General features: G+C 42.8%; 12 protein-coding genes, 5 long non-coding RNA genes and 1 pseudogene across 59 annotated transcripts; 10 read left to right on the top strand and 8 right to left on the bottom strand.

The window, feature by feature from the left end:
* Positions 1-33780: 33780 nt before the first annotated feature.
* LOC140617121 (uncharacterized) lies at positions 33781-36371 on the bottom strand. Its single transcript, XR_012017359.1, has 3 exons — positions 35432-36371; positions 35084-35301; positions 33781-34245 (listed from the first exon to the last, which is right to left on the bottom strand). It is a non-coding gene; the product is annotated as an uncharacterized lncRNA (long non-coding RNA).
* A 9341-nt stretch (positions 36372-45712) lies between these two features.
* On the top strand, positions 45713-53488 carry AQP2 (aquaporin 2). Its single transcript, XM_072797990.1, has 4 exons — positions 45713-46134; positions 48717-48881; positions 49469-49549; positions 50265-53488. The coding sequence occupies exons 1-4, from the start codon at positions 45775-45777 to the stop codon at positions 50472-50474; spliced, it is 816 nt and encodes a 271-aa protein (XP_072654091.1). The 5' UTR covers positions 45713-45774; the 3' UTR covers positions 50475-53488.
* A 4160-nt stretch (positions 53489-57648) lies between these two features.
* On the top strand, positions 57649-61311 carry AQP5 (aquaporin 5). The gene is made up of 4 exons (XM_072797989.1): positions 57649-58055; positions 59098-59262; positions 59680-59763; positions 60578-61311. The coding sequence occupies exons 1-4, from the start codon at positions 57693-57695 to the stop codon at positions 60761-60763; spliced, it is 798 nt and encodes a 265-aa protein (XP_072654090.1). The 5' UTR covers positions 57649-57692; the 3' UTR covers positions 60764-61311.
* Positions 61312-64826: 3515 nt separating this feature from the next.
* LOC140617118 (uncharacterized) lies at positions 64827-72200 on the bottom strand. Of its 2 annotated transcripts, XR_012017358.1 has the most exons (6): positions 71722-72200; positions 71453-71506; positions 70055-70115; positions 69755-69896; positions 68809-69586; positions 64827-68192 (listed from the first exon to the last, which is right to left on the bottom strand). It is a non-coding gene; the product is annotated as an uncharacterized lncRNA (long non-coding RNA). The 2 variants fall into 2 exon arrangements; XR_012017357.1 differs by having other exon boundaries at positions 64827-69586; positions 71722-72199.
* On the top strand, positions 67752-71598 carry AQP6 (aquaporin 6). Its single transcript, XM_072797987.1, has 4 exons — positions 67752-68376; positions 69068-69226; positions 69486-69566; positions 70211-71598. Exons 1-4 carry the CDS (start codon positions 68014-68016, stop codon positions 70421-70423), a joined length of 816 nt encoding a protein of 271 aa, XP_072654088.1. The 5' UTR covers positions 67752-68013; the 3' UTR covers positions 70424-71598.
* An 8824-nt stretch (positions 72201-81024) lies between the features above and the next one.
* RACGAP1 (Rac GTPase activating protein 1) lies at positions 81025-109172 on the bottom strand. 7 transcript variants are annotated; one of them, XM_072797984.1, is made up of 18 exons: positions 108969-109079; positions 108285-108375; positions 101929-102017; positions 95794-95996; positions 94640-94776; positions 93627-93696; positions 91498-91551; positions 90705-90785; positions 90008-90125; positions 88717-88847; positions 87891-88055; positions 86581-86676; positions 86133-86331; positions 84153-84258; positions 83845-83977; positions 83579-83714; positions 82497-82605; positions 81025-82172 (listed from the first exon to the last, which is right to left on the bottom strand). In XM_072797984.1, exons 3-18 carry the CDS (start codon positions 102011-102013, stop codon positions 82097-82099), a joined length of 1899 nt encoding a protein of 632 aa, XP_072654085.1. In that variant the 5' UTR covers positions 102014-102017; positions 108285-108375; positions 108969-109079; the 3' UTR covers positions 81025-82096. The 7 variants fall into 7 exon arrangements, with proteins under 7 accessions (XP_072654085.1, XP_072654084.1, XP_072654082.1 ...); XM_072797983.1 differs by lacking the exon at positions 108285-108375 and having other exon boundaries at positions 109076-109172; XM_072797981.1 differs by lacking the exon at positions 108285-108375 and having other exon boundaries at positions 108969-109124.
* Positions 109173-112802: 3630 nt separating this feature from the next.
* LOC140617115 (uncharacterized) lies at positions 112803-123003 on the top strand. Its single transcript, XR_012017356.1, has 2 exons — positions 112803-113069; positions 118440-123003. It is a non-coding gene; the product is annotated as an uncharacterized lncRNA (long non-coding RNA).
* Positions 123004-134623: 11620 nt separating this feature from the next.
* On the top strand, positions 134624-159106 carry ASIC1 (acid sensing ion channel subunit 1). Of its 5 annotated transcripts, none has more exons than XM_072797964.1 (12): positions 134624-134760; positions 135640-136017; positions 136628-136823; positions 153200-153350; positions 153976-154103; positions 154384-154537; positions 154928-154984; positions 155385-155538; positions 155975-156066; positions 156564-156643; positions 156731-156835; positions 156987-159106. In XM_072797964.1, the coding sequence occupies exons 2-12, from the start codon at positions 135656-135658 to the stop codon at positions 157089-157091; spliced, it is 1584 nt and encodes a 527-aa protein (XP_072654065.1). In that variant the 5' UTR covers positions 134624-134760; positions 135640-135655; the 3' UTR covers positions 157092-159106. The 5 variants fall into 5 exon arrangements, with proteins under 5 accessions (XP_072654065.1, XP_072654066.1, XP_072654067.1 ...); XM_072797965.1 differs by having other exon boundaries at positions 134625-134760; positions 154387-154537; XM_072797966.1 differs by lacking the exons at positions 134624-134760; positions 135640-136017; positions 136628-136823 and adding an exon at positions 149699-150577.
* Positions 159107-160002: 896 nt separating this feature from the next.
* Positions 160003-172977, top strand: SMARCD1 (SWI/SNF related BAF chromatin remodeling complex subunit D1). Of its 7 annotated transcripts, XR_012017353.1 has the most exons (15): positions 160005-160203; positions 160824-161011; positions 161325-161367; positions 161458-161580; positions 162053-162175; positions 163216-163332; positions 164577-164678; positions 164981-165142; positions 165237-165334; positions 167439-167574; positions 169561-169683; positions 171026-171127; positions 171254-171447; positions 171808-171886; positions 172392-172977. XR_012017353.1 is itself a non-coding variant. In XM_072797969.1 (13 exons), exons 1-13 carry the CDS (start codon positions 160027-160029, stop codon positions 171305-171307), a joined length of 1548 nt encoding a protein of 515 aa, XP_072654070.1. In that variant the 5' UTR covers positions 160003-160026; the 3' UTR covers positions 171308-172977. The 7 variants fall into 7 exon arrangements, 4 of the variants coding, with proteins under 4 accessions (XP_072654070.1, XP_072654073.1, XP_072654071.1 ...); XR_012017352.1 differs by having other exon boundaries at positions 171808-172977; XR_012017351.1 differs by having other exon boundaries at positions 171254-171886.
* LOC140617114 (uncharacterized) lies at positions 170609-179765 on the bottom strand. The gene is made up of 2 exons (XR_012017355.1): positions 179301-179765; positions 170609-171249 (listed from the first exon to the last, which is right to left on the bottom strand). It is a non-coding gene; the product is annotated as an uncharacterized lncRNA (long non-coding RNA).
* Positions 175327-183017, top strand: GPD1 (glycerol-3-phosphate dehydrogenase 1). 2 transcript variants are annotated; one of them, XM_072797977.1, is made up of 10 exons: positions 175352-175470; positions 175908-176097; positions 176576-176753; positions 177543-177683; positions 178303-178441; positions 178684-178796; positions 179399-179632; positions 179851-179957; positions 180288-180369; positions 181154-181806. In XM_072797977.1, the coding sequence occupies exons 2-9, from the start codon at positions 176057-176059 to the stop codon at positions 180319-180321; spliced, it is 987 nt and encodes a 328-aa protein (XP_072654078.1). In that variant the 5' UTR covers positions 175352-175470; positions 175908-176056; the 3' UTR covers positions 180322-180369; positions 181154-181806. The 2 variants fall into 2 exon arrangements, with proteins under 2 accessions (XP_072654077.1, XP_072654078.1); XM_072797976.1 differs by lacking the exon at positions 180288-180369 and having other exon boundaries at positions 175327-175470; positions 181154-183017.
* A 547-nt stretch (positions 183018-183564) lies between these two features.
* On the top strand, positions 183565-188923 carry COX14 (cytochrome c oxidase assembly factor COX14). The gene is made up of 2 exons (XM_072797978.1): positions 183565-183723; positions 188513-188923. Exon 2 carries the CDS (start codon positions 188521-188523, stop codon positions 188692-188694), a length of 174 nt encoding a protein of 57 aa, XP_072654079.1. The 5' UTR covers positions 183565-183723; positions 188513-188520; the 3' UTR covers positions 188695-188923.
* An 11505-nt stretch (positions 188924-200428) lies between these two features.
* CERS5 (ceramide synthase 5) lies at positions 200429-232016 on the bottom strand. 3 transcript variants are annotated; one of them, XM_072797975.1, is made up of 12 exons: positions 231654-231965; positions 211234-211339; positions 210310-210440; positions 209023-209080; positions 207342-207392; positions 206562-206654; positions 204832-204960; positions 204591-204697; positions 203669-203825; position 203066; positions 202602-202624; positions 200429-201357 (listed from the first exon to the last, which is right to left on the bottom strand). In XM_072797975.1, exons 1-12 carry the CDS (start codon positions 231848-231850, stop codon positions 201208-201210), a joined length of 1203 nt encoding a protein of 400 aa, XP_072654076.1. In that variant the 5' UTR covers positions 231851-231965; the 3' UTR covers positions 200429-201207. The 3 variants fall into 3 exon arrangements, with proteins under 3 accessions (XP_072654076.1, XP_072654075.1, XP_072654074.1); XM_072797974.1 differs by lacking the exon at position 203066 and having other exon boundaries at positions 202602-202710; positions 231654-232016; XM_072797973.1 differs by lacking the exons at positions 202602-202624; position 203066 and having other exon boundaries at positions 231654-231958.
* A 3919-nt stretch (positions 232017-235935) lies between these two features.
* Positions 235936-325026, bottom strand: LIMA1 (LIM domain and actin binding 1). 6 transcript variants are annotated; one of them, XM_072797947.1, is made up of 11 exons: positions 324890-325026; positions 293120-293261; positions 278979-279024; positions 270690-271154; positions 256559-256646; positions 255538-255686; positions 252738-252845; positions 248659-248716; positions 247125-247237; positions 239954-240087; positions 235936-238235 (listed from the first exon to the last, which is right to left on the bottom strand). In XM_072797947.1, the coding sequence occupies exons 2-11, from the start codon at positions 293236-293238 to the stop codon at positions 237224-237226; spliced, it is 2292 nt and encodes a 763-aa protein (XP_072654048.1). In that variant the 5' UTR covers positions 293239-293261; positions 324890-325026; the 3' UTR covers positions 235936-237223. The 6 variants fall into 6 exon arrangements, with proteins under 6 accessions (XP_072654048.1, XP_072654050.1, XP_072654051.1 ...); XM_072797949.1 differs by having other exon boundaries at positions 247125-247234; XM_072797950.1 differs by having other exon boundaries at positions 256559-256643.
* On the top strand, positions 301810-309130 carry LOC140616792 (uncharacterized). Its single transcript, XR_012017142.1, has 3 exons — positions 301810-301931; positions 306308-306368; positions 309019-309130. It is a non-coding gene; the product is annotated as an uncharacterized lncRNA (long non-coding RNA).
* Positions 325027-325125: 99 nt separating the features above from the next.
* LARP4 (La ribonucleoprotein 4) lies at positions 325126-545132 on the top strand. Of its 11 annotated transcripts, none has more exons than XM_072797959.1 (18): positions 325126-325401; positions 348679-348726; positions 472687-473026; positions 495243-495390; positions 496030-496182; positions 499552-499627; positions 504445-504581; positions 506222-506325; positions 509290-509400; positions 510486-510539; positions 525906-526118; positions 526809-526912; positions 532470-532682; positions 533317-533365; positions 535900-536061; positions 540900-541024; positions 541139-541304; positions 542706-545132. In XM_072797959.1, exons 3-18 carry the CDS (start codon positions 473015-473017, stop codon positions 543042-543044), a joined length of 2166 nt encoding a protein of 721 aa, XP_072654060.1. In that variant the 5' UTR covers positions 325126-325401; positions 348679-348726; positions 472687-473014; the 3' UTR covers positions 543045-545132. The 11 variants fall into 11 exon arrangements, with proteins under 11 accessions (XP_072654060.1, XP_072654061.1, XP_072654057.1 ...); XM_072797956.1 differs by lacking the exons at positions 325126-325401; positions 348679-348726 and adding exons at positions 365047-365245; positions 390977-391134; XM_072797960.1 differs by lacking the exon at positions 348679-348726.
* On the bottom strand, positions 377709-474663 carry FAM186A (family with sequence similarity 186 member A). Of its 8 annotated transcripts, none has more exons than XR_012017349.1 (9): positions 470337-470691; positions 421895-422111; positions 420798-420968; positions 404200-410470; positions 389695-389887; positions 386901-387052; positions 385500-385679; positions 382193-382396; positions 377770-377839 (listed from the first exon to the last, which is right to left on the bottom strand). XR_012017349.1 is itself a non-coding variant. In XM_072797941.1 (8 exons), the coding sequence occupies exons 1-8, from the start codon at positions 470505-470507 to the stop codon at positions 377818-377820; spliced, it is 7377 nt and encodes a 2458-aa protein (XP_072654042.1). In that variant the 5' UTR covers positions 470508-470691; the 3' UTR covers positions 377709-377817. The 8 variants fall into 8 exon arrangements, 6 of the variants coding, with proteins under 6 accessions (XP_072654042.1, XP_072654045.1, XP_072654044.1 ...); XR_012017350.1 differs by having other exon boundaries at positions 377787-377839; positions 382321-382396; XM_072797941.1 differs by lacking the exon at positions 382193-382396 and having other exon boundaries at positions 377709-377839.
* On the bottom strand, positions 389905-393765 carry LOC140617112 (ATP synthase subunit d, mitochondrial pseudogene; annotated as a pseudogene).
* Positions 545133-554599: the final 9467 nt, after the last annotated feature.

Below are 554599 nucleotides of genomic sequence, written 5' to 3'. Positions count from 1 at the left end.
GGTCCTTGGGCAAGCCAGTGAGCACCTCTCCTGCCTCCGTTTGCCCGCCTGTGAAATGGGAGCAACGGGCCCCCCTTCCTGGTCACAGAGGCCTGGTGTGGGAGGATACAGCTGCCGTGTGCTTCAACTCTGCGGGACCCTTTGAGCCCGCCTTTCCGGAAAGACCTCTAGTTCTGTCTCAAAATCTCTCCAACCTCCATCCCCTCATCCTCCAACTGCTCCCTTTCTGCCTCCAGCTCAGCCTCCATCACCCCTGCCTCTGTCTCCTCCCCCCCCACCCCGCCCCCCATTCGGGAGCCTATCGCGCATCCCCTCTCCCAGGCTTGTCCTTGGGAATCGGCCATCCCCAGGCCCTGCTTTCCAAAGCTGCCGCAGTGGCACTGTGGGGTTTGCAATCTCAAGAGCTGGGCTGGATTCCCAATTCAATCACCCACTGGCCTTGTGACTTTGGCAAGGCCTTAATCTCCCGGAGCTGCAGCATCTCCTACGGCAAGGAGGAGCTCTGTCCACCCCAGACTGACTGCAGGACACACAGGCTCTGGCGGTGGAAGCGAGCTGCAGACCACAAAGTGGTGCCAGCGTGTGTTATTATTACCTGAGGAATCTCCTCCCCGAGTGTCTTGGGCTGCCCCAGGGTGAGGATAATCTGCCTTAACGGATCTGAACCTCCTAGGATGGGATGGGAAACCAAGGCTGATGCCAGGGGGCGGGGGGGGGGGGGGGGGGGGGGGGGGACCCACCTCATGACACTAAGAAAGCAGAGCCCTAGTGGGCAGGTAAATTACTGAGTCTTGATTCCAGCTCTCTTCACCCTTTGTGCCCTACCCTGTAGCTACCAACTGCCTACATGCTTACCCAAGCCGAGGCCCCCCTGTCTAGAGGCTCTCTCCGCCCTTTGAAGCCGAGGCCCTCCCCATCCTCCTCCCTGCCCCCTCACTGTCTTCCCCAGCCCTTCTCCCCACCCCTTCCTCCTACAATCTGTTGTCATGGGTCCACAACCCCACCCCTACCCAACTGCTGCCCAAAGTCTGCCTGGCCTGCCCCTTCCCCTCTCCGAATCTGTGTTCTGGAGTAGTTTTTTTCTCCTATTTGACAACTCGAGTACCACTTCCTCCAGGAAGCCCCCTTGGCCCCTAGTCCCGGTTGAATATTTGCTTCCATAGTTTCATAGCACCTGCCACGTGGCACCGTGGAGTTTCTTTGTCTGTCTCCCTGGTAGATTCTAAGAGATCCTGTCTAGCAGTTTTTATGTCCGCAGGACTGAGTACTGTGCCAGGCATGCGGAATGCACTCAGTGAGTCCTAGCTATGACGGATTACCCAGACATATGGTGTTACCCAGAGCCTGAATTCATGTAGGCCTGAGTTTATTTGTGAATCTCACTTGCTCCTTCTCTCCCCATTTACTCCATTCCTGCCACACAGGCCTCTTGGCTGTTCCTTAACCGGCTCCGCATGCTGTTAGCTCAGGGCCTTTGCACTTGCTATGTTCTCTGCCTGGAATATCTACAGACTGCTGTATGGCTCACTCCTTCACTTACTTCACAGCTCTGCTCAGACATTACCTTCTCAGGGAGGTCTTCTTGATCCTATATAAGTCAATGCCACCAACATACCCCCACCCAGCTCGTTGAACAGTCTCTTCCCTGACCCAGCTTTATTTTTCCTTCCTTGGCAATTGTCACCTCTGACATAGACCTTTTGTTTAGATTTTTGGTCTCTCTTTCCTACTAGAATGGCAGTTATATGAAAGGAGGCACTTTGATGGGTCTACGCCCATGGGTTACAATACTACTTGGTGTGGGTACTAGGGGTCTACAAATGTTTGGATGAGCAAAGACAACAATATACAATCTTTATATTCCTCAAATATTTGACATTGTCAGTGCTGGGATGTTTCTTAGATGCTGGACTCTATTATCTTGACATCATCTGTATGTCCCCATATCATGGTCTTTGGCCATTACCCGGAGTTTAGGATGTTCGTTTCATACTCCTCGGGCCTCTGGAGGCAATCAGATGTGGGGTCAAGATCAGGGACTCCAGAGTCAGGTAGCAGCCTGGGTTCCTACCCCAGCTTCTCTACTTGAAAGCTATATGACTTTGGACAAGTCAGTCCCTCTCTCAGAGCCTCAGTTTTCTCATTTAAAATGGAAGATAGTGGGATCCCTGGGTGGCGCAGCGGTTTGGCGCCTGCCTTTGGCCCAGGGCGCGATCCTGGAGACCCGGGATCGAATCCCACATCAGGCTCCCGGTGCATGGAGCCTGCTTCTCCCTCTGCCTGTGTCTCTGCCTCTCTCTCTCTCTGTGACTATCATAAATAAATAAAAAAAATTTAAAAAAATAAAATAAAATAAAATAAAATGGAAGATAGTGATAATACTGACTTCCTAAGACTATAGAGGGGATTAAGTCATGATATATAGAGAGCACTTCACACCGTACCCAGCACATAATAAGCTCTCAGCGTCAGCTGCTAGTATGAGCCTTTACGGTTCCACAAATGAAAAAAAAAAAAAGGGAGTTCCACAAATGTTGAGTCACCTGGGTGGCTCAGTTGGTTGAAGGTCTGCCTTTGGCTCAGGGCATGATCTTGGGGTCCTGGGATCGAGTCCTGCATTGGGCTCCCTGCTTCTCCCTCGGCCTATGTCTCTGCCTCTGTGTGTGTGTCTCTCATGAATAAATACAAATCTTAAAAAAAAAAAAGTGTGTTTTCTTCAACAGGAGGGGAAGAAGGATTCGTCTGGGAGCAACATGGAGAGGGCCTGAAGGAGGGCAAGAATGAGGTAGAGCACGGAGCCTGCAAACTCTGTGAGCTCTGTGGCAGGCTGGAGCCCGGGTTTCAGAGCCGGCTGCCCAAGCTCAGATCTCAGCCTGGGCAAGACGCTTTGCCGGGCCTTCGTCTCCTCATCTGTCGAACGAAGCCTGTGCCTTAGTACCGGTAAGGCACCTGCAGCAGAGCCACGCACTTAACAGGTGCTCCATGCAGGTTTGGTCATTTAAAAATCAGACAAGTGACCCAGGGACAGAAAAGATGGAGAAAGGCGGACAGCTTGGGGCAAGATTGACGGGACTTGGGAAGAGGCTGGGTGTGGGATGAAGGGAGAAGGGGAGGAGTCAGAAGAGTCGGGGCTGGGAGGCTGAGTCCCTGGGAGAATGATGCCTTTAGTAAAGGGGAGGGAGGAGCTGATATGTCTGGGGGGCACCTGAGTTTGTGGTGCCCATGGGACATGTAGGTAGAGATGGCCCGGAGGCAGTAAGCTAGAGGCTCCAGGTGCCCAAAAGAGACGTCCCGGCGAGGCCTTGCGTCGCTCAGGAGGCATCTTGCATTGTATTCTAGGGGAATGCCACGTCCTTCGCACCCCGGAGCCCAACTCTGGAGCCTCCTCAAGTGGAGCAGCTGGGGCCGGGTTGGATTTGGGGGTGTGGGGCTCCTTAGTCATTAGCAGGTGGACGGTGGCTGAATCACGGTGTATGTGACAACATCCTGCAGAGTGAGGCCAGGGAGAGAAGAGAGGGAGAGCAAGTGCAGTGGGTGGGGCAGGGGTCCCGGGGTGGGGGGGAGGCAGAGTCAGAAGGAAAGTCTTCCCTCTCTCCGAGACCCCCTCACCGGCTCCAATGACCAGGCCGCGGGGGACGGGAGAGACCCCAAGACCACCAGTCGGTGTCAGGGCCGCCTCTCGGGGTAAGGCAGATGTGGGCCCCTGCATTTCCTCCCCCTCTCATGCCAATGGGAGCAAGGCCGCCCATCCCCACCCTTGCTCTGCTCTGTTTACCAGCTCTGTTTGCGGCAAGTGCTGGGAGAGGGTGCAGGTGTGGACAGAGGGGAGGCTTCTCTTTTTACAGCCATAGCAGCAAAGGCCAAAGAGGGCGTGTGACTAACCCAAAGGTACATGACGTGCTGGGGACCAAGCCAAGATGAGAGGAGTGCATGTGACCCCAGCTGGAGCCATCAGGCCAAGAGTGTCTCAGAGACAACACTTATTTGGGGATTCGGGGGGCACAGGGGGTTCTCAGTCTCCCTAGGTGGGTGAAAGCAGAGCTCTCCAGGCACCTCTCCCCAGATCCTCACCCATAACCACAGTGGCCCCTGCCCCCCAGGGATGAAGAGAGGACCTGGGCTGGTATTTGAGGCCCGTGAGGGGGAAGGGCAGAGGCAGGCACCAGAGCCCAGGAGGCTCAACAGCAGGCAGGTTTCTCAGGGTGGGCAGGGTGGCCTGCAAGAGCTGGAGGTCCGGGGGAGCCCAGGCATGCCAGTGCACCCTCCAGCTTCACCTGAGCCTCAGCCCTGGCTGCCCACCCACAGCCTTGACAAATTTCAAAGCCTGTCACTGCCCTGCAAGTCCCTGGCCCCCTGCTCTCCTCACTGCTATCCGGAGAGGCCTTTCCTACCTCCCCCTCTGGCGGCCCTGCAGCAAAGAACCCGACCTCCTGTACTGGCCAGCTGTAGCCTGGTTGTACAACTCTTCTGTGCTGGGGTTCCGTTCCGCCCGCCCCCTCCCCCCTTTGCCTCCCCAGATACGGTCTCCAAAGCACAGGGACATGAAACCTTTGGCAAGCATCAACACCCTGAATCACCCTTCTTCCCAGCTGCAGGGATTGCTTACAGGTGTGAAACCACATTCCTGTCCCTCTTCTCCCCACCTCCCAACTCCTGGGCTTTTGCTGATTCCTGGGATGGTCACGGGTTCTGTTATGATCACGTGTTCTGTTATGATCACGTGTTGTGCCATGTGATTTCCATATGTGCGTTTCTGCTTCTCCACCAGACGGAGAGCTCCTTAAAGGTGGACTGTGTATCTCCATCCTTCCAGCCCCCGCTCCTCTTCCACCTGGTGGAGCTCAGTGATAAGGAACACAGGTTTTGGAACTAGATCTATCTGGGTGCAAATTTTGACCTTACCACTTAGGCAAGTCAGTAAACCTCTCCAAGCTTAGTTTCCTCATCTATAAAGTGGATTATTCATGAGCTGATTCGCTCGTTCAGCCGATATTCATCGAGGCCCTGTTACATCTTAAGCGATCGTGTATATACAGCAACTAACACAAAAGACACAAATCCCTGTCCTGTGGGGCTTGCTTTTTAGTGGGGGATGTTAGCACCTGTCTCAAAGGGTGATTGGGATGGCTCGATGAGCTCACTTAGGAACAAACTTAGCGCAGTGCCTGACTTGGCAGGCCTGGCAGATGAGAGCTGTTGTTGTAAAAATCCATTCAGAGCCCCTAATCGAGAACCTTCTGGGTGCCAGCTCTGTGCTGGGTGCCAGGGAGACAAAGATGTGGAACAGCCATCCACATCCTCAAGGAGCTCACGGTCTAATGCCCGTAATGTATGTTGAATGGGCACTACCCTCATCATTGTTCGGAAGCTTATTACAAGCACCAGCATGTATTGCCTGCTACAAAGAATCATAAAATTCTAGAATGTCGGGTGCAACACAGAAGAGTGTTTATTCCCCGGTACCCTGCAGACTAAGTTGTACATGATTGATGTGCTTTGGGAAGGTTCAGAAAAAGGAGTGGTTATATTTGGTTGGGGGATCAGAAAGGATTTGGGGAAGGTGGCTTTTTGAACTACATTTGGAAGCAAAGCATAGGATTCCACAGAAAGAGACAGCGGTGGCAGAGACGGAAAGGGAGGCCCTTCAGGGGACAAGAATGGCACACAAACCAAGGCTTGGGGGAAGGAAAACAAGAGGCACTAAATTTGTGTTTAATCCCGAGGTGGCCCAGCCCAGGATGAGGATGGTGGTTGATCCAGGCAAAGCAGAGGTATTCACAAGCACAGGGGACAACCGTCCAGGAGATAGGGTTTGAGGACCCTCTTCCTAGCCCTATACCTTGGCCAAGCCTACACCAGGTTCAGGATTCCATTAGAAATGCATTTCCTTAAAAAAAAAAAAAAAAAGAAATGCATTTCCTTGAACGAGCATCGGCTTCCCGGAGGTCCCTGACAGAAGCAAACCATCCCCAGAAGAATAACATAGGAGGGTGGTCGCAGGCCCAGGAGGGAGAAGTGGGGAAAAGAGGCCTGGGAGCAGTGGGGCGCACTCATTCGCGAGACGCTGAGCTAAGTGTGCCACTTGCACAGTTTCTGGGAAGCAGAGGAGAGTCCCCTTCGTGTCTCCTTCTTACAGATGAGGAAACTGAGACTTAGGACAGTAGTGACCTGCCCAGGGTCTCCCACAGCTGCGGGTCAGCAGCCAGACCCTGAAGCCCGGCGGTCAACCCCACGCAGGCTCTCCTGGCCCAGTCTCCCAGCCACATAAATGGGGTTAGTGGCAGCTGCTTCACGGAGCCTTGGGGCTCCAGGGATGAACGTGAACCCCCTCTGAGTGGCGTGACATGTTGTAGATACTTCACACGGACGGTGTCCCTTCCCTTGCTCCTAAGCGGAAAGCTCCATTTCACGAGCCAGGAGCCTTGTAAATATTTCAGTGGTTGCGTGTGTGGCTGAGGCTGTGAAGCCCAGGCTCTATGGCACTGGTGACAGCGAGGGCTGGTGCATGTCTCAGGCCTGTTACGAGAGTCAGCCTCAGGTTCCAAAAAAAGAAACCTTTCCCCTCAACAGTTGACAGTCACTGGCATGAGACAGAGCTGCAGACTTTTTCTGGAATGAGGCCAGAAGGTGAACCAGCAGAGGGTTCATGTTACCAAAGGGGCCATGACCAAGGCCCAACACCCATGCATGGGCTCCTCTGCACCCACCGCACCCCACTCCTTTGTGCCCCCCCCAACTATACCCCAGCCCATAAACTGTGCCAGGCAAGGGTTCAGTCACATTGAGGGTCCCAGAAGGACTGTAGGGAGCCCAGGAAAGAAAATAAGAGAAACAGGCTCTGCCCCTGCACCAGGGGCCGAAGCTAGAATTGAGGGCAAGTTGACCTGGGTCAGTGCCTTTGAATTCTGTTTTTTTTTTTTTTTAATAAATGTTTTATTGTGATAAGAACATTTAACATGAGATGTACCCACTTCCATTTTTAAGTGCACAATACAGTATTGTTAACCATAGGCATGATGCTGTACAGCAAACATCTAGAACTGATTTATCTTGCTCAGCTGAAACTTTATACTCATTACATAGCAAATCTCCATTTCCTCCTCCCCCTCCCACCCACCCCAGCCCCTGGCAACCACCCTTTGACCCTCTGCTTCTATGAGTTTGACCACTTTAGATACGTCATAAAACCGGAATCATGCAGCATTTCTCCTTTTGTGGCTGGCTTATTGCATTAACCTAAGGTCCTCAAGCTTCATCCATGTTGCCACAAATGGCAGGGTTTCCTCCTTTTTGAAGGCTGAGGACTATTCCACGGTGTGTAGGCCACACCTTTATCCATCCCTCCATCTGTGGACATCGAGTCGTCTCCACGTCTCGGCTGTTGTGAACAATGCTGCAATGGACACGATAGTCTAAATATCTCTCTGAGGCCCTTTTGCTTCCTTAATTAACTTTATTCCAAGACATTTTATTCCATTTGATGTTATTGTAAGTGTGATTGTCTCTCTTTTTTTTTTAAGATTTTATTTATTTATTCATGGGAGACACAGAGAGAGAGGGAGAGACACAGGCAGAGGGAGAAGCAGCCTCCATGCAGGGAGCCTGATGCGGGACTCGATCCGAGGACTCTGGGACAACACCCCTGGCCGAAGGCAGGTGCTAAACCACTGAGCCACCCAGGGGTCCTGAGATTGTCTTCTTGATTTCCTTTCCGGATACTTTGTTGTTAGCATATAGAAAAGCAATAGTTTGTATGTTGAGTCTGTATCCCATAACTTTCTTTTTTTTTTTTTTTAATTTGTTTAGGGGATCCCTGGGTGACTTAGCAGTTTAGCGCCTGCCTTTAGCCCAGGGCGTGATCCTGGAGTCCTGGGATCAAGTCCCACGTTGGGCTCCCTGCATGGAGCCTGCTTCTCCCTCCTCCTGTGTCTCTGCCTCTCTCTCTCTCTCTATGTCTATCGTAAATAAATAAATCCTTTAAAAAAGTTATTTATTTGAGAGAGAGAGAAATAGCAACAGAGAGCATGAGCAGGTAGGAGAGGGAGAAGCAGGCTCCCCTTAGCAGTGAGCCCAACACGGGACTCAATCCTAGGACCCTGAGATCATGACCTGAGCCACCCTGGTGGGCCATATATCCCATAACTTTCTGAATTCATTTATTAGTTCTGATTGATGGGGGTTTCTGGTCTTTGGGGTTTTCTGCATATGAGAGCATATCCTCTGCAAGCTGATAATTTTACTTCTCTCAGTTTGGATGCATTTTATTCCTTTTTCTTGTTAATTGTTCTGGCTAAGACTTCCAGTACCATGTTGAATAGAAGTGGTGAGAGTGGACATCCTTGCCTTGTCCCTAATCTTAGAGGAAAAGCTTTCAGTGTTTCATTGAGTATGATATGAGTGATGAGATTTTCATATCTTGCCTTTTTTATATTGGGATAATTTCCTTCTATTCCTAGTTTGTTGAGAGTTTTTATGATGAAAAGATACCGAATTTTGTCAAATGCATTTTGGAATGATCATGTGGTTCTTTAAAAAAAAATCTTGCATTGTGTTAATGTGGTGTATCACATTAATTGATTTTGGTATGTTGAACCATCTTTGCATCACTAGGATAAATCCCACTTTTAATGTGTTGAATTAGGTTTGCTAGTATTTTGTTAGGGACTTTAGCATCCATATTCATCAGGGATATTGGCCTGTGGTTTTCTTTTCTCATGATATCTTTGTCTGGCTTTGGTATCAGAGTAATGCTGGCATGATGAAATGAATTTGGAAGTGTTCCTTTCTCTTCACTTTTTAGGAAGAGTTTGACAAGGATTAGAGTTAATTCTTTAAAAAGAAGTTGATAGAATTCTCTAGTGAAGCCATATAGTCCTGGGCTTTTCTTTGCCAGGAGGGATTTTTGTTGTTGTTTTTAGAGAAAGAATAGAGCAGGGCAGGGACAGAGGGAGAAAGAGAATCTTAAGAAGGCTCCGTGTCCAGCACAGAGCCCAACGCAGGGCTGGATCTCATGACCCTTGAGCCTCAATCAAGAGTCAGACACTTAACTGACTGAGCCACCCAGGCGTCCCTGTTGGGAGGTTTTTGACTACTGATTCAACTTCTTGTGAGTTCTAGTCTGTTGAGATTTTCTATTTATTCATGATTCAGTCTTGGAAGGTTGTACGTTTCTAGGAATTCATCCATTTCTTCTAGGCTATCCGGCATTTTTGACATTGGGGGACTTTCAATTCTGACATGCTCACAACTTCCCCAGGTTGGACCCAAGTGGATAAAGCACATAACCAGGAACAGTAGGAGGAGAGGAAGGGGGGAGTATGACACTAGGGACAATGTGAACTCTCAAGTTATGTCCCCGGCACCTGTGGACTTTGTGGTTTTATATGGTAATGGTTTTATGTGGTAATGGAAGTCAGGGAGCAAAGTAATTGGCCTGGGTCCCCACGAAGAAAGAACAGGGGGACTCTGTAGAGCCCTAAATTATCCAGTCCAGTTGGAGCCTTTCGGGCTCTAGCTTGCATCAATCATCCATTCCACAACATGTAGTGAGCCCCTGCTGGGTGGCAGACACTGAGGCAGGCCCTATGGTGACGCCAAGATGCAGACCCCACCCTCCAGAGGCTGGAGAGGAGAGAAGACGGGCCCCTGGTTAAACCCAGGACCGGCCAGGCTGTAGTAAGAACCATAACAGAGGGAAGTGATGCAGAGGGAGGCCCAGGAAGCTTTCAAGGGAGTTGGGGTTTTATCTGGTCTTTGAAGACCAGACAGGATTTTCAAAATGTATATATTAATACAGATCTCTTTTTCCAGTTATATAAGCAATTGAAATGTGTTCATAAATTTTAAAAATTTTAAGAAAATGTAGAAAAGTTTGAAAAAAATGCTTAGCTCCATAACCCAGAGAAAGTCATGGCTAAAATAGAAGTGTGCTGGGAGCCTGGGTGCTTTGGTTAGTTAAGCATCTGCCTTCAGCTCAGGTCATGATCCCAGGGGCCTGGATTCCCTGGGCTCCGTGCTCAGCGGGGAGTCTGCTTGTCCCTCTCCCTCTCCCTCTTTCCCTCCCCCTGCTCATACTCTCTCTCTCTCTCAAATAAATAAATAAAATCTTCAAAAATATGTAGGTGTGCTTTCTTCTGGTCTTTTATCCAAGTTATGCTGCTTTCTTTTTTCACTTGATTTTGTAGCTTCAGCATTTCGAAGGTAACATTTTGGCAGACGCAGTTGGAGGAAGGAGTAGAAAGGCATGAAGGAGACCACAGACTGAAGGTGTGGTGCCTCTGAGCTCTTTATGTGCCCACACTGGGGTTGTCAGAGCCCACAGGCAGGCTGGACCCGAACTCCCTGGGCCCCCAGCCTCTCAGCTCTCTGATTGGTTAATGGACCACACCCTTGGCTCAACCTCAGCCCATTTTCCTGCCTGGTACCCCGGGGCCTTGCTCTGGGGAGGAATGTGAGGCTGCAGCTGCCCTTCTTCCCGGCACAGCAGACAAAGCCTGTTTCTTGAGTAATGGAGTTGAGTTTCCAGCTCCAAAATTAAGTCAGGCAGCCCAAATCCCAAGATTGATCATCTAGATCCACGCTGTCCAATATCACAGCCACTAGGTAGCCACATGGGCTGCTGAGCACTTAATATGTGAATAGGCAAAACAGAGGTACTGTAAGTGTAAAATACACACTGGATTTCCCAAGATAATAGGAAAACCTAATGCAAACTATCTTATTCATAATTGTTTTCTATTGACTACATGTTGAAGTGATAATATTTTGGGTATATTGGATTAAATAAAATAATTATTAATTATTGAAATTAATTCTGGGCACCTGGGTGGCTCAGTTGGTTAAGCACCTGCCTTCGGCTCAGGTCATGATCCCAGGCTCCTAGGATCGAGCCCCACATCAGCCCCTTGCTCAGCGAGGAGTCTGCTTCTCCTACTCCCTCTGCCTGCCACTCCCCGAGCTTGTGTTCTCTCTTTCTGTCAAATAAATAAATAAAATCTTTAAAAGAAATAAAATTAATTCTACTTGTTCTTTTTGCTTATCTTCATGTGGGTATGAAAACAATTTAAATTACATATGTGACTCGCACCTGTGTCTCACAGATTTCTTTCTGTTGAACTACGCTGATCTAGACTGATCCATTCTATCCTGCCCACTCTCGTAAGGGAAAGCCCGCAGCTGCGGATGGGAGCCTCGCGGAGGGCCTGTGACCCACCCAGACCAGGCCGCAGGTGGCTCCTGGGGAGAAGGGAGGGGGGAGCAGGTATCTTGTCTGTCACCCTCATATTTCTCTGTTCCTGTGAAGCTTCCCTGCTTCCTGTGTCTGTCTCCCTTCCCTTCCCTGTGAGATTCCTGAGGTCTATAAAACCTGGTTTTATTCACTTTTATATCCTCAGCGCGAGGCACAGTGCCTGCCATAGAGAAAGCGCTTGAAAGCACGCGCTGAATTAATGAATGAGGGGAGGGAGAGGATGGGGAGAGGGTGTCATCCTATCCAGCCTCCTGCCTCCTTCCCTGCTCAGAGGGGAAGCTTCTTCCCATTCCTGCAGTCAGTCAGCTGGCTCCGGCCTGGTCCTCCCCACAGGCGCACACACCCCTGGGTTGGGCATCATCAGGCCTCCCTGCACTCAGGCCAGGAAGGGAAAGGCTGCTGGCAGCCTGGGAAAGGAAGAAAGGCTCAGCTACTCCTGCCGGGCAGAGCTCTGCCCCCACTTCAAGCCAGGACTCCACCCTTGCCCAAGTCATGGGTCAGAGACTCTCAGGAGCGTTCTTCTCGCACACCTCCACTCTCCAGGTGGGGTCCCACGGGCAGGTTCCCACAGTGCTCGCCCCTTTCTGCCTGGCAGCAGGCAAGGTGGGGAAACCAGAGGGCTGGGGGGTGTCTGGGAATACGAAAAAGACCCCAGAGGGGCTCAGAGGGCCGACGATTAGGACTGCATGTTGAGGCATCCGGTAGGACGTAAGCACCAGGGCTCTGCAGTTGGAATGCCCAGCTCAGATCTCAGATTCTCTACTCGCTGCGTGTGACCTGAACGAGTTAACTAGCCTTTTTAGACCTTAGCGTCCTTACATTTAAAATGGGCACAGTGCGGGTTCCCTGCCCTTATGTGGTTCGGAGATTCAGTGGCTGAGAACAAATCAAGGAGCCAGCCCTGTACCTGGCACAAGGCAGACAGTCGGTGTTACAAACAGTCCAGCTCCCTGGCTGCAGGGCTGGGGACGTGAAGCCCAGAGAGGAGTGATAACTAGGCTTATAAAGACAAAATTTTAAATAAAATAAAATAAAGATAAAATTAAATCATTTGGGTTTTTTTTCTCTTCATTTTTTATTATGGAACATTCAACCATATAAAAATGGAAAGAATAATATAGCAAACTCTGATGTACTCATTACCCCACTTCAATGATTGTCAACGCATGGCCCGCTGAGTTTCATCTCCAGCCCTGCCCTACCCCTGGGTTCTTCTGAAGCAAATCTCAGATATCACATCATTTCATCTATAAATATTTCAGTATGTATCTCTAAGAGATAAGGACTTAAATAGTTCTACTGCTGTTCTTACACTTAAAAAAATTATCGACAATGTATTAATGTCATCAAATATCTGATCATTCATATTCCCCAGTTGTCTCATTTTGAAAAGGATCCATCTAAAATTGGGGTCCAAATACAGTCTGTATAATGCACGACTGATGTCACTCCTGTCTTTTTTAAACTACAGGTACACCTTTTTCTCTTTTCTCCCCCCTTGCACTTTATTCATTGGAAAAACCAGGTCATTTGTCTGGTAGAGTTTCCCACAGTCTGGAGTTTGGTTGTGTCTCTCTCTGTAGAAAGTCCATGCAGTTCAGGTTCAACATCTGGGACAGTTACTCTGCAGGTGGTGGCGTGTTCTTTTATCAAGAGATACACATTGTAAGCAGCTGTTGATAGTCAACGCTCAGATCCATGATTTCATTAAGGCAAAACAGTGAGAGTCTGTCATTCTTCCCCACCTGCTAGCCGAAATACCTTTATTAAAAAAACCTCCCTCCCTCTCTCTCTCTTTTTCAACTACTTAGTTAACCTAGGTTAACTTTTTTCTTTAAAGATTTTTTTTTATTTCTTTGAAAGAGAGCAAGCATGAGTGGAGGGCAGAGGGAGAAGAAGAAGCAGGCTCCCTGTTCCACCACTTTCTAGGTGTATAACCTTGGGGCTCAATCCCAGGACCCTGGGATCAAGACCTGAACTGAAGGCAGACACCTAACCAACTGAGCCACCCCGGTGCCCCTAGCATACATTTTTAAATTGTTTTCTGGCTTAAGTTTATTAAATGAGGGTCATAAAAATAAGGGGCAACATGGAAAAGCCAGGAGAACTCTGACTTTGGAGCCAAATAGCTGAAAGTGGAATATTGGCTCCACCACTTATAGGTCTGGTTCTTCATCCCCCAAACAGAGAAGTGGTTAATAATAACTAACATTTATTGAGTGTTTGCCATCTTCCAAGCATTGTGCTAAGTGCTTCCAAGACATGATGACATTTCATCTTCATATCAGCTCAATGAGGTAGGAGCTATTCTTTTTTTTTTCAAAATTTTTATTTATTTATTCATGAGAGACACAGAGACATACACACAAAGAGAGAAGCAGGCTCTATGCAGGGAGCCTGATGTGGGACTCAATCCTGGGAACCCAGGATCAGGCCCTGGGCTAAAGGCAGGCGCTCAACCACTGAGCCAGCTGGGCATCCCAGGTAGGAGCTATTCTTATCCCCATCTCAGAGAGGAGGAGGAAACTGAAGCAGAGTGGTTGAGCAGTTTGTTCAGGTTATTCACCTAGAAAGTGGTAGAGCAGGGACTTGAACCCAGGGCAGGCTGGCTCCAAAGTAGTGGAGTGGTTATTGTGAAGCTTTGAAATCATGATGGTGATCATTCATCATATGCCTAATACATGCCAGGCATCATGCTGGATACTTGACCTGACTCCAAAGCCCAGGCTCTTAGCTGGTACCCTATTTTCACAGTGCTGGCCTGTAGTTGCATAATTAGTGAGAATGGTTGTAGAAGTAACCACCGTTAGAGTGAGGAATGGGGCAAGGAGCTAACCAGGAAAAAAGCAGGTCCTGGCAGGTGGAAGGTCTGGACAGAGGCCAGAGTTTGAGCAGGGCTGTCCTTGGCTCTTGGCACTTCTTCTCAGAAATGAAAAACAGGGGCGCCTGGGTGGCTCGGTGGTTGAACATCTGCATTTGTCTCAGGTCGAGATCCCTGGGTCCTGGGATCGAGTCCCACTTGAGCTCCCCATGGGGAGCCTGCTTCTCCCTCTGCCTGTGTCTCTGCCTCTCTGTGTGTCTCTCATGAATAAATAAATAAAATCTTAAAAAAAAAAGAAATGAAAGACAATCACAGTGGAGGAGGGGCCAAATCTATTGCAGCCATGGTATCTCCCTCCCCCGGCTTCCCTCACCTGCTGAGAGGGAGAGCTCTGAAAATGCAGCTGGCCTTGGCGAGTTCTATTTCTACTGGTTATGGCTCTGCTCCTAATTGCCTTGTTAATCAGTAAGGGCAGGAAAGTTCCCTCTGCTTTCTCAAGGACTTCCCTTGGGTAGTCTTTGAGGACAGGACAGGACCTCCCAGGCTGGTGGGGAGGGCAGAGATCCTGCGTACAGCCGGGACGCAGGGGGTACGGATAAGCACACTACAAGTAGCAATGTTAGCTATCATTTCCCAAGCTCCTGCCGTGTGTCGGGCAGGGGTCAGGCCCCGCGTTAGCTCAGCTCATCCTTACCGTGCCCCGCAGAGGTGGGTCTTGTTATTATCTCTATTTTGCAGATGAGTAAACCAATGCTAAGAGAGGTTAAGGAACTTTGCCCAATGTCACTCAGCCGGGGGCAGGTGGCAGAGCCAGGAGTCTAACGCAGACTGCCTAACTCCACCTCGGGTCTAGGGAGATAAGGAAGCAGGTGATGCAAAGGGAGGGGGGCATTCCCGGCAGGAAGAACGGTCTGTGCAAGGTGTGGAGGCATGAAAGGGTATGGCCTGTTCAGGGTGATGACTAACTCTGGCCAGAGTGAAGGGTGTGGGGGAGGAGTGGCAGCACACGGATTTGGAGGTTGAGAGGTGCTGCGTAGAAGAACCTCAGCTTTCGGGGCAAGGTGCTGCAATTTTGCTCTTGGAGGGCTGGGGGGCCACGGGAGGCACTGAGCAAGAGGGCTGATGCATGGTAACTTGGGTTTGTATGATAATCTGTGGTTTACAAGGAACTTCCAGAGGTTCATTGTCAGATGGAAACCTCAAGTGGATCCTGGAATTTAGCCCATTTTACAGATTAGCAAACAGATTTGGAATGGTTATGGGATATGCTCAGGCCACAGAGAATTAATGCCTGGCCCCAAGCCCAGTGCTCCAGATACCACAGGACTCTGCTCCAAAACTCAGGGCAGAATGAAAGGAAGAAGCAGAGGCATCCCTCAGCTCCTGATGCCCCCGGCCCTGCCCCTGCTCAGCCTTGTTGGGGAGTGCAGAATGAAGGTCCACTGGGGCAATGCCCAGGTCCCAGGCATCTGCTTACGGAGACTATGGCAGTAAGTAGTAAGAGCCCATCCCCTGGGTTCCAACTATGTGCTGGGGTAGCAGGGGTAAGAAAAAGCTAGACAGAGATCAACACCACTGATAACTAATATTCTGACTTAAGGATCCCCACAGTGGTTTAGGAGGTGCCCAGATCTGCCTGAAGAGTTAGAAAAGGCCCCAATGGCCCAGTGAGAATTGCCAGAATGCTGGCTTGGGCCCTAACTACGCTGTGATCTTGAACAAGAATGCAGGCCCTTCTGGGAACTGGCCTTGCAAAGTGAGAGGATGGCACCAGAGAAGGGGCTTTTATATCAGGAGCCTTGGGGAGCATCCCGAGCTCACTTAGAAGGTCCAGGGAAGGGACGCTGATTAGGGCATTTTTTTTTCCCAAAGATTTTATTTATTGATTCGAGAGAGAGGCAGAGACACAGGCAGAGGGAGAAGCAGGCTCCCTGCAGGGAGCCCGATGCGGGACTCGATCCAGGGACCCCGGGATCACACCCTGAGCCGAAGGCTGATGCTCAACCACTGAGCCACCCAGGTGCCCCTTGATTGGGGTATTTTTTTATTGGGGTATTTTAATGAGCCCCATTGGAATTTCCAAAATAGAAACTACCAGATTATCAAGGTCTCTTCCAAAACCGGTTTAACAAATTCAATTTATGGAGCACCCATTCTGCCAGGTGCTATTCCACGGGCTTGGGGTATGTTAGTGAACAAAACAACAAGGTAAATAAGTAAAATTTCTGGGAAAGAGGAAAGTAGTGCCCAGCAAGGTCGATGAGGAGTGTGAGCCTGTGGAGACGTTACAGCATTTGGCAGCATGGGGAAGGGCCAGCGTCACCGAGCAGGGGACTTGAAGGAGGCAAGGAGTGACTGGGTAGACATCTGGGGGAAGGGCATTCTGAGGACTCAACAGCTAGACCAAAGGCCCTGGAGTGGGAGCGTGCGTGCAAGGTAGCCAGTGTGACTGGAGCCGGTGGCAAGAGTGAGGCTGCACTGGGGAAGGGGACAGCCATGGAATGCTGCCCCAACGTGCTAAGACATATTCAGCCCTGCCCAAGCATCTTGACCCTGATCTTGACCCTGAACCCATCCCTGCCCTAACTCCTCTCTCTCTGAACTTTAATGTTAGGGACCCACCCGTACTATAAATGCCAGACCTGCTAAATCAAAAAGAGTGTTATGTGCCTAGGTATGCATGTGGCACTTTACCTCCTTAATCCTGAATGTCTTCAACCTGTCCTTGTCTTCTGTCCCACCCAGGTATCTTCCCTTCCTTTCCTGACTCCTCTGTGGCCTGGAGGTAGGGGAGCAGGGCAGCAGGAGAGCAGTGGCTGGTGTGGCCCCAGGGAAGCAGTGGCTTAGGGTATAACATCTAGGAAAGAGGGGCCCCCTACGAGTAACTTTCCCCGGAATACACATTTACTAAGCACCTACTCTTAGCTCCTGACTGGGAATCTCAAGGTGAATAAGACTGCCCCTGCCAGGACACCTGGGTGGCTCAGTGGTTGAGCATCTGCCTTGGGCTCAGGGTGTGATCCTGGGGTCTTGGGATCGAGTCCTGCATCGGGCTCCCCACAGGGACCCTGCTTCTCCCTCTTCCTATGTCTCTGCCTCTCTCTCATGAATAAATAAATAAAATCTTGAAAAAAAAAAAAAAAAAACACTGCCCCTACCTTTTGGGACCTCAGCCTGGGGCAGATAGGGGGCAGGGAGGTGAAGCGAAGCTGGCTAGGGAAGGGGACAAACACACAGAAAATTCTAATTCTAAAATTCTAATCCATATACAATGGATTGCTTAGGATTCTCCAGTGGCTGGCATGATGAGAGGGAGGAGAGGTAAGTGACCCCCAGGGTTGCAGAGTTCAGTTGGCCACTATCTCCAACTGGAGGACCCTGTGCAAATCCGTTAACCTCTCCTCCCAGGCCCTGAAAAGCGCTGAACTCTGTATTTTTACATGAGTGCACTACGGTTTCCTTGCATGCAAATGGAAGTAATAATAATAATATTGTTGACTGAGGGGCAGCCCGGGTGGCTCAGCGGTTTAGCACCACCTTCAGCCCGGGGCATGATCCTGGAGACCTGGGATCAAGTCCCACGTCAGGCTCCCTGCACGGAGCCTGCTTCTCCCTCTGCCTCTCTCTCTCTCTCTCTCTCTTTGTCTCTCATGAATAAATAAATAAAATCTTAAAAAAGAAATATTGTTGACTGAGGGCTCCCTAGAGCCAGTCTCTGCCCACTTCCAAGCTCACTGTCCTGTCCTCAGCCTCCGGCTGTCCCCTCAGCAACACCTGCACGTCCCCGCACTGCGGTGCCCAGTGTACCACCAGGTCAAGTCTGTTGAAAGGAGGATGATACCAGCTGGTGCATGTGACCTTGGCCGCAAAGGGCAGCACACAGCTAATGCAATGGTCATTAAAGTGTCCTACAAACGTCAGCTGTGATGGCCGCAGTGGACATCATCGTGATGGCCGATCAATGGCTAGGCTTGCCAGCTTTAGCAAATAAAAATCCAGGAGACCCAGTTAAATTTGAATCTCAGACAAACAACTTTTTCCCTTTAGCATAAGTATGTCCCACACAACATTTGGGATGGCAGGGGAGGCAGATTTCTACCTCTTGCCTGGGTTGTTTGGCCCGGCCTGAGAAGGGGATTGACATAAGGCAGGTGCACAGGAGAAGAGCACACACATCGATATAAGTTTCCCAGAACACAGGATCCCCCATAAGGAAGGGAGGACCCGAAGAAATAGCGAAACCACACGCGTTTATATTGGGTTGAACAAAGAGAGGCAAATGTGGGAAAATAACCAAACCAAAATATGGGAAGGAAGCTAAGGAAGCCAATTTATTTTAGCAAGGGCTGTTTGTCAACTTATTTTAGCAAAGTCTCTTGGCTTTGACTCACCTTTGAAGAATGTTTCTTGTTTTCCTGGTACAGGGAGGGCATCTGTCACACGGGAAGAAAAGGGAGTTGAGGACGCTCTTCTCACGTCTGCTGTTTTTCATGGGCCTTCAGCTCAAAATAATCTTCGTGTCAGAGTGACATCTTTGAGGCTGGCATGTTCTGCCACCCTTCAGGACATATTTATACAAAAGTTTTATTTGTTTATCTGAAATTCAAATGTAACCAGGTGTCCTGGATTTTATCTAGAAACCTCTTTGATGACAGTTTACTGGCTGGCTGGGCATGACAGGGATGTGGGGCCAGGAAATGGCTCTGCAAAGGCTGTCTGGATGAAAGTCAACACTTCCACTGCGGCCATGGCATGACTCCTGGATGCCCCGTCCTGCTATCACCTACCTGGATGCTGCTCTGGGTGAGCTCCCAGGCTCACGAGGAGATATCGAATGGGAAGCTTGCATTAATGCCACTTACCGCACACTCACGGAGGGCCAGGCCCGATGCTGGGTGCTCTAGGGGTGTAAGCTAACAAGTCCGCACAGCTGCTCTGACACCAAAGCCCAGCTCCATGCTATGGCCTGTTCAAAGGTTCAAGCATCCAGGATGGTGAGGGAAGGAGCAAGAATGGCCATGGAGTCTCCTGAAGTGGCCTCCCACTCTGTCTCAGGCACTGTTAGAATTCACTGAGTTGTCACAAAAAATCTTGAGAAGTTCATTCTCTAGAACACTCTGGAAGTTAACTATCTTGCCCGAGCTCACAGAGATTAAGTGATGAGGCAGGGAGTTGAACCCAGGTCTGTCTCACCTCAAAACCTGATAAATTTTGCTTTCCTTTGCATGTGTGCATTGTGGCATGACGTGTGTACACACTCATGTACGTGGTCACTTCCAGCCTTTAGAGTAGGGCCTTCCTCTTTTGGGCTGGATTTAGGGCCTTGGAGATGGGCACACTCCACCGGTGCTCTCCCAGGGCTGGTTTTCTCAGGGGCTTGTGCCATCTGCCCACTGACCCTCAATAGCTTCTCTTGGGCCTTGCCTTCCATGCCAGCATCTCTAGGGTGGCAGGCAGTTGGTTCCCAGGCCTTGGAGCCTTGAGCAGAGGAGATCGGGGCATGGATGGTGAGAGGGGGCAGGGTTGGTGCTGAAGAGACTGACGTATACCACAGATGCCTCCATCTCCAGCTCTTGCTCATGCTCTCACGCACGTGTGCTCTCTGTAATGCCTGGAGTCAAACAGTATTAAAACTAGGAGGGACTTTAGGAACTATCTAGTCTTACTTCTTCATTTTATAGAGGAAAGAATGGAAGCCCAGAAGGCAGAACTGAACTGTTAAGATCCCTCATCCAGCCAACGGTACAGAGATTTGGGACGCAGGTTGTCTACCTCCCAGTCGAGTGCTCACACCCACGCCTGTCTCTTCCAGGGAATTGGGAATGTTAGTGAAAGACCTAAGCATTTCCACTTAAATTGATGGGGAAAAGAGAACATTCAATAAATGGCATTGGGATAGCCAGATTATTGTCGGAGAGGTGGGGCAGATAATAAAGATAGGGCCAAAACAAGCTCTATTTGGATCAATGATCTAAGTGTAATAAATAAAACCATTGAAGTGCCACAACAAAGTGTGGGTGAATTGATTAATAATTTTGGAGTGAGAGGCTTTTCTAATCAAGATGGAAAACCCAGGAGTCATAAAGGAAAATTGATATATTCCACCACATAATTAAAAAGAAAAAAACTTCTATATGGAAATCCACCATAAAAGATGTTTTTTCCAATAACCAAGAAAGCATATGCCAAAGTGATATTTCTGTAACTTATAAGGAAACTCCTATGAATGAACAAAAAGAAGTCTAATCATCATAATAGCTAATACTTGATCATTTACTATAATTTACTATCATTTTAGTACATAGATTTTTTCTTTCTTTCTTTTTTTTTTTTAGAGAGTGCAAGGGGAGAGACAAAGGGGGGGGGAAGCAGACTACCTACTGAGCATGGAGCCCGAGGACACCAGGCTCAACTCCACCACCCTGAGATCATGACTTGAGCAGAAACCAAGAGTTGGATGCTCAACCCACTGCACCACCCAGGTGTCCCATAGGTTACTTCCTTAAGAAGTAACTTCATTTAAATCTCACAGTGAGTAACCCTATGAGACAGGTGATATTATTGTCTCCACTTTTTAAAAAATAGATTCATTTATTTGAGAGAGAAAGAGATAGAGCACAAGCGGGGAGATGGGCAGATGGAGAGAGAGCAGCAGACTCCCTGCTGAGCAAGGAGCCCCATGTGGGGCTCAATGCAAGGTTCGTACCCAGTACCCTGGGATCATGACCTGCACTGAAGGCAGACGCTTAACTGACTGAGCCACCCAGGCACTCTATTATCTCCACTTTATTTTTATTTTATTTTATTTATTTATTTGACAGAGCACAAGTAGGGGGAGCAGTAGATGGAGAAGCAAGATCCCTGCAGAGCAGGGGGGCCAATGTGGAGCTCAATCTCAGGACCAAGAGATCATGACCTGAGTGAAGAGAGATGCTCAACCCACTGAGCCACCCAGTGCCCCTTATCTCCACTTTATAGATGAGCATCCAAAACCAGTTTAAAAAAAAATAGTCAAAGAATATAGACAAGTAGTTTACAGAAAAAGAACTATCAATAGATCAATAAAAATGTTGATATATTTACTTAAATAAAGCCAATAGACATCGTGAAGGATGCTTGATACGACTCATAATTGAAGAAACACGAAGTCCGACTAGAATTTACCCATCACTTTTGCACCTCGCTGCTTGGCATCATGTGTCAATACTCGAGCTCTGAGGGCTTGGGGAAACGCCCTGTTCTGTAATCCTCTGTGTACATACTTGGAGTTCTACGTCGGTATCAGTTCATATTGGCAGAAAACCCTACAATTGAACCACATTGGCTTAGCTGACCAAATGCAAAGATGCCTTCAGTCCATTTCCAGTTTAACGTTACACGTTCAGCATCCATTGATGTTTGGTAGAAGAAATGACCCTATAAAAATTACTGCATCGCTTTTGTCCTGGAAAAACCACCCCTAAAGGGATTATCTACCCTGGTAATCTGCATTACTTATAGAAGGAAGGACCCACAGAGCAAATTATCTTTATTATTTACTACTAGGAGAAAATTATCTCTCCTGAAAACCTGATATGTTTTATTTCACCGGATAATGGTAATTATATGACCCTTCCTGTTTTTCTCTTTGCCTCGGCAACCGGGAAGCTCAGAGTCATATTTTATGATCCATTACAGCAACAGCATAACTAGGGTGGTTGACATCTGACTTCTTAATCCAGTCTGACCTCATTTGAGCTCTGTTTTTCCCCTCTCCCCTTCAATTGGTTTCTCTCCTTCACTTGCTTTTCAATTTTCTAATTCTAGTTTAACAAAATTATTACAAGTGTGTAATTAGTTGGAAGCTATCTCAAAATCTTTTGGAAGCAGGGGGATGTAATAAATAAATGGTCCAATCCCCTCATTTTATAAATGAGAAAACTCAAGTCCTTTGGAGATTCAGTGACTTACTCCAATCACTCTGGTCCTTAGCACTGACCTCTCCGCACAGGTCACTCTGACACTCTATTGTAAGTTCTTTAGGATTGTACTTCTCTTTGAGACCCTGATGGCCAACGCTAAGCCAGGTATACGGTAGGTGCACAATAAATGCATATCTTATTTGAAAGCAACATAAGTGTTATGAGGAAAGAGACCACTTTTGCATGGAACAAGGTCCGGTATGTAGTAGGTGCCCATGAATTAGCGACAGGGCATAGCCTCAGCCCCAGACTCCACCCTGCCACACCCAGGGCCTCCATCACTCCATCATCCTCTTTGGGCTGGGACCCAGAACAATCAATCTGCCTCACACCCCAACTCTGCCCTTATCCCCACCCTTCCCCCTGAGTCCTTTTGCCTGGTCCAATCAGCTCCCAAATCTTTTTGAGTTTCATCCTGGGTGGAGACTGGTATATCTGACCTCCTGGTTTCCTGGCCCGGAGATGCCTGAGGGATAGGAAATGGTATCACCTTTTGAACCTTGTGTAGCACCCAGTAGTAGTGGTAACTTGTGATGAGGAGGAGGAGGAGGAAGAGGAGGACTCAAGGTCATGGCTTTCTCTGCCTTGTAACACTCAACTGATCTGTGCTGAGCAGAGGGGACAGCAGAAGTCGACAGGCTCATTCTTCTGCCTCTTCTTGTCCTTCCTTCCTTCAGGCCTGGGGGGCAGAAATGTGAGAGATAGCAGGGAGATCAAGCTGCACCCTGAAGATGAGGTGAAGGGAACAGGGCTACCTCTGCCATGCCGTCTCCTACAGTGCGAGACCCTGAGCTGGTTTCCCATTGGGTGCCCCCCGACCAACATCCTCTACCTCTGGCTCCCCCCACCCCCTGGCTCTTTTTCTGAGCAGCCTCTGTGGAGATGTGTAGAAAGAGACCTAAGGTCTGGGCTAGGCCTTCTGACCCAGATTTCCTGGACTGACAGGCAACCCATGTTGAGAAACTGTGTCCAGGCAAGCTTGGGTAGCCACACCTGGCAAGCCACAGAGAACCTCAGGGCTGGAGCTCCCCTAGCCAGTCACAGCTGGAGACCTAGCCCCATGCAAGGGTGATCATGCTCAAGGGAGATGCTTGCCCTTCATTCTCATTCTGGATTCATCCTTGCAGCCCACAAGAGAGTGCTGGGGGACTGCAGAAATGTCCTAGGTGGTCTCCCTGTCTTGGTCTCTGCATATATAAAATATTTGCTTCACAGAACATGCTCCAAGAGGTTCCTTTGGTACGGGGGATAGTGAATGATGACTTTTCACGCTGCTCGGGCAATTCCAGGGCCACAGAAAAGGCAGTGAACACCAGGATTCAAGCTGAGATGTGGATTCCACACCTTCTTCTTTTTGTGGTAGCAGAACTACCAGCTTGAGTGAAAAGTGGGTGATGGGGGGGATCTGAACATTCTGGAAACTCTTGCCCACTTCTATGCAAAATGATAACCCAGCGTGTGGTACCAGGCCCACTTCCAACTTTTGCAGGACCCAGGTGAGGTTCCCAGACCATGTGCTTAAATACTGAAAAATTGTCAGTCAAGACGACAAGGTGTCAAAGTGTAAATAAAACACGTTCTATCAACCTACCTTGACGATATATTTTCACAACGACAAAGAATTTTTAAATATGTAAAGCTATGGTTATCATAGAGCTGAAAATTGACAAAACATTGAAAGACTAAATTTAATTATTATTGTGCTTGTCTGGGAGTGCTGTTGATGGGTGGCAGTGTTCAGTTGAGTAATAAATGTATACATAATTACGCAGAATTCACAAGTGATGACATGTTTGTTCAATAAAATTTATTTTTCTTGCCTTTGTCATAGGAAGATCACCAATTATATGGTTATAATTGAGATTTTCACATAATTTGTATTCTGTTGGCAGTTATGCCAAATTAGACAACCTTCCCTGAGTCATTATAGTTCTTAGTCTTTTATTAACTTCAATTTGGAGAAACTTCACTCTGCTGAGGCTGGAAATTATCAATATAATTCTCAAAGCAATACTTGGATTCAGAACTAAGGCACAAATTTTATGTATCACGTACAAACAAAATAATGGGATGGCACATGATACACTATCACTGTTACAAAAAATTACAAGCCTTTTTATTTCATTACATAAGCTGCTATTCCTTATATGGTGGAAATTTCTAAAAGTAATATCTAGATCTATAGAATAGTAGTTCTCAGGCATATTTTAAATGAAGATTTTATTTATTATTTATTTATTTGAGAGAGAGCGCAAGTGGCGGGAGGGAGAGGGAGTAGCAGACTCCATGCTGAGCATGGAGCCCAGCACATCCTATGAGCCTGAGATCATGACTTGAGTGGAAATCAAGACTCAGAGGCTCAACCGACTGAGGCACTTAGGCACCCCTCAAACATTTTCTCTTTTGTGGAATGAGGATGGTATCCATCTCTGCATCCTACCTAGTTCTCGTGTTGCTTGACGGCAGGCCCTGCCTTAGTCACCACTAGGTCCCAAGCACCCAGGCAGTGCCTGGCTCAGGTCAGGGACTCACTAAACATGGTCACATGGCTCGTGGCTGGTGACGAAGGCTGCCCTTACGTGCACTTTGGAGTCAGGCAGGTTAGTAGGCGGAAGGCCCACCACTTCCAAACCTAGAAACCTGGATAAGCTGCTAACTTCTCAGGAGCTCAGTTGCATCACCTATAAAAGGGAGTAATAATACTAGCAATTACCTCGTATGGATGTCGAGAGGAGCAAATGGGATGATCTATATAAAGCACTTGGCACATGACACAGAGAAATCACTCAAACTCTTTACTAGGGAGGCAATTTCAATATAGGGCTGATAGATTTATTATAAATCAACTCCTAGCTTGGCAAGGGCAAGCACCGTTTCTCAGTACAAGTGAACTCTAGACCTGAGCTCCCAGGCCTAACACATAGCCGGTGCTCACCAAACAGGTGAATGAATGAGTGAACAAATGAATGCATGGATGGATGAAAGTTCTTTCTTATGCTAAAGTGTTACACTTTCTGCCCACTGGTAGTATGGACCTGCCTCTCTTCTTCGATTCCCAAATATTGAGAATCGCATCCTTGCCATGGTCCTCTGAACTCCTGGCTCTGCCTTTGTGCTGAAAGTAAAAAGCAAATTGCTTTTGAATTATTAGGTGACCTGTCAATATTGCCTCCGGCTGCCCCTGGATTCACTGGACTCTCTCATGAATAACCAGACAATTGGCAAAATAGGACTTTTTTCCTACCACTTTAACTAATGTTTATCTTTTAATTAATATTGCTCATCATAGAAAAATAATTTTTATTTCAACTAATTAATTTACTTTTTGGTGCAAAAAGGTGGTTTTATTAAAGCAGGAGGATAAGACCCATGGGTAGAAAGAGCTGTTGTCCCAGAATTGTGAGGAGCAACTGATTATATACTTTGGGGTTGGTGGTAGTAATAGGAAGGGAAGTTCCAAAAAGATTTTCATACACTGAAGAAGACCCACAGGACACCCACGGCCTTGCTATTGTCAAACCAGGGTTATTTTCCCCTCTGATATGGGAGAGATTGGCTCTTGTCTCACGGAGTCGAAAAATGAATGAATCTTGCGGACACAGGCGAGTGAGTAAAGGGACAGAAGTGTATTAAGTAAAGAGAAAGAGAAAGCTCTCAGAAGTGAGGGGGTCCTGACAGGGTTGCCCAGAAAAATAATTTTTAAACAGAAAATACAAGACAAAGGAAGTCAAGCTGACTCCACCAAGCAGAGAACTATCAGTAACATCTTAACTTATCTATGTCCACTCGTACATAAAGATGGAGATTATAAATGACTTTTTTTTTTAAAAATGATGTTCTTATTGTGAATGCTTTTCTCTTTTAATGTATTTTGAACATCTTTCCATGTGACATTCTCTCCAACTGCAGAGATCCTATTGTTGACACTGGTGTGGTTTCCATTTTCCCTCTATTGTAAATAATGCTGCCAACCCCGTTCATTGTTTACTGTGCATACACATTATGAACACTTGCTGGTTTACAGTAAGAACATATTTTCAGTATTCAACGGGATGGTGACATTATGCGGGCCTCTCTCTTGCCCAGATTCTTGCAGGACCTCCTAACCGGGGCCAGCTTGGTGTCTCCAGAACTCTTCATGGCTCTTCTTGTCCTGCACGTGGTCTATGCTGGCAAACAGGTCCGCCAAAGGTCTGTGCCCATAATCCCTGACACTGGCTATACTCACCTCATCTTTTCCCGCCTCCTTTGCTGATGTGTCTGTCTCCTAGCCTGTGACACCATCCAGCTGAGAATGTGGGAGGTGCTTTTTCTTATTATTAAAAATAATTGTTTCCAAACTTACTACGATAAGCATGTTGGCGAAGGTCATTAAAAAGATGTGACCAGGGATCCCTGGGTGGCGCAGCGGTTTAGCGCCTGCCTTTGGCCCGGGGCGCGATCCTGGAGACCCGGGATCGAATCCCACATGAGGCTCCCGGTGCATGGAGCCTGCTTCTCCCTCTGCCTGTGTCTCTGGCTCTCTCTCTCTCTCTGTCTCTCAGTCTTTCATGAATAAATAAATAAATAAAATCTTTAAAAAAAAAAAAAAGATGTGACCACCAGTTGACCCATGATCTGGACCCAGGGCATCAGAAGCTCCTTACCCCTTCCCCTGTCCTTGGAATACGGTTCTGCTTACCTTTCCCACTTCCAGAAGCAGCTCCAAGAACATAGCCTTGAGATTGTGATGTGGTGTTGAAAACACCCACATGATACACGTGACTGAATCCAGTTAAGGCCTCTATACACATTTAAGGTTTGGTGGGCAGGTGTAGGGATCCATTTGTCTTGCCTCCAACCCCAAACAAGCCTTGTATGTAAGTTCCCTTTACTTATTAAAACTATCACCTCCTGGGATGCCCAGGTAGCTCAGTGGTTGAGCATCTACCTTAGGCTCAGGTCGTGATTCTGGGGTCCTGGGATCAAGTCCCATGTCAATTTCAGATTTCACCCAGGAAGCACCCAGGAGGGTTATGAACCAACACTAACTTTTTTTATTGACATACAATTCACATAATATAAAATTTACCCTTTAAAAAATATTTTCTGGGATCCCTGGGTGGCGCAGCGGTTTGGCGCCTGCCTTTGGCCCAGGGCGCGATCCTGGAGATCCGGGATCGAATCCCACATCAGGCTCCCGGTGCATGGAGCCTGCTTCTCTCTCTGCCTCTCTCTCTCTCTCTCTCTCTCTCTCTCGCTCTCTCTCTGTGACTATCATAAATGAATAAAAAAATTAAAATAAAAATAAAATAAATTAAAAAAATAAAATAAAAATAAAAAATATTTTCTTTATTTGACAGAGAGAGTGAGGGCACAAGCAGGGGGAGTGGGAGAGGGAGAAGCAGACTCCCCACCGAGCAGTGAGCCAGATGTGGGGTTGGATTCCACGACCCCAAGACCATGATTCCAGTCAAAGGCAGATGCCCAACTGACTGAGCTACCCAGGCACCCCTTGATTGTGCTTTTTTTTCCTTAAAGATTTTATTTATTCATGAGAGACACAGAGAGGCAGAGACACAGGCAGAGGGAGAAGCAGGCTCCCTGTGGGGACCCCGATGTGGGACTCAATCCCAGGACCCCGATTTCACGACCTAAGCAGAAGGCATACGCTCAACCACTGAGCCACCCAGGTGCCCCTGATTGTGTCATGTCTAAGAAACCAACTACTCCAAGGTCAAAGAGACTAACGGTATGTTTTCTTCTGACAGACTTATAGTCTCGTACATTAAGTCTTGGTTCATTTTGACTTAATTTTTGATCGTTTTGTCTCCTTAATTTTAGTCAAGGAGTCTAAATTCATTCTTTTGCATGTTAGATATCCAGTTGTCCCAGCATCTTTGTTAAAAAAATTATTATTTCCTCACTGATCTCCTGACACCTTTGCTGAAAATCACTTACCCATAAATATATGGGTTTATTTCTGGACTGTCAAGTCCATCCTATTGATCTGCTCTATCCATCCTTTTTTCTTTTAAAGATTTTATTTATTTATTTGATAGAGTAGTGGGAGAGAAGCAGACTCCCCACTGAGCAGGAAACCCAACATGGGGCTCCATCCCAGGACCCTGAGATCATGACCGGAGCCGAAGGCAGATGCTTAACGGACTGAGCCATCCAGGCGCCCTTTGTTATATCTATCCTTACGCCAGCAGCACAGTCTCTATAGTTGATATAGAGTGCCACCGCAGCTTTGTAGTAAGTTCAAATCAGGAAGTGTGACTCCTCCAACTTAGTTCTTCTTTTTCAAGATTGTTTTGGCCATGCCAAAGCTTGAATTTCTTTTGTAGAAAGAAAAAAATTATTTTAAAAAAATCCTGCATATTTCACTCATTCCAACCCAAAAGTCACCCTGAGGGAACTTTTCCCAGACTCTCCATTCAGGATCTACCCTCCTCTGGACGTTTCATTTTTTAGAGTACTTCTCTTGTAGCATCTTGTACCCTCATGAGGTTGTTAGGATCACCAATTTCACTGAAAGACAAGCTCATTGAAGGCAAGGATGGTGTCTAATTTACTTGAAAGTGTTTCCCATGGCCCTGGCATGGAGCCTAAAACTACAGTGGGGTTGAGTATATGCTGTGTGCATAAATGAATGAGTGGACAAATAAATGAACGCTATTGAGTCACTCATATAGTTCATATTCTGATCAGAACCTGGACAAACATCCTTTACAAAGAAGGACTTAGGAAATGCATTCATTAAATTCACGGTTACACCTCTATTGAGAAGTGTAGTCATGTGTTGTTTCACCTGAGGTTTCCATAGTTTATTATAGTCATTATAATGCTTGTCAATAAGAGAAAAATGTGCCCAAATTACTGGAGGAATTAGGTGTGAATTGCATACTCAGGCATTCCACAGCCAGGGCCTGGCTTCAATCAATACTGTAACAATGACAGGCCTTATCAAAGCATCAGAACTTGCTTAAACCTAAAAGATTATTAGCCTTTGAATTAGCACTCCAAACAGGGCTCTTAATTAATCTGCTAATGATTTTCTTTGTTTAGAAGGATTAGCCCTAATCAATCCTAATACATGTTCCCAGAGCTAGATGCATGCATTTGTCCTTTCAGTGGTCCTTTGGAGAGCTGGGGTTCTGGGGTTAGAGTCCCTGCCCTCGGGGAGCACACGGTGCAGGAGTGGAGCCAGTACACACACCAGTCTTCTGAGTCAGGGGGCCGAGTGGTGTCTCACACCAAGGGCGCAGAGCAGGAGGCTGGGAGTAACTCTGGCTGGGAGGCAGGGAGGTGTCAGACCACATCAGGCCTTTGAACTGAGCTTGGAAGCCTGCCTAGGATATTGTCAGGTAGAGACGAGGGCTGGAGGATTTCAGGCAGGGTGGGCAAGGTGTTCCAGGCAGTTGGAACGGCGAGAGCAAAGGCATGTTCACAGGCACACACAGGTGCCCATACACGCTCTTGAGGTCAAATGCATCCTTCTCCCAAGAACTGGGCAAGTCAGAAACTATCTGAAAGATGTCATATGCCCACCTGAGTCAGCATACAGCTCAAATTCTCACCGGGCTCTGGATTCCAGCTAGCCTTTCCTCAGGAGGGCTTTCATGTCTGCCATCCCCTGCCTTCCTTCCCATCAACGCAGGCCCTCTCTCTGTCCCCAGCTGGACATTCTCCTTAGGGTCCTTACTCACCACAGACTTTGGTACTGTCGCAGGAGGCCCGGTGGGGGCTGGGCCAGAGGTTACCAGTCCTGATGAAGCTTGGATGTTGTAAGACTTGGACTTTTCCATCTGCCTCTGCTGGGCTCTTTGGCTGACTGGCCAAGCTGTGGGGGCAGGGAGGCCTCCATAACACTGTGGACCAACGATGGGGGGTGGGGCTGTAGCTTTGTCCAATATTTAAAGCATTGGTTAGAAACAGTCCCAAAGTGCTTTCTTCCATTGATCGATGACAAGTATTTATTGATCATATACCCTTAAGGGTTGTTATGTTTTTTTAAAGATTTTATTTATTTATGAGAGAGACAGACAGACAGAGACACAGGCAGAGGGAGAGGGAGAAGCAGGCTCCACACAGGGAGCCCAACGTGGGACTCGATCCTGGGTCTCCAGGATCACACCCTGGGCTGAAGGCGGCGCTAAACTGCTGAGCCACCCGGCTGCCCCCTTTTAGGGTTTTTAATTGGCGTATTGCAAGCATACATTAAGATGCACACGTCATCAGTATACAGCCTGATGCGTTTTCACCAACTGAACACACCTGTGTAACCAGAACCTAGATCAAGATGCAGAACGTGACCAGCACCACAGAACTCTCATTCCTTCCTCGGCATCACCTGTCCCAAGGATAACCACTGTCCCGGCTTGTGACAGGATAGATCAATTTTGTCTGATTTTATACTTTATATGGATGGAATCATATAGTATGAACTCTCTTGGCACTTACTCTTTTTTTTCAATTGAGGTATAATTGACCTATAACATTATATTAGTTCCAGGTGTACAACATAACGATTTGATATATTTATACATTGCAAAATGATCACAAGTCTAATTGCCATCTGTTACCATACCAACTTGCAATTTTTCTTGTCTTGTAATGGGAACTTTTAAGATTTAATCACTTAGCACCTTTCAAATACACAATACAATACTATTTTTTAAAAAGATTTTATTTATTTATTCATGAGAGATATATATAGAGAGAGGCAGAGACACAGGCAGAGGGAGAAGCGGGCTCCATACCAGGAGCCCGACGTGGGACTCGATCCTGGGACTCCAGGATCATGCCGCGGGCCGAAGGCAGGCCACCCAGGGATCCCCACAATACAATACTATTGACTATAGTTACCATGTTGTCCCCCATGGCTTATTTATTTTACAACCAATAGTTGGCACCTCTTGATCCCCTTGACCCATTTCACCTGAACCCCTCAACCCACCTCGGCAACAACCAATCCATTCTCTGTATCTATGAGTTTTGTTTGTTTATTCATTTGTTTTTAGATTCCACAGATAAGTGAAATCGTACGGTTTCTTTCTCTGACTTATTTTACTGAGCATAATTTTCTCAAGGTTCATCCATAGTAGGGACTTTCTTGGCACTTTTTTTCTTTTATTGAGGTATAATTGACATATAGCATTATATTAGCTTTAGGTGTACAACATAACCCTTCGATATTTGTATACACTGTGAAATGATCACCGCAATAAGTCTGGTTGCCAAACATCACCAAACCGTGTGGTGAGAACTTTTAAGACTTACTATTTTAGCAACATTTAAATATGCAATACAATAGGGGCATCTTGGTGGCTCAGTTGGTTGAGCATCTTGGTTTTTGCTCCAGTCATGATCTCATGGTTGTGAGATCCCACCCCTTCTTACTCAGCAGGGAGTCTGCTTGGGATTCTCTTTCTCCCTCTGCCCTTCCCCCTGCTTTCTCTCTCTCTCTCTCTCCCTCTCTCTCTCTCTCTCTCTCTCAAATAAGTAAATAAATCTGGGGTACCTGGGTGGCTCAGTCGGTTAAGCTCCACTCTTGGTTTTGGCTCAGGTCATGATCTCAGGGTCTTGGGACTGAGCCCTGAGTCAAACACCATGCTCAGCATGGAGTCTGCTTGTCTCTTTCCCTCTTCTCTCTCTCTCTCTCATAAATTAAAAAAAAAAAATCTTAAAAAAATAATAAGTAAATAGTCTTTTTTAAAAAAAGTAAATAAATAGGGCAGCCTGGGTGGCTCAGCAGTTTAGCGCTGCCTTTAGCCCAGGGCATAATCCTGGAGACCGGGGATCAAGTCCCACATCGGGCTCCCTGCAGGGAGCCTACTTCTCCCTCTGACTGTGTCTCTGCCTCTCTCTCTCTGTCTCTCATGAATAAATAAAATATTTTTTAAAAAAGTAAATAAATAAATATGCAATACAATATAATTGACTATGGGCACCATCCTTGGATAAATAGATTGGTCAAAGACTCTGAAGAGGGTGTTTGTAAGACTGATCTCAATAAGGAATAGGAACCCACAAATGTAAAATAGAGTCAATCATGTGTATTGGGGGGTAGTGTCTGTGCTCCCTGGGAGAATGGATAGGGCAAGCGGCCTGGTGGACAGTGCTCTGGTCTAGGAGTTGGAAACTTGGATTCAAATGTGATATTTATCTGCTGCACAACCTTGGAAAAATCTCTTCCTCTCTGGACCTCCTCTGCAGGGTTGGAGTGGATAATAGTATCCTACCTTCTCACCACCAAAGACACCTTCTGTTATCTATTCCCCCCACTTGTGCCATGGACGTCATGCTTTGAAAAATGTTTCTAACTGAGTGGACCACATGTAAGTAATGATTAATTTGTTTCCTCATTTTTTGTTAATGGAAGATGTATGGTGCAGACTCAGATCTGTAGCAGATAGCAAGCGGTGCCACCCCGGCTTGATGGAATTCCGGGGAAAAAAAGCAGAGGCTCTTTATGGCTGAGTTACTTGATGGCAGCTTCATGTCAGGGAAATGTTCAAAGCCTGGTGCACCTGATAAATTATAGTGAATAGCCTGAGAACCCCCATTCCAGCCGTCGTGCAGCCCTGCGCCCAGGAACCACTGATGATGAAAGGCAATCACTAACTTTCCTTCCAGCTCCCATAAGCTCTCCCTCCCCGTGGGGAGGTCACCTTCTCAGGGTGACCTCAACCCCCAATGCCCCACTCTGTGTCCACAGCTAGACAAGTCCTCAGGGGCCCAGGGCTCACGTTGCTCCAGGGACTCTTTGGAAGGTGCTGATGGAACCTGAATCTGTGGAGCATTGTGATAACTGCCCGCTGCAGGTCCAGGCAGTCCCCTGCGGAGAGAATCCAGTGCTCTCTTCAGAAACAAGACTTGCCACCTCCTTCAGAGACTGACTCCTCCTCCACTCCTGGCTGCTCAGAGCTCGGGCTCTGGGACCTCACTCTGTTTTGTGCAGCCCTAAGAGCTCTCTACTTGCCAGCCCTGTCCTCATTTCTGTTCATGACCCAAGGATGAGATGAAGCCTGCTTGAGGACAGGAATTGTGCTTACTGATGGGGTATAGCACCACACCCGCAAGAAATCAGAATCTGTCCAGGGCTGGGGACTGGCAGGGATTTGGGAGGGGTAGCACTTGATCCAAGAGAGCTTCTTGGCAAAGATGTAATGTGGAAGGAGGAGGGGGCAAAGCTATATGGGATCAGGTATTGTGGGGGGTCATTTGGCTCCAACAGTCTCCATGCAGTATTCTGAGTAGGAGGGTACATGGGGCACCCAAGGACTCACTCCTACAGGAATGAAGTAACCAGAACTGCTCTAGGGGGCAGTGGCAGTGGTGGTCCTGGTGAGAGCAGCATGGCTTGGAGGCTAGGGCAGCAGTTTCAGAATTCAGCTCACCTTGGTTTGAACCTCGGGATGGTTGTTATTGCCTCGAAGATGGCCCAGAATTCAACCTTGAACAAGCCGTTTCTGGAGGGCTGGGAGGTGCGAAGGCCAGCATCGCCCAGGGAGCTTTCTCAGTGTGTGTGTGCCACCCCTCCCCACTCTCACCCATACATAATTCAGACAATATGACCTCCAAGGAGGTTGACCGTTGCATTGTGAAAAGCCTTCCAGGTAATTCTGATCCGTCCCTGACACTTTGTCTTTCTCCCCCAGAACAACTGGTCCAGGAAGGCCATTGGAAAAGGAACAAGACACTAACTACTCCTTTGGGTTTTGTTTTGTTTTGTTTTTTTAAGATTTATTTATTTATTCGTGAGAGACACAGAGAGAAGCAGCCACAGGCAGAGGGAGAAGCAGGCTCGATGCGGGACTCGATCCCGGATCCCAGGATCATGACCTGAGCTGAAGGTAGACGCTCAACCGCTGAGCCACCCAGGCGTCCCCTAACTATTCCTTTGAACTCATTAGGCCACCAGTAGCTCAGTCCAGCCCAATTCAACCAGCTAGTATATTCATTCAAGGCATTTTTATTTTTATGGAGCTTCTACACTGGACAAGACCCTAGGTCCGGGGTTAGAGACCCAGGACCCATCCATGGTGGGGAAGGCAGGCGAGAGCAGACATCACAGTGGTGTGACAGCTTGTGATAAGGAAAGCCTGGAATGCTCTAGGAACACCTAGGAGGGGCCATGTCAGATCATTAGAAAAGGCTTCTTGGGGAAAGAAGAGGATCCAGCCAGGAGAGTGGAGGAGGCCTTTCAGGAGGAAGCTGCTGTGCACGGCCTGGAGGCGAGAACAGAGACGGTTCAGGGAAGTGCGAGTAGTCCCAAGCTCAGCCTGTGTGCTGTGAGAGCATTCTGGGGGGACTAAAGGGTGGAGTTTATCCTGTGGGAGGAGGGGGTGCGGGCAGGGAAGGGATCGGAGGGAGACTGCAGGGCCAGGGTCACTCTGGGGAATAGCTGGGCCTGGAAAGAGGTCTCTGGGGTCAGGCGTGGAAACACTGGCTGTTTGGGGAATCAGAACAAAAGAGGCTGAAGGCCTGAGTGAAGAGTGTCTGTGGGGCCAGAGAAGAGGGGCTGGGTTCCTCAGAAACACAACTCCAGCTGTGGCTAGGCCCACCTCCGCCAGGCAGCAGGTGCCTTCAGAGGGGGTTGTTCTGGAGGTTCGTGTCCAGCCTTCACCATCCGTGTCACCCAGCTTTTCCCTGCCTTTTCCTGCCCCTGCTTCTCTTCCTCTCTCCCTCCCCAGTCTTCCCAGTTCCTCAGCTTTGTCCTTAAACCTCCCCTCCACCTGCTGGAAGCCCGGTTCTCCTCCTGTGTGGGGACAGTCCACCTCCGTTCTGTTCATTGACCTTCTCAAACCCAAAGGCCTCCCTACGTCCACCTCGGTCAGTGCCTCCCACAGCCACAGCCTGGAGCTTGCCTCTCCTAAAATGCCTGCACTTCTCAAAGCTTCGATGGAACACGTCCCTCTGTGCTTCTGATTCTCACTCCCTCGCCCCTGCCTCCTGTCCTGGAGCCCTGCTCCCCTGGACCTCCACCTTGCCCCCCCTCCACCTCCTCCCCTCCCTCCAGGACCCTCTGGGCTCAGCCTCCCCTGCCCAGCTGCCCATTGTGCCCACCTGGCACCTGCTGGGCCGATGAGCTGCCTTCCTGGCTTCATGCCTTGGGCCGCCTCATCCAGCTGGACAGCAGCAGGCAGGTGGAGCTCCCGGCCTGTCACCTCTTCAAGCCGTCCCAGAAGCACCTCAACATCAGAACCCATCTCATCGCTGGTCTCCCAACCTGCTCCTCCTCCGGGGCTCCCCGTCTTGGTAAGGGGCAGCAGGGCTCAAGTACTCTGTGCAGGGTGTCTTGTCACTCTGTCTTCTTCCCACTCTCGACCCCACCATCTCACCAAGGCCCCCGGAGGCTCCCCTCTAATGTGCCCAGAACCCATCATCATGCTCTGGTGGGTACCCAGCACTTACCCTGCAAGTTCCTGGTTTATTCTTTCACACATTCGTTCAACAAGAGTTTCTTGGAAAGCCCCTCCTGGGCAGCACCGACTGACTTGTGTTCACGAGTCCAACTCCGACAGATGCCCCACGTGCCACCTGACTTCCCTCGTCCTAACACCAGTGATCGACCTGAACTCCACCCTTGTTGACCAACCCTGTCTTACTTCCTAAGCTGCCCAGGAGTTCGGCTGCTCCTCCTCGTTGCCATATCTGGGTTCTGCTGGCCTCATCCTGACTCTCAGTGGCAATCGGATGAGTTGTGGTGGCCATGAAGGCTATGAAGGTGGCTATGATGGCTCGATTACTGCAGTGGCAGTCGTGGAGAAACCATGTGAGATGGGGCTGCTGGGGGAAGTGACTCGATCAAAATCCCCTTAGGGATGTTTATTAATTTATGCCCTCCATAAACATTTATTGAGGATCTACAAGGCACCAGGCACTGAGCTAAGCCCTAGGGACACATCAGGGAGCTAAAAATACACAGGCCAGAAGCTTACAGCATAGTGGGGGGAGACATTCATCATATAAATGTCATAATTATGACCAAGACAAGTGCTCCACCAGGATGGCCCATGGTGGCCAAGCATGTAAGAGGAGGCTTGAGGCTTTCTGAAGAAATCACGGTTACACTGAGACCTAAAGGACAGACTAAAAGAAGACAGGAGGGATGAACATCCCAGGTGGTGGGAGCAGCATGTGCAAAGGCCCTGGGGGGAAGTAGAGGCAACACACTGGCCAGAAGTCCCACACAGCACGTGCTTTTGTTTTTCAGCTGTAAAACAGCATAACACAAATTTCACCATTTCATCCACCTCAAAATGTGCAACTCAGGAGTGTTGAGTAAATTCACAGTGTTGTGTAACCGCCACGACTATCCAGTTTCAGAATATTTCATTAACCCCAGAAGGAAACCCTACACTCATTAAGCAGCCACTCCCCTGCCCCCTCTTCCCCCCCATCCCCGCCACCCTGGGGCCCCTGGCAACCACTCATCTGCTGTGTGTCTCTGTGGATTTGCCTATTCTGGACATTTCTTATCAGTGGACTCACCAGTCTGTGGCCTTTTGTGTCTCCAAACAGCCAGTGATTCCCCAAACAGCCAGTGTTTCCACCCCTGACCCCAGAGACCTCTTTCTAGGCCCAGCTTTTGTGTCTGGCTTCTCTCCCTCGGCAATAATCTAAAAGTTTCATCCACATTGGAGCATGTATTGGTACTTTTTTCCTTTTTATGGCTGAATCGTATTCCATTGTGTAAACAGACTGCATTTTGTTTATCCACTCATCTGGACATCTGGGCTGTTCCCACCTTTGGGCTACTGTGAATGGAGTTACTATGGACATGTGCGCACAAGTTCTTGTTTGAAGACCTGATTTCGTCTCTTTTGGCTACACACCTAAGGAGTGGAGCTGCGGGGTCACGAGATGACTGTTTACCTTTCGGAGGAACAGCACACCCTGCTCATTGCACCCATTTGACGTGACTTAAGTTTGAGCTGTGGCAGTCAGACCGGGGCCAAGGTGACATCGGAGAGTAAACACGGTTATTTTTGGATATTTTCGGTTTCTTCTCATCTCCTGTCATTCGGGATGTGTAAAGCGGAGGAGAACAGGCTGAGAGGGGCCATCTGATAAACTGCCCCTCGGATGGAGAAACTGGCCCGTGGAGCTGGCCCTGCCAGGGATCTTTGTCAGTTTTGTTCCTTGACGTATCTCAACCCTAAAACAGTGGTTGGCACACAGCTGATGCTCAGTAACTATTTGCCGCATGAATAAAGAAGCACAATGAACTGTTTCAAGTGCTCTAAAATCCCAAGAAAATGGACATTCGTCAGCTAGAACCAGAGAGAATGGACCAACATTGCAGCCAGAAGGTGGGTAGTTAGGTAAGGAAAGGACTTCCCAGAGCCATGGGCCCTCCGCCCCCCCCGGGGAAGTGAGCACTCACCACGTGCAGGCACTTTTACATCTGTTTACCTGGACGCACTAGGAGGGCCTGTGTGGCTCTGGATCGGTAGCCAGGAAGCCTAAGAGGTGGAACCGGGATCCCCCCCTCCCCCAGGCTGCTGGACCTCCAGGCCTTGCTCCCCTGGTGAGGACAGCAGTCCCTCCCTCCCAAGGCCAAGGCTCAGCTTGGGGTGTGGTCAGCCGGGGGTAGGGGGTTGGGGGGTGGAGACTCCCCTGGGGCCCTCAGAGGTGCTGTAGGGAGTCCTCAGTTCTCCCTTCCCCCAGCAGAGGCCGGAGGGAGGAGGGAAGGATGGCAGCAGAGCGTGAAAATCGGAGGGTAATATTGAATTGCAGCAAAATGAGCAGAGGATTAGGTGCCCCACCTGGACCCAGCCCCGGAGAATACCAAGGCCTGGGCTGGCTCTCGTGAGAAGCTGGCAGGCCCGGTACCAGGCGGAAATGTGGTTGGATGAACAGGGGTCACAAGGCGGTGGCTGAGGCCACGGGCAGGAAGACATAGTCGTTTGGGCTAAGGTCTTCTCTCCCGGGCACCCCCCCTACCTGTCCAGGCGGGGAGTCCCACATTCACTGAGCTCCTCTTAGATTCTGGGGGCAGAACTGGGGGGATCAGAGCCAGGCTGGGATGCTGCCCCAGGACCCTGCCTTTAGGGACTGTAGGGGGCAGGGGGAGAGGAACACACAAAAGCCCAGGATTCTGGGAGTGAGGTACAGGAGGCTGCCTTGACTAAGTAAGGCTTCCTGGAGGAGGGTGAAGGGTGTGGGGCTGGGTCGGGATTCAGGAAGACATCAGTTTGAATTATGACTTGGCTACTTCCTAGCTACTTTGACCTTGGGGAAGCAGTTCATTCCACACACATTCTTTTGAGGGTCCACTCGAGCATGCCAATCACAGGCTAAGCGTTGAGACTACGAAGGTGAATCCGATACAGTTCCTGTCCTCAGAGCTCAGCAACTGGGCCAGGACAGCATGATCTGTGCCGTCCTGGAGGTGAGCAGGGGGCTCTGGGGCAGGGGGCAGAGGAGGTGGTAGCCAGCCTAATGTCCTTGGGCCTCCCTTACCCCGATCCTTGAAATGGGGTTGGCACCCACTTTACCACATAGCTGAGGTGACCGGCTGAGAGGAGTGTGAGCCTGGCACTCACACGGTGGACGAGCAGAGCAGGTCTCGAGGGGAGGTGTGAGGCTGACAGAGGCCGAGGCCGGGGAGGGACAAGGGGGGGTATGGCGCCAGGGTGGGGGGAAGGTTGGCGCGATGGCACGGTGGGGAGGAGAGGGACCCCGCACAGGGTCTGAACGGGGCCTGCAAGTTACCCAGTCACGGGCGCCCTCGGAGCCCTCACTGGAGGCAGGTGCTGGGGAGCAGGGTGGTTTGGCTGCAGCTGCTCTGAGTGGGGAGTTAAACAGGTTTGGGTGACCTTTGCAAGCAAGGTTGTGGGGCGCTGCCTGTAACCCTTCCAGCTTGTTACCACCTCTTCTCTGGTAATGACCCCGGTGTGCCCTGGCATTTACAGCCCCCCTCTCTCCCTGCAGGGCAGGGACACCGGCTCTCCTGGCCAGCTGGCAAATACTTTCCCACTCTGCCCTCCAGCCCTGTGGGAGGAGTCCCCCAGGGTGGGTGGAAACCAAGGCACCCTTGGCTCTCTGGGGCCTCCGGCCACCGCCTCCCCCAGACGTCGTAGGGGAGGAAGCCGGGGGCTAGAAGTTCAGTCAAGGAAGGAGCAATGTGGCCTCCTGCAGCCTCCCCCTCCTGGCTGATCTCCTGGTCTCCCCCATGGGTCTCACCCATAAGGGCTCCCAGCTGCCTGCCCCGTAAGGAGGCTTCGTTAGCCTGGACTCTCCACGCTGCACAGCCAGCTGTGTTGGGCCCTTTTAGGCCTTGGTCCGACCCTCCTTCTCATACAGAAACTCCTGCTGCCCCAGCTTCCTCCGTGTTTGCTCAGCTTTATTTTTTTTTGGGGGGGGGACTCTCCCAAGCAACTGGGAACTCACCACTCCACAAGGCAGGGTTATTAGAAGGCCTTCCTGCCCCCAGCCCCTTACTCACACCTGATCCTTTTCAAATGAGGACAGACTTGTTCCTGACCCTTCCTCATCCCACCAGGGTGCAAATGCACACTCCCTCTTTCCACCCAAGCTCTGAGTTCTTTTTTTTTTTTAATGTTTTATTTATTTACTCATGAGAGATACAGAGAGAGGCAGAGACATAGGCAGAGAGGGAGAAGCAGGCTTCCTGCAGGAACCCCGATGCAGGACTCAATCCCAGGACCCTAGCATCACGACCTGAGCCAAAGGCAAACACTCAATCAATGAGCCACCCAGGCGCCCTCAGGCTCTGAGTTCACTCCTAAATCAGGTCCCTGAAGAATGCCATGAGGCTGCAACCCCCGGGGAAGGGTGCAGGGGAGCTTGGAGGGATAAGAGCTGATGGTTTTGCTCATTTATTCACTTGATGAGCATTTATCAAGCACCTATAATATGTCAGGCCTTATGCTAAGCACTGGGGGTGCAACAGTGAGTTCACCCAGATAAGGCCCTGCTTCTGGGAGTTCACAGTCCAGGGGAGGAGCTAGACACTGAGCAGATCATTGCAAGCCTCTGAGTGATATGAACGGGCAAGGCACACCATTGGGTGGGTGGTCCTAAGAGTGCATGTTATTGGGGCTACAGGAAGCCTTCCCCAATAAGAAGGTGATTTTTGAGATAGAATCAAAAGCAGTATTTTTCAAACTGTGAGTAGCAACCCATTAGTGGGTGATGAAGTCAATTTAATAGTTGTGACCTAAATTGCTTTTTTTAGTGAAATAGGAGTTTAAAGCCTCACAGTTAGGAAATATTGTTTGGGAAATATTAGTTTTAGTTCTCTATAGCCATATCTACATCTATATTATCCATCTACATATTGACATAATGTCTATAGGTTAGGGTATCAAATGTGTGTCTTCCAGAGGGCACCTGCACCCCAATGTTCGTAGCAGCGATATCCACAATAGCCAAACTATGGAAAGAGCCCAGATGTTCACCAGCAGTTGAGTGGATAAGAAGATGTGGTATATATATACACACAATGGAATATTATTCAGTCATCAGAAAATGAATTCTTGGGATGCCTGGGTGGCTCAGCAGTGGGAATCTGCCCGGGGTCCCAGAATGGAGTCCTGCATTGGGCTCCCTGAGTGGAGCCTGCTTCTTCCTCCACCTGTGTCTCTACCTCTCTCTCTCTCTCTCTGTGTGTCTCTCATGAATCAATAAATAAAATATTAAAAAAAAAAGAACAAAAGAAAGAAAAGAAAATGAAATCTTGGAATGCCTGGGTGGCTTAGCGATTGAGTGTCTGCCTTTGGCTCAGGGCGTGATCCTGGAGTCCTGGGATGGAGTCTGACATCGGGCTCCCTGCATGGAGCCTGCTTCTCCCTCTGCCTGTGTCTCTGCCTCTCTCTGTGTGTCTCTCATGAATAAATAAATAAAATCTTTTTTAAAAAATGAAATCTTGCCGTTTGCAATGACGCGGATGGAACTAGAAGGTATTATGCTAAGCGAAATAAGTCCGTCAGAGAAAGACAATTACCATATGATCTCACTCATATGTGGAATTTAAGAAACAAAACAGAGGATCATGGGGGAAGGGAGGGGAAAATAAAATAAGATAAAATCAGAGAGGGAGACAAACCATAAAAGACTCTTAGCTATGGGAAGCAAACTGAGGGTCACTGGAGGGGAGGGGTTAGGGGGACGCGGTACTGGGAGACGGGTATTAAGGAAGCACATGATGTAACGAGCGCTGGGTGTTATATAAGACTGATGAATCACTGATCTCTACCTCTGAAACTAGTAATACACTCTATGTTAATTAATTGAATTTAAATTTAAAAAAAAAAGTGTGTCTTCCTGCAGGCCTCCGTCAAAAAGGCTGGCAAGCCCCTGGCCTGGAGTTTGAGGAAGAGTTAGCCATGAGGAAATGGTGGTGACACATGTTCCTGGCAGAGGGAACAGCTTACCAGGGCCCAATGATGGGGTTGGAAGGAGGAGTGCCAAGCGCAAAGTCCTGCCTTGTCCTATGGGGCGGGGGCGGGGGGGGTCTCTGTGAGGCTAGGTAAGATTCCCACCTTCCTCATCCCCAGGGCCCACCCCATGGGAAGGAGACAGGGGGCAGGAAGCTGTCTTTGCGCCTCCCCAGGCCCTGGAGCTACAATCATCCCTGCCTCGACCCAGGCGACCCAAGCTGTGACCCTTAAGGCTGCCTGGCCTCTGAGGTCAAGGCTGGGATGATCCTACCTCCGGCGATAAGACAAGGTCAGCCAATCCATGGGGATAAAGCCTGAACGTCTGTATCAAACAGATCTGCATCTAGAGCTCATTTCCTCTACTTACCAGCCTTGGGATCTCAGGCAACGTTTACAACCTCTCTGTGCCTCAGTTTCCTCCTGGATAGCACGGGGCTAGTAAGACTGAGGAGTCTAGAGGAGGAGGAGTCTAGTCTTACTAGAGTAAGATTCCCCTCAAAAGTCCCCAAGAGTCCCTGTAAGGACTTTCGGTCCTTTCATACTTTTCAGTATGAGTATGTCCTGGGTATGGCTTGGAATATTCCTACGCTAAAAACGTATTTGTTATTTTTCTGAAATTCAAACAGACTCAGGCATTCTGTATTTTATCTGTCACCCTATGTAGAAATCCAGGGGCTCAGGAGCACCTGGTTGGCTCAGCGCTTGAGCGTCTGCCTTGGGCCCTTGGGCTTGGGTCGTGACCCTGGGATCCTGGGATCGGGTCCCACGTCGGGCTCCCTGCATGGAGCCTGCTTCTCCCTCTGCCTGTGTCTCTGCCTCTCTCTGTGTCTCTCGTGAATAAATAAAATCTTTTAAAAAAGAAAAAGAAAAAGAAATCCAGTGGCTCACACTTTGTCCCCAAACCACAGGGACACCCTGGAATACTTCTCAGGCTTCCGGAGGGGCCGGCCCCAGTCTCCCACCTCTCCGACCCTCCTGCCTGGGGCTGCCTCTTTCTTCTCTCTGTCTCAGCTCCACTTGACCGTGGGTCTGCCCTGTTCCTTTTCCCTCATTCCCTGAAGTCCCAGCCTCACAGGCTGTGGCGTGTGACCCACTTTTACTGACCTTGTGGGGAGAATGGAGGGCACTGGCAGCTCAACTCCAGCAGGAAACACACCTTGTGGCAACTGTCAGACAGCCTGGGGCCTGGATCCCAGGATCCCGTCCCTGCACTCCCACAAGGGGCATCCTCAGGGCCCAGCTCCCCACAGACACCCTCTTCCTGCTTGTGCTGTTGCAGGGTCTCAGCCCCTCCTTCAAGCCCCCAGCAGATGACACACGCATCCACGTTGTCTTGCAAAACAACAGCCCGGTGTCTGGTGGGACCTGGGAAAGGAAGAGTCCTGGAGGTAGATGAAACTGTGTTACGTTTGATTAATTAGACGAAGCCAAATGATTGCCAAGTCACGTGTGAGGCAAGAAACACGGGTGCGTGGCAAAGCCTACAGGAGTATCTGAAGACTGGAAAGAAATTCGGGACACGATAGCGGACAATGGTGTGAGAAGTGGTGCGTCACTACACTCCTGATGGCCCAGAGGGTGATGCCGGGTAGGAAAACACTGAGGATTCTGAATCAAAAAGAAATTTAGGGAAGTTGGACTCTGAATGTGAAGACATTTGGGGACTATTTTAGCCAACTTGTTTTACCTATCATTTCCTTTCTGGTACAGGCATAAGAGTGATTTTGACTTCGAAAAAAAAAAGGGATATTGAAATAAATCTGAGAAAATTCTTTCATTATGCACAAAACAAAAATTGGTCTTCATGGCTTTCTAAAATTATTTTTGGTTATGGCAAAAATACACAGAACATAAAACCTTCCTAACCATTTATAACTGCACAGTTAAGTGGTCTTAGGTACCTACACATTTTTGTGCAACCATTACCACAATCTATCGTCAAGGAAGCATTTCTCGTGGTGATTCGTGGTGCCTGATTCGTGGTGCCTCATACAATTGATGGCACCTTGGACCTCATAAGACACGGCGTAGTGGTCAGCATAGACAAAATGCAGCCCTCCCCTGGAGGAGCTCCGTTGCCCACCCAGCTCGAACCCCCTGGCTTTGACAGGTGCACCTTTTTTCTCCCTGGCTCAAAAGGAATGCACAGCACAAGTAGGACCCAGTCATGGTTGGTGCCCTCCCCTCCTCCAGTCCTGGGCCCGGACCAGAACTGAGTAAGTCTTAATCCCTCTGACTTCAGGTTCTTATCTGTAAGATCCGTAGTCTCAATGACCTCTAAGATCCTACTGTGGGGCACCTGGGTGGCTCAGTCAGTTAGGTGTCTGCTTTGGCTCAGGTCATGATCCCAGGGTCCTGGGATGGAGCCCCACATCGGGCTCCTTGCTCATCAGAGAGATTGCTTCTCCCCTTCTCCCTCTGCCTGCCGCTTCCCCTACTTGTGCTCTCTCTCTCTGTCAAATAAATAAATAAAATCTTTTTTAAAAAAAGATTCTATTGGGTTCTAAACTTGTGACTATGATTGAATGAGCATGTGCGCACACACACATACACACACATATTTGGGTTGGGAATTCATAGGCTGCAGAGAGAAACTGTGACACTTCTGCATTTATGGGGAGGTAAGAGATTTTCACTTGACTAGGTGAGGGCAGGTCCTGCCCAGAATCAGGGGTCAGCAGGCCACTCCCTCTCTCTGTCTCTCAAGATCATAAACATCTTGACCGAAGAGGAGAGACCAGAGGGGTGCATGGTCCAACTAAGGGCACACGAGGGGCTCTACTCTGCAGTCTCCGATCCCTCCCAGACTTTTGTTCCTAGGACTGTGACTTACCTGGGGACCTGCTGGACAGGAGGTAGAGGAGGGTCTGGAGCCAATCATCCTAACTGCCCTCTGAGCCTGACCCCGTGTTTGGGGTTTGGGTATCTGGGAGAGGGAACAGGGCCAGACGGACTAGGGAAGAGTGAGAGGAGTGGGGCCCGGGGACTCCCAGACCAAAATGTCTCTTAGATCCCAGGCCAGAGCAGCACTGACGGTGGGAGGTGGCATTGCCCATATGCTGGGCTGAGTGGGCACCGAGGCCAAAGAGTCACTTATGGATCACTGCGGCCTCCCTGAGCCTGCACAGCTCACTGCCTCACAGAAATGTCCTTCCCATGTGGCTTGGGTGGCTCTGAGCTCCAGGGGGTGCCTACAACCTGTCACAGCTTCTGGGGCCCTGCCATGTGAGTTTAGGGAGACCTTTTCTCCCCCTCCAAGGAGTCAGAGTATAAATAACACTATTAACAATAGCTGATGTTAGTTGACGTATTAATAATGGTGGCTTACTGTGGGCCAGGTGTGGCTCTGAGCACTTTACATCATTTCATTTCATTCAAACCCCGATCCCTTGTAAATTGATTATTCCCTATTTACAGAGATGGACAAGAAAGGGTAAATCTCAGAGACAGAGCAGGGTGATGCTGCAATGGAAGCCCGAAGCTTCCTCAGTCAACCACAGGTTGATCCCATCACGGGGGGCCAGGGTCCCCCCGCCACTGAAGCCACCCCCTCCCTCCAGGCTATGGAAGCTGCCTTTTGGCTGGGGTTCCAGGGAGGAGGTGAAGCTTAGTAACTTATGGGTAATTGGCTGCAAGAAAGGGAGCACAGAAGAGACCTTACGCCTTGGAAAGTTCATGTCCCAAGCCAACCAGTTGTTTTCCATCCCTTTCAAGGGGGGATAATGGAAGGTTAACAACAGGAAGAGCTCCCCCATCACCAGAAGGGGTAGCATTGACATCCTGTCTCATGGTCAGTGTCGAGTGAGGTGCTGTCCCTGCCTTGACCAATACTTTGAGCTGGAGGGAGAGGGGTTTGGCATCATCCCCTTGGAGAATCCCCATTCAAGGGACCAGTGGGGGTAGGGGAGGCCCTGGGGCAGCAGCCCTGGGGGAGCCAGGGAACAAACACGGAAAACCAGGGGACGTCAGTCCTTATCTGGAGCTCATTAATGGGGAACATTAGTCAGCTGTGAAGGCCAAGATGGGGTGATAGGCATGCGGGTGGGCAGGGGTGGGGGGGGCAGGAGGCAGCCAGAGGAGAGACAAGGTAAGGGCCCAGACTCCACCTCCGCCTCACGTGTCCAAATCCAGATGGAAGCGCCCTATAAATGCCCGTAGCCCAGCCTCCCCAGAGACCCTGAGAGAGAGAGAGAGAGAGAGAGAGAGGGAGGGAGGGAGAGAGGGAGGGAGAGAGGGAAGAAGAGAGAGAGGGAGGGAGAGAGGGAGGGAGGGAGGGAGGGAGGGAGGGAGGGAGCACCCACGAGCTTCCATCGCCGGCCTGGGCCAGCCCACAGAGGGCCCCACAGCATGTGGGAACTGCGCTCCGTAGCCTTCTCCAGGGCGGTGTTCGCCGAGTTCCTGGCCACGCTGCTCTTCGTCTTCTTCGGCCTCGGCTCAGCCCTCAACTGGCCGCAGGCCCTGCCGTCCGTGCTGCAGATCGCCATGGCCTTCGGCCTGGGCATCGGCACCCTGGTGCAGGCCCTGGGCCACGTGAGCGGGGCCCACATCAACCCGGCCGTGACGGTGGCCTGCCTGGTGGGCTGCCACGTGTCCTTTCTCCGGGCTGCCTTCTACGTGGCCGCGCAGCTGCTGGGGGCCGTGGCAGGGGCTGCTCTGCTCCACGAGATCACGCCACCGCACGTTCGAGGGGACCTGGCTGTCAACGCAGTGAGTGTCCTTTGACCCTGGGAGGTCCCCTGTACAGGGGGAGACGGGAGGGACCAGATCTGGGAGGGGACGGAGAAAGATGGAGGGGTGGGGAGGGGGAGACGGCGGTGCTGGAGCCAGGAAGGCAGGAGCGGGAAGGAGTCGGGGTGGGAGCCGCAATAAGGTCAGAGCGGAGGCAGGAGGCAGGACGCATGCGGGTCTGCTGGCACCTTCTGCCCTGAGCCTCGTGGAGGAAGAGCCCTCAAACCCAGGCTTGACTGCAAAACTCATGCTCTTTCCACCTGACCAATGTACCTTCCCTGAGCCGTCAACTAAGACTTGTTTAGCAAACAAGGAAACTGAGGCACAGAGAAGGGAAGGGATGGGCCTAAAGTCCTACAGTTTGTCAATACCAGAGAAAGCACCAGAACTCAAGGGAATCCTGAAGAGGCAAGGTCTCTCCAGACCCTGGAAAAGGTCCCCAGAGCCCGTGACCAACTGCTGATTATGGGAACGGTGCTAGTCAGACCCCTGAAGCAGTCTGGGAGCTGGAGGGGATGCCACGACCCCTTCCCTTCCACGCTCCTGCCTTCCTGGGTCCGCGCAGCACCCTGGCATCCCAGGCCATGGGTGGAGAGGCAGAGTCTGGGTCCCCTCAATCCACCTCTCGCTCCAACCCCCCATCCACATCAGGGTAGCAAATGCCCCATTCACACCTCAAACCCCTGCCTTTCCTGGCCTCCTCTACCCCTGGGCCACTGGATAAAAGGTCTGATGTCTCTGGAAAGTCCTACATGGTTTCTGTGGCCACCCCCTCCTGTGCACAGTTGGCCCTTCCTCACGCAAGGGGCAGAGGTGTTCCAAATGGGGAACTTTTTTCTTCTTCAGAATGGAAAATATGATGAGGCTGGCAGCTCAGGGATAAGAAAAGGCTAGAGTGGCCACTTCCAATGAGAATGAAATTAGTTCTGTTTCCAGCAAGGAAAGGCCCAGTCAACTGTCAACTAGCTCTCAGAAAGGAAGGGTCTGGGAAGGGTCCCCAAGTTCCTGCTCAGCATTTGCCACTTTGAAGAACTAAGGAGATCCCTGCCTGGCTGGAACGGAGCAGCAGTGGGGCTGAGTTGCCCTGAAGCTAGAAAGCTAGAAGACACCCCCCCCCGCCGAAGGCTCTTGTTCCAGGTGCCAGCTGAGGTCCCTGGAGAGGCCAGCCTAGCCACCAGGAAGTTACCATTGATGTGCACCTGCTCTTTGCCAGGCCAGATATCACCTACTTCTTGGTACAACCCTGTAAGATGAATTATGTGATCCCTCTACCCTGATTGGTAAATCAAGGCTCAGCACTCAACTGACTCAGATCACAGAGCCAGCTGGTGTCAGCACCTGGAAATGGACGCAGAGCTGTCTGACACCAAATCCATGTCCACACCTCTCCCTTGGTAAATGGAAAGCCATTTACCAGTGGGAATGGGGCTGGGGCTCTGCCCTTGTCATTTCCAGTCCTCACACAGTGCTCCGGAATCTGTTTTGTCATCCCCATTTTACAGAAAGACAAACTGAGGCTGAAGTAATAAATAAGTTACAGGCCTCCAAAGTACCTGCCTTCAAAGCTCTTTTCACTGCCCCCCACACACTAGATACTCTACCATTGGACAACAGGGGGCACTGAGCTTAGACCCAAGAGACCCAAGTGTGCCAGTCCAATGGCTAGGGCCCAAGAATGGGGGTTCATGGCCTAGAGAAGGAGCGTGGGAGCTGAGAGCTGTCACAGTGCCAACCGGTGCAGTGCCCAGCGCTTGAGGGCAGGGTGTAGAGCACAGGATGACAAAACGAGGGAGAAATCCAGTGCTGGGTGCGGCCTGGTTATGAAATCACCTCTTCTCTCGGCCCCAAGCTCTCATTACCCAAGGCAGGGTCTGCCGGGACCATGGGCAGCCCACCTGGTCACAGGCCCCCCCCACCACAGGACAGGGCACCAGCACCCCACCCCAACCTCCACAGGATGTGCAGGGCCAGGCTCAGGCCTGAAACACGGTGCAGAACAGGCAAGATTGGGGGAAGAGGCTCAGGTGAAAGGAAAGGGTTATACACTGGGCTCATGTACTAGGACCATCCCCAGACCCGAGTCCTAAGACCCTTTCCTGGGGGCCTTTTGTCCCCAGGAAGAATGACCACAGGCCTCTCATGATACCAGTAGTATCTTGTGGCCTAGAGAGCAAAGAAGGCCTTTCTGTTATACCTGCCCTAAGCCTCCTGCCGCAGTCAAGACCTCTCCCCTCTCGTTCAGGAGACAAAATCTGGACCTCAGCATCCTTTCCCTGTCACATTAGGCACACAATCACTGCCCCCGAATCTAATGGGCTATGGAGTCAGTCTTCCTACCTCTGGTCTAGGGACCACCAGGAGTCCTGGGGTCCTTCTCTGACCTTTGGGCCACAGCTCAGGAAAAGCCATCGTTCATTTGGGCTCAGGTGGCTGGTGAGCCCAGGTGTTCCAGTCCCAGCCGGGAAGCCTCTCTGGAGCCTTGACTGCAGATGGGCAGGGAGATGGAGCCACAGTGGGGAGCCTGCTCAGCGATCCCCCACCCACCCTGTCTCTTTCCCCAGCTCAGCAACAATACAACAGCTGGCCAGGCTGTCACCGTGGAGCTTTTCCTGACCCTGCAGTTGGTGCTCTGCATCTTCGCTTCCACGGATGAACGGCGTGGAGACAACCTGGGCACCCCTGCCCTCTCCATCGGTTTCTCTGTGGCCCTGGGCCACCTCCTTGGGGTAGGTCATGACCACTGTTTCCCGCCTCCGTGGAGGGACAGGGGACAGCCATACATACCTTCCCCCAAGAAGCAGACACACAGACCACTCTAGAAATAACACACAGGGATGCCCGAGTAGCTCAACGGTGAGCGTCTCCCTTCAGCTCAGGTCCCAGGATCAAGTCCCTCATCCAGCTCCCTGCATGGAGCCTGCTTCTCCCTCTGCCTGTGTCTCTGCTTCTCTCTCTCTCTCTCTCTCTCTCTCTCTCTGTCTCTCATGAATAAATAAAATCTTAGGAAAAAAAAAAGAAATAGACACACAGACCGCCCCCCCAGTAGTGATAGACACAGAGCCCCCCCCCCCGGGGGGGGCCAGATACACAGAACTCCCCAGAGGGACACCCCAGAAGGTGTGACTCCCAGATACCCCAAAGGAACAGATCGCACCCCAGCCTCAAGTGAATACAGAAGCCCGGGAATATAAGGACCCACCGCCCATCACAGGGATTCCCTGGAGGCTGAGGTCAGGGGCTAGAGAGGAGCTGGACGACTCCCTGCCCCGCCTCATCCTCTCCCTTCCCCTGCGACTCCCGCCTCTCACTCTAGATCCACTACACCGGCTGCTCCATGAATCCGGCCCGCTCCCTGGCTCCTGCTGTTGTCACCGGCAAGTTTGACGACCACTGGGTAATGGCCGAGACCTCCCCGCCTTCCCCTCGCCCCAAGCCCGTCTCAGCCAGGGCGGGAAGAGAGGGCCACAGAGCTGGGGGCTGCGGGCCTTGCCGTCCTGGGCGCCCGGTTGGGACACTTGGCCTGCACCCCCGCAGCGAGGATAGTAGCACTTGTGGCCTCACTGGCTTTGGGAGGGTTGCGGGATGCTCCTCAAGTGAGATGGGAAGCTGCACGCCCAGGGCGCTGGGACCCCGCCGATGGCGATGTTTAAACTTGTTAACACACACATTTCCATTAGTTAGCACTTACCCAGCCTTAGTATGGGCCAGGCCAGCCTAAGTGCCTTGCAAATGTGTGTGTGTGTGTGTGTGTGTGTGTGTGCTTTGCAAATACTAAAGTGGTTTTCACGACCCGCCTGGGAGGTGGGCATCGTTACAGTGGAAGGAAGGGGAAGCCCAGACAGCCTGGGCAGGTCGCCCCTAAGCACCCCCCCACCACGTCGGGACCGCGCACCCTTAACCCCCCAACAGCTGCTGCTGTCCTCCCCCAGCTCCGCCAATCTGCCCGCTTTACCGTTAATCGCGGGGCACACCCGGGCACACCCCCTCCCTCTCAGCACCAAGTAGGGGCGGGGAGCGCGGGCCGAGGCCCAGGGGTGCGGGGAGTCGGGGCCGGCGCCCCCCCCCCCCACCCGCGATGCCCGCCCGACCGCGCTCTCCCCCGCCCCCAGGTCTTCTGGATCGGACCCCTGGTGGGCGCCATCCTGGGCTCCCTCCTCTACAACTACGTGCTGTTCCCGCCCGCCAAGAGCCTGGCCGAGCGCCTGGCGGTGCTCAAGGGGCTGGAGCCCGACGCCGACTGGGAGGAGCGCGAGGTGCGCCGGCGACAGTCAGTGGAGCTGCACTCGCCGCAGAGCCTGCCCCGGGGCAGCAAGGCCTGAGCCGCCCCCACCCCCAGCCCCGGCCCCGGCCCCGGGGGGCTCCAGCGACCGGGCCCGCCGCCCACCTCGCCCCCCTCCCCGGCCCCAGCGCCCCAGGAGCCGCTGCCAGGGCGGCGGGTGGCGCTGTCCGCGGTCCCACCCTCTGGCGCCCGAGGGGAGCTGGACCCTTGGGGAGCGAGGCCAGCAGGCAGAGGACCTGGGAACCCGCGGCGGGATTTTGCGAGCGTGCCCGCGTGTGTGCAGAAGTGTGTTCCTCCCCAGTGCCTCTGTGTCCCCAGGTGCGCGGTTGTGCATACTCCTGGGGGCCAGTAGCTGTGCCTGTGGCGGTGCGAGTGCGCCCCCCGACCTCCCACTCCCCTCTCCACCAGATCCTCCCCAGCGCAATAAATCTGCTTCCTCTGCAGTCACATCCTCCCCAGGAGCTCTGAGAGAGTGCTCCCGGCGACAAGGGAAGGGGAGGGCCTGGAGGCCGCTTGGAGAGCCCCATTGCCACCCCCTACCCTGCCTCTGCTGGAAAATTCCCCCAAGCCGCAGCCCTAAGGTTTGCCAGCATCCACTGCTAGAGACAGAAAATATCAACCGGAGAATGGCTTCTCCAGAAGTGGCCTCCGGAAAAAGGGAGGGTTGGGTGGCCCAGGACCTCCTTTCTGCCCGGAGGGAAGACCTCTTCAAAAAAGGAAGCCCGCATATGTGTGTGTGTGCCTGTATGTGTGTGTATATGTCCCACACGTGTGCACAAGACCCCCCCCCCATCTCCAGGGGGCTCCGGACCCAGAGATTAGCCTGTGGCAGAGCAAACAAAGCCCTCTATGGGCCCCACGGCCTTTGTCTTGGGAGAGGGCGAGATTTGCAACTGGACACTTGGTGAAAGGAGACACTCCGTTTCGCAAGTGAGGCCTCCCTCCCGGCTGTACCCATGGTCGGCTGGTCGAGGCGGTCAGGCACGCAACCGCAGGCCTCACTCTCTCTTCCTCTCCCTCCCTTCAGGTTTCCTTCCACCGCACTCCAGTTACTGGGGTGGGGGAGAGCAGCCTAGCGCACTCTCAGGACCACAGAAGGGAAATGACTTGTCCAGGCAGTTGCAGGTCTGTGTCTAGAGCCTGGGCTTCTAAATTTCCAGGCCAGTGGAATGGTTCTCAAATGAGATTAAGTGGGATTAAGTGAGATGATGCATGTAAAGATGCTGCGTGAACTGTAATTCCTCATACCATTAGCACGCGTTATTGGGATTATTTCATTATTTCCGCTTCCTGTTGGTAGAACACCGAAGGGTCCTGACCCTCAGCCTCTTTTACCTTTAGTTGGTGGCCAGTGCAAAGGACAGCCCTGGGAGCCCAGGCAGAAGGGGATGGGTTTGGGGCTGACCCCATCCTGGTCGAGCCTCTTAACCTCTCTTGGCCCTGAGCGCACCCTTGCTGTTCCCCCACTTTCTTCCTCCCATCACCCAGACCACGCGTCCTCTCCCTCCCCCTCCAGTCTGCTTCATAGCTAACCTGAGAATCACAACTTGAGTCCCCTTCTCCATGCACTGCTGCCTCCGTGCTTTCCAGGCTTTTAACCATGTCTGTCTCACACTACACCAGGCACCCTCTGTGTACCCGAGTCTCCAGCCCCTTCCCGCCCTCCAGCCCTTCAGAGATGGACCATGTATGAGGAACATCCCTGTGATTGTGCCCACCTCCTCATCTATGGGTTTTTTTTTTCTGTCTTCCTTGACCAACGCTCCCTCTGGAGTCAGAAAAAGGCTGCCTCGGTCCACAGGTGCTATGGAGATGGTGGTCCCAAACCCCCGACAGCTGGTGACAGCCACCTGGCCTCACTCCCAGAGGAGGGGTTGTATCAGAGACCAAAGTGACCCCTGGGGCGGTACTTTGAACTGCTCTGGCAGTTCAAAGGCAGCAAGGCATTGAGCTGTGAACCAAGCCTGGATGTGTCTCAGGCACTTCATCCCCACCCCACCAAGAATTTCTCTTTATGTCTTCCTGGACTCCACTTCCTGGATTGTTCCTCACCTAAAACTTAATGTGACATCACCATGACTTCTTGCCCTGATTGCCCAGATTGGGGTCACTAAGGTCAGAGGTCAAGGCAAGATTCAGAACGATAAGGAGGGAGAGGACCTGACACCTCCAGAGCATCTGTGTCCCAGACTCTGGGTTAAAACTTCAGGTGGGTTAGGGAAGGACAACAGTTTCCAGCTATGCAGGGTTTTAACCTTTCCGATGCATCCCCTATTATTGCCCCCGATTATCTCCCGACCCTGTGACAACAGGCAGAGCAAATATTGTTCTTCCTATTTTATAGATCAAGCCTCTGCATTTCAGAGACTGGTCTAAAGTCACACAGCTGTATGTAGTGGAGTCAAGACTTGAATTCAGGCCTTCTTAGTCAAAAATCCCATGATCTGTCCATTCAGAGCTCAGAGGACCCTCTGGGGCAAGTCCTAGTTGCCCCTTGGGAGCCCCTGGCAAACACCAGAGTACACCACTGAGCCTGTCCAGCCCAGCCCTCTGCCTGGAGGTGGACACAGACCCTTGGGGACGGCTGCAGCAGGGTAGAGAGAAAAGGACAAAGGACACCAGGCTGGTTTCTGGCCTTGAAAAGCTCCCAGTGTGCAGGAGAACGGAGGTCAGACACACCCAAAACCAGACAGCAGCAAGGTAGCATGGAGGCAGGTGGACTGGCTTCCAGGTCCTCAAGCTGGGAAACAGACAAGGCTTTGAACTGAAGGGAAAAGGTGGCTGAGCACTGGGTCCCAGCAGCATCCCTTCCCAGATCCCCACTTTGTGCCGGATGACTTTGTGCCTGCGAATGTTGCTTTCCTGGTGTTTTGTATCTTTAAGCTGTGATCCTGTATACGTGCAGTGCCTCCCAGGCAAGACCGTAAGCCCTTTGGGGGCAGGGCTCCCTCCAGCTCTTGGATGGCCTTCTCCTATCTATTCGCCTTCATCTGTCTTGGCTAGCTCAGTGCACTGCATATAATAAGCACTCAATAAATGCTCATTTGCCAATAAGTGCTATTTCTTCCACAACTTAGAAATGGTCAATATCGTCAAAGGGCCAGGAGACACATCAGGGTCTCTGATGTCTTGAGGCCCCCAGACCTGCTGTTGGGTATGGTGCAGAAGGAATTTCAATGCAAAATAAGCAGGTCAGCTAAGGTAGCCTGTGATGGCAACTCTCACAGCCAACCTGGCCAAAATGGGCGTCCCAGGCTTTGCAACGCAGGTGGCACGGGGAGGGCACCAAGACACGGGCAGGGTGTGTGGCCTCCAGAGCAAGTAAAGAATGGCCCCTTTCGGTCTCCTCATGCTGGCCTTAGCACCGTGCTGCAAAGTCAGGACAGGGAACTCCACAGTCTGGGACAACACCTATTCCTCAACACTTCCAAAACTGACTGATCCTCCCACCATCCCCTCCCCCATCTCAAAGGATCCAACTTCAGTCTTCTGGATGCACAGGCCAAAAGGCTCCAGCCCCCTTGACTCCTCGTCCTCACACACCACCAGTGCTCCATCCGGCAGTCCCGGCGAATGCTCCCTTCACGAGGGATCCAGAATCTGATCCCTCTCACCTTCAGCACCCCCACCGAGGCCCAGGCCACCATCACCTCTCCCTGGCTAAGCACCTACCCGTCTCCCTGCTTTCTGGTCTCCTGCCGACACAGCAGCAGAGGGGTCGTGTCAGAAACCTTGTCAGACTGTGCCAGTCCTTGGTTCAGCGACTTCTTCATCCTGGCCGAGAAGCCTGTGGGCCTTTTGGTGGTGTATCCTCTGCCCTCCTCTCCTGATGCTCATCCTTGTTCCCTCTGTTCCAGCAACACTGGCTGCTCTCTCTACCTGGAATGTTCTTCCCTCAGATATAGGCATGGATCTCTCCTCTTTTTTCTTTTTTCTTTTTTTTAAAGATTTTATTCATTTATTTGACAGAAAGAGAGCAAGAGAGCACAAGCAGGGAAAGTGACAGAGGGAGAGGGAGAAGCAGGCTCCTGGGTGAGCAGCGAGCCCAATGGGGGAGGGGTGCTCCATGAGGGACTCCATCCCAGAATCCCAGAATCATGACCTGAGCTGGAGGCATATGCTTAACTGACCTGTGCCACTCGGTACCTTCTCCCTCTCCTCTTTCAAGTCTTTGCTCAGATGTCACCTTCTCAATAAGACCTCCACTGAAATCCCATTAAAATTTCGAAGAACCTCCATTCCCACCCCAGCATGCCCAGCCCCCCTTAGCATATTCCATTTTTCCATAGCACTTACCAGATTCTATCATACTGCATAATTTACAATACCCATTGTTTATTGTCTGGCTCCTTCCCCCAGAATATTAGCTCCTCGAGGCAGAGAAGGGGTTTGCTAGCTCACGGCTACTTCTCCAGTGCTTAGAACAGTGCCTGCCACAGAGTAACTGCTCCATAAGTCTTTGTGGAAGGAAGGAATGACTCTTCCCCAACACTGGGGAATGCGTGGAGCCTCAGGGGAATATTCTGCTGCCAATTACCCTACCATTTCGCCTGCAGCCCTCAACTGTTCCCAGGGAATACAGGGGGTCCCCCGTATCAGGAGAGGAGGGAGGGAGCTCTCCCTGAGAGGTTCTAACTCTCCCTGCCACAGATGGGGAGATCTATCGCCCAGCCCAGAGAGATCCCAGGGAAGCATCCTTCTGGGGCTGGCAGGGCCCAAGTGCTCAGGGCAAAGACAATTCCAGCCGCAGTAGTTTCTTGGGACAACACTGGAACAGAGTAACCCTGATAGTTGGAGAGAGATGGAAGGACCTCAAGCAGAGGCCTAGCAAACATAACCAGCTGGTTCCTCTGAGTCTGTGGGGTCATCTGGGTCATCATTCCAGTAAGGGACAGGCCGGCGCCGAGCCCTGAGCCCCAAGCCCAGATGAAAATCCAGTACACACTTGCCCTGCTCCTCCAGGAGTAGGGCTCCAGGACCCATGGCAGAAAGACAAACAGACCTCCTGCCTTAAGAGGACAGAAGTGGGTGTGGCTCAGTCCGTTAAGCCTTTGGCTCTGGTCATAATCCCAGGGTCCTGGGATGGAGCCCCACATTCGCATCCAGCTCCCTGCTCAGCAAGGAGTCTGCTTCTCTACCCTCCCCCTCCCTATTTGTGGGCTTTCTCTCTCTCTCTCCCTCCCTCTCCCTCTCTCAAAATCTTAAAAAAAAAAAAAGATGAGAGAAGTGGGAAAGGAGCTGTTCCAGCAGGAAACACGGAACTGAGGAGGAACAATAGTGGGGTTTCTTTGGTCCCTGTTTTCTTTGGCCTCTTAGCTGCCACAGGGCCCAGAACCCGCTCCTCCAGGTCCTTGGCTTTCCTCTGGGCCCAACCCTCTTAGCCCCTGCTGGAGAGACCAGAGGAGCACCTGTTCCCTCCTTCTGCTGCACCCTCAGGGGGCCTGTAAAATTATAGTCACACACACAACATGAGGAAACTTTACTGAGCCTTATTCTGTACCAGGCACCGTGCAGTGCTTCCCAAGGACATGTGGCAGTAGCAGGTGGTACAGTCTTTTGTGGAACTCCTCTTGTGGGATCCTGCGGTGGGTCCCTGCCCCTCTTCCAAGCTCTGCAGGGATCTCCAGCCTCATTCCCTGCATGTGGAACCTGGCGCCAGAAGAGGGAAGGGTGGGAGAGCCAGAGGAGAGCAGCCTGGAGTTCAGAGGGAAGGGATGGGAACAGGAGGAGGAGGATGGGAGCGGGAAGAGAGCATCACCCAGTCCAGGGCTGGAAGGACTAGAAAAGACTACACGTAAGAGAGATGGGCCATGGAAGCCGAGGTAGAGGGCACCTGGGGGGCTCAGTTGTTGAGCATCTGCCTTTGGCTCAGGTCATGATCCCGGGGTCCCGGGGGGGACCCACGTGTGGGGGACCCACGCTCAGCCAGGGGTCTGCTTCCAGGAGTCTTCCAGGCCTGGGGTGCCTGGGTGCCTCAGGAGGTAGAGCATGCGACTTTGCTTTTCCCCAAGATTTTTTATTTATTTGAGGGAGAGAGAGAGAGAACGAGCAAAAGCACACAAGCAGGCAGAGGGGCGGAGGGAGAGGGAGAAGCAGAATCGCTCCTGAGCAGAGCGGGACGCGGGCCTGGGTCCCAAGGGCCCTGGGATCATGACCTGAGAGGACGGCAGACACTCGCGGGACTGAGTCACCCAGGCGCCCCCGCTTGCGGCGCTCCATCTCGGGGCTGTGGGCTGGAGCCCCACACTGAGTGTAGAGATGACTTAAAAATAAAATCTTAAAAAAAAAAAAAAAAAAGACTGAGAGTTTGAGGGAAGGGAAGACGAAGGAGAGTGGAGGAGGTGAGCTGCGGGAGTTAAAGGAACGGGGGGGGGGGGACCAGAGTAGGGGGCCTCGGAGGCCGGGAGGTCAGCGGGGCGCCCGCGCCGTCCCGTCCCCGCAGCGCACCGCCACCCCGACTCCCGGGGCTCCCCCGACCCAAACCAAAAGTGAAGTCGGTCGCGCCCCCTCCCGTCCCGCCCCGCACCCCGTCGGGGGCTCGCTGGGAGGCCGCGGGGCTCGGGCGCCGGGAGAGGGCGCCTCGGGGCTGCGGGCTCCGCCGGCCGCTCGCCCGGGACGCCCCCGCCCCGCCCCCGCCCCCGCCGGGCAGGGAGCGGAGCGGCGCGGGCCTCGGAGAGTCGCACGGCTCCAGCCCCGCGGGCGGTGAGGCCGGGTAAGGATGCCCGGGCCGCGGGAGGGAAGGGAGGAGCCGGCCCCAGAGCCCGGCGAGGCCGGGGGAAGGGCGGGGACGCAGGCACTGGGCCCGCGGAGGTAGGCGCCGGAGCCGCAGCACGCTCGAGGCCGCGGCCGCGGAGTCGTCCAGGGACGCGGCCCGGAGCGCGGGAGCCGAGCGGCGCGCACCATGCGCGGGTCCGCGGGCGCCCGGCCCGTCTACACCGCCGCCGCCTGGGTCACGTGGCCCGGGCGCGTCCGCGGCGGCCCCGGCGGGGGGGCGGGCGCGGGGGGGCCGGGGGCGCGCGGGGCCCCGGGCCGCGGCGAGAGGCTGCCGGCCGCCGGGGCCGCCCCCTGCCCCGCCGCGCTCGCCCCCCCGCGGGGCGCCCGGCCTCTATATAGCGCGCCCCCGCCCGGCCCGCGCCAGGCCGCCCGCCAGCACGCCCCGGGCCCCGCGCCCCGCAGCCAGCCCCCCGCGCCCCCCGCGCCCCGCGCGCCCCGCGCCCCCGCGCCCCCCGCGCCCCGCCGCCGCGCCCTCGCGGCCACCATGAAGAAGGAGGTGTGCTCCGTGGCCTTCCTCAAGGCCGTGTTCGCCGAGTTCCTGGCCACCCTCATCTTCGTCTTCTTCGGCCTCGGCTCGGCCCTCAAGTGGCCGTCGGCGCTGCCCAGCATCCTGCAGATCTCGCTGGCCTTCGGGCTGGCCATCGGCACCCTGGCGCAGGCCCTGGGGCCCGTGAGCGGCGGCCACATCAACCCGGCCATCACGCTGGCCCTGCTGGTGGGCAACCAGATCTCGCTGCTGCGGGCCGCCTTCTACGTGGCGGCGCAGCTGGCGGGGGCCATCGCCGGGGCGGGCATCCTCTACGGGCTGGCGCCGCTCAACGCCCGCGGCAACCTGGCCGTCAACTCGGTGAGTGCCCCCGGGCCGGCTGGGCGGGGGCGCCCTGGGGTGGGCTCCCGGCCGGCCCCAGACAACATCTGGGGCGTGGGAGCAGGCCCGCCTGGCAGGTGGCGGGGCCGAGCTCCGGGCTGGACGGTGCCCGGGGTGCCCGGGGTGCCCGGGCTCGGCCTCCCTGGTTCGGACCCACGTCCTCCCCTGCCGCCCTCCTGCTGCTCCTCTGGCCTCCCTCCTGGAGCCGGCTGCCTCTCCTCTCTCTGCCCGAGACTTCTGGCTTTCTGCTGTCTGGCTTCTGCCCTGCGCTTGGGACCCTCGCTGCTGCTGTCTGCGCCGCACTGGAGTGGTTTCGCGGAGCCGTCAGGGGTGGGTTGTAATCCTGGCTTTGGGCCCCCCTCGCCCCTCTGGGCCCCACCGTTCTCAGCTGCTACACCGCGGTGGTCATCACCTACCGCAACAGGTGTCAAGGGGGTTACATCTAGAAACCGTGTGTGCGGTGCCAGTGTGTAGGGTCTGTTGAATACGCGTTCCCACTCCTGGTCCCCTGCTCTCACCCCCTTTCACGGTCCCATATTCAGTCCCCATGTCCCATGTAAACTGGGTTCATTAATCAAACACAGAGGAGGATTTTCTCGGCCATTGTCAAGCCGTGAGTCAGCCCCACCGGAGAGACGGGTTTGAGGTTGGCACTGGCAGCGGGTCAGACACGGGCGGGAGGCAGGCTGGGGGTGCAGTAGGCAAACTGGGCAGCTGCCCACAGGAGGGAGGGTAAATGCCAGCTTGTGGGGGTTGGAACTGGGCAGAACCGTTGACAGGACCTTGTCCAGGAAAAGCTCCCCTCACACTCAGCTCCTTGGCCACCGACCGGCCTGGGCTCCAAGCTTTGTGCACAGGGTCAGGTAGGTAGTCTTTTCAGCAAATGACCTCTCTGACGTGCGCAAGGCTTGGCTTCCAGGGACAGTGGCTCTAGGTGTCCCTGGAGGCCAAAAGCCTCATCCCCCGAGCCCCTGGCCATAGAGCCAGAAGGCAGGGGTCCTAACCCACCCTCCCCTTGCAGCTCAACAACAACACAACCCAGGGCCAGGCTATGGTAGTAGAGCTGATTCTGACCTTCCAGCTGGCACTCTGCATCTTCTCTTCCACCGACTCCCGCCGCACCAGTCCTGTGGGCTCTCCGGCCCTGTCCATCGGCCTTTCCGTCACACTGGGCCACCTCGTGGGGGTGAGCAATGCTGCCACTTGGTTGCAGCTGTGGGGAGCCCCCTAGGGCAAGTAATGGGGCTCTAGAGCAGCACCCCTCTGAACCAGGGAACCTAGCAGTTAAGGCCTGAAGCGGGGTTGCTATACTCTGTCCCAGGCTGGATCCCCCCAAATCTTCTCTAGTCTGAGGAAATATGGCAGGAAGTGTGAGTTGGGGGAGGTGGGGAGGCAGGAAATCCAGCCCGAGCACAGGACTGGAGAAGAAAGAGGGGTCCATGGGGACCAGTAGAGGGAGAGCTCACCAGCCTAGCAATTGGGAGACTAGATTCAGAGACCTGGCTGAGCCACTGAACTTCTGGGTGGCTCTGGGAAAGACCAGGCCTTTAGGAGCCGACAGGCATGTTGCCCTCCTCACTGCCGCCTCCCTCTCTCTGCCCAGATCTACTTCACCGGCTGCTCCATGAACCCGGCCCGCTCTTTCGGCCCCGCAGTGGTCATGAAGCGCTTCAGCTCTGCTCACTGGGTGAGTCTGGGCCCTCCCTGGCTCCCTGGCAATGAGGGCCTGGAAACCTGGCCAAGAGCTCCCTGGATCTTCTGGATGCTGTGGGCCCGGAGCTCGGGGTGGCCTTGAGAGGCGTGGCTGGAGAGAGATCGAGATACAGACAGGGATGGGACGCAGCCAGAACAAGGACAGGGGGAGTTAAATGGCAGAGGACCCTGGTTTAGGGCTGGGGTGGGGCGGGGCAACCCTGGGTAGCTGTACCTCTAAGGAAGGGAAGGAGATCGGTTCCTCTGTGTAGATCTCTGAGGATTTTGCATCTGTCTTTCTGGGGTGGGGCGACCGGGGGCAGTGTGTCTGAGTGTCTGTCCTCTCTGATGTTTTATATATCTGTTCCTGCCCAGGGGGTTCAGGGAGTCTTCCTTCCTGTGGGCCTGTCCCTCTGCACAGTCTATCTGTCACCTCTGCTGAGAGCTCATGTTCCCTCTCCAGGGTCTGTTTCGTTCCCTGTGTGGGAGGGAGAGGAGTTCTGTGGTTTCCCCGGGGAATCTACATGTCTCCTTCGAAGGGTCACTTATCTCTCTTTAGAGTGAGGTTGGGGGGCCCTGTCCTTCTGGGGATCTGTCTCCTTTGAAGATTGGAGCGTCTGTGGTCCAGGTCCCTATCATTGAGGAACAGTGTATCTGTTCCTGAGACAGGAGGAAATCTCTCCCTCTGGAGGTCTGGAAGTCCGTATGTCCACCTGCTTTGATGGTCCAGGGGTCTGTCCTCTGGAGGGGAAGCTGTTGGTCTCTGAGGCCTGAGACTCAGCCCCCTGACACCGCCATGTCCCCGCCAGGTGTTCTGGGTGGGGCCCATCGTGGGGGCCATCCTAGCTGCCATCCTCTACTTCTACCTGCTATTCCCCAACTCCCTGAGCCTGAGCGAGCGCATGGCCGTCATCAAGGGCACGTATGAACCTGAGGAGGACTGGGAGGAGCAACGAGAGGAGCGAAAGAAGACCATGGAGCTGACCGCCCGCTGACCAGTGTCAGGCAGGGGCCAGCCCCCCTCCTCCTAGTCCCTGAACCACAGGAGGAAAAAAATGTATACATATATATAAACGACAGCAAGGCTTCCTTCCCCTACAGCTGGGTCCTCGGGGCTCAGGAGGAGGTGCTGGCTCCTTCGGCTTCACAGTTAGGGATGGGAGCAGGAACCCATGAGGGGACGCTTAGGTGGGGGCCCAGGCTGGTGTCTGATGGGGGAAGGGTCTCTCTGGGACAGGGCAGACTGCTGCCATGAGGTCAGATCTCAGACACCGTGAAAGGAGCACCAAGCTTACAGGCTTCCCTGGGGCCAAGCCAGGAAGGGGTGGCCGTGGCTGGACGCCCCTATCTTCCCTGACCCGCCCCCTTAAGAGCCGGCGGGGTCCTAGTCCCTAGGACAGCAGAGGCTGCCCCTCCCCACATCGCCCTAGAGGGAGACAGACTGGTTCATTAAATGCTGCCTTATTTATTTCTGCTCAAGGATGCACGGGGTTGGGCTGCTGGTGTTTGGGGCAGGGGCTTACCAATAAACCACTGACACTCAGGTTTCGCCTCGTCTCTCCCCAGAGTCTCTTTTTGGGACTCTCTGGCTGTTCACCTCGGTCCCTCCAGACAGTCTGTCTCCTCTTTGTCATCCTCTGCGCTCCCCAGAGTTCTCTGTGGGAAGACAGGGAAGCTGAGGCCAGGGGAGGGTTGGTCAGAGAGATGAGATGGGGAAGAGAGGTCGGGAGAAAAGGAGAGACCAGAACATAGAAATAGAGCTGGAGGTGAGGAGGGGGCAGCGGGAGCAGGGGAGGGGTCCTCACCAAGTCACCCACCTGCTGGCCCCTCCCACCTCAGCTATGTCAAGTCTCTGCCACTTGAGGAGGGCCTGGCACCAGTGCCAGGGTGTGCCAGGCAGGGTGGAGGAAAAGTGAACCAGCTGGCAGCCCCTGGAGATGCCAAGGGGGTGACCAGCCAGAGCTGTCATCAAAGAGGAAACAGCCCTGCACTCTCCTCTTTGCTCCTCACTGTTCCCAAAAGGTGTCATATGGGAGCCTGTGGTCAGAGGGAGAAGCCCCTTGCGTGGCAACATACCCGGGAGCCCCAGCCAGCCCAGCCTCTCTCTGGGTCTCCAGCCGCTGTTCCCACTCTCGTCCCCTCTGGGCCTGTGGCTCTGCTCCACTCTGCCCTTGTCCCCTTGTCACTGACACTCCTTAGGAAACCTTAAACTCGCCGAGCCTCCATCTCTTAAGCTATAAAATAAGACTAAAAAGTGCTTCCCTCACAGGGTTGCTGTGGGAACGGTTGGAGATTAAGGGAATGAGATTCCTGGGACTGGTCTGCTCTCTGTAGGGAAGACGGTGGAAGTCTTGCAGAAGAGCAGCTCAGGACACAGCCCTGGGTCATAGTTAAGGACTCTGGCTTGGAGTTCAAAACCTGCTTTGCAACTTTGGGTAACAGGCTCTCCGAGGATTGTTTTTGTTTTGTTTTAAGATTTATTTATTTACTTGAGAGAGAGCTAGCACAAGCAAGGGGAGGAGGAGGGGGAGGGGCAGGGGGAGAAGCAGACTCCCCAGTGAGCAGGGAGCCTCATGTCCCGGGACCCCACCAGGACCCAGGACCCGGGAATCATGACCGGAGCCGAAGCAGGTGCGTAACCAACTAAGCCACCCAGGTGCCCGTGGGCTCTCTTAGTTTTAATTACCTCACCTATAAAATGGGGATACTTGGACCCACCTCCTGGGTTGTTGTGAACATGAGACAGTGGGCGGAAGGCAGGTGCCCGTGCAAACAGCCACGCGCCTCAGAGTGGATGCGCAATGGACCAAGTGAAAGGGAACCGGCACGTACACATCTGGGCCCCTGCTCTCCTGAGCGTGAACCTGAGCTCCTGCTTCCTCTCTGGAATGGGAGCTTCTCCCTTGAGGGGAGCCCGGGGGGCCAGGGTGGAAGAAGGGACCTGGGGGACGAGGGGCAGACTCCCTGGCCCTCCTGCAGGCTCCAGCCTAGGACTCGCAAGCGGCGGCTGCACCGCCCGGGCCCGGCTCGCACCGTGTGTGCGCGCACCTGCGTGGGGGGGGGGGGGTGAGGACCGCAGGGCCCCCTTCAAGGAGCCGCCCTCGCCGGCCTCGCCCCCTCCCCCCCTCGCCCCTACCCAGCCAGGCCGCTAATGCCAGCTCCCACCAGCAGGGGGCGCCCTCGCCCACCGAATCCGCGGCTGCCGGGCTTCCCCGACCACGCGTGGGGGCCGGGGGCGCCCCTCGGGCCTGGGTCCCCCAGGCCGCCAGGAAGCAGCTGCGTAGCCCCGGGAGGGCGCGCGGGAGAGACGACCCCCCGCGGGGGGCCCAGGCTCAGGCACAGCCCGACTGGGGCTTGGCCGCCCCCTGCGGCCCCGCGACCCGCGTTCCTTTCCTCGATGGGTCCGAAGGAGAGCAGCAGTGGCCAACGGTGGGCCCCTGGGAGACAGGCCCGGGGGGCGCCCGGCCAGACGGCGACGGTCCCCGCGGGGCTCGGGCATCGAGACGCCGCGGCGGCTGCGTGGCCGGCAGAGGGCGCTGTGCTCCGCGGCGGGACCGTCCGGGCGGCGCGGCCCGAGCCCGGAGGACACGCGCTCCGCAGCCCCGCGCGTCTACACCGACCTTCAGTCGTGCTCCGGGGCTGTCTGCTCGGCATGGACGCGCACCCATGCTCAGTACACACAGGCTCAGTCTCCCCGACCCTCTGCTCCACCTGCAGCCCGGGGAGAGCCTTGACTCCCCCGTGGGAGGGGGAGGGTGCCCCCCCCCCCCCAGGGCTGCTGGTTTTCACCAGGTAGGAAGGCGGACGTGCGCACACCTGGGAGGCAGCTGGAATGTGTGCCAGGTGGGCTGCCAGGGGAATGGGAGGAGGGAGGAGGGGAGCGTCGACGTGGCTGCCACAATTTGGGAGGATTGGCGAGATGGTGCGTGGGAAGCTACCTTGAATCCTTTCCTTTTTTAAAGATTTTATTTATTTATTCATAAGACAAACGGAGAGAGAGGCAGGGACACAGGCAGAGGGAGAAGCAGGCTCCCTGCGGGGAACCTGATGCCGGACTTGATCCCAGGACCCCGGGATCACGCCCTGGGCTGAAGGCCGATGCTCAACCGCTGAGCCACCCAAGAGTCTCAAATCCTTCCCTTCCTTTTCTTTCTTTCTTTCTTTTTTTTTTTTTTTAAGATTTTATTTATTTATTCATGAGAGACACACACAGAGAGAGAGGCAGAGACCCAGGCAGAGGGAGAAGCAGGCTCCATGCAGGGAGCCCGACATGGGACTCGATCCCGGGTCTCCAGGATCAGCCCTGGGTCAAAGGCAGACACTCAACCGCCAGAGCCACCAGGCATCCCAATCCTTCCCTTTCTGACATGCTTTCATGCTCTCCCCTTCTCTCCCAGCACCTCCCTCCTTCCCCTCCCTTTTGCTCCCCCTCAAGCTGAGAGGACCTCAGTCAGAGCTCACATTGCCCCCATGTGCACACGCACCTACACACACCCCACTCCCGGATGGCGATAGTCACCCCAGCAGCCAGGGCTCTAGGAAGTTAGAGGCACAGGGCTACAGGAGCTGTAGGCAGCCAGGTGTGGGGCCTTGGCTAACGGCCTCAGGGCATGAGAGAAACCTCAGAACTTCGCAGTAGAGCCCAGGACTGGCCGGGCCCAGGGAGGTGCCGGCTGGAGCTAGAGCTTGAGCAAGCCCTGGCCAATGCCCACCTGGCCTCAGGGGTGAACAACCTTGTCCTGTCCCCAGGAGTCTCTGCTCTAGGCCAGCTGGAGACAAGGGCTGCTGCTGCACTGAATTCTCTCAGCCTTCAGGGCCCACCCAGAACAGAAGCCCCAGGAGCTGCTTGTCCTGGAGCTGCTGCAGCAACCAGGACCCTTCCCACCCCAGCCCAGTCCTCACACCTGTCTCCCCGGAGGGGTGAGGGAAGTGACAATCCTAACAACCCAAGTTTTTTTGGCTCAGGGACACTTTCCTAGGTATCAGCACATTTACCCCTAATGACGCATGGGAAAATGGGAATTATCTTTATTTATTTTTAAGATTTTATTCTTTATTCATGAGAGACACAGAGAGAGAGGCAGAAACACAAGCGGAGGGAGAAGCAGGCTCCATGCAGGGAGCCCAATGTGGGACTCGATCCCGGGTCTCCAGGATCACGCCCTGGGCCGAAGGCAGGTGCTCAACTGCTGAGCCACCCAGGCATCCCAATTATCTCCATTTATAAGAGGGGAAACTGAGCTCGCGGGAGTTACGCCCGGTCAGGGGTGCAGCATACACAGCAGCGTGCAAGTGCTCTTGCCTGTCTTGCCTCATCACAGGCTCTCGGCAGGAAGGCATTAGTGCTCGGTGCTCAATGCACAGGTGCTAGGGAAGGTGTGGGGCAGCCTCTGTGGCCCTGTCTGCAGGAGGGAAGGAGACAGATGCCCTGAGCTTCCCTGGGACAGCCCGAGGCAGAGCGCCCACCGCGCCAGGGAAGAGCATCACCCACGCTGCACCCACAGCCACCTTCCTTCACTCCTCGGGCATTCACTGAAAGCCTCTTTGTTACCAGGCAAGCATGGGAGTCTGCACTGGAACAGGGGAGGCGCGAGGAGGCCAAATCCAGAAGTAGCTGCTGGACGGAGAGGAGAACACGGGCAGGCTTCACGGAGGAACCCGACCTGAGCAAAGGCTTGAAAGAGAGACAGGACAGGAGGAACAAACCCGAGGTTTCTCCACTGCTCTGGGATAACCCAGGCCCCCTTATCAAGCAGCAGCCAGGAGAGGGAGAAGTGAAACCCCAGATGGGCCTGGGAGCAGCCCAGAGAAAACCCCAGTTGCTCAGAGGCAGCCGGGAGCCCACGGAGGGGCCCTTGACTGGCTGCCTCCTCCTCGGAGGCCTTAGAAGGGTGGGGAGAGACAGAGCCCACCGAGGACGAGGACGGGGTCAGGCTTGCTGAGCAGAGCTGTGACCCCCGCTGAGGTCATGGCAGCAGCTGCGTGGCTGGGTGCTTTCTCCTGCAGTGCTGGCAGCACAGATCCGGGGGGGGGGGCAGGGGCTGCGGAGGAGAATGGAAGGGGGGTGGGGGCGGTGGAGAGAGCAGGGAGCCGGGACAGCGGGCACCAGGGGATCCGGCTGGGGAGGGGAGGGTGAGGCCAGGAAGTCTGGAGGAAGGGAGGCCGGTGGGGGAAGGTGAGGGACAGAGCCTGCAATCAGAGCTGGGGTATCCCACTTGCTGCTTTCAGAGGGCGCGCTCTGGGTGGGAGAGGAACAGGGCCCTACCCGGCCCCAGGCCAAGACGAGATAGATCTGCAGGTCACCTGCTTCCGGGAGGTCCAGGGGCTTTTACCCGAGATGTCTTTCACTTGACAAACGTTAATCGAAGCCCAACTATGGCCAATCCCTGTGCAAGGCCCTCTATGTAGAGAAGAGCAAAATTCGGTTCCCGCCCCCTGAGGGGCTCACCACCTCATTAAGGGGGCACATTAGCACCATGACCGACCCCCATGGGGACTGAGGTGCACAAAGGTGCCCGGGAATGGTGGGAGCACAGGGAGGGGTCATCCCCCAGGAGAGGAGGAGGCCACCCTGAGGCTGAGCCTTGGGGATGAGTTAGGAGTTACCCAGGCAAAGGACGCGGGAAGGGCTGTCTGAGGAGAAGACAGAGCTTCCTCCAAGGAGCCACCAGCGTGGAATGTTCCAGAGCTACTGGCCATTTGGTGAGGCCACAGGGCAAAGGACAAAGCGTGGAGTGGGGAGAGATGAGGTGGGAGGGGCAGGATCCCCCAGGACCTTGGAGGCCGGGCATGAGGGCCATTTTGAAGGGATTTTAGCAAGGGAGCAGCAGGATCAGATTTGCATTTTAGAAAGATCATTCGGGCTGCAGCGTGGATAATTGATTGGCGCTGAGTGAGGGAGCAGACAGAGAGAGTGGTTCAAGGCCGCAGGGCAGCAGGGGTGGTGAGAAGAGGGCAGAGTCAAGAAATATTTAGGATTCAAACTCTGCAGGACCTGCTGCCTTTATTGGTTGGGGGCAGGAGGGAGAGAAGGTTCAAGGATGCTTCCCAGGTGCCACCAACTGAGCTGGAGAAAACAGGGAGAGTGCATTGGAGGGGGGCGCAGCGGATCCCCTTTGGAGACGGGTTGCATTTGAGGAGCCTGAGGACTAGGGGCACATCCAAGCAGCAGGGAGTCCTGGCCAGGGGCGAGGTCAGGGCACCCCGATGTGGGATGTGGTCGGGAGGCGAAGACTGTGTTGTAACGGAACACGGCTCCGCAGCTGCTTCTTAGGGAGGGAACACCTTGGTTTGAGAAAATACCTTGATATGCTGCTGGGGTTACAAGGGCAGAGCCTAGGGCACGGGTGACCTTAGGCCCAGCACTGCCACGCAAATGACTCAGCTGTCCTGTGTGAGACTTGAGAGGAGTTGCTCAGGCCCCTGAGAAGGAGGAGAGCAGGGCGGAAGGGAGAGGGGCTGAAAGGGAGAAGCCAAGGACAAGCCAGTGGAAATTCCCAGCTCACAGGGGAAATTCTCCACTGCCGTGTGTGTCATCTGCTCAGCTGTGGAACAAACCCCTCCTCCCTCTGTCCCCTCGGCACCCACACAGGCCCAGGTCCTCAGTAAACTTGGCTCTAGGCGCATCTTCTTTCTGTGAGTAGGGATTTAGGCGGGACGGAGGGAAGAGCTTCATTTCCCATCCGGGGTTATGGGGCAGAGTAGTGTGAGCCCGTTTGGAGCAGAGCCCGCAGGCAGAGGGAGCCAGGAGAACGGGGCCTCTGGGAGCGCACGGGACCCTCTGAGCCGGCCTTGGACTCGGGATCTGATGAGCTTGCCGCATCTACGCCGACATGGGGATGTGAGCAGCCTGGAATCCCACACCTGCCACTGCTCCTGTACCTGCCACCCTCAGGCTGGGCCCCTGTCCAGCTTGGGAACCCGGGGGTTCCAGCTCAGCGCCTGGGGCTGCTCCCCGCCCCCCCCAGCTGTCAGGTGAGCTGGGGTGGAGCAAGCATGTGAGCGCTCCGCATATCAGCCCCACGCCTCCCCGTCCGGACACACAGTGTCCCCTTGGCCTGTCCCCTGCCAGTCCGAGCAGCAGGTCCCTGGGGCAGTAGCCAAGGAGAGGGGCTGCAGGTGGGGGGCCGGAGGAGCCAGGCCAGAGGCAAGGGACCCCAGGAGGTAGCCGAGATCAGAGGCCAGCAGAGCGGCCCGAAGCAGCGGAGGCAGCGGGACGTGGCCGGGGCAGCGGGGAGCGGCCGGGATGCTGCTGGGCGACCTCTGGAGAGCGGCCAGCAGGGCGCTGTTCGCGGAGTTCCTGGCCACGGGGCTCTACGTGTTCTTCGGGGTGGGCTCGGCCCTGCCCTGGCCCACGGCGCTTCCCACCGTGCTCCAGATGGCCATCACCTTCAACCTGGCCACGGCCGTGGCTGTGCAGATCACCTGGAAGACCAGTGGGGGCCACATCAACCCTGCCGTGACTCTGGCCTTCCTCGTGGGCTCCCAGATCTCCCTGCCCCGTGCCATGGCCTATGTGGCTGCCCAGCTGGCGGGGGCCACCCTGGGGGCTGCCGTGCTTTACGGGGTCATACCGGGGGACATCCGAGAGACCCTGGGGGTTAACATGGTAGGTGCAGGGGTGCCGCGCAGGCGGTAAGGGTGGAGGGCCAGGCCTGAGAAGAGGGGACCGGGGGGTAGTAACTCAGCCACCTGCTCCTTGGCTGCTCAGGGCTGAGCCCCGGGCCCCCGGGGACCCAGGCTGTGGCCCTAGTGAGCAGAGCGAGAATGGGGCTATGGTACAGGGAACAGGTGGGACAGATAGAAGCCACACCAAGGGGCAGGAGTCAGGGAAGGACCAGGCACTGAAGAGTCAGGGTAGCCAGAGAGGCCTGGGGCTGCGGGTGGTCGCAGGGGACCTGGCATGCCCATGGGCCTGCTCCCCTGGGTACCCATGTTCCTCCTTCCGCAGCATCCCGAGGTCTGCCTCACTCCCCCAGATTCCTCATCTAGCCTTCCACCTACTTCCCCAGGTCTCCTCCCAGTCCGCTCGAAAACTTACCCCTCTGCTGCCCTGAGCCTTCCCTTCCACTTGGGTCCTGGGTGCCCCCTCCGCCAACCTGTGGGTAGGGAGGGATGCCACCCACTCCCTTCTGTGGGGACAGAGCGTCCAGGGCTGACCCCGACTCCAGGGCGCAGCTCTCTGCTCGCTCCACCCCCTGAGTCCAGGAACCGGTGGCAGCAGCGAGGGGACGTGAGCCGGAGGGGGCCACCATCCCCTGGCGGAGCCGCATCACTCCCAGCGCCGCCTCCTCACCCAGGTCCGGAGCAGCACCTCGACCGGCCAGGCCGTGGCAGTGGAGCTGGTTCTGACTCTGCAGCTGGTGCTCTGTATTTTTGCTTCCACCGACAGCCGTCAGACATCAGGCTCCCCGGCCACCATGATCGGGATCTCTCTGTCATTGGGCCACCTCATTGGGGTAAGAGGCTAAGGGGGCGCCGTGTACGTGCACACACTGGTCCCTCCCCTGAGGAGGCCGCAGGGGCCCCAAAGGCCAGGAAGCGTCCCTCCCCGAGCCCCTCATGCGTCAGGCCGAGGCTGTGTTCGCACAGTCTGGGTCTGGGATTCGATGCTGCAATGGCCAAGACCAGGACCAAGCCTCTGAGTCGGGGCAGAGGGGGCTGTCCCCTCCCGGGCCTTAAGCCCCCTAACATCCTGAACCTACATTCGCCCCCCAGATCTACTTCACCGGCTGCTCCATGAACCCGGCCCGCTCCTTCGGCCCCGCCATCATCGTTGGAAAGTTCAAGGTCCACTGGGTGAGAGCCTGTGCTGGCAGCTGTGGGAGGGGAGGGCCTGAGCAGGGGCGGCAGGGACAGTGGCTTTCACCAGCAAGGGGGGCCACAGGGACTCGGGGACACAAGTGCCCGTATCATGGACCATCTCAACCCCCCCAGTGAGGGTTTCCCTAAGGTCGGAAGACACAGGCAAGCATCCTGGCCCGTACTTCCTTTCTTTCCAGCTTCAGTAGCCAGGGGCACCCAGTGGACTGTCAGTAAATGGGCCAGGGCAGGAGATGCAGCCTGGGCTCAGGCCTCCAGTCCTGGCTGTTTCTTTATTCACTTCCTCCAGCTGGACCAGTTTCCAAACTTGGATAAAGAAAAAGACAAACAGAAATAGACACACACACCAGCACAGGCAGGAACAGCCCTTAGCCAGGGCTCCTGGTTGGAACAGGAGGCGAGAGGAGGGAAACAGGAATGGTGAGGAGACTGGGCCCGCCCTGTGGAAAGCAAGGTCACCTCACCTGCATAGACTTGGTGGGCCTGCTTCTCAATTTTGTCACCTTGTAGACAGCCCGAGGGGTCCTGGGAGACCAAGTTAATAGTAGGGAAGCAGGCAAGGGTCCCAAAGCTACCATATAATCCTGATAGCTCATTCCCACTTCCCTCTGCCCCCTCAGGTTTTCTGGGTGGGACCCCTGACAGGAGCTGTCCTGGCTTCACTGATCTACAACTTTATCCTGTTCCCTGACACCAAGACCATGGCCCAGCGGCTGGCCATCCTCATGGGTACCGAAACAGTAGAGACAGTGGCCAAGGTGGAGCAAGAGAATAAAGAATCTCAGCCCAGTTCAGGGGATACTGAAATGGAGAATGTGTGTCAGATGGCATAGAACTTGGCCCCCACCTTTGGGCTTCTGAGAGGAGCCCTTTAGGTTGGTGGCATGCCTGGCATGATCAGACTTCAGGTTTTATGGGGGGAGGACTGGGGGGGGCACGATAAGGGCAGGAAGGGTGGGGAAGCTAGGCCTCTTGTCCTAACAGGGTGGGCAGGGAATGCCAATCGCTATCCCTGGCATTCGATTTCTAGATAGAAAGAATCTGGGGAGCAAATCTGTTCCATTTTCTCCTCCTCCATCCCTTAATGGGACAGAGCAGAAGGAGGCAGGGAATTCATGATTGCCCTCCCTTTCTCTCATCCATCTGGAACCTAGTGGGCCTCCTGGGCCTCCCCAGTCACCTTATTTTGGGTATTGAGTGGCCCAGACAGACACTCAGCTTAGACAGCAAGAGCTACAGAGACCTTGGGGAACCCCAACATCTCACTCACCCTTGAGGGAAAATCCAGGCTTCCCAGAAGGATCAGGTCCTGGGATAGTCTCTGAGCTTCTCACAGGGTTACCTCTGCCCTTAGGCATGTTTAGGCTACAGACCCACCCTCAGCCTGGAGGCCTCCTGAGGACAGAGACTGTCCCTCCAATCAATCTTCATTCCTCACATGTCCAACTGCTCAGGGGAGGACCCCACCCTTGCGGAGAGCAGACAAGAGCCTTTTCTAGGGCTAGCACAGGGGCAGAATATAGGCAAGGGAGGCTTGGGCCAAACAGGCATTTTCCAGGACAGGTTCTCCCCAGATGTTTGCCCACCTTCCACCCCGCAGCCCCATTCATGGGGAAAGTCCTGAGAGGGAGAAGTCTCCATCCCAGCTCCCCATCCACAACTGGGCCACAAGCTGTTCTTCGGCCGCATTCTCAGTTCTGCCAGCATCTTCCCAAAGCTACTGGATAAGTTCCAGGGATGATAAGAACGCAGGAATGACCCAAGAAACCAAGATTTGCCTTTGAAGGACTACTAGCCTCGGTTGGTTTGTTCATATATACAAGCTGCTGTAAATATACTCTCCCCGCGACATGGGTTCCTACCTGGATCTCAGCTTCCCCAGCTATCAAATGGGCACGGTCCTCCCCCAGGGCCTGCTGTGAAAGCAAACGAGAGATGGGAAAATGTTTTCGAAGTTAAGATGCTGGAAAAACAAACCCAATAAATGATGATTATTGTTGCTGTTACCGTAATTATCGGGTTTGAATACAATGGCTGTTGGTAATGGGAGGGAGGAGGGAAGAAGGGGGGGGATGATTGAGAGGGAGGGAAGAGAGAGTAGGTTTTTCCTCCTTTCATCTGTTCCACTTACTTGCACTAACTACCTCCTTCTCTCCTGGATCTACTGACCCGGGCGCTTTGTGTGTGTGGAGGGGGTTGAGGAGGGACACTGGGACAAAGAGACGAGCCAATAAAAGTCTGTTCTGCTCATCTCTATGGTGCCCATCACCATGGTACCCTGAGATACAGCAACCAGATCCATAAAAAAGGGCCTTTCCCATGATGTCTCCAGAGGCGCCTGGGGACGGGAGGGGCTACCAGAGTCTTCCAGGGGCAGAGTGACCGAGCCCAGCCTGGGACCAGAGCAAGAGCTGAGTCCCCAAGTGCCCATGGCCACGGTGGCCACGGTCAGCGTTCCATAATACCGTCAGTGTGGAGTGCTATTCACGTCTGTCCGAGCCGGGCCCGCTCATCCATCTGCACAATCTCTCAGAGCCCAGGGCTTCTTGTGCCCTTTTCTGAGCAGGGACAGCTGGGGGTGGAGGTGGGGGGGAGGGATGTGATGGACCTGCTAAAGGTCATCCAGCTCAGTACCACAGCCCCCTAAGGTCTCTCCAGCTCCCAGCTTAGAATTTTCCAAAATAGAGCTGGGGGTGGGGGGGTGGCTTCTACAAGCTACAACCAGAGGAAGAAAGGAAGGAAGCAAGAACTAGAAGGTTGAAGAGGGCATGTGTGTGTGTGTGTGTGTGTGTGTGCGTGGAGTCCCTGCCGGCAGGCTCTGAAGCTCCTAGACAAATGATCTCTGCGTCCCCAGAGCTGAGCACACACTGGGTGCTCAATAAAAGTTTGATGAATGAATGACTGAGGCTGGGCGACTGGGGAGGGAGGGGAGGCGGTATTTGATCAAGAGGATTCAGGAGTTAGAACTTCAGATGAGCCGGGAGAGCCGCTGGGCCGCCTGTGCTGGCAGGGAAGGGGAGCTGGGCCCGGCCCCCAGCTGCTCCCCCAGAGCGGACTGAATCCTCGGTCTCAGGGGCAACGTCCCCGGCCCAAAGGATAAAGGAGGCTGCTGGAGAGGGAGCTGGGGGCTATTTTCAAGCACGCTTCTTTAAAGCGGAGAATAGAGTGGAGCAAGAGGACACAAGCTTCTTGAAAAGTGAGGAACTAGGTTAGAATCTGAAGAGCATCCAAAGTTAGACACAGGGACGAGTAACCAAAGGTTAGCTTCTCCTTCTCCGAGCCCTTTAATAGGCCAGCCAGCCATCTGTTTGGCTGAGGGAAGGACTGGGCCTCCGGGAGCCAAATTCCCAAATTCGGAGGCTCCAGCCAGGGGCAGCAGGGCTTCCCGGTCCCAGCCCCTGGGCCTGGGTGGGGGGCGGGAGCACGGGGAGGGCTGAGACCCAACCGGGCAGACCCTCGGTGGTGCGCACTCCCTTCCTCCCGGTTGTCAGGGGAAGTTTTTAATTAATGGTGTGTAATCTGATCTGGCCCTTCTCCCCGCTGAGCACTGCCTTCAATCAGCAGAGCCATCTGCAATTGCAATTCATAATTCTCCCGAAAGGGAGGGGGTGCCTTGGTGATTAATACAATTAGCCTTTTATGTTGATGATTGTCTTAGCAGGAGCAGATGATGTGAGCCCAGAGCATAGGCTGCCACGTCCCTATTGGCTGGCAGGAAGCCCCTCTCCACTTCCTCCTCCGCCACTGCTACCTCTGGCTGGAAAGAGGACACACTCGGACCCCACTGTGCAGTGCAGGGGCGTGGGGGGGGTGGGGCAGCCCCCGAAGGGGCCAGGCTCTGGGACACATTTGGGCTGCTCGGACTGAGGGGAGAAGATGATGATCCAGAGACTCTCACTTTCCAAAGAATATCACTTTGACTTAAAAGATTCTGTGCACCATATTAAAAAAAAAAGGAGGAAGACTACATAAAAGTATAATAGGGATTGAAAGGGTTGAAAAAGCTTAAATAAAGGCTCAGGCAGTTATAGCTGCGTGAACTTAAGAAAATTCCTTAAGGATCCTGAGCCTCACTTCACTCATCTGGAAAATGGGGTCTATTAAATAAGGGGCTGGAAACACATGGGATGTATGTGTTTAGCAAGGCACCTGACACAGATCTCGGTCGGCGGTGGGGCTGTCCCCATCATCGTGTGACATATACAACACACACAATACATAGACGATCTACCACCACAGATTGCCATTCCCTGCCAGTGGCTCAGCCGCTTCCCCAGCAGTTTCTAATGCAAGCCGGCTGTTACTAAAGAAGGAACCTCTTCCTCCCCATTGCCCAGCCTTAGTTAGCTAGAGCAAAGGAGAGTGTAAGTGTGTTGGTGCAGGAGGATCTCAGAGGAAAGAGGAGTCAAGAATCAAACCCAAAAGGGGCCTGGCTGGCTCAGTTGGAAGAGCATGCAACTCTTGATCTCAGGGCTGTGAGTTCAAGCCCCATGTTGGCTGTAGAGATTACTAAAAATAAATAATTTTTTTAAAAAAGGGGGAAAAAAAAGAATCAAACCCAAGAAAGAAATAAAGACCTCCCCAGAACAGAGAAGTGGAGCACTGGGGTGACCATGGTGGAGAGTTGATTTGCAGGAAGATCCAGGGAATGAGGGTAAGGAGGCCGGGCAGGTATAAAGGGGTAAAAAGATGTAGGACTTTGAGCATCTGGAATTTCATACAAAAGCTAAGAAAACAAAAGGGGAGCAGCCATCGGAGCTGAGGGTTGAAGAGGTAGCACAAATCAAAGTGTGTGATCTCTATAAGGTCAAATGATCTGCAGCAGGCTGACTGGGGACTTGGTGGGAGAATGCACTAGGTCAGGAGCGGGGATCGCCTCAGTCCCTCCTGGCCCACGGCCCATGGCCCACGGCGCTGCACTCCATGACCTGGAACCCCTTGAGAAGAGAGCTCATCAAGAGGGATGTTAACCTAGAGCCAGCGCCCAGGGGGCATTATCCGGCACTGTCTGGGGGAAGACAGGGAGTGAAGAAGGGAGGGGAGAAGTTAAGAGCTAATCAAGAAGCAGCATCCTCCAGCCAAACAGCGGCCACTTGGGCAGCCGGGGCAGGGAGGCTGCACAGCCAGGATCTGCAATCACCTCTCAGGGAGGGGCAGCCACGCAGAGGAGCAGTCCGCAGTTACAGAAGCTAGGGGGGAGGGCTCGGGGAGTGAAGGGGGTTTATGAGAGTGTGGAGTCCGACAGCACTAATTAGTAGGCTGCAGGTAATGGGCAGAAAAGGGGGAAACGCAAACTGTTCCAGATCTCTGATGAAGTCAGCCAAGGGGGCAGTTATTGCCGGGGGAGGTGGTGGTGGTGGGGGGTGAGGATGCCATTGATGCCGGCAGAGACCAGAACTGCACCCCAGCTCCGTGGACAGATGGAGCAAGGCCCAGCCAGGCCAGGTCCAGCCTGAGATCAGGGGAGACGCCAGGACATTGCTGGTGTCCAGGCATGAGGCACCAGGCTGGAGGTGCCTCTCCCCCTGGAATCGGCTTCCCGGCCCTCTCTAGCTGCCCTGTTGGTCCTGAGGTGCAGCCATAGCGTCATCATCTCCGGGGCTCTTAAGCCTCCCGCCTCTCCCTCCTGAGCTCCCCCGGCACTCTGCACACACGCACCTCCATCCTGGCACTGAACATACTACCTCACGGTTCTCTGAACACCTCTCTCTACCGCAACATGAAGACCCTTCTTAAACAAAACTGTATTTTTAGTCTACTTCTCGTCTCAGGGCAAGTTTCCTTGACTGTCCTTTTTTTGTTGGTCTCCAAACCATGGCCTTCCAGTCTCAAGGGAGGAACGGCCTCTGATATTTTGGATTTGGAGAGCAAATTGGACAAAGAATTACAATACACACTCCCAGCTCGATGCCCAAACAGACCTCTAATCTTCTTTGCATGAAATCACCCCGTGTTTCAGTACTATGCTGATTTCAAAACTCCACCAGGAAGTACTATTTATTCTGGTCGTGGCCTCACTGATACACCATGACTTCTTTCCTACACTTCCCCAACTTGGGGTCACATGTAGTGGCACTAGGGGTCATCAGTGGGGCAGGTTATGACCCTATCCTACACATTGCCTGTCTGCCTCTCTGAGCCAGATGTTCTGGGGCTGAGCACTGCCCTTTCTATCCTGCAGCTTCTCTCAGACACAGGGAACTCCGTTTTAAAGCTCCTGGACCACAGCTAAGTAGCAGGTTCCCTGACCTCCACATCTGGTCTAGCCAACAGTCTATCTCCCATGAACAGCTAACACTTCCAGCCCAAATAACATTGATAATAAGATGCACCCCTATTTTATGACCCACTAAAGAAGAGAAAAACACTGCGTTGCTTTTGTACGATGCCAGTGATTATAAGATATCCCAAATCTAAGAAATATTAAAACATATATTTTAAGTGCATCTTACAACTAAGGAAATGATCCTTTCTGCTTCAGATCTTGGCTCTTTTTTATTTTTTAAAGATTTATTTATTTGAGAGAGAGAGAGAGAGAGAGAGTACACTCACACGCACACAAGTGGAGGGAGGGGCAGATGGGGAAGGCGGGGCAGAGAGAAAGAATCTCAAGCAGACTTGGTGCTGAGCACAGAGCCCAATGCAGGCCTCTATCCCACAATCCTGAGATCATGACTGAGCCAAACCCAAGAGTTGGACACTTAACCAACTGAACCACCCAGGCGCCCCAGATGTTGGCTTATTTTATTTCGAAGATTTTATTTATTTATTCATGAGAGATACAGAGAGAGATACACACAGAGACACAGGCAGAGGGAGAAGCAGGCTCCACGCAGGGACCCCGAGGTGGGACTCCAGGATCACACCCTGAGCCGAAGGCAGACGCTAAACCGCTGAGCTACCCAGGCGTCCCCAGATGTTGGCTTTTTAGATCAGATTTTAAAGTGAAGGGGAGGAGCACCTGGGTAGTTCATCAGCTAAGTGTCACAATCGATATCAAGGTCTTGAGTTCAAGCTCCACCCATGCTGGGCATGGAGCCTACCATGAATGAATGAATGAATGAATGAATGAATGAAGTGAAGGGGAATGTAAGGCCAAAGTGGGGACCACACTGGAGGGTCTCGAGTCTTCTTCCTCTAAGGAGGATGGGCACCGTTGCCCTCATATTCTCTCAACTCTACTCCAGCTTTTCAATACCCAGGCCACTCAACACGGTTAACATCTCCCCTCCCAGTGCCAGGGAGGCCAGTGAAGAAAACCGCACTATCTTTTACGGAGACAGAATAAAACACAAGCCATGCCAAGCAGGGACCACCATTTTTGAGGGGATAATCGCCTAGCACTCCAATACCATTTATCCAACCACTTCCCACCCCACCGGGTTATCTACCCCACAGCCTCCAGGCCAGTGCCGTGGGAAGATGCCGAGATTAGTCATTTCCTCCTAATCGGGCTACGACAGCTCCGCTAAGCTGCCGACTGCAGGCAGCTCCCGTTAAAGCAAAGCAGCTGGAAAGGGCTTAGCCCTTTAATGCCAGCAGCTGTATCTCCACAGTGCGGCTTCTCCGCTGAGGGGCTGGACTCTGTCCAGAAGCATCAGGCGTTTAGCCCCAGGCAACGTATACTAACCTAGGAGGGGAGAGGAGCCAGCTCCCGGGGAGGAGGAGAGGTGGTTCATTTAAGCACCCCACCTGAGGCCTTGCTTTCCGACGAGAAAGAAAAGTCCCAGCCCCTTTTTAGGTCTTGCTCTGCTAAAATCTGGACCAACTGTATCATCCTGCAGGCAGGGAGAGCTTTCTCTGTGGCAGGAGCACCTCCGTTTTTAAAAGGACACCTAAGGACAGATTCCCTTGTTAGTTTTGACAACAAAAGACTTTGGGCCACTAACCACACAGACGCATTCCCCTTTGAGTGGACTTTTTTTTTCCTCTGAGGTCTAAAGTATTCTGATCTCGGGTATGCATATGTGTGGACACAACAGACTGACTACCTCTTCTCGGAGAGCACTGGGCCCTGGGGTTGATGAGGAAGAAAGCCGAACAGCCCTCAGAAAGCCCTGGCACAGAGCAGGCTGCTGAAGAGCGATCACTCGAAGACTTCTTACTCAGAGCCAGATGGTGAACATGAGACGGGGTGAGAGCTAATGCCACTCAGGGGGAAAGCCAATAAGCTAATCCGCTGACACGTTTCTAGAGGCAGGCTGATGGTTTTGGCTCAGAGACTTGCCTGTTCTTGGCTCTGAGCTTCAGAGCACACAAGATGCACATGGGTGACCCAAGAACGGACTCCCAAACCAGGAGGAACCTCAAACACACCAGCTTGTCCTCCTCCTTCCACACAGAAAAGACCTGGATCACCGACCAAGCCCAGGGCTTCCACTCTACAAGACAATAAGCCCAACCAAGAAGGCATTTAATTTCCCTGTGCCGGGGATCCCTGGGTGGCTCAGTGGTTTAGCGCCTGCCTTCGGCCCAGGGCGTGATCCTGGAGTCCCGGGATCAATTCCCACGTCAGGCTCCTTGCATGGGGCCTGCTTCTCCCTCTGCCTGTGTCCCTGCCTCCCTCTCTCTGTATGCCTCTCACGAAAAAAATAAATCTTAAAAAAAAAAAAGCTAAAAAAAAAAAAATTGTCCTGTCCCAAATGCTTTTTCCCCACAGTCTGGGCCTCCCTGCTTCTTCTGGGTCATCTGTGAATAAGCACATCCATATACAGCCTCGAGTGGAAGCATTTACGTACCTAATAATATATCAACAAACCCCACAATGCTGATCTAAAATAGCAAGCACCACAGCTGAACTCCAGTAGGAGCTGTAATCCCCGGGTTCTTATCCCAGCTAAACTATAGATTAGTTTGTGGGAATTTACGCCAAATCACCCTTCTGAATTTGTCAAGTGGGATAAGATTACCTGCCCACCCCACATGGTTGTGGTGGCATCAGGTAACATGATGGATGAAAGCACTTGGTACACTGTCAATCACCATATTACATTTCCTAGAGGCTTTATGAGGAATCGGTTAATTCCATCTTCACCGAAGACCAGAGAAGATATTAACTAGCAAGTGCTTTATAAGAAGTCTAAACATCCATTTGTACGTGTCTGAGCCTAGCACACAGATGGTGTCCAACTGTGTGAGATGTGAGAGCAATCTGTATAAAAACAATGCAACTAAATGAAGCTGGCAAGAGTTCTAGAGAGAGAAGGTAGACAAAAGGATAATTCCTGCTTCCAGCTCTTGAGTCCCTGAAAAGTGGCCTCCTTTTCCATCCCACACAAATGTGGAGGACAAGGCTCCCACACACTACAAGGTTATTCCTAGTGACGTCAAACTGCCTTCTGCCTGACTTCGTGAATAGAAACCATCAACAAATACAGACTGAGAACCAGAGTCCAATAAATTATACAAGTTAAGGACCCCCAGGTCTGGGGCCTTCACTTATTTACAAAACAGACTAACTACAGGGAGATTTTTTTTTTAAACCACTAAATTCCTAGGTTAAGTGACCATTCTCTAAATCCTATTTACACTAAAAGCACAATAACATGCCCCAAGTCTTCATGCTTAAAAGCTTTTCACTCCAGTGGCTGAAACCTGAGTCACGATCGAGGCTATCATTGGAACACAGGAATCTCAAGACCCGCCTGTATGAACTGTGCCGACTTAAACGGTGAACTCTGTACGTTCCTTGCTTCTCAGATCTGGACTCCGTCACAGCCCTTCCCTGCCCCTTGCTGAGCCTCAGAAAAGGGGACACATGAGTAAGCAAACCACTGTTAGGTGTACCAGGCTCACGACAGCGGGTCTCCCGAATGTTTTTCTAACGGGAAATCACATACCCTATGTATATGCATATAGGTCTGTTTGGAGCTTGTGGAGGGCAGGGGGGCCCTGCTGTCAAAAACCAACCCAGCAAGGCTGACAGCTTTGCTCCCTGCACTCACACAGCACTCGCTGCTTTGCACTCCCAATAATTTAAGCAGGAATTTAAGAATTCAAGACCCTTTTCAATGCCACGGGTGCAGTTTATGGCCAAAAGTGGCCATTTTTGTCATGGTAAATCACTTGAGCACTCTATAGTCCTTTGATGGAAACTCAGATGCCTTCTATTTCTGCAATGAATTCACCTTCTTAAGGAAGCAAAAATCACTAGACACCCAGGAACAAAAGCAGATTGTTGCTGCTAAATCAAACCATATAATGCTTGGCCAGTTAAACATCAAACTTAGGAGTCTTACCTAGACTGACAGAAAAGGGATTTAAAGATTTAGATTCTGGTTATTAGCCAGCGAGAGAGTAAAGTTAAACTGCATTAATGGCGGAGTAAGAGACAGCATCAGAAAGGGTTAGGAGCAGAAGTTGGGGTGACAGCTGCTCCAAAGCACTGGACCCTTTCCTTAGATCTCACATCAAGGAAATAGAATTTAATTAAGAAAGCCCTCGAAAGTCAAGCTGTTCCACATGAAGTACTATTAAAGAAGTTGGAGGTGGATACATATTTCCCTTTGCTAATATCAGAATTATTTTCATGGCTGAGGTCTCCTGGCCTAGCCCAAAACTGAGCCACTGGCTGCCAACATTTGACACACAGGACCATTTCCTTTTTCGTTAATGGGCCATCAGTTCCTGCATAGGGTAGTCTTGCCTTCACTAACATTATACAATCCATTTACTTCTTCCACATTAGTGACTTAAAATGCACCTTGGGGAGATACTACAGAACAGCAAATATGGCACCAGGCCAATGCCAGCCTCGCACAGATGCAAGAAAAGAGATGGCATCTAGGACAAAGTTTAAAAAATAAAATAAAACTTAATGTGTGTGTGTCCGTGTGTGTGTGTGTAAAGGGGGGTAAGAGGAGAGGGGACCCATCCTCTTCCAATTTGCTGAGGCAAAAATCTCCCTGCTGTGAGAGCCACCACCTCCTGGGAAAAAAGCCAGTAGGTTGCCTCCTCTCTCCGTGGTTACATATTAAGCCTGCAACTGTTTACGCTCAATCTCAGCTACATTCTGTTCACCAGCTTCAGAGTTCCAAGTGCAGGTGCCCTCAGTTAATCATCCCAGCTCACTCCAGAGGCACTTCCAGCAGTGAAGGATGTTCCAGGCAGTCAGCCAGCCAGAGTCATTTGTTGTTTTTTTTTTAAACTGCACCATTGTGGTCCCTAAAGACTTGTTTAAAAAGTTTGGTTTTTGTTTAAAGTAGTTTCTTCAAATGAGAGGATAACAGTCAAAGGACAAATCTAGGACTTCAATTTGGACAATGAAAGAGACTGAATGAGAAACGAAGAAACCCCTGGTGGTGGCTACACTGGGGTGGGGGTGGGGGGCAGAGATAGAATGAAAATGAACAATAGACCAAAACACCGAGGAAAAATATTTTCTTAAAAAAGGCATTGAAGGTTACCTTCCAGAACAAGAAAACCAACTTTGCAGTCCTTTTGAAAAAACTATTTACTTTTTTCCAAATATTATTCCAAATATGTGTTTTACAGATAAAGGTCACTAGCGGTCAAAAACATTCCATAGAAAAAAGCATTTTTATAGACATTGGAAATAATTTTAATAAAAGGCAAAATTCATATTTATCTAGATGTGGCTATATTCCATAGGAAGATTTTAGCAACCAAAGTGCAAAGACAAAATGACTGTGGCTTTTCTTGCCACACAAACTATTGACAATCTCCCCTCATAGCCTACTCTTAATTGTGAACTGGGACACCAAATAGACGACATATGACCTTTAGAAATAGGGCTCCAATGGACAAGGGGACAGGAGGGTCAAGCATCAGAACAAATTCAACAAATTCAATTCAAAGTCCAGTCAAAGGCCCATTAGAGATAAATACAAGTTGTAGTATCACTTTTACAGGGTTGTACCACTTAACACTATTAAACCTAATCAATCCGAATCAAAGCTAAGCACACTCCCATCACTAGTTCTGTCCTCATCCAATCCCATTTTTATAAAGGCTCTACATTATAGCTTAGTTCGTGTTGGGGGAAGGGGACCTTCCAAGTTCTCAGAAGGAGCCATCCTAAATCCTCTGTCCAATCTTTCTTTACCCTGCCCTCCCACCTCCCACCCTGAAACAAGTCAGTCTTACCAAAGAGGTGTGGCTTCTGTCACTGTCTCATGGAAATTAGTTCTGAATAACACCAGAGAAAGATCAGTCCATGAGCAGCATTTGGCTTTAAGCCAAAGGGATGCGGCCGCCCCAGCCCTCCCCCCATCACAATGAATTCCATATTCTCCCTTCTACTGCTGTAAAGATCTCCCATCTAAAAGTTCCCAACAACGACAGCACAAGGTGTTGATATTACATTACTTGAGGAGAAAGAGAGGGAGATATATATAGTTTTAATAAAACTCCCATGCACAATTAAACTTGATTAAAAGCCTGGAGAATGCTAAAAGTAGTAATGAGTACAGGAGGCTGCAGAGCAGAGAGTACAGGTGTGCCCTTCCTTGCTCAGTAAATGCTGGCAGGTAACAGGAGACATGACTTCACTTAAGCATTGGAGAAGCAAAAAAGTTGCCTTGTCGTCCTAGGTTGGTGGCAGACTTGCTTTTGCTCCCAAACCTAAAGAGAATGAACCGAAAAAGTATTCCATAAAAAGAAGGTCAATAAACAACTCTAACATTACTTGATATTATCAGCTAAAAATAGGAAACCCTCAACAACTACTCTGTAAACTACTCTTTGTCGCCTGAGAGGAGAGAGGGGAAACAAAACCTTTAGGCCCTTCTCAAAAAGGGGTCATTATGGCTCCAGATTAGCTTTCAAAGGCTAGCTGCTAAGCTGAGGCCTCATTCAATTTTCCCTTTGATAAGCTTCACTATGCTGGGAAAAGAGGTCTAAGGGAAGAGTCCTTTTTTACTTCCTAAGCCGGCCAGTTCCACATACCTGGGTGTGTTCTTGGTGAGGGTGGAGCGTACTCTCTGTGACAGGGAACTAGAAGAAGGAGTCTTGAGAAGCTGATGCTCAGGAGTGGTCACGGGCCCCAGTAAGCTCACTTCAATCAAAGGTAAGACACATTTTTAAAGGAGGGGCAAAAAGGAAAGCACCCTTGTGGGTGTCCAGTTTTGAGCTGAATATTCTATGAAGCACTTAAGAGCTAAGGTTAGAGACCCAAGCAAAGCCCCAGTGATCATTTTTGTCATCGTCTCTAACACACCAGTATATCTTTTGAACCATGCAGGCCTCTGATCAATGAATAGCTGACATTTGTTTCCTGATTTAGGCCATTCTCAAACTCCAACATTCAAAAATCTAATGTCTGACCACTTGATTCTGACCAGTGTTAAAAAAACAACATTCTTTCTTTAAAAAGATCTTGTAAAAATGAGAGATCAGGTCTCCAATGCCAGTACAAATTGGAAGAAACCAACCTCAAACATTTTTGGTGGCAATACAAAATGGCAAAAGCCTTTAAGAAATCAAGTTGGTGAAACATAAAAATGTTCAAGCCATTTTTGTCTTTTTTTTTTTTTTTTAAATGTTCAAGCCCTTTAATTCAACTATTCCCATTCTTGGGAATTTATCATTAGGGGAAAACAAAGGTAGACACATATAATGCTGATAGCAGCATTATTAGTAACTATGGAAAATTCAAAAATAACATCAACCTCTAGTAGAACATGTTAAGTAAATTACAGTTTATGATCATAAAAATGATAAAATTATATAGTAACAGGAAGAGTTCTCACAATATGCTAAGTGAAATAAGATCAAATCATAGCTGAATCGTTATTATATTTCTAAAATATCCATATATATAACGAAAAGAAGAACCATGTTCCATAAAAGTGAAAAAAAAATTAGGATGATAGAACTGTATAAATTTTCTTTTAATGTTAGAATACTCACAATGAATTTAATTTTTACTGAAGAATATGAATTCCAAACAGCTCTAGCAAAGGCAGAGCTGACCTTTGCTAAAACCAGGAACAGAGTCAGGTCCCTTAGAAACACAACTTGGGCCTTACCTTTACTACTTGGTGTCTGCGGTGTTGAAAAGGCATTTGAGTTTTCAATGACATGAATGGGTTCAATGTTCTCTTGTTCCACCATCATAAACTGACTCCAGTATTCCAGGGGCAGGGAAAGCAGGCGCTCTACCACCTAAAAAGCCACTAAATAAGTTAGCACACTTCCAAAGCTCAGGGCTTATCTCCCCCCGGTCTCTCACGTTATCACGTCACACAGGTTTATACATGGTTATGTATTTTATATATATGGTGGACTTGCCTACCTTGGGCTGACGCTTGATGTCCTGTAACATAACCACTGGATCTGGATTGGGCACAGCATGGGCAACTATGGTAGGCCCAAAGACTTTAGCCAGATTGGTCACATCCATTTTAGTGTTTGGGCTCTGAGCCACTCTAAGCAAGAGAACATTCATTTAAAAGACTTGCTCTTCTGCTTAAACACAGACCACAATATAAGATCTACCAGGGAACAATTCACCCATCACATTTCCTCCCTAACACCCAACCCACATTATGTTCCCAGTGGCAAATTCCCAAACTCCCAAAAGTGAGTTTCTGCTGTACTCACCTCTGCAAGTGAATCATGAGAAAAGCTAATGTGTCTCTGTTGGCCTGGGGCAGTTCACCAACAGCCTGGTACATGGCAGCTATGCTGTTGTCCTCATCTGTGATTTCTGTAAATGAAAAGAAAGCACCAAGAGGTCTGACTTCTTTCCCTTGACAGCGTGCTTCCAAGTGATCGACCACAAAGTCTCATCTATACAGTAAGCTTCTGAAACTTCTGATTAGGTTCATGACTGCATCAAACTCCAGTTTCATTAACAAGCAGAACACTGGCCAACAGCTCAATATTAGAAATCAGAACCTTTAAAAAAATATCAGCTCCTGCAGTTAGGGAAAGCAGCTAGCAACCCATATGCTGGGGAGGCAGGCACACAACTGCACTGACTATAATTACCAAGAAGGTGTTGGTTTTAAGACATAGTCAGGGCCCTACTATGGACCAGATACTAAGTGCTCAGGCAAAGCACCATTAAACAAAGACCTTGCCTCACTGAACCTACATTCTATAGGAGGAGTTAGTCAAAAAGCAGGCCTTGATCAGGTAGTGATACACAGTAGAAGCTAGAAAGTAATGGGAACAGTTACTTTGGACAAGGTGGTCAGTCAGGAAAGGTGTTTCTGAGGACTAGATACCCAAAAAGAAACCTGAAAAGAAATAAAGGAGCAAATCATATAATACATTGCAGGCTGATGCAACAGCCTCAAGATGGGAATAAATTTGGTTATGTATCAAGAACTATGTACCAAGTATTCCAGGATAAATGGAGAAGAAAGAAAGAAGGGAGGGATTGAGAGAAATGATACTAGAGATGGAATCAGGAGCCAAATCAGACAGGTGGGGCTTTTGGGGCCATGTTAAGGACCATGGATTTATTCTGAGAGTGATGGGGAGTCACTGGAGAATACTAAAGACAGAAGAGACGTCATCTAATTTAAATTTCAGAAGGACCCTTTTAGGTACCGTTTGAGGATCATAGTGCAGAGGGCAGGAGTAGAAAGAGGAAAATGAGTAGGTTCCTCCATCACTCCAGGGTGAGAGATGTCAAGAGTGGTAGTAGCAGGAGTGGCAAATTTCAACTTTAACTTTTTTTAAAATATTTTATTTATTTATTCACAAGAGACACACAGAGAGAGCCAGAGACATAGGAAAAGGGAGGAGAAGCAGGCTCCATGCAGAGAGCCCGGGACTCCAGGAACATGCCCTGAGGCAAAGGCAGACTCAACCATTGAGCCACCCAGGTGTCCCAAATTTCAAGAATTTCAAGTTTAAGATAAATTTTGGGGATCCCAGGGATCCCTGGGTGGCGCAGCGGTTTAGCGCCTGCCTTTGGCCCAGGGCGCGATCCTGGAGACCCGGGATCGAATCCCACGTCAGGCTCCCGGTGCATGGAGCCTGCTTCTCCCTCTGCCTGTGTCTCTGCCTCTCTCTCTCTCTCTGTGACTATCATAAATAAATAAAAAAAAATTAAAAAAAAAAAATTGGGGGGGATCCCTGGATGGCTCAGCAGTTTAACGCCTGCCTTTGGCCCAGGGCGCGATCCTGGAGTCCCGGCATCGAGTCCCACGTTGGGTTCCCGGCATGGAGCCTGCTTCTCCCTTCTCCTGTGTCTCTGCCTCTCTCTCTCTCTCTCTCTGTGTGTGTCTATCATGAATAAATAAGTAAATAAATCTTAAAAAAAAAGAAAAAGATAAATTTTACAAGACATTTGCTGGCAAGATATGCCAACGGATTAAAGGTGGTGTGGGGAAAAGGAATCAATGATGGCTCTAAGTTCAAAAGGACAGCATCAAACTTGACCCCAAAACAAATAAAAACTTTGTTTAGACAGGAAGAGGATGGGCACCAGGAACACAGATCGTTATTCTTCCATCAAAGCATTTATGCATCCACTATGTTGCATGCACCGCACTGGGCAGGAAACGAAGAGTCAAAATAATCCTGCCCATGTGGAACTCACAATCCAGTATTAAGATCTACTCTTACCTGCTGCTTCCATGAAAGTCTTGTTTAGCCGAAAGGTCAGAAGGGGTTCTTTGAGGTTTCGAAGGAAGTCCTTCAGGAGGCTACAAATAGCATGGATATCATCCACTTTGCTGAGGAGGGGTACAGTTTTCACTCTGAGGAATTTCTCTTTCAGCTCTTTTACTGTTCGGTCACAGCCAGAGATCCGATACAGGCCTGTCTATTATTAAGGTGACACTTTCAGTTAAGAACTCCTAATTATTAACACAAATAACAAATTCACGATCTCTGCAGATTAACTTTTTTCTTTAGAGTCGGGGGCAGAGCCAGACAGGTGTAGGGCAGAGGAGAGGGAGAGAGAGAATCTTAAGGAGACTGACACGGGCTCCATCTCATCACGACCTGAGCCAGTATCAAGAGTCGCTTAACCAACTGAGCCACCCAGGTGCCTCTGAAGGTCGACTCTTACCTCAGTCAGCCCTCTCTGTTCAATCTCATTTACACAATGGACAACAATGGACGGGATCATTGGAGAAGTCTGGGACACATAATCTGCCAGCATTCCCTGAAAAGGGAGAGTTTTAAATTATTATTTATATCACTTAGACCAGCAAATCAAGAGGAAGAGGAAAAACCATCTCCAAACTAATACTGAGGCTGGGACATCATGTCTACTTTTAAATTCCTATTCCCAGAGTATATATTAGATCAGAGACTCTCAACTATACTTTTCCTACAACCACACCAGGACTGATTTATGGTCACATATACCACACTCTTGGGTGAACAAGTAGTAAGATGGACTGGCTACAACTCTGCCCCCGCTGGTCCTCTATTCAAGGGCCTCAGAAAACAAGAAATAATGAGATTATACGTATGGCCTTTAATAGGAAGTAATTTATTATTCTAAAAAAGGAAAACCTTTTTTACCCCTAAATTATTCTTAGTAAGAAAAATTACTTAATACAATTAACAGTTGATCAGGACACAAACCTATCTGAAGGGGAGAGGTCCATGGTTCTCTATTGGAGTAGAGAAAATCTGTAACCGATTACACGCACAAATAAGAACTGTTAAGATTAAAGAAAAGTAACATTTGATTCGCTAGGGGCTGGGTAGCAGCATAATCATTTTGTTTTGAATCTTGTTAATGTTGTTCATACAACAAATAATTTCTTTATAGACTGAATCAGTTTTTAGAAATAAGCAATCTAATTTTAATAGCCTAGTATGGAATACCTCTAACATAAGAGAAAGTACATTCACAGATGAAATCACGTGATGGCTGGGATTCGTTTCAAGATAATTTACTGGACAGGGCCAGGAGGAGAACAGGGGGGTACTGATAAGTCAAGCTTGGATGTGAACTAGTAATCACAACAGCTGAGTGACAGGAACCAGAGGTCAGTTGTCCTAATCTCTCTACTTCTGTGTATGTTTGAGATTTTATAAAACAGGAATAGCATGTAGAGAGGGGAAGGAGGAGAAGAAGAGGGAAGGAAGGAGAAGGGAGAGGAAGGAAGGAAAGAAGGAAAGGGAGGGAGGGAGGATGAACAGAGAAGCGGGGAGAAGGTGGAAGGAGGGAGGGGAAGAAGAGTCTGATGTAGAAACAGACAAACCCAAGCAGGAGTCTACTGAAAGTTAACATTTTACCATTTCTCTTCATCATTCCTGGGGAAAAACTATGCTTGGCATCACTAATTTTAGGATTAAAACTGACATTTAGCTTTGAAAAAGCCAAAGAAGCCATACCACAAAGACGGGCCCCACAGGTCGTACCTCTCCAATCTTGACAGGTGTTCCTATCAGAGTAGGAATGCAGGGAAGGGGACAGCGGTCCCGACATTCTGGATGAGAGACCACACGACAGTCTCGACACTTCAGAGACAGCTTGCCAAATTTTATCCGCTTGCCACATGGAACACAAGATTCAGGTTTAATAACCTGAGGACAAAAGAGGGCAGAAAGAACAGAGTGGTCTTAGAAAACTATCATCATCAATAGTTAATTTATTAGGCACTTAGTACCAAATAACTTCCTAATCCCTTTACACCTATTTGTGTAATTCTCACAATAATCCTACAAAAGAGGTTTTTGTTCTTTCTTTTAAGATAAGGAAACGGAAGCCAAAAGAGGCTGTGTCACTTGCATGAGGTCATCCAGCTGGAAGGGGGCAGTGTACACTAGAGGAAAGAATCTGTTGACAAGAAGTTAACAAAGTTTCCATATTAACTCTGCCACTTACTTTCCTGTGGCTCAAATAAACTCTTCTGAGCCTGTCAGATTGCTTAGGTTTTTATGAGGAAATCCAATGGGACAAAGGAAAAACATGCTGTATTCAAGCATACACTGTAAATGTGTATCACTAAAAAGCACCAACAATTGCTTCTGAAAAGTTGGCTTGTTTTAATTTAATATTCCTCACAGAATGTAAAGATAGACATCTTCTGTAACTGATAGTGAACCCTGAAGAGTGGAATTGAAAGAAGGAGATCTGACATTTAACTTTCTAATATTGAGTTATTTAAATTTGTTTCTAGTATATTTTACTTTCACAATCAAAAACTTAAGCGTGCCCAAAAGAACAAAGTGATCACAGATCTACCGTCTTAGAGACGAAGTCATGCAGGCGCATCCCTCCATTATTCTGCGGGGTGCCAGAGTTGTCTGTCTCAGTTTTTGGCTCTAGCTGCCTGCTGCTCAAGGTAGAGTCACTGTTCCAAGGCTGTAAAGTACCTAGAAAACAAGCAACTTTAAGCTTAATATTTTGTTCCTTCTGAATTTTAACCCCAAGTTTAATATAACTGGTAGATGACCAGTAATTTGTAACCATAATCAGAAGTGACTACAATCGCTATGCAGAAAAATCATTTCAAGAATAACAAGTTACCTGGAAAACTGTGTGGAGGTTCCTCAAAGAGTTAAAAATAGATCTGCCCTACAACCCAGCAATTGCACTGCTGGGGATTTATCCCAAAGATACAAATGCAGTGAAACACCGTGACACCTGCACCCCGATGTTTCTAGCAGCAATGTCCACAATAGGCAAACTGTGGAAGGAGCCTCGGTGTCCATCGAAAGATGAATGGATAAAGAAGCTGTGGTCTATGTATACAATGGAATATTCCTCAGCCATTAGAAATGACAAATACCCACCATTTGCTTCGACGTGGATGGACCTGGAGGGTATTATGCTGAGTGAAATAAGTCAATCGGAAAAGGACAAACATTATATTCATTTGAGGAATACAAAAATTAGTGAAAGGGAATAAAGGGAAAGGAGAGAAAATGAGTGAAAATATCAGTGAGGATGACAAAACATGAGAGACACCTAACTCTGGGAAATGAACAAGGGGTAGTAGAAGGGGAGGTGGGCGGGGGGTTGGGGTGACTGGGTGATGGGCACTGAGGGGGGCACTTGGCAGGATGAGCACTGGGTGTTATGCTATATGTTGGCAAATTGAACTCCAATAAAAAAATTAAAAAAAAAAAAAAAAAGAATAACAAATTATAGGGCACCTGGCTGGCTCAATAGGTTGAGTATCTGACTCTTGATTTTGGCTCAGGTCAGGGTCTCATGAGTCATGGAATCGAGTCCCATGTAGGCTCCATGCTCATGGAGTCTGCTTGAAGATTCTCACCCTCTGCCCCTCCCCCCACTCTCACTCTTAAATAATCTATAGGAAAAAAAAAACAACAACGAGTTACATGTGAGTGGCATAGGGCAGGCTAGCAATCTAAAGGTAGAGTATGACAGTGTCCTGGCCTTCAGTAAGCAGCAGTAAGAAACCACCCACAACATCTACTCCCTGCCTCAAAAGGTTCTTAAAAAACCAAGTCTCCCCCAATTTTACTAGTTGTTTTACACAGGCAATTTAGTTAGAAACCCAATGGACCTGTTTTCCTTCGGCTTCTCGTCCAATATGGTACAGTCTCAATTGTGGACACAGCTTCGATGGGCCCGCCATCATTGGGAACAGTCACCGTAGTTTTTGCAACTATAGATTCATTCCCCTGAAACAAAAGTAGAAATGAGGGAAGAACAAACATGTGAATCTCATTTCCCCTCCACTATAGGGTGTTTTGGAGTGGCTGAAAACTCCTAAATCTTGGCCAGGACTTAAGGCCCTAGCTCAAAACACTCAGTTGAAACCTTGTACTTTAGAACAGAAATATAGGTCACAGAGGCATACACATAAGCAACTACATAGAATCAAATACAAAACCAACAGTTGTTTACTCAGAGTGATTCCATTCATGTGGATGATAAGGATCCTATTATTACACAGAAAAACTCACCAAATCTCTCTCTCAAAATAACATTACAGCGTTGATTCAGGATTCTATTTATTTATTTGAGAGAGAGACAGAGAGAGCACAAGCAGGGTCAGGAGCAGAAGGGGAGGGAAAGGGACAAGGAGACTCCTCACTGAGCAGGGAGCCCAACGTGGGGCTTGATTCCAGGACCCCAAGGATCATATGTTTAACAGACTGAGCCACCCAGGTGCCCCTTGACTCAGGATTCTTAGTGCTTGGGGCCACTAATCTCTAATGTGTTCACAACCACAATTCTCTTGGCCTGACTATTCTTACCTGGTCTACTGTGGAGCCAATGGAACGAGTCTTCTTTACAGGTCCAGGGGGACCATCAATGAACTGTCGGCTACTAGAGCGCTGGAAAGGAGACAAAGACCAATTAGTTTAGTGCCAAATAGAAGACCTGAAGCACAGAAGATAACATTATTCCATTAGACAACTTGGGTACAAGTCCTAGGTACCAGGGCTATGGTAAATAACAATGTTAGTTAGTTAGTTAGTTAGTTAGTTAGTTAGTTAGTTATTTATATATATCATTCTATTTCCACATAAAGCTTAAGTTGTACCAACACAAAAATGCCCTCAATGCCCTGGAAGAAACAACCAAGCTTTGGAAAAATTTAGATGACAGCACCAGAAAAAGTAGAGCTGTAATCCTATCAAAAGACATGAAGTCTTTGGACACATATTAAGTACCCTAAACAAGCACACACAGACAGAGCTCTGCATATCCCATTATACACGTACTTCATCTGAAAATTTTTTAGAGTACAAAAGTCCTGCGTAAAAATTCCTATGACAACTCAAAACAAACTTAAGTAAATCCTTTTCCAATATATGAATGAACTGAGGCAGCCAGAACAGTGAAATAGGACAAGATTCTGTCCTGAGTTACTACCTCGAGGATTGGCAATACAGCCCCCAGGATGAATTCATTTGTAATAGGTGTTTAAAAATGATTAGAGCAACATAAGTCAGGAATGCTGTATCATGGAAAAACTTCTAGAGAAAATTCCTTTATTGTAATTTTGTAAAAACAACAGCAAAAACTAAATAAAACCATACGTACCCTCTTTTCTCTCTTCTTTAGTTTGAAAGTCTTTACCAAGGAAGAATCCCAATCCTGTTGACAATTACACTGCATTAGTTTCTCTCTGTGGTTAGGCCTCCCCTAAACCCTGTGCAAATAAATTTACAGAAAACTTGAAAGGCTTTTTTTTTAAGAATTTATTTATTTATTCATGGGAAATAGAGAGGTAGAGACACAGGTAGAGGGAGGAGGCTCCCCACAGAGAGCCTGATGTGGGACTCGATCCCAGGACCCCAGGATCATGCCCTAAGCTGAAGGCAGACGTTCAACTGCTGAGCCACTCAGGCGCCCCTCGAAAAGCTTTTTGAGACAGACTGCCTGACAATTTGGGGAGAGGGAAAGGGGAGGGTCTCAAGTGCTATAGCTATAGAGCTATGGTGAGTTAACTTGCTTTATCTCCAAAATTGAAGCTATTATAATAGAGTCAGGAGTCAATACCACAGAGGCAAGAAAAGGTTAAAGAATCAACTTCTGTCGTGATTATCTCCAGTGCCTGGCCCTTTATTTCTGACTATTTCTGTAATTAGTTGTAGAACTCACAGAAGCTCAGGTACTATACTGATCAGGTTACATGTCCTTCTTGCTCTTAAGGGATTGCTATCATCTAACCAGACGTTCTGTACAATGTAGCCACTTAACAAGTTCTAGTTCAGGCTTTACATTTCTCAAACATCCTCTTCCTTGGGCCCCAACAAAGACATTCACCACTGAAGAATTTTTTTACCGTGGTCTAGTTTCACTTCACTTAAATAACCATTTACATTCACTTTTAGGAACCACCTATGACTTACTCCTGATAATCTCTGAAAACACAAAACCCAGAAACAGTAGAGAGCAAATGGTAGCTTAGCTAAATGAAATCTAAACTCTCCAATTCCTGGTCAAGTAATTTAATTTAGCTACTGATTATCTGATTCAGTTTGGATTATAACAGATACACCATATTTGGTCTAGCTCCCAAATCAGTTATTAATAGGTTCTAGTTTTACTATATATCCCAAACCTATTCATATCATTCTATATTTCAAAAAGGTGATACCTACTATTTATATCTATAAAATGGCAATGATTTCCCCAAACACTGATTTGGGATGTAATGCTCCTAGCCCATTTAATAAGTAGTTGTCACTTGTTTCACACTATCAGAAAACCAACCAGGAATTACCTCCTGATTTACTGCTTTGTTTGCTAGCTTTCAGCCAGTAAAATAGGAAAGATACACAAACCAACAAACCACCAGTATCCTGAACATCAAAGATTGAAATATCAGAGATTACCTTTTATGCAGAAATCATTGTAAGTTAAGAAAAGGGTGCTGCCCCACAAAGGTAGGGTAACAAGAGTTCAGACCTATTAACCATTGTTGAACAAAGCATTAGAGTCCCTAGAAACTTTGCCATTTTTCTGGCTGAAGTTCCAAGGCACTGGTTTCCTTCTAAATTGTGAAGTATGACTAAGTTTTCTCAAGAACCGAACTAACTCTGAAATAAGTCACAAGTCTATTCTCTCCAAGAGCAGCAAATAAGCCCTGCCTGGGTAGAATCTTGCTAATTTTTTTTTTTTTTTTTTTTTTTTTGCTAGCTGTGGATGTTTAATAAGCCAAGAAGATACAGTCAATTAGTACATGTAGCTCACAGATCCGTTAAATAAATTTAACCTCATGCCAAATCCTGAATTCTATATTCTCACTTTCAGAAACTAAATATATAAGCCAGTCTCTTATAGCTTATGTGGATTTTTATTTTAAAATGCTAGCTCAGGGGCGCCTGAGTGGTGCAGTTGGTTATGCGTCTGACTCCTGGTCTCGGCTCAGGCCATGATCTCAGGGTTGTGAGATTGAGCCCCGCTGCGTTGGGCTCTGCACTCAGTGTGGAATATGCTTAAAGACTCTCTCTCCCTCACCCCCACAGCTGTACACTCTTTCTCTCTCTCTCTCAAATAAATAAATAACCTTAAAATTAATAAAACAAAATGCTAGCTCAGTATCTATAACACATCAATTACTACAACAGTAATAAAGGAATATCAGAAGAGAGGACAGAAAGGAGATTCCCGAGGGAGCAGGGGTAAGAAAAATAGACAATTTTCAAAGATCAAACATTTATTACCAGCGATTCGTCAGTCTTGTCAAAACTGATATCGGATAAAATGGAACCAGATTCGTCAATAGTTGACAATCTAAATGAGTGAAACAAAACAGTATTAGATACAGAAGACTCTGGAAAGTAAAAATGCAAGAACACTCAGAACAAGTCACAGGGGTCAAGTAAAATCAGCAATTTCATAGCAGTGCCTTCCTATGGAGACAACTACAAGTTCAAAGCCTCGTTGTGCTGGTTTCTGTGGGAGAGTGTGTCTGTGCATGCACGAAGACACATGCAGCACACCTGTTTTTTTGGCAAAGACCTCGCAACATCAGTTGAAAGTTACAGTCAGGAGCATGGGTGCTACTCCTGCGGAACACGCTACTAAAAATTCATAGGCAGAAGAGTGAAGTTTAATCTGATCCCAATTGTGGTTGCTTTCTATAAGAAAGAGTATCACCCAGCATTAGCTTTTGAAGAAATTAAGCCCATATATCTTCTCAGTTATAAAGATTCCCCATAAAACAACCAGGCAACAAAATAAATAGCTCTAAGAGTGCTGACCTTTCCCTATGTATTGTATCGGGGGTGTTAAATTCAAAGCCTGGTTGAGACTATTTTAAATAGTGATGCAGTGAAACCAAAATTATTGTCTGGTCTGGGCTCAGAGGCCTTCTAAACCAGAAGAGCTACAAGAGCTCTCTGGAGAGTAAACATTCAAAGTACTGCTGAACTGCCACTTTCACCTTTAGGTTTCTGAGCAATGAGTGGAATTAGTTATTGATGTGCAATTTAGCACCAACATCAAAATTTTACCCATGGTGAAACAACATCCCAAGGAAAGATCAAAAACAAAATAAGATAAAAGGAAGTGGGAGGCCCTTGTGCCTTTATTTCCCACTCGCCCTTCCTCCAAAGTCTTTTTCTGCTTTATTCAGCACACATTCCAGAAGCAGTATATTTAAGAGTTCAGATAACAAGAACTTCCGACAGCTGCATTGCTCGTGATCAGATAACAACAGATGCAGTTTCCCCACCTTTTGTTCCCAGCATTGCCACTGGATGGTTGGCCTCTGTTGAGAAAAGCCAGAGCTGATTTTTGCTCCTCGCTTAGTTGAATGCTGCCAGATGTGTCACACATGAGCATCTCTCGAATCAGCTGAATCTGTCTTTCCTGCAGACCAAAGCAGAGTAAAACATCCTAACTAACCAGGGGAGAAAGCTTCACCTCAAATTTATGGGACGGGCAGACCAGAAGACATTAAAATACAGCATTATGCAAATGAGCCTTCAGGAAGCCTGCTACACCAATAGCATATTAATTCACATCAAGCCCAGATTGCGTCTCTGATTTCTGACTGGTAAAATGAACTCCATCTAGAATAGTGGGCTTTCTGCTACAAGACTTTTGGGTCAAGCTGCTAATTCAAGACAGTATTGCAAAATGAGAGTCCCAAAATAGATTTCACATAGCAAAAACAATTTAGTATCATTTTATCAGGACAATTATTGGCTTCCTCTATGGATCAAAGCAGCCACCCACCTTTCTAAATAGTGGAGCAAAATGCATTGAAATGGATACAAAGCTGTGACACACTGGAACCAGTCAATTTGAGCTTACTGAGGCATTTAACACTGTACCAAGATGGATTAGTGCCTCCTCATACAGGCTTTCCTTTGTACCATGACCCACCCTGGAACATCAAAATGATAGTGTTCTACCTTAGTCACATTGCTCAACTGGCAGATTACATCTAGCCCCTTCCCCTGAACCAAGGGCAGTAATGATGGAAAACCTTAGAGTTGTCTTGCCTGTATCAATAACAAAGTACTAGCTATTGACAAAAGGATGAGGATACTCTAGGTGGCATGAGACATCAACATCTTGTGACAGATCAACATGCTAGGAATCCCCTGCCTAATTTTAATTCTTTAAATTCTCATCTGAAATCTATGAAGTTATAGTTTCAAGTCTAAAAGAGAAAAAATATTTTAATTTCAGTCTATGAAGAACAGGATTCCTATGCTGCAATTTCAGCTCCAGTCAAGGCCAAGTTGTCAACGGATAGATTGCTTTTAGTTCTTTAATGTGGAAGAGGAAACTGAGTATAACTGGCAGATGGAAACATGACCAGATGATGCTGCCCCCTCCCCCCACTGCCATAGTTCTGGCATAGAGAACAATACACACCAGCTTTTCACAGTCAGCCTCAGCTCGCTGTCTCCGTTTGATCTCGACATCCACCTGATTGCGTGCATGCTTCAGCTTAACATCCAGAGCACTACGCTCAGTCTCTGCTTTCATCAAAAGATCCTTGTACTTCCCCAGCTCGTGGTCTGTTCTCTGACACTTTTTACGGAAATCCTCAAAATCCTTTGCCAACTGGATGAATTCTAAGGAAAGTGGGAAACTTCAATAATTTGAGCACCAAACATATTACAAACGTTCTAATGACGGAGTCCTCTAGTTAGTTTTCCTCCAAATACATAATTAAGGGACCAGTGAAACTGTAGGCAAAGCCAGCTGAAAATAACCAGGAGCAGATCTCGGATATATGTTCATCGCCCTACATGACAGCTTTGTGGAGAGCAATTCCTGTTTCGATAGGCCACTTACTTTGGCTTAGCCAGTGGCATCTGCTATGGAGTAAGTAACTCATTAGTCACCTGGCTCCAGATGTACTATCAATACTGAAAGCTCCTGAGCAGAAGGCAATCAAAGGGGGATACCTTTGGGGCAGCTGTCACGCACCAAGACAGTTACAGCTATAAAACAAAAACAGCCTCCTTTAGAGTCACACATTGCTGCGCCAGAGAGACGTTAAACAGCAAATTCAAATATAACTGTTGTAGTATGCTCCAATAGATGTAGATTAATATTATAGACATCTAGGCCTGCAATTCCATTCAACTATATAATTATACAAATATTGATTTGAAAGTAAAGAGCCAATTTGCTTGTGCCGTTTAACACTGCCCTGAAGGGTGGATAAACATTTTAGTGGGAAAGACACAGGAAGAACAGATCATACTAACTTTGGGTGAGTCACTGTTGGTGGAATGTGGACTCTTTCCACATGTCTGCAGAGAGCATCACTTCCAAGATGGTGCCTCAAAGCACGATAACCCTGGTGGCATTCATGTTTGCCACCTGCTATTGGCAAAGACTGTTCCACACTGCCTTCCTATTTTCCAGTTACCCTCCATCAATTTCTATGCATCGCTCCCTACCACTACCAGGATGGAAGTTCCCAAGGTGTACATCTGCACCTGGCCAAACTAACCCAGTTTACGGCTGAAACTAGGCCACAGGCACACAAAGCTAGCCGATTCTTGGGTAGTAAGGGCACTTTTCCTATTTGAATTTAACCTAAGAGCATAGAAACAATGAATATAGTGTCCTTTTTAAGCAGTCTTAATAATTTGACTAAATTTCAAACTTACAAATTAGGATGGGAATTCAATCTAGAGAAAGCAAGTCTTACACATAAGGACACTTCAGTTTGTAACAAATGACAGGTTTTAAGCAGAATACTAGGATCTAGTTATCTTAGACAATAAAAGTATCAAAGATAGATATAGATATAGATATATAGATATAACTACAATTCAAATAGCTTTAGAGAGTATGTTGGTTTTGTTAACAGTTTAGAATAAATAACTAAATTTTTTCCTTCCTAAAGAAAAAGAAAACAGGGCAGCCCGGGTGGCTCAGCAGTTTAGCGCCGTCTTCTGCCCAGGGCATGATCCTGGAATCCCACATCGGGTTCCCTGCATGGGGCCTGCTTCTCTCTCTGCCTGTGTCTCTGCCTCTTTCTGTGTGTGTCTCTCATGAATGAATAAATAAAATCTTAAAAAAAAAAAGAAAGAAAACAAAATATCTTTTTGCAAATTTAACTATTTCAACAATGTAGATTAATAAAAAAAATTTTTAAAGAGCTGGTTCTTAGCCATGTTCACTCTGGCAATTTGTCAGGTACTGCACTTACGATTTGTATACTTTTCTAATGTATGTAATAGTACTTCAATTTCATAAAAATAAAGAAGAAATATACTTTTCTTTTTTTATATATAAATTTGTTTTTTATTGGTGTTCAATTTGCCAACATACAGAATAACACCCCATGCTCATCCCGTCAATTGCCCACCTCAGTGCCCGTCACCCAGTCATCCCCACCCAAGAAATATACTTTTCAACTACACATCTAAAAACTTTCTAGCTCCACACTGTGGTCAATTAAATGTTTCTGAATATAGTACTGCACACACACTCAAATATTTACTGAACTGAAAAACAATTTTGAGAATGAAAAGATTTCCATTGGACCTAATTTTGCTCTTTAGGACACTCCTTCTTGATAAGCCTTATTAAATTTGGGTTTTAATCCCTATTCATTGTTAATTGGCATACGTTATAGGTCTAACTGAATTGGACCATGGAACTCAAACCAAAGAGAGTATCAGTTCATTTCCAGAAAAGAATTCCTATTTTAATAGTATGAATGATTCAATTACTAGTTCAACCTAGTTTACGTTAGACCAAAACCAGAACATCTGCTAAGATGTTAACCAGAACTATTTACTTATGTATAAATCTGTTAAGAAATAAGTTTGCCAGAATGGGTCAAAATGGCACGTTAGATGACAGACCAAGAAAAATTCTGATACTGGAGATCAATAAGCATCACACTTTTTGGGTCAGTTTGTGAATCACAATTCCAATTTGGTACTAGCCCCTGTCATGAAGTACACATTCAAAAGATTTATTAAATTCAAATTATCTCCTTTAAAAAGTTATGTATATATTAAACTATGAAATGCATCTATCAAAAGAGAGATAAGGGAAATTTCCTTTAAACAAATTGGGGATAATCTCTGATTCGTTAGAAACAAAACAAAAAAACCCCAAGATTTGGTTCACAGCTCAGCAAATAGATTAAAACCGTCCCAGAGATCTTGCTTTCTCAGCTCACTCTTCCTCGGGCCTTTGCACAGCCTCTGCTTCCCTTTGTCTTCCCCACCATTCTCCAAGCTTCTTAAGGGCAAGGGGGCAGTGTCTCTTATCTCCAGTACCTTGCAGCACACAGTAGGCACTTAAGTATTCATTGCACAAATAAATGAAGAATTGCAGTTCAGATCAAATTTAAACTCCAGGCATCCAAGTCCACCTCACCAGTCTATTCAAACTTACCTCCCTCCCACCGCTACACAATACCCTTTTTCTTGTCCCTGCTCCCAGAACAGACCCATGCTTATTTCTGCCTTCTCCCTTGTGACCAAGCTGTGTACTCCAAACAGAATGCTCTACCTACACTCTTCTTTATGTATCCATTCTTCTAGTCCCATCTGTTCTATGAATCCTTTCCTAATCTGTTTGTTCCACATTACATTTTTCTATACTTCCCAAGAGCATGTATTTTGACACTTGTGTTATTTTCTGTTCTGAAACCTATCTCTGAAACTTAAATACCATAATCTTCCATGAAGACTACCATGTCATATACACTGTAGTTTTCACCTACTGTATATAGCCTAACAAACCTAGCATTGTGTTGGCACACAACATGTACCTGATACAGTTATATTTATTCCCAATTTACACACCAACAACATAAAAAAAGTTCGGGCAGCTCATGATAAAATAAAAACAGGAGATAAAGGGGCACCTGGGTGGCTCAGTGGTTGAGTGTCTGCCTTTGGCTCGGGTCGTGATCCCAAAATCCTGGGATCGAGTCCTGCATCGGGCTCCCCATAGGGAAGCCTGCTTCTCCCCCTGCCTGTGTCTCTGTCTCTCTTTCTGTCTCTCATGAATAAATAAAATCTCCTAAAAAAAAAAAAAAAAAAAGAGAGAGAGAGAGAGAGAGATAAAAACAATGTAGACTGGGGAAATCAAAGATAACTAGGTTATTAAAAGTCATTTTATTTGAATATTAACCTTCACTCTGATCTTGCAGGAACCTTGGACTTCGCTAAAAACAACAACAAACCTATATAAAAAGGAGAGAGAAGAATGAAGTGACTGATGAAAGACAAGAACAAGGAGTGAGGACACTTAACCATAGGAGGAATTCCTAGGATCAAAGAAGAGGACAGAGGGATCCCTGGGTGGCGCAGCGGTTTGGCGCCTGTCTTTGGCCCAGGGCGCGATCCTGGAGACCCGGGATCGAATCCCACATCGGGCTCCCGGTGCATGGAGCCTGCTTCTCCCTCTGCCTGTATCTCTGCGCCTCTCTCTCTCTCTCTGTGACTATCATAAATAAATAAAAATTAAAAAAAAAAAAAAAGAAGAGGACAGAGACTGAGATGGTTGCAGAAAGAAGACTCTAGAAGTCTGGAAAACACAAAGCCACTCTATTTCCTCAAAAGCCAACATTCCAAGTCAGGAATTTAGAGAGGGAGGCAAAACATACCACTATTTTATAACAGAAATCAATGGGAAGATAGAAATGTGTTTATAAAACAAGGATACCTGTAAAAATAAGTATCTTTTTTTTGGCATAATTACTTCCAAAGTATTTTCACAACTAGTATCTCGTTTTATCCCCAAATGCTCACAGCACTCCCACAAAGAAGATAAAGACATTTGAATTCTTATTTTACAGATGGAGAAACAGATACAGAAATAAGTTAAAAGCCTGCACTAGTTATTTAGACTCCAAACCTCAGATTCCTCCCTCTGCCCCCATATCCTATTGGCTGTCTCCTCCTAGAGATCTTATTAATCACAGTCTCTTCTATTCCATTTTTCCTTATTTCCATCTTCACAAACACCATTCGAGTTAGGTAGGGCTCCTTCTGACTCTTCCCTGAGCTATGACAACCACATCCTCATTAGTCTCTCAGACTCTACCTCTGCCAGGGTCATCTTCCAAAAGCTCTGCTGATTATGCCACTCCCCCTACTCCTACTCCCCTCAAGCCCCACACCCGCTTGCCTCCATCCTAATTGCCCTCTCTCACCTGTGTCTGTTGGGACCTTACCCTACATCTACAGCTATACTCAAACCCTACTTTTGTCCATGAAGCCATTTAGTCAGTCATTCCTTTCCCTCAACTCAACGTGTGCTAGAAGCTGTTTTAGGTTCTCACTAAATATTTGCTGAATGAGCCTGAATTTTAAGATCTCTTATTCAATACTCTTCCCCACTGGGTTCCAAAGTAATCCATCTTCTGAGATGATGTGACCTCAAAGAGAAACCTAATTAGTATGCCATCATGGTAACTGAGCTGGTATCGGATGATAGGGCCATGCAACAACTACTGAGAGAAAAAATAGAATATTGTTTTAAAGGCCTGTAAGTGGATAAGAGCTATTAAAAACATCAAATTAAAGAAAATGCTGAATGGCATAAGCAAGACACCATGCTAAGTACTGTGAAGATCTAAAAAACTAAAAAATAAAAGTTGAAGATGCAGTTCTTACATTACTTTTATGCCAATGAGGCTGACTTAAGAGCAATGCTTACTAAATTAGATATTAAAGAAAATCTGAAATAGAAGAGAATGGCAACCCAAAGAAAAGCTGATAAAAAATAATTCCCTGGGCAGCCTGGGTGGCTCAGCGGTTAAGCGCCTGTCTTCAGCCCAGGGCATGATCCTGGAGTCCCAGGATCAAGTCCCACGTCAGGCTCCCTGCATGGAGCCTGCTTCTCCCTCTGCCTGTGTGTGTGTGTGTGTGTGTGTGTGTCTCATGAAAAAATAAATAAAATCTCTTAAAAAAATAATTCCCTTAGATCACGTAAGTCAGGGCCATCAGCCCCACCTCTTTTCTCACTAATCTACCTCCCAGACCACTGTTCTATCACCACCTCCTTTTCCTCCCTAGCTTTCTATCTACCCAATTTCAACCCTTTCTAAGAATCAAATATATGACACAGATAAAGGCAGATGAATAGTCCCTTCTTCAAAATGAAATTTTGACATTTTTCTTCTCAACTGAAAATATTTTATAGCACAGAGGGAAAGCCCAGGAAAAAAAATGCAGACAACTACTACTCTAAAGAAAGAAGCAACATCCTGGGAACTTCAGATTTTACTCAGTTCATAGTATGAAAGTGATATTGGCAACTAATACCAAGTATTCAAGGGAAAGAGAATCTTGATAATGAAAGAAATCTGGGCAAACCCATTTAAGAACTATAAGAAAAAAGTGACCAGTTAAAATGAGTGTCCATTAAGCTTTGACCATGGATAAGTGACTATCACATTCTTTTTAGAAAGCCCCAATGAAAAACAATTTTAAGACTGGAACACACTTCAGCTTTGTAGAAAACCAAAATCTGAAATCTGTTTTTTCTCTTCACACAGGCCAGCTCAGGATGACTTACGGAGTTCATTTCCTTCACTGAGAAGCTCCACCCGGCGTACAAGCTGCTCAAACAGATTCCGCAAATTCAGCATCGTCGTATCCATCTTTCTGCCAAGAAATCAAATATACATTAGGGGTCCAGCCTTCTCCCCCAGACAAAAGATTCAGTAGCAATCCAATACAGCCATCAGTGACTAACATCTGGACTCTTCCATTTGTAGCTATCATTATAAGGATCTCAAGCCAACAATCGGTCTTGTATAATCTTTATTATAAAAACAAAGTCGGAATGTTTAACACTCATTTGAAAATCAGAGAAGCATTTCAGACCTCCAAATATAACACCCCTTCCTGCCTACTTCTTTTCCTCCACTCTGCAATCACTCTGGAGCTGCAAGGAAAGCAATTAGGGACAAGCATGTCAGTTGATTACTAGGTAACCAACTATAAAATGTGGTTCTTAGTCTATTGATTAATATAATGCTTTTGCCACTTTAATCCTTCTGGACTTTGAAGCCCTTCAACGTAACTTAAAAGGTTTATTTTTAATTTCATTTTTAGCTAGTACCCCTATTGCAACTGCCTTTTAAAACGCAGGACATGGTCAGCACATTTCCTACCAACGGCACAGATGACGTCACACAAGTGATTAAGTGAGGAAATCGCCAGCTCAGCAGCACAAGAATTATTTCTGTAATGCAGGGCTCTCTGCTGGACTGTGTGCAGGGACTATGTCTAATAAATTTATACTAAGTATAGGCAAAGGATTATGTTGTACCACATTCTGGCACCAAGGAGACAATACACCACCTTCACAGTTAGAAGGGCAAAGGAAAAAAATCATTTGCTACTGTGTTCTATATAGTGAATTTCAGGCTTCATATTTCCCCCCAAAGACCTGCTGATATTACATTAAAAACGGTGTCCTTGGGATGCCTGGGTGGCTCAGTGGTTGAGCATCTGCCTTTGGCCCAGGGCGTGATCCCAGGGTCCAGGATCGAGTCCCGCATCAGGCTCCTTGCAGGGAGCCTGCTTCTTCCTCTGCCTGTGTCTCTGCCTCTCTCTGTCTCTCATGAATAAATAAATAAAATCTTAAAAAAAAAAAAAATAGTGTCCTTACAGACAGTTCTATTCTGAATGGACTTTAACTGGAAACACTTTTAGGAAATAAGATCTTCATTTAACAGTCAAGAAAAAGAAGACATCAACTGGACATTATAAAAATTATCAAGGAAAAAAATTAACAAGGAAATGAAATAAAAAATAAATTTCATTTGAAAACTGAATGTCTTTAGAAACACCATTGGATTCTTTTTTTTTTCCCCCCACCATTGGATTCTTATGTTTCTCCAAGTCCTCCTTCAACATTCTAGTCCAGGTCCTTAGTTCATGCATCTAAATTAAATTTTAAGAACTCTTTTATGAAGGTTTAGTTATTTTACAACATTAAGAAGATTGTACCAGAAGCTATGAGGGCAGTACAGGGGGAAAAAAAACCACAAAGGACAAAGGAATATATAAACATAAAGATATTTTCTACTAAATGCTACAGAGTTATTCATTTGTACTCAAATGATGATTGGTCTAATAGCCAAAAAGCTTTCAATTCCAAGCTTGGAGGCAACATATACCTGAATCAGGGCCGGAAACCAAGATTTCAAATGGCAATGTATCTGTTCCAAGCTACATAATCACAGCAAGCTGCTAAGCAACCAGACTAACAAATTTATTACAAAGATCTTTCTCTAAACTAAGAACAAAACTAAAGAATAGCATTAAAACTGACAGGAAGAGATCTAGAAGTCGTGGAGATGCCCATGGGTTTAACAGTATGACAAAACAGGCAATATATACCCAAATGCTACAGGGCAGGAGCAGGGCATTCAGTAGTTTATTTAAATGATGATTTCCTTTGGCTCCAGTAAAAATGGGAAGAGACTGATCAGTTTTAATGTAGGGCACTGATTTCCATTATCTCAGCACTCACCTATATATTCTGAGACTGTAAGGCAGTGAATTCAGTACATAGGAAAACCTCTAACTGCCCAAGAATGCAGAAAAGGAAGATTGCACAGTGCAACTCGAGTATTAAAAACTGGTTGTTAAAAAAAAAAAAAAAAATCAGAAGGATTGTTGTTTTAAATGACAATACAACCTCATCCTTTGTCCCCTTTAAAAGAAATCCTCACATTTTCTCAAGTTCCTCTAGCCCATTATTCTTCTTGCCTGTGTTCTGTGCATACCATTCCCTAGAGTGAGGGTTGGGGGGGCGGGGGGAGAGTTGGCTCTTGAAAACAACCAGATTCCTAAAAAGACTAAAGACACAGAGAACCTACCTGGGGACATCTCCTCATCGTAGTAACAGTTATCGCACACAACCATCTCCATCTACTACATTATGCTTCAAATATGATGCCTGGTCCCCAGGAGACAGTTGCTTAACTGAACTCCCAGTGCTCTGTTATAAAACAGAGGTAAGTAAACCTTAACTGTCAGACCATCAGAGTCTCCAGATTTAGAGTTTTATGAAGGGTTTACGGATTTTTTTTTTCTATTCTTCCCTCTCAACACCAGAGATTCCCTGAAATTCAATCCTCCAATCTCTTAAAGAACTTATCAAACTATCCCATGTTCGTCATTACAGCTTTCCAGATGATCACCCATTCCTCCTTGGCCTCTCTCCTAACCCAGTCCTATAGTTCTCGGTTTGCTTGGGGTGCCCTGGAGGTGAAGCAGGATTCTGAGATTTTGTTCTAGCCTTCCCCATTATATATTAGCAACTACTCTACCAACTGACTTACCCTATTGACTCCCAATTTTGATTTCCTTATCATTCACTCTGTTTCAAACCTCAGAATCACCTTAAGTTACTCCCTTTCAGACAAGTATGATTACCCATGGATTTTTCTCTCATGTTTTCTATCCATCCCCTAATTGCTGGCAGGCTGTCATCACTCACTTCAACTGGCCTTTCCCCCACTGCTTTGCTCAGCTGGCACTCAGACACATAAACCTTGCACTCTAACTTTACCACATTTCTATCCTATATCCCAGGTAGACTATACATGAGAGCGGAAACCTTACCTTTGGCACTACTGAAACCAAGTAACACTCGGTATTTAAAAATAAATATTTGATGGGGTGTCTGGCTGGCTCAGTCAATAGAACATGCTACTCTTGATCTCGGGGGTCATGAGTGGGAGCCCCATGTTGGGCGTAGTTTATTAAATAAATAAATGAATGAAATCAGAGAATACATACACACACCCATGATCCTATGGTCAAAAGAATTTCCATTCCATCTGAACATCAATGTATAATACTGATGAAAACTGAATCAACAGTTTTAAAAAGGGGTGGTTTGGACAGAAGCCCTGGAATAAAGTTTGAGTTCTTCTATTTGCTAGTATAACCTGGGATAAGTCAAATTCTGAGACTCATTTATAAGGGGGAACAATAACACCTGGCCTATTTACCTCACAGAGCATCATCGATTCATGTAGGTATAAGTTTTATAATGTAAAAATCGAACCTTACTATTAAAAGTGGGTATGACATTTTTTTTGTTTTTTGTTTTGGTCTGATGGTTATTATTTACATCCTACCACGTGATTACCAAATCATAGCTGGAACCCAGACCAAGAAGAATGGAGAAGATAGCAAAATTTGACCAGGTCTAGGCTCTTTGGCAAGCTGTCTTACACGAGGCTTGTAGCATCCGAGAATAGCTTTTCCTCTAACACAGGTTTACTTAGGGTAATCCAAAAACGGCACTGGCAAAATATAATCCTCTTCTCTTTATATGCCAGGGGACTATGTATTTTTATTAATGTTCTATAGAAGTGACATTCAGGAATTATTTATAGATGACAAAAATATCTTTCTGCATCAGTACTAACTCTGATATCTCAGCCAAATTGTAACTCAAACAGCTAAAATTTACTCATCCTATTCAATGTCAATTAAAAATGGTCTTAATTTTTCTGTTGGGTCACATTTTCCACCCACATGAATACTCCTTTATTTCTCCCCCTTTATTATTTATCAGCTCCATAGCTAGGAGATACACTAATGTGAAAGGAAACAAAAACAAAGTCATATTGTAGTACATTGCTTTGCAGCTGTAAAACAGCTGTCACTTTGCACTACAGAGGCGGCTGCCTTTTGGGAAAGCTGAAATGATCTGCGTGTAGCAAGGAAATCAGTTTGCGGAGCACTTTAAACAAAAAGGTGTTAGAGAATCTCAGCTGTTATTGATGAGAAGCCCCAGAGGTGGAGAAGTCACTATGTTACAGATTCCCAATCTGTGAGTATCCCTGAGGGAGCAATTTCACATCACCAGGAAAGAGTCTCAGCTTGATGTGATTGCTTTGAGTCCCCAATTTAATTTCAATCACCCAGCCAAGAGACAGACATCGTCCTTCAGAATAACAGACTATTACAGATCTTAACTGCAGAGTATCCTGGGAAAAGTTCTATCCTCTTCTTCCTCCTAGAAACAACATTATTAAGAGACCCATACATCACGTTTTAGATGCACCAAGGGTGCTAACTAAATATTGTAAGACAAAGCAATGGAAGGTTGCCTGAGTTTTTCAGGAAACAGTTTTAATGAAAAACATTCTCACAAACTAAATCTGGAGATTCCCAAGAATTCAGCAATACAGGTTTTCCACTGCCAAAGAAAACCATTCCCTAAGACAGTCTCAATACTACAAGATTCTTTCATATGAAAGTATTTCAGAGCAATTCTTTTTCCCGAAAGTCCAGCTTCTGCTTCACTGTATCAAAAGCCTCTACACAACTGGCAGACAGAAGGATTATCTTGAAACCAAATGTTCTTATGAACAAATGAACTGCAGAAAGAGTAAACAGAATGTTCTCAGTCCAACTTGAATGAAGACTACCAAGAAAGGAGCTGATTATTATGTCTCAGAAAATTATCACTAGCTTAGTATACTTAGTAAAGTTCTTTTTCCTTCTTATTCTGTGAATTCTTCCCATTCTTCAGTGTTCCGTTCCTCAAGGTCTAGTGTCTTCCCAATTCACTAAAGCATTCCCTAACAGTTTCAGTCAAAATTACCCCTATTATCAATAGCACTCATTTGACAGAGATAGGGCACTGCTTCACACTCTGAATTTTCTAAGTTCAAAAAAATTAATGTTTTTTAATAGTGAAACTAAAACCTCATCACTCTAATTACCTGCATCTCCTTATCTAAACTTTGCCCATTATATACTTATATCTCACAATATTGCAATCATAGATATAATTTTGTGTTTTGCTTTTCTCTATCATATTTCCATTAAGTTACAAAAAGTGGATTAACAATTACTTGACCATTCTGTTCTTTGGATATGTATGGAATTTCCAGTTTTCCAGTTACATTTACATAGAATCTCCTGCATGGTCACTCCCTCATCTCCTTCAGGGATATATTCAAATGTCATTTTCACAGTGAGGTCTTTCCTAACTACCCACTTTTCAATTGCAGCCTTTACCCCTAACACTTCTCTGCTTTATTTTCCTCCAAAGTACTTATCTCCATCTAACATATTTATATATTAACTTATTTGCTGGGGATCCCCGGGTGGCTCAGTGGTTTAGCGCCTGCCTTCCACCCAGGGCGTGATCCTGGAGTCTCCGGATCGAGTTCCACATTGAGCTCCCTGCATGGAGCCTGCTTCTCCCTCTGCCTGTGTCTCTGCCTCTCTCTCTGTCGCCCATGAATAAATAAATAAAATCTTAAAAAAAAACAACAAAAAAAAAACTTATTTTATTCTCTGCCTCAACAGTTTAAGTTCCAAGAAGCAACTGATTTTTGTCTGTTTTGTTCACTGCTGAGCCCCTAGTACCCTGAATAGTGCCTGACATTTGGCAAATGATTAATAGACATTTCCTGAATGAATGAACATCACTGTGAACAGTTTTGTTTTGTTTTGTTTTTTTCTTCTCTTTAGGTGGCTGGATTCCCTAGAACAGTTTTCCAAGGCTGGGATTACTATATTGCAGGGTAAAAACCTCTTCGAGCTCTTGATAAACATTGCTAAAATATTATCTAAAAGGGCTGTACTACTGTACAGTATACTCAACAGGGCAGAGGCCTACTAGATTCACCAGTGTTAAGTCCTATGCTCTACTGGCCCGAACAAAGCTCCAGCTGTTTGAAAGCTAAAGAAGACTGTCTTGGGGGCAGCCTGGGTGGCTCAGCGGTTTAGCACCGCCTTCATTCCAGGGCGTGATCCTGGAGACTCGGGATCCAGTCCCACGTCGGGTCCCTGCATGGAGCCTGCTTCTCCCTCCGCCTGTGTCTCTCATGAATAAATAAATAAAATCTTAAATTAAAAAAAAAAAGAAGACTGTCTTGTACTTACATTATGCACTGAGTGAGTACCTGTTGAATACTTAAGCTACAGGAGGAAAGGCGTCTTCTCTAAACCCTTTCAATAACTCGAAAAGTTCACCCTACACATTCAAGAGAATGATAATGGGAATTCTTAAAAAAAAAAAAAAAGGGAAAAAGGCTTATCTTCTCACCCACCCTACGTTGCTAGACACTCCCTCCGCCTGCGAGCGAAAATCCAATGAAGAGAGACACCTACGTGGAACCGTAGAAGTTAAGGCCCAGCGCTGTTCCTAAAGCTAAGAATTAGGATGGGGCGGGCGGGATGCCGCGGCCCGGCCAGCGCACCTGGACACGCACAGCCCACAGGGAGAGGCTCCACTTCAAGCCGCCCCGGCCTCTCAAACACACACCAGGCCTCCTCCCTGCCCCCAAGCCCTGGCGTCCGCCCAAGAGAATGGGGGTGTTACCCCCACCCGCTCCCGGCCTCGTTCTCCAGAGAGAGTCCCCTCTCCGGGGGTGGGTCCTGCCCTGCTCGAGCCCCCGCCCCAAAAAGATGCCCCCGGCTTCCCGCAAAACACAGCGAGGAGAGAGAAGCCCTCCGCGGGAGGCCCGGGGCGGGCTGCCGACGCCGGTCCCCTGCTGAGCCCGCCGCGGCCCCGGCTCACCCCCCGGGACACTCCCCCTCCTACCGCAAGCCCGGAGCCGGACGCACCTGCTCTCGCAGCCCCCGGCGCCCACCTAGCCGGGTCCGCCCGCCCCGACCCGGCCCGACCTGGGCCGACCTGGGCCGCCTTCCACTCGCTCCCCTCCGCGCCTCACCCAACGGCAGAGCAGCACCGCGCCTCCGGCTCGGGTTTGAAATCCTGCACCAACCAATCACAGAGAAATTTATTCCTCCCGCGCTGGCCCTCGACGCTGCGACGCACGCACCAGCGCCCCCGAGTGGGGAGGGGGAAGGCCAGCACCGCGCATGCGCGTGCTGACGAGACGACGCCAAAGGCAGCCATTTTGACTAAGGTTAACAGACGGGCGGGGGCGTTGTTTGTTTTTAGGGTCTCCCCCCAGTCCGGATCCCTTTCCTGAAGCCGTTCAGGGTACCATATTGACTAAGGGCAAATGAGGGGCCGGCGGGGTGGCTCAACGGTTTGGCGCCGCCTTCAGCCCAGGGCGTGATCCTGGAGACGCGGCATCGAGTCCTACATCGGGCTCCCTGCATGGAGCCTGCTTGTGTCTCTGCCTCTCTCTCCGTCTCTGTGTCTCTCATGAATAAATAAGATAAATAAATAAAAATAAGGGCAAATGATACTTCTTGAGTGCGGGTTATGCTCGGCCTTGCTGTTTCCCCCCGGGCAGGAAAATAGGGCTTTTGGAAACTGTCAGTTGAACAGTGTCAGGTCTCGCTGTTCAATAGGAAGAATTCCGGAAGGAGATAGAACAGCAGTCATTTGTAACCATATTTATTGAGCTATGTAATGCCTTCATTCACGGATGCATTCCTCCAGGTTTTTATTTGACATGCATTTATTGGGAGCCCTAAATTCGTAACAAGTGGTCTACTAGGTATCAGAAAAATACAGATGATACGATCTCTGCTTTCCAGTAGCCAAGAATGGAGGAGACAGCTGGAGGGGTAGGGGTAGGAATAAATGCAAAATAAAAGTGCTATAATTCTGTTTAATAAATGTTCACTTAGCACTTGGCATTGTGCTAAGCACAGAGCTTTCTTAAGTCGTCGTGCAGATTCACAGTGAGAAATATATTTGACATTACAGCCAAGTATCACAGAATTCCGCTCATCCTTCTACAATGCGATGTACTCTGAACTTCTCTAGTCTCCCCCCACCCCCACCTCGTTATCAGTCCTCTCTACGTCTTTGAATTCATTACTGAATAATGAGTGGCTACCCGCAATTTGAAAAAATACTGGCCAAGGCATACAGGAAGCAGTGTGTTTTAAAGGAAAGGTCACAGGTTTCATAACCAGAAAACTTGATTCCATTTAAACAAATACCATTGGAGCTCTTTTGCGCAGCAGGCATACCACTGAACCACTTGTATTATCACTTTGTAACCCTTCTTGTACTTCGTGTTCTCCAACTATAAAACAGAAATAATAGTACTATCCCTGTGTCACAGGTTTATTCCCAGAGCAAACTGTGTCTGGAACACTATTAGAGTTTACACTTTATAGAAGCTGTAATACATATTGTTATTAATATTTTTTTTTAGATTTTATTTATTTATTCATGAGAGACAGAAACAGAGAGAGAGAGAGAGGCAGAGACATAGGCAGAGGGAGAAGCAGGCTCCATGCAGGGAGCCTGACGTGGGACACAATCCGGGGTCTCCGGGATCACGCCCTGGGCTGAAGGCGGTGCTAAACCACTGAGCCACCCGGGCTGCCCTGTTATTAATATTATTAGGGAAGATATAAAGAAAGTAAATATTAACTCTACATTATTATACCACTTTATCCTTCCCACAACCCTTTAAGGTCAGGAGCATTCATTGTTTCATTGGTCTGTGCCTCCTTAGACCCCTATCCTACAGTAAGTATGAGGACACAATATGTGTAAAGTGAGTTAGAAGTACAGATGAAGAAGCAGTTAATCCTATCTGGGGAGTGGGAGTGTTCGAAAAGCCTACAGAGACTTGATGTCTGAGCTAGGACTTGAAATGTGAATAGGAATTTACCAGATACAAGGGGTGGCACATTCCTAGCAATGGGAGGATCCTGTGACCTCTCAGGAATGAGTCATCTGTATATTTAATAAATACACAAGCAAACAATTTATGAAGGTTTAGGGCTATGAAGGAACATTTACCTTAACACTCAGGTGACATTGGGGGTTCAGTGGGTATGAGGCCTTCTTAGGCAACTTTGGCTTGAGGAGTAAAAGAGGCAGCTGCAGCTGGTAAAGTATGTAGAGACTAGACCAGGAAGGAATTGGACTTGTCCTATAACAGACACATGACAAGACAATGGGATTTAGTCAGACTTTGACTAGGTTTGCATTTTACATGGGTCATATGCTCAGCTGGCATGGAGGATTGCCTAAGAGGGTAAAATCTGAAAGTAAAAAGACTCTTCCTGTGCCATTAGGGAAAAAAAAAAAAAAAAAAAGACATGAGCCAAATTAGGCCAGTGGCAGGAGGGATGGTAAGGAGGGGCAGATGGTGGGAAAGATATTCACGCAAAGAAGTGCATTTATTAAATGATTGGACCTAATGATTGGAAAGAGAGAAGAGGGTGTGAAATGACTCAGCTTTCTTCCTCTCCCTTTCACCTCTTGTCCAGTTACTGAGTGCAACTCTTAAGTATCCATTGTGTGCACACTCTTCTCCCTCCTACCTTCATCACCCTAGTCCATTACAGCAGTTGTAGCCACCAATGAAATTGTTTAACCCTCATTTACATTCCTTTTTTTTTTAAATTTTATTTATTTATTCATGAGAGACACAGAGAGGCAGAGATATAGGCAGAGGGAGAAGCAGGCCCCCGTGGGGAGCCCAATGAGGGATTCATCCTGGGACTCTAGGGATCATGACCTGAGCCTGAAGGCAGCCGCTGAACCACTGAGCCACCCAGGTGCCCCCCACCCCACTTACATTCTTAACGCCTGCCTGGAGTGATCTTTTATCTTTTTTTAAATATTTTATTTATTTATTCATGAGAGACACAGAGAGAGGCAGAGACATAGGCAGAGGGAGAAGCAGGCTCCATGCAGGGAGCTTGATGTGGGACTCCATCCTGGACACTCCAGGATCATGCTCTGGGCCAAAGGCAGGCACCAAACCGCTGAGCCACCCAGGCGCCCCTGGAGTGATCTTTTAAAAATGCAACTCTAATCATGTCTCTGTCTTGTTTAAAATCATTAACGATTTCAACTTCCTCCTCAGCAAAGACCAAGATCCCTACCAAGGGTCCCCTCATCTGACCTGGTTTGCCCCTGGAGCTCCACTTGCTGACCCTTCTAGCATTTGTTTGCAGTTCTTCCTCCCCACACCCCCCCACACCCCCCACACCCCACCCCACTGCCTTTTCCCCTAGCCAAGTTCTACTCACCCTTCCTAGGCAGCTTAAGAGTTTTCTGTGTGTTTCAGGGAGGTCTCTGAGGCCTGGAGCCATGCCTTTGTTGGAAGCTCCCTTAGCATCCTGTCCCCAGCCCCCACATGTCACCCCATTTGTACTATGGTTCTTCCACATGGCCTTTCACAAGTCATCTGTGCCTTTGTTCCCTCATCAACAAATGGAAATCATAATAGTACCTGCTTCATAGAGTTGTCGAGAGAAATAATTTTTTTAAATTTTTATTTATTTATGATAGTCACACAGAGAGAGAGAGAAAGAGAGAGAGAGAGGCAGAGACACAGGCAGAGGGAGAAGCAGGCTCCATGCACGGGGAGCCCGACGTGGGACTCGATTCTGGGTCTCCAGGATCGTGCCCTGGGCCAAAGGCAGGGAGGGGCTAAACCGCTGCACCACCCAGGGTTCCCTGTCGAGAGAAATAAATGAGATATCCTGGCCCGCAGTAAGTGCTCAGTAAATAGCCTTATCTTCCCTACCAAAGCATGAACTCCCAGCAAACTAGAGTTGGCCCTCCTCTCATTTACTCCTATGGTCTCTTGCTTTTGCAGCTCGGGCAGCCTCTAGGTGAGCAAAAGGGAGTTCAGTGGGCTGGTGGTGGCCCTGAAGGCCGAGTCACTGTCCACCAGCCTCACCGCCCTCCACCCAAGGCGCCACCACACCTCTCCGTGTCCACCCAAGCCCCTTTCCTGCTGCACGAGCCCCGTGAGAAGAGGCACAGGAAAGGTAAAGGGGTGTGTGTGTGTGTGTGTGTGTGTGTGTGTGTGTGAGCGAGGGTGGGGGTGGGAGTTGACGTCTTTCTTCCCAAACCACAGCTCTCCGGTGAGGGAGGCATCCTGGAGCTGCACCTGTTCAGGGAAAACCCTGAAAGCTGGTGCCAGAAAGCAGGGGTTTGATTCCCGGCTCCGCCACTTATTGGAGACGAGATCTGGGCTAGTTATTTCCCCTCCTGCTCCTCCAGTCTCACGCGCCGGTGCCCGGCGACGCCAGCGAGGTAATGGCTGTAAAAGGGCCTCTGCCTCCTAAAGCGCCGCTGTCAGAGGACTCAGGAGCCCCCGGGCGCCCCCCCCCCCGCCCTCCCCCCGCAGCCGGGTCACCTGAGCCTGCCCCCTCCCTCTCCCCCCTCCCATCCTCCCCCTTCCCCATCCTCCCTATCTCCCACCCCCATCGCCCACCCCTCTCCCCGCCCCCCCCCCGTCGGGTCACCTGAGCCTGCCCCCTCCCTCCCATCCTTCCCCTCCCCATCTCCCCTCCCCTTCCCCCCTCCCCACCCCCTCACCCTCCCCTAGCCCCCCCTCTCCTCATCCCCCTCCCTCCTCCCTCCATCCCCCGTCCCCATCCTCCCTTCCCCCCTCCCCATCTCCCACCCCCCTCACCCTCCCCCGTCCCTCTCCCCCTCTCCTTGTCCCCCTTCCCCATCCTCCCATCCCCCTTCCCCGTCCCCCTCCCCCTCTCCTAGTCCTCCTCCCCCTCTCCTCGTCCCCCTTCCGCATCCCTCCATCACCCTTCCCCATCCTCCCATCCCCTCCCCCTCCCCTCTCCCCCCCCCCCCCGTCCCCGGCAGCCCGAGCCGCCTGGCGCCGGGAGCCGCTAATGGGATTTATGCTAATGAGGAGGACGCGGGTGACCGCCCGAGCGGCCCGCGCCCCGCCGCCCCCGCGCCCCACCCCGCCGGGCCGGGCAGCCTGCCCGGGAGTCGCGACAGAGGAAGTGTCCCCGCGGGTCCCCGCGGCGCGGCGAGGGAGACCGGGTGCCGCCGCGATCCGTGTAGTCACGCCCAGGGCTCGCCTCCGCGCGTTCTGCGGCCTGGGGTCGCCTCCCCGCCCTCCCCGTCCGCTCTGCCTCTCTGAGGTCTCGCTCCCTCCCTGCCTCCCTCCGTTCCAGAACCCAGAGGTTTGGAGCGCGTCTGCGTTCCGGGCGGTGCGCTAGGCACGGACGGGGTGCGCTGGGGGTGCGAGGGGCGCAGAGTGCAGAGGTGGGGACTGGGTTCTGGGGTGCAGGGAGAGCCAGCCCCCCCTTCGGGCTGACCCGCAGGAAAGTGGGCCTGGAGGAAGAGGCGCGTGAGCCCAGCTGTGCAGGCAGGATAGGATCCCAGGGGATGGGAGTAGGAAGAGTCAAGAGAAAACAGAGAAGTCGATCCAGTGGGCAAGGTTCCTGCTTGGTGAGTCGGGGTAGAACTGGAAACAATTTTGGCTTCAGAGTGTGAGGGACCTTGAATACCCGGCCAAGTAAGTTCGATGTGATTCTCAAGGCCCTAGTGAGCCACTGAAGGTTTCCGAGCAAAGGACAGGCCTTACTCCTTTTTTTGTCTGTTTTAAGATTTTATTTATTTGAAAATTTTTTTTTATTTATTTGAGAATGAGAGAGAGAGAATGTAGGGGTGAGGGTGGGAGGAGGGGCAGAAGGAGAAGCAGTCTCTCCACTGGGTGAGACTAGACTCTCCCATAGGTGGGGAGCCCCACCTATCCCAGGACCCAGAGAGCATGACCTCAGCTGACTGAGCCACCCAGGCGCCCTGTCAGCCCTACTTCTTCTTATTTCCCTAAAAGAAATGGCAAAGTATAGTGAGTGGTTAAATGGGTGAGCTCTGGGGTTATACTGGCCCTGGTTCAAAGTCTATTTCCATCCCCATGACCTGTGTCATGGGCAATTTGACTTCTCTGTGCCTCTATTTCCCTATTATATGGGGATGAGAATGATAATGTGAAGGGCTGTTGGAAGGATTCAATGAAACAGTGTTTGCAGAACACTCAGCACACTGCCTGGCACATGCTTAGGGCTCCATAAGTATCTGTTACTATTTTTATGTCTCCCTGTGCTCCTCTCTCTTTCTTTTGTCACTTTCTTCTGATGATCCTTCTCCCTCTCATCAAAACAAAAACAAAAACAAAAAATCTTCCCCCAATCCATAGTTTCCCCACTTCATGCCTAGGAATCACCCTCTCACAATGAATAAAGTATTGAACTAAATCAGAGTATAATAGAACCAAGGCCCCTTCAGAAACACACCAGTGCCTCTCCCAAGCACCCAGGAGCCTTGCTTACAGGAAGGGTGTAGTTACTGTGCTGAACGTGGCTCCCCTAGATTCCAGTCTCTTTAAAAAAACTGAGACCACAGCTCATTCAGCCCCACTTTGTCCCATCTCTGACAACATGCCTGACCTTCAGTAGCTCCTGCTCTATACTAGTGATTCTCAGATGTTGATGTGCATTAGAATCCCTTCCAGAGTTCTCGGCTTTTGTTTTTTGTGTTTTGTGTGTGTGTGTGGGTGTGTGTGTGTGTTTTAAGATTTTATTTATTCATTTGACAGAGAGAGCACAGGCAGGGGGAGTGACAGGCAGAGGGAGAGGGAAAAGCAGGCTCCCTGCTGACCAAGGAGCCCAAGGCAGGGCTCTATCCCAGGACCCCAGGATCATGACCTGACTGAAGGCAGTGGCTTAACCAATTGAGCCACCCAGGTGCCCCCAGAGTTCTTGTTAGAACACAGGTTGCTAAAATGTAAAAAAAAGAAAAAAAAGAAAAGAAAAAGAACACAGGTTGCTGTGTACCACCATCAGAATTTTTTTTCCCCGCCATTAGAATTTCTGATTCAGTGGTCTTTGGTGGGGCTTGAGAATTTGCATTTCTAACACATTTGCAGGTGATGCTGATGCTACTAGCCTGGGGACCACACTTTGAGAGCCACTGCTCTCTAATGGCTATTGAGTGGGAGAAGAAAGTAGCTGGTTCTTTAAAAAGACTCGAGATTTATGTAAACCATAGCAAGTGCCACTTCTACTGTTAACCCTAAAAGTCCAGCCAAGAGCTAGTTCTCAGGAGTCAGATCTGGACCCTCTCACTCTTCAGTTTCTGTCATCTGCAGTGTTAAAGGAGAATAACAGAACCTACTTCTCAGAGGTTTGATTTGATGATGATGAAGGGGATTATAGATGCTGAGTTCGCTTCCCCAATCACTTTGTTGTTTAGCCAGAACTTCCACACACCTTTCATTAGATCCTCCCAATAGCCCTGTAGCCTAGGGGAAGCGTTATTCCCAGAGGGAGGGGGATGTTCAACTGCTAGTTCCCTCCCATTGTACAGATGAGAAAGCTGAGTCTCAGGGAAGTTAAAGGACTTGTCTAGAGCCTGTGCAGTTTGGGAGAATAGGGGAAAGAGCTCAGAGCAGAGCTGGATGCCCCTCTCTACTTCTCCCTCTGTTTATTCTTCCGCCACCTCCTTCCCTTAGGTCCCTTTCACAGCTCCTCTGGGTGTGTCTTACCTGAATCCCAATGATAAGAAGACAAGGTTGGGGCTCTCTGCACTTCTTGGCGGTGGGTCTGTTCTCTTGCCTCCCCCTACCCCCCTGCCTGCTACTCCCTCCCTGTGTAGGCCCCTATAGAACTGCCACTGGCTGTCTGTGTGGCAAATATCTACCCTGAATTCAAATTCTGGTGCAACACCCGCACTAGCTATGTGAATTTAAACAGATCTTTCCCTGGGATCCCTGGGGGGCTCAGCAGTTTAGCACCTATCTTCGGGCCAGGGCGTGATCCTGGAGTCCTGGGATCGAGTCCCATGTCAAGCTCCCTGCATGGAGCCTGCTTCTCCCTCTGCCTGTGTCTCTGCCTCTGTCTCTCTCTCGGTCTCTCATGAATAAATAAATAAAATATTTAAAAAACAAACAAACAAAAACACAGATCTCTCCCCTTCTAGCTTGTCTCTTCATCTGTGACATGAGGAGTGGCTTAAATCTCTGATTCCCAAACTGTAGAGGCCATAGAGTGATCGATCGATCATGGTCCCCAGGCCCCATGAAGACTGAGGAACCTGTCTCTGTGTAACTGTGTGATTGCCCGGGGCGGGGGCGGGGTGTGTGTGTGAGATAAAATACAAATGAGTTTTAGTGATGCAGCCCCAAACTCAGTTATTACGTATGTTCTAAACCAATAGATTTTAAAAATACAACTGTTGGGATACCTGGCTGACTCAGAGAGTAGAGCAAGCAACTCTTGATCTTGGGTTGTGGATTTGAGCCCCAAGTTGGCCAAAGAGTTTACATAAACACACACACATGCACACACACACGCACAAACATACAGTTGTTAATATGGCAGGATCATGGAAACTTTTTTGGGAATTTAAAAGGTTGGAAACCTCTGGGCTAAGATATCCTCTGAAGACCCTTTCAACTGCCATCCTGCAGGTGAATGGGCCTTCGACCGCCAGAGGGCGCTGACGCCCTGTAGGATGTGGAAACTGAGCCCCCCACCCCCAGCCCCCAGCCCCCAGCCCCCAGGGCGAGAGGGCTCTTCCAAACTGAGATAGGGTGGGACCAAGGCTCCAGTCCTGGATCTATAGACCGCAGCTGAGACCTGTCACACAGAAGGCTCTGTAAGAGAGATGTAGCTCCAGAGTTGAGGGAGGTAAGGGACTCAGAGAGGACAGTGACCTGTGTCCCTGGTCACTTAGCACTGTGCATACACCTGTGGCAGTGAGTGGTGATTCCCATCTGGTTGAACCTTGAGCTCCAGGTCCTAGTGTGCCATGTAGAAGGGTCCTCCCATTTCACCTCAGCTATCCTCAGAAAAGGTACCAAACAAAGCACAGATGGCCATCCCGAGTGGCCTTGGCACACAGCTCGGGAATGCAGGGACCTGATGAAGACCCGTGGAGGCAGGAAAGCCTTCCCGAAGGTGGAGTTGAGGATGATCAGAGAGGAGCAGGAAGGTGAGTCCAGGCAGGAGTTCTGCATAAAAAGGGAAATAAAGATCACTTGAGAATAGAAGGCAGTGGCTCAGGGCAAGAGAAGAGGACAGGAGAGGCATCGCCCTCCCTCCACCCTCTCACCACACCCCCACACCCCTCAACCCCAGCCCTGCTGAACCCTGGGCACAGCTCTGACCCAGCTCAGCCTCTCCAGTCAGGAATTTCTCGCTGGCAAGAGCCAGAGGGAAGGGTCACATACAAACCCCAGAGGCTGAGACTGTCATAGTCAAACTGTCGGGATCCAGAAGACCTTGCAGCCCAACCTGAGGGTATATGAGCGGAACGTGATGGGACACAGAGACTCTATACCACCCTAGAACTGACTCTCTCTCTCTCTCTCTCTCTCTCAGGCTTGATCTTAGCAGAACAAATGAAGAAGGACCCGGGGCCCCCGGCTCCCTTGGGCCAGAGTACTGGATCCTCACGCCTTACGGCCTTACTCTTGCTCTAGATGGGCCACCCCTTCTCCTTCCTGGCCAAGCTCCACTCATCTGCTGTTCCTCTCTTATGTATCCTGGCTGGCCCTAAGCGGTGAATTGCTTCCCACAACCACACTGCCCAACACAGCCCCTCTTCCCCTTGGCCTGGGCTCTGGGTACCAGCCCTGACTCCCAGGCTGAGTGTCTCCCAAGCCTCATTCCTTCTGCCCTCCCACACCTCTGGCCCTCCCAGGATACCTTTCTGAGGTTTGCCAAGCCTGAGTGCTCTTCTAGGCAGAGAAGACCAGAAGGAGAAGCAACCAGAAAAGCAGGGGGCATTCGTATTGGCAAGGCTCCTCTGGACAGCAGAATGGACAGCAGGACAGGCGGGGCAGGCTGGCCACTCTGGAGAGGGTGGGCACACCCTGCCTTCCCCTGTCTGAACAGGACCATCTCCCAAGCTTAGAATTTTGGCTCCAACACACATGTGAGTGTACACATACACACCAGGCCCGTCTGCTCTGCAGAAGTCCGCTTCCCTGAGGCCCCCAGGGCTGTTTCCCCATTGCCCACCAAGCCTTTCCCGTCTGCTTTCACAGGGGAACCCTCAGCCATGGGTTACCCCCACCCAGAGAGCTCCCAATTTTTTAGTCTTCCTGCCTTCTAGAGACAAGGCCTTATCAAATCTAGGGTCACTGCAGCTGCCCCATTTACAGCCCAGCCCCTGCAGCTCCCTCCAACCTCAGCACATCCCTCCCACTTCTGTGAAGCCTCCAAGGCTGGGAGGGAGGTCAGGATGGAGCCCATCTTGGCAAAATGAGAAAAGATTAGAGCAATACATTTGCTGTCAATGGCAATAAGGCTGCCTGAACAGGGAAAGAGGAATATTTGATTTCGGGCTCTCCAGGGGTCTTGGCGGAGGAACACTGGCAGCCTGCAGCCTCAGGCCTGATGGAGTGGGGAGGGCTGGTCCCAGCTCCAGCCAACTGGGGACCCTGGAGTCCCAGCCCTCCCATCTCCATATCGACCCCATCCTCTGCAGTCACCCGCAGGGTTGCAGCTCCCTCCCCTCTCTCCTCCCATCATTACTTCCTCCCCGCTGCCAAACTTGTGCTTCCCTGGAGCAGTTTTTCTACCCAGTGCAGGGTGATGGAGCAGAAAGAACAGTGCTCTAGGGGCTGGAGAGGAGACCTGGGTTCCAACCCCCTGCAGCATCTATGAGGGACTTCAGGCAAGTCGCTGAGTGTCTCAGAGCCTAGGACACTGTGGGGTTGGGGCATGACATGGCATTGGGCATCCTGAGGTCAGCACAGCCATTCACCACTTCAGTGGTCTTGGGTCACATCACTTAACCTCTCTGAGCTCCCATTTGTTCATCTATGAAGTGAAGATGAAGCAAATAATAAGGCCTACCTATGTCCTGGGGTGGTAGTGAGTGTCAGCAAAGCCTCAGGATAAGAAAGCTGTAAGTAGTGTGACATAGCGTTGTCTCCCTGCTACGTGGGAATTCTTGATGTGTTCCCTGGCCGAGGATGGGCCTGAGCTTCATCCAGAAATTCTAGAGGGTTCCTTCCAGCCCTAGGATCGTGGCTCTGGGTCCCACCCTCCCCAGTAGGCAGAGGGAATAGTTTTTCTGGAAAAGGCAGAAGAGGATTGTTTTTTTGTTTTTGTTTTTGTCAAACAGGCCTGAACTGAGGAGTTGACGCTCCTGGGCCAATCCTGAAAGACATTCTAGAGGGGGAGGTTTTAGAAGCAGCTGGTCAATAGCGTATCTTTCCAACCTCCTACCCTCATGTTTACAGGCTAACTGCCCCCTAGAGTTGTGCGATGGATGCAAATGAGGCAACTTCTGTCCAGCTTCCAGGCAAACGGACAAGGTGCTAGGCTGGAGAGGGCACAGGGAGCCTAGGGGATGGAAATAACATTCATTTCTGGGCTGCCTGGAAACATCTGCAGTGTTTTTCATATGATATCTGGTCTCTGCAACAGCCTGAGAAGGAGGTGTAACCAGCACCAGCTCGAGGTTGGTTAACTTGCCCATTTTTATATGCAAGGGCTATATGGGAGGAACTGTGATTCAGGTGGGCTGGACATCACTCCATGCTTCCTCCGATTGGAGCAGAAGGTTTGAAGGTTCCGTCCCGGACCTGGTTCCTTTGACTGAGCTGGGAACCTGGGCAGATCTTTGAGGGGATGGCACTACTTAACCAACTGAGCACAGAGAATGCTCTGTGTAGAAAGTGTAGAGCCCTGCACAAATGCATTATACCTTCATGTGCTTCCTTTCCAGTTCCAACTTCATTTCCCACTGCCCCCCTACATGATCCTCCCCTCTGGGCAGATCTCACTTTATTTTCAGCCTGACACATCAGGCTGATTCATGTCTTCCCCTCCCTCTTTGCTTATCGGGTCTCACCCATCCTTTGACACTTCCATGAAGCCTTGCCTGCCATGCAAAGTGGCAATAAGGTTAGCCTTCCTTGACTTACTGTTCACTTTCTATGAACGTGTCCTGATCCCACAAGAGAGTCCCCAACTGATTCTCTGAGGGCCCAGACTATGGTCCTAACTCCTACCTCTTTGTAATCTTAAGGCTTGCATAGAGTCTGGTACATATGGGGTGTTAGGAAAACATTTACAGCTGGAGGTGATGATTGTGGTGACGGTGCTCATTATAAAATCCACATTTGAATTTAAAGAAGAGGTGGGGGACGCCTGGGTGGCTCAGTGGTTGAGCATCTGCCTCGGCTCAGGGCATGATCCTGGGGTCCTGGGATCAAGTCCTGCATCAGGCTCCTGCGGGGAGCCTGCTTCTCCCTCTACCTGTGTCCCTGCCTCTCTGTGTCTCTCACGAATCAATCAATCAATCAATCAATCTTTAAAATAAATAAAGTGGGGGGGGGCCTGGGTGGCTCAGTCAGTTAAGCATCTGCCTTCAACTCAAGTTATGATCCCAGGGTCCTGGGATCAAGCCCCATGTTGGACTCTCTGCCCAGTAGGGAGTCTGCTTCTCCCTTTCCCTCTGTCATTCCTCCTGCTTATGTTCTCTCTCTCTCTCTCTCTCTGTCAAATAAATAAATAAAATCTTTAAAAATATAAAGTAGAGGTGGGGATGGTGGTGACGTGCTGATAGCTGTAATGCCTGGTATGGTGGTGAGCTGAGCATAGTGGTGTTGGTAGTGATGGTGGTGACTTGGATGATGTGAGTTTGAAGATGGTGGTAATGATGGTGATGGTGGTGATAGTGGTGGTGGTGGTGATGGTGGCCATATTAACTACCTATGGCTGCAGAACAAATTACCCCCAAAACTTAATGCTTCAAAACACACATTTGGGACGCCTGGGAGACTCAGCAGTTTAGCGCTGCCTTCAGCCCAGGGTGTGATCCTGGAGTCCGGGATCAAGTCCCATGTTGGGCTCCCAGCATGGAGCCTTCTTCTCCCTCTGCTTGTGTCTCTGCCTCTCTCTGTGTGTGTTTCTTATGAATAAATGAATAAAATCTTTTTAAAAAACCACACACACACACACACACACACACACACAATCATCTCCTAGTTTCTGCAGGTCAGGAATCTGGGCATCTGGGTTTAGGTAGGTGCCTCTGGCTCATTTTCTCATAAGACTGCAACCAGTGTGTCAGCAGGGGCTACAATCTCATCTGCAGTCTCCACCGATGGAGGATCTGCTTCCAAACTCACATGCGTGATTATCGGCAAGATTCAGTTCCTCCTGGGCTCTTGGGCCTTGCTGGGCATTGGCCTGAGGCTTCTCTCAGTTCTTTGTCACCATTGAGTAGCTGGCAACATGGCAGCTGGGTTTCCTCAGTGCAAGTGAGAGAGTACCCAGGACAGAAGCTACAGTCTCTTTGTAACCTAATCTTGAGGTAACATCCCATCACCCAATCCTTTCACTAGAAGCGAGTCATTATTCTATTTACTATCAGCCAGCCATTAAATACAGCCCATACATTAAAAAAATTGAGTATAGGGATGCCTGAGTAGCTCAGCGGTTGAGCATCTGCCTTTGGCTCAGGGCGTGATCCCGGTCCAGGGATCGAGTCCCACATCGGGCTTCCTGTGGGGAGCCTGCTTCTCCCTCTGCTAGTGTCTCTGCCTCTCTCTGTCTTTCATGAATAAATAAAATCTTTTAAAAAAAATAAAAAATAAAAAAATTAAAAAATCGAGTATAGTTGACATACAAGGTTACATTAGTTTCAGGTGTGTAACAGTGCTTCAACTTCTCTATGTGTTACACTACGCTCACCACAAGTGTAGTTGCCGTCTGTCACCGTACAACACTGTTACAATACCATTGGCCATTGGATCCCTGGGTGGCTCAGCCGTTTAGCGCCTGCCTTCAGCCCAGGGCATGATCCTGGAGTCCCAGGGTTGAGTCCCACATTGGGCTCCCTGCGTGGAGCCTGCTTCTCCCTCTGCCTGTGTCTCTGCCTCTCTCTCTGTGTCTCTCATGAATAAATAAATAAAACTAAAAAAAATACCATTGGCTATATTCCTTATGCTTTGCCTTTCATTCCCATGACTTATTCACTCCATAACTGGAAGCCTGTATCTCCCACTTCCCTTCACCCATTTTGCCCACCCCATCACCCCTCTGCAACCATCAGTTTGTTCTCTGTATTTATAGGTCTGGTTCTGCATTTATTTTGTTTATTCATTTGTTGTTTTGGATTCCATATATGAGTGAGGTCATAGCACAATATCCTCTATATCCACATATTTTGTAACAAATGGCATATATCACCCTATTTTAAGGCTGCATAATATTCATTATACACACACGTGTGTGCACACATACACACACAGATCGCATCTTCCTTATCCATTTGTCTCTTAATGGACACTTAGGTTGTTTCCATGTTTGGCTATTGTAAATAAGGCTGCAGTAAACATGGGGTGCATATATCTTTTTGAATTAGTGTTTTTGTTTTCTTTGGATAAATACCCAGTAGTGAGATTACTGGATTGTAAAGTAGTTCTATTTTTAACTTTTTGAAGAAACTCCTTATTGTTTTTACAGTGGCTGCACCAGCTTGCATTCCCACCAGCAGTGCATGAGGGTTCCTTTTTCTCCACATCCTCACCAACACTAATACAGCCCATACTTGAGGGGCTAGGCTTATATAAGGACATGAATTACTGGGAGGCAGTGGCCAGTGGGAATTACCTTAGAGGCTCCTACTGCAATGGCGATGGTGGTAATGATGATGGTGGAGGAGGAAAGATGGAGAGTGTGATTGCATCAAGGATGGTAGGGTAGGGGATCCCTGGGTGGCGCAGCGGTTTGGCGCCTGCCTTTGGCCCAGGGCACGATCCTGGAGACCCGTGATCGAATCCCACGTAGGGCTCCCGGTGCATGGAGCCTGCTTCTCCCTCTGCCTGTGTCTCTGCCTCTGTGTGTGTGTGTGTGTGTGTGTGTGTGACAATCATAAATAAATAAAAAAATTAAAAATTAAAAATTAAAAGGATAGTAGGGTAGGGGCAGCCCCCGGGTGCACAGCGGTTTAGCGCCACCTGCAGCCCAGGGTGTGATCCTGGAGACCTGGGATAGAGTCCCACGTCGGGCTCCCTGCGTGGAGCCTGCTTCTCTCTCTGCCTCTCTCTCTCTCTGTGTGTGTGTCTCTCATGAATAAATAAAATCTTAAAAAAAAAAAAGGATGGTAGGGTATCAGAGAATTAAAGTATTAGTGTCCATATTATTTTAAGATTATTTATTTATTTATTCACTTGAGACACAGAGAGAGAGAGACAGAGACACAGGCAGAAGGAGGAGAAGCAGGCTCCATGCAGAAAGCGGGATGTGGGACCTGATCCTGGGACTCTGGAATCACACCCTGAGCAAAGGCAGACACTCAACCACTGAGCCACCCAGGTTGAAAAGCGGTTCCTCCAAACTAGATCTGAGCAGAGGAGCGCCACTGACTAGAGCCAGATATACAAGACCCACTCTTCTCTACTGCACTCCAGCCCCCTCCCAGGTCCAGGTCCATTTCCGTTCCCCTAGAGTCCTCCTATCCCATTGCTTTCTTTGCCAATCACCCACACCCTAGGATGACGTTCTCCTTTAGGCAATTAATGAGCTAAGTAATGGCCAAATGGAGAGCAATTACCACCAGCAATCAAAGGAAGGAGAAGAGAGTGGTCAAAGGCCCAGGGGAGACAGAGAGGTGTTGCCAGTTTGGGGGCTGGGTTGCTGTTCCCGAAAGTTGGATAAAGCCATCCACCCGGTCCTATACTGAGTCCTCACATTCTTGGTCTCCAGCTCCACATTCCCATAGGACAAAGCCCACCACCACCACCACCACCTTATCTTCCCTCTCTCAATTCTTCTCAGAGGCTTTAGGCTAGAGCTTTGCTAAGCTCAGGGGAGCCCATCCTCTTCAGTTCTTCTGCCTCTAGCTCCTTCCTCTAATCTTTCCCCACTTCTGACTACCTACTATTTCTTAAAATCCCCCCAATATTACCTCTGTTCTTTGATAAGCACAGAAAGGACGCATCTTTTCTGATGTCTCATACCTTCCATGACTACTACTAAACCCCCTAATCGTCCCCCCAATGCCAAGGTTTTTGGGTCTTGTAAGCCAAAATAAAGCCTATATCTGGAAAAATCCCTTTAAGTAGCCAGGTGATATTGGGTGTCATGGAGCCAAGTTCTCCTACAGTAGAATCATCAGGTTGAGTGACAGGGGTAAATTATACTAGATTGGGAGTAAGGACATCAGGATTCTTTTTTTTTTTTTTTTTAAGATTTCTTTATTTATGATAGACAGAGAGAGAGAGAGAGAGAGAGAGAGAGAGAGAGAGAGGCAGAGGAGGGAGAAGCAGGCTCCACGCAGGGACCCCAACGCAGGACTCGATCCCGGGACTCCAGGATCGCGCCCTGGGCCAAAGGCAGGCGCTAAACCGCTGAGCCACCCAGGGATCCCTGACATCAGGATTCTAATCCCAGATTTGTCACTCACTAATCGTGCCACTTTTGCTCAATGTCCTCATCTATTTAATGGTGGTAGTTGAAGGTGGAGGGTGGATCAGATGACCTCTGAAGACTCTGCTGCTTCTAAACTTCTCTGATTCTAATTCCCATGAGAATAGTGGAGGTTAGGTGGAGGGTGATGGCCAGGCTAGAAAGCCAAGAGCCATGCGGCTGACGGAATAGTTAGTGTCTGTTTGCAAAGGAGAGTCAAACCTCACGGTGGGGGGAGGGGGGACTTCGCTCTATGCATAATAGGGCCCCAGGGCCACCCCAACCTTCCTTTCCCGCATCTGCCCAGGCCCTCCACCCCCAGATGCATGACCTTAGAATTGCCAGCTCCCCCTCTGGCCCTTCTTCAACATGTCCAGACAGTCCCCATCTGCCACTTCTAAGTTTCCGCTCACCTCTTTTGTTTCCTTTCTTCCTCCCGACACACCCATATTGTCCCCACACTAGTTCAGCCTCTTCTCTCCTGGACCTCCAGAAGACACACCTGACTGTCCTCATGCCTCCCACCCGCTTGGTCCACATGACACCTCTCTCTCCTGGTTCTTCTCTTTGAGCGATCTTCCTCAGTTCCCTTTCTCTTCCAGCCTCCTTTCCTGCCCTCCGTCTCGCTTCGTGTCCCTTAAATTTGGGTGACCTCCCTAAGGCTTTGTCCTTGGCCATCTCATAATGGTAACATAATAACAAAAGCAAAAACAACTCAGATTTAGTGGTTCTTATTCGCCACAAAGAACCTTCCCATGTATTTTTATTTGATTCTATGAGGTAAACTATTCTCTCCCGTTTAATAGAAGTCAATTGTGCCTTCATGGAGTCTCTGAAAACTGTCCTTGCCTTTTTATTTCCATTGCCACCGCTTTAATTCAAGTCTTTAATGCCTCGTCTTAGACCCTTGCTTCAGCGCCCTAGCTCACAATAGTGTAGGTCTTAGCGGCAGAGGAGAAGGGAAGGATGTAGCTCCAGTTAACCAATTGACCAAGGGCTTTAGACTTAGCTGAACCAGACCAGGCCCCACTCAGAACACAGTGGGCTGTACTGTAAAGATAAGGCACTCAGAAGTAGAATCATTCTGGGGAAAAGATTAGGGTCACACACAAAAACTCAGAATCTGCGATTGGTCCAAGCATAAAGAGGACAGTTCCTGATGGAATAGGTGAAGGGCTGCATAATGAAGTCCAGGAGAATCTGTCTGGAAGCCCCACCCTGTCAGGGCCCTGTGCCTGGTCCCAGATCAGCAACCAGCAACCCGCTCTGCACCCTCAGCTTTCTGGAACAGGTAAACCTTGACTCTCTAGTTTAAGACAGGAAAAAATCCTACCCCTGGAAGAAAAAAAGAATAAGAATGAAGAAAATAATGTTAGAAATATTGAACAAAGAAATTTAAATTCATGATATTCAGGGGTTTTTTTGTAATGGGCTTTGGGGGCGGGGCAGCCATTGTGACATTGTTTTGTCTGCTCTTCAAGACGTTGAAAGTTTTTAAGAAAACCTGATTTATGAAGAGTTTAATTGATTTCATTTGCAATCAATGTTTAACTATTTGGGGAAACGCAATTTGCCAAATTCATAAGTTTTTGATTTATTGGTTGTATAAGTGGTATGAGAATATTTAGGGGAATGTTAATAATTGAATAAAGATTAATAAATTGGACATCAAAGTAGAAAAAAATAATGAGTATTCCCCTCCATGTTCAAAAGTGTTTGAGACATTAAAGAATTTATCATCCTAAACTTCCCATCTGTGATATCTACTGACTTCAATTAATTCCCATCCTCTTGCCAAGACCTCTGTGACCCCATTTGCTCATCTATAAAATGGGATAATATTACTACCTACTTAGAGGGTGGCTGTGAGGATTAAATGAGAGAATTGCTTCCATAGCACTTAGAACAATACCCAGCGCACAACAGCTCAATAATGTTGGCTATCTTTATCATCCCCGGTACCACTTTGATCACGCCACCTCCTGCTCAAAAACCCTCAGCTGCTCCCTAGTGGCTCCAGACAAATGCAGGCTCCTTCCACATGTCAAGAACCTTCATGTCCTCATTTGTGCCTGCTTCACAGCGTGGCCCTTACTCTTTCCCCTCACCCACCAGACAAAGTTATTATCTCCTTGCTTCACCCTCACCTTTTGTGGTCATTTCTTCCATTTATTTTCCTCCTAAAATGTCTTACCTCTTTTTCCTATGCCATTATGGCTAATTCAAACTCCTACCCATGCTTCAAAACCCATCTCAAATGCTCCATCATCTTCAACTTTCTTCCTCCGTGGAGCACTTTATTAGCAGTTCTTTCCTGGCAAGCATCACATTCTGTCAAGCATCGCAGTCAAATATGTATGTGTCTGGTCCTCCAAGTTGGGCCAGAAGCTCCTTGACGGTGAAGCTCACTTCTAATATTGATCTTGGGGAACACGTGCCTGCCCTGCCCAGGTCCTGGTGCATAATAGGTGCTCAGTTATCGGGTGTTGGACTCCTCTAGCTCTGGGGGCCTGTCATCGAAGCAGAAGAAGCAGGGACCTCCAGGCTCCCCAGGTCAGTGTCCCCACCCTCGCTGGTCTACGCAGACCAGAGAAGCACAGGAAATGGAAGGAGCCAGCAGTCCCTGTGTGCCAGGGCCCACGGGGCAGATGGAAAAATGGCAGAGCCGCATTCCAGGAGCATGTGGAGCTACATCCACTCAGCTCATCAGCATTCTCCCAGACATTCAACCCTCCAGTCAGTCAACGTTTTTTGTTTTTTACCCTCTTCCATGCCAGGCCGCATGTGACGTGTGGCGGACCCTGATGCTGGTGCCGCTTCCCTGAGAGGTATGCCCGTGTGCCCAGAACTCCCGTGTGTACACATATGTGGCCACATGTGCGCCCCACATGTCCAAGTCTCTTCTCCCGACAAGCCGAGCAGTCTGTAAGCCCAGGCTGAGAGGGTTGCCTTTTACCCTGTTTCCAAACAAGTCCCTTTTCTGCGCCAGCGCCCTGCTTCTTCCTTCTGTTTGCCCCTCGCTTCCTCCTCCCTCTGTTGGGGCTGCCGCTGATGATGAAATTTGGCTTGCAACACCCTCTTCCTCCCCTTCCTGCAGGCCTGGGAGAGGATTAAGCCGCTGGAGTCTGAAATCGGAAAGATCCCAGCCTCTGCTCCCCAGCACCTCCCCACGCCCCCTCCTCCTCCCCGCCCATGCAAAACCAGAAAATTAATCTCCCCTTCTGCCTGTGATATGGCGGGCTGCATTACAAGCTGGGTGTCGAGATAAAGCGGGGAGCCGCGGGACAGCGGCCCAGTGCAGGGGCCCCGGGTGGGACCGGCCTGGGAGATAAGGGCCTCCCAGCCCCATGAATTATTCACCGGCACTGCCTCCTCCGGCTCAAAGGCTGCCCTGAGCGCTGAGATTGCGCCTTCCAGAGGGGCCTGGGTAAGGTGGGAGGAGGCTCCATGGGGAAGGCATGGGCTTAGAAGGGTCCTCCTGGGCTGGGGGGGCAAGAAGAGGGGAGGACTGTACTCCACTGAGGGACTGTTCAGAGACACAAGCACCCCACAGGGCCAAGGGATGCAGAGGATGGAGGATGTCCCCAAGCCCAAGGGCCCCTCAGACCCAGCTCTGGCCCTCAGGGATGCTCCTCATTTATGCAACTGACTAAACACTATTGAGCAGCTGTAAGTGCCAGGCCAGGGCCACGGCCTGGCATCCCGGAGCTGGAGACGCAGTCCCTGCCCTCAGGGTGCCTAGGATCCAATGCACCTACTGAGTGTGGGCCCAGCGCTGTCATCCCCTCACCCCCTTCCATCTGCCTTGTCCACCACCCGTACTCCCTTCCCTCCTCTGGAGGTCTAGACAGCTACTATCCCCTCTGGTGAAGCACTTCACCTTGAGGAGGGGGTGCCAGGGGATGACAGAGGACAGACCTGCTGGGGGGGCTAGAGCTCACAACACAGAGGCCAAGGCAGCTGGTGCAGCAGGGAATGGGAGGTCAGTGCCAGAGTGAGGGATTAACCAGGGAAGTTTCCTCCACCTGGGCACTCTGTGGGTCTTTTGTTTCTCCTTTGTTTGCTCTTCAAAGACCCAGAATTTGGAATCCCTGGGTGTCGCAGCGGTTTAGTGCCTGCCTTTGGCCCAGAGCTGATCCTGGAGACCCGGGATCGAACATTGGGCTCCCGGTGCATGGAGCCTGCTTCTCCCTCTGCCTATGTCTCTGCCTCTCTCTCTCTCTCTCTCTCTGTGTGTGACTATCATAAATAAAAATTAAAAAAAAAAAAAAGACCCAGAATTTTAAAGCAGGGGAGGGACCTTAGCGGTCTCTTCCGTATCTTGTAGACTCTATCACTACATTCTCCTTACCCTTTCTCTCTGTCTCAATCTCTCTTCCCTCCTCCTTCTCCCTCCACTACACCTGCCCTTTTAATCTCTGCCTTGACCCCAATCTCTCCACCTCTCTCTTGCACTCTGCCATTCTCTGTCTCTCAATCTCTCTGTTTTCTCTTTAATCATCCATTTCTTCTGGAGCCATGACTCCCAGAGTGATACAATGACACACAAATTGGGCTGTATGATGGAAGAAGGGTGGCCATCTGCTGGTCCCCTTCTCTGGGGGGAAGGGAGAAGAAAAGAAGGGTCCAACATGTCCTGGGTGTGCAGAAGAACTGCCAAGAGTCTGAGAATAGCAGCGGTAGCAGTTTGGGGAGAGAGCCCCCAGAGGCATTGGCACAGGGAAGACACTGAAATACCATCCCCCTACCAGAGCCAGGAGTGAGAGATGCTGGGAGAAGAAGGTAAGGACCTTCTTGGAGACCCCTTCCAATTACAGAGGTGGGGACCCAGCCTGGCAGGCGACCCTGAACCCACTGGCTCCTGGAACCCCACACTTGTAATGAGTGAACAAGGCACATCCTCTGAGACCCACATTCAAGTTAGAGAAGGGAGAGGGAGAAAGGGTGGAGAATGAAGAGCGGGACATGGGGAGAAGGGTGAGCCCCAAAGGATGGAAGAGGCCGTGACTTGGATAGGAAAGGATGGACAAGCTAGATGGGGGAGGAGAGAGATCAGAGATAGGATCAGGGAAGAAGACAAGACAGCTGGGTTCAGGGGAAAGGGTGAGGGTAGCAGAGAAATGAGCCATGAGGGTAAGAGGAGCACTGGGACCAGAAAATACAAAGCAGCGGGGGTTGGGGGGGAAAGGAGGGAAGATGAGGATAGCAGGGGCAACATAGAGCCCAGAGGGGTGAGGGAGGGTGTGTTGATGGGCCCCATCAGCCTCAGGTCCACAGCCCCTTCCCACCCGCCTGCTAATTAACTCCTTAATTGTCTCTGCATTTGCTGAGCTGGCAGATGAAGTGGATGCAGACAGATTGGGGCTTGTGTGATTTCACGCATGGGGGAGCAAAGAAGAGCTGCCTGGGAGTCCCAGGGGGCCTCGCCCCCTCTTTGCCCTCCTCCCTTCCCCCTTGTCTCTGAGAGGCTGGAGGGTGCTTCTGTACCTAGAGCAGATGGGGCCATCTGCAAAGGAAGGGTCCGGGGGGAATTTGCCCCCATCAGCCTCTCGGGAAGAAAATAATATTCGCTACTACTGATGGAGCACCTACTGTTTACTAGGCATACGTTATTTCATCATTGTGAGCTTTAGCCAGGTTTTATGGCTTGTTGAAACAGTGAGGCCCAGACAGGTTCAGTAACTCGGCCATAATCACACAGCACTGGTGTGACAGAGGTGGGATTAGACTCCGGTGAGTGGTGAGCGCAGTGCTAACGCTTGGGGGTGGGGTGGGTGGGGCTCCTGGCCAGAGGGCTCATGCCAGTGGGGGGAGGAATATTTCCAGGCCTCCTTCTCTCTCACTCTCTCTGCCTCAAGGGAGAGAGGGCACTGAGGTCTAGGGACTATAGGAGCCGAAGAGGAGGGAAGTGTGGGCAAGGGACTTGGAGGAGGCTGAAGGAGCAGGGATCTGTCACTTCCTGCATAAGAGGTAGGTGGGTCCAGAGAAGCAGAAAGGAGCAATGGGACACTAATCACAGTCCTTGGTTCCCTCAGTGTCATCTTGCTGAAGCCCACTTCTCCTTTTCCTCATCCCTGCAACTCAAACCCCTTTCGGTATGACTTGCCCCTCTGCCACCCGGCGCTGGCAGCCGGGACTCATCCCTCACTTTTACTCCCAGCCTTTGCACTAGAGTCACTCGTCAACACATTTCTCTATGCTTGGACGGGGAGATTTTGAAGACAGTGACTGTGCCACTCTTCACCATGTCCCCAGGGCCAGTCCTGGGATTTGAAACAGTGTAGGTCTGCTGAAATGCACAGGGCAGGGATGGGGGACCAGTGCGGGGAATCCATCTCATCTCCAATGAATCGGAAACAATAACATGAGGTACTTAGATTGTGCATAAGAAAGAACTTCTGGGGCGCCTGGGTGGCTCAGTCAGTTAAGTTCAGGGCATGATCCTGGGATCCTGGGATGGAGCCCCACGTCCAGCCTAGCTGCTCAGCAGGGAGTCTGCTTCTTCAGGGAGTCTGCTTCTCCGTCATGTCATGTGCTCTCTCTCAAATAAATAAAATCTTAAGGAAAGAAAGAAAGAAAGAAAGAAAGAAAGAAAGAAAGAAAGAAAGAAAAGAACTTCTAGATCTGGGCCTGTCATATGAGGAATCATACTGAAGCTTTGATTCAGACCTGTGGATTCTCAAGATCAAGGTTTCTCAAGACGGGCTGCTATATATTAAAGGTCCTGAAAAGCTAGGAAATCTGGGCCCTACACTCAGAGATTCTGATTTAATTGGACTAAGGTGGGGCCACAGCATCACTTTAAAAAGCCCCCCAAGAGATTCAAATGTGCAGCCTGGGCTGAGAACCACTCTCGGATTCTGTCCTGATTTGGCTGCACTGGTGCCTTTATGGCTGAATCCCAAACATACTACTACTTATAATTACTTATTGGGGATTTACCAGGTACAAGCTAATGTGCCAGCACATTGTGTGCATTAGCTTATATAATTCTCAGAAATTCCTGTGAAATAAATATTATCCCCATCTAACAGATGAGGAAACTGAGCTCAGAGGGGTCAAGAGACCTGCCCATGCTAATGAATGGCAGGGCTAGTTCTGGAAGCTGAGATTACCTGATTCACAACTTTTATCTTCCCGCAGACTCCTGAGGCTGCTCCTTGGCCTCGATTAGTCCTTGTCTGCCTCCACCTCACCTCATCACCTTCCTTCCACCCCCGCTGCTCCCTCAATAACATCCCAGGTGACTGAAGCAATTTGCAGCCATTTGAGGAAGCTCCATGTGTCACTCAACCTGCGAGGGTGGGGAGTTAGGGGAATTACAGATGCTCCAAGATGGTCCTCCCCTCCCCTGAAGACACTTGGATTTCAAGAATCGTGCCCCGCGTTTCCTGTTTCCTCCGGTCCAAGGTCCACGTTTGAGGCCAAATTCCCCCTCCCAAATGCCCCCCTTGGGTTGATTCTAAGTATCTGGGATAGTGCTGCCACCCAGTGGCTGCCCAGGGATATGGCAGCCCTCCAGCACCGTCTGGTGCTGCTGGACAGCTCCCCAACTCAAGACCAGAACCTAAGATCTCCCCTTCCCTTTGGCAGCACCTGCGGGGGGGGGAGGGCAGTAAATGGATCCCACCCTACCTCCTGGGATCCCACACACTCCCTCTAGGGATCTCCAGCGTCCTTCTCTGGTTTCTCACGTACTCCCAGCCCCCAACACCTCTCAAATTCTCATCCAACTTCTTTCCATTGTGCCAGCCTCTTCTCATTACAGGTTCTTTCTTCTCACTTAAAGCCCTGGGAACACACCTCTCACCTTCCTTCTGCCAGAGCTGTGCCAGCCTGCAAGTGGATTGAAGGAGCTTCTAGAGATAGAATTCTGGTCCCCCACACCCCCCTCCTCATCATCTGACACCATCAGACCTCAACAGTCTCCGTGCTAAGAGCCCCTAATGAGCATCAGCAAATTAACAACTTCCCTTTGATTGCTCCTTCTCTGTTAATTGGATAGGGAGGGCCCCCCAAGGCCTCTCAGAGAGGAGGAGGGAGGGAGAGAGAGAAGCAGAGAAGTGAGGGCTACAGGAGCAGCCCCCAGGCCTGGGCTCAGCGCCCCAGAATTCTGCTCCGTGCCCGAGTACAGCTCCTCCTTCCATCCCGTCCTCATCCTGTCCACCCCACCCCACCCCCACCCCTCCACCTTCCCACCTCGTCCTAGTCCTACCCCCTGTCCTTTCCCTGCTTCTTGACTTCGGTCCAAATTCCCTTGACCTCTGGCTATTTCTTCTTCTGTCTCTGTGCTCCCTCTTTAGAGGTTTGGCGGTGGGGGGGCTGCGAACGCCACCCTCTAAAGGCAAGCCCAAGGATGGGGTCGGGGCGACCAAGCTGTGGATCTATTTACATACGTGCATGTGTGTCCATGTCACATGTAGGTGGGAGGAGGGATGAGACCAGGTGACTGAGGGTAAGCTCCTGAGTGCCTACCCTGCAGGCCAGGCCTCTGCGATGTGTGTGTGTGTGTGTGTGTGACTGTGAGTGGCGTGGTGTGGCTCTGGTCTTATGTGTGTCTGTGTCTCCACACGAGCAAGTGCTTGAATCAGTCAAGTGTGACTCGGAGCTTGCGCGCGCGCGCGCGTGTGTGTGTGTGTGTGTGTGTGTGCGCGCGCGCGTGTGCCGCCACCGGGGGAAGCAGCAGCAAGAGGCAGGAGCATCGATCCGAAGGAGACAGCGCGGGGAGGGGGACGCTGGGGGCAGGCTCCCTCCCTCCCTCGCGCTCGCGGGGGCGCGCGCGCGCACACACCACACACGGCCGCACACACACGAGCCGCGGGGCCTCGCGGGCAGGGACGCGGCTCCCGGACCGGCGGGAGGCAGAGCCGCGGGGAGCGGCCGCGCGCAGGGGGCGAGGCGGCGGGGGGAGCCCTCGGTCCCGCTCCCGCGGCCGGGGGCCCCGCGCGCACCCCGGCCCGGAGACACCCTCGCAGACACTCGTAGGCGCGCACGCGCACCCTCTCCCCTCCCCCGCCGCCTCCCGGCCGGACGATGGATCCCTGCAGATCCCGGGGCTGAGAGCACCGCCACAGCGAGCCCAGGCGAGCGAGCGAGCGAGCGGAGCCGAGCCGAGCCGGGCCGGGCGGGCCGCTCCCTGCAGGGCTGTGCGCGGCGCCCCGCGGGCTCCCGCTCCGGGCCATGAGCCCCTCCGCCGCCCGGCGCTGAGCCCGCGTCCGGCCCCGCGCCCCAGGACCCGCCGCCGCCTGCCGGGTGCCCGAAGCCCCCCCAGGTGGGTCTCCGATGCCCCCGCCTCGGGCTGCGGGACTCCCCAGCGCCCCGAAGCCAGGACTTTCCTCCCCTCCGCTTCCCCCGGCGGCCGGGGCGGCGCGGTGGCTGGGGAGGGGGGCGGGGGCCGCGCAGGGGACCGGGCCGCGTCGAGGAGCTGGACTGGAGGGGGGCTGCGTCCGGGGCGGGGACAGCTGCTGTCAGAGGGAACCGCGCCCCCCTATGCGTCCACCTCGGGCTGCCCCCCTCCCCCCACCCCCGCCCCCACCCCCACCCCCCACCCCAAACGTGCACACACACAGCCCGCGCCGCCGTTGGGAGAACTGGAGCCGCCCGCAGGTGAGGACTCGGGCCGGGCCCCCCGCCTCCCCGCCTCCCCGGGGTGGGGGGGGCGGTTAGCCCCGGTTTCGCTTCCCCGGGTGAAAGCCCAGTCCTGGGGACACCCGTGGCCAGAAGCTCCTGCCCCCCCTCCCCGGGGTCTGTCCATCTGGGGGAGTCTTCGTCTCCAGGATGGGGCGGACATTCCTGTCCCAGACTGACCCCACATCTGGAGGGAACTCCTGTGCCTGCCTGTGGAAATATTGGGACTTCCTCTCGCTCTCGGATGACTACATCTGGGGTCTCCCCTGGCCTGGGAAGCTTCCCTGGGAGAGCATTCTCTTGGCCTGAGCTGACCCCAGAGCCCCTGCATTCGGAGGAACCCTCCTCTAGGAGGGTGTCCCTTGGCCAGCCACCTCTGGGCTCACACAGAGGGAAGTCTTCTGCCCCAGAGGCGGTGACCTCTGGTGATAGGGATTCCCAAGGGACACATTTGCAGCCCCCCGCCCCGCCCCCCATGTGTACTCTCACCGCAGGACTCTAACAGACTACCCATCTTCCCCAGGATCCCCTGGGCCAGGATGGAACTGAAGGCCGAGGAGGAGGAGGTGGGAGGCGTCCAGCCGGTGAGCATCCAGGCCTTCGCCAGCAGCTCCACGCTGCACGGCCTGGCCCACATCTTCTCCTACGAACGGCTGTCTCTGAAGCGGGCGCTCTGGGCCCTATGCTTCCTGGGCTCACTGGCTGTGCTGCTGTGTGTGTGCACCGAGCGGGTGCAGTACTACTTCCACTACCACCACGTCACCAAGCTCGATGAGGTGGCTGCCTCCCAGCTCACCTTCCCCGCCGTCACGCTGTGCAATCTCAACGAGTTCCGCTTTAGCCAAGTCTCCAAGAATGACCTGTACCACGCTGGGGAGCTGCTGGCCCTGCTCAACAACAGGTGGGCGGCTCCCACCCATCCTCGGCTCGCTGGAGTTGCATGCATCCCAGCTCCTAGTTATTCCCATCGGGGTGCTTGCCTTTCTAAACCCACCATAGAGCCCAGACCACCCTGTCCTCCAGGCTCCCCAGACCTGCCACTCACAGCAAAGGAATTGGAGCACTGCTGAGCATGCAGTGCAGGGCACCCAATCTCTGATCCCAGCATAGTCCCAGCCTGAGCTGTGAGACATCAGTACCCTCTCTAGAGTGACCTTTGTCACCCTCCTGCCCCTGTGTCTTGATCTTCTTCTCCTTACTTGAGGGATGGGGGCAGACCATCTTTACCGGGTAGAGACTGTAATATAAAAGATAGCTCCTGCCTTGATCTCTCTGCCCTCCCCTCCCTTACCCATGCAGCCACTGCAGACCCTATTGTCTTCTCAGACCCCATGGGGCAGGTCCTCTGGACACACCTAGTTCTCCTGTGCCTGTGCCCAGGCCTGATCTCCAGGGCTAACTCTGCCCCCTGCCACCCCCACCCCAACCCCAGTTGGGTTTGGGGTTCTAGAGGCCAAATGGAGGCAGGGACGAAAAATGCTGATCCATTCGCTGCTCACCCTGGGCTCCAGGTATGAGATACCGGACACACAGATGGCAGATGAGAAGCAGCTGGAGATACTGCAGGACAAGGCCAACTTCCGCAGCTTCAAGCCCAAGCCCTTCAACATGCGGGAGTTCTACGACCGCGCAGGGCACGACATTCGAGACATGCTGCTCTCCTGCCACTTCCGTGGGGAGGTCTGCAGCGCTGAAGACTTCAAGGTGGTGAGTGAGTCCCCTGGTGTGGGGTCCGCCGAGTCAGGCCTGAGGAGGAGGAGGAGGAGGAGGAGGAGGAAGAGAAAGAGGAAGAGGAGATTAGGAGCCCTGGGGCCTCTGTCAAGCTTGCTACTCCGGGAGAGGAAGCTGAGTGTCCCTGGGGTTTGCTTCTGTCAGGAGGGATCTTAGTTCAGTACAGGGGCTCATTTGCTCTGTGGGAGGGCCTGAGCATCAGCCTTGTGTCCACGGCGACAGGAAAGAGAGCCCACAGTGCACAGCACACACAGGCGGACATACCCACACAGAGTCTGGCATGACCCCAACCCCATCAAGCTTACCTTTTGGGCTACAGGTGTCAGACCTGGACGTGGTGGTGGGTAAGCTGCAGCCTTGTTACTAGAAATGAGGTCTGAGGACCATCACCTGGAAGATTGAAAGAACTGCAGGACTTAGCCACCGCACTTTCCAGACCTACTGAATCAGAATTTGCATTTTGACAGGTGATTTGAACTTAAGTTTGAGAAGCACCATGAAACATAGGAAGTGAGGGAAGCTTTCTCTTAAATAGCTAGACAGGTAATTCTCTCTGTGCCACACACCCCCTCCACACACACACACACACACACGCATACACACGCATACTCTCTGATTGGGTTCCTCCCCTTGTCAGCAAGAGCCAGTGTCTGAGGAAGGAGAGGTTATTTGGGGTACAAAGTCATGGCTGAACTGGAGGCTTCCTTTGCTTCTTTTTTTTTTTTTTTCCTCATCTCTTTGCTTCTGAAAATGGAGATGCCCCACAGTCCCACACAGCACTCCCCGCAGGTGGGGTTGCCTCAAAGTGAGCATCCCAGGGAGGGTTAGAAGTGACTTGCATCTCACGTGCCAGGTGATCCTGGGCAAGTCATACAGGTTCCTGAGAGGTTACAACTAGACAGAGGCTGGAACGGGACCAGAGGACCTGAAGCCATAGGTGAAAAATGACACCAGATGAGAGAACGATGCTTGTAACTCTTCAGAACGCTTTGTAGGCTCTCGTGCAATCCCCTGGATAAACAGCCATATTATCTCTATTTTGCAAATGTGCAAACTGAGACAGAACAATAGGATGAGTCCCGGGTTATTGACAGGTTCAGGATTAGAACTCATATCTTGTAAAGTTCCAACGTAGTATGCTCTTTTTATTACTACTGCCAACCCTGGAGTCGTGATGTCCACTTCCAATTCTGGTCATTGCTCTTTGAAAACCCAGTCTCTCTAGGATCCCCTTCCTATCCATGCCTGCCTCTAATGCTCTGCTCTCAGAGACTCCCTTTTCTCCCTTTCCCATTTCTCTCCTACTTGCTTGCATCCTCCTAGCATTATGGGAGCATGAACTGCACTTGTTTCTGTAGAAATATTGGAGCCATGGTCATCCTTGTTTTTTCCTGCTGAGGTTACAGAAGAATTCCCACCTCTTTAAGCCCTGCTCTGCAGACCAGTTTTATGGGCCTTTGTCAGTCCTGCCAGACGAAGGTTACATGCCCATACTCCTTGCTGAGCCAAGCTGATGGGGAGCATAGGGTGATGCCTTAACCACTTCCTTCTTTTCCTTTCTCAAAACAGGGAAGTCCTGGATTCTCCAGAACCTGAGACCAAAGGGTTCCCAGGCTCACCAATTATGTACCCATGAGTAGTAGAAGTTAGGTGAGGGTGAAAGGCAGAGAGCCGTCCTCCTCTGCAACATACCCAATATATAGCAGAAGGGACCAGCAAGAAAGAGAAAACCCAGTAGCTTGGATGGTTTGTAGTATTGAATGAAGGGCTAAGAAGGCATAACATGGGGATACAGTTAGTCTATAAAAAGTCTTCAGTTGAGGCTCCGTTTGTCCCTCATGTCCGGAAGGATTCCAAGTGGTGATTGCTATGACATGTTAAGGTTCATGAAAATGGAGATACAGAAATGTGATTGGTCCATGTTATCTGAGGGGACAATTCTAAGTGTCAGATGGTGATATGACTGGTTCACAAAGTTCTGGAGCAATTGGAATTCTTGTTCTTGCTTGGGGTTGGGGTGGGAGGAGATATGAGAGCTGATAGCCTGCAGTCCCAGCCCTGGCTCTTCTTGGTTCTGGGTTGCTGGGGAAGACCAGGTTTTTGATGTTTCTGAGCCCATGTCAAAGACCTGACTCTGCGTCTGGCTGCACCCAAACCTCTCAGCGCCTCCTTCTACCCTGTCTCACTGACCTCCTTGCTCACTGTTTCTGTGTCCGGAGCTCTCCCACTTCTGCCCATAGGGATGTTCCTACACAGATGGGAGCTTGGCTGTGAGTCCATGTCTGACATCTCCCGAGGGGAAGTGAGGGGCTGCGGCGCTCTCCTCCAGGTCCCTGGTACTTAGGGGCGTAGACACTCCTTGCCCGAAGCTCTGCGGACTTTGGTCTAATAGTTAACATCTCCTCTCCATCCTTGCCATTCTCTGCTAGGTCGAGAGATATGTATCTAGCCCCTGGACAGTTGTGGCACTGAAGAAAACATTTGCCTCTTGGGTCAGAGCTTAGGAGAGACCATCTTGGCATCTTCTGCTGCCTTGAAACAGAAACCTAGAGTCCAAGCCCTGGTTCAGAGATTTTGCAAAATACAGTGTGCACAGGTACATGTGAACTCCTCTGCAGGTTTCCAGGGGCCAAGCTCATCCAACAGTGAGAACCCTGCTCATAGAGGACAGTTCAGGAGGTATAAGGGCATACTCTGGTCCCTCAGAGACCCTGGTCCCTCTAGCAGGGATCTGCAGTGACAAGTGTTCCCCTCAGATGTCTTCAGAATCCAGCTTAACTGCAGCAGATGGACTGGTGGTCACAGTGTTTGACTGGGTCTACCCGCCCCCCCCCCCCCCCCCCCCCGCAGCTGTAGCTGAGTCAGCTTGGGAGAGTGAGGATAAATATGGGGAACCTGGGTTAATCTGGGAGAAACTAGTTTGGGACTGAGGAGGCTGAGGGTGGACCGTAGTGGTTCTCTCCTGAGCTACCAAAAGAGGAAGCTACCAAAGACCCACTGTCAAGGACCCCTCTTCCCTGGCCAACGCTGCTTTTCCTTTGAGGTGGGATGTTTGGTTGCCGGGGCAACGGGGTCTGAGGCTCTGCTCTCCCACCCCACCTCAAGGCCAGTCAGGCCAAGGCAGGGCAGGGGTTCCTGGAGGGGGACAGGGGCGCAGCTGTCCGCCGTTGTCTGGGTGGGGGCCGGAGGGAGTGAGCACAGCCGCAGCTGGTGCCAGCCTCCAGCTGCACCTTATCTGTCCCTGGCAGTGGGAGCTCCTATGTGGCTGGAATGCTGAGCAGCGCCAAGGGGAGGGGGCTGGCAGATGGCTGCCCAGTCAGCCCTATGCCATCCCCCTCCTCCAGCTGAGACCCAGAGCCTCTGCCTGGGGCAGAGAGAGAAGGGAATTCATTTCTGGGCCCTGGAAGAGAAGGAAGGGGAGGGTAGAAAATGGAAATCTTGGGGGTGGGCATGCAGTGGAGATGGTATTCTCTCTCTTGGGGGGTAGAATTGGGGGACAAGGGATTGGGGGACATGAATCCTTGAGGTGGCCTACAGGAGTGTCCCCACCCCCCCACCCCCTGCCCAGGTCCCTGGAGTAGAGACAGGAATTCCCCCAGAGAGATGGACTAAGGAGGAGGGGTGGGACAGAAATCCCCTTAAGGTCTGGAGGGGGCAGGACTCTTCTGGAGCTCCTAGAGGGGTTAGAAGGTGATAGAAGTGGGTGTAGGTGGGTGATCCTGAGACCTGGAGAGGGGAGGGAGAGGCCATCTTAAAGCCAGCTGAACCGGGCCTGGCAGGTGCCAGAGACAACTTCCTTATCCCCACCTTAGCTCTGCCCCTCACGCCCACGCACCCTAGCTTACCTCGCCCCCCTCCCACCCCGAGCAGCTCAGACCAGGAGTCCCTGGGGAGAGCCCAGCCCCACTACCCGGGTGTGTTCCCTCCAGCTAGCAGGGAGTGGAGGGGCTTCTGCACGAAAAGGCTGCCCAGACTGCGACAGAGGGAAGGAGGGTCCTGAGCACCACCACCCCCCACCCTCCCCACCCAGGGGCGGACCCTACGCGTCTTTGTGTGTGTGTGTTCGTGGGGGGCCGGCAGCGGCAAGGGGAACCTGCAGACGTTGCAGCGGGACAGGAGAGAGGCTGGAGTGGAGAGGTTAACTTTGGAGGAGGGCATTCCTTCCAGCCTTACCCTTCCTTTCTCTCCCTCCCTCCCTTCAAAGTGCTAGAGGTTGGAGGGAGGAGGCTGGAGTGGAGCTGGTCGCAAGAATACGGGGGACCCTGGTTCGGGTCTCCCCCTCTCTCCCTTTCTGTCTCTCTCTCAGATGCATATACACACAAACCTCCTTTGGATAACGTAGCTTCCTCTCTCACCTCCTCTCCCTCTCCTTCCTTCCTCCCCTGCCGTTCTGGACTCCACCCCTCTCCCAGACTGCAGTTAGCTAAGAGGCTACTCTAAGTTAATTGATCTCCCGGCTGCTGGCTAAAGTAATAGGGAATTGATGTAAGTAACTAAGTGCCTCTGGGGGCAGAGTGGGAAGTGCAAGGGTGGGGAGGAGGAGTGCTTCCAAGCCAGGGGCCTTTCTCCTGCCCCGGCCTGCCGGCCTGCCCAAAGCTCAACGGCATGGTCACTGCTGCACCTGGTGTGCATCCAAGAAGCAGGGGTGAGGCCTGCAGAGAGGCCCACGTTTCTGCTGTGGGTGGAGGTGGCTTCTGAGCATGCTTCAACTTTGTGGAAGGCACTTGCAGTGCTGGGGGGAGGGGAGATGAGTCGGTCTGAGGTGGCGGCTCCGGCAACTTCTACCCTCTGGCTGAGAACCTTCCAGTCAGGATGCTTGTGTGGGGATTCTGGGAGGCAAACGTGGAAAGCAGAGAGCAAGACTGAGAAGTGGTACCTAGTTCTGGCGGAGGATGAGGCTGGGCACCGGGACCCCTCGGTTCTATTTTAGGCATAGTTTCATCTGGCTCCATTTCTCAGCTTCTAGGCACAATTTCCTGTGAGGAAAGGAGGCTCTAAGTAGATGGCTAAATTACTTTGCCAAGAGGCAGCCCCTCCTTCAGCCTCTGGGACTCTCTTGGCTGAGCCCACGCTGGCCCATGCATGGAACGGACGCGCGGCGCTGACTTCCCTGGACACGTGGATCAGACACCTTCCTCGTGGAAGATTTTAACATGAGCACGAAACAGCTGTGTGTTCACCTGGAGGGGAGGTTCCCTTAAGAAACCACAAGGACAGAGACTCTGAGGCCCCCAGGCTCTCCGGGGCTACTCCCCAAGGTAGAGGGAGGGCAAGTGGCGGATTTCTGGGCTACTGTGAGTTCTTGGAAAGGAAACCCTTTCTCATCCCTTTCTCATCCGTCTCATCCGCACTCCCTAGACGAGGCTGCAGTCCCCGGGGCCCTGGGAGGTTGGGCTGTATGGCTTAGTGCTGTGTGTCTCTAATTGATGCGTCACATCATCGAGCCAGGCTGGGGACATCCCGGGGGTGAGACCGCTGCAGTGGCCTTACCATGGACAGCAGCCAACTCAGCCTTCCTGTGCCGGTGCCACACTCACTCCAAGTGTGCAAGCACGCAGGTGCACCTCGGTGGGGGTGTCTCGGAATGGAGGACGTAGATTAGGGCGTGAAGTGGATGTCTGTGGATGTGCCTGGGGGCACTCGCAGCTCTCTTAGTGCAATTGTGGGAGGGAGCTCGTGCACAGACAAACCTTTGGTCACATGCAGAGCACATACCAGCAAAATTAATCATCTCTTCCAGTCGAGCTTTGCAGTTTACAAATTCCCTTTATTTTAGCTCCTGATCCTCATAATTCTGGGAGGCAGGCAGATATTAATATCTTCACTTGAGAGATGAGGAAACTGAGGCTCAGCGATGTTAGGTGACTTGGCTGAGGTCACACAGCCGGTGCATGCCAGAGTGGGACCTTGACTTCAGATCTTCTAAGTCCAGGTTCTTTGTGTGTGACTGTAGGAGTGGGCCTTGTGGAGCAAGGGGAGCAGGGTGTCTGGCTCCCCACTTGCCATGCTCTCTCAAGAAGCAGGAGGCAGGAAGGAAAAGAAAAGGTGCAAAGGAGAAGGAACCCCAGACTTAGGCTGGCGACACCAAGTCTTTTGACTCCTCTGCCTTTCCATTGTGCCATTTGGCCAAATCCCAGCTTTGCAAGGTAGACCCGCCACTGGCTTTCCTCAGGTGGCTCCAGGGCAGCCAAGCTCTGCCAGAGGAGGTCACACAACAAGCCAGCTTGAAATCGCTTTGTGCTCATGATCAACATCCTGAAATGGGCATGCAGTGCCGCCAAGCAACCCCGCTGTGTTTTCCGGGTCACCTTGCTCATCCCAATGACTCCTTCAAGCTTCTCTGCTCATCTCAGCCACCCTTCCTAGCCCCCCCTTGCACCCTCGGCAGATGACTTTGCTTCCTGCTTCACCAAGAAGATAGAAGGGACATCTGGGTGGCTTAATGGGTTAAGCATCTGCCTTTGGCTCAGGTCATGATCCTGGCATCCTGGGATTGAGCCCGCATTGAGCCCCCGCATGGCTTCAGGCTCCCAGCTCAGTGGGGAGTCTGCTTCTCCCTCTCCCCCTTCCTCTGCTCCTGCTCTCTCTCTCTCATGCTCTCTCTCTCTTATACTCTCTGCTGTCTCTCTCTCAAATAAATAAAATCTTTTTTTTTTTTTTTAAAGAAGCCTCGGCCAAAAAAAAAAAAGAAGAAGAAGCCTCGACCAAGATCTCCCCCTTCCCATTGGGGAACATCCCTCTTATCTAGGCTGAAATCTCAACCTATTATTTTTTAAAGATTTTTAATTTTTATTTATTCGTAAAAGACAGAGAGAGAGGCAGAGACGCAGACAGAGGGAGAAGCAGGCTCCATGCTGGGAGCCCGATGCAGGACTCGATCCCAGGACTCGATCCCAGGACTCCAGGATTGTGCCCTGGGCCAAAGGCAGGCGCTAAACCGCTGAGCCACCCAGGGATCCCCTCAACCTATTCTTTCCAACCGATCTCCTTCTTCCAGTATAGGAATTTCACCCTAAAGATTTGCCTCTCCCTCAGCTATGGTCAGTCTCTCCCCTCTCCAGGGGAATCTACCTGTTGACACATGAAGCATGCTGAAGATTCTCCCATCTTGAAATATGTAGCTACAATGACAGCTAACATTTATCGAGCACTTACTATGTATCAGGGTTGAGGTTAAGATAAAAACCAAAAACCAAAGGTCTCTCAACTCCGTGGCTTGAGCTCCAGCTCCCACACTCTCTCTGCTTCCTTTCTCAGATAAAATTCGGAAAAGTAATGTATATATTCCACTGTCTCCATCTTCTCATCTCAAACTCATGCTCCAATCCACTTCAGGCTGCCTTCTGTCCACTCCCAGCACTCCACCAAAACTAAGAGCTGAGGCCACCAGCGACCTCCACGTGGCCAGAACCTGCAAACATTTTTTTTATCCTTAATTTCTCAATAACATTCAAAATGGTTGACCACCTTCCCCTTTTTAAACTTTCCTGGGGGGATCCCTGGGTGGTGCAGCGGTTTGGCGCCTGCCTTTGGCCCGGGGCGCGATCCTGGAGACCGGGGATTGTCTCTGGGATCGAATCCCACGTCGGGTTCCCTGCATGGAGCCTGCTTCTCCCTCTGCCTGTGTCTCTGCCTCTCTGTCTCTCTCTGTGTGACTATCATGAATAAATAAATAAAATCTTTAAAAAAAAATAAATAAATAAACTTTCCTGGGGCGCCTGGGTGGCTCAATGGGTTAACCGTCCAACTCTTGATTTCAGCTCAGGTCATGATCTCAGGGTCATGAGACAGTTCCACGTGCAGTGGGGAGTCTCCTTGAAATTCTCTCTTTCCCTCTCCCTCTGCCCCTACCCTTAACCCCTCTCACTGCACATACTCTGTCTCTTAAAAAAAAAGAGGAAAAAAACTGTAAAACATTTGTAATACCCCAGAAAGTACCTTTGGGCCCCTTCCTAGTCAATGCTACCACACAAGAGTTAACCACTATTCTGACTTCTGGTGGTGCAGATACGTTCCACCTGTTCTTGAAGTTCCTAGAGTATATGTATTCTCCAGACAGTACCCACACTTTTGTGTCTGTCTTCTTTTGCTCATGATATTGTCTGTGAGATTGTTTTGTTTTGTGTGGTGGTAGCACTTTGTCAATGCTGTGTAGTACTCATTATGTAAATATGCCAAAATGTATTTATCCAGTCTACTCTTGCTAGACATTTGGGTTGTTACTAGTTTTTTGGCTATTGGAAGTAAAGCCACCATGAACGTTCTTGTTTATGTTTTTTGGTTGTCCTATGTAACTGGGAGCTGTGGTTAAGTCACAGGTTGGGACTCTGTTTGGCTTTGGTGGATATTGATCCATCTAGGCTTGCTCTCTTTCTCTTTCTTTTGACTTCCTATTCTATTCTTGGGCCATCTCTTCTTCACTCATGTCAGCATCTAGACCTTGGCAGGTGCCAGATGTGTGCTTCAGCCTGGCTGTCTTCAGCCTCTGTGCTAATGGCCAATCTCCCTGTTCACATCTCCACTTGGATGACCTGAGGCTCAAAAAACCCAGTATGTGTAAAGCCAAATTCATCATCTTATCTCCCAAACTAGTCCTTTCCTTGTGTTCCTGGCCCAGTAAACCACCCCACCATTCAGCCACTTATGCAAACTAGGAAGCATCCCTGACACTCCATCTCCCTCATCTCCCTTAATAGGATCTGCTATTGATGCCTCCTAAACATCTCCACCCTATCACCCTGCTCCAAGCCAGTCCACTACTCACTCCTTGTCTCACCTGACCTTGTGAGGTTTCCTGACAGGTCTTCCAGCACCCCTCTGGCTGTTCCAGTAGACAAATCCAAATTTTTCAAAATACTGCTCTGATCACTTGAAGTCCTCCCACGGTGTGCCTCCCATTGTCCTTGGACAAGAATCTTTGCTGTGGAGACACCTGGATGGCTCAGCATCTGCCTTCAGCTCAGGGTGTGATCCCGGGGTCCAGGATTGAGTCCCACATCAGGCTCCCTGCATGGAGTCTGCTTCTCCCTCTGCCTCTGTCTCTGCCTTTCTCTCTGTGTCTCTCATTAAAAAAATCTTAAAAAAAAAAATCTTCACTGTGGCCTGCAAGATCCTGAGGGGTCTGGGTCCTGCCTGTTTCTTCAGCCTGTTCTTACCCTGCTCTGGATGTCCAGTTATATCCTCCTCCTCTGAGCTCTCCCCCCACCCCACCCAAGGTCTTCAGGGCCTTTGCATAACTCTTCTCTCTGGAATACTCTTCCCCTGCCCCACCTCATACAGACCTAATTACTCTTTATTCTTCAGATCACAATTCAAACACACACACAGAGAAACCTACTTTGATTCCCTGGGCTGTGTCAGAACCTCCTGTCACTCACTCCCAAATTATGTTTCATAGCCCTGATCATGATTCGCAAGTAAGTATTTACTTTTGCAATTTTTAGAAAATGGTATCTGTCTCCCCCAGTTAGACAGTAAGCTCCACACGGGCAGGATCCTGGTTCATCATATATTCTTAATGTGTCCTCAGCCCATAAACACTCAGTGACTATTTGATGAATAAATGAAAGAATGAAGGAGGAAGGGATTTAGAGGGGGATGGTCTAATTCTAGTCTCATGCCCACCACTTGCTCTCCATGAAACTTGAACAGGTCACTGTGCCTCGGTTTCCTCATCTGTCAAATGAGGGTAAAGTTACTCAAACCCTTTTGCTAGGCTGTATAAGGATCCCTGAGATATCTACTGAGAAGCCTGAAACATTCTACAAGTGTTGGCAGGGGGGTGGGGGGGTTATTTCTATCTATCTATCTATCTATCTATCTATCATCTATCTATCTATTTATTTATTTATTTTTGTGAGGGGGTTTTAGAAAGAGATGCAGAGAAAGTCAGAAACCACTGAGTTGCCACACACAGTTTAAGAGTGATACTGGGTAGGGATTGACATGGGGAAGGGTTGCATCCTTGGACAGAATGTACAGAATTGGTTTGTTGTTCTGCGCGTATGTCTACTTGGCCACTTCTCCTGGGGCCTCTGTTTGTGCTGCTTGATACTCTCCTTATGTGCCATTACTGTGAAATATTCGGATTTATCTATTGGAACAAGATGAGGCAGGAGGAAATGTTAGAGGAGGGAGGAAATGCGGTTGGTGTGTGTGTGTGTGTGTGTGTGTGTGTGTTTGTTGCCCCACAAGGGAGCTGTGTGTAGTGCTGTGTAGGTGTGCAGTGTGGGTCTTTATGTTGGTGTGGGGGAAGAATTGTCCCGCCATACCCGGATTGGCTGTCCTCTAAAGCCACTGGGTGTGCATGTCCCCCCTCTCTGGTGAAGCCCCAGGATAGAAGCATCCCCTCCCTTAGCCTCTTCCCTCTGGAAGTCTAATCTCCTTCCCCTTCCAGGAAGTCTGAAGGAGGGGCATAATGCCCTCTAGTGGGTGTGGAACGCATGGGCAGCTGCAGCTTCCCCACCTCCCACCCAGGCCTAGAACTTAATTTACCTCTGAAACATCCTGAGGATGTGCAAAGCCCTCTGAGAGCTGAGGTCTGATGGGGGGTGGGGGGGTGGAGAGCAAATGCACACAGGACCAGAAACAGAAGAGGAACCCCTGAGTTCATACAGAAGAAGCCTGAGGACAACAGCTGAAGGTGTGTGGTGGGGGGTTCTCTCTCTCCTCATCTCTGCAGTGGACTCTGAAGTTGCCCTGGGTCTTCCTGGTCTTTCTCAGTTCTGGTTTCCTTCACATGGTCACTGAGTCTTGCTCTTTCATTCTCACAGTCTCTGTCGTCAAGGAGCTCTTGGTTACTACTCAAGCCTGAAGGGACTTGAGCAGGATGGGACCCTTTGTTCTGTTTGCTGGGTGGGTACTACCTATGCCCTGTGCAGTCAGGGAAGGAAGGCTTCTTGGAGGAGGTGATGTGTGAGTAAGGTCTTGAAAAATGAGGAGAAATTCTCCGGATGGAATCCGAGGAAGGCACAGAGCTGTGAATGAGCCTAGGGGATCTACAGAATAGGAGAAGGGCACGCTGGCTGGGCGCTGGACTGCTGTGGAGGGTGGGGGAAGGGGAAGGAGAGCTGGAAGGGAAATTGCCAAGGCTTCATATAGCTTTTCCTGAGATGGAGGTGATTTTACCAAGAGGCACTGGTGACTGAAGAAGGTCTCTGTGCAGGAGAATGGTCAGAATTATAGAAGGTGAGGAGAAACTGTGGGGAGGCGGGGAGTTAGGGGGTCAGGTGGAAGGCTGATGTTTAGGCAAAAGAGATGAGGCCAGTCTGAGGGCAATGGTGAAAGGATGGAGAGGGGCCAGATCTCAACGGCTGCTCTTCCCCTGGGGCCTCTGTGTCCCTGGCAGCAAAGTTGAGGCCAGAGGTCCCACATCAGTCAGTGCCACTGAACTTGGCATCTTGCCTGCCATCCCTAACACCCTCCAGGGTCCCTGCATGCAAATGGAGAAGGGAAGAGGTGTTGGAGCAGGGAGGGAGGGGGGAGGGGGGAAGAGAATAGGGAGGGGGTCTGGGGCTGTGGATGGTTAAGGAATGGCAAGGCCCAAGTAGACTCATCGGACCCCCACTGCTTTGTTTCTGATCCTGCAGAGGAAGGGTTAACCTGCTTCCCCTCCCTCCCTCCCTTCCACTCCTCCCCTCAGGTCACCTTCTAGGCCCTGGAGACTTGACTGATGGCTCAAGTTCCTCAATCAGTGGCCCTGAGTAATCAGAGCACACAGTGGGGCCAGGGGCCTGGGGTCAGAGAATGGTAAACTGGGAGCAAGGGGAGCCTCAGAGACTAAGGTGCTGGGGCTGAGGGTTTGGGGGGCACCCCAGGTTGATCCCCGAGGCTCTCCACCTGACCTGGGAGATTGCCCTGATCTCATTTCTTCTGCCTCCTGGACAGAATTCCTCGAACTCCTCTCCTGGACCACTGAGGGGTGGGCAAGCTAGGAGGGGGAGTGGTGATCTGCCTGGAAGCTTTTCAGTGGCAAGAGACTGGGTCCCTCCCTGCCCCCCCTCCTGGTGCCGGGAACTGGCCATAAATGAGTCTGTGGTCAGTGAGAGACCTCTGCTAATGGAACCTGGGCTGCCCCCCAAGCCACAGAAGGGAAAGGTGGAGGAGGAGAAAGTGACCTAAGTACAGCTCAGCACGGGGCGGGGGGGGGGGGGGGGGGTTGTTGGGGGGCATGTAGGGGTGGTGCTGACTTGAAGCTCTGCCAGGGTCAGGGGAGGGAGGGGAAGATAAATGGGGTTGGGGACTGGCTGGAGGGAAACTGGAGGTCAAGGCAATGATTGCAGGGGAATTAAGGGTTCAGGAAGTCACCGGGTAAATTGGGGTTAGGGCAGTGACAGGAAGGGAACTGGGGTCTTAGGAGTATATTGGGAGAAGGTGGGGGCATGATCATTGGAATAATTGGGGAGATTATGACTCAGGGGCAGTCAAGGAGGAATGAGAGTTCTGAGAGAGAGAGAGCCGAGAGAGTGCAGAGGCTCTTATGTCTCAGGGGAATGGCTGCACCAGTGAGAATGGAGGCGAGGACCCAGAACTGGGGTAGGAAGGTGGAGGGAGATGCTGAAGAGCAGATGAGAGGGTGACGGGCAGTTTGAATGTCATGGGGGAGGGGCAGGGGCTGTTGCTGTGAGCTGTGGGAGCAAAGGAGTCTCACCTGGAGCCCCGAGGCTTTTCCAGGGCTTCCACTGTCTTCAACCCTCTCTGTCCTGCTGGAGCTGGTAGCCGGAAAGGGGCTGTGGCCCGCCTCCTCTCCATCTGGCTCCCTTTCCCGCTGCCATCCATTATTCATCAGCCCAGGCGCCCGCCCTCCCAGGCAGGGCAGGCAGGTCCTCCTCTCCTCCCCGCCCCGCCCAGGCTCAGCCACACCGCCGCCGAGCAGCCACACGGCCGCCGAGCAGCCACACCGCCGCCGAGCAACCACACTGCCGCCCAGGCCGGGGCAGGCGGGCGGACGGAGGAAGAACGGAGCCTCGGACACCTGCGGAGGCGCGGGGTGGCTGGCCCTGCTGGTCCCTGCCTGAGAGCACATCTGCCTCTCGTTTCTCCTGCCAATCCCCCAGTGGAAGGCCCTGAAGAAGATGCCCATCCAGATCTTCTGCTCTGTGTCATTCTCCTCTGGAGAGGAGGCCCCAGGGCCCTTGGGAGATGCTTGGGGTCCCCACCAGCGGCGGCAGCGGGACAACTCAGAATCAGAAGAGGAGGAAGAAGAGAAGGAACAGGAGGCAGTGAGGAAGGAGGCTAGAGAGGAGGATTCGCCCATGGATCTGGTGGCCTTTGCCAACAGCTGTACCCTGCATGGCGCCAGCCACATCTTCGTGGAGGGAGGTCCGGGGCCGAGGCAGGCCCTGTGGGCAGTGGCCTTTGTCTTGGCATTGGGCGCCTTCCTGTGCCAGGTGGGGGACCGCGTCGCCTATTACCTCAGCTACCCGCACGTGACTCTGCTAGATGAGGTGGCCACCACGGAGCTGGCCTTCCCGGCAGTCACCCTCTGCAACACGAATGCCGTGCGCCTGTCCCAGCTCAGCTACCCCGACTTGCTCTACCTGGCCCCCATGCTGGGGCTGGATGAAAGTGATGACCCTGGGGTGCCTCTTGCCCCACCGGGGCCGGAGGCCTTCTCTGGGGAGCCCTTTAACCTGCATCGCTTCTACAATCGCTCCTGCCACCGGCTGGAGGACATGCTGCTCGATTGCTCCTACTGCGGGGGGCCCTGTGGCCCTCACAACTTCTCGGTGGTGAGTGGGGGCCCATGCCTGACACAGCACCCCAAGGGTGTCCGCCACGGCTTACCCTGAGCATCACCTCCTGGGACTGGGGCTGGTGGCCATCCTGCCTCTCCTCCACCTCACCTGAGCCACCCACCCTTCCCAACAGGACTCAGGGAGGCCCAGCTTGCCCTGGGGCTGGGGCTGGGCTGCTGTTTTCAGGTCTGTACTGGTACCGCTCTTCATGTTAGAATCTGGAAATACATCTGTGCTGATTGGTAATTAGTTGCTGCCTGGAGGCCCCCAGGGTCTCCCTGAATATTCTCCAGCATCTCCAGCCCTTCCCCAGATCTCCTTGTGATCCAGCAGGGCCTAGAACCTTACTGTGTCTCTGAGGTCATACTTTGCTCTGCTGGTGGGTACCTAGACCTGGCCTTAAAAATTTTGACTGTGACCCCTGGGCTGGAGCCAGAGCAGATGTCACCTGGTCTCTGGAAATGCAGGAGAAGGGTGTGGAATGCAAGTGGAGGGGTGAGGACAGTCCCTGACTCCACCCCACCACAGCCTTCTCAGCAGTGACTAAAGCCGGGACTTCAGTGCATCCTCACTTGGTCTTTCAGTGCTCCTTCTACAGGGTGTGTGTGTGTGTGTGTGTGTGTGTGTCTGTCTGTCTGTCTGTCTGAGGGAGAATAACAATCCTCCTCTAAATCTTCTCCCTCCCCCAGGTCTAAGTAATCAGGAATCCTCTTCCCTGGGAAAGTCCTGTGGCAGGGTCAGCCTCCTGCTTGCCCTCCCATTCTGGAGTCTAGGGCCTTCCTTGCTGAGAGACCAAGTAGCACCCCATCCCCTACCCAGTTCAGCTTCCCCTTCTGTCTGGCCTGATTCCTTTTGTGCCCCGTCCCGATGCCAGATGCCAGGCCTTCCCTTCCCACACATCTATCCCCTCAGCCCTCCACCTCCTCCCTGGCACAGGAGCAGGTGGGTGTCGTCATATAAGTGCATCATGGGCCAGCTGCAGACAGAGATCAGGAGGTTTATGGCCACTGGGCCTCAGGGAGGTCAGGAAATAAAGGAACATGAGATAAGAAAGGAGTCAACCTGGCTTCCTCTAGACCAAAAGGTAGAGCAGACACTTCTCACACAGAACCACCAGGTGGCAGCAGTGGCCCACAGGTCCCCTGCACAGCTCTCAGCCCAAGTAAGCCAGCGCTCTCAGCCCCCCACTTTCCCAGACAGAGGGGTAGGCATGGGTGTGTGTTGGGAGCCTGTGACCGAATGCCACGACACCTCATAGTGGTGGGACGACGAGTCCTTGGAGTTCTCTCTCAACTTCATCTGTGGACTTTGCCCTTTCTTTTCTGGATGGGGAAGAGGATCTTCTAGGAAGGGGGAAAGGGAACATTTAGGACTCTATTTCCTAGTAACCCCCACACCCCTGACTTCTCTGGTCTGGCCTGACACTGTCTCTCTCTTTCTCTGGCATATGTGTGTACTTAACCTTCTAACTCACTTTGTGGATTTTGTTGCCATCAAGCAGTAGGAAAAGTACACTCACCTCATTTTTTGTGGGAACCTGGAAACATTCAGAGAAACTGTGGGAAGAGGGCCACAAAGAATTGCTTCACTCTTCTCTTTGTGGCTATGTCATCAGGGCCTTGATAAGGGCTGCTCTGAGGCATGGAATAGGAAGACTGCCCCCAAAGCTGAGAGCTCCTCTGAGGCCCCCTCAGTTCTGCACAAGTGTTGCCAAGCATGCCATGCCCTGGATGCTCAGTACCAAATCCTGGGGGAGGAGGTACTGGTGCTTGGATGAGCATGGTCCTTGGGATGGCAACTGGGTCAGTTTTCAGGTTCTGGTGATGATGGGACAATGATGGACACAAAGGGCTAATGGCTGGGGGTGGGGGGAATTAACCTTGGGGAGAGCAGGATTTCAGATGCCTGGGGCAAAATCCAGAAGAGAAGATATATCTCAGAAGCCCTAGGAACTTGGGGCTGAGGAGAGGGTCCTTAGGAGGGACCAGGAGTATGGCAGTGATGGGATCCTGGTGATGGAGGTATATTTGTCAGGGTCCTCCCAGGACTGCCATTCAGATAGTTTAATTGAAAAGACTTGAACAAAGGGACTGTTTATAGAGCTGTGGGCAGAGTAAAGGAAACTGCCTGAAGGGGCCTGAGGCACTTCGTGATAGTGGGAAAATTGTCACATAAAGGCTAGAGGGGCACAGGGAAGTGGCAGGACTTTGCAGGGAGGCCTCCTGGTGGGATCTGCAGTCTCAATGGGTCTAAACTACTGCCAGAGCATTCTCAGAGGCGTGAGGGGTGGGGAAGGATGAAAACCCTGATCTCCCCTCCTTCTGCTCTCTGATCCCTCTCTGATAAGCTCCCATTGGCCACACCCACCCCGAAGCCTGTCCAAGTGGCAAAGGAGCACGGGCAGTGCACCCCACAGGGATCAGCTTTCTAGGGCGCACATCAGGGCAAAGGAAGGCAGAGAATGGGTGGGAAGGAGGACAAATGGAGAAAGTGCTGCACAGAAGGGATCGTTCCAGAAGTGTGTTGAGATTACAGCAGCTGAGGGGTCTGGGAACAGCCCTTGGTAGGTAGAGGGTGCTGGCAGGACTCTCAGGCTCTCCACTCTGCCCTCACCAGGTCTTCACACGATATGGAAAGTGCTATACATTCAACTCGGGCCGAGATGGGCGTCCACGGCTGAAGACCATGAAGGGTGGGACTGGCAATGGGCTGGAGATCATGCTGGACATCCAGCAGGATGAGTACCTGCCTGTATGGGGAGAGACTGGTATGTCACTTCTCTCAGGGGCCCCTTCCCATGGCCCTAGCCATCAGCCTCCACCAGGGGACTCCTGAGATCCATTGTGGGACCTGAGACAGGACTTGGCCCTCCTCCCTTCCTCCCAGCATCTTGCCATCTCCATCTCCGACTCTACCTGACTGCCACCCTCACAGTTCCCTGGCTCCCCCTTCCTGGCTCAGTTACTCTCCAAGGTAACCAGCCGTCGCTTTCCATCAGTGGCCGCCACTCACTCTATAAATAACTCCCTCTCTTCTTGGGCTGCCTGCCGTCAGTCTGGTCTCGAGGGACCTTGGGGCTGAGAGAGATAGGAAGAAGGGAGACAGGGAGGGGGAGAAATAAAGAGTGTCTGGGAAAGAATTTGAAACCGCAAGATGCATACCCAGAGCCCGGTAAGAAACGCATGTAGGATGTGGTGTTCATCAGGGCAGCGTGGAGCTAGTGAACCCAAAAGGAGGCTGGGAATGGGCTAGGACCCCCCAGAGACTAACCCCTCCCCCAGTCCCAGTGTGCACTGTGCTCACCCCTAGGAAAGGCAGCATGGCCCCAGCTCTGAATGAGGTTAGGGAGTCAGAAGCCCTCCCAATACACCCCCTGCTCCTCATTCCCATAGATGAGACGTCCTTCGAAGCAGGCATCAAAGTGCAGATCCACAGTCAGGATGAACCTCCCTTCATCGACCAGCTGGGCTTTGGTGTGGCCCCAGGGTTCCAGACCTTTGTGTCCTGCCAGGAGCAGCGGGTGAGAGGGCCACGGGAGGGTGGTCCCAGGGGGTGTGTATTGAGGGGTCGAGACGGAGTGGTGGGTAATCAATACAGGAGGGACAGGTGAGCTAGGGCCTGGGGGCTGATCTGACTAGTGAGAAGCATGAATGAACAGGAGTGCTCTGCAAACTCTGAGACCCTCAGAGTCTGTGGAGGGACAGGGAGCAAGGCTCCTGAGTTCTGCATCTTGTCAGAGAAGTCCATCAAGGTGACTCGGGGAGAAGTCCCCACACCCCCCAGCTCCCCGGCTCTCCCAGCAGCTCATCTACCTGCCCCCGCCCTGGGGCACCTGCAAAGCTGTTACCATGGACTCGGATTTCTTCGACTCCTACAGCATTACTGCCTGCCGCATCGACTGTGAGACACGCTACCTGGTGGAGAACTGTAACTGCCGCATGGTGCATATGCCAGGTCAGGCCCCAAAGCTCCAAACACAATCTTGGAGCCCCTCAGCCTGCATTGCCCCTCACCAGCTCCCCATCAACCTTCTGCCAACATGGAAGCAAGATTAAATGGCTTTTCTGCACCCCAGTTCTAGCCCCATTCCATACTCACATGGCTCTTGTCCCTCTAACCTCAATTCCCACCTGTACCCATAAAAATGTGTGGGAAGGGGTCCAGGAGGGATGGACTGTGGGGTGGGTGGTGTGTGGTCACCTTCAGGACATACTGGGGGCTGGCTAGTCCTGCCTTCCCACCCACTCCCATCTTCCAGTTTCTAGGCGCTTGGTACCACCACCATCATCACCACAAGACCCCTTTAATCTCCATCCTGCACCACTGTCTTTTCTCCTCTGTTAGGGGATGCCCCATACTGCACTCCAGAACAGTACAAGGAGTGTGCGGATCCTGCTCTGGGTGAGCACCCCTGTCTTGGGGCAGTCTGGGGGAAGGAAGGAGCCACATGCATAGGGGTTTTAGGCCAAGCTCCCAGATCAGGCTTCGCTTGGAATCTCTTGTGTCTGACTTAAGCAAGGCTGGGAATAATATCTCTAGAGGCCCCCATGCCCTTACCCTCTCTCATTAGCACCTCATCTGGTTGACCCTCGAGGGCCCCAATGAGATATAGGACTAAGAAATACCCATGGGGAGGCTGGGTGAGGATCAGCACAGGGCAGACACAGGGCTCGGGTAAGAACAGGTCAGAAAAAGAGAAAGGGGCCTAGGTTTCCTTCGGACAGGGCCAGGATGTTCGTGTTGGGAAGGAGCTGGCCGAAGGGCACCACTCAACTGGTGCCTCTCGCCTGGTCGGGCACAGACTTCCTGGTGGAGAAGGACCAGGAGTACTGTGTGTGTGAAATGCCCTGCAACCTGACCCGCTATGGCAAGGAGCTGTCCATGGTCAAGATCCCCAGCAAAGCGTCAGCCAAGTACCTGGCCAAGAAGTTCAACAAATCTGAGCAGTACATAGGGTAAGGGCTCTGGCTGTGCAGGGCAGGGCCCTTGGGCTGGGACTGTAGAGGGTGTGAGTGGGCTTTGAGGGGCCGGTAGACAGGAGGAGATTGAGATGAAAAGGGGAAGGCAACCAAAGTGTCTGGGATGGGCATGGGGGGCAGATCAAGCTGGAACAATGGAAGCACCTCTCTTTCCTCCTTGCATCATTCTGTATCTTCATCCTCACTGCTGTAACTGGGAACAACCCCATGCTTGCCAGTGTGCAGAGCATCTTTTCATTTTTGCCATCACATTTAATCCTCATGACAGTTCTACACTGAGGGTACCCCCACCAACATCTCATTTAATGGGTATGGAGACAGATTCAGAGAGGGTAACTTGCTAAGGTTACCTGGTCAGTGAGGGACAGAGATGTGACTTGAACCCAGGTCTCCTCCCCCAACCCCTTTGCAGGGAGAACATCCTGGTGCTGGACATTTTCTTTGAAGTCCTCAACTATGAGACTATTGAGCAGAAGAAGGCCTATGAAATTGCAGGGCTCCTGGGTGAGCTGCTCATGGCACTGTCCCCTTCCCATGCCATGGGCATGGTGTGACATCCTACCGCCCAAAGCAGGCTGCCTGCCTCGGTCCCACAAGTTCCTTTGTCCCCTGCCATTCCCCCCCCTCCCGGGGCCTTTCCCCAAACTATGTTGTCTTGGTGGGAGGAGGGGATGAACCTTCTCTTAGGGCAAAGTGGAAGAGACAGGCCCGTGGGTATGAATGGGGGACTATTTGATAAGCCTCTGAAAATTCACCCAGAGAATGAATGTTGGGGTATTTGATATTTTCTGAATACCTGTTCGCTTTAGAAAAGTAGAAAAAATGCAGAAAAACATAGAGAAGAAAATAAGAACCCCACCAGAATTGCTCTGTGCTCCTTTTATACAAAGGCGGTCGATCTTTTTGCAAATGCGACTTGCCTGCCCCTGTCCCAGGGAGCTCTGCTGCTTCCACGGTGTCCTGACACCTCTGACCTCCCCATGCCCTCCCCACTCCTGCAGGTGACATTGGGGGCCAGATGGGGCTGTTTATTGGGGCCAGCATCCTCACAGTACTGGAGCTCTTCGACTACGCCTATGAGGTAAGCGGGGGCGGGGCGCTGGGGCGGGGCCACCGGAGGGGCGGCGGTCCTGCCCGTCTAACCTCTCGCCACCCACCTCTGTCCCAGGTTATTAAACACAAGCTGTGCCGAAGAGGAAAGTGCCAGAAGGAGGCCAAAAGGAGCAGCGCGGACAAGGGTGTGGCCCTTAGCCTGGATGACGTCAAAAGACATGTGAGGGAGCGAGACAGAGGTGCCCTCCAGTCCCGCCCCTACCCCCAGCCCCAGCCCCACGCACCCCCCCCCCCTTCTCTGCCTCTCCCACGCCCCAGCACCACCTGTGGCCCTTCTGATAACCAGTCCCTGTCCTGTGCCGTTCCCCTAGAACCCGTGTGAGAGCCTCCGGGGCCACCCTGCCGGGATGACGTATGCTGCCAACATCCTACCTCACCATCCGGCCCGAGGCACTTTTGAGGACTTTACCTGCTGAGCCCCGCAGGCCACTGTACCAAAGGCCTAGGTGGGGAGGGCTAGGAGAGTAAGGGGGCCCTCAGCTGCGACCCCCCCACATCTGCCCTGGGGACTCACTCCCCCCTCCCAAGGTAGTCTCCCACTCCTGGGCAGTCTTTTCCTCTGGTCTGCAGAGGAAGGAATCTTGACCATAGAGCCCTCTCCCTGCCTCTACCCCATTCTTTTTATTTTTACCGAAACTAATCTTAAAAAAACTAAACTAAACTAAAAAGAGAGAATGGGGCAGGTGACCTCAGGCTGCCCCTCTCTGTTCCATGCTGCCTCCCCCAGCTCCCAGCCTGAATTCTGTCTGTCTGGCTGTCTGTCATCTGAGTGTCCACCTACATTCTGCTGCCACCAGTCACCAAAGCCCCTCCCAGTGGGGGGTGGAGGGGATCCTTGGGGTCTGGAATTTGGCCCCAAACCAGAGAATGTACCTTGAAGGGGAGGGCTAGTGGGGGGGGGGCTTCCCCAGCCTTAAGAGACCCTCTCAGCCCAGTGACCCCCCCCAACCCCAAGTCTCCAGGCAGGAACTAAGACTCTAGTCCCCATCCCCACCCCCTTACATGTGAAGTCTCTAGGGAGTTGGGGATGGGGGATTACCTGAAGAAGTGGATGATGGGGAGGAGATGTGTCCCTGGTGCTGTAGGCCACATCCTGATATCTGTAAGTTTACCCCCACCCCAGAACTGCTGGAGAGAAATCCCAAGAGGTAGCACTCCTCTACCATCCCACGAAAGATCCAGCTGGTTGGCTTCCAGCTCAGGGAGAGGGGCACTGGTGCCTAACCTCACTGGTCCCTCTCCCCGGGGCCCCTGCAGAGGGCCACATCCATAAATTTTCTTATGGAACTCTCCCAAGTCCTCTTCCCCAACTTCATTTGCTTCTCTCAACAACCTCATCTGCATTTTCTATTTCTATATGATACAGACTCTATATTGCTATATCTCTGTATATACTTTCCCCTAACTCTGTCTGTCTCTACCCCCATCCCCTCTTGTCTCTAAGAACCATCTTCCCACCCAAAGTTCCCCTTTCTGTGTTTCTACTCCCTCCCTGGTCTCTGAATGCCTTCGCCTGTATAAAGAGTTGGACTTTCTCCCCTGGTGTCTGTACTGTGTACACACATCCCTCTGAGAAGCACAAGGAGACGACACGCGCATTGTAACCTTCGCACTGTCTCGGTGGCGACATAAAGGAAGCTGTGAATCACAAGCTCTGCCTCTTTCTGGCCTCACCCTCTCCCCCCAATCCCGGGCACCCTACGCCCTCCCTGTAGCCTTAACATTCCCTCCCCTGTTCCACCATCCCAATGCCCTTTGCCTGGCTGACTGTGGCCTCCCCCAAGAAGGGGTAGTTACAGACAGAGCCCCCCACCTAGGGAGTGGAGATCTGCTCTGCACACTAAGCCAAGGGTATCAGACACAAGGGGAACTGTGGATTGGTGACTCTTGTAGCTGGAACAGCGGCATGCAGACTAGCAGAAGTTGAGGTCCTCAGTCAGTGACCTTTCCTTTCTTCTGGGTGCCCAGCCTCCTTTCCTCACCTAATACCCAAGCCCATCACTTGTATTTTCTGGTGAGGTATGGTTTGGTAATGGTGGGAAAAATACAGGCGTAGAGTAGTTGAAAGCTCTGCTGTTCTGTCCCTTCCTTCCTATCTTAATGAGAAACAAGTGAGGTAGAGGGCCCGTCGTGCCGCCTCCCCCAGGCACTCCTCCTAGGCCAGAGGCCTACCCCTTCCCAGGCCTTCTCTACCCAGCTGTCTCTTGGTTTCCAACCCCAGAACAGGACTTTGGCAGGTCACCTGTACATTGGCCTGGTGCTGGAGAGTGAAGCTATGGGATTTTCGGGAACTCTTGGTTCCTAGAAATTCCTTGGAGATCAGACCTCTCCAAAGGGAAGCAAGGCCAAGGGGTGTGCACCGGATGGGGAACAGCAGGCAGGGCTATGGGTGACGCATGCCTCTGGTCTAATAAACTGGGTTTCAACCATCTCTTTGGTGTCGTTCTTCTCTTCGAGAGTATTTAGGTCTCCCACGAAGTGCCTCCAGCTGAGCTTAGCTTGGGGCCAAAGAATCGTGGAGAAGTCAGGAGGCTCAAGCAAGGAGACCCTCCCTGGTCCTCCTGGGATGGGGCCCGACTGACCATCGCAGTAGGAAATGGTTTCCACTACTGGGCAGGGAAAGGGGGAGAGAGGTCAAAGGCAAGAGAAGTCCTAAAGAGAAGTCCTGGCACAAAGGATTCTTCGGGGGAGGGGGCAGGGTTAAAATCCAAACTAAAATCCGGAAGCAGGTTGGGTTTTTTAAGGTCAGGGAGAGAGTTGGGTTCAAATTCTGGTGTGAGGTAGCTACGGAGGCATTGTGTCTGCAGAATGAGCCCTGGGCCGTGAGCCAGAAGACCTGGGCTCTGAGCTCTGGCGTTCCTGCTAACTTGCTGGTTGGTCTTTGCCAACTCACTCACTAAGGTCGGCTTTCCGGTTTGTAAAATGGAATAAGCGGTGCATTCTCCTCTTCGGCTCCCCAGGCTTACGGCAGTAGGAAGGAAACGAAAAGACAAAGCGCTTTGGAAAGTTAGACCTCCTGAGCCTGCACGCGCAGGTCCCCCATCCCGACGCGGTCCTCAAAGCCCGGGGCCTCGGCGTCCTCCCGTCGGCCTGGGGGCGCCCGCTCACGCGGCCTCTCTATCCCGCAGTTCTTCTCGATGGCCTCCGCTCCCGGACCGCGAAGACGGGAGGGAGTGGTCAGCACGCCTTTTCCGCTGGCCACCCCCCCTCTAGCCCGCAGTCTCGCTGCCCCGAGCCTCCCGCGCCGGCCGGCCGGCCGGGCGGACAGGCGGGCGCGCGGGGGGCGCGCGGGGGGCGGGGGGAGTTCCGGTTCCGGTTCTTTGTGCAGCTGCAGCAGCGGCTCCGGGGAAGATGGCGGCCCGGGCGGGCTTCCAGTCTGTGGCTCCGAGCGGCGGCGCCGGAGCCTCCGGAGGGGCGGGCGCGGCCGCTGCCCTGGGTCCGGGCGGGACTCCGGGGCCTCCCGTGCGGATGGGCCCGGCGCCGGGTCAAGGGCTGTACCGCTCCCCGATGCCCGGAGCGGCCTATCCGGTGAGCGGGGCAGGAGGAGGGGCGCGCGGGCCGGGGGCGGGGCCGAGCGGGGGCCTGGGAGTGACAGGGGTGGCGGAGAAGTGGGAGGGCCTCCGGCGGGAGGGCTTCGGGCCCGGAGTCGGGGTGAGGGGAGGCGGTTAGCATCCCCACCTGCCCCCGGGAGCATTGTTCCCGCTGGGGAGTCGGGGTGCGGACACCGCGCGGATGAAGCGGGGCGAGCGGGGGCACGTGAGAACTGGAGGGGGCAGAGCGCCGGGCAGCTCCGGTGCCCGGGGGAGCGCGGGTGTAGCTAGCAAACGGAGGCCGGCTTCCGCGGGGAGGAGAGCTGGCGGTACCAGCCGAGCAGAAGTGGGACTCGGGGAGGACCCCGAGTGTCGGATACCAGAGAGGCTGGGGAGCGTTTGGGTGTCGTCGGGCTCTCGCTTAGCCTTGGGGCTGTAGCCCCTGGAGGACAGGAAGCTCCAGTTGTTCGGGTTTCAGAGACAGAGGGGCGCCCCCCCCACTGCGCCCCCCCCCCCGCCGCCCCCAGCCTCGTTCATTCAGCGGACTCCGGCACCTCCCACTTGTCGGTGGGGTTAGTGGGGAAGCCATGACATCTCTGGGTCCTCTCCTCTCCGTAGAGACCAGGCATGCTGCCAGGCAGCCGAATGACACCTCAGGGACCTTCCATGGGACCCCCTGGCTATGGGGGGAACCCTTCAGTCCGACCTGGCCTGGCCCAGTCAGGGATGGACCAGTCCCGCAAGAGACCTGCACCTCAGCAGATACAGCAGGTCCAGCAGCAGGCGGTCCAAAATCGAAACCACAAGTAAGCTGACCCTGGGGCGAGGGAGTGAGGGAGGGAGGGAAGGAAGGAGGGGGGAAGCCAGCCCTTGAGGACACAGGTGATGGGAGAGCCTGAACCCAGAGGTGGTGATGCTGCGTCAGCAGATGGGTGCTCATTCTTCAGAATGCTTCAGAATGCATGGGTAGGGGGTGGGGGTGGGCGTGGGCAGAGTGCCTTGGATTTGAGAGGCGCTTTGCAGTCCCTTCATTTTCCTATAAATGGAGGTGCTGACCAGTCTGTCTTCATGTTCTGGCTAGTTCCATCCCAACCTGATAACAGTATTTATTCCAAACAGTGCAAAGAAAAAGAAGATGGCTGACAAAATTCTACCTCAAAGGGTGAGTCCAGGGTCTTCCTGAGGAGGTGCTGCGTTTGAAAATAGGAGCGGTCAGCTCTAGACCCCAGTGATACCTTTTTTTGTTCCTAAGATTCGTGAACTGGTACCAGAATCCCAGGCCTATATGGATCTCTTGGCTTTTGAAAGGAAGCTGGACCAGACTATCATGAGGAAACGGCTAGATATCCAGGAGGCCTTGAAACGTCCCATTAAGGTAATGCAGGAGAGTGCTAGGCAGAGAGCCAAAGGAGAGGACTCGGGAACCTTCAGTAGGCTTAGGATGAGAAATCAAAGGCACAGCACAGCTCTCCTTGGCATTTAAATTACGTCTCCCTTCCGCCTACGAACCTAGGAACTGAGAATTACATTAGAATCCAACAGCCAGGGGGGAGGGGCCCTTGCTGTCTCTTGCACCAGAAATCTGCCCTGTCCCTGTTGTGGCCATAACTGTTCTGGCACCTTGGGAACCCGGCATCTTGCATGACTCTTGTCAGTTTGGCATCCTAGTGTATGTACTTGCACTCGGGCCAGTATTCTTCTAGATGGAATCTCTGTCCACCCACCCCAGGGACTGGATAGATAGTAAGCCAGTCTGTTAGGAGTAATTTGCGGGTTTGGGGGAGATTCTTGTCTTCAGTATCAAACCACTGAAGCCCCATCATCAATCCTGTTTCTGCCTTCCTCAGCAAAAACGGAAGCTGCGAATTTTCATTTCTAACACTTTCAACCCGGCTAAGTCAGATGCCGAGGATGGGGAAGGGACGGTGGCTTCCTGGGAGCTTCGGGTAGAAGGACGGCTCCTGGAGGATGTGAGTTCAAAGCCCACTGTGGTTGCCGTCTAGGGCGGGAGCTGCTGGGAGCAAGCGGTGTTGTCTTGTTGGCAGGAATCCTGACTGGTGCTCACAGCTCCTGTTGAGAACAGCAGGGAGAGGATCACTGTGTTCCCTGCACTAAAAGACAATGGTTCTTTGTGTCTCGCTCCCACAGCCTGGCCCTCGCTGTGGTATCATATCGAGAACCTTATTGTTCCAGGACTTGATTTGTTGTTTACCTTCCTCCTGATGGTGCTGGCCATTGGACTTAGCATCTGCAGGTTATTCAGCTTTTGGGTTTTGTTTCTTTAAAATCAAGTGAGTTTGCACTTAGCACTGGAAGACCTACTTTTCTCTCTGAGTCCTGGAGGTCCTCGATTCCCACTGTAGTATCTCCACCTTCGCAACTTTCGTTGGAGACTTCTCACAGTGGCAGTGGGATAGTTTTCTGTGCTTCATGGGGAACATCAGCTGACAGGTGGCAGCCCCCAAAACTTCCTACCCCAGAAGTTCACCTTTCATTCCCTTACATTCTCTATTTTTAGCTTTTCATAAGCAAGCTAATTTGGATGCATTTTTGCAGGAGAACTGGGGCTCTGTGTCAGAGCTTCCTTCTCTATATAGGTCCAGTCCATCTGCTGGTGGTGTCATTCCATCCAAATAAAGCTGTTTTTGTTCTGGCTGCTTATTGCCTGTGATTCATTTCCCCTCTAGAGTCAGATTTTTCTCTGTTCAGACTCGCTTTGTTACAGGCAGCAGTTTGGCTTAACTTGCCTCATTTCCCTAAGGGAAATGAGGTGGGTAAGTCAGTGACCCTGTACGTGTTATTGGCTGCTTCTTCAGGGTTCTCTGGCTACCTTGATTGGTTTAATACCCACAGGCACCTATCTTACCATCTCCTGAGAGAGATTCTGCAGACATTTTTGAGGGTTTTTTTTTTTCCCCCATTGCTATTGTGGGTTCCTTTTTAATGAGACTTTATCTTTAGAAATTCTTTCTGGTCTTTTCTAATGTGACCTTTCCTCTCTCTCCTCTAGTCAGCCTTGTCCAAATATGATGCCACCAAACAAAAGAGGAAATTCTCTTCCTTTTTTAAGTCCTTGGTGATCGAACTGGACAAAGACCTGTATGGGCCAGACAACCATCTGGTAGAAGTGAGTAGTTCCATCCTGTAGGCTTTGACTCCATGACTGGAGGATGGTGGACTTGGGAGCCAAACTTTAATGCTTAGGGAGAGGGGGAGGTATAAAGGGTTTCCCCTGGATACAGTACTATTGTCGCAGTTTGCACGTTGACCTCCAGGTGGCACTAGGTGTTTAGTTCTGCTACTGTTTGAACCCAAGAGCTCTTGCAGTCTGACTTGCCCCACCTTTTTAATGTTATTTTCCTGGTTGCTGCCCTAAGGGAAATTCTGATGGAGGCCTCTTATACATTCCAGGTCATCTCTGCATCTTACTTATTAATAATGGTGAGATGTAGTTACCCACACCCTCCTCATACTTCTTCCTGATAGCAGGTGCTGTAATGGGGGTGGGGGCGTTAACTAATAGGTTTCTTTCTGGTCCTTACGAAGTTACCTCTATAGATAGATCTGGGACTTCCTTTTGGTTCCTGTTCTGTGTAGATTCACATCCCACATCATCAGAAATCCTTTGTTGTAAAGCCTGGTTACACAGTGTTCTTTGGGGTACAGTCAAAACAGAATGAGACAGTCCAGCTCTCTGAGTGAACTTAACCTGCTCCTTTCTTTGCCAGTGTAGCCGCAATCCCTTAACCTCAACTACTAAGAGACATGGGAAGGTCTTTACCACCTAATAAGGGAAGTAAGTCATAGAATCGATAGAAATTTATAAATATATTTAATTTGATTTTATAGCAGTAGAGTATAGTGGCTAAGAACTTGGGCTTAGAATCAGACACGCCAGAGCTCACAAGTCACAGCGCCACCACTTAGTGCCACCACTTAGTAGTTGTTTGACCTTTGGCAAGTTACTCCACTCTTCTAAGCATTAGCTTGCTCACCTATAAAATAGGTTTAATTGTGTCTTAATGTGGATGTTGTGGGAATTAGATAAGATGATCCCAGCAAAATGTCTTAGAATACTCTTGAACATAGTAAGTATTCAAGAAACTATAGCCACATTATTTTACTGTGCACATATGTGTTATCCATTTAGGCTAATTTAAATGTGATTCAAAACAGAATCAAAGGTTAAATCTGTTTATGTACAGACAGTATTCCCAGAGCTTTATGTGATGTTTAGAAATGTCTCATGCTATTGCTCTTTTCCAATAGCCTCAGTAATCAAAGTTGAATATTCAGTCATTACAGACGCTCTTCCCTCCCACCCCAGCTCTTCCTCTGGGAGAGCACCCCCTGACATCTTCCTCTCTGTAGTGGCACAGGACCGCCACTACCCAGGAGACGGATGGCTTCCAGGTGAAACGGCCAGGAGATGTGAATGTACGGTGTACTGTCCTCCTGATGCTAGACTACCAGGTATTCTGTGGTGATGTCTGGGGACCCTGTTGCTTTCACAGCCATCTCCCATCAGCAGCCTGCCTGATAATTTAAAGGTTTATGTCTAGTTGTGGGTAGTTTGTCACCATATGATAAACTCCCCAAAAAGAAGGAAAGGGTCTTAATCATCTCTGAGTTTTTTCTAGTGTTTTTTGGCCCTAGAGAAAACACTACGTTAATGCTTGTTGAATGGCTTGAATGCATGGCCACGCTAAAGCACCCCAAAATACATATAGACCTAGCTCCCTAGCTTCATCCCTCTACTCTTTGGTTCTCTGCAGCCTCCCCAGTTTAAATTAGACCCTCGTCTGGCTCGGCTCCTGGGCATCCACACCCAGACCCGTCCAGTGATCATCCAAGCACTGTGGCAATATATTAAGACACATAAGCTCCAGGACCCTCATGAGCGGGAGTTTGTCATCTGTGACAAGTACCTCCAGCAGGTAAGAAAAGGGCCCATTCTTTTGCCAGAGTCCAGTGGAGCTCTAGTTGTGCTCAAAATGCCAACTTCTTAGCTACCTTTCCTCTTTCACACAGATCTTTGAGTCTCAACGTATGAAGTTTTCAGAGATCCCTCAGCGGCTCCATGCCTTGCTTATGCCACCAGAGCCCATCATCATTAATCATGTCATCAGGTGAGCATGTATAGGAGAGGCAGCAGTGTGATGGAGTGGGCTGGTACCAACTTTGACAATCCAGTTGTCAAATTTCCAGGAAGCAGGTTGTCAAATAGCAATTATTTAAATTATTCAAATCTATAGTTTAGTTAAAAAGAGGATAACCTATACCCAAAAAACTCATTACTTCTTGATTATTTTATTGGATCTTACTGGTATTTATATTTTTGAGGTTTCTGTTTTTCTTTTTCTTTTTTTTTTTTTTAAGATTTTATTTATTTATTCATGAGAGACACACAGAGAGAGGCAGAGACACAGGCAGAGAGAGAAGCAGGCTCCATGCAGGGAGCCTGATGTGGAACTCAATCCCGGGACTCCGGGATCATGCCCTGAGCCAAAGACAGACGCTCAACCACTGAACCACCCAGACGTCCCAGGTTTTGAGGTTTCTTATGTCTGTTGTGTTTGTATAGTGGAAATATTAGCCCATTTCCCCTGCTATCCAAAAGTAGAGCGTTCCTATGAAAGCTTTCCTTATTTTTTTTTTTATTTTTATTTTTTTTGTGAAAGCTTTTCTAAGCTGAAATGGCATAAAGCAAGAAAACAGGAATGCCTGAGTTTCTCAGTTAAGTGTCTGCCTTCGGCTTAGGTCATGATCTCAGGGTCCTGGGATCAAGCCCCACATCACTCTCTGCTCAGCGAGGAGTCAGTTTCTCCCTCTCCCTCTGTGCTCTCTCGCGCACACTCTCTCAAATAAATAAATAAAAACTTAAAAAAAAAAAAGGCAAAGTGATTACCATTAATTTAAATGGAAAATTTTTTTAATGTCTCAGACGCCCAAAATGACCTCTTTTGCACAAGATAAACAGAAATAAAGTCCACATGCTCACAGACACAAATCAAAGCTGTGGTGGCTTGCTGCTGAGATGCTGACTCTAGATCTCCCAGAGAGGGAGCTTGGGGGCACCACTTGCTGTTTGGGGTGCGCACTGCCTCTGTGATACTGCTGCAGCACAAATCCTGAATGCTAGTGTTGCTTCTTGCGGGTTCTCATAAACCTGAAAATCCTTGGAAAAACTAATGTAAGTCTTTCGGAAAAGCAAAGCAGCATAATGTGAACTTTAAAGAAGCAGGGGGGAAAAATAAATAAATAAAGAAGCAGGGGATACTTGTGTTAGGATGTGTTACTGCACATTTCATCCCAGCTCCTTGATCAGTAAAACAACTTTGGCAGCTTGTAATCAACCAGGTTGGGAATATCTAAACCACAGAAATCCACAAATGCTGCAAATTGGCTTTTTTTCCCTCCCCTTTTGGAGAATCGGTTGCTAGACATTTACCAACTCATTGTGGATGGGCTACCATCTCCTCTGTGGTTGGTAAAACATTCTAACCTGAGGCTCAACAATTCCATTATCCTTTCCCACTTTTTTGTTCAGAAGATGTCCTTCAAGATTTAGTTGGGACACTCCATCCCACTAGATATGGGGTGAGGGAATGCCTTTCCTCCTCCTCAGAGCAGCAGGTGGTTTGGCTGTAGTCTCTTTGCAGCCTTTCCCTTACTCCATGTTAATTCTGATAAAGGCTTTCCTTTCTTTATATCCTGAACTGTCACTCAGCCAATAGTAACTCCTACAATTTATATGTTGGATCATTAGAAGCTGATCTCTCTTGTATTCTTGTGCTAAAGTTAAGCCTTTTGTGTAGTGTGTGTTTTATTTGAATTTATTTTCAGGGTCAATTTTGTTTAATAGGGAGAAAGATATATAAGATACTACAGTAGTAGTTTCTTTTGGGGTGGGAGAAACTTCCTTTTCACTGAATATCTTTTGTACCATTTGAATTTTTACCATTGATTTTTTTTTTAAAAAAACAACAGCTTTATTGGGGTTTATATACAATAGGTCATACACTCTTGAAGTATAGTTTGAGACTGTCAAACATGACACCATGTAGCTACCATCACAAGGAAGGTATGGGAAATTTCAGTTATGTGCAAAAGTTCTCTTATGTGTTTTTGCTCTCAACCTCTTACCCTCATTCTCAGGCCTTCTTCTGGATCTTGTGTAAATTGGTCTTAAGGGACAAGCCCTTTACTAGTCCCCTTTGGTTTCCTCCCCAGTGTTGACCCAAATGATCAGAAAAAGACTGCTTGTTATGACATCGATGTGGAAGTGGATGATACTTTGAAGACTCAGATGAATTCTTTCCTGCTATCTACCGCCAGCCAGCAGGAGATTGCTACTCTAGACAACAAGGTAGGGGGCCCCAGTCCTGGGTACCTTGGGTGCCACCAGCCCTCTGCCACAGCTTCTAGGCTATCTTTTGATTCTTAGCACTCATTCAGAATGTATTAACACCTAATCTATGCCAGGCACTGTGCTTGGTGCCAGTTGGAGCTGGCTGTTATGATTCTGCTATAGCTTTTAATAGCTTTGAGCCTGTTTCTGAACTATGAAATAGACACTATCATTTTTTTTTTAAAGATTTTATTTATTCATGAGAGACACAGAAAAGGAGAGAGAGAGGCACAGGCAGAGGGAGAAGCAGGCTCCATGCAGGGAGCCTGACGTGGGACTTGATCCCGGGTCTCTAGGATCAGGCCCTGGGCTGAAGGCGGCGCTAAACCGCTGAGCCACCCAGGCTGCCCGACAGTATCATTTTTTTAATAAGATTGTCATGAGGATTAAATGAGACAATGTACATAAAGACGACACAGTGTTTGGCAAGTGAAAACAAATGGTAACTGCTGCTGCTACTGTTATTTTCCTCGATAGACATTGTCCATGAAGGTAAAGCTAGAAACCATTCTGAGGAACACAAAGGAGCACAGGGACGCTTTCCTGGATCAGTTGATACCCCAACTAAATCTTGAAGGACAAAGTGAGAGTTAATGAAAGGGGAGAAAGGATAGTGCCTAGGGGTGTGGGAGGCAGAGGACATTCAGAAAGAGGGAACAGGGTAGGTAAAGGTCCCAAAATGAGAGTGAGCCTGGCATGTTCAAGAAATACAAGCTGTCTAGTGTGCTAGATATATCTTAGGGTGCTAGGAATGGGAAGTTTGGGGGAAGGAAATTGGATAGGGAAGCAGGAGTCTAATTCTAAAGAAGCTTTAGAAGGGAAACTGGTTTATTTATACTTTGTCCCAAAGACTGGAGGTAGCGATGCTCTTTGCATTTAGAATGACCACTGGCAGGAAGGCAGAGAGCAAGTTGTAAGAGAGGCAGATCTGGAGACAGGAAGGCCACTGAGGAGTCAGTGCAGTAACGCCTGTGACATGGTTTGGAGGGCCTGAACTTGGGGTACTGACAATAAGGATGAAAAGAAGTGGACAGATCTCAGAGGTGTCAAGATTTGGACCTGCAGAGATTTGGATACTCTTCATATGGGGTCAGTGGAGTGTGGCTTGAGGGAGGAGAAGGCATTATGACTCCCACGGTTTTCGCTTGGATGCATAGTAGTGTTCATTCAGATTGGCAACCGGAGAACAGAAGTGAATATTGGGGGAAAGGTAGTGAATTTTGTTTCAGAGTTTCATGTGTCTTGAATTATCAAGCAGCTAGAGTGGTTGGAGTTTAGAAAGTGGACTCTGATCTGCAGACTGAGGACTCGTGAACCCATCAGTGGTAATGGAAGATGTGCCAGTGAAGGAAGTTGCCAGGAAGAGTATGGATGATGAGAGAAGGGCAGGGACAAACCCCCCTGGGCCATGGCTTTTGAGACAGCTGCCTGTACCACCGCTCCTACCTCAGAATGTTTTTGCGCTTATTTGTGCTGTGGATTAAGTATTCACCATGTGGCTTCACCTGTAGTGGACATTGTAGGGATCAGAAGGAAAACTTCCCTCCCATGGGGCGTGTGACACAGTGCACACAGCTGCTGAAAGAATGCCGTGTGCTGGAGCAGTTGAGGCTCTGGGCAGCACTCTGGGCCTAGGTTGGGAGTGGCTGGCACATGGAAATGCAGACACCATCTGCCATTTATTTTATTTTTATTTTATTTTTATTTTTAAAGATTTAATTTATTCATGAGAGACACAGAGAGAGAGAGGCAGAGACATAGGCAGAGGGAGAAGCAGGCTCTGTGCAGGGAGCCCGATGTGGGACTCCATCCCGGGACTCCAGGATCACGCCCTGAGCTGAAGGTGGCGCTAAACCGCTGAGCCACTCGGGCTGCCCCCGTCTGCCATTTAAGGTCGCATTTCCCAGTTTGAAATGTTATTAAGCTTCCTTCTTTTCCTTTCAGATCCATGAGACAATAGAAACTATCAATCAGCTGAAGACCCAGCGGGAGTTCATGCTGAGCTTTGCCCGAGACCCTCAGGGTTTCATCAATGATTGGCTTCAGTCCCAGTGCCGGGACCTCAAGGTAAAGAACCCAGGAAAGGTGCGAAGGGACTTAGATCAGTGAGGCACACATCTGCTTTATTTTTGTAGCATCTGGTAGAAGAGCCAGAGGGGAGGTGAAGGACCAGATTTTCTTTAGCATGTTCTCGGGTCCGTTTTACAACCAAGTAGGGAAATGGAGGTGGAACCATCGAGTGTTCATCTAGTACGTACTATGAGGTGTCACTGGTGTACCGTATCGGAGGGGATGCAGAGTGGAAAACTGGATCTCTGCTTTCAAAGCAGCTTGCGTTCTGTTTGGAGAAACTAGGCTCATAGGATTAATGCATTTATTTATTTATTTAAAATGTGAAGATCTAATTGGTTTTATTCAATGATTCATGAACTGGGCAGCATCCCTTCTAGTAAATAGGCATTCTGAGGACTTGCACAGAATGGAAAGTTTTGATAGCAAGGAGGTTACTAGCAAAAAATAAAGGATTGTTTCAGACCAGGTTATTTTCTTTTAGAGGGAAGGGAACCGACTGATACAATTTAAAAAGTTGTAAAGCAAAAAAAAAAAAAAAAAAAAAAAAGTTGTAAAGTATGTAAGACATTATCGGAACTCACCACTACCAAAGACATAATTCAAAGACGGAGATGGGTGAGGCTGGAATAGCCGGGGAACGCTCCATGGCAAATTTCGGATTTGCGGTAATCCTCAGAGAGGAGAGCACCATAAGCTCAGGCAAGGAGGTGGGAGTGAGTACCGAAAGAGTGAAACGTGCCCTCAGTTTTCTCCTGTCCTGTGGTGACTGTAATTACGGAGGCTGAGCAGAGGAACACAGGACAAGGGGTGCCAGAAAGGATCCCAGAAGAGAGCAATGACTCATTAATAGCAGGGGGTGACTTTGGTCGTTGTGTTAGTAGTTTGCGAGGGCTGCCGTAGTAAAGTACCACGAACTGAGTGCCTTAACAAGAGAAATTTATTTTTATCTGGAGGCTGGAAGTCTGAAGTCAGGGTGTTGGGAGGGAGAATGTGTTTCCAGGCCCCTCTCCCAGCTTGCGATAGCCTCAGGCATTCCTTGGTTTGCAGATGGTGTTCTCCAGGTGTCTTCACATCATCTTCCCTCTGTGCATGTCTGTCTCTGTGTCCAAGTTCCCCCTTTTTATAAGGACACCAGTCCTGTTGGATTAGGCCCACCCTAATGACCTCATCTTAACTTGATCATCTGCAGAGACCCTATTTCCAAATAAGGTCACATTCACAGGTACTGGGGGGTTAGGATTTTGTCGTCTTTTGGGGGGATACAATTCATCCATAACAGGTATGAAGGAGGGAAACAAGTCCTTCTCCTCTTTCTCCCCCCTTCCCTGTCCCCCAGACCATGACCGATGTGGTGGGTAACCCAGAGGAAGAACGCCGAGCTGAGTTTTACTTCCAGCCTTGGGCTCAGGAGGCCGTGTGCCGATACTTCTACTCCAAGGTAGGTGCCTGGGTGTGGGAAATAGACAAAAAGGCAGGGATCTGAACCCCTGATGGATGTCAGTAGTATGAGGTGCCAGCTTCTGGCTTGTCTCATCTTCTGCTCCCTCCACTGTTTTCTCTCTAGGTGCAGCAGAGACGACAAGAATTAGAGCAAGCCCTGGGAATCCGAAATACATAGGGCCTCTCCCACAGTGCTGAGCTGGCTCCATCGATTCTTATTTGGGCCCTGTGCTACCTGCCTCATAGCACCTGCCTTGGCCTTGCTTGGGGCCTCCCAGGGGATGCTGTTGGTTCAAGGACAACATCAGAAAGAAGAGGGTCTCACATTTCTGTCTCATAAGACACCTGTCACCCTCTTCTCCCACCCCATCCCTTCCTGTCCCCCAGCTTCCCTTTGCCCCACAAAGTTCCCATGTGCCTCTACCCTCCCCTGGTCTACATAGGACCTCTAGGTAGCGTTAGAGAGAGAACCTGTAGTGGTAACCAGTGCATTGAATGGATTGGGCCTAAGGCCAGGTGGTCTTCAAGGGGACCAGCTACACTGATCCTGCCCTTCAGAGACCCAGGAGTTGGGAGCTTTAGTCCCTTCTCTGAGACTCAGGCCTGGGGGCACTCTATAAGCTAGTTGATCTTGGCTCTCTGGATAACAGAATCCAATTTCCTTCCTTCCCTCCACAGGTTTGGAGCACACTCTCCCTTTACTTCTTGCCCTCTAGCACTAAAGGAACCCCGGTTCTTGGGCCCCACTGAGCCCCAGGTCAGTCCGCAGCCCTCTGGATTGGCCTGCTGTCTCAGTGCTTCTCTTACTCCCTCGTAGGGGGTCCACATCAGTATTGGAGTTTGTTCTTTAACTGTTGCTCCCTCCCAGCACACTCCCTGTAGCTGCTCTTTTTAGGCTCCCCTGCTATCTATCTGTCCTAACGCAGGGCATTTGGGTGGGGGAATCTTGCCTTTCCCTGTCAGAGCCCCAGGGATCTAACCTGGGGTATTGTCATTGCCAGCAGAGGCTATTCCTTCCTGCTGTTGCTTGGAGGTGTGACTCATTTATTCACTCCACCCTGCCCCCCCACCCCCACCCCTTCGTGGAGAAACAGGCCTGAAATCAAACGGGTAAAAGCCCTGGGCCATCCCTGTCTTCCTGTCCCTTGTCTGCCCAGTTGACACCCACTGGTGACTTCTAGGGCACTGAGGAGTGAAAGCGCCTAGGGCTGGCGAATAGCTCTGAGTTGGGTTTGTGACTCTTCCCTCTCCCTGCCTCACAGGATTGTGACTCCCCAGCCCCTGCCCTCAAAGCTTCAGACCCCTCAGGTAGCAGCAGGACCTTGTGATCTTGGCCCCTTGGAACTGAGATGGTTTTGCATCTTTCCAGGAGAGCCTCAGATTCTTCTTCCAGGTTGTATCACCCCAAGTTAGCATACCCCAGGCTCGCAGACTCAACATAGCAGGGTGGGAGACAGCTGGGCACAGAGGGGGACTCCGTTCAGCCTGGGCTCTAAACCCACAGAACTGACAAAGCCCCTGCTTCCCCACCCCCTCCTCAGGCTCCTGCGAGCACATCCTCCAGCCCCATAACCCTGCCTGTTCCACACCGGGGACAGAATTTTCTCTCCATCTTCCCCTTCTGACCATTGTCCCATCCCTCCCTTAAGAGGTTCTCCCCACAGACACTGGACAACCTCTGTCCTTGGGGCTGGAACCAGGAGAAGGAAGTTCAGCACTCCTACATAGTGTCCCTGTTGAAGATAACTTTTTATTAACGGAATTATTATGTTTTTTTCATGGACCAAAATTTTTTTTGTACTGTCCCCTTATCGATGTCACCCAGTTTTAATAAAAGAATCTTCTGAAGGATGGGTCCCCCTACCTACTGAGGGAGAGCTTTTCCCCGAGCTCTTTCTCCAATACCATTAGCCACACTCATGGTGTTTGTTCATTTTATTTAACAAATATTGACTGAGCACCTGCTGTGTGCCAGCTGCGGTACTAGGCACTAGGGATACGGTGGAAAACGAGGTTTCTGCGCTGTGGACCTCAGGTTCTCCAGAGCTTGCTCTGTCAGCCCGCTGGCTGAGCAGGCTGGTCTGAGCAGGCTGGGTACTGGTTGGGATCATTGGGCTTCCTCCGTGGATCTGAGAGTCCCGCCCCGGGCTCTAGGTAGGGAGGTACTACCAAGGCCGTGCCACTGCCATCTTATCTTCTCCCCGTGGTGTGCGCAGGCGCCGTAGGCTTGCTGATCCTGAGCCACCTTGGGGGCAGGTCCTCTTGGGCCCCTATCCAGCCAGGTCCTAGCTGAGGACCTCTGTGTGCCTCTGCCTGCTGTTCCCTTAAGGCTCCACTCTAGGGCCCTAGTGAGATTTCAGTTCTTCCGAGCAGCATGGGAGGGCTGTGCTGTCCAAGTACAGCCTGGGGCCCCTCGGCAGGGCTGGGAAGACTGCTCAGGATTGAGCTCCCCTTAGCACAAGCGGGACATTCTGCAGTCGCCATCATAATATGCTTGCCTCTCGCCTGGTGGCTCCTACTTGCCTCCTTGGCACCACTATCTAGCTTAGTTCTACCCAAGAAGTGGGTTTAGAATGTAGGATGAGTGCGGCCACATTCCCAAATTGTGAAAAAAATTATCCTTTGTCTTCGTGAATGGGAACGCCCAAGTACTGCCTGCACGCGGTCAGACCCGCCAAGGTTGCAGCTTGTTCCCAATTTGGAACTTGGGGGTTTATCTGACTTAGGATGGGAAAACAAGAACGTGTGGGGTGATAACTTGGAGTGGAAAAAATTGATGTCAAGGACATTGAAATGGCATCTGTTTTCACCCAGGCTAATTACATGTGTAATGAATGGCTGATGAACCATTATTAATTTCAAGCAAATAATCTACAGTTCGCTCTTGGGAAAAGAGCTCTAGTGGTAGAGATAACTTCCTGTGACGAGCCCATTCTGAATCTGCACACTCTATTCCTATATAAATGCACAAATTCTTTGTCTCCATACTACTGACAATGATTTTGAGGGCCAAACGGGAGATGGGAGAATTTAGGCAAACACAAGGGGGTTATTTTATGCATAAACCTCCATTCTCTGGGGTTCCCACCACGTGCACCAGGGACAGAAGCATTCTTTCTCTTCCATCACCCATAATCAGTGTTCCCAGCTGGCACTTGGCACTGGTGCCTTTTGTCTCCGTGCCAGTGCGATGATGAGCGATCTGTGGGAGGCCGGCTTTGTAGCAGGTGCGGTTTCACTCCTCAGGGAAACCATCAGCTACCATCTTCACGTATGTTCCCGTGTGGGAACTCCTTGGCCCTGAGAGGGGATACGATGTGCTCCTCCGGGCCAGTCCCTGGAACTTAGAAAAACCTCTTCTCCACAGTCCTGCCCTCAGACCCACTTAGCCTCGCTCAGCGGTTGCACACAGACTCCCCCCTGGCCTAGTGCTCGTGGCTGTCGCCTGCAGGCAGTGGCCCTGAGGGCTGGAAACACCCACTCAGCAGTCTGCCAAGCCAGGAGGTCAGCACGTGAGCAGACAGTGGTGTCTGCCCTCTAGGCCAAGGTGCACAGACAGCTGCAGCCTTAGGGGCATTTGCCCCACTCCAGATCAGCCTAGAAACCAGAGCTGCTGCTCTTCTTTGTCAAACAGATGGCTGTGGGTGATATGGAGTCCGGGGCTGCTCGATGTGTTCTTTCCAATCTCTGTGTCCCAAATCACACCCCTCACTTACTCTCAGTTACAGGATCTGAGACCACAAAGCTCAGCAGAAGTTACAGCTGCCCCAGGTCCTGCCTCCCTTTCCCTTTCGGGCTTGCAAACCAGCCACCACCCTGAGGAAGCCCCTAGTGTGGTAGCTGGGAAACCCGAGAAAGGATCGAGGGAAGCTCAAAGCCCCTCAAGGACAGGGAATCCTTTAGTCACTGTCTTTCCTCTCCTGTCCTTTTCTTCCTTAAGCCCAGAGTCTGCAAGAGCAATGTAAGCCACTGACATCAGAGCTTTTAATTCTGACCTTTCCCACCTTCTCTTTGTAGAAGACAATCAGGTGAGGATCCTTGGAGGTGAGGAGAGAGGCCCAAGGGTGAGTCCCTGAGATGACCTTGTCTCTCTGGGCTCTTGGAGTCTCTTCTTACTCTTGGGCTAGGATACCCCCAAAGCAGACCCTTACCTCTTATGTGGTCTTTTTTTTTTTTTTTTTTTTTTTTTAAGATATTATTATTTATTCATGAGAGACGGAGAGAGTGGCAGGCTCCCCACAGGGGCAACCCCAGGACTCTGGGATCACTCCCTGGGCCAAAGGCTGACGCTCCACCACTGAGCCGCCCAGGCGTCCTTCTTATGTGGTCTTATCTTTAAAGGTGAGCACACACCTACCCACCTCACTCACACACAGCCTGGCAGTAGAGCTAGTGTAGGGCCAGTGACATGTAGTCTTTGTCACTGCTAGAGGACAAACCTGCAGAGTAGATTTTGGGGTCCTAGGAGGCTATGTGGGGTGATTCCTACCTTGGAAAAGAAAGCACTCCTGTATCTGCTAATAGGACTGAAAACAATCTATTCTGGTGCTGGGGGACAGCAGGGAATAAGGGGGGGCCAGTCACTTGCTCCTCATCTGAGCTATTTCTTGGCAGATCTCAAAATGAGACCACTACAGGGAGGGAGGGCTAGGGCCAGGGGAAGAAGCTCACTAGCACCATCAGCTGGCAAACCCAAACGGAAGAGGGGCCTGGCCCCTGGCCCATTCCTGTTCCCCACCTGTCTCTACCCTTTTCTCCCCTTTCCCTGGCTTTGCCAGAGTCCCTGTCTCCCAGGGCACCCGCCTCCCCACCCGCCCCTGGAGGGCGGGACTTGGCTGCACCCACGTGCGGCGGAGTTATATGCTCCTAGTCGGCAGAGGAGCTGGGGCGCGGAGCACTGAGCTGAATCAGTTAGAAAAGTGGCACCATGGCTGGCAAGCGAGTCTGCATTATAGGCTCCGGCAACTGGTAAGTGGCTCAGTCAAGGAGTGTGGGGGCAAGGGGAGGTTTCCCTAAGAACACGGGGCTAGGGAGAGAGGCTTGGTGGGTAGGAAACGCCGTCCAGTTTCTGTTCCACCCCTGCTGTCTTCTGTGCTAGGCACAGGGGCAGGGCAGATGGTGCCCAGACCTCTCGCGTCCTTGCCCACCTGGGCAGCTGCACCTGTTTGCCACAGGAACGGAGCCTCTCCAGTGCTCCCTGCCTGAAAAGCTGCTTTGGGTTGGGGGGTGTGGGTGGGCAGATCAGAAGGCTGGGCCCCTTCTCCAGCTGCAAAGTGTAGGGTGGACGGGGCCACACTTTCACGGCGGTGGGGGGTCACAAGGACGATGGCAAGTAAATCTGGTGGGCTGCTGGGCCATCCCTTAATGCCACCCTGTGCCTCCTCCCCACCACCATTCCTCCCTCACGCCCTGACTCTTCCACTTTCTGTCCTCCCCCTCCCACCAGGGGCTCAGCTATTGCCAAGATTGTGGGTGGCAATGCAGCCCAGCTGTCACACTTTGACCCACGGGTGACCATGTGGGTGTTTGAGGAAGATGTCGGGGGGAGAAAGCTGACAGAGATCATCAACACGCAGCACGAGAATGTCAAATACCTGCCAGGGCACAAGCTGCCCCCCAACGTGGTGAGCCCCAAAACCCTGCAAGGAAGGGAGAGGGAAGTGGAGGGTGCTTCCTCCTGAGAGGGGGCTATTTCAGCCGCTACTTGGACTTGGGAAGCATCCTGGGAGGGCAGCTCTAGGCACAGGGCCCCCCTCTGCACACCCCCCAGACTGCTCTCCTGGCACTTTCTGGGACTGAGGAGAACTTGAACTCCCAGCACCCCCATACACTGAGGGGCTCCCAGGCAGAAAAGAGGGGGAGAGGGCAAGGAAGTTAGTTTCCATGGCAACCAAAGGCTGGGGGTCTGGGAAGCACCTGCCTCAGGTTGTAATCCTGTTACTTATTCACTGACTTGGAGGCTACTCCTTGGACTTAAGGTCCCTGGTCAAAACCGTGTGGCTTGCTCCCAGCCTGGAGAGGACGAGCAGGGACGACAGCAGGAAGGGCTCTCCTTCCTAGCCTGGGAGCCCTGCGAAGCTGCTGGTGGTGATGAAATCGTACCTGGCCTCTTCCTCCTGCCAAGCCCAGGCGTCCTGTGGCCTCCCTCGCTGTCCCACAGCCAAGGGCTAGGCGAGCACTGAGAGGAGGCTCCCAGGAGTCCTCAAGAGCCCCGGGCGGCTGGAGCAAGAGGCACGATGGCGACAGGAGGGAATATGGTGTTTCATTCCGAGTCCAGCCCTCCCAGATTCAGTCTCCCAGCTGCCCTTCCTTCTCCCCCACCAGCCTCACTCCTGAGCTCCTAGATCTCCTGCACAGGCTCCCGGGGGCTGGGGGAAGGCTGTGAGGCCCATGAGCACTGGTCACCCCCACAGGTGGCTGTCCCAGACGTGGTCCAGGCTGCCACGGACGCTGACATCCTGATCTTTGTGGTGCCCCATCAGTTCATCGGCAAGATTTGTGGTCAGCTCAAGGGCCACCTGAAGGCAAATGCCATTGGTGTATCTCTTATTAAGGTGCCAGAAATATCTCCATGTGGATGGGGAGGGTGCAGCTAACTGCTGGGGGTGGGGGCAGGGTCGGGGAAGAGAGGAGAACAGAAAACGGCAGAAGCAGGCCAAGGGTCTTTTAGAGAGAGAGGAGGAGTTGCTTGAGGGAGCCTGAGAATAGGTGCTGGGGCCACTGGGGAGGGCGGTGTGTGGGGGAGTAGTTAAGCGATTGGTTTGGAGGCCAACATCTTGAGGAATTTGGGAGGCATACAAGGGATGCCAAGGGGTATGAGAAGTGGGCTAGTTTGAGGAATGTGAAAGGGAAGCCGGTTTGGGGCAGTGGCTGGGATGGAAGTTGGTTTGGGGTACTTGGTACTTGGTGGGGGGTTGTTTAGGGATGTGGAGGGGATACATGGCCTTGGAGAGGTAGATCAATTGAAGGTATATGGAAGGCGAATCTTTTAATGGATTTGTTTTCACTTGCAATCTACCCTCTTCACAGCAAGCTCTGGATGGGTTGGAATGGGGCAGAGCCTCTGGGGAGGGACCCTGATGAATGGTGAATTTGGAAGGGGCAGGACTTCTGGGGGGGAAGCCCTCAGTTGGGCATAGAGGGCATCTGGCCTGAGCTCCATCCTGTGCCCAGGGGATAGACGAGGGCCCTAAGGGGCTGAAGCTCATCTCTGAAGTGATTGGGGAGCACCTTGGCATCCCCATGAGTGTGCTGATGGGGGCGAACATTGCCAACGAGGTGGCTGATGACAAGTTCTGTGAGACAACCATTGGTGAGAGCCCTATCATCACCTACACACGCGGCGCACCTTGTTACACCCCCTCCACTCTCCCCTCTCCCCCAGTTCGCCCTCTTCTCCCCATTAATCAGGCAAAGGAAGGAGACCCAAGCATCAGAGGTGAGGGAGGACTGGGACCACCCCCAAACCAGGGAAAGGGGTACAGGTCCTGCTTAGGGCAGGTGTGGGAAGAGTCAAGAATCTCCTCTTAAAGCCTTGCCCCCTCCCCACTTTAGGCTGCAAGGACCAGACCCAAGGACAACTTCTGAAAATGCTGATGCAGACGCCCAATTTCCGCATCACAGTTGTAAAAGAGGTGGATACGGTGGAGATCTGTGGGGCCTTAAAGGTGAGAGGGGCGCAGAGGCAGCCATGGGGTATGCTCCGGGCTCTCACTCTTGGGCCCCTTCCCCACCAAGTCCCACACACTGGGACGAAGAATTGCCGCAGTAAGGCCAGGGTCATTCCACCCTGCCAGTTACTCTCAGACATTGGGCCTCCTTCTTCCTTTCTTCCTACAGCTCCTTGTGGGACATCCCTATCCCTGCCTCCAGGGGGCGGTCCGGGGGAAGAGATGTCCTGGGGAGGCACCCAGGCTAATGGGAGATAAGACATCCAGGGCAGCCAGGCAGACTGATGGCTAGAACTCTGGATCTTGGATAGAGCCGACAACATCAGGGATATGGAATGGCATAGTCCTGGCTGGGAGGGCCCCGGGGACAGAAGACTGGTTTTCAGGATGGAATATGGGGCAGGGTTGGGGAACCAGGGAGCACAGGCCGGGTGGGGTACAGCAAATGGGAAAATCACTAGGTGGAAATAGCTGGGGAGCTCACCCACTGACTTCACTTACCCAGTGGTGTGTCACGGCTGAAGGAAGGAGCAGGAGGCAGGTGCCGAGGGGCCTGCAGGAGGGGATCCTTCCTCACCCGTGACCTCCACTCTCCAAAGAATATAGTGGCCGTGGGGGCTGGCTTCTGTGACGGCCTGGGCTTTGGCGACAACACCAAGGCAGCAGTGATCCGACTGGGGCTCATGGAGATGATCGCCTTTGCCAAGCTCTTCTGCAGCGGCCCTGTGTCCTGTGACACCTTCCTGGAGAGCTGCGGTGTTGCTGACCTCATCACTACCTGCTACGGAGGGCGGAACCGAAAGGTGGCCGAGGCCTTCGCCCGCACAGGAAAGGTGGGACCCTGGGAGAATGCAGAAGGAGGGCGGGCCCTATGGGTTCAAGGTAGAAGAACGTGGCTCGAGGCATCTCTTGAGCACAAACAGTAAGACTTGTGAGCATTCCCAGCCCTTCCACCCTCCTAAGGCCTCACCCCCATCTGAACCCCAGACTCCACCTCCCACAGACAACCCTCCTCTCGCATTTCCGTCTACCCGTCCTATTTTCTTCACAGTCCATTGAGCAGCTGGAGAAAGAGATGCTGAATGGCCAGAAGCTGCAGGGGCCCCTGACAGCCCGGGAGCTGCACCAAGTCCTCAAGCACAAGGGCATGGTGGACAAGTAGGTGTCCGCCCCAGCCCCGCCGGGGAAGCGCTCGCTGCCTCAGCTTCTCATCCTCCTCGACCTGTGGGGTGGGTGGGGGGGCACACCTCATGTTTACGGAGACTAGAGCTTGGAGAGTCTGGTCTGTCCGCTGTCCCCCAGCTAGTTCATAGCCTTTGAACCACCTCCGGGTCAGTGTTCTTCATACCACATCGCTTGGACCCTTCCACGTAGCCTCACTTTTGGTCCTTTTCCTCCTGTCCTCTGCTTTGGGGACTGGAGCTCTGGGGCAGCTGAAATAAACTCAACTGACTGTCGCACCTCTCTCTCCATCAACCCCATTCTCAGCCGCTATCCGGAGGCCAACCCCCCTGTACCCTGAATCCTGTCCTGGGTGCTGAGGTGTGAGGAGGACAGTCTCTGTGTCAAGGTGCTCCTTTTCAGGGAGCACAAAGCGGGGGGGGGGGGTGGTCAGAGCAGAGCTCTGTTGGTCTGGAAAGAATCCAAGAATAAGAGAGTATGAAACAGGCTCAGAAGATCAGCTCATGGCTGGTCAGGGGAGAGCCTCCAGGTAAAGGAAGCAGGCTGTGCAAGGGGATGGGAGGAAGGAAATGCATTTATTGAGCCCTTTACATTAATACATAATCACTTTATTGCTTTGTTGTATTGGTCCCAATTTACAGTTGATACTGAGGCTTTATTTATTTATTTTTAAAGATTTTATTCATTCACTAATGAGAGACAGAGAGAAAGAGAGAGAGAGAGGGAGAGAGAGAGAGAGAGGCAGAGACACAGGCAGAGGGAGAAGCAGGCTCCATGCAGGGAGCCCGACGTGGGACTCGATCCTGGGACTCCGGGACCACGCCCTGGGCCAAAGGCAGACACTCAACTGCTGAGCCACCCAGGCACCCCGATACTGAGGCTTTAGAGTGGTTAAGTGACTTGCTCATCTAGAACAAAAAGATCATGCCAGGGAATCATGCAGGCAAGTTTAATAGAACAGGGAGGAGGGCAATTAAAAAACAACCTGACCCTGAACCCAGGACTAGGGAGTTCAGATTCTCAGCAATTAGAAATTCAGAGCCAGCACCTGCCTGGGCTCAAATGTGGGAAAGTAGGGAGTGGAGGGTTAGGAGGTGGCTGGGGAGTGGGTGGGGGTGAGGGTGTCGGGGTATACTAGAAGGCTGAGCTGGGTCTTTCCTTCCCCTTTCTAGGTTTCCTCTGTTCATGGCTGTGTACAAGATATGCTATGAGAGCCAGCCTGTGGGTGAATTCATCCATTGCTTGCAGAATCATCCAGAACATTTGTGAGCAGGCCTGGGGCCCAGGCCAGGCAGCTTCTCTACTCCAGCAAGGCTGGGGGTACCTGGCCCCCAGAATCTCTGGGACCCTAAATGGAACTGCTTCTTCTCATGGAGGACAGGAGGCTGTGGGGTGCAACTACCTACTGGGGGATCCCAAACCATCAAGCAGCCTCTAGCCTCTTGCCACCACATCTCACCAGAAATGGAGTTGCCTTGTCCCTCTCCGGAAGTGGGCTTTTCTCTTTGTCTTCTGGGATGGGTAGTGTCAAGCCCCAGTACCGCGTGCTCTGGGTGTGTGTGCGGCGGGGAGGGTGGAGGTGTCGGGAGGCAAGAGCTACCCACTGCTGCCTCACACAGACCAGGAGTCCCATCCCCAAGCTCAGTTAAATGGCTAAAGAAGTACCTCAGCCACAAGAGGAATGAGGCAAGGGCTGCCAAGGGAGGGGTCTGGGCTTCTGGGCTGCACAGGCCTCAGGGACCCCTCTGCTCTGACCTCTGCCAGGCCCCACACCGCATCAATGGATCTCAGTGTTTGTTAACAAAATACAAAGCTCTCAACCCCCTCCCCGAACCCCCCCCCCCCACCAGGCTGCCCTGGCACCAGAGTTGCTGCCATGCTGGCATCTCTGGCCCTAGGACTTGTCATTCTCCCCAGGGACTTCCTAGTTCTTGCCAGCTCCTCCCCACCATGCCTGACCTTTCTAGGCCTTCCCTCGCCCTGCTGGCCAGCACCCTCTTTGGAGATCAGGCCCCTAATCTGCTGACAGCTACACCATTTCAGAGCAGGCTCGGATCACTCGGCTCCCTATGACCTCTGTGTGTGTCCTGCCGCTCTTCTCTGAAGCTCTGGTTGGGGGAGGTGTCAGCTGGGTCCCTCCTGCTTCTGTCTGCCCAAGGACATCCTGGGCTTCACCCATTTCCTCCCTGAAGCCCTGTGCCTATTTCTCAGCTGCCCCCAGAGCAGCCAGGGCAGCTAACCAGCACCTGCAGCAGGAGGCCAGGGGGCCAGAGAGTGGCCCAGAGGCTGATGGGGAACTGTGAGCAGGGCAGGGGGAGCAGGTGCATGTTGATGGCCCCTGACATTACAAGGCCAGCTCTTCTTTGTCACTGGAAGGCTTTCTCACGAGATATTGACTACATCAGCACCTCAGGAGCTGGGAGACTCAAGGAGAAAAAAATTAAAGCCCACCCTACCCGCTGTGGTGAGGGAAGAGCAGGAAAGGGGAGAAGGGAATGTGTTCTGAACTGGCCTTGTTCCAGGATGGGTTGGCAGGCAGGGAATGTCACAGGTCAGCAGTCCGGGCCCTAGCTACAAATAGGCCCTGTGGGCCTGCCAGGCTCCAGCCACGTTCAGCAGGGGCTCTCAGCTTCCTATGTGGCAGCACCTGGCACACTGTGGCTCTGGCAGCGTCATGTTAATCCTCGCCTACTCCCTGCCAAGTCCGGGAGGCCCGCTCCTCTCAGCCCAAGACCTGGAGGATTCACTGTTTCACCAGCGAAGGGCAGAGCTGCCTGGACCGGGCTGCAGGAGGGGGGCACAGCCACCCCAGCTTTGGCTGGGCCCAGGCTGGGGCACTGCCTGACTCCAGGGCGGCCCCCCCAGGAGGTCAAGGTCGGGGCAGGGAGGCAGCTCTTCTCAACCTCGGCTGCAGCTGTGACCTTGATAAGATAATCCGACACCTCTGCCTACTTCTGTTCACTCCGCGGTTAACAATCTGAAGCCTTCCATTCAAGTCTACCACCTGTCTGCTCAATAAATCGCGTTTTTCCCAGAGCGGAGTTGGGGCAGTGCCTATGCTGTGGTAAATCACTGCATGTGTTTCCAGGCATGTCACGGGGGGAAAAAACAAAACAAAACAAAAACCCAAAGAGGAGTTCCCTCCTGGATAATCGCAGCTGCTGCTGGCCGCTGGCAGGGGGGCCCACGCGGTCGCTCTGCCCCAAGGGCTGCCCCCTTCCCGGCGCGTCTTAGGCTTTCGCACGACTCCCGCAAGCGCGGAGGTCGCACCGGGCCACAGCCCTCAGACAGTCGCCCCGCGCCCCCGCCCCCGGCCCCCGCTGTGCGGCGGAAACCAACCCGCTGCTCCGGGCTCCAGCGGGCGCGCGGGCCCCCTCCGGGAGCCGACCCCCCGAGAATCCACCCAGCTCCCGGAGGCGTCACCGCGCCGAGGCTGCTGATTGGCTGCCTCCGAGCCGGCGAGAAGGCCCGTCTTTCCCTAGTGTGACCGTGTATCCGGCTCCGGAGCTGCAGTCACCACGGCCTCTCTGCCGACGGAGATGGACTACAAGCCCCAGAATTCAACAGGCCTCCCCGAGAGGAAGACCGGTCTGAGCATGCGTAGTAAGGGTGACTGGCCCGGAAGCGCAAAGGCGGCAGCCGGTCGAGCTGCGGCGTGCGCGGGCCGCCTCCTCAGTGGGCGGATTTGTGTTGCTACGGGCGTGTGGTGTCCTCTCTCCGGGTCGGGAGCCGAGTCTAGAGGGTAAGCGGGACGGGTGGGAGGCAGAAAGGGTGGCTTTCCGCACCAGTTGCGCCCCGGGAGCGGGCGCCCCCGCGTACGTGGTCCGGCATGCTGCGTCGGGCTGCGCTAGGAAATTGCGCAGGCGGCGGCGGCGGCCGGGCCCCTGGAAGCGGCCGCATCCCCGCCCGCGGTCGCCGAGGGCAGTGCAGGGGCCTCCAAGTCCGCGGAGGCGCCCCGTCTGGGCCCGGCCTTTGCTTACCCATCCTCCCGTGCGGCGGCCTTCGGTGCCCTGAGGCCCCCGCGCGTGCTGCGCCGCGGCCCGCCAGCCGCTCTCTCGGCCCCGCTTCCGGCCGTAGGCTCCGGGCCCGCCGTGGTCCTCCACGCTCCGACCCCTCCTTGCCTTACAGTCAGCGGCGCCTTGGCCGGTGGCTCTCCCGGGTCCTTGGTGCTTACGGACGAAACGGCCTCAGTCCTTTGCTGCTTTCAGCCCCTGAGACGCTGTCCCCGCCCCCCTCCTGCCCGCCCTTCTGAAGGACACGGCCACGCCCCCTCCCCAGGGGGCTGCTAACTTCTTGGGCCCGCACCCACCTTCCCTCCGAGCGCTCGCCTCGCTCCTTCTCTGCTGGTCACCGCCCGTCTCCTACCTTGTGTAACCGAATGTGGGATCTCTGGCTCCCCCTTTCCCCCTCAGACCGTAGGCTGCTCTGAGACTGAAGCCTTGTTCTCTGGCTTTCATAGCACTAGTAAAAGGTGGACAGATCCATCGTGTCTAAGCTGAGGTGGATGAAACACATTTGAGGAAATGATTTTCCAGAGGAGAACCTGGAGCCTTGAGATGCTCCCATGGCGGGGGCGGGGGGAAGAAGAGCCAGAACCTCGCAGCTTGCGCTTCTGTGGGATTTTCTATACTGGTACTTGCGTCTTTTTCCGTTTTTCGAAACCTTGAGTCTAACTCCATCACCCCATAACAAACCCAGCATTTAGCTTTTTTTGTTTGTTTTTTGTTTTGTTTTGTTTTGAGAAAATGGATGTCTCTCAGTGAGAATGTTCTGCTCACCTCAAAAGTGTCATTTCTAAGGTGAATCCTTCTACCCGGGTCTAAGTTCACCTTTTCCTGGGCCATCCTGGATCTTGTTCCATCCTGCCCACCTCTTTTATCTTGTGTTTGGCGACCAGCTTATTTCTCTCTAAAGCATATTCACATCTTCCTTATCAATAAGCAAAACATAACTAGAATGCCCTTGATCTTGTTGCCTTCTCAAGCTACTGCCCTATCACTTCTATTCTGTTAACCAGAAAAATCACAAGAATTCTTATCTTTGAAGTGAAGGGGGTATAATCGAATCATCTGTTTTTTGTCTCTGAAAAATGCCTCTGCATTGGAAGGGCTGAGTTTGTGGACCTGCTGGAGCCCTGGCTTTGAATCTGTGCTTTATTGGGGCATCTGGCCAGATCAATAGGTAGAGCATGCGACTCAATCTCAGTGTGCTGAGTTCGAGCCCTACCTTGGGCCTGGCGCCTACTTTTAAAAAAAAAAAAAATCTATGCCATTATTTAATGCCTGTTCCAGTTCAGTGCACTAAATTGACTTCTGTAGGATTGTTTACATGTCCTCTAGTCATCTTTTCCTATCCACTTATCCCATCTGACTAGCCTTCATGGCACTTAACTTGCAGTAATGGTTTCCAGTTTTCATTCTGGCTCAACAGGTGGGAAGGATACAGCACACCTCCATCAGTGGCAGTGACTTGATACAGCAGTTATTGTCAATCAGGAAGAGGAAGAGATGTTGAATGAAAAAGCCACCCAACATGTTTCTGGAGTTTCCCATCTGCATTCGTTCATTCATTATTATCCTTCAAACTAGCATTCCCTTGGCATCTCTCTCTGGTCTTTTTTGTTTTTTTCCCCCTAAAATTTGTTTGTTTATTCATGAGAGACACACACAGAAAGGCAGAGATATAGGCAGAGGGAGAAGCAGGTTCCCTGCAGGGATCCTGATGTGGGACTGATCCCAGGACCCCGGGATCATGCCCTGAGCCAAAGGCAGACACTAAACCACTGAGCCACCTAGGCATCCCTGTCTCTGGTCTTATCCTCTGCTTTGGTGTCACTTGTTTCCTCTGTATCAGTAGGTTAGCCTCTCCCAAGATCTGTCCAGATTTGTGTGTGTGTGTGTGTGTGTGTGTGTGTGTGTGTGTATCTGCCTGGTAGACCTCATCACATGAGTGTTGGGTTGAGCATCTTAATTTTAATTTCTGGTCCAGAACCCAGTTCATGATCTTCTTGACTGCCACTCACTGCCACTACCACTCCCATACACACAGTGAAACACGTCTGTTTCATTTCTTTTCTTAGTCTTATTAACAGTATCCCAATCCACAGAGTTAGCAGATTGGCTGCCTTGGAGATATTTCCAGCTTTGCCCAAATCCATTCCATTAATAAATCTTTGTTCTGCTTCCAAAATAACTGCTACATCTGTCCTCTCCTTTTCTACTGCCCTGCCTTAGCTCAGGGTCTGTGGAGAGTTTTGGTTAGTGTGAAAATAGAAATCTTGCAGACATGTAGGTGGCTCAGCAGTTGAGCATTTTTTTTTTTTTTAAGATTTTATTTATTTTTTCATGAGAGACACACAGAGAGAGAAGAGAGAGGCAGAGACACAGGCAGAGGGAGAAGCAGGCTCCATGCAGGGAGCCTGATGTGGGACTTGATCCCAGGTCTGCAGGATCACGCCCTGGACTGAAGGCGGCGCTTAAACCGCTGAGCCACGGGGCTGCTCAGCAGTTGAGCGAGCATTTGCCTTCTGCTCAGTTCGTGATCCTGGAGTCCTGGGATCGAGTCCTACATCGGGCTCCCTGTATGGAGCCTGCTTCTTCCTCTGCCTCTGCCTCTCTCTGTCTCTCTGTCTCTCATGAATAAGTAAATAAAATCTTAAAAAAAAAAAAAAGAAAATAGAAATCTTGGTTTGGATTAGACAAGAGATGAAAGTGGAGTTCTAGACAGCAAAATCACATCTGTTAGTAGGTCATCTTTCACTTGTCTAAGCAAGGTATACCATTCTTTTATAAGCTGGTGAATGCCTCCAGCCTTCTTCCTCCAGCCCTTTGAAGAAGTGGTCCTGTAGCTGATTAACATCTAGCCAGGGTAATGGGGGACAGGTGGAGAAGGAGTAAATGAGGAAGATGTTGAAGGTTGCAGGTCTCTTTGTTGGAAGCTTGCTTACCTTAGTGTCCTGCCCTGTGTGAGTGTGTGTGTATGTGTTCTTCACATCTCACAGCTTGGGGTCCTTTCAAACCTCAGATAACCTGAACACAACTGTCTCTTACCTGAACCTGTGCCATTTGGTTTTCTTTCTCCTTTGACCTTATTTAATGTAGTCACTTGGAATTATGATTCAAGGAAGCTGTGCCTCAGCTCAGCTTGGGCTCCACCCTCCAGGACTGGCTTGATAGCAGTGGTTAGTCCATAGGATGCACTCGGAGAAGTGCTTATGTGTCTCACCCTACTCTAGACCCCCTGAAACCAGCTAACCCTGAGCTTTTCTTCTTTCAAGTTCAAGACTTTTAAGAAACCTATTCTGTTTTGGTCTTTTAATGTCAATTCCCTCAACAGTGAGGAGCCTGAGAACATGTTCCTAGTCCCAAATGGAAGAATGTTTTGTTGAGGATGAAAGTGTCCTGTGCTAAATTTTATCTTGTTCCCTAGTTCAGAATATCCAGGGAACAGTTAAATTAGCAATAATTTATCTTATGCAAATGTGAATTAACAATTTGCTGGGGACTCAGTAAGTTTCTATTTAACCCTTGGGTTAGGTTCTTGGTATTATGTTTGGAACTTAGAATTAATGCTGTAGACGGTTAAGTATAATTGAAATATACTGTTGGCATTATTTCAGGTGTATTTGGCTTATATGGACGCTTGAGAGCTAACATGGGAACTTCACCATCAAGAATAGGATTGTTGGGATCCCTGGGTGGCGCAGCGGTTTGGCGCCTGCCTTTGGCCCAGGGCGCGATCCTGGAGACCCAGGATCGAATCCCACGTCGGGCTCCCGGTGCGTGGAGCCTGCTTCTCCTTCTGCCTATGTCTCTGCCTCTCTCTCTCTCTGTGACTATCATAAAAAAAAAAAAAAAAAAAAAGAATAGGATTGTTTTCATGGGAAAACAAATTGGTTATTGTGTAGAAGGTTCCCATTTGATCCTCCTAGAGAGAATAATTCATTGCTAATGTTTAATCCCTGGCTACCCCATTAATTCCCTACTAGCCAGAAAAACTGATACGTGCTTACAGTCATAGATCAGTTAAGAACATTCCTGGGTGGTTCATACCAGTCATTTGTTTCCACAAATATAGAAGGCCAGGTTTTACCTGTAACATCATCGAAACGCACCTGTTTCTGTATCTCGTATGCAGAGCTTATCTATCATCCTGAATCTTTTTTTTTTTTTTAAGATTTTATTTCTTTGACAGAGGGAGAGAGCCAGAGAGCACAAGCATGAGGAATGGCAAAGGGAGAGGGAGAAGTAGGCTCCCTGCAGGGAGCCTGATTTGGGGCTCAATGTGGAGCTCGATCCCAAGACCCTCGGATCATGACCTGAGCCGAAGGCAGATGCTTAATCGACTGAGCCACCCAGGCACCTGTCTTTCTGAATCTTCAGAGTTCCTGAACAGTATCTGCATGTGTGTAGGGGCTGTTCAGAGTAGAGTACAGACAAAGGATGCAGAAGATGTGGTATGGCCTTAAACAGAGAAGTGGGCTGGGCAGATGAGGCCTTATCCTTGGGTCTAAATCCAGTCTGTCTTTGTAGGGGACAACATGCCAACTGCCAAGCAACTAGCTGACATTGGCTACAAGACCTTCTCTACCTCCATGATGCTTCTCACTGTGTATGGGGGCTACCTCTGCAGTGCCCGAGCCTACCGCTATTTCCAGCGGCGCAGCTCTCAGCGCCAGGCTGCAGAAGAACAGAAGACCTCAGGAGTCCCATAGAACTGGGGGTTTTTCTCCTGGAGCAGAGAGGCCTGAGGCGTGCTGTGGAATGATCTCACCTGCAATCATTTCCAAGTCAAGAGAACTAGGGCCTTAATGGTTTTCGAATCCTGCTGAGGAAAAAGTGCCCCCTATTTTCTCTGGTACTGCCGTTTTGGGGAGGCTGTTGAGTCACAACAGGAATGGGAGGATGAGGCACACCTACAGAGATTAAATATTTTGCCATGTCTGTGTCTTGGTATTTTTGTTTACTTAAATAGGGGATGAACTGCAGAGATGGGGCCTTGACTACCAGTTTTCTACTGCTTGACTACCAGACTGGATTTCTATATTTTGAACTCTTAGCTCCCATGAAGGGGAGATACGCAGTTTTAGGAGTAGCGGTGTCATCTCATGATCTCAGATGGAAGACTGTCCCAGCATCTGTACAAATCCCCTGAAAAGACTCCGTAAAGACCAGAACTCTTCATTGGTCAGTGACCATTCCTAGACCAATTACTGTGTCCAGGTAAAGGGTTACTCTGGCCAGTTCTTGGCCACGCATGCACCTCTCAGATAAGGAAGGCAGAGGCCCTTGTTTAACAACCCCACCAAAAACGCCCGAAGTGGGGGAGGCAGAGATCCCAGAGGGAAGAGTTGTTGGGCAGCCAGCCTATAGTAATGCAATCCAACTCCTCAAGCGCAGTGGGCATAGTATTAGCACAGGGCTGATTTCCCACTGTGCCAGTGCACAGGAAATCTTCCTGCGGGTCTTTCTGCAAAGTTGTGAAGAGGATTTGAAAACAGTGCATTCAAGGTAAAACTCAACTATGAAGAGTGCTGTTCTTGCCACTATACCATTTTGAGCTTTGAGCCTTGCTAGTTGACTTCATTCTCATTCTTGGTAATCGCCCCAAATAACAGTCCCCTTGGACGTTTGTCATCTCTCCTGCTTTCATGTGCGTACTGCTCTTACCATTGTCCTTCTACTCCTAAACCTTTCACCCAAAAGCTTTCTTCTGTGATATAAAAAACCCAGCTTTCCTATACCACCAGCCCTTTTATTCCCAGCCTCTCTTGGTGTGTTAACCAAGAACTCCATTGCCTCTGCTTTCTCACTTCCCTATATGGTAGAGGCATCATTCTCCCAGCTCCCCTGTGCACTTTCAAAAAGTGTAACATCTGTCTTTTTTTTCCCCCTTCCTCTGCTCCCCCCCCTTTACATCATTCCTTTTAGAAATGTTCTCTTACATTCTCATTTCTACTCCAGAACTTGGAGTCCAAAGAACTTCAAGTCTTTTTTTTTTTTTTTTTTTTAAGAACTTCAAGTCTTTTGATTTCTTTGGTTTTCCAATCTGTCTGCCCTTGACGTAAACAGATTTCCTATCTAGCCTGTGCCCAGATCAGAGCCTTCAGATAGCTCCATTGTGGTTTTTGCCTTCCTCATTACCCTTTTCAATCCCAAGCCTTGCTTTATTAGTTGTCTCTAATTCATATTCTTTCTTCTCAGTGTACAAACTTGCGTAAGGCCTCCCGCCTCCTATCAAAACAGACTATTCAAGATTATTTAAGGAGAAGTGATGCCACTTGCACGGACTTAAAATTCCTTCCACCTCCACCATTGTGTTGAAACTCCAGGTTACCATGGCCTCCTTTGTGTTGCACCTATGGATGATTTCAGTCCTTCCCTGGCCGTTTCACTGCTGCGCTGAAGTTCTGTTTTGGCCATAGGGTGGGCCTACTATCTTGTTTCCTCCTATGCCTTTGACTTTTCCTTTTGATTTCCTTTGGGAATTTCTGCCCACTTTATTTATTTATTTATTTATTTGATTTTTTTCTGCCCACTTTAAACAGTGATACTTCAAAGTTTTGTTCTTAGACCATTGCTCTCATCTGTATGTTTTTCCAAGATTATTCTAGGCACTCAGTGAAAATAGTTAATTAAGTGCTCAGTGTTGGTATCCCAACTCTACCATTCCAGCTATATTGCATTAGGCCAATTACTTAACTCTTAACTCCTCACTTTACCTGTGTCTAATGGGGATTTAAAAAATAATAGTTCCGGTTGGCTCAGCAGTTTAGCGCCACCTTCAGCCCAGGGCCTGATCCTGGAGACCCCGGATTGTGTCCCTCGTCAGGCTCCCTGCATGGAGCCTGCTTCTCCCTCTGCCTGTGTCTCTACCTCTCTCTGTCTCTCATGAGTAAATAAATAAAATCTTTAAAAAAAAAAAAAAGGTTCTAATTTAAGAGATTAGTTTGAAGAAAAATGAGATCATTCATAGTAAGTATTTCTTTGGGCAATCCCTGGGTGGCTTAGCAGTTTAGTGCCTGCCTTTGGCCCAGGGCATGATCCTGGAGTCCAGGGATCAAGTTCCACATCAGACTCATGCATGGAGTCTGCTTCTCCCTCTACCTGTGTCTCTGCCTGCCTCTCTCTCTGTGTCTCTCATGAATAAATAAATAAAATCTTTAAAAAATATAAAATAAGGGATCCCTGGGTGGCGCAGCGGTTTGGCACCTGCCTTTGGCCCAGGGCGTGATCCTGGAGACCTGGGATTGAATCCCACATCGGGCTTCCGGTGCATGGAGCCTGCTTCTCCCTCTGCCTATGTCTCTGCCTCTCTCTCTCTCTGTGACTATCATAAATGAATAAAAAATAAAATAAAAAAATATATATATAAAATAAAATCGTAAAAACAAAACAAAAACTCAACACCCCAAAAACATAATCCAATTTAAAAATGGGTGGGGTTGCCAGGGTAGCACAGTTGGTTGAATGTCCTACTCTTGATTTTGGCTCAGGTTGTGGTCTCAGTCATGGGATCGAGCCCTGCATTGGGCCCCAAGCTCAGTGAGGAGTCTGCTTGAGGTTCTCTCTCTCTCCCCCTCTCCCCCTCTGCCCCTCCCCTGCTCACATGCATGCTCTCTTTCTCTAAAATGAATAAATAGGGGCACCTGGGTGGCTCGGTCAGTTAAGCATCTGCCTTCAGTTCAGGTCATTATGTATCCTGGGGTTTTGAGATGAAGCCCCACATCGGGCTCTCTGCTCAGTGGGGAGCCTGCTTCTCCCTCTCCCTCTGCCTGCTGCTCCCCCTACTTGTGCTTTCCTCTCTATATCAAATAAATCTTAAAAAAATAAGATGAATAAATAAGTCTATTTTAAAAATGGGCAGAAGACACGAATAGACGTTTTTCCAAAGAAGACATACAGATGGCCAGCAGGCACATGAAAAGATGCTCAGCATCATTCATCATCAGAGAAATGCAAATCAGAACTACAATGAGCTGTCACCTCACACCTGTTGGAATGGCCAAAATGAACATCACGAGAAACAACAGGTGTTGGGTGAGGACGTGGAAAAAGGAGAACCCTCGTGCACTGTTGGTGGGAATGCAAACTGCATAGTGGAAATGCAAATGCAAAATGCAGCCATTGTGGAAAACAGTATAGAGTTTCCTCAAAAAGTGAATGAAACTACCCTTTGATCCAGCAATTTACACTGCTCAAGCAAAATACACCACTAGGTATTTACCCAAAGAATACAAAAATACAAATTCAAAGGGATACATTCATCCTTATGTTTATAGCAGCATTATCTGTGGTAGCTAAATTAAGGAGATAGGCCAGCTGTCCATCAACTGATGAACAGATAAAGAACAGGTGGTATATGTACAATGGAGTATTAGCTATAAAAAAGAAATCTCGCATTTGCAATGACATGGATGGAACTAGACAGTATTATGCTAAGTGAAGTAAGAGAAACAAATACTATTATGATTTCATTCATATGTGGAATTTAAGAAACAAAACGAACAAATTTAAAAAAGGCAAACCAAGAAACAGACTCCTAGCCATAGAGAATAAATGGTGGTTACCAGAGGGGAGGTGGGTGGGGGGATGGGTGAAATAGGTGATGGCGACCAAGGAGTGTGCTTGGTGTAACGAGCACTGGGTGACATAAGGAAGTGTTGAATCACTGTATTGTACACTTGAAACTAATATTACACCGTATGTTAACTAAGTGGAATTTAAATAAAAACAAAAAGCCCTCTGATACAGCAGATAATGCCAATATGTCGCTGTCCAGCTGGTTTTCTGGCCTGCTTTCCAGTCCTCCCTTACCTCTAATGGTCTAAGAGTCATTTTCACTTGGAACACCTACTGCCATTTCAAATGCAACTTGTCAAAGTCTAAATCAATTGTTTAGTCTTTACTGAGCATGAACTATTTAATAAAGAAGAGGAGACATATTTGCTGTCAAATTAAGGTGAATACAATCAAATTCATCAGTTATTTCACTATCAATGGACAATTTAAAAAGACTAATAGATTTGGCTAAAAGGAAATCAAGTTATATGTAGTTTTAATAAACATGCTCATTATTAATAGAGATTGAAAATAGATGGATAAGACATTCCTGAAAAATGTAGACAGATGTAAAGAGTGATAATATTAAGAAAAGTTAACAAATACTAAACAGTAAAGAGATCATTTACTAATGTAAAGAGTTTCTCTCCCTCTGCCACTTCTCCCCATCCAGACTCTTTCTCTCTCTCAAATCTTTAAAAAATATTCACACAACTGCACAGCATATATGTAGAAGGATATCATTTGCAATAAAAAAAAAATCCATCTCTTTGAGAGTGAGAGGAAGCAGAGAAGAGGGGCAAAGGGAGAGGGAGGGAGAATCCCTAGCAGACTCCCCACTGAGTTCAGAGCCCAAGGCAGGTGGATCCCAGGAACCTGAGATCATAATCTGAGCGGAAACCAAGAGCCAGCTGCTTAACCTTCTGAACCACTCAGGAGCCCCTGTTTCACAATATGTTAATAATAATCTTTTTTTTTTTTTTAAGATTTTTATTTATTCATGAGAGAGAGAAGCAGAGGGAGAAGCAGGCTCCATGCAGGGAGCCCGACATGGGACTTGATCCAGGGTCTCCAGGATCACGCCCTGAGCCAAAGGCAGACGCTAAACTGCTGAGCCACCCAGGGATTCCTCAATAATAAAGAATCTTAAGTAAATTCAAGAATAATGGTATATCCATAAAGTGGAATGTTAATCAAAACTAGCAGAATATGTATGATCTCATTTTTGGGTTTAAAAAAAATTTTTAAAGAGTTCGTTTGTTTGAGAGAGCACAGCAGGGGGAAGGGCAGAGGCACAAGCAGACTCCCCACTGAGCTGGGAGCCTGTTGCAAGCCTCCATCCCAGAACCCTGAGAAAATGACCTGAGCCAAAAATCAAGAGTCGGCCACTCAACTGAGTCCCTCAGGCTCCCCTCATTTTTGTTTTAAAAGGAACATTTGTGGGGCACTTGGGTGGCTCAGTTGGCTAAGAATCTGATTCTTGATTTCAGCTTAGGTCATGATCTCTGGATCGTGAGATCAGCCCCATACAGGGCTCATGCTCCAGTCTGCTTAAGATTCTCCCCCTCTCCTTCTACCCCCACCCCCGCTGCTCACTCTCTCTTTCTCAAATAAATATACCCCCACCCCTGCTGCTCACTGTCTCTCTCTTTCTCAAATAAATATAAAAGGAACATTTGGGGACGCCTGGGTGGCTCAGCAGTTGAGCGCCTGCCTTCAGCCCAGAGCGTGATCCTGGAGCCCTGGGATCGAGTCTGTGTCTGCCACACTCTCTCTTTCACATGAATAAATGAAATCTTAAAAAACCCAAAAAGGTACATTTGTATTCATGTGGTTATCTGAGAAGTGGTTTTGGAAGGCTATCTACTGAGTGTTGATAGTTACTGGGGCGAATGGAAATGTCATAAACTTCCTTAACTGCATTTTTTACAATGAGCATATATAGTTTGTATAATAAAAATATTTTGGGGGTTTCAAACATGTACTAAAGCTGAGGGAATAGAAATAAAACCCTTATACCCACCGATTCCTCAGTTTTAACTGTTATCAATCTACTGCCACACTTGCTTTAAAAAAGTAGACACTTTTTTGTTTAAGGAAAAATGTTTATTTGTATCACCATCTGTAAGCTTCTTATATGAATGTTTTCTCATAAAATATTTAAAAATAGAGATAAATACAAGTACCCCTTATTATTCCCTCTTCTCCACCGTTTCTCTGCTCAGAAATTACCGGGGTTCCCAGCTTGGTGTACCCCTCCAGCCCATCTCCAGTGTGTTTACATGCACATAGTGTAGATTGAATTTTCTCTGGTTTCTTCTGTTGTTCAGAGGCAAAGGCTCAGGAGAGAAGTACTAACAGGCACTGCCTGGGACCCCACGGCTCTCCCCATCCTGTGCTAGTCAGGGGCAGCTTGGGTGGCGAGGTTATAGTTTGTCCGGGGAGCCCTCTGGAGGGAGGGGACAGCCAGGCCGACAATGAGGAGCCCTAACAAGGCCTGCCCTTATAACTCTGTCAGCCAGTTCCTCATGGTACCTTCCTATCAGATGGGAGAGCCTCGCGCTGCCAAAACGGTTAGTGGTGTTTCCCAGGTGTCTTCTATAGAGCAGTCATTTGAGTGAAAGAAGATTCCCAGATCTGTTTTTTTTTTTTTTTTTTCCTTAATAGGCCTAGGGCTTGTGGCTAACCTCTGCTGGTGAGGCCTGTTCTGCGGACGACTTTACTGAACAAGAAATAACAACTGTATACAGATGGCTGAGGTGAGGGGGTCTAGACTGGAACCTTACTACCTGTCGGTTTATGCCAACCCATAGGCCCTTTCTTTTTTTTTTTTTTTTTTTTAATTTATTTATGATAGAGAGAGAGAGAGAGACGCAGAGACATAGGCAGAGGGAGAAGCAGGCTCCATGCACCGGGAGCCCGACGTGGGATTCGATCCTGGGTCTCCAGGATCGCGCCCTAGGCCAAAGGCAGGCGCCAAACCGCTGCGCCACCCAGGGATCCCCAGGCCCTTTCTTTATAAAGCCATTTCTTGTAGCTCTAATGTCCAGTCTCAGATAGTAGGATACCCTCCCCTGAGTACTTTTCACAACTCATTTGTTGCTTTAAACCTTCGAGGGCTCCCATAACCTACCATCTAAAATGTAACTCTTCGACATGATAGTTTCAGGCTCTTCACTCTATGGCCCCAAGTCATCTTATTCTCATCTCCTGCCACTTTGATCCAGCTCTAGCAGGTTACAGTTTCCTGAAAATGGCACATACTTTTTTATATTAGAAAAATATTTGAAATGAATTATTCCAAATGTATTGAAAGCACCAAAAATAAAATATTATACCACTTAGCCATTTTACTCACATCTTCCCTTCCCAAAGATAAACACTTTCCATCCTTCTCATGCTGTATAGATTCTGTACTTTTACTATGGAAATACACTTAATAGTATTTGGGGGTTAAAAAAGGTAATGTTAACTGCATTAAATGGGACATTTTTCTTTTGAAACTTGCCCTTTTCACTCAACATTGTTTTTGACATTTATTTGTCCATTGTGCTGGTAATTTGATGTGGTGACTGAGTGCCCAGATACTTGGTTAAACAGTATTCCTTTAAAAAAAATATATCTATATATATTATTTTTTAAAGATTCTATTTATTCATGAGAGACACAGAGAGAGGCAGAGACACAGGCAGAGGGAGAAGCAGGCTCCATGCAGGGAGCCCGATGTGGGACTCAATCCTGGGACTCCAGGATCATGCCCTGGGCCAAAGGCAGGCGCTAAACTGCTGAGCCACCCGGGGATCCCCGGTTAAACAGTATTCCTGATGCATCTGTGAGGCTGTTTCTGAATGAGATTAACATTGGATTCCACAGACTGAGTAAAGCTGATCACCCTCCCCAGTGTGGTTGGGTCTCACCCAATCCATTGTCAGCTGGAATAAAACAGAAAGGCAGCATATGCAACTTCCTCTGCCTTCTGGCTGGGACTGGAACTATGGGCTCTCCAGGTGGAAAGGCTTCGGAATCAGACCGGGACATCATCGGCTCTCCTGGTTCTTCAGCTTCCTGACTTCTGACCCTGGGAGTTCCCCACCTCCACAATCACGTGAGCCAATTCCTTATAACAAATCTTTTAAATATATATATTTATTTCCTATTGGTTCAGACTAGTACATCCATATTTAACCCCCCCCCCAAAAAAAACCCCTGTTTTTAATTGCTATATAACATCCCAACTGCATATAAATCAATAAATCAGTTTATTTTATTCCTCTGGAGAAAGATCACTGAGTCATCTACACTTTTCCCCTCTTAATAAATAAAAATAGCAAAAGTATAGTATCCTTGTATGTTTTCTTGGGCCCATCTGCTAGTTTCTCCAAGAGTAATTATTACTAATATTTAGCTTTGCTGGTTTTGGTTAAGTTTTCCAAAGTGGTATGGAGTGGTTTCTGTTAGTTTTATGTATTATTAATTTTCAGTAGAGTACCTTTTTACTTGATTTATTACCATTAGTGTATTCTTCCTCTAGAAGTCGCCTGTTCCTATCCTTTGCTCCCTATTCTGCCTTTGTCTTGCTGTTGAATTGTCTTTTATTTCTTTTTAGGTCTGTATTCTGTATTATACTAGTATTCTGGATACTAGTAGTTTGTTAGTTATAGGTCTTGCAGGTTTGACTGAGATGGTGTTTTAGAGCTTTGTTATTTGGGAGGTAGTGGTAGTGGTATAAGAATCCCACGTGGTCTGTGTCATCACGCACGGGACTCTCCAGAGCAGTGCCACGGATAACTGACCTGAGACCATTTTCATGTGACTCTTACCCGGGAATGAGGTGGGAGGAGTCATGACATTTCCTAGACCAACCACGCAGGAAGTGTGTATTTATGTCCTCAAATTCACATGAAGTGTGAATTTATTTACCATTTCTAGATGTCTGTCTCAGGTTATTTTAGCCTGCATTAAGCCAGAACTGGTATCTTTTATATACTTTGACATCTCTTCTCAGCATACCTTTGCTTTCAAGTTTTCTCCCACCTTGCCAAGAATAATTTAATAGTTCTTTTTGCACTGTATTATCTTTCCTCCTTACCTGGGGTATATGAGCTCTTTGAGAGTAGTAGAAACCAGATCTTGGTCCTCTTTGTGCCTCCAGTGTCTGCCACAGTGCCTATCATAAAGTAGGCACTTAAACATTTTATTGAACTGTATTTCCCTGCATGAATACTGGATCTAAAGTCTTAAGAACTTGGTTTACAATCAGCATACTGAATCAAAACCTCCTAACTTAACCTATGTGATGTGATTATTTTTAGGATTGTGATAACATGAAAGCTCATGATATATGATGGGCAATCGAAGATGTTTGTGGGATTTTATTTTATTATTATTATTATTTTTTTATTTTTTAAAAACGATTTTATTCATTCATTCATGAGAGACAGAGAGAGAAAGAGGGAGACACAGGCAGAAGGAGAAGCAGGCTCCATGCAGGGAGCCCGATGCAGAACTCAATCCCGGGTCTCTAGGATCACGCCCTGGGCCGAAGGCAGGCGCTAAACCGCTGAGCCACCCAGGTGTCCCTGTTTTTTTTTTTTTTTTTTTTTTTTTTAAGTAACCTCTGCACCCAACATGGGGCTTGAACTCATGACCCTGAGATCAAGAGCTGCATGTTCCACCGACTGAGCCAGCCAGGTACCCCGGTGTGTGTGTAAGATTTTATTTATTTACTTGAGAGTGTGCATGAGCAGGGGAAGGGGCAGAGGGAGAGGTACAAGCAGACTCCCTGCTGAACAGGAAGCCGGATGCGGGCTCCATCCTAGGACCCCGAGATCATGACCTCAGCTGAAGGCAGACCCTTAACCGACTGAGCCACCCAGACGTCCTGATGTTGGTGTTAAGCACTAAGACTCAATTTCCTCAATGTGGCAGGTTGAAGTTTTCAAAGATGAATGTAATTCTATCCCATTCCATGTGCTCTTCAGCGGGAGCCCTGCTACTCCTCATCTAGAGGTACTGTCGTCTGTGTCCCCACCCTCTTGAATCAAGGTGCTCGCCGTGACTACTTTGATCAGAATACAGTGGAGGTGATGTGTGCCAGCTCTACAGGACATTCTTCTTCTCCGCACTGTGTATGGATCCTGAGATCAAGACCTGAGCTGAGATTGAGTCGAGTGCTTGGGGCACCTGGGTGGTATAGTTGGCTGAGCACCTGACTCTTGGTTTCAGCTCGGCTCATGATCTCGGGGTCGTGGGATTGAGCCCTGTGCTGAACACGGACCCTGCTGGATATTCTTTCCTTCTCAAAAAAGAGAGACACTGGGTTTTGATTCTTGATTAGCTGTTTGACCTTAGGCAAGTTAACTTCTTTTTGCCTCATTTTTATCATATATGAAGTGCTTTATATAGTGCCTGGCATGTAATGAGTTATGTGGTATTATTTATATTATACTACTCAGGTGCATCTTTTGACAGATTAACTGGGACAACCAACAGATTTACAGAGTAGCTGTTCAGATTGCAAAGGCTTAAAACCATATCTTTTAAAAGTATTTCATATTTCACAAATCCATGAGTCAACACTAGGGGAAGTTGAAGAGCTAAATTTAAGACCTCAGGCTAGCTCTGACCAAAAAACTATGTAAAACTTTTTAGAAATAGCTTTTACAGGCCCCAACATAAGTCTTAAAAGCCAGCCACTCAAGGGCGCCTGGGTTAAGCGTCCAACTCTTGATTTCGGCTCAGGTCATGATCTCGGGGTGGTGAGATCAAGCCCTGTGTTGGGCTCTGTGTTGGGCATGGAGCCTGCTTGGGATTTTCTTTCTCCCTCTCCCTCAGCCCCTGCCCCTCCCTGGTACTTGTGCACACGCTCTTTAAAAAGTCAGCCAGGGGGATCCCTGAATGGCTCAGTGGTTTAGTGCCTGCCTTCGGCCCAGGGCGTGGTCCTGGAGTCCCAGGATCGGTCCCTGCGGGGAGCCTGCTTCTCTCTCTGCCTCTCTCTCTCTCTGTGTCTCTCATAAATAAATACATAAAGTCTTTTAAAAATAAAAAAAATAAACAGGGCAGCCCCGGTGGCGCAGCGGTTTAGCACCGACTGCAGCCAGGGGTGTGATCCTGGAGACCCAGGATCGAGTCCCACATCGGGCTTCCTGCATGGAGCCTGCTTCTCCCTCTGCCTGTGTCTCTGCCTCTCTCTTCGCTCTCTCTTCATGAATAAATAAATAAATCTTTAAAATAAAAAAAAATAAATAAACAGCCACTCATTAAGGAAACTCTAAGCAGGGTCAATATCCTGATATTGTCAATCAACACCGAGTACCTGATTCTTAGAACAGTAACCTGTATTTTTCCGTTTTCATCCATTTCCCTGACAAGCACCATATGCCTTAATGTACACAAGGACATCTGGAAATATTTTGATAATCTGAATATTCACTAAATGGAAGACTATCTGAGATGAATTACCAAACTACCATTGGTAATTTTGCCAAGACCTCAACTACAGAAAAGTCTGGATTAGGAAGACTTTTTTTCCATGGCTAAAAGAAAACAGAACTAAAGGAAAACATCTTAGACTCATTTATCACAATCTTTTAAGTGTTAATTGGTAGTCTCTATATGGGAAATACAAATTTCTAACTGGAAGTGTCTTCACCAAATCTCTCTTTCATTTGGTGACACATACTTTTATCTGCTCAGTATTTTTTTTTTTTTTTTACTATTATGCATGTTTAGTGAGCCATAAAATGTGGACACTCTCTTCCCAGCATGCACAGAAAGAAAATACTGGATATCTAAGAACCTTAAGAATGAAACCTGAAAATTATCTTAATTAGCTTATGGATTCAGGGAATTGGGGATAGAGTCACTAAAGAGGTTGAGACAGCAGAGGAGGGTTGAAGCACTTTTAATCACAGAAGAGTAAACAATAGTATAAACCGTTAACGGCTCACCCAGTGGCTGTTGTCCCCCTCCAGCCCTCAGTGTACCCTCTGCCACTCCCCCCCCCCCACTCCCTGCGTACCATTTAGTGAAGAGCAGGGTATCAGCAGCTGTCCCTGTAACTACCAGGTGGCAGGAAGGGAATCTAGCTAGGGGCCAAAAATCTTGGTCATCCATCCATCCATCCATCATTGTCTGTTTCTGTACAACTTCATGTGAAATCTTCCAGCTCCAAGGAGGAACAGTGCAGAAACCTGGAGCTGAACTTTACTGTTCCGTTCAGATGGCCAGAGCTTCAAGAGCCGTGGACAACAAGGGAGGGGACAGGTCAGAGCCAGCACCATTCAAGATGCAGGCCAGTCTGAGATTGAGGTGGGTTCAAAGGGGGCACAAGGTCTAGTGGCCCCAGCCTACAGTTGTGCCCCAACCCAGGAAATGAAACCCGTGCACATGCACAAATGCATATGCATATACATGTACGGGCACGCGCACGCGCGCACACACACACACACACACACACAGCAAATAATATTACTGAAAGAACCTGGAGGCTATTAAATACAAAATGGCAGAGTTTTTTTAAAAAGTGAAAATATCTGCTTCTTTGATTCTCCTCAGTGCCCTGCAGACCCCTAGTCACAAGCACGTAGATGTGGGGAGGCCCAAGAGGAGTGCGTTGCCAGTGGCCCTACAAATCCATGTGTGCTGTAGTTTCCACACCAACCACCTTACTCTTCAGCCCAGTAGCTGCTTCCCATGTGACCATTCACCCGATTGGCACCATTGCTGGAGCTGCTGCCACAGGGGCTTTTCATGTTGGTGGCCATATCTTCTTCCTCTGAGCTGCTTTCCACATCACTGCGGTCATCCTTAGACACCTGGGTGGGATGGGGCCAAAGATAGGAAAGGTGAGGACAGAACTCGTCTGCTACCGTAAGACAGACTTCAGCCCACAGAGCCCATGTTTGGCCACTGCTCCCACTGTGGCCTACTTTCTGGTTGCACCTGACTCAAGATACTATCTGGGCTATGGCTACCATTGTGAACATCCTTTGACTTTTTATCGGTTTCTCTCTCATCATCTTTGATTCTGTTCCCTATAGAATAAGGAGCTGCTTTGGTAAGGGTATGTCTCTCCCTCTGGAGCAGCCTAGGAGAGCTGAATTCATTCACTGAGTCTGGGTGTAGGTCTGAGGGAAACTCCACACACTCTTTCTCCTCTCCTACCTCAAAAGCTAGAAAAGACCAATACAAACAACACAGATGGCTGTCATCATTGCTTCTGTCTTATGGGGGTGGTGGCCACTGGAGTTCCCCATATTGATTATCCTGACTTTTGTTTATCCCCAGAGCTGATCCATAACTAGGCTTTTTTCAATAGTTCTACTCTTCCCGGACTCAGTACCCTATGACATCAATGTATTTCCAGTTCTCTACCATGGACTATAAAAAGTAAAGGAGAGAAACCCAGTGAGACCTGCCAGACTTCTAACCCCTAGGACTGAAGGACAATCAGTGTGGGTTTTTTGTTTGTTTATTTTAATTTGTTAAGTAAGCTCTGCACCCAGTGTGGGGCTTGAACTTGCAACCCTGAAATTAAGAGTTGCATGCTGTACAGACTGAGCCTGCCACGTGCCCCTCAATACGTTTTGTTAAAAAAAAAAAAAGAACAAGAAAAGGGTGAGAAGGATACAAAGCTAGAAATGCTGTTGCCAAGGAGTAGGGCGGTTACTTTGGCTAGTTCTGAGACTCTGGTTTATTGTAGCTGTTGACCTGTGAACCCAGGCAACTGTATTATCTGAGCTTTAGGAAATTTCTACCAGAGGGCAGAGTCTATCTAGATTTGAGGTAAAGGGAGGCTCAAAAAGGAGAAAATTAAAATAAATAAATAAATAAATAAATAAATAAATAAATAAATAAAGGAGAAAATAAGAGTAGACTCAACTTTTGCCTCCATTTAGGAAAAAGAATCTGCCAACTTGAGCTCTAGTCAACAATGGCCCCACAAGGTCAGGAGGGAGGCATGCTCAGAGACAACACGGCCAACAGGAAGGAAAGCAGAAAGGAAGAGAAACACATTCAGACATGCTTTACTGAACACTAGAAGCACAGATACACTTACATGCAAGAGATGAAACTGTCCAGCTCCCACCAGGCATAGAAAAAAGGAAGGAGGTGAGAAAAGAGTGGAGAGTACAGAGTCTGGGTCTAATCCTTCCTGGATAGGTCACCTGGTCAGGAAAGAAAAGCAGGAGAAGAGATGTCCAGTCACCCAGTAGCTACAGCAGAATGCATAGGCACACTGAGCAAGTTCTAAAACCAGTTGCAGCCATAAAGAACAGGGACACAACAGATCGTGTATACTTGGGTTACATTCCATCCCTTTGTCCTACAGTCAGTATCTTCTCCGGCGGAGCCCCTCCCCCTTGCCACTCCGTATTGCTGAAGGCTGAATCCCTACCTAGCCCGTAGGCAAATCCCAGCCTGACTGCTTCAGAACTTGCACAATTCAACTAGGAGTTTGATTGTTAAATGACACCGTCCTTTGTATTTTTGGGCTGGGGGCATAAGGTGGGTATTTGAAACCCTAAATACCTATCTCATGTAGGATCACTGCCTCATTCAACAGTGGGATGAGGCCAGTACTTAGTCCCATATCTTGAACATCCATATCCCATATCTTGGGATCTTGGAGTAGCTTGTGAACACCATTCTTAGGCAATCAAACAATGCTGTTTTTATATGTAGTTTAGAGCTCTGCATACAATTTCCTTTGGAAAAAGGTTTCCCTGATAAAAAAACAAAAATATGAAGTGCACTGAAGTAGGTAGGTTAGGGGCAGGAAATGGTTGAAGCCATCTCAAAAAATAATACAGTTCATTATTTAACCATAGTCATTCCTAAAGGACAGGAAGAAGGCAGATCCTTCCTCCTGCACCTATGTCTTTTTTTTTTTTTTTTTAAGTAATCTCTACACCCAACGTGGGGCTTGATCTTCTGATCAAGAGTCACATGGTCTCCTGGCTCTAAGTCATGTCTTAACAGGCTAAACACTTATAGAAAAGGTGAAAAATCTGGAGTCCAAGCTTTCTGCTTGAGTACCTGCGGCTAAGCTAAATAGAAAAGGTCTATGAGTAATATGTATCTTCCTCCCTGGCCCCAAAGAAAGAAGCCATCTTTCCTCCTCACCTTTCCTCGGATCAAAGCTTTAAAAGCAATTCGCACAATTAGGTAGGACCAGAAGACATGTAGAAACTGTAGGATCAGGAGAAGGCCATTAAAGAGCCACCAGGAGGGATAAGGCCCGATAATTTCCCAACTCTCAAAGAAGGTCGTGTTCAGAATCCTAGAAGAAGAGGCCAATGGTGAGATTCCAGAGTTACAGCCGGGCAGTTGGGAATGAAGCTTGGTTTCCGGGAAAGCAGAACCCAGTATGTTTTCTCTCTGTACATTCTAACAGTTGAAATGCCAGGAACGTTCATCCACAGTGAAAGATAAAGAAAGGGGGCTATGAAGTTTTTTATCTTAAGGGGCAGGGAAAGATGTAAATCTTAGGAACTGATGGATTATATGATATTATTAATCGTTTCAAATATGAAGAGTTTCACAAAACCGGGGGCAGCAATTTTAATCATAATCCTCGTCATTCCTCAGATCCTTAGGTACAGATAGAACAATTTGGTAGTTGCCTCTCTCAGACTAAGGGGAATCTCTAACCTACAGTCATTGGCTTTGCACCATAAGCAGGAGTGTAAAGTGAGAGTGGTGTATATGTTGGTTACGGTGGGGGAGAGAGTATAAGAGCAGGAAAATAAGAGCCTGAGAATTTTGCAGTCAGTGTAAAAGAAGGCAAAATAATTACTTAGGCATAAAATGAGGGCTGTTCCTCAGACAGGAGTCTAGAAAGCCACAGCCAAGTGAGTTGGATGTTCTCAGTATGGATCATACCTCCTTAGAAATACTGTTAGAGGGAAGTAAGGTCCTGTGAGAGTCCATAAGGGGTCATGTTAGGCTCAGGATAAAGCAGGGCAATAGGGGTTTTGGTGGCCTGTTCCCTAAATTGGCAAAAAGTACCATTAGCTGACCACAGCTCCATGGCCCTAACACTTACCAGAATGGGTAGATTCCTAGACGAGTGACCACAAAAACAGCACTGAAGATCACAAAGAGGGTGTCACAGAGACGCTGGTATTTGGCATAATTGGCCAGTTTGGCTGCCTGGGAAAGGAGGATAAAAACTGAGTTGGGGAGTGGGGGAAGAAAAAGAACTGAATTGGGGAGAAAGCCAGTTATCAGGAAGAAAAGGAGACAAAGAGAGGAATAATGAGGAAAGAGGGGTTGGGGGATCTTACCTCCAGTAAGAAGTCTGAGGCATCATGTAAACACATGATCAGAGTTCCCACCCGAACCATGTTGTTGATGTAGGAGAAGGTTATAAGCCCAATGGTGGCCAAGTGATGCACAAACATGATCAGGAAGTCCTAGGAAGGAATGGAAATAGAAGAGGCAGGTAACGGCAAAGCTACAGAGATACTAGCCAACTCAGTCCCTGCATGGTTCTCTGAGGATCTCATCCCGTACCTCAGAGGTTCTTTAAGCACAGAAAATAAACATTTTATTTGGAAGTTGCAGAATATGTAGACCATGTATGCTGACCTGACACTTGGAAATAATTTCCGTTGGCAATCAGACCTAGAAGTCATATCTTTGAGATTCTTTTTCTTTCTTAACTTAAAGATTTTATTTATTTATTCATGAGAGACACAGAGAGAGAGGCAGAGACACAGGCAGAGGGAGAAGCAGGCTCCTTGCAGGAAGCCCAATGTGGGACTCTATCCCAGGACTCCAGGATCACGCCCTAAGCCAAAGGCAGGCACTTAATTGCTGAGCCATCCAGGTGTCCCAAATAAATAAAGTCTTAAAAAAAAAAAAAACAACCAAAAACCTCAGTCTCAGTTCACTGAGGGACAGAAGGATGGGGGAACACAGGTAAATTTGGGTCAGAGAAACAAGGGTGTCGTATCTCCACATGTATATGACAGTACATTATAGTTCTTGAGTTGGGGATGGGTTCACAAGTGTATGTTCTAGGATGTTTTAAAACCCATATAGGGCAGCCCGGGTGGCTCAGCGGTTTAGCGCCACCTTCAGCCCAGGGCGTGATCCTGGAGTCCCGGGATTGAGTCCCACGTCAGGCTCCTTGCATGGAACCTGCTTCTCCCTCTGCCTGTGTCTCTGCCTCTCTCCCTCTCTGTGTCTCTCATGAATAAATAATAAAATCTTAAAAAAAAACCCCAAAACTTGTTTCCACCTTTGTCACCATGTGGGCAAGTCAACTCGCTTCTCTGAATCTTTGTTTCCTAAGCAATAGCAATAAACAATAAAATAAATCATCTAAAATGCTTTCCAGTTGACTCTGAGTAGGTGGGGTTACCAGGAAGGGAAAACAGAGAGCAAGCAAGCAAGAGCAAGTGTGCACACAAGGATCTCCAATGCTAAACAAAAGCCAGATCTTGCTTTTTTGAAAGCAGGCTTTTTCCTGGATGAGACCTTGCTATCCCTAAGTTCTGACTAGTTTCCAGAGCTTTATTTTTAATTTTTTAAAAAAAGATTTTACTTATTTATTCCTGAGAGACAGAGAGAGAGAGAGAGAGAGAGAGAGAGAGGCAGAGACACAGGCAGAGGGAGAAGCAGGCTCCCTGCAGGGAGCCCGATGTGGGACTCAATCCTGGGACTCCGGGATCACGCCCTGGGCCAAAGGCAGACACTCAACCACTGAGCCACTCAGGCGTCCCTCCGGAGCTTTTATACATGTAAGAACCTTAGAGAAAAATAAAGAAAATATAAGGAAAAGGCTGGCTAACTATTCTTATCCTGGGCTGTCTTGAACACCTCAGATATACTTCATCATTAGTAAAGTCTCATTTCTGAGAACATTACAAAAAGCTAACAGTCTCAATTAAACCTACTTTCTCCCTTTTTTATGGTCCCAGTCAGGGCAGAGAATCCAGTGGCAGTAGTAGTGGCTGCTAGAAAGGGGGAGTATGCAATAAATTAGAGTTGACAGAGCCAGGGTCCTTACCTTTCGTTTAATATCTATAAACTGAGAAAACATAAGAGACCAATAGAAGGCCAATTCCATGATATAATAGTAATAAAGCCCACTTGTGAGAGGCTGGAAGAAAGAAAGTAGTAGTTAAAATATTGGCTAGTCAAAAATTCATTCCATCTCTTGTTACTTTATCTCAGAGGACCAATCAATACCCAAAATCATTAGACATCCTTCCTCCCCATCATCTCCCAAGACCTGTAATAGCTAACAGACTTTGGATTGGTGTAGAGAAATAAACCTCTTCCCTCTGCCCCTCCCCATACACATTTTCAGCTTGCAACTTTAGTGATCAGATAATGTTAGCACACAATCGAATCAGTGTCTAGAATTCTGGACAATTAGTGCTTTTCAGGGGATTTAAGACACTTGGTCTCATCTTCTACCCTGTTAGCAGCCCCTGACATTTTTCTAGTATAGATTAGAATCAAGACACTTATTAGGGGACTCTAAGTTACCCTTGATTCAAAAAGGACACCTGAGCCAGAAAGCATCTCATTAAGTGCCAGGAAGCTGTTTATCTTCCAGTCCAATTAGGATGAATATAATGGGGAATCTGGAACAAAAAGATCACTGGATTTCACTGCTATGGGGGCCCCAGAAATAGGTACCCTAAATATATGACTCAAAGAGACTTAGCCCCCAATCCCTCAAGAATACCAAGAAAACATGCCATCTGCCCTAGGACTACCCTACCTACCCTACCTTACACATATACATAAGGGCCCTGTTTTGAAAGGGCTCAGACTGTACCTGATATGGATAGCTATGCCAGCACTGTCGGATGTCCCAGAACCAAGGTGACTAAGAGAAAACAGAGAATCCAGGTCAGGCTTTAGGATTCAACCCTGGCTTACCTATAAATCCCTTTGTCTATGCCAGGAGCCACATGAGAGATGGGGAAGAAAAGGGAATCCCTCTTGATGGAATTTAGGGGTCCTTAAAGGGTCAATAAATGGCTAGGTTTTTCTTCTTGAGCAAGAAAATGTTATTACAAATAGAAAAACCATACTTTTCATTATGTTGTCTTATTATCCTTTCAATGTCTACAGAATGTATAGTTAAGAGACCCCTTTTCTCCCTGACATTGATCGTTTGTTTTCTTTTTTCCTATGGGTTTAACAATTTTAGTTAAACCTTTCAAAGAATCAACTTTTGGCTTTACTAATTTTCTCCATTGTTTGTCTATGCCTATTTCATTAATCTTTTACCTTTTTTTGGTTATTATTTCTTTCCTTTAACTTACTTTGGAGTTACTTTGCTCTTCTTTCTCCAGATATTTCTCCAGATCATAAATTAAAAACTTATATCATTGATTTTAAAACTTTCTTTTCTAATATAAACATTTAAAGCTATAAATTTCCCTCTAAGTACGCTTTAGCTGCATTCCACAAGTTTTGTTACGTTAGGTTTTCAGCTTCATTCCATTAAATATTTTCTAGTTTTCCTTGTGATTTCTTGTTTCATCCATGGGTCATTTAGAAGAGTTTAACTTCCAGAGATTTTCTACATATCTTATTATTACTGATTTTTAACTTCATTCCATTATGGTCAAAGAACGTATTCGTAAGATTTCAAAATTTTAAAATTTACTGAGACTTATGGCCTAGCATTTGGTCTTAATTCATGTTCCATGCGCATTTGGAAATTATATATATTCTTTAGCTGTTGGCATAGTGTTCTGTAAATGTCAGGTCAAATTGGTTGATTGTGTTCTACAAATCTACATCGTTAGTAATGTTTTGTCTAATGATTTAGTCAGTTACTGAAAGAAGATTAAAATCATCGATGGTATTTGTCTGTTCCTTTCCTTCAATTCTGCCTTTTTACTTCCTGTATTCTGAAGCCTCAATTGCAACATTTAGAGAAAAATAAAGTGGTACAGTGAAAAAAAACCCAAACAAACCAACACCAACCATGGAATCAGGATCAAAAAGCCTGAAATTCTTCGACTCTGATAACTGAAGAACAGGAATGATACCTGTTTTATCCACTTTAAAGAGTTACTAGTTCCATTTCTACAACTATCTCCTCCTTGGAAGAACAGGAATTTTTGTCAAATATTTTATTTTATTATTTTATTATATTACTATTTTATTTTATTTTATTTTATTTTATTTTATTTTATTTTATTTTATTTTATTTTTTGTGTCAAATGTTTTATAAACCATCACAGGGTATGCTGATTTAGTTATTAAATTATTATAATTATTATTACTATTATCTCCTCTAAATAAGGGGAGAAACAGTAAAGTTAAAAAGTTACTGAAGTCCAATGCCAGACAATCTATTTAGCATATAAACCTGGGCTGTAGGCATTACAGAAAAAATAAAAGGGGAGAGGGAAGATAAAGAACTAATGGTATTTAACTTTTATCTCTAGAGATGTAAGCATGATTAGAACCCAACAGAGGACCAGAGAGTTTAGACTTACCGACCAGAGAAATTTAATTCCGTAGCAGAATATACATAAATAAAAAGTGAATCTCCACCTGGGTGGACAAAGAACAGAGATTAGATGAATATTCACTCAAAAGAAAGTCTTTGAAGCTGAGGAAGTCAAGATAGCAGATTTGGAGATAAGATAATTATGGGTGAGAAATAAGATAAGTTCCCAGAGGGGCACCTGACTGGCTGGCTCAGTTAGTAGAACAACTGTTGATTTCAGATTTGTAAGTCTGAGTGCCACAATGGGCATAGAGTGTGCTTAAAAAAAAAAAAAAAAAAAAATTTTTAATTAAATTAAAAAAAAAATAGGGGATCCCTGGGTGGCTCAGCAGTTTGGTGCCTGCCTTCGGCCCAGGGCATAATCCCGGAGTCCTGGGATCAAGTCCTGCATCAGGCTTCCTGCATGGAGTCTGCTTCTCCTCTGTCTGTATCTCTGCCTCTCTCTGTGTGTCTCTCATGAATAAATAAATACTAAAAAAAAAATAGATAAGTTCCCAGAATAGGGACAAATACTGTTACCTAAAAAACTAAAATGATAGAGACATCTTCAGCCCTGTTTAAAAGATTTCCACAAGTGTGTACTGCCTTTAATCCTTTTCTTGGGATCCCTGGGTGGCGCAGCGGTTTGGCGCCTGCCTTTGGCCCAGGGCGGGATCCTGGAGACCCGGGATCGAATCCCACGTCAGGCTCCCGGTGCATGGAGCCTGCTTCTCCCTCTGCCTGAGTCTCTGCCTCTCTCTCTCTCTCTCTCTCTCTCTCTCTCTGTGACTATCATAAATAAAAAAAAAAAAAAAAAAAAAAAAATCCTTTTCTTCTATACACTCCTTAGTGATAGTGCCTAATATTTTTTTGCATGACATGATAAATTGTATTCTGTGGCCAGACGATAATTAGTAAAAACCCAGTGAAATGAAATATAGCATGTCCAGAAAAGGGAGGTTTCCCACCAAAATGCCAATTTAGAGCAAGCCGGTACTATCTCTACCAAGGTGTACAAGGGTGTGCCTGTCTACCTACATAAGTGGAGTTATAGGAACGCACTCCCCAACTGTTTGGGAAAGGGGAACAAAATGGAACTACAATATGTAGCTTAGTGGCAAGCATGTTCAAGACACTAAGGGTAACCAGTCTTCCAGTTATCTTCTTTCCTGCCTATAATAAATTGAGTTAGCCCTCTACATCCATTTACTATTGTCCTACCAAAAGAAAACCTCAGTCCAGTCATACCCTACCCTTCCTTCTCCTCACTCCCCACATCCCTCTGCACACCTACATGCTTTCACAGAATTTAGTGAGCGTTGGGGGCTTGTCCTGATTCCTCCGATGACGAAACCAGCATTGGATTTTTCGGATATCCCAGTCCAGTTGCTTTGACAGGCCCTCCAGCCTCTTCTCATCAGGATACTGTAGATGTATGACCAGAGTCAGAACATCCTTTGCTCTTCATCCTTCTCATTAAATCCCTTTGACTAGCTGAGTGGCAAAAGGGGGATAACTATAGCAATTTAAGGGATGTTTATCTTTCTAGGTTTCATCCCCAAACTCATTTTTAGTAGGAAGTCCTATTTCACATATCAAAGACCTTTACCTTTATACACGTCCTCATTTTGTCTCCTCCCTCCAGCCCAAGCTGAGTAAAAAAAAAACTATTAAAAACCCAAACCACAAAGGTTATCAGTACCATCCCCATCTTGATTATGCAACTAGATGACGACAGAAGCTAGAACAGGGAAAAACAAAATCAAGATATGACATGTGTCTGGGGAAGGAAGAGTTGTGGTGGCTACTAGGTCTAAAATTCAAATGTGGGATCCCTGGGTGGCGCCTGCCTTTGGCCCAGGGCGCGATCCTGGAGACCCGGGATCGAATCCCACATCGGGCTCCCGGTGCATGGAGCCGGCTTCTCCCTCTGCCTGTGTCTCTGCCTCTCTCTCTCTCTCTCTCTCTCTCTCTGTGACTATCATAAATAAATAAAAATTGAAAAAAAAAAAAATAAATAAAATTCAAATGTATGTAAACTTGACTTATTTAAGGGATCCTGACCCAAAGGTATTTCCCTGAGGGGATAAAGTTCCCCTTATAGTTATATGGTCTACCCAAATGTGAAAGATCATTCTGTCCTATTCTACCCTTGGAGATACTTGTTTTCTACTCTCCCCTACCCCATATGAATCTTCCTATTTCTTTGCCCACTTACCTTGGTAATAGATATGAACACCTTTTCAAGGATGGCATTGGGTTGGGCCAGATAAGGATCACTGTCCTGGATGCCAACATGGAGTGCACAGGGTTTGGCAATAAACCTGTAATGATAAAAATCCAAAGCCAACTCTAAATACTGTTTGCTAAGCATGAAGGAAAGATTCTGATTAGGGGACTAAGGGGAGGCAAAAGGGAAAACATTTGGCTGGGAACTAGGTATTTTTTTATTTAGTTCTGGATTCTGCCATTGACTCACTTGAGAAGTGACCTGAATAAGAAATATTAGAATATAAGCTCTCTTTCCATTTTTCCCTGCTTCCCTTATCACATCTTGAGCTTTAGAGTCATAAAGATCTAGGTCAAACCTATCATTTTATCTATCAGTCTATCACTTATCACCCATAGGAATTTGGGCAATTTACTTAACCTCTATAAGAATGTTTTCTTCATCTATAAGATGAAAGTAATATCAACATTGCTATTGAGTATTGCTACTCAGTATAAGAGCCACAGACCAAAAGCATCATTGGTTTTTCCTGCAACCCTTTTAGAAATGCAGAATCTCAAACCCCATCCCGGACCTGCAAAACCAGAATCTGCATTAACAAGATCCTCTGGTGATCCTCATTTGCCCATTAAAATGTTAGAAACACTGGTCTACTTTATAAAAACTTTGTAAGTATTCAGTGAGACAATGTATTATGAAGACCATGGCACAAAGGAGATGCTTAATAAATGATGTAAGGAGTTTTCCTTACATCAAAAGATCAAGAAGATCTTAATTGGAGGGCAAAGTAGAACTGAGACTGTGTTCTTCCTAAATACAAATATCCTGGGTCTTGGTCACCTTCCTGACTAATCAAAAGATTATGGAAATAGGGCAGCCCGGTTGGCTCAGCGGTTTTAGCGACGCCTTCAGCCCAGGGCGTGATCCTGAAGACCGGAGATTGAATCCCGTGTCGGGCTCCCTGCATGGAACCTGCTTCTCCCTCTGCCTGTGTCTCTGCCTCTCTCCCTGTGTGTCTCTAATGAATAAATAAAATCTTTAAAAAAAAAAAGATTATGGAAATATGGAAATACTTAGAACTTTCAGTAGCCTGGAAGGAAATTAGAGATGGGAAATAAATTACCTATTAGTATTTAGTTCTAATCCCCAATCTACCACTAATAAGTCATATAAACTTTATCTAGTCACTTAACTCTTTGGGTCTTGGTTTCATCATCTAGAAGAAATAATGAGATGATTCCTAAGATTTTGTATCTATGATTCCATGGTGTTATCATTGATTATAGTTAATTTTTAACTTGTAGATCTTTGAAAATAAGGAACTGTTCTTTGGTTCTTCAAGAAAGATCTCTCTTTTGGGATGCCTGGGTGGCTCAGCAGTTGAGTGTCTGCCTTTGGCTCAGGGCGTGATCCCAGATTTCTGGGATTGAGTCCCACATTGGGCTCCTTGCATGGAGCCTGCTTCTCCTCCCTCTGCCTGTGTCTCTCATGAATAAATAAATAAAATCTTAAAAAAAAAAAAAGAAAAGAAAAGATCTCTCTTGGGGCACCTGGCTGGCTCAGAAGGTAGAGTATATGACTCTTGATCTCAAGGTTGTGAGTTCAGTGCACATGTTGGGCATACAGTTTATTAAAAAATAAAAATAAAAAATAAATAAAGAGGGCACTTCAGTGGGTCAGTTGGTTAAGCGTCCGAGTCTTGATCTCAGAGTTGTGACTTCAAGCCCTGTGTTGGGCTCCACACTGAATGTGGAGCCTGCTGAAAGAAAGAGAGAAAGAGACAGAAAAATCTGTCTTCTCCACAACCATAAACTTCTGTGAGCATTAGCTCTAGGAAAAACTCTATGTAGTCACTTTCAGGATAAGTCAAAACCAGTTTTAGTTCTCTTAGCACCTTAAGGAGTCCCTAGATGACATTGTGACTGGGAAGCATAAGATGGAGTGCTCTTGACCTATTTTCTTGATCTGCATTTGAATCCAGAATTTATCTCTAAGGGAGGGACTGAGAATAAGAAACTTTATTATTTTCCTCTGTGAAAATCTATCACCAAAGTTAATCAAAAGATTATGTTATGAGCCATGGAGAAGTATTTATTCAGAGCACAAAGTTAGCCACATTTGTAGCCTACTCTCACCTCTTTCACACAGGTGGTGCAAAAGTTTCATTCAAATACCAATACTAAAAGAAAAAGAAAAAAGAAAAAAAAAACAAATACCAACACTAGTAGATACTTTAATTTATACTTCCTGTATATTATTCTGTGTACAAATATGTTAGCATCCTACTCATGTTTAAAAACATTATGAACACAGAATATACAGAGAATAATGTTTTTGTTTACCACAATTCTGTGTCTGTGCTCAGTAGTTGCTCAGTAACTGACAACTGACAGGTCTTGCAAATCCTACCCTTGCTCTAGTGGAACTCAGTTGGGACCTAGGATTGATCAGCATCCAGAGGAGTAATTAAGTCAGTCATTCTTTCCTTTTGAGTTGGTGCTGTATGAGAGACAAAAGCACTGTCTCCTCTCATCTACATTAATTATACGAAGAGGTAGATCTAATAACAAAAATAGCCTTTCCAATTCCTACTCTTGCTCCCTGATCTAGGGATCTTCCTCAACCCAGAAGCAGTCAGGTGATGAATGCCCTGAAGCTAGATTTTACCAGCTAGAGACTCTGTGAGTTACTCACCTATAGAATGGAGATGATATCTACTTCACAGGGTTATTTTAAAAATGAGATGATATGACCCATGCCTAACCTAGTATCTGATATTTAGTAAACATTCATTAAAAGGCAGCTGCTATTACTATTATTATTATTTTGGAAGGCAGCTATTATTATTTTTACCAGAAACAGTTCAGTCTTCGTTCTTCCTGATGCTATCTCTGGCAGAAGGCAAAAAGAGAAATCTTTTTTTTTTTTTTTTTAAGATTTTATCATTTATTTGACAGAGAGAGAGAGCACAAGCAAGGGAGAAGAGAGGGAGAAGCGGGCTCCCTGCCGATGTGGGGCTTGATCCCAGGATTCTGGGATCATGACCAGAGCCAAAGGCAGACGCTTAATAGACTGAGCCACCCAGGTGCCCCAAGAAGTTTTCTTTCATACAACAGGGACAAGTTTGTACCCTGCTCACCTGGGCGAAACCAAGATAATTATTTTATTTTATTGTATTATCTGGACCTTGGAGCGGACTTAATATCCTAAAGTTGTAATTGGCTCATATCCTGACCTCATTAGTTTGCAGAGTGCAATGAAAGACCGTCACTGGCATCCAGTCAGTTACAGTTATACAGATACAGACCCTGGGAAAACTTATCTATTTGACAAATCTTATGAAGCACCTATTTTGTGCTACAGTACGAAGCACAAAGCCATAAATAAGGAGTTATGATTGGAAAATAATCTTTTTCTGATAAAAATTAAATACACAGATTTATTTATGTACTTAATGAATCACCTTCCTGAAGAAAGTGAAATTAGGTAGTCTTTTTTTTTTTTTTTTTTTTTCTGAGAGAGAGAGAGAGAGAGAGAGAGAGAGAGAGAGAGAGACAGGCAGAGGAAGAAGCAGGGTTCATGCAGGCAGCCCGACAGGAGACTCGATCCCAGGTCTCCAGGATCACATCCTGGGCTGAAGGCAGTGCTAAACCGCTGAGCCACCTGGGCTGCCGGGTAGTCATTCTTTCTGTTAAATAGGCACTTAAACCAAAGCATGTCGTAGAGACTCACAGGATTTCAGAGAACCTTTCAGGAGTCTACAACACTCTCATAATCATTCTGTAACTTCATAATAGTTCTTTTTTCTCTCATTCTCTCATGAGCATACAGTGTAATTTTCCATAGGTTACATGACATTGGAATAGACTGAATGCAGAAGCTGACATGAGAATACAGCTTCCAAATGACTAGAGACAAAAATGTAAAGTAATGCTATTCTCATATTTTTTTGTTTTAGAAAATATTTTTCATTAAATATTGGTTATAATGCCAATATAATCAATTTATTGTCATTTATAAATAAATTAATAACATTTTTTTAACATTTCCATTTTAATTTAACCCATGTTAATATTATCCATATAAACATAAATTCTCAGGGCACCTGGATGGCTCAGTAGTTGAACATCTGCCTTTGGCTCAGGTTGTGATCCCAGGGTCCTGGGATCAAGTCCCACTCAGGCTTCCAAAGGGGGTAGGCCTCCTTCTCCCTCTGCCTATGTCTCTGCTTCTCTCTCTGTGTCTCTCATGAATAAATAAAATCTTTAAAAAATAATAATAAACTCTCTTGGAGCCTTAATTTTTAAGAGTGTAAAAGATTCCTGATATCACGGTTTGAAAACTGCTGTGCTGGATGACACTGAGAAATCAAATTTGTCTTGTGATTTTTTTTATCCTCTCCAGGATCAGTTTGTTGCCCAAGTTTTAAAATAATTTGAAAAATCAGATTTCCCTTTGCTTGCAGGTCTGAATTAGTAGGCATTTAGTGCCCTTAATAAATGGTAAGTTTCTCCTTTCCATTGCCACTCCAGGAACAGGAGTCTAATGATCCAATCTGATTGTAACATATCTATTCTGCTTCATATACATCATTTCATTCTGCACTTTTCCTGCCCTCTAGGTACATGGCAGCAGCTGACTGAGGCCTGGGCTAATTAAGATGAAATTACTTACTACCTTGCTTTTTCATACCAAAGACAGGAGATATACTATCTTTGTGATTCACTACAACATCACTGATAGACATGAACTAAACACAGATCTATTTCAAAGTATAGATCAAGCTTCTCAACTGGTATATCATGGCAAGTAACATACTTGAGCTATATTTATCCTGAGATACTGTTCTTAGCTCTCAGGCTGATCCATGGGGCCCACAGTAGTCAGGAAACCTTAGTCTATAGTCTTTTTTTTTTTTTTTTTTGGAAATCAGCATTTTATTTTTATTATTTTTTAAAGATTTTTTATTTTTATTTTTATTTTTTAAAAGATTTGTTTATTTATTCATTAGAGACACACAGAGAGAGGCAGAGACACAGGAAGAGGGAGAAGCAGGCTCCAGGCAGGGAGCCTGATGTGGGACTCGATCCTGGGACTTCAGGATCACGCCCTGGGCTGAAGACGGCGCTAAACCGCTGAGCCACCGGGGCTGCCCAGATTTTTTATTTTTATTTATTGAGACACACACACACACACACACACACACACACACACACACACACACAGAAAGAGGCAGAGACACAGGCGGAGGGAGAAGCAGGCTCCATGCAGGGAACCTGACATGGGACTCGATCCCGGATCTCCAGGATCACCCCCCAGGCTGCAGGCGGCGCTAAACTGCTGTGCCACCAGGGCTGCCCAGTCTATAGCCTTTGGCCTCAAATATCCCACTGTGCTATACACAAATCATTTTCTATGTGTGCAGCAACATGATTAGGTTGGAAAGCAGCAGCTCGGATAAATTTCTGGAAAACTATTAAGTATCAAAATTTATATATAAAAAAGAAAAATTACCATCAAAGAAATCAAAATAGGGAATGAAGAGAAAAATACCATAAAAAGACAAAGATCTTATACAGACTGATGAGGATGGTATATCCCTAGAGTATTGAGTAACAATATCTGAACCTGGGATCCCTGGGTGGCGCAGCGGTTTGGCGCCTGCCTTTGGCCCAGGGCGTGATCCTGGAGACTCGGGATCGAATCCCACATCGGGCTCCCGGTGCTTGGAGCCTGCTTCTCCCTCTGCCTGTGTCTCTGTCTCTCTCTCTCTCTCTCTCTCCGTGTGACTATCATGAATAAATAAATTTAAAAATAAAAAAAAAATTTAAAAAAAACAAAAAAAACAAAAAAACAACAATATCTGAACCTGAATGCTCACCATTACACATACACACACAAAGGAAAGAAGATAGCGATTTTTTAAAAAGACTTAAGAGAGAGAAGTTAGGGGGAGAGGAGGGGCAGGGCAAGTGGGAGAAGACAACTCCCTGCTGAGCAGGGAGCCCAATGTGGGGCTTGATGTCAGGACCCTAGGATCATGATCTGAGCCAAAGGCAGATACCTAACTGACTAAGCTATCCATGTACTCTCCCCCTGCCCACCATTTTTTTTTTAAATAAAGATTTTATTTATTTATTCATGAGAGACAGAGAGAGAGAGAGAGGCAGAGAGACACAGGCAGAGGGAGAAGCAGGCTCCATGCAGGAAGCTCGATGTGGGACTTGATCCGGGAATCCAGGATCACACCCTGGGCTGAAGGCAGGCTCCAAACTGCTGAGCCACATAGGGATCCTCCTGCAACTGAATTCTTAATAAACCAATCACATTACAAGTTTAAGTGGCAAGGTACCTGGGTAGCTCAGTCAGTTAAGTGTCTATTTTCAGCTCAGGTCACGATTCCAGCGTCCTGGGACTGAGCCCTGCATCGGGCTCCCTACTCCTCGGGAAGCCTGCTTCTCCCTCTCCCTCTCCCTCTGCATCCAATTCCCCTGCCTGTGGTCACACTCTCAAATAAATAAAATCTTAAAAAAATTTTTTTAGCCACTTCTGTAGGGTAGAAAGAGGGAAAAGTAAAAAAGACATTCAGGTAGCTGGAACAGCATGCATTAGAAATAAGAAACAGTGTGTTTAGAGAACTTTGCAATGTTCAAATCTGGGGCTGGCAACAGGGAAAAAAAAAACTATACAGGTAGGTAGAGGCCAGGTCACGGGTGCCTTATGCGTTATGCTAAGCGTGAACTTTATCCGATAGTTGATGAAGAGTCATTGCAAGGCTTTAGGCAGGGCTCGAGAAGAGATACAGATTTGTATATTAATAAAGGAATGCGGGATCCCTGGGTGGCGCAGCGGTTTGGCGCCTGCCTTTGGCCCAGGGCGCGATCCTGGAGACCCGGGATCGAATCCCACATCAGGCTCCCGGTGCATGGAGCCTGCTTCTCCCTCGACCTATGTCTCTGCCTCTCTCTCTCTCCCTCTGTGACTATCATAAATAAATAAAAATTAAAAAAAAAAGAAGGAATGCCATCAGTTATAGTCTGCTGTAAAAACTCCATGCTATAAGTGATAAAGCACTGAACTAAGGCTATAGAAGTGGAAAGGACAGATTCAAGAGATGCTGAGAATGTAAAATTAATAGCACTTGGTGACTGAATAGATGTAGGAAGCAAAAGAAAAGAAAGAGTCAAGCGTTCCTTTCATATTTCTGGCTTGGGAAAACTAAGGTGATTATGGTGTCTCGACTATGTAGAGCAAACAGTAAGAAAGCAAATTTAGAGTGATAGGTGAATTCAGTGTTAGGCTGAATTTGAAATGCCCTTGGGACACTGAAATCAAACTATCTAGTAGGCAAATAAACTTGAAAAGGGGCTTGACAGACAGACACACACACACATACACACACAGATCTAAGAAAGAAAAAAGAGTAAGAGAATGAGAATATAGGTGGTAGCTAAAATTGTAGGAGTGGATGTGATTGCAATAAGAAGGAACACAAAATGAGAAGAAAACCAAGGTCAGGATCCTGGGAAATACTAGCATTAAAGGTGACTTTAGAAGCCAGGAAGGCCAGAGCAGAGTCATATCAAATGAGGCAGACATCGAGTAAGACAAGGATTTCAATATCCACTGGATTTGGCAATTTGTAAATCTCTGGTAACCTTCACCAAAGACATTCCAGTGGAATTGAGACTAGAGAGAGAGAGAGAGAGAGAGAGAGACAGTGAAAGGAGGAAGAAGAAAGAAGTAGAAATAGCTAAGATTCTTAAGAATTTTGACTGAGAAGGGAATCCCTTCAACTTCTGGCATCGGAATCACTCTAGATCCCCGTGCTTCAGATCCATTTTCTTCCTGACCAGAAATTTCATTCTATTTATTCCTCTTTTTTTCAGCCTCACTATTTCTTCTCAAGAGAACTTAAACATGCTCAAGTTCTCATCTTCAACAGCTCTTCCTGCCCCTCAGATCCTCTGGTGCTCTCCCACCTCACAGCTGAAGTTCTTGGATAAAGTTCTCTCCTCAAGCCTTCTCTTTTAATTCCCACTCATTCCTCAGCCTTCATCCTCTCTCATCTGGCTTCTGTCCCTACACTCCAATGGCACTGCTCTTGCCAGAGCTGTTAGTGATCTCACTGTGAAATCAAATGGATCCTTTTCAGTCTTCTACCTTACCTGACCACTTGGCATTTTCCCACATTACTGACCATGCCCTCCCTCATGAAATGCTTTTTCCTTAGCTGCTTCTTTATTGACATACTCTTCCTAGTTTTCTCCCCCGTCTCTCTGGCAGTAGAACTATACTGCCTGGTATGCATTGCTAGCTGAGTCACTTGGACATGCTACTTAACTTTCTCTGTGCTCCCGTTTTCTCATCTATAAAATGAGGATAACTGTAATATCCACCTACTTCATAAAGTTACTACGAGGATTCAGTGTTTAGCACTCAGAACAGTGCCTAGGACAAATAAATTTTTTTTCAAATAAATATTTATTACATCTTAACTACTGATATTATCAAATGTTGGTTGTCCCCCCCCTCCCCCCCCCCCGCTTTTTCCTAAAATGTGCTATTTTCTCACAGCTCTATGCAGGTTCTTTTCTCACTTTACACATTCACTCTGGATGATCTCATTCAATTATAGCAGAAGGTCTCAAAGTATAGTCTGCAGACCCCAGAGGGTCCCTGAGATAGCTTCTAGAGTCCCAGAAAGTAAAAACTATTTTCAAAATAATTTTAAGACACTTGCATTTGTTACTGTGTTGACATTTGCAATGACAGTGCAAAGCAACAGTAGGTAAAACTTATAGCACTTGAGCACAAATTGAGGTAGTGGCAGCAAACTGCAGTAATATATATATATATATATATTTTTTAAGATTTTATTTGGGGATCCCTGGGTGGCCTAGCAGTTTAACGCCACTTTTGGCCCAGGGCGCAATCCTGGAGTCCCGGGATCGAGTCCTGCATCGGGCTCCCGGCACGGAGCCTGCTTCTCCCTCTGCCTGTGTCTCTGCGTCTCTCTGTCTCTCATGAATAAATAAATGAACTCGATCTCAGGGCCCTGGGTTCATGACCTGAGCCAAAGGCATATGCTCAACCACTGAGACACCCAGTCGTCCCTGTAGTAATAGTTATTGTGTTCTTCCTTGCTATGTCCTCTTTTTGTTGTTGTTGTTTAAGCCAGTTCACTTAATATCTTGATGAAGCAATACTAATTATTGATTTTAATAAATCTCAGCCTTTGAGTATATTTTTAAAAAGCATTTTGTAATAAAATGGGAAGTACACAGAAAGCACTTTTGCTGTATACCAAAGTATATAGTTGTCTCAAAGAAACACACTTGTTTGACGGAGTTGTGTGCTGAAATAAATCACTTTTTTGACAGAATGCCATTTTTACCCGAAAAAGTGGGGAACAGACAAACTAAAGTTTGGATCTAGATATTTAGAAAATATTTTCTTGAAAATGAATAAAATAAGCTTGTCACTTCAAAAAACATTGTTGCCAATGATAAAATTCAAGCTTTCACGTGAAAATTAGAATTTTAGAGAACTTATATCCATCTTTCAGCTTGACAACTTCCCTGTGCTATAAGCTTCTATGATAAAACTGGTTCTGATGAGATTAACTAATAAGATTTTTAAAATATTATATAAAGAAATATTGTATAAAGAAATACATTGTATAAAATATTGCATAAAGAATATTGTATAAAGAAATGTATTGACACATGGGAGATCTATGTAACTCGATGAACCAGTATTTTTCTTTTTCTTAACTGATGTACTTTTATGTACAAAGAGTTAGCATGAAGGAGGTAGGTATCTTGGATATCTGCAGTTAAGGTAGGTTATCTTGGATGACCCAATCAAAGAAGTTCATTTAGTCCAACTTCAGCCTATATTCTTCACATACTGATAGAAACAATGGCAGCACATAATGAGGCTGTATTTCCAGATCAGACTATGCCAGTTTGAGGTGATGTGGCAAGCATGAGAACTCTTGCCAGATTTCCTCAGATGGCTCCAGTAGAGCTGCTGGTGACCCCATCTTGCTCTCTTGGATGCAACAAGACAAAGTGACCAATCCATGATAGCCAATCAAAATTTAAGACAGATAATGATTTTAACATTATTATTTTTTTTTAAGATTTTCTTTATTCATAAGACACACAGAAAGAGAGAGAGTCAGAGACACAGACAGAGGGAAGCAGGCTCCACGCAGGGAGCCCGACGTGGGACTCGATCCTGCGTCTCCAGGATCATGCCCTGGGCTGAAGGCAGCGCTAAACCGCTGAGCCACCCGGGCTGCCCCGATTTTAACATTAATGAAAAGCTCATTGATAGGGTTTCCTCAATGCAACCAATTATTTAAGAAATACTACTTAGGGGTGCCTGGCTGGCTCAGTTGGTTAAGCATCTGGCTCTTGGTCTCAGCTCAAGTCTTGATTTCAAGGTCATGAGTTCAAGCCCCAGATTGGGCTCCATGCTACTACTTGTTTGTTGTGCTTCAGTACTGTATCAAAGAAAAAATAAGTCCCCTTTCCAATGACATATTTGTGAGGCCAGCTTTTATTTTTATACTTCAACCAAAACAGTGTATCACAAGAGATTGAATGCAGAAGCCACAGAGAAAAATCAAACTATCTTTATTAAGTCAGACATGAAAGAGATTTGTAAAAATGTAAAATCAGTGCTGTTCTAAATTTTTTTTTTGGAAAATAATTACTTTTCAAAAATGTTATTCTTGTTAACATGTAACATGGATATCACTGTTATTTTTAATGAAATAAATACATTTCTTAAATTTCTCAGCTTTATGTATTTATTTTATTTTAATAAATAATATTTAAGAGAGGGAGAGCACAGAGAGAGAAGCAGGCTCCCCACTGAGCAGAGAGCCAAATGTGGGGCTCGATCCCAGGACCCTGATAGCATGACCTGAGCTGAAGGGAGATGCTTAACCCACTGTGCCACCCAGTCACCCCTCAACTTTATTTTCAAATATGGAAAAACTGATAGGAATAAGAGATGTTCAATAAATTCAATAAAATAAAGATTTTATTTATTTATTCATGAGAGACACACACACACACACACACACACACAGAGGCAGAGACACAGGCTGAGGAAGAAGCAGGCTCCATGCAGGGAGCCTGATGTGGGACTTGATCCCAGGACTCCAGGATCACGCCCTGGGTCAAAGGTGGCACTAAACTGCTGGGCCACCCAGGCTGCCCGAGATGTTCAGTAAATTCTAAGAATGAAAAAGAATGCTGAGAATAAAAAGTTCAAAAATCACTAAATTATTCATTTCTGTGCTGATGACTCCCAACCATATATTATTTTATATATCCCTTATACATATGCACCCATGTATTTTTCTGAGTAAATTCTTTTTTCATTTTTTAAATTTTTAAAGAAGATTTTGTTTTTGGTTTTTGTTTTCTGCTGCCAAAAACTAGGAAAGACAGATTTTTCTTAAAAAGATTTTATTTATCTATTCATGAGAAACACAGAGGCAGAGACATAGGTAGGGGAAGCAGGTTCTCCGTGGAGAAGCAGGTTCTCCATAGGAAGCCTTGATTCCAGGTCCCCCGGATCATGACCTGAGCCAAGGGCAGACACTCAACCACTGAGCCACTCAGGCGCCTTGAAAGATTTTTAAGAAATCTCTACATTCAGTATAGGGCTTGAACTTACAACCCCACGACTAAGAGTCTCATGCTCTACCGACTGAGCCAGCCAGGCACCCCTTCTGAGTACATTCTTGAGCATAGGATTTGTTATCTACAAACACATGTGCTATACACATTAATTGTACATATATATGTATTCTTTGCAGTTTCCTTTGAGGACTATTTTTTTTTAATTGGCAAATTTGCTCTTAAAGTAAAAGCAGACTTCTAAAAAAAGACTTCTATAATATATATTACCCTAAACTATAGCAAGTCACACACCATGTATTTATAGCAGATTATTCTTCCCTCCTTCTCCCACTTTCATCAGATTTATCTTCCCTTAGACCTATTAACAGGGCCTTAAAGCATTAAGATGACTAATACCTTTACCTACCAGGTGCTGTGATGAGAAGGATCAGCATTCTGCTTACATTAACTTCTCTGTAAGGGTCAAAAGTCTTGAGATAGATAGTAAATTACATACCGTATTATGTTAAAATGCTTTAGATAGATACAATTTAAGACTAAGTTGTAGTATCATTGTATAGTAGTGAGTGAATATTTTACTTGCTATCGAGAGCAGCAGGCTTCAAAATGTGATTGAAGAACAGCTCGGGGTCCTTGAGACTCTCATTGTTAGAATAATTTCTCCCTCTCCAACTATATACATACATTTCTTTCATTACACATATTTATCTTTTTAGGGTTTTTTTTTGGGGGGGGGTGGGACAGAGGGAGAGAGAGAGAATCTTTTTTTTTTTTTAAGATTTTATTTATTCATGAAAGACACACACACACACACACAGAGGAACAGACACAGGCAAAGGGAGAAGCAGGCTCCATGCAGGGAGCCTGACATGGGACTCGGTCCCAGGTCTCCAGGATAACACCCTGGGCCGAAGGCGGTGCTAAACCTCTGAACCACCAGGGCTGCCCGGAGAGAGAGAATCTTAAGCAGGCTCCAAGCCCAGTGCTTAATCCAGCACAGAGCAGGACTGGGGGTTCCATCTCGCAACCCTGAGATCTTGACCTGAGCCAAAATCAAGAGTCGGATACTTAACTATGCCACCAAGGGCACCCATCATTACAAATAATTTACCTTTTTAAAATGGACAAGTGACCATACAACTTAATGTATTTGCTTAAAGTTGAAACACAAATGTGCAAGTGCCAAGAGGTGGTTAACAAGAAATTCTTCCTTATGCCTTACAAAGTTTTTACCATCCTATAGAGTCCAAGAAACAAGTGTTTGTTAGTGAGACATTAAGTCTACATTTTAGTTAATGACTGTTAAAAGGAAGTGAACCCACCTCCTCCAAACTCTCATAACAGCCTTGTGCATATGTTTATTACACTGTATCTTAAATCACTGATTTTCTTGCTTTCTTCCTGCGAGCAAACACTATGACTTATTCACGTTTTTTTTTTTTTAATTTTTATTTATTTATGATAGTCACACAGAGAGAGAGAGAGAGAGAGGCAGAGACACAGGCAGAGGGAGAAGCAGGCTCCATGCACCGGGAGCCCGACGTGGGATTCGATCCAGGGTCTCCCGGATCGCGCCCTGGGCAAAAGGCAGGCGCCAAACCGCTGCGCCACCCAGGGATCCCTTTATTCACGTTTTTATCTGTGGCACGTAGCTTGACATCTGGCATATACTAAGCTCTCAATAAATAATTGCTGAAGAAAAAAGAAAATGGATAGAAACTTAATTCTCAAATAAAAGGTGAAGTGTTTTTTTTTAAATTATTATTTTTTATTTATTTATGATAGTCACAGAGAGAGAGAAAGAGAGAGAGAGAGGCAGAGACACAGGCAGAGGGAGAAGCAGGCTCCATGCACTGGGAACCCGATGTGGGATTCGATCCCGGGTCTCCAAGATCGTGCCCTGGGCCAAAGGCAGGCACCAAACCACTGCGTCACCCAGGGATCCCCAGGTGAAGTGTTTTAAGGAATTGTGCCCACTTGTTCTCCTGAGTCATCAGATAACCTGCCAGCTCCATGTAGGAGAAGGTCATTGATTTCTGGAATCAGTAGAAATTCAAGTTAACCAATTTCAGTATAACTGGAAATTTCCCCAAGAAGAATTAAACATAGCCACAACAACCTGATTGGGTTTGAGTCCCTCTGTGCCGACTAAGTGAGACTTCTTACAACTGCTGACGCTACCCAAAAGCAAAAGGCTACAAACAATACCCCTTAAAAAAAAAAAGATTTTAGGGGATCCCTGGGTGGCTCAGTGGTTTGGCGTCGGCCTTCAGCCCAGGGCATGATCCTGGAGTCCCAGGATTGAGTCCCATGTCAGGCTCTTTGCGTGGAGCCTGCTTCTCCCTCTGCCTGTGTCTCTGCCTGTGTCTCTCTCTCTTTCTCTCTCATGAATAAATAAATAAAATCTTTAAAAAAATAATAAAAAATAATAAAAGATTTTATTTATTTGAGAGAGAGAGCATGAGCAATAGGGAGGGGCAGAGGGAGAGGGAGAAGCAGACTCCCTACAGAGCAGGGAGGCCGATGTGAGGCTCAATCCCAGTACTCCCAAGATCATGACCAACTGAGCCATTCAGGTGCCCAGGAATACCCTTTTTAAGAAACTCCATAATTTTGAGAACAGATAAAATACTGTGTTCTTAATGTCTTACCAGGGCTGTGCAGCACCCCATGTACATTTAACTACTTGACAAACTTGTTTGTTTACAGATCTTTACTCAACTAAGAAGATATATGCAGGGATCCCTGGGTGGCGCAGCGGTTTGGCGCCTGCCTTTGGCCCAGGGCACGATCCTGGAGACCCGGGATCAAATCCCACGTCAGGCTCCTGGTGCATGGAGCCTGCTTCTCCCTCTGCCTGTGTCTCTGCCTCTCTCGGACTATCATAAATAAATAAAAATTAAAAAAAAAAAGTAGATATATGCAGAAAAGCAAGACTACAGAGCGATGCTTGGCTAGACTGTCAATAACTCAGTGATTACTCAAAACAGACTATAACTAGTCATTTATATCATTCAGGAAATGATTTACATTTAAAAAAAAAGATTTATTTATTTATTCATGAGAGACACAGAGAGAGAGGCAGAGACACAGGCAGAGGGAGAAGCAGGCTCCATGCAGGGAGCCCGACTGGGACGGATATAAGGTCTCCAGGATCACACCTTGGGCTGAAGGCAGTGCTAAACCGCTGAGCCACAGGGGCTGCCCTGATTTACATTTTTAAACCCCATTTTTACCACAATTTTTAGAAAGACCTGTTGTTTAAAGCAATGTCTGAGATATTTAGGCCTGATCACCTTCTGGTCCTAAAAAAATGAATCAAATTTGAATTTACATTAAAATTCTTTTTAGTTATAAATATGTTTGAATTACTATCAGCATTGTTCAGAATATAATGGAGACCACAAATATAATTTAAAATTTTCTAACAGACACATTCAGAGAAGGAAAAAAGAAACAGGCAAAATTGATTACTTTAGCTTGATATATCCAAAATACAATCACATCAATATATAATCAATGTTAAAAATTGAGATATATTTGAGATACATTACATTCCCCCCCCCCTTTCCAAAATCCCTGTATTTTGCATTTAGAACACATGTAACTAACACATCACATTTGGACTCATCACATTTGAAATACTCAAAAGCTAGTAGCTACTGTACTAGTTAGTGGCTACTGTAGTGAACAGCACCCTTTTAGATAATTCAGAGAGAATTCTTCACATCTAGGAAAACTGTCTTTGTTTCTAGGAAAGCTGGTTTCAGATTTTTTTTTTTTAAGTTAGAAGTGATTATGGTTAACTCCTTTTGCAGTAACATTTCAATTAATCTCCCCAAAGATAAAGCAAGAGTGAATTCAAAAAGAGTCCAAAACTCAGTGCAGGGCAGCTTTTATCTGCCTAAAAATACCTCTGGAGAGGAAGCCAAAATGAGGTACATCTCCCTTTCTACTCTCTAAGAAGGGTGCAGATTTCACCTGCTTGCCTCCTCTTCATTACTTTCTTCTTTACCCATCTAGGAGTCCTCAGTTTTCAGAATCAGGAAGTGGCTAAAGCAAAAGTATCTGACATGTTTCTTTTCTGTGACAAATATATTGTCTCCAGGGATAAGTTAGGAACCTGACCTCAGGCATGACAGTATTCAGTTTTCTGCAGAGCATCAACACCCCCTGAACACAAAGGGTTGGGGAAAGAAGTTTACCCAGAAAAGAGGAAGGACACATAAGGCTTCGGATTATCTGGAGTTTATCAAGAGGTGGATTCTTAGATAAGGGCAGGGCCACATGATTGACTTTTCCAGTCTTGCTCTGCTAGATCTGCAAATCTGATTTACATCTGTGATTTACAATTCAATAACGCCCAATAGAATACTTTTAGGGATGCAATGAAATGAGCAGGCTCCTTTCCAGCCTAGTCAGCAGCTATGTCCATTCTTCCTAATGCCTCTCTACCCTGACAGAAGGACCCATTAATATCGGGTTGCAATGCTGTGTCCTGACATGGATCTGGGAGGAAGGCAGCAGGCCTGTCAGGTAGAGGAAAAAAGTTCTTCCTCTGATTAGCGGAAGTGGGGGGAAACAAGAAAAAGAAAAAAGGCAGTATGCAGCAGAGGTTGCAAGGCTTACAAGAAGATGAAATGAGCAGTTGAGAAATGTGCACAAGAAAAATGAGTCACTGCTCTTGTTGCCAGTTACATGACAGGCCAGCAAGTGAATCTGTTCAGTCTCCTGTGACAGAGAATGATAATGAGAAGGCTCTTTACACACCCCAGTGAGGTGGCTTTGGAAGAAGAGAGAAGAGGGGATTGGAATAATGAATGAGTAACAAGGAGAGCTCTAATCTTTCTCCTGCATAATTCACAAAATAATTTTCTTCTGGCAACACAAAGCTCCTATTGCAATACCATATTCAAAATAAATGAGCCAATATAGCTCTGATGGTGTCAATATTAAGTCTCAAGCTCCACTTGATCCCAAGAAACAAGTGCTCAAGTGACTAGATATTAAATTTCAAGCAATTTTATCATGAACATAATAGGATAAGAAGTTTTGAAGTTTTATTTTTTTATTTTTTTTAAGTTTTGAAGTTTTAAAGAACACATATGGAAGTGTTTCTTATCCCCGTGTTGATAGGACACAGGGTAGTGTGAATACGTGTATGGGGACAGGGGAGAAAGAAAAAAGCTGTAGAAAGGTGCACAACATGCAAATATATAGTATGATGAAATTTAACCACAGAAACAAAGGAATTTTAGTTTTGCCTCTTTCAGTCAAGCCAAACATCTCTTTCAGGTTGAAGATCTAGATTCCAGTCACTCCTCTGGGCATCTGTATAGATAAAGATGGACCCTTCTCAAACATTCAGTAGATATTTGCTGACCACATGCTACACCCGAGGCATTTTGCAAGGCTAAGGCCATCACAATACAACCACTGAACAGAGGCCCACAAAGGAAAGCCTCCTCCATTCTTTGGTAGGTAACAGTCTCCAGCCTGCAGTTCTTCAGCAAAATAGTTGGCTAGATACAAACACTTTATTATGGTCAGGTGGCTTTTCAAGTCATCCTTATCAGATATAGTTCTTCAGGGAATGTGGGAACTTAAAAAAAAAATGCTTAGTGTGGTTGATGAAAAGGATGAGAAAGTAAGACCAAACTATAAATGCTGTTTGTTCTTTGGGAGATTTTTTTTAAAAGTTTGTTTATTTATTTACTAGTAATCTCAACACCCAACCTGAGGCTGGAACTCACCACCCCGAGATTAAGAGTTGCATGCTCTTCCGACTGGGCTAACCAGGCACCCCTATTCCTTGGGGGATTAAGACAACACAAATAGCAATAAATTATCAAGGGGCATAGTGTAAAGACTCACTAAAATATGCAGAACAATTTGAAACAAAAATTTGAAAATATGATTTTCAAGTCAAATGCATTATATTAAACAACCAAGAATAAGATGAGTATAGGTTTAGTCTCCAAATCCTAGAATACTAGGAATAGGGGGTTAAATCTTAATCCTTGAAAGAGGGTTTAAGAACAGGAAAAAGATGGCCACATCATCATACAGTGGAAAGAACAAGAGGCTTGGGAAAATGATCTGAATCTTAGTTCTAGTTCCTCCCCCACTCTGAAAAGTTGCAGGGTGTTTCTAAGCTTTAGTTTACTGTCTGTAAAAAAAAAAAAAAAAGGGGGTTCTGGCTCTTATAGTCTGATTACTACATGAATCGCTTCTAGAAACCAAGTAGATAGGATTTGAGAAATAAGAAAACATAGGAAGGACAATTAACTGTACTAATATTTCTAATATGTCTTTTACTATAAGAGTGGCTTGGACTACTTTTATGGAAGACCAGTGTAGCAAGAGAGGAACTGATAATCTCTGTCAATTCTACTGCTAAATTAATAGGTTTTATAAAAAAGAAACAAAATAGCAAGACTGCTTCTAGGGTTAAACCTTCCTAAGATCAAACATGAGATGAACAAGATGCCTGACCTTACTAGTCAAGGAATATAATACTAGAATGCTTTCAAGCTCAGTATTCCCAGCCACCTCTACTCCTCTGACACTGGAGCACTGTAGAAACATTCAGATAGAATTCCCATAGGTAAAGGATCCTTTCCAGTGGCTCTGCCAGCGCATATATAAGTCTTCATAGTCATTTAAGAGTACTCTGGAAATCTGAAGAGAATACAAGCTTATATCTTATTTCATTATATGAAATGGATATTTATAAGCAACAAGCTATTTCCACTTACCAATGATGTGAAGAAATTTCCATATTGGTATATATTTATATGAAAAGCAGAAAATCTTTTGGACAATTAAAATTTTCTGTCCTGAATTGTGTTTTTTTCTTTTTAGTCATTACATTTTCTCTTTTTTCAGCCCTCATATACAGCTACCGAGGTAGAGAGTACCTGGATTTAGGTTATCGCTAAAAGGGAAAATTGGTTTGTGCCCTCACCCCAAGAATACTTAATACAATTGACTATACTTAAATAAATACTGCACACAGGGGACACCCGGGTGTTTCAGTGGTTGAGTGCCTGCCTTCAGCCCAGGGCTTGATCCTGGAGTCCCAGGATCGAGTCCCGCATCAGGCTCCCTGCATGGAGCCTGCTTCTCTCTCTTCCTGTCTCTCTCTGTGTCTCTCATGAATAAATTAATAAAATCTTAAAAAAAAAAACAAACCCTGCAACACTAAATTCCCAAGGACCGAGAAAAGGCACTTAGATCTTTCAGTTTCATTTGCTTCAGTTAAAAACATCTTTATTTTTGTACATGAATGTCTGATAGAGCATTTTGGTAACAATACACAAACACTATGAGTAAACGGATGAATGACAAGCTAGCTACATATAACATATTTTATGAAAGATTAGTCAGAAATAGGCAATTTTGAGAAGTAATTCAAAACACATATTAATTTTTCAGAGCAACATTTGCAATGTAGTCGCATCCTAAAACGGGCATTTCTGCTCTACATGAGGGCCAAATGAACAAAAGATGTCAAAGTGCAATCCTCATTACCTAAGACCTACGTGGAAAGCAGTCTCCTTTCCTGCAGTCTGAGTAGGTTTTTTTTTGTCCTTTTTTTTTTTTATGATTTTATTTACTTATTCATGAGAGACACACACAGAGAGAGAGGCAGAGACACAGGCAGAGGGAGAAGCAGGCTCCATGCGGGGAGCCCGACGCGGGACTCGATTCAGGGTCCCCAGGATCGCGCCCTGGGCTGAAGGCGGCGCTGAACCGCTGCGCCACCCCGGCTGCCCAGTCTGAGTAGTTTTGATCAAAATCGCCCACAGCTGTGAGTCCACATTATAAAATCACCAAAGTCCTCTGTAAACGTTTCATCTGAGCAGATACCAACCGCTCAGAGAAAAGTGAAATCACTTTTACCAAGAACACACACGGTCGGGAAAAGAATGTTGTGACTCTGCTAAACTCCCTTGGAAGCCGGCTGGATACCGGGGTCCTCTCGGAAGCCCTACGGCTCCATCCTCCTGAAGGACCGCTCCTTCCACCTCCGGCCTCAAGCCTGTCCCTGACACCCTGACTCCCCTGACACCTTCCCATACTTTGGAAGCCTCAGGCTCCACCACGCCTCATCCCCACCGGACTTCTCTCCCGCGGGCTCCGGCAGCAGTTTCTGGAAACACACACACGTCCGTGAACGGGCAAACCGAGACAAACCAAGGCCTGGGGCCTAACCCTGCTCCCCTCAACTCTCAGAACCATCCTCACAAATCGCGGATTCCCGAGAACCTGCTCCTTTCGCTCGCAAGCGCGGACTTCTACGTTAACCCTTCAGCTTCCACAGCCCCGACCAGTTCTGGCTCCCGCGGCCCTTCGTCGTTTCTCGCTTCGGGTGTTGGGCCGCAGCTCACACTCACGGTTCGCCGCCCGGGCAATCTCTGGAGGCTGGCAGCAGGCCTAGAAGACCCGCCAGGCGACCTCCGGGACCCGAGGCGGGGAGGCCCCGCATCGCCCTCCCCGCCCCCCCGCCCTCGCTCTCCCTCGGTCCACACCCCAAACTCTGTCAGTGCCTCCTGGGCTCCGCGAACACCTCGGCCCCCTGCGAGCATCCCGCGCCGCGGCCCAGGCCCTCCCAGCCCCCTGCTTCCGGGCTTTCCCGGCAGTTCTGCTTCCGGAGCTCGGCCTCCCCGCCAGCGGCCCCTCCGGCCCCGGCCCGCGCCCCGCGCCCCGGGCCTCCCCGCCGGTCGCTTGCGGACTCACCGCTCGAAGAGAAGCCGCACGGAGAATATGCCCGCCGCCACCGGGAACACCGAGAGGATGTGCCGCGCCCGCGGGTAGCCGTAGCCGTCGCCCGGCCCCTCAAGGTCGGCCCAGCTCACGTTCTGGGGCAGCCAGAAGCGTTCGCTCCACAGCCAGCCCCACAGCAGGCCCAGGGCTCCCGCCACCGCTGTCGCCATCTTACTCCCACCCCGCGGCCGCCGCCGCCACAGCCTCAGCTGCCGCCGCAGCCAACGGAACCCGCGGGGAGGCGGCCCCAGGGCGGGGCCGGGCCGGCGGCCACCCCCTTCCGGCCCCTTCCCGTCCCGGGCAAGTCTCAGCCCGCCTCCTCCGGGGGGCCGGGCCTCTTCACCGCCCATCTTGCCTCCCCGCCCACCCACCTTCCGGACGGCCGGCCGCCGAGCCGCGTCTCCTTGGGACTCCGCCCAGCGCGGCCACGCCCACACCCGCGGGCCACGCCCACACCCGCGGGCCACGCCCACGACCGGTCCTCATTGGTCCCGCCCACTTTTGCCCCGGGTTTCGGCGCGGCTCTCGCTGCTGGGTCGCTCGCGCCGCCTGCCGCCGCTTCGCCCTGTGCGGGCCTAGCTCCCGGGCCCCGCTCCCTGCCGGCCCCCCTCCTGCTCAGCCCAGCCCTCCCCGCGGCTGTTCCCGCGCCCGGCGCCTCTCGCGGGAGCCTGCCTCGTCCTCTCAGATGCGTCTGCCGAAGCTCCCCCCCACCCCTCGCCTTTTGTGCCCCCAACCTCTTTCTTCCTTCTTGTCCCTCCATGATCTCAATTCCCTTTCACTGTTCTATCTCTCAAAATGGACCTTTGAAAATCCTTTTATTCTTCTCATGGGTAAAAGGAAATGGAAGATCTCCAAAGAATATCATTCAAGAAAAATACAAAGGAAAAAAAAATGATGGCCAGTAATTAAGGAGGCTTACCCAGTGCCAGGTACTGCACTCATCATTTTACACCGGTTACTTAACTGCATCATCCTATGACGTAGGTGTGATTTACCCTTTTATGGATGGGTAAACTGAGGTCCAGAGAGGTTAAGCAGCGTGCCCAACGCTATATAGAATCAGGGTAGAACTGGGCTTCTGAGCCAGAAAGTCTTTAGACTCTGGAACCCTGAGCCCTTATTTTATAAACCTCCTTAATTTTAGGTTTCCACACCAAACCTTTAACTTTTCTGTGGGTCTCCATAAACAAGGGGAACCATAGGCAAGAAACCTTCAAAACGCTAAATTCAAAACTGTCTCTCAACTGCTGGAGAGTCCTGAACCTTGGGTGTGGTCTGTTCAAACCTGGCCACGAGGCTAATTACCACAGGCTCACTAGAATGATCTAAGATTAAAAGAATCGAATCTCTACGAGGATAGATAAAGTAACTTTATAACTAGTAAGACATGCTTACACCAGAAGTTAGAGTTTCACGGGGAGAGGAAGAAGGGGAAAAAAGGGTGCCATCCTAAGTAGACTAGCTTTGCTTTAGCTCAATGGTTCTCACGCTTAGGGTACACAGCTTGGAAATTAGCTTATCTCATCTCTCACATGGAGAATTTCTAAAAGTCTTCTGGACCCAATCCAAAGAAATTCTGATTCAGGAGATGGGGAGGGTGGGGCCTATGAATTGACATTTATCTCTCTCTCTTTTTTTTTTTTTTTTAATTCATGAGAGACAGAGAGAGAGGCAGAGACAGAAGCCAGGACCCCAGGATCATGACTTGAGCCAAAGGCAGATGCTCAACCACTGTGCCACCCAGGCATCCCACATTTCTCATTTCTAACCAACTCATAGGCCATGCCAAGACAGCTGGTCTGAGAACCACTGCCTGGAGCCATTTTTGTCCTAACCCACCAATAGCTTAATGGTAACTACACTATATTCACAGTACTTTTTTTTTTTTTTTTAGATTTTTATTGGACTTAACTACTCATTTTGTTCTTAAAAATTTTTTTTAAATTTAAATTCGCTTTCCAACAGAACACACAGTGCTCATCTCATCATGGGCCCTCCTTAATGCCTGTTACCCAGTTACTCCATCTCCCACCCACCTCCCCTTCTGCAACCCTGTGTTCCCAGGATTAGGAGTCTCTCATGGTTTACCTTCCTCTCTAGTTTTTCCCCATTCATTTCCTCCCCTTCCCTTATGGTCCCCTAAAGATTTTTTTTTTTATATTTATTTTGAGAGAAAATGAGAGAGAGCACATGAGCAGGGGCAGAGGGAGAGGGAGAAGCAGACTCCCTGCTGAACAGGGAACCTAATGTGACTTTGGACTTGATCCCAGGACCCTGGGATCATGACCTGAGCTGAAGGCTTAACCATTTGAACCACCAAGTAGTGCCCCTCAAGGTACCTTTTAAGAAGAGAGGTAAACTCTCTCGGATCCCATGGGAATTCAGAATCCTAAGGAACGTACTAACTTGGCATGCAGGAACAAGCATACAGTGACCTTGGTCTCAAGGTTTATCCCCCCCAAAACCACATTTGTACCATTTCTCAACATCTCGGCTGTTAGAAAATATATAGTTGACAAACATGTAATGAGAGCAAACTGTGCAGCTTTCACTTTGTCCAGGAGTGATCCAACCAGCAAGCTGGTGGAAGGAACTAAGTTGGCTGTGTAGTAGTCATGAAGAGTCTCCTTAACCATCTCAGGTCCCGAGTGGGCCCCTTTTCTTGCTTCACTAACAGAAAAACATATCATCCTGTTCCCATCACTGACATACCAAGCCCAAACAAGCTGCCTTCAGAGAGCTAAAACACTTTGTTTGGCTACAGGTTCTTTTGTTTTCTAAGAATGTTTGGTATTGTCTGGTCATTCTCTTGATAAGAACCTTTATTATATTGATATGAAGCCTTGTTTCTACTCTGTGTACCTATGTCTACATAGCTCTTGAAAGGCAAAGAAAGCGGTTCTTCTCAAGGTAATTGCAGTCCCTGCATATCTGATATATGGTGACATATTCAACTAAGATCCATAAATACCAGCCATACGCACTCAGACTTTTTTGTATAAAATCAGTAGATTTGGTGAGTACCCTGTGAATGGGTTGGAGTAGTAGCTAATCACACAGTAAAGGTAGCTAAACTCAAGCCAGAAAATAATAAATAAATAAATAAATAAATAAATAAATAAATAAATAAACTCAAGCCAGGGTTGGATATTTTATGGATGCCATCAGGAGCTTCTGGGTTGGGATGCCTGGGTGGCTCAGCAGTTTAGAGCCTGCTTTCTTCAGTCCAGAGGGTGATCCTGGAGTCCTGGGATCGAGTCCCACATTGGGCTCCCTGCATGGAGTCTGCTTCTAACTCTATGTCTTTGCCTCTCTTTCTATCTCTCATGAATAAATAAAAATCTTTTTTTTTTTTAAACGAGCTTCTGGATTAATTGTTCAGTGAACAGGGCTTTCTAAATGACTTCAGCCTGTGATGGGGCCAAGAGCAGAAAGTAGTACCCTTCCATCCATTTGGAAGACCAGGCAAGACCCTAGAACATACAGTGACCCTGGAAAATGTAATGGATGACTCAAAAACCATGCCTATCTCCAAGAAAACTCACACTCCCACACTTCCATTTTTTTAAAAAAGTGCTTTAACTTTTTTTTTTTTTATAAATTTTTATTTATTTATGATAGTCACACAGAGAGAAAGAGGCAGAGACACAGGCAGAGGGAGAAGCAGGCTCCATGCACCGGGAGCCCGACATGGGATTCGATCCTGGGTCTCCAGGATCGTGCCCTGGGCCAAAGGCAGGCGCCAAACCGCTGCGCCACCCAGGGATCCCAAAAAAAGTGCTTTAACTTTTGAGGCAGTTGCCTCTACAGTCAAGGAAATGAAATAACCAACTATGCCTCTGCCCAGAGTGGAAAGCAAATCCATTTTCACGTAGAGGCATTTGGAAATTCCCTTTAGCATGTTAGGCATAATTGAAAGGTGAATTATTAAATATTGAGTACAATTAACAATAAAGAAAAAAACATCAGATTTTGAATTGTGAAACCAAACAGCTCATTTTGAATGTACACACTAATTTTTCTTAACGCAAGTTGCCCTCAATTTTTTAAGAAAAATTTGTCCTCCTTTAGGGCAGATGAGGGCCCAGGATCGACCCAACACTACCACCTAGTGGTGAGATATACTCATAACACTACTCTTCGCTTAAAATGCACCAGATCCATTTGCCTTTTCTTCCCAAACTGCTCGATTAAAAGGAGGTCCCTTCGGAGACTGTCACAAAGTGAAATAATAATGAAAAGGAACACTGAAAAGTTCAAATGTAAATTAAAAGCTTTATTGAATAAAAATGTTTCAGACTAAGCAAGACTGTAATAAAGCAGAATATTTTACATCTCTAAAAAATATTAGAGCTAAATCTCTAAAAATGCAGTACAAAGAAAAGTCTATAGCTTAAAATACCTCTCTCCCCCACATACAGTTTGGAATATCAATTATGTACAACAAATGTACTCAAGTTTATAATGTTCCAAAGCCTTAACTACTAGAAAACCATCTCCCCCCCAAAAAAAGCCTATAATTGATTTAATTGCACCCTGGAAATACTGTCTGCCATAAAAATCAATACATTTCAGAGCTGAAAAGTTTTAAAAAAAATAACTAGTGTCCCAGAAAGGAGATATCAGAAGTGGAATATAGGGTTGGGGAAGAGGGGTCTGGGCTCAAGTGGTTTAAGGCAGTTATTTTCTGTTATTCCTCCTTAAACTCCTCACTTTGCGTTAACATGCAACATGGCAAACGACACAGAAGATCTTATAAAAATACTGCAGCTTTCAGTAAATTGTGAGCTGCACAGATACCACCAAAGAAAAAAGGAATCACTTGGGGTGGAATCAAACTCATTGGCAAATATCAGAGCTTATTTAAGACAATGGATCTCTCCAAGCACCAAATGTGCTCAAAAAGTGCTCCCAAAGAATGGTTGTATTATAGCCCAATAATCCAGTTCAGGGTGTGGTTTAGAGAATGGATGCATAGCAATAAATTCCCCATACATATCAGAGTAAGAAAATTAACCTAAAAAAAAAGTCTTAAAGATTAAATATTTGATCTCTTAACAGATGAATGCTAAATAATTAAATTGGTATTCATTTGAAAATACACAAACTGTGCCCTTTATACTAAAGTGCATTCAGTCATAATGTTTAGGTCCCTAAACCCCTACTGAATGTTCCCTAATTCCATAATTGAATTTTTAGTGTAACACTGTGCTACTAACCATCTATTCTGTATTGCTACTTGGGAATACAGTGGAGTTTGGACTGTATCAGTTGGCATATTCCCCCCTCACCATAAGACTTTAAAGCACTTACATATATCATTATTGCTAAATTAGAGAACTTAAGTAATATTACCTCTAGCACTTAGAATTGGTTCACTTAAGCGGCAGTATGGGATTTTTCTGAAGCAAGAACTCTTCCAAGATGACTTCCACATAAATTCTGGTTCATGCAAGATACCTGTCTATGCGCATCACTTTGATAAAGGGCAGCGGCTCGCTAACACTAACACAAATTTAAGGCCCAGCACCATTTACAGTTGGTCATTCCTCATCCTCATCCTCGTCCTCATCATAGTACCGATTTCTCTTTATCTGTTCCTCCACAGACAGCTCTTTGACTGATTCTCCCTCCCAGAATCCCATATCCTGGGATTTCTGATTCTGGGTCGTGAATTCTTTAGGGGAGGTATTGTCTGCAAAGCTGGACCAATTTGTAGACTTGGGTTCTAGTGGAGACTGCTGTTTGAGGTTTCTATCCTCTTCATCTACGTTCGCACCATTTTCTATAAGATTCTCACTCCCCATCTCAAAACCATGATATTCCTTGATTCTCCTCCCTGGTTCCCCTCCTCCAATCTCCTGGCTTTGCCGGGTTGTTTTTCCCACACTACCATTCTTTTCGGAGGTATTGGCATTTTCCACTTGTTTCCTTTCTGCTGTCATTCCTCCCATAAACTCCTCACTCTGCTCTGACATGCTCCAGCCTTTCCGTATAGGTGGGGACAAGATTTTTGGGCTCTTGACTGAAGTGGTTCGAAATGAAGCTGCTACAGTGAATGGGCGGCTTCTTTCTTTCAGCGAAGATGATCGTCTTAGCTTCTTCAGATCCAGATCTACATCCTCGGGAGCTTCAGGCTTGCTCATTTCATCCTCGGGAGGCCATTTGGGCTTGGATACTTTGATCCCTTCCTCCAGGGTACTTCCTGAACTACCAAGTTCAGTGGGGGGCGGCCAGGCGATCTTCAGCTTCTTGGTTTCTGCTGGCTTGTCTTCTTTCTCTGGCTGAGAGGAGGCCTTGGCTTCCATACTTGCTGTCAGCACACCCACCTTGGCAATGGGGGCATCTTCTACCCCTGGGCTCTGAGGGGTTTCCCCCACATTTGGAAGCTGGGCTGGTCTTTCCAAAGTCCCTTCATTTTCATTTTTGCTTGCCCACAGATCCTTGTGTGGTCTGTGCCCAAAGCCTTCATCATAGTTGCCTTTAGCTTTAAAGAGCTGATTGAAGTGAGGCTTGCAGTAGATTCTCCCATGTAAAGATGCATATGTTCCTAGACTGTTGTTAAGAGAAAAAGAACATAAAGTTAATAGATCTGTATGCTCCCATTTATACTAGCAGGCTGAAATTTGGCAACTGCAGTGTTCTCAGAAGATGTTAAGTGAGAAAAGTATCTTTAAAAACACATCACCTGGAATTCTTTATCTCTCCCTTTCAAGCACATTTGTTTTATTACCCTTATAAAAACATGCTCATTTTTAGGCCCGAACCCTCACAAGGCTTCATGTGTTACATCCCCCTATTTTCAAATGATTTCACTCCCTTCTGCCAAAACTGTTAAAACAACAACAACAACAACAACAACAACAACAACAACTATTTTTCCAGGAAGTCTTCCCTAGGTAAGCCCACCTCTCTCCAACCACTCATAGATTTCCTATTTACAATCTATAGCTACTTATAATAATATTCCTTTGTACAAAGTTGAATCATTTTCCTCCGTGTTTCCCATTTGTGTTATAATTTAAAAGTACACCTCTACAGGAGTAGGTATAATGCTCTGCAAATGGTTTGAACTCACTAGATGCTAGTGACTGAATATGGTTAATAGGAGCACAGTAAGCAGTAGCCAGGAGGTAAATCTACTCTAGTATCAGTGCTGGACAGGCTTTTAGGAGATTTGGTGTCTCTTGCAGGATAACAAATTTTAAAGGGGATATAAAAACAATAGCATTTCCACAGAGGAGATATAAAAATTCAGAAACTTAGAAAAATATGTCTTGGAGAAAAAAGTTAATACTGTGGGCAGAAGAACCAATGAATAGAAGTTACAGAGGCACATTTTGGCTCAGCAGAAGGGAAAGTGGTCAAGCTAGAGCGATCTTACACGGGAGCTAGGTATCATTCCCTGTGGAAGTGCCACACAGATGCCAGCACACCTTTCAAGAGTATTTTAGAAGGAATGTTTACTCTGAAAAGAAAGCTGGAGGAAGTGACTAGCCTAGTAACTAGCCTAGTTACTTTCTTCTCTAAGACTCTATGACTAAAATGAGTTAATATGGAAGATGTCCCAAATTTGTCACATTTCTCTCCCTCTTTTTTTAAAGATTTTATTTATTTGAGAGATAGAGGGTGCGTGTGTGAATGGGGGAGGGGAAGGAACAGAGGGAGAGGGAGGAGCTGACTCCACACTGAATGCAGAGCCCAACACAGGCTTGATCCCTCGACCCTGAGATCATGCCCTGAGTCAAAATCAAGAGTTCCGATGCCTAACTGACTGAGCCACCCAGGTGCCCCAATTTGTCACATTTTTATCCATACTTTGAGTTACTTGGAAGAAATGATACATAATTATTTTCTCAGAAATACATGCTCTTCAGGGTCTATTATTATGGTTATTATTACCATTTATACAGTGTTTGGGACATTTTCAAGTAAAGGCTTAGACAAGTATACTCTAAAGATTTTTAAACTTTGTGATTCTATGAGACCAAGGGGGAATCTTCTGCTAATTTAAGTCACAGGGGTTTTACCTGCCACCCATAGGATTTAAGCTCCATGTAAACTAAACATGTAAAGTATCAATGTACCAAGAAGTTCCAAACACCAAATATTTGTCCAACACCAAACACCAAAAGTAAATGGTACTTTAACTTTTCTCAAGGACCTTCAATAGCACACTCCTTGTACAATAGCTTCTAGTACCAGTACTCTAAAAACCAAAGACTCCCTTTGGTGGTCCAATGACACAAACAGCCTGTTCTGGTCCGGCTTACCTAAGTTTGTTGTTGCAGTAGGAGCAACGGAAACAGCTGATGTGAAACACCTGCTGGTTAGCGAAGAGACGTTCCATGGGGTAAACTGTCTTCTGACATTCCACACAAGTCTCTCTTGCAGGTGCCTGAAATTTCTAGAATGAAAACGGTAACATTAGCACAGGCAGGGATGAGTTTGTCCTCTGCTGAGATGTGCCCCGGTTTTACTTTGTTAACTAAGGGCTCCCTTACCTGTCAATTCTCATAGGAACACTAAGCCTGTTATGACGCTATAGCTGACTTTTTAAGGCCAGGAAGCTCTCCTGAATCCCTTTCCCCGACTGGCTGGCTGCCCCAAGGGTAGCAGCCACTGAGGCTGGACTACAGAGGAAGGTTTGGATAAGCCACCATACACGCACAAAGGTACACACAAAATGGTTCCACGGACAGGAAATTAGAGGAGAAAATGTCATCACGCACAGAAGTTTGTTTGATTCAACTGCCTGGTAAAAGCAGGACAGACTTTTATAAGAACAGATTTGGATAAATTTAAAGGAGAGGAAGAGCAATTTAGCATAATATTTTATCCATTAGGCACAATATTTTTAAATAAGTCAAAACTGACATATAAATGTAAACATTTTAAAGAGACAAACTATTTTATTAGGACTCCAGAAGAAAGCATAGCCCAACAAAGCTATTGGTTCTATCATCTTCTTGGACACCAATGGAGAGGGGCACCCGGCTGGCTCAGTTGGGAGAGCGTATATGGACTCTTGATCTCAGGGTTGTTAGAACCCCACACAGGGTGTGGAGCCTACTTAGAAAACAAAAAACAAAAGACATGAAAACAATGGAGAATAAACCTATTGTAATGGGGAGTGAAAGATCATAATAGACTGGGAATTCATGAACTGTACAGTGTGGAATAGAGTGGCCTGGGCAGAGCTGTTTTAGCTGGTAAACCCAATCCTAAACATAAAATAGTTGGTAGTATAGCACTGAGGAAAGTCAGAATTCTCTAACAGCTAAGTTTTTACATAAGAAATGGTTACATGAAAAAAAAAAAAAAAAAAAAAAGAAATGGTTACATGGCTACTAGGGGCTGGGGGTAAGAAGTCCCTAGGTGTATGTAAACAATTCTTGACTTGCCCCAGCAGAAACACCTTATCCAGCAAATGCAGGAGCAGCTTGGGTTACAGTGGCTGGGAAGCTCTCACAGGCACCTGGGTAGGGCCAAGGGTTTGGGGAGGCTCTGCAGCCAAGACTCAGGTGGTGGTAAATAATGCAAATCAGTCCCAAGGTGCAGGACTTGAATGGTTAAGATAAGCCAAAAATAAACTAGGTTATGGGGAAGACAGAACTTTCATTAAAACAACAACAACAACAACAACCTGAAAATAGTCCCATTAAAAATTCAGACTGCTGATTCACTTGCTACATGATTTACCAGGAGGTAAAGCAAAAAATAGGAATGGTTTTCCACGTGGATCTGGACAGGAAACAAAAGTAGAAAATGAGGGGAAAAAAAAGCCATAAAGGGAAATCTCTATAAATGGGAGTTTAATAGAGTTTAGTGGTAAACTCCCAAATAGCATCAAGGGATTGAAGAACAAAGGAACAGAACTGAGTGGAATGGCTCAACAGCCTCCTTCCATTCCTAAGAATCAAAGACCAGTTTGACCCAGTTTACCAAGCGTAAGGGAGGTGTTTAAATATGATCAAATGTTATTGTAATTGAATACTGTTGGAAGTAATTAGGGCCTTATTGGGAGCTCAGAATTTTTATATGACACTTCTAACAAGACAGAATTAAGTAGAGATGTCAATGCATAGTTTTAATTAGGTTTGCTCTAAAAAGAACTAGGTCCTTGTCTAGCATGCAGGAAATCCATTAAAATGCCAAATAAAATTTGGGTATAATAGTTCAGTTGACCGCATCGGAGAGAGCTGGTACAGATCACAATTCACCTGATATAAAAGTCATAGGTCAATGTATTTATTTCTCAGACTGAAAATCTTTTTCAGCTGCAGGTTGGCTTTCGTATTTTTTTTTTAGCCCTTAGGAGGACAGCATTCATTCTGGTCAGTGAAGACAGAGCAGGGGACAGGAATCTCCCAGGGTACAAGAGGAGATGGGCATTCCTGTGCAAATGGGGACTGGAGCTCCTGAGCACACCTCCATCACACACACACACACACACACACACACACACACACGACACACTGGAGGAGGGTGCAGCCCCGGGAACAGAAAGGAGAACCTGAGAGAAAGCTGAAAGCTGAGCTCACGTTAGGAAAGTGGAAGGCAGGAGCAGAAATTAGGTACCGGAGGAGCAGGAAGCAGAAGCTGCAAGAGACAAACAGGAACCTTCAGTGAATACACAGCATTTGGGGAGGGGGCGGCCTGGAGCACTTTACCGCAGCTGAGCTGAAACTCAGGTATAGACTCAGAGCCAAGAATAAGGCCACGTTTTCTCTTTTGCAAGTAATTCGGCTAATTGTGGCGAAAGCAGCCTCACTCCTCTCTACCTGAGGCTGGGACATGGCCCAGTTCAGGAGAGCGAGCTGTTCTGAGCCTTCACCCACACAAGGAGTGTCTCATTAACAATTCTTTAGTGTCTTATTATCTCCCACACCTGACCCACAATGGCTCTCTCTTGAATAGGGCCTTCACCCACGCAAGTGAAAAGCCATTCCTCCTCCTCAACATCAAATTAATAGACTGCTAGCCCAAACATCTGACTAATCACAAGCTTCTAACTAACCAGACCTACCAGAGTCCCATTATTCCTATCCAATTTTTACACAGATCCTTTTCAATATTATTTAATGTTTATGTGGCAGCTGCCCAAGGGCCTTCTGGTTTCATAAAGTCAAGAGGATCCCAACTTGGTAAAATGCCAAAATCAGAGTGGCTGCGTCTGTGCCTCCCCTTTACTTCCTCTGTCCTGGGCTCTCAGCCACTTTTCTGTAATTGCCCCCATGTCTATTCAGACGACAGGAAGCATAGTCAGTGCCCAAAAATCTCTACCATTATGGTAGGCCTGGCATATATCCTGCCCATGCCTTCATGGCATGCTCGGACTTGGCACAGCCATGTTTAAAACGCTGTCAGTATTAGAATGTTAGACATTTTTAATCTTTAAAATATATTTTTTTCACTTGGTCAGATGTTTTTCATCTCTCCTCCCTCACCCTTTTTCACATATAGAAACTACAGCACCAGGATGTCAGGTTCCTTATCAAAGCTCACACGGTCAATTAACAGAATTCAAATTAAAACTCAGAACTCCCGATTCACAAACCAAAAGAGCATTTTCTAAATTGTCCTGGCACGTAATTTTCCGTAACTAAAGGAAACTCTTTGGGGACAAGAGCAGATGCTAACCCAAATGAAAATAAACTCACTATAGCACTTCCAACAAACTACGGTCCTCACTTTATTTCAAATTAAAATATGTAGATAGTATCTTTGAGATATTTAGGAATGAATGAGGTAATATATACATAATTGATGTTCATAAACACTGTCATGTCTTTTCCATATGAGGGATCTTACAGGTCCTCTGTTGATCAGCATCTCCACAAAGCTATTTTTCTAATAAATGTGTATGGCTTCATCTACATTCTTTCACCCTCTTGCCTTACATATATATTTCAGTTCAATGAAAGGTGTAGTTGGGAGATTATAGATATGTATGTATTTATATATATATAATATATAAACAACACATATATATTGGTGGGGAGAGCTGGCAACAGACAGTGAAGCTAACTAGCCTTTGGACATGGTGAAATCAGAAGAAAATTATGTATTGATGTCAGGTTTCCATCCCGCAGAACACCACAAAATGCCTTTCATTCCCTCCTTTCCAATTGGTGCAAAATATCTAGGTAATTAGATTGAAATTCTTCACATACAGTAAATGGTTGGGCCAGCTCTGTGCAGCCTTAACCCTTCCCCTGGCTTTCTGTGAAACTTTCTGACAACATTTTGGAGATAAATCTTAAATAGACTGCTCTACATGTCGAGGTTAGTGTTCTGATAAAGCAGTAATAATGTAGATAGTAAAAAAAAGATTCTAGATGCCTTTCTAGCATAATTCCAATAGCTTTGCAAAATAGCATAAAACCTCCTACCCTGTCCATAGAGGAAGGAACACTAGCAGGGCACAGAGAGAGTGTCCTCTCATGCAGTCTGCCATGTTTTCTCTCCACATCCATCAGCAGGACCAGTCAGGGAAGCTTTGGTTGTCCTAGTGGAGACAAGTGGGTGTACCCAGAGCTGGCCACATGTCCTCGCCTTCTTCCTATCTTTCCTCCTGGAAATATTTAGGGGATAACTTCTCTCAATGGAAGGACATAAAGCCTAAGAGACCTCTGGGTATCTTAAGTAGAAAGGTCCTGATCTTTCTCACAAGGTCCCCTGAGCTCTGCTCCCAGAACATCTTTTTTGAGAGTGAACCTGCAACTTCAATTTCACTAGCACCAGGTCTCATCAACTGCGCTGACCAGTGTTCAGAATAGATGAATAAAACTCTTACTTGTAAGGACCAGTATCATTTTTTTACTTTATCAAGCTAAAGTTTGAAATGAATCGCATCTCTACCTTAGATGTCCTATTTTTCAATAATAGACACATAGGCACTAAGGAACAGTTTTTCCAGGATGTGTGGGACCTAAAAATCTATTCTGAGTGAACAAGTTTATTCTTAGCTGTATGTAATTTCCCCAAGTGGAGAAATAACTTCTGTTGCATAGTCTATAGCCATGAGACCAGTTACGCCAGCAGGTCTTCCTATAAACACTAAAGTATATATATACTTGCCTTCAGAATGTAAGGGATAAATTTGAGGAGGAGGAAATAAACTACCCTTAAATAAAAGTGGAGATGTGATTGAATCCCATCTGCATCTGTACACCATAATCATTTGAGTTTTGGACGATAGGCAAACATAGGGAGCCAGGCCAACTTTATAAAATGTTCAAAACCTGAGGTGTATGTCTGGTGAAAGCAGACCTGTCTGCATTCTACTGCTGAGTGACTAGGGCCAAAGAATAGGCATGAGTCTGGGAGCTTCATCTCCACCTCCTCATATCTCTGGTATGCTAGGGAGGACCTAAGTGGGGTGCACTCTATCCCTACTCACTCAGCAGCTCAGAGCCTGGAGTCTGAATCAAGGAGGGACCTCAAAAGTCCAACCCAGCACCAAGAAGTCTGACTAGCAGTTGAGGGAGGGAAATGAGACTGAGTTGAGAATTCAAATACACCCAAGAACAAATTTTAGTTCTTAGACAAGCCACGGAACTTCCCTAATCCCTCAGTCCATGGCCAAGTCAGATTTTCCGGCTGCTCTTGATCCAGAACCACAACCCAAGGACTCACATCTGGGTAGGGTTGCTGTTGGACAAGAAATTAACCCCATGACAGTTGCTACTTCGTTGGACTCCAGATACTGGACAAAGAAAGTGCTGATGACAGCATGAGCAGAACATTAAGGCCAGAAGAGGGGGGTCATGTTGAATACGCATGTAGCTCAATCACTATTAACTATCTTTCCTCCCTTTACTCACTTTCTCTCGCTACTTTCTTCACCTTTTGCTCCTTTTCATAAATCCTTCATAAATCCTAGCTTCCCATAAAATTTTCATTCATGTTCTTTACCCCTCTCCCTTCCCTTTTTAAATTCACCCTTTAAATTCTGGATTCTCCCCTTTTCCTCCTTTTGTTCTAAACCTTCACCTATGTCCTGTTACCTTCATCCTTTTTGTACACTAGGACTTTCATCAAGGCACCAAATATGCCCAGAGTTGAGAGATAAAAGTGCGGCTGATGGGTGCATGAAGTTGGGGCAGTTACAAACCACCAAAAACACTAATTCTGGCACCTGGGTGGTTCAGTGGTTGAGTGTTTACCTTTGGCTCAGGTCGTGATCCTGGGATCTCTGGGATTGTGTCCCACATTGGGCTCTCCACAGGGAGCCTGCTTCTCCCTCTATGTCTCTGCCTCTCTGTGTGTCTCTCACGAATAAATAAATAAAATCTTAAAAAAAGCCCACTAATTCTACTTATTGCATTTCTTTCAAATGTTAGAACTCTCTAAATAAAACCCAGCTACTTAAGAGAATACCAGAGGAGGAAGATACTAAAGAAGTATGGGTTTGTTTGGTTATTAATCCAAATGGCTAAATTGGGACTGCATTAGCAAAGCATTCCATTAAAACAAGTCAGGTAGGGGATCCCTGGATGGCTCAGTGGTTTAGTGCCTGCCTTCAGCCCAGGGCATGGTCCTGGAGTCCCGGGATCGAGTCCCACATCAGGCTCCCTGCGTGGAGCCTGCTTCTCCCCCTGCCTGTGTCTCTGCCTCTCTCTGTCTGTCTCTCATGAATAAATAAATAAAATCTTAAGAAAAAAAAAAAGTTAGGTAATAAAGTCCAAAGTAGGTACTGGGTTTTATTTTTTGACCTTTATTTTTATAAAGGTCAAATATAGACATGAGATTATTTATATGTAGAAAGGGAAAAGACTTTTTAAAAAACTAATGGATAAAAGGAGGCCAGAGATTGAATAGCCTACTGAAGTCTTCTTAGGGCACAAAACTTTTGGACTTTCCCTAACATCTAATATTATATACCGTAGTATAAGTGTTAACTTGAATGCCCCATCTTACAGCAAATTGGCTGGCCAACCCCTGCTGCAATGTACATGTTCTTTCTTTAAAGAAGCTAGCCACTGATTATGTTACAATCCAGTTCTAAAGACCAGGGAGCCACCCTCTTTAAGTCGACATACATGTCTCCATCCAATGGGCTGATCTTATTCAACAGATCATTTTTTAATTTCTTGAATTTCTCATTTTGTGATCTTTTGCCCATTCACAGATTTATGGGCTTCCCTCAAGAAAAATCCCCATCATTTTCTTTAACTTTGGGTTTCCTTAAAGCTTTCATGAAGTTTCCAGATTTCAAACTAAGAGCTATTAGTGAACCTCTCCCCTCCTGGCTCAAAAACATCTGAGCAGAAGAAAACAAAATTTCTAGGAAAAATGATAGGCTTAAGTATGCCCTTATTTGATGTTTTCCTCCCCAGGAAAGTAAAAACAGGTTCAAATGAATATAAGGATAGAAGGTGCAATGAGCTCTATTAGTAAACCAATGTCTAAAGGCTCTGATAGAAATTGTTATCATACCTTCACTGGTTTGGGTGGAGAACTTTCAGAAAGGCTGGAGGCTCTGGCATCTGGATTTAGTGGCTTGGGATGGACAGGCTGCTGGGCCTCACTCTTGACCTGGAAGTTACCTGCTTGAATTACAAAAGGAAGACATTTTATAGTCTCAGGGGAAATCTCAGAAAGAGTTCCTCCTCAAAGTTTTGGCACCTCCACTATGGTCAGGTCTTTTCAACACTAAGAAAAACACAGCTCTTCTAATGCTAAAAGCTATGCTTTTAGGTTCTGGGCTAGGAGACTTTTTCACCTGTTGCCACACACAGCAGGAATCCAGATCACCCTATCAGAAGAGCTTTCTTCCCCCCTCCTCTTGTAGTATTTGTCATTTTTAAAGCCTGTTTGTAGATGTTGATAGCTTCTTTGGTAGTTAGCACCCCCAATAACTCCTTCTGGGGTGCTTCAATTGAAGTTGGAAAAATGAATGTGAGGGTATAAATTTCATACTGTGTACATATGTGTGTGTAATCTGATGTGGTCTTTTTGATCAGTCCTATAGCAGATATCTATGGGTGGAGATACGTTTGGAAAAACATTCCATGAAGGTTTTTTTCATAATCATTGATGTGTCACCTGCATTAGTTAATTTCCTGCAATATATTCACTGTGTGGAAAACTGAACACAGAAAAGTGCTACTAAGGAACCATAAAAGAATTCCTTAAAATGTAGAGTTAAGTCAACAACATACTAAAAGATTAAGGCTTATTTTTCAAATGTTTTGCAAACCTAGTCAAAACTCAGAAAAATTTCTAGTCTAAGCAAAATGACTGCAAAAGGAATGTTCTTGGATTCAAGCAGCAAATTTCTCTGAAATTTTAAGGTAGGATTTACTAGAGATTTGTTAAACTCCTACGTTAGTTGCTGAGTTTTCAATGCCTAGTAATTAACCTGGAGAGAAGCTAGAAATCCATATATATTAAAAGAAATACTGAAAATCAGAATCAAAAGTGGCTATAGTAAGGAAAAAAACCCACCAATTTTTGTTTTTGAGAAAAGTGAGGCTCGGAATGGATAAAAAGGTGATAAAATTCAGCACCAAAAGGGAAATCTCTAGAACGTGGCTGGAAGGCAGACAATGGTACACATGTAGATAAGCAGAGAAAGATATATTTTCAAAAGGTTACTTAAATGCCAATTCTTTATCCCTGTAAATGAATAAAATCTTTCTTGGCCAAACTCCTATTAAAATGAAACTTCAAAATTAGTTTTTATAGCCTGAACCCTGACAAAAGGCAGGGTAAGTTCACTGAGAGAGGCACCAAAGGTATTCAGTTTGCCCCCAAGTAGTCATATCAAATTTAACTTCTCCCTAAGCCATGGAATGTGTGAAGGGTATGCAAGCACCAGTCCTTGAAATCCAGTGAAAGATTTGATCAGCTAAATTGCTGGATTTAGTCTGCTACATTCTCAGCACGGACAGCAAGGGGGACATTCCCAGACCAAATACAGGATACAGAGCAAGAACCTCACCCTCCAGATCTAAGAACAAATGCTTACGGGAGTCATCTTCAGCAGGAGTGGAATGGACTGCCAGGCTATTCTCAGCTGCGGAGACCTACAAAAGGGAGGAATTAAGAATCACATTAAAAATAAAAGAGCAAACTGCTGTTAATGCCATAAAAACCTGCTGACGCTAGTCAGTCACTGGCTGCCTGGGGGAAATAACGGGCCCCAGAACAGCTGAGCATTTAAACAAGAGGCAGCAAAATGTCTTTTATGAGGATATTAACATGCCTCTCAATTACAGAGTAACGGGAGAAACAGACTGCACTCAACTGCCAAAAGTGTGCATCATCTCCCTTTATAAAAGAACTTCTAAACCGTATCTTTCTACTGTCAAAAAAAAAAAGACAAAACAACACCCTCTATCAGAGAGAACAAAGCTCCTCACCATATAACTATAGCTCACTCCAAGGCAAGATGAAGTTTTCACATTAGGAACTATTTTCATTCCTTTATTTCCTAATTCCTTATTTCCCTACCAGATATATTCTGCTGAAACAAGTCTGCCAGTACAGAAGACCTTTTGATAGCTAAAAAACAAATTTACCAAAAAAACAACTTCCGGTATTAATCTTCAAGTTTTCCTTTTCAATCCCAAGTCTCAAAATGGCAGTGTTTAACAAAACAGCAGATCTCAGGTATACTTGCAAATCTCTTCCCCAGAAGCCATCAAGTTTAAATACAAACTTTCTACTATCTCTCTCCTTTTTAGTGGCCCCAGCGGCCTTCCAGGTATCCTCCAACACACTCAAAATAATGAAGGGTCAATAGGTGACCTAATGTGTAGTCTTTATGTAAAAGTCTTTCATTCAGATGTCAGGGATTTTATGGGCAATGCTGAGTGTTTATATCAGGATGTCTAACGTACTGAGTAAATTTACAATGGTGATTAAGTCATTGGCTAACTGCACCTGAATTTTAGCATGGCTGTTTTCTCAGTCTCTCTCTTTTTTTTCTTTTTAAGTAGGCTCCACACTCACCATAGAGTCCAATGCAGGGGCTTGAACTCTTGACCCTGAGATCAAGACCCCAGGGATCAAGACCTGAACTGAGATCAAGAGTCAGACACTTAACCAACTGAGCCACCCAGGCATCCCTACTCTCTTTTCATTACAGGAATTCCGACATGGCATAGAACAAACCACTATAATAACAGCCAACATTTACTAAAGTGTTTAGTATGTGCCAGATATTGGAATGATCACTTTCTGTGTGTTATTTCATTTAATGATATGAAAGAAATTAAAAGCTCTCCAATTCCTGTTAATTAGTAGGTGCATCCATCCCAGGATGTTCTTCTCTCACCTCTAATTTTGGTCACCTTGAACCTGCAGGGTAAATTTAATGCCAATCATGACATCATCGCACATGCCCAACCAGCTGACTTCACTGCAGGAATAGCCAGGAGAGAGCAAGTGAGATTTTGCTCAAACATTTTATTAAGGGAAAGCACAAATTCACTTACAAGAGGGAGAAAGGGAAGAACAATACCTTGACAAAATATTCTATTTCAGGCAAGTTTACCATAGCATTAATGTCCCTTTGTAGTAAGCTGAAGTTCAAATAGTTCTTAGGCATCGGTTAACAAAAGCTAGGCAAACAGATGAAAGGACAACTGAAGCTCTGAAAAATTTTATGAATGTGAAGGTAGCCACGGATTTATAAACCTGCAGTATGTACTTGAAGACTATGTACTGTCTTGATCTCCGTTCTTCCCCACCCACTCCTCAATTCATGGTTTAGTTACACTGATGCCCTTTTAGGCTATAATTAAAGTGTTTTGATCTTCTAATTCACCTTAGAGTTCCAGTTTCAAATCAGTGTGAAGACAATCAAGAAAGAAACACAAAATCAGATTAGGGACAATCCAAATATTATTTCCTAGATGATCATTTCTCAAATTATGCTCCTAGGAAAAATGGGGAGATTTCAATGCTGGGAATATTTTTCTCTTAAATTTCTTTTTTATGGTGTGTAACATTTTAACTCAGCTATTCTTTTTTTTTTTTTTTTTTTAAGATTTTATATTTAAGTACTCTGTAAACCCAATGTGAGGCTTGAACTCATGTCCCTGAGATCAAGAGTTGCATGCTCCACTGACTGAGCCAGCAAGGCATCCCAACTCCTTTTACTCTTAAAACACAATCTCCCATTTAAAAATAGGAAAACCAGGGAACCCTGGGTGGCGCAGCAGTTTAGCGCCTGCCTTTGGCCCAGGGCGTGATCCTGGAGACCCGGGATCGAATCCCACGTCGGGCTCCCAGTGCATGGAGCCTGCTTCTCCCTCTGCCTATGTCTCTGCCTCTCTCTCTCTCTCTCTCTCTCTCTCTCTCTCTCTGTGGCTATCATAAATAAATAAAAATTAAAATAAAAGCAGAAAACCAGGTAGTCTAGTAAGAGAACTCATTTTGTACATGGCATGTGACTCATGGATGAGCCCCCTGTTGCAAGGACATATGTAATTTATTGATTTTATGACTATGAAACACACTGCTGCCAAATATTTTGCCTTATTTCAACATACACTTGGCAATATATCTTTGTAAAATAAAGAGATTTAATTTTTCTAATTTTTTTCCCCTGTTCTATCATATAATTCAAATTTTGTAGCCATTGATCTGAGACCATTTTCCTGTGTGCCTACCTTGGTCCAAGTAGGTAGTGCATTTCCTAAGTTTCCATTGGTGTTCTGTCAATACATCATACTTTTTAAAGTCTCATATAGTCAAATCTGAGAACTATTGCTCTTAATCCATTTTAATTATCTCCTCACCTTTTGGAAGAATGGCCTTAAGGGTATCAATCAATATGTGGAACAGAAGCAATGGCTTTTCTCCTAAGATTAATCACTGTGATTAATCACTGTCAAAGTTCTTTCTCCTCATCTAACTTAACATTTGGTTATCATCTTGACCAGAGAACAAAAAAGACCTGGGTAACAGATTGGCAAAGAAAATGATAAATTCACCTGACATAAATGTTATGTATTCCAACCAAGCCATTCACCGAATGGTAGGTACATAAAACACTTGCTTAAAATCTTCCTGTGGGGATCCCTGGGTGGCGCAGTGGTTTGGCGCCTGCCTTTGGCCCAGGGCGCAATCCTGGAGACCTGGGATCGAATCCCACGTCAGTCTCCCGGTGCATGGAGCCTGCTTCTCCCTCTGCCTGTGTCTCTGCCTCTCTCTCTCTCTCTGTGTGACTATCATAAAAAAAAAAAAAAAAAAAAAAAATCTAAAATCTTCCTGTGGTTTTCCACCTTGGCAGGATTCTATCCAAAATCTTAAGCATGGCATATAAAGCTTTTCAAGACCTGCCTTGTGGCCCTCCCTCCACTGTCTCTCTCCATTACCTATATGTGCCTTGTGTTCCAGCCAAGCCATCTTGGTTTGGATCTCTGGTTTCCAAAACTGTTTGTGTCTGCCTGGAATGCCCTTCTTTCTCTTTCTCTTTCCTCAACCTTTCCCTTATTCACTTGGTCTCTTTCCACACATTCTTCAGGACTTGGCTCAGACATCACCTTCTTGAAGAAGTCAGGCTAAATGTCATTAGTCAGAGCTTCCATGGCCCCAGAGCCTTCTCACAGCACTTACCACACTGCTTTATGACAGCCACCCTGTTACCTGTTAGCTTCCTTGCAGATAAAGACCACATGGAATAGTTTGTTCATATTTAGCTTTTAAGCTTAGCATTGTTTGTACTTAGCATGGTGCCTAGCTTTCAAAATAGTTTGAATGAAAAAATGAAATTGTCTTGCATAAAATGTGTTAAATTAAGAATATATAAATTCCTTGAAGATATCATCTCTAATCAAAACAGATTTTAGCTCCACACCATCTGATCATTTGCTGAGCAAAAGAATTTTCCAGTGAAGGTTCATTATTTGGTCAGCTATAAGTTGCAGAGTTCCCCAACTGAAATTATGTGACCTGCAAAAATGACAATCTGTCCTGGCAGCTGTTACCAAATTCCCAGACACTCTGCAGCCTAGAGTTAGAGTTGTTTCTAATTTTAAGCATCTAATTTAGAACACATGCTCCTTTGGCAACTGGACATCAGACTTTTCAACCCACCTTTTCTCCAGCCTGATGGGAGATGCAGACCTCAGGATCTGGGGGCACATTCTCCTTTTGCTCCAATTTATGAGTTTTGATTTCACCACAATTGGCTCTCAAGTCATTCTACAAAATAAAAGTAATCTGTGAACTAAAATTTAAAAATCTCACAATTCTACACTCTTCATAGCACATCTATTAAATAAATTTGGAACGTAAAATAAAAGTTCTTTTAAGAAGCTTTGGGTCAAAACATTCCCCTAATTCTCACAAGCAAGACCCATTGACTAGTGAAATGACAAAAGCGGCTTTGTGGACACCCACCTCAGAGTTAAATATTTGTACACTAGTCTAAAACTGGATGCTCATTAGAATACAGACACATCAACACAGACACACAGAAACCACCCCCAGCATACAATGTTCTTGTGATTCACTCCTCTAGCAGCAGAGCTTGTGGGAATGCAAAGCTTGTGAGTTTTATCAGAAAAGACCATTCTGGAGCAGGGGAAAGGAGATGCCAAGTGCCAATAATCAAGAAAATATACTGACCATATATATAAATGCTCGGCCTGGAAAGAGAGACAGGGATGATGCATACATATAAAAACTGAAATTGTATTTAATGATACCATAAAACAACCCTTTTTTGTGAGACTTTCAAAAGCATGCTTCTTTTTGCATAAAATTCATACATTGTACTAGAGACGTATCTTATTCTACTTCTCAGAACAGAACCTCAACATAAAAAAGCAGGTATTAATATGGTCATAAGGAGTAAGCCTAATTACCTTTTTTTTTCCTTGCAAAGAACACTTGGAGCAAAATATTTAACTTTATCTACGAGATCCAAAATTACTATAGTGGTAGATGAATATGGACAATTCCTACCTTTAGTTTACTACCTTTCTGAAAGTCTTGTACCTTTCTGTTCCCTGTGATTCTTTAGCCAGGGTGAGAAAACAGGCAATTTATGGCCCCAGGGCCAGTGAAAAGGGGTGAGTGTGCTGATGGGGGTGTGGGATCCCAGGCTAAGGGACAAGGCTCTTGAGGAGCATCCTTGAGGAGGAGTTGGCAGCCAGTGCTGCAGAACACATCAGGACAGCCTCATTCCTGACCCCATCTTGAAGCCCCGTCTCCAGAATCACTGCCAGAGTGTGTGCCTTGTTAGAGCCATCCTCTGTAAGGGGCCTGAGAAATTCTTCTGGGATGAGATAAGATGTACTTTTTACAAGAATTCCTAAAGACTTTTCAACTCTTAAAATTTACAGAGCAGGAGAACTGTAATGCAGACTCTGTTGGGAGGGTTTTTTTTTTAAAGGTCACTAAACAGGTTTTTCCACTTAGGGAGTCACCTGGTTGGAATGTTTATAGCAGGAGGGCACAGAGAAGCAGCAAAATCTTGAAACAAGGGAAATAAGCTCCAAAAATCACCTGCTTGCTGTATCTCCTGACCTGCTTTCTAAGAGAAGTCTAACCTTGCTCATTTTCACACGGTCAGTGAATAATGAGCCTGTGGTGTTCCACTTTACAATCGAGTTCGACGCATCATCTCTTCTTAAAACCACAGTGAACACTCAGGATGAAATTATTCATGGCCCGGATCAAATTATTCATTGATAAATACTGCTGGAGAATGCATACTTCATAATGTGAGGAAAAGAAGGCTCAACTTCTGGAATACAAGCTATGATTTCTAAGAGGTACTGGTTTTAGACTGCCTGGGAACACATAAAATTCAATACTATTCTTCCAAATTTGTTTAAAAATCAACAAGAACATAGGACACCAAGAGATTCATGGCTTGTGTTTTGAAATCTCAGAAGGAACAAATGTTTGAGAGATACATATCTATATATATGTAGAGTGTTTATATGCATGTGTATGTAGGAGTAAATGGCATTTAAAAGGTATCTTTGGGAAAAAAAAAAAAAAAGGTATCTTCAGGGTACCTGGGTGGCTCAGTGGTTGACTGCCTTCAGCTCAGGTGGTGATGATCCCGGGGTCCTGGGATCTAGTCCCACATCAAGGTCTCTGCAGGGAACCTGCTTCTCCCTCTGCCTGTGTCTCTGCCTCTCTCTCTGTCTCTCATGAGTAAATGAATAAAATCTCTCCCTCTGCCTGTGTCTCTGCCTCTCTGTGTCTCTCATGAATAAATAAACAAATATAAAAAAAAAAACAAACGTCCAGAATAGGTAAATCAATAAAGACAAGAAGCAGATTAGTAGTTGCCAAGGGATGAAGGGAGAGGGAATTGGGAGTGATTACACAGGTATGGGGTTCTTTTTGGGGTGATGGAAATGTTCTGGAATTAGTGATGATGGCTGCATGACCTTGTGAATGTACTAAAAATAACTGAATTGTATGTCATTTTACATCCTATGAATTCTCTATCAACAAAAAAACCTGCAAAAAACCTCCCCATCCCATGTTAATGTCAAATCCATCCTATATTTCCCGCCAGTATTCTCTCCTTTTTTCCTCAAAAATAAGTGTTTCTGTTAAAACTAACAGACTACTACTTTTTACACAACAACAAAAAAATTAAGTAGAAGAGATAACTCTCAATGATATTACTGGATGATAATGTCACAAACAAATGAGTGGGGTGGGAATGAGGCCTAGGAAAGCAAAGTCAGGATTAGAACATGATAAGAATTATGGATGAGGCTAGGGTAGGATGGATTTCCATGGAAGGAGAATGCCTAGGGACCAGGGAGAGAGCAGGGCTCTCAGGTCAGAGTCTGGGGGACATCTCTAGTTTCTGTGCTCAGTGACCATTTGCTGGATGAGGGAATGGATGATACGGAACACATACTATGGCGTTGGTGGAACTGCTCTGTTTGGACACAGCTGCCTGGTACTTGGCCATTCGATCCTTTATGGAGGTTTCTGACAGGCGTGGTAAGTCCAGAGTTCGCCTATTCTCGCTTTTCTCTGCGTTGGATGTAGAGGATGACACCTGACCTGGAAACATACAAATAACATGCTCTATCAGAAGATAGAATGTGATGTGAATGGTTTCAAGATTCTAAATTTTAGGCTATTGGGATCCCTGGGTGGCGCAGCGGTTTGGCGCCTGCCTTTGGCCCAGGGCGCGATCCTGGAGACCCGGGATCGAATCCCACATCAGGCTCCCGGTGCATGGAGCCTGCTTCTCCCTCTGCCTGTGTCTCTGCCTCTCTCTCTCTCTCTCTCTCTGTGACTATCATAAATAAATTTAAAAAAATAAATAAATAAATAAATAAATTTTAGGCTATTGTATTCTGGTGTGATCATTTTCTTCTATTAAAGGTACACAGAAGGAAATCAGGAATGTAACTCATTTACTAGGTAATATGTACTTACTTTCCCACCACTAAAAGGAGAACTCTTACCATAACTGAGTATTACATAAACACCTCAGCTTATTTAATACAGTTTAAAAACTAGATCTCAACACCATTTTAATTTGCATTTCTTTGCCAGGAGGCTGATGATTTTCCTGTTAATTTTTTCTTTTGTGAAATGCCTGTAAATGCCCTCTTCAAAACATATTAATTATGCTCTCAAGGTGTTATGTTACCACTGGTAATACAGGATAACAAATCTTGACAGAGGACACTGCCGCCCATCCGTGGCAGCCCTCAAGCCCCAGATGACTGTAGAGCCAAAACTGTCAGCAGTGCTCCCCTCCCAACCCTGCAAGGATACCCGTTGGGTGTCACAAATATTTCCTTTTAATTTGTGCCACTCTTCCCCTAAAAACATTGGCTTTGAGGCTAAAAGGTATTGCTACTGATGAGTACTTCGTAGGGAACCACACACACACACACGCACACACACGGAACATTGCTTACCTGCGCCTATTTCCAAATCATCCAGAGAATAGCTGTTTTCTGAGATCCTCCTCCCACCTGCACTACGGCTCTGGGTCCGAAGAATCTGCTGAGAAAACAAAACCCAGCCATAAGCTTTAAACAGAAGATGGGAAATCTTGATGAATGTTCAAAGAAGAGGTCTGCAAATCCCCTTTATTAATAAAATCCACAAGAGATGAGATTGTATATTAGTTCTTACATTGCACAGAATGTGTTTTTAGCATTATAAATATGAAGTACTACATATTCACAGGTGCCCAGGGAGAAATAAGTAACTCTATATAGGTAATTCTCTTTGGTAATCATCACTGTCTAACCAGCTTCACCAGGAAACGAAATACTTTAACCAGCCATGGAGGGGAACTCTCATGTCCCAGATGACACTGACATGTCTCCCAAATCATCAAGTCCTGATGGCAGGATCTGTTGTTTGTTTCCCTTCTGAGGTTGCTGCTTTGGTTCACATCTTCATCTTCTCCCCGGACTACTGTATCACATTTCTATTTGGTTCCTCTACACCTTCCAATCAAGTCTCTGTGATAGCTGCAATTATCTCCCAGTGTAAAGCTATATTACTCTCTTGTTCAAAATGCTTTAAAAATTCCTAATCATTCCTTGAACTAAATCTAAAGTGCTTCTTATGTCACAGAAGATCACCAGTTCCACATCTAGTCCCTACTGCCCCTGAGTTTTCCCTTCCTCAACCTGTACCCTCCAGGAAAAGCTGGGAGGTCTATGAGATTGTAAATGAGTTCCCTTCCCCTTATTGCCCTTTTATCCTTCTGTTTGTTGTTTTAAGACTCAGTGGAGGCTGAGCAACATATTCTCAGTGAAGTCTACCTTACCCCTCCTACATAAATCTAAGTAGTCCTTCCTCTCTTTCCAAGGTACCTGGTCACACTTCCACTCCAATGCTTATTGTGTGTCCCCTCTACTGGACTGGAAGCCGACTGAGGGTAGGGACCACATTTTTGTTTTTTGAATAGAAATGTGGATGGTTAAAAAAAAAAAAGAAAAAAAAAGAAAAAAAAAGAAATGTGGATGGTACAGATTTTTTGAATAAATTATTTTGTGATCCCTGTAAATCACTACATTAATCTCTCTAATCTCTAGGGTAGATGTCTAATTAAAGTCACAAATTATAATTTTTAAGACTGGAAAAGTAACCTAAGAGGCCATTGATCATGCCAGAATGTTCCCAGACATAGTACACACAGAATATGTCATGTTTATTCAGCTTGTAAGGAAAACCTTCACCCAGATCCTATCATTCAAATCTCAGTTTATTTCCAGATAGCTTGAAGCGGGGAAAAGATACCTGAAATCTAGTATGACAAAAGAGTAAAACAGCATCATTCTGTATTCAACATTGTTATTAAACCTTTAAGTTCAATGGACTAATAACTCCACAGTAAAGTTTAAGGCTGTGAACTAGCACTATTTCAAGTCCTTCCCTGCCCCCAATGGAGAGAGAAAACATGAGCCAAGTTTGTTTGTACCATACCCATGGCAATAGTTTCTTGCAAATTCGATATACATTTAATAAAATTTCTCTCCAGTCAGCTTTGTTAACTATGTTATTAATTGATTTAAAAAAATAAAATAAGCTGTAGCTACTCTAACCTTGCCATATCATACTCAAGTCAGATGTACCAACATCAACCACATCCACATGACTCATATGATGCAACACACTCGTGCTCCAGGCGCAGCCCCCCATCTAGAAATGAAGATCACCAGCTGAAATGAAAAGATAAATTTGGCAGGACACCTTCCCCATCCACGTTTTTAAATTTTCGAAGCATTTTTCATTTGCAGATAATTAAAGGAAAGTCCAAAGACATATTCCAAATGCTGCATCACTGTAAGAAGGTTATTATAAAAATTAGAATTTTCTGGACTCAAAAAGGGGAAAGCCTGGAAATACACTTTTTTTTTTTTTTTTTTTTTTTTTTAAGCAAAAGGGAACGGGTTCTGTATCCTTAAGAACAAAGGGATCGGGATCCCTGGGTGGCGCAGCGGTTTGGCGCCTGCCTTTGGCCCAGGGCGCGATCCTGGAGACCTGGGATCGAATCCCACGTCGGGCTCCCTGGTGCATGGAGCCTGCTTCTCCCTCTGCCTGTGTCTCTGCCTCTCTCTCTCTCTCTCTGTGACTATCATAAATAAATAAAAAAATTAAAAAAAAAAAAAGAACAAAGGGATCATTTCAAATATTTATATTTTGTTAAAGGTAAAGTTCAAATATGATTCCAAGAATATGTGTTGTATCACAACTGCAGATAGTTCAGTTTTCTGTCTGTACTTTAGTCAAATCTCTCTCTGTTTCACGCAGAGACCCTGCCCTGGCATTACTGGGAGCAAACCCATTTAGAAGCAGAACATATGCCTTGCCAGGACAGGGGCTTATTTTGGTTTTAGAGGCATAAAATTTTCCATCTTTGCTAGCTTTCTTTAAACCTTCAGGTTAAATAAAGTTAAGAGCCTTTTTCTTTTTTAAAGCCTTCTGACACATGAGGCTATCAGTACTTGAATTCTTTTCTTCCAAGCACTAAAAAAGTAAATGTACAAAGCCATTTGGTCTTAAAGAAAAAGAGAGAGAAATGCCTCTGGAAATCCAGCTATACTGATGCTGGAACACAACTCTGAGATGGGAAAGCTTTTAATGAGATCCCAGATGAAGCACTAAGCATTTCTTTCAATACCAGTTCACTCCAAATCACTCAAATATGGAGAATAACAAAAACTCAAATGCATTTACAATAAATTTTGTGATCCTCATTTTACAAGTAGTAGTCTGAGGTACAGGAAGAAGGAGGAGTTTCCTCTAATAATTCTCAAGGAAGCAGAAGAACACAAAGAGAAAAAAATACCCAACAGCCAGGAATTCTGATACTGAAATACTCTTCTGTAACACATTTTTATCACATTTCAGCACTGTTTACTCAGATGCCTGAGGGAGCCTATTAAAAGCAGGGAGAAAAGACAAGACACTTTAAGACTTTCTGGAATTTCCTAAGGCTTGGCCTCACCCCACCCCACAAGTCCTCCTTCCTGTCAGCTGACTATAGTAACTCTCCTTAGTGGGACGGCCCCTTAAAGTACACTCTGAGAATCCATAAACCAAACGCATCAACACATACCAATAAGAGAAAAAGAGCTGAGGGCTTTGAGCCAGTAGTCTGTAGAATTTCTTTTGTCTGGAAAATTTTCTTAAATAAAATAAAATAAGTGGGGTCCCAAATACCACATAAAAAGCAGGATTTCCTATGCCCCTAATTTTTAGGAAAAAATTCTATTTAAAAGTTGATTCTCAACACTTTAATTTACCTCCTACCTCTCTCAGTCACTTCCTTTAACCTTTCAACTTTGACCTTCCTTCAGACTCTCATCCCTCCAAAGTCAAGGGTAGAGGAAGGATGATCTTTAGGGAAAATGGGACTTTGTTCAACTGTGCATAGGGTGTAAATAAAACCTAGCCCTAATTTCTCAAAGTACTGAGAGACAAACTTTTTTTTTTTTTTTTTAAGATTTTATTTATTTATTCATGAGAGACAGAGAGAGAGAGAGAGAGACAGGCAGAGGTAGAAGCAGGCTCCATGCAGGGAGCCTGATGTAGGACTCCATCCTGGGTCTCCAGGATCAGGCCCTGGGCTTAAGGCGGAGCTAAACCGCTGAGCCACCCGGGCTGCCCCAAACTTCTCTTTCTTCAGGTAGAAGAAAACAGGAAAAAAAAAAAAAGATGGAGCTCTTTTAAGTAAAAATAATATATATTGAAGGAGCACTTATATTCAGGTTGTGGGATTTCGCTGTTTACTGTATTTCTAAGCATTCTACAAAAATTATGTGTTACTTATATAATTAGGGAAAAAAGTAAAGAAAGGAGAGGCAATACTTCATATTTATTGATATGAATAGGTAAAAATGATAAAAACCAAATGCTGACAAGGTGCTGGAGAATTAAATATGCCCTGAGATTATGCTAGTAGTGTTATAAAGTAGCATAATTTTTAAAAATGATTTTATTTATTCATGAGAGACACAGAGAAAGAGAGAAGCAGAGACATAGGCAGAGGGGGAGGCAGGCTCCCTGCAGGGAGCCTGATGAGGGACTCAATCCCAGGACCCAGGGATCATGACCCTAGCCAAAGGCAGATGCTCAAGCACTGAGTCACCAGGTGCCCTAAAATAGTGTAATTTTTGAGAATCAGCTGAAAATATTTAAGAATGTTTAATGAATTATGGATTTAAAAAAAAAGATTTTGAGAGAGAGTGAGCATGAGAGAGAGAAAGAGAACATGATCAGGGGGTAGGGGCAGAGGGAGAAGTAGACTCCCCATTGAGCAGGGAGCCCAGGACTCCAGGATCACGACCTGGCCGAAGGCAGATGCTTAACTGACTGAGCCACCAAGGACCCCCGAATTATGGCTTTTGATCATGAGAACATTACCTCAATAATACTGCCCTCCCATCAAAATAACTAAAAACAAAATGTTTCTGCCAGGATGCTTAGAATTTTTTTTATTAGACTAGAAAAATATCTAATTACTGGGGCATGATTAAACTATAAATGAAATACTAAATTGCCATAAAAAAGATAACCACATGAACTAGGAAAATACATAGAAAGGTCTATATAAAAAAGACCAAAAAAAAAAAAAAAAAAAAAAAAGACCAAACAAAACTGAGCACACAGGGACTAAAATCATGTAAAAACTAGTTATGCAATGATAAGAATCATTGTGCACAGTTCTTTTATTCTTTTTTCCTGGTGAAAGTCACTGTTTTTTCATGGTTTACTTGGCTTTTTCTTCTCCTCTCTGGTTTACTGTGAGGTAGGGGTGGGGGGCAGGTAGAGACAAGCTTCTAACTCAAGAGTTTTCGTACAAATCTCTTGCATTCCAGTGTATTTCTTCTCTTCATTGCCCTATGCTTTTAATTCAGTTACAAGACTATAAAATGTGGGAAAAGGGAAGACGGAGAACTAAAGTCTTTGAGAGTATAATTGCTATGTTTTAAATTTTTCCTGGTGGAGAAAGGGGGACCCTCTTACACTGTTGGCGGGAATGTGAACTGGTACAGTGGTACCAAAGGTGGTCACATTTCCCCTCTGGAAAATTGTGTGGAGGTTCCTCAAAGAGTTAAAAATAGAGCTACTGTATGACCTAGCAATTGCACTGCTGGTGATTTACCCCAAAGAGGTACAGATGCAGTGAAAAACCGAGACACCTGCACCTCAGTGTTTACAGCAGCAAGTCCACAATAGCCAAACTGTGGAAGGAGCCTCAGTGTCCATCAAAAGATGAATGGATAAAGAAGATGTGGTCTATATATGCGATGGAATATTACTTATCCTTTCATTCAGAAAGGACGACTATCCACCATTTGCTTCAATATGGATGGAACTGGAGGGTATTATGCTGAGTGAAGTAAGTCAGTTGGAGAAGGACAATCATTATATGGTTTCACTCATACAGGGAATATAAAAAAGTGAAAGGGATTATAGGGGACACGAGGGAAAATGACTGGGAAAAATTAGAGAGGGTAACAAAACATGAGAGACTCCTAACTTTGGGAAATGAACAAGGGGTAGTAGAAAGGGAGGTGGGGGGGGATGGGGGGATGGGCACTGAGGGGGGCACTTGATGGGATGAGCACTGGGTGTTATATGTTGGCAAATCGAACTCCAAAATATATATATATATTTATATATATATATATAATTTTTTCCTGGTTTCCTTAGATTTCAGATAAGTAAGGCCATGGCCAGTTGTTTTTACCTAAAAAAATAATTACAATATTTTTTTAATTTTAACTTTTTAAAAAAGATTTTATTTATTTGACAGAGACAGCGTGCATAAGCAGGGGGAGCAATAGAGGGAGAGAGAGGAGCAGGCTCTCCACTAAGCAGGGAGCCTGATGTGGGGCTCAATCCCAGGACCTTGAGATCACGACTTGAGCTGAAGATAGACGCTCAACCAACTGAGCCACCCACACACTCCCAGTTATGATATTAATGAAGATACTGTTACATGGTAGAGAGAGGGTACTAAACAATTTCAGTCCTTGTTCGGATATTAATTAGCCAATCCCATTGGGCGTGTCAGTTAACTTCTCTGACCTCAGCTGTTTCCATCTACGCATTAAGGATTTTAATATCCTAACTGTCTGAGAGCAGTGAGCTGGATTAAATAACTTTATGGTCCTGTACAGTTCTAGGATTTATGTCAAAGATTTTGATAGGGATTTTTCACTCACTGTAACTCACTGATGAGTTAGAAGACTAGAGGAAATGACTAATATGTTCATCTGGATATACACACCTATGTCGTCTAATCCAGGACTGAGTCTGATTCCAGAAAGATAAAGGTGGTCATATTTGAGGGGGTAAGTGAAGTCTTTTTGGCTACTCTAATGGAGCCAATCTTGCTTATGGAATGTTCCAGTCCTTTGACATTCCTTTTCAACATGTTTTTGTTTTATTTTTAACTTTTCAACACATTTTATTGTAATGAAACTGGCTAGAAACCAGTAAGCAGATGGCCTGAAACCAGTAGTTAGATGGCCTGAAAGTAAACAGAAAAGAGGTGACTGGTCTCCAGTTAGCATATCAAGATCAGTCATTTAGGACAACAAACAGTGAGAAATATCAGAATTCCTTGACCAGTATTTCTACACTTGGATCCATTATTACCTTACCACGAAAGCTGAAAGAATTACTGTTACTAATTAAGGGTAAATAAAATTAAATTTGTACTGGTGTGACATCTTTATCAGAAATGATCTGCTAGAGACCAGTCAAAATAACACTGAGAGCATTGTACTTACATTTTGAAATTATAGAAGATACAAATCATAGATGAATATAATAAATCAGTACAAAGTTACTTTTAGTAGAATATATTTGAGAAAGATGGCACTGATAGAAAACAAAGATAATGTTTGTGATTATTTAACAAAACCAGTTACTGTATTGACATTTAAAGCTCTAGCAAGGTATCTATTTGGAGGTTTAATGTTGGGTCAAATTTAAGATTTATGATTTGGTGATTAGCAAATTAAAGATATACTCCCCTACATTAGGATGACTATATTAGATCATATAGTGATGTTGACAGTTATTCAAGTCCCTTTCCTAAGTCTATCTTAAAATTATTACTTTAAGATAGCAATTTATACCAATTGTGCACATCCTCAGAATTTTATTCTTCTTGAAATATAATTTCAAATGACTTACTTAAGACATTAAGAAAGCAGAAGAAAAATGTTATTAAGATAACATTAAGGGCAGAAGACATGAACAGATATCTGTCCAAAGACCTACACATAGCCAATAGGTACATGAAAAAATGCTCCACATCACTGGCCATCAGGGAAATACAAATCAAAACCACAATGAGATAACCACTTTACACTGGTGAGAATGGCTAAAATTAACAAGACAGGAAACAACAAATGTTGGTGAGGATGTGGAGAAAGGGGAACTCTCTCACACTGTTGGTGGGAATGCAAGCTGGTGCAGTCACTCTGGAAAAAAGTATGGAGGTTCCTCAAGAAGCTAAAGATAGATACCTATGACCTAGCAATTGCACTACTGGGTATTTACCCCAGAGATACAGATGTAGTGAAACAACGGCACACTTGCACCCTAATGTTCATAGCAGCAATGTCCACAATAGCCAAACTGTAGAAGGAACCAAGATGTCCTTTGGCAGATGAATGGATAAAGAAGATGTGGTATATATATACACAATGGAATATTATTCAGCCATCAGAAACGAATAATACCTACCATTTACACTGACGTGAATGGAACTAGAGGGTATTATGCTAAGTGAAATAAGTCAATCAGAGAAAGACAATTATCATATAGTTTCACTCATACGTGGAATATAAGAAATAGTGTAAGGGACAATTACAGAAGGAGGGGAAACTAAATGCAGAAAAAAAATTAGAGAGGAAGACAAACTATGAGAGACTTTTTATCTCTGGGAAACAAACTGAGGGTTGCTGAAGGGGAGGCAGGTGGAGAGATGGGGTAACTGGGTGATGGGCACTAAGGAGGGCACATGATGTGATGAGCACTGAGTGTTACACTATATGTTGGCAAACTGAACTTAGATTTAAAAAAAAAAAAACATAACAGTAAGTGGATAAGAGAACACATATATTTGTTAACCAAGAAAGGAGAAAATAAAATGCTATGGATAATTTTGAAACAATGTAGAGATTTCCTATGGACACCTACTCATTCTTCAAGAAGGCAAATATAAATTGTTTCTATGATATAGATTATAGATTGGTTGGCTATAGATAGAATATCTAGTGAACACAGATCAGACTTTAGCTTGGTTGCCTTATTTTCTCAAGGGCTTGCTCCAGTACACCAACATGTATACACTGTTATATACAAGTTACAGAAAGCTAAACAAAATGTCAAATGTCACTTCCAGGAAATTACAAGAAGAAAACCACAAAAATTTTGGTCTGAAGAAGGATGGTTTTATTCTCCTATTAACAAGTGCAGCTTTTGTTGGTATTTTGGTGCTAGCCATTCATATAATGATCCTGGTGATAAGAGAAACAAATTCTAAGGGAAATTTAAGGGCTTAGGAGTCTAAAGGGAGAAAAGTAGTAAACAAGTGAAAAGGGAGCTGGGGGCAGCCCAGGTGGCTCAGTGGTTTATCACCACCTTCAGCCTGGGGTGTGATCCTGGAGATCCAGAATCAAGTTCCACGTCAGGCTCCCTGCACGGAGCCTGCTTCTCCCTCGGCCTGTGTCTCTACCTCTCTCTCTCTTCTCTCAGTGTTTCTCATGAATAAATAAATAAAATCTTAAAAAAAAAAAAAAAAAAAAAAAGAAGAGCTGGGACAAAGGAAACTTCTGTTTTTATTTTAGATACTCCTATTTTAGCTGAATGTACTGTTTTGCCTTTGTAATATAAGTTAATGTAATTAAAATATGACTAACTGGACACATTAAAATATACCATATAGTGGGGAAAAAATCAGAAAGAAAAAAATTTCTAAATAGTTTTTTTTTCACTTATGGGCAAACTTTCTCATTATTTTCTCTTTACAACTTCCCATCCTTGATTAGTCTCTGAAGAATGAGCAAATGAGTGAGTTTACGTGTTTTAGGAAACAATCATTTTTGGTGACGAGGTTCTCGCTCTTCTTCTCTCCTTTATTTCTTTATCTAAGTCTTCTCCTAGAAAATGGAAACACTTCATGGAAGAAGCAGTACTCCGCATTTGTATCAAAGAATCAATGGATATCCACAGTCTAGTCTTATTTTCTTGCATTACACCTAAGTGGTTCAATCTTGACCCAAGCAAAAGACAATACTTTAAATAGGTTATGAAGGTAGAAATATGTCATCCAAATACCTGGCCTTTATTCTCCTACCGAAGGCTTTGTGTGAACCAAATATGGAATCAAACAGGAAGAAGTGAGACTTAATGAGCCTGTCACATGCTCCTTACATTGCTTGGTCATTCCAGGGCATAAAAGAAGTGGTACTTAATTTTTGAATAACCACATCCTGACTTCTAAAGATTATGGATTCAAATGTCAACATGATGATAACTGAACATCAGTTATGTCTAGTTAATCAGCTATCTTTTTCATAAAAGGATGTCCAGAATAGTTACCTCAGCTACATAAAATCCAGATCAACATATACATGAAGTTAGGATTGCTAAACCACCTCAGTATATGCCACTGTGTGTGTGTGTGTCTTTTTCCTAGTAATGATGGTAGGTTATATTAGTCCATCCACCACTCATTTGCTCTAGGAATTAGAACTATCATGTTCAACTGAACCATCTGACCTGAATAATGTATCTATTCACTAAAAGTAGAGAAAAAGTGAGGAAAAGCCTTTAATCAATTCTTATTATTTATAAGCTATTTGAATTCTAAGCTTTGTTTCTTCCTTTTATTAAATAAGCACTAAGAGCTAAGTCATTGTACTAACCACTGGGGAAGAAAAACATCATTACTTTGAAAGAAATTACAGACTTTAGGAATATACAAATTTTTAAAAAATATTTTATTTTTTAGAGACAGAAAGAGCATGGGGGAGAGGGGAGTAGGAGCAGAGTGTGAGGGACAAGCAGACACCCTAATCCTAGCACAGAGCCCAACGGGGGGGGGGGGGGGGGGGCTTGAACCCATGACCCCTAAGATCATTACCTGAGCCAAAATCAAGACTCAGATACTTAACTGACTGAGCCACTCAGGACCCCAGGAGTATACAGATTTATACATGATTATTAAGGGAAGCATAATATAAATGCCCAAACAGAAGTAAAAAGAAAATTCTATAGCAGAGTGAGAAGGGTTAATTTAATCTGAGAGAAACTGAGGTAAGTTCTCACAGTTTTAACAGACCTCGAGGAGTAAGATTTCAGAAGTCAGTGATGGGGGGATAGATGTGAATGATTTAGAGAGTGGGGAGTGATCCAGGGTTTAAGTATAAGACTTGCTCTGAGACTAAAAGGTAACTTGAGCTCAGACTGTGGAAGAACCAAATATTGAATATGGATTAATTTTGAGGCATCAAATTTTCTTTTCTTTTTTTAAAGATATATTTATTTATTTTAGAGAGAGAGAGAGAGGAGAATGAGCAGGAGGTGCAGAGGGAGACAGAATCTTAAGCAGACTCTGGGCTGAGGATGGAGCACAAAATGGGGCTCGATCTCATGACCCTGAGATCAGAACCTGAACAGAAATCAAGAGTTAGATGCTTAATGGACTGTCCCACCCAGGCACCCTGGGGCATCAAAGTTCCTGATCTAGGGAGTCAACAAATTTACAACTCTATTTAGAAAAATAAATCGCAAGAGTGTAGAGAATGGATGTGAAGAAAGAAAAGAGGCTGGATAGAGGTCATAGCAATATTATGGGACCAGACTGAATGGCGCATACTTGAGAGATGTGTGGAGGGTAGGCTTATTAAGATGACTTAGTAAGTGACTGGGGAGAGGAGGCAGGCAGAAGGAAGAACTGATTCCAAGTTTTACTGACAAGGAGATTTGGTGCATGGAGATGTATTAAGGTACACGGGGGTAAAGCAGGAAAGACAATGGATTCTTTTTTAGCTTTCTTAAATGTGAGTGCCTAAGGGATTTTCAAAGAGCGATGTCTGATCTGGCAGGCAACCAAAAAGATGAGTCTGAAGCTTGGGTTAAGAATGGAGGATTAGAATCTGGTATGGGGAGCAGCCCGGTGGCTCCGCGGTTTAGCGCTGCCTTCAGCCCAGGGTGTGATCCTGGAGACCCAGGATCGAGTCCCACGTCGGGTTCCCTGCATGGAGCCTGCTTCTCCCTCTGTATGTGTCTCTGCCTCTCTCTCTCTGTCTCTCATGAATAAATAAAATTAAAAAAAAAAAAAAGAATCTAGTTTGGGGATTCACCTCTTGGTGTCATGGAAAGAGATTTTTCACAAAGAGAGAGGAAAAAAACAGGAGGGCAGAGACCAGGAAGGAAAGTAGACAAGAAGAGAAACCATCTCAGGCAAAGGGAGCAAGAGAGACTAAGAATTGGCAGCTCAAGCCAATTAACTTTGTCTCCTGTAAATAACTGATAAAAAGATTTAGGAGGATTTGACATTAGACCTTTTACTTCCATTATCTATGTGCTCTCAGACCCGCCCAGCTCAGATTCAGTCCAGTTCTCTAAAATTACGGAACCAAAGTTTCACACAATTTGTACCTACTCTATTTGTCTCGCTAAGGTACTAATTTGTTAGCTCTGAAATATACATTCCTTCTTGTAGGCTCTAGCTCCTAAAAAGATTTCTAGTGTCCCTCCCATATTTCTTAGAGCGTCCTTCCAAAGATCCAGCTATAGAACTTCCCGATTAAAGCAGTATCCATGTTGGGACGCCTTGGTGGCTCAGTGGTTGAGCACCTGCCTTTCAGCTCAGGGCGTGATCCCGGAGTCCCACACATAGGGCTCCCTGCATGGAGCCTGCTTCTTCCTCTGCCTAGGTCTCTGCCCCTCTCTCTCTCTCTGTCTCTCATGAATGAATAAATAAAATCTTAAAAAAAAAAGCAGTATCCATGTTAATTAAAGCTGAAATTATGTTAACAATAACCACAATGCAGTTTCAAACTAGTTATTCCTTAAGCTAAAGTAGACAAAACTTTTTTAAACATTAAAAAAAATATATTAGATGAAAACTTTTTAAAAGTAAACTAAGCAATTTCTAACATGGATAATGATGCTTATTTAGGAACAGCTATAAAACCAAGGGCAGCTCTGTTTTACTAAGCAGTCCATTAAGTGACAAATGCCTATTTAATAAGGAAGTTTTAAAAGGCACCTAAAAAAGCCCAGGTCAATCTTAGACACACCCCCCTCGGCCCCTATTTTCCTATACCATTAAAAATCAGGCTGCCTGCCCAGTGCTATTAGAAATCTAGAAGGATCTTTATATGAGGACTCTTTCTCACTCTGACCAGCCACAAAGTGATAGGCTTGTTCTGACCCATCTCTCATCAGACATTTATGAGAAAAAAAAGTCTCTCACCAGATCCTTACACATAATCAGCATTTTTGTTTGCTGCAATCCCAGTCATTTCCTACCTTAGGCCAGTTTCGACATGCACTAGGCTTTTGCACTGAATCGACATTGTGTGTGCTGGCATGACATCAGCCGTCCTGCCCCTAACAGGGTCTCTGAGGAGGAGGCTTACAATGGTGCTTTGAGTCACAACAAAACCCCTTCCTCTCTATTTAGGATTTCTGACATTTTCCCCCTTCCACTTAAAATTCTTCCTATTTAAATTAAAAAAAAAAAAAGAAAAAAGAAAAAGAAAACTAAAAAATTTTTTTGTTTTATTAAGACTCTAAAGGAGAAAGGAATTGGCAGGCCCAGAGGGCTAAAAATTGAGAGGGATGAGAGTTTAAGAAAAGTCATAAAACTGCTTTGTGGTTACATCTCTTGCCAACTGGTTTCAGTGTTAAAATAGAGCTAAAACTCAGGCACAGGAAAGAGTTCTAGGCTTGCAGACCTTTAAAAATTCTTACTACATCCTCGAAATAGATGATCCTTTAAACACCCAAGAACTTTTTTCTAGGCAGGAAAGCAATAGGCACCGCAAATGATGGGAGGAGATTAACTAAATCACGTCAGACTTAACCGATGATTATAAGACGAGTTATCGAATTTTTGTCTCAGAAAGAAGGTCTTATACCATTACTTCACACATGTAGGGATTTGGGCCAAATATTTAGCTTAAAAAATTTCAGCTTTCCCATCTAGATGGAATCGAGAGAAAATGATGGCTTTGCTTCCTGTCAGATCTGTTTATTTCATTATAATGACTGTTATAACAAACCATCCCCATGTACAAAGCCAGATATGCAGGAAAGTATGAGAAAACTGGAAAAATTTACCAGTTCAGCCATCCCTGGACTGTGTTATAAGTCACCAGCATATGTAACTCATTTTCTAGTTAAGTAATTCCCTCTGGGTACCCGGTCTGCAATCCACACGAAGGATCAAATTTCATTAGCAGTTGTAGGAAAATGCAACCCTGTGCATTTGCAAGTCAAAACTCCTGAAGGCTACAGCTAGTCTGGCTATCCTCATTGATTTTGCCTGGGAGAGGATTTTAGCTGATAGAAAACATTTGTTGGAAGGCACAGATGAGGAAGTTGAGAAGAGAAGGAGTCAGCTAGCATAGAGACAAGTAAGCCTCAGTCTTAATGTTAAACTCTGGCCTTAACACTCAGCCTGCAGCTGTGTCCAAGCAGAGAAAGATTCAGCAGTAATTCCACCCCCAAAGCTACAAATGACAAAAGGCACAGGAAGATAAATTAAAAGGGCAAGCGTACAAAAACACAAAATCCAATCTGCACCAAACTGCCTTCATTTCTAGATACTAACCTGAATCCCAGTATGTGCTTGATTTCACGGGAAACTGGGTCAGAGACCCGCAGATCTTAGCCTCCATGTAAATAACTCGAGACTGTTAGTTAATTCCTTGAAGTTTGAATCAAAAGACATACTGACCACCACTCAAACTGTCTAGATTAGAAAAAGAGCTTTGTTTCGTTACTTGAATTGGCTTTCTCAAGGTTTGAAACCGGCCCAGTCCTTACCTTGGTTTGAGTCGGTTCACCTTTCTCAAACATCATCTTAAGCCTGTTCAGCGGAACATTGTATTTCTCTATTTTGTTTGCGCCTTCTGTGTTTTCACTGATTTCAGGTTTTCCTACTTCATGCCTGGGTTCTCCTACACACGTTTCCATTTTTTTACTTTCTTTCGAGGGGTCTTTAAGATGCTCACTGCCCTCAGTGCGGGGATACGGACACTGAATTAGGGCTTCAGGAGGTGATCCGTGCCTAGGTCTGGGGTGGGCTCTTTCTTCCTGGTCAGCTTCGGCCTCAGAGGCAGAGCTTCTTGCCACTTCACCCGGAGGATGGTCGCCTCCGGGTCTGACCTCAGTGCTGCCGTTTCGCAGGGAGTCTGGGTGAGGCTCTGTTCCCAGTGCTGGGTTCTCCCACTTCTTCTTTAACACCGTCAGGATCCCCCTCCTGCAGTGCTGGGGGAGATTTTCAGTGTTCTAGAAGAACAAGAGGTAAGTGCCAGTTATAACTTGCCTGTTGAAACATTCAAACATGTTCTTTGCAAAATGAAAGTTAAAACTCTAAGCTGCTCCTGGTCCACTGGCGTTTCAGACAGCTGTGAATGGTTACAGCCCTGCCACATGGAGAAAGCATCCACCCCGGGAGAGGGAGAGGGGAAGAGAGAAAAAGTCAGGAGCTGAAGCAGGAAGTGATAAAACAGGATAGCCTTATAAGGACAAAATGAGAAGAAAGGAGAGCCCAGATCTAATGATAGTTACATGGGAGACAAGGGATTTTTTTTAATCCAAAGATTAATAAGGAAAACAAGAAAGAGAAAGCAAAATATTAGGTACTTGAAACACTGCAAATGTGCATTAACACAAATCACAAAATTATATGGCGAATCCTGTTTTTTTTTTTTCTTTTACATATGACAAAGATGAAGTATAGCTGAAACTATGCAATACCCTACTTGTGGGCAGTATCATCAAAGATTGAAACTATTTGTAGAACTTTAAAGAACTCACCAGATTTTTACGTGTATTTGCATCAATGATATTTCATCATATCTGACATAATCTACATGCATATGAAAAGTCAGTCAACTTTTATTTTTACATAAGAATCTAATCCTCTTTTCCCCTGCTCTTCTCTACACGTTTATCCATGTATAAATTCTCAGTTATCAGAAAATTTGCTATTTCACAGATCCTCTGGTAGAAAAATATCCAGGCTTCATATGAAAACACCATCACCCACCTTCTTGACTGAAGGACACACATTGACACATCTAAGGGAGTTCACTTTCACCTGGGTCAAAACGGAATTAATTTATACATATAAGATTGCAAACAACCTGGAAACTGCCACAATAACAGAGGAAACATGCTTGATGAACTAAATTCAGTGTCCCATACTCTGAAAGCATTCCTATAAATAAACTGAGCAGCACCACCTCCCAACAAACCACGAACTCCAATACCTTCGTACCCTCCGTTCCTGTGGTCTGTGACTCACGTCTTTCAACTAAGAAAGAAAGGACAAACCACCTAGGACTGAAAGACTTCCGGGAATTAAACGGGATTAGCAGCTATATTGGGAATTAAGTCTCTCACTCTATTACTCTCCTGAATACACTGTATGAGCTACTTCATCAAATAGCACCAACGTTGGAAAAAACGTACAGAGAACTACCGCTTAATTTTAGCGTTTAAATCTTTACTGAAAAGATAACTCATTGGTGTAAGCATAGAAGGATCAGAGATACAAGAAGCACAAAAAAGTTTTCTTGTTAGAAAAGCAAACTGCTCTGGACACTGGTGTTGCCTTATCACTGGCAGCATGTTTGCTGGATGCTACCTCCTGCCACACAGTGGATGAATCATCTGGGTCTCCAACTTCACCTGCCCTGCGCTAGCCCTGCCTACATAGGAGCCCTAAGTGGCATTTTGCCTTGGTAACTGGACGCTACTGGACGCTACTTTTCTCTGTTATCATGTGATAACGTGTATATCATGTGATCCAAGTATATTTATTGACATGGAAAAATGCTTGTAAGATACTTTTGAGTGGAGAAAGCAAACTTTAAGATCACATAATCCCATTTTATAATACAACTGCATATTTATAAATATAAACGTAGAAAAGTACTCTGGAAGAAAAGACATCAGGATGTTAATAGGTTACCTCTGGATCATGGATTATGGGCATCTGTATTTCTTTTCTTTTTATAATAAATGTGTATTCATTATGTAATACAAATGAATAAAAAAACTATATGTCATCTTCATATCACAAAAATCTTCTACAGAATATTAAAACTTTTTGATGTTACTGTAAGCAGCTCGAAAATGGTCATTTCTACTTTACTTGATGATGATCAGGAAGAGAGGGATCTATGGAATGGAGTACCAGCAGTGTTCCACAAAGGGACTGGGTGGAGGACATCCCTTAGGGGGCATTGTAACAAGGAGTAAATGTGCTCTTTTATTAAAAGTAGTTATTAAGGATACACATTCAAAAGTGTGTAAGTGGGGACAAAGAGGGCTGTGTGGTCTGACAGCATTAAAGGCCCCATACCCAGAAATCACTCTTGGCAGCATACCCAGGCAACACCAGCTGTGTAGGTCTTTAGGACCTAAGGCAGGAAAAATGGGGAAGAAGCAGTGATTACAATTTTTCTGGGGAAGGAAAAAAAAAGAAAGAGGTACAGAACAAAAGCAATATTTAAAAGCGGTCTGGATTGCACAATGGCAAGAATATTATATTGAGATGGCCTGGGTTATCACTGGAGAAGAGATTACAGGTCACTTCTATTTTCTTCTTTATCTGTATTTTCTACAATGAACATGTGTTACTAGTATAATCCAGCTCTACCCAGCCAAGTGACCTTGGGCATGTTTAATTTCTGGAACCCACCATACTGGCCTATTGTAGAGAACAGATGTGACTATATTAAAGCATGTAGTATAGTATGTGACATAAATAGGCACCCTATAAGTGTTGACAATAAATATTAAGTGTGTGGTCCTTCCTACACCTCCAGCCATACCTCATGATGATCAACCAACTACAGTACCCAGTCATCTCCCAAATCCTGAACTTGGGTTACGATCTCTTATTTTTCTTTCTCTCTGTAATCTCCACTGTTCCAGAGTGGGGAGTGTGGGGCACAAAATAAGGTGATATTCTAGTTGGTTTTAACTTTTTCCCTCTTCCTAGAAGAGGCAGTGGGACATTACTGACACTGCAAGTTTTCAAGGGCCCATTGGCTGCTACAGTACTCCAGCCTTCTCTCTCAAAGCGACATCCAGTATGTGGTTTATTCCACCCAGCAAGGCTGGGAATCTTGGCACATTTGCCTCTGGACCATAATTGGCTGCCTGAATCAAGATTAGATACAACCTGGAAATGCAACACAATGTCCTTTCTGCAGGAGCATGTGATTTGGTACTGGGACGTGTCCCAGCACTGTCCATCTGAGATGCATAATCTTGGATAAGTCCTTTCCTCTATCTGGGTTCTCAGTTATTCCAACATTAAAATGAAGAGGCTGGGTCAAATGAGCTTTAGTGTTGAAACTTTGGCAAGGGTATCTTCATCTTAAAAGCAGGATGATGTTGGGTAGGAGATAGCAGTGCAGTTGGAAACATGGACTACTTGAATGTACAGCCTCCAAGGAAGGGAAGAAATTCCTAGCCTGAGAGCTTCTCAGAAAAGTGGTATCCAGTCATTCTGGAGAGGAGTGCCCAAACAGCACAGATTTCAAGAAGTGGTATATTGCATGCTTGAAAGGAATCCTGAAATACACTGATGGCAGTATTAATGGTCTGTTTCCATTTCCTATATGTAAGTGGAAAAAGAAAGAAAAAGGGAGAAAGGGAGAAGAAGGAAGTAAATTTCTGGGAATCTAGGCTATCATGTAACCTGATCCCACTATTTACTGAAGGAATAAATGACCTACTTGCTCCTGAATGTTCCTCTAACTTGCTTTCCATGGCAAAATATAAGTAAGTATTCTTTCATCTGGTCAGTCACTTCTATAAATTTATATGGATATTTCTCCCTGTTCGTCAGGAGACAATACAGGCTTCTAGTAGATCTTAAAAGCAATCCTCCGGCATTAGTGGAAAAACTAGTGGATCTGAATAAATTCTATAGTTTAGTTAATAGGATTACACCGGGTAATTTCTTAGTTTTGATAAATGTTTGTGAGTTGTGCCAGACGTTAACATTAGGGGCAGATAGATGGAGGTATATAGGAATTCTCTGTACTATCTTAAAAACTCTATTGTAAATCTGAAATTATTTCAGAAAGTTTGCTTAAAAAAAAAAAGTAATCCTCCCTGAACTTTGTGTGTTCCTCTAGCTATTGCTGTCTCTTGGATTTTATAGTTAAGGGTCTTGAAAGTACTCTCTGTATTTGCTGTTTCCACTTCCTCGTTCTCCATTCATACTGACTCTACTGCCTAAACATTTCTAAAGCAGCTCTAGTCAAGATCACCCATTACCTCTTTAACATTTTCATTTTATTATCTTGTTTTTAAATTACTATTTTCTCAATTACAAAAGTAATAAAAGGGGAGCTTGGGTGGCTCAGTAGGTTAAGCATCCGATTCTTGATTTCAGCTCAGGTCATGATTTCAGGGTTGTAGGACTGAGTCTGGAGCTGGGCTCTGTGCTGGGTGTGGAGCCTGCTTGAGATTGTCTCTCTCCCTTTCCCTATGTTCAGATACCTGAATATATACTCTAATTTTCCCTATTTGACTTCCCTACCCCTTTCCACCTAGATGCCCACTGCTAATAGTTTGGTGCATATGCTCTCAACTTTTTCCCCCTTTTATTTAATATACTACATATATATATATTTAGATATTATAAATATGTATATTTAAATGAGAAGATATAAAAAAGCACATTAAGTGCTTAAAAGCAAGATACAGAACACTTTAGTATGGTTACCATACTATTACTACCAGCATATGAGAGTTCATATTTCCTCAAATACTGAATATTATCTAATAAAAAAGCTGCCAACTGTTTAGATTATAATTTATATCTCATAGTTACTTCATTTTTTTATTATTGGCAAGACTAAGCATTTTTTCATATATTTATTATTTCTTCTTTAATTACCTATTCACATCCTTTTACCTCGACTGGCAAATGCAACAGACACTTCTGCTTTATTTTATTTGCTCTCTCTATAGCATTTGACACTACTGACTACTCCTCCCTTTTGATTCTCTCCTTTCATGGCTTCTGTGAGATACCCCTATTTTTCTAGATTTCTTCCCATTTCTCTGGCCACTCCTCAGTTTTTTTTTTTACAGGTTTCCCTTCCTCTGACCCGCCACCCCTATCACATATGCTGGGGTCCCTCAAGGTTCCATCTTAGGTCCTCTTTGCTCAGTTACATATTCCCTGCAGGTGATGTCATCTACCTTCTGGTTTTACCCACCAGCTGCCTATTGATGACTCACATCCTATAACTCTAGCCGGATCTCTCTCTTTACCTGGAATTCTACTTGAGAATCCTAGAAGCATCTTAAACTCATCCTTGTCTAAGGCTGAAGTCTCCTTTCTCTTCTCTTTACCCCTTACCCTTTAATCTGTTTCTTTTCCTGAATCCTCTATCTTGGTGAATGTGACAATCATCTTTTCAAATGTCAAATGTGCCTGTACTCATGTGTCTAAGCTGTGCATGTGTCACATCCTTTGCCACTTTTTTGCCTCCTTTGCTTAGCTAATTCCTATCTGTCCTTTGGATTTAGTCAGGCACACTTCTGGGAAGCCTTTCTTGACATGGCATAGTCCAGGTTGTGAGTTCCTCCTAAATTCTCTAATACCATGAGTATTTCTCTAACATGGTACTCATGGTGCTGTGATTATAAACTCTACTTTCCAAACTCTAAACAGTTCCTTGAAGGCAAGGACCACATCTTATTCCTTTATGTCTTCAGCACTTGGCACCTAAGAGATGCTCCATAAATGTTTGACTACACTCCTAGAAATCTATCTACACTGTCTTGAACCTACTCCAGCCAGGCCTTTATCCTAACACTCTCAAACAGCACAAGGTGACCAATGACCTTCATGTTGTCAAATCCAATGATCAGTTCCCACTTCTTTATGTGTTTGACTCTGCTACTAACTCTCCTTTTAGAAGCACTTTCTTCACTTGGCTTCTGGCACCCATTCTCTTGTTTCTATTGCTGTTTTACTAGTTGCTCCTGCTCAGTCTCTTTTACAGGTTCTTCCTTATCTCTCTAGCTTTGAAACATCAAGGTGCTCCTGAGCTCAGTCCTCAGACCTCTTCTCTTCTATCTACATTCACCCCTAAGTGATCTCATATACCTTATGTCTTTAAATACCACTGATACTTTGATGCGCACACATCTTATCTCTAGACTGCATCTCTTCCAGTTCCAGATTTGTATATACAAGTTCTTATATAACATCTCCGCTTGGAAGTCTTAAGGCATTTCACATTTAACATGCCCCAAACTGAGCTTCTATCACTTTCCCTTCTCTAAACTTGCTTTTACTAGTCTCCATCTTAATTAATTTTTCCAGGTGTTTGAGCTCCAACCACTATTGCCATTCACAATTTTTCTCTTTCTCTACTTTCAGTATAAATCCTGACTACTTCTCATCACTTATATAACTACTACTTCGGCCCAATCCATTGCTAAATCACTGAAATGGTCTTATAATTTGACTCCATGCTTCTGCCATTGTTCCTATAGTCCCTTCCACCTCTTTTTAAAATTTAAGTCAGGGACGCCTGGGTGGCTCAGTGGTTGAGCATCTGCATTCAGCCCAGGGCGTGATCCTGGAGTCCCAGGATCGAGTCCCAAACATCGGGCTCCCTGCATGGGGCCTGCTTCTCTCTCTGTCCATGTCTCTCTGTGTTTCTCATGAATAAATAAATAAAATCTTAAAAAAAAAAAATAAAATAAAATAAAATTTAAGTCAGATCACATCACTCCTTTACACACAAACCCTCCAAAGACTCCCAAGTGATCAGAGTTAAAGCTCAGGTCCTCATAGTGCCTATGACTTCACTTTCCTTACTCCTCAAACACATCAAGAATGTTCCTCCCTCAGGTCATTTGCATATGCTCTTCCTTCTACTTGAATCACTCTTCTCCCTGGTTCATATCCTCAGATCTCTGCTCCAATGTCCCCTTATCAGAGGTTTTCTTGGACCACCCTACATTCTATCCCTCTTATCTGCTCTGCATGGTTTCTAAGCACTAATGACCACTTGACACAATTTTTTTTTATTGTTTATCCTTCCCACTATAATGTAAACTCCATGATGGCAGAAATGTGGTTTGTATTTATGCCTAAAACAGTGCTTGGCACATTGCAGGTGATCTGTGAATACTTGCTAAAAGAATGAGTCAAAAGAAAGGAAGGAAGGAGGAAAGGAGGCAGGGGAAAAATAACAGGCAGGAGAGAAAGGAGGAAGAAAGAAAAGAAACCAGCAGTTGAGTGAAATGATGGTAGCTTTTGTTTACAGTGTGCCAGAGTGAATACATTTTTTTTAATTACAGGAAAATTAAGCCTAAGACCTGGTCAGCATTATCTCCTTAGAGAGAACAAATTGACAGGGGCATGTTATGTACTAATTTAAATAGGTTAGGTACTAAAAACTGCCAGGAGGGTATTTTTATAATGCCAGTCAAATGAAAGAATTCTTACCCAAATATGTGAGGTTTTTCCCTCATAAGACTAAATCAAGTAAGATTTCAAGAGAAATCCATTATCCAGCCCAGCTGGAAGCTAGCCAGCAGGGAGAGTGCAGAATGGTTACGAGCAGAGAGCTTGTTCTAAGGGTTTAGCTTTTGATGGATCCTGCAGCTGAGAAATTTGCTAACTAGACGGGGTCAAGAAGTGTGCTTGAAACAAAGAACCCAGAGGAGGACAACAGCTGCACAGCTGCTACCATTTAAATGCAGAAATACAGAAATTCTGGTTGTTTGATTTGGAACACGGGATGAAGCCTCAGGGACCCTGTATTCTACTGTGAGCAGAAGTAGTAAACTCTATTGTTAACCTCAGGCAAAGCACTTGGCCTTCTATCTTTCATTTAACTCAGGGAAGGAGAAAAGGGTTCAAAAGGAGAACCTCAGTTGAAAAATAAGATTCCCCACACCCGAGCCACATTCTCCTGCGTCAAACGTGCACAGATCAGAGCAGCTGGCACCAATGCCCAGTTCAGCTGACGTGGTGCCCACAGAGGCTGCAGGTGGCTGGGCCACACAGGCTCCACTCGGGAAGTTCCACATGCCTCAGAGCTTTTCAATACTTACACTTCTCCTCTTTTCCATGTTTGCTTCTTCAGCTGCTTTCTGGTACCTTCAGAGGAGAGGGGGAGAAAGAGAATGTCCTCAAATTAAATTTATATTTTTACTTTTTTAATATTTAAGAAAACCACTTCTGCCTATGTATTTCTGCCAGCAAGTGTCTTTAATCAACCCTGTCAGAAGCAGCACAAAATTAGAGCGGCCCCCTTCCTGCACTGTTCCAGTCATCTGGTCTGATATAACGGAAAGACCCAAGGTGAGGAGGTCAAAAGCTGGGAAATAACTGGGTAGAGCAGAAAGTCTGGGGTTTAAGTCCCACTTTTATCACTCATTAACTGTGATCTCTGGCAAGTCTCAGTTTCCTTATCTAGAAAATGGCTTTATATATCTACTTTCCAGGTTGCTTGGAAGATTGAGATTACATGTGTAAAAGTGCTTTGGAATTAGTCAGAGGAGGGATGCCTGGGTGGCTCAGTAGTTGAGGTCTGCCTTCAACTCAGGGCGTGATCCCGATCCAGGGATTGAGTCCTGCATCGGGCTCCCTGCAAGGAGCCTATTTCTCCCTCTGCCTATGTTTCTGCCTCTTTCTCTGTGTCTCTCATGAATAAATAAATAAAATCTTAAAAAATAAAAAAGAATTAGTCAAAGGATATAACATTGCATTGATCCAGGATGCACATTTCACCCACACTAATGCCTCTGAAACCTTATAAATTCTTGCCAAATGATGCATAGTCATACTACCTGTACGTGTGTGAATTTAATCTAAGTTGTTGGTATTACCACTTTAGCTTGATGTATTTGATGGTATTGCACATCTTTTAAATGCCACTTAAAATGTCTTTAAAGAAATACAGTATGACTTGGTATTTAAAGAAATACTGGGAGTGCCTGGGTGGCTCAGTGGTTGAGCCTCTGGCTCAGGTTGTGATCTCGAAATCCTGGATCAGTCCTGCATAGGGCCCCCACTGGGGGGTTGCTTCTCCCTCTACCTGTGTCTCTGCCTCTCTCATGAATAAATAAATAAATAAAATCTTTTAAAAAAGAAAAACTGTTTTACTGTTTCAGGTATATATAAGGGTGATAAGTGAGAAAAGTTTATGTGCTAAGCAAGCATTGGTCCTTTTAAATGGCATTATTTTTTCTTAGTGATGCATAAAATAGTGGCAGGGCTACAGTGGATGGCATCTTAAATTTGATAAACAGGGATATATAATTTAATTATTTTAATTTACTTATTTTATCATTTGTATTACTTGGATCAGAAGATCCCTGAGAAACAATGAAATCCCAAGGGTTTTTTTTGGGGGGATCATGTTTTCTCTATTTGAAGACAAAGATAGACTAGGAGGTCTAGGCAGCAGCAAATCCCCAGACTACCCAGAACAACCTTAACCTGGCATCCTCAGGGCCTCTGAGTCAACCACAGAAAGGGTCATCACCCAGAGAATCCCTACCCTGTGACTCTCCTTGAGCCTACAAGACCACCACTCAGCACCAGACCAACCACAGAAAAGGGCCGCTTGTCTCTCTCTTAAGATAGGATTTCTGAATTCACAAGACATTTGGGGAAGGAAAAGGAGGTGAGAGAAAAAATATAAAAAGCAGAATGGGGAAGGGCCCATGCCTCTACCAAAACCAACTTTCAATTAAAAAATACCTTCATAAGCTCAGGCCTTTCTTAGTGTGTGTGTGTTAGACAGGATAGCCTTATTCAAAAATGAAGGCCAGAAAAATGCCCTGGTTCTGGTAACATTGCTTACCTCCTATGTGGGCCTCATCTATAAAATTAAGTGACTGTGTAAGATTTCTAAGGTCTCTTCCAGTTCTGTAACTTTTTTTTAAAAGATTTCATTTATTTATTCATGAGAAACAGAGAGAGGCAGAGAGAGAGAGAGAGAGAGAGAGAGAGAGAGATAGAGGGGCAGAGATACAGGCAGAGGGAGAAGCAGGCTCCATGCAGGGAGCCCGACTCGATCCCGGGTCTTGATCATGCCCTGGGCTGAAGGCAGTGTTAAACTGCTGAGCCACCTGGGCTGCCCTCTGTCACTGTTTAAATTTTAACAATCAGATATTAAGAAGTGCCTCATTCACCAGGCCAGGCCAGGCCAGGCATCACTCTGAGCAGAGCTTTCTAATAAAGTAGGGTGGAAGACTTCCAAAATTCTCTGGTATTTCATTGACCATAAATAGGTTATGGAAGATAATGGACAAGTAACAAGCTGGAAGGATACCTGGCAGCTTACATTAAAGACCAAAAGCTAATTTTCCTAAATTAAAAAGAACCCTTACAAATCAATAAGAAATCCACAAACAGGGATCCCTGGGTGGCACAGTGGTTTAGCGCCTGCCTTTGGCCCAGGGTGTGATCCTGGAGACCCAGGATCGAGTCCCACGTCGGGCTCCCGGTGCATGGAGCCTGCTTCTCCCTCTGCCTGTGTCTCTGCCTCTCTCTCTCTCTCTCTCTCTCTGTGACTATCATAAATAAATAAGTTAAAAAATATATATATTAAAAAAAAAAAAAAGAAATCCACAAACAAGGGCACCTGGGTGGCTCAGTGGTTGAGTGTCTGCCTTTGGCTCAGCTTGTGATCCTAGAGTCCTGGGATTGAGTCCTACAACAGGCTCCCTGTGGGGAGGGAGCTTCTCCCTCTGCCTATGTCTCTGCTCCTCTCTGTGTGTCTCTCATGAGTAAATAGATAAATAAAATCTTTAAAAAAAGAAAAAGAAAGCCACAAACAACTTAATAGAAATGGGCCCAGATACAAACATACCGTTCACACAAAAGGATGTTAAATGGCTCTTAAAAAAGATGTTCAATTTCAAAGTGAAAATTCAAACACTAAAATTTTTTACCTACGAAATCGGAAAAGATTTTTTTTTTTTAAAAAAGCTAATATGCCAAGGGGAAATTAATAAAACCTCTATGGGAGGCATTTTGTCAATTTTATAAAAATCACAAAAGCACAAATGTTGTGATTCATTGATTGTGTTTCAGAATTTGTCTCACAAGTACAAATGACTTTTATATTAGATTATTTGTCATAGCATTAACTGTAATAATGAAAGACTGAAAATAAGCTGAATGTCCATTATAATATGGGGCAGCCTGGGTGGCTCAGTGGTTTAGCGCCACCTTCAGCCCAGGGTGTGATCCTGGAGATCCAGGATCAAGTCCCATGTCGGGCTCCCTGCATGGAACCTGCTTCTCCCTCTGCCTGTGTCTCTGCCTCTCTCTCCCTCTCTGTGTCCATGAATAAATTAATAAAATCTTTTTAAAAAATTATAATATGTTCATGTATGGAATACTTGCAGCTATGAAAAGAAAAACACTGTGTTTTAATGCCACTGAATTGTATACTAAAAATTGTTTAAAAATTATTATTATTATTATTTTTTTTTTACGATAGTCACAGAGAGAGAGAGAGAGGCAGGCTCCATGCACTGGGAGCCCGACGTGGGATTCGATCCCAGATCTCCAGGATCGCGCCCTGGGCCAAAGGCAGGCACCAAACCGCTGCGCCACCCAGGGATCCCTAAAAATTATATGTTATGTATATTTTACCACAATTAAACACAACAAACAGCATGATATTGGTGTAAAGACACATATAGATCAGTGGAATGGAACAGAGCCCAGTAATATAGTCGAAGACTTCTCAATAAAGGTGCCAAGACCATCTAACAGGGTAAGGATGGTCTTTTCAACAAATGATGCTGGGAAAACTGGATATCCAGGTGCAAAAAAAAAAAATGGCTTTGGACCCTTACCAAACACCATATACAAAATTAAGTCAAAATGAGTTAAAGACCTAAGTGTAAGAACTAAAACTATAAAATTCTTAGAAGAAAACAGGGACCAATCTTCATAATGTTGACTTTGGCAATTTTTTCTTGGAATAAAAGCATGGGCAACAAAAGAAAAAGTAGACAAAATGAACTTTAACAAAGTCTGTGCATCAAAGGAAACCACCAAGTGAAATGGCAATCCACGGAATAAAAGAAAATATTCATGAATCATACATCTGAGAAGGGATTAGCATTCAAAATATACAAATTTTAAAAAATAGCATGGGATAATATTGTACATACTATTCTTTTAAAAAAAAAGATTTATTTATTTTAGGGGAAGAGGGGCAGAGGGAGAGGGAAAGAACCTCAAACAAACTCCTCTCTGAGTGTGGAGCCCAATGTATGGCTCGACCCTGGACCCTGAGATCATGACCTGAGCCAAAACCAAGAGTCAGATGCTCAACTGACTGAGCCACCCAATTACCCCTATGTATACTATTCTGCATCTCTCTTTCTCCATTTTCGAATACTTGAGTTTTCATTCAAGCAATATGCTCTAAGCACTAGAGAAAAAATAGTAAAATAACCAAAAGAGATACAGTAACATAAGCATAAAACATATATACACAGGCTACACACACACACACACACACACAGAGCAATAAATCCTTTAAAGGAAAAGAACACAGTACTAACAAGGCAACCAAATTGAGAAGGCAGTGGGTGGGGGGTGTGTGTGTGTGTGTGTGTGTGTGTGTGTGTGTGTGTGTGTTGTATGTCTGAAGAAAAGTCTTGTTGAAAAACTGACCTTTAGACTGAGATCTGAGGTTTGATCAGAGGAGTTAGCCAGGCAAAACAAGGCAGGAAAAGCATTCCAGGCACAAAAAAATAGTGCATGCAAAGGCCTCAAGGCAAGAAAGCATCTCCGGTATACAAGGTACACAAAGAACTCCAGTGTTGCTGGAACAGAGTGGGAAAGGGAGAGGGAAAGAAATGGTGCAGAGAGGCAGGGCCATGGTGAGCATTCTGAATATAATCCTAGGTACAAGGAATGGTTACTGACCCAATTTATGTTTTTAAAAACTTCATAAAAAATAAAAACTTCACAAAAATAAACTCAAAATGGATGAAAGACCTAAATGTGAGACAGGAATCCATCAAAATCCTAGAGGAGAATGCAGGCAACAACCTCTCTGACCTCAGCTGCAGCAAATTCTTGCTAAACACGTCTCCAAAGGCAAGAGGGATAAAAAAAAGCAAAAACTAACTATTGGGATTTCATCAAGATAAAAAGCTTTTGCACAGTAAATAGTCAATTAAACTAAAAGGCAACCTATGTAATGGAAGAAGATATTTGCAAATATCTTATCAGATAAAGGGTCAGTATCCAAAATCTATAATGAACTTATCAAATTCAACCCCAAAATACAAAAAGTCCAGTCAAGAAATGGACAGAAGATATGAACAGACATTTCTCCAAGGAAGACATACAAATGGCCAATAGACACGTGAACAAATGTTCAACATCACTCAATGTCAGAGAAATACAAATCAAAATCACGAGATACCACCTCACACCTGTCAGAATGGTTAAAATTAACAACTCAGGAAGCATGTTGATGAGGATGTGGAGAAAGAGGAACCCTCTTACACTGTTGGTGGGAATGCAAACTGGTGCAGCTACTCTGGAAAACAGTATGGAGGTTCCTGAGAACCTCCACAGAGCTACCCTACAACCCAGCAATTGCACTACTAGGTATTTATCCAAAGGATACAAACATAATGATTTGAAGGGGCACATGTACCCCAATGTTTACAGCAGCAGTGTCCACAATATCCAAACTATGGAAAGGGCCCAGATGTCCATCAACAGATGAATGGATGAAGAAGATGTGGTATGTATGTATATGCATGTATGTATGTGTGTGTATATATGTATGTATATATGTGTATATATATATATATATATTTCAGTCTAAAGGTCATTTTTTCTTTTTTTTTAAAGATTATATTTATTTATTAATGTGAGACAGAGAGAGAGAGGCAGAAACATAGGCAGAGGGAGAAGCAGGCTCCACGCAGGGAATCTGACATGGCACTCGATCCCGGGTCTCCAGGATCATGCCCTAGGCTGAAGGCGCGTTAACTGCTGAGCCACCGGGCTGCCCTAAAGGTCATTTTTTCAACAAGACTTTCCTTCATACATACCACACACACACACACACACACACACACACACAGCCTTCTCAATTTGGTTGCCCTGGTAGGTTATTTCTCTATCTATCTATCTATCTATCTATCTATCTATCTAGTGGAATATTACTCAGCCATCAAAAGGAATGAAATCTTGCCATTTGCAACGATGTGGATGGAACTAGAGGGTATCATGCTAAGTGAAATAAGTCAGAGAAAGAATTATCATATGATCTCATTCATATGTGGAATTTAAGAAACAAAACAGATGAACATAGGGGAAGGGAAGGAAAAATAAAATAAGGTGAAAATTGAGAGGGAGGCAAACTATAAGAGACCCCTAACTATAGGGAACTAACTGAGGGTTGCTGGAGGGGAGGTGGGTGGGGGAAGAGATAACTGGGTGATTGGCATTAAGGAGAGCACTTGATATAATGAGCACTGGCTATTATATGCAACTGATGAATCACTAAGTTCCTCCTCTGCAACTAATTTAAAAAATTAAAAATTAGCCTAATGTAAAATAAAGTAAAAATAAAAGAGTATTCCAGAGGCTATGCAGAGAATGGACTGGAGGGGCTGAGAAAAGAAGTGGTCTCAGTGGGAGGTGATGCTGGCTTGGCCCAGGACAGTGGCCTTAGAAAGAAAAGTGAATAGACTTGAGATGTATTTCAGAGATGGAATCAACAGGATTGTAATGAGGGGAGAGGGAAGAAGCAGTCAAAAACGATTCCCAGGTTTCTGGCAGCCAAGTCAATGGAATTACTATTTCTGGGATGGGGAATTCTGGAGGAGGAGCAAATTTGCGGATGGGGAAGATCAAGAGTTCAGTGTTAGCCATGTTAACTAAAACATTCATTTTTAGTTTGGGTTAGTGATTAGATACATGTGTCTAGAGCTCAGAAGAGAGATCTGAGCTAGCAATATAAATTTAGGACTTGTCTGTCCACAGATGGTATTAAAGCTATGGGAGTATATGAATGATATCATCTATGAAGAGTTTATAGTGCAAGAAGAGGTCCTGGAGACTAACACTGAGAAGTCAGAAAAGGAGAGAGAAATGATGAGAAAGAATGACAAGGACCTGGCAGAGAGGTCGTAGGAAAACCAAGAAACTGCCAGAGAAGACAAAAGAAGGAAAAATGAAGGAAGAAAAAAGTGCTGAGAGGTCATGTGAGACAAAGGCTACAAACAGAGAAGGCTCTTGGAAACCCTGGAAATCCTCTTCCATCATAAATATAATTAATTCACCCACACTCCTTTTAATGCACATTTGGATTGTTTCCAGTTTTCTATCATTATAAATAGAACTTTGGTAAATGTCCTTGTACATATATTTCCCCCACTTGTACTAATACATCTGTCTGGCAGTCCCTAAAAATGGAAATACAAAAAAATATAAAATCTATGGATTATAGAGGGAAAGGAACTTACAATTGGCCTTGAACCTTGTTCCCACACCCCCTGGGTAATCATCTACAGTATATTACAGCAATAATACAATATATGAGAGCCAGAGCCAATCGGCAGACAAGTTTATTCTTAGGCAATTGTTCTCCAAGGAAGTATTTACATTGTGGTTAGTTGAACAAATAAGCTCAAAGGTCCCCTTCCCTTTACTGTCTTAACAGAAATACAGATTTAAAGAAAGAAGACCAGAATAGCTTTCATTTTCTTTCTTTTTTTTTAATTAGCTTTTTTTTTTTAATTTATTTATGATAGTCACAGAGAGAGAGAGAGAGAGAGAGAGAGAGAGAGAGAGAGAGGCAGAGACATAGGCAGAGGGAGAAGCAGGCTCCATGCACCGGGAGCCCAATGTGGGATTTGATCCTGGGTCTCCAGGATCACGCCCCGGGCCAAAGGCAGGCGCTAAACCGCTGCGCCACCCAGGGATCTCAGCTTTCGTTTTCAATCCTGTCCTTTGAGCACGGAGGCATCTGCAAGACACTGGTGGCTGTCTTGAATTATGTTTTCAAACTCCCACTCTAATATCCTTACCCTTTAGTTATAATGAGGTATTGCTGAATAGTAGATACACAGTGAGGTAAGGTTGTCTACCACTGCTTCCTTCCAAGTCAGTGCTTTGGTACTTTTAGAGTTTGCACTCCCAGGATGCTAAGATATGCTGAGGTGCCATACTTCTGAATTCAGTGTTAGATTCAGGCCTCAGACTGTCCTCAAAGGCATTTAAAGCAACTAGCATTATTCTGACTACAAAATGTGAAGGTTGCTGATTTTTTGGGGGACTGGGGAAGGGAAAGGCATTTTGAAGATCCAAATTTCAGGTAAAAAAATTTGCAGTGACATTTCTGTAATTAAAATATCATCCCTCTTCCCTTCCTAGATTGCCTTGTCCTCCCAGGCTCCTCTTCTTCACAGAATTTAATCTTGCAACTGCTCATTAATGCTCAGCTGTGAGGCAGGCAGCTGATGGAGGATGCTAAAATTATCTTGGGAGTAATAACAGTGCCTCAAACTTTTCTAAGGCCAGAATAGAGTTCCTGAGCTATGACTCTCACTTGTATGCCCTCAAATAGAGCAAAGGGAAAATGGAAACTCCTGAGTTTTAGGCAATGTATTTTCCTCTGGAACTATTTCACCACTAAAATGTTACAGAGAAGCAAAAATGGGAGGGGAAAAAAAAAAGTGGAAGTTAGCCAGGGAGATTTGAGGGTCAACTTTTCTTAATGAAGGATGAACAATCGGAGAAAGTTAATATAAACCATGTTTTTTTCTTCAGACTATGTTATGGGGAAAGTTGTAACAAGAGAGAAGGCATGATGTGTGTGTGGTGGGGGCGCGGGCAGGGATCAGTGTGCTGGGTTCAGCTCTGCCACTATCTTGGGGTGTGAACTTTAGTCATAATCGCTGGACATCAAATTCCTTGTCTGTCAGAGGAATGGGGCAAAGGTTAGATCAGTGGTTTTAAAACTTTCCTGCAGAATCATCTCTTCAAATGATATTTTATTTAAAACCTAACATATAAAAGAGATCAAAGCAGGACAGCTGGTGTGGAAGGTCTCTGGCTCAGTAAGCCCCTTAGATCTTCCCGTCTTCCCAGAACTGGCCCCTGAGGTTCCTCTGAAGAATTCAATTAAGATAGGCTGAAAACCACTGAGCTAGATTCCCTTTACTGCCAAAAATCTAAGAGTCAAAGAGGAGTCTTCTGCAAAGAAACCAAATTCCACCAAAAGAGAACATTTTAAACAAGCAAAGGATTATGTCACGTGGAAGTCAGTGGTGAGTAAAACCAAAGCTAGCCGATTAAATGGACTATCAACAGGGTCTTTTTTACCTCAAATTTACTTATGTATATAATATAGAGGTTCAGTAAAGAAATGTCTGGAGTGATAAACTATTCATGAGATGCAAACTCTGATGCTAGAAAAATTACTCTTATGTACAAATAAATGTAAAACGTGCTGTTAGAAGTAAGGCCCAGCTAATTCTACAAACGTGAGCCAAGATTAAGTTTCCCCCTAATACCACTTTTATATTAATCTCTGACCAGAAACATCCTAAAGTTTCCTATAGTCTCTTAACTAGGCTTGTGCAGGATTTACTAATTCTAAACCCCAAACAGGGAGTGTTTGAAAATAAGAGAAAATCAGGTTACCAGGTGTTGGAAGTAGAAATGAGTATTTACAGTCCTGCAATCTGCTGTGGGAACCTACGGTGAGTGAACTCTAAACGCTGTAAGCAATAGCAGCAATGTGGATTTAGTGTCTCTACTGAGCATGAAACAGAGAAGAGGTCCAGGCCAAGCCTCTGGTTTTCACTGTCCTAAGTGCACATCACCCCCTTGTACTACTTCTGTGCCTTATACCTCCTGTGGTTCTCTGCAATGTCGCCACCATCCTCTCAGCCTAAAAAATACAATTCATTCAAAACCTGTTCAATACATTTCAATATACGAATCAGATGAAAATACTAGACAGAAACAAATCCAAATATTAGATTTCAATTGGGGCAGGTTACTCCCTACACCTGTGTGCTCAGCTATACAACAGGCCTCAGGTCCCTCCCTCATACAGTTTTTGTTAGGATTAGAAATAGTATCTGTTTCAGTTAAGAACCTAGCATGGTGCTGAGCACAATGATTCTGAAAATGGTTCAGGACTTACAGATTTGCATAGTTGCAATTTGCCCCTAAGATGAACAGCTTTTTCCAACTTTCTAACTCTCATCAGTGCTACAAGACCCAATTCCTCTATCTTGAGAACTGGCTGGGCTGGGCCATGACAGAACAAAGGGGTGGGAAGGGAATTCGGGAAGGAGTGAGAGTTTCTCTGAAGTGAGGTAGACAGGTAGGCAGGCAAGGATGTGAAGCCAGGAAGGAGACCAACATCCAGGGTCTGGGTGTCCTGTTTTGGCCCAAAAGCAGCCATCAGTGCAAATAAAAGAATGGAATAGCATTAGGACAGGAGACTCCACCCCAGACAGAGTTTTCCAAATGCACGTTCCAGAGATAGATTCTGTGTGATGATAAGTCTGGGATTGGATGCAGGCCCATGGGAGACAATGTGCGGATTGAAGAAGTAGGGAAGATCAAGAAATGAAGAGGCCAGAGTATGAGACACGTCCAGTGGTTCTTCACCCGGGGCACTACTCACCCTGGGGGACATTTGGAAATGTGTGAGGGACTCTTATTGGGGTTTCCCTTCTGCCCCATTTTTCTTTTTTTGGATGCTACAACATCATGGGGGTACTACTAGCATTTGGAGAAAGGCAAGATGATGGCCAGCCCGCAGAAGGAAGGTCTGTTTCATCGAAAACGCCCGTAGCACCCTTACTGAGAAGATGATGAAGGGGCAAGCCAGTGTCCCCAGTGAAGGTGATCAGTTTGGCCAGCTGGCTGGCACACCACTGCAATGAAGGGGAGGATAAAGATAGCACAGTGAGATGTGAGCCTCAAATCACAGGGTTAGAACTGCAGAACAAAGAGTGAAACATGATGGATGGGAACCAGTAGGAGAGATGTAGGAGAGCAAGAACCCTGACTCCCAACCCCAGGATATTTCAGGCAAGCATGTGCAGAAAGAGGCAGCCACTGCTCAGAGACAGAATGCAAGTGGAGGAAAAGCCAAGTTCAGCTAAAGAGGTGGGGCTAGAGAGGGTGAGAAGGGTAAGAATGTGGAGAAGTTTCTCTGCAGAACAGGGAGTTTCCAACTTCCATTAATCACATCTCAACAATGTCTCAATTCTTTGTCTTCCTTTCCATCCCTGCTGCCCTCCACCCTCGACAGCTTTCACTTGGGTTTTCAAGAGAGCCTTACAGCTTGTCTCACACCTTTCCAGTCTACCTTTTATCCTGTTGCCAGAAACATCTTTCTAAAATACAAGTCTGATCATGTCATTCTCTGCATGAAAACCTTCAACTGTTTCCATTGTTTATCTAACTAAATCTTAAACTTAATATAGCATTCAAGGCTTTCTATAACCTGGCCTACACCAAACTGTACAAGTTGCTTCTCCCTTTGGTATTTCTCCATGCCGGACTGCTTGCTTTCCTGTTCCCTTTATTCATGGTCAGTTTCCATGATCCTCTATTTGAACCTATCAGAAACTGTATTCATTCTGCTTTATGTTCAAGTTCATGGCTGCAAGTTCACAAGTCCATCTCTTACACTACCAGTGTGCTTCCTAAACTGCCCTGAAGGTAAAATTCACCTGGAATACTTGTCAAAAATACAAAATCATAGGCCCCATCCCAAACAGGTGGAATGAGAATCTTTAGTGGAGGGCACTGGGAAGCCATATAAGACGGTTTTAAAACATGTCCAAAAAATCTTTGACATTCTTCCCATCAAAAGTAGAATCAAATTCCCCTCCCTGGGCAGCCCCGGTGGCGCAGTGGTTTGGTGCCGCCTGCAGCCTGGGGTGTGATCCTGGAGACCCAGGATCGAGTCCCACGTCGGGCTCCCTGTGTGGAGCCTGCTTCTCCCTCTGTCTGTGTCTCTGCCCCTCTGTGTCTATGAATAAAAAAATAAAATCTTAAAAAAAAAAATTCCCCTCCCTCTGAATCTGAGCCAGTCTTAGGGACTGGCTTCCAATGAAGACAATGTGGCAAAAGTGATTCTGTGTAACTTCTGAGGATTTGTCATAAAAGGCCACATGACCCCTGACCCTGACTCCCTTCTTCCTCTGTTCACTCCCTCCCTTGGTCTCTGGATGCTTGCCCTAGGAACCCAGCCAACTAAGCCAAGCAGCCACACGGAAAAGCCATGTGAAGAGGTATCCTGACCAGGACCCCAGCTGAGATCCCAGGTGACTACCAGCAGTAATGACTCAACTTGCGAGCGACACTTTAGATGACTATAGGCCCTGTCTATGAGCCACCATGGCTGATGCTAAGAAGTAGAGGCAAGCCCTACCCAAATTGGAGATTCTCAAGCAAAATAAATGTTAGTATTTCTTTTTTTTATTTTTTAATAAAGACTTAATTTATTTATTTGACAGAGAGCAAGCAAGCGAGCACAAGCGGGATGTAGGGGCAGAGGGAGAAGCAAACTCCATGCCAAGCAGGGAGACTGATGCAGGGCTCCATCTCAGGATCCCGAGATCATGACCTGAGTGGAAGGCAGACACTTAACCAATTGAGCCACACAGGCACCCATAAATGTTAGTATTTCAAGCCACTAAATTTGGGGGATATTTTTTCCCTATGCAGAAATAGATAACTAGAACACCATATTATTAACAGGTACCCCACTTGATTCTTAAGATGAAGGAAGTTAGGGACTTCGTCTACTATGTAAACTCTACTAACTTATTAATTTCCTTGAGGGCAGGGATTAAATCTTAAGATCTCTATCCCTTTTTTCTGAAATAGCTCTACTGATTTTGAGAAGAACAATACATATTTGCTATAAAATTACAGTAATACAAAATGCATAATGTGGAAGGTAAAAGGGCTATGCAATCTCCTTCCACCTTCACTCTACCTTAAGCAGTAACCAAGGTTAACAGATTGGAAGGGCAATGTTTTCCACAGAGTAAGTCTGTGATGGATTTGTTATTGAAGTAAAGGTGACATTGTAGATTACAGAAACCTCCTATTTAGGTATTTAGCTGTATCCTAGATACAGGTCCCAGGATCATTTTCTTCAAATCTTGACCATCTTTTTTCTCTTAAAGGTATAATAGCTTCCTATTACTTAATAAACTCTCCTAGTGATGTAAACCTACCACCTGTCCTAAGCTCTTCCCCAGTATGGCATATATTTGAGTGAAGTCAATGCTTGCCATCTCTGGTATATTATTTATATAAACCATCCCTTCAACATCAGTTGAATGCCTACTGTGTTCCAGTCACTGCGCTGTACACTAGGCATACAAAATAGGCAGGAAAGGGGCCTTCATATCAAAGAACTCATGGTCCAAAGCAGGGAGTCAGCAAACTTTTTCTTAAAAGAGCAGATAATAAATATTTTAGACTTGGAGGCCATATGGTCTCTGCTGCAATTCTGCTGCTGTAGCATCAAAGCAGCCATAGACAATGCACAGATGGATATGGCCATGTTCCAGTAAACTTTTATTTACTAAAACAGGCAGCCAGCAGTTCATAGTTTGCCCACATAGTTTGCACTGTTCAACAGAATGTTATGCAATGATGAAATATTTCTGTGATCTTCAATATGGGAGCCACAAAATGTGGCTAATGCAGCTGATGAATGGAATTTTAAATATTATTTAATTTTAATTAATTTAAATAGGCACATATGTAGTGGCTACAATATTGGATAATGCAGATACAGAGTATGCCTAACACTCCCTTCGACTAAATCAAAACTTACCTCTAAACTCCTCTCAATTGGAAAGCCTTCCTGACTAGCTTCTACCCATACTGGTCATATTCTCTCTCTTACTCTGTTTCTAGCCCTTATTCCCATTCATTTTGGACTTGCTTAATGATACATGTTTTATAATTATCTTTTCTGTTTGTAACTTTTTCTTTCCCCAACTAAACAAAAATTCCCGGATAGAGAATGTGTCTCCTGATTTATCTTCATCCTTCTTCACAGTGCCTTGTATGGTGCTCAAATTTGAGAAGGTGCTCAATAAAGCCATTTTACACCATGTAATTCCTTTACTGATTTCCCTGACAGGTGGTAATATTTGTTCAAGACAGATGGTCCTTTTGGACCAGGATCAGCACTTACTTGGAGAATATTTCCACAATAGCCGATGACTTATTCTTGTTGACAAGAGAAAGTTCTCTGGCTGTTACCCTCAATGATACTGAAGTCCATTGCCGTCTGTTAAATGGAGTCGATTCCATCTTGTCTACAGATACCAAAATACCTATGCAATAAAGAAAGTCAGAATATTAGAATCAGAAGATTCTCCAGCATCCGGGGACTGGCAGTGCTGTGCCAGGAGAGAGTAGAAAGCCCTAGGCCAGCAGAACCACACTCCTCTACCTGTTCTCTCAAAAACTGGAACCTTGGTCAAATGATTCAATATCTGGGTTGTAGTTTCCTGTAAAATGAGAAGGTTAGACCAGATGATCTCTAAAGTCCCTTCCAGTTCCATCATCTTATGACTGACCTCACTGTGCAAACATCAATTGGCCTTCCCTTGAACTTAAGTCTGTTCCAAACTCACATTTGGAGTGAAATGTTCCATTCTGAGTTACATCCCAGGGGAAGTACAATTGGCATCTCTGTAGATTCAGGTCCAAATTAAGTTCTACCTACATCCAACTTTCTTTTGGCTGCTCTCTTCCCAAACTCTGTAGCACTGACCATTTGGTTTGGAGAAAGAGCTGGGGAGACAGTATAGGAAGATATAAAGAGCAAGGATTTTATTTAAGTCAAGATAGACTTTACTTGAAATCATAACTTTTGTTACCTTGAACAAACTATATAATCTTTCAGTTTTAGTTTTCTTCAACTGAAAAATGAGACTACCTACCATTATAGAATGTTTTGATATGGATTTAAGGAGATAATATATTTAAAATACTAAGTATGTTATAATAGTATTAAGAACATTTTAAGAATGATATATTAGAATTGGCTTTTGTTATAATACGCTTTTTAAAAAAGATTTTTAATTTATTCATCTGAGAGAGAGACAATGAGAAAGAGCAAGAGTACAGCTGCGGAGAGGATCAGAGGGAAAGGGAGAGGGAAAAGCAGACTCTGTGCTGAGCAGGGAGCCAGATGCAGGGCTTGATTCCAGGACCCTGGGATCATAAACTGAGCCGAAGGCAGACACTTAATTGAGCCACCCAGGAACCCCAGTATACTGCATTTTATATTCAGGGGACAAAACCTCTATTCTGAAATTCTTTTCTAAAATCCCTTCGAGTCAAAGAATACATAAAGCCATGCCCCTGAAATCATCTAGTCCCTACCCATTAATCTGGATTTTTTGGGTTTTGTCTCCAGAAATTAACAAAGGAGTTTTTGCCCTAGTAATTCCAAAGGAGTTCCAACCTTTGTCCAGAAGAGGTAAGATTAGAAATGAGCCAATAGTTTCCTTATTTGAAGAGTGAAAAATACTGCTTGTATGTCTCCTGACAACCACAGAGCATAACCGATCTGGCACAAAGTATGGTTCATCAGGTACTGCTTCTAACAACTTTGACAACAACGGAACACACAGTGTGCTTAACCAAGCAACATGGGCTGCCATTTCACACTAAGAGTCCTGTTAGGCAAAGTGAGTTAACAAGCAACCTTAGAAGACCACGCTACTTTTCCACATGTAGTACTTGTTCTTTCCACTAAAGCATTGCCTGAAAACAATGCTAATTTTATTGTTTTTGTTTACTTGTTTGTTTTAATCCCCATGTTGGAAGGTAACATAGAACCCTCATGGTAAGGAGGTCTGGCGTTTGGGATGCCTAGGTGGCTCAGTGATTGGACGCCTGCCTTTGGCCCAGGGCATGATCCTAGAGCCCTGGGATCGAGTCCCACATCAGGCTCCCTGCATGGAGCCTGCTTCTGTCTCTGTCTCTGTCTGTCTCTGTTTCATGAATAAATAAATCTTTTTTTTTTTTAAAGGAGCTCTGATGTTAGATGCATCTAAGTGGGAGTTAGATTTCTCCCCCATACTAATAATACTTCCTTCATAATATCCTTATGAGGAATAAATAAGATAAAGAAGAAAATACTCTGATACAGAATAAGTAATAAATGTTTTTTTAATACTATCTCTCTTCCTGGATAAAATAATCTTAATTCTACACAGGTTTTTTTTTTTTGTTTTTGAGAGAGAGAGAATGTGTTTATGTGTGTGTGTGTGTGTGTGTGTGTGTGTGCGCGCAAGCAGAGGTGGGGCAGAGGCAGAGAGAGAAAAAGAATCTCAAGTAGACTCCATGCTGACTGCAGAGCCTGATGAGGGGCTCAATCTTATAACCCTGAGATCATGACCTAAGCCAAAATCAAGAGTTGGACGCTCAACTGACTGAGCCACCCATGTGTTCCTCTACACATGTTCTTTGAAGTGCACTAGAATGAATCAAATAATATATATTTGTCTATCTGCTATCCAGTTTGCATCTGACCCACCAAACAAGGTCAGCCATTATTCTAATAAGAAAAAGACACAAGGGCTCAGCGGTTTAGCACGGCCTTCAGCCCAGGGCCTGATCCTGGAGACCTGGGATGGAGTGTCATGTCGGGCTCCCTGCATGGAGCCTGCTCCTGTCTTTGCCTCTCTCTCTCATTCTCTCTCTCTCTCTCTCATGAATAAATAAATAAAAAAATTTAAAAAGAAAAAGACACAGAAGCAACAATTCAGTTAAAGTTAGTCATGTAAAACCACAATAACGACCCTTGGGCCAAGTTTAGGAAATACTAAACAATACTAAGGCACTGTTTTGTACAACTATACTTCCAATGTAGGTGTTGGTATAAATGTTGTCAGTGTTCTTATAGCAATCAGTCTGGATCAAAGAAAAAATATATAAGATATGTTCTCAAATGTATTTATAAAAAGGAAAAATCATTCATTATTTGAGGGACTGAGTGTGGTTAAAAAAAAAAAAAAAAGAGTTTAATTCCCAGGCCTAATTCCATGGTTTTGATTAATCCTGGCCAGAAATCCAAGAAAAGTCAGAATATCTATCTTGGTATAAGGCTAGGATATGCATGCTTTCTACTTGAGGAATGAGGTAGCTCACACCCTGACCACATTTCTCTTTACAGAAGCACTACTGTTAATTTCTTAACAATGTGATTAGCACCCTATGAAACAGATACAGGTAAGAATCAGTACATGATTTTTGATAGACTCTGGTATCAGGTTACTGAGTAACTAGCTACTTTCTATAGTGTGTAGGGAGAGGGCCTTGCCCAAATAGAGTGTAAAATCTATTTGCTTGGAATGAGTTCCCTGCCCAGCAGAGAGTCTGCTTCTCCCTCTTCCTCTTCCCCTCCCCCTGTTCATGCTTTCTCTCTCTAATAAATTGAATAAAAATATTTATTAAAAATCTGTTGGCTTCCTGGCATGTACACAAATAATTCTATTACAAAGCAAAATGTGGTTAGAGGTAATGCAAGGTCTAGGAGTAAGGGATCTGATTTTCCGGCTTGATGAGAGGGAAGGGAAGAGGCATCAGATTGACTTGGGATTTACAGATGGGCAGAATTTCATCAACTGAGGGCAAGAGCAAGAAAGTGCATCTCAGGTAGGGAGAACAGCATTACACTATTAGGGAGTTGAAATAGCATAGAATACTTCAATGGAGTTGAAGGTACAAGAGTAGTAGGTATAAGAGTAGTTGAAGGTAAGGTAGAGAAAGAATGGGGCCAGAATGAGAAAAGCCTTGAAAATGATGTTAAGGGATGGAAAGAACTAGTCTGTGAGTGAGCAGAGATAAGGACTTGTCTTAACATGCCACTCCCTAGCACAAATGTGACTTTCACGGCAAATAAAAAAAATAATTTCTGTGAGCCCAATACCCACAACTGTAAGATAAGAGCTTTGTAGTGGATCACTTATAGTCTGTATGGTGGAACATGAAAGCTTCTGAAACAGCAAGTAACATAATGTGAAGCACGTTGTATTTTTAAGATTTATTTTTATTTATTTTTATTTATAAAAATAATTTACCAAGCTATAACACCCAGTGCTCATCACATCACATGCCCTCCTTTATTTTTATTATTTTTAAGATTTTATTTATTTGAGAGAGAGCGAGCGCGAGCAAGCACAAGCAGTCGGGGAGTGGCAGAGGGAGAAGCACACTCTCCACTGAGCAGGGAGCCTGATGCAGGGCTCCATCCCAGGACCCTGGGACCATGACCTGAGCCAAAGGCAAAGGCAGATGCTCAACTGACTAAGCCACCCAGGCACTCCAGGAAGCATGTTTTAAAAGCTAATTCTGCAGCAGTGTATACCTTGATAAGAAGGGAAAAGACTGGAGTCTAATTTACTTGTCAAAAAGATCCTAAAACTGTCAAAGTGAGAGGTAATCACAGTTCTTAGAATAAAATGGACTTAGGGATAGAGAAGGAATCAACACTGGCATCATCAAACTTAAATGATTAGAAAATCGTTGATGTCATTAACAGACAGTAAATAGGGGAAGAAGTGGGAGAATGATGAGTTTTGCTTTACACATGTTAAAATATACACATCCACAAGAAAAATCCTAGTGATACACCATAGGAAGCTAAAAATTCAAGGCTAAGGTTAAAAATCTTAGACTCTTAGAAAGAAATGAACATTTTACAACACCTACTTATGTAAAGTACATATCTAATTCCCAAAACCACTTAACAAGATTGGTTTTATTGTCTTATATTTATGATGAAAAACTAAAATTCACAGGTATTAAATAACTTTACAATGATCTCTTAGTTATAAAGTAGCAGAAATGGGATTCAAATCCATATTCTCTTTGATTTCCAAAATCCATTTTCTTTCCACTACAAGTAAAGAATAATGATTAAAATCATCACTTTTAGCCAAGGTGGAAAATTGGATAACAAAAATTTTGAATCACCTAGCTGCAAACCCATACAAATTATCTTTCAGTAAGAATATAGTGCAGTGATCTTCCTAGAATGGTCAGCATCAGGGATAACCATTTGTTGTTTCAATGAAACTTAGAGTTATACTGGGCCTGCTTGAAATACTCTCCATTGTGAATATTTTGACTTTCGTGGGCTTGAATTAAAGGTGTGATAGCTCTCTCTACTTACCGACACTCTCTTAGATGGGAATCTCATTCTCAGACTTTAGGACAACTTCCTTAATCCTAGAAATCTTGTTAAGAATGAGAAGGGGAAAAAAATGGAGGTGCCTGGGTAGCTCAGTTAGGCGTCCAACTTTTGATTTCAGCTCAAGGTTGTGACATGAAGCCCCACATTGGCTCTGTGAGCAAACTGTGGAGCCTGTTTACGATTCTCTCTCTCTCTCTCCACCCTCCTTCTCTCAAAAAAAAAAAAAAAAAAAAAAAGTGAGAAGGGCATGTACTGGAAAGACATATCTAGAAGGAAGTATTATTCAGTTTGGGCTGCAATATCTTTGAATATTTTTTTCCAGAGGCCCATTTGACTTCAAGATCCAATCCATTGCATTGCTATGTACAAATAATAAAAGGCACTATCACTTATTGGACATTTACTAACTCACTTAATCCTTACAACCCTGGAGACAGTGTTATTTCCATAAAAAAAGAAAAAAATGGTCCATTGAGGTTGAGTAATTTGTCAGAGGTCATATGGCTAATATATGGCCCACACAGAAATCAGTGTTCAGACACCAAAACCCAACCTCTTAGATCAAATGCATTCTACTGTCACTTCAACTGTGATGGAAGAAATTGCTGGATTGGTTGTCAATTGTGTGGAAGAGTTAAAGGAAATGGATATAACAAAAATAACTCTTAAGACTTTAGCCTAAGAGACTGCAAGGACAGTGGTATAAAGAACAATAATGGGATACATAGAAAGGGTAACTGTTTCCTAAGAAGGAAGATGTCTTCAGTTTTAGATACATAGGACAGATTTTAACATCAAGAGGGAATCTTAGAAAAAAAAAAAAAAGGAGGGAACCTTAGAAACCAAGTAGCCGGATCCCTGGGTGGCTCAGTGGTTTAGCGCCTGCCTTTGGCCCAGGGGATGATCCTGGAGTCCCAGGATCGAGTCCCACATCGGGCTCCCTGCATGGAGCCTGCTTCTCCCTCCTCCTGTGTCTCTGCCTCTCTATGTCTATCATAAATAAATAAATAAATAAATAAATAAATAAATAAATAAATAAATCTTTAAAAAAAAAAAAAAAAAAAGAAATCAAGTAGCCAAGTCCCCCCTCTTACAGTAAGAGAATTGACCTATGGTCCAATAATTTTCCCCAACTCACCAACTAGTTAGTATGAGAGCCAGAGTTCTAATTCCCTGTTCAAAGTTCTTTTATCACACCTGGTAGCTTGAGGTAGGATAGCTAAATGTCCTATGGGTGAGCGGTAGCCTGGAGATAAAAACCTTGAACAAAGGTCCTTTAAAAGTTTAAGGGTTGGGCAATGACTCATTGGAAAATTGGGTCCCAGGTATCTGCTTCCTTGAGCTCCTGCTGAGGGTGAGGCCTGTAGCTGCTCCAGGAAACCTACTTTAATAAATTCATTTACAGACTTCACCTAACTAAGCAAACTGTCTTGCAGAATTCAGGCTGAGACTAAAGCAAATGAGCTGCCACTAACACAATCCTGTTCTTATAAATCTAATCTCCTAATCTCATCATATCTTTCTCTCTCCTCTCACTCTCTCTCTCCCCTTCCCTCAGGAGATAGTTACTTGTGCAAGAGGCATAGTTGCCTGAACACAGACTAAAAAAAATTAGAGAGAACAAAGTACAAACTCACTCGTTAAAAGAAAATGTTATTTTTAGAAACAGACTGTAGAGTTCTAAAGTTTTTTTTCTTTCTTGTTTAATCAAGAACTCTTCTGATTTGAACATCAGGGAACAACTAGTTAAAAGGAAAAGACCAACCTAAAAGAACTTCAGGGTGCAAAGGGAAATTTTAAACAAAAGCAACTTGAAATTTGTTCCCACATAATGATATAAACTTACTCCTTCCTTCCCTTTCTTTTTCTTTCTTCCCTTCTTTCTTAGCTCCATGCCTAGTATGGAGCCCAAAGTGGGGTTTGAATGCATGATCCTGAGATCAAGACCTGAGTTAAGAGTCAGATGGTTAATCAACTGAGCCACCCAGGCACCCCTACATTTATTTCTAAAATTTCTTATTTTTTACAAAAATAGTGACTAAATTCACATACTTGAAAAAGGTTTTGAAAGTTAATAGTTTTTTTTTTTAATTTTTATTTATTTATGATAGTCACAGAGAGAGAGAGAGAGAGAGAGAGAGGCAGAGACACAGGCAGAGGGAGATGCAGGCTCCATGCACCGGGAGCCTGATGTGGGATTCGATCCCGGGTCTCTAGGATCGCGCCCTGGGCCAAAGGCAGGCGCCAAACCGCTGCGCTACCCAGGGATCCCCAGTTAATAGTTTTTTTAATTTTTTAAAAAAATTTATTTATGATAGTCACACAGAGAGAGAGAGAGAGAGAGAGAGGCAGAGACACAGGCAGAGAGAGAAGCAGGCTCCATGCACCGGGAGCCCGACGTGGGACTCGATCCCGGGTCTCCAGGATCGTGCCCTGGGCCAAAGGCAGGCGCCAAACCGCTGCACCACCCAGGGATCCCGTTAATAGCTTTTTTAATTTACAATTTTTAGATTTACACGAGAGTTGCAAAGATACACAGAAGTTCCCATGCAACTTCCACCTAGCTCTGTCTTATATTACCACGGGACAATTATTCAAATTAAGAATTTCCACTAAAGTCTTCTTTTTGTTCCAGGAGCCTACACTACATTTAATAGTCATGTCTTCTTAAATCTCTTCCAATCTCTTTGACAGTTCCTCTGTTTTGGTCTTTCATGACCATGACACTTTTTTTTTTTTTTAAGATTTTTAATTTATTTATTCATGCGAGACAGAGACAGAGGGGGAAAGACATGGTAGAGGGAGAAGCAGGCTCCCTCTGGGGAGCCTGATATGGGACTCAATCCCAGGACCCCAAGATCACGACCTGACCCAAAGGCAGACGCTTAACCACTGAGCCATCCAGGCATCCCAACTATGACATTTTTGAAGAGTACTGGTCAGGTATTCTGTAGAATGCCCCTCAATTTGAGTTTCTTGTTTTTTCCAATAAAAAGAACCAGGGCTCTTTGAAGAAGTAGTTGAACTGGGGTGGGACAAATATACCTGATGAACTTGGGACATCTCATAACTCTTAAAAAAAAAGGTTTTTCCTTTTTAAAATATGATGTTTTCTCAGATTAGATCGAAGTTATAGAATTTTGGGAAGAATACCACAGAACTCACGTGGCTTCATCCTCAGTGTATCCTCCTATCAGAAGGCACAAGATGTTGATGTGTTATTATTGGTGATGTTAACCTTGATCATTTGCTACTATGCTTGCCTCTATAATTCATAAATGTTTTGGGGGAGATATTTTATTCCTATTCCTTCTTAAACTTTTACTCATTAATTTTAGCATTCATGGCCTATCTTGCCTTCATTAATTATTATTGCTGTGTTCCAATGGCGATTTTCTGTTGCCCTCATTCCTTTCGCATTTATTAATTGGAATTCTTCTATAAGGAAGAAATGTCCTTTTCCTCTTGTTTATTCAATCATTTATTTATATTAGGAGAGACTCAGGGATATTATTTTATTTCCTGGGTTATAGTAATTCTTGGATTATTTTATTCCCAAGCTAATTTTATTTTGTTGCTCAAATTGTTCCCAGCTTCGGTCATTTGGAGCTCTTTCAGCTTGGCTCTAGTGTCTATTCAATGTGTCACTAATTTTTTTTTTTTTTTTTTTAGCAGTCCTGCTGTTTAGCACTATAAGATGTTCCAAACATATTTGCATGGCCTCAGCCCTGGAATCAACCACTTCATCAAGGAGTTCTGATTCCTTGATGAAGACTGGAGAAACCAAATCTAGGTACTACGTGTGCTCATTGCTACTGAGATGTCACTGCTTCTAGGCTCTCTTGGAATACAGAACCAGGAATATATGTATGTGTATTAACTCATGTATATAATACACATCTATATTTTTTTTCACATCTATATTTTTATATTTATCTTTATACCTGTGTTGGTGTAGAGATATATATAAATATATAGAGATATATATAGATATCCACACACACACACACACACACACACATAATCTAGCATTACAAGATTCATTCTAGCATTCTTTTTATTTATTTGTAACTTTTTTTTTCTTTTTTTTATTATTTTTTTTTATTTTTATTTATGATAGACACAGAGAGAGAGAGAGAGAGGCAGAGACACAGGCAGAGGGAGAAGCAGGCTCCATGCACCGGGAGCCCGACGTGGGATTCGATCCCGGGTCTCCAGGGTCGGGCCCTGGGCCAAAGGCAGGCGCCAAACCGCTGCGCCACCCAGGGATCCCCTATTTGTAACTTTTTTTCTCTGATAGGGAGAAGCCAAACTTTATAGAATTTTTTTAAAATTTTTTATTTATTTATGATAGTCACACACAGAGAGAGAGAGAAGCAGAGACATAGGCAGAGGGAGAAGCAGGCTCCATGCACCGGGAGCCCGACGTGGGACTCGATCCCGGGTCTCCAGGATCGCGCCCTGGGCCAAAGGCAGGCGCTAAACCGCTGCACCACCCAGGGATCCCCAAACTCTATAGAATTTTGATATGAAAAGATAATCTCCAAAATTATGCCATGACCAGTTTCTACTCCTTTGATACACCATATATTTTTTCACTCCACCTCGAATGTTATCTTTCCTCAATCTATTTACCTTTCAAGACTCCAGGAAAGACGGCATAGGGTTCTCCTCAAAAAACCCTTTCCTGAACTGCCCTAGCCCTGTTCCCAATCAGCACAGGTCACTCCCTTTATCTTACTATAATTTTATAAATTCTCCTTGTTAGAAAGATTCTTAGGATTAGGGGACAGGTCCACTTTGCCTCTTGCCCTCTTGCTTCAGAAGGAACTTTATGAATAAAATAGAAGGAACTTTATGCATATGTTTTGTTTTGTTTTGTTTTTTTTAATTTTTTTTATGCATATGTTTTGAATGAAATTGCATGAACGTTTAAATTTTATCCAAACACTATCAGCACAACAAAATGAATGCTTATTATTCAGTCTTAAGTCTAGTTGTTGAGAAAGTACATATCACTTTTCGGAACCTTGAATTAGTAATTTTAGCTAATGAAACTTTGAGATATACTCAAGAGGGCAGCCCCGGTGGCTTGGTGGTTTAGCGCCACCTTTGGCCCAGGGCCTGATCCCGGAGACCCGGGATCGAGTCCCACGTTGGGCTCCCTGCATGGAGCCTACTTCTCCCTCTACCTTTGTCTCTGCCCCTCTCTCTCTCTCTCTCTCTCTGTGTGTCTCATGAATAAATAAATAAATAATCTTTAAAAAAAAAAGATATACTCAAGAGAAAAAAAAAAGGAACCAGTAAATATAAATACTGTACATAATAGGCTCACTACTCTATTATCCAGCAACACTGTGACACAGAAGTTTGTAGGCAAGTCTAATGAGTCTGTTAGAATTATCACTGCTAGTGTTCTTGGAAGAGTTTTAGACAGGTCTCTGTAGAAATCTGTATCCTAGACAATAAGAAAATTGTAACAATGATCAAATTCCTAGGGGTCAACAAGGATGTAGATGTTTGCATCAAGACAAAAATCACTTCAATAACATCTTGTCTCTTTTTAAAAATCTCCTTTTAAGGATATTTTGCTCTTAAAAAAAACCACTATGATGCAGAGCCAAAGTAATGAAAAGTTGGTTGTGTAATCCTGAGAAGCAATTTTACTTCTGGAAACTGCTCACCAAAGAATTAGAGCCACTTTCACTGGGCGCTTACAAAATTCACCCTTAGTGATTCACACTTTACCACTCCAGAAAAAAAAGAAAAGGAAGCACACTTAGTATCATCTTTCCCTCCCTTCACCTATGTCTGGGGAAAAATAACTGTTATGACTATCTATCTGAGTTACCAACCTTTCCCTTCTGTCTTCTCAAAACTTTCATTTCACCTCTGCCTCTATCCTTGCCCTCCCTACCTAAAAACACGCTCATATTTTTTTCTTAGAGGGGAGGAGGGGCAGAGAGATAGGGGGAGAGAGAAAATCTTAAGCAGGCTCTACGCCCAGCATGTGAGCCTGACCAGGCAGGGCCCGATCTCAACCCTGAGATCTTGCCCTAAGCCATACCAAAAATTAGATGCTTAACCTACTGAGCCACCCAAGGTGCCCCCAAGCTCACATTTCTGATGTGTTTGTGTACACATATCTGAAATTTGTATATATAGATTAATAATGTTTTTTTCTCTTAAGCCTTTTTCCCCTCAATCTATCACTTCAACCTTGATCCAACTTCACAGTCAAACCTTAGTCTCTAGGTGCTCACTGTTTCCATTTTCTCACCTTCCATTCATCCCTCTGACCACTTGGGTCTGTCTTCTACTTCTACCATCATACCGATGTTACTCTCCTAAAGGTCTCTTGCTATCAAATCCAAGGACCATGTCTTATTTGTTATCATTCTCTGTTGCTGTTTGTTGATTAGTCTCTCATTTCTGACATTGTATTTTCCTTTTTTTCTTAACTAGAACTCTCCTGATTCCTATCTTTCAAATCATTTTCAATTTTTGGACTGAATCCCTTCACTCTCCCTCTGCTCACCTCTGTTCCTAGGCATTACTGAAAGGTCAGTTTCTCTCCTCTCTTTGGGTAAGCTCAGCCACTCTCAACTCATCAAAGATCACTTAACACCAGACAATTTCCAAAGATATATCTTAAGCTGTAAGCTTAACTTCCAGCCCCAGAATTTCTACTGCATGCTGAATAGCTTCATATGTTCCATAAATAAACAACATAACACAGTGCAAATCATGTGTGTCATTCTCTCTTATCTTTACTCCTTGAATTAAGTTTAACCACAAAAAATTTTTCTCCCATGATGAACTGGCATATACATTTTTGCTTTTACTAAATAAAATAATACAACATGAAGTATAGTATGATCTAACAAAATGTGCACAAGTTCTAAAGGTAAAAAGAGGACTTACAGGCTCTAGCTCTCCCTCTAATTGTGGTGACTACTGGCAATTTTGTCACCTCTCTGAGGAGTATACCATCACCTACCTGAGTTTGTCAAGTGTTCTTCATAAAATGTCTAACACAGTGACATATAGAAGGGAGAAAAAAAGAGGCTAAGAATATAGGCAATCGAGTAGAATCTAGCTGTCGAATCTCACACCATATACTAGCTGTTATAATCTGCCTCAGTTTCCTCAAATTGGGGATAAAAGAACCTATTTCATAGCTTTGTTTTGATCATTAAAACAAGTTCCTAGGGCAGCCCCGATGGCCCAGTGGTTTGGCACCGCCTTCCACCCAGGGTATGATCCTGGGGACCCGGGATCGAGTCCCACATCGGGCTCCCTGCATGGGGCCTGCTTCTCCCTCTGCCTGTGTCTCTGCCCCTCTCTCTGTCATAAATAAATAAAATCTTTAAAAATAAATAAATAAAACAAGCTCCTAAATATCATGTATGAATGACACTACCAAGCACCTAATAAATGCTCAAAATGTTTATTATTATTTAATCAGCATTATTTTACAGGCACCCTTTCACATGTAGACTTAAAACAAACTTTTTCTCATATCTTTAGGCAGGCTCAATTTCTCTCTCTTAATCCCTTGTCTTTCTTCATACATATTCCTCACTCTGTTTGAAAATGTTTTGAAAAAAAAAAAAAAAAGAAAATGTTTTGGATCCTCCCTGGGCTTATGCTACCTCCCAGCTAAAACGACACACGGGGGGGGGGTGGGGGGGGTTACTCAAGTATTTGTAAAATAAAGGGAGGAATACCAGTCATTTGAAATGATTTCCTGGATTTCAACTATTTTTATAGACTAGTGCTTTGGGGGGGGGGGGGGAATGAAACAGTGGGCTATTTATTCCAAGACAAATATTTCCAAATTATAGGAAACCAGTGGATACAGCATCAAAAAATGGTTTCTAGCACCAAACTCAGGTAGAATAATACTGAATCCTATCAATACAGGTTGTTTTAGTCAACTGCTTTTGTCATAATTCAGGTGTTTTCTTAGAAATGTTATTCCTTACAAATAACCATTTGGCTTTTAAAACCCTTAATTTAGTAGGTCACAACCTTGAGTAAAACAAGAATCACCTAGGAAACTTTTTTTTTTCAAGTTTGATATGAATTTTATTCCATTTTATGTATAACTTTAAGAACATAAAGGTTTAAAAAAAAAAAAAAGAACATAAAGGTTTATTTCCACAGGCCTCAGGAAATAGAAGTCACAGGACAATGTCTCTTCCCACCAACAAAGTTGCGTATTTTGGTAAGTGTCCTAGAGAGAAAAACTGTAATTTACATTTGTAATGCTGTGCAAGATTCTTACATTTGACTTAAAAGCAGGCTGCAGTGGAAATTTTAGTCCTCTGCTCTGGTGCCTGGACAGAAACCAAAAGCAGTTGAGCATGACAGGGCAAAGGAGGCAGTGAAGGTGGAAGACAGGCACCAGCATGGAAGGAGAAAGGAATTCCAGATTCCTTGGAATGGTGTGTTTCTTTTTTCCGTCCCTTGTTTAAGGCATCTCTGTAGGAAGGTGCTGGGCAGGGATCTCAGAGAAAGGAAGGGTCCAAGACTCCTTTAACTGGCCTGGGTGCCAGGCACTGCCACAGCAGCTGGTAGAGGAGAATCTCCTTTCTCAGATTCAGGCAGACCCAGGATGGAATGCAGAATAAAAGGAATGCTTATAGGAAACAATTTTTCTTGGAAACCTATATGGCCAAACCTTAGCCTTTGGTCCAGTGGCAACCCCTGCCTCACTTGTCAACAGTGAAAAATTAGTTTGGCTAGAACCACCAGCTAGAATCACACCAGCTTCTGCTACCTTCATGCTCACTGTTAGAAAAAGATGAACTTGTATGAACATTCTGATCTGCTAACTCCTGGGGACTGCTTTATTCTTTCCCCAAAGACTGTTTGTTGATCAAATAACCCCCAAAAGCTGAATGCTAAAACACACCGTTGTGGTGTGTGATTTCTTAAGAATGGACTGGTGGGCAAGGCCCCTGGGTGGCTCAGTCGGTTAAGCGTCTGCCTTTGTCTAAGGTCATGATCCCAGGGTCCTGGGATGGAGCGCCGTGCCCTGCATTGGGTTCCCTGCTCAATAGGGAGCCTGCTTCTCCTTCTCCTGCCTTCTCAGGCTCTATCTCTGTCTCTCAGATTTAAAAAAAAAAAAAAAAAAAAAAAAAAAACACTTAAAAGAATGGACTAGCAGTGTGGTTGAGCTGATAGGGAAAAGCCCTACCTCCCTGCCAAAGATCAGCTAATCTGCTCTACTGCCCCCAAATCTCAGCCTGAGGTACATTTCATTGAGAGCAGAAAGCAGAGAAGCAGTTTAAGAGCAGAAAGGGGGATCCCTGGGTGGCGCAGCAGTTTGGCGCCTGCCTTTGGCCTAGGGCACGATCCTGGAGTCTCGGGATCGAATCCCACGTCGGGCTCCCGGTGCATGGAGCCTGCTTCTCCCTCTGCCTGTGTCTCTGCCTCTCTCTCTCTCTCTCTCTGTGACTATCATTCATAAATAAATAAATAAATAAATAGATTTTTTTTAAAAAAGCAGAAAGGTAGAGGAAAACTAAAAAAGAACCATCTTGATAGATTTATCCCATGGTATGAAGGAGTGGGCAAAGAACCCAGTGGCACTTTGCTCATCCAGCAAGCAATTTCTGTCACTGTGGGAACCAACTTCTGCCCATTCCATAGGGTCTTGAACAACTCAGGGACTAGGAATTCATTAAACTCACCACCTCTGTAGGAACAAGGACCTTTATCAGTGAGGACCTTCATCTCACATTTGGTGCTGGGTGTCACGCAACCCAGGAGTACTTGCTCAGGTAAACATGGCAGCCCGACTTTGTTGATGGAAATGGCTGACACTTTACCTATTATCTGAATTTTGACATCCCTACTATTGATTATCTCCATAATGCCCACCACTTCATTGAACACTGGACCAAGTTTCTTCTTTTTTTTTTTTTTTTTTTTTTAAAGATTTTATTTGAGAGAGCAAGAGTGAGTGAGAAAGAGCACAAGTGGAGGGGAGGAGCAGAGGGAGAGGGACAAGAAGACTCTGCTGAGCAGGGAGCCTGATGTGGGGCTCAATTCCAGAGATCATGACTTGAGTCAAAGGCAGATGCCTAAATGACTGAGCTACCCAGGCACCCCCGAGACCAAGCTTCTGATAGTTATCTACTGTAATGGAGTTCATTTGCTCTTGATTTGCAATGTCACGTGACACACTTGTATATGTAAGTCACCTGTTTCAGCTCTGTGTCATCAATTACCAAGTTAGAAACATTGTCTTGATTTTCTGCTCTCCAGGGAAGTTTGTTTTATTGTTTTTTTTTTAATTTTTTTTATTTATTTATGATAGTCACAGAGAGAGAGAGAGAGAGAGAGAGAGAGAGAGAGGGGGCAGAGACACAGGCAGAGGGAGAAGCAGGCGCCATGCAGGGAGCCCGATGTGGGACTCGATCCGGGGTCTCCAGGATCACGCCCCGGGCTGCAGGCGGCGCTAAACCGCTGCACCACCGGGGCTGCCCTAAATAAAATCTTTAAAAACAAAAACAAAAACCTTGCCTGCCCAGAAGGCACAAAATTACTCTGTAATTGACTTGTGATAATAAAATTGTTTGTATTCCTTTTTTCTTGAGTTTGATTTGTTGCTGAATTTAAAATGCTGAAGTATACAAAGAAAAGTATACAAAATTTTTAAAATGGTATCTGAACAGAAATTCCGATTTATTTTTACCTACTGCATATGAGAGCAACTGAAATTGAGATGTCAAAAGTTAAAGAAGGAAGCCAACAGACTTGGGCTCTAATCTTTAATCTGCAACTAATTAGCAGTATCATCTGCTAGGAAGTCATTTCTTGTGTAAAATGAATGGGTTAAAATTACCTAGTATTTTTTCTAACTGCAGGTCACAGTTAGTGAATTATGAAGTCAATGTTAACACATCAGAACCAAGATGTTTGTTTGTACTAAATAAAAAGAATAGAATGAAACCCATAATGTCAGGCTACATCACACAAAGTGTAAGTATTCTCTTATAAAGCTTTTGTTTCAGTTATTTGTGTGTGTATAAACTGAGTAAGAATGTAAAATATTTCTTACTGTGGGATGTGGTTAAAAAGATTACAGTTTGACAAGTGTTGGCAAAGATGTAGAGAAATTGAAATTCTCATATACACTGCTGATGAGAATGTAAAATAATGCAGTTGCTTTGGAAAACAGCTGACAGCTCCTCGGAGGGTTAAACACATCATTATCACATGATCCAGCAATTCTACTCCTAGGAGGGCACACACACACAGAGAAATGAAAAAAGAACACATGGCCACACAAAAACTTGTACAAGATTGTGTATAATAACTATTATTCACAATAGCCCCAAACTGGAAACATTGCAAATGTTCATCAACTGATTAGCAGATAAAATGTGGTCTATCCATATAAGGTATAATATTTAGCCATGAAAAGAAATGAAGTACTGATATATGCTACAGCATGAATGAACCTTGAAAAAATTATGCCAAGTAGAAGAAACCAGTCACAAGGATCATATGTGATTCCATTTATATGAAATGTCTAGAAATGACATACCTATAGAAACAGAAAGTGGTCACTTAGCCCTCGCAGTGGGGTTTGAAGACGATCGGACTGCTAAAGGGTATGGGGTTTTTCTGGGAGGTAAGGAAAGCATCATAAAATTGATTGGGGGTGATGGCTGCACAACTCTGTGAATATACCAAAAACCACTGAACTGCACACTTTAAATAGGTAAATTGTAGGGATGCCTGGGTGGCTCAGTGGTCCAGCATCTGCCTTGGGTTCAGGATGTGATCCCAGAGTACTGGGATTGAGTTCCACATCGGGCTCCCCAAAGGGAGCCCTGCTTCTCCCTCTGCCTCTGTCTCTGCCTGTGTGTCTCTCAACAATAAATAAAATATTAAAAAAATTTTTAATTTCACAATTATTAGAAAAATTACCTATCTCCTTTTTTTTTTTTTTTTAAGATTTATTTATTTATTGATGAGAGACACACAGAGGCAGAGGGAGAAGCAGGCTCCTCACAGGGAGCTGGATGCGGGACTCAATCTCGTATCCTGGGATCACGCTCTGAGCCAAAGGCTGAGGCTCAAGGGCTGAGCCACCCAGGCATCCCTACCTATCTCATCTTAAATGTTTCTTTTGGACACATTAGCAATTACTTTTTGTAGCTTTTTTCCAAAAGTCAAATTAAACATGAATCACTTTTTTAGTATAAATGTAACTAAATTGCAAGAAGGAAAAGTCCAGACATAAATGTTGGGCCTTCATAAGGTTCTTGGGCAATTTAAAAATTTTCAATCTTTGATTAAATCAGTGATTTTCAAAGTTTCAGCAGCCAAGGTGGAATTACCCGGCATCCTTCCTATCTCCCCACACCACCCTCCTTTTACCTTCTTCCTTTTGGGGAACCTCTTCTCAGTTCTCAACAAGCGCTCCCAATTGGGGCTGCCAATTTGTTCACTGCCTAGCTTCCTTGTCTGTGACTGAGCAAGTGATAGGGCTGCTTATCATAAACAATGATGTGCAAACATACAATGTAAGCAAAAGAAGTCTCTGCCCACTCTTGTATACCCCTTCCCTCAAGACGATTTGACTTGCCAGAGGTAACCTGTCATACTTTGTAGTATAAATTTTCTGATATCATCTATACGTGATAATTATAGCACACAGCACAATAGGTCAGTCACTGTCCCAAGCATTCTACAATATATTATTTTATCCTCATAATAACTCTTGAGATACTATACTGATGACTATTTTACAAATCAGGAAACTGAGGCATGGAGATACTAATGCCAACTTATAAACACCTACATTTTTAAAAAATTACAATGATTTTATGTTAATGTACTATTCAGCAATTATTTATTTCCTCTTGGACATCTTACCACACACAAGAGGAGGACATATAGGGAAGGACACAAAGATGCAGGAGGACATTTAGATCTACCTCAGCCTTTCAGTAGCAGATACAATTTCACTCCCCAACAGTCTATAACTTATTTAACCTGGCCCCTGTCAATGAATATATAGGTTGCTGTAGGTTCTTCATAATTAATAACAAGACTAAAATGAACATGTTTCTACCATTGCCTATTTGGAGGTGTGCATCTGTGGTATAAATTTCTGGAAGCAGCATTTCTAGTTTAAGAGGACTATGCATTAAAAATTTTAATACACATTCTCAAATTTTCCTCCAAAGAAGTTACATCAATTTATACATATATTTTGCATCAATTTATATTTGAACCACTAGCTATATGAGAAAGATTATTTTCCACATCCTTATGAATACTGAGCATGATTAATCCTCTGGATTTTTTCCAACCTGCTAGATGTGTGAAAAAATGGTACATTATTGTTTTAGTTTTCATTCCTTTAATCATGGGGAAGGTTGAACATATTTTCAAATGTGTGCAGGGGGGCCCTCAACACACTTATTTTCTGAAATTACATTTACTTTTTTTAAACATTGTTTATAAATTGTTTATTAGCTCTACAACTTAATTACATTTTAAAGTTGCAGAAGGACTTTCTTAATACCACGTGTAACTCCTTGTACAATTCAAATTGCCTCTCACAGCAGCTGTCCTTTCCTGGTGTCTGATTCCTATCCAGATCTCATTAATATTCTTTCCAAACAGAAATGTTGCTTGACTATACAGATGAGATCGTTTTTATAGAGTTCCCTTCTGTAGGGCACCCACCCCTTGACTGCTCATTAATATTCCCACCAGAGCACAATCCTGTGAGAAGCCTGACACTGAGAATCCAAGCATTAAGATCACTTCAGCTGCTACCTTCAACTAGCCAATCTAATGCTTCTCAGTTGTGCCAGGGGGTGGAGAGGAGGGAGGTGAGGGAGGGATTGGAGAGGGTGCTTTGAATATCTGGATCATTGGAATCTGAATTTCTCATGTGGGATCCAAACACTTTTAATTTTTCTTTTCCTTCTTTTTTTTTTTTTTAAGATTTTATTTATTTATGAGAGACACAGAGAGATGGGCAGAGACATAGGCAGAGGAAGAAGCAGGCTCCCTGAGGGGAGCCTGATGTGGGACTGGATCCCAGAACCCCAGGATTACAACCCTGAGCCAAAGGCAGACACTCAACCACTGAACCACCCAGGTGCCCCCACTTCTAATTTTTCTTAAAAGAGTCCCCTACGATTCCAATGTAAAAACAGCTTTGGGAGTTTAAATTTGGCTTGATCCCAGAGTTATTAGGTCCCATCAGGGAGGCAGACACTGGCCCTAATCACCCACCATCCAGATGGACTGTATCAGAATCAGGTAAAGAATTTGGGCCACCTTAGCATAAGCCTGGGGATCGGTTATTGGGCACTGGTCATACGCACGGTGATTCATTCCATTTGATTTTACTCCCTTAGTACTTACGATACCATAAAACAAATATTATTCTCATCTTACAGGGAAAGAAACTGAAGTTCAGAAAGGTTAAATAACTTGCTCAAGATCACACAACTAGTTAGTCTGACAGATGGTATCTGGGGGTGGTCTGGGCCAGTCTTATCCTAAGTATCTTGAAATTAGAAGGGTTAATTCAAATGTCTCAGCCTGTTCTACATCTAAGCCCACTCTGCCCCTTTCAGCTCAAATTGACATCTTGAGTCTACCACTAACTTATTGGGTAACACTCAGAAAATTACTCTAAGTCTTAGCACATCATCTCTAAAATGTTCCTTTAGCTCAGTGCTAAAATAAATACTTTATAAAGTGATAGTGGTGGTGGTAATAAAAACAGTGAACATTTACTGAACACTTACCATGTGATAGATACTGTGTTGTTTTGCACATAGAAGTTTCTTAATCCTCACAGTAACACACTTAGAATATTACTGTCCTGCTTTACAGATGAAGAAACTGAGGCCCAGAAAGGTCAAATGAATGTTAACATTCATTTTTTTTTAGGAGACTGAGATGAAAATAAAATGACCTCTAGCACAGAGAATAAACCATGCTAATGTACCCTGTATTTCAGGGTCAACTTATTTTTGTTAAATCAGTAATAAGAAAAGAAAATCTCTAATGTCATCTCTGAGAAACTGGCAGTAACTACCAGGAACACCAGATCTGTGTAAAACCCTGACACCATTTCTCTGCACCCAAAAGTCTAAATCTTTCTCAAATCTCTCTCACTGCATAAGGGCCAAATTTTAGGTGTTCTCAATACCTCTGTAAAGACTCTAAATAGAAAATGAAAAATCAACATGCAACATGGCTTCTATTACTTTATTCATCAATTTTAATATCTTATCTTCTTGTACTTTGGAAACCCAAATTAGCTTTTTACATAACTGTGGTAACCTTCACATATCTTGTTTAGATAGGTAAAAGAGTAACGTGCAATTACAGCCATTGGGGGCCCCTGGGTGGCTCAGTCGGTTACGTGCCTTCAGCACAGGTCATGATCCCGGGGTCCCGGAATCAAGCCCTGCATGGGACTCCCTGCTCAGCAGGGGGCCTGCTTCTCCCTCTGCCCCTGCCTTTGTTCCTGCTCTCTCTCTCTCTCTTGCTTTCTCTCAAATAAATAAAGTCTTAAAAAAAAATAAAAACAATTTTGGGTCTAAAATTTTTAGGTCACAAAGAATCACCTAAGTATCTTCCTAATCTCTGTTTTCTTCTCCTTTAAATTAAAAATTACCCAATCTACTGCAAGTTTGATTCTACCTCTCTCTCAAATTTAATTTGTTATTTATTTGCTTGGTTCTTCTTCCTCCTCCCCCTGCCCAGTTGATAATTAACTTACTGTAAGGGCAAACATAATCTAGTGGATTGAGGGTTTTTTTTTCAGTATTTTTCATACATAATAAAAATCTCTATCAATAGGTTAAAAAAAAAAGGATAATTATGTCAGTAATTTCTAATTTAAAGTGAAAAGTGGAGAAAGGCATAGTTAATCAGAAAAAGAATGTGGAAATTTAGTCAACTAAGACCATTACAGCAAGCATAGATTTACTCTGAATAGCCTGTTTCTCCTTCAGCCTTTGTACCATTACGTGCTTTAACATCAGATGCATCAAATATCAGTGCCTGGGGGGATCCCTGGGTGGCTCAGTGGTTTAGCGCCTGCCTTTGGCCCAGGGCACTATCCTGGAGTCCTGGGATCGAGTCCCACGTCAGGCTCCCGGCATGGAGCCTGCTTCTCCCTCCTTCTGTGTCTCTGCCTCCCTCTCTCTCTCTCTCTCTCTATCATGAATAAATAAATAAATCTTTAAAAAAAAATCAGTGCCTGGTAGGGTACAGAGGCTCAATCAATATTTCATATAAATAAAAAACAGCATTATGCTAGTTTTCAGTTGTCACACATCTCAACAAAGGCCCAACCACATAACTGAACGTCTAGAAACCACATGCTCACAGATCTTGTCAATTAGGTGCTTAATTAAGACAAAGTAGCTAAATTAAGTCTGCTTTACAATGTCAAAGCAGAAGAAATATGTATGCTTATTTTAAGAAGGCGGCTTCCCTTAAGGATACAACCTCCTTATACCAGTCCTTTGTCCTTAATAATTAATCGAGTTTTCTCCAAATACAGGGCTTCTTAGTTTCACGCTTGGCCATTTCCAGGAAGGGCCTGGCTTCCATTCTTCTTATCTGAAATTTTAGATGATGTGGTTTTTTTTTTTTTTTTTTTTTTCAGGACTTGCTCAATCTGAAAAGCCAGTTCAGATCAATTTAACCAAATCCCTTCAAGCAAGAGAATTAAAACAGGTTTACTGAAAAGTGACTCTTCTCTAGGCAAGTTCTCTAATCTCTCCTTTCTGTACAAATCTGAGAAGCTAACCCAGAACAATGCTTTAATCGAGGACAAACATAGCTGAAGCTGGTCAAACAGACTTATAAACCACAGAGCCATAGAAGTGATAAAATTTTGCTACTTATCCCAATCAATGCTATGCATCTTATTTCTTAGGGAATTGTCACAAACAATGTTAATGTTTTAACCACATTTTAATGTTTACCTCCTAAAAATTACCTCAAATTATGGTGCTGTTCTAAAAAGTTATTGAGAGGCATTTATTGAGTAGTGGTCTTTTAGTTGGCATGGGAAAGTCCATCAATTTTGGGGGGGTCTTAGTTTCTTCATCTCAAAAACATATTCACAAGGGATAGTCTTAAGGATTACCAGTTTTTTTGTTGTTTTATTTTTTTAGAGAGAGAGAGAGAATCTTAAGCAGACTCCATGCTCCTCCAAGGATCCCGATGATGCAGGGGATGATTTTACAACCAATCATGACCCGAGCCAATATCAAAAGTTGGACTCTTAACTGACTGAGCCACCCAGGCACCCAGAGATGGTTGTGAGGATTAAATGAGAGAATAAAAGTAAAGTACTTTGAAAACTGTAAGTTGCTATAAAAACTATTTTAAGTTTAAGTAAGAGTTCAGCCAATTTCAAGAAAAAAAAATGGAATTAAAGAGTAAGTCTACCCACTGAAAGGAAATTGCTAATTAGAACTGATGATTTCGACTGATTCAACCAGATGTTAACAAGAAGCCCCTTGTTTGAAGCTGTTGCTAAAAATCTTTCAAGTCAATAGGCATATAGTAAATACAATGAAGATAGTTTCATCTTTCCTTGAGGATCCTAGGTAGCTTTCTTATTTTTCTTCTAGAGAAGAAAAGCAGAAGAAAACTTTCAGTACCTGGATTCTAGTTGGCTGGATCTAGTTGTATGTTGTCTAGTCAGTTGGATTCCAGTTTTGCTTGCTATTAAAAATGTAATGAGGAGAACCTAGGTGGTTCAGTAGTTGAGTGTCTGCCTTCACTCAGGATGTGATCCCAGGGTCTTGGGATCCAGTCCTGCATCAGGCTCCCCACAGGAGCCTGCTTCTTCCTCTGCCTAAGTCTCTGGCTCTCTCTGTCCCTCATGAATAAGTAAATAAAATCTTAAAAAAAAAAAAAAAAAAAAGTAATGAGAGCTAAAAGACTGGTATGGGCAGGAGTAACAATCCTGGAAATAGATGCTGACAGTAGTATTAAAATAGTGCCCTGGATCCTGGGAACACCTTGGAAAACCTGCACTCAGAGGGAACTGAATCCTGGCGATCACAGCCTCCATTTGTCCTGCTCCCTTCCAAAATCTTCAGAGGTAGCAACCTCTTCTGAACCCTGATAAAACTGTATCAGCTGTTGTCCATTAAACAACAGCAAAACTTTGAACTGCAAACCAAACCAAGACTAGTTAAAATGAGAAGTCTATCCTCAAGGCTTATTCATGCATAAAACAAGTACTTATTAAGGACTTACATGTGTCAAGCAGTGCTCTATTTGCTAAAGGTATAAATGTTAAAAGTGACAAAGTCTCTGCTCTCATGAAGCTTCCATTCTATTGGGCAAACAGGACAATTAAATACTGTGATTAGTGCAGTGAAGGAAATACAGAGTAACTGGAATGGTGGTAGATGCTTTAGATAGTGGTCTGGGGAAGGCCTCTTTGGGTAAATGACATTTGAGCTGAAACCTGAATGATGGGGAGGAGATAGGCAGCCAGCCAGTGGAGAGAAGAGACGTGGGAGTTTTCAAGATGGAAGAAATAGCAAATACAAAGGCCCTGAGGCAGGAATAATATGGCTAGGGAGTGAATGAAAAGTATGAGACGATGACAAAGCTGAGTGGCAGCCAAATTAAATAAGCAGTGGTCAAAGATCTTAATTTTATTCTAAGTGTAAGGCAAAGCCAAACATTTTTATGTAACAGTGCTTGCAAAATGAGATATATTTCACATACTCTATGAAAATTGTTTATGTATAATGGCTATGAATGAAAAGGAAAGGCAGAGTTTTCACACTTAATCTTTTAAGGAAGGAATATTCATAAATAGTAACAGTACTGAGGTAAAAAAAAATTAAAACGAAATGCCAAGTGATGACTGAGGAGGGAGCCACTGATTAAAACAGAAGAAATTTTAAAAGGCTTTATTTTTTTAAAGGAGCATTTTATTTGAGCTCTTAAGGAAAAGGATTTAAGCAGGACTGGGAGGAGGGAGAGGAGCCTGAGGCTGTGGGAACTGCATGAGCAAAGGCACAGAGGCAGGAAGGCACAGGGTGGGTCCAGGAAGCCATGAATCACTGCATGGCTACAATGCCAGGTGGGTGGGTAGTGATGTGGGAGATAAGCCTGGAAAAATAGGCTGTCAGGGTGTGGGAGAAGGGGTCTTGAGTGGCATTTAGAGAAATTTAGATTTAATTTATTTGGGGCTTTGTTTCCCCTTAAGTGTGTAAATGAATCTCCTGGGGTACTTGTTAAAACTGCAGATTCCCAGGCCCCATTCCCCCCAAATAAATATACAAATCAATATATTGATTTGTAAGTCCAAGTGGGACCTGGAAACCTACCTTTTTAACCAACACCCAGGTGATTCTAAAGCAGGTAATAATCAAGGAAACCAGATTTTGAAAACCAGCGTTGTACTTTTTTTTTTTCTAATGACAACTCTGAACTAAAAGGGAAAAACTGAAGCCAATTCTAAGGACTGTAGCAAAAAAAAAGGGAGGGGGTGTTATGAATTAGAACAATGACAAAGAGCCATTATCATTGTTGGGTAGAATCAACCAAACATGGTGATTGATTAAATATGAGAAAAGAGGACTGAGGCGTTCAAGACAACTTCAAGCTTTCTCCTTACAGAAATGAGGTGGACACAAGTGCATGGTACATAGAGAATATCCACATGATCTGCCAGGTAGTTGGAAATATGGATCTGGAACTCAAGAAGCTATGCAAACGCACTAAACATACTTCTTTAGTACTCTTAAGTAAATTCAAGACAAATTAAAGAATTATAAAAAGTAAAAATAAAAATCAGAAGGCAATCAAAGTGAATACTTAACCCATCTTCAGATGACAAAAGACTTCTCAATGTAAAAGCAACAAAAAGCCCAAAGAAAAAGATCTATAGATAAGTAATAATATATCATACATAAAATGTAAAGGCAAATAACATTTGACCATAGGGCAAAGAATTAATATTCTTAAAATAAAGAGCTTATACAAATGACAGAGGAACAAACCAACTAAGAATAGTTTCTGTATGGAATAGTGGAAGTTGTTAAGTAACTTAGCTTGGCAACGTAAAATCTCTTGTCATAAAATGAGATTTGCTTTACATCCATTAGAGACGATGGGGCTTTGTGGCATAGATCAGCAGGGCTTTTCTGACTTACGTAACTAGGTTGCCAAGTGTCAATCTATGGGAGTGCTTCAAAAATGCCAGTCTTTGCAACTTCTATTGTAATGAGAGCACAAACACATTAAAGTGCCTCTAGGTCCCATTAGCCTTGCTACCAGTATGAAAAATTGCCTTTACTGCATCTAGCCTTTTTTCTTGGGCTCGATATATCTAAACTGGGTAAAAGGGATCCCTGGGTGGCGCAGCGGTTTGGCGCCTGCCTTTGGCCCAGGGCGCGATCCTGGAGACCCGGGATCATATCCCACGTCGGGCTCCTGGTGCATGGAGCCTGCTTCTCCCTCTGCCTGTGTCTCTGCCTCTCTCTCTCTCTGTGTGACTATTGTAGATTAAAATAAATAGATTTAAAAAAAAAAAAAAAAAAAAAAAAAATAAACTGGGTAAAGGGTAAAGGATGGGACAAAAAATAATTTCAGTGTCTTGAGAGATCTGTCTTGCAAGGCATCCTTTTAGTACAGAGGCTGTCCGGACTTTGGGATCAATAACCCAACCCTCCCACTTTACAGAAAAAGTGGCTCAGTGAATGACTTGCCCAAGATATCACCTAAGTGGTTGGTTCCCAAGTTGAGAATCCTGACTTTCAGGTCATCAGCTTTTCCATTTTTCCAGTGCTGCTCGAACAGTCACAAGCTCTGGCTTCTTACACCAACAGGCATTTAAAATGCCACAATTTCAACTTCTATACACTTTCCACTTCATACTCCACTTATTCGATTTGGCCTAATAAAATATCTGTACTCCCTCCCCCAAAGTCCCAAATAAAAGAAAGAACTCCAGACAGAAAACAACATAATTAAAATGTTAGACTCAAATAGAAATGGGAATGGATCAACCAAAAGACAATGCACAGAAGAAACTGAAATGGAAATGAATATATGAAAAATGTTCACTCTTATTAGTAATAAAATACAAGTTAAATAACTTTTGCTTAACAAGTCAATAAAGATAAAAAAATAAAATCCAGTATTATGAAGGACACACTCAGATGGGCACTCACAATCAGTGCAGATGACAATGTTAATTAGTCTAATTTCTATGAAAAGCAATTTGACAGCAGTGTTAGTGTTTTTAAATTTTTATTCCCTATTCCCTATTTATTCTGGAAATCTAACCTAAGAAAATAGTGAGTGATTTGTACAAAGATTTACGCATTAATTTGTTCTCAATTTTTTCACTTGTTAATAATGTTGTAAAAATCAAAATACTGGGATCCCTGGGTGGCGCAGTGGTTTGGCGCCTGCCTTTGGCCCAGGGCGGGATCCTGGAGACCCCGGATCGAATCCCACGTCGGGCTCCCGGTGCATGGAGCCTGCTTCTCCCTCTGCCTCTCTCTCTCTCTCTCTCTCTGTGACTATCATAAATAAATAAAAATTTAAAAAAAAATCAAAATACTGATGTATAGAGTTAAATTATGCAACACCAATACAATAGGATATTGAACATCCATTATAATTCTTTTCAAATAATTTTGATGTCATGGAAGCTTATAACATAATGTAAAGTGAAAAAGTAGATACAAAACTGTATCTACTGTGATAAGATGACCCAATAACCTGTGTGTATCAAAGGGGGAAAAAAAAGACTGAAAGGATATACACCAATCTGGAACAGAATATGGAATATTTTACCTTCTTTAGAATTTACTTTTCCTCAAGTTTTCTATAATAAGCATATATAATTCTTATCTTCTAAATGGATATGCATGTCTGTATATGTGAAAATAAAACAAGAATTATATATATATAATATGAAAGGTTTAAAAAATAATCTGCAAATCATTCAGATGGAGATATGTTAGTTGAAGCCATGCACATAGATCAGACTGCACAGGGAGACTGTATAGTAAGAACAGGATGCTGGACCATGGCAAACACCCACATTTAAGGGGCAAAAAAGACTGTGAGTTAGTGAAGGGCATGGGAAGAAGTGGTTAGATTAGAAGATGGACAACCAGGTAAAGTCATGTCAAGAAAGCCAAGTAAAAGTAAGAACAAAAAAAGTTGTCCACTTGGTCAAACGTTGCCAAAGGATTAGGAGGAGAGCAAGGGCAGAGACATTACAGAGAAATCACTGGGTACAATGCAAGGACAGACAGGTTTCTTCTAGTGCTGGAGGTGAAAGCCAAATCTGAAAAAATTACCTATTCAGTGAAAGTGACTATGAGGAAAAGAAGTCCTGGGCCATTTGATTAAATTTCAGTTTATGGGGGAAAAAAGATTGTGGAAATCTAAAACCAAGTAAAAGTATACCAGGATTACTAATCTATGGGTAATGAAAAATTGGCAAGAAAAATCATGTTTGAAGGGTTATGAAGTTTTCCATACTGTAAGCTCTGTTACAGGATACATAAGAGAAAAAATAGCTCCACGCTTGTCATCAGAAGTACAGCAGGTAAATCTTTTTTAAAAAGGGAGCAGGCACCTGGCTGGCTCAGTTTGTAGAGCATGCAACTTTTGATCTTGGGGTCATGAGTTTGAGCCTCATGATCGGTGGAGAAATTACATAAAAATAAAATCTTTTAAAAAAAAAAAAAGCACAAAAAGTTGCATCTTATTTCCCTTAAAGATGAAAGTTCTTAGTTTCAGTGTAGCATTATTAAGAAACTCTTTAAAAGAAAATAAAAAGAATGTAAAATATCATGGTGTCATGTTAACTTCTCATGACTGCACAAGTGAAATCTCTAGAAACATTTTCAAGTATAAAAAATCATTTGACATGCTAAATAATGGAGTGTTTATTGGGTCAAATCTTGTCCTTTTAATAAAAAGAGATCTTCATTTGCACAATAACTTGACTGCCTCTCAAGGACTTTGCATACAGCCATACAATAAACACATCCTACCAAGAGTACCATTTACCATAGAATCTCAATTCCCCAATCATTAAGTAAGAAACTACTCAATTTACAACCATTCATTTGTTACTAAAGAACCTTGAGAGTGTGTTAAGTAATTTAACATCACCTGGAGATTACTGTACACAATCCAAAATAAAGTACTTTAACTTCCTATCACAAAACACACAATGAAAGACCATAGCAACCTTAAGAAAAAAGTCTTTTTTTTAATGGAAATTCCCGACAAGTCACACATTTTCCTATCTGCTGAAAGAGTACAATTCCAATCTAAATAAAAGTCACCTATTTCTGAGAGTACGGAATTAGGAACACCTGAAAACTAGTTTCGTTGTCAACATAAACAGTGACAAATTTTCCCAATTTGTGGTTATGTGGCCTTTTATGGCAAAGATGTCTAAGATGTCTGATGACCTCCCATACTCTCAACATTCTTTTGTCTTTGGGTGTATAGGTCTTTGATGAACCTTTCTGGTACAGAAGCTCTAATTACAATTGATTGTTGAAAAATATCAGAGGAAAGCCACGAATTTGAAACTCTAAGAACAATCACTAAAACTGTACTTGAAAACATTTTAAGGAAACAACATAATCATTGTAGATACCCAAAATATATGCAAATACTGACTGGCTTTCCAAAAATTTCCAGTAGAGACCACTTTCCTAGAGTGTAAACAGAAAGAAAAGAAGGTCAAAGAAATGTGTTCATCAAGTACCATGGCTCAAATTACCAAATGAGACAACCACTATCTGTTTTATTAACTCAGAATCTCTATTTAAAAAACCAGGGGATCCCTGGGTGGCGCAGCGGTTTGGCGCCTGCCTTTGGCCCAGGGCCCAATCCTGGAGACCCAGGATCGAATCCCACGTTGGGCTCCCAGTGCATGGAGCCTGCTTCTCCCTCTGCCTGTGTCTCTGTCTCTGCCTCTCCCTCTCTCTCTCTCTCTCTCTCTCTCTCTGTGACTATCATAAATAAAAAATAAATAAATAAAATAAAATAAAAAACCAAAAACGCCTGGGTAGCTTAGCTGGTTGAGCATCCGACTCTTGGGTCTCAGCTCAGGTCTCGATCTCAGGGTCTTGAATTTGAGCCTGGCATTGTGCTCCACGATGGGCATGGAGCCTACTTATAAACAACAACAACAAAAAAAAACAAATGAGAAAAATGAAAAACATAATTACACAGAAGGGATTGTGTCATGTTCATCTTTTGTACACTAGATCACTGACACACAGTAGGCAATAAAAGCCTGCAGTTACATGAAGAGTGCTTAAGACTACCATAGACTTCAGATCATCAAAACTCTGCAAAGAATCTTCAAACATTTCTAACCCTTTCCTCCACTCATCTGCCCATCCTGTTGCCCCTTCAAAAGAAAGAGACATTTGGAAGGCACCTTAGCAAGAAAAAGTATCCTCTGTCATCAAGATGTGCTGTTAAAGAACTATTTTCACTTCTGAAACTTTCTCTTCTTAGAATTATTAGAAGGTTGAAAGTTGGCCCACCTTTAACCAGAGTCTGGAACAAAATCTGAATGTACCAAGTTAAATAAAGTTACACAATGAAGCAATTTTTCAAAATGGCACTGTTTCACTAATGTTTCCAATAAGCTATTCCCAGAAACTCTACAGTTCAGGGACTACATGGTGACAACACTTAGAGGCCTGATCCCAAACAGTGGAAAAACAGCTCCACCAACTATTTATTGAACGGATGCAGAATTAAGGATAGGTCCTTACCCCATCTTCAAAAGGCCATACCTTTGGCAAAACACCCCTCAAGAAATATAAGCAAGGGGCACTTGTGTGGTTCAGTGGTTGAGTGTCTGCCTTTGGCTCAGGTCATGATTCCGGGGTTCTGGGATTGAGTCCCACATTGGGCTCCCTGCAGGGAGCCTGCCTCTCCCTCTGTTTCTCTCATGAATAAATAAAATCTTTAAAAAGAAAAAGAAATAAGAGCGAGACAAACATGTGAAGAAAATAATTCACAAAAAAAAGAAAATAATTCACAATACTTAAAAGTTTTTATTATTGTTTATTCTGTTTTAAGGAAAAGTAGAAGAGGGACTTTTTTTTTTTTTAAGTAGGCTCCACACCCAGCGCAGAGCTCAATGTAGGACCAGAACCCAACCCTGAGATCAAGACCCCAGCCTAGATCAAGAGTCAGACGCTCAACCAACTGAGCCACAGGCACCCAAAGAGGGACATTTTTCTAAAACTGTATTATCTACCCACAGCACTCTGGTCTGATCTCTCATACAGCACTAATCTCAACAAACCTGTAAGTTGTATCTGCTGATTTTTGCCTAATCCATTTGATTTTAATTAAGCTTTTTTAGAGTAAAGGGATGTTTGGAACTTTGAATCCACAGTGGGACTGACGAAACAAGAGGCACTTGATAAATGTTTTGTCCAGAAAATGATATAAGTTCCTAACGTAATTATCTAATACCATGTTACATACTGTTCTGTCAATGCAAAAAAAAAATTAATAAAAGGAAATACATGTGCATGCAAATCTTGTGGGTTTTTTTTTTTTCCTGCTAATTCTATAGCTTTTTGAATATCTACCTAAGACACCGTCATCCTTCATTCAGGCTATAACTCCACAGAAACTTAGAATATGTTTGGCAGGGTCATCTTCTTTTTGCATTTACATCAGATCTCAGAAGAAAGTTATTTCACGGTTCCTAAAATGTTTGTCATTTGTGAATAGCAGTAGTAACCGTGAGGATAAAAAAGTATTCCGTTCAACCACTTAAATCAACAGTGGTGAAATAAAGAACACTTAATGCAAAAGACCTCTCCCCTAAAGGGGTATTGTCTTAAGGCTGATAACTCCCTGAGTACCTTCAACTAACTCAACAGGCCAAGTCAGTAGAACCATCTGGATTAGGCAAGACTTTTGAAAGCTAGAATGAGGTGAAAGACAATAGTAGTTCAAATATCCCTTACCGGGATCGGCTAAACTCGTTGTTGTAAGCGCACCAGTAAGGAGGCAAGGAAAGACGCCAGATGGTTGGCTCCTAGCACCTACAACTTCAAGCTCAGTAGGTGCAGCCCCGGGTGTACAATTACCTTATATTAACACCTACGTATGTCGGTGACAGGTGCCAGCGATATATACACGATAGCGATTGCAGGATGACACTGGGCTGCAAGGACTGCTATAGTCTCAGCATACCTCAAAGGGGTGTCAGTGTCTTAGAGTTCGGTTGGCAGAATGGAAGGGGTGGGGGGAAATCGAAGAGGGAGGGGACAGCTTGGAAAGGAGCAGCTGAGTATCAGAATGTTTCCCTAGGAGACTATTTTGAATTCTGAAGAACTGCCGCCTTCCTCCACTTCACCAAAAATGTAGTATCTAGCTAGAAAAGAGAGTTCCCGATGGAAGAGCTGGTCCTATGAGCTCCCGCCCTCTGGCAGCAAAGGTTCGGCCCCAAGATAATTACTCCCAAGACCAGCGCAGCAGCCAGAAGTGAGGAAAGAGCAGAGGAACCAGGATCAGCGGTTCCTCTACTCTCTCTCTCTATCTCTCTCGGAGGAGGGGGGAGGGGTGCACGCTCCCTGGGCTGCCCCCGCCCCAGAAGGCGCGGGAGAAAGAGACCGTGGAGGGCAGCCGGGGTCTCGCGCATTCTCCGGCCGCGGAGGATGTGGAGAGAGAGGAAGCGCTTACCTGGCTAAAATCGGTCTTTCCTCTTTGCTGCCGGCAGCCCCGCCGCGGGTCCCGGGCGCTCTGCCTCGCGCACCTGTCGCGGCGACCCAGCTGCAACACCTACAGCGCCTGCGGCCCCGCCCCGCCCCGGCGCCGAGCCCCGCCCCGCCCCAGCCGGGCCCCGCCCCCCGCCGCGGGGGCGCGCACGCCCGCCGGCCTCCCGTGCGGCCTCAGGGCGTGCGTGCGCGCCGCCGGCTGCGTGCCCTGCGTCCTCGGCTGGCTCGGGCCGCTCGGCCGCGCGCGGCGTTGGCGTCGTGGGGGGCGTGGCTGCTCTTCCGACGGGGCCGCGTCGCGTTCTCCGGGCGACCCTGTGGGACATCCAGGCTCCTGTGGGAAAGCCTCGAGCGTGGCGCGGCTCTGCTCTGGCCTTAACTCTGGCGCGCAGTTTCCGCGGTGTGACTCGGGAGCGACTGGGAGGTTTGGCCTGGGCTCAGTGTAGGTCGGTCCCCGCCCAGACTCCTGGTGCTTTCGGGGTAAGTTCTGTGCAGAGAGGGTGTTTGTGAGGAGGCGGTGTCGGCGTCGCGGCCGGAGCCGCGGGTGACGTTCGTCAGGTCGCTTCCCCGCCCTAGGGCCACGCTTCCTCGTGAAAGTGAGGCGGTCGGACGGCAGATCCGGTGCCCCAACAGCTCTAACCGTTATCGTTCCCACACTCGGGGTTGGAGCTGTGTCCCAGACCGAGTACGCCCAGAGGGCCTACCGGTCGGCCGTTCGGCCCCAGACTCTTGCCCCGCTGGTAGTGGCCTCCCTTTCCCTGGACCGCAAGTGTAGTGAGGTTTCAGATCACAAGTTTTCTTTCTTTTTTTTTTTTTTTTAGATCACAAGTTTTCTTCCCTTTCCCTCGCCCTCCCTTCCCCTCCCTTCCCCTTTCCCTCCTCTTCCCTTCCTTCTTTCCCCCCCTTGTTCTCTTCCTCCCCCCTTCCCCCCTTCGCTCCTTTCCCTTCCTCCCTTCTCCTTCCTTCCTTCCTTCCTTCCTTCCTTCCTTCCCCTTCCCTTCTTCCCTATCCTTCCTTTCCCTTCTCCTCCCCTCCTTCTTCCCTTTCTCCCCTCCCCTCCCCTTCTTTTCTCTTTTCTTTTCTTTCTTTTCCAAAGAGACACCGAGAGAGGTAGAGACACAGACTGAGGGAGGAGAAGCAGGCTCCATGAGGAGCCCGATGCAGGACTCAATGCGGAACGGCAAGATCACGCCCTGAGCAGAAAGCAGATGCTCAACCGCTGAGCCACCCAGGTGTCCCTAGATCATAAGTTTCCTGAAGGTTTTTTGGAATTCGTGTAGCTTGATAAGTACTCCAAGGGGCTTGTGGTACTAATGTCTGTATTTACAGTTCCTAAAGCAGTTAAAGGAAAAATGTTTAATAGAAATTTCCAACAGCTGATGATGGATAGACCAATCCGTTCCCTTCTTCCTCCAAATACCCAGCATCAAGACTAGCAACACTGGCAGGCAGCGTGGGAATGTAAGAGCGGATCAGCATAAGATGGTACTCCAGAAAATGCATTTCCCTTGCAGGTTTAGTTCCTTCAATGTATGTCACAGACACACAACCAATTTTTAAACAAGTCAACCAATAAGGGCTCTTACTCTCCACTGAGAAGGCTATGAAGCCTCACCTGAGTCAGAGTTTTAGCCCTACATTTGAATCTTGACAAAGCCACTTACCTAACTAGGCAATTACCTCCAAAAAGTCTCCCTTAGTCCCTTTTGAAAATAGAGCTAGTAGTCTACCACAGCTGACTTTTACCAGTTTGCAAGACTGATTGCTAAATTTGGGGGGATTTTATGAGCCAGTTGTTAAGCATAACCACTGTTAAAAGTCAAATTATAAATTTACAATGAAATATGTTAAAATCAGGTAATACTCAAAACTCATCGTTTTTTTTTTAAACTTAGTTTTAGTGAGAACTCTGTCTCCATCCCTACATGATGGGACTGTTCCCATGATGCATCTCTTCCCGCCTCTCATCAGAGAGGCCATTTTTGTACTTTGAAATTGGCCGTGGGGCACTTGGCTGGCTCAGCTGTTGAGCGCCTGCCTTCAGCCTAGGGCGTCATCCTGGAGTCCCGGGATGGGGATCGAGTCCCACATTGGGCTTCCTGCATGGAGCCTGCTTCTCCCTCTGCCTTGTCTCTGCCTCTCTCCCTTATGAATAAATAAATAAAATTTTTTAAAAAATTGGCCGCAATAGGAATATTTACACCATGGAAGTTGGCAAATGTTTTAAATAAGGGTTTGGTCTATTGTTTTGTTGATTTTCCAGGCCCAAGTATCTGCAACTTTTTCTGCAAACAGTAAGTTTTTCAGGCTTTCTACTACAGATGGTCTTTGTCACAGTTGCTCAACTTTTACATGGAAAGTGGGTGTGGCCAGTTCCAGTAAAGCTTTATTTACAAAACAGTCAGTAGGCTGGTAGAGAAAACGTTGATAATGCAGAATTAAACTTAACAGTGTATCACATTTCTGCCTTGATATTGTGAACCACACAGAGAATGAAGAAATACTCTTTCAGTATTCAAAAACTATTATCCAATTCAGCAAAGGAGTTGCTAATGTCATTGACAAATGAATGAAGTTCCAACATACTTTTTCACTATTTTACTTTGGTATCACTGGTTAAGTTAAATAAAAATATCAACCAACATCTGTGTCTAAACAACACTTCTTTGACAGTGATGTGAGCATCTTTTTAGTAAATTAAATTGTAATCAAGCATTTGATCATAGTCCAATTCATGGTCTGGTTTTGTGAAATATTGTTGGAAAAAGAATGAATCAAAACGGATGGATTTTCAAGAAATAGGTCACACAAAATATAGATGTAAGCCAAAAAGCAAAGTAAGTATTTTAGTTTTAAAATCCTGCCAAAGGGATCCCTGGGTGGCGCAGCGGTTTGGCGCCTGCCTTTGGCCCAGGGCGCGATCCTGGGGACCCGGGATCGAATCCCACGTCGGGCTCCTGGTGCATGGAGCCTGCTTCTCCCTCTGCCTGTGTCTCTGCCTCTCTCTCTCTCTCTGTGACTATCATAAATAAATAAATAACTATTTAAAAAAATAAAAATAAAAATAAAATCCTGCCAAAGACTCCATCAAAAAAAAAAAAAAAAAACTATGAGAACTAATAATGAATTCGGTAAAGTTGTAGGATACAAAGTCAATACACAAAAGTCTGTTCTCAACACTAATAACAAACTATCAGAGAAATAAAAGAATCCCATTTATAATTTCATCAAAAGGAATAAAATACCTGTGGTTAACTAACCACAGAGGTGAAAGACTTGTATTTTGGAAACTATAAAACAATGAAAGAAATTCAAGAGAACACAAATGGAAAGATATTTGATGCTTGTGGATTGGAAGAATCAATATTATTAAAATGTTCATGCTACCCAAAGCAATCTATGGTTTCAATGCAATCTCTATCAAAATTTCAATGGCATTTCTCAAAGAAATAGGACAAATAATCCTAAAATGTATACGGAACTCCGAAAAACCCTGAATAGCCAAAGCAATCTTGAGAAAGAAGAACAAAGCTGGAAGTATCATGCACTTTTAAACTATATCACACTTACTATATTTAAAATAGTATAGTATTGGTATAAAAACAGGCACATAGATCAATTGAACAGAATAGAGAATCCAGGAATAAACCCAAACATATATGGTCAATAAATTTACAACAAAGGAGTCAAAAATATATAATGAGCCAACAACGACAGTCTCTTCATAAATGGTGTTGGGAAAATTGGACAGCCACATGTAAAAGAATGAAACTCAACCTCTATTTTACACCATACACAAAATTCACTCAAAATGGATTAAAGACTTGAACGTAAGAACCAAAACCATAAAAGTCCTAGAAGAAAATAGTAAGCTTCCTGACAGATCTTGGCAATGTATTTTATTTTATTTTATTTTATTTATTTTATATTTTATTTTATTTTATTTATTTTATTTTATTTTATTTATTTATTTTATTTATTTATTTTTTTTTTAGTGAGAGTATGCCTAAGAGCACAAGAGTGGGGAGGGGTAAGAGGGAGAGAGGAGAGGGGTGGGGGAGGGGCTGAAGGGAATGGGGCAGAGGGAGAGGGAGAAGTGGGGTCCTGGGATATGACCTGAGCTAGAGGTAGATGCTTAACTGACTGAGCCACCAAGGCACCCCTTGGCAGTATTTTTTTGCATATGATATAGAAGCAAAAGCAAAAATAGATAAGTGGGACTACATCATACTAAAAAACTTCTTCAGGGGCACATGGGGGGCTCAGTGGTTGAGCATCTGCCTTGGGCTCAGGTTGTGATCCTGGAGTCCTGAAATCAAGTCCCGCATCAGGCTGCCTGCATGGAGCCTATTTTTCCCTCTGCCTGTGTCTCTGCCTCTCTCTCTCTCTGTGTTTCTCATGAATAAATAAATAAAATCTTTAAAAATAAATAAAAAGCTTCTTCAAAACATAGGAAACCATCGGTGAAATGAAAAGGCAGGGGCCTCTGGGTGGCTCAATCAGTTAAGAGTCTGCCTTCAGCTCAGGTCATGACCCCAGGACCCCATGATCCCATGGAGCCCTGCATCAGGCTCCTTGGTCAGTGGGTAGTCTGCTTCTGCCTCTGCTCCTCACCCCACTCATGTTCTCTCAGTCTCTCTTGCTCTCTCTCTCTCTCTCTCTCAAAATCTTTAAAAAAAATGAAAAGGCAACCTACTGAATGGGAGAAAATATTTGCAAATTAAGTATTTGATAAGAGCTAATATCCAAAATATATAAAGAACTCATACAATAAAATAGCAAAGAAGCAAACAGTCCAACATAAAACCGGCAGATTGGGGCACCTGAGTGGCTCAGTCGGTTAAACATCTCTCTCTCTCTCTCTGTCTCTCATGAATACATAAATAAAATCTTTAAATATATATATATATATATATATATATATATAATTCCTAAATATCTTCATATAACTTCTTTTTTTAAAGGTTTTATTTATGTGTGGGACTGGTATCACACCCTGAGCTGAAGGCAGACGCTCAACCGCTGAGCCACCCAGGTGTCCCATTTAGGAATGTTACAGAAGAGAATTCCAAATATGTGCTAAAATTGATTAAACATTTACACTTCTGAAGAAAAACACCTGGTGAATTATCTGCAGTACACAATTGAACCGGGTTTTGTACTACTAATATTTGTGGCTTTAAAAGAATTGGTGTCAGCCACAAAGGCGTGTATTTCTGATACATTGTCTACTTTAAATGATTGCAGCTTTGATAATGAATGTTTGAAAGGGAACTTAATTGCATTTTGTTCTAATGGTATTTGTACAATAGTGGGAAGGAAGTCTGGAGTCAAGCTACAAATTTGTTAGAAAATTTTCCTGAAGTCATCATTTGGCACTAAGTCATCAGTTACAATTCAGTATCTGAAATACAAGTCAATCATTTTTAAATATTCTGGATAAAATTTAGTCTTTTTATCACCAATCCAATACAATTAAAATTGAGTTAAAAACTGTAAAGAACCTGGGGATCCCTGGGTGGCGCAGCGGTTTAGCGCCTGCCTTTGGCCCAGGGCGCGATCCTGGAGACCCGGGATCGAATCCCACGTCGGGCTCCCTGCATGGAGCCTGCTTCTCCCTCTGCCGTGTCTCTGCCTCTCTCTCTCTCTCTCTCTCTCTCTCTGTGATGACTATCATAAAAAAAAAAAAAAAAACCTGTAAAGAACCTAAAATTATTAAAACTGGTCAAATACTGAGGTTGAGATGGGTAGTATGTAGTTTACAAACTGTCACTGCTGTATATCAGGCATATCATTCATTATATGTGCATTTTTCTCATTCTTTTTATCCTGGCTTAGCAAAGAGATTAGCTAGCATTAATCTAATTTTACTTCTAATTTCTCAACATTGGCACTAATTCGTTCTTTTTTCTTGAGCTATTTTCGTGTTTTATTTTGAAAATGTAACATTCCAGGATACCTGAGTGGCTCAGTCAGTTAAGTGTCTGACTCTTGGTTTCAGCTCAGGTCATAATGTCATGGGTTGTGGGCTTGTTGGACTCTACACTCTGTGGGGTGTCTGCTTGAAGTTTCTCTCCCTCTGCTCCCCTACCCCCAGTCTTTTACTCTCTCCCACTCTGTCTCTCTAAAATAAATAAGTAAATCTTAAAAAAGAAGTAACATATCCATTAGCATGTGTCTTTGAGAAGTAAGTAGGATAGTTGAGAAATACCTTAGCCTCAGAGAAATGTGCCCATTCTGACATTTACATTCTTGAGCCTCTGTCACATCTCAGGACAAGGTTTAATCATCTTAGCTTGAACTACTTTGTCCAGTAGGTAACACAGCACTATGAAAGGAAGTTCTTAACTTAGAAAATGGTAAAAAGAATGGATATTCTTAGAAAGTTATTGATTTTAAGTGTTTTCCCTGGGGCGCCTGGGTGGCTCAGTTGGTTACGTATCTTACTCTTTTTTATTTTATTTATTCGAGAGAGAGTGGATGCACGATTGGGTGTGGGGTAGAGGGGAGGTTGTTGGTGGGGGGGGTAGAGCAGAGGGAGAGAGAGGAGATTCCCTGTTGATCAGGAAGCCTGATGCAGGATGCAGGGCTCAATCCTAGGACCCTGAGTTCATGACCTGAGCAGAAGGTGGACGATTAACCACCCAGGCACCCAAGTGTCCTACTCTTGATTTCAGCTCAGGTCATAATCTCAGAGATGTGAGATTGAAAAACCACAGTCGGCTCTGTGCTTTAGCAGGGAATCTACTTGAGCTTCTTTCCCTTTGCCTTTTCCCCAGCTCATGCTCTCTCTCTCTAAAGTAAATAAATCTTTAAAATGCTTCCCCTTCTCCACTTATGTTAAAGCCCTTATAAGATTTTTTTTAAGAGCAGTTTTTTAGGGGATCCCTGGGTGGTTCAGTGATTTAGCGCCTGCCTTCTGCCCAGGGCATGATCCTGTGGTCCCAGAATTGAGTCCCCCTCATCGGGCTCCCTGCATGGAGCCTGCTTCTCTCTCTGCCTGTGTCTCTGCCTCTCTCTCTCTCTCTGTCTCTCATGAATAAATAAATAAACTGGGACTCCAAGATCACACCCTGGGTGGAAGGCAGGCGCTAAACCGCTGAGCCACCCAGGGATCCCCTAAATAAAATCTTAAAAAAAAAAAAAACAACAGTTTTTGGTTCACAGCAAAATTAAAAGGACAGTACAGAAATTTCTCATATACTCCTTGTCCTCTTACAGGCACAGCCTGTCCTATTAACATCCCCCATCAGAATGGTACATTAAAAAAATTTTTTTTAAGTTTTTTTTTTTTTCTTTTTTTTTATGATAGTCACAGATAGACACAGACACAGGCAGAGGGAGAAGCAGGCTCCATGCACTGGGAGCCCGACGTGGGATTCGATCCCGGGTCTCCAGGATCCCGCCCTGGGCCAAAGGCAGGCGCCAAACCGCTGCGCCACCCAGGGATCCCTAAAAAAATTTTTTTAATGAGTATGGTTGACAAATAATGTTACATTACTATCAGGTGAATAGATTGCTATGTTTTTTTCATTTTTTACCAAGGATGAACTTACATTGACATGTCATAATCATCCAAAGTCTATAGTTTACATTAGGGTTCACTTTTGGCGTTATTTTTACTTTAGACAAATGTACAGTGGCATATATTCATCACTATAGCATCATTCAGAGGATTTTTAACACTGATAATACTCTGATTTTCACTACTAAAAATCCTGTGCTCCACCTATTCATCCCTCCTTCTAATTCAACCTTGGCAGTCACTAATGTTTTTAATATTTTTATTTGAGATTTATTTATTTATTTGAGAGACAGAGAGAGGTGGTGGGGAGGGAGAAAGAGAATTTTGAGCTGACTCCCCACTGAACACAGCCTGATGTGGGGCTCAATCCCATGACCCTGAGATCATGACCTGAGCTGAAATTGCAGTAGTTGCTTAACCAACTGAGCCACCCAGGTGCCCCCAACCACTAATCTTTTTCTGTGTCCATAGTTTTGCCTTTTTCTAAGAGTATCACATAGTTGGGATCATATAATATGTAGCCTTTTCAGATTGGCATGTACTCAGTTAATAGGCATTTAAATTTCCTTTGTGTCTTTTCATAGGTTCCACGTTTTATAAGAAACTACCAAACTATTTTTTTAAATGGCTGTACCAGTTTTCATTCCCACCAGCAAAGAATGAGAGTTCCTATTTCTCCACATCCTCACCAGCATTTGGTGTTTTCATTGTCCCAGATTTGGCCATTCTAATAAGGGTATAGGGTATAGTGGTATTTCATTGTTTTAATTTGCATTTACCCCCTGACATAAGGTGGAACATCTTTTCATATGCTTATTCAGCATCTGTATATCTTCAGTGAGGTACCTGCTTTGGCCCATTTGGTAATTAGGTTGTTTTCTTATTGTGGAGTTTTAAGAGTTCTTTTTATATTTTGGATAATACTCCTTTATTGGTTGTCTTTGGCAAATACCTTCTTCCCAGTGTGTAGTTTATCTTCTCATTTTCTTGACATTGTTATTCACATAGCAGAAGTTTTTAATTTTGTTGAAGTCCAGATTATACATATTTCTTTCATGGATTTGCTTTTGTTATTGTGTCTAAAGCATCATTGCCATACCTAAGGTCTAGGTTTTCTCCTATGCTATCTTTTTGGAGTTTTATAGTTTTACATTTTACACTTAGGTTTATGATCCATTTTCAGTTAATTTTTGTGAAGTGTATAATGTCTGTGTCTAGATTCATTATTTTCATTGTAAATGTCCATTGTTCCAGCAACATTGATTGAAAAGACTGTCTCTGCTCTTTTGTAGTATTTGTTCTCTTTTGTCAAAGTTCAGTGAACTATATTTATATGAGTCTATTTCTGGACTCTCTATTCAGTTCCATTGGTCAATCTGTGTTTTTCATCAATATAACACTATCTTGATTACTGTAGCTTTGTAGTAGGTCCTGAAGTTAGTGTCAATTCACCAAATTTATTCATCTCTTTCAATATTATTGTAGGCTATCTTTGGTCTTTTGCTTCTCCATTTAAACTTTATTTATTTATTTATTTTAAAGATTTTATTTATTTATTCATGAGAATACACAGAGAGGAGAGAGAGAAGGGCAGAGACACAGGCTGAGGGAGAAGCAGGCTCCATGCAGGGAGCCGGACATGGGACTCGATCCAGGGTCTCCAGGATCACACCCTGAGCTGCAGGCGGCGCTAAACCACTGAGCCACCGGGGCTGCCCTCCATTTAAACTTTAGAATCAGTTTGTACTCACAACATAACTTGCTAGGGTTTTTATTGGAATTGCATTGAATCTATAGATTTATTTGGAAAGAACTGACATCTTGACAATAGTGACTGTTCTTATCTGTGAACATACAGATAAGAAGTTCTTATAAGAAGATAAATTCTTAAAAGGACATGCAGTTCTTTGATTTTGATTATAAGAGTTTTGTGGTTTTCCTCATATAGATCTTATAATGCTTTATTCTTTATCATGGGGGACTATCCATATTCATATGTGTGACTGTAGTTCATATTTTGAAGTATTCTGTTGACACGTATGCCACTGCTGATGGATTTTTAGATTATTTCCATTTTTCACTATTATAAACAATGTTAGAAAGACATTCTTTTTTTTTTAAGATTTTATTTATTTATTCATGATAGGCTTAGAGAGAGAGAGAGGCAGAGACACAGGCAGAGGGAGAAACAGGCTCCATGCCAGGATCCCGACGCAGGACTCGATCCCAGGACTCCAGGACAGTGCCCTGGGCCAAAGGCAGATGCTACACCACCTAGCCACCCAGGGATCCCCTAGAAAGACATTCTTATATTTGTATGCTGGAGTTTCTATGTACATACCTCCAGATTATCCTTTCTCTTTTTTAAGATTTTATTTATTAGAGAGAGCACAGAAGCATGAGGGAGGGGTAGAGGGAGAAGCAGACTCCCCACTGAGCAGGGAGCCCAACTTGGGGCTAGATCTCAGGACCCTGGGATTGTGACTTGAACTGAAAGCAGACAATCAACCAACTGAGTCACCCAGGTGCCCCTGTTTACCCTTTCATCTACAGTAAGATTTTATTTCTCTACATCTTTGTCAAAAGTTGGTATTATCAGACTTAAATCTTCATAAGTTTTATGGGTATAGGATGATAATATCATTAGTTTGCATTAGTTTAATTGAAAATAAGAATAAATATCCTTTTTTGATGTTTATTGGCCACTTGGATTTCTTTGTTTAAATTACTTATTCAAATTCTTTGTTCATTTGCTGTGGTTATTTTTCTATAGTCCCTCCTACTATTTGTTCATTGGTATACATTTTTTTAAAAATTTATGATAGTCACAGAGAGAGAGAGAGAGAGAGAGAGAGAGAGAGGCAGAGACATAGGCAGAGGGAGAAGCAGGCTCCATGCACCGGGAGCCCGACCTGGGATTCGATCCTGGGTCTCCAGGATTGTGCCCTGGGCCAAAGGCAGGCGCCAAACCGCTGCGCCACCCAGGGATCCCTGGTATACATATTTTATGCTGCATAAATACAGTTTTTCATCATCTTTTCCTTCATTCATACTTCTAAGTAAAAGTTATTATTTTGTTATTAAATTAATATATGCCAGGTACAGTGCCAAGTACTGGGCTATTCATGGAGAACAAGACAGTGATTCAGTGGGACAAATAATTAAGTTAGAATGCTTTAGATAAATGCTATGATGGAGGAACATACAGGAGTCTATGGTAGCTCTTAGAAGGAGTATTTAACTCAGACCTTGGAAATCAGAAATCTTCTAGAGGAATTGGTGTCTAAACTGTATAGTAAGTAGGAATTAGCAAGGCAGAAGGGTGTATGTGTGTGGTTGGTTTGCTGGAAGAGATAGATAGGTGGGGTAGAATCAATAGGGGAAAAAAATACATGGTAGAGCTATGCTTACTTTAAAAATGGTGGCGGGGATTCAGAAAAGTTTAAGCCTGGGGTATGAGAGGTGGTAGTCTCCGATGAGGCTGAAAATGTTAGCAAGGACCAGATTTTACAAGACATTGGAGGGCATGTTAAAGAGTTTTGAACTCTACTGTAGGACAACTGGGGAGCCATTAAATATTGTACCTTAAAGTATGGATTACCTACATCGGAATCACCTAAAAATCTTGTTAAAAATGCCCATTCCTGGGATCCCTGGGTGGCGCAGCGGTTTGGCGCCTGCCTTTGGCCCAGGGCACGATCCTGGAGACCCGGGATCGAATCCCACATCGGGCTCCTGGTGCATGGAGCCTGCTTCTCCCTCTGCCTGTGTCTCCTCCTCTCTCTCTCTCTGTGACTATCATAAATAAATTTAAAAAAAAATTTAAAAAAAATGCCCATTCCTATATTCTACCCCAGACTTACTGAATCAAAATCACTGGGGTAAAGTCTCTAAATCTATATCTTTTAATAATACTACCAAGTAATTTTGTACAATAAAGTATTTGAGTTTACAGGATGATGTGAACAGATGTATATTCTAGAGGGATAATTTTGGTTGCAATATGAATAGTTTGGAAGGTGGTAAAACTGGAGTCTTGGGAACCCATTAGTTGCTGTTGGAATAACTGGATAAGAGAAGTTGATGGCCTGAACTAGAGTATGATTGGGATTGGAGAGAAGTAGATTAACTAGAGAGGTGAATGTCAAATTATTTGGAAGATGAATTCTCAAGACTTGATGGTTTGTTTAGATATGGAGGAAATTTGTGCAACTGGATGAATGCTGATGCTATTTCCTAATCTGGAGAATGAAGGAAAACTAGCAATTTCTGGGGGTAGGTATGGGAGTAAGAGGGAGAGACACTAGGTTCAACTGTGGGTCTATTAATTTAAGAGGGACTTAAAAGTAGATATATGGGCAACCCGGGTGACTCAGTGGTTTAGCACCGCCTTCAGCCCAGAGTCTGATCCTGGAGACCCAGGATTGAGTCCCATATCGGGCTCCCTGCATGGAACCTGCTTCTCCCTCTGCCTGTGTCTCTGCCTCTCTCTTTTTCTCTGTGTGTGTGTCTCTCATGAATAAGTAAATAAAATCTTAAAAAAAAAAAAAAAAAAGATATCCAGTAGGCAGATGGAGGATAGTTCTGCAGTCACTAAAACAAACATTTGGGGTGGTGCCTGGGTAGCTCAGTTGGTTAAGTGTCTAACTCTTGATTTTGGCTCAGGTCATGATCTCAGAGTCATGTGACTGAGCCTCATATCAGGATCTACACTCAGTGGGGAGTCTGCTTGAGATTGTCTATCCCTCTCCTTCTCCTTCTGTCCCTCCCCTGTCATGCATTCATGTGCACGTGTGCTCTCAAATAAATAAGTAAATCTTAAAAAAAAAAATATCTGGGTTTAAGATCTAGCTATAGCAGAGGCAGATTTGCTGTGAAGCTGATAAAGTTAACCTTCAGGCCTCTCTTGTGAATGTTCTTTCCAAGGCCCTGAGACAGGCCCTAACAATTCTTTTTTTTTTTTTTTTTAAGCTTTTATTTATTTATTCATGAGAGACACAGAGAGAAAGGCAGAGACATAGGCAGAGGGAGAAGCAGGCTCCATCCAGGGAGCCTGATGTGGGACTTGATCTTGGAACTCCAGGTTTATGCCCTGAGCTCAACCACTGAGCCACTCATGTGTCCCAGGCTCTAACAATTCTTTTTTTTTTTTTAAAGATTTATTTATTTATTTATTCATGATAGACAGAGAGAGAGAGAGAGAGATAGGAGGAGGGAGAAACAGGCTCCATGCCAGGAGCCCGACGTGGGACTCGATCCCAGGACTCCAGGATCACGCCCTGGGCCAAAGGCAGGCGCTAAACCGCTGAGCCACCCAGGGATCCCCCCAGGCTCTAACAATTCTATATTTGAAGAGCTATATTAATTTTCTTAAGGGGGTCTCCCTATATGTGTAAGCTTCAGGCCTCAGAAAACTTTGGGCTGGCCTCTGAGCTATAAGTCAAAATCATCAATCATTACCATTTTATTGGTAAAACCAGTAACAAAGGACCCTGTAAAGAATGAGATTGCTGGGGATCCCTGGGTTGCTCAGGGGTTTAGTGCCTGCCTTTGGCCCTGGGCGCGATCCTGGAGTCCCGAGATCGAGTCCCACATCGGGCTCCCGACATGGAGCCTGCTTCTCCCTCCTCCTGTGTCTCTGCCTCTCTCTCTCTCTATGTCTATCATAAATAAATAAATAAATAAATAAATAAATAAATAAATAAATAAATAAATGAGATTGCTGTAGAAGAATGTATAGAGCAAAAAACAGCAGGGATTTTATTATGTTATACATTATTTTCCAAATACGACTATTGTTTTAAATTAGATATAGAGAAAAATGAGGGGAAAATATCTAAAAAACAAGATAAGAAAGAGTTTGTGACCGCAAAAATAACATTATAGTTTAGTTGAACTTAGAAGTGTTATATATTTATATTAAACTATTAGGTAAATATGCCTTTTTGAGTAGGCCCATAAGCAATCATTTTGGTAACTATGTATGAAAAAATTAAATTCTTGGTGTATTTAAAAAAATTTTTTTTTAAAGTAGTCTTTATGCCCAGTGTGGAGCCCAATGCAGAACTTCAACTCATGGCCCTGAGATCAAGACCTGAGCTGAGATCAAGAGTTGGATGCTTAACTGACTAAGCCATCCAGGTTCCCCTATTTTCTCAAATCTTAGAAGAGGGATGAAAATTTAAGAAGCCTTGTGGTTCTTATCTAAATTCTTTTGCAATTAGATATTTACTATATATTACATGATATAATATACATATATAAAATGCATTTATCAGATACTTTTGCCTCAAGAAATCTAGTTCAAAAAATGGCCTTCACTTCTTCATTTTATTTTTATTATTATTATTTTTTAAAGATTTTATTTATTTATTCATGAGAGACAGAGGGAGAGAGATGCAGAGACACAGACAGAGGGAGAAGCAGGCTTCCTGCAGGGAGCCCAATGAGGGACTCAATCCCAGGACTCCAGGATCATGCGCTGAGCCAAAGTCAGATGCTTAACCACTGAGCCTCCCAAGTATCCCTCTCTTCTTCATTTTAAAAACTGTCAAAGGTTGCTATTGAATCTTTAGTAATGTCACACGATTAGAAATGTCTCTATTTTAAATCTCTGATTCTTACAAAGGAAGAGGACTATTTTTTTTAAAGGTTTTTAAAAATTTATTCATGAGAGACAGAGAGAGAGATAGAAAGAGGCAGAGACACAGGTAGAGGGAGAAGCAGGCTCCATGCAGGGAACTGGATGCAGGACTTGATCAGGGATCCCAGGATCACGCCCTGAGCTGGAGGCAGATGCTCAACCACTGAACCACCCAGGTATCCCAGAGGACTATTTTTTTAAAATAAGTTTATTGAGGTATGCTTTATATGCAGTAAGATTCATCCTTTTTTTTAAAAAAAAAAAATTTATTATGTATTTGAGAGAAGGAGAGAGAGCAAGACCATGAGGAGGAGGTGCAAAAGGAGAGGGAGAAGCAGGCTCCCCACTGCGCAGGGCGCCTAATGGGCTCAATCCTAGGACCCTGGAATCATGACCTGAGCCAAAGGCTTAACCTACTGAGCCACCTAGGTGCCCCGATTCATCAGTTTTTAAGTATATATTTCAATATATTTTTGACAAATGTATACACCTTGACAATTCAGATGTACAATATTTCTGTCACCCCCAAATGTTCACTTGTGCCCCTTTTTCATCCATCTCCTCCCCTAATCTCTCACTCTGTCTCCAGGCAACCACAAATCTGCTTTTTGTCATTGCAAGTTTGACTTGAGTAGAATTTCATATAAATGTTTGTAGTCTTTTGTGTCTAGCTCTGGCTTCTCTTACTTAGTATAATACTTTTGAGATTATCCAGGTTGTTTTATGTTGTAAAAGTTCATTCCTTTTCAGTACTAAGTAATATATCCTATTATGTGGAATATCAATTCAAGAGTTGATGAATTGGGCTGTTTCTAGTTTGGGACTAATAAAGCTGTTGTGAACATTTACATGCACCAGTCTTCATAGAGACATCTTTTCATTTCTCTGGAGTAAACACTTAGGAGTTGAATTGCTTAGGAGTGTGTTGTAATGTGCATTTAACTTTTTTTAAAAAACTGCCAAACTTTTACAAAGTGAGTGTATTTTGTATTCTTACCAGCAATGTGTAAGAGTTATAGTTACTCCCCATTTTCCACTGTACTTAGTATTGTTGGTCTTTTAAAGATTTTATTTATTCATTCATGAGACACACACAGAGACATAGGCAGAGGGAGAAACAGACTCTCTGCAGGGAGCCTGATGCGGTACTCGATCCCAGAACCCCAGGGATCACAACCTGAGCCAAAGGCAAATGCTCAGTTGCTGAGCCATCCAGGTGCCCCTTAAATTTTAGCCATTCTAATGGGTGCTGTGATAGCTCATTGTGGTTAGTTTGTATTTCCCTAATAACTAGCTAATGAAGTTGCATATCTTTTCATGTGCTTCTTTGCCTTTCATATATCTTTTTTTGGTGGACTGTTAAAATCTTTTGCCTATTTACTAATTGGATTATTTGTATTATTATTGAGTTGTAAAAATTGTTTATATATTCTGGATATAAGCTTTTTATTAGATACATGCTTTGAAAGTATTTTCTTCCAGTGTATGGTCTGTTTCTCAATTTTTCTTAATACTATCTTTCAAAACATAGTTTTAAGTTTTGATGAAGTACGCTTTATCAATTATTTTTATGGCTTATGCTTTTTGCATTCTAAGAAATCTTTGTCTAACCCAAGGTCATGAAGACTTTCACCTATGTTGTATAGTTTTAGCTTTCTGTTTTAAGTTTTAGAAGTTTTATAGTTTTAGCTTTTACCTATAGGTCTCTGATCCACTTCAAGTTAATATTTTGGCATATGGTATGGGGTAAGGGTCAAGGTTTTTTCCATATGGATATCCAGTTGTTCTAGCACCATTTGTTGAAAAGGCTATCTGCCCCCCATCAAATTGCTTTTGTTTTTTTTTTTTTGTTTTTTGTTTTTTTTAAAGATTTTATTTATTTATTCATGAGAATACACAGAGAGGAGAGAGAGAGCGACAGAGACACAGGCAGAAGGCGAAGCAGGCTCCATGCAGAGAGCCCGACATGGGACTCGATCCCCGGTCTCCAGGATCACACCCTGGGCCAAAGGCGGTGCTAAACCGCTGAGCCACCCGGGCTGCCCTAAATTGCTTTTGTAATTCATTTGTATATTAAATGAATATATTTGTGTTGGTCTATTTTATTTCTTTTTTTACTTTTTTAAGTAAAAATGTAAGGTTTGAACTCACAACCCTGAGACCAAGAATCACGTGCTCTACTGACTGAGCCAGCCAGGCACCCCTGGGTTGATCTATTTTTGGACATTCTATTCTATTCCATTAAACTATATGTCAGTGATAATCTTTCAGTAATGAAAATAATTTATTTTGCTTTCATGAAAAGTAATCATAAAGTTATTGTTGGATATTATGAAAAAGGGCTGAATCCTATACATGTGAACAATTTGCATTCTTCCCAACTATTACTCATACCAGAAATGTATATGTATATGAAAGGTATTTTCCATAATTCCTAGGATAGTAAGTTATCATTGTAGGTAATATACTTTTTCTTTAAAAAAATATTTTTTTATTTATTTATGATAGACATAGAGAGAGAGAGAGGCAGAGACACAGGAGGAGGGAGAAGCAGGCTCCGTGCCAGGAGCCCGACGCAGGACTCGATCCTGGGACTCCAGGATCACACCCTGGGCCAAAGGCAGGTGCTAAACCACTGAGCCACCCAGGGATCCCCTATACTTTGTTTTTTAAGTAAGCCCCTTAAAAGCTTACTTAAAAAGCCCCAACATGGGGCTTGAACTCATGACCCCAAGTTCAAGAGTCACATGCTCTGCAGACTAAGCCAGCTAGGTGCTCCTGGAATATACATTTCTTTATGTATAAGAAATAATCAGGTGTTCTTTGCTTATAGCTTCATTTTCTCATAATGTAGAAAAGGGTATAAAATAAACTCTTGTCATGTAAAAATCTTTAAAACAACCAAACTATGTTCTGTTAATGAAGAATGAAAAAAATATTGAAAATTTCAGAGATAAAGCAGAATAAATTCTGTTCTTTGGGAATAACAACCATAAATAACACAAATCAAGGAAGGGGATTTCCTGATTTCTGCTTCCAAGCAATTCCAATAAATGAAGGAGGAAGTGATTTTCCTTTTTAAAAAACTTATTGTTGGCAGGGTTAGTATACTTCCTTTTAATCTTTAAGGATTTTAAATACATGTATAGTAATATTCCTGAACTTCATAAATCTTTGGAATTTTGTCAGATTCTTAGTTTGCAGAGTGTTAAATTGTTTCAGTAAAAAGTCACTCTGTTGTAGAAATGTTACAGAACCAGGGAGATGATGCATTATTAAGAGGAAGGGGAACACCCATGCATTAACACTTGTCTAGGAGGGATTCCTTGCTCTGCTGGAATCAGTGTAGGCTTTGGAGTCAGAATTCATTTGCATTTCATCTCTGACTTCTTAATATGAGTCAGGAGCAAGTTTCGTAGCTTCTCTAAATCTCAGCTTCTTCCTTGGCAATGCTTGGGTGACTGTTGTCAGGAAGATTAAATTAAATGATACCTAGTATTCTGTTTAGCATTTTTTTTTTTTTTTAATTCATGAGAGACACACAGAGAATGAGGCAGAGACATAGGCAGAGGGAGAAGCAGGCTAGGCTCCCTGCGGGGAGCCTGATGCAGGACTCAGTCCTGGGACTCAGGTATCATGACCTGAGCCAAAGGCAGATGCTCAACCACTGAGCACCCAGGCGCCCCTCTGCTTAGCATATAATACACATTGTAAATATTAGATTCCTTTTCCATTTCACCCAGTCCTTCCTCATATAGGCTTTGTCTTCTGGAGGTAAATTGCATACCCCACAGCAGAAGCTGATCTGTTGGTTCTTCCTCATTCTTTTAGTAACAAAATGATAAAAGTTTTAAAGTGCTGGAAAACAGGAGAACATCTGAGCTCAGGGATCAGACTCTAGGATAAGAAACTAGTTCAGCAGGAAGTATGCGCTGTCAACCCCTTAAGGATCATATGCTCAAGGTGTCCAATCCTATCTCACATGTTTAATACCTCAAATGTCACTTGATGGTAGAGGACTCTCTAGGGAACTCTGTGAGAACAGTACTCAGCTGTAGTGGAAGGCTGACCTGAGAACACCCTTTAGTCTTTCTCTATCCTTCTTTGTCCTCTTGTAATTTAATTATGTCCTCTCTTGCTGTAGCTTTTAAATTCAAAGACACTTTTTATTAGTGCCTGTCACCTTAAATTACCAGATTCTGGCCCTCTTTACCTCCTCCCACCTTTATCCTGTGAAAGAGATAGTGGTACTGCTTAATTTAAGAGACAGTTGCTTCTGGTTCCTGCTCCTGCTCCCCAACACTCCTGCCCTTTCACAATTAATTTTATTCCTAAAGGCAGAAAAAACTTCAAAATGCCCTAGCTACTTATTGGGAAGATCTGCACATCACTATTAGCAAACAACAGATTCTCAGTTATGTGTGCAACTATCTTAATGTACGTTTGGGATATTGCAGGAAAATTAACAATCTTTATTTTGGTAATATATGCCAAAACACAGAATACTCTCAATCAATCATACTGATCATACTAACTTTATTTTTTTTCATACTAACTTTATTATGTCTATATCAGTATTCCTATTCTAATGAAGAACGGACTTTCTATAAACTGTTTATATACTGTATTAGGCCCTGAGAATACAAAAATATAAGATTTGGACCTTAATACTTAAGTCATAAGGAAGGCAAGCTGGATTAGAACTCAAAGTTGCTAATTTTGCTTTTTCACATGACAAAATTCAATTATATAGTGCATTGGATCTATCTCCGACACAAAAATATGCAGAACTCTTTCTCTGATTCCCATGTATGTATGTTTAACTTAGACTGTAACACCCATCAAATAATATATTTTTTAAAGATTTTATTGTTTATTTATGAGAGACACAGAAAGAGAGAGGCAGAGACATAGGCAGAGGGAGAAGCAGGCTCCATGCAGGGAGCTGGATGCGGAACTTGATCCCAGGACTCCAGGATCAGGTCCAGAGTCCAAGACAGACACTCAACCAGTGAACCACCCAGGCATCCCTGTCAAATAATATTTTATTGTTTGATTTCCAAAAGCTCATTCCTTATTCTCCTTTAGTTCATATATAAATTTGAGCCTGCTCAGATGTATATACAAACGTTTTTACTGTAACTTTTTGTTACAGTATCACTCATATGCAGCACCCTTACATGAGTAAGAAAAACAGTTGTTAACACTTTTTTCTGGAGAGAGTTCTAGTTAGAAGAAATAATTAAATATCTTTATTGTTTAAGCCATTGTTACATGGATATTCTGATATTTGCTGCAGAAAGCACCATTAAATAAATTCACTCACTGATTAAAGCACCTGACTTAGATAGCTTTATTTAGGTGTTCCATATTTTCTTTTTTTTTTTTTTTGGTGTTCCATATTTTCAAAGACTGACTGACTAATTGACCGACTGACTGACTTATTTATTTATTTATTTATTTATTTATTTATTTATTTATTTATCAAAGACTAGCTTAGTTAAATCTTATATAAACTTTTCTAGAACATAGAAAAAGTAGAAATATTCCCCAACTCTCTTCATAAGACCGTGATAGCCTTGATACCAAAACCAGCTAAGGAGAGAAAGAAAATTAAAGGCCAATTTCATTATCACAGACACAAAAATTCTAAGTAAATTATTAGTAAACTGAATCCAATAGTATATCAAATAGATAATACACATGGTCTAGTTAGGTTTATTCCAGGAATGCAGGGGTGGTTTAACATTCAAAACAAAATAAATTTTCATTGTAAATTATGGTATTAACAGAATAATAAGGAAAAAGCTGTGATCATCTCAATAGAGGTAGAACAAGCATTTGAACTCAGTACCCATTTATTTTTTTAATTTTTTATTTCTTTGTAATTTTTTTCAGTTTATTTTTATTTATTTATTTTTTAAAGATTTTATGTATTTATTCATGAGAGACACACACGGGGGGCGGGGGGGTGCAGAGACACAGGCAGAGGAAGAAGCTGGCTCCATGCAGGGAGCCAGATGTGGGACTTGATCCAGGGACTCCAGGATCACGCCCTGGGCCGAAGGCAGCCACAAAACCACTGAGCCACCCAGGGCTCAAATATACATAGTGATTCAACATTTATATGCATTACAAAGTGTTTACCACAGTAAGTGTAATTACCGTCTGTCACCATTCAAAGGTACTACAATATTGTTGACTATATTCCCTATGCTGTACTTTACATCTGTGTGACTTATTTATTTAATAACTGCAAGTTTGTACCTCTTAATCCCTTTTACCTATTTCACCCACATCCCCATGCCCCTCCCCTCTGACAACCACTGATTTTTTTTCTGTATTTACAAGTATTTCTGTTTTGTTTTCTCCACATATATGTGAAATCATATGGTATTTGTCTTTCTCTGTCTGACTTATTTCACTTAACTACCCATTTAATCTGTCCATGTTGTCACAAATGGCAAGATGTCATTCCTTTTTTATGGTTGAGTAATATTTGTGTGTGTGTATGCGTGCATGTGCATGTGTATACATCACATATTCCTTATCCATTTATTTATCTGTGGACACTTAGATTGCTACCTTACCTTGACTATTATAAATAATGCTGTGGTGAACATAGGAGTAAATATATCTTTTTGGATTGGTGTTTTCATTTTCCTCAGGTGAATACCCAGAAGTGTAATTGCTGGATTGTATATAGTAGTTCTACTTACTTGGGAAGGGAGAGAATCAGAGGGGAAGGGAGAGTTTTAAGCAGGTTCCAGGGAGCCCCACAGAGGACTTGATCTCATGACTCTGAGATCATGACCTGAGCTAAAATCAAGAGTTGGACCCTTAACTGACTGAGCCACCCAGGTACTCCAGTAGTTCTATTTTTAATATTTGAGGAACCTCCACACTATTTTCCATAGTGGCTGCTCCCAATTTACATTCCCACCAACAGCGCACAAAGATTCCCTTTTCTCTATATCCTTGCTAACGTTTACTAATTTTTGTATTTTATTTTATTTTATTTTATTTTATTTTATTTTTTAAAGATTTTATTTATTTATGATAGTCACACACAGAGAGAGAGGCAGAGACACAGGCAGAGGGAGAAGCAGGCTCCATGCAGGGAGCCCGATGTGGGATTCGATCCCGGGTCTCCAGGATCGCGCCCTGGGCCAAAGGCAGGCGCCAAACCGCTGCGCCACCCAGGGATCCCTAATTTTTGTATTTTATAAGCCATTTTGACAGATATGAGGTAGTAGTATCTCATTGTGGTTTTGGTTTGCATTTCCCTGATGATTGATAATGTTGAGCATCTTTTTACCTATTAGCCATCTGTATGTCTTCTTTGGAAAAGTGTTAATGTAGGCCCCCTGCCCATTTTTTATTTGGATTGTCTGGTTTTTCTTGGTGTTGAATTGTAGGAGTTCTTTATATATTTTGGATGTTAACCCCTTATCAGAAATATCATTTGCAGATATCCTCCCTCATTTAGTAGATTGCCTTTTCATTTGATTGATGGTTTCCTTTGCTGTGCAAAAGATTTTTAGTTTGATATGTCCCAATTTTTTATTTTTGTTTTTCTTGCCCTGTCTGAGGCAGATCCAAAAAATTATTGCTAAGACCAATATCCATGAGTTTACTGCCTGTTTTCTTTTCTTTTTTTAAGATTTTATTTATTCATTCATGAGAGACAGAGAGAGAGAAAGAGAGAGAGAGAGAGAGAGAGAGAGAAAGGCACAGGCACAGGCAGAGGGAAAAGCAGATTCCATGCAGGGAGCCTGATGTGGGACTTGATCCCGAGACTTGATCTCGGGACTCCAGGATCACACCCTGGGCCAAAGGCAGGGTCTAAATCGCTGAGCCACCCAGGGATTCCCCTACTGCCACTGTTTTCTTTTAGGAGTTTTATGATTTCAGGTGTTTCATCCATTTTGTGTTTATATTTGTATATGGTGTGATAAAAGTTTCATTCTTTTGCATGTAGCTGTCAGGTTTTCCAAACACCATTTATTGAGACTGTGTTTTCTCCAATATATATTCTTGCCTCCTCTGTCATAGATTAATTGAATTGACCATATAAGCATGGGTTTATTTCTGGGCTCTCTGTTTAGTTCCATTGATCTATGTATCTATTTTTGTGTCAATGCCATTATTTTTTTAAAGATTATTTATTTATTCATGAGCTACACAGAGAAAAAGGTAGAGATATAGGCAGAGGAAGAAGCAGACTCCCCACAGGGAGCGTGATGCAGTGACTGCATCCTGGGAGCTGGGATCACACCCTGAGCTGAAGACAGACGCTCAATCACTGAGCCACCCAGGCATCCCAACACCATTATGTTTTGATTACCATAGCTTTGTAGTATAGTTTGACATATTGGAATGTGATACCTCCAGGTTCATTTTTCTTTCTCAAGATTACTTAGGCTATTCAGGATCTTCTGTAGTTTCTTTCTTCTTCTTTTTTTTTAAGATTTTATTTATTCATGAGAGACACAGAGAGAGGCAGAGACATAGGCAGAGGGGGAAGCAGGCTCCCTGTGGGGATCCCAAAGTGGGACTCCATCCCTGGACTCCAGGATTGTGCCCTGAGCTGAAGCCAGACACTCAACCATTGAGCCACCCAGGCGTCCCTTCTTCTGTAGTTTCATAAAAATTTTCTGTTATTTGTTTTACTTCTGTGAAAATGCTATTGGATTTTCATAGAGATGACATTGAATCTGTAGATGACTTTGGGAAGTATGGACATTTTAACAATATTAATTTTTCCAATTCATGAGCATTGTATATCTTTCCATTTGTGTCATTTTCAATTTCTTTCATCAATGTCTTATTGTTTTCAGAGTGCAGGTCTTTCACCTCTTTGGTTAAATTTATTCCTAGATATTTTATTCTTTTTGATATAATTATAAATAGTATTGTTTTCATTATTTCTCTTTCTGATTTTTTTTATTAGTGTATAGAAATACAACTTATTTCTGTATAGTAATTATTCTAGTAGTTTTTTTGCTGGTGTCACTAGGGTTTCTTATGTATAGTTGCATGTTATCTGCACATAGTGACAATTTTACTTTTTCTTTATCAATCGGATACTTTTCATTTCTTTTTCTTATCTGATTGCTGTGGCTAGGACTCCCAGTACTATGTTGAATGAAAGTGGCAACAGGGGCATTCTTGTCTTGTTCCTGATCTTAGAGGAAAAGCTTTCAACTTTTTACTGTTGAGTATGATGTTAGCTGTGGGTTTGTCATATATGCTTTTTATTATGTTAAGGTATGTTCCCTCTAAACCCACTTTGTTGAAAGTTTTTATCATGAGTGGATGTTGAATTCTGTCAAATACTTTAACTGCACTTATTGAGATAATCCTATGATTGGTATCCATCATTTTGTTAATGTTATGTTGATTGATTGCAGATAGTGAGCTGTCATTGCATCCCTAGAATAAATCCCATTTGGTTGTGGTAAATGTATTTAATTTTAATGTATTGTTGAATTTGGTTTGCTAATATTTTGTTGAATATTTTTGCATCCGTCTTCATCAGGGGTATTGGCTTATAATTGTCTTTCTTTTCTTTTCTTTTTTTTTGTAGTGTTCCAAAGATTTTGGACGTTGTCTTCACATTTTCATTTGTCTCAAGGTATTTTTTAATTTCTTCTTTGATTTCTTCATTAGCCCATCGTTTGTTATGAACAAGTTGCTTAGGCACCACATATTTGTGTTTTTTCCATTTTTTTTCTTTTAATTGATTTCCAGTTTTATACCACTGTGGTAGGAAGAAATGCTTGATATGATTTCAGTCTTCCTAAATTAACTGAAATTTGTTTTGTGGACTAACATGTGATCTGTCCTGGAGAATGTTCTATGTGCACTCGAAAAAAATTGTGTATTCTGATGTTTTTTGGATAGAACGTATATATCTTATGTCTATCTGGTCTAATGTGTCACTTAAAGCCACTGTTTCCTTATTGATTTTGTGTCTGGATTATCTATCTATTGATGTAAGTGATATTAAAATCCCCTATTATTATTGTATTAATGTCATTTCTCCCCTCATGCTTATTAATATTTGTTTTATGTATTTAGGTACTCCTATGTTGGGTGCATAAATATTTATAATTGTTATATTCTCTTATTGAATTGATCCTTTTATAATTATGCAATGCCTTTCTCTCTTGTTATAGCCTCTAATTGATTGATTGATTTTTAAGTAGCCTCTATATGGGGCTCCAATACAGGGCTTGAACTCACAACCTTGAGATCAAGACCTGAGTTGAGATCAAGAGCTGGATTCTCAAACAACTGAGCCACCTAGGTGCCCCATAGTCTTTGTTTTAAAGTCTATTGTACCTGGTGTTAAGTATTGCTATCCTAGCTTTTTTGTTATTGTTTGCATTTGCATGGAATATCGTTTTCTGTTCCTTCACTTTCAGTTTGCATGTGTCTTTAGGTCTGAAGTGAGTCTCTTATAGGAAGCATATATAGATGGGTCTTCCATTTTTATCCATTCCATCACCCTGTATTTTTTGAATTTTTGAGTATAGTTAACATACAGTGTTATATTAGTTTAAGGTGTACAATTTAGTGATTCAACAATTCTATACGCCACTCAGTGCTTATCATGACAGATATACTCTTTTATCCCCATCACTTATTTCACCCATCCCTCTCACCCATACACCCACTGGTAAGTATCAGTTTGTTCTCTATAGTTAAGAATCTGTTTCTTGGTTTGTCTCTCTCAGTCTCTTTTTTCCTTTGCTCATTTGTTTTGTTTCTTAAATTCCACATATGATTGAAATCATATTGTATTTGTCTTTCTCTGACTGACATTTCACTTAGCATTATACTCTCTAGCTCCATCCATGTTGTTGCAAGTAGCAAAATTTCATTCTTTTTATGGCTGAATAATATTACACCATATATATAGCACATCTCCTTTATCCATTATCTATTGATGGATACTTGGAATGCTTCCATAATTTGGCTATTGTAAGTAATGCTGCAATAAACATAGCAGTGCATGTATCCTTTTGAATTTGTGTTTTTGTATTCTTTGGGTCAACACCCAGTAGTGTGATTAATGGATCATAGGGTAGTTCTATTTTTTTTTTAAGATTTTATTTATTCATGTTAGAGAGAGAGGGAGAGAGAGAGAGTGTGTGTGTGTATGTGAATGGGGAGGAACAGAGGGGGAGGGAGAGGGAGAACCTGAAGCAGACTCTGCACTGAGCACAGAACCCACGATGGGGCTTGATCCCATAACTGTGAGATCATGACCTGAGCCAAAACCAAGAGTCAGATGCTCAACGGACTGAACCACCCAGGTGCCCATAGGGTAGTTCTACTTTTAACTTTTTGAGGAACCTCCATGCTCTTTTCTACAGTGGCTGCACCAGTCTGCATACCCACCACCAATGCACAAGGTTTCTTTTTTCTACGCATCCTTGCCAACACTTGTTTCTTGTGTTTTTTATTTTAGCCATTCTGACAGGTGTGAGGTGATAGCTCACTATAATTTTTGTTTGCATCAGGTTTCCCTGATGATTAGTGATGATGAGTGTCTTTTCATGTGTCTGTTGTCCCTCTGAATGTCTTCTTTGGAGAAATGTCTGTTCATGTCTTCTGCCCATTTCTTAATTGGAGTATTTGTTTTGAGGGTATTGAGTTATATCAGTTCTTTATATATTGTGGATACTAACCCTTTATCAGATGATGTCATTTGCAAATATCTTCTTCCATTCAGTAACTTGCCTTTAGTTTTATTGATTGTTCCCTTTGCTATGCAGGAACTTTTTATTTTGATATAGTCCCAATAGTTTATTTTTGCTTTTATTTCCTTTGCCTCAGGAGACATATCTAGAAAAATATTTCTATGGCCAATGTCAGAGAACTTACTATCTTCAGGGATTTTTATTGTTTCAGGTCTCACATGTAAGTTTTTAATCAATTTGAGTTTATTTTTGTGTATGGTATAAGAAAGTGGCCCAGTTCCATCCTTTTGCATGCAGCTGTCCAGTTTTATCAACACTATTTTTTATTTTTTAAGATTTTTTTCATTTATTTGAGAGAGAGAGAAAGCTTATGAGCGAGGGGAGGAGTAGAGGGTGAGGGAGAGGTACAAGCAGATTCCATGCTGAGCATGGAACCTGCCCCAGAGCCTGATCCCAGGACCCTAAGATGAGTGGAAACCAAGAGTTAAACACCCAACTGACTAAGCCACCCAGGTGCCCCATCCAACACCACTTTTTCTTTTTTTAAGATTGATTTTTAAAATTTATTTATTTATTTATTTATTTGGCAGAGAGAGGAGAGCACAAGCAGAGAGAATACCAGGCAGAGGGAGAGGGAGAAGCAGGCTTCCCACCAAGCAGGGAGCCAGATTTGGTGCTCTAACCTGGAACTCTGGGATCATGACCTGGGCAAAAGGCAGATGCTCAACCCAGGTGCCCTTCAACACCACTTTTTGAAGAGACTATCTTTTTTTTTTTTCATTGTGTATTCTTTCCTTCTTTGTCAAAGATTAATTGACCATATAATTGTGGGTTTATTTCTGAGTTTTCTCTTCTCTTCCATTGATATATGATTCTATTTTTGTGACAGCACCATATTGTTTTGATTACTATAGCTTTGTAATATAACTTGAAGTCTGGAATTGTGATACTTCAGATTTTGTTTTTCTTTCTCAAGAGTGCTTTGGCTCTTCAGGGTCTTTTGTGATTCCATACAAATTTTAGGATTGATTGTTCTAGTTCTATTAAAAATGCTGTTGGTAGAGCATCTAGGTGGTTCAGTGGTCAAATAGCTTGCCTTTGGCTCAGGTTGTGATCCCAGGGCTCTGGGATTGAGTCCTGCATCAGGCTCCCTGCAAGGAGCCTGCTTCTCCCTCTGCCTATGTCTCTGCCTTTATCTCTCTGTCTCTCATGAATAAATAAAATCTTTAGAAAAATGAAAATGAAAATGCTGTTGATATTTTAATAGGGATTGCATTAAATATGTAGATTGCTTTGGATAGTATAGACATTTTAACAATATTTGTTCTTCCAACCCATGAGCATGGAATGTCTTTCTATTTCTTTGTGTTATATTCAATTCCTTTCATAAATGTTTTATAGCTTATAGAGTACAGGTCTTTCACCTTCTTGGTTAAGTTTATTTCTAGATATTTTATCATTTTTGGTGTAATTGTAAATGGGACTATTTTCTAATTTATCTTTCTGCTGCTTCATTATTAGTGTATAGAAATACAACAGATTTCTGTACATTGATTTCTTATCCTATGAGTATACTTAATCCATTTATCAGTTCTAGTAGAGTTTTGGTGGAGTCTTTAGGGTTCTCTCTATATTGTATCATGTCATCTGCAAATAGTGAAAGTTTTAGTTCTTCCTTACCAATTTGGATGCCTTTTATTCTTTTTTCTTATCTGATTTCTATAGGTAGAACTTCTAGTATTATGTTAAATCAGAGTGATGAGAGTGGACATCCTTGACTTATTCCTAACCTTAGGGGGAAACCTCTCAGTTTTTCACCATTAATTGTGTTTGCTGTGAGTTTTTCCATATAAAGCCTTTTTTAAGTTTTTTATTTATTTAATTTATTTTTTAAATATTTATTTATTTATTTTTATGATAGACATAGAGAGAGAGAGAGGCAGAGACACAGGCAGAAGGAAAAGCAGGCTATTCTCCAGGGAGCCCGATGTGGAACTGGATCCTGGGTCTCCAGGATGAGGCCCTGGGCTGAAGGCAGCGCTACACCACTGAGCCACCCTGGCTGCCCCCATATAAAGCCTTTATTATCTTGAGGTATGTCCCCTCTAGACCTACTTGTTCTGGGTTTTTATCATGAATGGATGTTGTAATTTTTCAAATGATTTTTCTCCTTCTATTGGAATGATCATATGGTTTTTATCCTTTCTGTTATTTTATAAAATATTTTACTTATTTATTTGAGATAGAGAGTGAGAGAGAGAGCATGTGTGGAGGACAGAGGGAGAGGGAACCTGATGCAGAGCTTGATTCCAGAACCCCAGGATCATGACCTGAGTTGAAGGCAGACACACTCAACCAACTGAGCCACCCAGGTGCCCCTATCTTTTCTCTTATTGATGTAATGTATCATGTTGATTGATTTTAAAAAAAAGATTTTATTTATTTTTGCATGAGAGACAAACAGTGAGAGGCATAGACATAGGCAGAGAGAGAAACAGGCTCCCTGCAGAGAAGAGGATCAATGTAGGACTTGATCCCAGGACCATGGGATCACAATATGAGCCACAGGCAGACGCGCTCAACCACTGAACCACCCAGGTGCCCATGATTTATGAATATTGAACCATGCTTGCATCCTGAGAATAAATCTTACTTGATTGTGGTGAATGATTTCTATAATGTATTCTTAGAATCAGTTTGCTAATATTTGAGGAGTTTTGCATTTTTGTTCATCAGAGATAGTTGTCTTTTTTGTAGTGTCTTTATCTGGTGTTGGTATCAGGGTAATGTCCTCATAGAATGAATTTGGAAGCTTTTCTCTCTTTTTCCTTTTTCCTTTTTTGGGATAGTTTGGGAAGAGTAGGTATAAACTCTTCTTTAAATGTTTTTGGTAGAATTTGCCTGTGGAGCTTTCTGGTCCTGGACTTTTGTTTGTTGGGAATTTTGTGATTACTAATTCAGTGTCATTGCTGGTAAGTGATCTGTTCAAATTTTCTGTTTCTTCCTGCTTCAGTTTTGGTAGGTTATATGTTTCTAGGAGTTTATCTACTTCTTTTATGTTTTCTAATTTGTTGCGATATAATTTTTCATAATTTTCACTTTGTTTCACTTTGTATTGGTTGTTTTTTTCTCTTGGTTTACTGGTGATTTTGTTTATTTGAAGTATGCACACACTTTTTGGATGAGTCTGGCTAAAGGTTTATCAATTTTGTTGATCTTTGCAAAGAAGCATCTCCTGTTTTCATTCATCTGTTCTGTTGTGTTTTTAATTTCTATATCATTTATTTCTGCTCTCATCTTCATTATTTCTTTTCTTCTGCTGTTCTTTTTGTTGTTCTTTTCCTAGCTGCTTTAGGTGTAAGGTTAGGTTGTTTGTGATTTTTCTTGCTTCTTGAGGTAGGTCTGTATTGCTATAAACTTCCCTCTTAGGATCACTTTTGCTACATCCCAGACTATGGACTGTCATGTTTTCATTTTCATTTGTCTCCATGTATATTTGATTTCCTCTTTGATTTCTTGGTTGACCCATTCAGTGTTTAGTACCATGTTATTTAACTTCCAAATATTTGTGCTCTTTCCAGATTTTTTTTCTTGTGGTCAATTTCTAGTTTCACAGTGTTGTGGTCAGAAAAGATTTTGGGATGACTTCAGTCTTTTTTAATTTGTTGAGACCCGTTTTGTGGTCTAATATGTGGTATATTCTGGAGAATGTTTCATGTGCACTTGAAAATAATTTGTATTTTGCTGTTTTAGGATGGAATACTCTGAACACATCTATTAAGTACATCTGGCCCAGTGTGTCATTCAAAGCCTTGTCTCCTTGTTGATTATGTGTTTGAATGATCTGCCCATTGATATAAGTAGGATGTTAAAGTCCTCTATTATTATTGTATTACTATAGATTAATTAGTTACTGTATGTTTGTTATTACCTGTTTTATGTATTTGGGTGCTCCCATGTTGAATGCATAAATATTTATAATTGTTATATCTTCTTGTTGGATTTTTCTCCATATTACTATTTAGTGTCCTCCTTTGTCTCTTGTTGCAGTCTTTGTTTTATTTTATTTTTTAAAAACGATTTTATTTATTTATTCATGAGGCACACAGAGAGAAGCAGAGACCTAGGCAAAGGGAGAAGCAGGCTCCATGCAGGGAGCCCAATGTGGGACTCGATCCCGGGACTCCGGGATCACAGCCTGAGCCAAAGGCAGACACTCAACTGCTGAGCCACCCAGGCGTTCCTGCAGTCTTTGTTTTAAAGTCTATTTTGTCAGATAGAAGTATTGCTACCTTGGCTTTCTTTTGATATCTATTTGCATGATAAATATTTCTGCATCGCCCTCACTTTCAATCTGTATGTATCTCTAGGTCTGAAATGAGCTCCTGTTGGAAGCAAAACTGGGTCTTGTTTTTTAATCTACTCTGTCACCCTATCTTGTGATTGGACCATTTAGTCCATTTACATTCAAATTAATTATCGGTAGATATGTATTTATTGCTATTTTGTTACTTGTTTCATGGTTGTTTTCATATTTTCCTCTGATCCTTTTTTCTCTTGTTCTTTTTCATCGTTTGTTGTTTTTTTAGTGATATATTTTTTAGTGATATATTGGATTCCCTTCTCTTTATTCTTTGCATATCTATGACTGGTTTTTGATTTGTGGTTACCAGTAGATTTGTATATAATATCTTCTGCATTACATTGATGATCCCTTTTATTTGAACCCATTCTTTACTCCTCTCCCTGCCCCACATTTTAGGTATATGGTATCATAATTTACATCATATAATTTTGTGAATCCCTTGATTGATATTTACAGATAACTTATTTTTATTGAGTTTGTGCTTCCAACTTTTATACTCTCACTTACAGTCTTTCCTTTCTACTCAAAGAGTCCCTTTTAATATTTCTTATAGGGCTGATTCAGTGGTCATGAATTCCTTTAGGTTTTGTCTGAGAAACTCTTTATCTCTCCTTATATTCTGAATGATAATCTTCCTGGGTAGAGTATTCTTAGCTGCAGATTTTCTCCTTTCAGCAATTTGAATATATCCTGCTACTTCTTTCTAGCCTGCAAACTTTCTGCTGAAAAATCCTGATAGCCTTATTGGGGGGGTGGTTCCCCCCTTGTATGTAACTATCTTCTTTTCTCTTGTTGCTTTTACAATTCTTTCACCACTTTTTGCCATTACTATGTGTCTTGGGGCAGACCTCCTTAGGTTTACTTACTGGGGGATTTCCGCGCCTCCTGGATCTGGATATCTTTCCTTCCACAAATTAGGGAAGCTTTCAGTCATTATTTCTTCAAATAAATTTTCTATCCCCTTTTTCTTTCTTCTTCTATGAGATCTCTATAATGCAAATGTTATTATGCTTGATGGAATCACGGAGTTCCCTAAGTCTCTTCTCATTTTGCATAATTCTTTTTTCTTTCATTTGCCCAGCTTGATTACTTTTCATTAATCTGTCTTCCAGGTCACTAATTCATCTTTTTGCTTCCTCTATACCCTGCTATTTATTCCATCAATGTGTTTTTAATTTTGTTTGTTATATTCTTTATCTCTGATTGGTCCTTTTTTTATCTCTTCATTAAGGGTTTCACTGACGTCCCTCACTTTTTTCTGAAGTCCAGTGAGTATCTTTATGATCATTGCTTTGAATTCTCCATTAGGCATATTACGTATCTCTGTTTCACCTAGGTTTCTTGCTATAGTTTTGTCCTATTCTTTTATATGGGATGTATTTTTCTCTCTCCTCATTTTGTCTAACTCTCTGTTTCTGTTTCTGTGTTAGGAGAGTCAACAACATCTCCTGCTCTTATTTATTTTATTTTATTTTATTTTTCTTATTTTTTAAAAGATTTTATTTATTAATTCATGAGAGACACAGAGGCAAGAGACATAGCAGAGGGAGAAGCAGACTCATATAGGGACCCCGATGTGGGACTCCAGGATCATGCCCTAGGCCAAAGGCAGACACTAAACCGGTGAGCCACCCAGGGTCCCCCATCTCCTGCTCTTGAAGGAATAGGTTTATGAAAAAGAAGTCCTATAGTGCCCTGTAGTGCAGTGTCCTCTGTTCCCCAGGACCTCGTATTTCAGGAAGTGTTTCCCATATCTCAGGTGCCCTGTTTTTTGAGTCTTAGAGGCTTTTTCCTTCAGTACAGCTGTCTGCAGAGGCTCTCTTTGCCTTTGTGGACAGTGTTTGGTCCCTGGCTGGGTGAGGCACATTTTAATGAGGTGTTTGCTGTTTTGCTTGCACCTGCCTCCATTGTGGTAACTGATGTCCTGCAAAACATGTGAGTGGAGAGACAAGGTGTTGGAGTTTGTGCCACTGTTCTGGGGGAGGGGTCCCATAGCACTGGTACTGAGGCAAGCATGACTAGGAAGGGCAGATTCACTGAATCATGGGAAATGGGGCTTGGCATAAGCAAGTTAGGTAGCAGTTGTCTTCTCTGTGCTGGTTTCTGCAAGTGGCCATATGTTTATTTTGGGGAGTGGGATGGGGGAAATGGTGCCTGCCAACTCCTTTGTTCCTGGAGGGCTTTCCCTGTGATCCTTGCCTCTTTGAGCCAAGCTCTGAGATGAGTAAATAACCTTCCCTCCTGTCTGCTGCCAGTGTTTTTCAAACTGCTGCTTCCACATTGTATCTCCACTGGGTGTTTGTTGTGCTGTCACTTTAAGGGCAGGGACTCTGCTTCCTAAAATCTCACTGATTTTTTATGTGGGGCTCAGACTCAACCCTGAGATCAATACCTGTGCTGAGATCAAGAGTCAAATGCTCAACCAACTGAGCCACCCACCCAAGTGCCCCAAGCTCAGTGATTTTTTAAATTCCAGGCTTTAAGTCCACTGGCTGTAAGGACTCATGAAATATGGCCTCTCTCACTTTCAAAGCCAATTGTTATGAGGATTTGTCTTTCATGTGTGGGCCCCTCTGTATGATAGTCTGGTTTTTGCCCTTCTCTATACCATCAGCTCCCTCCCTACCATGGATAGACATGATCTGTTTCATTCCCAAACTCCATGTTTGCTCTTCTGATCTTCTTCAATGTGGCGTCTTCTCTACTTTTGGTTGTGGAGCTTGTTCTGCCAGACTTTGTGTTGTTTTCTGGGATATTTATGTTGATTTGAGTGTTATCTAGTTGTATCTTCCCAGCTTCTCTCTACCCAGTGTCTTTTGATTAGAGCATTTAGTCATTTATAAAAAGTAATCATTACCTTTAAATAAGGTATGTACTCACTGCAGTTTTAATAATTGTTTTGGTTGTTTTCTGTTCTTCTTGCTGTATTCCCTTGCGGTTTGATGACTTTTAGTGTTATGCTTCGATTTCTTTTTATTTTTTATGTGTCCTTTTTATAGGCTTTTGGTTTGTGGTTGCCATGAGGTTCATATATAATACCCTATGTATATAGCAGTCTCTTTTAAGTTGGTGGTGACTTAGGTTCAAAAACAGTCTAAAAGCACTATATTTTTACTACTCTCCCACAATTTTTTTGATTTCATATTTTGTACCTTTTTATTTTGTGTATCCCTTAACTAATTACTATAGATATGGTTGATTTTACTACTTTTCTCTTTTAACCTTTATAGTAGTTTTATAAGTGACTGATCTACTACCTTTACTATATGTTTTTACCAGTGAAATTTCTTCTTTTATAATCTTCTACTTCTAGGTATGGCCTTTTCTTTTCCACTTAAAGAAGTTCCTTTAACATTTCTCGTAAGGCTGGTTTAGTGGCAATGAACTGCTTTAATTTTTCTTTGTCTGGAAAACTCTTTTCTTTCCAATTCTGAATGATAACTTTGCTACGTAGAGTATCCTTGGTTGTAGGTGTTTTTTTCTTTTAGCACTTTGGATATATCATTCCACTTTCTTCTGACCTGCAAAGTTTCTGCTGAATAATCAGCTTATAGTCTTTTGGGTATTACCCTATATGTAACTAGTTGTTGATCTCTGGCTTTTAAGATTCTGCCTTTAGTTTTTAACATTTTAATATATGTACATACTTTTTTTATGTGGACCTCTTTGGGTTCATCTTGTTTGGGGTTCTCTGTGTGTCTTGGACCTGGATTTTATTTCCTTCCCAACTTAGGAAAGTTTTTAGCTATTATTTCTTCAAATAAGTTTTCTACCTCTTTCTCTCTCTTTTATCCCTTTGGGACCCACTATAATGCAAATGTCAGTAGGTTTGATGTTGCCACAGAGGTCCCTTAATCTATTATCTTTAAAGTTTTTCTTTTTGCTAGTCAGTGTGGATGATTTTCAGTTTGCTTTGTTGCAGATTGCTAATTTGCTCTTCTGTATCCTCTAATCTACTTCTTTTATTTATTTTTCATTTTAGTTATTGTATTCTTCAGCTATGGTTGGTTCTTTTTTACATTTTTCTGTTTGTTGAAATTCTTAACTAAGTTTACCTACTCTTGCCCAAGTTCAATGAGCATCTTTATGACCATTATTTTGAACTCCTTATCAGGTAGTTGGCTTATCTGTATCTCATTTAGTTCTTTTTCTGGGGCTATATCTTGTTCTTTTGTTTGTAACACATTCCTTGATCTCCTCATTTTGTGTGACTCTCTGTGGTTAGCTACATCTCCTGGTCTTAAGGTAGTAGTCTTATGTAGAAGGCATCCTGTGAGGTTTGGAAGTGCAGTCCTTTCTGATCATCAGAACCAGGTACTGTTTCTGTTTCCTCTATGTGTGCTACACGTGCCCTCCTTGTGATTGGGTTGTAACTGCTATGGACTTGCAGGTGAGTGGAACTGGCCTTTGGCCTGGCTGGCTACAGTGCTTAGCTGTAAATGATGTAGGCATGCTGGTGGTCAAGGCTGGCCCCCAGCAAGGCTGACTGAGGCTCAGTTGTGACCATTGCAGGCATGCTGGTGGGTAGGGTTAGCATCTGGTGTGGTTGGCTACAAGGTCTGCGATACCAGGCCCACTATACCTGTTCAGGTGTTCTGGTAAGTGGGACTGGCTCCCCTACCCCCAGGCAGAAGTTATTTGGGAGTTGCACCAGTCCCTACAAAGGGTGTTTGCTGGGGTAGGTGGACTAGGTGGGTGATGGGTAGTAAGGAAGGCATGTGTTATGATGAGCACTGGGTATTGTCTGTAAGTGATGAATCACTGAATTCTATTCCTGAAACCAATATCACACTGTATGTTAACTAGCTAGAATTTAAATTAAAAAAAAATTTTAATATGGTAGTTTCTTATTTGTCTCCCTTACTATTTTCTTCCAATCCATGAGAGCAGGGATTATCTGATTATTCACTATTATATCACCAGTGCTTAACACATGTGTAGATATTTTTTTTTTAAATGTTATTTATTTATTCATGAAAGACACAGAGAGACAGAGAGGTAGAGACATAGGCAGAGGGAGAAGCAGGCTCCATGCCGGGAGCCTGATGTGGGACTCGATCCTGGGACTCCAAGATCATGCTCTGAGCTAAAGGCAGGCGCTTAGCCGCTGAGCCACCCAGAAGTCCCACATGTGTAGATATTAAAATATTTATTGAATGAACTATCTCAAATATAATTTCCTCATTCTTTTTCCCCCCTTTAACTCCCCATAGTATGACTTTGAAGTATATAAATCTCTATAATTATACACACACACAGACACACATATTTTTTATGCTTCAAGTTTTTATTTATATTCTGGTTAACATATAGTGTAATATTGGTCAGGAGTAGAATTCAGTGATTTATCACTTGCATATAACACCTAGTACTAATCAACAAGTGCTCTTCTTAATAGCCATCATCCATTTAGCCCATCCCCCACTTACTTCCCTTCAGCAATCCTCTATAGTTAATAGTCTCTTATGGTTTGCCTTCCTCCCTCTTTTTTTTTTTCTTCCTTCCCCTATGTTCATCTGTTCTTTTTTCTTAAATATCATGTATGAGTGAAATCATGTGGTATTTGTCTTTCTTAATTATATTTTTCATGGGATCCCTGGGTGGTGCAGCGGTTTGGCGCCTGCCTTTGGCCCAGGGCGCGATCCTGGAGACCCAGGATCGAATCCCACGTCGGGCTCCCGGTGCATGGAGCCTGCTTCTCCCTCTGCCTGTGTCTCTGCCTCTCTCTCTCTGTGTGACTATCATAAATTTTAAAAAAATTATATTTTTCAGTAAATATAGACATTTCTAGAAATGTCTTCATGATAGCTGAATCCAGTAGAACATAGGTATCAGCAAGTGATTTATGTAAAGGGCCAACTAGTAAATATTTTTGGCTCTGTAGGCTACGTACAATCTCTGTTGCTTCTTTTTCTCCTTCCTCTTCTTCCTTTACCTATATAGTTCTTTAAAAATGTAACAAGGGATCCCTGGGTGGCGCAGCGGTTTAGCGCCTGCCTTTGGCCCAGGGCGCGATCCTGGAGACCCGGGATCGAATCCCACGTCAGGCTCCCGGTGCATGGAGCCTGCTTCTCCCTCTGCCTATGTCTCTGCCTCTCTCTCTCTCTGTGTGTGACTATCATAAATAAATGAAAAAATAAATAAATAAAAATGTAACAACTATTTTAGCTTGTGAACCATATGGAATATGCCATGGACCAGGTTTGGCCTACAGGCCAATTCCTGCAATAAAACATGCAATTTGGATTCTGTAGATTTTGTTGAAATGAGCTCAGCCAACATTAAATCATTAATTGCTTATTGTAATCTGGTGATATAGACTGAATATTACAACTGACATTTTAGACATTGGAAATTGAAACAAAGGGAGGTTCGATGACTTACAAAGATCCTACACTCTGTAGTAGACCTCAGATGTTACTCTTTGTATCATATGTGTTTTAAATTGGTCCTAAAATATTCTTTTTTGGTAAATAAACTGGGAAAAGTAGAGTAGAAGGAACTAAACATTTTAGTTATTGTAATTGTCAGAAACAGGATTAACATTTTTCAGATCCTAACATAAAGGGAATGTCCTCAGAATTAGATCCATTGGATAATTGTGTAGAATATCGGATTGGGTTAAAGCATGTTGGAATAAATACGTATAATGCTTTCCCAAGGAGTGAGAAAAGGTCAACAAGCTCATCCAGCTATAGCCTTATGGGAACTGACCTCATCTCCGAAGCAAACTGTTTATTCAGATCATTTAAATGTGATAAGAAGCTTGTGGTAATTGTGCTCTGGTTCTAAATGGTAATCCACAGATTCATTACCCTAAAAGTAGTCCCAGATGTGCTCAATTTATCTTCTCGCTCTGGGAGATTTTTTCATTTGATTTGTTAGAAAAGTAGAGAATTTTGTTTTAGGTTTCTTGATTGCTTATGCTTTATTTTTTATTTTATTTTTTATTTTTTTAAGATTTATTTATTTATTTATGATAGAGAGGCAGAGACACAGGAGGAGGGAGAAGCAGGCTCCATGCTGGGAGCCCGACATGGGACTTGATCCCGGGACTCCAGGATCGCTCCCTGGGCCAAAGGCGGGCGCTACACCACTGAGCCACCCAGGGATCCCCCCCGTTTTTTTTTTAAAGATTGTATTTATTTGACACACAGAGAGAGTGCATGAGCACAAGCAGGAGGAGTGGCAGTGGCAGGCAGGGCAGTGGCAGGCAGAGGGAGAAATAGGCCATGGCAGGGAACCCAATGTGGGGCTCAATCCCGGGACCCTGATGTGGGACTCGATCCCAGGACTCTGGGATCATGACCTGAGCCAAAGGCAGATGCTTAACTGACTGAGCCAACCAGGTGCCCCTGATTTTGCTTTTTAAATATTAGAGAATGCCAGGATCTGGTAAACTTGAGGTTTTTTGTTTTTGTTTTTTAAGATTTATTTATCTTAGAGACAGTGTGAGCAAGAGGAGGGACAGAGGGAGAGAAGCAGACTCCCCACTGAATGCGGGGGCCCAAAGCAGATCTTAATCCCTGGACCCTGAGATTATGACCTGAGCTTAAATCAAGAGTCAGATGCTTGGGCAGCCCGGGTGGCTCAGCGGTTTAGCACTGCCGTCAGCCCGGGTCCTGAGATGGAGCCCCTCCAATGTGCTCCCTGTTCAGCTGGGAGTCTGCTTCTCCCTCTCCTTCTGCCCCTCTCCCTGCTCATGTACATGCTTTCTCTCTCTCTCTCAAATAAATGAATAAAAATCTTTAAAAAATATATAAGCATTGAATGCTGATTTAACAACAACAGAAGTAACATATTAAGCCCAAGTAACATAATTAGAGCCCAGAATAAGTAGGAAATGTGAAATGTGAAGAAATGAGGAAAAGGGGGAAAGGGAGTATGTGGTATCTATGTGGTTGAGGGAGGAATATGTAAGACAGCAAGATTCTCATCTTGTCTAGTAGGAAATAAATAACGCCACAAATTGAAGGAAAAAAAAAAGTCCAGAAATAGTAAAAATGTTACCTCGAATCACAGAGGTAAATGCCAGAAAAACAGTTAAAGACGCTGAAAGAATCCATCTCCAGGGAAGAAGAGACACTGCCCATTTTTGTTGTTGTTATAAACCCTGTAGTCCCATTTGACTATTTAAAATAGATTTAAATAAATAAATAAATAAATAAATAAAGATTCATTAATTTCATTTAAAAATAAAAATTAAATGGAGAAATGCCAAATCTCAGATGAGAACCAAAATACCCTACACAGTCTCTTAGAGTTGTAGCATGTCTAAGTTAAAAGATTTATTGAGGGTGGAGACATGCTGCCAGGATCATCACTCTCCAATCTGTAGAGTAATCTGTTTCTTTCATTACCTGACAGTTTCATCTTCACAGATGTTTACTGAAAGAGATACTGGAAATTCTAAATATCCTTTCTGTTCGGTTCCACAAACATTTCTAAACATTTACTATATGTCAGGTCCTAATGCTAGAAACTGGAGACATGAAGAATAAAAATAATAATGAAAAAAAGATGGGCAGCCCTGGTGGCACAGCGGTTTAGCGCCGCCTGCAGCCCAGGGTGTGATCCTGGAGACCCGGATCGAGTCCCACGTTGGGCTCCCTGCATGGAGCCTGCTTCTCCCTCTGCCTGTGTCTCTGCACCTCTCTCCCTGTCTCTCATGAATAAATAAATAAAACCTTTAAAAAAAAGAGTCAGATGCTTAACTGACTGAGCTATCAAGGTACCCCTAAACCTGAGTTTTTTAACAGAAGGTCAATAGAGTTATAACTGTGAACCCCAATTAGCAGAATTGGAAGCCAGGGCTAGTTCAGCACTCTTGTAATTATAAATTGGTACTTGAAATGAATGTGTTGCCCATATTTCTCTATCTTGATATCTATTAGTCCATTTATCAAGTACTAGATAGAAAAGTACTAGATAGAACAAGTAACTAGATAGAAAAGAATGATAAGGTCTTTCATAAGTAGCTTTTATCCTAGTTGGAGATAATCACCATATACATATAAAAAAGACTTTATACTTATTCTCTCCTCTGCTTGAGCCTCTTAATTAAGGCAAAACTCTTTAAACTCAAACAGGACCAGGTCCAAATCCTTAAATTCCACTATTCTTAAAAGGTCTTTGTCTTTCAAATAAGTCAGATAATGTTGGAGCATTCCCATTAGTGAGTCATGCTGACCAAACATAGTTTCTATGTATTTCTTGCTGTAACTTTTTATCTTCCCGCTCTTCCTTTCTTTTTTTAATTTTTATTTTATTATTATTATTATTTTTTTTTTATGATAGTCACAGAGAGAGAGAGAGAGAGAGAGAGAGAGAGAGGCAGAGACATAGGCAGAGACAGAAGCAGGCTCCATGCACCGGGAGCCTGACGTGGGATTCGATCCCGGGTCTCCAGGATCACGCCCTGGGCCAAAGGCAGGCACTAAACCGCTGTGCCACCCAGGGATCCCCCGCTCTTCCTTTCTTATACCTGTTGAATGACTACTGTGTATGCAGGACTTAAAAGTTAACAGGCTCTTGTGGTAGAGTATTTTTGTGATTTAAGAAACTTCTGTTATCTGGGTATTGACAGTAGACTATATATCCAAAGATCAGTTTTTTATTTTAATAAACAATCCAAATTTTTACTTTTGGTAGGTACATCATCTATGGTGGTTTTAATACATAATTGATTAATTCTTTGATATTTCTCCCTTCAAAAGGTGGGGCCCCTTCCCTTGAACAGGGACAGTACTTAGGGACTTGCTTCTAATGAGCAGAATGTGGCAAAATGGCGGTGTGGCACTTTTGAGACTAGGTCATAAAAAGGCATTGTGGCTTCATCCTTTCTGTCTCTCTTGGATCACTTGTGATACTCCCTTGAGTATCACATATGAAGAAGCTCTTTGGAGATGTCCATATGGCCTTGAGTCATCAACTTTGTGTGTGAGCCAATTTGGAAGCAGATCCTCCAGCTTCACTCAAGCCTTCAGATGACTGCAGCCCCAACCAACCTCTTGACTGCAACCTCATGAGAAACTTTCAGCCAGAACCAGCCAGTACTGAACTCCTGACCCACAAAAATGGTGAGATAATATATGTGTGTTGCTTTAAGCTACTAAACTTTGGAGGTAATTTGTTATGCAGCAATAAATAACTGATATACCATCATGTAACATTTTGTAGTAAAATTGATAAACTTTTTATCTACAAGATTTGTGTTATAAGACTGTCTTATAGACCAACATTGTTTAGTTCTCCTAATTCTTTTATTTTGTTGCTCTTATTTCTTAGATTGTCTTGGACTGAGAGATATGTACTAAAGTCATTATTAGCATTTTCTATTTCTCTAATCTTCCATAGTTACTACTTTACAAAAGCAGTTGCTGGGTAGCCCAGGTGGCTCAGCAGTTTAGTGCTGCCTTCAGCCCAGGGTGTGATCCTGGAGACCTGGGATCGAGTCCCACATCAGGCTCCCTGCATGGAGCCTGCTTCTCCCTCTGCCTGTGTCCCTGCCTCTCTCTCTCTCTCTCTCTCTGTCTCTCATTAATAAATAAAATATTAAAAAAAAACAAAAAACAAAACAAAAGCAGTTGCTATATTATTGCACAGATATTCACGACTATTATATCTTCATAGTGAGTTGTAGCTTTTAGCACTATAAAGTGTCCGTCTTGGTCTCATTGAATACTTTTTTGCTTGAATGTTACCTTGCCTGATATTGCCCATTTTAAAATTTGCATTTGCCCAATACATCTTTGTTTATTCTTTTATTTTAGGGTCTCCTATATGCAATCCAGAGTTGGGTTTCATTTTTGAGTGATCCTGAAAAATCTTTTCTTTTAATAAGTGATTTAAGCCCACTTTTATACATATAGATTTATACAACTGCTATGTTTGATATCAATTATGTCATTCAAAACCATGCATGGTCTTCTAATAACTATGTGTTGTTTCCTTTTCTCTTTGTTGTTTTATTTGTGTGTATTTCTCTTGATGATTACAGAAATTTATATTTTTGTTCTAAATACCCTTTATAGCAATACTCATATATCTTGGTCCTCTTTTTCTTTATACATTGACTATTAGTTTCCTATTCAGAGCAATAATGAAAGAATTTGACACCACCTCCTTTTCTTTCTCTTCTGTGCCTTCCACCATCCAATTTTAGTTAATAGTATTCTTTTTCTTAATGTTGATTCGTATCCTGAATATGTGTTGGATTACAATCTGTTGGCTTTAAATGATCCCCTTTATCCTTTAACCTTCACTATTTACCTGTTAGTGAACTGTTCCATCTCTTTCCCCACTTCATTCTTTTTTTTTTTTTTTTTTTAGTTATTACTACGTTGTCAGAGCACAGAATTTGTATATGCTATTCTGACTCCTACTTTTTTTTTTTTTTTCCTACTTTTGTTTTAATCTTAGATGTATAGCTAGGTGTATTCAGTGCACAACACCAGTATCTTTGGTAAAGTTTCCTAGGTCCTCTTTTTTTTTTTTTAATTTTTATTTATTTATGATAGTCACAGAGAGAGAGAGAGGCGCAGAGACACAGGCAGAGGGAGAAGCAGGCTCCATGCACCGGGAGCCCGATGTGGGATTCGATCCCGGGTCTCCAGGATCGCGCCCTGGGCCAAAGGCAGGCGCCAAACTGCTGCGCCACCCAGGGATCCCTCTAGGTCCTCTTTTACTTGGGTGCAGTTTGCCCTCAGGAAGGACTCATGAGTATAATAATCCCAGATATTTATCATACTGAGAAACTATTTCTATAGCCTTGCTACTTGCAGGATAGTTTGTCTGCATTTAGAATTCTTTCCCCTTGATTATATTATAGATGTTGCTTTACTATTTTCTGGCTTTGAAAATAGCTGAGAACTTGATGCCAAACTGGTTTGCTATCTTTAGAAAGTGCCTTGATCTTTTTGCCAGGAAGCACAGGCAATTTTTTTCCTTTGTATTAAGGTATAATTTTCTAGGATAAATCTAAGTGTTGACTAATATGGATCTGTTTAATTTAGTATATCATGTGCCCTTTCAATATGTAGATTTAGGTCTTCTTCCGCTCCGTACTTACAAAAGAAGTGTTATTGAGTTATAGTTGTAAATATTACTTCTATTTTATTATTTTGATTGTCTTCAAGGCATCCAGAAGTATGTATGTTGGATGTTGGGTGTCTGGTTTTTATATTATTTTCTCCTCGATTGTTTTAATCTCTTTATTTCATTTTTCTTGGCTTATTTCCATCCTCTATGTCCTATATGGTACACTTGATCCTAGCTATTCTTGTCATTTTAGGTTGCATTCTCTGGGACATAGACTCTGAGACAGAAAATTGTATGCACCAGATTTATTAGAGATTACCTTTGGGATCAGCACTTAGGATGATGTGAAGGAAGGAGGATTGGATAGAAGGAGATACTGAACTGTACTTAGTGGTGTGCCGCTAAATTTTTAATAACCAATTCTCAGAGGGCTAAAAAGCTCTATTTGCAATGTTTTCTAGCATATAAATATTCCGTCATGGCCAATTTTAAGCTACAAACATGACATCACTGAACAATGATCTGGGAAGAAATGCATAGTAACCCCCACACAGAAACAATAGGCTTTACCTCAGGAGCATAGATAATAGTAAATGTATTAAAGTAATTAGGAAATAATGAGTATTGTGTATTTATTACCTTGGTTTTAAATAGGATTTATTTAATTTTGAGTTTACATAATATAAGTTCTAGTGGTAGCTGTATTTAACAACCTGCTTGTACATTAAAAAAATTATTTATTTATATGAGAGAAAGAGAGAGTGCAAGCAGGGGGAGGCAGAGAGAGAGAGAGAGGGAAAGAGAAAATCTCAAGCAGATTTCCCACTGAACACAGAGCCCAATGCAGGGCTTCATCCCACAACCCTGAGGTCAGGACCTGAGCTGAAACTAAGTTGGACATTTAACTGGCTGAGCCACCCAGGAACCCTTTGCTTACAAAATTTTTAAAAATGTTAACAGTTGGTTCTTATGGACCAGTAGAAGCCAGCTCTAATATACCACTGACCATGATCAGTCAAACAAAGCCTAGCCCATGAGGAGTTTTGAGGTTGGAATGGCCCTTTAGAATTGTCCCACCTTGGGATCCCTGGGTGGCGCAGCGGTTTAGCGCCTGCCTTTGGCCCAGGGCGCAATCCTGGAGACCCGGGATTGAATCCCACATTGGGCTCCCAGTGCATGGAGCCTGCTCCTCCCTCTGCCTATGTCTCTGCCTCTCTCTCTCTCTCTCTCTCTCTCTCTGTCTGTGACTATCATAAATAAATAAAAATTAAAAAAAAAAAACTTAGAATTGTCCCACCTTGAGGCAAGGCCCTCAGATATCTTGGCATGGACAAGTCATTGGATGTAGGTGAACAATGGGAAGAGGGTTTGACCTTGGGTGAAGGAAGTTTTTTGGGCAGAGGAAATTTCCAGAGAAGGACTCAGCCACCAACATTCTAGCAACTTGGAGTATGAGTGCTTCAGTCTTGAAGAGGCTATCTGAAGAAGATTCCACAGGTCCCACTACACTTATGTATGTTGTAGTTTAGTCTTGGTTTCTTCTTTGGGACACCATTTTTTCTGGTATGCTTTCATCTATCAAAACTTGTGATTCTCTGTGGTGAATGTTTTCTTATAGTAACTTTGTATGGATCCTCAGTTTTTGTAATTGCTGTTCATCCTTGAACATGTTAGATTTTTCTGAATCAGCTTTTAACAGATCTTTCAAGGGAGAATGGATAGTGTTTTAAGGGCCTTCCCTGGGTTTTGTTTTGTTTTGTTTTCTTCAGCTCAAGGGCTCCCTCTTCTGTTGCTATAGTGAAAAGCAGTTTTCTTAAGTGCTTTGTGTGTGTGTGTGTGTGGTCAGATTTCTGAGTCTCCTATTTGTTTTCTCAGTGGGATATTTATTACCAGTTACTTCTTTTTTTTCTTCCATTTACCACTGGTTGCTGTCTTCAGGGAACAATGCCTACTTTCCAAAGTCCCTCTTTATCCTGAAGGAGGCACTTTCCCAAGACTGTACCCTTGTTCCTATTGAATTTTCCAAGCCCATATGTTTTCACTCCTGTTGCTCTTGCTGATCTGCCAGATTTCAGACCAACTCTCAGCTGTTTCCACTAACGGTTGGGTGATTTCCTTCTCTGAGCAAACCCTTATTGATGTTACCAGGTTCCACTAAGACTACATATTCTCCACTCTTTCAAGCAGATTCTGTGACCTTGACACGCTTGTTGGGAGTTCTGGATGGCCCCTACTTTATCTTTCTCAACTTGCATTTATTTATTTATTTTTTAATTTTTATTTATTTATGATAGTCAGAGAGAGAGAGAGAGAGAGAGAGAGAGGGGCAGAGACATAGGCAGAGGGAGAAGCAGGCTCCATGCACCGGGAGCCCGACGTGGGACTCGATCCCGGGTCTTCAGGATCGCCCCTGGGCCAAAGGCAGGCGCCAAACCGCTGGCCACCCAGGGATCCCTCAACTTGCATTTAAATTAAGGATTGTTGGAATGCCTAGGTGGCTCAGAGGTTGAGCGTTGCCTTTGGCTCAGGGCGTGATCCTGGAGTCCCAGGATTGAGTCCCACATTGGGCTCCCCATAGGGAGCCTGCTTCTCCCTCTGTCTGTGTCTCTGCCTCTTTCTGTGTCTCTCATGAACAAATAAATAAAACTTAAAAAAAATAAATTAGAGATTTCAAGATTCCCCCCTCCCTCCAATTTTAGTATCAGTTGTAGGAATTTTTATTTGCTTTCCTTTTTCCTGTGTGTAATTTTTAGGAAGAGCTATGGGAAGAGGTGTGGGATGAATACATACAAAGATGTGTGTTGTTTTTATTTTTTATTTTTTTATTATTTTTTTGTGTGTGTTGTTTTTAATATGCATAAATAATCTTATGCTTTAAATATCCTTCTTTTTTTCCTCTTTGAAGTTAATATTGTGTTTAAAATCTAACTGTGCACTATATGTACACCTAGTTTGTTGCTTTTAGTTACTACATTTCTTCCACAGTCTGCATCCACCCTCTGTTCCCCTGGTTAAAATGCCTGGATTGCTTTTACCTCCCTACTATCTTGAAAAAAGCTAGATGAACTTTTGTATATGTTCCCATGATAACCCACATGACATTTTCTTCTAGGACATATACCCAAGAGATGGATACACATACTTCCTTAAATATTTTCAGTTGCTTCCCAGAATAGCTAAGACAGTTTACGCTTCCACATCCCATGCACAAGAGGTCAGTCTCCCTACACATTATACCAAGATTTGGTAATAACCACTCTTAAATTTTGCCATGCTGGCAAATAATCCATCAAGTTTGGCCTCAAGTTTCATTTTGGTTTTGTTTTTAATTTTGGCTTTATTGAGATATAATTGAGGAATAAGTCACAAAGATATTTTCTTAAATTTTTTTCCCATTAACCGGATAGTTTTATTTTTTTATTAATATCTTTCAATCATCTGAAGTTCACTTGTATTCAGTGTCAGGTAGGGATCTAACTTAATTTTGTTTCATATATCAACATAATTTCTAAGCAATCTGTTTTTTTCTCATAAGTATGGCCTTGCCACCTTTATGATGCCACCTTTTTCATATGTCAAGTTCTGTACATCATGGGTCTATTTCCGAGCTTTCTGTTTGTTCTGTTTGTTGGTTTCTGTTCTCAGGTCTCCACCTTGCTGCTATTGTTTGTTTTTAATTTCCATAGTGTGCCAGCTCTAAATAATTGTGTTATTACCCCCTTTTTCATTTTTCTTTTCAAAATTGATTCATCTTTTCATGGGCTACTATTCAATATACATTTTAGAATGAGTTAGTCAAGTTCCTAAAAATGTCCCCACTAACATTTTAAAATAAGATTTGAGGAGTGCCCGGGTGGCTCAGTGGGTGAAATGTCTGCCTTCAGTTCAGGTCCTGATCCCAGGGTCCTGGGATCAAGCCCTGCATGGGGGTCTCTGCTCAGCAGAAGGCCTTCCCTCTGCTTGCTGCTCTGCCTTCTGTGCTGTCTCTCTCTGTCAAATAAATAAATAAATGAAATATTTTTTAAAAAGTAAGATTTGAACTTAACAGATTAATTTTCCAAAAACTGATATATTTACTAAGTTGTCTCATCTAAGAACATACTGTAAGTGTTTTTTCAGATATTCATTTATGTCCTTAAATAGAATTTAAGTTTTTCAGGGTAAAGGTGTTATACCATATTTGTGAATTAATTGTTAAATATTTTGGAATTTTAGAATTTTCCCAAAATCAACCTATTTCATCTAAGTTAGTGTATTAGCTTATAATTGACTATCATATTCTTTTCTTTTCTTTTCTTTTTTTTAAGATTTTATTTATTTATCTGACAGAGAGAGAGAGCACAAGCAGGGGGAGCTGCAGAGGGAGAGGGAGAAGTAGGTTCCCTGTTGAGGATCCCAGGATCATGCTCTGAGCTGAAGGCAGATACTTAACCAACTGATTCACCCAGGTGCCCCTCTTTTCTTTTCTTTTTTTTTAATTTAAAATTTTTATTTATTTGAGAGAGAGAGTACAAGTGAGGCAAGGGGGAAAAGGCAGAAGGAGAATGAAAAGCAGATTCCCTGCTGAGCAGAGAGCCCAATGTGGGGCTCTATCCCAGAACTCCAAGATCATGACCTGCGCTGAAGGCAGACACTTAACTGTCTTTTCTTTTTTGTTGTTGTTTTTTACATTTTTAAATTTAAATTAAATTTGGCAACATATAGTATAACATCCAGTGCTCATCCCATTAAGTGCCCTCCTCAGCGACCGTCATCACCCAGTTAACTGTCTTTTCTGTCTCTGTATCTGTAGCTAGTTTTCATGATTTCATTATGTGATTTGGTTATTTTAGTCATCTTTTTTCCCTAAGCAGCTCATTAGAGAGGTGTCTATTTTATTCATCGTTATAAGATGGAAAAAATAAGGCCTAATATAACCGAAATTGCAATAAATGTTTATCAGTTAACTCCATCAATGAAAAGGCAAAAACTCAGGTTAGATCTCAGACTGGATTTAAAAATTGAGGTCTAGCAATATATTATCTATATAAGAGACACACTTAAAATGAAAGGCTATGGACAAGTTAAAAGAGATGTAAGTAGATATTCCACGCTAATATGAACAGAAACACCAAAAACAAAACAAAATGAAAAACAGAAACAAAACAGGTAGCTATTTTATATAAGATAAATTGAAGCTACAAATTCAAGGCATAAAGTATCATCAGGGACAAAGCATCAGGGATAGGGCTGGTGCTATCAAGCCCTCAGCTAAGTGGAGATATCAAGTGAATAGTTCGGTATATAGGACTAGAATTTGGGGGCAAAGTTCAGAGGCAAAGTCAAAGCTGAGATATAAATTTGGAATCATCAGCATATATATGGTATTTAAAACCATAAGACTGAATGAGACCATCAAGGGAGTGTAGACAGGACAAGCGGTCCAAGAATTAAACTCTGAATTACTCCAACATTTTGAGATCAGGAAATGAAAAGGAAGCAAAAAAGATGTAGGGGTGGCCAGAAAGTTAGGAGGCAAACCAGGAGAGTATAATGTCCTGGAACCCATGTGAAAAAATTATTTCAAATAAATGGAGTGATCATAGTTCCAAATGTTGATGATACATCAAGTAAAAGGACTGAAAATTGATCATTGGATTTAACAGGTTGCTGGTGACCATGCCAAAAGCAAGTTCAATGATGGAGTAGAAAGAAAGACCTGATTAGAGTAGGTTCAGGAGAGGAGAGAAATTAGAGACGGTTAGTTTACATATTTTTTTTAAAGATTTCGTTTATTTATTCATGAAAGACACCGAGAGAGGCAGAGACACAGGCAGAGGGAGAAGCAGGCTCCCTGCAGGGAGCCCAATGTGGGACTCGATCCCAGGTCCCCAGGATCACAACCTGAACTGAAGGCAGATGCTCAACCATTGAGCCACCCAGGCATCCCAGTTTACATAATTTTTTTAAGGAATTTTGGTGTGAAAGGAATGGGAAAAAATGGGGCAGTAGTAAGTGGTGGAGGGGGTGGGCCTAAGAGAGTTTTTTTTTTTTTCAAAGTTGAGAAAAATAACATCATGTTAGAGAGGGAAAAAATGATGGTACAGAGAGAGATGGGAGAATTACTGAAGCAATGTCCTTGAATAGAAGAGGGGACATAGGATCTAGTGTTTAAGTGAGGGGCTAGCTAGAGATAGGAGTCAGATACTTTATCCACAGATAACAAGAGTAGAAAGTAGATATATGGGTACAAAAGCAAATACTTAGGGAGATGTGGTGGTAGAAGCATGTGGAGTTAATAATGATTGCTTCCATTTTCTCAGTGCAATAAGGAACTCAGTCATCAGTTCCTGAAAGAAGATGGAAGAGAAGGCCTCAGAGATAATGGGGATATAGGAGAAAATATAAAATTGCTGTCCAAGAGAGTCTGAGTAAATGGATTAGGGAAATATAGTGTTTTTGCCAGGCAGTATTTTTTTTTTCTTGGCCAGGCAGTTGTGGGGTTTTTTTGCTTTGTTTTTTTTTGCCAGGCAGTATTTTTTTTTGCCAGCTGAGGTTAATCATTATTTAATGTAAGACTCGTTAGCAAGTTTGAAGGTTTTTCTGAGGCTACATTTAGCTTCAGAATGTAGTGTGCTGGAATGGAGTAGGCCGAGAAGATTTGATTTAAGCTGGGCTATGGTCAACCACGGAGTACTTTGGAACAAGAAGAGGATCAAGTGAGTTTGAATTGAGAGTATATGCAAGAGATTGATTATAATTATCATATTTAAAGTAGTTACAAAAAAATAAAAAATAAAAAAAAAATAAAGTAGTTACAAAGGAATTGAGGATATGAAAGGGTGAGGGATGCTATGAACATGGTGGAATCAATGAAATAAAAGGTCTATATGGAGATCAAAGGATTGTTTGGAGTTGGGATACTAGCTGGGTTGAGCTATAAAGAGGTGATATTTGGAGAATGAATTATTTGAAACTGGATTATGGAATGGGTTGCAGGGTTTTGTTTTGGTTTTGCAATGACAAGATCACTGGTATGACTAAATGGCTAGAGGATTAAGTCACCAAAAGAGAACAGATCAAAACATTGCAAGGCCAGGTGTTAGAAAGAGCTAAATGAATATTGAAATTGTTAAATATTATTGACAGAAGTACTGGATATAGTGACAGCAAGGAGAAGGTAAAGGACTGCAATAGAGAAGGCAATGGGTGGTATATAGTGTAATGACAGGAGACCTAAAGTTGATTATTGGAGAGTAGGGAATAATGATCTAGAAGTAGCATTGAGGAGTGAGGAAGACCCCCACCTCATTTCCAGGCCAACTGGTGAGGGGATTATGGGAGTTAAAGTAGACATCATTTTAGGGATGCTTGGGTGGCTCAGTCTGTTAAGCATCTGACTCTTGATTTCTGCTCAGGTTGTAAGATCAAGCACTGCATTGGGCTCCATGTTAGGCATGAAGCCTGTTTGAGATTGTCTTTCTTCCCTTCCCTTGGCACCTTCCCCAACTCAAAAAAAAAAAAAAAAAAAAAGCATTTTAGAGGGCTACAGGGAGAGCCAAGGGTCAGTTACTATTTTGTATATTTTGAAGTTGTATTGTAATAAGCATCTATGTTAATATACATGCATTATATTTTCTGTATTTTATGTATTCTTTATTTATAGTCTCTCTTTGCCCTTAATGATGCTTTTTGCCTTGAATTCTATTTTTGGTCTGATATTAGACATCTGCTTGGCTTTCTTTTGGTTCATAGTTGTCTTTTCCCATCTTTTTGTTTTAACTTGTCCAACCTTTCTTTTAAATGTGTCTCATGTAGACCTTATACTGCTAGATTTTGTTTTTTTAATTCAATCTGAGAATTTTATCTTTTCTTTGGTGAGTTTACCTAATATATTAAATTACTTCTGTGTTAGAACTATTAAAATTTTTTTTCTCTCTCTCCTGCTTCTTGCTCATTTCCTTGGAGAAATCAGTTTTATCTATGGGTTTAAAAGGCATGCATTTTATATTTTTCTTAATTGATTATCCCTAACTTGTTAAGGGATTTACTTGTATTTTTTCCCCTAATTTATAAAATTTATTGACACCTATCTGTATCCCTCCCTTAGTAGGATAAATACTTTAACACATGCACTCTTCTCTATCTCTGGATATTGCACTCTGTACCCTACTTTGTTGTATCTGGAGTGTGTATATGTGTGTGTATAAAATGCCTTTTTTTTAAAAAAAGATTTATTTGAGAGAGAGAGAGAGAGAGTAAATGAGAGAGAGCATGAGCAGAGGGAGGGGCAAAGGGAGAGGGACAAGCAGATTCCCCATTGAGCAGGGAGCCCAACGTGGGCCCAGGACCCAAGATCCCGAGATTCTAGTATCACAACCTGAGCTGAAAACAAGAGTCCAACAGGCAACTGACTGAGCCACTCAGACAACTCTATAAAATGCTTTTTTAGACAAACTTTAGAAAGTTATTTTCTCATTCTTACTATCTTATATTTTATAGCATTTCCTAAAAATTTTGTTTGATTACTTCCTCCAGAAATATTTTCAGAGGATCTTTATAATAATATGCTGAGACCTTGAAGGTCTGAGAGTATATTTATTTTGCCTTCACATTTAATTAATAGCTTAGCTGAATATAAAATTTTAGAATCATAGGAATCCCTGGGTGACTCAGCAGTTTAGCGCCTGCCTTTCGGCCCAGGGCGTGATCCTGGAGTCTCTCGGGATTGAGTCCCACGTCAGACTCCCTGCATGGAGCCTGCTTCTCCCTCTGCCTGTGTCTCTGCCTCTGTGTGTGTGTGTGTCTCTCATGATAAATAAATAAAATCTTTTATTAAAAAATAAAATAAAATTTTAGAATCAAAGTTTCTGTTTTTGATATTTTGAAAATATTTCTTCATTGTTTTCCTGCCCCTAATGTTGCTTTTGAGAAGTCTGGCATAATTCTGATTTGTTTTCTTTATTGGTAAACTACTCTTCTTAGAAAGGTTTTAGAATTTTCTCTTTGCCTTTGGAGTTCTTAAATTTCATTAAAGGGATCCCTGGGTGGCGCAGCAGTTTGGCGCCTGCCTTTGGCCCAGGGCGCGATCCTGGAGACCAGGGATCGAATCCCACGTCAGGCTCCTGGTGCATGGAGCCTGCTTCTCCCTCTGCCTGTGTCTCTGCCTCTCTCTCTCTCTCTCTGTATGACTATATGACTATCACTAAAAAAAAAAAATTTCATTAAAGTATCAGTAAGTTTTTGTTTTCCCATATCAACCCTATTTATCACCTCCAATATCAGTCTTTTGCTGTTTATGTCATCTAATGAGTTTATTTCAACTGTGTTTTGAATTTTCAGTAATCCTACTTGTTTCTTTATAATTGTTTCTGCTTCATTATCAATATCCTCTTCAGGGACATTTATTTCCTGTGTATTCTATTAATTCTTATCATAGATTATTTAGTTTATTGCCTTTCTAATTTTCTAGTTTTCTTTCCCTGCAAGGTCATTTTCATTCATGGGTATCAGTTATCAGTCATCTTGGTAGATAATGGACGAAGAAAGGGGTGGGAGGAATCAAAACCTAAGCCTTAGTTTGTGCCACCACTGGTGAGCAGGGTTCTGACTTTGAATATCCTCCTGTGTGTCATTCTCATCAGAAGACTGCCATTTAGCGAACCTCTCTGTATCTTACCCTAGGCTTTGTTCTTTTCTAAGAATGTATTATCTAGTCCTCTGAATGAAAAGGTCTATGGGTTGAGGAAGGTAGAAGGAAACCCTTTGATGTTTGTTGGTTAAGCTAGCATTTACTGTCCTTTTTAAAATTTTTACCCTACATCCCTGTAGTGTTCCCCTATGAATTTGCTTTCCAGTATTGTGGTAGGACTGATAGGGAAAGTAGTGATCTAAGTCTGGGCAATGTGGGGGTTAGAAAAGAGCCCAACTCAAAATTCCTCTGCAAATTCACTCCCCATGTTTAAAACCTGGCTTTCCTCTGTAAAGAGCTGCTATTTCCCTTCTTTACCAAATCATAATCACCTTCTGACCCTCCTGGGGTTTCTTCTGGTTTTCTTTTCTTTTTTGTGTGTCCATTCATTTCTTATTTCTGAGGCATCTTTGGATTTAGGTTCTGGGAGGTAGACTGTGCCACTTTGCCATAATGTCAGAGGTCATATTATGTCCCTTTTATGACAGCCTACCATAGTGTTTGTTGAAGCTTTGTGTGTTTCTAGTAATCTAGAGCAAAGGATATTCTTTCTTGAGTGGTCATATTAACAGTCTGGAAATGAAGAAGTTTAAAGAACTATAGGCAGAATGCACAAGCACAGAATAGGCAAAACAATAGGGGTGCCTGGGTGACTCAGTTGATTAAGTGTCTGGCTTCTGACTTTGGCTGGGGTCATGATCTCCAGGTCCTGGGATAGAGCCCTGGTTGTGCTCCCTGCTCAGCAGGAAGTCTACTTATCTCTCTTCCTGTCCCTCTGCCCCTCCTCCAACTTATGTGTAATGTGTGTGCTTGTGCTCTCTCTCTCTTTCTCTCAAATAAAAAAAGAATAGGCAGAGCAATGCATATACATGAAAGAGCAAGATAGGAATTTTACTGCAACACTGCAATTTGCTTTCAATATACTTGTGTTTAATTTTACAGTCACTTGGGAATCTTCTTAAACCTGGAAACAAGACAAGAAAATTAATCTTATTACAAATTGCTCTTAAATACATTTGTAGGAATATAGGGAAAATAAGATGCCTCTAGGACTCACAAAGTTCAACTAGTAAATTTGATATGTAATCTATAAAAGTCACCTTAATAAGGCAGAATGTCTCCTAGGAAGAGCAAGTCTTGGCAATAGCTTATTATTTATTAGACTGTCTTCTTATATCTAAAGTTAGAACATGACCTAAATATTGACAGTGGTTATTTCTGGGCCTGGACTTCTCTGTATTTTTCAAATTTTCTATGATGAACATGCCTTACTTTTGCAATTGGGGAAAAATACTATTATTTTAATGGAATTTTCATGGAGAAATCACCATTAAGTATAGATGCTTATGCAAGGATATTTGCTACAGCATTGTTTGTAATGTTGAAAGATATCCAAACTTCTATCAATAGGGCAGTTTAAGAAATTTTGATAGAATTATACAATGAACATCATGCAATAGTAATAAAATGATGATGTAAGTCTGTATTACCATAAAAAAATTTTTTTTAAATGTGCTGTCAAGTGAAACACTGAAGTGCATTAAAAAACATGTTCAAGGGTGCCTGGCTGGTTCAGTTGGTTAGGAGTCTGCCTTCGGCTCAGGTCATGATCCCAGAGTCCTGGGATCAAGCTCTACATTGGGCTCCCTGCTCAGCAGGGAGTCTGCTTCTTCCTCTCCCTCTGTTGTTCTCTCTGCTTGTTCTCTCTCTCTGTCAAATAAATGAATAAAATCTTAAAAAAATAAAGAACATGTTCAATAGGAGCCCATTTTTTGCAACCAAAAAGGCACGGAGATCTTTGGAAAGATATATGCAAGAAGTTGCTGCTCCATCCTAACAACATGTAAGAAGTTGAACAAACGGAAAACTAACAATTCTTCTTAGATCCTTCAAAGACGTGAGATTATAGAGCATACCATTGCCCCCAAGTTGGAGAGACAGACAGGGAATACAGAGAATCACAACTTACTGGAGCAGAAACTCATGAGTAGACACTTCTGCAGGAGCCAGACTGGTAGAAAACTTACACTTCAGCTGATGAATTGTGGGAGGCTCAGTACGGACAAGTCTGAGAGTTAAAAACTCTAGGAGACCCAGTCAAAGGGACCTCTAGAAACTACCAGGTCCTCAGAGTGAAGATTGGAGAAAAATTCCCTCATGTTTCTCTCAGAAGAAAGGGGAAAGTAACCATTCTGAAAAATACCAGAGCATCCTATTCTTCTTACCAAGTTCTGCCCTCAAGAGAAACTATTTTACCAAAGTAAAATGGGTGTTTCATTAGAGCCTAACTTATTTCAAAGAAGGAAAATACCCAACTCTAGTCAAGTCTAGTCTTCTGTGTGAGAGAAGAGAAATACCAATCACAGCTCCCTCTAGTATCCTGTGCCACCAGAGGTGGGAGTGGGAGATATTGAAAAGTAATGGTGAAGTTCACGGACCAGAGGCATATTTTTTTCAAAAGATCAAGACCTAATTATAGGACGATACAATGTTTCCCCTTTTCCTATACCTTATACCAAACTGTTAAAAGCTTATTTGCCAGAGTTCCTTTCACCTGGTACATCATGTCTGGATTTTAACAAAAATTACAAGCATACTAAAAGGCAAAAAATACAGTTTGAAGAGATTGAACAAGCATCAGAACCAGAGTCAGATGTGGTAGGAATGTTGGAATTACCATATTGAGAATTTAAAATGACTGTGATTAATAGGCTAAGGACTTTAATGGAAAAAGTGGACTGGGATGCCTGGGTGACTCAGCAGTTGAGCGTCTGCCTTTGGCTCAGGGCATGATCCTGAGGTCCAGGGTCAAGTCCTGTGTCAAGCTCCCTGCGAGGAACCTGCTTCTCCCTCTGCCTGTGTCTGCCTTTCTCTCTGTGTCTTTCATGAATAAATAAATAAAATCCTAAAAAGAAAAGTGGAAAACATACAGCAACAGATAGATAATGTAAGCAGAGAGATGGATATTCTAAGAACCAAACAAAAATAAATACTGAAGATTAAAAACACTAACTAATGATGAATGCCTTTGATGGCCTCCTTGTAGATTGGATATGGCTGAGAAAAGAATTTCTGAGCATGAGGATATGCAATAGAAACTTCCAAAACTAAAAAGCAAAGAAAAAAAAAAAAAAGACTGAAGAAAACAGAATATCCAAGAATGGCAGGATAACTGCAAAAAGCATAACATGCGTGTAATGGGAATACCAGAAGAAGAAAGGAACGTATTTGAAGTAATAATGATGGAAAATTTCTTCAAATTAATGTCTGGCACCAAACTACAGAACTAGGACACCCAGATAACACCAAGCGGGATAAATGCCCAAAAAACCACACTTAAGCATATCATATTCAAGGTAAAAAAGTCTTGAAATAAATCAGAAGAAAAAACACCTTACCAATAAAGGAGCAAAGATAGGAATTACATCCAACTTCTCCTTAAAAGCCATGTAAATAAGGGAGAAGAGTATAATGTTTAAAGTTTTGAGAGAAAAACTACCAACTCAGAATTCTGTACCCTGAAAAAAATTTGAAGTGAAGGAGAAATACAGACTTTCTCAGACAAATACAAATTGAGGGAATTTGTAGCTAGTAGATCTGCCTTGCAAGAAGTGTTAAAAGATGTTCTTCAGAGAGAAAGGACATGATATAAATCAGAAATGTGGCTCTACATAAATATAGGAAGAGCACTGGAAGGAATAAATAAACAGTTTTATATTTCTTATTAATAACTGGTCTAACAATAGTTTATTAAAAATAATAGCAATATATTCAATGATGTATGCATGCTTGCGTACAGGTTAAATGGATAAAGAAATGATACACAAGGGATGGAATGGGGGAAGAATTAGGAATATTTTGTTATTATGAGGTACTTGCACTACCTGTGAAGCAATAGAGTCATTTGAAAGTAGACATGGATTCATTTAAAAAGTAAAGAAAAAGTGTAAATGAAGAAAAGAGAAAATGGAATCATAAATCTTAAAACTACAAAATTCAGGAAAAGTGTGAAAGATAAAAGAACAAGGGCGATAAATAGAAAACAGTAACAAATATGGTAGATATTAATCCAAATATATCAATAATCACCTTAAATGTTAATGATCTAAATACACCAATTAAAAGATGGTGCTTATCAGAGTGGATCCAAAAACAGGACCCAAATATATGTTGTCTACAAGAAATTGACTTTAAAATAAAGAAAGGCACTTGGATGGCTCAGTTGGTTGACCCATGGTCTCATGGGTTATGGGATCAAGCCCCAAAGCAGCCTCCACCCTCAGCAGGGAGTCCGCTTAAAGATTCTCTCTCTCTATCCCTCCCTCCACTCGTATGTTCTCTCTCAAATAAATAAATAAAATCCTAAAAATAAATAAAGACACAAATAAATGGATAGGAAAAAAATACCATGATAACACTAATCAAAAGAAAGGAGTGATTATATTACTTTCAGACAGAGTAGACCAGAACAGGCAAAGTTATCAGGGGTAAAGAGGGGTATTTATTTATTTATTTATTTATTTATTTATTTATTTATTTATTTATTTATTTATTTTAAGAGGGGTATTTAATAAAGATAAAGGGATCATACTCTAAGATGACATAGTAATCTTTAATGTTTTGTCTAACAACAGAGCATCGAACTATAAGAATGCAAGAACCGATAGAACTGCATGGAGAAACAGGTGAATCCTCTGTTGTAGCTGGAGACTTTAATAGTCTATCAGAAATGCACAGGGGCAGCCCAGGTGGCTCAGCCGTTTAGTGCTGCCTTTGACCCAGGGCGTGATCCTGGGGACCCCGGATTGAGTCCTGCGTCGGGCTCCCTACATGGAGCCTACTCCCTCTGCCTGTGTCTCTGCCTCTCTCTCTGTGTGTGTCTCTCATGAATAAATAAATAAATCTTAAAAAAAAAAAAAAAAGAAGTGGACAGATACAACAGGCAGAAATTTTTTTTTTAATTTTTATTTACCTATGATAGAGAGAGAGAGAGAGAGAGGCAGAGACACAGGCAGAGGGAGAAGCAGGCTCCATGCACCGGGAGCCCGACGTGGGATTCGATCCCGGGTCTCCAGGATCGCGCCCTGGGCCAAAGGCAGGCGCCAAACCGCTGCGCCACCCAGGGATCCCTACAGGCAGAAAATTATTAAGGATGTAGTTGAACTCAGCATCACCATCAATCAACTGAATATAATTGACATCTCTAGACTACTTTATCTAACAATAGCAGGTTATACATTCTTTTCAAGCTCACATGACTACAAGTGACAGAATCCCTGACTAAGAAAGTCTGCAACTAAGGCCATTTATTGCTCACCTAACAAAAGCCCAGAGGCAAGTATACTCAGGGTTGTTTTAGCAACTAGATGTCATCAAGGACAGGGTTTTATTTATTTTCCTTCTCTGTATTCCTGGTATATCGTCTTATCATCCTGTGGTTATCACCTCAGGATTGCCAAAGATTGCAGTAGCTCCAAGCGTCACATCCAGGCAAGAAGAGAAATTTTAGTTGTAGTCACCTCTGTTGGAAATAGTAAGAAAAGGAATTGAGCAGTAGGAGGAGGTATTGTTTATTTTAGTTTTGTTTTTGTTTTAGGAGATAAAGCAAACAAAACAATATGCTATTGGTCTAGATCTTTACACATACTTTTTCCCTTCTGCCTGGCATCTGTGATCTCTGGAACACTTCCTACATCTTGTATCTCTGTGCCTAGTTATAGTACCTGGTACATAGTAAGTAGTAAATATTTTTGAAAGGAAAACAGGCAGAGCAGTAGAGGCAGTGCTACACAACAGGCAGCTAATCTCTCCAAAACATGTTGTCTAAAATCAGGGGAGTTAAGTAATGAAGCAAATCACAATATAGAATGGTAAATGCTAGGATACTGTTAGTTACAAGATACTATGGAAACACATGGGAAGAGTTAGAGAAGATGGCTCAGAAAGAATAATTGTTTAAACTGAGATCTAAAGGATGGTAGAAATAACTAAACCCAGAGGGAAAGTTTCTTTGTTTGTACTTTAATTTCCACCGAATAAAACAAATACAAAAAACAAATCTCTCCTTTTTGAGGGAGGAAGACCTTGAAGAGATTCTAGTGAGGAAAAAAAAAAAAGTGGATGGCAAATAGTAATTGATCATATAGTGTCCATTATTACTAATTTAAAATGTCTTAAAACTGTATATTTTCTGTTTCTATTTTTAGTGAAAAAACAGCAAAAATCCAAGACTTCAGTTCTCCTATTCCCTATCAAAACTTAATTTGTTTCCGTTTTCACCCTCTCCTACTCTGCAAGTTTTCAGGCATCTAACTATACAAGATAGAAACTCCTCTAATACATATTTTATATGTAGTAGCATGTCAAAACAGAAATTTTGACAAAGCACAATGGAAAGATTGCCAGATTAAATACAGGATGCCAGGTTAAATTTGAATGTTAGATAAACAACAAATAATTTTTAAATGTAAATATAAAATTGCATGGACCGTACTTATACTAAATCATTTGTGTTTTTAAAATATATATATTTATTTGCGAGAGAGAGGGAGAAAGTGTGTGCATGCATGCATGAGTGGGGGGAAGGGCAGAGGGACAAGCAGATTTCTTGCCCAGTCGGGACCCTGATGCAGGGCTTGATTCCAGGACCCTGAGATCATGACCTGAATTAAAGTTAGACACTTAACCAACTGAGCCACCTAGGTGCCCCGAAATAATTTTTGTGTATCTGTAATTCAGATTTACCTGGGTGACATATTTTTATTTGCTAAATCTGGAAATACTAACAATAGATACCAGATTTCAAAGAGGAGTGCTAAACTAGGATTTACAAAGTAATTGACTCTTAATCTTTTAACTCACTCTCAGAGTATGAAATGGTCAGGGAGAAGAGGACTTTGAGAGCACTCCTACCATTTCTCCACTCCAAGAACTTACCCTGTACTTTGGAGGCCCATAGAATGGGGGCTGATTCAGTCCTTGAAAAAAGGCTAAGGCATTGATTGATTGGCTAGCTGCACAAATAGCAGAAGCAAAGAAGAGGCTGCTGCTGCATTGGGATAAGCCTTCGACCTCAGAGTTTACCTGGACAAAGTAAGTTCCACTGTTTCCTGTAGACTAGATATGAGCCACATAGACACATCTACTTGAGAAAAATGGCATAGGATTGTCTTGGATTCTGTCCAAGAGAACTGCATAAATATGCAAACACATCTCAGCAGAGAGAAGCTAGAGGTATCACGAATGTCAGCAACCAGCGGTATCATGAAATGTGTGTGTGTGTGTGTGTGTGTGTGTGTATTAATTAATTTATTTTATTATTATTTTATTTTATTTTAGAGAGACAGAGATAGAGCACAGCTTTGCTTAGCACAGAGTCTAACTCAGGGCTCAATCTCACAACTCTGAGATCATGACCTGAACTGAAATTAAGGATTGGATGGTTAACCGACTGAGCCACCCAGGAGCCCCAGAACAGAAATATATTTGACAAGATCAAGAGATCTGCAGATAAGAGATCTCCAGTGATGGCGATCTCCAAGGAACTGATGAAAGTACCTCATGAAAGAATCAGCTTTAGAAATCTGCCATGTCCAAGAAGTGCTGATGTTAGAAAACACAACAGTAATAGTCAATAAGAACTTATCATTTCCCCTCTCTTTTCTCTGGAGCTCTAATCCCTAAAGTTAGCAAGCTAGAAAAATAAGAACAGAAACAGTAGGCCAGGCAAAAAAAAGCTGTTCATATCCTCCTTCTCTGACTGTAAGTTGTAATAGTCTTAGCTAGAAGAGAGGAGAAGCCTCAACTTTAAAACAAAAGCAAAGTTATACTTATACCTGGTTTTGGACATTTTGCTAGCCAGATAAACATCTTACTGAGAAGTTACCAGAGGCAGGGCAAGAACTAGTCCTGCTGAATAAATGTAAAGATGAAATTTCATTTTGGAAAATAGCTTGGCAATTTCTTATAAAAGTTAAACATAACACCTAACCCATCAATTCCACCCCTGGGTGTTTATCTAAGAAAAGTGAAAACTTACATTCACCCCAAAGCCTGTTTGTGAATTTTTATAGCAGTTTTATTTTTTTTTTAAGGTTTTATTTATTAATTCATGAGAGACACAGAGAGAGAGGCAGAGACATAGGCAGAGAGAGAAGCAAGCTCCTCATGAGGACCCTGATGCAGGACTCGATCTAGGACCTCAGGATCACGGCCTGAGCTAAAGGCAGACGCTCAACCACTGAGCCACCCAGGTGCCCCAATGCAGTAATTGCCCAAAGCTGGAAATAACTCAAATGTCTATCACCTGGTGAATGGATAAAAAATTGTGGTACAGCCATACAATGGAATAATACTAGTCAGTAAACAAAAAGGAATGAATTAGAAATAAATATAATATATGGATGAATCTCATAGGAGTTTTGCTAAGTGAAAAAGCCAGATTCAAAAGGTTACATACTGTATACTTCTATTTATAGGGCATTCTGGTAAAGGTAATGTCTAACCTCACACCAAGCACCTGCTTTTGGTAACTCGCTAGTGCTATAAGATGAGGTCAAGTTAGGGAAACAGAAGGTATATGACCAAAGGCCCAATTTCCAAAGTGCTCCCATTACTTAACTTACCGTGATTTAATGGATGCAAGAGATTTTCTGAAGGTAGATTGAACATCTAATTGGAGTAGCATAGGAATATCTGGGTACCCACCCAGCTGGGCCCAGAGCAAATGTATTGATGTCTTCTCTGTTATTGGGTAGCTTGAAGTCGACAGATCAGTATTCCAGATAGCTCCCATTTGATCTTGTCTAGAGAATCAGAGACACTAATTGAAACTGCCAAACTCTCCTGAACTCCATATCCAATCAAAATGTATGGTTTTTATTTTCTCCTTTTCTCTTCACCACCATCTTGTCCTATAATGCCCTCTCTGGCACTGAAGAACATTAGCTGTGCCCACTTTCACTGTGAGATGGATTAAAATAGAGAATTTGCTGAAATAGCTTTTTCTTCCCTGAAAACTGCATTTCCATGACTTTACCTAGTAATCTATTTTAAAACTATCTCCTTAATTTTGTGGAGTATATAAACCATATCCAGACTGGTTTTTTCCCAGCAATGTTCTTTCCCCCTTCCTTCCCAAAGCTTCTACCTTCTTTTTTAAGAAAAGGAAAAAAGTAATGTTTTTAAGCTCCTTAATTCTGTCAAAATAATTTGTTTCATAGTAAGGAAAAATCAGCTTCAATTTTTTTTTACAAGACCAGCTTTGTTTTTAATTTATTTTTTTTTAAATTGAACTAATAAGTGAGCAAAAGTAAAACAATTCAAATTCAAATAGAACATCACATATTAACAATTATTCCACAAATCTATAAAATAAATCCTCATGTGATTAATGAACTTAATCTTTCATCTGGAAAAAACTATTGACACTAGATATGATTCACTTAGATATAAGTTTGAAAGTATGGGGAAAGAATTCTAATACTTTATTCAAAAAGTTTTGCCTCATTCAACCATTTATTTAAAGTCTTTAGCATTCATAATTAATGACATGAAAAAAATAACACCTAGCTGAATCTTTGGAGTAAGCCCATGCATGTGAAATGAGGCACCCAAGACACATAATAAAGAAGGGATATCATCAACCTGTCTCCCTCCAGGACCATACTTGTCATGTCACCTGTAGGAACAAGAGAGCCCCTGTCTTGGGATTGTTACAAAGGAGAGCCACTAAAGGGAAAACTGGACTTACATCATTCCTGGAAAAGAGCAGATAAGGAGCAGACCAGCATCATTTTTTTTAAAAGGGACTCAAAATTAGATGTTAAGTATTTAAGTAAGAATATATGTAAATAAGCCTCTTGTTAAAATAGCTAAGAAAATTAATACTGCCTTAGACTCTCCACTGTAACATATCATAATTGTGGGGAAGGGGAAGCTCTTGGACAGGTTAAAAAAAAAAAAGAGCATTAGGTCCCGCATAGTATCCAAAGAAGGTTCAATGTCAGTCTTTTTCTAGCACATACCGAAATTTCTTGAATGTGTCAGACTTCCTGTCTTCTTCTATTAGCAGCTCTAGGAATGGCTGTTGAACAAATTCGGTAGAGGCAGGTATCTGCTTTTTGTCGATGATCAAAGGGATTGGTTGTCTAAGATTCAATTTATACATCATTTGAAGCTAAAAAGAAGTAATCAGAAAAGGAAACCATGGGGATAAAAGGATCAGAGTCTCTAGGAAGATCCGAGTTAGCCCTAACTTAACTGAGTTTTCCTTTCCTATGGACTTGCAAATCCATTTCCTCCATCCTCGTTCTCCTCTCCTCCAATCACACCTCCACCTCCAACACACCATTTCAGCTATGTTATATAAAAATCTTGGTCCCGGGGCGCCATGGTGGCGCGGTTGGTTAAGTATCTGACTCTTGGTTTTGGCTCAGGTCATGATCTCAGGGCCCTGGGATTGAGTCTTGCCTGGGGCCCTGCACTCAGCATGGAGTCTAAGACTCCCTGTCCCTCTGCCCTTCTCCCACGTGCTCATTTGCTGTCTCTCCCAAATAAATCTTAAAAAATACAAAAAACAAAAAAACTCCTTGATCTTACATAAGCTGTAGTCCTAGTCCTCTCATTTCCTAGCTGTGTGACTTTGGGTTAGTTGCTAATTTTATCTGCCCTTTTCTCCTCATTTCTAAAACAAGGATAATAACACAAGGTGGTTGTGAGTGCTTTATAAGATTGTATGGAAGTACCTCATGAATTGTGAAGCACTATGCAAGTCTAATGATACAGGTAAAATTTACTGAATATATGCTTAATATAACATGCTTTTTATGTATTAATTCATTTGGCATTTACAACAATCTCACAAGGTGAGTACTGTTGTTATCCTTGTCTTACATATGGACATCTGAAGCTCAGAAAATTTAGATCTTGCCCAAGGTCTCAGGGAATATATGTTGAAACTGATTTGAACCCACACAATCTGGTAGGAGAACCAACCTCTTGACCAATGTAAGGTATTTATTAATTTCTACCCTCTTCTCCCTTTTGCTTTTTCCTCTCCCTTCTCCCTCTCTCCCTTGATAACCACTTCATCATCTAGACTGTGGATCCCCTGACCCCACACCCTTATTCATCCTCTGAAATGTCCTCAATATTGTGATTCCTATTAGATAGTTCATGACACTGCCAACTCAGCTCATTTTATTCCACCTACATTGGCCATATTTTCCAAACCAAAACCTCAAAAATATCCTCTTTTGTTTTTTTCTGTTAAAGAGCTTTAATATTTAAAATATAACTGTTCTGGAAAATTCAGAATATGTCTGATTTGGATCAGGCTATGATGAGAAATCTCTTTATATCTTCTAAAACATCAAGTAATTTTATAAATTAATTTAGTGAAAGAAAAGGATATATAGATATAAAATATAAAATATTCCTAGCATGCCAAGAATGTTCCAGAACTCCATGCTGGAGCATGTAATGGGAAGATATAATCTCAGAGCAAAGAACTGTAATCTCAGTTTACAACTTTTTGGAAGGTCACTATCACTCCCCAAAGCATACAAATGGTTATCTCAGATGAGCTCTAGGACATAATGAGTGGATGTCAGAGTTTAATAGGATCTTCTGTGCCTGGTGCTATGTAAGCAAGTTAAATAAACTCTTATCTCTATTGTTATAAACTCATGCTATTAAATTTTGCTTTCAGATAGTTTTTTTTTTTAAAGATTTTATCTCTAGTAATCTCGACATCCAATGTGGGACTCAAACCCATAACCCCGAAATCAAGAGTTGTATCTTCCACTGACTGAGCCACCTGGGCACACCACTTTCTGATAGTTTAGAGGAGAGAAATAACCATGAATGAATGAATGAATGAATAAATAAATAAATAAATAAATAAATAAATAAATAAGACTTTAAGAGGTTTAAGAGGTTTCATGTCTAGAGGCTGGTAGATGTGGGTTGACTAGGAAAGAGTTGAGCATTTCTGGAAGTCTTCTCTCTTCTAATCTTTTCCCAGCTAGAGAGTCCAGCCAGGATCCCTGTTGTCAATTTAAGAGTTTTCACAGAGGTCATGGTGTACTGGCTTGGATGGTGACTCCTCAAAAGATAGAGTGTGACCTTATTTGGAAAAAGGGTCTTTACAGGTGTAATTAAGGATCTCAAGATGAGGACGCCTGAGTGGCTCAGTGATTGAGCATCTGCCTCCAGCTCAGGGCGTGATTCTGGGATCTGGGATGGAGTACCTCATCGGGTTCCTTGCAGGGAGCCTGCTTCTCCCTCTGCCTATGTCTCTGCCTCTTTCGCTGTGTGTGTCTCTCTTGAATACATAAATAAAATATTTTTTAAAAAGTTTTTTTAAAAAAGGATCTCAAGATGAGAGCATCCTGGATTAGCCAGGTGGATCTTACATCCAATGACACATGGCTTTATAAGAGACAGAAGAGAAGACCTAAGACATGCTGGGAAGAAGGCCAGGGGATGGACAGAGGCAAAGATTAGAGTTATGCAGCTATCAGCCAAGGAATGCCAAGGCCTGTCAGCAGCTACCAGAGTCCAGGAGAGAGGCATAGAAAAATTTCTCCTTCAGAGATTCCAAAAGGAACCAACCCTGCCAATCCCTTAATTTCATTAACTGGCTTCCAGAACTGCAAGAGAATGTAGTTGTGTTGTCTTAAGCCATCGGGTTTGTCGTAATTTATTACAGCAACCCTAGGAGACTAATATACATATTATCTCTAGGTAAATGTTATTTTCCAAGTTTACCACTTTCATTTTTCACACAATACGCTGGTCAGAGGGAAAACAATTTACCTGGCTAAATAAGGACATCGTGTTCCTCAGGCACTGATTCCGTTTCTGCTCTAAAGATTTCTGCTTGTCAGTCCAGACCTGCATCACCTTTTTCTGGTAGTCATCAATTCTGCTCAGCATTATGTAGAGGTTCTGGGTCTCATAACCTTTCCCAGTGTTTTGGACAGCTTGTAATCGTCTGATTATGTTGTTTCTTGAAAAAAAAACAAACAAACAAGAATGAGGTTAATATAACAACTGACCCTAATTCAGCAAACCTGGGCCTAGTTACTTTTAGTTCTCATCCTTAGTAAGTAGAGAGGGATGTGATAGGGGTGGGAGGCTTGCTTGATGAGACCTTAATTTGGTTCCTTATGTGACAATTTTCAAAAATCTGTGACAATCAAGTTTTCATTAACTTTAGAGTTTTTTAGTGTTATATCATTATTTTACTATATTAAAATTTTAGTATTACTATGTATAAGACATATAAAAGATACTTAATACAATTGTGAAAAAGACATTGTCCTTGCCTTCAAAGCACTTACAAGCCAGAATAGGAGACTAATCAATTGCCTGTGCCAAAGAGAATGAAATAAATGCTAAATAGAAATATAAACATGCTGTTGGAGCAAAAAGGAGAGCATAATTCATACTAACAAGAGGAATAAAACAGCCTCATAGGAAGATGTTGCATAGGATCTTGAGAAACAGTCATAAAAATATACTTTCTCTAACGGATATCACTATGTTTGAGCCTTCTGAACAGATAGTGTTTTGCCATCTCTGTTCTACAGAAAAGAAAAGGGAATCTGAGCAAAGTTAAGTAATTTTCTGAAGTTACATAATTAATAAGTATCAGATTTGGGAAGCAAACCCAAATCTTCTCTCTCTCCATAATATCAATATTTCTCAAAATGTGGACCCTAATCACCTGGATTGAATCATCTGGGGAGGGATGACGGAGTGATGGTGGTGCTTATTAAAAATGCAGATTCCAGGGTATTTTCCTAGACCTTTTTTTTTTCCGTATCATTATTTTTAATGTCCAACGTTTATAATATGAGGGCCAGGGCTTTCTCCTCAACTCAAGTTTATAAATTTTCTATTGGCTTGTGAGGCCAATAGGGATACTTCTTGTCTAATTTGGTTTCTGGGAAGACTTCATTCAGGTCCTCAATGGTCATCTGATCAAACGAAATTATGTTCTTCATCTTCTCCAGCTCTTTTTCATATTCTTCAATCCTGGCCTTTGAGAGGAACAAAAACTCAGCACAGCTTTTCACATCTTCTTTTTCCTCAGCATCCACCTGGACAGTGTATTTATCCTCTGACACAGGAAACTTCGGGGCATTAAACTTCTTCTCAAAGTCATCTACCAAGCCAGCCTTTGCCACATTGGCCCTGTAGTAAGCCCAATCGATAGCAGGTGGTTTCTCAGGAAGAGTAGCCAACCCAGAGGTAAGCATCTCATTCCAGGATTTCAGGGAGTTGGCAATGGCCTTCTGGTTTCAGAGTATGATCTCCCCAAAAGCTACCCTGTCAATGGTTTTTAGAGCAAGTTTTCGCCCAGCCATCTTGAGATCCTTCACCAACCCCGGCGGCCCACAGTCCACAGCCTCCTAGACCTTTTGAATCAAAATCTTATAGGCTTCAGGATAAGTATGTATGTATGTATGTATTTATTTAAAAAGATTTATTTATTTATTCATGAGAGACACAGACTGAGAGAGAGGCAGAGACATAGGCAGAGAGAGAAATAGGCTCCTTGTAGGGAGACCGATGTGGGACTCGATCCCAGATCCTGGGATCATGACCTGAGCTGAAGGCAGGTACCCAACCACTGAGCCACCCAGGCATCGCAGGGTAAGTATTTTAAACAAAATACTTATCAAACTACTTACTCAGGTAAATCTTACTGTCACTAAACTTCGGGAAAAGAGGAAGAGTAATTCCACGGTTGAGGGAATACTATAAACTGGAAAATAAGTTATATTTTGGGAGGTGAGTAGTCTGAGACTTTTAGACCATAGATATGTGAAAGGAAATAGTGAGGGATGAGATTGGAATGGCTGGCTTCTGAAAGACCATAAAAAACATATTAAGGAGTTTGGATTTTGGGGAGGGGGGTCGGCAATGGTAATTCATTGCAGATATTTTTCTGAATATATGTATTTTATGTACACACACATATAAATACATAGAATAGCTCTTAGGTCTCTTGTATAATTAGTAACTTAGAACCTACCATATATATGGATTATTTAATACTTAAATGTATTAAATCTGAGTTAATTTAATTAATTTTCCAATAGCCTTGTTTTTTTTCACATCCTGTAGGTGATTTATTTTGCTCTTATAACCATCTTTGTTACATGTGTTTTAGATCATTTCTCTGCATGAATTACATGTTTATCACATCCATTCCCACAAATAACATTGTTTTCAATGAAGCAAGTAGATAACATTCATTTAATCATGTATATATGATAGTTTTATATATATATATATACATATATATATATTATTTATTTATTTATTTATTTACTCATGAGCAGCACAGAGAGAGAGGCAGAGACATAGGCAGAGGGAGAAGCAGGCTCCCTGCAGGGAGCCCAATGTGGGACTCGATCCCAGGACCCCAGGATCACGACCTGAACTGAAGGCAGATGCTCAACTGCTGAGCCACCCAGGTGCCCTTGATGGTTATATATATAAGAGATAGAATGATACAACATTGTATAAATTTAAGGTATACAGTGTGTTGATTTGATACATTTATATATTGCAATATGATTGCCTCCATAGCCTTAGGTAACACGTCTATCATGTCACATAATTATAATTTCTTTTCTGTGATGAGAATAATTAAGATCTAATTTCTGAGCACGTTTGAAATTTATAATACCATGTTGTTGACTGTAATCACTATGCTGTGCATTATATCTCCAACAAGCCTTGGTTTTCATATCAAATCTTTCCTACTATTTTTCTGTCTATTCACATAGTCTTTTAGACTTTCTCCATAATTCTTTCTTATTGAAATTCTATTTAAATTTCAAATTGATGGGAAGCCACGGTGGTGCAGTGGTTTAGTGCCGCCTGCAGCCCGGGGTGTGATCCTGGAGACCCGAGATCAAGTCCCACATCGGGTTTCCTGCATGGAGCTTGCTTCTCCCTCTGCCTATGTCTCCGCTTCTCTGTGTGTGTGTATATCTCTCATGAATAAATATATAAAATCTTAGGGATCCCTGGGTGGCACAGCAGGTCTCCAGGATCAGGCCCTGGGCTGAAGGCGGCGCTAAACTGCTAAGCCACCCCGGCTGCCCATATTTTAGCATTTAAATATGGAATCTTCACTTACAGAGATTTTACAAAACTTTTTTATTCAAAAATAGCTTATATTTTTTATTTTTAGTTTTCCCTCCCATGTAATGTTAGAGTCTCCTTGATTCAGCCATCCTTGTTATGGAATCTTTAATCTGTCAATATTTCATTCCTTGTCATACTGTTGGTGGTTTGATTATTATAACATTAAGCATAAAGAAGAACTTTCTGCAAAAAATGAATTGATTCTTGATGGGATTAAAGTTGTAATTGTGTAAGTTAAATATTGTTTCAAAATATTGATTTTTATGTTTCAAATTTTAAATGAACTTATAGAAACAGGTCAGTTTATGTTACTTAGGTCTTCAAATATCCACTAAATCTAAATAAACCAATTGCCATATAAAAATTGAGAAAGTTGTCAGTGAACACCCCCCTTGTCGAATGCACCAGGCCCACATAATATCATAGGTGAAATCTGCCAAACCTTAAAAAAACAGCTAATTTTACTATTAAGGTGTTCCAGAGCCTAAAAAAAGGTTAAGCTTCATATTTTTTAGTGATATAAGCTGAAAATGACACAAAAAATGTGACAGCACCAAGAGAAGTAAACCACCAGCTAAACTTACTAATGAATAGCAATGCAAAAGAAAAAAATCCTAAATATTAACAAACAAATTTCATAACACATTCAAAGGATGCACCAAGGACAAATAAGACTTATTCCAGGAGTTCAATAATGGTTTAATATGATTGACTGTACTAATAGGTCTAAAGAGAAAATCATATTTATTTTATTTTTTTTTTTAATGTTTTTTTTTTATTTTTTATTTTTTTAATTTATGATAGTCACAGAGAGAGAGAGAGAGAGAGGCAGAGACACAGGCAGAGGGAGAAGCAGGCTCCATGCACCAGGAGCCCGATGTGGGATTTGATCCTGGGTCTCCAGGATCGCGCCCTGGGCCAATGGCAGGCACTAAACCGCTGCGCCACCCAGGGATCCCATATTTATTTTAATACATATGAAAATAAAGTCCTGAAATCACACTTTAACAAAATATGATGTAACAAATTGAACATAATTTGGCATCCATTCTTGATTTAAAAAAAAATAGTGAAACAGAACATTATGGATGATACCACATTAATATAATAAAATAGTATTTCACCCCAAAATCAGCATTTTTCTTAATGACAAATACTAGAAAGATGTCTACTATCACCACTATACTTTTAACCTATATATGTGTTTTAATAATTAGCAATGAAAGAACTTACATTTTGGCAATCCTGAGTTACATAGGAATGGAGAAAATAATAACAAAAGAAATTGACTGAAGTTAAGGATGTTTTGCAACTATCTCAGAAAGGTAACTGTAAATAGAAGTGATCCTTTTAAACACTCTTGAAGAACTTTTCCTAGAAAAAAATAACATGAGGCCAAGGAGAGGCACTCTTAGCTGTGATTCAAAAGCAAGTCAAGTGAAGCCAAATCACTATTTTTAAACATGATTCTGGAATTGCTAACCAATTCAAGTAGTTAAGAGACAGAAATTAGATGTGATAAAGTTAGATACCTGGAAAACTCAAGAATATTAACTGAAATTTTTTTTACATGCTCAAATACAATAAGATGGCTGCATACAAAATGGATATAGAGGGCAGCCCGGGTGGCTCAGTGGTTTAGCGCCGCCTTCGGCCCGGGGCATGATCCTGGAGACCCGGGATCGAGTCCCACGTCGGGCTCCCTGCATGGAGCCTGCTTCTCCCTCTGCCTGTGTCTCTGCCTCTCTCTGTGTGTCTCTCATGAATAAATAAATAAAATCTTTAAAAAAAAAAAACAAAAAAAAAAAAAACAAAAAACAAAATGGATATAGAGAAATCTAGCCTTCATTTATACAAATAACAAGTTAGAAGATATCATAGAAGAGAGTCCACTTACAATAGTAACAACAACAAAACAAAACAAAAACTACCAGGATATACACACTTATGAAAGAATATTTAAGAGTTTCATGAAAACTTTAAAATGCTTCTGAAGAACAGCCACCTTACTCTCCTCCCCGCACCACACACATCCACAGCCCGAACAAAAGGAAAGGTATATTTTATTCTTGGATAGGGAGACTGTATTAGGGAAGATATGGTAGGATTAGCTGTTTTTAACAAATAACACCCAAATCTCAGTGGCTAAAAATAAAACTTTACTTGTTGCTCATATTACAAATCTATTATGGTTCATCAGGGAGTGAGCTTCACTATATACTTTCAAGGACACAGGCTAACTGAACAGCCATTACCTTGAGCACTGTAGGTGATGACAGAGGAAAAGGGGACTGTAGAGGGTCTCAAACTAGCAATGACAAGCTCAGCACAGAAATGACATATGTCAATCCTGTTTACATTTCATTGACAAGTTCTGACAAACAGAACTAATGACATCACAAAGATTCAGCAGCATCATAATAAAACCACAAGAATAATACAGAATAGAAGTGACTCATCTATATGCAATCAACAAAAAATAATGGAAAGTCTATATATGGACCTAAATGATACAAGAATTTATGAATCTGTAGGGGAAAAGTTAGATTATTTTGTAAGTAGTGATGAGGCAACTGGGTAGCCATGATAAAGTCTCTCAACAGAAAGTTGTGAATCAGGACTTAAATGTAAAACAAAAAAATTAATAACCAACCATAAAAGTACCAAAAGAAACCTAGAAAGAATTTTTTGTACTTCTTACTGTGGAGAAGGCCTCTCTAAATAAGGTACAAAATATTGTTAAAAATAACAAACCTGTGGGCACCGGGGTGGCTTAGTCAGTTAAGCGTCTACCTTTGGCTCAGGTCATGATCTCAGCGTCCTGGAATCAAACCCTGCATCCAGCTCCCTGCTCAGCACAAAGTCTGCTTCTTCCTCTCCTTCTGCCCTTCCCTCCCCCACTCCACCCCCCAACTTGTGCTCATTTTCTCTCTCTCATAAATAAATAAAATCTTTAAAAAAATAAAAATATTAACCCTGGGGTGCCTACCTTGCTCATCAGTAGAACATGTGACTCTAAATCTCAGGATTGTGAGTTCAAGCCCCACATTGGGCATGGAGCCCAGTTAAAAAAATATAAACCCCCCAAACAAATAATCTCATTAAAAAGTGGGCAGAATACAGAAATAGACATTTTTCCAAAGAAATCATCCGAATAGCTAATAGACACATGAAAAGATGCCCAATGTCACTCATCATCAGGGAAATACAAATCAAAACTATAATGAGAGACCACCTCACACCTGTCAGAATGGCTAGAATTAACAACTCAAGAAACAACAGATGTTGGTGAGAATGCAGAGAAAAGGGAACCCTCTTGCACTGTTGGTGGGAATGCAAACTGCTGCAGCCTCTCTGGGAAACAGTATGAAGATTCCTCAAAAGGTTAAAAATAGAACTACCCTACAATCCAGGAATTGCACTACTAGGCATTTACCCAAAATGTACAAAAATACAAATTCAAAGGGATACATGCACTCTGATATTTATAGTAGGATTATCAACAATGGCCAAATTATGCAAAGAGCCCAAATGTCCATCAACTGATGAATGGATAAAGAAGATGTGGTATATGTGTGTGTGTGTGTGTGTGTTTGCATATACATATATACATATACACACACACAATGGAATATTACTCAGCCATTGAAAAGAACGAAATCTTGCCATTTGCCATGACCTGAAGGAGCTAGAGTGTATTATGCTAAGCAAAATAAGTTAATCAGAGAAAGACAAATACCATATGACTTTACCTGTATGTGGAATTTAAGAAACAAAACCGATGAACACAGGAGGAAAAAGAGAGAGAGAGAGGCAAACCATGAAACAGACTCTTAACTACAGAGAACAAACATAGGGTTGCTGGAGGAGAGGTGGGTGGGCGGGGATGCACTAAATGGGTTATGGGTATTAAGGAGGGCACTTGTGATGAGTACTGGGTGTTTTTGTAAGTGATAAATCATTAGATTTTACTCCTGAAACTAATACTATACTGTATGTTAACTAGAATTTAAATGAAAACTTGAAACAAAAATAATGATATTTGAATAATGATCTTGATGTGGGGAAATAGTCCTTTATAATGCTGACCATATGTAAATTGTCACAACCTCATTGAAGAACAGTTTGACAGAAATCTATTGCAATTACAAAACATTTACCCTTTGATCCAGAAATTCTTTAGGAATATATATACATATATACATGTGTATATATAAGATTTTTTTAAAAGATTTTATTTATTTATTCATGAGAGACACAGAGAGAGAGAGAGAGAGAAGGAGGCAGAGACACAGGCAGAGGGAGAAGCAGGCTCCATGCAGGGAGCCTGATGTGGGACTCGATCCCAGGTCTCCAGGATCAGGCCCTGGGCTGAAGGCGGCACTAAACCGCTGAGCCACCGGGCTGCCCCTAAGATTTTTAATTAAAGTATATTTTTATATGCAAAATGTTGCAGATAACATAAATTCCATCAGAGGTTAGATAAATTCTGATAAACCCAGACTTTGCAATAGTATGAAGCTATAAAATGACTAGCTTTATATATTGATACCTAAGTTATCTAATCCCTAATTTCTAAGTTATAGGAAAAGATCAAAGGGCGTAACTTTAAAATATGTAAAATGGGGATAAAAGAGCATATGTGCTTTTCTACATATACAGAAAATATTTCTAGATGGACATACATTAGTAGCCCTGGGGGAGGAGTCTAAATGTGCTGGAATAGAGCTATTAGGGAGACTTCTCACACTACCATGTGTATTTTTAAAATATTTTACCAGATGAATGTACTTATTTTTTATTTTAAATATGACAAAGGAAAAAAAACATAGGGAGTTGGAGAATGACCACAAACATGTTATTTAAAATCCTCAAGTGGCTCAAAATGTTTACATGTAAAAACAGATTTAAAAGTCTAGGAATAGGGATCCCTGGGTGGCGCAGCAGTTTGGCGCCTGCCTTTGGCCCAGGGCGCGATCCTGGAGACCCGGGATCGAATCCCACATCGGGCTCCCGGTGTATGGAGCCTGCTTCTCCCTCTGCCTGTGTCTCTGCCTCTCTCTCTCTCTCTCTGTGTGTGACTATCATAAATAAATAAAAATTAAAAAAAAAAAAAGTCTAGGAATATTAACCCTAACTCAAGAAGCAAGAAAAATCACAAACAACCTAACCTTACACCCAAAGGAGCTAGAAAAAGAACAACAAGTAAAACCCAGAACCAGTAAAAAGAAGGAAACAATAAAGATTAGAGCAGAAATAAATGAGAAACTAAAAAAACAATAGAACAGATCAGTGAATCCAGGAGCTGGTTCTTTGAAAAGATCAACAAAATTGACAAACCTTCCAGACTCATTTGCAAAAGAAAAAAGAGGACTCAAATGAACAAAATCACAAATGAAAGAGGAGAAATAGTAACCAAACACACAGAAATACAAAGGATTATGAGGGTATTATGAAAAATTACATGCCAACAAATTGGACAACCTAGAAGAAATGGATAAATTCCTGGAAACATATAATCTCCCAAAACTGAAGCAGGAAGAAATAGAAAATTTGAACAGACCAATTTCCAGCAATTAAATTGAATCAGTAATCACAAAATTCCCAACAAAAGTCTAGGACCAGAAAGCTTCACAGACAAATTCTACCAAACATTTAAAGAAGAGTTAATATCCACTCTTCTCAAACTATTCCAAAAAAGAGAAGAGGGAGAAAAGCTTCCAAATTCATTCTGTGATGCCAGCAGGACCTGATACCAAAACCAGTTGAAGACACTATGGAAAAGACAACTACAGGCCACTATAGTATAGATGAACTATAGATGAACATAGGTGCAGAAATCCTCAATGAGGGCAGCCCGGGTGGCTCAGCGGTTTAACGCCACCTTCAGCCCAGGGCCTGTTCCTAAAGACCCGGAATCGAGTCCCACGTCAGGCTCCCTGCATGGCGCCTGCTTCTCCCTCTGCCTGTGTCTCTGCCTCTCTCTCTCTCTCTCTGTCTCTCATGAATAAATAAATAAAAATCTTAAAAAAAAAAAGAAATCCTCAATGAAGTATTAGCAAACCAAATCTAAGAATACATTTTAAAAAATTCACTACAATCAAGTGGAATTTATTTCCAGGATACAAGAGTGATTCAGTACTCAGAAATCAATCAATGTGATACATCACATCAATAAGAGAAAGGATAAAAATTGTATGATCATTTCAATAGATGGAGAAAAAGCATTTGACAAAGTACAATATCCATTCATGATAAAAACACTCAACAAAGTAGGTTTAAAGGGAACATACCTCAAGATAATAAAGGCCATATATGAAAAACCTGTAGCTAATGTCATACTCAATGATGAAAAACAGAGCTTTTCCCCTAAGGTCAAGAATAAGGCAAGGATATCTACTCTCACCATTTTTACTCAACATAGTACTGGAAAGTCCTAGCCACAGCAATTAGTTGACAGCAAGAAATAAAAGGAATTCAAATTGGTAAGGAAGAAGCAAAACATTTACTAGTCACTATGGTCTTCATATACCAAAATTTTCTATATACACTTGAGGAGGAGGCACAAAATGCACTATCATTATATGCAGTTTTCCAAATAACACATGTGATCAGGTAGGCATAATCAACAGGGGTAGCAAATGTGTTTTCATATACCAAAAAAGCAATTTAAAATAACTTTTCTAATAGTAGCCAGATCATTAAGTGAGGAAAGGAGATATTTTCTTTCTTTTTTTTTTTTTAAGATTATTTATTTATTCATTCATGATAGACATAGAGAGGCAGAGACACAGGTAGAGGGAGAAGCAGGCTCCATGCCGGGAGCCCGACCGAAACTCCATCCCGGGACTCCAGGATCACTCCTGGAGCCAAAGGCGGGTGCTGAACCGCTGAGCCACCCAGTGATCTCCCTGGAAAGGAGATATTTTCATGTGTTCTTGTCTAGTCTTTTTCTTTTTTTCTAAGTAGGCTCCACACCCAGCATGGAGCCCATCACAGACCTTGAACTCACAACCCTAAGGTCAAGACCTGAGCTGAGATCAAGAGTTGGATGCTTGGGCAGCCCAGGTGGCTCAGCGATTTGGCGCCGCCTTGGGCCCGGGGCCTGATCCTGGAGACCCCGGATCGGGTTCCGCGCCGGGCTCCCTGCATGGAGCCTACTTCTCCCTCTGCCTGTGTCTCTGCCTCTCTCTGCATCTCTCTGTGTCTGTCATGGATAAATAAATAAAATACTAAAAAAAAAAAAAAAAAAAGAGTTGGGGCAGCCCCGGTGGTGCAGCAGTTTAGCACCACCTGCAGCCCAGGGCGTGATCTGGAGACCCTGGATCGAGTCCCACGTCGGGCTCTCTGCATGGAGCCTGCTTCTCCCTCTGCCTGTGTCTCTGCCTCTCTCTCTCTCTCTCTCTCTCTCTCTCTGCATCTCTATGAATGGATAAATAAAATCTTAAAAAAAAAAAAAAAAAGAGTTGGATGCTTAACTGACAACCACCCAAGTGCCACCATTGCCTGGTCATTTTAAGCACCAGAAAGTTAGTAGCTCTGTATCTTTTTGGGTTTTGCACTATGTAATGCTTTTAATACCTGTTGATTCTGTTGTGCTTTTTGGTGTATTAAATATTTTTCATTTTGCAAAAAGAAAAAAAATTCTAGGAATATTCAGTCTGGAAAGAGAAAGCCAAAGACAGATCTAGAGTAAAATATTTTTCAACAAATCTCAGATACTTACACTTTGAAATTAAAAGTTCTGATTACAAAAAAAATAAAATTAAATTTAAAAAATTCTGATTACATCATCCTCAATGGGGAAAAACTGAAAGCTTTTCCTTAAGGTCAGGAACATAACAGGTATGTCCACTCTCACCACTGCCTGTGTCTATGTGTTTATTCAACATAGTACTAGAAGTCCTAGCCTCAGCAATCAGACAACAAAAAGAAATAAAAGGCATCTAAATTGGCAAGGAAGAAGTCAAACTTTCACTCTTCACAGATGACATGATACTCTATGTAGAAAACCCAAAAATCTCTACCAAAAAATTGCTTGAACTGATAGAGGAATTCAGCAAACTGGCAAAATATAAAATCAGTGCACAGAAGTCTATTGCATTTCTATACACCAATAATGAACTAGCAGAAAGAGAAATCAAGGAATTGATCCCATTTACAATTATACCAAAAACTGTAAGATTCCTAGGAATAAACCTAACCAAAGACTTGGTAAAAGATTTATACTCTGAAAACTATGGAACACTAATGAAAGAAGTTGAGGAAGACACAAAGAAATGGAAAAACGTTCCATGCTCATGGATCGGAAGAACAAATATTTTTAAAATGTTTACTACCCAAAACAATCTACACATTCAATGCAATCTCACTATCAACGACACCATCCTTTTTCACAGAGCTGGAATAACCAATTATCAAGTTTGTATAGAACCAGGATAGACCCCAAATAGCCAATATTGAAAAAGAGAACCAAAGCTGGAGGCATCACAATTTGGGACTTCAAGGTCTATTACAAGCTGTAATCCTCAAGGCAGTATGGTACTAGCACAAAAACAGCTATATAGATTAATGGAACAGAATAGAGAAGCCAGAAATGGACCCTCAACTAGAGGGTCAACCAATCTTCCAATGGAAAAGAAAGTCTTCAAAAAATGATGTTGGGAAATTTGGACAGCCACATGCAGAAGAATGAAATGGGACCACTTTCTTATACCGTACACAAAAATAAATTCAAAATGGATGAAAGACACAAATGTGAAACAGAAATCTATCAAAATCCTAGAGAACACAGGCAGCAACCTCTCTGACCTTGGTCACAGCAACATCTTTTACCAGACACATCTCCAGAGGCAAGGGAAACAAAGGCAAAAATGAACTATTGGAACTTCATCAAGATAAAAACCTTCTGCACAGCAACAGTAACAGTAGACAAAAGTAAAAGGCAACTTTTGGGAGAAGATATTTACAAATGTCTTATTAGATAAAGGGCTAGTATCCAAAGTCTATAAAGAAGTTACTAAAATTCTTTTTAAACCTGCCCCCAAACAACAAATCCAGTCAAGAAATGGGCAGAAGACATGAACAGATATTTCTCCAAAGAAGATATACAAACAGCTAACAGACATATGAAAAAATGCTCAACATTACTCATCAACAGGGAAATACGAATCAAAACCACCTCGCACCTGTCAGAATGGCTAGAATTAACAACTCGGGAAACAATAGATGTTGGCAAGGATCTGAAAAAAGGGGAACCCTCTTATACTGTTGGTGGGAATGCAAACTGGTGCAGCCACTCTGGAAAACACTATGGAGGTTCCTTAAAAACTTAAACATAGAGCTGCCCTATGACCCAGCAGTTGCACTACTAGGTATTTATCCAAAGGACACAAAAGTAGTGATTCGAAGGGGCATATGCACCCCATTGTTTAAGCAGCACTATCCACAACAGCAAATTATGCAGAGTCCAAATGTCCATCAACTGATGAATGGATAAAGAAGATGTGGTATATATATCTATAGTGGAATATTACACAGCCATCAAAAAGAATGAAACCTTGCCATTTGCAACAATGTGGATGGAACTAGAGTGTATTATGCTAAGCAAAATAAGTCAGAGAAGACACCATATAATTTCACTCATATGTGGAATTTAAGAAAACAGGTGAAAATAGGGGAAGGGAAAGAAAAATAAGAGGGAGGCAAACCATTAAAGATTCTTAAATATAGGGAACAAACTGAGGGTTGCTAGAGGGGAGGATGGGGGGAATGGGGTAATTGGGTGGCAGGCATTAAGGAGGGCACTTGATGAAATGAGCACTAGGTGTTTTATGCAACTGATGAATCACTAAATTCTCTCCCTGAAACTAATACTACACTATATGTGAACTAACTTGAATTTAAATAAAACTTTGAAAGAATGAAAAATAAAGAAATCTATGTTCTGATGCTATCTTGAATAAGTTTGTCTTTTGTACCTTGTTCCAATCCTTAGTTCCTAAATTAATTCAGTCCTCAAAAATGTAAATTTCTTGAGAACAGATTACTTTGCCTGTTTTATTCACTGCTGTATCCCTGGCCCCTAATACAATATTTGCCACATAATAGGCATTCAATAAATATTTATTGAATAAATAGCATAAGTTGTTCCTATAATTAATGATAACCTTTTCTAATATAGGTTTAGTTTGGCATCTTATAATTTTAGGTAATAAAGTACCAAATAATAGGTTGGTAACCTCACACATAAAAATGCTAAGGAGAGCAGGAGAATTGTCACTTTCCCTGATCTATTTCTGTTATTTGCATTTTTAAAAAATCAAGACCAGGACCTATTTTCTCCATGTCACTTCAGCAGCAAAGTTGCCATGGCAACACTTTGTATATAACCTGCATCTCCCATTTTAAGAATCATACATCTTCTGGTGAACTCAAGAAGATGAAAGAAATTCAGAATATTTAGAAGTTTAGAATAACTGCAAGCAAGCTTCTGAAGTTGGTATTTTGGAGATCAACCATAATCCACAAAATATATCTTAGCATCTCTGCTAGATATATAAATGGATGAAATAGATTCTTTTTTTTTTTTTTTAATTTATTTATTTACGATAGTCACACTCAGAGAGAGAGAGAGAGGCAGAGACACAGGCAGAGAGAGAAGCAGGCTCCATGCACCGGGAACCCGACGTGGGATTCGATCCCGGGTCTCCAGGATCGCGCCCTGAGCCAAAGGCAGGCGCCAAACCGCTGCGCCACCCAGGGATCCCGATGAAATAGATTCTTATATAATTTTTTATTTCCGGGCAGCCCCGGTGGCGCAGCGGTTTAGCACTGCCTGCAGCCCAGGGCGTGATCCTGGAGACCCTGGATCGAGTCCCACATCAGGCTCTCTGCATGGGGCCTGCTTCTCTCTCTGCCTGTGTCTCTGCCTCTCTCTGTGTGTGTGTCTCTATGAATAAATAAATAAAAATCTTAAAATTTTTTTTATTTCCAATAAAGTTTATCTCCTTTTGGGATCTTAAATAGGCTTCATCCCACAGACCTTCTATAAGACAATATTTTAGAACATCTCATCTGGTAGATATGTAAAATGGGAGGATATTTGAAATCAGGACTAAACCAGAAAACTGGACATTCAATATTTACAACTACCTTGCACGCTGGATCAGCCTGTAAGCAATGTACTTGCGGAATAGGTATCCCAGCCGAACTCTGTCCGTATGCAATGTCTCAATTATGAGATTCGCAGCTGTTGTGTGTAGCTGTGAAGGGAGTCCAAAAGATTTTGTGGCCTGATTTAAGAGTGTCAGGTTCTTTCTCTGAGCCTCCACATCAACAAAATATCTCTGCTCTTTGAACTCTTGGGAAGAGGAAGGGGGCACCATCATCTTGTGTTTCTTGGTAACTGAATCTGAAGTCAATATCCAGGACTTATCTATAGGGGGGAACTGGGTTTTCTGGTCCCATTTAGAAGATATCTGTGATGTTTTAGGTAGTTTAGTTGTAAGAGGCTTCATGAGACTGGGAAGGGCTCTCCCACCAATGTAGGGGATTTGTGATACTGCTGTCCTGTAATTGGTAAGATAGGACTGAAACGTTTCCTTAGAGACAGAAGAGGACATATCTTTCTGGGGCTTTCCACGATTTAGGGAGGTCCATAGTGCTGGAGGATGCCCAGGGATGGGAGGGATCCACAGTGGGGAAGCTTGATGCTGCTCAAGGGTGGAAGGGACTCGTAGATAGGGAGATTGTTCACAGGTGGCAGGGGGCTGGAATGCCTGGGGCTCCTCAAAGTGTGTTAAGGGTCTAGGTTCCAGAAACTCCTCAAGGGTGGAAGAGGGCCCAGGAACAAAGGGCTTCCTAGGAGAAAGAGGAGCCAAGAGACTGGGCATCTGTGCAGAGGAGAGTGGGGTTCCAGATAGAAGGGGCTCCCTGAGGGCAAAAGGGGACTCTGATATCATAGGTAGCTGAGGACTCCAAGAGGTAAAGAACTTCCTAGGACTAAGAAGGGTCTCTAGTGTAAGGGGCTGCCCTGAAGTCGGAAGGTCCTCACCTGTGGGAAGCTTCCCAGGAGGCAGAGGGACTTTTGGTGGTACAGATTGAACAGAGGTGGATTGACCTTCAGAAACCAGGGACTGTTTAGAGGAAGGAAAAGTCTGTGGTGCCAGAAGCTTCCCAGGGTCAGGAGGAATTCTCATTCCTAGCAATTTCCCAGGGGCTTGGGAAAGAGGAGACCTTGATATCTGCAAAGGAGTAGAAAAGACTTCAAATACAGAGGACTTCTCAGAAATAGGAGCAGATGCTGGGGATTGCCTGGGGCTTGATATAATGGATTTCCCAGGGAGGACAGAAGCCTTTAATCTCTGAGATGATCTAGGACTGGAAGGAGCCAATGTGGGGAACTGCTTGGAAATGTGAGAAGCACCTGGTATAATGGATTTATCAGTAACAGGAATGATCCCAACTTTCAAGGTATGTTCTAAAGGAGGATGGGCCCCAAGTGGTGAGGGCTGTTCACTTGATTGTTGGACTTCCTCAGACATGAGAGTAATACCCATGGGATGGGATTGTCCTGGGATGAAGGGGGCTCCCAAAGGTTGGACTTGTTCAAGGGGAGATTCTAAGGCATGGAATTTATCTGAGGTGAGAGGGACCCCAAATTTCCAGAAGTATTCTGGAGAGACGGAAATCCCTAATGCTTCAGCCTGTTCCAAAGAGAGAGGGGCACATAAACCCTGGATCTGTTCAGGTGTAAAAGTGACAGGTGACACCAAGACATTTTCAGGACTAAGAGGGACTCTAAAATTCCAACCCTGTGCTACAGTGAGAGGTGGCCCCCATGTCTGAACGTTCTCAGGGGTGACTCTGATACCTAAGCTGTGGCATTTCTCAGGGGTGAGAGTGACCACCAATGCTTTGAACTGCTCAGGGGTAAGAGTAATGCCCTGTGCCTGGACCTGCTGAGGGGTAAGAGTGATGCCCAGTGCCTGAGCCTGCTGAGGGCTGAGAATGATGCCCAGTGCCTGATCCTGTTCAGGGGTGAAAGTGATCCTCCCTGCCTGGGCCTGCTCAGGGGTGTGAGTGATCCCCCATTCCTGTGCCTGCTCAGGGGTGAGAGTGATCCCCTGTGCCTGGGCCTGCTCAGGCGTGAGAGTGACCCCCAGTGTTTGGGCCTGCTGAGGGGTGTGAGTTCTCCCCCCTGCCTGGGCCTGCTGAGGAGTGAGAGTGATCCCCAGTGTTTGGGCCTGCTGAGGGGTGAGAGTGATCCTCCTTGCCTGGATCTGCTCAGGGGTGAGAGTGATCCCCCCTGCCTGGGCCTGTTGAGGAGAGAGAGTGATCCCCGGTGCCTGGGCCTGCTGAGGGGTGAGAATGATGCCCTGTTCCTGTGCCTGCTGAGGGGTGAGAGTGATCCCCAGTGCCTGGGCCGGCTCAGGAGTGAGAGTGACCCCCAGTGTTTGGGCCTGCTCAGGGGTGAGAGTGATCCTCCCTGCCTGGGCCTGCTGAGGGGTGAGAGTGATCCCCCGTGCCTGTGCCTGCTCAGGGGTGAGAGTGATCCCCAGTGCTTGGGCCTGCTGAGGGGTGAGAGTGATGCCCAGTGCCTGGGCCTGCTCAGGAGTGAGAGTGACCCCCAGTGTTTGGGCCTCCTCAGGGGTGAAAGTGATCCTCCCTGCCTGGGCCTGCTCAGGGGTGTGAGTGATCCCCCATTCCTGTGCCTGCTCAGGGGTGAGAGTGATCCCCTGTGCCTGGGCCTGCTCAGGCGTGAGAGTGACCCCCAGTGTTTGGGCCTGCTGAGGGGTGTGAGTTCTCCCCCCTGCCTGGGCCTGCTGAGGAGTGAGAGTGATCCCCAGTGTTTGGGCCTGCTGAGGGGTGAGAGTGATCCTCCTTGCCTGGATCTGCTCAGGGGTGAGAGTGATCCCCCTTGCCTGGGCCTGTTGAGGAGAGAGAGTGATCCCCGGTGCCTGGGCCTGCTGAGGGGTGAGAATGATGCCCTGTTCCTGTGCCTGCTGAGGGGTGAGAGTGATCCCCAGTGCTTGGGCCTGCTGAGGAGTGAGACTGATCCCCAGTGTTTGGGCCTGCTGAGGGGTGAGAGTGATCCTCCTTGCCTGGATCTGCTCAGGGGTGAGAGTGATCCCCCCTGCCTGGGCCTGTTGAGGAGTGACAGTGATCCCCGGTGCCTGGGCCTGCTGAGGGGTGAGAATGATGCCCTGTTCCTGTGCCTGCTGAGGGGTGAGAGTGATCCCCAGTGCTTGGGCCTGCTCAGGGGTGAGAGTGATTCCCCGTTCCTGTGCCTGCTGAGGGGTGGGAGTGATCCCCAGTGTTTGGACCTGCTGACGGGTGAGAGTGATCCCCAGTGTTTGGGCTTGCTGAGGGGTGAGAGTGATCCCCCGTTCCTGTGCCTGCTGAGGGGTGAGAGTGATCCCCAGTGCTTGGGCCTGCTCAGGGGTGAGAGTGATTCCCCGTTCCTGTGCCTGCTGAGGGGTGGGAGTGATCCCCAGTGTTTGGACCTGCTGACGGGTGAGAGTGATCCCCAGTGTTTGGGCTTGCTGAGGGGTGAGAGTGATCCCCCGTTCCTGTGCCTGCTGAGGGGTGAGAGTGATCCCCAGTTCTTGGGCCTGCTGAGGGGTGAGAGTGATCCCCCGTTCCTGTGCCTGCTGAGGGGTGAGAGTGATCCCCAGTGCCTGGGCCTGCTCGGGGGTGAGAGTGATCCCTGGTGCCTGGGCCTGTTCTGGGGCGACAGTGATTCCAAGTGCCTCCTCTGCCTTTTGAGAGGTAACAGTGATGCCCGGTGCCTGGGCCTGTTGAGGAGTTAGAGTGGGGAACCCTGTGGGAGAGTGTCCAGAAATGGGAAAGGCCTCTGGTGAAGGTAATTGTGTAGAGAGAGGAGTGGTTGGGATGGGATGCTTTCCATCAGCAGGAATGTGTAATGTCTTAAAACGCCCAAGGAACTCTTTTCTTTGGTGTGACTGGGATGTTACTCTCGGTATGCTCTTCCACTTGGGAAACAATGTCATTGAAGTTTGGCTGAACATCTTTTCTCGTTCTTCAGAGTTTTTCTCATTAATCTTCATCTGATCCTTTGGTTTTTTCTGCCACTGCCCTTCATGGTCCTGTGCATTTCTCCTTGGCTTCTGCTTCTCTTTCTTCCAATTAATTTCCAGCTCTTGATATCTCACTTCCTTCTGCTGTCCTTTCTCCTTCTCCAAGGGCACCACTGGTTTTTCCATTTTTTCATTCCATGCTTCCAGCTTCTGCTGTTTTGGCTGCTGATACTCTTCTTCCTCTTTTCTTTGCATTTGCTCCTCTTCTTGCTCAGTCCGCTTTTGCATCCTCTGTTTCTGCTGCTCCTTCCATATTTCCTCTTCCTGCCACTGTTTGTGCTTTTGTTGTCCTTGCTTTCCTACCTTCATCTGGAGCCATGACTCTTCCTCCTGGGGTTTTTTATTTATTACCTCATAGCTCTTCTTCCAGAAACTCCCTTCTTCTTTCAACTGGTGTTTGAGACGTTTACCAAGTATTTTTTCTTGACCTTCTTGCATATATTCCTCCTGCCTTTGTTTTTCCTTTTCTCTGTGGTCTCTCCCTACTGTTGAGGCTACTGGAGCATCTCTTTCCCCTTCTATTTCAGTCAAGATTGTTTGTATTAAATTGTCAGTTAGTGGGTCCATGCTCTTAGATGAGAATAAGGTGCTAATTTCAGGCTTTGCACTAATTGGCTTCTGAAAATACAATCCTGGCATAAATGAGACTTCCTTTTTTTGTTTCATACGTTTCTCTCCAACTTGTTCTACATTTTTTATATCTTTGTATTTTCTCAAGGTTTTTGTCACAGTTTCAGCCACATTTTGGAAATATTCCTCTATTTTTGCCTTTATGATTCCTAATTTTTCAACCTCTGCTCCTTTTAATAATAACTCCTCTTTTGGCACAATCTTTTTGTCCAAAGGCTTTCCTATGTTATCAATTTTCTCTTTTAGGAAAGCTATTATGGCATCTTGAAATTCTTCCAAGTTACTCTCTTCACTTTTGCCATCTGCACTTCCAAGAACTCTGGTAGATTCTGAAGTCTCCTCTGTTACCCTAGATTGTGACTTAACAAGTCTATGAGACTTGACTTTCTTCGTGAATACCAACATGTCCTCTTCAAGTTTTCCCTGTTTGCTTGTGATGGTTGCTGGAGGGTCTTGGTGCTTCTTTCCTTTTGTTTTCACTTTCTGAGGGGAATAACCAAGTTGAGTCAACCTGAATTGCTCTTCTTGGCTGCTCATCTCACTCATGCCTTCTTTGTCCCCTGACTCAGTGGTGGGTTCCTCTTTATTCTCTGAAGAAATCTGGCTCCTGTCCTGTGAATACTCAGGTTTGACCTTCCTGAGTTGTTCCCATAAACTACTTGTTCCCCCTTTGCCATGTTGGCTTTTTGTGTCAGTAGGATAATCAGCAAGGACGTGTTGACTTTTTGATTCAGTGGATGGCTTTGATTTGGCTTCAGAAAAGGATTTTATTTCTTTTCTCTTCTTTTCCAGTGCCTGTAGTTCTAAATGATGATCAAATTTGGTCTCTGAGGCTTTCTTTTTACTTTTATCATCACTCAGATTTGACCCAGAGGTCTCATGTGTATATGGGCCTTTAGTTTGCTTTTTCTTCTGTGATTGATGCTGGTCAGTCCCATCTTTCTGATGGATATCACCTTTCTTCAGTGATATCTTATCTTCAGAAGCCTCTTTTTGTTTTTTTTCAGGTAAAGGATATTGCTCTTCAGTTAAATCTGGAGTTATTTCAACTGGGGCTGTATATGAAATAGTTGAGTTCCACTTGATTCCCAAGCCCTTGGTCCCTTTTGTTTGGGCCTCATCTAGAATATTTTCAAATTCTTTAACCAAAATATCATCTGTACTGTCTTCTCTGTCAGCTTTGCTAATAGCAATGGATGATTGTGAAGAAAGCTCAGGTAACACATTCAAGGGTGATGTGGGCAATGCTGTACCTCCTCGGGGTTGTACAACACCTTTGGACCGAATAAGGTATTCATATTTTTCTTCTGCATCTCGCAGTTTCTGCTGAAGCATCTCATTGTTTTCACTGAGCTCTCGCATTATCTTCAGGGAGAGCTCCTTTTCTTTTTCATTTGTCTCGTTTATGTACATACTGGCACTTTGGAGGTTAAAAACTTTTAGTTCATCAGTTAGTGTACTCAAAGCTTTAGATAGGTTTACTATTGTTGATGATATATATTTAATAGCATTGTTTTCCAATTTATTGAACATTGTAGTGTTTATGAGTTCCTGTAGCATATCTTGGATTTCTGAAACCTTTGTGTTTGTTGCAAATTCATCACTAATCATCTGATCTGGTCTTAAAGCATGAGCTGTTGCAGGTCGCTTTATAACTCTTTCTTTCCAAGATTTCCATAGAGTACCTCTAGATGCTAAAGGAAAAAAAACAAGAAAACATAAAATAATGAGATTGCATTTCTTCTTCTGTGTTGTGCTCTATCTATGCTATTGCCTAAGGAATTTAGTCTAAATCTATAGATAGCTATAGGATAAAGATTCGTCAGAAAGCTTTGGCTCCAATGGGGCATCTGACTGGCTCAGTCTATAGAGTATGTGACTCTTGGCCTTGGGATTGTGAGTTCAAGCCCCAAATTGGGTGTAGAAATTACTTAAAAATAAAATCTTTAAAAAGAAAAAACAAAAATTTTGTCTTCAAAAGGGTTCATCTTTTTAAAAAAATAGCACTATTTTTAAAAGAACACTTTTCCCATAATCACCTAGAACTCATGCTTCCAAAGTTTAGTCATTAGTCTTTTTTTTTTTATTAGCCTTTATTTATAATCTCAATTTACCTTCAGTTACTAATTTGGGATTAGATATAATGAAACTTTCCTTTGGCTCTGATTATGCTTGGTACTTTCTATTTTCTTCCTTGGGTTTCTGTCTTTCTTTTCTCATTTTTTCAATCACACTTAATCTTAGTTCTTTAGAAGAGTCAAAAAACAAAACAAAACAAAACAAAAAAAACAAAACCCAGACAAAAGTCAAACATTTGAAAGGATTTCCAGAAAGCCTGAATGAGAAACTCAGCAAATTCACCCCCCCACCAAAAGCAATGATAAAACTTGACAAAGCTACCAAAACCAACCATTTTAGGACTTTGGAAATTGGCCAAAGGCATATAACATTTTGGTAAACATTTATTCAAGAAAAATGATTAAATTTCAGTAAGAATAGTGGAAGTCTGTGATGTTTTAGCCTGGAGTTTCTTCTGTCTCTAACTCCCCCACCAGAGGCCTGGTAGTTCTAAAGTGAGGCAGGCTGTGGAGATTGACAGCTTTACTGCCTAAGGGAGCTGATTTGATCTGGAACAAAGCAAGGAAAAAAACCATGCTTAGGGGCATTGTCTAAAACATTACTTCCTTAACCCATACACAAATCCATTAGCAAAGAATAGAAGCCTTACTGAATCAATCTGGATCAATTATTGATCACTAAGCTGTGCTGACCCAAAGTTGACCTTAGGAATTCAGAGATTAAAATTTTAAAAATGAAAAAAGAAAAAAGAATAGCTGAGCAGAGATATCAGTGGCTGCACAGCTGGGGAGACAGACTCCACTGAATTAGTCCAGGCAAGTCACTAAAAAGCAAACCAAAAAAGGAACAAAAAGAAACCCTGGAGGTTATAGGGAAAATGTCCAGGTTTTTTTCTTTTTTTTAGGGGAGGGGCAAAAGGAGAGGAAGAGAGAATCTCAAGCAGGTTCCCTGCCCAGTGCAGAGCCTGACATGGGGCTTGATCTCACAACCCTGAGATCATGACCAGAGCTGAAATCAAGAGTCAGGTGCTTAATTGACTGAGCCACCCAGGTGCCCCTAAAATGTCCAGTTTTTAACATAAAAGTAACATGCAGAGAAACAGAAAAGTATGACCTATACACAGGGCATTAAAGCAGTCAATAGAAATTGCCTCAGGGATTGGGAGGGGAGCAAATGTTGGACTTACCAGAAAAAAGACTTTGAAAGAAGAATTATAACTATGTTCAAAGAATTAAGGGAAGTCATATTTTAAAATAAAGGAAAAATATTATAGCATTTATCATCAAATAGAGCATATCACTAAAGAGATGCAAATTAGAAAAACCAAGTGGAAAATTTAGACTTGCAAAGTACAATAACTGAAATAAAAAATTTACCAAAAGAGCCCAACAGATTTGAAGTGACAGAAGAAAATAACCAGCAAATTTGGCACTAGATTAGTAGAAACTGTCTAATCTGAAGAACAAGGAAGAAAAAGAATAAAGCAAAATGAACAAAGCCTCAGAGACTTGAGGGACACTATCAAACATACCATTGTACAAGTGATAGAACTCCCAGAAGAAGAGGAGAAAGAGGGGGACATTAAAAGTATTGAGGGGCACCTGGGTGGCTTAGTGGGGCACCTGGGTGGCTAGAGGATGAGCATCTGCTTTCAGCTCAGGGCATGATCCTGGAGTCCTGGGATCGAGTCCCACATTGGGCTCCCCAAAGGGAGCCTGCTTCTCCCTCTGCCTGTGTCTCTGCCTCTCCCTGTATCTCTCATGAATAAATAAATACAATCTTTTAAAAAATAAAATAAAATAAAAGTATTGAGGGGGCAACCCCAGTGCCCAGCGGTTTAGCGCCACCTTCAGCCCAGGGTGTGATCCTGGAGACCTGGGATCAAGTCCCATGTCAGGCTCCCTGCACGGAGCCTGCTTCTCCCACTGCCCCCCTCTCTCTCTCTCTCTCTCTCTCTCTCTCTCTGTCATGAATAAATAAATAAAATCTTTTTTAAAAAGTATTGAGGAAATAATAATGGCCAAATCATCTCAAATTTGATGAAAAACATTAATCTGCACATTCAAGAAGCTCATCAAACTCTAAGATAAACATAAAAAGATCCATACCTAGATATATCTGGTCAAATTATTGAAAGCCACACAAAGAATCTTTAAAACAAAAAGAGAAAGATGACTGATCACAATCAAAGGAAACTCAAATCAAAGTACAGGGGAGCCATAGCTAATCTAACAGCTTACTACTTAGTAGAAATAATAGAGGCCAGAAGACAGTGAGATGACAAATTCAAGGTGCTCAAAGAATAATATTGCTAACCAAGAATTCTTTATCCAGGAAAACTACTCTTCAAAAAACAAAGGCAAGACATCCATTCCCTGAAATAACACTCTTCCCAAAGTAGCATGCACATGAGACTCTCATAACTATCCTCATTACATGTATCTTTGAACACTTCTCTGTAATTGCATTACAGAATTTCTATTACATCCATTCCGTGAAATAATTCTTCTCAAAGTAGTATGCACATACAGCTCATATAACCATCCTTATTATACTGGTGTTTTTAACCAGTTCTCTACAGTGAGAGTATTCACTGAAATAACACTCCTCTCAAAGTAGCTTGCAGTGAACACTCATATATCCATAGTAAATGTGTTTTCAACACTTCTCTTAAGTGCATTACAGAATGTCTATCACATCCATTCCCTGAAATAACTCTTTTCAAAGTACCATGTATGTACAATTATTTTTTAAATGAAAGTATAAGACATACTGATGACAACTAAGGATATGAAAAGATGCTCAGTGTCATCTGTCATTAGAGAATTGTAAACAGTGAAGCTACCCTGGGAAGCTGTAGAGAGGTTTCTCAAAAAGTCAAAATAGAACTACCCTATGACCCAGCAATTACACTATTAGGTATTTACCCAAGGGATACAAAAATAGTGATTCAAAGGGGCACATGTACCATAATGTTTATCACAGTATTATCAACAATTGCCAAATTATGAAAAGAGCCCAAATATCCATCAACTGATTAATGGACAAAGAAGATGTGGTATAAACACACACACACCACATTTATATACATATATATGTGTATATATATACACATACACAAATACATACAATGGAATAATATTACTTAGCCATCAAAAAGAATGAAATTTTGTCATTTGCAACAACATAGATGTCTCTAGAGTATATTATGCTAAGCAAAATAAGTCAGAGAAAGACAAATACCATATGATTTCACCCATATGCGGAATTTAGGAAACAAAAGAGATGAACATAAGGGAAAGAAGAAAAGAAAGAGAGGCAAACTATAGAGAACAAAAGAATTGCTGGAGGGAGGTGGGCAGGGGATGGGCTAACTGGGTAATGGGGATTAAGGAGAGAACTTGTGATGAGCACTTTAAGTGATGTAAGTGATGAATCATTAAATTCTACTTCTGAAACCAATATTATACTGTATGTTAACCAAGTAGAATTTAATTTAAAATTTGAAACAAAAAGAGAATTGCCAATCACAACAATGAGATACTGTTACACATCTATGAAAATGGCTAGAATAAAAAAAAAAAAACTGACAATGCCAAATACTAACAAGGACATGGAGCAATGAAAAATGGTACAGCCACTTGGGAATACAGTTTGGCAATTTCTTACAAAGTTACTTATGAAGTAATATAGTCTTATCAAATGATCTAGCAATCATGCTCCTAGGTATTTATCTAATTATTTTGAAAACTTATGTCCATGGGACTGTTTATATATAGCAGCTTTTTTAAAAGATTTTTATTTTATTTGTTCATGAGAGACACATAGAGAGGGGCAGAGACATAGACAGAGGGAAAAACAGGCTCCTCACAGGAAGCCCATTGTGGGACTCAATCCCCGGACCAGGGATCATGCCCTGAGCCGAAGGCAGACACTAAACTACTGAGCCACCCCAGCATCCCTATATATAGCAGCTTTATTCTTAATCACCAAAATCTGGAATCAATCAATTGTCCTTCAGTAGGTAGATAAACAAACTGGTGAATCTATATAATGGAATATTATTCAGCAGGAAAAAAGCTACTAAGCCACAATAAAAGATAGGGAGGAAACATAAATATGTATTGCTAAGTGATAGAGGCCTTTGTGAAAAAACTACATACTGCATGATTCCAACTATATGACATTCTTGAAATGTCAAAACTATGGAGACATTAAAAAATCGATGGTTATTTGGGGCTTGGGGAGAGAGAGGAAGGATAAATAGGTGAAACAGGATTCTTAGGGTGGAGAAATGATTCCATTTGATATTGTAATGGTGGATATATGACACTATATATTTGCCAAACCCCATAGAACTCTATAGCACAAAGAGTGAAACTTAATGTATGCAAATTTTAAAAAAATATTTAGAGGTCAGGGGATCCTAGGAAGGAATGAAGACTGTGATTAACAGTCTAACTGTATAAAAAGATGTATGGTACAATCCCACTTAAAGGAATATAGGTGGTGTTGACCTAAGTAATTGGAAATGGAGTCTGTAAGACTGAAGGCAAAGGGAACTGCATGTAGGTACTGTACTCTAATTGATGTTATTCTTCACTAGGATATGGGTTAATAATTCTGATACTGCTATGTATGTATACTGGAATTGAACAATTAAGTAAAGCAGATGGTAGGAGCAAGTTTCTCATTGAGTTGTAATTTATAGATAAGAGGAAGAAGATAGAATGATCCATGTGTGATAATGAATTAGAGAAATCAGCATGAACTTGTATAAAGTAGTTAGATTTATATTTATAGATGTGTGCGTGCACATTGGTTCTACACACACACACATTTTTTTTTCCTCTGTCAGATGAAAGGATTGAATAGAAATGACACCCCAGCAGCAATGAGCACTCCTAACAATGAGACTTTGCTTTTCAATACTATTCTCCAATAAAAGAGACCAGAAATCCTTGGAGAAATGGCAGATTCTAGGACTGGGGCAGGACATATTTGAGAGAACCTGAAGCATCTTGTAGTGCCAGAAAATAGGGAAGGGGTAAAAAAAATTAAAAAGAAAAAACCACATTGATGACTTTATGTTAAAGGGGCACAGGAACCAAATGAAAGAGGTCCCAATGGCCAAAGGTAGAACTTGAGCAACAAAATAAAGGAGTATTAGATTATAACTCAAAGTATAAAATAAATATCTGTGAGTTCACTTTGATATAAATAATTATTTTTTAAAGATTTTACTTATTTATTCATGAGAGACACAGAGAGAGAGAGTCAGAGACACAGGCAGAGGGAGATGCAGGCCCCATGCAGGGAGCCTGATGTGGGACTTGATCCTAGGACTCCAGGATCACGCCCTGGGCTAAAGGCAGGTGCCAAACCGCTGAGCCACCCAGGGATCCCTGATATAAATAATTAAGTAAATTAATAAATGAGGAAGAAGAGATAAACTCTAGTACATAAGAACTTCAAATAATTTATGTAGCTATTCATCCTAAAAGAAAGGGAGCATAACTCCCCATTCCTTAAGTGTGGGTTGCACATACAGACTTACTTTTAAAAAGCACAGCATGGAACATGAGGTAAAAGAGTAACTTTACAGTGGAGAAACCTGACAAGCACTACTTTAGCCAGGTGATAAAGATCAACATTAAATCATAAATCATTTGATAATATATGCTCTTGAAATTATATGATGATAATGGTACTTTACCTCTGTGATTTTTCTCCCCAGAACCCATAACCCCAGGGTAAACATGAGAAAAAACATCAGACAAATTCCAATAGGGAAGCATTTTATACTATATCTGACTGGTACTCCTCAAGCCTGTCAGGAACATCAAGTGGAAGGAAAAGTCTGAGAAACTGTCACAGCCAAGAAAGCCTAAGGAGACATGACAACAATGTAATCAGGTACCTTGGATGGGATCCTGAAATGAAAAAAGGATATTTAGGTAAAAATAAAGAATGATAGGGGTGCCTGAGTGTCTCAGTTGGTTAAGCATCTGCCTTTGGCTCAGGTCATGATCACAGGCTTCTTAGATAGAGCCCTGCACTGGGCTCCTTGCTCAGCAGAGAGTCTACTTCTCCCTCAGCCCTCTTCCCCTGGCTATGCTCTCTTCCTCTCTCTCTGTCAAATAAGTAAATAAAATCTTTAAAAGGCAACAACAGCAAAAACCCCACAAAAAACCCTAAGGAATTATTAATTCAATCTATAAATTATGGACTTTACTTAATAATGGGTCAATACTGGTTTGTTAATTGTAACAAATGTAATATATTAATAACGGGAAACTATGGAAAAATATATAGAATTCTCTGTATTATTTTTCTCAATTTTCTTCTAAGACTGCCTTAAAAAATGAAAATGCAATGAAAACATTCCCAGAAAAGCAAAGATGGAAATAATTTGCTTCTTAGAGACCTGTCTTACAAGAAATATAAAGAAGTCCTTCTGGCTGAGAGGAAATGATACTAGAGGATAGCTCAAATTCTCACAAAAAATATAGAACAACAATTTATGTAGGTAAATATAAAAGAAAGTAAAAATATTTTTCCTCTCTTAACTGATTAAAAAGTCATATAAAATAATAATTATGAAACTATATTGTTGAGCTTATGGTACCAAAAAAAATGTAATATATATGACAAAAGAAGGAAAGAGAATGGAGCTATTGAAGCAAAAATTCTATATTTTGCTGGTTAATTAGTACTAATCTTAAGCAGATTGTGATAATTTTTGATGTATACTGTGATCCCTTAGAGCAGCTACTAAGGAAATCACTCCAAAAATACAGGGAAAAAATGGAATTGAAATGGTACACTAGAAAATATTTGTTTAGCCACCTGGTGGCTCAGTGGTTAAGTACCTACCTTTGGCTTAGGTTGTGATCTCAGGGTCCTGGGATCAAATCCTGCATCAGGCTTCTCCCTCTGCCTATGTATCTGCCTCTGTGTGTCTCTCATATATAAATAAAAATAAAAATCTTGGGCAGCTGAGGTGGCTCAGCGGTTTACTGCCACCTTCAGCCCAGGGCGTGATCCTGGAGATCCAGGATCAAGTCCCACATCAGGCTCCCTACATGGAGCCTGCTTCTCCCTCTGCCTGTGTCTCTGCCTCTCTCTCTCTCTCTGTGTGCCTTTCATGAATAAATAAATAAAATCTTGGAAAAATAAATAAAATAAAATAAATAAAATAAAAATCTTTTTAAAAAAGATGTTAAAATGTTTTTTAAAAAGTTGTTTAACACAGAAGGTAGTAAAAGAACAGGGGAACAAAAAAGATGAAACATGAAAAACAGTAACATGGCATGTATAAATCCAACATACCAATAATTACATTAAATATGAATGAATTAAACATTCCAATCATAAATCAAAGATTACCAATTTTATGTGTGTGTTTTCTGTATGTATGTATAGATGATAGATAGATAGATAGATAGATAGATAGATAGATAGATGATAGATAGATAGATAAAAGCTGACAAGATCCAACTATAAGCAACACATTTTGGATCCAACCTAGTAAACAGTAACCACAGGGGAGCTGGAGAGAATATGCTAATGTACTAACACCAAGCAAAATAGACTTCAGGGTAAAAAATGGTTCTAGGCACAGAAATGGACCCTCAAGTCTATGGTCAACTCATCTTCAACAAAGCAGGAACCACAATGAGATATCATTTACACCAGTGAGAATGGCCAAAATTAACAAGACAGGAAACAACAAATGTTGGAGAGGATGTGGAGAAGGAGGAACCCTCTTACACTATTGGTGGGAATGCAAGCTGGTGCAGCCACTCTGGAAAACAGTGTGGGAGTTCATCAAGAAGTTGAAAATAGAGCTACCCAGCAAGCGCTGGGTTGAAGCACTACTGGCTATTTACCCCAAAGATACAAATGTAGTGATCTGAAGGGGTACCTGCACCCCAATGTTCATAGCAGCAATGTCCACAGTAGCCAAACTGTGGAAGGAACCATGATGTCCTTCAACAGATGAATGGATAAAGAAGATGTGGTGTATATACACAATGGAATATTACTCAGCCATCAGAAAGCATGACTACCTACCATTTACATTGACATGGATGGAACTAGAGGTTATTATGCTGAGTGAAATAAGTCAGTTGGAGAAAGACAATTATCATATTGTTTCACTCATGTGGAATATAAGAAATAATGAAAGGGACCATAGGGAAGTGGGGGAAACTGAGTGGGGAAAAATGAGAGAGGAAGACAAACCATGAAAGATTCCTAACTTTGGGAAACAAACAAAGGGTTGCAGAAGGGGAGGTGAATGGGGGGATAGGGTAACTGGGTGACAGGCATGAAGGAAGGCACATGATTATATGAACACTGGGTGTTATACTATAAGTTGGCAAACTGAATTTAAATAAAATGTTTGAAAAATGGTTCTAGAGACAATGAGGGACATTTTATAATAAGCAGCTCAGTTCATCAAGAAGCTATCACAATTATAAACATATATGCACCTAATAACAGAGCCTTAAAATACAGAATTAAAGGGAGAAATAAACTCAATAGTTGGAAAGTTCAACATCCCACTGTCAGTAATAGATAGAACAACTAGATAGAAAATCAGTAAGGATATATATGGAAAACTAAAACAAGAAAATAAATCAACTACATATTTATATAATTTATATATAATTTATAACTATATAATGTTCCATGTGTGCTTGAAAAGAATCTATATTTGGTTGTTGTGGTTTTTTTTAAGATTTTATTTATTTGACAGCTTGAGAAAGAATGAGCAATAGTGCACACACAAACACAAGCAGGGGGATCAGCAGGCAGAGGAAGAGGGAGAAGCAGGTTCTCTGCTGAACAGGGAGCCCATTACGGGGCTCAATCTCAGGATCCTAGGATCATGACACAAGCCAAAGGTAGATGCTTAACAGACTGAGCCACCCAGGCTCAGTGAAACGTGAAAAATCATGTTTCTGATAAAAGATTTGTATCTAGAATACATAAAGGACTCTTAAAATTCAGTAATTAAAATGAATATTTGAATAATCATTTTATCAAAATAAATATAAGAATGGCTAATAAGCACCTGAAAAAATGCACATCATTAATCTTCAGGAAAATACCATTTAAAACCACAGTGGGATAGCACTTCACACCTCTTAGAAAGGTTACTTTTTGAAAAAGATTATAACAAGTGTCACTGAGGATGTGGAGAAACTGGAACCTTAATACATTGTTGAAGGGAATGTAAAATGGCGCTGTTACTTGGGCAATAAGTTAACAATTTCTTTAAAAGTTAAGCATAAATTTACCAGCAAATGATAAATGACCCAGAAATTCTACTCCTTGGGTAGAAATTCTACTCTTCCCAAAAGAAATGAAAACATATGTCCTACAGACTTATACACTTGTGTTCATGGCAGCATTATTCATAAAAGTCAAACGTAGAAACATTCCAAATGTCCATGAACTGATGAGTAGGTAAACAAAATGTGGTATACACAAACAGTGATATACAACTGGTAATAGAAAGGAAGAAACTGCTAATACATCCTATAATATGGCCAAATCTCAAAAACATTATGTTAAATAAAGAAGTCAGATATTAAAAATTGCATATAATATGATTTGATCTTATGGAACATGCAGAAAAGGCAAACCTATTGAAAGAGAAAATAGATTAGTGCATGTCTGGGCCTGGGGTGGGAATGAGGATTGACTGCAAATGGGCTTGAGGGATCTTTTTGAGATGAAGGAAATGTTTTAAAATTGAATTGTGGTAAAAAAAAAAATTGAATTGTGATGGTTACACAGCTCTAAATTTACTAAAAGTCACTGAATTGTACACTTAGCATATATGAATTTTATGGTATGTAAATTGTAAGTTAATAAAGATGTTTTTTAGGAGAAGTCAAATCTGTTTCCAATGTCTTAAAGCACCCTTACTTGTTCTTTTCTTTTGTCTCTTCCTTTCTTCAAACAAAGATACACTAATTCTACTCAATATCTTGACATTGCTCTCAATAGCTTTGAACGTTTCTGGTAAAAACTCCATTTGTGCAATCCAGTGGTGGTGTTCCTCAATATCCATTGCAGTTATCTCAGACAAAATGAGATCTTGAAGAGAGTAAAAAAAATTACTTTTGTGCAGAAAAATAACTATAACCATGTAGGCTTATAATATTGGCTAATTTATACTGTAGTAAATGTAGGCATCACATTTAGTGCTATTCTGAGGCTTTTCTTTATGAAAAAATGAAAAAGGAAGAGATTTGGAATAGAAAGCTGAACAGTAAATCATTGAAATACTTTGGTATCTAAAATGTGAGCATGTATTTTAATATTGAGAAACTAAACCCCAATTAACTCCTTTCATAAGCTATTTAGTATTTTTAAACCCTCATTACATGAGATTTCTTGCAACTTAATGACATTCCTCTTTTTGTATTCTGAGCTTATTCATTCTTTCATTCAACCAATGTCTCCTTAGTCATGTATTATTCTAGATGCTGAGGATATAGCATGAATAAAGCAAATTTCCTGACTTCATACTGCTTGCATTCTAGTAAAAGGAGACAGACAAAAAAGTCAAAATAAAAACATTAGTTATATAGTATGTCAGATGTAACAAATGCTACAGAAAAAAATAAAGAATAAAAGAGTAATGGACAGTGCCAAGGAGTAGGGAATGCAGACAGTCAGAGAACACATCATTTCAAAGCAAGATATGAACACAGAGAATGAGCCACGTGGCTACTTGTGGACAATGTTCCAGGCAAAGGAATAGTAAGCATAAAGACACTGGGCAAGGGTATGCTGGCATGCTTCAAGAAAAGCAAGGAGCTCAGAATAGCTGGCACTAAATGAGCAAAGGCTATATTTTTCTTATTTTATTCTTACTGAAACAGTGGATAACTATTCTCTCAATAACCTCCTTAGTCGTCTTTAGTTTGATTTACCCTTTAAAATTTACTTATAGATCCTGTTCTTTAGCTTTTTCATTAACTTAGTGGTTTTCCTTTGAACCACCTTTGAAAACTTACTCCATTCTTCCAACCAGGCCAGGATATACACAAGAATCTTTTCTCTAATTTCAGCATTCTTAGCATAAGTAACTATTTTCTCCAGGAAATATATTCTCCGTTTCTTATGTTCTATAAGGGAGATTTTTTTTCCAGAGTGCACATTCTCATCAAGAGTATAGCGATTTATTATCCGCTGCACATTGAGCAGTATGTCATTCAGCTGAATATTAATGTCCTATAAAAGTAAGAACGAGGATATATTAATACTCAGTTTTTTTATATAATTGAACATCTGTTAATAAAAACTCTCAACAAAGTAGGTTTGGAGGGAACATAGTAAAGGCTATATATGAAAAATCCACAGCCAACATTATACTCAATAGTAAAAAACTGAGAGCTTTTCCTCTGAGATCAGAAATAAGACAGGGATCCCTGGGTGGCGCAGCGGTTTAGCGCCTGCCTTTGGCCCAGGGCGCGATCCTGGAGACCCGGAATCGAATCCCACGTCGGGCTCCCGGTGCATGGAGCCTGCTTCTCCCTCTGCCTGTGTCTCTGCCTCTCTCTCTCTCACTGTGTGCCTATCATAAATAAATAAAATTAAAAAAAAAAAAGAAATAAGACAAAGATGTCCACTCTAACCACTTTTATTCAACATAGTACTGGCAGTGCTAGCCATAACAATCAGATAAGAAAAAGAAATGAGGTAAGTAAGAAATTAGACTGTCACTATTTACAGATAGCATATATAGAAAACCTTAAAGACTCCACCAAAAAAAAAAAAAAAAAACTATTAGAAGCAATAAATGAATTGAGTAAAGTTGCAGGATACAAAATTAATACCCAGAAAATAGTAGCATTTCTATAGAATAATTATAATAAAGCAGAGAGATTAAGAAAACAGTCTCACAATTGCACCAAAAAAAAAAAAAAAAAACCTATGAATAAACTTAACCAAAGAGGTGAAAGACCTGTACTCTAAAAGCTTTAAAACATCCATGAAATAAACTGATGGCACAAATGGAAAGATATTCTATATTCATGTATTCATGTATTGGAAGAATTAATATTATTAAAATGTTCATACTACACAAGCAATCTATAGATTCAATTTAATCCACATCAAAATATGAATGGCATTTTTCACAGGACCAGAACAAATACTAAATTTTATATGCAACCACAAAAGACCCTACATACCCAAAACAATCTTAAGAAAGAAACAAAGCAGGGGGTAAATTTTATTTTATTTTATTTTATTTTATTTTATTTTATTTATTTACTTTTTATTGGAGTTCAATTTGCCAACATATAGCATAACACCCAGTGCTCATCCCACCAAGTGCCCCCCTCAATGCCTGTCACCCAGTCACCCCCACCCCCCGCCCACCTCCCTTTCCACCACCCCTTGTTCGTTTCCCAGTTAGGAGTCTCTCATGTTCTGTCTCCCTTTCTGATATTTCCCACTCGTTTTTTCTCCTTTCCCCTTTATTCCCCTCTCACTATTTTTTATATTCCCCAAATGAACGAGACCATATAATGTTTGTCCTTCTCTGATTGACTTATTTCACTCAGCATAATACCCTCCAGTTCCATCCACGTCAAAGCAAATGGTGGGTATTTGTCGTTTATAATGGCTGAGTAATATTCCATTGTATACATAAACCACATCTTCTTTATCCATTCATCTTTCCATGGACACCGAGGCTCCTTCCACAGTGTGGCTATTGTGGACATTGCTGCTAGAAACATCGGGGTGCAGGTGTCGCGGCGTTTCACGGCGTCTGTATCTTTGGGGTAAATCCCCAGCAGTGCGATTGCTGGGTCGTAGGGCAGATCTATTTTTAACTCTTTGAGAAACCTCCACACAGTTTTCCAGAGTGGCTGCACCAGTTCACATTCCCACCAACAGTGCAAGAGGGTTCCCCTTTGTCCACATCCTCTCCAACATTTGTTGTTGCCTGCCTTGTTAATTTTCAGGGGGTAAATTTTAGATTGTAAGTTATGCTATAAAGCTGGAGTAATCAAAATGGCATGGTGCTAGAACAAAAATATACACATGGGTCAATAGAACAGTACAGAGAGCCCAGAAATAAACCCACAAATATATGGTCAGTTATCTTTGACAAAGTGGAAAAGAATAGGCAACGAGAAAGACAGTCTCTACAACAAATGGTGTTAGGAAAACTGGACAGCTACATACAAAAGAATGATCCTAGACTACTTTCTTACACCATACACAAAAATAAACTCAAAGTGGATTAAAGACCTAAATGTGAGGCCTGAAACCATAAATATTTCAGAAGAGAGAACAAGCAATAATTTCTCTGACATTAGCTGTAGCAACATTTTTTCTAGATATATCTCCTGAAGCAAAGAAAAGAAATGCAAAAACTGAACTACTGGGACTACATCAAAATAAAGAACTTGTACTCTGTGAAGGAAACAATAAAAAAACCCTAAAAGACAACCTATTAAATGGGAGTAGGTATTTGCTTTGCAAATGACCTATGCAATAAAAGGTTAGTATCCAGATATATAAAGAATTTCTTTTTTCTTTTTTTTTTTTTAATTTTTTTTTTTTAATTTTTATTTATTTATGATAGGCACACAGTGAGAGAGAGAGAGAGGCAGAGACACAGGTAGAGGGAGAAGCAGGCTCCATGCACCGGGAGCCTGACGTGGGATTTGATCCTGGGTCTCTAGGATCGCGCCCTGGGCCAAAGGCAGGCACTAAACCACTGCGCCACCCAGGGATCCCCCTATATAAAGAATTTCTAAAACTCAACACCCAAAACCCAAATAATCCAATTAACATATGGGCAGAAGACATGAACAGACATTTCTCCAAAGAAGACATCCGGATGGCCAACAGCCATATGAAAAGATGCTCAACATCATTCATCATCATGGATATGTAAATCAAAATTATAATAAGATATCACCTCACACCTGTCAGAATGGCTAAAATAAAAAAAAAAAACAACACAAGAAACAAGTGTTGGCAAGAATGTGGAGAAAAAGGAATCCTCCTGCACTGTTGGTGGGAATGCAAACTGCTGAAGCCATGTGGAAAACAGAATGGAGGTTCCTCAAAAAATTAAAAATAGAACTACCCTATGATTCAGTAATTGCACTATTAGGTATTGACCCAAAGAAAATGAAAACACTAATTCAAAAAATATATGCACCCCTATGTTTATTACAACATTATTTACAATAGTTAAATTATGGAAGCAGCCCAGTCCACCAATAGATGAATGGATAAAGATGATGTACCTATGTATGTGTACACATATATGCATGTATATAATAACACCGTTGTGTGTATGAATATTATTCAACCATAAGAAAGAATGAAAACTTGCCATTTGGAATGACATGGATGGAGCTAGAGAGTATAATACTAATCAAAATCAGTCAAAGACAATATCATATGATTTCACTCATGTGGAAAATAAGAAACAAAGGAAAAAGAGAAATCAAGAAATATTATTAGCTATAGAGAACAAACTGGTGGTTACCAGGGGGAAGTGGGTGAGGGATGGGTGAAATTGGGTTGGGGATTAAAGAGTACACTTATCATGATGAGCACTGAGTAATGTATAGCATTGTTGAATTACTATATTGTATACCTGAAACTACTATAACACCGTAATTAACTATACCAGAACTAAAATAAAAAACTTTTTAAAATGGTGGAGATACTACTAAATTCACAGTTGATGTGAGATGTATAACATGTGAAAATGGCTTTATTATTTTAAAAAATATTTTATTAAATTATTCATTAGGGACACACAGAGAGATGCAGAGACAAAGACAGAGGGAGAAGCAGACCCCCTGTGGGGAGCCTGATACAGTACTCAATCTGTATCACAACCTGAGTCAAAGGCAGGGATCATAACCTGAGCCAAAGGCAGATGCTCAACCACTGAGCCCCCACAGTACCCCCTGAAAATGGCTTTATAAAGAATAACTGCTGTTAACAAATAAGCAAAAGGAAGTTGCTTTATTTTTTCTTTACCCAGACCTCACACTTGGAAAGCACGTATCAGATATTCCTCAACATAACTTTTATTTCATTAACTCACCTTTTCAAGAATCTATCAGCAAATTTCTTTTGCTTATCACTTTATACCACTATTCTCAATAGGAGTAAATTACTGCCTCACATATGGCATTTGGAAATCTGTAGATTCATTTTTGGTTGTAACAATAATTGGGAGGAGGGATTTATTGGTATTCAGTGAAAGGTGGGCACCTGGGTGACTTGGTCTGTTAAGCATCTGCCTTTGCCTCAGATCATGATCACGGGGTCCTGGGATGGAGCCCCACGTCAGACTCTCTGCTCAGTGGGGAGCCTGCTACTTCCTCTCATCCTGCTCCTTGGCTTGAGCTCTCTATCTCAAATGAATAAATAAAAATATTTTAAAAAAAGAATGCTAGCTCATTTTACAGAGCAATAAACAGTCCACACAATGAAGAACTGGCCCAATCTTGCATAAATTTGATTATCCTCTGAGACATTCATGTAGGTTTTTTTTTAATCTGTTTCTACTTATCTGAGCCTAGAAATTTACTCTTTTTAAAGGAAAAAATTTACTCTTTTATATCTAAAAATATAAACACAAAGTATTTTTTGCCTAGTTTAATTATATACTGAAATTTCCAGGAATGCAAATATATGTAAATCAAAAGAAAAATATTCTTTAGGGATGCCTTGGTGGCTCAGCAGTTGAGCGCCTGCCTTCAGCTCAGGGTGTGGTCCTGGAGTCCCAGGATCGAGTCCCACATTGGGCTCCCCTTGAGGAGCCTGCTTCTCCCTCTACCTGTGTCTCTGTGTCTCTCATGAATAAATAAAATCTTAAAAAAAAAGATTTAGAAAATAACAAAGAAAAATATTATTTAGAATTTCTCCAACAAAATTTACCATTCTGAAACACCATAGTACCACAGTAATTCACTAACATTAATAGTATGTTGTGTCAACACAATAAACCTGCATTTGTATCAACCTATATTTGTAGCTTTTACTTTATTTTAATTCTACATATAGGTGCAAGCCTCTGTCTACCTCTTTCTTATGACTTCTAGTGAAATTTGACCTAGAATTTACACAATTACTTTCCTTTATTTACCCTCACACTTATATTATTTAAAGTATAAGTATAGGTATTTTATCTGTTAATTTCACCTCAGGAATGAAAGGATATTAAAATATTTTAAAAGGGCACAATGAATCTGAGAGATGATGAACCACCACTCCACCTTTTCCAACATTATTAATTACTCTTTAAATTTGGTTACAGAGAAACTGAACTCTTTCCATACTCCTTACAATAAAAGTCAGATTTGGATTTTGCACACCAAATCATCATGGAAAAGAAGTAACCAGATATTAGGTGCTGGAAATATTGCAATTAGAAACAGAGATGATGCAAAAGAAAGAAAGGAAGGGAAGGAGGGAGGGAGAAACAGAGGGAGGGGTGGAGAGAGAAAGGGAGGAAGAAGGAAGGATAAGATGCAGCAAATAATTTGTCAGGAACACAGGAGAGTGGAGACAAAGTTGAATAAGCCAAGTGATGTAAAATAACACTACAAGCTAACCCATAGCATAGTGATGAAGAAAAAATACCAAGTCTTTATAAATTCTTACAGAAAACTAAAGAGGCAATAGCACTTTCTAACTCATTTTTTGAGGCCCTGATACCAAGGCCAGATAAAGAAAAGAAAGATAAGGAAAGAAAGAAAGAGGGGGGAAGGAAGGAGGAAGAAAACTATAGACCAACATCCCTGATGAATATTGATGCAAAAATCCCCAACAGTCAGTGTGAGGCAGGGTTTATATGACTCCAACACCCCTGTTCAAACTCTAGGAGTGTACTCACTCTGATGCCCCTTGCTGCTATCAGATGGCCAGGGCCAGATATTAAATCACCGATTCCCTGCTGCAGATGTTGGACCTTTCAATTCTGCTTCAGTCTTTTTGATTAGGCCAAGAGAAAGTTAGTTTGGTACAAGTTTGTCTTAAGTGTCTCTCTAATAAGTACATATTAATCTATTCAGTGAAAAGAGAAATGTATCTAACTAGAATTTTTTCACAGTTTGCTTTTTAATGCATTTATCTTTATAGCTACAAACAGAATTCAATAGCACATTAAAAGGATTATACATTATGAGTAAGTGGGATTTATTCCTGGAGTGCAAGAATGGCTTAACATATGAAAGCCAATCAATGAAATATACCAAATTAACCAGGAAAAACCACGCATCATTTCAATTGATGCAGTAAAAGCATTTTTTTTTTGATGCAGTAAAAGCATTTAACAAAATTCAACACATTTTCATGATAAAAACATACAAAAAAACTAGGAATAGAAAGAAACTTCCTGAACACAATAAAGACATATATATGAAGAATCCAGAGAGGTGCCTGGGTGGTTCAATGGCTTAAGTGCCTGACTCTTGGTTTCTGCTCAGGTCATGATCTCAGGTTCCTAGGATCGAGCCCCATGTCAGGCTCCCCATAAGGGAGACAGCTTATCTCCCTCTCTCTTTCTCTGCCCCTGCGATGCTCACACACTCTCTCTCATAAGTTAAAAAAATAATTAAAAAAAAATAAATCTTAAAAAAAAAAAAATCCAGAGGTAATATTCTCAATAGTGAAAGCCTGAAAGGTTTTCTTCTAAAGTCAGAAACAAAGCAACGTATTACTCTGTAACCGGAGTAATTAGGCAAGAAATTAGGGATTGCATTAAATGTGTAGATTGCTCTGGATAGCATAGACATTTAACAACATCTGTTTTTCCGACCTATGGAAGAAGATATCTTCCATTTCTTCTATGGGAAATTTTTTCATTTCTTTGGGTCTTCTGCAACTTCTTTTGTAAGTGTTCTATAGTTTTGAGAGTACAAATCCTTTACCTCTTTGGTTAGGCTTATTCCTAGGTATCTTATGGTTTTGGGTGCAATTGTAAATGGGATGCATTCTTTAATTTCTCTTTCTTCTGTCTCAGTGTATAGAAAAATGCAACTGATTTCTGTGCATTGATTTTATATCCTGCCACTGCTATTCGTGCATGAGATCTACCAATTTTGGGGTAGAATCTTTTGAGTTTTCCACGTAAAGTATCATGTCATCTGCAAAGAGAGAGTTTTACTTTGCTAATTTGAGTGCCTTAAAAAAGAAAGATTTTTGTTTATTTATTTATGAGAGACTCAAGAGAGAGGCAGAGACACAAGCAGAGGGAGAAGCAGGCTCCATGCAGGGAGCCCGATGTGGGACTCAATCCCGGGACTCCAGGATCACGCTCTAGGCGGAAGGCAGACACTCAACCGCTGAGCCACCCAGGCGTCCCGCGAGTGCCTTTTATTTCCTTTTGTTGTCTTATTGCTGATGCTAGAACTTCTAGTACTATGTTGAACAACAGTGGTGAGAGTGACCATCCCTATTATGTTCCTGACCTTAGGGGAAAAGCTCTCAGTTTTCTCCCATTGAGAATGATATTTACTGTGGGCTTTTGGTATATGGCTTTTATGACATTGAGGTATGTACCCTCTATCCCTTACACTGCAGAGAGTTTTATTCAAGAAAGGATGCTATATAAAAAATAATAATAAAATAATAAAAAAAGAAAGGATGCTATATTTTGTCCATCAACAGATAAATGGATAAAGAAGATGGATACACACACACACACACACACACACACACACACAATGGAATATTACTCAGTCATCAAAAATATCAAATCTTGCCATTTACAACAACATGGATGGAACTAGAGGGTATTATACTAAATGAAATAAGTCAGTCAGAGAAAGACAAATATCATATGATTTCACTCATATATGGAATTTAAAAAACAAAACAGAATCATAAGGGAAGGGAGGAAAAATAAGACAAAATCAGAGAGGGAGACAAACCATGAAACTGTTAACTATAGGAAACAGGGTTGCTAGAGGGGATGTGGGTGCGGGGATGGGGTAACCAGGTGATGGGCATTAAGGTGGGCACGTGATATAATGAGTACTGGGTGTTATATGCAACTGATGAATCACTGAACTCAACCTCTGAAACTAATAATACATTTTATGTTAATTAATTGAATTTAAATGAAATAAAAATTTAAAAATAAAATGCAAATTATCCAGAGGAAAGAAAAAAAACTGTTAAACTAGTGAATGAATTCAGCCAAAGCTGTGGGATATGAATACACAAAAATCAATTGTGTTATTATACACCAATAATGAATAATCTGAAAAGAAAATTAAGAAAACAAATCCATTTACAATAGTATTGAAAGAATAAAATACTAGGAATAAACTTAACCAAGGAGGTGGAAGACTTGTACACTTGTAATTTTCACTACAGAATGTTACCAAAAGGGGACACCTGGGTGGGTCAGTGGTTGAGCATCTGCCTTTGGCTCGGGGTGTTATCCTGGAGTCCTGGGATCAAGTCTTGCATCGAGCTCCCTGCAGGTAAACTGCCTCTCCTTTTGCCTTATAATATCTCTGCCTCTCTCTGTGTGTCTCTCTTGGATAAATAAATAAAATCTTTTTTAAAAAAAAGAATGTAACAAAAAGAAATTAAAGAAAACAAAAAATAAATAGAAAAACATTCCATGTTCATGGATTGGAAGATTTATATTATTCAGACACCAATACTACCAAAACATACTTACAGATTTAATGCAATCCCTATCAAAATTCCAATAGTATTTTTTGCAAAAATAGAAAAATCAATTCTAAAATTCATATGGAGTCTCAGGGTACCCTGAATACCCAAAGTAGTCTTGAGAAAGAATAATAAAATTGGAGAGCACACACTTCTTATTTTTAAATCCTAGTACAAAACCAATGGTAATTAAAACAGTATACTGACATAAAGACAGATAAATAGATGAAAGGAATAGAATAGAGAGCATAGAAATAAACTTTTGCATGTATGGTCAAGTGATCTTTCTAAAAAGATTTATTTATCCATGAGATAGAGAAAGCAAGTGAGCAGGAGGAGGGGTGGAGGGAGATGGAGAGAGAGAATCACAAGGAGATTCCCTACTGAGCATGGAGCCTGATGTGGGGCTTGATCCCACAACCCTGAGGTCATAACCTGAGCTGAAATCAAGAGTTGGATGTTCAACTGACTGAACCACCAGGCGCCCCTCAAGTGATTTTTAATAAGGGTACCATTTTTAATAAGGGTACCATTCAATGGAGAAAAAGCAGTCTTTCAACAAATGGTATTGGGAAAACTGGGGATCCACACAGAAGAATGAAGTTTGACCATTACTTTACAGCATATACAAAAACTAACAAAGTAGGTAAAACAAAAACAAAAACAAAAACAAAAAAACAAACAAAAAAATAAACAAAACCTCACCATAATACCTAAAGTTGTAAACAGAAGAGAGCACAGAGAGAAAATCTTCATGATATTGGATTTGGCAATGACTTCTTGGATTTGACCCTGAAACCACAGGCAACAAAAGTAAAAATAGATAAATTGGACTAAATCAAATGTAAAACTTTTGTGCATCAAAGGACACAATTAACAGATTGAAAAGGCAACCAATGGAATGGAAGAAAATATTTGCAAATCTCTGATAAGGAGTTAATATCCATAATACATAAGGAACATCTACAACTCAACATTTAAAAAAAATAATGACCCAATTTGAAAATAGGCTTAGGATTTAAAGATTAATTTATTTTAGAGCAAGGGAAAGGGGCAGAGAGTCTCAAGCAGACCCCACACTGATCCCAGAGCCTGACATGGGATTTGATATTATAACCTGAGATCACAACCTGAGTTGACACCAAGAGTTGGACACCTAACCAACTGTGCCACCCAAGCACCCTGAAAATGGGCAAAGGCTGTAAATAAACAGTCAAAACTGATATACAAATGGCTGACAAGCATATGAAAAGAAGCTTAACATCATAATATTTAAGGAAATGCAAATCAAAACTACAATGAGATATCACTTCACACTCATCAGGATGGCTACTATAAAAAAAACTAACAAAGGTTGGTGAGGATGTAGAAAATTGGAACTCCTGTGCACTGTTGATGGGGATATAAAATGGTGCAGCTGCTATAGGAAACAGTATAATGGTTCCTCAAAAAATTAAAAATTAAATTACTATATGATCCAACAATTCCACTCTAGGTATATAAAGAATTTAAAGCAGGGACTTGAACAAATGTTTGTATTCTTATGTTCATAGCAGCATTACTCAAAATAGCAGAGAAATGGAAGCAACCCAATGGTCCAGTGATTAATGAATGGATAAACAAAATGTGTTATATACACATAATGATAAAGAGAATTTACAAAAAATGTATAGCTAGCATCACACTTACTGGTGAAAGTCTAAAGTGCTCTAAGAATTCTGCTCTAATTACTTTTATTCAACATTGTATGAAGGTTCTACCTATTGGAATAAAGTAAGAAGGAAATGAAAGAATAAAGCTTGGAAAGGAAGAAATAAAATGGTTTTTATTTACAGACAAAAATATTGTCTATGTGAAGACTCCCAAATAATCTACAAAAAAGCTACTATTAACATGCTCACAGAATAGAACACTAGTATACAAAAATCAAAACTGTAGTGGTGCCTGGGTGGTGCAGTTGGTTGAAAGTCTGATTGTCAGTTTTGGCTCAGGTCATGATCTAATGGATTGTGGGATCAAGGCCCACACTGGGCTCTGCACTCAGTGGGGACTCTGCTTGAGATTCTCTCTCTCCCTCTGCCCCTCCTGCTGGTGCACTCTCTATCTAAAGTAAGTAAATCTTAGGGGAAAAAAAATCAAAACTTTATTTTTATAAGCTAGCAGCAAATTGAAAATTGAAATTTAATAAAACTACCATTTGCAATTAGAATAAAAACATGAAAAAAAACATGAAATATGTAGGTATAACTCTAACAAAATAAAAGCAAAGATCTGTACACTGAAAAATACAAAACAGGGCAGCCTGGGTGGCTCAGTGGTTTAGTGCCACCTTCAGCCTAGAGTGTGATCCTGGAATCCTGGGATCAAGTCCCATGTCAGGTTCCCTGCATGGAGCTTGCTCCTCCCTCTGCCTGTGTCTCTGCCTCTCTCTTTCTCTCTGTGTCTCTCATGCATAAATAAATAAAATCTTTTAAAAAAATTAAAATCCCATTAATTTATTTAAAAAAAAGAAAAATACAAAACATTGATGAAAGATATCAAAGATCTAAATAAATGATATGATCCAGCACAGACAAGGATATAGAGCAAGTGGAACTCTCATACATTGCTGGTGGGAATGCAATAAGCAAAACCACTTAGATAACAGTTTGGTGGAATGCCTGGATAGCTCAGCGGTTGAATGTCTACCTTCAGCTCTGGGGCGTGATCCTGGAATCCCGGGATTGAATCCCACATCAGCCTCCCTGTGGGGAGCCTGCTTCTCCCTCTGCCTGTGTCTCTGCCTCTCTCTGTGTGTCTCTCATGAATAAATAAATAAAATCTTAAAAAAAAAAGCAGTTTAAAAAATGTAAGAGTTTGGCAATTTTTTATAAATATATGATTCCATATGATCTAGCAATACCATTCCTAGGTATTTGCCCAAGAGAAATGAAAACTTATGTTTATACAAGAACTAATACATGAATGTTTATAGTGACTTTATTCATATTACTGTTCCAAACTGAAACAACCCAAATATCCTCCAACTGCTGAATAGATATTTTATGCTAAAACAAAGTCAAATGACTACTTAGGGTGATATGATTTATAAGGCATTCAAGAAAGGGAAAAATATAGGGAAAGAAAACTAATGGCTGCTAGGGGATGGGGGAGGGGTTGGCTACAAAAGAACACAGGAGAATTTTTTGAGGAGATGGAACTATTTTAAATCTGGATTTTGGTAGTGGTTACACACCTGTATACCTTCACTAAAACTCCCAGAACAAGACACCAAAAGGGTGAATTTTATTGTACATGAACTTTATTTTAATTTATTTTAAAAAATTGTCCAATATAAAAAGTACAGGCAATAAAATCAGACTATTTGGATTTGATTCCAGTATCCACCACACATCAATTATGACTTTAAGGCAATCTGAAAAAATCTCATTTTTTCTCATCTGTGAAATAGGATGAAGAATAATGCCTACCCTTTGGATAGAGTCCAAGATGGTGGAGGAGTAGGAGACCTTAGTTTTGTCTCATCCCAGGGATTCATCTAGATAGCTAATCATTCTTTTTTTTTAAATTTTTATTTATTTATGATAATCACACAGAGAGAGAGAGAGAGAGAGGCAGAGACATAGGCAGAGGGAGGAGGGAGAAGCAAGCTCCATGCACCAGGAGCCTGACGTGGGATTCGATCCCGGGTCTCCAGGATCGCGCCCTGGGCCAAAGGCAGGCGCTAAACCGCTGCGCCACCCAGAGATCCCCTAATCATTCTGAACACCTGTGAACTCAACTGAATAAGCAAAGAATTGCTGTAATTATACAAATAGAAAAGTGACCACTTTCTGCAAGAATGACAAGATGGAAAAACTCACCTCAAAAAAAAAAAAAAAAAAAAAGAACGTGAGGCAGTACTGACTGCTAGGGACCTAAGTAGTATGGATATAAGTAAGATGTTGGAACTAGAGTTCAGAATAGTGATTATAAAGATACTAGCTGGGCTTGAAAAAGGTTTAGAAGAACTAACGAATCCCCTTCTGGACAAATACGAGCTAAAATCTAATCAAGTTATAATCAAAAAGGCTATTTAAAAAAAAAAGGCTATTAATGAGATGCAATAAAAAATGGAGGCTCTTACTGCTAGGATAAATGAGGCAGAAAAGAGAATTAGTGAAATAGAAGACAAAATGATGGAGAATAAAGAAGCTGAGAAAAAAAAGAGATAAACTACTAGTGAATCACAGGGGAGAATTTGAGAAATAAAGTAAAACAATATTAGAATATTTGGGATCCCAGAAGAAGAGGAGAGAGGGAATGGGGAGCAGAAGGTATATTAGAGCAAATTATAGCAAAGAACTTCCCTAATCTGGGGAAGGAAATAGGCATTCAAGTCCAGAAGGTACAGAGAACCCTCTCAAAATCAATAAAAAATAGGTCAACACCCCGATATATAATAGTGATGCTTGCAAATCTCAGAAACAAAGAGAAAATCCTGAAAGCAGCTTGGGACAAAAGATCCATAAGCTACAAGGGTAGAAACATTAAACTGGCAGCAGATCTGTCCACAGAGACTTGACAGGCCAGAATGGACTGGCTTGATATATTCAGGGTGCTAAATGAGAAAAATATGCAGTCAAGAATACTTTACTCAGCTAGGATGTCATTCAGAATAGAAGGAAAAATAAAAACCTTCCAGGACAAACAGAAAATAAAAGAATATGTGATCACTAACCCAGCCCTGCAAGAAATATTAAAGAGGATCCTGTAAGCGAAAAGAGAGCTCAAGAGTAACATAGACCAGAAATGAACAGAGACAATATACAGAAACAATGACTTTACAGGTAATACAATGGCACTAAGTTCATATCTTTCAATAGTTACTCTGAATGTAAATGGGCTAAATGCCCCAATCATTGTTGGCAAATTGAACTCCAATAAAAAAATATACCAAAAAAATGCCCCAATAAAAAAACACAGTGTATCAGACTGGATAAAAACGCAAGTACCATTGATATGCTGTCTGTAAGAGACACATTTTAGACCCAAAGACATCTCCATATTGAAAGTGAGCAGATGGAAAACAATTTATCATACTAATGGACATCAAAAGTAAGCAGGGGTGGCAATCCTTATATCAGACAAACTAGATTCTAAACCAAAAACTGTAATAAGAGATGAGGAAGGACACTGTATCATAGTTAAAGGGCCTATGCAACAGGAAGATCTAACATTTGTAAATATTTATGCCCCTAACATGGGAGCAGCCAATTATATAAGTCAATTAATAACAAAATTAAAGAAACACATCAATAATAATACAATAATAGTATTGTATTGTGGGGACTTTAACACCCCACTCACTGCAATGGACATATCAGCTAAGCAGAAGATCCACAAGGAAACAAGCTTTGTTTTTTTTTTTTTTTCTTTATTCATGAGAGACACACAGAGAGAGAAAGGCAGAGACAGAGGCAGAGGGAGAAGCAGGCTCCATGCAGGGAGCCTGATGTGGGACTCGATCCTGGGACCATAGGATCACACCCTGAGCCGAAGGCAGATGCTCAATCACTGAGCCACCCAGGTGGCTGGACCAGGTGGACTTCACAGATATATTCATAACATTCATCCTAACAGAATACACATTCTTCTTGAGTGCCCATGGAACATTCTCCAGAATAGATCATGCACTGGCTCACAAATCAGGTCTCAACTGGTACCAAAAGACTGGGATCATTCCCTGAATATTTTCAGACCACAATGCTTTGAAAATGGAAGAGGAAATTTGAAAAGAACTCAAATACATGGAGGCTAAAGAGCATCCTACAAAGAATGAATGGGTTGACCAGGAAATTAGAGAAGAACTTTAAAAAACCATGGAAACAAATGAAAATAAAAACACAATGGTGCAAAACCCTTGGGATGCAGCAAAGGCAGTCCTAAGAGGGAAGTATATAGCAATACAAGTCTTTCTCAAGAAATATGAAGGGTCTTAAATATACAACCTAACCTTATACCTAAAGGAGCTGGAGAAAGAACAGCAAATAAAACCTAAATCCAGCAGGACAAGAGAATAATAAAAATTAGAGCAGAAATCAATTAAATAGAAACCAAAAGAACAGTAGAACAGACCAATGAGGGATCCCTGGGTGGCGCAGCGGTTTGGCGCCTGCCTTTGGCCCAGGGCGCGATCCTGGAGACCCGGGATCGAATCCCACGTCGGGCTCCTGGTGCATGGAGCCTGCTTCTCCCTCTGCCTGTGTCTCTGCCTCTCTCTCTCTATCTGTGTGTGACTATCATAAATAAATAAAAATTAAAAAAAAAAAGAACAGACCAATGAAACTAAGAGCTAGTTCTTTGAAAGAATTAATGAGTATAATAAACCCCTAGCCAGACTTATCAAAAAGAAAAGAGAAAGGACCAAAATAAAATCATGAATGAAAGAGGAGAGATCACAACCAACACCAAAGAAATACAATTATAAGAACATATTATGAGCAACTATACACCAGCAAATTAGGCAATCTGGAAGAGACGTATAAACTACCAAAACTGAAACAAGAAGAAATAGAAAACCTGAACAGACCCATACCAGCAAGGAAATTGAAGCAATAATCAAAAACCTCCCAACAATACATCTAGGGTCAGATGGCTTCTCAGGGGAATTCTACCAAACATTTTTTTTAAATGGTTTATTTAAATTCAATTTGCCAACATATAGTATAACACCCAGTGCTCATCACATCAAGTGTCCTCCTCAGTGCCCAGTCAACCCATCCCTCCACCCACCTCCTCTTCTGCAACCATCTGCTTCCCAGAGTTAGGAGTCTCTCATGGTTTGTCTTCCTCTCTAATTTTTCCCCACTCAGTTTCTCTCCTTTCCCTTATAGTCCTTTTCACTATTTCTTATATTCCACATATGAGTGAAACCATATGATGATTCTCCTTCTCTGACTGACTTATTTCACTCAGCATAATACCCTCCACATCAAAGCAAATGGTAGGTATTCATCCTTTCCGATGGTTGACTAATGTTCTAATATTCCATTATGTGATTGAGATTCTTTATCCATTCATCTTTCAAAGGACATTGTGGTTCTTTTTACAGTTTGGCTATTGTGGATATTGCTGCTATGAACATTGGGGTGCAAGTGTCCCAGCATTTCATTACATCAGTATCTTCGGGGTAAATACCCAGTAATGCAATTGTTGGGTTTAGGGTAGCTCTATTTTCAATTTATTGGGGAACCTCCACACTGTTTTTCAGAGCAGCTGTACCAGCTTGCATTCCCACCAGCAGTGCAAGAGGGTTCCCCTTTCTCCACATCCTCTCCAACATTTGTTGCTTCCTGTCTTGTCCATTTCAGCCATTCTCACTGGTGTAAAATGGTATCTCATTGTGGTTTTGATTTGTATTTTTCCCTGATGGCAAGTGATGTGGAGCATTTTTTCATGTGCTTGTTGGCCATGTGTAGGTCTTCTTTGGAGAAATGTCTGTTAATGTCTTCTGCCCATTTCATGACCAGATTCTTTGTTTCTTGGGTGTGAATTTGATAAGTTCTTTATAGATTTTGGATACTTCCCCTTTATCTGATACATCATTTGTGAATATCTTCTCCCATTCTGTAGATTGTCTTTTAGTTTTGTTGATGGTTTCCTTCACTGTGCAGCTTTTCATTTTGATGAAGTCCCTCTACCAAACATTTAAAGAAGAATTGATACCATCAGAATTCTTCTGAAGCTGCTTCAAAAAAATAGAAATAGAAGGAAAACTTCCCAACTCATTCTATGAGGCCAGCATTATCTTGGTCCCCAAACTAGACAAAGACCCCACCAAAAAGGAAAATTACAGGCCAATATCCTCGATGAACATAGATGCAAAAATTCTCACCAAGATACTAGCCACTAGGATCCAATAGTACATTGAAAAGATTATTAACAACAAAATGGGGTTCATTCCTGAACTGCAATGGTAGTTCAGCATCTGCACATCAAACAATTAGTGTGATACACTTCATTAATAAAAGAAAGGACAAGAACCATATGATCCTCTCAATAGATGCAGAAAAAGCATTTGACAAAGTACAGCATCCTTTCTTGATTAAAACTCTTCACATTGGAGGGATAAAGGGATTATATCCCTCAATGTCACAAAAGCCATATAGGAAAAGCCCACAGCAAATATTATTCTCAATGGGGGAAAACAGAGCTTTCCCCCTAAGGTCAGGAACAGGACAGGAATGTCCACTATCACCACTACTGTTCAACATAGTACTAGAAGTCCTGGCCTCAGCAATCAGACAACAAAAAGAAACAAAAGGCACCTGAATTGGCAAAGAAGTCACACTCACACTCTTTGCAGATGACATGATACTCTATATGGAAAATCCAAAAGACTCCACCCCAAAATTGCTAGATCTCATATAGGAATTCAGCAAAGTGGGAGGATATAAAATCAATGCACAGAAATCAGTTGCATTTCTATACAACAACAATGAGAGAGAAGAGAGATTAAGAATTGGATCCCATTTACAATTGCACCCAAAACCATAAAATACCTAGGAATAAACTCAACCAAAGAGGCAAAAGATTTGTACTCAGGAAACTATGAAACACTAATGAGGAATTGAGGAAAACACAAAAAAATGGAAAAAGATTCCATGCTCATGGATTGGAAGAACAAATACTGTTAAAATGTGTGTTCTGCCTAGAGTAATCTATCCATTCAATGCAATCTATCAAAATACCATCAATTTATTTCACAGAATTGGAACAAGTAATCCTAAATTGTGATTGGTCACTTATTTTTTAACTAATTCTTTACTCCTCTCCCCTCTACATTTCAGATATTTGGTATCATAATTACATCCTTTTATTTTGTACTTCCTGTTTTTATTACTCTTATGGTTTTTGTTTTCCATTCACAATGTCTCCCTTAACATTTCTTGTAGAGCTGGTTTAGTGGTCATGAATTCTTTTGTTTGTCTGGAAAACTCTTTCTCTCTCCTATTCTGAATGATAGCCTTGCTGGGTAAAGTATTCTTACTGCAGATTTTTTCCCTTTCAGCAATTTGAACACATCATGCCGCTCCCTTTTGGTCTACAAAGATTCGGGGGGAAAAATCAGCTGTTAGATCTCTGAGGTTTCCCTTTGTATGTAACTGTCTTCTTTCCTCTTGCAACCTTCAAAATTCTATATCACATTTTTTTTTTTCCATCGTAATATTGTGTCTTGGTGTGGACCTCCTTGAGTTGAGTTTTTGGAGGGATCTCTGTGCCCCCTGAATTTGGATCTCTATGTCTTTCCTCAGATTCAAATTTTCAACTGTTTTTTTCTTCAAATACATTTTCTGCCTTCCTTACTCTCTCTCTTCCTTCTAGAGTTCCTACAATGTGAATGTTGTTATACTTGATGGAGTCACTGAGTTCTCTGAGTCTATCTCTATCCAATATTAGTTTGTCTTCCACCTGTTTGGTTCAATTGCTTTCCATTATTCTATCCTCCGGGTCACTAATTTGTTCCTCTACTTCCTGTAGCCAACTATTTATTCCATCTATTGTACTTTTAATTTCATTTACTGAATTCTTCATGTCTGAGATGTTATTTTTTATCACTTTGTCAAGAGTCTTACTGATGTTCCCCACTCTTTCCTTAAGTCCAATGAGTATCTTCATGATCATTGCCTTAAATTCTGTATCAGGTGTACTACTTATTTCTCTTTCACTTAGATCTCTTGCTGTGATTTTTTCTTGTTCTTTCATTTGGGACATATTTCTCTGTTTCCTCTGTTTGTTTCTCTGAGTTAAGAAAGTCAGCTATGTCTTCTGCTCTTGAAAGTAGTGATTTTATGAAGAGGTGGTCCGGTAGTGCCCTGCAGTGTAGTCCCACCAGAATCTGGCATCTCAATGGAGTCTCCTGTGTGTTGTTAGTGTCTTGCTATTGTGTCTGAGTCACCTTTCCTTTCAGTCCAGATGACTGCACTGACTCTGTTATGGGTTTTGCTTGCTCTCTGTGATGTTAGTGAGATCCAGGCAGGCTGGCTCTGAGGGGATGTGACAGCAAAAAGGCTTGGGGGTGGGGCAGTGGTGTTAGCAAAATTTTCAATCGGCCTAGTTCTAGGCCGAATCCCCCACAGTTGGGTGATTACCTGGGATACAGTGCACAGGCATAGTTGTGGCAACCTCGGGTGCCAGGCATCTGTGTGGACAGTGGCTGGGCAGGGCATGTGCACAGCATTATGAAATTTTTACTGACCCACAGCTGGCTTCCCCAAAGTGCAGCAGCATCTGTGTAGGGGGTGGGTGATGTCTGTGCAGGAGAAAGCTGAGCAAGGTACATGCAGCATTAACAAAAAGTGCACTAAGCCCACTGCCCAGACCAGCAGACTTCTAGTGATTGGGTCCTCAGGAGAAGACATGGGTAGAATGCACTGCTAGCAGGCTAGGTGGCAAGCATCTGTGCTGTGCCACTTCCTGCAAGTGGCTCTGTATTTTTCTGGGGGTGGGGATGGGGTGGGAGGGAAATGATACCTGCCAGCTCCTTGAGAAGTACCCCCAGCAAGCTCCAGAATCAGCATAAGCAGATCTCCCTCCTGTTGTGCAAGCTGTAGCTTCTATGTTGTCTCTCTTCAGGCTGTTGTTTCTTTAAGGGTGGGGACCCCAGCCATCACTGGCCCTCTTGGCTCACTCAATGCTGACTCAGCTGACTTTTAAAGCTCCAGGCTCCAAGTACCCCTGGCTATATAAACTCTTAGAATTCAGCCTCTCTGATTTTCAAGGCCAGACATTATGGGGATTCATTTGTTCTGTGTGGACTCTCTGGTGCTTTCCCCTCTCCATGACCCCAGCTCCCTCCCCTTGCAGGCAGCTCCCAACCACCGTATTTACCCTCCCTAAACTCTCCCATGCAGCTTCTTCTCTACATTTAGTTGTGGAGTTTGTTCTGCCCATCTTCATATCACTCTCCAATTTAATAACTTAGTTGTGAGCGATATCTAGTTGTAAACATATGACAGGTGAGCTTAGGATCCTCCTACACTGACATCTTTCGCTTGCCTGGTTTTTAGGAAATTTAAAGTTACACATGTAGTTCACTTTAAGGCATGCCTGGCTGGCTCAGTTGGTAAAGCATGTGACTCTTGATCTCGGGTTTGTGAGTTCAAGCTCCACATTGGGTGTAGAGCTTATTTTAAAAAATAAATCAATAAAACTAAAATAAATTTCAACTGAATAGTGCTGTTAGGATATATAATTAATATTAGAAAAGTGGGATTATAAATATGTGCATCTCCAACTTTACTAGATGATGCCAGAGTGTTTTAAAAAATAATCATACCAATTTATACTTCTATAACAAAGGTATATCTATTGCTTCACATTCCTGCCAACGTGCAGTATTATTAAACTTAAATTTTTTTTTTGCAATCCAATGGGTGTGAAATTGTATCAGTTACAGGTTTAACTTGTATTTCCATAATTAATGAACTTGATCATCTTTTTAAGCATTTATTAAATTATGATTTCCTATTCTATGAAATGACTTTGTCTTTTGTTAACTTTTTTGTTGGGTTATTTTTCTTATTATTATTTTATTCATGAGAGACAGAGAGAGAGAGAGAGAAAGGCAGAGACACAGGCAGAGGGAGAAGCAGGGTCCATGCAGGGAGCCCGTTGTGAGACTTGATCCCAGGACTCCAGGATCTTGTCCTGGGCAGAAGGCAGGCTCTAAACTGCTGAGCCACCCAGCCATCCCAATTTTTCTTATTGATTCATAGGAATTCTTTATATATTCTGAATACTATTTTTAATTCGTTATATGGTGTTAAAAATCTCTCAGTTTGTGGTTTGTTTCTTTCTGTCTACAGTGTTTTTTGATCAACATAAGATCTTTTTAATACAAAGTCATCAATCTTTCTCTACCCTACAGTCATAAAAATACTCTTCCTCACATTTAAGTGTGAGATGGGAAACTAATTTTCAATAAACTTAACCAGTTATCCCAATATAATTTTTTTAAAGATTTTATTTATTCATGAGAGACACAAGGAGAGAGAGAGACAGAAACATAGGCAGAGGGAGAAGCAGGCTCCATGCAAGGAGCCCGATGTGGGCTCGATCCTGGGACCCCAGGATCACGCCCTGGACCAAAGGCAGATGCTCAACCACTGAGCCACCCAGGCATTCCCCCCATCATTTTTAAAATTTTATCCACTTCCCTCTCAGATACTCAGTGCCAGCTATGTCATTTATTACATTGCATGACAGTCTATTTTCTGAGCTGTTTCATGGTCTTATTTATCTATCCCTGTGCCAATGATTTCTTGTTTTAACTAGAATAGCTTTATCATAAATCTTTATCTCTGTTAGGAATAGTAACATACTTTGTACTTCTTCAGTATTGTTTTGGCTATTCTTGGAATTTAGCTCCTCTATTAAATTTTAGAATCACCTTGTCATGCATCATGAGTTACCTTTTTGGGATTTTGATAGGATTTGCTTTAAAAATCTCTACTTTGGGGATGCCTGGGTGGCTCAGCAGTTGAGCGTATGCCTTTGGCTCAGGGTGTGATCCTGCAGTCCTGGGATCGAGTCCCATATTGGCCTCCCTGCATGGAGCCTGCTTCTCCCTCTGCCTGTGTCTCTGCCTCTCTCTGTGTGTCTTTCATGAATACATTAAAAAAAAAATCTTGAAAAAAAAAGTTTGGTTTTGGGATCATTGACATATTTGAGTCTTCCTATCCATGAACATGGTTTATTTTGTCTCATAATTTATAGTCTTTCATTCTTTTTTCTGTTTCTTTTTTTTTAAGTATAGATGACACACAATGTGATGTGAGCTTCATGTGTACAGCATTATATAGTTTTTCAATAAGGTTATGTAATTTTTTGTCAATAAAGTCTTATAGTTTTTACATCAATGTCTTGCACATTATTTTTTATTATTTCTAGTTTGCTGAATGTTTATATAACCTAAATATTCATCTCTTGAAATCCTAACCCCCAATATGAAGGTACTAGGAGGTGGGGTCGTTGATGGGTGATTAGGTCTTGAGAGTGGAGCCCTAATGAATGGGATTATAAGAGATTATGGAGAACTCCTTTCCATCATGTGAGGACACAGTAATAAGTCAACAGTCTGCAACCTGGGAGAGGGCTGCTACAAGAACTTGACGATTCTGGTGCCCTGATCTTCGACTTCATGGCTCCAGAACTGTGAGAAATAAATTTCTGTCATTTATAAGCCACCTTGTATATGGTACTTTGTGATAGCAGCTCAAACTGACTAAGATAGTACTTGTATTTCTATTATTATAAATGGTGTATTTTCTTAAATTTTCTGTTTCTTGGCAGTATATAGAAATGCAATTGATCTATGATATTAATCTTATATTCAGGAACCTTTTGGGCTTCTTGGTAATTGTAATATTTTGTACATTTTTCTGGTGTATGTGTATGTATAATAATTATTTCTTTGACAAATAATTATATGTCAGATCTTCCCAACCCTTATTCTTTTTGTGTCTTTTTTTAAAAAAGATTTATTTATTTTAGAGAGAGATTGTGTGTGAGTGAGGGAAGGAGCAGAGGGGACGGAGAGGGACAAGCAGACTCTGCACTGAGAATGGGGCATGATGCAGGGCTCAGTCCCACCACCCTGAGATCATGACCTGAACTGAAATCAAGAGTTGAGTGCTTATGCAACTGAGCTGCCCAGGTGCCCTTCTTTTTGTGTCTTTTTATCTCAATGTGTTGTCTAGAATTTCCAGAACTATGAGACTATAAGTCATAATGGTGGGAGTCTTTGGCTTTATCCATGTTTTACAGGGTATAATATTAATACTATACCATTAAGTATGTTTTTTCTTCCTTTCCCTTCCTTCCTTCCCCCCACCCCCTCTCTTTCTTTTCTTTCTTTCTCTCTTTCTCTTTCTCTCTTCTTTATTTTCTTTCTTGTAATCTCCACACCAGCCTTGAATTCACAACATGATGCTTGAACTCACGACATCTGACATCAAGAGTCAGATGCTTAGCCAACTGAGCCACCCAGGTGCCCCAAGTATGATGTTTCTTAGAAGTACTTTATAGTTAGCTTATCAGATTAAGGATATTTCTTTTTATTCCTAGTTTGCTAACAGATATCATGCATGAATTGAGTTTAGCAAAAAATAAATAAATACTACAACTATTGAGTTGACATTTTATGATTTTCTCATTTAATATGTTAACATGGTCAATAACACATTAATAAATTTCCTGAAACAGACTTTACTTCAACATAATATATTCTCCTCCTTATACTTGGCTTCACTTTGTTAGTTTCCTGTGGCTGCTGTAACAAATTTCCACAAACGTGGTGATATAAAGAAACTGAAATTTATTGTCTCACATTTTTGCAGGTCAGTCATCTGAAATCTATGTCACTGGGCTATGATCAAGGTATCAACAAGGCCACACTCCCTCTGGATGCCCTTGGGAACAAACAACTCCTTATCTCTTGCAGCTTCTGGTGGCTGCTGGCATTAGTTGATTGTGGTCACATCACTCCAGTTTTCAAATTGAATATTGTCGAATCTCTCTCTGCTCTGTCTTCATATTGTCTTCTCTGTATGTATCAAATTTCTTTCTGCCTGTTTCTATAAGGGCAATTGTGATTGCATTTAAGCCTCATCTGGAAAATCCAGGATAATGTGTCTACCTTACAATCATTCATTTAATCACATTGGCAAAAAGCTCTTTTCTACATAAGGTAACATTTACAAGGTTCCCAAGTTTTAGGCCCTGATATCTTTTTTTTTCTTCTTTTTTTTTTTTTTTCTTTTTTGGTCAGGTACAGGACACACAATTTTGCCTATCACAATTTGTTTGCTAATATTTTACTTGGAGCTTTTGCATCTATATTTATGTGTTGTCCAAATTTTTGGCATATAGTATTTCATAATATTCTCTTACACTCCTTTGTATTTCTGTGGTGTTCGTTATTTCTCCTTTATAACTGATTTTGTTTATTTCTGGTATTTTTTTCTTTTTCTTTTTTAAAATATTTTATTTATTTATTTATTTATTTATTTATTTATTTGAGACACACACACAGAGAGAAGCAGAGACACAGGCAGAGATAGAAGCAGACTCCATGCAGGAGCCTGATGTGAGACTCGGTCCTGGAACTCCAGGATCATGCCCTGGGCTGAAGGCAAGTGTTAAACCACTGAGCCCCAGGCGTCCCTTCTTTTTTTTTTTTCTATGATTCTGGCTAGAAGTTTATCAATTTTGTTGATCCTTTCAAAGAATCAGTTCTTGGTTTCATTAATCTGTTATACTATTTTTTTAGTTTCTATTTTATTTATTTCTGCTCCAAACCTTATTATTTCTTTCCTTCTGCTGATTTGGGGTTTTGTTTGTTGTTCTTTTTCTAGCTCCTTTAGGTGTAATATTAGCTTGTTTGAGATTGTTCTTGCTTCTTGAGGTAGACCTGTACTGCTATAAACTTTCCTCTTAGAACTGCTTTTGCTGCATCCCAAAGGTTTTGGACTATTGTGTTTTCATTTTCATTGTCTCTATGTATGTTTTTATATCCTCTTTGATTCCTAGGTTGATCCATTAATTACTTAGTAGATTGTTATTTAATCTCCATGTATTTGTGCTTTTTCCAGATTTTTTTCTTGTGGTTGATTTCTAGTTTTATATCATTGTGGTCAGAAAAGATACATAGAATTACTTCAATCTTTTTTAATTTATTGAGGTTTGTTTTGTGGCCTAATATGTGATCTCTTCTGGAGAATGTTCTGTGGGCATTTGAAAATAATGTGTATTCTGTTTTAGGATGGAATGTTATTAATATATCTGTTAAGTACATCTGGTGCAGTGTGTCATTCAAGGCTATTGTTTCCTTACTGATTTTCTACTTGGATGATCTGTCTATTGATGTAAGTGTGCATGAAAGTCCCCCATTATTATTGTATTACTATAGATTAGTTCCTTTATGTTTGTTATTAACTTTGTGTGTGTGTGTGTGTGTGTGTGTGTGTTTGGGTGCTCCAATTTTGGATAGATATATGCTTACAATGGTTATATCTTCTTGTTGGATTGTCCCCTTATGATTATATAGTGTCCTTCTTTGCCTCTTGTTACAGTCTTTGATTGATTGATTGATTGATTGATTTATGATAGACACAGAGAGAAAGAGAGAGAGGCAGAGACACAGGAGGAGGGAGAAGCAGGCTCCATGCTGGGAGCCCGACATGGGACTCGATCTCGGGACTCCAGGATCGTGCCCTGGGCCAAAGGCAGGTGCTAAACTGCTGAGCCACCCAGGGATCCCCACAGTCTTTGTTTTAAAGTTTGTCTTGTCCAGGGGTGCCTGGGTGGCTCAGTCAGTTAAACATCTGCCCTTCGCCCAGGTCATGATCCTGGAGTCCTGGCATCAAGCCCCAGTCTGGCTCCCTGCTTAGTGGAGAGTCAGCTACCCTCTCTCCCCTACCCCTCTGGTCATGCTCTCTCTCTGACTCTCTCTCTCAAATACATAAATAAAAAATCTTAAAAAATAAAGTCTAGGGATGCCTGGGTGGCTCAGTGGTTGAGCACCTCCCTTTGGCTCAGGGCATGATCCCAGGTCCAGGGATAGAGTCCCACATCAGGCTGTCTGCAAGGAGCCTATTTCTCCCTCTGTCTAGGCCTCTGCCCCTCTCTGTGTGTCTCTCATGAATAAATAAATCTTAAAAAAAAAAAAAAAGTCTAGGGATGCCTGGGTGGCTCAGTGGTTGAGCAGTCTGCCTTTGGCTCAGGTTGTGATCCTTGGGTCCTAGGATTGAGCCACACATCAGGCTTCCCACAGGGAGCCTGCTTCTCCCTCTGCCTATGCCTCTGCTTCTCTCTCTCTGTGTCGCTCATGAATAAATAAAATCTTATTTTTATTTATTTATTTTTTTTAAGATTTTATTTTTATATTCATGAGCAACACAGAGAGAGAGAGGCCAAGACACAGGCAGAGGGAGAAGTAGGCTCCATGCAGGGAGCCCAATGTGGGGACTCAATCCTGGGTCTCCAGGATCAGGCCCCAGACCGAAGGTGGTGCCAAACCACTGAGCCACATGGGCTGCCCCTAGATAAAATCTTTTTAAGAAAATAAAATTTTGTCCAATATAAGTATTGCTACTCAGGCTTTCTTTTGACATCTATTTCCATGATAAATGTTTCTCCATCCCCTCACTTTCAATTTGCAGATGTCTTTAGGTCTGAAATGAGTCTCTTGTAAGCATAAATGGGTCTTGTGGGTTTTTTTTTTTTTTCCCCATTCCTTTACACTATGTCTTCTGATTGGAGCATTTCGTTTATTCACATTCAAAGTAATTATTGATAGCTATGTACTTATTGCAATTTTCTTACTTGTTTTATGGTTGTATTTGTACTTCTCTGTCTCTTTCTTCCCTTGCTCTTGTCTCTCATGATAGTTGGCTTTCTTTAGTGATACACTTGGAATCCTTTCTCTTTATTTTTTGCATGTGATTACCATTAGGTTTTGATACAACATCTGCATATAACAGTCTATATTAAGTTGATAGCTATTCAAGTTTGAATCCATTCTTTACTCCTTTTCCCCCAATGCTTTAGGTATATGGTGTCATACTTTACATCCTTTAATTTTCAGTGTCTCTTAACTGATTTTTACAGATATATTTTTTTAAATGCTTTTACACATCCTATTTTTCTTATTCTTATATGGTCTTTCCATGCAAAGTCTCCTTTAACATTTCTTATAGGGCTAGTTTAGTGGTCATAATTTTTTAACTTTTGTTTGGGGAACTCTTTATTGGACTGAAAGAAAAAGTGGCTCAGCCACAACAGTAGGCTTCATGCAACACACAAAGGAGACACTTCCTGAAGTACCAGGTTCTGGTAAGGAGGGGACACTGCATTACAGGGCAATACAGGACCTTGTCTTCATACACTACTTTCAAGAGCAGGAGATGTGACTGACTTGAATTCTAAATGATAGCTTTCCTGGATAGAGTATCCCTGGCTGCAAATTTTTCCCTTTCAGCACTTTGAATGTATCATGGTACTTTCTTCTGGCCTTCAAAGTTTCTGCTGAAAAACAAGGCTGATAGCCTTATGGGGGTTTCCCTTATATGTAACTTTCTTGCTGCTTTTAAAATTCTCTCTTTATCACACTTTTTTCCATTTTAATTACCATGTGTCTTTATCTGGATCTCCTTGGGTTGATTTTGTTGGATTTCTGTGCCTCTTGGATCTTAATTGCTTTTTCCTTCCCCAGATTTGGGAAGTTTTCAGTTTTGAGTTCTTAGAAAATTTTCATAGAAAATAAATTTTATTCCTCTTTTTTTTTTTTCTCTTCTCCTTCTGGGATCTTTTTAATATGGATGTTATTACCCTTGGTAGAGTCACTGAATTCCCTAAGTCTATTCTCATTTTGCTTAATTGTTCCCCTCTAACCTTTTCGGCTTGACTATCTTCCATTACTTTGTCCTCTCAGTTGCTAATTCACTCTTTCACTTCCTCTAGTCTGCTATTTTTTCCATTTACTGTATTTTAAATTTCATTTGTCATGTTCTTCATCTCTGATTGGTTCTTTTTTTTTAGCTCCTTGTTAGAGGTCTCACTGATGTCCTACACTCTTAAGTCCATTGACTACACTCTTAAGTCCATTGAGTATTTAATGATCATTACTTTAAATTTTCTATCAGGCATATTTATCACTGTTTTGTTTAGGTCTCTTGCTGTGATTTTACCCTATTCTTTCACTTAGGACATATTCCTCTGCCTCCCCATTTTATCTAACTCTCCACATCTGTTTCTCTGTGTTAGAAAAGTCAGCCACATCTCCAGCTCTTGAAAGTAGTGTATGAAGACAAGGTCCTATATTGCCCTGTAATGCAGTATCCCCTCTTTACCAGAACCTGGTACTTCAGGGAGTGTCTCCTCTGTGTGTTGCATGCAGCCTACTGTTGTGGCTGAGCCACTTTTTCTTTTAGTCCAGTAGCCTACAGTGGCTCTCTTTGCTTGTTGTGGGCAGTGTTTGGTCCTTCTGGTGCTAGTGGACCAGTCTAGGGCTGCCTTGGGCTTGAGTTTAATCAGACCAGGTGTTGGTCATAGATAAAGTAGTACCAAACTTCAGGGTGCTTTTCCTGTGTTGTCCCCTAAGAAGCTTTCATTTGTGGGTGGGGGATGCACTCAGACCAGCTGTCTGCCCCCATCCTGCTGGTGGGGCCAAAGTCTGACTACTCTGTGTATTGTTTTTCCCTCTCCTCAGGGCAGGAGTCACTTCAGAGTGGTGCTGGCCCCTGTTGGGGCTACTTGCACACTGCCAAGCTTGTGACCCTAATTTGAATGTGCTTCAGTTGAGAAGTATTAGAGGAGGTGGATCCACAAAGCTCACAGGCAGAGTGCACAGTTTTAACAAGATTTGCACACCAGTGGTCCCAGAGAGGGGATTGTCCATGGCTGCTACCAGGACCTAGGCTCTACAAAGCACACATTTTTAGGAGACACAGTGTTGGCAAGGTTTGTGCTGGTCTTCTGGGGGAGGGGCCCTGCAGCACCAGTACTGAGGCAAGCCCAGCCAAAGGGGGCAAGTCCCCAAAGCCTGTGGGTGTGGAGCTTGGTGTAATCAAGTTAGGTGGTAAATGTCAAGGCAGTGCTGGTTCCCACAGGTAGCCATATGTTTATTGGGGTGTGTGTGTGGGGGGGTAGTGCCTGCCAGCTCCTTTGTTCCTAAAGAAGTCTCTCAATGCACCCTGCCCCTCCAGCACATGCTCTGAGTTTAGTAAGCAAATCTCTCACATATACCCTAGGCATCTTTCAAACTGCTGCTTCTATGCTGTATCTCTATGGGCTATTTGTTGTTCTATTTTCAGTTTCCTCTAGCCCTCTTGGCTCTCCCAGAGTGAACCCACTGATTTTTTAAATTTCAGGCTTTGGCTGTGTCCCGGCAGAATGGCAAAAAGAAAAGAAAAAAAGAAAAGAAAAGAGAATAGATTCCAGGCTGTAAGTCCCACTACTTAGAAGAACTCAATAAATTTGGCCCTTGGTTTCCAAAGCCAAATGTTATGGTGAATCATCCTCCTCATGCAGGCTCACTGGTGTAATAGTCTGTTTCTCTCTCTTCTTCATGCCCATGGGTCCCTTCCACCAGGAGACAGTCCTGTGAATCCATTTAGCTCCCTACTGTGTCTGCACCCTTCCTACCCTCTTCAATGTGACTTCTCTACATTTAGCTGTGGAGTTTGTTCTGTCAGTTCAGGTCATTTTCTGGGTTCTGATGTGAGTGTTACCTAGTTATATCCATGGGACAAAGTGAGCTTGTCCTCCTACTCTGCTATCTTCCCAGCAAATTCTCCCTCAGTATATGTTTTTATATAATCTGACTTACCACTATAAAATCTTTTATATCCTTCACATACTCATTAAATAAACTGTTAAAACCAACCAGTATGTAGGGTGACAAGAAATGGATACAAACACTACAACTGAAGCTAATTGTATAGAAATGAATAATATAACCACACTGAGAAGACAAGAACTAGCTAGTAACTTTGGAAAACAATATCCTGACTGAATAATATAAGGTTAAATACAAAAGAAGGGTACATAAATACTGTATTAGTCACTAAATGTATTTCCTGCAGGGAAATAAAGCTAACAACTGTGAAACTACTTTATGTGTACACTAGAAATGAATGAATAAATATGTTATAGATAATAACTGAATTTCTCACTCCTGTGAAAGAAGTTACAAATAATGAACAGGAAAAGACTAAAATGAGCCCTATGGTATAAAATTAGAATCTGAACTATCAGTACTAAGTCATGTTTTAAATATATTCACAGATAGGTAAATAAATATAGATGTGTGTGTGTATATATATATATATATATATATATATATACACATATACATATACTTCTTAGCTCTCTGTTAAGAGGGCCTACAAGAAATGACATTGCAGTAGTAATGAATACACCTAGCCCCAGGTCTTGGTTTCTAAACCTCAATCTCCAAGAAAAAGGAAACAGGGCTTTTGGAAAAAGTCATTGATTTCAGGGTTGGGCAGGGAATGTATAAGATGAGCCTGGAACATCTTATGGTTCTAGATAGATAGATAGTCACTTATTGAAAGAACATAGGAGTCAACCTGAAGGAGCTCCTAATGGCCAGATCTGGAACTGAAGCCAATAATTAATTAATAATAATAATAATAACAACAAACCCACAGGATAGAATAAATATCTATGAATCTCTATCAATATAAGTTAATAAATAAATGGAAGAAGTAGCTCTTCCTTGCAGTAGAGTTCCAATTAATAAATGAAGAAGAAGGGAATAGAAAATTACTACTAGGTAACATTATAGTAATAATTCTTGCAGGCAGTATCTATCAATGAATTCCAAAATTAGGGAACAGAAGTCAGAGAAGATAGAATGTGCATAGTCTCAAAGTATCTTCCCCAAGATATTTATTAATTACAGAGGGAAAAACAGTAACTTTACAGTGAACAAAACATTTGACCAAGTGATCAAGGTTAGCATTAAGTCATAACATAAATCCCTGTAATAGGATGTAATAGGATCCAGATCATTTACGAGTATTTTTGCCCCCAAAACACATAGCCCCAATCCAATCATGAAAAATATTAAAGAAACCAAAATTAAGAGACATTTAAAAAATTAACATTCTTTGAAAATACCAAGATCATGAAAACAATGAATGACTAAGGAAATGATATAGACTGCAGAAGACTAAGAAACAAGTAGGTGAAAAAAAAAGAAAGAAAGAAAGAAAGAAAGAAAGAACGAAAGAAAGAAAGAAAGAAAGAAGAAAGAAAGAAAGAAAGAAGTAGGTGCAATATGAGACCTTGGATAGGATCCTGGAACAGAAAAACATATTAGTGGAAAAACTGGTAAAATCAAATGAGATCTTTAGTTAATAGTATTGTATCAATTATAATTTCCTACTTCTGACAAAGTACTATGGCTATGTACTGTATTAACCAGGGGAAGCTGGATTAAAAATATATGGAAACTGCTCTATTTTGTGGCTTTTCTTTATGTCTAAAATTAATATGAAATAAAAAGCTTAAAGAAAAAAACCTATTCTGCCTTAATTGAATTTATGCATACCTGATTGACCAGCAATTCCAATCATAGATGAAATGCATTCATATGTGCATCAAAAGATATTCACAAGAATGTTTACAGTGACATTATTTCTAGTAGACAACAGCAGAATGGATAAAGTCATAAAATGGAATGATAGTAATGAAAATTAATGAATATAGCTTCATACAAAGAATCTCATGAACATGGTATTAAGCAAAAGAAGCCAGATGTTGGGCAGCCCCTGTGGCGCAGAGGTTTAGCACCGCCTACAGCCCAGGGCCCAGGGCGTGATCCTGAAGACCCTGGATTGAGTCCCACGTCAGGCTCTCTGCATGGAGCCTGCTTCTCCCTCTGCCTGTGTCTCTGCCTCTCTCTCTCTGTCTCTATGAATAAATAAATAATATCTTAAAAAAAAAAAGAAGCCAGATGTTAAAGAATATATACTGCATGATTCCATTTATCAGGCAACATCAACCTACAGTTTAAAGATGAGGGTAATAATTGTCTTTGGGGAAAATAGGGAGGTTTTTGTAGTGCAGATTATATATATATAATCTAAATCTGGGTTTGTATATTTTGTGATAATTTATGGAATTTTTCCAATTGTGTGCCTTCACTTATGTTTATTATCATTTTTTAAAGTTTTTAAAAGAAGAATTCAACCTATGCTTCCATCTTAGATGAAGTTACAGGGACAAGAGTCATCCTTTTATCTAAAGCAACTAAAAAGGGGCTGCCCAAAAATGATTAATAGAAACAAATGCCAGAGTTCAGACAGCAAGGAGAAGTATTTTCTGTTCCCAAATAGAGTAAAAAGCTTTGTTCATGTGACATCTGATAGAATACTCAGAAAGGTTTTTGCTTTATAGTGGGGGCAATATTAGCCATAGAGTAAATGTTTCTATAGTCTCACTCAACAATACACAAAAGGAAAACTCAAAAGGATCAAACTACTACTACATAGCTGTGTCCTAAAAGTTTGAAAATATTTATAGGATTAGGAAAATATCCAGCATCTAATAACATAAAGTTCACAATATCTGACATCCAATAAAAAAATATAAGGGAAAGGGATGGATATTAGGGAAGATGGCTGTGTAGGAAGCACAAGGAATCCACCTCTCCAACTAAATAACAACCATAATGGCAGAGTCTATCTGATTTAACTAATTTGAGATTCTGGGGTTTATTCAGTGGTTTATACTTTTAAGGGAAGGCTTGACCAGTAAATTGTAATTTTAGCCTTTACAATAGCAGGTATCCATTCCCCACTCTCCACCTCTGTGACAGGAAACATTCCTAGGACAGCCTATAAGACCCAGTGTGGCCAATATGAATCTTGTCTTCCTGGGACACCTGGATGGCTCAGTGATTGAGTGTCTGTCTTTGGCTCAGGTTGTGATCCCAGGGTTCTGGGAACAAGTCCCACATCCAGCTCCCCATGAGGACTCTGCTTCTCTGCCTATGTCTCTGCCTCTCTCTGTCTCTCATGAATAAATAAATAAAATCTTTAAAATAAATAAAATAAAATAAAATAAAATAAAATAAAATAAAATAAAATAAATCTTGTCTTCCAAGTAAGAGACCTGTGTCCTGATTGTGAATTACTGTTTCAGATTACAGAGGTGCAGGTTATCATTAATGCAATCTCCACTGGGTAAAGCAGCTTTTCAGGGGATTTAAGGAGATAGTTTTCCTTTTTCTCCCCTTTGGGAGCCAGACATTTAAAGATTAGGACATGCAAAAGCAATTGTATATTCAGAGGAATTTAGAAAGTCATTATGCATGCCCAGAAAAAGATGCAGGCTGATTCCTGGCACATAGAGATAAAAAAAGGAAGGGGGTAAAGAAAAAGCCAGAAACCAACCAAACGAAAACAATCTTCGGGTGGAGGAGGAGGAGAATCTGATTTTCAGACTTACCATATTATAAGATCAAATGTTCAATTTCTAGCAACAATAAAAAGTCACAAGAGATACAGAGAAAAAGGAAAGTATGTTCTATTCAAAGGGAAAAAAATTACAGAAACCATTACTAAGGAAGACCAGATTGCAGTTTTCCTAGACACAAACTCTAATAAAATAATATAAAATAAATAAAAATTTAAAATAAATTTTTAAATAAAATAAAACAACTGTCTTAAAGATACTTAAAGAGTATCTGACAAGGTCAGGAAAATTATGTATGGACACAACAGAAATATCACTGAAGAGATAAAAAACATAAAAAAGATACAAAAGGAAATTCTGGAGCTGAAAAGTATATCTGAAACTTAGAAAGACCCCGTAGAAGGATTCAAAAGCAGATTTAAGCATGCAGAAGAAAGAATTAGCAAACTTGAAGATAAAACAATTGAAATGAGCAAGTCAGAGGAATAGAAAGAAAAAAGTGAAGGAACCTGAAGGATCTGGGGGACACCATAAAAATATCAATACATACATTGTGGGAGTTCCACAAAGGAGACAAGAGAAAGCAACAGATTTTTTAAGGAATAAATGGCTGAAAACTCCCCAAACTTAAGGAAATATGTGAATCTACAAATCTAAGACGGTCAATGAATCTAAGTAGGCTAGGCTCAAAGAGACTCATGCTGAGACAAATAATCAAACTGTTAAAGCCAAAGAGAGAATGTTGAAAGTAGCAATAGAGACACAACTCATCACATACAAAGGATCTCTATTAAGAATATTAGTAGAATTTTCATCAGAAACCTTCGAGGTCAGAAGTCAGTGGCTTGATGTATTCAAAATGCTGAGAGAAAAAAAAAATCAATCAAGAATTCTATATCTTAATTCCTTCAAAAATAAGGAATTAAGACATTAGAAGACAAACAAAAGCTGAGAAAGTATGTCACCACTAGGCCTATCCTATAAGGTATGCTAAAAAGAGTCCTTCAGGTTGAAACAAAAGCACTCAAAATTCTATGGAGAAATGAAGATCTCTGATAAAGGTAAATACATAGGCAATTACAAAAGCTAGTAGTATTGTAATTTTGGTTTATAACTCCATATTTTATTTTCTACATTATTTAAAATACAACTGCACAAAACAACTATTAGTCTGGGGGCACACAATGTACAGATGTAATTTGTGATATCAGTAACTGAAAAGAGTGGGGACAGAACAGTATAGGGGCAAAGTTGTTACGTGAGATTAAAGTTAAACTGGTATAAATTCAAACTAAGAGTGTATAAATTCACAATATTGTTTGTAATCGCCTTGGTAACCACAAAGAAAATAAGTATAGAATATACACAAAAAGATGAGAAAGGAATCAAAACATCTCACTAAAGGGACATTTGTCTGGCTCAGTTGGAAGAGTGTATGACTCTTGATCTCAGGGTTGTGAATTCAAGCCCCATGTTGGGTGTAGAGATTGCTTAAAATAAAATAAAATAAATAAATAAATAAATAAATAAATAAATAAATAAATAAAATACAAACATTTCACTCAAAGAAATCAACTAAGCACAAAAGATGACAATAATGTAAAAAATGAGGGAGGAAGCTATAATGCAAAGAGAAAATAAATAAAGTGGCAAAAATCCAATCCCTCCTTATTAGTAATTACTTTAAATATTATGGATTAAGATATCTTATCAAAATATAACAATTGGCAGAAAAGATTTTTAAACTATGATTCATGGGTGCCTGGCTCACTCAATTAAACATCTGCCTTCATTTCAGGTCATGATCTCAGGGTCCTGGGATCGAGTCCTGCATTGGGCCCCTGCCCAGTGGGGAGTCTGCTTCTCCCTTTTCTTCTGCCCCTCCCCTCAGCTGTGCTCTCTCTCTCTCTGTGTGTGTGTCTCAAATAAATAAATAAGACCTTTTAAAAAATAAATAAAAAATTTAAAAATTAAAACTATTATTTAACTGTATGCTGTTTACTTATTTATTTTTTTTAAGATTTTATTTATTTATTCATAGACACAGAGAGAGAGGCAGAGACACAGGCAGAGGGAGAAGCAGACTCCATGCAGGGAGCCTGATGTGGGACTCGATCCCAGGTCTCCAGGATCACACCCCAGGCTGCAGACGGCACCAAACCGCTGAGCCACTGGGGCTGCCCTAACTGTATGCTGTTTATAAGAGACTCATTTTAAAACCAAAGATCCAAAGTGGTTGAAAATAAAAGAATGGAAAAAGATATTCTAAAATATATAACCAAGAGAGATCTGAGTGGCTATAGTAAGCATGTCAGACGAAATAGACTTTAAATAAAAAGAGATCACAAGAGGGGCATCTGGATGGCTCAGTTAGTTAAGTGTCAGACTTTTGACTTCGGCTAAGGTCATGATCTCAGGGTCATAAGATCGAGCTCCATGTTGGAAATGGAGCCTGCTAAAGATTCTCTCTCCCTCTGCCCCTCCCTCCTCTAAAAACATATTACAAGAGATAATAATAAAAGGTTCAATACAAGAAGAAGAAACAGTTAAAAACATTTATGCATCTAAATAACAGACTAACAAAATTTAAGAAGTGAAAACTGACAGAATTGAAGGGAAAAGCAGTTCTACAATAGTGGGGGACTTCGGTGCTTCACTTTCAATAACAGAACAAGTAGACAGAAGATAAGTTAGGAAATAAAGGACTAAAACAACTCGGTAAACCATCTAGATATAACAGATGTATGCAGAACACTTCATTAAATCACAGAATAAACAATTTTCTCAAGTGTATGTGGGATATTCTCCAGGAGAGACAATTAGCCCACAAAACAAATCTCAACATATTAAAAAATGTGTCATACAAAGCACTTTTTTCCAACCACAATGAGATTAAAATTAGAATCCAATCAGGGGAAAAAAAAACTAGAAAATTCACATGCGTGGAAACTGACACAGTCTTAAACAGTAAGTGGGTCAAAGATGAAGTCACAAGTGACATTAGAAAATATGTATGGGGCAGCACCGGTGGCACAGCGGTTTAGTGCCGCCTGCAGCCCAGGGTGTGATCCTGGAGACCCAGAATTGAGTCCCACGTCAGGCTCCTTGCATGGAGCCTGCTTCTCCCTCTGCCGGTGTCTCTGTCTTGCTCTCTCTCTGTGTCTCTCATGAATAAATAAATAAAATCTTAAAAAAGAAAAAAGAAAATATATATGGATGAAAATGCAAACACAACATACCAAAACTTGTGGGATGCAGCAAAAGCAGTGCTAAAAGGGAAATTTGTGGTAAAAAATTTCTAGGAAGTTTACAGGAAAAAAAGATCTCAAGTCAATAACCTAACTTTACACATTAAGAAACTAGAAAAAAATAATAAAATAAACCCAAAGCTAGCAGATGGAAGGAATTAATAATCATTAGAGCAGACATAATGAGAGGAGAGAAAAACAATGAAACAAAAGTTGCTTCTTCTAAAAAAAATCAACAACTTTGACAAACCTTTAGATTGACTAAAACACAAACACCAGAGAAGACTTAAGTTACTAAAATTAGAAACCAACATGAGCACATTACTACTGATTCTACAGAAATAAACAGGATTATTAGAGGGTGATATGAACAGTTGCATGTCACCCAATTGGACAGCGTAGATGAAATGGAAAGAGTCCTAGAAACACAAAACATATGAAGACTAAATTACAAAGAAATATACAATCAGAAAAGACTTATAACTATAAAGGAAAACAAATCAGTAACAAAAATACCTCCCAACAAAGAAAAACCCTATGCCAGGTGGCTTCAGTGGTGGCTTCCACCAAACTGGAGAGTTGGTATGTCCCTGAGGTAGGCCAGTGAAATTGTATGTTGCTGGCCCTTCCACCTAAAAGCAAACTGCTTCTGGTGGTCTTTATTGACAGGTATGAAGAAAACCCATTTGTCAAATCAGTGGCTGCATACCGGATACCAGAGGATCTATTCATTTACTCAAGCAATGAAACCAATGTGACACACACACAGCTGCAAGTGGAGTCACTCCCTGGTTAATTAATCACAATAATCCACTTTTAGTCTCCAAGATCCGTGTGTCTTCTGCACAGGCCAAATAGGCAAGTTGAACGAAGATGTGCTGGGAATCTACACTCTTGCATCTTTCCTTGATGATGGGACTCATTTCTGCAATCCCTCTAAAGATGCAGTATTATTTCTGGTTTACTATTTTCTTAAGTAAAGGAAGTTCTCGTGGCTTCCACTTGGCATTTCCCACCATCACAACCTTTGCTCCACAGGTCAGGGAAAACAATGTGTGGATTCCGTCAGCTGCTGAGTATGTCTGTTCCACTTGTGCATTTCAGATCTGGTGAGACAACCATAGGATGGGTTCAGCATAAATTTTTGGCAATGAACTATGGTCCTTCCTCAAAGGGACCCAGTCTTGCCTTCTGGGTCTGCAAACTGTCTCAAGTCTGGGAACTGATTGAAAGGCCATGACTCTGTTTTTATTATTTAGGTTAGACTTTTGTTCACTTGGCCTAGAAATCTCTTACTTATATAAATAAAATTAGAATTTGGTAGGCAGACACCTGGGTGGCTCAGTCTATTAAGCATCTGCCTTTGGCTCAGGTCATGATCCCAGTGTCCTGGGACTGAATCCCACATTGGGCCCCCTGCTCAGTGGGGAGTCTGCTTTTCCCTCTCCTTCTTCCCCTCCCTCCTGCTCATGCTCTCTCTCTCTCTCTCACGTAAATAAATAAATAAATCTTTAAAAAAGAATTTAGGGACGCCTGGGTGGTTGAGCGTCTGCCTTTGGCTTGGGGCATGATCCTGGTATCTGGGGATCGAGTCCCGCGTCGGGCTCCCTGTGGGGAGCCTGCTTCTCCCTCTGCCTGTGTCTCTGCCTCTCTCTCTGTGTCTCTCACGAATAAATAAATAAAATCTTAAAAAAAAAAACGAATTTAATAAGCTTCCTATCTATTTCCCTTGTAGGAACACCATAATCAACTAGCTAATGCTATAGTTCTTTATAAGTCAGGCCATTTTGATGGATGCTTTGGCTCTGCTGTCCATCACATTAAATACACACACACCTGGCCTTAGTTGGTTCAGTGCCATGACTTGGCCCTTGCCACCTCAGGATTCAATTACTCCCATTGCATTTAGGTTTCCCAATTCAGTGACTGTGTTTCCCACTGTGAAGTCTGGCCTGAAGGGCAATCACAGAGCTCTCCAAGGATACTCAGGCCTCTCTCATAAATTCATTTCTTACAGTCACGGTGAAAGGTATATCTTTTAGACTTTCCCAGGGTTAGTGAGTACGTAGTAAGTGACAAATCCACTCTAACATTCCCGTTTCCCTGAGCCTTTGAATTCTTTTCTCTACCTTAAACTAGGGCATTTCTTTTCACTGTGGGCAACCTAGGTCCATGTTTCAACCAACCAACCAAACTGTTAGAACCTTGTCTAATTCCCCCACCTGCAATGTTAAATACAAAATCTCTGCTTAATGAATCATATCAATTAATTCAGCCTCACTCAACTTTATGTTCCTTCCACCATTATTATCCCACACTCTTAATAATATCCATTCCCTGGATTTCTGTCTGTAAAAGTTAGAAAACTCAAGTCATTCTTTTGGAATGTAGTCCATATCCTCATGGATCACATTTTGGACCTCACCTTTAGTGCCTGCTGGATTTGAATGTAGTTATAAGTCTAGAAACAAGTGTTTAGGAGTGATTCCTGGAGAAACTCAACACTATCTTGCATGGCAGCTGCCTCAACAGAGGTCATTATAGTTTTCTCAGACAATGCGGGGTTAATCCCTTCAGACAGGAATGGATTATCTACTCCAACTATGGATAAAGTGGCCACTCCCATCAGAATGAAGAGGCTACTCTGAAGTGGGTGGTGAAGAGGTGGCTCCCCTCATGAAGCATACTCATCAGAATTTAGAGGCTTTATGTCTCAGGCTTTACCAGGGCCTTCCCATACATCCTCATTCCAATTTTGTCAGAGTCCTGTTCCTTCCCACTCAGTGCCCTCACTTTAACAGTAGACATTCTGCAAGGCTTGAAATTCAATTTACATTGTAATTCGTCCAGAGAATGAGATTCTTGGCTTAATTATCAGCAATCTCAGTATTGCAGCTATTGGAGATCAGGATCTCCTTCAAAACACACTCACAAGCTTTCAGGTCATTCATGTGGTGCTTGAGCTAGAAATTCAAATCCTTGAACTCATCCTTTTCTTTCCCTACTTTATCCTGACATTAGGAGCAACCAATCAGTCTTATTATGTTTGTTAGTTTGCCAAATGTGTTTGAAAGTATCACATACAAAGTCACCTAGATTCTTGCTTCTTACAAGCAGTTGATTAGGAGTGTCCAATAGTGATATTTTACATATATATGTATATTAAACAGGTAGATTAATATATACATATATAGACACAAGTAGATTAATATATATCTTTATATTTGTGTACATATATCTTTTTTTTTAAAGATTTTATTTATTCGTGAGAGACACAGAGAGGCAGAGACACAGGCAGAGGGAGAAGCAGGCTCCACGCAGAGAGCCTGATGTGGAATTTGATCCCAGGGGGATCCCTGGGTGGCGCAGCGGTTTAGCGCCTGCCTTTGGCCCAGGGCGCGATCCTGGAAACCTGGGATCGAATCCCACATCGGGCTCCTGGTGCATGGAGCCTGCTTCTCCCTCTGCCTATGTCTCTGCCTCTCTCTGTGTGTGACTATCAAAAATAAAAAAATAAAAAGGAATTTGATCCCAGGACTCCAGAATCATGCCCTGGGCCGAAGGCAAGCACTTAACCGCTGAGCCACCCAGGGATTCCCCACATATATCTTTAAATATATACATATATATCTTTAAATATAAATTTAAATTTATAAATATAAATTTATATATGTATACAAATATATGTGTATATATTTTAGAGAGAGATAAAGAATTGATACACATGATTATAGAGGCTAAGAAGTCTCACAATTTTCAGTTGCCAAGTTGGAGATCCAGGCGAGCCTTTGATGTAGGTCTAGTCCAAAAGCCAGCAGGCTCAAGACTCAAAAAGTGCTGACGTTTCAGTTCAAATCTGAAGGCAGGAAAAGACTGATGTCCTAGCTCAAGGAAGGCAGGGAGGTAGAGGTTCCTTTTTGTTCTATTCAGGTTTTAAATTGATTGGATGATACCCATCCACATTAGAGAAAACATTCTGCTTTACTCAGTCTGATTCAAGTGTTAATGTCATCCAGAGAAATCTTTATAGACTTACTCAGAATTTTGACTAAATGTCTGGGCACAGTGTAGCCCAGTCAAGTTGACGCATAAAATTACTTAGTACAACTATCAACACAGTAAAAAGCCAGTACACAGAATGGAGGAAAATATTTGCAAATCATGTATCTGATAAGTTTAATATCTAGAATATATAGACTTCCTAGAACTCAAGAACAACAAACCAAGTTCCAAGATGGGCAAAGGATTTGAATAGACATTTCTCCAAAGAGTATATATATGCAGTCAATAAGCACATGAAAAAGATGCTCTACATCACTAATCATTACAGAAATGCAAATCAAAGCCACAAAGAGATACATCACACCCATTAAGATGTCTATTATTAGAAAGGAAAGAAAATATCAAGTATTGGTGAGGATGTGGAGAAATTGGAACCCTTGTGCACTGTTGATGGGAATGTAATATACTGCACCACTACAAAAAAAGTATGGCAGTTTCTCAAAAAACTAAAAATAGAATTACCAAATGAGCCAGAAATTCTTCTCCTAAATATACAAAAAATTTAAAGCAGGGACTTGAACAGATATATTTCCTATGTTTATAGCAGCATTACTCACAATAGCAGAGGTGAAAGTAGCCAAGATGTCCACTGATGAATGAATGGGTAAATAAGATATGATATATACATATAATGTAATATTATTTAGCCTTCAAAACAAAGGAAATTCTGATATATACTACAACATAAATGAACTTTGAAGACATGTTAAGTGAAATACGACAGGCACAAAAAAACAAAGTTTATGATTCCACTTAAAGTATCTAGAGTATGCAAATTCAAAGAGACAGAAATTAAGATGGTGGTTTCCAAGGTGTGTGGGAAATGAGTGGTTATTTTTAATGAGTCAGAGTTTCTGTTTGGGATGAAAATTTCTGAAAATATAGTGTTGATGGTTACAAGGCATTATAAACATACTTAATGCTACTGAATTGTACAATTCAAAATAGTTAAAATAATAAATTTTATGTTATGTATATTTTACCACAATAAAAATTGAAAATAGATAATTGCCTGTTTAAAACAATAATTGAAATGTAAAAAATATTTATAACATATGTAGAAGTATGATATGAATATCACAAAGGCCAGGATAGAGAAAAAGGTAGAATATTGCCATAAGGTTCCTACACTATTCAAAAGTGGTAGGATAGGGGATCCCTGGGTGGCTCAGCGGTTTGGCGCCTGCCTTAGGCCCAGGACATGATCCTGGAGACCCGGGATTGAGTCCCATGTCAGGCTCCCGGCATGAAGCCTGCTTCTCCCTCTGCCTGTGTCTCTGCCTCTCTCTCTTTCTCTATGTCTATCATAAATAAATAAAATCTTTAAAAAAAAAAAAAGTGGTAGGATACCACTTGGGTGATAAATATGTTACAACCCAAAAGCATTCACTAAAAAGGTGAAACAGTGTTATAGCCAATAAAATAGAATCATAATATATTAAATCTAAAAAAAGAAAAAAGAAAAAAGAAAAAATTGGACAAACAAAACAAATAGCAAGGTGGTAAATTTAAAGTTAACCATATCAATAATTACATTAAGTCTAAATGGTCTAACCATCCTATAAAAGGCAGAGATTCAGCTTGGATTAAAAAAGAAACCCAATTAAATGCTTTCCTATAAGAAATCCACTTTAAATATAACTACCTCAATATGTTTAAAGTAAAAGAATGGAGAAAGTACAAAGATGGTAACACTCATAAAAAGAAAGCTAGAGTGGCTCTATTAATAAACAAAAGTAGATTACAGGGAAAAGTATATTACTAGAGATAAATAAGATCATCTCATAATAGTAACATGGCCAATTCATCGAGAGGACATAGCAATTGTATATGTTGTGGCATCTAAAACACAGCCACAAAGTACATGGAAAAACTCTGAGAGGGGCACCTGGGTGGCTCAGTCAGTTAAGCATCTGCCTTTGGCTCAGGTTATGATCCAGAAACCTAGGGTTGAGCCCTGAATTGGGCTCCCTCTCCCTCTACCAGGCCCCCTGCTTATGCTCTATTGCTCTCTCTCTGTCAAATAAATAAATAAAATATTTAAAAATTTTATTTATTTATTTATTTATTTATTTATTTATTTATTTATTTATTTATGAGAGACACAGAGAGGCAGAGACACAGGCAGAAGGAGAAGCAGGCTCCCTGTGGGGAGCCTAATGCGGGACTCAATCCCAGGACCCTGGGATCGTGACCTCAACCGAAGGCAGATCACTGAGCCACTCAGGTGCCCCTAAATAAATAACATTTTAAAAAAGGAAAACCTTTGAGAAAACTATCAGAAGAACTAGAAAAATTCAAAATTATAGTTAAATATTGCTATACCCCTCTTCTGATAATTGATAAAGTTGAGAAAAATGATGGAAGACTTGCACAATATTATCAACCAACTTGACATAATAATTTTTTATCGAGTACATCACTCAACAACAGAATACAAATTATATTCAACACATATATGACATTTATCAACACAGACCATATTCTGAGCCTTAAAACAAATTTCAAGAAATTTACAAGGATTCAGATCATATGGAATAAATTCTCTGATGCCAATGAAATTATATTTGAGATACATAAAAGAAAAAAATCCAAATATTTGGAAAATAAATACTCCTCTAAATAACCTATAGATCAAAGAAAAAAATCAAAAGGGAAACTAGAAAGTATATAAAACTGAATAAAAATGAAAACACAGAATTTTCATTTGCAAAGGGAGATATATATTGAAAAAAAACCACTTCTTACAAGAGAAAAGTTCTCAAATCAATGATCTCAGTTTCCACCTTAGAAACTGAGAAAAAGAGCAAAGTATATCCAAAGTAAATAGTGTAAATGAAATAATAAAGATCAGTGTGGAAATCAGTAAAATAGAAAACAGAATTAAGGGAAATATGTGAAATCAAAATTTGGTTCTTTGGGGCACCTGGCTGGCTCAGTTGGTAGAGCATTTGACTTTTTTTTATTTTATTTTATTTATTTATTCATGACAGACACAGAGAAAGAGGCAGAGAGAGAAACAGGCTCCCTGCAGGGAATCCAATGCAGGACTCCATCCCCGGACTCTGGGATCACAACCTGAGCTGTAGGCAGACGCTCAACCACTGAGCAATCCAGGCATCCCGAGCATGTGACTCTTGATTTTGGGGTTGTGAGGTTGAGCCCCATCTTGGGTGTAGAGATTACTTAAAAATAAAATCTTTTGGGATACCTGGGTGCCTCAGTCAGTTGAGCAGCTGACTCTTCATTTTGGCTCAGGTCATGATCTCAGGGTCCTGGGATCAAATCCTGCATCAGGCTTCATGCTCAGCTGGGAGTCTGCTTGAGGATTCTTTCTCCTCTCCATCTGCCCCTCCCCCTATTCACTTTCTCTCTAAAATAAGTAAATAAATATTTTTAAAAACTTTTTTAAAAAGTTGGTTCTTTGAAAATAGCAAGAAAATTACTAAACCTCTAGCCAGATTGTAAGGGGAGAGAGAAAGAAGACAAATTGCTAATATCAGAAATGAAAAGTGATGATTATTATAGATTCTACAGATAATAAAGGGATAATAAGATATTAGCATGAATAATTTTGGGCCAATAAAATTATCTAAGATAAAATGGACAAATTACTTACAAGACACAAACTGTGAAAGCTCAGTCAAGAAGATAGATAATATGAGGGGTGGCTGGGTGGCTCAATAGGTGAAGTGTTGGACTTCAGCTCAGGTCCCAATCTTGGAGTCCCAGGATCAAGTCCCGCAACAGGCTCCCCACTCAGTGAGGAGTCTGCTTGTCCCTCCCTCTCTGCCCCCATCCCCTGCTTGTGCTCTGTCTCTCTCTCAAAAAAATAAATAATAAATAAAATCTTTCTTAAAAAAGATGCTGGATAACCTGAATAGCTATAGAGTTTTTTAAATTGAACTTGTAGTTTAAAACTTTCCCATGAATTAAGCCACAAGTCTAGATGGTTCCACTGGCTATTTCTCCCTACCCAACCCAAATACTTAGTGGTTTCTGCCAAACATAAAAGGAAATGACAATTGTCAAAAGTCTTTTTTTTTTAATTTTTTTTAAATTTATTTTATGATAGTCACACAGAGAGACAGAGAGAGAAGAGAGGCAGAGACACAGGCAGAGGGAGAAGCAGGCTCCATGCATCGGGAGCCCGACGTGGGATTCGATCCCAGGTCTCCAGGATCGCGCCCTGGGCCAAAGGCAGGCGCCAAACCGCTGCGCCACCCAGGGATCCCCAATTGTCTAAAGTCTTACAGAAAATTGAAAAGAATATTCTACCTGAGTTTATAAAGCTAGCATTAGTCTGATGCCAAAACCAAGTATTAAAAGAAAACTACAGACCAATATTTTTTTAAACACAGACACAAAAATTAACAAAATTTTAGCAAATTGAATACAGGATAATAAAAAGAATGCTACATTATGAGTAAATGGAATTTACCCAAAAAATGCAAGGTTGTTTTATCAGTCATAAATCAATGTAATTCACTATTTCAACAGATTTGAAAAGACAAAAAAAAAAAAAAATCCCACATGATTATTCCAATAGAGGTAGTAAAACTTTTTGATAAAACCAGGTATCTATTCCTGATTAAAAATATCAGCAAGCTGCGTAAAGATGAGAATTTCCCCAACTTGATAAAGAACATCATTAAAAAATATACTGCTACTATCATACTGAATGGGGGAAGACTGAATGTTTTTCCCTAGCACCAAGAAGAAAGCAAGGATGTCTCACCACTACTATTCAACTTTATACTGAAGTTCCTTGCCTGCCTACTCAGTAAGTTAAAAAAGAGGTTTGTTTATTTTCCTCCCTCCCCAAAAAAACAAAGTTGAAAAGCACTCAGAGGGAATCAGACTGCTTCTATTAGCATATAACAGGGTTGTCTCTGTAGAAAATCTGAAGGTAAGTGTGAAGAAAATCTATTATACAAGAGGAACATACAAAAATCTGTTGTATTTCTATATATTTGTGTGAAAAATTGAGAATGGAAATTAAAAAGCAATACTATTCACAATAGTAAAAAAATATGGAATACTTATGGGCAAATCTAACAGAAGATATTCAAGATCTAGCACTTCTAAGAAGTGCTTATTAGACCTACCTAAATAAAAACAGAGATATGCTATGTTCATAGGTCAGAAGACTCAATATTGTTAATTCTGAATTCTCCCCAAATTGATCTATACCAGCAGGCTTTTTCCCCCAGTAGAATTTGACAGGCTTATTCTAAATTTTACATGGAAATGCAAAGGGAGAAAGCAGTGTGAATACAGTTTTTAGGTTATGAGTGTTTGAGTGTGTCACTCCAGAGAAAGAAGCCCAAGTAGATGAAATGGGGATAAAAGGAAGATGTGAGAGAAGTTGGGCATAATTGAAAAAGAACAAAGTTGGAGAACTAAAAATACATGATGTCAAGGATTATTATAAAACCTCAGTAATCAAGACATTGTAGTGTTAGCATAAACGTAGATAAATAGATCAAGAGGACAGACTAGAGAGTCCATAAACTCATACATATATGGTCAATTGATTTTTCAGTAAAGGTGCAATGCAATGCAATGAGAAGGGATAGTGTTTTCAATGAATGGATCTAGAATAATTGTTTAAGAAAAAAAACAATATCTCAATCAATATCTGACATCATATACAAAGATTTAGACAAAATGAACCATAGATCTAAATGTAAAATGTATAATTATAAAACTCCTAGAATACATAAGAGAAAATGTTTGTGATGTTGGGGTAGTCAAAATTTGCTTGGAAAGAAAGAAACGCTGATAAATTGGACTAAGGAGTTTTGTTCTTTTTGTTTGTTTTTGACAAGTTTTGTTCTTTGAAAGACACAATTAGTAGAAGAAAAAGACAAGCCACAGAACAGGAAAAAAACATTTGCAAATTGGTTCTCTGATAAAAGTTGTAATCAGAATACATAAAAATACCTAAAACTCAGTAATAAGCCCATAGACCAATAAACATTTAAAATATGGTCAAAATATTTGAACTACCAAAGAAGACCTACCAAGTGCAAATAAACTTATGGAAAGTTGTTCAAAATCATTAGTCATTATGAAAGTGAATATTAAAACCACAATGGGATACTATTATATACCTTTGGAATGGTTAAAATTAAAAAGATTGACATCAAGTGTTGATAAATATGTAGAGCAACTGAAAATCTCATATACTGCTTGTGGTAATATAAAATAGTATAACCACTTTTTAAAAAGTTTTAATTTAAATTCCAGTTAGTTAACATGCAGTGTAATATTATTTTCAGGTGTACAATATTGTCATTCCACACTTCCACAAAGTACCTGGTGCTCCTTACAAGTACACACCTTAACCCTATCCTCTATTTAACCCATCCTCCCACCCACCTCCCCTCTGGTAACCATCAGTTTGTTCTCTATAGTTAAGCATCTGTCACTTACTTTGCCTCTTTCCCTCCCCCCCCACAACCATGTTCATTTGTTTTGTTTCTTAAATTCCACATATGAGTAAAACAATATGGTATTTATCTTTCTCTGACTTATTTCACTTAGCATACTACTCTCTAGCTCCATGTACATGGTTGCAAATTCAAATTTTCACTCTTTTTTATGCCTGAGTAATATTCCATTATATATGTATATCACATTTTCTTTATTCATTTACCACCTGATGGACATTTGGGCTTTTTCCATAATGTGTCTATTGTGGATAATGCTGCTTTGAGTAGAGGGGCACATGTATCCCTTCAAATCAGTATTTTTGTATCCTTTGGGTAAATACCTAGTAGTGCCATTGCTGGGTCATAGGATAGTTCAATTTTTAACTTTTAGAGTAGTCTGCATAGTGTTTTCCAGAGTGGCTGTAACAGTTTGCATTCCCACCAACAGTGCAAGAGGGTTCCCCTTTATCCACATCCTTGCCAACGTCTATTGTTTCCTGAGTTGTTAATTCTAGCTGTTCTGACAGGTGTGAGGTGAATCTCATGTCGTTTTGATCTGTATTTCCCTGATGGTGGTACTGGCACAAAACTAGACACATAGTTTAGTGGAACAGAATAGAAAACCCAGAAATGAACCCACAACTAGACTGTCAATTTATCTTCGGAAAGCAGAAAAGAGGGGAATCCCTGGGTGGCTCAGCGGTTTAGCACCCGCCTTTGGCCCAGGGCGTGATCCTGGAGTCCCGGGACTGAGTCCCACGTCGAGCTCTCTGCATGGAGCCTGCTTTTTCCTCTGCTTGTGTCTCTGCCTCAGACAAAAAAAAAAAAAAACCCACATGATTATTCCAATAGAGGAATAATCCTCTATTTTTTTTTTAAAAGTAGATGCTATATGATTCCACTTACATAAAAAATTCTTTTAAAATGCAAAATAATCTTATAGTGACAGAAGGCATATTAGCAGCTGCCTAGAAATTGGGGTGGGGAGTTTAGGAAGGGTGTGTGGGAGGAATTGAACTAAGCGTGAGGAAACTTTTTGGGGTGATGGGTAAGTTCATTATGTTGATGAATGTGATAAAGTTTTTTTTTTTAAGTATTTATTTATTCATGAGAGACACAGAGAGAGAGGCAGAGACATAGACAGAGGAAGAGGTAGGCTCCCCACGGGGAGCCTGATGTGGGGCCCGATTCTAGGATGCCAGGATCACACCCTGAGCCAAAGGCAAAGGCTCAACCACTGAGCCACCCAGGCACCCCAATTGTGATGAAGTTTTCATAGGTGTTTATGTATATCAAAACTTGTATACTTAAAAATATATACAGCTTACTATGTGTCAATTATACCTCAATAAAGATGTTAAAAGCAAACACCAGGTCATTGTTGTTAGTTGTGAGGAGTTGGACCAGGAGTAAGTTTACGAAGAGAATGGGAAAGTACAAATATTTAGCACTCCTTAAACGAAAAAACTTACCTGAATTAATTTCTTTTAACCTGACTGATTTTGTTGTATTCTGTTTGAGAAAATAGATACCTTAATTGTTTGGGATTTATTGGATTGTTATATTAGTCAAGGTTTTTGTTTATTGGGTTTCTGTTGGCCAATAAATCTCCCTTCCATGAGGTGATCAAGGGAATTAAAGGGAGCTGGAATTCAAATCTAATTATGTTTCTTCTCGTTAACAACTATTTGACAAAAGTTTAGTTAAGAACAAATGAAAAAAAAAAAAAGAAAAAAGAACAAATGAAAACTATTGACTGAAATTAGATATCACTAATACTATAGATTTTAACTTTTCTTTCCATCCCAATCACTCAATAGCACATGTGATTTATTTCTTAAAAGGCTTGATTAATTCTGATAGGAAAGTAAAAGAGACTAACATAAAATTGGAGCTTGTTCCCACAGTCGGGTGAAATTGTCATTTGAAATCAAAATTATCTCAAACACAAAGATCATGAAAATAAAATGAGTTCCAAAAAATGTAACTCTTCATTGAAAGTTAAAAAACAGCTATAATCTGTAAACTTCTCATTTATGACCTACCTCTCTGGCTCGATGAAGCTGTGCTTGCTCAATCCTAGAGATGATATCCTGTACTGCAAATGGGATCTCCAGCTCAGGGACTTCTGATTTATAAAACGCTTTTCTGTACATGATGGTGGAATCCGCAACTTCTTTTTCTGATTCAGATTCGCTGTCTATCTGACTTTGCATTTTGATAAATATTTTGAAAAGTTGAATGATTTTATTTCTTTTTTCACAGAATATAGGCAAATGCTAATAAAGGTGTCCACAAGGAAGCTAGAAGAGGTCTTTCCTGCTCCCAGAGGTTGTGGTTTATCCTGTTAATAACCATGGTATTCCAGTCCTGGTGATGTCATAATAGATTCATTGTGACATCAGTGACCTAAACATTTCAAGAGTGCTTACTATAATGCAGTGAACTAGGCATTCTATATGCTGTGATGGTAGAAGGGTGAAGGGGGGAGGGTGGGTAGGAAAGAATAGACAACAGGAACGCTAAAAGAAATAGAAGATAGAGCCCTGCTTAAATAAGCTTAAAATCTAGGTGTTAGAATTCAAGGCCAGTATATCAAATGTAACTCCTGATTCTTCTCTCTTCCTGAGGTTTTAAGAATTTTTAAGCGTGTAATGGATTAGTTGTGTTACAATGTCCTCAGCTGCCCCTCAACTTGTTCTAGATATGCAATAATTTGGAAGCTATTTTTTTAAAGGTGATATTAAAGAATTTATTTATTTATTTATTTATTTATTTATTTATTTATTTATTTTTATGAGAGACACAAAGAGAGAGAGAGAGAGAGATTGAGGCAGAGACACAGGCAGAGGGAGAACCAGGGTCCATGCAGGGAGCCCAACATGGGACTCGATCCTGGGCCTCCAGGATCAGGCCCTGGGCTGAAGGCGGCGTTAAACCGCTGAGCCACCTGGGCTGCCCTGGAAGCTATTATTTGGATGAAGATCACACTCTGCACAGCCTAGTTAACTCATTTTTCCAAGGAACCTGACTGAAGAAAGTTTTGAAATTCCATAGTTGGCTGGAGAAATTGAAGGGAACACTGGACGCTGCTTTGTAACTGACAGAGGAATAGTCTGGGCAGCTCCTTTGATTGCAGAGGACGTGAAAGGATTTAGGACACTGGAACAATGAAAGGACAGGATGGTTTTGTTGGCTATGTAGCTTTTAAAAAATTTTTTTAACTAAAAAAATATGAAACAGTACAGAAAGTAATATATATAACAAATAGCCATGTGCCTATCACATAGAATGAACAAATATTAAGATTTTGTCATATTTGCTTCAGAAATTTTTAAATAAAATAAAGTATTAGAGATAAAGCTGGAGTCCCTTTTGGTGTTCTCCCTAGACTCCTTCCTTCCCCTCTGTCCCTTTTCAGAGACAATGGCAGTCATGAATGTATGGATATATTTATGTCTAGTCTCTGTTTATATAGTTTTACTGTAGGTGTATGTATTCATAAACTAAATATTTTGTAGGTTTTAGATTTTATAAATTATGGATGTATAACTTAATTTCTCTACAAGAACTTCCTATGTTGAGTTCTTACTGTAAACTTAGTCTTATGTTGAGTCCTTGCTGTAAACTTGTAAAGTTAAACAATTTATGTATTTCAGTCCTTCAGAGAATGGGAGATAGGGGAAAATAAAGTAGTTGTCTTTTAAGAAATCACTCAATATAGAAACAGCAAATTAAATATTCTCCCTTCTAATATCCCATTGTCTAAGTTACCTCCCCGCTTTGTTCCCAAAACACTGTAAACTTTCTATTACAGTACTTATCTCATTGAAATGTAACTATTATCTGTCTCTGTCCATTAGTTGGTGAACTTCTCAAAAACAGAGGCTTATGTTTTAGGGGTTTTGTTTGTTTTAGACATTTGACATATTCTTCCTCAGTTCCTCCACAGAAACTTTCTAAAATTTGGATATTATTATTTCAGACTCAATTCCTACAGAAACTTTCCTAAGCCACAGAACACTTTCTGTTATTGTTAGATTGCCTCCACCCAACCCAGTCATAAAAATTACTCCCTCCTTTCCTATAAATCACAATTAAGTCCATTCAAGGAAGTTAAAAATGTTTTCTGAAAGGACTGCAATTAAGGATTATTTTGATAAAAGTTTGATTAAAATATCCATCATTATCCAGCATTTCTTGAACTTATCAATTAATCTGTTTAAATACTTTGTTGATAGTAGATTGTGAGATCCTTAAATAACTTTCCTTTCTCTTGATTTTTTTTTTACATTGCTTACCCCAGTAGGCATTTGCAAAGCAGCCTACACGCTTGTCAACTAAACTAATTTAGCATTATTGTGCTCTCTCCCTCTCTCATATTTTTTATTGCAGCATGGAATTTGTCAGCAACTGGAAATGAAGGCTTTTTAAAGCAAAATTTTAAAGCTCCCTCCTTCCTTTTCAACTTGGCAAGCATTTGATGAGAGATAGTATGTGGCCACCATTATCCTAGACTGTGAAGAATATATGATAGGGTACCTGTGAAGAAACTAAAACACGAAAAAAAGAAAAAGAAAAGAATTTAAAATAGAATATTCAATGGCTAATAAGGGACATGAAGAAGAAATTTGTGGGGAGCAGTGTCTTTGGGAAAACCTTATGGAGAGAGAAGGCTGATTGACAAATGAAAGCATTCCAGATAGTGAAGACACCTTGAGCCATGGCTTTAGAGGTGAGTGTTGAGTTTGTCCTTCAGGGGAAAGGTGACGAGATTGGTTCAACTGAGATGAAGTAATGTTGAGTTTACCGTGGACTAGATTGGGGGGAATGATGGCACTCGAAACATCAGGAATTTGACGGAGCAATTACTTTGGTATTCAAGTGAAAAAGTGAGTAGATTCATTCGAGCTAAAGGGAGATTACACGGGATCAGAACGGTAAGGTCTTGAAAGCAAGTAACAGCAACTGGTGAAAATGAAACCTTTAATTCGGAAAGATCTTTGAAATAATGGAATGGGGGGAAAAAAATCAGTGCAAAAGGTCAAAACCATTATTTCAAAGGATAAGTGTCTGCCATAGGATGTAGAAGTGGGACTGCGGAGGAGGGGTGACGCTTACTAGGTACTGCCCAAGAAAATAAGGAATTTGGATCACGGTAACAGAAAAGTATAAAGACCATTTTTAAAGATTTTTGTTTTTATTGTACTTCTTTTGAAGTGACAGCGACAGAACATCAACCAGGAGGGTGTCCACACTAAGTACTGAGTAGCAGAGGTGGGTACCTGGTTTAAGTTAACAGGGGGCAAAGTTCTCTAAAGGCGGTGCCTGAAGGAAATTCGCTCTCCTAAAGGGCTCCTTGAATTGCAAAATTGGGATAAAAATCTATTGCATAAGGTTTCTTACCGATGAATCCACATAAAATATTTAGACGAACGCCAGGCACACAGTAAGCACTGAATAGACAGCAGCCGATATTAATATATTTACTGTTACCGCTGCTTGTTTCTTTTCCTTCTCTACTTTTTTCCTGAGAGCCACCACCTTTTCCGAAGGACTGGAGGTCCGTCCCGTCTAGATCTTTACAAGATCTAGATTTTGCACGATGGAAAGCTGCGTAATTACTACGGCAGCGGCAGCCATCCGTTGGGCGAGACCTGAAACGCGTCCGTAGGATTTTTACACTCCCCCCCCCCGCCCTGGCACAGAATGGTGCTTTCCTCTGATCGCTTCCCCCCCCTCCCCCCCCCCCCCGCGGACTGACGATAGTACCTCCCGGGCTGCCGCTGGAAAAGGTAGCGCAAAAGTTGAGCGCGCCGAGGGGTTTCTCTTGTCCCGGAAGCGATTGTTCTGCAGAACCGGAAACAGTTGCTGTTTCAAGGGAGGTGGGACTGGGCGGGTCAGGCCGCAGCGGCTGACGGCGGGGGAGGAGCCGGGTCCACTGCCGGGTGGAGGGGCCAGGCGAGTGTCCTTATCCTAGCGATTGGGGCTCGGGCCTGTAAGCCCGTTGGAGTCGCGGCGGCGAGAACGATTGGGCCGAGCGGAGGAAGACATGTTGCTCTTCGTGGAGGTGAGTGGACTTGGTAACGTCGTCCTGCCGTGAGGAGAGCCGGAGTGTGGAGGCGCCGGCCGGTCCTACCGCCATGTGACTTTCCAGGCCGTACACGCCGCGGAACCGGCAGATAGGCTGACACAGCACCTGGGCCGTGCAGGCCTGCGGCTCCACGCCGCGCTCCCACGGCTCCTCAGGAGGCTGTGGGAAGTGAGGGCCGTGACGGGGGAGGATTGGAGGTGGCGAATCCAGGCTTGTCTAGTGTGAGGTGAGAATCAGAGGAAGGGGAAAGTGTCCCATATGGACCTCCTAGAGGAGGCAGCGGGGTGGGGGGTGGGGGGAGGGCAGGGGCGGAGTCTACGGAGAAAAGGGTAATCAGGTGGGCGCGTTGGGCTGGGGGGGGCTGGGGGGGGAGCGAGGTCTCGCGGGGCCCTCTGGGAGGGAAGCAGCAACATGTGGGGCGGCGGAGGGAGGAAGGTGAAATTCGGTCTGCGAGTGTTGAGGAGAAAGTTGGAAGCGTCTCTTTAGCAACCCCCACCAAATTTTGTTTGGTCCCGGTCCCTAAGTCTCTGGAACGTTCTGTGGGTGGAAAGCGAATTACTGCGAACGGAGGAGACGCCACTAGGCTTTGGGAGCCTTGAAAGGCACCGCTTTGACCTTTCGTAAAAGTTATTCGGGGCCGTGGCTGCGTGATGAGGGTTCGGTTTTATGAACGGATAAAAAGCCCTCATACGAGGAAAATTCCAAGAATGAGAGAAACCAAGTCCGAGGAAGGCCGAGTTTTTTTGTTTTTGGTTTTTTGTTGTTTTTGTTGTTTTTTTTTAATCTTTCCAACAATAGAAATACTTTTTTTTTTTTTTAACTGGAACGTCTGCTGCTGGCCTATTTTAGTTTTAAAGGTAGTGGCTACTTGCTCTACACAAATACGAGGTTTAATTTCTCTCATTTCTGTCTTTTCTCTTGTGTGCGGTGAGCATCAGCTGACTGCCTGGCTAATGCTTTTGAGTAGATTCCAGATCATATTGTTCTTGCATTGTGAAAACGTCAAACCAGCAAAGCTGCAACTTCGCAACTTGGCACTTGTTAACTATGCCCATAAAAAGAATCTTTTCAATGAGGGAAGGAATTTACAGGTTGTATAATGGATCAGGAAGCTGGAGACAAGTCTGTGGCAGGTTCCCCCCGCCCACCTCCCCCCCCCCCCCCCAGGGTGGCATGGATCTTACTCCGTAATATTCCGGCATAAAGTAAATAACATGCTATAATTTTTTTTTTTTAATCTAACCGACAATGTGTAGCTAGTAAATTTGAGATCTTTAAATTGCGTTTTAAAGAGACACAACTACCTTAGTATATGTCCGATCTTGATAATAAACATTCACTGGAACACTCCCAAGTAAATCATGAGAAGATTTGAGATTGCTGAACCCATTCTGTTTACCGTTTTTTTATTCTCATTGTAGGGTTTTTTTGTGTATTTTTCTTTTTTTTTTTTTTTTTTTGGCAGGATAAGAAATCAGATAAGATTTTAAACCGTGCAAATTTGTATTAGAAACGTTATGCCATGCAAATGCTTCAGGTTTTAAGTGTGTATGTGTTTTGCTGGGCAAGAGAATGTGAAGTTTTATTTATATTAACTGAATTCCAAAATAAACTTTTGAGTTCCAAATTGATTCCTTTGGCTTTGTGAAAATGTGAACTTTAATAATCGCTCCATTTATTGAGTGTTTAAGCTAGATCCTCTCTTGTTTCTAAAACAACATTGCAATGTTTTACAGATGAGAAAACTGAAGTGGAGAGGTTAAGTAACTTAGAAGTGAAGTCTTGGAATTGGGATTTAGATACGTGTCATTCTGGTGCCAAATCATGGTTCTTATTAAACTGTTAAATTAATATTTCCATTAATTGTGAATTGGTATGTGGTTTTTAACTTTTCTCCTATAGTGAGTTATTGAAAGTTAACAAGGACACTAAACATTTGGGGCTGAATATATGGTATTAAAATCAGTAAAAAAAAAATAACACTGGTCATATGGCATTTTGTTAGCTAATGTTTGATCCTTACAACTATAGGAATAACTTTTAGAATTTAGGTTCTAAATGAGTGAACCAAAGCTCAGTCTGATGTCTGAGGTCATTCGGGTGCAAATAATGTGGGGACTAAAGTCTGAAGTCTGGTGTCTAGAACACAAGTCTCTGGCTCCAGGACTTATTTTTGCACTTTCTCCTAAGCCAAGGATTCTTAATCTGGGTCTCTGGTTAGAATTGAGGAAGTCTGTGAACTTGGTTGAGGGAAAAAAATTGCCTGTTTATTTTGACTAGCTTCTAATTCTAGAATTGATGAGAATTGAAAATTCTTGAAATTTTAATGGATGCAACAAGAGAAATATTTTCATATATTACAGTATTTGCAGGTATCTTGAAGTACTGTTAATGTTAATTTCTCCTTGTTATATGTTTAAAAGTCTTATTATTTAATGCGTTAGTAAAGCACATTTATTACTAAGGTAGGAGTTTAAAAAAATTTGGTAACGATAATATAATTGGTTTATTTTGTGATCCTGTGCATTTCAAGACTTAAAAAATAATTTTGAGAAGAGATATACAGATTAATTGGGCTACCGAAGAGGTCCACTGCAGAAGACAGGTTAGGAACCACTTTACTGTAAACCAAGTTGCTTGTGGATCATTTTTGGTAGGGCTTCTCTAACCTGGAATCTAAGTTTTTCGCACTTGTGTTCAAGATCTTTTACTTGCGTGCATTTCTCTGTAAAGACTCCAGCTTAACTAGTTTATAACTGGAATCTGTGGGATAAATAGTAGTAATGATGATAACACTATAATAATAGTGATATACACATATATTGTACCTACTGTGTATCAGGCCTGTTACGTGTTTTTGCATATATACGTGTATACACGTGTACTCAAGCCTACCTGTGAGGTAGGGAGAATAATTATTTTAGAGATAAACTATGGCACAGAGAAATTTGCCCAAGATTATACAGCTAGTGAATATTAAATCTGGAATTACAACTCTGCTACCTAACTATACTGCAGTAGAAATCTACAGGCTGACTGGGATTCCTCTTTTGAGTAATACTTATATGTAACTTTTTTTAACTTAGTCTTGCAGACAAAGGGCTGTATTGACTTCAGTAGTTGATTGGTTTTTTTCCTTACTCTGTTTTGAAGGAGTCTGGCTCCCTGAGAAGAGGCAAAAATGTTTGAATAATTCACAAAATTGTCAGACATGTACCAATATAAATTCTGTTAAAACGCATTCTGTTAAAAAAAAAAAAAAGCATTCTGTTAAGTTCAAAACAGCATCATGGTCCCTTCTATCAAATTATGTAAATGACAGCTTGCACTTTTTTTCTAAATGATTTTTATGACTGCTGACATTTTTGTTCTTCAGATCATTTTCCTCTACTAATATTTCTAGCAGTTATATCTGCTTTAGTTGTTTGGCCATGTTTTAATTGCGTTTCTGTCTCAATTTGAGTTTTTCCCTGAGAATGAATACCAATAACCACTTACTTAAGTAGCAGTGACTTTTATGCACTTTAAGATACTTTAATAACTATTAGATAACTTTTTAAATATTCTTATTTAAAATACAGATAACATAGAATTTCATGATTTTTAATTTCATAATTTTATTTTCATACATTTTTAAGTGTATAGTTCAGGGTTATTAAGTACTTTTACATTGGTTTTGTTTTTGTTTTTTTAATTTTTATTTATTTATGATAGTCACACAGAGAGAGAGCGAGAGGCAGAGACACAGGCAGAGGGAGAAGCAGGCTCCATGCACCGGGAGCCCGACGTGGGATTCGATCCTGGGTCTCCAGGATCGTGCCCTGGGCCAAAGGCAGGCGCTAAACCGCTGCGCCACCCAGGGATCCCTACTTTTACATTGTTAAGCAACTTTGCCACTCTCCACATTCAGAACTCTTCATCTTGCAAAACTGAAACTGTATGCATTAAATAATAACTGCCCATTCCCTTCTTCCCCCAGCTCTTCCACAATTTTTAAAATGATTTATCTAACTTCTAAAGCTTAATGCTTTTTTAGGTTATAACATTTTTAAATTTTAGATTAACCTTAGAATCTGAAATAAGTGGGATAATTTACCTAATTTTTCATTTATTTTGTATTAGAGTAATCATAATGTGCCTTTCAATCCAAGCAGGACTATTTTTCCCATTTATTTAAATAATTTACTTATGAAAAGTTATTAAAAGTCACTGAAAAAGATTTTTTAAAAAAATGGCTTAGAAGAAGGAAGTACCTGAACAAATCGTGAAATGACTGCCAAGAAAAATTATAAATAAGTGAATAGTGATTTTTGAACAATTTGATTTTGGAATATTTGTTGGAGGTAGATGCAGATTTAAAAATGAACAAAAACATTTTCACGTAGAAATATTTTCAGATACAATGGACTGAAAATGCAGTCAGAATTATTTTTGAAATGTGAAAAGTAGAATAAAATGCTCAGAAATGAACATAAAGATGTAAAAGTACCTTATGTGCTTCAAATTACAGTGAACTGGTTTACAGTTTTTGAAGAACCAGAAGCTAGGAATATTGATATTCACATATTTTGTATCAATTTGGGTTTGTAGTTCCGTATTGCTTCCAAATTACTTCCAGCGAATGGAAATTATCTTTGATAGTAGATGTGAAGATTTCAAATCTGTAATTTTGATTTTCTACCTAGAAGCTTAAGAAAAGATTTTGACCTTGTAGTTGAAATGGGGTCTGAGGCTCTATTGCAGAGGAGCTGAGAGTAGAGGAAGTTGAGAAACTAATCCAACTAATTGTGAAGTCATTAAGATTTTTAACCTCTTTGAAGATCCTTAAATGAAAATGGAAAATGACTCTTTAGCTCTAATGGTGTTTATTGCATCTTATTTTATTGTCCTTGTATTTTGCTTAAATTTTTATTTTCCTTAAAGTTTAGTTCTTGAGGAAGGTTTCTAGTCTTGAAAATATTATAAACTTTTTCATTATGCAGTGATTTTTGTGTAAGGATTTTGGAATCCTGGGTTCAAATGTTAGTTTATGACCTTAGACAAGTGACAACTTTTTGGAACCTCAAGTTCTTATCTGTTATTTGGAAATAATGATTTCTTCTGACAAAGTTAGTGTTCATGATATTTATGATTTTTATGGTGTTTATGTATTAAGCCTTGTAACACAGTCTAGAGAAGAGCTTAACTAACAATTATCGTTTGATCATCAAAGCAACTCGGTTGTGATGTAAATTGTCCAGTATATAAATAGTCACTTCCAAAATGACTGAAATATGTGTTTGATATGTTGAACATTTTTGGAAAAAGTATTAAAACTACATGATAGTGGCACTGGTAACTGTGAAAAACACTGTGAGGTAGCACTGATTTAAGAGCTACATACCTTTTTAAAAGAGAGAGGGAGGGATCCCTGGGTGGCTCAGCAGTTTAGTGCCTGCCGTGATCCTTGGATGAGTTCCGCATCGGGCTCCCTGCATGGAGCCTGCTTCTCTCTCTGCCTGTGTCTTTACCACCACCACCACCCCCATGAATAAATAAATCTTTAAAAAATAAAAGTGAGAGAGAGATACTTTTTGAGTTCTAATCTGAGCCTTGTTACTAATTTACCCTTATTCTGGGTAAGCCAACAGGGTAATTACCTTTAACTTTTTTATAGTTTTTAAGAGTATACTTTTAGTTGGGCAAATAAAACTTTTAAAACAAGAATGAAGATTGCAGTATGTTAAAATATAGACTCATTTACATGCAAGATTTAAAGGAATACAAATAATGAAAAAGAAATAGATGGTTTATATTTCCTTTTTTAGAAAAAAAATTTTTTAAAGATTTTATTTATTTATTCATGAGAGATACAGAGAGAGAGGCAGAGGGAGAAGCAGGCTCCATGCAGGAAGCCTGATGTGGGACTTGATGTGGAACTCAGTCCCGGGGCTCGGGGATCACGCGCTGGGCTGAAGGCAGGCGCTCAACTGCTGAGCCACCTAGGGATCCCTAGAAAACAATTTTCTAATGGTTAAGTGTAGGTAAATGTAAGAAAAAGAAACTTTTGAATATCATGTACTCCTGTGTCTTCTTTTGTCTGTTATCTTGTGATAGAGCCAAACTTGGGTTTAGAAAAATATATCTAGGGCAGCCCCAGTGGCGCAGCGGTTTAGCGCCGCCTGCAGCCCAGGGTGTGATCTTGGAGACCTGGGATCGAGTCCCACATCAGGCTCCCTGCATGGAGCCTGCTTCTCTCTCTGCCTGTGTCTCTGCCTCTCTCTCTGTGTGTTTCTCATAAATAAATAAATAAATCTTAAAAAAAAAATCTCTATATTTATAAATGACTGGCTCTAAGCCAAAGACAGAGATGTACTTTGTTTGTTTACTTTTGGAGAAGTACTTTAGATGAATCTTACTAGGGGTAGTCTTTGAACAGTAGACTTAAAGCCAGACTCCAAGGATGAAAAGTTAAGTTTTGTTTGGTTTCTATATTATTGAGGGAAGAGAAAAAAGCATTTTCTGTGTCAGAGCAAAAAGTCACGAATAATCCAGGGTTTGTGTTGTACTTAGTTGGCCAGTACTTCATACCGTTAGATATTGCAAACTACAAAATAGGTTAGTCTGATCCTACCCCTCATTTTGTCCCAGATGGTTATAGTGTACACCTGTTTTTCTGGAACAGATATCCCACCCTGTTTAATTCTCAAAAATGTCCTGATTTGTATGATACCTTTTATTTTTCAGAAGAGACCAGGGATTCACTGTCTGCTTATTGGCAGTGTTTTTCCCCATATTACTAACATAGTGCACATAATTGGTACTAATATATTTGTTGTTGAATTAGCTATGAGGTTTTAAATTTGTAGGATTTACAAAAACTTGCAATTAAGCAAGGTAAGAGAAATATAGGATTATTTTAGCTTTTTGAGTTAGGTGAAGGAAAAAGTGGGGCAGTGATTGAGTAATAATGATAAGATACATTTATATACATGGAAAGCAGGGAGCCTGACTGGGGCTTGATCCCAGGACCTAGGGATCATGACCTGAGCCAAAGGCAGACACTTAACCAACTAAGCCACCCATGTGCCCCATTGAGGACTATTTAAATTTATTTAAATTACTTAAATGCTAAATAGCAATAGGGTTCTTAATCTTAATAAGGGGATTAGTTCATGAATCTTCTATAGAACTTTCTAGGGAGAAGTCTGTAGTTTTATATTTTCAGAGTAATCTTTGGGCCTCCCCCTCCACCAAAAACTAAGCCACTGATCTATGGAAGCCTGTTTTGTTTTGTTTTGAAGCAGCAACAGATGCCATCTGACTGAGGTGTAGTGAGAATTTGGGGATATAAGTCTTTCCTTCTGATACCAGAGGATTGGCAGTATAGTAATAGCTTTACTGAGGAATAAACCTCAGGTTTTCTTCCACAGTGGAGAATAAGTGAATTCTGATTTTTGACTACTTGCAGAGCTCAGGTGGTCTAGTTACTTTGCTATTCAAAATGAGTCATAGACTAGCAGCAGACTTAGTTACCCAGGGGATGGATTCTCAGAATACTAAATCTCAGCCTCTGCTACTGAACTGCTGAATCAGAATGTGCATCTTAGCAAGATCCCTAGGTTCTTTTTTTTTTTTTTTTAAGATTTTATTTATTTATTCATGAGAGACACAGGCAGAGGGAGAAGCAGGCTCCATGCAGGAAGCCTGATGTGGGACTCGATCCCGGGTCTCCAGGATCACGCCCCAGGCCAAAGGCAGCGCTAAACTGCTGAGGCTGCCCTAGATGATTCTTATACACATTAAAATTTGAGAAACACTTATGTAGCATTTATTTATCCACTGATTCATTTAACAAATGTTGTTAGCTTCCTGTGTGCTAGTCACTGTTCAAGGTACTAGAGAACAGTAAATTGTACATAAGGTCACTGCCATTGTGGAGCTTGCTGACAAAATAATTCAGATAAAGATAAGTGCTTTGTGATAGAGGGTAAGTTTTATTGCATAAACTGCCATGAATATTGTCTTTTTTTAACTGAAAATTAAATGACCCTAGGATAGAAAATTACCTTGGCCCCGAGATAGAAATCAGGCCAGAGCTGCATTGACTTCTGCTCTGAGGACCCTAGTTATCTGGTGGCATATCCATTTTTTTTTTGGATTATTAGCCATTGTAGGCAGAACTGAGCCAGAGACCATTGGCTTGTTGAGGAGATTTATAATATTCCTTAAATGGTATGTAACTGGTTGTCTTTTTTTTTTTTTTCAAATAACTGGTTGTCTTAAAAAAGTTTTCTCTAAGGTAATTGTAGTATAGTTAATAACCACTGTAAAAATGTATTGGCAGACTCTCCCAACTGCCTAGGTTCAAATCCTGCCTCTGCCTTACTAGCTTTGCAACATTGGGCACATTACCTACAGGTAAAGTAACTTTTTTTTTTTTTTGGTAAGATTTTACTTTTAAGTAATCTTTACACCCATTGTGGGGCTCGAACTCAAAATCCCAAGATCAAGAGTCACAAACTCCACCAACTGAGCCAGCCAGGTTCCTCTAAAGTAACATTTTTCTTATCTACAAAATGTGAGTGATAGTGGCATTTAACTGAAGTTGTTATGAAGATGAATCAAGCGTTCCATAAATGTTGTTATTCTTCTCTGTCAGAATGGATGGAAAATCCTCAGTTTAATTTTTATTTTTGTTTCCTGTGAACTACCCCTAAGCATATTCTAGTAGGAAGGACTCTGATGCTTTATGCTAGATGAAATGACAGATGTTTATTTTATGTCCTTTTTTTTTTTTTAAGTACTTTTAATTTGGTGGTCAATATTGGAGATGTAAAAATTAAACCTGGACGATTGATTTGCCATGAAGCATATGACTTTAATCAACTTACACACTTTTTCAGCATTTATAGGGTTAAGTGGCATGGGTTTTCTGTTTCTGATAGTAAATAGGTAAGTAAAACAGATGGTTATACACGACCAAAGAGAGTTTCACCATATTCATGATGACTTTTTCCTGACTCGGTTCTGTTACCTTAAAACTGCTGTCTTTTATGATTGGAGGATTTTGCCAAGAATTTGATGTCTTTCTTTTTTCCTTTCATTTATATAACTCCTCACATAGGAACTGGCATAAAATGGACCAATAATGAAGACTGCTTTTGGCATATCTGGTGATGATACATATTGTTTAGGTATAGAGATGGTGATTGATCTCTCATTTTTATAGACTGACAATTTGGATATTTCTGTGGTGATTTTGGCAGATCGCTTCAGAGTGCACTTGGACAGTTTACATCCTTTAATAGATGTTTTATGTAACTGTAGCCTCAGGGGCTTACTTCCAGTTCCGTGGAAGAGATAAGGATTTTGATGGAATTTTTTTATTAAACCCTAGACAAAATGAATCAAATATGGTTCTTGAAAATTTAAATGAGAAAAATAAGCCTTTATTGTAGTTAAACTGTCTTGTTAGATTCGTTATTGTATCATTTTAAAGATTATTTGTCATAGAAAAACACTTTTGTTGGACATTTTCAGTTTCCAGTTTTTCTTTATGTAGTAATCAGTATAGGACATTCTTGTATAAAGCTTTTAGATTTAAACTTACTGCAGTAGGTTAAAGAGTGAACATTTTAAAAGTTATTTCATATCAATATTGGCAAATTGCTTTCCAGAAGTGTTAGGACAGTTTTTATTGTTGTCCAGTTTATTGCATCTTTGTCAGCATCTGGCATTCTAATTTATGAAAATTTACCATAGAGGTTAAAATGAAATAATTGATTTAGTTTGCATTCCAGTGACTAATGTGATTGAATATTTTTCCATGTTTATTAACTGAATTATCTTTTTGCTTTGTGCTTTTCTTACCTTCTTTGAAAACAATAGCCTTTTTTTATTTTTTATTTTTATTTTTTATTTTATTTTATTTTTTTAAACAATAGCCTTTTATGTCAGTTGCTTCAAATGATTTTCCCAGTTCATGTGTCTTTTAATTTGGATCTTAAATGTTTCATTATATATTTCCTGAATGTAAAAGCAGTAGATGTTAATTGTAGGAAAATACAGAAAAGTACAAAAATGGAAATAAAAATGCTACTGCTCACAGATAACCAGCCATAACACTGATTTTTAGTCTCTCCAGTCTTCCAGTCCTTTCATAAAATTCAGAATTTCTATAAGGTAGCAACTTGCTTTCCCCCAAGTTTCCATGAACACTTTCAATGCTTTCTATAGTATTTCCCTCCACTTATGAGAAATTTTATTTTGAAATAATTACACATTTCACAAATTGCCAAAAAAGTGTACAGAGTGGTGTCATGTACTTTTATGTGTAGTTTCCTCCAGTAACACCTTGCCATAACTATAGTATGATGTAATAGACCAACAGATTGATACTGGTACAGTCATCACCAATTTTATGTTAAATCTGATTTTAAGGCTCTAGGATATTCTCTTTATATGTATGGGTAGACTACAGTTATAGAACAAATCCTCTTTGGTTGATGTCTTAGTCCACTCTGACTACTATAACATCACAATCTGGGTAGCTTATAAACTCAGAAATTTAATTCTGGGAAGTCCAAGATCATGGAGCCAGCAGATTTGGTACTTGGTGAGGACTTTCTGGTTGGTAGTGCCTTTTCACTATGTCTTCACATGTTGGAAGGCGCTAGGGACTGTGCTCTCTTTTAGAAGAGTGCTAATCCATTCATGAGGGCTCCAGTCTTCTGACTTCGCACTTCCCAAAAGCCCCACCTTCCAATCCCATCAAATTGGGCATTAGGATTTCAACACATGAATTTGAGGAGTACACAAACATTTAGACCATAGCAGTTGGATGTTTCTAATTTTTCACTATTATAAAATCAGTATGGTGAACATCCTTGTACTTATGTAGTTTTGCATATCTCTTTCTTTTGAATAGGAATGACAAGTAGATTTTTAGATCGAAGAATGTTTATTTTTTTCAATGTTTTTTAATTGAAGTATTATTATACAGTGTTCTATTAGTTTCAGGTGTACAGTATGATTCAGTAATTCTAACATTACTTAGTGCTCATCACATTAAATGTACTCTTAGTCTCCTTTATCTGCTTCACTTATCCTCCCACCTACCTCCCCTCTGGCAACCACTAGTTTGTTCCCTGTATTTAGGAGTCTAGTTTTTGTCTCTTTGGTTTGTTTCTTAAATTCCACATATAAGTGAAATGATACGATATTCATCTTCCTCTGTCTGGCTTACTTCACTTACCGTTACATTTTCTCGGTCCATCCATATTGTCGCACATGGCAAGATCTTACTCTTTTATGGCGGAGTAATGTTTCATTGTTATATATATCATATCTTCTTCATATATTTGTTTATGGATGGACACCTGGGTTGCTTCAGTATCTTGGTTATTGCAAGTAATGCTGCAATAAACATAGGAGTACATCTTTCAAACTAGATTTCTTTTTCTTTGGGTGGATACCCAGTAGTGGAATTACTAAAAGCATATGGTGATTCTTTTTTTATTATTTATTTTTAAATATTTTATTTATTTATTAGAGTACATGCACTCACACATGCCCACATTTGTGTGGGGAGGGGCAGAGGGAGAAGCAGACTCCCCACTGAACAGGGAACCCACTGCCAGGTATCCCAGGACCCTGGGATCACAACCTGAACTGAAGGTAGATGCTTCACTGACTGAGCCACCCAGGCACCCCGGTAATTCTATTTTTCAAAGAATGCATATTTTTAAGGCTTTTGATAAGCATTGCTAACTCTTAGGAAAATCGTATGAATTACAGCAGTGAACTGATAGTTTCCTTTTATAGTTATGAAAATGACATTAAGTAGTTCAGTAGGTAAAAATGATATTCTGTAAATAACTATTCTGCTTGTTCTTTGTACATTTTCCCTCTTTGACAAATAATCTTATTAATTTATAGCTCTGTTGTTAATAAGGTTGGTATTGTAACCTCCTAGACCTTTTTTGTTTTTACATTTGTATTTATCTGTACTGTGATTTTTATGTTTGTTGACATAAATGAGAAAACAAAGTACTTGTTTTGCAACTTGATTTTTTTCCCTGTTAGTATATACAGGCCTATCCTTTTTTTTTTTTTAACTTTCATAGTATTTCTGTTACAAGTATATTACATTTCATTTAACCATTTACTTAGAGATTTATATTTGTTTTTAGCCTTTCACTTAACTAATCATTGCTGTAATATATATCCTTATAAGTGTGTTTTTGTGTACATTAATGGCTAATATACTAACTAGTTTGGTGAAAAATAAAAATATTCCCAGGAGTACTGCTTGTCTGTATGCCATCAACTTCACACTTGGATTAATCGTGATACTATTCGCAAGGATTTATGGATAGTATGCTACCGAAAGGCATCTAATTAATGATTTTGATTAATTAAATGTTTTTTTAAATATTTTATTTAAATATTATTTATTTAAATAAAAGCTAAATAAAGCTAAATAAATATTTTATTTAGCTTGACCATTATTTATTCATAGACACAGAGAGAGAGGGGCAGAGACACAAGACAGAGGGAGAAGCAGGCTCCACACAGGGAGCCCAATGTGGGACTCGATCCCGGGTCTCCAGGATCACACCCCAGGCTGCAGGCGGCGCCAAACCGCTGCGCCACCGGGGCTGCCCGATTAATTAAATGTTTAATGAAATAGTTCATCCCCTTTTCCTTGGGCAAGCTTAGTGCCTTTTGGAATAAGAATTATCAGTGGGCTGGGTCAAAAGGGAACATCCGTTAGCAATACTTGGGAGCGCTGTGTGCCAAACCCCTGCATCCTGACTTGAGACAGAATAAGAAGGCATCAGGCTATCACTAATTTTTTATCTCTTCAGTGGCAGAGGTAGTGGTGATTTGAGGGCTCTTGTCTGACTCTTGGCTAATTCCCCAAGTTTGCAGAAATGGGCTCTGGTCCTTTAGTTATTGAGTTGATTTTTTTCTATCCTCACATGCTTAGGGTATGGACTTTGCATGGGCAGACCATTAATATCTCAGAAGGTAGGAAGCTCAGTCATTCCAGGAGGTGGATAGAAAGCAGAATAACAGTCATTGTACCAACATGATGCTGCCAGACACTGAGTTCTCAGTAACAAAAGGACAAACTTTCTCAATATCAAAAGTTAATTGCTGTGTGGTAGGATACCACCTGAGTGGGAGCTTACCAGGAATTTTTTTTGGGGGGGGGGGGGGGCACTGAGCAACAGCTCCTGACTTTGGTCCTTGATCTTTGTAGTCTCTTCTTGTCTCTGAAGTGAGGTGGGCTCTTTCCCATCACTACCTGCACTGAAATGCATTTGGTTTTTATATTCTCTACTCTGTTTAAAATCTAATCTGATTGCTTTGGGGCATATTTTTTTGAATTATATTAAATATGCAGGACATCACTCTTTATAATCTCCATATAAAGACAAATTTAATAACTTATTTGCCTAAATTGGGAAGCCTTCTAGAAGTTGAGCTTTGAGTAAATCTGTGTAATCTCTAAATAAGTAATTGACTTCTGACATAAAATATAGCGACATCTAAAATCACTTGTAAAAATCACTTGTAAAATCACTTGTCTATCATTTTTGGTTCCTTGATTTTGTCAATTTCTGCTATAATCTAGGAATGACAAGTTTGAATACATCATGATGAAACATTGAAAAACTTCGTGGTCAAAAATTCTGTTCTCACTAATCTAAATATAGAGAACAAATTCATAGTTACCAAAGGTGGAGGGTAGAGTAGGTTGGGTGAAATAGATGATGAGGAATACAGAGTATACTTATGATGAGCACTCAGAATATGTAGGATTATTGAATCACTATATTGTATGCCTGACTAATATAACACTGTGTTAACTATACTGGAATTAAAAAAATTCAGGGTGCCTGGGTGGGTCAGTTGGTTAAGCGTCTGACTCTTGGTTTCAGCTCAGGTCACAATCTCAGAGTCAAGAGATTGAGCCCTGTGTTGGCCTCATACTCAGCATAGATTGTGCCCAAGATTCTCTGTCCTTCTCTCTTCCCCCCTCCAACTCTTTGCTTGCACGTGCATAGTACATCTCATCAGTAAAAGGTAAATTTTTCATTGTAATCCCACAATATTTGGGTATTTATTTATAAATTAAGTGTATGTGGCATATATCTTTTAAGATTTTATTTATTCATGAGAGACACAGCGAGGCAGAGACATAGGCAGAGGGAGAACCAGGCTCCCCACAGGGAGCCCGGTGTGGGACTCCATCCCTGGACCCAGGATCATGCCCTGAGCCAAAGGCAGCCGCTCAACCACTGAGCCACCCAGGAGTCCCTGTGACATAATTTTGTATCTTTTTTTTTTTAATTTTTTATTTATTTATGATAGTCACAGAGAGAGAGAGTGAGGCAGAGACACAGGCAGAGGGAGAAGCAGGCTCCATGCACCGGGAGCCCGACGTGGGACTCGATCCCGGGTCTCCGGGATCGCGCCCTGGGCCAAAGGCAGGCGCCAAACCGCTGCGCCACCCAGGGATCCCAATTTTGTATCTTAAATATCAACCTCAATCTCTTTAATAGTGAGTATTTTTCATATTTGGAGCCCCCAGTTTTTGAGTAGCTTTCTATATTTGCAGAAATGCCCATATTGAGTCAGGCCTCTGCAGTGTATGTACTAGTCAGAATTCAAATTCCCAGATGCTCTTGTATCTAGATGGATGCATCTTAAATAACATTAAGAGCCACTAGTCAGACACACCCATAGATCACTTTTGCTTGAAAATACACAATGTAAGGAAATGAGGGTTCTATTCATAACTTTCGATTTTGCAGGAAGGAGCGGAAGTAGAGATGGTCACCTTTAAGTGGAAGTGTCAAGGTTAAGTTCCTAATGAAAAAGTGACTTTGGTCCTGGCATGGTAATGGATTTGAATTTTGGCATTTAGCACTTGTCTGTGGCAGGGATAGGGATTTCCTCATCAAGCCACGTCAGCATTATTTTGGGTGATGTTATCTTTGCACCTATTTTCAGCCTTTTCAGTGACATAATGGCAGTGACACTGTCCTTGAATAAATTACCTTTCTGTTAATTTACCTAGGTGGATCCTAAATATTGACTAATAAAAATCCTTGGTAAGATATTTTTAGTATAGCAGACATTGTTCAGGTGTCTACTTAGTGGCAAATGTAAAGATGATATGCATTCTAAAATTGCAAATTCATGGGGTCAGTTAAGTGGCTACCTTTAAATAGTATCTTGGTACCTGGGTGAGAGGGTGGCTACACCTGGTGCTGTAAAAAAACTAATTGGTTTCCTCCCTGAGCTAATTATGGTTGATGTAGTATTGTGAATTAATATCTTTAAGATGTTGCTGTGATTATTTAAATGGCACTACTTTGAGAGATGTGTTTGCTCTGCTGCATGGTTTGTCATTTTGTTACTGACTATGATGTTACTATAAAAGCTTTTAGCAGCCCTGAAACAAAAAACCAAGAAGAGGGCAACCCAGATGGCTCAGCGGTTTAGTGCCGCCTTCGGCCCAGGGCCTGGTCCTGGAGTCCTGGGATCAAGTCCCGCGTCGGGCTCCCTGCATGGAGCCTGCTTCTCCCTCTATCTACATCTGCCTCTCTCTCTGTCTCTCTCATGAATAAATAAAATGCATGGAGCCTGCTTCTCCTGCCTATGTCTCTGCCGCTCTCTGGGTCTCTCATGAATAAATAAAATAAAATAAAATAAAATAAATAAAATAATAAAATAACAAAATAAAATATTCCCATAAATAAAATTCCAAGGAAAATGGGCTTACAATATAAAATCATAAAGCATGTGAGAGTCATAATGAGCATGGTTTAGCAGAAATAATACTACAAAAGCAACCCCTCAAGGATTGCAGATATTGTAATTATCAAATATGGACTATAAAATTAGAATATTTTATATGCTTGAAGGAAAATACTGAAATGAGGTGCTTGGGGGCTTAATAGGTTATGCATTCAACTTTTGATTTCAGCTCAGGTCATGATCTCAGGATTGTAAGATACAGCCCTGCATCAGTCTTCATACTGGGCATAGAGCCTGCTTAAGATTCTCTCTCTCCATGAAAGAAAGAGGGAGGGACGGACGGAGGAAGGGAAAAGGAAGGAAAGAAGACAAAAAGCATTAGATAGATTTCATTTTGGAAATGAAAATTATTTTAAGAAAAGAACTTAGAAGGGCACCTAGGTGGCTGAGTGGTTGAGTGTCTGCCTTCAGCTCAGGTTGTGATACCAAGTTCTGGGATGGAGTCCCACATCAAATTCCCTGCAGGCTTCTCCCTCTGCCGATGTCCCTGCTTCTCTGTCTCTCATGAATAAATAAAAATCTTAAAAAAAAAAAAAAAAAAAAAGAAGAAGAACTTAGAAATTTAGTGGACAAGTTAATTTCATCTTAGAAACAGATGAAGAGGGCAGCTGGGTGGTTCAGCGGTTTAGCGCCGCCTTCCGCACAGGGCATGATCCTGGAGACCCGGGATCGAGTCCCACGTCAGGCTTCCTGCATGGAGCCTGCTTCTCCCTTGGCCTGTCTGTGTCTCTCTCTCTCTCTCTCATGAATAAATAATTAAAATCTTTTTAAAAATTTTGCTGAAAGGGAATATTTGCCTAGTAAGAATTCTTTATACAAAAAAAAAAATTCTTTATACAGCAGAGGTAGATGGTAAAAATAAAGGCATTTTCAAGGTACCACAACTTTTAAGAGTTGACTTGAGGAAAAAGGGGGGAATCCCTGGGTGGCTCAGTGGTTTAGTGCCACCTTTGGCCCAGGGCGTGATCCTGGAGACCAGGATCAAGTCCCGCCCGCCTCAGGCTCCCTGCATGGAGCCTGCTTCTCCCTCTGCCTATGTTGTGTCTCTGCCTCTCTCTCTCTCTCTCTTTCTCTCTCTCTCTCTCTCAGGAATAAATAAATAAAATCTTAAAAAAAAAAAAAGTGAATTATGTCCTTGAGGGAGAAGGAACATAATTCCACAAGAAAGGTGTGAAATGTGAGAAAGAATGATGTCCAAAGAAAGTCATCAGCATTTATGTAAACTTAATAAATATTGACTGGTTAAAACTAAAATATATATATTACATATATACAGGCACAAAATGCATAAAATAATCTTTGATGTTAACGTACTACACAGTGTAACATGCTGTTTGAAAAAAAGGTTATTTTCAGTTTTATATTTTTTTATGACTCAGATTTAAGGTAACATTTTAATGGAATGCTTTATAAAAGGGAAAAAAATCCCTGATTATTAAAGCAGATCATGTCCCCCTCTAGCCCATAACCATGTTTATGTACTTTTTTGCAGTTGTAATAATCTGTGAACTATAATCATTTGTGGTTAATATTTCCACTTAATCTCTGTGTCTTTAATTGGATATATTATTTCTCATATGGGATAATCTGGAAAAGAGAGATACTAATATGAGTACTAATTTCAGGGCGCTTGGGTGGCTCAGTTGATTAAGTGGCTGCCTTCGGCTGAGGTCAGGTTCTGGGATTGAGCCCCACATGGGGCTCCCTGCTCAATGGTGAACCTGCTTCTCCTTCCCTTGCTGCAGCTCCCCCTGCTTATACTCTCTCCCTCTCTCTCTCTGTTGAATAAGTAAATAAAATTTTTTCAAAAGTACTAATTCCTAGCCCACAGAATTGCTTCACATATTTGCTTTTGTTATTGTGGTGATTATGGTTTTTTTCACTTCATTTTGTGAAAGCATTTTCCATTTTTGGTGGTTTCATATTTCATAAGCCTCTGATGCACATTGTTGCACATTATAATTTCTCTGGAAATTGGGATACATCTTAATGATATTTGATGTCACAGTTTAATAAATAACAGTTTTTTCTTTGATATAGTAGTACCTCTTTAGATTTTATAAAACATGGTGATGTATTTTTATAATTTTGAATGGCTGTGTAATGCTTTACCTAGTGAGTGTGTCATAATTTCCTTTAGTCCTCGTCTGGGTTATTTCCATTTGTTGGCTCTTATAAATAATGCTAATAAGTAAGAATGAGGTGCACCATTTTATACAGTCTCCATTAAAGAATGAGTTTGTAAATTTTATGCTGATATGGGAATTTTTAAAGTGCTTTACTAATCTAATAAGTGCTAAGTGGTACTTTATTTTCCTATTTGTGTGCATATATGTGTATTTTTTCTAGAATTTTATTTTCCTAGTCTTTATTTTAGATGGTTTTTTTGTTGGAGTTCTATGTTATTCTGTAGTTCTCAGTTTATCTTTTGTGATTAGTACCTGTTTCTTCAAAGTGAGTTTTCTGTGACATAATAGTTTATATTTAACTTTTAACCTCACCTTGCAATTATTTTGATATGCATTAGTGATTGGTAGTATACTCTTGAGAGTGAGACAGTTTATCATCTTCTGTTCAAAAGTAATGTACCTTATAAAAAAGGACATGAAGTTTTATACTGAGTGTTAATTGCTTTTCCATTATTGATAGAATTTAGTTTTGGGGGTACTTGGGTGGGTCAGTCGGTTAAGTGTCTGCCTTTGGCTCTGATCATGATCTCAGGGTCCTGGATTCGAGCCCTGGCATCAGCAGCATTGGCATCGGGTTTCCTGCTCGGCGGGGAGCCTAATTCTCCCTCTTGCTCTGCTCATGCTCTCTTGCTCTTGCCCTCTCTCTCATAAATAATATCTTTAAAAAAAAATTTTTTTTGGTTCTTAAAATACAGACTTCTTAGCACAATTTGTAGTTGAGAAAAATCGAGAGAGAGGAGTTAAGTTTTCCCATGACTGTACATTTGTTAATATCAGAGCTGTGTTTTGAATTCAGGTATGATCTAGAGCTTCAACCATTGTATGTTTAGATAATAATTATTAACTACCTTGGAATAATTCTATTTTGCTTCATTAAAGCCACATACTACTCTGCATAACAATTTATATAAATGAAGGGTATTTCTAGTAGCTATGTGGCCCGTTTGCTGTATCTTTTCCACCTACAAATCTTATTCATTAAATGAATCTTTTTACTCTTTCATTGAATTTATCAAGACTCAGAAATTGATTTCTCTTTCTGAGAATTGTAATCTTTGTTAATTGCCGTTCCCTTGGGTAGAGACATAAGTAGTATTTTCAGAATTGAGGAAAGTGATGAGGGGTATGTTTGTAAATATATAGGTTTTATTCTATTAAAGTGCTTATTATAGAATTAAATACTGGGATGGCTCAGTAAATTAAGCATCTGCCTTTGGCTCAGTCAGGATCCCAAGGTTCAGAGACTGAGCCCTTCATGGGGTTCCCTGCTCAGTGGGGAGTCTGCTTCTTCCTCTCCTTGCTCTCCTTGCTAGTGCACACTCTGTGTCAAATAAATCTTTAATTTTTTTTTTAAATTAAACGCTATTCACTGATAGGACATCTAGGTTATCACAAGCTCTTGACAGTTCTCTCCCATCAGTCAGAAATTAAGCTATACATAAATTATTAAATCAAAATCAGCTTAGCTGCAAAGGTAAGGTTCTGGGAGGGTATTGCCCTAGTAAAGGCAAAAGGGGGGCTATATTATCTGTAGAGAATTTTATAACAATAATGAAATTAACTAAAAGGGCTATACTTGTTATTATCCTATAACTGACAATTCTGAACAGTGTCAACGATAAAATACTGCCCACTGCCACCACCATTTTAAGGCCCAGCTCTTGTTCCCAAGAGGTGAATAAACCTTAGCGTGGAAAAGGACATTGTATCTCAACTCTCTCCTTTTTCCAAAATTGTGATTCAGTTGATAAAAGGAAGCAATCAAAAAATATATTACAAGCTGTAACAAGGAAACAATGTTTCATTGATTCATCATACATATAAGTCATGTTGGTCCAGCTAACTGCACAGTAGTGGAAACTCAAAACTCAAGTAAAACAATGGCATCAAGATTGCTGTTTTGGGGCAGCCCCGGTGGCGCAGCAGTTTAGCACCACCTGCAGCCCAGGACGTGATCTGGAGACCCTGGATCGAGTCCCATGTCGGGCTCTCCGCATGGAGCCTGCTTCTCCCTCTGCCTGTGTCTCTGCCTCTCTCTCTCTCTGCATCTCTATGAATGAATGAATGAAATCTTAAAAAAAAAAAAAAAAAAAGATCGCTGTTTTGTTGTTTTGTTTTTTTAAGATCTTGAGTAATCTCTACGCCTAACACGAGGCTCAAACTTGTGACCCCAATATCCAAGAGTTGCATACTCTACTGAGTCAACCAGATTACTGTTTTTGACTTGGGAAAATTTTCCAGTGATAGAATCACTCAGACTCAAAGGTCTCTCGTCACAGCATAGATGGCAATAAAAATTACGTTCTCTGGAAAATATTTCTAGGTAACTCAATTTGCTGTAAATACACAATAATGCTAAAGATAGTTGAATAGTGTGAATAAATTTTATGACCTTTGTAAGTAGATTGGGATAAAGCAGCATTTATGTTAATTGTTAACAGGGATAATATTTTTTGTTGTATAGGTAGCTAAGTTTTATACATGTACATTTCGAGTCCATCTCCTTAAAAATATTTATTTTCGGGGCACCTGGGTGGCTCAGTGGTTGGGCATCTGCCTTTGGCTCAGGTCGTGATTCCAGGGTCCTAGGATCAAGTCCCGCATCAGGCTCCCCATCTCCCTCTGCCTATGTCTCTGCTTCTCTGTGTGTGTCTTTCGTGAGTAAATAAATAAAACCTTAAAAAAAATTTATTTTCAAGATGAGCCCAAAATTTTAAAATATAATTTAATACTTATAATTAAGTTACTTAGTATTATTGGGGTTTCTTTCACGTTTAAAATAAAAGTCATTATCTAAATTTGTAATTTTAATGTGCTTTTAAAATTTAAAAATAGGTCCTTTGATTATTTAGCAGGTAACATCTAAAGGAACTGGTTTAAATCCTAATGCCAAAGTATGGCAAGAAATTCCTCCTGGAAATCCGGATGCCACTCAAGTAACTCATGGAACTGAAAGCTCTTGGCATGAAACAGCAGCCACATCAGGGTCTCATCCTGAGGGTAAGTCCTAAATATTTCAACAGTACAAATCATATTTAGGTTTAACATATAACCAAACCAGTTTATAGAACTTTGGGGTGTATCTTTTGATTATTTGATTAAATATATTTATACATGCTTAACATGTAGTTTGTACACAGTTCTTACTTATTTTTAGTATGAATGGATTATCACTAATTTCAAATAGTAGCTTTATCTTTCGGTCTAGCATTTAACCCATTCATGATATGGTAGTTATAAATTAGTTTTGATATACCGTCATTGGCAATGCTATTTACTCACTGTTTAACTATGGGTATAACTTAACTTCTCTGTGCCTGTTTCTTGTCCTTCTATAAAAACATTAATAATTACTTTTGGCATAGGATTTTCTGAGAATCGAGTGAACAAAATACATGAAGCTGCACAGAGTTAGTACATAGCGCTATGAGTTTAAACTATTGTTAATCATTTTAGCTTGACCATAATGGTAAACTTCTCTCCCTCAAGAAGAAAACTCTTACTATAACCATGTGGACATTTTCCCAACTGATCAGATTCCTTAAAATATTATTGTTATAGAAGATCTAGTGCCCAGGGTTCCTAAAGATAGGATTTAAAGAATTCCTATTTACTTTCAGTATGTTTTCTTTAATACAGGTAATACAGAGCTTTCAGATGATATGTGTAAAGAATATGAAGTAATGTATTCATCTTGCGAAACCACCAGAAATACTATAGGCATTGAAGAATCAACTGATGGGATGATTTTAGGGCCAGAAGATCTGAGTTACCAAATATATGACGTTTCTGGTAAACTTTATACTTTTATTGGTAAAATGAGCATACAGTACACTAGTGTTTTTCCCCTTACGGTTTATCATTTATTGTTCTAATAAACCTTTGGCATTGATCACTCTGTTTTCTAATTTGAAGAGAACTGTGTGTTATTGAAATGCTAGGTTATTTTTATAAATCTGCTTTCAAGTGGACAAATGTGAAAATTGTGATTTAAAAAGAATATTTAAAGATCCTATTAAAAGATAATATGAAATTAAAGATAAAAGGAAAAAATAGTCAATATAGTTAAGAGACCTATGTTACAATTTTTCAGAGAGCTTTCAAGTTTCAGAGAAACTTTTCAAGTTTCTTGGCATTGATTAGTTGGGAGCAATGCAAGTTGTCAATTTTCCCGTTACTTTTGTTAGTATGAAATGCATTTATAAATATGAAATTGCAGGGATTAATTTTGAGAAAATGGCTGTATTAAAAACATTGTTCTACTACAATTCAACTTGTGAATTTTTTTTCACATTTATTTAATTAACAAGGGTAAGTACTTGGCTTGGACTTAAAATGGATAAGATTTAAAAGAAACTAAAAATGGACCATAGACCCCAACTACCTATCTTAATTTTTCTGATTTAAAGGATCTCTTTGGGGCAGCCCTGGTGGCTCAGTGTTTTAGCGCCACCTTCAGCCCAGGGTGTGATCCTAGAGACCCGGGATCGAGTCCCACATCGGGCTCCCTGCATGGAGCCTGCTTCTCCCTCTGCCTGTGTCTCTGCCTCTCTCTCTCTCTCTCTCCCTCTCTCTCTTTCTCTCTCTCTGTCTCTAATGAATAAATAAATAAATAACATCTTTAAAAAAATAATAATAAAGGATCTCTTTGGAAAATAAATGTAAAAAAATAATAAATTTTAAAAATGTAATAGGGAGTAGTCTTTCTATTGCTGCTTAGTTCTGTGACTTCAGTCAAGATACATTAACCTTTGTCTCCAATTTCCTTACTTATTATAAATATTTGGACTGGATTTCTAAGTTTTGTCAGCTTCTAAATTGATTTCTGAAATGGCATAGGTGATATTCCATATAATAATTTAAGGTGGTACGTTCTCCTCCCTACTTGTGGTCATAATATACCTGATCACTGGGTATATTAAACATAGAGTTGGTTTTAGTAATGTGGCAACTAGTTGATATTTTAATAAGTTTCCTGTAATGACATTGAAAAGTATCCTGTAATGACATTGAAAAGTGAAATCATTGTTCATATTTAGCTAGCACATTGAGGTGGTTGGATTTTGTATTAGAAGGATTGGATGGCTCAGCAGTTTAGTGCCGCCTTCAGCCCAGGGCCTGACCCTGGAGACCCTGGATCGAGTCCCACGTTGGGCTCCCTGCATGGAGCCTGCTTCTCCCTCTGCTTGTCTCTCTCTCTCATTCTCTCTCTCTCTGTCATGAATAAGTGAGTAAAATCTTTAGAAAAAAAAAAAAAATAAGGGCAGCCCGGATAGAAGGATTGCATATACATAGAAATCGTATGCTTCTTACTTTTTTTTTTTTTTTTTTAAAGATTTTATTTATTCAGGGCAGCCTCGGTGGCCCAGCAGTTTAGCGCCTGCTTTTGGCCCAGGGCGCGATCCTGGAGACCAGGATCAAGTCCCACATCGGGCTCCCTGCACGGAGCCTGCTTCTCCCTCTGCCTGTGTCTCTCTGCCTCTCTTTCTTTCTCTGTGCCTCTCATGAATAAATAAATTAAAAAAATAAAATCTTTTAAAAAAAGTTTTTATTGATGGGGGTGGGGGTGGGGGCAGAAAAAAAAAGTTTTTATTTATTCATTATTCATTTCAGAGAGAGAGCACCCAAAGCAGAGGGGAGGGGCAGAAGCAGAAGGAGAGGGAGAGATAGAGGGAGAAGGGAGCCTGAGGCAGGGCCAGTCCCAGGACCCTGAGATCATGACCTGAGCTGAAGGCAGACTCTTAACCATCTCAGCCACCCAGGTGCCCTTTCTTATATTCATGTTTAATGAAGTTAATCTAATACCTAATACCACTTTGAATCTTGAGTAGTAAGACAAAGTAGTAGCAAAATCAGGTGCAAAATGTATTTATTTTTATATACATTCTTTTGTCTGTTTTTAAAGAAAATTAGCGCTTAGTCCCTAATGCTTTTTAAGAAGATGACAAATTATATGCTTTGAGTCTATAATGTTTTGTGTAAGATTGTAATAAAAAAGTTCTTCAGGCTTGAGTTCTGAAAAAAAAGTCTCGTGATCTGAGTTTAAATAACTGAAAGCATAGAGGGCTGTGAGAGTTGATTTGATCATTTGGATGTTTGTTTTAAATATTCCTGGGAAGGGACGCTTGGATAGCTCAGTGGTTGAGCATCTGCCTTTGGTTCAGGGTGGGATCCCAGTCCGGGATCAAGTCCTGCATCGGGTTCCCTACAGGGAACCTGCTTCTCCCTCTGTTTATATCTCTGCCTCTCTTTTTGTGTCTTTCATGAATAAATAAATATAATCTTAAAATAATAAATAGTCCTAGGAAGATATAGTGCTCTACAATCAAGAAATGAAAAGAATAGGGTGGCCTGGGTGGCTCAGAGGTTTAGCACTGCCTTTGGCTCAGGGAGTGATCCTGGAGACCCAGGATCAAGTCCCACATCAGTCTCCCTATATAGAGCCTGCTTCTCCCTCTGCCTGTGTCTCTGCCCCTCTCTCTCTGTCTCTCTCATGAATTAAAAAAAATATTAAGAGATAAATGTTTAAAAATATGACTAAGAATCAGATTTAGTACCAATACAGATGTGTAGACATATATAGATATATATTCTAATTTGTTTAGCTAGTTTCTTCAAATTTAGATTACTATTACTTTTGTTCTTTGAGCTTTCATTAAAGGAATAAGTAGTTACCACATTTTTTAAAAAGATTTATTTATTTATTTATGATAGAGAGAGAGAGAGAGAGAGAGGCAGAGACACAGGCAGAGGGAGAAGCAGGCTCCATGCCGGGAGCCCGACATGGGACTCGATCCCGGGACTCCAGGATCCCGCCCCGGGCCAAAGGCAGGCGCCAAACCGCTGAGCCACCCAGGGATCCCCAGTTATCACATTTTTAAAGTATTTAAGGTAGTGTTTTACAGTAGGGTAGCCAGGTACCTTCAGTATTAATAGTGTTGTGTTCATTACTTGATAAAATAATTTTTAAAGTGATCTGAAATCTATCTAAAGAAAGGATAGGTTGAAATTAGTTTGACTTTGTTATAATTCAGTTAAGCTGAATTCTAAAAATACGGTTTTGTTGTGAATTTTAATTTGTTCATATTCTGAGTGCAATATGTAATGTTTACTACCTGTGATAATTTGGTATTAACTTTTTTCTCTGTTTTTTAACTTTAGGAGAAAGCAGTTCAGCAATTTCTGCAGAAGACCTAAAAGAATGTCTGAAGAAGCAATTGGAATTCTGTTTCTCCCGGTAACACTATTCATTTTTGTTTTTACTGAGATTTCTCATTTTTTTAATAGTTTAGTTAGTGGGGCACCTGGGTGGCTCAGTGGTTGAGCGTCTGCCTTTGGGTCAGGTCGTGATCCTGGGGTCCTGGGATTGAGTCCTGCATCACGCTCCCTGCGAGGAGCCTACTTCTCTCTCTGCCTCTTTCTCTGTATCTCTCATAAATAAATAAATAAAATCTTAAAAAAAAAAAAAAAGAATAGTTTGGTTAGTAAATGTAAAATATCTGTGAAATGGAGTGAGGAATGGTGGTTTTAATTTACTTCAGTGATTTTTTGGGGGAGTATATTCTTTAGTCTGTTTCTTAACTAAATTTAAAGATGTAATCTCTGATTGGATATACCAAGGATCTAGGCTTCGTGGAAAGATAATGAAATACTGGATTGGATTACTTATGGATTGGCTCTTAGATACTTTTCCTAGGAACATATTCCTGTTTAGGATTCTCATTAAAAGTGATTATATTTTGGGACACCTGGGTAGCTCAGCAGTTGAGTGTCTGCCTTCGGCTCAGGGTGTGATCCCGGGGTCTAGGATCAAGTCCTGCATCAGGCTCCTTGCAGGGAGTCTGTTTCTCCCTCTGCTTATGTCTCTTCCTCTCTCTCTCTCTCTCTCTCTCTCTCTCTCTCTGCGCCTCTCCTGAATAAATAATATTTAAAGAAAAAAGTGGTTATATCTTAATGTATATATTCATAATTAGCTTGTATAACGTGTGATCATGGAGTTATATTTAGCAAGATAGGTGGATGGGCATAGAATTTATGTTACCAGTGTCTTCTATTAAATAAGGAGTTCTTTCAGGCAAATGTTTCAAGATGTCTTTTCTTTTTTTTTAAGATTTTATTAATTTATTTTAGAAAGTGCACGCATGGGCCAGGGAATGGGGAGGGGGAAGGAGGGAATGTCAAACCAACTCCATGCTGATTGCAAGCCTGACATGAACCTCGGTCTCACAACCCTGAGGTTATGACCTGAGCCAAAACTAAGAGTCAGCTACTTCACCAACTAAGCCATTGAGGCGCCCCTAAAGATGTCTTATTTATAGATAACAATTATGTAGGTAATTAATAGTTTAGATCTCATAAAACTTCAGTATTATAAAACTGCTCCTTCCAAAATAAACAGAAGTTTGGATATGTATGCAAAGGTAACACCTTCTAATTTTCTTATATGTGGTGAGAAGTAGGACCAGTAAACCAATTTTTCAAGCTGGAAACCTGGATTTTATCATAAACTAACTTTCTTTTCTTTTTTCTTTTTTTCTTTTTGTTTTTCTTTTCTTTTTCTCTCTTTCTCTCTCTCTCTCTTTCTTTCTCTCTCTCTCTTTCTTTCTTTTGTTTATTTTTTAAGTAAACTCTATGCCCAGTATGGGGCTTGAACTCATGGCCCTGAGATCAAGAGTTTATGTGGTCCACCAACTGAGCCAGCCAGGCGCCCCTAGACTTCTTTCTTTATACATGATATATTCTTGACTCAGGTTTAATTGTTTTTTTAATTTTAAGATTTTGTTTATTTGTGAGAGACACATAGAGAGAGGCAGAGACATAGACAAAGGGAGAAGCAGGCTCCTCACTGGGAGCCTGATGCAGGACTCTATCCCTGGACTGGGATCAGCCCTAAGCCGAAGTCAGACGCTCAACCGCCAAAGCCACCCAGGCATCCCAGTTTAATGGATTCTTTATCTGAAATAGCCCCTCCCTTTTCCCCTCCTTTTTATTCTTTGACTTTATAATCTAGTACAGGATAAAACAATAAAAATAGGAGCTTTCTATCTTTAGTCATTTGTGCCTGTGATACAATTCTTTTTCTGTAACATACTTGCAATAGTTATTTAAAAATTTTTGCCTACTAACTGGATCGTTTATGTGTTTGCTTATATTTGAGTTTTTTTTCTCTTGGTTCTCTGTCATAATTTCCTGCCTTTTTGTTGTCTTACAAATTTTGATTATATGCTGGACATTACATATAAAAGAAACTAGGAGCTGCAAGTAATGTAATTTTTCCCTCTAGACAAGATTTGAGCTTCTAGTAGGTGGAAGTAGATTCATTGCTTCAATCCATTCAGGAGTTGAGCTGGGTTAGGGCTGAGCAGCCACTTTAATCAGACTCGGTCTACCTCTGATTTATCTCTGTTCCTTAGGCATCACCTTTTTTTAGTCTTTTGACTTAGAAGTTGCCTGTTAACTGTTACCTCAATCCTGAAACACCAAGGGGAATTTAATCTTTTTCTTGAGAGGTTTGAGGTTAGCTCTTTAGTCTCTTAACCCTGTTAAGCTTCAAAATCTGGCAGATGTCTTATGGGGGAGACCTACTTGTGTTTGATGCAAGCTTTGTCCATCCCCAGGAACTTCCACAAAACCACAGAGATATTACTCTCCCTTTTCAGCCTGACTCCCATCTCCCTCCTTAGAGCACAGGAAATGTCATATGGGGGGAAATCTGCTGTATGTTAGGAGCTCCTATAGTTGGCAGTTCACAGTGCCAGTCCTGGGCAGCGGCCTAAAGCTCTGCTGGTTTCACTCTGGCCCTGGAGCTTTGAATGCCTGCAGGAAAGAAAGATCATCTTTCTGGAATTTAATTTTGTTCTTGTAGCTTTTTTCCTCCATCTCCAGAAACATGGTTTTTGGAATTTAGCCAGGCTTTTTAGTTGTTGGAGTAGGTAGGAGCTCTGGTTTTTCATGATTTCCAACATCCTACTCAGAACTTTGATACTCAGTTCAAACCAACTAACTGTCTGATTGGTCTGTGACTCAACAAAATTGTTATTAGTGCATATCAGGTATTGGTCATAGTAGTCAAATCATAGATGTGATTTATATCCATTAATTTGACTTCTGACAAGATACAATTTCTTTAAAAGTTTGACCAAGGTTGGGCCACTAGGTGGCTTAGTCAGTTAAGCATCTGACTTTACTCAGGTCGGGATCTCAGAATTGTGGCATCGAGCCCTACATCGGGCTCCACACTCAGCTTGGAATATGCTCCCTATCCCTCTGGCCCTACCCCAGTTTGTGCAGGTACTCATGCTCTATCTCCAATAAATGAATAAAATCTTAAAAAAAAAAAAAAAGTTTGACCAAGGTTTTATAAGAATAGACATGTTGAAAGTCAGAGTTGATTTAAGCTATAGCTTTTTAGTTGTATATTTTGTGTACAGGGACACCTGGGTAGCTCAGTCAGTTTAGGATCTGACTCTTGATTTCAGTTCAGGTCATGATCTCAGGTTTGTGAGGTTAAGCCCATGTTGGGGTCAGCTCTGGGCATAGAGCCTGCTTAAGATTCTCTCTCTGTCCTTCTCCTTCCTCTCCCTCTCTAAAAAACAAGAAAAGAAAAAAAAAAAAATAAATAAAATAAAATAAAATAAAAAACAAGAAAAGAATATCTTTTTTTTTTTTTTTTTTTTAAGAAAATCTCTTGATGAAAATGATTTTACTATGTTCCTCCTTTTTTGCCAAAATGATTTTAACCTTTACTGGTGTCTTCTCTATTCTTTTTTGCCCCCAAAGCAACCTGTTGACAATTTTAATTTTTAAAAAGTAATTTCTACTTTATCTTAGTAAAACATGAATGCAAAGTCTTTTGGCCCTACTCTTTGCCAGGCACTAGGGCCTTGAAATATATTTTGAACAACAAAGATTCTTCATGGAACCTGTATTCTGGCTGGAGGAGACAAAACAAACATAATTTTTTTTAAAGCATAATAACTTAGAAGTGTGCTAGGTGATAAGGTCTGTGGAAAAAAATTAGAGGGCAGCCCCGGTGGCGCAGTGTTTTGGCGCCGCCTGTGGCGCACAACATGATCCTGGAGACACGGGATCGGGTCCCACAACGGGCTCCCTGTATGGAGCCTGCTTCTCCCTCTGCCTGTGTCTCTGCCTCTCTCTCTCGCTCTGTGTCTCTCATGAGTAAATAAAATAAAATCTTTAAAAAAGAAAAAAATTAGAACACTGTAAGCAAAGGAAGGGGAATCAAGAGTGCTTGGGTGGTTTCAGTTTTAAATAGGGTCATTGAGAAAAGGTGGCTTATAAGCAAAGATAGCTTTGCTTCAGAGATCTGCCATGAATAAGACATTATGAGACTATGATTTTACTTCGGTGTGTTACAAGATTTTATGTGTAAGATGGAAGTGTTTATATCTTTTTTTTTAAGATTTTATTTATTTATTCATGAGAAACACAGAGAAAAAGAGGCGGAGATATCAGGAAGCCTGAAATGGGACTCAGTCCTGGACTCCAGGATCATGCCCTGAGCCAAAAGCAGATGATGCTCAACCACAGAGCCACCCAGGCGTCCCTGTTTATATCTTTAAAATAAAAAGGCAAACATACTGATAAAAAATGAAAACATTCAGAAATTTTAAACCCCTTACAGTTAAACTCACGATTGAAGCCATAATTTTCTCTATATGCATATTCTAACATCAATAAAGTGTTTGTTTTTTTTTAATGATAAAGTGTTTGTGAGATGAAACTACACTGTATGTAATATTTTATAACGCATTTTTCAATTTAATATTGTTTTACTGCATATCAGTATAATTCCATAAAGTTCCCTTGTTCAAACCTTTTGGGCATGATTCAGAAACTTTCGGCGATTCAGAAATTTTCTGAAAGTTAAGAGTATACTTGTGTATTATGTATTTTCATAGTTCATTGTGTTATTTCTGGTAGCATAATCTTGTTTTCCTAGACTTAGTGACAAAAGTAAATAAGGCACCTCTTTTTTTAGGTACTTTTTAAGAATTGTTTGTTTTATGGGACTCTTCTGTTTATTCCTTTCAGAGAAAATTTGTCAAAGGATCTTTACCTGATATCTCAGATGGACAGTGATCAGTTCATCCCAATTTGGACAGTTGCCAACATGGAAGAAATAAAAAAGCTGACTACAGACCCTGATCTAATTCTTGAAGTGTTGAGGTGTATGTAAATCATACCTTTTAGCTTATTTTTAAAGTCAAAAGCTAAATTAAATATTCTTTTGATTTCTGATCATACAGGGAATTTTTTTTTGTTGGCTGTTTTTTTAAATTGTAGTTGACACATATTATTTTCAAGTATACAATATAGTGGTTCCACAATTCTATACATTAAGCTGTGCTCACCAGGCAGGGAATTGTTAACTTCCTATTTTTTGTTAATCTAGTAGTTCCAATAATTTATCTTTATTTTTACTGACTTGGTATATAGCCTCTCTATCAATTCTGCACTGTAGTGGTTCATCCTAATACCCACTTACTCAAGAATAAGCAATTAAATCTCAGTTTTCTGGGCTTTTAGAAAGTCATATATATGTATCGTTATCACATCTTGTGAATCATTCTGTTTTCAAACTTTTGAGCCCAAGTAAGAAGTACATTTTATACACATTATGCACACCACAAACCCACAGACAACTGAAATGGTAATTATTCAGATAAATACTAAATACTTGGAATTAACTTTTTTTTTCCTAAATTGATTCCACCACCTGTTAAAGAAGTGCAGTCTGTAGTGTGACAAATAACTACTCTAAAGTTTGATAAAGAATTTGAGGTTCTAAGCATATTTAATGGTGTTTGTGTCTTACAGTCTTATATCAGTATTTCTTGGTAATCTCTCTTAGGAAAAGTATACCAAAGTTTTAACTGCTTACCCGAATAAAGGCAGATCTTCACTTTTATATGAAATGTGTCATTGAAAATGTTTAAAAGTTAAATATAACAAGTCCAATAATAGACTTAAATGAACATAGAGGCTTTCCATTCTCAGAGGGCTAAAAACATTTATGAAATCTCTAATTGGTTTGTGCAGTGGTTTCTTAAAACAACCCAGTCTTGTCATCAAAAAAAAAAAATCAACCAAGAGATCATTGGAATCCTCCACCTCTAAGGGCTGGAACCTAGTACTTACACCCAACTTTTCTTCCCTGTTTCTTCTATTCTCACTACTTACCTGTTCAGAGAGAGATATGGCATATTATCTCTCTGAAGAGACTGGAAATAAAAGTTTTCACTATGTGGTACTATCTTCATTAAATATTTCCTCAAAGTCAGCATCTATAAGATGGCTTCTCAGTGTCTGTAATAGTAGGTAAGAATAAATATGTTAAAATCAAAGGAAAATTACAGTCATTTGAGTTTAATTCTTGGTTTAAGTGCTTCTTAAACTTGAATTTTAAGAATTTTTTTCACATGTCAGAATGCAGTTCTGTAAGCCAGTCATAAGAGTGGAGTGCAAATACACTAATTTTTGTTATCTCCAGAAATCCAGAATTCAGTAAACACAGGGTAATTACCTTGTTAGCTATGTATTATAGACTCCTAAAAGTTTTTCAACCCCAACACAGTCCCAAGACACAAAGTACGTGCCCTGTATATTCAAAGAATAACATTTGACAGTGTTTTTTGTGTATTCTCAAAATATTTTGTTACAGCTGTAATCTTTGGTTCTCCAATTTAATTTCTTTAAGATATTAACTTCTGTTAATGTATTCACTTGGAAACAGAAATGAATAATTTTTAATGGCAATATTAACATCTTTCCTTGTCACTTTTGGATGAAACGCTTTTTTAAATTTCAGCTTCTCCCATGGTGCAAGTTGATGAGAAGGGTGAGAAAGTGAGACCAAGTCATAAGCGTTGTATTGTGATTCTTAGAGAGATTCCTGAAACAACACCTATAGAGGTAAATTATTAAGCGTTGTTAAAGATGAGTGTGTTCTTTAACTGTTTAAATTGAGTATAAACAAGGTATAAATCAGTGCCCTCATATCAGTTACTGTGAATAGGATAAATTTTGTTTTGTAAACTCTAAAACACTGGAAGAATGGTACAGAGGAAGGAGGAAGACATAATTCCATTTTCTTAGAATGATAGACTGAGTATTGCAGTGTTATTAGTTGTCAGTTTATTGATTTGAATGGCAAGCAAAATATAAATAGGCTCTTTTGAGAACTTGAGGATTCATATGAAAGAGTAAACTTAGGAATAAAGGAAAATAAGAATCAAGACTAATTCTCTTGGCTAGCAAAAATAAAGCAAAATTGCAGGCATAAAGATGGTGTGGTACAGGTACAAGAATAAAATAACATTTGAATGAAACAATATAATCCAAAAATAGATGCTTATATAGTAATGTATGTATAACAACATTTATTTAATAATTAGGTTTAACCAAGTATTGTGCAGTATACTTTATGGTTACTTAAAGCCTAAGGTTTTGTTATCTCTGTTTCACAGATAGAATAACTGAGCCTTAGTATGGTTAAATAACTTGCTTAAGGACACATGGGCTGTTTAAATGGCAGAATCTGAGTTGAACTTGCTCTCTCTGATTCCAGAGCCCATGTTTCTTAACCAGTAAACCACAGAACTTTACACTGGTTTGCCATGTTAATGATAATAAGTTAGAGGGACACCTGGTTGGCTCAGTGCTTGAGCATCTGCCTTCAGCCCAGGGCGTGATCCTGGAGTCCCAGGATGGAGTCCCACGTCGGGCTCCCTGCATGGAGCCTGCTTCTCTCTCTGCCTGTGTCTCTGCCTCTCTCTCTCTGTGTCTCCCATGAATAAATACATAAATAAAATCTTTTTTAAAATGATAAGTTAGAGATGAAGAGGAGTAATAACTCCTCTTCAGTAGTAACTGATAGTAATTGGTCAACCATTTATTATTTTATTTTTATTTTTTTAAAGATTTTATTCAGTTATTCATGAGAGACACAGAGAGAGAGGTAGAGACACAGGCAGAGAGAGAAGCAGGCTCCATGCAGGGAGCCCAACGCGGGACTTGATCCTGGGACTCCAGAATCACGTCCTGGGCCGAAAACAGGCGCTAAACCACTGAGCCACCCAGGGATCCTCTGGTCAACCATTTAAAAAGAATTTTTAGACTCTTGCCACCTAACAAATTTGGCACATTAGTAGTTAATCGTTTTGCCCAGAGTCATTCAGTATTAACTCTCCAGAATGAAGATTTCCTAAACTTAGAAGCAGTGAGAAAAATTAGAAAAGAAACTGTCGCTAGATAGATCTTCTATTTAAAATTATGAACTATATGTCAAAGTAACAAATTAAAAGGAAAATCGCAGAATGGGAAGAATTTTGCATTATTAAGAAACAGTATAGGATATATGAGCCAAACTGCCTAGGTATTTGAATTCTAGCTTTTACCTGTTAGCTCTGTGACCTTGGATTCAATACCTAACCTCTTTTGCTTTGTTTTCTCTGTCTGTTAAATGGGATATTAAATACGTAACTCATTAAATTTGTGAGAATTAAGTGAGTTAATATATAAAGAACTTAGAGCATTATTTGGCATGTAAAACCAATCAAAGTTTAGGTAATATTTTTATAGTTACTGTAATTTACACTCTGAATGCATAAACAAGTCACACATGAAAAGCAGGAAGGAACAAGGCAGCAACATACTGTTCATTAAGAAAAAGTGAAGGAAGTGCAGATGACTAAGATAGCTTGACAAAGATTATACAAACGAATCAGTTCATTATTCATTTAAGAGAATTAGAAATATTTGGAGTATATCTGTGGATTTTTGAAGGTAGAGATTGGTGGGTGGCAGTCTAACAGTTCCACAGATAGTTCTACAGAAATGTAATTCTGGACTGGATGAGCATTTTATTAATTAAACTTGGTGATATTTCACCACTTCTATAGTGTCACAAAACTCAGCTGGTTGCCTATGTATTTATTTCAAGTAGTATTTGACCCAAGCAAATATCTCTATAAGTAGGGACATTCTTCTTTTAATTCAGTGCAGTAAAAATTTAAGGGAGTTAAAATACAGGTTAGACTTCACTGTCATCATGTTGATTGTCCCATCAGCTTAGTAATTACCTTTTTAAAAATGGATACCTCATGGTAGTTTGGTATTTTATGGGGCATTTTAACCTGATCAGATTGTTTATATTTGGGAATTACTGGTTACTACTGAATTTCTCCTTGAACTCAAATAGGTATTAGACAGAATGGAGTTCGGAAGCATACAAATCTGAGTTTGAGTTCTTCTTTGTGACAGTGTGAGTAGGTTAAACAATTTGAACTACCATTTCCTCAGTTGTAAAATGGAGATGATAAATCTTTTAAACAGAGTTGTTTTCATTGTAAATCTATGTCTCCTGCTGCATGAATGTAATTTCAGTAGATGTTTCTTTTCCCTCTATAACCATTTAGAAATGCTTAATGTTGACTTCCAGTTATTTTCTTTCTTTTCTTTTTATGAACTATTTTCAAGCTGTGAGCTGTTTACATAGGTTTGAGTTTTTTTGGTAATCCTCCTTTTTGAAATACATGTATTTGTTTTAGGGTTCAGTTATGAAATTTCAGTTTCAATAATGGAAAAATAAAGATACCTTTGCACAGAGTTCATGTTTGTGACTCTGATATAGACAGAGCAACCTGGATTGAATGAGGTTGAGAAAATAACTGACACCTAGAAAATGTTAATGGAGGACCTTTTTCTTTCTTTCTTTCTTTTTTCTTTTTTTGGATAATGGCAGGTCTAGAGAGATTTTACCAGTAAGGGAAATTTCACTTGCCACTAAAAGTGAAACGCTTCAGTTTAGCTGATCTTAAAATTAGATTCTATCTCAATCATATACAAAATTTACACTAAAGTTTTCTCTTTTTTTAGGAAGTTAAAGCTTTGTTCAAAAATGAAAACTGCCCCAAGGTGATAAGCTGTGAGTTTGCACACAATAGCAACTGGTATATCACTTTCCAGTCAGACACAGATGCACAGCAGGTGAGAAGAAAACTTTTCTTCTGATTTGAAGTCTTGGTGGCAAAAAAAAAAAAAAAAAAGTAATGGTATATTTTAACTGAGAAATATATGCTTACAGCAATATTTGTGAAGACTGTTGATCACCTTGTTCACCTTTTTGGTTTTGTTTAATTGGTGTCCTTTTTGATTGTGTTCTTAAAGCCTTTACAGTTTCAATTTAAGAAGTTTCCTATTGATAAAAAGCACAATTTTAAAATTAAAAATTGGGAACCATGTACTCAGTAGTTAGTATTAGTATATACATACTAGGCCTGCAATAAATATATAACTTCTTTTCTGATTTTTGGAATTTTGACATTAATGATTTTACTCTTACATGTTGTCATATCCAACCTAAAGAGAAGTAATATTCGCATTGAAACAAAAACAAAAATATCTCTAATAGCATTTTAAAACTGCTCACTGATTGGTTGGTTGATTTTTGAAGTAAACTATACCTCCAGTGTGGGACTCAAAGTCATGACCCCGAAATCAAGAGTTGCATACTCCACCAACTGAGCCAGCGAGGCACCCCACTGATTTTTTTTTTTTTTTTTAATTCTTCGTCTTAGAAAGCTGTCTGATTGAACCATTCTTAACTAAATATATAGTGATATTTTGGGTCTGTTGGGTTTTGTGCATTTTTTCTGCAATAATCCATAGTAGCTAATCTACAGTAAATTTGAATTTTAGCTGAGGTGTTTTTACATTTTCATTCCTTACCACCTGAATAATGGAATTGATTTTAGAATTTTTTACTGTTTAGCTTGGAGATAGTTACTAAACTCTACCAAACTTTTAATAAAATAAAATAAAGATGGCTTTGGGGCACCTGGGTGGCTCAATGGTTGAGCATCTCCCTTTGGCTCAGGTTGTGATCCTGGGGTCCTGGGATGAAGTCCTGCATCAGGCTCCCCACAGGGAGCCTGCTTCACCCTCTGCCTATGTCTCTGCCTCACTCTCTGTGTATCTTATGAATGAATAAATAAAATCTTTAAAAAAAAAAAAAGATGGCTTTAATGAAATGTTTGAATGCTAATAAAAGCTCCTTTCTGCTTTGTTAACAGGCTTTTAAATACTTAAGAGAAGAAGTTAAAACATTTCAGGGCAAGCCAATCATGGTAAGAAATGTTTGTAAGTAGAGGCTAGTGTGAAGCCAGAAAATTGTTGTTGCTTGTCTGTTTGAGAATTTAAAAAATACATTTGGATATTTTATAAAACCTGTCATGATTTCAAAGAAATTTCATATGATGAGCTAGAAAATTAGTTGATAGGGTAGCAATTCTTTCCAAAGGCCTACCTTTAGACTGCATGAAGTTTTAGTTAGATGCTCATTGACAACATGAAAGATAATCAAAATGAAGAGCAGGAATAATTTTTTAGTAACAGAGGTGGAAAACCTTCCCTATACTGTCATCCTCATCTCAAAATTAATTGTGTCACCATATTGACGTTCATCCGTTTGGGAATCTGGGAATTCTCATTGATGACACCTGCTCATTGTCTTTACAGGTCTTACTTTTTCTCAGATTCAGTGGAATCTACCTTTAAAACTTCTTTCAGGGATCCCGGGGTGGCTCAGCAGTTTAGCGCCTGCCTTCGGCTCAGGGCGTGATCCTGGAGTCCCAGGATTGAGTCCCACATAGGCTCTCTGCATGGAACCTGCTTCTCCTTCTCCCTCTGCCTGTGTCTCTGCTTCTCTCTCTCTCTCTCTTCTGTGTGTGTCTCATGAATAAATGAATAAAATCTTTAAAAAAATAAAATAAAACTTCTTTCAATTATGACTACTATTGTTTAGGCTTGAACAGTTGGAGTAGCCTTTAATGATTAATGCCTTCAGCTTTCCCCCAACTTTTCTGTTCTCCAGTTGTTATCAGAGCTACCGTCTAAAACTGAATCCTAAGGCACCTGGGTGGCTGGGTCAGTTAACATTGACTCTTAATTTTAGCTCAGGTCTTGATCTCTGGTTGTGAGTTCAGGCACCACATTGGGTTCCATGAATCCCCAGCATGGAGCCTACTTTAAAAAATAAAAATAAATGCATAAAATAGAATCCTTAACATTCGCTTACTTTTGATACTCTATTTATTCTAAAAACTGGACATATTTAAATCTCATTATTGATGTGTGGCAGGTGGTATTATTACTTTCTATAATTAAAAATGAAGAGACCTGTCATTTATTCTATTTCCTCTGCTTCTCCCTATAATCCCTCTCTCCTACTTGAGGCTATAAAGATCTTCTAGGTCTTCTAATAGCTTTGAAGTTTTGTATGTCAGATTTACGTCTTTGATATATTTGGAATTAATTATCACGTACAGGACATGATAGGAATCTAATTTTTTTCCATGTATGGAAAGGCAGTTATCTCAACACTTAATAATTTGTTGAGTGGTCTATTTTTCCACAACTTGTGTGTAATGTTGCATCTGTCAGGTCGGCTTTAGGTTCTCTATTCTATCCGTCTTTATTGAGCCAATATCAATATGTTTTTTTTCAATTTATATTTTATATTTATCAATATAAATATGTTTTAACTACCATAGTTTTAGAATATCCTATGTCCTTATGCAAATCATCCCTCCTTACTCATACTTATTAAGATTGTCTTGGTTCTTCTCAGACCATTTTTTTCTGTATGACTTTTATCATTTCTTCCTTAAAGTAATTTTTGTTGCTTTCCACTTCTCCTTGGTAGCTTAATGATCTTTTTAAAAAAATGTCACTGCCCCCCCCGATTAATTAATTAAAATAAAAACATCACTGCAGGAACCTGTCTAAATTCCTTTATTATGTCTAATGAAGATCATCTGGCAGAGAGCATGTCATCTACAAATAATCATTTTGATTATTCCTTATACTTCCCATTTCTTAAAGCTGATTGCTTTTTTGAAATCTTAAATGTAGTATTAAATATATATATATTTATTTTGATATTATATTTATTTTGATATTTTGATATCTCTCTCTCTCTCTCTCTCTCTCTCTCTTTCTAAGGGTGCCTGGGTGGCTCAGTTGGTTTAGTATCTGCCCCTTGATTTTGGCCCAGGTCGAGATCTCAAGGACATGAGATGGAGCCCTGCATTGGGCTTTGCGCTCAGCAGGGAGTCTGCTTCTCTGTTTCCCTCTGCCCTTCCCCTGGCTTCCTTTTGTGTGCAAACATTCCGAGCTCTCTTTCTCTCTTTCTCTCAAATAAATAGATAAATCTTTTAAAAATATATGCATAGATATGTTTCAGTATAAGTACTGTTGTCTGCCATTTTGGCTTTTGTTTATGGTTCCTTTAATTAGCCATCACATTGCAATGTTCTTGCTAGGAGATTTACAAATTCACATTAATTTTTATATCATTCATTAAAACCAAATGACCTAAGACCCAGAAAGACAGGTGCAGGAGCCAGAAATCATATTCCAACCATTGATCCTGCTTTCAGCCACAAGCTCTTTGATCTTGGGTATGTCAGGTTACCTCTGAGGTCCTGGTTTATTTCTTTGAAGTGTGCATGCTTTTCATTTCTGAAATTCTGTGATTCACAAACAGTGATCTTGGAGGACAAAAGGATTAAATGACTAATATTGTCCACCTGTTGATAATTTCGTTAAGACACAGTGCCTCATCATGTTTTAATTTTCTTTTTATGACTGAGAATATTAAGTTTTATTTGGGTGTCATAACTGATAAATATTACAGAACATGTCAAATAGAATATATATTTATATATTCCTTTTATATGTCTATTTCAGAATTTAAAGTGTGAAAATACTTGCATGTTCTAAAAAACTCAAACAGTATTAAATAAAGAATAATTAATTCAGTCTCTCTTTCCCAGATTCCTTCAGTCCTTTCCCCCAGAGGTGATGAGCATTTTTCTATAGCCACCTAGGAATTTTCTTCTCTACATGATAAAGAATGTACAGTAGACATCCACCTCCTCTTTTCATTTAATAGATCTTCAAGATCTTTTCATTCACTGTTATTTCAAGTATACACACAATATTGTTCATGCACATCACGATTTAATTATCCATTTTTCTCCGTGAGTGAGCAGTGATTTATTTTTCTAGTGTTAGGAACATCGTGTCTTACATTTTTCTTTGGGATTTTTTTTTTTTTGTAGTAGAGTACACATATATACAATTTACCATTTTTTTAGCATTTGCATTTACATTGCTGTGCAACTATCACCAGTATTTGTCTAGAATTTTTTGCATCATTCCATACAGAAAATCCATGAAACAATAACTGCTTATCCTTCCACTCTCTAGTAATCTTCCTTCTAATCTCTGTCTTTATGAATTTACCTATTTTAGATACTGCAGTTAAGTGGAATCATGCAGTATCTAGCCTTAGATCTGGTTTGCTTGTTTTCCCCGTTTTTAAGATGAAAACTGGGGTTATTGATTTGAGATCATTCTTTTTAACAAAGGTGCTTATAGCTATAAATTTCTCTCTTAGCACTGTTCCCTGCATCCAATAAATTTTGATGGATTGTGTTTTTGTTTTCATTCATCTCCAGTTCTTTTTTTTAAGATTTTCCTTATTTATTTGAAAGAGGGAGAGAATGTAAAAACACAAGCAGGGGATGCACCAGGCGGGGGGGAGGGAGAAGCAGACTCCCCACTGAGGAGGGATCCTGATGCAAGGCTGGATTTCAGGACTCTTGGGATCCTGACCTAAGCCGAAGGTAGATGCTTAACCAAGTTAAGCATCTACCTTAACCACCCAGACACCCCTCCAGTTATTTTCTAATAACTTCCTTATCATTTTTTTTTTGACCCATTGGTTAAGAACATGCATTGTTGAATTTCCACATATTTACTAATTTTCCACTTTTTCTTAATTACCAGTTTCATTCCAGGATACTTCGTATGGTTTCAGTCTTTCTAAATTTGTCAAAACTTGCTTTTAGCACAACGTATAGTTTATCATGGAGAATGTTCATGTACACTTGTGCAAAATGTATGTGGTGTTTGGTGTACTGCCTTATTAGTTCAGATTGGTTTATAGTATTACTCAAGTTCTCCATTTCTTTTTTTTTCTTCCCTGACAGGGATTTTTTTTTTTTAATTTTTTTTTAATTTTTATTTATTTATGATAGTCACAGAGAGAGAGAGAGAGAGAGAGAGAGAGAGGCAGAGACACAGGCAGAGGGAGAAGCAGGCTCCATGCACCGGGAGCCCGATGTGGGATTCGATCCCAGGTCTCCAGGATCACGCCCTGGGCCAAAGGCAGGCGCTAAACCACTGCGCCACCCAGGGATCCCCAGGGATTTTATTTTATTATTAGTTTTAATTCCAGTATAGTTAACACCCAGTGTTATATTAGTTTCAGGTGTACAAGGTAGTGATTCAGTCTTATACATTACTCAGTGCTCATCATGATAAGTGTACTTTTAGGGCAGTCCTGGTGGCACAGTGGTTTAGTGCCGCCTGCAGCCCAGGGTGTGATCCTGGAGACCTGGGATCAAGTCTCACGTTGGGCTCCTTGCATGGAGCCTGCTTCTCCCTCTGCGAGTGTATCTGCCTCTCTCTCTCTCTCTCTCTCTCTCTCTCTCTCTCTCTATGTCTCTCATGAATAAATAAATAAAATCTTTAAAATATATATGTGTACTTTTAATCCCCTTCATCTATTTCATCCATCCTCCCACCTACATCCCTTTTGGTAACCATCATTTTGTTCTCTGTGGTTAGGAGTCTGTTTTTTGGTTTTTCTCTTTTTTTCTTCATTTGCTTTGTTTCTTAAATTGCACATATGAGTGAAATCATGGTATTTGTCTTTATCTGACTTAACTCACTTAGCACTATACTCTCTAGATCCATCCATGTTGTTGCAAATGGCAAGATTTCATCCTTTTTTTATGGGTAAGGTTCTCTATTTATTGCTCTTCTGTCTCATTATTTATTCTTGAAAGACAGTCATTGTAGTCTCTATTGTAGCATTGTCATTGTCTTTTTCTCCTTTCACTTCTGTCAGTGTTGCTTTATTTCAGGCTCTGTTGGCAGATGCATATATTTATATTTGTTTTATCTTTTTGCTAGATTGAACTTTTTTATCAGTATATAATGTCCCTTGTGGCTTGTAACCTTTTGTAACTTAGTCTGTTTTGCCTAATGATATAGTTGACCCTTGAACAACACGAGGGTTAGGAGTGCTGACCTGTCCTTACCCAGCATTTGAAAATCTACATACAATGTTTGACTTGCAGAAACTTAGAACTACTAGCCTACTGTTGTTGGAACCCTTATAATAACAAACAGTTGATTAACAAATATATGTTGTATATTGTATGTATTGTATTCTTACAGTAAAGTAAGCTAGAGAGGGCAGCCTGGGTAGCTCAGCGGTTTAGTGCAGCCCTCAGCCCAGGGCCTGATCCTGGAGACCCTGGATCGAGTCCCACGTCAGGCTCCCTTGCATGGAGCCTGCTTCTCCCTCTGCCTGTGTCTCTGCCTCTCTCTCTCTCTCTCTGTGTCTGTCATGAATAAATAAAATCTTAAAAAAAAAAATAAAGTAAGCTAGAGAAAAAGTTATTAAAATAAAGGAAGACACTTGGGTGGCTTAGTTGATTAAGCGTCCAACTCTTGATTTTGGCTCAGGTTATGATCTCGGGGTCATGAGATTGAGCCCCAAGTTGAGCTTTGTGTTCAGCAAGGCTCTGCTTGAGATTCTCTCTTTCGTTCTCCCTCTCCCCTTCCCCTAATTCGAGAGTACTGTCTCTCTAAAATATATAAAAATCTTTTTTAAAAAATAAAATAAAGGAAGAGAAAATACATTTACAGTACTGTACTGTATTTATTGAAAACATGCATATAAGTAGACACGTGCTATTCAAACCTGTGTTGTTGAAAGGGTCAACTGTATAGACATCTTAGATGTATTTTGGTTACTATTTACTTGGAATGTCCTTTTTCATCCTGTTACTTCCCATTTCTTTGATTTAAAATGAATCTGTTATAGATAACATATAGATGGATCCTGGTTTGTTTTTTTAATTCAGTCATAGAATTTAAGCCATTTAAAGTAATTACTGATAAGGAAGAATAATTCTTCCATTTTTAGTATTTTCTGTATGATTTTCATATTTATTTTCCCCCTCAATTTTTCTTTTTTTCAAGATTTTATTTGAGAGAGAGCAGGAGAGGGATGGGGGAGGGATAAGAGGAAGAGGGAAAAGCATACTCCCTGCTGAGCAGGGAACCCAAGATAGGGCTTGATCCCAGGACCCTAGATCATGACCTGAGCCGAAGGCAAATGCCTAATAGACTGAACCACCCAGGTGCGCCCCTACCCCCCAACTTTTCTATTACTGCCTTTTTTATTTCCTTCTTTCCTATTCTATATTTTGTTAAAGTGTGTGTGTGTGTGTGTGTGTGTGGTTCTCTTGGGGGTTAAAATAAAATTTATAAAAACCTCATGTGAATAATGCTTAGTTACAATAGTATTCAAATACTCTGCTTCTGTACTTCTGTTTTATTCATTTCTCATTTGTCTTTTAAATTTGATAAGAGGAGATCCCTGGTGGCTCAGCGGTTTGGCGCCACCTTCGGCCTGGGGCGTGATCCTGGAGTCCCGGGATCGAGTCCCACTTCGGGCTCCTTGCATGGAGCCTGCTTCTCCCTCTGCCTGTGTCCCTGAGTCTCTCTCTCTCTGTCTCCTGAATAAATGAATAAAATCTTTTTTAAAAAATAAATAAATCTGATAAGAAAAAAAGAGTGGGGTGCTTGGGTAGCTCAGATGGTTTTGCGTATGCTTTTGGCTCAGATCATGATCCCAGGGTCCTGAAGTCGAACCCCCCACATCAGTCTCTGTGCTGAGAAGAGGTTCCTGCTTCTCCCTCTTCCCTGCCCCCCTACTTGTGCACATGTACACTTTCAAATAATTAAGATATTTTTTTTTTTAAAAAAGGGGTGTCTGGGTGGCTCAATGGATGAACGTCTCCTTCGGCTCAGAGCGTGATCCTGGGGTCCTGGGATTGAGCCCCGCGTCAGCCTCCCCACAGGAAGCCTGCTTCTTTCTCCCTTTGCCTGTGTCTCTGCCTCTCTGTCTCTCATGAATGAATAAATAAATAAAAATCTAAAAAAAGGAATTATATACCAAAAGTATAATAATAATCTCTTTTATGTTTACCTATGTAATTATCCTTACCAGTGTTCTTTATTTCTTCTTATGGCTTTGAGTTACCCTTTGGTATCTTTATTTCACCCTGAATAACTGCCATTAGCATTTTTTGTAGGATAGGCCTACTGATTTCCTTTACATTATTTTGTTCCTACGTTTTTTTCCTGATTACTCTCAGGTTTGTAATCTCAGGTTTGTAATGGTTTCTGTTAGTTCATTGAACACCTTTAAGATAGCTGGTTTAACATCTTTGAGCAGTAATTCCAATATCTGGGCTTCCTTTAAGGGGTGGTTTCTATCAAATTCTTTTTTTTCCTGTGAATGGGTCATAGTTCTCTGTGTGTTTTGTAATTTTTTGTTGAGAACTAGATGTTCTGAGTATTAATTACCTTTAGACACTATTCTGCCATTTTTATACATTTTTTTGGTCTATATATGCAAATATAATTTTAGGGTAAATTCCTAGAAATGAAATTGCTAAGTTGAAGAGTTTATGCCTTTGTTTAATAGAATTAACTTAAATTCATACTAGTATTTTTATTTCTTTTTTTTTTTTAGGATTTTATTTTATTATTTATGAGAGAGAGAGAGAGGCAGAGACACAGGCAGAGGGAGAAGCAGGCCCCATGCAGGGAGCCCAATGTGGGACTCGATCCCAGGACTCCAGGATCACACCCTGGGCCCAGGGCCGGTGCCAAACTGCTGAGCCACCCAGGGATCCCCTTTTTATTTCTTTAAAATGTGGTTGATTCTGATTTTTCTACTTAGGTTTATGGCTGTTTTTCTATAAAGATTTTCTTAACGATTTGTGATTATGTAAGTGTTTAGAGATTAGTTTTATCAGATGTGACTGTTACTGTGTTAGTGGTACTTCTGTGGAAATTTTTTTTTTATAGCAAGTTTGTAAGACTGATAAATCTTTTTCTTTATGCCTTTGGATTTTGAGTCTAGTTTAGTTAGCTAAGGCCCTCTCCAGAAAAGATTATTTTTTAGTCTGTTTTTAAATCAACTTTACTGAGGTATAATTTGCATAAGATATTTGTTTTAAGCATAAATTTTTATTAGTTTTGGGTTTTGAGGTTTTTTGTTTTTTTTTTTCCAGTCTCCAACCATCCACAACCACCAATCTAGGCAGTCACTGATCTGCTTTCTGCAGCCATAGATTTGTCTTTTCTGGAGTTTCATATGAATGAAACTATACAGTATATTCCCTTGTGCTGGACTTCTTTCACTTGCCATTATTTTAGTGAACCATATTATTGCATGTATTGGTAGTTCATTCTTTTATTGCCAAATAGTAGAAATGTACTGTAGTTTGGTTAGTCTCTTTTTAAATCTTTTTTTCTATTTTAATAAAGTTTGATTGTTGGTCTTACTATGAATTATAAGAGTTCTTTATAATTCCTGGATATAAGTTTTTTGTCAGGAGTGTGTTTATATTGCAAATCTATTTCCCCTAGGCTGTTACTTGCCTTCTTGTTTTCGTAACAGTGCATATTTGAAGAGCAGAAGTTTTGGAGGTTTTTGTTATTGTTGTTTTAATGGAAGCGTAGTTGATGTACAATATTAGTTTCAGGTGTCCATTGTAGTGATTCAAAATTTATATACATAGGAAGTGATCACCATCATAAAGCTAGCTACCATCTGTCACCATACAAACTTGTTACAATATTTATAACTACATTCCATATATATCCGTTACATCCCCATGACTTAACTTATTTTATAACTGGAAATTTGTACCTTTTAATTTTCCCCTATTTCATCCATCCTTCCACCCTATTCCCCCCTGGCAATCATCAGATTTTTATCCTGAATAAGTGAGTTTCTGTTTTGTTTGTATTGTTTGTTTAGATTCCATATATAAGTGAAATCACCCAGTATTTTTTCCCTGACTTATTTCACTTTGCATGATATTATCAGTGTTGTGGCAAATGGCAAGATTTCGTTCTTTTTTAGAGCTGAATAATATTCCTGTGTGTGTGTGTGTGTGTGTGTGTGTACAATGCTTTCATCTATTGATGGACACTTAAGTTGCATTTATATCTTGGCTATTGTAAGTAAGGCTACAGTGGACATAGGGATTTTTTTCAAGTTAGCATTTTTGTTTTCATTGGATAGTATGCAGAGGTGGGATTGCTGGATTATGTGGTAGTTGTATTTTATTTTTTGAGAAACCTTCATACTTTTTTTCCATAGCAGCTGCATCATTTTGCATTCCCACCAACAGTGTACAGAAGTTGCCCTTTTCCCCATATCCTTACCAACATTGTTACTACTTTTTTTTTTAAATATAGCCTTGTGACAGGTGTGAGGAGATAACCTCATTGTGATTTTGATTTGCATTTCCCTGATGGTTGGTGATGTTGAGCATCTTTTCATGTGTCTGTTGGACATCTGTATGACTTCTTTGGAGAAATGTCTCTTCAGGTCCTCTCCCTGTTTTTTAAATTGTTTTGTGTTTTTTTGATACTGAGTTGTGTGAGTTATTTATGTATTTTGGATATTAATTCCTTATCATTGTTATCATTTGCAGATATCTTCCATTCAGTGGGTTGCCTTTCCATTTGGCTGATGGTTTCCTTTACTGTGCAAAAGCTTTGATGTTGGGCAGCCCTGGTGGCGCAGCGGTTTGGCGCCGCCTGCAGCCCGGGGTGTGATCCTGGAGACCCGGGATCGAGTCCCACATCGGGCTTCCTGCATGGAGCCTGCTTCTCCTTCTGCCTGTGTCTCTGCCTCTCTTTCGCTCTCTCTGAATGAATAAATAAATAAATCTTTAAAAAAAAAAAAAAGCTTTGATGTTTGACATAGTCCATTTGTTTATTTTTGCTTTTGTTTCCCTTGCCTGCGGAGACACATCCAAAAAAATATTGCTAATACTGATGTCAGAGAGTTTACTGCCTTTGTTTTCTTCTAGGAATTTTTTATTTCTGGTCTTATATTTAAGTCTTTAATCCATTTTGAGTTTATTTTTGTATGTAGTATAAAAAAGTGGTCCAGTTTCATGATTTTGCATGTTAGTTTTCCCAACACCATTTACTGAAGAGACTGTCTTTTCCACATTGCATATTCCTGCCTCCTTTGTCGAAAAGTAATTGACCAAAGAGCAGAAGTTTAAAAAAGAAAAATTAGGGGCAGCCCCGGTGGCGCAGCGGTTTAGCACAGCCTACAGCGTGGGGTGTGATCCTGGAGACCCGGGATCGAGTCCCACATTGGGCTTCCTGCCTGGGGCCTGCTTCTCCCTCTGCCTGTGTCTCTGCCTCTCTCTTGCTCTCTCTGAATGAATAAATAAATAAATCTTTTAAAAAATTAGTGTTTAATTTTAATAAAATCTGTTTTTATATCTCACTTTTCTTTTAGGGTTCATTATTTTTGTCTTGCCTGAAATCAATGTCTTCTCTGTTCATGAATATTTTCTTTGTGGTTTCTTCTAGAAGTATACTTTGACATTTAGATTATACTCACATTTAGATTTTATGATCTACTTCAAGTTTCTTTTGTATGTTGTGAAGAGTCAGGGTTCTTTTTCAAAATGTACATACATTTGTTCCAGCATTACCTGTTGAAAAGATTCTTGGTCACTTTGTTAACTATTTCTTGATCGTATATGCTTGGTCTATTTCTAGACTCTGTTCCATTGATCTGTATATCTTTAAATCAGTTCCCTACCGTCTTGATTACTGTAGCTTTATGAAAAGTTACAAGATCAGGTAATGTCTTAAGTTCTCAAATTTTTGACTTTCCAGAATTACTTTAGGTATTCCAGGTCCTTGATATTTCCATAGACATTTTCAAATCAGTTTGTCAGTTTTACAAAAATGCCTGTTGGGATTTTGACTGCGATTTCATCTAATTTGGAAAAATCACCACCTTCATTATATTTAATCTTCTGATGTGCCTCTCTAAAGTTATTTAGGCTTTTGGTTTCTCAGCATTGCTTTCTAGTTTTCAGTGTACAAGCCTTTGCCTATTTTGTCAAATCTATTAATATTAGGTAAGAGAAATAATCATTTTTGTTTGTTTGGGACTTTGATATTTTGTGTGTATTTGTTGCATTGATGTAGTCCACTTAACCAATAAAAATCTCCTTGTAATTCTTTTCCTAAATCTATAAAGCATATTGTATTAAATGTAAAAAAACCTACTTGGAGCATATTAACATGACATATTTACTACTTAATACTCTTCGATACGGTGTAAAATTAATTTACAGTATATTGATTTCTGCTTTATAGGTACAGTGTATACAAATACAAAATGGAAATATTGTAATTCTGTTCTTTTTTTTTTTTTTTTTTAATTTTTATTTATTTATGATAGTCACACAGAAAGAGAGAGAGAGGCAGAGACATAGGCAGAGGGAGAAGCAGGCTCCATGCACCGGGAGCCCGACGTGGGATTCGATCCTGGGTCTCCAGGATCGCGCCCTGGGCCAAAGGCAGGCGCCAAACCGCTGCGCCACCCAGGGATCCCTGTAATTCTGTTCTTAAGAAAAGTATTAATGGAGAGTTACTTTTATTTTAAAGTAGTTAAAATATGGGATCCCTGGGTGGCGCAGCGGTTTAGCGCCTGCCTTTGGCCCAGGGCGCGATCCTGGAGACCCGGGATCAAATACCATGTCGGGCTCCCTGCATGGAGCCTGCTTCTCCCTCTGCCTGTGTCTCTGCCTCTCTCTCTCTCTCTCTGTGACTATCATGAATAAATAAATAAAATCTTAAAAAAAAAAAAACTTAAAAAAAATAAAGTAGTTAAAAAATGTGAAAATAAAATGTATTTTTTTAGAATAATGCCTTTAAATTAGACCTTAAACTTTCTCTTTTAGATTTTTTTTTTAAGATTTTATTTATTTATTCATGAGAGACACAGAGAGAGAGAGAGAGAGAGAGAGAGAGAGGCAGAGACACAGGCAGAGGGAGAAGCAGGCTCCACGCAGGGAGTCCGATATGGGACTTGATCCTGGGACTTGATCCTGGAACTCAGATCACGCCCTGAGCCGAAGGCAGATACTCAACCACTGAGCCACTCAGGCGTCCCAGGGATTTTTCCTGATTACCATTTTTTTTGTTCTCAGTTTAAATCTGTAGTTTCATCTTAAACCTATTTATTTTTTCTTTGGGAAGTATGTTGAAATAACTGTTTCTTGTTTTATAGAGTTTCTCATACATTTTGCTAGCTATATTTTTTTACTGTGTTTATAAAATTTACTATCTTTATACAGTGCAATTGTACTAAACGCATTCACCACATCCATTCATGTTAACTCTTTTCATCTTGTAAAACTGAAATTCTAGACCTATTAAACAGTAACTCTCCATTCTCTCCTCCTTCCAGCCCCTGACAACCACCACCATTATTCTTTTGGTCTGTGATTTTTTTACTATTCTAATTACTTCATATAAATGAAATCATACAGTATTTGTTTCTTTGTGACTGGTTTATTTCACTTAACATAATGTCTTCAAGGTTTATCCATGTAGCATATTGTAGAATTTCCTTCCTTTTTAAAGCTGAATAACATTCCACTGTATGTATATACCACATTTTACTTAACACGTTAATTTGTTGATGGACACTTGGGTTGCTTTTGCATTTTAGCTATTGTGAATAATGCTGCAGTGAACATGGGTATACAACTGTCTCTTCGAGACCCTGCTTTCAGTTATTTTGGGTATATACCCACAAGTAGAATTGCTGGGTCATGTTGTAATTCTGAGGTTTTTGAGCTACTTCTATACTGTGTTCACAGGATCTATACCATTTTACATTCCTGCCAATAGTGCACAAGGGTTCCAATTTCTCCACATCCTCTCCAACACTTATTCTTTTCTGCTTGTTTTATAATAAGAGTCATCTTATTGGATATGAGGTGTATCTCATTGTAGTTTTATTTGCATTTCTGTAATGAGTAATGGTTTTGAACATCTTTTCATATGTTTATTGACCATTTGTATATTGTCTTTGGAGAAATGTCTATTCAAGTCCTTTGCCCACTTTTGAATTGGCTAGTTATATTTTTTTAGTGTAATTTAGCATGATCCTCTGTCCTCTGTACTTCATGCAAATTGGTAGCCAGATTTAGAGGCTTGATCAAAATAATGGTTTGATTTGGAAGCAGCAGAGAGAGAACAAAAAACCTGTGTTTTTGTGTCTGTCTTTTATGCTGGGTGTTACTGATCATTGACTAAATCTATTAATTAAAGGCTACAAAGAGGTGCTAGTTTCAGGCTTTCTTTTTTCCATTTATTAGTTGAAGGGCTTCTATAAAGAAAAGCTTGCCATCATTTTTATTACCTTGAGGTATAGCTCATATTGAATGCATGATAAGTGCTCAGTACTAGCTTTTATTATCAGTTTTTGAAAATAATGTGTTAGTTCCCTGGGAACCTTAAAAAGTGACTATTCTGATGTTTTTTGTTGTTGGATATTTAAACATATTTGGTGTATTTATTATCCTCATTGATGAATTATGGCCTCCTTGAGTTAACCTTTGGTCAAATTTTCAGTGGTTTGCCTGTTCCTAGTAATTTTTAGTGGTTTGCTTATTCCTAGTGTGACAAGATGTTCCAGTGTCTTTTATGTTTTGTGTCAAAGGCCTAGGGTCAGTCAAGTCCTAAGTCAGAGTCCTCACTTTAATGGGAGGGTGATATTTTGCAGCCCACTGGGTAGGTACAAGAAGTTTTCATGGTTATTGGTATGCTCATCGTTTCAAAGCCTTTCATTGGACAAAGCTATGAAAGAATGTGTGTATTTGTTTTTAACAAAAATATATCATGAGTTTATGCTGATACTTCTGATTTAAATTCAGGCTTTACATGATTTTTACTACTTCAGCCTCATATCTGTATCTCCTTTATCCCATGTGAAAATCTCAGATTTCTGTGACCCCAGTATAATTACTGATTTGCTGTATCCCATAATCACACACAAAAATATCAGAATAGCAATATCAGTAGGATTATAATTCTGGAAACAAATTAAGTTTTTTTTTTTTTTTTTACTTTACTTTGCCTTGTGGTTTATTCCTAAGGAACATTTATAACAGTTGATTTTATTATGGCTCAAAATCACTTAGGATTTCTCTATTATTAATTGGATGCACATTTAGGTTAATTTTGCTTTTAACTTTTACAGTTGATTTTTAAAATTTTATTTTCAATGTGTTTATGGTTTAAAAGTAATGCCTCAAACAGTGTATTAAGTACATATTCATAGATACATATGTGTGTATACAAGTATATCTTTATATCACTATCTGACTTAGCTAACCAATAGCTTACTATATATATTCTTGATCCTCCTTGCTTTACTTTTTTTTTTTTAAACAGTAATAATGTATTCTACAAATCACTCTAATAATATTTAGAGCAGTTCCTCAGTTCTTTTTACATCTGCATGATACTCAATTGTGTGGATGTACTATAGTGTATTCAACCATTGATGGACTGTTCAGTTATTTAGTGTATGTGTGTGAGGAGTAGTTCCCTCCCCTTCCCTATTACAATTAGTATTAGTGAACAGCTGTGTGCATTTTTTTAAACTTTTTAGTTCAATGTATATTTGGAAAAAAATTCTTAGAAGTGAGATTAATGAGATATGGTAAATACATATATGGTTTTGGAAGATATTGCTAAATTTTTGTTTATAAGAATTATGCTATTTTATATTCCCATCATCAGTATATTTTTTTTCCATCATCAGTATATTTAGAGTGCCTATTTTCCCACAACCTTATCAACAGAGTAGTTGTCAAATTTTTGTATTTTTGCCAGTCCTATAAGCAAGAAATGTTAATTCCACTTTTTTTAAGATTGTATTTATTCATGAGAGACATAGAGAGGCAGAGACATAGGCAGAGGGAGAAGCAGACTCCCCGCATGGAGCCTGATGTGGAACTCAATTCCGGACGCTGGGATTATGCCCTGAGCTGAAGGCAGACGCTCAACCATTGAGCCACCCAGGCATCCCTGTTAATTCCATTTTAATTGCATTTCTCCTACAAGCAAGATTTAGCATCTTTTCATATGTTTAAGAGTCATTTGCCTTCCTTTTCTCTGTGAACTCTGTTCATTTCTCTAATACATTTTTTATCTCTGTTTTTAGAATTTGTATACTATGAATATTAGCCCCTTTGTCATAAGTTGCAGTTCTTTTGACTATCTTGACTTTTGTAGTTTTACGTTGTTCATTGTTGTACTTGCCATGCAAAAGTTTTTTAAATAGCTTAAAGCTATCCTTTCCTTTTGCTCCACTGACTCTATAAGTAGGCAAAAATAATATGGTTGGTTAAATATGTTTAAAATGTAAATTAAATATACTTGTGAAAATATACACTGAGTTCTTCATTATAATGTGTTCTTCTTGCTTCTAGGCAAGGATAAAAGCCATCAATACATTTTTTGCTAAGAATGGTTATCGATTAATGGATTCTAGCATGTATAGTCAGCCCATTCAAACTCAAGCACAGTATGCCTCACCAGTTTTTATGCAGCCTGTATATAATCCTCACCAACAATACTCGGTCTATAGTATTGTGCCTCAGTCTTGGTCACCAAATCCTGCACCTTACTTTGAAACACCACTGGTAAGTGAGATCCTTAGAGAATTATAAAATTTTTCATTCAAGCTGAAATTTTAAGAAATCAGCTAGAGTAATCACTTTTTATTATTGTGTTTTGTGTTGATACTGATTTCTTTCTGGTTTTTAAGGTAGAGATAAGGATATCAAGGATATCTAATTCCCATGTGACTAAGAGTTGAGCTATTTGGTTCCTATTTTATTCTTTAGATTTTGCTGAATAAATTAAAATAAGAGATTGGATAAATCCTGATTAGTTTTAAAATGCTTTAAACTTTTTCAGAGAGAAATGTTAAAATAAAGTACAATAAAATACTTTATTATATTTAATAATTTATTTAAAATAAATAAAAATAAAGTACATTTATTAAGTAATGACTTAATGATTCCTTTTTCTGTAAATCAAGTGATACTTGAACAAGTGACTGTTACAAAAGTGAGTAAGTAAAATGCTTAAGATTATTTTTGCATTGTAAAAGAAACTGAGGGGGAGCCTTGTTGGCTTTAGTTGGTGGAGCATGTGACTCTTGATCTCAGGGTTGTGAATTCAAACTTCATGTTGGGTGTAGAGATTACTTAAAAATAAAAAATCTTAAAAATTTGATCCTAGGTTAGTTCATCAGGAGTTTATTAAACCTTTACACTAGGTTTTACCCTTTTTTAAAAATTGCTTTTAAACATTGCATTTTCTTTTAGGCTCCCTTTCCCAATGGTAGTTTTGTGAATGGCTTTAATGCACCAGGATCTTATAAAACAAATGCTGCTGCTGTGAATATGCCTCGACCATTCCAAAAAAATCGGTAAGGTAAAAGTCGTAGGGGAATAAGGGCATCTGGATTATTCAGTCAGTTAAGTGTCCAACTCTTGCTTTCAGCTCAGGTCTTGGTCTCAGGGTCATGAGTTCAAGCCCTGTATTGAGCTCCATGCTCAGTATGGAGCCTACATAAAAACAAACAAAAATGGGGATCCCTGGATGGCTCAGCGGTTTGGCGCCTGCCTTCGGCCCAGGGCGTGATCCTGGAGTCCTGGGATCGAGTCCCACATTGGGCTCCTTGCATGGAGCCTGCTCTTCCCTCTGCCTGTGTCTCTGCGCCTCTCTCTCTCTCTCTCTCTCTTTCTCATAAATGAATAAAATCTTTAAAAAACAAAAATAGGGCAGCCCGGGTGGCTCAGCGTTTTAGCGCCGCCTTCAGCCCAGGGCGTAATCCTGGAATCCTGGAGACCGAGGATCGAGTCCCATGTCAGGCTCCCTGCATGGAGCCTGCTTCTCCCTCTGCCTGTGTCTCTGCCTCTCTCTCTCTCCTCTCTGTGTATTCTCATGAATAAATAAAATCTTAAAAAAAAATAAAATAAAAATAAAAAACAAAAATATAGTGGATTATGTTGTACACAATTCCCAGTAGTTCTTAAAATATTACTGTGTTAATAGCAGTGCTTATTTACAGATTTAGTAAAAAAACTTAAATGATTTACTTTAGAATTAATAAACACACTTTGACTTTAGAGTAGGTAATGTGTGTAAAAAATACTTAGAACTGAGATTGTACATAATACATACTGATTTTTTTTTCATACTGATTTTTTAATAAAATAGAAAATTGTTTTATGATAGTAACAAAATCTGGTATTTAAGTACCATTTAGTATGTTAAATAGGTAACATTTTGGAAAATGAGAGTTTTTTTGAGGATAGAAGTGTTAGCTGATTTCAGTATTGTATGCTGGGAATATGAGTTATTTGGGATTTTTGAGAATTGACTTTTGAAATTTCCACGAACTGTAGTGTTCAGCAGACAAAACTAACGTTTATGGAACATTAATGTCTAAAGCTTTGTTAAAGACTACATATTTTATCACAATTTTCATAACCCTGTAAGATAGATAGTTATTATATCTATTTAAGATGAGGAAATTGAGACATAAAAGGTTAAATATCATGTCTGTGAGCATGTAGCTAGTAACAGAGAGAACCAAAAGTTTGAACCCACACAATCTGACTTCAAAGCCAACACTTAAAAAAAAAGTGTTCTAAATAAATTATTGAGAACTCAGGGAATTATTTGCTATCATATAAAAGATAAGTCTCTAAGTGTTATTTTTATATAAACAATTGATAATAACTTGGGGACGCCTGGGCTCAGCGGTTAAGCGTCTGCCTTCCTTCAGCTCAGGGCATGATCCTGGAGTCCCAGGATTGAGTTCCACATCTGGCTCCCTGCACGGAGCTTCTTCCTTTGCCTATGTCTCTGCCTCTCTCTTTCTGTGTCTCTCATGAATGAATAAATAAAATCTTAAAAAAAAAAATAACTTGGTATATATTATGGCTTTTGACAGTATGAGTGACCTAAGAACAAAGGGCTTATATAGTTGCTTAGATTTATTTAATAGTTTCACATTTATTGTTTTTTGTTTGCTTATTTTGTGGGCCTCCTGAGTTTTGGATTTTGGCTTTTTAAATTATTTCTCCAGTGATTTTCTCTTGCCAGATCTCATTCTCCCAGTTGATTCTTTTTGGCAAGGAGACTAGATGGGGTGTGTTCTTCTGAAATTACTTCTAGGAACTTAATTCTTTTTTGTAAGGTTTACTTGAAACATGCTTCACTGGAGAAAGAATACTCGTAGTATTAAATATTCTCAGTGGATTCTGGAGGCATTCATGTGTACCATCCTCTGATAGTCATAGTTTTTTGTATTCATTTTAATTGTCACAATTAGTTAAAACATTTGAAAATTGTTTTTAAGTGTCATAAAAATTTTACTACATATGCCCATTCTTACTGCTTTATGAAATTTCAAATGTAATCTCGTCATATGACAAGATGAAAGATTCTTCATAGATAAAAGAATTTTTAAAAATAAATGAAAAATAGATTATTGTGCTCTTGTAGATGATTCTTAGTTTGGTAATAAAGTAACAACTGCAAAATTCATGTATTCCTGGGACATACGAATAGAAGTACAGGGAGCCTCATATATTGTCCTTTAATCCCATCCTGTTCAAAAAGGTTAATTTCCAATGAGCACATAGAATGGTGTTTAAATCTGGAAAGACCTTTGTTAATGGCGTAGTTTTAACTCCTTTTATAGATGAAGAAAGTGAAAGCTCTTGAGGACAAAAGTCTTGCTTAGAGTTACATGACTAGGTATTATCAGCAGACTTGAGATTAGATCCTTCCTTTCTTCTACCATAACTGGTAAAGCTTTCTGTTAAAAATAATTTAATTAGAATAAATGACAGCTTGCAACTTCCTTGTTAGAAAATACAGATTAGGGATCCCTGGGTGGCACAGCGGTTTGGCGCCTGCCTTTGGCCCAGGTCGCGATCCTGGAGACCCGGGATCGAATCCCACATCGGGCTCCCGGTGCATGGAGCCTGCTTCTCCCTCTGCCTGTGTCTCTGCCTCTCTCTCTCTCTCTCTCTCTCTCTCTCTGTGACTATCATAAATAAATAAAAATTAAAAAAAAAAAAAGAAAATACAGATTACTCTGATTAGAAATAGCTTTTAGAAATATGTATCTGTTGATTTCACCTTTTTTTTTTTAAGAGTGATTTTTGCTTTAGACAGTTGAGTATACATCTTTCTTATCAGATAGACTAAAAGCAATTTTTTATTTTATTTTATTTATGATAGTCACACAGAGAGAGAGAGAGAGGCAGAGACATAGGCAGAGGGAGAAGCAGGCTCCATGCACCGGGAGCCCGATGTGGGATTCGATCCCGGGTCTCCAGGATCGCGCCCTGGGCCAAAGGCAGGTGCCAAACCGCTGCACCACCCAGGGATCCCCTAAAAGCAATTTTTAACTAATAACTAAAAGTACTAGCAATTTGTAGATTTTTGACTAAAAAATGTATTAAATGGGTTCTTGGTGTTCCTTTATTGTCACTTGTTTTTATTTGCTGTGCTTTCTTGGTGAAAAGGTTGAAATTACAATAACAAAGCCAAGAATGATAGTCCAGTCATCCTTGCTTATAAGAGATGTGCCTATGCTTTTAAAGGTACAAGTTTAGTATAATTTTGCTTGTTATTCAAAACCATTCATGTACCATCCTTTTTTGTATACTTGACCAATACAGATTGTTAGTTTTTAGTTACAAAAATTATACATGAGTAGTACTTTATTCTTCTTCTTTTTTTTTTTTTTTTAAGATTTTATTTATTTATTCATGACAGACATAAAGGGAGAAAGAGGCAGAGACACAGGCAGAGGGAGAAGCAGGCTCCATGCAGGGAGCCTGATGTGGGACTCGATCCTGGGACTCCAGGATCGCGACTTGGGCCAAAGGCAGGCGCTAAACCACTGAGCCACCCAGGGATCCCCTACTTTCTTCTTATAAAATGTAAATACTACAGATGAAACTAAGATAGCTTTTTAACTAATCTTAATTCTTATTTCTTCTAAAAAGTGACCACTTCCAGACCTTTATTTTTATTTATTTACTTATTTAAAGTTCTTGGTCAAGGAGAAAGTAACTTTAAGAAAGCCCTTTTGTGGTTTTATATGAACCTTGTTAATAGCCCAGTGATGATCACTAGACCTACTTAGAGTAGGACTAACTTTCAGAAGTCTGGGCATTTTTCTACCTTTCATACTTTATCTTCCTGTCATTTTACTACTTCCTTTCTCTCTTTTATCACTTATTTTTTATCTTTCTTTTTTTCTTTTGCCTAGACTGAGATTGTAAGTCCCTCTCAGTGAAGGGTAAGATTATGAGATCTGAGGGCTATTTAAACATAATGACTTAGTTGTTAGGTATATTGAAATGCAATGAGAAGATTTAGGTGAATGATAGTTTCTGAACAGATATGTAAACAGCTCATGAAGTCATTTTCAGATACAGATAATACAAATATTTTGAAAAAACTTTGTGTTGACATTCTACAGTTTTCATCATTATTAAAAATCTATTTTGTGACAAATGATTACTTTGAAAAGTATAATCTTAATGAAAGTCAAACCAACTTTGTAGCCTTGTTTTTATATTTAAATTAAATGGTAGTAACCTAATTTTTTATTTTCTGTGAAGAATAGGGTTGGAGATGTTGGAATAGGCTAGAGATGTTGTTGGAATTAATGTTTAATTGTTGGGCTTAAAATTATTTTGAAGTTTTAAATCTGAATTCAGAGAACCAGGAATTGTCAATGTGTTATTAATATAAATTTATAACTATGAAAATACACTGTAAAATAGAATATATAAATTATAAGTAAAAAATCTGGGATCCCTGCGTGGCTCAGCAGTTTAGCACCTGTCTTTGGCCTGGGGCGTGATCCTGGAGTCCCAGGATCAAATCCCACATCAGTCTCCCTGCATGGAGCTACTTCTCCCTCCACCTGTGTCTCTGCCTCTCTCACTCTCTCTGTGTCTCTCATAAATAAAGAAGATCTTTAAAAAAAAAAAAAATCTCATACCTCCTTGTAAATCTGCTATAGAGCCAAGAACCTCCATTGCTTGGGCTTACTTTAGAGGTTTTCACTGTTGGTTGAATACAGCCTCTCCTGTACCCTAGCTTTAGCTGCTTACACATTGTTATTGGGTGTTTATATCCACCATCCAATATAAAAGCTACCCTTGTTCATAGTTATCGGGGTTTCTTGCTTGTTTTTACTAGATTCTATACTTAATTCATGAAACCATGCCAGGCTATTTGTTACATTATATTTTCCTAGCTTTTTCTTTTCCCCCACATATGATCTTTGAACAACTAATTTAGCTGGGATTTTAATATATTGCACTGTTCTCTGGTTTTCATTGTGACTCCCCTAAAGAGCCTCTTTAAACTCCCCTCCCAGTTTTTCCCTGTGAAAGTTGAGTATTGGAGATTAACATTATTTATGTAATGTATGTGTATCTGTGCTTTATAAAAGGATAAGATTAGGATTTTTTGTCCCTTCCACACTCTCCCCCTCCTCCGCCCAATGAACCTTTTTTATTCCCACTAGGCACGGTGATATTGCCCCATTGAGAAATATGGCATAAACTCATTAATAGCTTAAAACCTGGCTGATGTAGATATGTCAAGGCTGCAACGGTGTTAAGTTAGCTAAAAATCCTAATTGTATCTTGAGCATTGAGGTAGAAGTAGCTTCATCCTGAAGAATTTGGGATCTTACACCACATCTCTCCAAACAACTTTTTTAAATGTAAAAATGCCTTGCCTTTTAAAAATAATATATTTGGGATATAAAAGAGTTTATATTTTTATAATGTGACCCTTTTATGTTTAACTTAATTTGTGGAAAATCAGAATACAGTAGAATGCAATTTTAACTTGTCCTGTTAGATAGTTTTACCATTAAGAGGAAGGATTCTCTGTCTTGATTTATCTTCTCATTTGTGATCTTATATTTCTTGTAGTGTGAAGCCTCATTTTAGGTCATCGAGTGGTTCAGAACACTCGACAGAGGGCTCTGTGTCCTTAGGGGATGGACCATTAAACAGATCTAGTTCAAGGAACTTTCCAACTGAACGGCATAACCCTACAGTAACAGGGCATCAGGAGCAAAGCTACCTGCCAAAAGAAACTCCTGTTTTACAGATGGAACAGAATGGGGACTATGGTAGGGGCAGGTAAGGAAATATGGTAATAAATATGGATAAGGTATATGAAAATTCTTTGTAATGTGAGTATTTGAAAAACGTGATCTAGTGAGTAGTTTTTGTTTTAACTTGGTGTATGGTTATGCTAAATGAATACAGCACTCACATAATATGGATTAATAGTTTTGATAACTATTAAGAAATTTATATTACCCATATAGAATATAGCTCTGAGTCAGAGGTTTATAAAGTTACTCTGAAGTTCTTTATGGTTCACTGAGGAAAGAATAGCTTAGAAAGATTAGATGCTATTATCTGTATTCTAGTTCAGTTTCTTACAACTTTTTAACAATGGGGATGGGATTAAACTTTATTGCCTGCTCTGCCTGAATGAAACAACTGAACCCTGATATACTTCTGGTGTGCAAGGAGCACTACTTAATAAAAATGGACCCAACTTGGTGGCGATGGTAGTAGATGAAGTTTTTGGTAGATTAGTTTAGGATCCTTTCAGAAGAATATATATTCATCTCCTAATAATAAGGGAGATACAGGAAATATAGTTAAACTAGAAATTCACCCATCTTTGACAGAATATATATATTTGAAGAAACTTATGAGTTGTACCTCCCATCATCCTCACCTTTTTTGTCGTTGTTAAAAGGAGAACTCTTTTCAGAGGTCGAAGACGACGGGAAGATGATAGAGTCCCAGTAAGTATTTTTTTTTTTTACCTTTATTACATCTATTCGTTTATTTTTGATTTTTGTGACTTAGTATGGCACTGGCTTGTGGTTGGTCTTTCCAGGTTTTTGTTTTATTGATTATTATATCAGGCAAAAGTAAATAGAACCTGTGCTTTGACCCTAAAATATCCACTGCTACCACCTGCCCCACTCTTTTTTTTTTTTTCCCCACTCTTAAAGCCATATATAATTAGGGATTTTATCTGGGTTACTCATGGTTTTTAAGAATTACTTGAATACCTAATATATTCACATGGTTTAAAAATGAAAGTATTCAATGGAAAGTTTATTACTTTATTAATGGAAATTTAAGTAGTTTGAATATACTACTGATCTTTATATACTATACTACTAAGATCTTTCAATCTTACAAACAGTGCTATGATAATTTCATATAACCATCATTTCTGATGTGTGTGCAATAACACCTGAAGGAGAATCCCTAGAAATAGGATTTCTGGGTCACAATTCAGTAAGTTGCTGCCGGCTTACAGCTTTCTAGAGGGGTTGTGCCAATTTACATTCTGACAGACATTGAACAAAAGTTCCCATTTATTGATAGCCCTATAAATATATGTTTTTTTTTTTTTTTGCCAACTTGATAAAGTTTATCATTCACTTATAAAGCTCTCTGGATGGTGTTGGAAACTGTTGTTACTTGCGGGGAGCAATTTTTTACCTACTACTTATCCACTAATTTTATAACGCTGCTTATAGATTAAAAAAATTGTTTTACGGTTCTAGACATATTTTTGTTTAAATTTTGGCTTACCTTCAAATTAGTCACATTTTTGTTTTTTGTTTTTTTGGTGGCTTGTTCATGGGGAACGTTTGCTATATCTTAGTATATATGTGCTGCCGAAGCGAGCACAGTTTGCCATATCTTAACTGAGAGCAAAAGGAGTTGAGAAATCAGAATGATGTAGGAACACACAGAGGTCTCAAGAACACCCTGCCTAGAATTTGCAGACAAATCATAAATTTGTAGTATAATACTTATTTTACATGTATAAGTAAGTGAACTGTATACATATATAAGTGTACTCACTGTGAACTTTTTAAAACAGTATTGTTTTCTCATTTATAAATTTCTGTACCATGAGTAGCCATGATATGGCAACAACTTTCTTAGGATACTATTACAGTAGTCCACATGAATCCTTAAGTGGCCCTGAACAATTGAGGAGAGGAGAGATTAGTTTTGAAGTCCGTTTAATATGTTGAAAATATATCAAGAATTGAGAACTGAAGGTTGGGGTGAAGAAAAAGAAGACAAGCATGCTTTCCAGTAGGAAAGGCAGAGTGAAGGTGCCTTTGTACAGGAAGGAGATTTTAGCTAGAGATAAAATTTAGGATTTGCAAGCTTACCCAAAGTAATTGAAATCCTAAGAGTGGATAAAATTATTCAGGGAACTCTGCACAGTAATTTAAATAGAGTGGTCAAGAAGGGAACTTTGGGAAAAAAAAAAAAAAAAAAGGAACTTTGGGAACATAGTAGCTTTGAGCTGAAGAATGAGATTATTAAAAAAAAAAAAAAAGAATGAGGTTATTTATTATGATATTTGAAGTATCCAAGCAAAATGTGAGTAGAGAGGGCTAAAAGGCAAACGGATGTCTAGATTTAAGGTAAAGGTCTGGGCTAACAATGTTATAAGTGTGCAATTCAGTGAGTTTTGATAAATTTCCAGTGGAGTGTAGCCAAAAAGTCACCAAAAGTGAACAAGGATTGTTGGTAAGGGTTGTTTGCATATAGGTAACAGTTGAAGTCATGAATAGTAGCTATCACACAGGGAAAGTATGGAATTGAAAAGAGTAGTAACCACATAGAAACTAAAACTGTCAAAGTGAATGGGTAGAGAGAGAAAAGGAACTGCTTGTGAGATCTGAAAATCAAGAGAAAGCAGTATCACAGAAGCTAAGGAGGAATGAACTCCCATGCCAGGCACTATATGAATTTAGGGGGAAAAAAGTCTGTCAGATTTTGCATTGTGGAAGGCATTGGTGACTTGTCAAAGCAGTTTTAGTAGTGATGAGGAAGTAGGGGAGAAAGTACAAGTGAGAGGCTTGTCAGAGTATACAGGACAGTGGGTTTGGAAGGGCAGATCAGGAAATTTTTCAAGGAAGGATATTGCTCTCTTCAGACTATGTGAAAGGAGAAAAGCTGATGGCAAATTGAGGTCACAATAGGGGTTTTTGTTTTTATTTTTGTTCTGGAGGGGGAATATCACAAATTTAGAAAGCAAATAGTGGAGATTGGGTAACAGGCTTAAGAGTGACAAAGTTTGCAAAAGGAACAGGAGAGGGACTTGACTAAAGGTAAGTAGGATTGATAACGAAAAATGAAAGCTCAACTGAAACAAGAAGCCAGGAATTGTAGTGGAAAAACAGTTCTGTGTCTTAGCATAGAGTTTTGTTTGTTTCCTTGCAGCTTTCAGCTTCTGTGGTACAGGATTGGAGAATGAGATTGGCATGTGACCTATTTTATGATTTGTGTCTTTTAGAGACCCCAGTCTTCATCAGCTGAAGCAAAGGCTCCAACACCAAAGTTTGACTTACTAGCCTCAAATTTTCCTCCTTTACCTGGAAGTTCATCAAGAACTCCAGGTGAACTTGTTTTGGAGAGTAGAATGTCTGATGTTGTTAAAGGTGTCTACAAAGAAAAGGTAAACACTGAGGCATCAATCTTTTACCTTATGGGCCTTTGGAGTTATTATTTGAAGTTTTATTTGCACGTAATATGTTTTTATTTTTTTTTAAGATTTTATTTATTTATTCATGAGAGACACGGGGGGTGGATGGGGGGGCACGCAGAGACACAGACAGAGGGAGAAGCAGGCTCCATGCAGAGAGCCCAACATGGGACTCAATCCCGGGTCTCCAGGATCACACCCTGGGCTGAAGACGGCGCCAGACTGCTGAGCCACCGGGGCTGCCCTGCAATATGTGTTTCTATCATAGTTTTTATTCATGGGATTGTCAGCCTACTTTGAGTATTATAAAAAGATCTAGGATAAAGCTACACAGGCCAATAAAATGTTTCTTCTCTTTTGCATGTCTTTGAATCAGTCAGCTCAGTTTGGTAGAATCAATTAATGCAAGCTGGTGGAAAGTATTGTTTGTGCTTAGGTGTCTATAATTAGTCAATGATATAAATGAATCCTAAGTTAGTTTGGTAAACTCAGGCTTTCAAATAATGGAGAGTTGATGTCAAAAGTTTAGGACATTGACCTTTAGGATAGGTATCCCATCCAAAATTATTTTTGAGTGTAGACCTCTTCCAGTGCTTTTTACAATACACAAATTTTTCTCACTTTCTTCCCCTTTTTTCTTAATTCAATTTCTGTTTTTATTTTATATATACATACATAGGCTTATGGAGAAAAATAGTAGGTCCCTGCAACCACTTAGACTCTGGTAACTTGGGATCCCTGGGTGGCGCAGCGGTTTGGCGCCTGCCTTTGGCCCAGGGCGCGATCCTGGAGACCCGGGATCGAGTCCCACGTCAGGCTCCCGGTGCATGGAGCCTGCTTCTCCCTCTGCCGTGTCTCTGCCTCTCTCTCTCTCTCTCTCTGTGACTATCATAAATAAATAAGAATTAATTAAAAAAAAAAGACTCTAGTAACTTTTTCTCCTATTGTTTTCCCCTGTGTTTCTTTTTTTTTTCCCCTGTGTTTCTAATTAACATGGTTATACTGCTCACTCATTCTCTCTTCTCTTCTCTTCTCCTCTTCTTCTTCTTTTTCTTCTTCTTCTCTCTCTCTCTCTCTCTCTCTCTCTCTCTCTCTCTTTCCTCTTCTTAGTATGGGGCTTTTAATGTGGGCCTTGAACTCACAACCCCAAGATCAAGAGTTGTGTGCACCACTGACAGCCAGCCAGACATCCCAATATACTTCATTTCTTGACTTTCCAATTTTTGGAATTGTCTATTAGCTTTCCATTTAGAACCTAAGGATTTAGCTCTCTCAAGCCAACATACTTTTCTCTTCCTCCCTGTATACTGTATTGCATCATATCTAGGATACCATCCATTACAAGATGCCCATTATTTTAGTATCACTAAGAAAGTAAAAAGCATTGCCAGTTATATTAGGATATACCATCATTTATAAGTCACCCCTTGGTATTACCTTTTTCTCCCCTCATAACTGGACCTCATAGTATATTACCATTATTTCTCCTTTCTTATACTCTCAGTGGCCTACTACACAACTGTGTAGCTGGGACTTGACTACCATCATCCTGAGAATTTTCCTTACTCTCTCATGTTGGATCCTCTTTTTCTTACTCTTGTTTTTCTTGCTGTGTTATGGTGGGTCACGTCTTCCTGAGCTTCCTGAATAAGTGTTTTTTAGTATAAATTTAAAAATGTTTTTCTGTTTTCACATTGCATCAGTAGCTTATTTCTGTAGAATTCTGTACTAGAAATCATTTTCCCATGGAATTTTGAAGGTATTTCTTTGTCTTTCCTTGTTTAAAAAAAAATTGTGCAATATTGCATTCATTTCATCAGCTTTAAGATAGACATTTTTTCATGTTTTCTACCTTTGAAAATCAGACTATCCTATAATTGAAAGTTATTGTAGTTTAAGTAGCAGTGTTTTTTCTTAGTAATACATAAAATAATGATGTGTCTTACCATCGATGGCTTCTCCCATTTGCTGAAGTGTGATTCATACACACATATTTTTAAAGAATAATAATAAGATGTATTTCCCCTTGTAATCCCAACCCACAACTGTGGACAGTGAATATCACCAACATCTTAGCAATACCATATGGCTCCCCTCCCCTATTACAGTTCCTCCTATTCCTTCCCTTCCTCCTCATCAGAGATAAACATCCTGACTTTGCAGTAATACATTTCTTGCTTTTCTTTATAGTTTTAGTATTCCAAGATGGGAAACTTCTTCTGTAGAATAGGGCTGGATAGTAACTACTTTAGGCTTGTGAGCTGTATGCTAAAAACTTAAAAACCACTCTTAGCTCATAGACCATACCAACAAAAGTCAGAGGCTGGATTTGGCCAACAGACCTTGGTTTGTCAACCCCTAACCTACAGAGCATACTGTTCAGTGTGCCTGTTTTTTAACACAACATAAATGGAGTATGTATTCTTCTCTTACTTCTTTCATTCTATATTGTGTCAAATTTGTCACTGTTGATACAAATGACTAGTTCATTTTTCACTATTTTAGTCTTTTGTTAAAATGTCATTATTCTACTGTTGATGGACACTGTTGTCTCTGACATTACAAGCAATTCTGCTGTGAATGTTCTAACCACACATACACACTGTTTTTAGGGTCTGTACATAGTGGAATTGCTGAGTGATAGGGCATCTTTTAAAATTTAATTACTGTTGAGGTTAAGTTACCTTTTCATGTTTTATTGGCCATTTGAGTTCTCTTTGTAAAGTGTCAGATATTTGGCTTTTTTTTTCCTATTAGGTTGTATTTTATCTTACAGATTCATAGAATTTTAAATTTTATTTTGGATACTAATCCATTGTCAGTTATGTATGTTACTAATTATGATTTGTTTTCAGTGTTTAGTATTTGTGAGTGAAAAGTTCTCATTTTAGTAGGTTCATATTTATCAGTCTTCTTGGTTTGTGGGGGTTTTTTTGTATCATGCTTAGGAAATGATCAGGCTTCTGGAGATCCTTTCCAGAAATCTTCATTCTTTTTTTTTTTTTTTTTTTTTTTTTTTAATTTTTATTTATTTATGATAGTCACAGAGAGAGAGAGAGAGGCAGAGACATATAGGCAGAGGGAGAAGCAGGCTCCATGCACCGGGAGCCCGACGTGGGATTCGATCCCGGGTCTCCAGGATCGCGCCCTGGGCCAAAGGCAGGCGCTAAACCGCTGCGCCACCCAGGGATCCCAGAAATCTTCATTCTGATTCTCCTGTGACTTCTTTTTTCCCTCTCTGGAGGCCTTTGGGATCTTTTATTTATCCCTGGTGTATCCAGTGAAGTGTCGTGAAGGTGTCTTTTGCTATGGCTCTTTTTTAATTTATTGCACTGGGTAGACCCTTTCAGTCTGGAACTCGTCCTTACATGCTAGAAAATTTTCCTGTATTATCTCTTCGATAAATCCTTCATTTTTTTCTTTTTTCTTGAACTCTTAATTTGATACTGTACCTTGTAGATTGAACCTCTGATTTTGTTGTTTTGGCTTTCCTAATTTTAATTTTTGTTCTTGTCTATATTTCCTACAAAGTTTTTCTGAACCTGCTGAAATTTCTATTTCATCAATCGACTAATATCCAAGACTCACTATTGTTTTTCTTTTTCTTTTTTAAATTGTGGCAAAATGCACATTATATAAAATTTACCATCTTAAGGGGTGCCTGGGTGGTTCAGTCAATTTTTTTGGCTTTGGTCCTGATCTCAGGGTGTTAAGGTGAGAACAAGCCCCACATAAGCTCTACGCTCAATGTAGAGTCTGCTTGAAATTGTCTCCCAATTCAGGTGTTCTTTCTAGTGCACACATGTGTGCTTGCTCTCCCTCTCCCTCTCTCTCTCTCTCTCTCTTTCTCTCTCTCTCACACACACACACACACGCTCTTTCTCAAATAAATCCTTAAAAAATTTTTACCATCTTAAGCATTGTTCAAAGTGTGCAATTCAGTTGTATTAAATACATTTACATTGTTGTGCATCTGATCTCCAGAACTCTTTATATTGTAAATATAAAATGCTGTAGGGGACACCTTGCTGACTCAGTTGGTAGAGCATGTAACTCTTGGTCTCTGGGTTGTGAGTTCAAGCCCCACATTGGGTGTAGAGATTCCTTACAAAACAAAATCTTTAAAAAATAAAATAAAACACTATACCTGTTATACCTGACTCCCATTCCCCTTTACTACCCCCTTCCCTCAGCCCCTGTCAACCACCATTCCACTTTGTCTATATAAATGTGAGTACTCAAGGTATCTCATATAAGTGGAATCATATAGTATTAGTCTTTTTATGACTGGCTTATTTCACTTAGCATAATGTTCTCAAGGTTCATCCATTGTGGTAGTATGTACCGGTACTTTATTCCTTTCATTGCACAGAAATGTTCCATTATATGGATATACTACATTTTGTTTATCCATTCACCAATTGATGAACATTTAGGGTTGTTCCCAGTGTTTTGGCTGCTATAAAATAATGCTACTATGAACATTTGTGTGTAGACATATTTTCTCTTGAGTATATACTATTGGGTCATATGGTAACTGTTCATCTTTTTGAGGAACTGCCAGACTATTTTCCAAGATGCACCATTTTGCATTGCCACTCTCAGTGTATGAGAGTTCCAGTATCTCCATTTCATCACAGACATTATTTATTGATTATAGACATCCTAGTGAATGCAAAGTGGTATCTCATTGTGGTTTTGATTTGCATTTCCCTAATGACTGATGATGATTGAGCATCTTTACAAGTGCTTATTGGCCATTTGGAGAAGGGTCTATATGAGTTAATTTTTAAATATGTTTTTATTTTAAGGATAACGAAGAGTTGAGAGTTAGTTGCCCATTGCCTGCAGAGGATGAACAGACAGACTGCACCTCTGCACAGCAACTAAGTATGAGTACCAGTCCTCTTTGTACAGCTGAGCTTCCTGCATTAAGGTACAGTTTCAATATAGAAGATCTTCCACATTAAGGTGACTTTCTCTTCTGATCATGTGCTCAGCTGTTTCTGTATGCTGTATTAAGTCTGATGTTAAGCTTTCTTTTCCTTAGCACAACTCAGCAAGAAAAGGATCCAGTAGAGGATTCCACTGTTCAGAAGGATGTGCTCAACCAGACAAATACAGTTTCTCCCCCAAGTACTGCAAAGCCATCAAGGACAAATAGTGCTTCACCATGTAATATAAACATAAATGCAGCTGTAGCTGTGGCCCTACAGGTAACTTGATGAATTTAATATGTGAAAAAAAATAATTGGTTAAATAATGAGATTTTTATTCTCCACAAAAGTCTTTGCTGGAGCAGAGACATTTGGAAGTAGCCAAATGGAGGCCATCTGCCTCAAATGAAGCTAAAGGAGTTTATAAAAGATTTTATTTATTTATTTGAGCAAGAGAGAGAGCATTAGTGGGGGAGGAGCAGAGTAAAAGGAAGAAGCAGGCTCTCTGCTTCAGCTGAGCAGGGAACCCCACGTGGGGCTTGATCCTAGGACCCCAAGATCATGACCTGGACCAAAGGCAGACACTTAACCAACTGAACCACCCAGGTGCCCCCATTATGTGTTGTTTTAATGACTTTTTGATCATCTTCTATTAATTGAAGCTTCTTTTTTAGGTTATGATGAATATATTATTTTGGGGCTAAAGAGGCTTTGAGCCCCCTGGAAAGTCTTTTTAAATAATGTGTAACAAGTCTTATGACAGCCACTCCCATTTTAATTGTCACAACTTTTCATTCATTGATATAACTAGTTGTATTTTGGTGTAGTTCCTTTTTTCTAGGTTAAGGACATTTTATTTTGTTGTTTAATAATAGCACAATGGCAGCTGAATGCCTGCTCTCTGCTAAGACCAGTGCTGAATACTTTTCACACGCTTTATCCTGTCCCATTCTAATAACACTCCTATTGTCCTTTTTTTTTTTTTTTTTTTTCAGATGAGATAATTAAGACTCTTAATTAGTCTTCTATTAGTTTATTATTGGTTCCCAGCTGTTCTGTTGAGATTCTTGTGGAATCCATCTCGGGGATCTTTGTAGCCAAGGAAGAGAGAATAGAATGACTTTATTTCATCATATGAATGTACATTATTAACTTAATCTGTCCTTTCTTATTATACATTTAAGTTTCCAATTTATTTCATCACCATAAACAGTGCTGACATGAACATCTCTCAAATAAATTCCTCAAGTGAAATTACTGTATCATATATAAATTGTCAAGACTTTTTGTTATTTTCAACAACAAAAAAAAATTTAAGATTCTACCAATACATGGGGCACCTGGACAGCTTAGTTGGCTAAGAATCTGCCTTGGGTTCAGGTCATGATTCCGGGGTCCTGGGGCTAAGCCCCGCATCAGGGTACCTGCTCAGAAGTCCTCTTCTCCCTCTCCTTTTGCCCCTCCCCCTCAGTAACGCTCTCACTCTTTCACTCTCTCTAAATAAATAAATAAAATCCTAAAAAAATGATTGTACCAATAAACTTTAATAGTGTTATGAAAGTGCCTATTGCCCTTTCCTAGAAGATAACTTACTGATTCTCTTGTGGGACACACTATCCTTTTTGTACTTTATTATTTAGAGAATGTGTACCATAAATTTGTTTCTTCTCCACTTCAAAGGAACCTCGAAAGCTAAGTTATGCTGAAGTATGCCAGAAGCCCCCTAAAGAACCATCTCCAGTTCTTGTGCAGCCACTACGAGAACTTCGCTCCAATGTAGTGTCTCCCACCAAAAACGAAGAGAATGGAGCTCCTGAGAAGTCCATTGAGAAATCACATGAGAAGCCAGAAGCAAGGGCTAGTAAGGAGTATTCTAGCTTCCGAGGCAATACCATTCCCAGGGGAGCAGCTGGAAAAATCAGGGAACAGAGACGCCAGTTTGGCCATAGGGCTATACCTCAGGGAGTGACTCGACGTAATGGCAAAGAGCAATATGTGCCACCCAGATCACCAAAGTAAAAAAAACAAAAACTATTCAAAAACTTCTCTCTCTTCCCATTAAACTTGAGCCGTGGCTATATTGAACTGTTCTGGAGGGGAGGGGGTAGCCAGGAAGGAAACAGAAAAGTGTATGTCCTTAAATCATTATGGATTTTGGAGTTGTGAGCAGTAGAATCCCAAAATTCATCTCTAAAATGATTTTAAAATGCTGGAGGATTCCAATCAGTATAAATATATATATATATATGTATACATATAAAAATATAATTTTTCTATTTTTGTTTTTGATTTTAATTTGCAGAGATCTTCTGCCTAGAATCAATTTTGAGGGTTCAGATTTAGCTTGAGAAAAAAACATATTACACATCCTTCAGTACAGGAGATGAGGGAGTGAGAGAAAATATTTTTTGAAGAAGCATTTCTGTAAAATTAGAAATTACTTTTTTTAATCTATTTAAAGTTTGGCTTGGAGAATGCCATCTCTGCCTATATGGCCTTGTGTTGCAAAGCAGATCAGTGGCTGGGGTGCCTGTTGTGTGAGTGTGTGCAAGAGTGACTGAAGCCAAATCTTGTTGTCATGTTAGTAAATGATTTGAAAAACTGAATGTAATACTTGAGTAGATTTTTTTTTTCCATTTTGAAATTCAGTCTGTCTTTTTGACCTTAATATTTCATTCAACAAGCTGTTAAACTCTGATTGTACTTAGAGATGTGACTATCAATCAGTTTGATACTCAAGGAAAGAAAAGGGGTTACTCAAAAAATCAAAACTTTGTCTTACATCTGAGTGGATAGGTCAAATGGACTTCAGAGGTTTAAACTGCTTTGTGATTTCCTGTCAACCCAACTCTAAAATAGGAGACAGGTTTTTTTGTTACTTCATTGTTATTCTCTGTTCTTTGACTACCCACCCCCAAAAGCAGAATAACCAATATTCTACAGAATTGTATGTTTCTAACTGCCTTGACCAGTTTAGTCAAATCATATAACTGTTCTAAATCTCTGATTGAACATTGAAGTAGTTAACTCTTATGTTCATGTATTTAGAACTTTAGATCCCAGAATGTAGGTCAGACTGACCCTACAGTAATTTGTGTTCGTGTTAAAGATGAAACATTGTAACTGATTTCTTAAAGTGTTAAATAGTGTAGAGGTTAAAAAAAAATGTAAAGGCTTAATTTGGGGGTAACCTTTTTCTGTTTACAATGTATTTTATCATCTTCTTCCTTCCCTTTCTCTCCCCCCCCCCCCCAAAAAAAATTACAGTTTGGAATTCACAGAAACAGAACCAGCAAGTCATGAGATTTTTGAGTTAAGGTGAGAAAGATAGTCGAAGAAAATACATACTTTCTCAGTGAATAAAGTAGCTGTCATATTAAGTAGGCAAGTTTACATGCTGGTGTTTAGAAAATGGCTAAAATATTAAAAACCATGTTGCATTTTAATGTTTTAAGTCATACCATTTTCAGAGTTCCATGTAAGGTGGGGTTTTGTTTTCTTTTTAGGGATAGTTTTTAATAGTAATAACTGTCCCTTATGTGAGTAAATTACATATGTACAAATCGAAACTGTAAATTGTGAACACTGGAAAGCACCATTGTGACATAGAGTAAACATCTTAGTAATATATGAAAATGAATGTAAATGGAGGTTAAAATTACATTACTGTGAAACTCCTCTTCCAACTCTAAGTTAAGCTTTGGAGATTTGTATTAGTAGGTAACTAAACACTGCACATTTCTGTACAAGCCAGGATTATATTTTCTTTGTAACTTATTATTCAGCTTGGTAATTGCTTTTGATTTGGTGGATTGATAACATGGTATAATATATTTAAGCAGTTTGAAACTATTCATTTCTACACACTATTTTTAAAAATCATCTACTAGATGAAACATACAATAAAACTACCTGTGCTGAAATTTGGGGGAAGTTTAGGTCCTTAAAAAAAAAAAAGTATTAATAATCATTGACTACATCTATGATAAAAGTGCTTATTTTGGTTTACTTAGATAATGCTGCAGTTGGTGGAATTGATAAACATTTAAAGTGTTAACACTCTGTGAATGCATTGGATTTAAGAGAATAAACATTTTATAAAAATCACTTGGTAAGGATTATAAACTTAATTATTGCACTTAAAATGAAACATTACTTTTTTACAATGTGTCACAGAAATAGGCTTATATTCCTTGTATGCTTGTGTGACTTACTGTTAGTCCACCCAACTTCTAAAAACTAAATGTTCTAATTGAAACACAAGAAAAGAGTCGTCTTTTTGAAGAAAGCAACTGTGTTCTTGGGTTTTTTACTCAAAATGTTATTGAAAGTAGAAATTTGAAGACATCGTTTTTACATTTCTTATATAGTGTTTTTAATTTAATTTGCCTCATTACAGCTAGTAGTTCCCAATTTGGTGGGATGTATAGGGAAGAATATGTGTGTGTGTGTGTGTGTGTCTGTGTGTGTATGTGTGTAATATATATATTCACAGTATGTATTTAGCATTTATTTTATTACAGCAGATTTAAGGTTTGTATCTAAATGATGCCTATGAGTTGTGTGAAACTGTGTGGATTTTTTCCAGCAGTTCTCTGTAACTGATGCGGGTTGGGTGTTTGTGGTAGTTCAACTATTTATTTGGTTCTGTAGAAGGAGGAATTTAAATTTAAATGTCAAATTTTTCTCTTCATCTTTATGACTTAACATTTCCTTGGGTTGTTGGAGGCTAAAAATAGATACAAATGATACTGAGTGTATAGTATGGTGGTTTTCTGTCGTTCTTATTGCATGAAGAGAACAAGAGTCACACAAGTTCATCACTTTGCACTTCATAGAGAAGGTGTATGGAGATACTGTAAATCCTGTCTCCATTTTCTGTCCTGATAATTGAGGTTTTTGTGATATCTAGGGCCTGTCTCTACTCTGAGTGATTTCATTTTTGCAAATATAGACACTGGCATTCAAAAGTGATCCATCTAAATTTTATTCACTTGGATTTTGAAAGAAGATAAGATCTTTCAGTAATAAGGATTTATTGTTGTCATCTGATGTGCTTGATTTGCATGTAATCTCAAATGACATGCCGATTTTTTTATTTATTTTTGGTTCCTAAAATTAAGGTAGCTTGAATATTGTTTCACATTCCTTTTTAAATAACCAGGTTGGCTTTGCAAAAGGCTTAATGATGGAGTATTTGCATCTGCTGGAGCAGAAAATAGTATTTAAAAGTTACTGAATGCTTTCTTTAGCTTTATTAGTTATGGCCTTAATATTTAGTCTTTTGGCTTATTAAATGTCCACTGGTTTTACTTTGACACAGTTGAATGGCACTGGGGTTAAGTCTCTTGATATTTGTGTTGGGCATGTGTATTAACTATATTTGAAAAGTACGTATTTTGTTTATTTTTACACAAAAGAGAAAAGCAAGAAGACCGTGTATTCCTTTTGAGGGTTTTTATAAATTCTTAAGATGAGGTTTCTTCCTAATTTTTTAGATTTCCTTACAATTTGGTGGCCATTAATTTAACTTTAGGCCTTTTTTTTTTTTTTTTTTTTTTTTTTTGGCGTATGCTAACATAGCTAGTCTGAGCTTCCAAGAAAATACATAGACCTTTCAGTTTTTATCAACTGAATGAAACGTTTTAAGAAGTTGAAAGAGGATCTGTGTTCAGGTTAAAAATAAATTCTCTTTCAAAATCACCTGATTATTAAATAATTTGTTTTTAAAAACTAACAACTTTTTATGAATTGTGGAGTAGACAGTTCCTAAAAGTACAACTCAGATGTCAGCAGGCTGTGTATAAAAATAAAATGGTTTTATTTTCAGTTTTGTACCGCAAAACACTGATCAGTCTATATAAAGAAACATCAACATCAATGTTGATTTTTTTTTTTATTTGCCTGATTTACATGTCTTTTGAGTGACCCCTGTTAAATGTTCGGGGTCGGGGATCAGAACCAGTTATCCAGCTTCTATTTTGTCCATTGCTTAAGTTTGTTTCTATTGTCCAAACTGCCCCTCCCCCCAAAAAAAGATGGTGTGACACATGCTCATGCTTATTATGTTAAAATGAGAACATCCTTGTATTTGTATTTCTGTTTTCAACATTGCCAAGGTGCTATGGGAAATTAAAGTAACACAAAATTAGAAAAAAATAAAATTATTTAAAAGCAGGACTGGTTTCCTTTTCTCTAGGTGGGTTATGTCTAATGACTACTTGTATTTATTTTTCCATAATTTTATGTTGCCCGTTCTATAAGTTCTATCATTATTCTGGTCTCGACTCACTTGGTTTTGGTTTGGTTTGGTTTGATTTGGTTTGGCTTGGCTAGGGGAGTGGATGGGGTACAGGATATGTGATATTTCATCTGTAAAGTGAGAGAATAGAGCCAGAAGATTCAGCTTTATGGTCCTAGGGTGTTCTTAAATTCTTTTAGTGTCAGAAGCAGTTGTTGATGGGTGCAGCTTAAGGATTTTGCTTTCATGAGACAGATATGGCCTGACCTGAGTATGTAACTAACTTCAAGGCTTTTAAACTTCTATTTCCAAGAGAAAACCAGTAGGTTATTTTTAGCTTTTCACACATCTTTGTTTTGTATCAAATGCTAAATCTAAATGGTTTTGGGGAGCTTTTTAAAGGGAAAGTTTTCTGGGAAATTTAAATGAATCTTTCTCTTTTTAAAACTGGTGAGGCAAAAATGAATTGTTTCATAGCTCTTGTGCCACGGTTTATTTATCCTTCAGTTACCCAGTTAAAATGAACTTTTTTTATAGTAGAAATCTAAGTCTTTCAAATGTGATGGACTAATTTCATAGTAGATTCTCTAGTTAATCAAAAATATTCAGAAATGTTTACTGTTCTACCAATTTATGTGATAGTATGTTAATAATATATGAGGGTAACAAACACTGAATGTGAACATTCACTTTGATAATTACTTACCTCAGTAGTATTAGCCTTTAAACAGGTAAAACTTTTACTTTGATAATGAGTAGTTATTTAAATGAAGATAGTTAGTATCAGTGAGTAAAATGGCCCCCGTAATAACAGATTAACAGGATTGTACTTAAAATGAATGGATTTGTCGGGGAGCACTGGGTGGCTCAGCTGTTTAGCGTCTGCCTTCGGCCCAGGGCGTGATCCTGGAGACCCGGGATCGAGTCCCACATCAGGCTCCCTTCATGGAGCCTGCTTCTCCCTCTGCCTGTGTCTCTCATGAATAAATAAATAAAATCTTTTAAAAAATGGATTTGTAAGAGTCTTATGACTAAAATAACATATATTTATGCCTTTTAGAAAATACTAACCTAAAAAAAAAAAAAAAGAAAATACTAACCTAAATATATGTCTCCCAAGTTTAATTTCAGTTGTATATTCCTGGAAATTTTTTGCAAAGTTTTAACAGCTACTGCTAAAAGATTGTGAATTTCCTTAGAAGTTGACATGAAAATTATCAAGGGGTGTTCCTTGTTTCGTGTGAGGACTTAAAGGAATGGGGATGTTTTCTTTCTTCAGAATGCTCCTACATATAAGGACCTTCATTTTTTTCCGGTGTTGTAGGAAACCAAAGGAATAAGCTACCTAAACATTTTTTTAATTTTTTTATTTATTTATTTATGATAGTCACACACAGAGAGAAGCAGAGACACAGGCAGAGGGAAAAACAGGCTCCCCACAGGGAACCTGATGGAGGGCTTGATCCCAGGACCCCAAGATCATAACCTGAGCCAAAGGCAGATGCTCAACAACTGAGCCACACAGGAGTCTGGAAGCTGTGCTCTTTCCTGTTCCTTTCGTATGCCTATTGTATCAGACTCAATGAACCAAGGTAGGACTCCAGCATCCCTATAATTTGTAGGCTGCTTTTATCTTTACACACTTGTATTTTGAATGATGCATCTAAGCTCTAGTTCTGCATTCCAAGTTCTCCCTGTATAAGTAACATCAGTTTATCCGAACTGAAGGTATTGACTTGCCATCAGAGTTAATTGTTATGAGTGGAGTATTTGTCATATATATTATATCAGCCAGTTTTTATTGCATACTGTGTTCTAGACAGTGTGGTAGGCAGCAAAAATAGGATTCCTGCCCTTATCATGCTTAACACAAAATAGTCATAAGCAATTGCAAATTTAGACAAGTAGTAAATATGAAATCTAGAATCAAAACCTATGTAGTTGGAAGTGAGGGATGGTGCAGGGATAAAGAAATCTTTCCCTGAGAAAGAACAGATCTGAAGGAGTAAAAGTTAATTAGGTGAGCAGGAGAGTGTTCAGATGAGGAACAACTTGTGCATTAGCACTTTACCGTGCACTGGAAGAATTATAGGGTCCTTTGCATGCAGCATAGGTGACGTTTATCTTTCAAACGGGCTGAAGAAAGAAGAGCCAGACGACTAGGATTTGAAATTTGTGCATTATGAAGAACAGATGGGAGACAAGTTTATTTATTTATTTATGATAGTCACACACAGAGAGATTATTAGATTATACCTCATGGTGATAGTTTGGAACAAAGTGGAAGATTTGAGAAACTTTCAGGAACAGGACTTGAATGGATGGATACATGATGGAAGAGTGAAGAAAGCATCAAAAATGACTCATGAATTTATGGCTTTGGAACTAGATGGCAGTTTGTGCCATTCACTATAATTGGATACATTGGCAAGGAACTTTTTGTGGGGAGGGAGATATGAGTACAGTTTTGAGATAAGTTAGGCTTGTTCATTTTGCACGATTTCTGTAATTCTAAAAATGGAGAGATGGAGCAAAAATAATCTAAATAAAATAAAAATATAAAATAAAAATAAAATAAAAAAATAATAAAAAAATAAAATAAAAATAAAAAATAAACTAAAAATCATTCCTTTTAGGTCCAAAAGACAATAGTTCATTTCCAATATAAGGTGGTTTACATTAGATTACATTTTCTTTCAGCTAATTTTATTTTTCCCCCTGCACCATGCCCTGCCCCCACTCCTCTTACAGCTAGTTTAAAAAGTGACCGTTAAGGACAAGGCTAAGTAAAAAATGTTTATATCTGCCCCTACTTCTCTGTCTTAATTATTGGTACATTAATCCCAATCATCCTCTCTCCCACCTGGGCAGTTTCCAGGCTGCCAACTATTGTGCTAACTACTTAACATACAATTTCATTCAAGACTTAATAAGATCTGTCATGTATTTGGAAAGGATTAAAAAGCATTAAACTTATTACTGTTACTTCTAGATATTTTCTTCACAATTTGCCATTTTTCCATGTATAGATCTCTAAAAGACAATTCATCTCAGCCTCAGCAAACCAATATTTATCAAACTCCCCTCCCCTTAAATTTTAGGCTCCCTATACCCAAAGCCAGCTCTGCTACTAATCTTAGTATATTTGGGCAAATCATTTAATTCTGTCTGCTTGTTTACTCATCTGCAAAATTGTGGGGTAATAGTTAATATTCTTCAAAGTTTCCAAATGTAAGAATTTTTCTAAGATTTTGTTGTGTCTTACCACACTCACTATCTTATTTACTTGTGGATGTATGGCTATTTGTGAAGCATACCATTTTTCATCAGTATTCAAAGTGCAGAAAATACCCACATGCTTTTTTTTTTTTTAAGATTTCATTTATCCATGAGAGAGACAGAGAGAGAGGCAGAAACATAGGCAGCGGGAGAAGTAGGCTCCATGCAGGAAACCTGATGTGGGACTTGATCCCCGGACTCCGAGATCACACCCTGAGCCAAGGGCAGATGCACTGAACTGCTGAGCCACCCAGGCGTCCCCACACACTAACTCTTAGGACCTCGATTGTTCTACTTATGAAGATTATGAAATTCATCTACTATAGGACAAGATACCAGGTACACAGGATGCTAAAATTATGAAATTACTACCCTTAACTTCAAGCATCATAAGCCAACATATTGCTATAATCTGTATAGGATGTTTGATAGTATTAGGAATACACAGGAAATGGTCAACCCTCTTGGTAGGGAAAGATACTAACTTTCAAGTTGACTCTTGATCAGTATGTGTTGGCTAGGGTAGGCAAAGGGATGGGCAGGATACCCGTAAAGAGTGCAAGTGAAAAAGGCAAATTCAGCCTAATAGTTTGGAATGGGTGGAGTGTAGATTTCAGTAAGAGTATAGCAAGAGAAAAGCTGAAAATTTTCATTTGTAGTTAAAATCATGACCAATTGTTTGCTAAGAAAATGAGTTTTTGCCTGATTTTGCAGAGAATAGAGAATCACAAAAAGTCTTCAGAGGATTATGGATAGATTTGAAACTGAAAACACGATTCTAGTGGCTATGTAAATAGTTTGGGATTGTCCAGGTGAGCAGGATGTTTAGAAGTAAGAGCAGCAGTTAGAAAATAGTGTGATAGGATGAGTAATTCTCCACAAAGATGTCCACTTCCTAATCCCCAGAACCTATGGAAGTTACTTCATATAGCAAAAGGAATTTTGCAGCTGTGATTAAGGATCTTGAAATGAGGTGATTATCCAGGTGGCAATAATGTAGTCACAAAAGTAATTATAAGAGGGAGACAGATCAGAATTAGATATGATGACGGGAGAAGAGTAAAGCGATACACCCATGAGCCAAGAAACACCAGCAGCCTCTAGAAATTGGAAGAGGTGCAAGGAAAAGATTCCCTCCTGGATCCTCTGGACAACACCTTGATTTTTGCCCCATGAAACTCAGATTTCTGACCTCAAGAACTGTAGGAATGAATGTATTGTTCTAAGCCATTAAATTGATGGTAATTAAAAAAAATTGATGGTAATTTGTTACAGCAGCAATAGGAAACTAATCAGATGGAGAGAAAGGGACATATCCATGATTTTAAGGAAATAGAATGAACGGGAAATGGTAGCTGGTTGGATGTGGGAATGCAGGGAAATTTTTAGGATGCCTGTTAAATAACCTGACATGTCATGAGTGACTAAGGTTCTAAATACTAAATAGGTTACAGAATGAGAGGAGGGCTATGAGTACAGAATCTGGGAAAATATCAAAACTGGCACACAGACGTGTATTTATAATCAATACCCAAGTTTAGGCAAAGTTAGGAAATAACAGGATTTTTTTTGATGGAAATAACAGTTTTTATATACTGCTATGAAAGTGTAGATTTATAAAACCATTTTGGAGAGCAATTCGGCTGTAGTTAGAGTGACAAGCACACCTTGCAAAATCACGATTCCACTTCGGGATTATATTTCCTGGAGGAACTACTGGACTTTATTCGTGGGCACTACAAGAATGTTGCAGCTTTTTCTCCCCCAAACAACGAGAAGCTAAACACAATGTCCATCAGTATAATGTTCTATCAATTATACTATGTCTTATGATGACAAACTATCCATCATTTAAAATGAACTGGAAGCTCTTATGTGTCAAAAGAACGAGTTACATTGCCATATAGAGTTTGATACTTTTTAATAGTCCTAAGTGTACTATATATTATGGGTACATCTAATAAAAGTTATGCTTGGGAATGATACCAGCTGCAAGATGGAAATAACCATCTTTGGGGAAGGAGGGAGGGCAGAGGTGAATAACATTAGAGATGGAGGGATCCCTGGGTGGCTCAGCGGTTGAGCACCTGCCCCTGGCTCAGAGCGTGATTCCGTGGTCTCAGGATCGAGTCCCACATCTGGGTCCTTGCCTGGAGCCTGCTTCTCCCTCTGCCTAAGTCTTTGCCTTTCTCTCTCTCCTCTTTCATAAATCAATCAATCAATCAATCAATCAATCAATCTTTAAAAAAAAATTAGGGATGGATGTAGAGGGCCTTCACAAGTATCTATAGTGTCTTTAAGTTCTGAAGCAGAAATAGGTGGTGGTATAATTCTTTACACTTAGAAATGTTTTCAAATAAAAACAATTCTTAGAAAATATAAAAGAGGAAAAGTTCTCAAATGCTACTGGCATTAAATGTTCCAACAAGAGAAGTAGGAGAAAGGGATGTTAAAGAAGAAAATGTTGACATGTAGAGTGTTGCAGATAAATGCCGCATAAATGAGAGGAATGAAGAGTCCATTGGCTTTGTCAATTTGGCAGTTACTGGTAAACATTACCAGATTAATTTAATAGACTACGAATAGGAGCGTGGATAATACAGGGTTGAAAAGAGGTTGGAAAGTAGAGGGAAGCCAGTTGCCTATTTTAAATGTCCAGTAGTGGACATTTCTAAATACTTGACATTTCTCCCTTAAGATGCCACTTTTATCATAAAGGAAATTCCCAGTTATGCATTAGTCTGTTTCTTCAAACTTTATCAAATTCCTTTTATCCTATTCCTGCATTAATAACACCCCATTGGGGACGCCTGGGTGGCTCAGCGGTTTGGCACCTGCCTTTGGCCCAGGGCGTGATCCTGGAGTCCTGGGAGCGAGTCCCACGTCGGGCTCCCTGCATGGGGCCTGCTTCTCCCTCTGCCTGCGTCTCTGCCTCTCTCTCTCTCTCTCTCTCTGTTCTCTCACAAATAAATAAAATCTTTAAAAATAAAAATAAAATAACACCTCATTTTAAGTCCTGTAACTTTTAGTATATTTTGTTGCTTGAAAGGGTAAATTGCTTCCATTGTTGTTATTTGTCAAAATGTCTGGCTATCCTTGTGACTTTTTTCTTTAACAGGAATTTTAGAATCACCTAACAAATTTTGTTTTAAAATTCTATTGAGGTTTCTATGGATATTATATTGCACTTAAACAGGAAATTTGGGGAGAAGTGACTTTTGGTTTTGAGGCTTGTAGCTTTTTAGTATGCTTTGATCTCTGTTCAGGCAAATTCTCCTTTTAAATTTTCTACGTTTAATTTTTCTTCACTTTCCTTGAACATTTTATCTTCTTCTTCCTTTTTTTTTTTTTTTTTTTTAAAGATTTTATTCATTTGACCAAGAGAGAGAGGGAGCAAGCACAAGCAGTGGGGGTGGCAGGGAGAAGCAGGATCCCCACTGAGCAGGGAGCCTGATGTAGGGCTCAATCCTAGGACCCGGGGATCATGACCTGAGCCAAAGGCAGATGCTTAAGCAACTGAGCCATTCAGGTGCCCTGAACATTTTATCTTCTACTGAAACTTTAGGACTAACTTCTCAAGTTACAATTTAGAAAATTACAATAAGATTTTAATAAAAATTATACTGGTTTTAATAGTATTTATATTTATATATTTCTTTCCACTTACATCTTCTTTTGTTTGTTTTTTAATTTTTATTTATTTATGATAGTCACACACACAGAGAGAGAAAGAGAGGCAGAGACATAGGCTGAGGGAGAAGCAGGCTCCATGCACCGGGAGCCCGACGTGGGATTCGATCCCGGGTCTCCAGGATCACGCCCTGGACCAAAGGCTGGCGCTAAACCGCTGCGCCACCCAGGGATCCCTACATCTTCTTTTAGAACATTCAGTTAGCTTTTACAATTTTCATCATTCAAGTCTTATAAATGTCTTGTCGGGTTTGTGCCTACTTCTGTTTTGCTGTAACTGCGAATGGATTTTTTTTCAATTCACTATTGCTCTAATACAGGAAAGTTATTTATTTTTATACGTTGACCTTAATCGTAAGCCACT

This window comes from Canis lupus, chromosome 25 (assembly GCF_048164855.1).
Source record: "Canis lupus baileyi chromosome 25, mCanLup2.hap1, whole genome shotgun sequence".
In the NCBI taxonomy this organism is placed as follows: domain Eukaryota; kingdom Metazoa; phylum Chordata; class Mammalia; order Carnivora; family Canidae; genus Canis; species Canis lupus.
This window is presented reverse-complemented; position numbering and strand designations above follow the sequence as displayed.

Bases quoted from the DNA above. Each gene is read 5' to 3' on its own strand.
- AQP2 (XM_072797990.1), top strand. From the start codon at position 45,775: ATGTGGGAACTGCGCTCCGTAGCCTTCTCCAGGGCGGTGTTCGCCGAG. The intron at 46,135-48,716 runs GTGAGTGTCCTT...CTCTTTCCCCAG, and splicing joins GGGACCTGGCTGTCAACGCA to CTCAGCAACAATACAACAGC. The intron at 48,882-49,468 runs GTAGGTCATGAC...CTCTCACTCTAG, and splicing joins CCCTGGGCCACCTCCTTGGG to ATCCACTACACCGGCTGCTC.
- AQP5 (XM_072797989.1), top strand. From the start codon at position 57,693: ATGAAGAAGGAGGTGTGCTCCGTGGCCTTCCTCAAGGCCGTGTTCGCC. The intron at 59,263-59,679 runs GTGAGCAATGCT...CTCTCTGCCCAG, and splicing joins CACTGGGCCACCTCGTGGGG to ATCTACTTCACCGGCTGCTC. The intron at 59,764-60,577 runs GTGAGTCTGGGC...TGTCCCCGCCAG, and splicing joins GCTTCAGCTCTGCTCACTGG to GTGTTCTGGGTGGGGCCCAT.
- AQP6 (XM_072797987.1), top strand. From the start codon at position 68,014: ATGCTGCTGGGCGACCTCTGGAGAGCGGCCAGCAGGGCGCTGTTCGCG. The intron at 68,377-69,067 runs GTAGGTGCAGGG...CTCCTCACCCAG, and splicing joins AGACCCTGGGGGTTAACATG to GTCCGGAGCAGCACCTCGAC. The intron at 69,227-69,485 runs GTAAGAGGCTAA...TTCGCCCCCCAG, and splicing joins CATTGGGCCACCTCATTGGG to ATCTACTTCACCGGCTGCTC.
- RACGAP1 (XM_072797980.1), bottom strand. From the start codon at position 99,410: ATGAGAGACAGAAAGAGAGACAGAGACACAGGCAGGGGGAGAAGCAGG. The intron at 94,777-95,793 runs GTGTGTATTGTT...TTTGGTCTGCAG, and splicing joins AGGCTGACTGTGAAAAGCTG to GAAAGACAGATTCAGCTGAT. The intron at 86,332-86,580 runs GTAAGAGTCGAC...CCTTAATAATAG, and splicing joins AACAGAGAGGGCTGACTGAG to ACAGGCCTGTATCGGATCTC.
- ASIC1 (XM_072797966.1), top strand. From the start codon at position 149,921: ATGCCCATCCAGATCTTCTGCTCTGTGTCATTCTCCTCTGGAGAGGAG. The intron at 154,104-154,383 runs GTGAGAGGGCCA...CGGCTCTCCCAG, and splicing joins TGTCCTGCCAGGAGCAGCGG to CAGCTCATCTACCTGCCCCC. The intron at 155,539-155,974 runs GTAAGGGCTCTG...ACCCCTTTGCAG, and splicing joins AAATCTGAGCAGTACATAGG to GGAGAACATCCTGGTGCTGG.
- SMARCD1 (XM_072797969.1), top strand. From the start codon at position 160,027: ATGGCGGCCCGGGCGGGCTTCCAGTCTGTGGCTCCGAGCGGCGGCGCC. The intron at 160,204-160,823 runs GTGAGCGGGGCA...TCCTCTCCGTAG, and splicing joins TGCCCGGAGCGGCCTATCCG to AGACCAGGCATGCTGCCAGG. The intron at 167,575-169,560 runs GTAGGGGGCCCC...TTTTCCTTTCAG, and splicing joins TTGCTACTCTAGACAACAAG to ATCCATGAGACAATAGAAAC.
- GPD1 (XM_072797976.1), top strand. From the start codon at position 176,057: ATGGCTGGCAAGCGAGTCTGCATTATAGGCTCCGGCAACTG. The intron at 179,633-179,850 runs GTGGGACCCTGG...TTTTCTTCACAG, and splicing joins CCTTCGCCCGCACAGGAAAG to TCCATTGAGCAGCTGGAGAA. The intron at 179,958-181,153 runs GTAGGTGTCCGC...TCCCCTTTCTAG, and splicing joins CACAAGGGCATGGTGGACAA to GTTTCCTCTGTTCATGGCTG.
- COX14 (XM_072797978.1), top strand. From the start codon at position 188,521: ATGCCAACTGCCAAGCAACTAGCTGACATTGGCTACAAGACCTTCTCT.
- CERS5 (XM_072797975.1), bottom strand. From the start codon at position 231,850: ATGGCGACAGCGGTGGCGGGAGCCCTGGGCCTGCTGTGGGGCTGGCTG. The intron at 211,340-231,653 runs GTGAGTCCGCAA...TTATCATTACAG, and splicing joins GTGCGGCTTCTCTTCGAGCG to GTTTATTGCCAAACCCTGTG. The intron at 207,393-209,022 runs GTAAGTCTAAAC...GTTTTCTCTTAG, and splicing joins GAATTAAATTTCTCTGGTCG to TCACCTTGGTTCTGGGACAT.
- LIMA1 (XM_072797947.1), bottom strand. From the start codon at position 293,238: ATGGAATCGACTCCATTTAACAGACGGCAATGGACTTCAGTATCATTG. The intron at 279,025-293,119 runs GTAAGTGCTGAT...TCTCCTCTGAAG, and splicing joins ATTGTGGAAATATTCTCCAA to GTACCAGAAAGCAGCTGAAG. The intron at 255,687-256,558 runs GTAAGCAATGTT...GTATGTTTCCAG, and splicing joins TGATTTGGAAATAGGCGCAG to GTCAGGTGTCATCCTCTACA.
- FAM186A (XM_072797941.1), bottom strand. From the start codon at position 470,507: ATGCAAAGTCAGATAGACAGCGAATCTGAATCAGAAAAAGAAGTTGCG. The intron at 410,471-420,797 runs GTAAGGGTGCTT...TTTTTCCTTTAG, and splicing joins GAGACAAAAGAAAAGAACAA to CATCTAGAGGTACTCTATGG. The intron at 389,888-404,199 runs GTAGTTGTAAAT...TTTTTTTTCAAG, and splicing joins AGGCTGATCCAGCGTGCAAG to AAACAACATAATCAGACGAT.
- LARP4 (XM_072797953.1), top strand. The intron at 504,582-506,221 runs GTATGTAAATCA...TTTAAATTTCAG, and splicing joins AATTCTTGAAGTGTTGAGGT to CTTCTCCCATGGTGCAAGTT. The intron at 526,119-526,808 runs GTAAGTGAGATC...ATTTTCTTTTAG, and splicing joins CTTACTTTGAAACACCACTG to GCTCCCTTTCCCAATGGTAG.